The sequence below is a fragment of the Lissotriton helveticus genome, chromosome 2_1, assembly GCF_964261635.1.
Source record: "Lissotriton helveticus chromosome 2_1, aLisHel1.1, whole genome shotgun sequence".
NCBI classification, from domain to species: Eukaryota; Metazoa; Chordata; class Amphibia; order Caudata; family Salamandridae; genus Lissotriton; species Lissotriton helveticus.
Window position 1 is genome coordinate 96,538,627 of NC_136059.1, and position 518,415 is coordinate 97,057,041.

The 518,415-nt window shown below is 45.7% G+C and overlaps 2 protein-coding genes across 3 annotated transcripts; one reads left to right on the forward strand and one right to left on the reverse strand.

The window, feature by feature from the left end:
- Positions 1 to 5,404: 5,404 nt before the first annotated feature.
- LOC144817753 (sialoadhesin-like) lies at positions 5,405 to 363,839 on the reverse strand. 2 transcript variants are annotated; one of them, XM_078674539.1, is made up of 22 exons: positions 363,721 to 363,839; positions 290,685 to 290,742; positions 286,348 to 286,707; positions 230,683 to 230,979; positions 206,994 to 207,263; positions 154,421 to 154,675; positions 146,526 to 146,807; positions 132,423 to 132,677; positions 125,513 to 125,812; positions 116,520 to 116,774; positions 107,788 to 108,087; positions 103,206 to 103,460; positions 89,673 to 89,972; positions 82,568 to 82,822; positions 57,912 to 58,211; positions 45,457 to 45,711; positions 41,969 to 42,268; positions 33,771 to 34,025; positions 31,809 to 32,108; positions 31,268 to 31,373; positions 8,146 to 8,218; positions 5,405 to 5,700 (listed from the first exon to the last, which is right to left on the reverse strand). In XM_078674539.1, exons 2-22 carry the CDS (start codon positions 290,728 to 290,730, stop codon positions 5,683 to 5,685), a joined length of 5,037 nt encoding a protein of 1,678 aa, XP_078530665.1. In that variant the 5' UTR covers positions 290,731 to 290,742; positions 363,721 to 363,839; the 3' UTR covers positions 5,405 to 5,682. The 2 variants fall into 2 exon arrangements, with proteins under 2 accessions (XP_078530665.1, XP_078530666.1); XM_078674540.1 differs by lacking the exon at positions 290,685 to 290,742 and having other exon boundaries at positions 363,721 to 363,821.
- LOC144817755 (zinc finger MYM-type protein 1-like) lies at positions 218,943 to 244,687 on the forward strand. Its single transcript, XM_078674541.1, has 5 exons — positions 218,943 to 219,060; positions 219,152 to 219,204; positions 230,375 to 230,483; positions 242,064 to 242,199; positions 242,465 to 244,687. The coding sequence occupies exon 5, from the start codon at positions 242,495 to 242,497 to the stop codon at positions 244,601 to 244,603; it is 2,109 nt and encodes a 702-aa protein (XP_078530667.1). The 5' UTR covers positions 218,943 to 219,060; positions 219,152 to 219,204; positions 230,375 to 230,483; positions 242,064 to 242,199; positions 242,465 to 242,494; the 3' UTR covers positions 244,604 to 244,687.
- Positions 363,840 to 518,415: the final 154,576 nt, after the last annotated feature.

The window sequence follows — 518,415 nt, forward strand, 5'->3', positions numbered from 1 at the left end:
ATTTTTTAGGTGTCGTACTCGCACTTCTTTGACAGATGAAACTAAGTATAATAGAAGCAAGTCGACATATACGGTAAAATACAGTCCCAGTTTGCCTGCGGAAATTAACTGCTTAAGCTCGCAACATATCAGGGGTGAGTTCATGCGCACATGAGAGATAGACTTTATTAGATTGAGTTTGAATATTATTAATACTTGTATTTGTTGTGGTTGATTACAGATGGAGTAAAAGAATTATAATAGCTAGTACTCATTTTGAAACTAATCAAGAAAACGATATTGGTACGTTGTAGCTCATTTTGAACAACATTTTAGGTTAACAATATAAGTCATGATTTACTATTCATGACAGAGAGAATAATAATAAGAGAATGGCACTCTTCTTTGGTGACTATCTACACTATGGGGTCGATTAGGATCGCGGTTTTTCCGCATCCTCGGGGCCGGCGGAAGGCACCGCCGGCCCAGAGGATGCGGAAAACCGCAGCGGACTGACCAAAGACCCACCGCCACATTAGGATGGCTGGTGGGTCCTGGTTTCCGTCCGCAGCTTTTCCGCTGCGGCTGGCTTACAACCGCGGCGGAAAAGCTCTAATATGGTGATGGTGTCTGTCAGACACCGTCCACCATATTAGGATGGCCTGTAAAGTATGCCTTTCCGCGGCGGGTTTTCCGCCGTGGAAAAACATACGGAACTTCACTGCGGGGGCCCGTTGCGGGCCCCCTTGGTGAAGGGGGGGTGGGGGGTGCACATGGGGGGTACCTATGGTACCCCCCTGCATTTGCATGCAGAAAGCGGCAGGCACCGCGCGGTGCCTGCCTCTTACTGCATGCAAATGCAATGCGTGCATTTTTAACATTGCGGCGGGTGCAGCTTGAAGCTCCACCCGCCGCAATGTTAAAAATAGAGGATGTGACCGCAACCCTTGCGGTCACATCCTAATTGCACAGGAGGGAACTCCGCATGCCATGCGGAGGTTCCCTCCTGCTCTGGGGTCGCGGACGGACGCAAGTCCGTCCGCGATCCTAATGACCCCCTATGTCTTTATAGGCGTATACAGCACTTTTGAGTGTCTTGAGTTTGAATTTGAGTTTGGTATCTTATTTGACTATTTCTTTTGACACATTATGGTAAAAGGGTGTATCCCATTACTATTTACTTAAGTTTACTTATCAGTGTAGAGAACTTAATCTCCATATGATGGAGTTATATTAATATTCATAATTTTTTGTTATTTGGGTTGCAGCCCTGAGGAAGTCAAAGGTCATAATTGACCAGACACGTGTTGGCTGCGTCAGAACATTATGAAGAATTGTGATTTTGAACTCTTCAATGAAGAAAATAAATTGAGAGATTCTACCATTTAAAGACTGAAATTTATGAACTTTGTGTGCTCGGAAGATAATTGTGCAATATATTGGATGATCATTGGGAGACCTCTAACTGCTTACTAATTTCCTTCATAAATTTGAGGCCCGACAGGTCAAGATTGAGGATGAACCTCCCAGCCAGAAAATAACGGCCTGGCGACATGATCTTATATTCAAATTATTCAATATGTCCCGTATAAGCCATCTTCAGGATACCATGAGGGCTGGGCATACACAAAACAAATGAACTAGAGATTCAGTTTGATATCCACAGAGTCTGCATTTTGGACAATTGTCGTGGGGTTTCCAGGAAGGTCTTAAATCCTTGGATTCATGAAGGCCCATACGAAGATTGATAAGGTTTTTTTTTAAATGCTGGCTATAATGAATTGCCACGTAAGCCTGAGGTTGTTGGAGTGAATAGGAAGAAATGACTGTACAGGCATGACGTCGGTGGGACAATGTTTGTTTGTCTTCCAGTAAAGACTTCCTTTTGGCATTAGAAGTTACAATTTTGCAGAAACTAAGTTGATCCATTTTTTTATTCCATGCTATTGGCAAATCGAGGTCCGTAAGGCATTTCTCCAAATGGGTGGCCCAGGGCTGAGTTGGTTCTGTATTAATTGCTTGCCAACAAAGGTTATTTAAAGGGTCTGGGTCGGCGGCACAAAGTTTATGGCAAAATTTAACAAATGTTGACTTGGACCTAAAGATTTGATTTTGGAGTCCGAATTCTAATCACTAGTATATGCAGTAAAATTTGCACTTGTATAGGGTAGTTATGCGCTATACAAGTGCAATTTTTCATTTCATTTCATTTTCAGGAGACCTTTGTACTCTCTACCATTCCTATGTGACTCTTAGAGTATATCCATTTGTATCTCTTCCTTGAGTGACTTTACCATTTGTACATTTGCAATTTTTCTTTCTGTTTGTATCTCTTCCTTGTGTGACTTTACATCTTGTACATGTGCAATTTTTTCTGTTTGTATCTTTTATGTAATGCATGTAATCCTAAATCCTTATGTTTTGCAACGGGTTCTTATGTAAAGCGTTCTGACACCTTCGGGTAATGTTCGCGCTATATAAAATCGCATTAAATAAAAAATAAAAAATAAAAAATCCCATGGCCAACCACTGGTACTGCAACACCATCTATTAGAAAATAATGGACCTAGGGACCGAATATAAAAAACAAATGAAATAATGTTAAAATAAATAAAACTATTCAAACTAAACAATCTAAATAAATGTAATTGAATGTTATAAAAAAAATTATCTGAAAATAAAACATATTTTTTATTTTAACATATTTTAATAACCTCTTTAAAATATTTATAAAAATTAAAATATGGTTAAATTATTTGTTATTAATTCTATACAATAATTTTCATGGTTTTTAATACATAATCAAAATTTTGTTTTTACGGTCTAAACCTTAGAAAAATATTTACATTTTCATTTAATATAATGTAAACAGGAAAGTGTAAATTTAAATTAATTTGTTAATATTGTAACATTTGTTTATATTGTTGCACAGTTAAAATTAATATATCCAATTATTTAACAATAATATTTTACATTAAAATGGTTTAGTTTTATTTTCAAAGCTTAATAAACATTAACAATTTTCCTTATCCTTTACCATACAGAGCTGTCCGCCCGGGTACCATAAAATGTTTATATTTACTTACTGTATATTAAACACTACAAAAGAATTATGAATAGATTAACATTTAATTTTTTTTAAAGTTACATTTATTTCTAAATGTATAAGTTTATGAAAATGTGTTGTCATTTAATAGTTTTTATTTTTTAGAATGCATGCAATCTTCCTAACATTGAATTTGATTTATATCTGTTTTTATAAAGCCAAAATAATGTTTTTAAATTTAACATTATTTTCTACAGGGTTCTATTTTAAGTCCCTGCTTCAATTATGTTTTATTGGATTGTGTTGAATATTAGTGGTGGCCATATGTGGTGCTGGAATTACAACTGGTCCTTTTTGGCTGTAGTAACTTTACATGCATATGTTTCATCCATCCTCATTCCAAGAGGTTAAGACTTGCAAGCCTACACTTTTGAATATCTTTACACTCGTAAATGGTGAACAGTCAAAAGTAGTAAAGTTACTCAAGTGTATGGGCAAACTAACACATATAGATTTACAAGAATGCAAGTTAATCTTTGTGAATCGGCTCCGTAATAGTGAAAACCCCAAAGTAGTAAAGTTACTCAAAAGTGTAAAAATACACTCACATGTGTATTTTTACTGACATGTAAGTTTAACGTTATGAATAGGTCCCATAGTTTCTTTGGAATTTTCCTTAAATATGTTAAATTGTTTGAAAAAATCAAAACATTTCAGCAATTAAAACTCACTTACTCACAGATGTAGTAAGAACAGTAGTTGCATTGTACTGATGGTGACAAATACTGAAATCTCTATATTGGAAAACCTATCCTCACTATAGGTGCAATTTTTCATGCACTTTTTCAAGTGTGAGAAGTATAAAAAAACAAAACTGAAGAAAACATCAGCAGAAATTGTGTTTGGATGAGAGAAACTCCCTCAAATAAAAATACATATTTAGCCATGTAACTATCTGCAAATATAGGTTTTTGAGAAAATGTACATAAAACAATTGATTTGGCTGCAAAATTCGCCTACAAATCAAGTTTGTCATGTTAGTGCACTTCTCCAAATCTTATCACAACTCATTGTGTTCAGCAGGTGTGACGTTGCATTTATTTTTCTGACTGAACAATTTGGTTCAATATGATTAAAAAAATGCAAAAATGAAGAAATACCTTTATATAGAAGCGACGAAGTAAACCTGTTTAGAAAAAAATGCATTTTATTTCGCATTAAATAAAATTTGTCAAATAACTGTAATTGTCACGAAAAGATTCACCCTTAATTAAAGATGATACCAAACCCAAACCATTACCTCAACTACGAGCCTCACACTAATCCAAACATAACCCTAAAGTTTAGCATACCACTAACCACAGTTTTACCTCAAACATAATACTGATCTTTAATACAATCTGTACATAAGCCCTTCCCTCAAAACACAATACTGACCGTTCCCTCAATCCCAACACTAACCTTTACCTCAAGCATAATACTGACCGTTACCACTGTCTCAACATTAGCTCTAACTTCAAACATAACATTGACTTTTACCACTATATTGTCACAAGTCACTACCTGAAATATAATACTTACATTAACTACAATCCCAGTACTAAACCTTACCTAACACCAGAACTAACCTTAAACCTAACTCTGTCCCTCACTTTATCATCCAATCAAACTCTAATACAAAATTTTAACTTAACACCAAAACAAACCTAAACCTTTCAATAACACCAACTTTGGTGCCTGAATATGAGTACTGTGGAGCAGCCGCGGCCGGTGGTGGGAGTACCTGCCGGGCGGTGACGTGGGGTGGGGGAGGGGCAGGGTGGAGGGTAGTAATGTATGGATTACGGAGTTTAACAGGTAAGTAAACATTTAAATAAATAAAACGAATTTCGTTGCGCGCACTGAATCGCATTTGGTGATGCAGTGCACATAACGAATTTGTTTTATTTATTTATATGTTTACTTACCTGTTAAACTCAGTAATCCATACATTGCAACCCCCTACCCTGCCCCTCCCCCTCCCCACGTCACCGCCTGGCAGGCACACCCACCACCGGCCGCGGCTGCTGTGGAGGAGTTTGTAGTATTCATCAGACCAGGTAGATACTATAGGGTGAAGTATTAACTAGGTCCGGTGAATTCCTTCTGTTCTGAGTTTGACCAAGAAACATCAGGAATCACATTTAAGTTGGTGCTTTTCTACTTGTATGGATATTTACCAGGCCTATGGCCCGGGTATTGTGGCAGGGTTGTCCTTCCAAATGTACCTGGAGAAAACTGCAGGCGATTATGACCAGAACCACACACATCAGAATCTACTAGGACATTCATAATAGGTCCTACCCCCACAATTTTGAAGTAATTAATACAGAAGAAATATTCTGACTGCTTGCTGGATTTCCTTTATTCAATCTAAACCTTATTTAACTTTTTATCACTTTATTTTCCTCACCATTAGTTATTTCTAGGTGTATTTTCATTTTCAAATAATACCAGTGACAATGTGACAAATGCTTCCTTGCAATCGGAAGACTGCTCTTATTACTCATGAAAAGAGTGGGGAGATGGTAGCATTTTCTTCCTTCTGTTGACAGCATTATTGCCTCTTCTGTTTCATTGGAAAATTCTGAAGTATTGCTGTATCTTTGAAGATTGATTCAATGCTCTTCCCCAGCCTGCAAAATACAAAAATTAATCCTTATATAAAGTTCCAAGCTCAAGGGCGTATTCATATAGGTAAATTCACCTGGGAGTAAATCTACACATTTAAATTTACTCTTACACTTTGTATTACATTTACCACTTTTGGCTATACATCATTTACAAGTGAAAATTTACTACAAAGTGTAGATTTACATATCTCTACACCTTCAAATAGGCGGAAGAGCCAAATTTATGAGTGTGAAGTTACTACTAGTGTTTTTCAACACGTCGATGGAGGTCTTTGTGTCTGGTGCAGAGACCTTCCTATAGTAGTAAAATATTTCTGTGTTAAATATCAATGTAAGGTCGTTTTCATTCATTTTAGATAAATAACAAAATAAAAAAAGCTTCACCACTATTAACTTTATTTTTAATTATTTAATTAATTTAAATATATTAACTTCACTGAATAATATTTTTATAGGTTTAATAAATCGCACTCAAAGTAAAATGTTTATATTTTTGATAAGTAATTAAAGCTTACCAACATTTATGCATAGATTTAATATAATTTTTTTTAATATAGTCACATTTATTTGTAAATTTACAAAGGCTAATAAAATTTTCTATAACAAAATAATATTCTTTTTTTATAGATGTAATATGTAAAAAATTTTAATTAAATGTATATATACGTTATTTTATATGGGATGGTTGCGCAAAACCAGTGTTTGGCCACGTTGGTGCTGTGTAGTCCAGGTGTGAGCCGGAGTACTATTATGGCTGTTTTGGACATTTTTTGCTGTAGTGGTTTTAGAAGAGCAAATATGAACTCTTGTGTGGCTGAGTGAATATTTCCCCTTAAACCTCTCCTTAGCCTTTCCTAAGCCCTTTCTACATGTTTCCAAACACTCTCTATTTTTACAGAAAGTATTCTACATTTTCCAGCCTCTCCTCTGATCACATCTACTGCTGAATCATTGACTGATACCTGTGGCGATCTCGCAATCGGAATGGAGCTCTCCACAGAGAAAAGATAGGAAAGGCAGAGACAGAAGAGTCTTCACGTAGGTGTGTGAAGGCAATTTTGAAGCAAGTGATATAGTACTACTAAACATACTACAAAATCCAGTCTATCAACAGGCCCTGTGTCAGTTAAAGACAAGAGGCAATTCATGAAGGTACATTTGTTCATAAACATAAGTTTATAGCCAAATGTACCTTTTTTTGCACCTGCTAGGAATTCACAAAGGGTCTCCTAACTGGTTTAAGTACTTTTAGGATTGCAGGTTTCTCCACCACAAGTGCAGAGAAATCCACACTTGTAGGTCCAACTCAAGGTTGAAAGGTGGCGTTCCAAAGTGTGGGTTGCCTTAGAAGTTGGGGAACGTCAACAAACGTACATTTGTAGGCGTTCCCAAAGTTCTATTGACCCCTTACATCCTGGAAAATGGTCAGAGGTATACTCCAGAGCTGGAGTGACTACTGTTCTAGGGTAGAAAGGAGAACGAGTCTCCCCACATTTTATGAAAAGGGACTTTCTCCAGTGGGAAAAATGTTTTCTCAACTGGTGGGCTCATTTCCCTGTGTGGACTCGGCTTCAGACCCTCAGGGGTGAATAGCTGTGATTTATATAAATCCCTGATTGATTAATTGATTGACTCCTCTACTAAGGAGAACTCCACAAGAGTGAATACCATCCTTTTAAAGAACTCACGTGCCCTTCCCAGAATGGTGCAGCTTTCCAGCATAGTTCTTGGGTTGTTTGTGAATAGCCAAACACAGGAATGTATGCTCAGAGGAAGGTGCACAGCGCTGCTCTTACTTTTCTGTTTTCTGTTTGTGAATCTGCCCCAGAATATTCTCAACAAGGTATGACAGCCGAGCTTGGATGTGAACCATAGGAAACAGACCGGATCCTTGTCTCGATTTTGGATCAGCTGTATACCAGTATTCGTTTGTTACAGTCTTGAAGAGTCAGTTGTGTGACTGTGCTGTGCTTATCTGGGTACGCAGATGTAGGGCTGAGCAAACTTTTAATTCCGTTGGTTGAAATTCACAGATTTCCCACTAAATTATTCTTACATGAGATTTTCTCTAGGCCTCGGCGGTGAACTTCGCTCCGTTCGTGGAGTTTGCAGAGTTTTTTGCACTCTGCAGAGCTCGAAGAGTGCAGAAAACTCCGATACGCAATATGCAGCTGGCACTCGGGTAGAATTTCTACCCGAGCTGCAGAAATACTAGCACAAACTGCAGTTCGCACTGCACTCCGCCACTCGCGGAACTTCGCAGAGTTTTTTTGTAAAGTAAAGAATTTGCCTAGTGTAGGGTCTACAAAATGCAACCTTGTAAAACATGCTATACACAACAATTTTATCAGTAGGAGGGGCCCACTTCCGCTTACGTCAGTGCTAAAACTATCTCAAGCAATATGCACATAAGTCGGTCATCTGTTTTATTCGGCACTGCGACTATACCTGGGGATCCTCCCTTTTCGATGTCATTTCAATTGTATTGTCCTCAGTCTCCAACTTCGAAAACTCTAATTTCCTGAAAGAAATGAATAACAATAAATTATGTTATAAGAGATTGTCATTCAGTTTTTCAGAGCAAATTCGTTCACATAATTTCGTCGTCCATTTAGTGCATTATCTATTTACTTTATTTTCAGTGTGAAATATATTAATAATTTGTGTCCTTCCACAGCTTACTTCTAGAATGCGGAACAAAAGAAAGCAGCAGACTTGAGAACAGAGTTGTGAACTCATATACATTTTTTTTAAAACCCTTAAAAATTCACCCTTGTTTAGCTCACATTCTGTCTCTGTAATAGCTTCATCAACACAGCCTAATATTAAAACACTGCTGTGTCTCCGTAACACTATGAGCTGATCTTTAAACTGCAGAGGATACTTTTCAACTATTTTAGGAAATGCACATACACATTTGTGGATACCAGGTGCCATGAATAGCTGGTATGAATGACAATATTTGCTATTTTGCACTTTGGTTTTACGCCTGATTTTAATACTTTCGAATTTTGGCACCATTGTTTTTAAAAATCTTAAAGTTTACTTACTGCCTCACTCGATTTCACCAACACCCGCTGTCCTGTCTGCCGGCTCCCCGGTCCACCACGGGGTTTCCCGCTTGATGTGGAGGGAGTGTAGGCGGGACAGTGACATAGTTCCGGGTTAGAGGTCGGGGGCGGGAACAACACTGCTGGAGCACTACTTAGTCGGCTTATGTGTACGTCGCGCCGTGGACGCGAGAAAGGCAAGCCCGTATGCGCCCGTCAGCGCCCGGCCGGGTCCAAGGGCAATCCCCCCTGCCCAAATCTTAAAATCACATACCTACTCGCGCAGAGATCTTCTCAGCCGAAGGCCTAAATGTCACTCATATTGTAAGATACTGCACTTCGAGGACCCACCATTCCTCTGCCCCGAGTGTAACTTCTCCTTCTCCCACTTACAGTTAGGAATAACAGGGGAGAACGGAGGGTTTCAGAATGCTAAGACTAGGACAAATGTAGATGAAGGCAGGCATTTTAACTTCATTAGTACCAACTGTAGATCGCTTCCCAAACATTAAGAGGATATTTTTAACTTACTAAATGATCTTAAGCCAGATGCGTTATTTTTGACAGAAACATGGCTAAATGCCAGTTCGGGCCCGGACATCGCTATAGCCTTACCCCCAAATTACACTGTAGTCAGGAAAGATCGAATGAATCAAAGTGGGGGAGGTATAGGAATTATTTTAAAAAAAGATTTTAAATGTAAATGGGAAGACCTTAAATTGGACAACTGTGAAGCTGGACTTTTTAAACTAACCCTCACACCTCAAATCACGTTTACTGGGATCTTGATCTATCGACCACCAGGTGCGGTAGGAGAATGGGTGGCGGCTCTCCCAGAGTTTATCACCCCACTCCTGCTGGAAGCATTCATGTTTTCTATTCTTGGCGATCTTAACCTCCATTTAGAGTAACCACAATTGCCCTATGGTTCTCAACCTTCTATACGACTTAGAAGCCCTCAATGTCCAATTATGTAATATAGGCCCCACACATATAGCAGGTCACTTATTAGACCCGATTTTTGCTAATTTTAACAACCTAAGATGTGAGCCCCCACTGCCCATACCCTGGTCTGACCATTATCTAATCAATTTTGAAATCAGGATACCAACTACTAAAGATCTGAGCATAACTGAGTTCTGGTTCAGAAATTGGAAAAAGATGAGCATAGATGATCTTAATTCCCAGTTAACACAGTCAAGACCCAATATTAATCTAAATGAGCTCAGAGTCATAGACCATAATGAAATCAACAACTGGCTATCTGAAGCCGTACAGACTGCCATTCCGCTCACGTTGAGTAAGCGGAAGTCCTGTAACCCCCCGGTCCCGTGGTTTTCTGAAAAATTGAAGGAAGAAAAAAGTAACTGCAAGAAGCTAGAGAGGCAGCGGAGGAGAAACTATGACTTAGCAAGCAAGTAAGTATATAAACAAGCTCTAAATGTCTATCATTGTCATGTAAAATAGCAAAGGGGGACTTTACAAAGAATACCATTTTAGAGGCACAAAGTAGTCCCAGTACTCTTTTTAAGGTGTTAAAGCTGCTCATCAACTGGAACCCCCTACACTGTCCACCACACAATTTAATCTCATTGCTAATTATTTTAATGAGAAAATATCCAACATTTATTCGAACTTCAATGAAGGATGCGACTCGAAGGCAATCCCGATGTTGGCCCCAACTCCCAATGGGTCTGACGAGTGGGATGATACTCCTGGGAAATTGCTTCTGCCTGGCAGCCATTAGACCCCAATACTTTTGTGGAAGTACTAAACAGTATCAAATCAGGTTCACCACATGACCCTATGCCAGCCCATATTTTAAAACAGCTTGATCGTAGCATCCTGGATGTAATTAGAATACTGTTAAATGCATCACTAAATGAAGCAGTGGTTCCTGAAGACTGGAAGCGCGCCATGGTAGTGCCTCTACTTAAAAAAGTGAACAGAGATCCAGAGATCTTCTCCAATTTTCGACCAATATTGCTCTTGACAATAATCTCTAAAATCCTGGAAAACCATGTGAATAGACAGTTAGTGGAATTTGTCAATATTAATAAGCTACTACACCCCTCCCAGTCGGGTTTTAGAGCTCCACCGAGTCCACCCTATTAGGAGTAACGGAAACTATCTGTCAGGAACTGGACAATGGTGGCACGGTGGCACTTATACTTTTAGATTTGAGTGCCGCTTTCGACACCATTTCCCATAAAACTTTGATTCAGACTCTAGAAGGAATAGGGGTGAGAGGGAAAGCGCTGGAGTGGTTAGAACATTTCCTTTCACACAGGTCATTCCAGGTTTTCTCCAAAAATAATATCTCCAATATTCTGACCTCCCCAGAGGTCAATCTTGAGTCCGATACTTTGTAACATTTATATAACCCTTTTGGCGAAAATAGCAGAAGAAATGGGCCTTACAATTTACTCCTATACGGATGATACACAACTAGTGTTCTCCCTGTCAACAACCGACAAAACTAACACCTCCTCTCTCCTCTCTGGGCTACAGAGAATGGCGAATTGGATGCACACCAAGAAACTAGAAATAAATGGGGAAAAAACTGAGCTGCTCATCTTTGGAGAACAAAAGGAACTCTGGGGACCAGCCCACTGGCCCACGGAAATGGGCCCAACCCCTGTAGCGGGACAATCTGCTCGCAACCTAGGGGTGATAATCGATAACAAACTGTCCATGCGTGTGCAAACAGCCAAAACAGCATCAACTTGCTTTGCCATTCTTAAGTGGCTGAGAAAAATCCTGTGGCAACTCCCTGAAGGGGTGCAAAAAAACGTGATACAGGCCTTGATTGGCTCGAGATTAGACTATGGGAACATCCTATATCTAGGAGCAAATAAAGAGATCACGCGTCGACTACAGGTCATCCAAAATGCGGCGGCAAGGATACTTCTCCATCTCCTTGGGCGAACGAGTGTTTCTGAACATCTAAGAAACCTCCACTGGCTCAAGATAGGCAATAGAGCTAAATTTAAAGCACTGTGTTACATGTTCAGGATAAACACAGGGGAAGCGCCTGCTTACTTATGTAAGCTGATACACAAATACACACCCTCTCGAAACCTTCGATCACTGCATCAGGCAAAAATTGTTGTACCTACGTTTAAATGGGTACGATTGGGCGGACGCTCTTTCGCCTACCTGGCGCCGGTTCTGTGGAATTCGCTCCCGCTGAAACTGCGTCTTGAACCAAGTTACATCAAATACCGGAACGGCATTAAGGCATGGCTATTCAACCAATAAATTCCATTCCACCTGGTAAAACTCGGATCCAAGGCGCCGGGAAACCCTCAGGGTAGCTGTTGCGCCATATAAATGTAATAAATAAATAAATACACACACACACATGCACGCACACCCCCACACCCCCACATGTGCACACACACACACGCATACACCCACCCACCCACACACACACACGCACACACAAACACACACACACACACACACAGAGCCACACACACACACATACCCACACCCATACGAGCACTCACACTTATTACCTCAGTACATTCTAAGTGACAGGAGAAAACCCTGCTTAGTGTCTCACAAATACCATACTAGAATTAAAAGACATCAGAAAGCATCTGGGGCCTTACACACAAAGCTTAGGTAATGTGTTTCCTTCTCAGCAGCGGCTGGTGCAGGTAGGCAGGCGGTGGGATGACAACAGAATAGGGCAAATTAAATAAATAACTCCTATTCAATTGCCTGTCAACATCCCCCCCCCCCGCAGCCTCCGCCCTGCCCCACTGTGCTTACATCCATCGGCCGCTGCTGTTCTCTCTCACTGCATTGGATTTAATATCTTGGGGTCTGGATGATGTTATATACATTTGTTTATACCTACTGCTTGAAAACACTATTTAGCATTAACCATGCGCACAGATCGGTAGCGTAATTTGCCGTTTAGTACCTTTGTGGAGATCATTAAGGGGTATTAGAACACATTGTTAGACCGGACAGCCTTACGGTGATCTTCCCTCAAAGGTGTTGCCTTCACTCTTCATGCTGAAATACATTTTTGTTAACTTTAGGACTCTGCGCACTTTGCCACTGCTAACCAGTGCTAACGTGTTTTGTGCTCACTCCTTAAACGACCTGAAAAAGTAAACCTCTTGCCAAGCCTAAACCTCCCTTTAACTCATATAAGTCACCCCCAAGGATTGCCCTAAATAGCCCATAGGGCAGTGTGAAATGTATTAAAAAAATTGGATATGTGCTTATAAGTTTCACCTGTCTTGATAGTGAAACACTCCTAACTTCGTTTTTCAATTGTTTATAGGTATTATCTTGTCTTTTTGAATTTTTGTATATACTGATTTTTAGAGAAAAAATTACTGTCTCACTATTTATAAAATGTTACTATAAGAACAAATAAAATAATATATATATATATTTTTTTAAACAACAGTAAAGTATATATCCTTTGTGAGACCAATTGTTTCATTTCATATTACTGAGGGATATAGCCCAAACAGGGACAGTTTTGGCCTAAGCAAATCAGTGGTTGGTCGAGTGGGAGGTTCATATTATTGCAGTGTTTGTTTCCCCTTTTATCCCAGACCACAAAATCTTTATCAAGGGGCACCTTTGTTCTAGTAGTGTTTTCACTTTATTACTTTGTCTGCTACATGAATACTTAACACCAGTGCTTAATTTGTAACATCGTAAGTGCCAGGGCACTTGTCAGGAGGCCACTGCTGCACAAGCCATTGTTCCTCCCAGCTCTGCCAATGACAGTACCAACACAACCACTAACCAATAAACTCCTACAAGTGTGACAATTCAGACTATTCCAGGAACACAAAGCTATAAGAGGATCTTGGGCGGCAGGTATTAGCCATTTTTAATGTATATGGAATTAGTAGATGTTAGACTTTGGCGTGTTTCCCCAGAGTTTTTACTTTCCGACCTCCCGGTTTTTATGCTGTTTTTGCTGGTGTAACGTTTCTGCGCACTTTTTGCACTGCTTATCAGCGGTAAAGTGCAGGCTTTCTCTGTGTCAATTGTGTTATGGATTGGTATTTCCAAGATTGGATATTTTGATTTATTTGTTAGTCCCTAGTAAAGTGAACTGAGTGTGCCAGGGCCTGTGAATCAAATGCTACCCGTGGGCCTGCATCCCTGATAGCGAGGAGTTCTCTAAAGGGCCCCAAACTAACACCCAGGTAAAGGTTCCCATCCCCCGTGAGATAAGAAACAAGGGGTCTCGTCAGGAAAGCCTGCTAAGACCGGCCCGGCGAATGTTTTGCCTCTGACCAGGTGGGGCACATGAAGGAGGACCACAGGTACTCCAAGGGGATACAGCCACCCACTGGTGGGCAGTCCAAAGTGTTGGCTAGTCTACCACTTGGGGAGGAGGAGGAGTACCCTCAGGAGAGTCAGGACCCTGCAGAAATGACTCGTCTCACTAGGGTACAGTGAGATGGTTCCAGGGGTCCAGGTGCCCCCTAACCACAAGAAATACAGCACCTGGGTGACCATCAATGGGAAAAGAGTAAAGGCTCTCAGGGATACTGGAGCCAGTCTGACCTCAGTTCCATGTCACCTGGTCTCTGAGAGGCAGGTAGTCCCCCGGGTATTCCACCAAGTAATTGCAGTCAACAATTCAGAGCGCCAGTGTCTGGTGGCGCAGGTTCCCTTCGAGTGGGGGGGGGGGGGTCTCAGGTCCTTTGAGCGTAGTTGAAAGCCCTTCCATGACTGTCGATTGTCTGATCGGTAACGACCTGGAGCAGTCCTTGTGGAAGGATGTTGAGCTCAGGTCCCACTTGGAGATGCTTGGGTTGCCAGAGTGGGCATGCATGTCCACTTGGTCCATGGCTGCCAGAGAGGGTGATCAGAGGGACCCGGAGCCTGAAACAATGGTCCAGGTCCCTGCCAAGAGAAAGGGCCGCGGGCGCGTGAAACCGGCCCCCAAAGTTCCCATTGCCCAGGAGGAGGCGGACCTTGAGGGGATGCCCTGGCGCCTACAGGGGAACAGGTAGCAAACTGGGGGACATCTCTGAGCTGACCCATTGCCTTCAAGAAGGGGGTCCCACCAGGGAGGAATCCTGCCAGGAGCAGAAAGAGTGCCCTTCTCCGGAGGGTCTGCGGCGGCAGGCCGCAGCCCAGGTGACTGGTAATCAGTCTGGGTCACATTGGATCTACTGGGAGAATGATCTCCTGTACAGCGAGCCTAAGGTCACGGAACCTCGGTCAGCCCGTGGGATGGTGGTACCCCAGCGCTCCTGGACCTTCCTACTGGGTCTGGCTCACAACATGCCTTTGGCAGGACATTTGGGGGAGGACAAGACCTTTGACAGGCTTGTCACCCACTTCTTCTGGCCTCAAATGCAAAGGCAGTCTGATGTGCATTGTCGGTCTTGCCAAACTTGCTAGGCAAGTGGCAAGAGTGGGCGGAAGGTCAAAGCTCCTCTCCAACCATTCCCCGTTGTTGGGACACCATTTGAAAGGGTAGGGATGGACATTGTGGGGCCACTGGATCCCAAGACAGCTCTGGGCAACAGGTACATCCTGGTCTTGGTGGACCATGCCAAGTGGTACCCGGAGGCCATCCCTCTCAGGACAACGACGGCACAAATGGTGGGCCGGGAGTTAATGGGGATCTTTTCCCGCATCGGGTTCCCCAGAGAGGTGGTTTCTGACAAGGGGACTAACTTCATCTCAAAGTATATGACATCCCTGTGGAAGGAGTGTGGTGTTACTTACAAGTTCACCAACCCTTACCACCCCAAGGAAATGGTCTGCTGGAAAGGTTCAACCAGACCTTGAAGGGCATGATCAAGGGTCTCATTGAACCCATGAGGCTTAAGTGGAACGTCCTCTTACCATGCCTTCTCTTTGCATACCGGGAGGTACCCCAGAAGTCTCTTGGGTTCAGTCCCTTTGAACTTCTGCATGGTCACCCCGTGTGAGGACCTCTAAGCTTGGTAAAGTAAGGCTGGGAGGCCGCTCCCAGGAAACCCCCCCAGGATGTGTTTAGCTACATGCTGGCCTTCCAAAACTAAACTGCCCGCTTCCGGAAACTCGCTCAGGCGAACCTCGAGGCCAGCCAGGAAGAAATGAAGAGGTGGTATGACCAGAATGCCACTCTGGTCGAGTTTCAACCTGGACAAAATGTGTGGGATGTGGCCCCAGTTGAACCTTGTGCCTTGCAGGACAAGTGGACTGGGCCTTTTGAGGTGGTGGAGCGCAAAAGAGAAGTCACTTGCCTGTCTGCCCAAGAGGGGGATGGGTCGGTGGATGGTGTGATGTTCTCTCCGACCCTGACCGCTGAGCAACAGAACTAGTGTCGCCAGTTGCTGGGGCAGTGTGCCCCACTGTTCTCCTTGACCCCACGTGTTACTCAATGGTGTACCCATGATGTGGACACCGGTGACAGCCCCACTATAAAACACTAGATTTACAGGTTGGCTGACCGGGTCAAAGCCAACATCAAAGAGGAGGTCTCAAAGATGTTGGCGTTAGGGGTGGTTGAGCCGTCTAGCAGTGCATGGGCCAGCCCCGTGGTCTTGGTCCCGAAGGCTACAGCACCCAGTGCCACATCAGAACTGCGGTTCTGTGTGGACTACCGGGGGCTCAATGCCGTCAATCGGACGGATGCAAACCCCATCCCCTGAGCTGAAGAGCTTATCGATTGGTTGGGAGCTGCCAAATTCCTTCGTACATTTGATTTAACGTCTGGGTACTGGCAGATTGCTCTAACCGAGGGGGCCAAGGAAAGATCCGCATTCTCAACCCCGGAAGGACATTACCAGTACAGTGTGATGCCCTTCGGGTTGAAGAATGCCCCTGCCACCTTTCAGAGGTTGGTCAACCAGGTGTTGGCCGGGCTGGAGGAATCCAGCGCCGCATACCTGGCCGACATTGCGGTGTTCAGTTCCAGTTGGGACGAACACCTGCAGCACCTCGGGGAAGTGTTGAAGGTGCTGCAGAAAGCAGGCCTCACGATTAAGGTCAGTAAGTGCCAGATCGGGCAGGGTTCGGTGGTGTACTTGGGACACCAGGTAGGAGGTGGCCAGGTGGCACCCCTGAAGCCCAAGATTGACTCCATCCTGGCCTGGGAGCCCCCCAAGACCCAGACAGAGGTGAGGGCCTTCTTAGGACTCACCGGGTACTACAGAAAGTTTGTTAAGGGATATGGCACCATTGTTGCCCCCTTAACTGAGCTGACTTCCAAGAAGCAGTCTAAAAAGGTGATCTGGACTGAGTCCTGCCAGAAGGCATTTGATGCCCTGAAGGCCGCAATGTGCACGGCCCCCGTGCTCAAGGCCCCGACTTCTCAAAGGAATTTGTTGTGCAGACCGATGCATCATAGCAGCGAGTGGGAGCAGTGCCCTCACAACTGAACGAAGAGGGCCTAGACCAACCTGTAGTCTTCCTTAGCCGGAGACTACTCCCCAGGAAACAGAGGTGGAGTGCCATAGAAAAGGAAGCTTTCACTGTGGTCTGGGCACTCAAGAAGCTGAGACCCTACCTGTTTGGGACTCACTTTCGGGTTCAGAACGACCACAGGCCCCTAAGGTGGTTAATGCAGATGAGGGGTAAGAATCGAAAACTGCTGAGGTGGTCCATCTCCCTACAGGGAATGTACTTTATGGTGAACACCGCCCTGGCACAGAGCATGCCAGTGCAGCTGACCTATCCAGGTTCTTCCGCCTTAGTGAAGAGAACTCTCAGGCGAGCGGGTAGTTCTCCCTACTTTCAGCTGGAGGAGACATGTGTTAGACTTGACATCTTTTGGCGTGTTTTCCCTGAGTTTTTACTTTCTGACCTCCTGGTTTTGATGCTGTTTTTGCTGGTGTAACGTTTCGGCACACTTTTCGCACTGCTGATCAGTGGTAAAGTGCAGGTGCTCTCTGTGTCAATTGTGTTATGGATTGGCGACTCCACGATTGGATATTTTGATTTACTTGTTAGTCCCTAGTAAAGTGCACTGAGTGTGCCAGGGCCTGTGAATCAAATGCTACCCGTGGGCCTGCAGCACTAATTGTGCCACCCACGTGAGTAGCCCTGAAAAGGTACCACAGACCTGCCATTGCAGAGTCGGCACCAGTTTGTAACTGCCATGTCAACTTGGCCAGTGCACCCACTTGCCAGTCCCTAACCTTCCCTTTTCCTACATGTCAGGCACCCCTAAGGTAGGCCCAAGGTACCCCTGTGGGCAGGGAGCAGTGTATATGAAAGGTGGGACATGCCTGGGTGTGTGTGGCATGTCCCGATAGTGAATTACAGCCAATTTCGTTTTTCACTATTGCAAGGTTACTGGTTCCCTTTAGGAGAGAATGGGAGGTTTGTTTATAACATCTTATAAACGGAACTGGTCCAGGGAATTGGGTAGAAAAATGAAGTATAGTATTCCTGAACTCAAAATCTAAAGATGCATCTTTCAGGGAAGGTGATTTTTACATTCTGTGTTTGAAAATACCACTTTTAGAAAGTAGGTATTTTCTTGCTCAGTCATCCCGTGTGCCTCTGCTGGAATGTGGATTGCCTGTCTGGGTTTTGGATGACAAAAGACTGGGGAGCCAGAGGGGCTCCAGATAGTCTAGGTAGGTCAGGAAAGGGCTGAATAAACCTGGGCTGTGATGGGGGAAGTGGGGGGCGAGATTTCCTTGCACCTCAAAGGGCCTGGTCTGCCTCTGACAATGCCATCTCCACCTCTTGCCAGGAAATCACACCAGTGAAGGCCAAACTGGTTCTGGTGGGGCACAGACACCCTCTTCCTGCCAGAAAAGCAACTCGATGACGTCTACGATGCCGCTGCCGACTTCGTGTGCTGAAGTCACTGCAGAGGGCACCGTACGCAACACCGCACCGCAACCTTGGTCTCACCGACGACGCCAGTCGACGCTGCCACCGAGCCGCTGCTTGCACCGTGACCTGTGGGCACCGCACTTCGCACCGCCCCACTTCACGCCGAAACCTTGGCGCTGCAGAGAGCATCGCGCAATGCCGCAACGCGACCTTGGTCTCACTGATGATGCCTGTTGATGCCGCCACCGAGCCACTGCTCGCACAGCAACCTGTGGGCACCGCACCCCGCACCGCCTTGCTTCAAGAGGGCCACTTGGCCTCCCCGATGCTGCCGCTCCATGGCGAAATCGACGTCTCTGCTTCCACCGTGGTTCGAAGGCACCGCTGGTAAGTCTCACGAAGCACCGCCCTTGGCCCACCAACACCGGCACCATCGACTCCCGCTCGTCAGCTGATGACAGCGCTTCAGCAACGACGACGACGCTGCTTGTACCGTGACCTGCTAGCTCCGTGATGAACACAGCCTTCATCTTGCACCGTGACCCTGGTCTCACCAATGGCGCCATCTGATGCTGCCACCGAGCCGCTGCTCACACCACAACCTAGGGGCCCCGCACTGCTGCACTTTGCACTGCAGCACCGGACGCCTGCCGACGACGCCAGCGCTCCGGATTCCATCAGAGAGGAGCTCGACCTGCAACGCGAGTGACTTCAAGGGCCTCCTTGCCCTGCACTTCTCACAGGTACTGTTTGCGAGTCTTCCCAACACCGTAGCTGGCCTGCAAACCCGCGACCAGCCAGATTTGTTGTTCATGACGCTGTGGTATCCCCGGATGGAGCTAACGACATCGAGGAACTTTGTTTGTAACTTATTTTGATAACTACAGACTTTTGTTTTACACATAGTATTGTTGATTTTTGTCGTTTTGGTCTTGTTTTAATTACATAAAAATATTGGATATTTTTCTAAACTGGTGTGGTGTCCTTTTGTAGTGCATACACTGTATTACTGTGGGTTATGTGCAAATGCTTTACACACTGCCTCCAAGATAAGCCTGACTGCTCGTGCCAAGCTACCAAGGGGTTGAGCAGGGGTTATTTTAGGAGTATAACTCCCTTATCCTGACTAGAGTGGTGATTTTTGCCTGGCTTCGGCTCTTGCCCACGCCTACCAAAAATCCCATTTCTAACAGTAGACAACTGTTGTTGTGCTCATCTCTAAATTAGACTAACAGCGCTACCATGAGGCAGACTGTCATAAGTGCCTTTGCTGACAATTACGTGCCAGTGTTGACAATTAAGTGCTGGTCCTGAGCACTGGAAACGTCCAGCTCAAATTAAGCGCTGTTTAACACAGTGCCTTTAGGTTAAGCCTAAGAGCTTTTGTGCCATGCAACCAAAGGGTTAAGCACAGGTTAATATAGTGACTTCTGTGGTACTCCCTGATAAGGACTGTGGTTGCTGCTTGAGATGGGTTAAATACCCCCTCATCCAAAAACCAAATTTCAAACATCTTTGAATGTCACTCACTGAGTAATGCCCTCTTCATCACTGATATGGTTCTAGGCTGTCCTTCAAGAGAGGCCATTGGCTCCCTCGAATAATCACCACAACCTCTCTGCGATCACTAAGATGCATCTCATGGAACGTTAAAGGTTTTAACAATCCCATTAAGAGACAGAAAATCTTCTCATACTACTTGAACTGGTATCAAATTTCATCTTTAGGCAAGAAGCCAATGTAAAGGTAGAAAAACTAAAGGTGAAAAACAAATGGGTGAGATACAATGTCCTATCACAAGCAGAAAATAAAAAAGCAGAGCTGCAATTCTATGTCATAAAATAGGTTGGAGTCACAATCATCATTGGTGGTATCTCCTACAACTTAAATAATATTTATGCTCCCAGTTATATCTACCTCTGAAAAGAGACCAAGTCATCAGAGATAGCCCCATAAACAAAACGTGGTCCTCGCAGAAGTCTTCTACAACTACATTGATGCCATCATGGACAGAAAATCTACTACAATATACTTCCCTATCAAAATCTAAAAAGTATAGAAGAAACTAATAAGGGTGCACATGTAGCAGATATTTGGTGCATTGCCAACTCTACCAAACAAAATTGTACACTTTATTCCAACTCCCGCATCTCACACATGAGAATGGACTATCTCTTTACTTCCAAACATCTTCTCAACCTCATAACGGAAGCAAATATTGGTTCAATCCTTCTCTTGGACCATGCTCTAATCTCATTCACATTTGCAAACACAACAATTACAAATCAGATGGCTGCTGAAAGCAAATGTACTGAATGACTCTGACACTGCCCACCACCTCAAACCGTTCAACCCAATCTCCAACAACAACAGCTCCAAAACGATCTCTAAGGAAGTTACAGGTGTGAGGAAATGGGGTGTATTATATAGTGTGATAGTGTGACCTCACCATATAATACACTCTCCAATCCCTTTAGGACTAGTAGGTTTCGTCTGTCAACTCTTCGGCTCAACTCTGGGTATCTGTGGCTCTGAGCAGCAAGGCTTACCAAAGGAACACGTACGTGTAAAGCATTTAAACAGTGCCAAAACAAATGAAGAATTCAATAAGACACTTAACAAATCTGACACCAATTTATAAAAATAGACTACATTTTTATGTATTTTTATACACCACAAAGAAAAAGAGCCCCCAGAGGGTTCTGTAGATGTAGAGTATATAAGGTATAGTAAATCAAAAGATTTCACTCAACCACAAACAGGCATTTGGCAAATTCAATGAATTTGACACAGCAACGTTTTGAGCAAAATCTTTAGCTCGTTGTTTTGTGGTCCGTTAGAGTTACTTGGGGTGACCAACTAAGCCAGGCAGGAGGACCAGCAAGTTCCTCAGAAGCAGTTACCTATGCAGGATAAGTAGTCTTTAGTCAGTTCCTAGCACCTTTATCCATTGCAGTGCTTTCCTATGGAAGCGTTCGTGATGCAAGGGATGCAGGATGCTGAAAATGGTCAAGGATGCTGTGGATGCAATGCGGTCAACTGGGGTCTTCCTGCAGCTAATTCAAATTAAAATCTAATAAAACTTTATTTCGGTTTAGTTTGCAAACCACAAAAGTACAAATACAGCAATCCAAGTTCATTATTTAAGAAAGCAAATAAGAATCCTTAATAAGGTACAATAATGCCTTGCTAGCAGCAATTTATAGCAGCAAGGGTTATACTAAAGTGAATAGGTGCATATGCAAAAGGATTTAATTAAAAATCATTACAAATCCAAGCCTTTTCTGTACTTTACAATTGATTTCAAAAATTCTAATACAAAAAGAATACTATCGCTATGTAATAGTTGTAAATACATCCTGCAGCTATTCCTGGGTCCACAAAGGGAGTGAGGTGGTCCTGGTCACAGGGTTGATGCCCCTAGAAGTTCTCTCGGGTCTTGCAGAAGTTTAGAGGCCACTCAGGGCACAGTCCCTTCTCCTTTGCTAGCTACCAGGTTTGTCATGTGCAGTCCACGCCGGTTCTGCCTCTGTTTGCCGGTTCCACGGTGCAGAAGGGTAGTCCTTCTTCAGTTTTTCATAAAGTCCTGTCGAGATCTAAATTATGGGTTCCAGGGGTGACCTTTTATGCCCAGAAAATGCCCTCAGGGTAGGATGTAGTTGGTTGGTAGCCAATGGGCTGTCAGGTCACCTCCCTCATGATGACCACTTTCGGAGAAGTGTGGAATCTGGCTATCTTAGGATGCAGCTTTCTGCCAACTTTCAACATGGGAGAACACCTCTCTCTGCATCGAGAGCTCCCTAGCCCAACCCTGAGGTGTGGCTACCAAGGGGCAACAGGTCCCCGAAAAACAGCTTGTCTAACTCAACAATAGAGCAGTCTCTTTCCCAAGTGTTTCCCATTTGTTTTTCAAAGGTGGCTTCTCATTTGAAGCTCACCTTTTGAGCCAACAACCATGTCACTTCCTGCAGGAGGGAGGTAATACTTCTCTCCTGTGCAGGCAGTGTCTTGGGAGTCGTTAGCACGTCTCCCCAGGAGGGCAGAAAGCTGTCTACAGGACAGACCCCATGTACAGCAGTCACTGGAAACTTTGGGCAACTAAAATAGCAACTACTAAAGTTGCACTTTGCTGACTAGTGAACAAAATTTGATTTAACCATTAAATCGGATTTAATGCACTGATTCTTTCGATACCTTACAGTACCAACTTTAGTAATCCTATTCAGAAGTTAGCAGGCTAAGATGTCAACTTGTAACTCTGTACTTGCCAATGGGGCTATTAGACTATCCAAGGTAAAAACAACAATTAAGGATTTTTACTGCTAGAACATGTAAAATTACATGTTCCACTTTTTAACAAACCCCAACCTTCCTTAGAGCTCGTTGGACCTAACTTAGGGTTGACTTACGTATATTAAAAATGGAGGTTTGGGATTTGCCATTACTTTACATGGCCAAGTCGAGTTACCAGTTTTAAACTGCCTTTCTTCCAGTCTGCAGTGTGAGACTGTGAGACATTTTGTACCTCATCATACTGGTGGTGGCACAATTAGTGCTGCAGTCCAAGAGAGACACCTCAACTTACAGGCCCTAGGTACCACTGGTACCTTATACTAAGAGCCAATCCAACATAGACCATTTTAAGGGTCAGAGCACATACACTGAGTCCTGTTTATCACGGTGCAAGGCAGTACAGAGCCATTGCACCAGTACCTAGTGGTCCAAATGGGGGCAAAAAGTCAGGGTAAACCTGCAAATAGCCTGATTCCTTACATCACACAATCACCCCTCCCCCACAAATCAACTCTACAAGATGAGATCATAGCACTAGTCGCCAGAAAGAAGCATTAATGAAATATAAATCAATACGAGAGAAGATCAAAAAATTAGAAAGTACGTTTATTAGAGACAAAACCGGATATCCACCTACAATGACTCCCTGAAACTGACAATTAAGCTTAACAAGCAATGCGTCTATACCGTGGGTCACTTCGTCATCAGCATTAAATCCAAATACCATACTGCAGGGAACCGCAGCAATTCTAAAGACTCTCAAGCATCCCAAAAATTCTAAGAAACACTCTACACTAGTGAGAAACAACCCTCGAAGGAAGACTTAAAAAAATTATTTTCCACAATCCAGAAAAGCACTGAGCCAAACAGACTTTTCATCTGTGGAGGCAGATATTGCCGAAGACGAAAAACTAACGAGTATATGAAACCCCAAGAAAAAGAAAGAGCCTGGCACTGACAGCCTTCTAGCAGAATTCTGTCACTCACACCCATTGATACTAACTTTAAGACACCTATCACTATTCAAGCACTACAAAGATTCTGGTATTCCCTTTGGCACTTTTGCAGAGGCCACAATCCTCCTGATCCCCAAGAAGGACAAGGACCTGCCAGAAAAAAGTTATTGCCCCATCTTGTTTATTGATGCAGACAGCAAAATCCTGGCTAACATTTTAGCCATAATGATCTCATCAATGGTCAACCCTGAGCAATCAAAAAATGTGGTGGGCAGGTTTTCGGCATTCAGTCTCAATGCTAGATTGCTTCAAATAGAATAGAATGTCCCTACCTCTTTAAAACCCTTGAGTGGCATGCCATCTACATGTATTAATAAACTGCATTAAATGTCTCTATGACCTCGAATGGCCGAACGAAGATCCTGTCATTGCTCCGCCGGATCGGCTTCCCTCATATTGTCGTCGGAACTGTGCCTGCATTGCCTGAGGTGGTTGCCGTCCTTTCCGGTTCATCCGGGTCGCAATCGATATGACTTGTGTGGATTGCCGATCGGACTCCCTGTTATTCACCTCCTGTTCCACATGATCTGGTTCCTTGTGCGTTGGACGACTACAGCTTGGGATAAACAAGGACAGGGTTGAGATGAACTTGCCTTGGTGGACTGTTATCTTGCGGTATGGTCGGATGATCCGTTTGTAACTGTATGACTATGTTCGATTCTCCTTCATGTTCCTGGAGCTTATCCTTGTGCTTATTATCTTCCCGTGGGTTCTGAGTATTTTCGGACGGGAGGGTGGGAGCTGATGGGGTTTTGATTATATGGCTCCTCTCCCGTTGCTACTTCCCTGTTTTCCCTTCTTTTTTGTCTTTGTGGTTCTTGCTTACTTTTATCTCTTCTATATTTCGGGTTCTGATTAGGGCGACAGGCACGCTGCCGGGGGGTAGGCCATAGCCTTCTGCAGGGGTGCAGGGTGGGATGTGCGGGGTGGGGGGGGGGTCTGTTGTATTGTGTTTTCCCCTCATTCCCTTTTTTTGGTTCTATGGCTCTTATGTATCCCCTTTTTTCGAGGCGCGGTGTCGGCATGTGGCCCCATGGGGTGTTTTTGTTAGCATGGGCCTTCTGGTATTCCTGCCGTCACGGTTTACTACGCATTCATTCCTCCTGTTACCACTGGTTCCATGTGCTGATCTATTCTTGAGTGCTTCGTTAGCCGTGGGGCGCGTGCAGTGATGCTGCGTTCTTACTTCTCCCCCCTTTTTTTCCTATGTCTTTTCCCCCCCTTTTTTTTTCCCCTTTCCCCATTTTTCTTTCCTCCCCCGGGTTGTTGTGGCAGAGGGCTCTTTGTTTTGCAAGCCTATTTTTAGTTCTGTGTATTATTGTGTGTTTTCGTAGTGGTGGGAGGGCGCTGGGCAGCGGTTACAATTGCTTATTACTGTGGGACTCACGTTCTGACTTTGCCAAAATGTACCTGTTCTTTTTGAATTTTCCTGTGTTCGATACTGCTGCTTGTTCGCGGCCCACCACGGCCCTCTGGACTTTACGGATTGCCCTTATTCTGAGACACCCTTTCTTCTATTATAAAATCAACCTTCTCTCATCCTGTACGTGATGGTTGCTCGGTGGCTTCTTGCCTTTGCTTCTCATATGGATTGCTGTGATGTCCTGTGGGAGCTTCTGTATTGCCTGCTATGTTTCTTTTATTGTGGTGGCCGGCCCGATGGGTTGTAGGCCCGTATCTGTGAGCGCTTTCTGTACAATAAAGGTTTTAAAAAAAAAAAAAATGTCTCTATGACAACCCCCAAGCATTTGTTTCACCAATGTAAAGCTCTTTAGTTGATTCCACCTTACCAGTGGTAGCAGATAAGAGTGCCACCTTTCGCCACTCATCTTTATCTCAGCACTTGAACTGCTACTAAAAGAATTAGGAATAGTCCACCTATAGAAAACAATAAAATCATGTCCAGAGAATATACCCTCCCAGTTTGGTGTGTACTGGTAAAATACTTCTGCTTATTAATAACTTCATGCCAGATAGTGGCTGTTTAAGAAATTAGAGGATGAGGACACTGGCAATATGCAGCAGGGGAAGACCAAATTAAGTTGCAGCATTGATTAAGTTATGCAGCAAGAAAATGCAAATTATGTGGTGTAATGCAGCACATTTTGTGGCAGTGCTACTTAGCTTTGTGTCCTTTTTACAAGTAGCTGTCTAAGCAAAGACTTAATCTTAGTATTATCTAATAGAAATAGGAAAATACAAAAATCAGCAACTTAAGGTGACCAGTTATCCTTTACAAAGTACCTGCTACTGCGTGCTAACACATGTGGCAGTGTTTTTAGTAACTTTTTTACCATTTGAGAAAGAAACAATTTGTGGATGAAATTTTGAAGTCATGCAGAAGATTATAGATTATGTTGTAAGTGTGTCAAATTCATAATTATGTGGACAACTCTGCAGCCACAAAATCACATAATTCTAGTGGCATAACATCTAACTTATTTGAAAGTACTGAAAAACACAGTCTCAAGCCATTTTTGAGGCATCAAAATGAAAACACAGAAATCACTGATTTTCAGAGTTTGTGAATCACTGGAATCCAAAACAAATAATTACTGAAAACAGAAAAGTCGAGATATTATGCACTCGTAATACAACGGACGGGAAATCCTTCAAATGTGATGAAATATCCACTCCATCAAACTCTAAATCAAGGTCGGTCGGGCAAAAATGTGATAGATATCTTTGCTAGTTGCATAACTATGTAGAACAATATTTGGAACAACATCCCTGTATCCATAAGGCTCACCTCAACACTGCTCTAATTTAGGAAAGAGTTGAAGATGCACAACTTTAAAGAACACTGCACTACAATGCATTAGCAGTTCTCAAACAAGTTACCTCTCTCGTCACTCGTTGACTTCATGATGGACTTTGACCATATCCAGCTTTTCAATGCATGTTGGCTAGGTTTCTGATGGAATGTGGTTTAGTAGTAGGTGTAAGTAGGTACCTACCACTAGTAATAAGGCCACAATCACTATATAAGGTCCAGTCAAGGTCTCAATAAAATATTCCCTTCCTCAACCCTTGGTAGCTGGCTGTGAACAGGCAGGCCTAACTTAGAGTGAGGTGTGTAAAGCATTTAAAAACAGCAATACATTAAATAAGTAAGACACAACACACAATAAAAATCCAACACCAATATTATCAGAATAGGACTTTTTAATGATTAGAATGACATAGAAATGACAAAAATCCAATGTAGGGAACCAGAGATATCATTTTTTAAAGATTACAGGTAAAAGCAGCAGTGAGAAGCAAATAGCGCTCAAAGGGTTACAAAAGGACGCAAAGTCAAGAGTTCAGGCCACCCACGATGTAACACTTTTACATTTACTCCCATAAGTGTTTCTTGATGCAGGAAAGTCATCCACAGCACCGGCCAAGAGTTCAGAAGCTCTGGTTTCCCTCTTGGGGTCTGGGGCTATAACTCCCACAATGCACCTGGTCAATCCAAGAAAAATCCAGGTGATGCGTGTCAGCTGGAGCTGTCCTCATTTTTGATGTTACAGGTAGCCCTTTAAGCACTTTTCTACCTGTTGCTGATCAGGGAGTATACTCCTTATCCTTTAAGACAGGCAAAGTCCTTGTGTTGTGTAGCCTTGTGAGTGCAGCAGGTGCAGTCCTCTCTTGTGCAGCCCAAGGGTCCAGCAGGGCAGTCCTTCTTCTCCAGACATTTCTTTTGGGTCTTTGAGGGTCAAACACCACCAATCCAAGGTTCCAGAATCTCTGAGTTGCTCCTTATGAAGTTGGGACAACAAGGACCCATGATTTACTAGGCCAAATCCTTAAAAGTGCACTAAACACTGTGCAGCTGGGTTCTTCTTGGTGTAGCTGATGCAGGTATATTTCTTTTAATCTGTTGCTTTTAGAGAGTCTAAACCTTCAACTTTTCAGAGCAAGGCAATGTTATTTTTGGGCCGAAGTGCAGCCCTTATGAGGGCAGCCCAAGTGTCCAGCAGGGCAGTCCTTCTTCTTGGAGTTTCAAGGCAGGGATCTGTGTTGCTAGACTGCTCTCCCATACTTATCCAGTGTTCTTGGGTGACAAGCAGGGAGACACCCCTGACCAATTGGGTGGCATATTCTTATCCAAGAAAGCACTGTCTTTTAAAATCCAAAATGGAGAAACTCTCCCTTTAGATTAAGATCTGGCTAAGCCAACACACTGGTGTGCCTACGTTTCCCTAACACTCCCTTCCAGCCCCTCTCCACATGCTTCACAGGATCTTCAAGTGGATCCCCACCGAAACTAGAAGGACGGTCACCCAGGCCCTCGTCAGCAGCAGACTGGACTACAGCAACGCACTCTACGCAGGAGCCCCGGCCAAACTTCTGAAACAACTCCAACGCATCCAGAACGCCTCAGCACGCCTGATCCTCGACATCTCCCGCCGCAGTCACATCACACCCCAGCTGAAAGACCTGCACTGGCTCCCCATCAACAAGAGGATAACCTTCAAGCTCCTCACCCACACACACAAGGCACTCCACGACACCGGACCAGCGTACCTCAACAGATGACTCAGCCTCTACACCCCCGTCCGCCAGCTCCGCTCCAACGACCACGCCCTCGCCACCGTCCCCCGCATCCGAAGAATGACCGCCTGCGGCAGATCATTCTCCCACCTCGCCGCCAAGACGTGGAACACCCTCCCCATCTACCTACGGCAGAACGAAGACCTTCTAACCTTCAGGAGACTCCTCAAGACCTGGCTCTTCGAACAGTAGCAGCACCACCCCCCCCACCCCAGCGCCTTGAGACCCTCACGGGTATGTAGTGCGCTTTACAAATGCTATGATTGATTGATTGAATTACATGAGATTACATGGAATCACACAAGAAGCGTAAAACGGCATTTAGCACCAAGACCCAAGGATGCATTTTGCACTAAAAAAACAGTGCTAAATGCAACAGAACACAAACCGTATCAGACAGCAACTACTAGTACTCACTGAGTTTGTTGTTCAATCCTCCTGTAGTAGGATTTCTGTACCAAATTGCTCATAATTATGCAGGCATAATCGCATAATTTTCGAGAATTCCGTGTCAAAATAGTAAATCAAAATTACCAAAATGACTCCAGCGTAATTAAAATGTTCCCAGGCCTATTGTATTTATTAAGGACCAAGCCAGTTATATGTCAAGTTAGGGCAGCCCTTTAAAACACAGTCTAGAGCATGGGTATTAGCAAATATTTTCCCGGGGGCCAAAGAGTTTGGTCTATGGTGTGACCAAGGGCCACATTGATGCCAGCACGCTGGGAGTCTGCAGACTGGAGGGCTGTAAAGTTGGTTAGGGGAAACAAAGCATGTACATCTAAAGGCTGAAGTGCAAATTGTGAAACAGAAAACTTGAGATCTATCCCAGCTTCTTCACTTGACCAAATTGTGTGATCCTAGGCAATTGCTTTATTTCACTTTGCTTCCTTTTGCTTCATTATCACATATAAGAGCATATCGAAATACATGACTTCAGGGAAGAGGATGGATGAACAACCCAGCCCCCTTTCCAGGACCGGAACCTTCACGATCGCTGCCTTCTACATGGAAGGCTGAATGCTGTCCAGCAAGGCCGCCCGCCTCAGTGGTTGACGTGGCAGAGGAGTCTCCCTGAACACCGGAGCAGGGCGAGATGAAAACTCGATCTGGTAACCAGAGGTCACCGGACAAACCGTCCAGGCACTGGGAAGACCCCGGCAGTGAAAAGAAGTGAAGGTGACCACAAACTGGAAAAGGCGGAGAGTCACTGCTTTGGAGAAGGAGTGGGGGCAGAACCACTGGATTGGGACCAGGACTTGCCACTTCCAGGGGTCCCCGGCCATGACCCATGCCACAAAAAGGCTTCTGAGCACCCCTGGCTGGAGGAATGGCAAAGGTACCGCGATACCCAAACCCAACCCTGAGAAGGAAGCCAAATGGCGGCCACAAGCTTCCGATTCTCCTCCCACTGTTTGACCAAGTTCTCCAGCTGGGGACCTTGGAAACCTCAAAGGGCAATTCGAGCAGGACAGACTTCAATGAGGCCTCCGCCTTCCAAGTCTGCATTTAAATATTATGATGAGCAGCAATGGAAGCCCCTCAAGTTGCACAGCTGCACACAAGTTATTGAAGGAAATGTCTGACAGGTACCACACCTGGAGTTCCATGAGAGCCAACAAAGAGAAAGCATCCTCCCCCTCATGCAACTGAAGAGCTAGAGCTTGAAAACCCTTCAACAGGGACTGAACCAAATAATTGGAATAGGCCGTGGCCCGAACAGAAAGATTGTAAGCAGCGTAGGTCTGCTTCACAGCACCCTCCAACTTTATATTGATTGGGTCACAAGGAAGGGCTTCATCTGACAGAACCATGCCCTGGGAGGAAAGGCCATCCATCAAATTATCCACCTTGACAAACTGAGCGAACTCCACTGAAAACCCATTCAATGGGTACTGTTTACCCAAAAAGTGAGGAAAGACATATTTATCAACATCCCGCCATTCATGGGCCAGCACTTTGCTGGCAGCACCGTGTAAAGGCAAAGAGTCAGGATCAGGCTGGTGATATTGAGTAAAAGAATTATCCTCCATTCTATCTAGCACAGGTGGAGGAAACCCCAAATTATTACTGACATGGACAAATGAGAGCGCTCAGCTCCGTGAACAAAGAGACCCCCTTCTAAAATCCTCATCATCGGGATCAACAGAATCAGGCAGGGGAGCAGGGCAAGGAACTTTTGCAGGAGGACCGTCCGCCTCCCATGCCATGAAAGTAGCCTCTACAGCCTCATTGATCAAGAGGCGTAGCGCGTCCGCTGTGGGAATCGTGGTGCTGGCAGCAGCCTGTTCCATAGTAGCACAGCACACGAACACGGACGCGCCCTGCATCGGACTAGATTCTAAGGAAAGAAATCCCGTGGCCCCTGATCTCTCGTGGAAGGCGCCACCAAGCAAGGAGCGCCCTTAAACATAAAGGAAGCCCAATCGAGCTGGCGACCACAATAGAGGAGCCAGAATCCGGGGTCGAAGTAGGCACAAAGGCGCTCAGCGTCACCCCCCTAAAACACAAAACCAAGGCCTGCTGGAGCAGGGCGAATAGGTGTAAACAAACACAGCGTGACTGCTAAAGCAAGCCACAAACACAGAGAACACATAAGTAAGGAAAAACACTTACCTGACCTCGCAAGGAATACCAAACTGCAGCATAAGAATAAAAGTACAGGTTGCCATGGTGACGCACCTCCCTCTTTATGCATGCAGGGTAGGTAGTGCCATATTGGGGGAAGTGTTTGACCTCTGCTAGGTGAAAGGTTTCTGCAGAGCAGATGAGCTGCTCTTTGGAATGGGATGGGACGATGGACGAGGAGGTAATGAGGGACTAGATATCTTAGACCATTACCGTGTAATCTACTTCTCCTTGTTGTATTATCTACAGGCATGAGATCAGACTCACCTCTTCCAAATCTTTCCTGCTAACACAGTGATCAGCAACAGGAGACAGGTAGCAGTGACAATTGCGACCACGGCTAAGCTCTTGTAGAAGTGAACCTCCTCAGCAGCTAGAATGATAAAGGATAGATAAGGAAAAGACACACCAATGAGCTGCAACAATGTGTGGGAGATGTAAATGGCGTGGGGGCATGTGATGTGATTCTGAATGAACCCACCCTCCTTAGTGAAGACTGCACAACAGAGGTGGGCAAAACTTTTGCACAGTTTAAAAATGTTGATTGGACTATGAACTCTGCTCAACTTTATTTGCTGAAAACATCTGTGGAATAATTTTCTTGCAACATTGATTTTCTTCTATTGATTAGGATGTCTTAATCATATTTGTTTACCGTGTTTGTTTTTGAAAGATTTGCAGGTCCCTAAAGTTCATGAAAATTCCAAGGTTTTAAAAAAACTTTTCAGGAAAAAAAAGTGACAACTTATCAAGCCCCTAGCTTACAAGCTCCTCTTCATATCATTTTCACCAAGTTTATCTTGCTTACCTTGCACATTGAAGTATAGAGACATTGTTGTGGAGCCCAGTGTGTTGTTTGCTGTGCAGACATAGTTAGCAGAATCTTCAGTTTTGGCGTCTATTATTTCCAGCCGCAGTGAATTGTGTGAAGACGATGTCCTTAACCTTGGGTCCCAGGTGCTGTGGGAGCCGGTGGAAGCCACAGGTGCATCATGTCTGTACACGGTTAGGATGGAGGCAGGAGCACTGTCAACCGAGCACTGTATGATACCCAGTCGCTGGCCCTGGCTCTCCAGGAACGAAGACGCTTTGAGATCTCTTGGAGCATCTAGACATGGAAAAGACAAATACTGCTTAGTGTTATTGCAGACAGGTTCCTATTCATGATTTATCAATTTAACCAGGTTTGTTGTAACTTGTACCTAATAAGCAATCAGTAACAACCAACAACATGGTGTAAAATACTTGATTCAACGCTATAGAGAAACAATTTATGTACACGTGAGGGTTCATTGACTCTTTCTACACCCATCTTAGACAAGTTCTTGGGACAGTCCTTATCAGAAGAAGATGGTCCACTTGGAGCATCAAAGTTTTCCGAACTCTCTTCTCCTTCCCTGGCGACTTGTAGTACGGCTCTCGACAAATTCTTATTTTGAATTTAGTTTTCTTTCTGGAGATGTTGTTGATGGATTATGTCATTGAAACACAACTTTGGGCAATGCCAAATTTAAGGACTATCTGTGTGCAATACATTTAGATAAAATATATCTAAAAGGGAATCCGACTGCCTTTGACCGGATCACAGATTTGGTGGGCGTGAGTAAGGAATATTGGAGTGGGTGATGACCTTCACTTGAATGAACTCCTGCAATACCAAAATCCCATGACTTCTTTGGCTCTGTAACCAAAGAGGCAGACACAGGAGGAAGTGAATCCACTTGATTTGTTCTTTTCTCATGCATTTCCAAGCAGAGGAAAGTCCTTAGCTTTTATATATGTGAATAGGTCCCAATGGCAGGCAAGTTTTCCAGGTTGCCAATCAACACCTCAGCACAAGACAGCAAAGGAGAGGGGTGTATATCAAGTACAATGCAGGGAAAAGTAGTTGGGAATGGAAGCAGATGTGTCCTCCTCACTCTCCACCAGCTAACAATAGTTTTCAGGGAAGGACCCGGGAACAAGTGGTATGCAAATTTCCAAATCCGAAACACCATATTCCACTCCAGGTTTTACTTCAACAAACTATCTTAATCTCAAACATTAGTCGAATTTAATCTTTTTATCATTCAGTCTATACCTCTAGTACAACTTCTCCTCACCTGAGACTAGCACCCTCATCTGCTTTATGTAAGTACTCAAGATAAAATATCAAATAGGTTGTCTTTAATGTTTATCTTCAGGTTTGAGACTCCTCATGCAACACCTGCCGAAGCTCGGATATCCGCGATAACCAAGAGGGACTGTGGCGTCCAGAGGTGTCACCTTTCATGAGCTCATTTACAAAGTCATCACAACCAGCACCCCTGCTTATCTTGCAGACAAGCTCACCATGTCTGGAGGTTCTTGGCACATTATCAGCCAGGTCAGCATCAAACTGCAAACTAAGAAGTGTGAGAAAGAAAAAACAAGGCAGCAAGCCTTTTCTATCCATGCAACCAGAATCTAAAACAACATCCGTGTATCCACCAGGGTCGGCCTAACACTACTCCAAATTAGGAAAGAGTTGAAGATGCACCTCTTTAAAGATCACCACATCACAATGCATTAACCCTCCACAACCCAGATTACTCTCCTATTTTTCATTGACTTGCTTGCCTTTGACCATGTCCAGCACTCTGCTGCCTTTTCAGTAGGTTGGCGCTATAGATATGCCATTTAAATACATACCTGCAGCTCTGTAGGTGCAGGTATGTATTTCCAGAGAGGCAATAACAATATGTGCTTTTAGTAAAAGCAATATATACAAATAGACAAATAGAAGACGTACAAAGCACATCTATCCCAATCAGCGTTGATGTCCGGCTGCCCTCGGCGTCCTCCACCTGGCAGTGATAGGAACCAGTGTCGGTGCTGGTCACTTTATGCAGGACCAGAGAAGGTTCAGTGCCGACCTGCAGCCATCGGTTGTTTTTGTACCAGGTGTAGTTCGCTGTCCCGTGAACTCCAAAGGTTGTCACACATGTCAGGTTCAACAGGTCACCTTCCGGCAATTCTGGTGATGGCTCAACTATCACTCGTGCAGCTGGTTTGAAAAAAAATACAGATTAGGAGAATCTTTATATTTGCCCCTTTGCCATCTATTATTTAACAAAAGCAAGTATATGAAATCATATGTAAGCTGTGTCGAAACATACAAGTAGGAGGAAAAACTGTCAACCACACAATGCAGTTATTACCAGAAGTGAACGCACGGGCAGTGGAGACATGGACAGCTAACCAGCTTGTAAGCGTATCATTCCCACTGTTTCGGACCCTCGTGAGTGTGGCAGTATATAAAATCAAAAGTGAGACATTTCAATATCCTACAATTATACCTAGAATTGGAGGAGCCCCTTTAATACCATTGTGTGAGAGGTGTGGCGCAGTGGCCAGAGCGACTGACTCCGAGCGCGGGGTTCATGGTTCGATCGCCGCTGGTAGCTCAGCTCCACATCATGTGACTCTGGGCAATAGCTCACTTAATCTCCCCGACGGGCTCCAGTGCCTTCAAACCTTAAGCTGTGATATGTTTGCGCTTTACAAATAGGAATTATATATTATATTGTGTACCATGCAGACTCCAGAGCTCCATCTTGGCGGAACCGGTACCTGTCACTTATTTGCAATGGGAGCCTATGGTACAATTGATAAAACCCAGAAACTGATTTAGGAGATTTTGGCAATACACCTGTGGGGGATACACAAATGTCCATCTTTGTGGAAATGGAAAAACTGTGCATAGCCCCATGAAAGCGCAGAAAAACCTCTCCCTGAGTTGTAGAATTTCCGTAGTTATATATTTACACTGCGAGAAGAATAAGGGGTGTTTGTAATGGGTATGTTACCAACATTAAGGAAGAGGAAATAGAAAGGAGAGGATGTGACGGGAGTATCAAAGGAGAGGGCAGAAGAAGAGAAAGTATCAACAACCAAAACCCCGTCAAATAAGAATAGGAGCCCGCCGTGATGCTGCAATACAGTAAAAAAGAAGGCGCAGATTTACTTAGAACTCATGCAACGCAGTGTTGCAACGCAAGTTGCTGCGTTGTATTAATGGAAGAGAGCTGGAAAGAGCCATATCTACTAAGGGATGGCACTCTTCAGCTCTCTCCCTGCGCTGGCTGACTTGAGGCTGCCTAGCACCAGCGCAGGCATCCTTGAACCACGGTGCCTGCCTTATGGGCAGGATTGGTTTTGCGCGGGAAGGGATATCTTCCTGCATAAAAACAATCCTTAGTGGCATGTTCCACTTTCTATGTTTGCTGCAGAATGTAGCACATGTGGAGAGAAGAAATCACTTGGGAAAGCCTAGCATTTTGAAGCATTCCCAGCTTTTATCTTTAGTAAATGTGGGAACGCACCAAAATCCATGGGTGAATGCATGGGAATACCCACGCCCCGCCCATTGAACGCCTCCCCAACTCAGGGTAACGCAAAGGAGCGCTATGCACTGCGTTGTGTTACTTTGGATTTACTAAACCACGCAAAGCCATGCAAAAATGATTTGACGCCACGGCTGCCACACAAAAGTGTTGCAACCCTGATGCAAAATCATAGTAAATCTGCCCCTAAAACTCGCATTCACTCATATGCCATCCTTGAGTTATTGCTAGAGCCACAGATCCTAGGTCAGAGGCACGGCAAGTGGCCAGGTAGCTCCCGAAACAGCCATATCTTCAAATGAAGACATGCTTTTCAGATGGCACAGCTTTGAAGCAGCGAGCAGCGCTTGTCCCTTTCTGTCCCGAGCTGTGCTGTCTGTAAATAATGCACTCATTTGGAGAAATACTAAGTTAACCCCTTCGTTGCATGCGCCGGTCAACAGCCATCACGAGCACTACCTCCGTAGTGCTGCGCACGTCCGTTGGCCGACGCGACCATGCCCGCGCACGGAAACGTCCGCACTGCGGCAGATTCTACGCCACACTAAAGGGGTTAATGAATGAACTTTAGAAAGTGGAAACCCCTAAACACATGTGCTTGGCACAGAGCCGCTGCAACTGATCATGATATGACCCTAGACCTTCAATAAAACCTTCAGCACCACAGCCGGCATCTCGCAGGGAAGCCGGTTAAAGTGCCTGAATGAAGTGCTATGATGGTGATGGGCAGCACAAGATCTACATTCAGAGCCTGCTTGTGCAGGATAGGCAGCGTGTTGCAGTGTAATGCTATGGACCATTTATACATGGTTATCTGGGCTCAGGATGCATTATTAATATTTTTAATTATAGTTTTGATACCACAATCTTTGCTAGCTCTAAGATCTGTAAATAAATTATGTTATTTTACACTATTTACTGACTTTGGAAGGATGAGAGGGTACATTTACCTGGTCAGGATTCACACTTGTAACCCGCTGGTCACTAGTATACAGATGCCAATACTAAATGTTTGCTAGCCACCTTGACCCATACAACATCACAATCGTCACCACTAGCATGTCCTCAATTGAGAGGGTATCCATGATACAATGGTACCTATCTTTCATTTGAATGATGATATTCCTTCTGTAAAACATGACAGCTTATTGCCCGTGACTACAGAACAGGTGACCCCTGGACATTATGGGGACATGTTACTGTTTAGTAAACTTCAGCACTAAACTAAATCTATAGAGGGCTGATATGTGCATGTCTCCACAAACTGAGTTTGGTGGCTCACACATGTTGAATGAACACCAAGCCTGAGGCTTGGGGTTTCACTCATGTCATTGTGCCACCTGGCAAGTGTGCTACAGCTGTGCTCTGATCTCTGTTTCCTGTCAGTAAAGGTATGTGATGGAATATTGTTTGCATCAGTGACCAGTGCAATGTTTGCACTGTATGTTCAGGCACATCATGTCCCTCTGATGACACCATGCCGCTCACACTCACATTTCTAGGAGCCTTTTCTCACAGCGGATACTATGCATGGAAACTCTGCGGATGGACATTCTACTGGTTAGGATGAAACATCTATAGTGCCCTCCTCTGCAGCTGAACCAGCTCCATGTAATGCCATCCAAGGCTACATTATGTTTAGACCTCAACAGACCCTACACTATGTCAGAGGTAAGAATAGGCAGGGCCCCAAAGTTCATTGTTGAAGAGGAGCTGATAGTTCAGGAGGGGGCCATCTGCAAACTCAAGTAGCTCTATAGGGGATCAGGGCAGTGACTGAGAAGAGGCAGGAAACAGAGACTCCGGAACAACATTGCTCAGAGGTCCTGGACCTTGGCAGTGCTGGACCACTAAGCAAGAGTGTTTACTCAGGTAACCAGTCATGGTGGGCTTACAGGAATATTACCTCCATCCATATAGTGCAGCACCAAAGATGGTCTCTTCATGGCTAACCCTCAAGGATCTGTATGCCCAGCTGCTTACACAAGATCAGGAGGCGGCCTCCCACGCGTGACAAGCACAGACTTAGCAGAGCGTTAGACTACATGCATCTACTACAGATGAAGATACACTACAAGGGCTCATTAAACTCCTGAGCAGATCCATACATCCATTTTCCCGTGTGATACACCTCAGAGATACGCTACCTCATTTCCCAGCAAAAGGTTCATCTCCCATTACTAGAAGGATGTGTTCACCTACAGGTTGTCACATGGGTAGGAGAGACATTGGCTTTGATGGGCATGTTCATTGGGGGCGAGTGGTAGATTGCAGCAAATCTGACCTTCACATGCTGGTATAAGCACCTTAGGAAATGTGCAGACGGTAATTATTTAAGACAATGGCGGTCAAGCAAGAACAATGTCAAGCAGCCGCTATAACAGTAGTTCACTCTGCACATGGTACTGTTAATGCAATTTGTATATCAAGCCACAAGCCGATATGATACAGTGACAAGAGCCCACATGCATGTATAGGTTATGTATGCTGCAGGGGGTGGGGGCTGTGCCAAAGGATGGCCAATGGCATAACAGGCATGACAACCCAGGGGTCTATTCACAAACTTCCTTTTGCAGTACATAAAGTATTTTGCAGAAGTATCAATCATGTACTACAAAATGTGATTCACAAACCTATGGGAGGGGGGATTTGCCTCATCTTTCTTTTCTGTGTGGAAATCTCCACCACTGTGGTAGAGTTCTCCACAAACATAGGTTTGAGTCTATTTCAGTGGAAAATGTGGGAAAGTCGAGAGGGAGTGGCTTAAAAATGGGGAACGCTTGCTTCTAAATGGAAGGGGTTTGGGGAATGAAAGGAGGTATATAGAGAGGGAAATTCTAATGCAAATACAACCACAAAAAAGTAAGACCATTGTTAATCACAAACTACAATTGTGAAGTTACTACAGCCCCAAAGGTGTTAAACAAGGTCCAGTCTTGGAGTAAGTAAAGCACCACAGACTTAATATTTAAATAATTAAAATATTTTATTATTTTAAAAGTTAAAAATAAAAAATAAAATGTAAAAAAAAGATTATTTTAAACCTTTCTTTAAAAATTAAAAGTAATTAAATCCATTAAACACATTATTTTTAACTAAATGTACCACATATTTGATACAAATAAAAATGTTAATGAGGATGGGATTTTTAAAATCATTCTTTAAAAACTATTATGTCTAAATTAATCAATTAAATTAATATATTTGATTTAGGAAATTAATGAATGCACATTTTAGTTGAGGACTTAATCTGCTGTAACATCTTATTTTATCAATTAGGGAAAAATGTAGTTTTTGACATTTAAATTTAACAAAAATATATTTAATAACTTTTTTAAAGAACAATAAATGTTAATAAGTTTCCATTTGTCGTCTCACAGGGAGATCTTTGCCACGGTGGTAGAGATTTCTACCAACAAGTGCAAAGTTATTAGTAGTACTTTCACACTTGTGAATCCTGTAAGTCTACACCTAGATGCAAATCTACACTCGAAAAGCTAAAAGTGTAGTGTTGCACCTAGGTGTAGTGGTAAATATACACATGAATAAATATACACATGCATATTCATATTTGTGAACAGGCCTCACTGTGTCTATATGTACCTATGTGCTGGAACCTTGCATCACTTACCTATTCATTTATGTTGGTGTTGCATAAAGTGCAAACACGTGGGTGTTTGACCACATTGGTGCCCCTTGCACAGAGTATTTCTATTCAGTCATGCCCATATGAATGAATTCTGACCCTCCTACCACAATGGAATTACCAGTGAGATCAATAAACTACTCGTGTCAAAGTCGACTCGTATACCACAGAATCATGAACATGAATGTGTAAGGCTATTTGTCAAGTGGTATGTGTTAAGTTATCAATGCATATCAATTTACAACAATCTAACTAGCTTCAAATGCAAACATTTGACACACAGACCTGACACACATTTTTCTCTGTAATGTATTTGATATTTACTGGGTGATAAACATATAGGACCTGTTTTGGGCTATGTTGCCAGTGTCTCCATTGGCACAACATCTCTCCAGCACCAACCAATGCTTTTCCTCGCTTCATTCTAGAATTTCCTTCAGATATTTTCAGCCTCAGAGACAGGGTCACCACTGTCCCTGGTGACTCTGGAGCAGAAGTGATCAAGGTTACTGCTGTCACAGGAGAACAACTAAACAAGGCCATTCATCAGACACAGTCCCAGCTTTCTGATGACCTCCTACAAGGTAACATGCCTCATTTCCGCATGAGATTAAGCAATGCCTCAGGCTGAGTCCCCCATCATTAGGGTTAGGTTAAGATCAAGTTGTACTTAATTTATAGCAATTAAATATAGTTTATTAATTGTATAAGGGTTAACAGCAAGGTTAGGTTAAGATTACTGTTTTAATTGTATGGAATTTAATTAAAGACTACAGTCATCGTAAGGGTAAAGCTAAGGCCAATATTTTATTCAATATCATTTAACTGAATTTAATTCAAAGTAAGTTTATTATTAACCGTAGGGTTAATTTAATGATGCTTATTTAATTTAATTTATGTTTAAGAAATATAAAATAAGCAGTATGGTTAGGGTTAGGTTTAATGCTAGTGTCAAAGTAGATGAAGGGTCAATGATGGGATGGAATTAGTTATAAATTATATTGACAAGTTCCCTTGGCTATGAAGTTAGAGTCGTGGCAGTGGCTCTAGCACAGTTGTATTTAGAGGTAGTAAAATATTGGTGGTATATCAGAATATAGTTAGCAAATACAATTACAGAAATACTGTTTCCAAAATATTTCTCACAAAAGAAATCATCTCATTGGGTATGGATTTTCTATAATGAACTCCAATCTGACCATTTTTTGTTAAACAATATATAGTTCACAATATTTTGGTTACTGTATTCGGATATCAAAACATCAAACTGTCTTACATGCACCTGCTAGGTGAATATCAGGAACCAGCATTACATCCATGCCGAGAGGTGTTTAAAGTACTAACTGAAGACCAGAGCAGGTGTGTCCAAGAGGGGAATAAGAACTCAATGCTCTGTTGGGCAGCATATTCCAAGATACTGCACGTAGCACATGACTGAGTGTTTGTGGCGACCCAGACTACTGTCGGAATCTTCACACTTGTAGTCACCTGTAGGGGTGTTCATCTAGCTGCCTGGAGCACCAGGCATAAAAGTGGTGGTGGGAGTATGCAATTTGGGAATTCAAGAACAATGTCAAATTGTGGCTTCTTCTTCCTTTACTCAACGAAAACTATGTTTTTCTCTAAATGTGCATGGACGAACGTTACAGCCAATACTTTCCAAGATAATTGTCAGTCCACAGGATATTAAAAATTTCCAATCAAAGACGAAGAAGATACTTTTCCTTTGATGTTAGTTAGAGCCAATTTTGAAAGAAAGGTGTGCCACAAAACATGTGTTCTAATATTTTTTGTTTAGTATATATTTCATACACATTTTTGGGTCTAGCAGTTGGACCTTTGTCTAGTGTCTGAACAGAGACTCTTTTATGGGTCTTTTCTTCTTCATGATTTCAGGAGAATTTGGCATCTTGCTGATTTTCATCAATATTCATCTTCATTTTCATTCAAGACCTACAAGACCCACAAGGAGGTTTTTCCTTCAAGGGTGTGTATTACCTACTGGGACACTGGTATGGAGGCATTTGATACCTATTAGGTGTATTCTGTGTAGGGTGGCAACATGGCTACTGGGATGAATCGCCCTTTCCTCGGGCAATCAAGAAGAGGACTTCACAGACCTTCTCAGTGTCCAGACCTTACCTACCAGGTTCAACCATGTCTCTCTGACCCTAATTTTCCTCAAATGGCTCCTCATCAAAGACAGCAGCAAATTTAAGTTGGCATGAATAGTGTTTAAAATACTCAGTTTGGGATCCACAAATTACTTGGTACACCAATAGACCATTTCTCAAGGAAGTCGCTTAGTGATTATTTTCTTGGAAACATCTTGTTTCAAGACAAATAGTATACTCAGACATTCTTTTTCAGCGAGAGAACCCAATAAATTAAACTTCATCCTCCTCACAAGGAGAACCAATCTCTTCTGTGGAACTTTCAACAGGAGTTGAAAAATCTCTTAATGTAACCTCACTAAGGCCGTAAATGGACTTGAATTGTTTGCTTGGTTTATCTGCTGTTGTCCTTATCTAGCTATCTGCCCAATGACAATGATATCTGCAGTCTCTGATTTGGTACTTAGACATATTACCCTCTTTGGTGTCTGATGCTATTCTACAATACAATGTGCATTTACTCATAGCTACTAGGTCAATTCAAAGTTGTTTCGATGTGCCAAGGATAATCTTGGATGCGAAGTACTGGTACCCTAATAGGTCAAGTGCATGCTAAATAATATCACCGATAAGTATGTATATAAATAAATATGCAAAAATGTTTGCCTTGAACAGTGAAATGCCCTAAACCAAGGCAGCATCAAATCGATCGATGTATCTGAATTTTCAAAGCTTATGGTCTATCATAAAGATTACCTTGTTTAGAAAATAACTAAATTCACACTATGAAACAGCATGCAACATTACAGTATATACAATCTATACTAAAAACAAATGTACATACTCTCCACAGTGAAGTATGTAGATGTTGTTGAACTCCCATAAGTATTGTTCACTGCACATGTATATTCTCCTTGGTCACCCAGCACAATATCCTTGATTTCCAGTTGAAGGGAGTTGTGGGTGACAGAGACACTGATTCGCTGGTTAGTTGAGCTACGGAGACCACTGGAGGCTACCACCTCACCTGCCCTGTAGATGGCAACATTTGATGGAGGATCGCTTTCTACGGAGCACCGGATAATGCCCAGGTGTCCTCTCTGTGTCTCCAGGAAGGAGACCATCAAAGGTTGTCTTGGGGAAACTGTATAACAGAAAGATGAAATATCTTAGAAGTTGGAAGTTAGGTAATCAGTACATGTAAAGTGTGTATCACATAAACTTTTTGTTAGTGGTGTTTACATTTGACAGTATTAGGAAGCAAAATTAGTACTTGATATCAGCACCAAATTGTATCATATCACATATTCTTTACTGTTGTAGATGGTATTTTAATAGATAACATTTCACTCAATCATGGGTTTCAAACTGGCACTTTGCAAAAAAAGTATCCCCTTCGAGAAGCAATAGAGGTACGTACCATACATTCATACATCCATAACAAAGAGGTATATGTATTCCTTTCTTTTTAGGAAACAACTAGAGTGCATCTTAGATTTATCAAAAGAATATTATTTCAAAACAAAAACAATTTGGACAACCAGCAAACAAAAAATAAATTTCAATAAGAGGGGTTTAACGAATAACAAAACAAGAAGCTTGGAAGGTTACAACAACAAGGTGGGGGTTTACCTAAAATGCAGAAGACTTACACCTTGACAATCAATCCACAATTAAATGTGCGGCAACGCTTAATGTAAGTTCAGAATTTTAGGTTGGTCTGGAGTTGGGATTAACAGAAAATCTTGTAAAGTTCAGACTAACTTCACACAAATCAAAGCAAAGTAATAGCTGCAAATTAATGTTTAAATTGTAAACAACACTACAAAGAAGCTTCCACTCAATGTAAAAAAATACATTCAGCATGGACTCTTAAAAGATTTATGAGCATCCACTCAACAACATTGATATTGCTATCCTGAGCAGAATTATTGTACAGTAGAGCTAAAAATAACATTGACTTAAACTAAGATATAGGTAACTATGTACGAATGGGGTTAGTGCTGGAATATGAAATAGCCATTAACACCTAGGTCTTTATTCTGAGTTGTGGGGTCAATCCAGTTCCAGTGAAAGTTCTCGAGAATACAATTTTATGTATACCCAACTGTTTGCAATACAATGTATTTTGATAGCTACTTAGGGCACTGCCAGAGCCATACATTATTACACATTAACATGCATTTTAAATGCAGTGTTTACTTGTTATTCCTTTTGCACATTGCACCTTTACTTTAACTGTCTGGTTATACGTTTCCTCGTTCTGCAGCTGGCATACCCAAGCGAGGACTGCATACCTTGTGAACTCACCCTTTTACAGTAGCATGTTGTATCTTTCAAGGTCTTCTCACATTCCCATGAGAAAAATCCGGCCCCTGCTTGTTGTTGTCTTTCTGTAATTTCTATTTAAGCGCATGCTCTTTCCCTGCTTATTGCACTGAGAAGCATTGCTTAAACGTAGTGTGAAATGTACAGAATTTAGCAGTATGGCTCTAACTAATCACACGGCATAGCGATGGTCCATCAAACTGCATATTGCGCTTTGAATTTTTTTTAATACTTCCTGGCTATTTTTGCATTAAACATGTGTTAGACTTCTATGATCTTTCCTGAGCATCTGATTTCCTTCATGCACTTTTGCATTTGAATCCAGATTCCGAGTCGTGTCAGTGTTTCGCACTGACTGGGTGCTAACTGAAAGAATTTGCGATAGAAAAATTAGGCAAATTGAGGGTAAATATGAAGAACTAAGGTTTGGTTAAACCAACTCTGCTTGTTCTCCCTTATTCCGATATAAAAGGGGCTGAACATCTTTCCCAGGGCAAAAACAACATACGCTGTTGCTATTTATGTACCCTGAGGAGCTAGTAGTTTTAAAATAAAGTTTACATATCAAACATTCAATCTACCTCTAATAAGTTTTTTCAAAAGTAGTCAAGACTTTTTGGAAAAATATCAGAGCGCAATAAAATATAACAACACAATCAGCAAGACGTCGGAATTGATGGCCCCTGCCAATCTGTGTTTAAACATAAGACACTTACATCGAATAGTATGGAGTATAATTATTATATAAAATGAACTGCAATAAACCGAAGTTGGATAAATATTTAGATCACATTGTCTTCCATAATGTTGATGTTACTTTTTTGTAAAATTGATGCAAATTTAGTTTTGTCAACCCTTTACAGACAAATACTGTTAGTCTGTTAATGCATTTTGAAGATGCTTTTTAGTGCAAGAACTTTTTCTAAAGTTCTGTATATGTAGAGGATAAAGATGGTACCTATTTTATGACTGGAGATGGTCTACTGCAGTAAAAAGTATTGATAGGATATTCGTGTTGGAAAACTAGAGCTGTATATTATAGAGAGAAAAGGCTTTCGCAATAGTAAATCTATCTGTTGTATTCCAAGCAAATGAATGAAAACTTTCAATAAAGTAAGTCTGATTTTTTATTTGAGGTATAGTAAAATTAATTTATAAAATTGCAAAATGTATATACATATTGCTTTCATTACACAGAGTGGAATAGCCAATGAGATTCATCGGAATGCAGTCAGTAACTACCACTACAGGTCCTCAATGCAGTTCTTACAACAGAGAAACAAGCAGGGCTTAATTTGAGTCAGTAGTTTCCGGTGCTCAGCACTGGGACATAATTGTCAACACCAGAACTTATGACAGTCTGCCACATGGCGGTGCTATTTGTCTAATTTAGAGAGAACAACAACAACAGTTGTTTATTAATTCAATATACATTAAAAATGACTAGCACCTGCCGCTAATGTCATCCTTATAGCTTTGGGGGCCTGCAGTAGAGAGAACTCTCACACTTGTAGTAGTGTGATGGTTAGTAATTATGTTGTTACTGTCATTGGCAGTGCTGACAGCGGCAATGGGTGCTGCAAGTGGAAGTGGCTTCCTGACGAGGACCCTTGACGCTTATTATTTTACAAATTAATCACTGGAAACAAGATGTTGTGTGGAACAGATCTAGCTCGTGCCAGTTAAATTAATGACTTTAAAAGCAGTTCCTGAAGCTAGGTCTTGTTCCTAACCCTTAATTAGTGTCTGATCCTGCAACTCAGACTGATAGATCAGAAAAGAGTTGATAACAAGCACCACTGATTGGCTCTGTGGACAGTAAAGTTACAGTAACATGTACATGAATCTCATGTAGTAGGCAAAGATCCTGCTTGTAATGCCTTAGTAAAGATGTAATGTTATGAGTTAATTCCTTTACTTTCACATTCCATAGCTTTCCTACAGATAATGATATGGTGTCATGTATTTTGAACAAAAGAATGAGGTGAGATTTCGGATACATACACAATACTTGCAATGTGACCGGAGGTGAGACCTTGCTTCCCCCGTTGCTTTGTGCTTCACATGAATATGAGCCGGCGTCTTCACTTGTTACATCCTGAAGTACTAATGATGATGCGCTTTCCTCCAGAAGCCATTTTGAGTTCCGATACCAAATGTAACGGGTCGCTAGATGCGCGGTTGTAGTGACATCACAGGTTAGGGTAACGGTCTCGCCCTCCTGTAAGCGTGCACCTGGGTTTAGTAAAACTCTTGCCCCTGAGGAGGAAGTGAAGAAATTGTCACAGACTGACTATACAAAAACATAAGTTCTTAGTTACCTAGGAAAAAGCTGAACACTTTAGGAAGGATGAATAAATGTTTTGTTAGGCTAGACAGTCTCTATACTCTTGGCACCTACCGTAATTCACAGGAAGTATACCTGGTCTCCCCTTGTATAGCTCCACACACTGAAACCCTTTCAATATCTGGCTGAATAGACTTAGGGCCGACTTACATCTCGGCAGATGGGTTGCTAAGTCACAACGGTGACAGATATCCCGTACCCTGAAATATAAATCCCTTACGATATAATGGGATTTATATTTCAGCGGACAGGATATACGTCACCGTTGTGATAGAGTAACACATTCACCGAGATCTAGTTCAGGTCCTAGGTACTTATGAAGTCAGTTCCAGAGTAGAGGAAGTCCAAGTAGGTGCACCCTAGAGCACCACGAGTCAGGAGGTTCCAGATTGCCTTAGCAAGCAGTAAATGTGATATCATTGGATCAGTCCATGCCACGCATAAGTTTACATGTCTGTCATTACACCTCTTTACTCTCAGCCAGTCCCCTCCCAAAGAGGCGGGCATGCTGGAGGACGGATCTGGGTGAGGGAGGGATCTGGGGATGAGATAAAAAGATAACATAAAAAAAATAAACATAATTGATCGCCGCCTCCACCGTCTGCTTCATCCCTACTTCTGGGAAAGGCTCCCGGACTGCACTGCGGCCAATCATGACGCTGCAGGAAAGCAGCGTCAGGATTGGCCTGAGCGCTACAACTTTGCACTCCCAGGCAGACTGGGAGCCTGTGCCTGCATTCTCCAGTCCCAGCAATGCAGCTGGGGCTGGAGAAAGCTTCGCTGCACGGCCAAACACCTCATGCGCAGTGAAGGGACAAAGGAGTGGTTGTCATTCCCTGGAACCTCCCCCAAGACTCGTTAGAGTCTTGCGGGAGGGTCCAGGGGAAATAGAATGATAATAAAATGAGTTAGAAACCAATTCTATTATCGTTTTATTTGTGGCTGGTGGCAGGGGGGCAGCGCTCCTTCGCCCTAATGGAGGGGCCAAGTTTGCTCTCAGCTCTGTGCCGTATCAAAAAGAAAGTCCATCTGATCCACTGAATGGTTATCAATCAATCAATCAGTATTTGTAAAGCACACCACTGCCACCCCTACTCACTGCACAGACGCCTTTGCCGATGGGCCACCATGTTTTTCTGCCTCTTCTGTAGCTCGATTTAGTGCTGAGATTTGATAGAACTAAATTAGGTCCACTCACCTAGGACAAGGATTTATATTACATGTGGACTGCAATCGACATCATGCCCAGTGAACAAAGACTTTTTGTACAAAGTTAAGGTGACAAGTCAAACGAGAAGTAAAAAAGCAACAGTAATAGTATCTGCCGTGGTGAGCATGATGGGGCCGGAAACAAGAGTTTAATTAATTAATTGATTTATTTAAGCAATGTGTATATACATTAACTTTGTTGAAGGCGTGAAAGAGGTTAACTATCAAGAAAACAATTTGCTAAAGAAGGTGTGGCAACCACTGTTGCAGTGAAAATAAAAAAAACATGAAAAACACCGACCGACTAACACATTAGCACTAAAAAGGAATAATCATGAAACATAGCAGAAAAGGGATAGAGAGTGGAAATAGGAAAACGTGCTGTGGTGAAGGGGAGAGGGGGTGACAGAGCGTCATTGGCAAGAAAGAGTGGTGCGGGGTGGAAGTGTGGAAGGCAACAGATGGAATGTTTTGTAAAAGTGGGGGCTCATTGAAGAGGCATAGGGATAAGGGCCAAATAACAGTGCAGAGTGGATACCAGCACATATTACAGAAGAGGCGCAGCCAAAGGGCTTGCAGAATGCACTGAGTCACTTTCATTGTAAATCTGCCCCTTCCTTTTTTTGTTTGAAGATACATTTTGAGTCTCTTCCCCTGAAGCCGTCCTTGTGACTGCCCATCCCTCCCTTCTCCACTAGGGTTGTGTTTCCCTTCGCTCTGTTTCTCCCAATGTTTCTCCCATTGTTGAGACTGAATCGAGTGGAGTGAATTGTGTTGAGTCTTGATGCAAGATTTTTTCTTTCGCTACTTCCTAAATAGAAATTAATGGTTATGTGTTGTGATGAACCCCCTGGGCCCACCATTGTTTCCAGTCACCTGTTCTTTGCTAGCTGCCACACTCCTGCACTATTGGGTTGCAAGCCCGCGTCGCTGAGCTCTCCTTCCACTGGGAGCGGGGGAGGTTGAGCGTGCAGCAGGACCGTTGGTATGGATCCTGCTCGGATGTGTTTCTGTGCGGCAGACTTTCAGATTTGGGCGTAGTCCTACGACCCCTATAAAGCGAGCGGATACTGTGCATACTGTGGGACTGAACTAGCCTGTTTAGTCATTTTCTGCTCGCCAGTATAACATACATTATAGCAATGTTTTCTTAAACCAACTTTTTATCCGCACAGCATCCCCAATGTAAAAGGTATTCAACAGAGGATACACAAATCCAGATGTGCATGGACGATCAATTGCTCAATTTAGCTTACAAAAATACAAATTACAGATAGAAAAAACATCCACAAATAATGTTATCTTGTGTGGAGGTGCCCCTGATCCAGGACTATTTTATCATTTTAAACAGCTCAATTGGTGCAAGAGATATTAATACTCATATGCCTTCTCTATCGAGAGCCATAGATATATAATTTCCCCTACTATGACACGGAATGTGGACCAATCAGCAGCTGTTAACAGAGCAAAAGAGCCTTTAATTTATGTCTCTTTTAAGCAGATGCTGAATAAAATGTGAGGCAATTGGATTCACTATAAACATTGAAATTTAGGTCTATCCAACAGCCATTTGAATTCTAAATATAAATTAGAAACATCTACTAAAAAAGAAAACAAGCATTTAGCTACTAGACTTAAATGTGGAAGCCCGTTTTTGGAAAATCTTCAAGTATGTTGTGAAATTAGTCATCGAGGGGGTCAGGAGGTGGGGGGGGGGGGGGTGTACGTATAAGGTCAAGATTTAATAAAGATCTCACCAAACAAATTTCCCAGGTAATCCAACAACAGTAAAAATAGGGGAGAATCAATTATGGAGGCAGAATTTGCTGGTTAATGAGGACAGAGTGTTAGACAAATGAGAACTTTCAGTAGCAAATACGAATTGTATAATAACAGCGGTAATAGCCATTGGCTATATCTAGATACAATTAGATCAGGGAAAAGATTGAATACATTTAAATAATTAAACTGCTCTAGACTGCTCCAAGTATTTTATTTCTGTCCTTCCTTAAATGGAATCTCATCAGAAGACCTGTTACATGTGGAATCATAAGGAATAAAGAGGAAAAAGAAGTACAAGCTCTGGTGTGATTCAAATTTAGTAAGAGGGTTAATTATACAAGCATAGCTTGAACTGCAGGCACATGGTATAACAATATTGCCTGTGCATGAGATAGAAATAACAACTCCCAGGTTTAAACCAGTTTTAAACAATCAGTCTGACTTAAATTTAAACTAGGTTTATTAACCTAGAGACAAAATAGTAGGCAGTCACAGAAATGAACAATCGTAAATTTACATGGAGTAAATATCAGAAAGAAATTTAAAGATTAAGTGATAAGGATTAAGAAAAAAGGTATTTGTACTGCCCTGTCTTGTGTTCTTGGAATGTTAATGGATTAAATAGGTAGTTGAAATCAGACTGGTAAAACCATGTATGAGAGCAGCATTCCCTAATCTGTCTAAAAGAGACACAATTGTGCAAAGTGGTTCCTACATGTGAAGGATTCATCCCAGTTCTGTTATATGTGAGACCTACCATCTCTGGCTGTCATCCAGGAGACCTTTTAACTCTTATCAATATTAAGATAGGTAGACATGTAAAAATTATAAATACAAAAAATGAATGTATACTGGCTGCCAAAGTAGGATTTTATAGAAATGTATCTCTCATCCAGGTTAATCTTGTGATAAATAATTTTACAAATGTATTAGATATCTATTAAAACCCCAAACACCTGCAAAAGTTTACTAAAGACTTGGCCTGTTTGACTTTTCAAAGGTCTTTATTTCGGGCAAAGCGGCCATAAAAACACAGATAAAAATACAATACAAGCAATTCAATAAATAAATATCAGTCATTTGTTAAAACCCATCCAATTAATCTAGTTAAAACAGCCTTGTTAAACATGTACAACCCATATGTCCGCGGGTCTACCCTTGTTGAACAGAGCATAAAAAAACTCAAGTTTGTGCTCATTTACTTGAAATGCATGAGCCACTCCTGGACAACACCGGTGCTTACATTTTGAGATGAGTTAAATGCAAGTTGAATGCAAATGCAGTCTATAGACAACCGAAGATAATGTAAAGTGCAAATGCAATTTATACACCATATTAGAGCCTGTGTGACAAAATAGCAACCTCTGGTGTGTGGACTTAGAAGATTATTCAGAAACCACTCCCTTCTGCCCTCTATAGTTTCTTACCCCTTAGGGCCCGACAGGGAAGCTCGCCCTACACCGATTACATGACCCCTCTTGTGTTCCTGAGGCGCATAGCTGCTCGTAAATAATTCACCGTACAATGCAGTGTTAAAATATCCACTGATAATTTCAAATAAAGTAAGGCCACCTTGGCCTGTTTAAAAGTAGCCTTTTTCAAAATTATTTTTAAAAAGTATTTTCTTGGGGACGTTTAATATGAACATAACAGCACAAAGTGGAGGGTGTCTTGTGGAGATCTGTTATCGCAGCCGCAAGGGCCCTTTTGCTCTACTGTTTTGGTGAAACCAGCCGGCACCGCTAGGCTGTGATGTAGGAGGTCCAATCGAAAGCGTGTCATGAGGAACCTATCCTGAGGGCTATAAATGAGATACAGGTACAGGTAGGGTTCAATACCTGGGTCAGATTTCGTTAAGATGTGTGTTCTCACTGTCGGTTTAATTATCTCAACATCTTCCCTCTTGGAGCCCAATAAATTAAAAAACTCCATTTTGACAATTATCTTATCCTTCGCCAGTAGTTTCGTTGGGTAAGAGAAAAAGTCCAGGTGATCTATGCCCTTGAGAGAATCTCTAATATATTTAAGCCATGGGATATTCATCCCCTTATCTCTTGCCAGGCAATCGCAGATGATCTCTCTTGTCAGTGTGGCCTCCGGGTTTCTCCATATCTTAATCCAGCAGCTGATTGGTTTTAACTTTATCCTATCCTCGAGGTGAACAATACCCAGCTCCTCATGTACAATAAAACCTGGGGTGCTTTGTGGCACCTTCAAAAGTCTTCTTAAAAATGTATTCTCTACAGTATGAAGCATCTTTGCATCAATAAACCCCCATATCTCGCAGCCAAGGAGGGCTTTGGCAGAACATATTGAAGTATAGAGGGTCAGGATCTGGTCGGGAGCCCATCGCCCTAGCCTTTGTGCATGATTCATAATCACCCCCATACTTCTGGTTAATATACGGCATTTATCTTCAAACAGTGGTTTGAAATTCAGCCTAGAGTCAACCAAGATCCCTAGGTATGAGAAGCACTGGACTTTTTCAATGCGATGTGCCCCAATCGTGTATATATAATACCTTGGGGGCACCATTCCTACTTCCATTACATAGGATTTGTCTAGATTTGCTGACAAATCTAGGCTCTCCATAAAATTGATAAAGTCATCTATGTGTGTTTGAAGGCCGCTCGGGGTTCAGGCCAGGAGTACAGCGTCATCTGCATAAAGCAGAACCTGAACCCCCCTTTGGCCTATCTTGGGCGAGTCTGCTCCCAACCCAGCCAGTGCTTTCAACAAACCATTGATGTCGAGGGTAAATAAGAAGGGTGCCAATATGCAACCCTGTCTCACTCCCCTGGTGCATGGGAACTTCTCTGTCAAACTGCCCTCCTAATTATACCTGACCTGGGCATGCGTATTTCTGTGGAGCGATCTCAGAATATTTACAAGACCCTGCTCCACTCCCAGATTCTCCATCAGTTCCCATAATTTGACCCTGTTAACCCGGTCAAATGCAGCTGTGAGGTCCATAAATGCCAAATACACGGTGCCTTGGGTTGCTATCGTGTATTTGGCAGTCAGGAGATACAAGTTAAGGAATTGATCCGTAGTAGAGCGGCCAGCCCTGAATCCATACTGCATGTCTGTTATAATCTTGTGTTCTTCTGCCCAATCTTGTAGTCGGTTAAATATAACCCTGCCTAACACTTTTACTGACACATCTATCAAAGAGATGGGCCTGTAACAGGACGGACTCGCCCTGTTACCTTTTTTAAAGATTGGGACAATTATGGCAGTTGACCAGGATTCAGGCATGCCTGTGCGCACTGCGGCATTTAGAACCCTCGTCAGAATGAGGGCCCACAACTCTGCATGTGCTAGAAACAAGTCCGGAGGAACACCATCTGGTCCCGGCGCCTTGTTTCTAGACAATCCTTTTATTCTTGCCTTTATTTCATTTAAAGAGAAAATTATGGGTTCCCCCCTCCCTGGCCCTTCCTTGGACACAAAATGGTCTTCAAGAGTACTGAGGTTATATAAGCTGTTAAAATGGGCATGCCAGGTCTCCTCCAAAATGTGATTTATAATCTTAGGTTTATTTCTATCTTGGAAGCAGGGGTCATTCCAAAATGCTGTCATGTTTTTAGTGACTGCTGCTTCCCTAAGATTCTCCCACGCCTGCTGTTGCAACAGGGTTTTACGGCGCTTAACCGCCTCCTTGTAAAGACCTCGACATTCCTTAACCCTCACTTTATTCCTGGGTCGGGTTTTTAAGGCCATTTTTAGATCTCTTAACGTTTTGGAGCAGGCCTGATCAAACCAGCCATGTTTCAAACTGTAGCAGACATATCGGTCCATAGGCCTCTCACCTTTGGCACAGAGATTGGGGCTGAACGCTATTCAGCAAAAATATAATGTAAAGCAATTCCTTTGTGCAGCCATGTTCCCTTGATTCTTTTTTTCCAGGCTTGGCCCTAAGGAGTCTATCAATATGCAGGGTGGTACCTTCATAGGCCTTGACTAGCTCAGCCCCTGTCACTTCCAGATTTAGGCATCTTTCTATATGGTGACCTTTCTCTACCATTAGTGCTTCATAGAAGCCATCAAGATCGATTTTGCACCATCTAAGCCTTCTACCCTGGTCGGATGCCCTTAATGCCCCTGTCATACCTCTTTTGTCATGGGTGGAGATGTTATTAGGATCCCTCAGGGCAATGACTAGTGGGTTATGGTCACTGAATGCACTAGATTGAATTTCAAAACCCAGTAACTCCTGTTTCATTGTGCGGGATACGAAGATAAAATCTATAACTGAATCCGACCCTCTTCCTTTGAATGTTGGAATTATCTGCCCTTCCTCATCTCCATTAGTTAGATCCATAGTATGTTGGAGGTCATACCTATCCAACACCTCATTTAACTTCCTTCCCTCAGGGGTGTGTTCCAGGTGAGGACCTTCCTCCGGTGAACAGGGGTACCGGGCACCCCACGGGTTTTTCATGCTCGGGCAGAGGTGACAATTGAAATCACCTGCTAGCACCCAGTCACACTTGCATCCTTCTCGATCTATTTCTCCCTCAAGCCTACTTCCCAATTCTTGAAGGTTGAGACACGATGACCCTGAGTTTATAGCATTATAAAAATTTACAAATAGTGTATTTGGCCCCTCAAGCATAATTGTAATCCTTGGAGTACGTTCGAGTTCCAACTCAGGTCCTCCCAAGTTCCTTTTCATTTTAAGTCTACATAAATCATCAGCCCCCCCTTAGCTCTACCCGACCGCCCCTTTATTGCCACAACAAAAAACATCTTGAAACCCTCAAGGGCTAACTGGTTGCTATTCCATTCTCATGTCTCTTGAAGGCATATGACCTAGAACTTTTTGATGTAAGCAACCCATTCAGTGTTTTTTAGTTTTGCAGAGAGCCCCGCTATATTCCATGAAAGGACCTTTATAATGCCCTGACTCATGGAGCTTGTACTCGATAGTATTTGGTCACCAAGGGTTGTCAGATGGATTCCTACTTTGTGGCTTACAACCTTGTTCCGACTACTGGCAGTAACACTGTCCCTGGGGCTGGACATTTGTGGGCTTTCTGTGCTCAGTCAATCTACTGTATTTAGTGGACTGAATCTGTTAGTCAGTGGGAGGTTAAAGTCGTTGCCCTGAAGGCCTGCGTGGTGGTTAGGTCTGAGACGGTGTGTATGTCTAAGGTTTTCTGCGCTAGGGTAAAAATATGCTAGGGGAAGAGTGTGTATTAGTCCTTGGGATTCGGGTCCATTTTTGTCCCAGTTTGTTATGTGATTGACTACCCCCCTATCTCTAAAATTGACTACTACACAGTCCCCGTCAATGTCTTTATTTTTGAAACCTATCCAGCTTACTCTGCGTGCGAATAGAATTTCACCTTCCCCTTGCCCCGATAAGGGTCTATTTCTACCTAACCAGTGTGTGATCTTATTTTGTAGTGTAGCTCCTATTTTCCCAATAGGCTCTGCGCATTGGAATAGTACCTACACTACATGGCGCCCAACGTTGGGCGCCATGTAGTGTAGCTCCTATTTTCCCAATAGGCTCTGCGCATTGGAATAGTACCTACAGCAGTAAAGGCCTAGGCCAGACGTTAACTAGGTCTACTACTGTCGATACTAGACTTAATTTTTGGTTTTGCCAGCTAAGCTCAGAGTTCGCTAGAAACTTTCTCGAATGTTAAAGGAAGGATTAACTTCCCTGATTAGACAAGAAGGGATTTAGTTTCTGACAACCATAGAACATGACAACTTTGCTCTCCCCTAATCAAGAGTCAATCTCAAGAGTCGTGTGAGCACAAGGCAATTATTTTACTCAGTCAGTACGTGCATTCTTAGTCTCATCAGAATGTAGAGAAAAGGAAGAGACGGGCGTGTTCAATAAAAGATGTTATTTATTGATCAGTCTCTTTTCTCGTACAAGAGAAATGGATCGATATTATTGCGATACTTATAGTTAAGTAAAGTGCATACATTAGAAGCAATAGTATAAAATAATACTGTAAAAACATTGATATGGTTTCTGAGCCATATGATGTTTAAAATGATTAAAATATATTTACATACACATATACATTTGACTAAACGTACTCAACTGGTGTTTCTAAATACGCCTACCCCGTGTACCTGACCTAAGTCTAATACGTGGGCGGGAATAGAAAGTTACAGTTTTAAGTTAAGTTTGTTTTTGCCAAGTGAATAACTAAAGAATTCTCTAGGAGGGGTTATTCAGTTCTGTACCTGGAATTTAGGATGAATGAGGAATGGTATCTCTTTCTCTGCTCTCGATATTCCAGGCTGCCTGCGAGGGCTGCCCAGAAGCGCCGGTGCTGGGTCTCTCGGCTTGAGATAGCAGCGCGTCTCTCAGCGCATCAGGAAGGCGGGGCTGCTGCCTGCGGGGTCTGCTTCGGCTCTCTGCTTCGGCAAGTATGGCTGCTCTGTCTTGTCACCACGCGTGTGTTTTGCATAGGGCAAGGTCGGCAATATTTATACCTTAAAGGTGCCGGGATTGACGTAAGGATGGACATAGGTACGTCAATAAAGATGTCATACGACTTGCTCGTTAGCACATTCTTTACTAAAGTTCTCTGTGAAATCAAAACAATGGCCGCACGGATTATCCAGGTTGTCATAGGTTTGATTTGTTATGAGAACGTCGTATGCCTTATCAGGGGCTGGAGGAATATCGCTTGTCTAATTAGATCTCAAGCGTTATGACCTAATCAGATAACACGTTCCTGTGCCGTAGTGTGACTGCGTCAGATAACGGTATCTGCATCATGGGGGATTTCTTGCCTCATGGGCTGACTGTTAGTTAACTAGCTAGTAAGTTTAACCAGAATAGGGTCAGGAATAGGGGGATCGATTCAGAACCTATAGAAATACACGACAATTTTTGAGCTCTGGGTAGGTTAGACTTGGCCTGTTTGACTTCCAAATGTCCTCATAGTGCTGGCCTCATTATGGGTGATTTTAACCTGTGTCTTAATCCAAAAGGATGCCACCAAAAAGGAATTAAATTATTAATCAAAAAGTATAATATTCCCATAGCTACATTTCCAGCTGCGTCAGTTGAAAATGTGCACAAAAACTGTAAAAAAATCTTTCAGCACTGGACATGGTTTGTTTGAATGGTCCCTCTACCTCTGACATACAGGAAGGGTAGGGTTTAGTAAAAAGGTTTAGTAACAATAAAGCCTATAGGCTTGGTAGGTCGAGCTGTTGTCTAATTTCCAAGATTTTCAATGTGGAGACGGTGACCATAGTTCTTTAAAAATAATGTTACAGATCCCGGAACTACAGGTATGAGAAAAAGAAATACCCTTGATGATCGATTTCCCCAGGTGTTTGACCACTCACAGGGATGAAAAACGATTGCAAAATCCATCACGCCGCCAGATTAATTTGCTGTCTGTGAAATCAGATGGTCTATTGAGTGCCTGCACATCTTCCTTGCTCTTTTATGCAGTTATTGATCAAAGAATCAGCACTCTCATAAGCTGTGATTCTATTTGGCATTATTATAATAGGAAAAACAGTTTAACAGAGGCGCCTTGTCCTTCCCATTCAGTTAATGTTTTCTCTAGTACCTGCCTTTTCAGCCTACTTGACCCATTCTCCTGCTTATGGGTTATCTCTAATGTCCATGACTTATGTATACATATATGATCTATGGGCCATATTCAAAACGTATGTTTTGCATGTGCAAATTGATTTGCCCTAGTAAAACTGTGAAATTTGCGCCTGTGTTCAATCAATTAAAGGAAAATATAATAAGATGCACAAAGATTAGTTACACTGCATATTCCTACGTCACAATCTGCGTTTGTGAGTGTCTGTGTGAAAATTTCACATGCTCTGGTAAGTGGGTAGAAAAACGTGGACAGAAAAAGTATTGGACCTGCAAAATTAAACCATTTATACTTGTAAATTGAGAGTACAAAATGAGTAGCAAAAAGAAAGGCTCTGTAAATGAGTGTTAGCTTCCAAAAGAGGCAAATCCAATCTAGATATTCACTGATAGACAAAACAACAGCAAATGTGTACCTTGTTCATAAGTTGACCCTCATCCACATTGGTCAAGATAGGTATTATAGGCTTTGGTGGAGTATGCGGAGTTCTACTACACGGAACTCCGCCACGTGCTGAAAAAACTCTGCCACACTCCCCGGAGTTCCGCAACTGACGGAGTGAGGGAAGTCATGCTGATTTTTAGCACTGGGAGTATGTCCCATACTGTAAAAGCAGTGCAAACTGAACAACGCGCAGCACAAGAGTGCGCTGCTTCTTTCTGCCACTTGAGTAGATGTTTTACTCAAGTGGCAGCTTCCTCAACGCGAGCCGCAGGTTTCTTAACTTGAGCAGTAATGACCTGCTGCAACCGCCCACGGTGAGAAATTTTGCAGGGAGGTGGTCTAGCGTACAATTTTCCATGCTCGTGCTTGGCAACCTAATGTTGGTGAGCCACGCAAGAGGAAAAACTTCCCTCCAGCTGCTTTCTGGAGTTTTTCAGAAATCCGCGCTCTACACGGAGTGGGGAAAAACTCTTCAAACTCCACGAGCAGAGCGGAATTTTACACCCAGGCCTAGTATTGAACTGAGGCAATAAGTCAAACAGGCACAGAAATATGTGATGGTACAGACATTGAAGGTACATCTTAGTTTATATCTCCTCTAAAAAGCTCAAGCAATGTATCTATCAAGTGGTTTAATAAAGAGCGATGTCAGGGCTATGGGTCACAGAGCTAACTATGTTTGAGACTTTTTCCAATTTGTTGTCATCAGTGAAATGCACGCAACTACTCATGAGCACTTAGTGACATTAGCGTTGAATTCAAGGTCGGCTTAGGCACTGATGCTGAGTACTAACCTTTGATAACTCTCAATCTGCTGCACTTATCCAAACTTCTGTGACCACGAAAGAACAACTGCAGTTCTATCTTACAGGCTACACTTCAACATTCCCACCGAACCATTGTCTCACAACACCACTTCCCGCTCTGCACTTCACTCATGTTGTTGGTAGAGAGTGTACTAACTTCATTCGCTTGTTTCAGCCACTGATTGTATATGTTGTATCACAACCACTGATGCCATGCACTGAATTGCATATTAGTAGAGATAAGTCAGTAAAACAAGCAACACTCACCCTCTACAGCGAAGTAGGTGGAGGCCATGGTGGTACCAAACGCATTGGTGGCTGAGCAAGCGTAGGTTCCTTCATCTTCAATCATTACATTCCGGATCTCTAACCTCAACGAGTTCTGAGAGTAGGAAACAGCCAATCGCTGCGAAGAGTCTTCCTGGTGCGACGTGTTTGCCCACAGCGTGTCTTCCTTGAGCAGGCTCAGTACTGATGGTGGGTTGCTGCTGACCGCACACTGAACAATGGCCACCTTTCCATGGGCGGTCTCCAGGAAGGATCTTATCCATGCATTCCTTGGGGGATCTGAATACATGATAAACATTTATTTTGATTAATTTCCTGATAAAGAAGAGTGTAAAGTATCAGGCAATGGAATACCCCGCTTTGTTTCAATGTAAATACTGCTTACTCCCTCGAGGCAGAAACTAATTGGTATTATATCAGCTGAAGAAGATTCACACTGTAAAATTATTGTAATGCTTTTTATAAAAGGTACCAAAGTTATATAGCTAAGATACAAAACGACCCACGTACGCTCCTATACACAACCATATGCTGAAATAAAGAAAAATACAAAAAGTAAAAACACAAAAAAGCAGTATATTTTACTTATTTTTGGTAGCCAAGGTGTCATGATACAACTGCAAAACCACAAAACAGCGCTTATCCCGCTGATCTACAGTGAACGTTTGGGTAATGTCAACAGGAAAGCACAAAAAAATACAAAACAAAACTTGAAGAATCCATCATTTAAATAACTAAAACAACAGGGCAAAGGAAGGGTGCAGGTAGGTATAAAGAGATATTGGGGGGAGAGAGGTGTCTCTCCATAAATTTCTAAAACTGGCAAATCCCATAGGTCTCTGTTTTAAAAGGCTGAGTTAATGGCTTGGACACGGCCTGCTGGCTCTGGCATGCAAATACATGCATCACAACTCATGCACACGCGTGGCGGCAATGTTGGAATGTGTTTTCTATTAAAGCAGGCCCAAGCTTTCTAATAAAGAGGCCCATTCCAAGATGTCTGCTAATGCGCACATATGTGCTTTGTTATATGTGTGTGCATTTGTTTTGCTGAATGGCAGACATTTTTTTTCATTACTTTTATAGCATGGTGTTCAGCCATGTTAGGATGGTATGTTCAAATTCTTTTTTTAATGATTGTGAAGCGCAAAAAATGAAGCAAGTGGTCTGGTAGTACTTTCCAGCTATTGGAATAACAGGTAAAATAAAGAATAATGAATAAAAAACAAACTTACACAGCCAGTGGGTCGGGAGCATCAGGGAGCAGGGTGGAAAGAAAAAAGATTATACAGGGGTTGGGGAAAAATAGAAGAAAAAGTGGGAGATGCCAATCAACACAGGCACTCCCATGGAATATAAAATAGCTAATTAAAAAAGAGTCCCCTCAAGCGTCCCACAGAAGGATACAACTCATCCAGTCAGAACAATGTGAGAATGAAATGCTCCCAGGCAGGAAAAACACAAGTACAGGGAGGAAAGCCATAGAATCAAGTGCAAACAACAGAGATAGACAACAAACCCAACCAATCATGAGCAGCGGGCTGACCCAAAGTTCTCTCTAATTGTATGCTGTGTATTGGAAACAATAGGACTGCCTGAATAGGACCTAAACAGGGACAAACAAAACTCTCCGTACTCAAATCCAGATTTGATATTTGTAGACTCAACGTAAGCTGCAGGACGATTGAGATCTTTTCTGATCTGGAATCCTGCTTCCTGCCGCCCGACTGGTTCCCGCCGTTTCCTGCTCCTTCCCGCCGCTGCGTTCCAGCGGCCCCGCCCCCCTGATTCCCATTGGCCACCCCACTCCCTCCTCCCAGCTGCTCCTCCCTCCCTATCCCCCCCTTATGGAGGCCAAGCAGCAGCCACGCAGCGGGCGCGCCTTAGGCAAGACTGTCTGTGCCCGTCCACGCCTGGACCGCGTCCAGCGCCAGAACCCGTGGACCCCGCGAACGCCACAACACCAGACTCCGCTACGACACCAGCACCCTCCACGCACTCAACGCCGGCCGAAACCACACCTGCTTCCAAGCCGCCCCGAAACTGACTCATGGACCTTTCTCCTGCCACACCTGCAGCTTCACCTGCGACAGGACCACCAAACCTCCAAGGACTGGACGCAACCACCTCCGCTGCATACTCCTCAACACCCGCTCCACATGCAAACATGCCGTCGAGCTCTGGGATCTGCTCGACACCTCTGCCCCAGACGTGGCCTTCCTGGTAGAGACCTAGTGGAACGACTCCTCGGCACCCGACATCGCCATACCCATCCCGGACGGCTACAAGGTCACCCGACAGGGATCGTGTCAACGGAATCAGAGGAGGAATAGCCACCGTCGACAAGTCCACCCTCAAGGTCACCACCCACGCAGACGACACCCTCAACACCGCCGAACACCTGCACTTCCGGATCCACATCGACCCCAAAACCATCCTCAGGGGAACACTCATCTACAGACCACCCGGACCCCGAGCTCAATTCAGCGACTCCATCGCCGAACTCGCCAGCACCCACGCACTCGCCTCAACGGACTACATCCTCCTCGGGGACCTGAATTTCCACCTCGAGAATAACAACGCCAACCCCGCCACCCTGATCGACAACCTCGCCAACCTCGGCCTCAGACAACTCGTCACCGCACCCACCTACGCCGCTGGCCACACGCTGGACCCCATTTCTACACAGGCACCCACGTCGCCTTAGACCACACCACTGAACTCCACTGGACCAACCACCACTGCATCCATTTCACCTTCAACAGTCCAACCACGCACCACCGCACCCAACAGCTACCTCGCCGCTACTGGAGCAAAGTCACTGAAGACCAGCTGATCACCACCCTCGCCCAAAACCCACCCACCGAAACCACCAACCCAGACACCGCAGCCCGCAACCTCAGACAGTGGATTGACGACTGCGCCAACACCCTCGCCCCACTCAAGAAACCCTCCAAAAATCACGCCAGCAAGAGAGCCACCTGGTTCAGCAATGAGCTGCAGACCTCCAAACGCGCATGTCGGAAACTAGAGAAGATATGGCTGCACGAACGCACTCCGGACAACCACGCAGCCCACAAGGACGCCACCCTCAGACATCACCACCTCATCAGATTAGCCAAGAGATCCTTCTTCAAAGACCGCCTGATTAACAACGCACACGACAGCAAAGAGCTCTTCAGCATCATAAAGGAACTCTCCAACCCCAGCGCCAACGTCAACGACATACCGCTCTCACAAGAACTGTGCGACTCACTAGCCATCTTCTTCCACCGCAAGGTCGCTGACATCCATGACAGCTTCAACACCATGACCGCCTGACTACGCCAGACCCCACCTCCCCTTTGAACACCACCAGTGCCAACCGCCTGACCTCCTGGTCCAACGTCAACGACGACGAGAGATGCAAGGTCATGAACTCCATCCACTCAGGATCTCCGTCAGACCCTTGCCACACCATGTATTCAACAAAGCAGACGATGCCATCACACCCCAACTACGGAAGGTCCTCAACATCTCCTTCGAAACAGCGACATTCCCAGAAAGCTGGAAACATGCCAAAATCAATGCCCTCCTCAAGAAGCCCAAGGCGGACCCCAAGGCCCTTAAGAACTTCCGGCCTATCTCCCTGCTCCGGTTCCCGGCGAAGGTCATCGAGAAAATCGTCAACATACAACTGGCCCGCCACCTGGAAGACAACAACATCTTAGACCGTCCCAGTCCGGATTCAGACGCAATCACAGCACCAAGACGGCCCTCATCGCTGCCACAGACGACATCAGGCGCCAACTAGACAACGGCGAAACATCAGCCCTCATCCTCCTGGACCTGTCAGCCGCCTTCGACACGGTTTGCCATCGCGCTCTAAAGACACGCCTCCTAGAAGGCAGAATCCAAGAGAAGGCCCTTGACTGGACCACATCCTTTCTCTCCGGCAGAACCCAGAGCGTCCGCCTCCCGCCCTTCCGATCCGAGGCCACCGACATCATCTGCGGCGTCCCCCAGGGCTCATCCCTCAGCCCGACGCTGTTCAACGTCTACATGGCCCCCCTCGCACAAGTGGCCCGCCAACACGATCTCAACATCATCTCCTTCATCAACGACACACAGCTCATCCTCACCCTCACCAAGGACCCGCACACCGCCAAAGCCAACCTCCACGAGGGATTGAAGGCCGGCGCCGACTGGATGAGGAACAGCAGTCTGAAGCTGAACTCAGACAAAACGGAGATACTCATCCTCGGACCCACCCCCTCAGCCTGGGACGACTCCTGGTGGCCGACCACACTGGGAACAGCACCGACACCCACCGACCATGCACGCAACCTAGGATTCATCCTCGACTCCTCCCTCTCCATGTCTAAACAGGTCAACGCAGTCTCCTCCTCCTGCTACAACGCCCTCCGCATGCTCCGCAGGATCTACAAGCGGATCCCGACCGAAACAAGAAGAACGGTGACACAGGCCCTCGTCAGCAGAAGACTGGACTACGGCAACGCACTCTATGCAGGAATCCCAGCCAAACACCTACGACGACTACAACGCATCCAAAAATCCAAAACGCCTCCGCCCGACTGATCGTCCATGTCCCCCGCCGCAGTCACATCACCCCCCACCTGAGAGACATACACTGGCTCCCCCGTCGACAAGAGGATCACCTTCAAGCTCCTCACCCACGCACACAAAGCACTCCACAACGCCGGACCAGCCTACCTTAACAGCAGACTCAGCTTCTACACCCCCACCCGCCAGCTCCGCTCCACCAGCCTCGCCCTTGCCGCAGTCCCCCGCATCCAACGAACGACCTCCGGCGGCAGATCCTTCTCCTACCTCGCTGCCAAGACCTGGAACACCCTCCCTACCCACCTATGGCAGACCCAGGACCTGCTCTCCTTTGGAAGCCTCCTCAAGACCTGAGCAGTAGCGGCACCCCCTCCCCCCTCAGCGCCTTGAGACCCTCACGGGTAAGTAGCACGCTTTACAAGTACTCTGATTGATTGATTGATTGATTGATTGAATCGTCGTCTGTGTTAATTGGAAGAACTTTAATAAGTGACAGTGTTTATTGTAATTCACACTGGAGGTGACTGAATGAGCAACAGAGACAATGAATAAAAACGTTTTCAAAGCTTTAAGAGTGATCTGTGATAATGTTAGTGGATTTCACAGTATTTTTTGGCTGACTTAACCCCACTGGGGTATCTGTGAACTGGCCACAGTGACGATTTCATCCAAAGTGAATATAGCGGTTTCCACTTATTCCATGTGTATGGATGTGAACTAATGAGTTTTTCGGATATTGTAAATCTCAAGACACCTTCGCTTTTCCCATCTCCCCTTTGCTCAGACGCCACGTATCCGCGCAGTCTCACCGGAGGGCGCTCATTCTCCCACCTCGCCGCCAAAACCTGGATCAACCTCCTGCTCCAACCCGGCACTTCACCATCGCTGAACCACTTCAAGAAGGGACGAAAGACCTGGCTCTTCGACTGAGAACTGCAGCACAGCGCCTGGATACCCCTGGGGTGATGAGCCGTGCTATACAAATACTAGTTGATTGATTGATTGATTGATTGATTGAAGTCAGCTGCATGGCTATAATGATTGATAGGCTCAATCAATTCAGCGCCAATGCCCAAGGACTAGAGCATGTCCAGGCCTTTCTGACAATTGTGGGTGTCTAACATTTGTGGCAGGTAGCATTGGTGTTGGCATTTGGCAGCGCTGGCAGGGACAGCGGAGGTTGCAAGTTTCTCGTATGAGAGATATCTTGGGTCCTGGCACTTGCTTACAAATTAAGCGCTGGGAATGCGTTAGTAAAGTAAAGTAATACCATGAATTTCAAGCTGCATCTTGTTGTACCGTTTAAAGGCTCTGCTCCCCCTTCACAGGAAGCGACATGCTGTCTCTTACAGAATGCAGGGGCCTCATTTATGAGGCCTTGCGTGAGTTTTGCGCTTCCGATGCGTCACTTTTTGTGACGCATCGGCGGCGTAAAACATGCCTCCTGATGCGCACTATTTACAAAGTGACGCATCTAAGCAGATGCGTCACTTTGTAAACCCCTGCGCTACATTATACCTGCGTCAGGTATAATGTATGCAGAGTGGGCGTTCACCCGCAAAAAGCCTCGTAATAGTGACGCAGTGAAATCTATGAGATTTCACTGCGTCACTCTTAGGATGCTGCTGCGTCAAAATCTTGCGCCTGCCTCACAGCAGGCGTAAGACTGACGCAGGCCCTTTCACATGGGGCTTTCCCCATGTGAAAGGATGCATTGCTGGAGTTGCGTCACTTTTGTGACACACTCCAGCAATGCGTCACTTTTGCGCCTACAGATACGTCAGAAATACTGACGCATCTGTAACTCCTTGCGACATGATGCGTCATATTGTAAATATGACGCATCAATCATGTCGCAGGGAGAGCGCAGTGAAAAGTGACGCATCGCTGTTTTCACGCAGCGATGCGTCACTTTTCATAAATGAGGCCCCAGATTCCTGCGTGAGACCCAGGAAACTGCTGCCATGCAAAGAGTGTGTAAACAGCATGCGCATTTTCTATCTCAATCCTGCTCTGACTGCCACCATCTGCCTGGGGGTTCTTTCAGAACTACACTTACGCAAGTTAGGTTATTGCCTGCATTCCTGAAGCGCCAATGCCTGTCTGCACCAGAATATTGCAAAAACGGGGAAAGAGAATTCCCACCATGTGGAAATCTATACAAAGGTGTTATTCTGCGGTTCACAAACTTCCGGCTATGCATGAAGTGACCATGAATCGGTTAGATGAGCCCTGGATTCCTTTCCTGATCAAGCTCTCAAATAAGGGCACTGCTTCCCTTGCTGAGCAGGTGCAGTGATATTTGATTGTGTGCCATATCATATGGGGTGATGTGAGTGAGGCATCATGGGCCTCTGAGAATGAAACTGTCCCCTGCCAGGCCGCCCACGTCAAGGCGCTCTACAGCGCCTAGTGTAATGCTGCAGATACTGATGAACCAATTATGGCCACCATAAGACACATCCACTGTGGCCATTTATCATGCTGGCAATGCCAACCAGACAAATGCCAATACATCCGAGCATGGTCTGCATGCAGTTTTTCCAAAGATCACATATATCCATTTCAGTTTTTACATTTATTTTCTGAGCGAGCGGGACTCCCATGTCCTCCATTCATGCTCCTCCCCCCTTCATATTTACCTCAACACCCTCCACCCCAGTCCTGCTGCCTGCGAGTGGTTTTCTCATCCACACCTGGAAAGAATTATGTCAACCTGGTTTCATCCCCTTGTTATCCACAAATGTACATAATTGCATTATATTGTATTTCATTTTATTGTACTGTGTTGTATTGCGTTGTGATTGCATTTATATAGTGCTTACTATCCCTGGTGAGGTGCTGAAGTGCTTCACATCAGGCAGCAAGCTCCGTAATCCAAGGTATTAGTGGTTTATTGTTTACTGCTGATTATTGGAATTAGGGCCTGATTACAAGTATGGCGATCTCCATAGGACCGCCATACACGTGACAGCGTTCCGAGCACCACCACACTGCTGCAGAGCCAGCAGTATTATGAGTGTGGAGGTCGGACCACCACAGGACCGCTGCGTCTGCCAGGGATCCAAGATCCCACGGCGATCGTGCAGCGGTCCTGAGGCAGGAATATGCTGGCGGTGCCGCAGTGCCGCAGTGAGCCCACCATATAAATGGTGGCAGAGAGACAACCAAGGGGGCCCTAACAGGGTCCCCTGCCACCTCTGGGACTGGGGGTGCATGTGGGGAGGGGCACATGCTGTGCCCCATGGAATTGCTCCCCTTTCCTGCCCGGAGTGGCATGCATGACATGCTGCATGCCACGCCGTGCAGGAATGTGCAGTCGGCACTCTCACGGCAGCGGTCTGCATGTTAGGCTCTCCTATGAGACTAACAGACCTAAACGTGAAACCCCCGCAGCATGACTTGGATTACAATCCTAATCCACCACACCACGACTTTGGCGGTCCTCTAGCAGACAGAGCAGTGGCGGCGCCGCTGGAGAGCCACCAAAGTCATCAGACCCTTAGCCTTGAGCTCTCAAGGCTATTATTCCATGCATTTACTCCCGTTTCTTTGCGGTACATACAATTAAAAATAGGCGTTATGCATCATCATTAGAGGGTTGGGTGTATGCGAGTTCATGCAGATGTTTGATGAAATTATTAAATGAGATGAAGGAGATTATATTTGGTTAGGTTGCAGGTTATGACTTTCAGCGAAGGAGAGCGTGCGATCTTTCTAATGAGGTATGCAGACAAGCATGTGATTTAGTGTAGGGGTTGCGCCGAGAGACAAGGAAAGCAGAGGATGGAAAGTAAGAAGAGGGTCATTCAGAAGTAAAAACAAGAGGTGACAAACAGAACTTTCAAATCAAAGACAAGTTTTTTGAGATAGCGTACAATCGGAGGATGCAAAGTTGTAGAAAGGAACCACATTATTTGTATTTGAGATAGCACTACAATAGTTCATTTTGGTATGCCACACATCGAGTGACCACCACTAGACTTCTGCTAGGCCACCCCTTCATCAAGGACAGCTGAACAGCTCAGGGGTTGGAAGTCTAAAGTAATGGCTGGATGCACACATCGGGAGGGGGGCGAGCGCTTTGCCAGGGCCGCTTTTCAGCCGATTTTGTTACAGGGCCGATTTTGCAGCTAAACGGCTCTGCAACAAAAACGGCCCCCAGGGCCCAAAACCGGCCCCCACCCTTGCAGCCGACCGGGGGATTGCCCGGTGCCCACAACGGCCAGTCCGGGCCTTGTAGTGTAGCCTATTATCCCAATAGGCTCTGCGCATTGGAATAATACCTTCAATAGTATAGACCTAGGACGGAGGTTAACTAGGTCTTCTACTGACGATATTAGACTTAAAGTTTTGGGTTTGCCAGCTAGCTCAGAGTTCACTAGAAACTTTCTCGAATAGGCAAGGAGGAGTTTAACCTCCCTGGATAGACAAGAAGGGATTTAGTTTCTGACAACCATAGAACATGACAACTTTGCTCTCCCCTAATCAAGAGTGTATCTCTAGAGTCGTGTGAAAACAAAAGACAACTTATTTTACTCAGTCAGTTCAGTGCATTCTTAGTTTCACCAGATTGTAGAGAAAAGGAAGAGACGGGCGTGTTCAATAAAAGATGTTATTTATTGATCAGTCTCTTTTCTCGTACAAGAGAAATGAATCGATATTATTGCAATACTTATGGTTAAGTAAAGTGCATACAATAAAAGCAGAAGTATAAAATAATACTGTGAAAGCATTGATATGGTTTCTAAGCCATATGATATTTAAAATGGATAAAATAGATACATACATATATACATTTGATTAATCGTACTCAACTGGTGCTTCTAACTACGCCTACCCCAGTGTACCTGACCTAAGCCTAATACGTGGGCGGGAGTAGATAAGTAGCAGTTTAAGTTAAGTTTGTTTTGCCAAGTGACTGACTCAAGAATTCTCTGCAAGGGGTTATTCAGTTCTGTACCTGAGATCTAGAATGGTTGAGGGCTGGTATCTCTCGTCTTTGGTCTCGATATTCCAGGCTGCCTGCAAGGGCTGCTTGGAAGCGCCGGAGCTGGATTTCTCGGCAGGAGAAAGCAGCGTCTCGTTCTCAGCGCGTCAGGAAGGCGGGGCAGCGCCAGCGGGGTCCGCTCTGTGCTGGCCTCTTCGGCAAGTCTCGCTGCTCCGATCTCGTCACCACCGCGTGTGTTTGCTTAAGGCAATGTCGGTAATATTTATACCTGTAAGGTGCCGAGATTGACGTAAGGATGGACATAGATACGTCAATAAGGATGTCATACGAACTGGTCGTTAGCACATTCTTTACTGAAGTTCTCGGTGAAATCAAAACAATGGCCGCAGGGATTTTCCCAGGTTGTCATAGGTTTGATTTGTTTTGAGAACTCCGTATGCTTTATCAGGGGCTGAAGGAATAGTGCTTGCCTAATTAGATGGCAAGCGTTATGACCTAATCAGATAACGCGTTCCTGTGCCGTGGTGTGGCTTAATCAGATAACGGTTTTTGCATTATGGGATGGCTGCTAGTTAATTGTTAACCAGAACAGGGTCAGGAATAGGGGGATCGATACAGAACCTATAGGAATACATCACACCCACTCCACGCTAACTATGTCCATGTTTACAAATCTAGGCATAGTAAATATACAGTGACGTATGTGTATACCGTACCACCCCAAAATACATCCATATGCATTTCGAAATTATGTAATACACGAGAAAAATATAATCATATGCACTATATGCACATAAGCAGTAGAGGAATGCTAAATTAATCACGCATATTCATATATCATTATTAATAAGATATGAAAATAACACATGAAATGGCTCCTAATACAGAAGAAAAAAAAAATGCGAGACCATTTCATCACAAAATAAAATATCCATGAACATGCCAGAAGACAGCTAATGTCTCTAAAGTTCCTAAAAATAGAAATTTAGTTCTCTAAGAATAGTTTTTACTTTAAGCAGAAGATAAGTGTCCCGAAAAAACCCTGAAAATATTTTGGGGGTTATGAAAAAATCTGCTGTTCGTAGACTGGAGAAAAAATTGTTCATGTTACTTTATCATTAAAGTTGAAGGCCAAATTCAGGGTGATGGGAATGCCGTGTGCTAGCTTGCCCAAAAGTCATTATTTCTGCTCTGGTGAGAACATCATAACATTTAGACTGTAGAAAAAGCTGTCAACAGCTTCCTGTGAAAGTTCCACTAACTCGGAAAAAGTGGTCACCATGCATTCGTGAGCATGATTGCCTCCATTGATGTTTTGATCAGCATAGCTGACAGAAGGTTGTACCTGATCGATGCTGCTTTCATCTTGAACCTCACTACCCCTCAATCGTAGTGGTGAAGTTTCCACGAATGCCGCCATCAGGATTGGTAGCCGCTGGGGACAGCACAATGCATGAGCCGTGACCGGACCCAACAAAGTTTCTGCATCCATTGGCGCATCCGATTGTAGCGTCAGACAGGTGTCCAACACGCATTCTTCTCCGCATAGCAAGCACCTTAATACAGGTAAAACACATCGTTGCCACATTGGTCGAAATGAAAGAAACCAAGTCATGTTCAGGTCTCTAAGCCGGGATAGTCCAAGGATTTTAGATATCCGGTCCCGGTATCCAATGGCTAGGATTGTTTCTTCCCTTGTCACAGGTGTTTTGTCTGTGACACGGTCTGCCATAGCGAAATAACAGGATCAAAAATAGGATTCCTGCCACTAGTCCCAAAAGGAGAGGAAGTCCACCAAAGATGGAATGGACAAAGTCCGGAAAAATACCCAGAATGGCTTTAAATGGTGTTAAAGCCCCCGAAAACACTGTCTTAAATACATTTGAGACTCCAATGGTATCAGAAATATTTAAGATTTCGTTCAGGATTTCTGCGAAATGTATGGGGGAATTAGTTGATAACAATGAATGAATCTCTGCCGTTGTCCTTGCAACTTGGAGATCATACGTTTCTTTTGATGACGTGAGCCTGGTCGGCGTCTGAAGAAGCACTGTTTTCATTCTGCTTAAAGTATCAATTTGAATAGAAGCAATTTTCAAATTCGGCCATAACCTTGCCTCCCTGTCTGGCATTGCGCTGGGGAACAATACTCGTTCACAGCACATGACCTTCGCAGTCGTAGTTATGAGATAAGGTATTCCGGGCACCAAACTACAACATCTGCGGTCTACAATTACAATGTAACTCCTGTTCGATAGTCTCCTAAAGAATGGTTCTATTTGTGTTGCAGGTGTGCCTAGCTGGTGGCATGAAAGGTTATTTGAGGACCCTTCACTGGCTCCGTGTAAACTAATAGCATTACACAGAAGTGTACCGCTTAGTGACATCGCACAATTATTGCCACTAAGAAACACTTTCTGGCCTTTATTACTGACACATGCATGGTAATAGGGCAAGTTCCATGTTGACTTAATGTACCCTTTTCCCAATTGTTCGTACATGCCAGCCTGTATATATTTTTGGCAGTATTGAAACCTGAACGTAGATATTGGAATATTAATTATCCCATGTATTATCCATTCACTGACAGGTCGTCCTGACATTGTCAATGGTAATATCTCGAGTTTCTCAATGCTCAGGATTGTATAATCAGCACCCTTCTGTGCCATACTGATTTGTTTATCAGTAAGGTTAAAGATATTGAATAGTGACGTTGTGTTGATTAAACGCCAAGGCACATAGCCTGAACGCAGATTTTGTAACGTCCAGCCAAGCTGTACAATAGAACGCAATTGGGACTGACCGTGTTGTAACAACAGTAAGTCTTGCGATATTATGTCGATTGCTGAAGACACAATGCTGTCCAAAGAGTATATTCTGGAGGACAGAGTCATTAACCCATTGTCCACTACAGAAAGTGATTTTTCCAAATTAATATGGTCAATTTCCCGTATTCTCTCTGATGTTTCAATTTGAGTTATTTTCCAGGCTTCGTTATAAGCTGCATATACAGAGGCTGCTATGAAGCGTTTCTGACGCTGTTTGCGTGGTCCCATAATGAAATCACGCAAGTCAGCACCATCAGTAAGTAAAGTTAGGTGTTGCTTAATTTCTGTCAGTGTGGATGTTTGTAGCCATTGAAGGCAGAGCTTGCCCACACTGTACGTGGTAATTATCCCTGGGTGTTGTCTTTGGGAATATCTAGGGTCTGGCCTGGTCAATGTGAACCCCTGTATTTTGTTCAGGAATCTGTCTTGACAGTTATTAGTGTCTGTGGGCGAGATCAACCACTGTTTCCAATCAGGATGTGTTCTGTTTTGGCTTAATATATGGTTTACGTCTATCTCCTCATCTATAGAGCTATTACTGTTCATTGTTGGCTTTGGAATAGACGGTTTGTTTAAGTCTTTGATTTTGGCTAAGCCAAGACAGGTAGTTTGTTGAATAGTGTCATTCAAAAATATAATTTGTTCTGGGATCATGCAGGCTCTAAACAATGATTCTATACCTTGTACTTGCCATTCTTTTGTACCCCAAACGCTTTTTACTTCAACATTTTTGTCCCAGTAATCAAAACCAAATGTACGCATTTGCTCAAAAAATGAGTCTGAATATATCAATTTAGTGTTTGTAAGCATGGTCTTCGTACCTGTCTTATTTGACAATTTGAAATAAAATGTTTCTGCATTACTTGTGTTGAACCCTGAAAAATATGAATATTTGTCATAAAAAGTTCCTGAGCTACCTTTTGGAGGGGTTGCACAGTGTTCCCATTGGTTATAATTTAAAACATTTCTAGGTTGTGCAGATTTATGCAGATAATGGTTACCAAAGTGATTATAGCAGAACATCTTATCATAATTAGACAAACCCTGCAAATAATCATGTTTTGTAAATTTAGCAGACATTACTAGGTCAGACATCATATCATAAATACTTTCAAAGTCCCAATCATCAGCCAATGAGCTTGGTTTTACAAAGTCACTCAATGAGATCTTAATTTGATGTGGATACTTCAGGATTTCAACCGGGCCATAGATTTCATAATCAGTATTGTCCCATGCTACCCCGCCGGGTATAGGATTGGCTGTGAAGTTGACTGAAGAAAGTTCTCTTTTCTCGATGTGTGAAGACGTGTGTGGTTTGAGGACCAAGTTGATTTTCTGGCTTGCTGTGTCCATTTTAGCATATTTTCCCTCAATGAAATGTCCCAAACATAGTACCATGATGAGCCAAAGTATGAGGATAAGTGCACCTAAGGCCACCCAGAATTCAATCCATGGAGAAATCAAATAGGTTTCTTTCAGTTCTTTAAAAAGTTCCTTAGCTTTATCTTTAAAGGTTTTTGTTGATGTGTGTTCCTTTGATTCACTCAGATCTTCAGATGAATCATTGAAGTTGATGAAGTAGCCGGATGCCGTTCTGTCTATTGTTCCAATTGCTTCAGGATTACTGTTTTCTTTATTAGTGTGTTTTGTTGCAGCAGCATAGTCATTTGTTACTTCATTGTAGATTGGTGTGTCTTTGCTAAATGTTTTTATTTGGGTTTTTAGAGGTTTAAGTTCCATAGCATTGTTGCATAGTCCTTGTTGTTGTTCTGTAGGCATTTCAAATGTGAGTAGCCTCTTAGATTGAACCTCTGTGTTGGTAGCAAACCTTGGTGTTCTACTACTTCTCGGGAGTCCACTTGGCCTACTGTTTGTTATCGGCCACATGATTGTGGTTTTACCAGGTCGATTGATACAACTCTGTTCTCCTTTTTACCAGCAAGGGGCGGTAGTACTACTGATCTTGTCCCGTTGATAGACAAGACAGGAACTGCTTTTCTGTAAGAAGGCCCAAATTCCTTCTTTACCGCGATCTTTTCTCTGACTAGATCCCCGACTTTTGGAATCCAGACAGGTCTTGCTGGGACAGGTGGTTTTTCTTCAGTGGTTGTTGGCTGTTGTTTCAACTTTATGTTGCTCAGGTCTTTCCTTGTTTCGTTTAAGTCCTGCAAAATAGCCAAACGATCTTTGATATCAAAGCTTTTTTCTTTAACCACTGAAGTCTGACTGTCAAGATCTAAGACCATCATTCTAGTCCCAAACAATAATTCGTACGGACTGAATCCCTTCAGAGAATTTCTTGGCAGGTTGTTTAGACTACGTTGGACACTTATTAGATGTTTGACCCACCCAGCTCCCGAACCTAATACCTTCGCTGTTATAGATTGCTCTATGCCTTTGGTTTTTTCTTTACACCATCCCGTTCCCTCAGGTAGGAAGTGAGAAGAGTCCCGCTATGCTATGCTCATTTGACCATGTTTTGCCACACGCTCTATGGCAAGAGTAAAAAACATTAGCCAAACGTAGCATGCTTCTAGCGTATATGCTATTATAGACTCGCAAATCTTTTTATAACAGTCCAGACGTCAGCCGAGTGCTGGGGATCTACATTACAAGTGGAAACTAGTCTCTATATGTTAATTGGACGCATTAATTTTTATTGTTGATCCATTCTGGAATGAAACGCCATGGTAATATACCGTTTCTCTCGCCACTACGTTCTCTGTTGCAGTCAGGGCATTTCTTTACAAAAATGTGATGCTGCAGGCTCATGCCTGGCCACCAGTACTTTGATTCTAATTCTTCCAGAGAATCTTTTAGTTTGAGGTGTCTGAGACCCTCACCCATATGTGTGTCTGCTATTAACAAGCCTCTCCTGTCCGTGTTTGGAATTACTCTGTCCCCCACTCCAGGGATTCGAGCAAAAGGAATGGAGTTTGCATCGATCATGTATGTATATTTGAGTGGATAGTTGATCGGTAGCGCTGAGCAGTCGTCTTTTGATGACGTTTTCACCGCCAGCACTGTTTCACCGTCAATGTATTTTACTGCACGCTTTTTTCTAACTACGGAAGCCGATTCAGTTGCTACCGCTGTGGCTGTCTCAGCCAATGAATTCCCTGCAACGTGAACGCCATCACGCTGATGACTCAGTGAGTGTATCACGTGAGTTTTTGGTAGTTCTTTCTGCAAAAGAACTATTTGTTTCCAAAGCACTTTTTGCTTTATTGTTGCACCTGTGTCATCTTTGTAACCGTTTTGAATCCATTTCTGCAAATCGTTGTTATATGATTTGACGCAGTAATATGAATCGGACACTATAAGTGTCGGGAATTCGCGATCTGCATCATCTAGCGCCATTTTCAATGCTATTATTTCAGTTTGTTCTTCTGAATTAGTTTCTACTGAGTGTGTTTTTATTAGCAGAGGTCTCAGTTTCCCTCCGTGCCACACTTCTTTTGTGATTTCACATGTGGGGTTATATGCTTGTTCTCCCCACCCTGGTGGTTGAGCATGGCCGTCTGTATAGATTACACAGGCGTACTGTCGTAAGGGGCGAATGTCGATTGGCAGAGGGTATGTCATTTCATATTCTAGATATTTTAATTCTTTTAATTCTGGATCAAAGTAGTATTTCACTCTGTCCGTTGTAATTGAATTCACCCATTGTATCCAATCTGGATTCAACGCTGTTGTTGGTAAATTACATGGGGTTGTTAATGCCTCAAATGCTGATTCCGCTGTTCTGACTGTGATACGTCTACCCTCAGCGTTGTCTTTTTCTCTGACTATAGCCGTTTGAACTGCATGAACATTGTTTTCTTTAATACTGAAACTCTTTTCAGCTTCTGTGTACAAGTGTGATTTATATGCAATTGGTACCTTTTCTCCCTCATTACAGGTCAGGTACGTGAATCCACATCTTCCTGGGATGACTCGAATCACAAGATTGCGTGTGTTATCACGTGTTTCTAATTTTGTTTTAATTAACATGTCTGTTTGTAAAGATCTCAAAATTTCTGTGTGTTTTTGAGTCCAATTGATTCTTTTAAAATCTGGTTTTATTAGATCATAAAGGGGTTTTACCCTTTCTGCGTAATTTGCAATGTATGTTCTTCCGAAATTTAGGAAGCCTAGAATTGATTGTAGGTTTTTTAGTGTTCTAGGTGCTTGGAGTACAGCACATTTCTCTAGGAAATTGTCAGCCAGGCTTTTGCCTTCACTTGATAATTCATATCCTAAAAACAGGACTGTTAGATGGGCAATTCTTGATTTTTTAAAGTTGAATTTGTAACCCTCTGATGCGAACCCAAGTATTATGGTGTTCACTCTCTTCAAGTGAGTATCCAAGTCATCATCTGTTAGGTAAATGTCGTCGACATAGGATAATGCTTCATCGTCATATATTTGTAGTAATTCTGTTACTCTCGCTGAGAATAATCCTGGGCTGTTCTTGTGCCCCTGGGGTAAACGGCAGAAACTTTTTTGCGAGCAATTTACCGAGAACGCAGTCAAATATCTGCTCTCTGGTGCTATATTTTGACAAAAGAATCCATTAGAGATGTCTAATGTTGTTTTGTACTTTTTGCGCACTATGTTATTCATTAGTGCAGCACTATGCGAGTTTTGCACTGCAAAAGTTTTGCAACATGAGTTAAGGTGTCTGTAATCCAAAACTAGACGATATGAGTTGTCTGGTTTGGAGACAGGAAACAAAGGGTTGTTCATTTGTGAAGTGCAAGTTTCAATCACCCCCTGGTATTCAAGTTGATCTAGGATCTCTTTTACCTGTTTTTTAGCTTCTTGCTTAATTGGGTACTGCCTTTGTGCAGTAGGTTGTGATTTTAACTGGATTTTATGAGGAGGAGAGTCCTTATCCCATCCTACATGATTTTTATATAAAGCAGGAGCTAGAGCTACTGCCCACTTTCTTGCAAGTGTGTATTTTTTATGAATTGGAATATGATTTGAGAAGGCAGGCATAATTATTTCTTCGCCATGAGGGCACTCCCTGACAAACTCGGGTGGCCAGTCTCGTTCAGCTAGAAGGATGTCATAGCCCTGGGAGAGATTATCCCAAAAAAGACCCCTTATTTTTCTAGTCTTATCCCCCTCTATACGTAATGTTATTTCATATATTTTGTGAGGTTTGCTAACTCTGGTGTCGGCAGTTTCCACCTGAATGTATTCATTCGTGTCCACTGTCTCCAGATGATTCATAAGGACTTTGCGAGCTATGCTCACTTCTGCTGCGCTGTCTAGCATTGTCTGAGCCCATTCTCCGTTTTTCAGTTGTGTCCTCAGTATTCTCGGCATTATTGATTACTTTAATGCTGGCTACCTTCTTTTTTGGAAATTGTAATTTTTTATTTGGATGAGCAGGTTCCTTGTCTTTGGACTTGACGTGCTCTTCCCTGTGTTCTGATCGTCCTCTTCTTTCCGATTTCTGCGAGGAAGTCTGAAAAGATTGAGAGGGACGTGTATCATTATCTTGATATCTATCAGGTTTCTTTATATTATCCCTATTTCTAAGGTTGTATTTTTTCACAGAGGGCTCCCTTTGGGGAGACTTGCGTCCTTGGTCAGGAGATCTTTCTCTCCGCCGAGGAGACCTTCCTCTGGTCTGGAATCTTTTTTCTTTAGGATAGGATTGTTTATTTCCTTCCCAGCTCTTTTTTTGTGTTGTTAAATTATTTTTAATAAATATTTTTTCTGGACTTTCAATTAGTTGGGGTTTCACCGGTATTCCACCCAGACTATCTCTTCCTAGTTCTTCATAGGATTTTTCTATGATTCTGGCAATTTCAGTTGGTTGGTCTGCTATATCTGTTTCTTTTAACCTTTGGCGGATCGCCACGTTTGCTGCTTCTCCCTTTATGTTGGCTAATAATATAGCCGAGACCTGCTTGAAGTCTTTCAGTAATTTCATACCAAGAATTAAAGCGGGTTCTGGACCATATTCATCTTGAATTTGTTTTAGCACATCTGGTATTACTGCAGAGGTCTTCAATCTGTGGGGCGCGACCCCCAGGGGGGTCGTGGAGTCCTGGGAAGGGGGTCGCAGATTCTGTTGGAGCGTGCAGCAGTTCCTGGCGTCAGGCTGATTGAGGCCGGGTGATCACGTTGGAGGCCTAATTCACGCCTCATTAACAAGTAAAGGTCTTCTGAAGACCTGTGAAGTACTCAGGTGTGCCTTTCTGTGTGTCCCGAAGCTGTTTCAGCCGGGCTGACTTACACGTGCTGGGGAGTGGGGGGGGGGGGGGGTCTGGGGGAGGAGGCTGTAGCCCTTTGAGTTCAATCAATGGACTTAGCTGTGGGGTTTATTTTTATTTTTAACGTTTTATATAGCGCTAGCTTAACCCGTAGGTATCAGAGCGCTTTACAAACACACATAGCAAACAGCAGAAGGACATTACAGTCATTGGTTCAAGTCCCACGAGCCCTCATACCTGACGCCTGTGCAGGAGAAATGTGCCTGAAACTGTTCTTCACAGTGAGGTGTTTATACAGCCTGTCTGCCCCCCCCCCAAGCAGGGAAGCACAGAGATGCCCTCCCATGAGAGAGGAAGAAGGAAGAAGACACAGAGAGATACTGACCCCACCCCCATGAGAGAGGCACAGAAAAGGTGGGTGGATGAAGGATGAATGTATGTGTGGATGGAAGGATGAAGGGTGGGTGGATGGATGGATGGATGGAAGGAAGGATGAAGGATGGATGGGTGGATGTAAGGATGAATAGATGGATGTGTGAAAAGGTGGGTGGATGAATGATGAGTGGATGGATGTAAAGATGAAAGGGTAGATGGATGGATGAAGGATGAATGGATGGATGTGTGAAAAGGTGGGTGGATGAATGATGAGTGGATGGATGTAAAGATGAAAGGGTGGATGGATGGATGAAGGATGGATGGATGTGTGAAAAGGTGGGTGGATGGATGGATGAAAGGGTGGGTGGATGAATGATGAGTGGATGGATGTAAAGATGAAAGGGTGGATGGATGGATGAAGGATGGATGGATGTGTGAAAAGGTGGGTGGATGGATGGATGAAAGGGTGGATGGATGAAGGATGTATGTATGGATGGATGTGTGAAAAGGTGGGGGATGAATGATGGGTGGATGGATGGATGGATGAAAGGGTAGGTGGATGGATGGTGGATGGATGGATGAAGGATGGATGGATGAAAGATGGATGGATGAAAGGGTGGATGGATGAAGGATGTATGTATGGATGGAAGGACAAAAAGGTAGATGGATGAAGGATGGATGTATGGGTGGATAAAAGGTTGCATGGATGAATGATGGATGCATGGATGGATGTGTGAAAAGGTGGGGGGATGAATGATGGGTGGATGGATGGATGAAAGGGTGGGTGGATGAAGGATGGATGTATGGATGAAAGGGTGGATGGATGTATGGATGGAATAATGAAAGGGTGGATGGATGAAGGATGGATAGGTGAAATGGTGGATGTATGGATGGAAGGATGAAAGGGTGGATGGATGAAGGATGGATGTATGGATGGATGGGTAAAAGGTTGCATGGATGAATGATGGATGGATGTGTGAAAAGGTGGGTGGGTGAATAGATGGGTGGATAGGTAAAGGATGGACGTATGGATGGAAGGATGAAAGGGTGGATGGATGAATGATGGATGGATGGATGTGATGAGGTCTAACAGGCGCATTTATGGTTGTCGATAGTTGTTGATGATGAGGAGTACCAGTTTCTAGAATCTTTTGTCGTAAGGGGGTCCTTACGCCTAAAAAGGTTTTACAAGGGGGTCTCGGCATCAAAAAGTTTGAAGACCTCTGTATTACTGACATGGATGGTACACCATGTGTTTTTGTGTAGATGGAAGCAAAGACTGTACCCCAAGTGTCACAGTCCTCCACGTGTGGTGCGATTCCCATTGGAAGACAGATAGTCAGGATCCTGTGTTTCTCAAGAGGAGTGGTGTCTGGAAACACCACCTCTATTTGAGTGATTTTTTGTGCTAGCCAGAAAGGTATTTGTTCCCGTTTTGCGGGTACTTTACCTAGACAGGACTGTATGTTCTGTGGTGTAATTTTATTTGTGTTCCCCTGATGAGCGGTCAGCTGTGGAATTTTGATTGCTGGTTGGATTGTTGAAGTCCGCATTACATATTGGACTAATTGTCTATGTACTTTTATTAATTGTTTTAGTTGTACTAAAAGAGCTGCTGCAGACATTCCTTCGATGTCTGGATGTGGTGTGTATCCGGCTAGGACCGGCCACGTTGCTCCTGGTCTACCTAGTGGACCGAGCCTGGTGATGTGATTATTATGTTTTAGGGCGCCATTAAACAAGAGCAGGTGCTCTTGGAATTTGAGTGGTACTTCCACCTCCTCGAAAGGAGTGTACTCATTAGGAGGTTCCTCTGTTTTGTAATAGTGGAAGTCCTTCGTTACAGCGTTTGCTGCTGGAAAGTTTATCCATGAATAGAATACCTCTGTCTGCCGATATTCGTGTGCCTCAATTACGAATATGACTGTGCCACCTCTCGGTGTCAGTCCATTTTCTATAAGTTTTAGAGTTACAGATCTCCTTTTGTTGACCGGGATGAGTATTATATCCGGGTCTGCTTCTTGCATAGTATTATCAGCTGCTACGAGTTCAGCTGCCATTCTAGCTGCCTCTCTTTCTCCTTCACTGTCTGACATTGTACTGTCCAGAAGGTTATTCCGTTTGTTTGCAGATCAGGTTTCTTATGGAAACAAAGATTAGATGCACAATATTTTGGAACAGTGTATCCTTCAACGTTGACTAAACCAAGAACCATACATAGGAGTCTCCTCCTGCGAGGTTTGGCGGATATGACCTTTCACCCACTCCAGACGTCTTTGGAGTATTATGGGAAAAAAAGGGGTGCTGTGTGAAAAAGCACGACTGAGTTACTCTAATGTCTTGCGTTAGTTTTATCGCCTTTCCAAACGTTGGGCGCCATGTAGTGTAGTTCCTATTATCCCAATAGGCTCTGCGCATTGGAATAATACCTTCAATAGTATAGACCTAGGACGGAGGTTAACTAGGTCTTCTACTGACGATATTAGACTTAAAGTTTTGGGTTTGCCAGCTAGCTCAGAGTTCACTAGAAACATTCTCGAATAGGCAAGGAGGAGTTTAACCTCCCTGGATAGACAAGAAGGGATTTAGTTTCTGACAACCATAGAACATGACAACTTTGCTCTCCCCTAATCAAGAGTGTATCTCTAGAGTCGTGTGAAAACAAAAGACAACTTATTTTACTCAGTCAGTTCAGTGCATTCTTAGTTTCACCAGATTGTAGAGAAAAGGAAGAGACGGGCGTGTTCAATAAAAGATGTTATTTATTGATCAGTCTCTTTTCTCGTACAAGAGAAATGAATCGATATTATTGCAATACTTATGGTTAAGTAAAGTGCATACAATAAAAGCAGAAGTATAAAATAATACTGTGAAAGCATTGATATGGTTTCTAAGCCATATGATATTTAAAATGGATAAAATAGATACATACATATATACATTTGATTAATCGTACTCAACTGGTGCTTCTAACTACGCCTACCCCAGTGTACCTGACCTAAGCCTAATACGTGGGCGGGAGTAGATAAGTAGCAGTTTAAGTTAAGTTTGTTTTGCCAAGTGACTGACTCAAGAATTCTCTGCAAGGGGTTATTCAGTTCTGTACCTGAGATCTAGAATGGTTGAGGGCTGGTATCTCTCGTCTTTGGTCTCGATATTCCAGGCTGCCTGCAAGGGCTGCTTGGAAGCGCCGGAGCTGGATTTCTCGGCAGGAGAAAGCAGCGTCTCGTTCTCAGCGCGTCAGGAAGGCGGGGCAGCGCCAGCGGGGTCCGCTCTGTGCTGGCCTCTTCAGCAAGTCTCGCTGCTCCGATCTCGTCACCACCGCGTGTGTTTGCTTAAGGCAATGTCGGTAATATTTATACCTGTAAGGTGCCGAGATTGACGTAAGGATGGGCATAGATACGTCAATAAGGATGTCATACGAACTGGTCGTTAGCACATTCTTTACTGAAGTTCTCGGTGAAATCAAAACAATGGCCGCAGGGATTTTCCCAGGTTGTCATAGGTTTGATTTGTTTTGAGAACTCCGTATGCCTTCAGGGGATGAAGGAATAGTGCTTGCCTAATTAGATGGCAAGCGTTATGACCTAATCAGATAACGCGTTCCTGTGCCGTGGTGTGGCTTAATCAGATAACGGTTTTTGCATCATGGGATGGCTGCTAGTTAATTGTTAACCAGAACAGGGTCAGGAATAGGGGGATCGATACAGAACCTATAGGAATACATCACAGCCTGACTGCCTTCGAAGGCAGCAGTAACTTCATAAACATTGCAACATGAGAGAGTATACAGGATAAGTAATGCAAACACTGAAAGAAGATTCTGCAAATGCTGGAGCAGATGTCTTCTAATAGTCATGCTTAAAGTGTGTCTCACACTATTAATCAGAAAAACAAGGTGTAATCCGCTTTGGATGCCTTAGTTTAGAGAGGCATAAAATGGACGATGCTTCAGAGACAGTGGAAGTGCATTGCCTGCATTCAGTGGCTGGAGGGTGAAGACCCAGACCCTGAAGTGAGGAGGATGGAGACAGCCCCTACCTTTAAAATTCTATAAAGACTTTGTTAGCAAATGGCTGCTGGAAATTCATCTTGAGCACTGCCATTTGTTTGACAATAGGGGTAAATGCTGACAATTAGAGATAATCTCATGATAGAGAACTATGTACTATTTTTTGTAGGAGTAACTCAGAGGAGAGAACTGGGGCTCTGGTTCATTATTAATTAGTTTGATGGTCAAACAACAACCTACATTCTAACCACCCTAGAAAATGTATGCACCGTTACCCTAACATAAGCTGGGAAGTTCAGCTTCTTTGATGGCGCTATTGGAAAAACTCAGAGGATGCAATCACCTCAAAAGAAAATAAAAGAGGGAATAATCTCAAAAGAACTTTCTAAGAATGCATTTTAAAAATCTACAACATCAAACAAGAAATCTGATAAGAAATAACAAATAAACCAGACGCAAAAAAGTTAATTTGACTGATGTAAATCCTAAGTAAAATTAGAGCAGTCCTAACCGTCTGTAGCCACAATCCACAGATCAAAGATTCAACAAGAGAAATTCTCTTGAAATCCTCAAGACTTCAGTTTGGTGCTGTGGATGGAACTAAGGAATGAACTTATCAATCATAGATGATACATTTTCACAAACAAGATCACACTCAAATTGGGGTGAAGAAGGACACGGGAGAAGGGTGCACCCACTATGATGGTCCATAGACAACACCCCAGCGTGCACAAAGACAAAAGGTTGTCCACTCAACCCAAATTGAAGCGAAGATGCCAACATGGTGCTTGGGAGTTAAGACACAGAGAAGTAAATGTTCTCAAACGCAGCACAGATTGTACCAGCCCTTGCAATTGACAAGTAAATGCTCCCATGTACACGACCACAAGAGGTTTTATCTGTCATGTCCGTGAATAGAGAAGACCCTTTTGAGGGTTAGACTACTATGCAAACTAAGGTTTCAACAGGCAAAAATATATTTGTCCTAAAATTAGGGAAGATTCACACTAACAGAAAGGGGTAAGCCATAGACAAGGGCATTGTCCTTCACACAACATTGAGTTGTAATTGCTCTATCACAGGAAAGCAAAGGGGGAAACATCCTTTAGAACAAAACTTTTACAACGCAGTGCTTTTACAACGCAGGTTTTACAACGAAAACCATTACACCGCATTGCGCTGGGGGGCGCTCTAGGATAGGGAATAGATTTAATTTACTATCCAACACCTTCCCTAGTGTCCACGGGGACTGGAGTTGGAATAGTAAATTAAACTATTCACTATCCAGCACCCAAAAGCGCTATGCGTTGTAAAGATTTGCGTTGTAAAAACTGCGTTGTAACAGCATGCGTGGTAAAAGCATGCGTTGTAACGTCATACATCCAAGCAAAGGTGTTACCTGCAGGCTTCCACCATCAAGGACACATTCCACAGACAGCAGGGTCAAACCCACTAAACCCAAATAAGGAAAGCCTTTGCTCTAAGAGCATATCAGCCACTGAACCCACAGACCAAGTGTTTCTATTCAGATACTACATTCTGCCCCATGACTTTTCAAACTGTTGCTGAACCTGTCTCTACCAAGGAAAACACAGGTATACACTCCCTTTCCTTGCTTTGATTCAAGCATGATAATGATCCCAGTTGGCTCTACATGTCCTGGACCTTGAACAGAAAAGCTTTGAGAAACTTACAGAGTATGTTTAGAGAAACCGAAGAGGAAGATTTGCTTCCCTTGAGTGTCTGCACCTTGCAGTAATAGGAGCCTGAGTCCTCACTGACCACGCTTTTGAGCATCAGCGTCTTGTCTGTGCCTTGCTTGTACCAATTTCCGTTCTTGTACCAGGTGTAGGCCGGCACTCCTGGGGCGTTGCTTGTAACAGAACAAGTCAGGGTTACTGTGTTTCCCTCCAGCGCTTCAGTGGATGGATCCACAACAATTCTGGCACCTAAAATAGAAGGAAGAGTTTACAATAAGGGTTTCAAAGTATTTTATATCGTGTTGCTGTAGCAGAAGCATGTGAAAGTAGCAATGAGTGCAGCCGTATATGTGCCAGATACATGAGGTCTAAATTCTCAGCAATTAAACAGCGAAGACAACTACAGTTTCTGACTTTACACAAAATTAGCAATTATATATAGATGGGGATCATCACCATGGGTGTTTTCCATCACTAGGAATGCGAAACTGTAAAACCTGCCTTTGTTGTTGTGTATCTATGGAGAACTGTATGTTGTGTATGCCGCCCCTTGAGCCCTCAGGTCCTCTATGAGTTGTCCCCACAGATTATCCCTACAGCGATATTTGTGAGGTACCTATCAGGTCCTGACCTCCTCCCTCATCTACCTTAGAGGTTTCCCATTAAATATATTTGTAAAATATACAACCTCTTAAGAGCTTCACTCTCTGTCGTCTTGGTCCTCCCTCACTAAACTCTCAGGGCCGTATGCATGAACACATTTTCCCATAGACACAGAATGGGCAAAACCCTTTGATGCATCCGGCCCTCGGCTCCTAATCTCTTGTTCTCTAAAAGAGAAGGAGTTTAATTGAGTTCTGCACAGCTAGTGAGACTGACAGAGATACCAACCGTGGCAAGCATCTTCTGCTTTTTGCAAGTCTCCTGCATTGAATCCTCTTGAAACCTGCAGAGGTGGATTCAAGGTACTTCCGCCGATAACCTTGGACATGTCAGAAGGCGGTAGGTGAAAATGTTAGAGATTGTGACGGACGGGATTTCCTTAATTTTCAGTGAAAGGGAGAGGAAAAGCCAATGAGCACTGCTTCAAGGCCACAGCAATGTCCACCAGACCTCTGTAGAATTATTGTTCCCAAAGAGAGCATGAAGTGAGGACTAATTGTGGCCAGTGGACTGTTTTTGCAAGCTTTTGGGCAGTCACCATTAGAAAACCCAGAAAGGAAGCTCAAACATTGTATCTCTGTTGAGAGGAGACCTTATAGACAGCATGTGGCCTGTGTGGACAGATAGACCATTTACAAGTTGTAGAAGTTGCCCAGGATTGCCATGCCACAGATGTAGCTAGATTACCTGATTGCATGCCGGCCAGACAACATCATCGTCATTATCCTGCATGCCCTGAGTTTAGCCTGAGAAACATCAAGATACTGAGTTGAGAGAAGAGGAAGAGTCATCTTCTTCTCTGCTAAAACCAGGCAAGGAAGTGCATTTGTGTATACTTGCTTGCGAATGAATGGTGCTCAACTGATGTTCATAAGCAGGAGTGTAAGTGAACTGTCAACCCTCAGCAACTGCGGTAAAAGACATGGACTGGTGCATGCTGGCTGAAAATATGATGAAATATTAGGGCAGAGGTTACCCAAAGAAATGGTAGAAAATATGGACTCATTGAAGTCATTAACCCCTTCAGCGCTGATGACAAAGCCAGCTCGTCATGGGCGTTACCTGCGCTACGCGGATGACGAGCTGGCTTTGTCACAAACCGCGCATTTTTCAAATTCCAGCGCACAGCGGGAAAACGCGGTAGCGCGGTAGAGGTTAAACACCTATGCATGACAATACGCTGACATTCGTTGGTCTCAGGAAGGCTTGGGGACACACAAGTGACTGGCAAAGGGTGATGTGTGGGGGAAATGTTCCAATACCTGGGGCAGTGTAGCATTCGGGTGCACATCGAAGCTCCCCATAATGCAAAGGAAAGCACTCACAAAGATGATCATGCTGCCCAGAGTACTTTATTTGTTTGTGAACCTTCCTATTTGGATTCCCCAGACCTGGTTCAGATCATTGGCTGATGAGGGCTGAAAGCCAGAAACCGGTCCTAGGATTCTTGTTTCCAGTCCAGGGAGGACCTGGCTTGGCAGTTTGCGCTGGACTGTTCCCAGGGGGCACAGGGTCAAGACTGATTTGCATATGTCTGGGTTCAAGCTGGAATGGCATGGTGAGCAAAACAACGATGGATTTAGGCCCAGATCTCTGTACTGGGGTGAATGTATGGCATTTGTCTGCATTCTGTCCATCAACTGTTGTTTTTGCTCAGCTCCTTGGACACACAGACTGAGTGACCTAATATGGGACAGAGGGAGGTAACCGGTCCCCTTACATACTTTGCCGCAGACTACTAAAGATGGAAGGCTGGGAGTCCCAGGCTTTGAACTATACCATGCTACGACACAGATACAATGTGTGACCAGATGGGAGGCAGGGCTACAATTGGAGGAAATAAGTAGCCTAGAAATAGTACGGCAAGAGGGAGCTTTGATAGCGCTCCTTCTATGGCTGCAGCTACACTAGGGCCACTGCCCAAATTGCCGTCCATAACCCTGCGCTTCAGTGGTACCATTAATTGGGAGCCACGAGGTGGTTCGTCACGGTGAGCAGAATGGCAACATGGACTGCAACAGACCTGCTTATGATGTGTGATTGTTTTGAAGGAGGAAAATTGAAGAGCCTAGAGAAGCTAATAATTATCCTATATGCCCTGAGTTTAGTCGGAGAGCCATCATGATACTGAGTTTAGAGAGAGCTAAAACCAGGCAAGGAAGATAATTTGTGGATACTGCCTTTTAGAAGGAAGCTAAAAACATGGCTATTCCCTAAGATCTAAGGGCTTGGTGAGGTCCTGAAGGTGGTAGGCCAGCTCATTCACTTTTTAGCGCCAGGATGCCTGACAGGTGACAGTGCGCTCTATAAATGCAATAAATAAATAAAATAATAATAAATACTTGCTTGCGAATGAATGGTGCTCAACAGTTGTACATAAGCAGAGGCCCAGGATTCACCAGGGGAATCATACAATTGATTTGTGAGATCAGCTTGCCCCTGCAGCAATGCTTAGTGTTGCTTCACCAAAAACCTCAGGCACTAAACTCTATCTGTGAATATGTAACAGACTGACATACTTGCATTACTCTCAGCATCATACTCAATAAACACCTCTTGTGACAGTGCATCCACCCATCTTTACAGTCTTAGTCCTGTGGGCCAAAGGATGTTTCCACAGTCATCTGTTTGCAATCACACAACATGATCAGAAAACATTTGGACAATTTATAAGTATCCCCTGCCTTCAGATCCAGTCCTGACTCTGGTGCGTATGATTCCGGAACAAAAATGGGTTCTACATGTAAGTGACTTGTGTGAGTCTCCTAAAGTGAACTTGTTTCCGTATGTCCCGGTTGGTGATCTGGGGCTGTTGAACCTCTTTTGCAAGGAAAGAACAAGAGACACTACTGCACTTTTAAAAACTTAGTAGAGCTGTGGTACCTGATTCATCCCAGCAATAGTTGTTAAACTGAATATTAATTGCTGGACAGAAATACTCACTCCCTTATTCCAGTGGATAGCACAAACTGCGAAAATACCTGAGTCCTGGCACAGGGCTATGATTTAACTCGGTTTTAAAAGAGGATGATGGAATGGAACCAAGTTATTATAGATTAATAAGCTTAACAGATGCCATTTACAAACTTACCTTAAAGATTGGGTGTTTGAAATTAATCTTTTTCCATTGGTACAGGGTCGTTTTTGTGAGGGACATTCCATGACTGGTCATTGCTTTGCACTATGGTGTTTTATACAGAAGTCAATAGAGCTAAACCATTGTGTGTTTGCTTCGTTGACTTTCGTGCAGCTTTTGACTCAGTGGAAAGAGGTTATTTGTAGAGCAAACTAGAAGAGGCACGGTTGAGCTGCACTCACGACGAAACGTTCCAAAACGGCTGTGGTCGTGACAAGCCCAGCTCGTCATGAGTGCAACTCCACTGTGTCTCATGACGAGCTGAGCTCGTTACAAGCACGGCGGCGCTGCGCGCGGCCCCCCTTCCCCCGCACAGCAGGTGAAAACGCCCCGCAGCCAAGGGGTTAAAGGATTACATAATTAAATTGGACTCCGGTAGAGTTAGATCATTCAGGTAGGCTGTCCAAAACAATTAAAATATAAAAACAGTCTGTAGAAAGGGTGCTTATTGTTTGTCTCCTATTCCAATATCTACCTGGGAGACCATCTGGCCACCTGGAGCGAGACCAGGTCAATCGCGATGAAAATGGGAGGAGCCCACATTCCAAATCTACTTTATGTGGGCAATCTATTTCTTATTAATAACTCAGCTGTATGTCTACAATAGATGATTGTCAAATAAATGTTATGACTCTAAATATAGAAATGACTAAAATAATGATTTTTGGTGGGAGAATAATACATTAATCTTGGTTTATAGACAAAGTTAAAATTGAGAAAGTACATTATAGTTTTTATGTTTGTTAGTTAATAGACCTCTAAATTGGAATAACCACCGAAATTCAATAAAGTCCAGGGCCTTATTAAAAGGAGTAGCTTTGGAGGTTGCTTGTTAGTACCTTTAATGAAAAGTACTGAAATGAAAAGTCTACCAAAGGTACTTTATGGGTCAGAGGTAATATTTTCTGATGCATGTGAAGCATGGGCGAGTAAGTATTGAAATCTTATCTTGGAAAGATATTCACAATTTTTCAAATGGAGCATGGCTAAACAACATGAATGGAATCTCACTTCCTGGGCAGAATTGGCAGGACTTCAATTGTTGCGTTATTATCTTCTAGTGCGCATTCAACAACGCTATTTCACTTATCTTTTTTGCTTACCCAGCCCTCAGTTTTAAGAAATGTTAAAATGGTGAGTAGGATGTAATCATTTGTACTCTGTTTCAAAGTTCTGTGCAATGATAAAAAACAGAATGGGATTATGCCCATGCACATTAAATACTAAATGCCCTATGTGCCACATGGTAAATGATTTTCCAATTGCTTTAAATCAGCAGAAAAAGTTCTTTAAACCATTATTTTTAAAGTACACAATCTGTATAACACAGGTTCCTATCACCTTCTTAGCCAATATGAATTGTTTGAATATTTTTATCAAGGTTATTCGGTTCTTAATAGCTATTAAAAGAATCTTATAATGTTTATATAATGAAGTGTGGTGTATCTTCTAAGAATGTTAGTTTTATTACATTATTTATCATGACTGTTGCTTTTATTTTATCTTGAATGATTGTGCTATGTATTATTGTGTGTAGTTTTACGAACAACTGTCTCAATAAACGTACTTCTAAACATAAACTATTTTATTTAAAGTTCCAACAATATTATTTTTAAAATGAATAGTTAATTTCTAAAACAAGTAAGGTCTTTAATTTAACTAAACCTGTCATAGACAATAAAATTCAATCGTTTAAATCTATATAAAGGATATCCAGTACTTAATTTGTGGCAGTGGTTGCCTGAGGGGGCCACCGGCACTTATTTTTTCCCATCACACATTAACAAAGAGCATTAGAGGGAACAATATAGAAAGCCGAAAGACCGAGGAAGAGAAAAATGAAAAAAAACGGTATGAAGAACGAAAGCAGGAAACAGCAAGAAAAAGATAATGGAGCAGCGAGTGTCTGGTAGTGGATTAAATATGTTTAGCATAACTTCATAGCTGGCATGCCTCAAACAGGAACAGTGTAATGTATACATAATATAACTTAACATGTGTATTTGTAACACACACGTTCACCCCTAGCAGGGTATCTTGGCTCAGAATAACAGATGTTTGTTGTTACCCAACTCAAAGGTACTCATTTTATCAACCTCAGATGGATGAAAGGCTGAGTGGACCTGCCGTGATTTGACCATGAGGTCGAACACAGGCCCCTGCGGTGGATGCATTAGTCCACTGAGGCACCAGACCCAGATACAGCACCCTGAATACTCTAGGGCTTATTTATGAGCGCATCATTGTTTGTGACGTTCCAGCGGCGCAGATTATATAATCATATCTATGAGGCCACACAAAGCCCTATGAGTGGCTTTGGATGGTCTCGTAGATATAGAGTAAGGCGAGGCAGCGCAAAGTACTGGGTTGCCTTACTCTGTGTTCGGGAGGCGTTCTATGGGCGTTGCAGTGGGTTTTCTGACGCAACATCCATGGAGTTTGATGCGGCCCCAGATTTACAAGATCATGCACACCTGGGGAAGCGCCAGATCCTTACACCTCCTGAGGTGAGGCGTAACAAGGAGAAATTTCTTTATTTCTCCTCGTTATTTCATCTTTCTATGTGTGCTGCATTCTTCATCACGCATAGAAAGAGGAAAATCCCTCTTAGGATTGTTTCTGTGCCGGAAGGTGCCCCTTCCTGTGCAAAAACAATCCTGCCTACAACACAGCAACCTTGCACCATGGAGCAAGGGTGCCTGAGTTGGTGCAAAAAGAACAATTGATGGACAGAATGCAGAACCATGTCATACATTCACCCCAGTACAGAGATCTGGGCCTAAATCCATCGTTTTTTTGCTCACCATGCCTTTCCAGATTGGACCCAGCCATATGCAAATCAGTCTTGACCCTGCGCCCAATGGGAACAGTCCAGCGCGTAGTGCCAGGCCAGGTCCTCCCTGGACTGGAAACAAGCATCCTAGGACCGGTTTCGGGCTTTCAGCCCTCCTCAGCCAGGATAGCTTGACTCCAGTGGCATGGAGAGCACGGGACTCAAGTCTGGGCATACCCGTCCCACTCGGGGTGACAAATGCAAAAAGAACAATTGATGGACAGAATGCAGAACAATGTCATACATTCACCCCAGTACAGAGAGGCAGCCAAAACAGCACCAGCACAGGGGGAAAGGGCAGGAATGCCCATATTGCATAATTACGGTGCATTTCTGCCCTTTCACTAGTTATCATTAATAAATGTTGCTAATTTAGGCATAAATCAAAATATTTTACCAAAACTGCAACTCCAAGTAGACATAATAGAAAGTCTTAACCTCTATAATTGGATCAAATTAACACTTACTTTCTGCGGAAAAAATGATTTGCGATTCTGCACTGCCATGTGTATTATTCGCTAAGCACATGTATGCGCCTTCATCCTCTAACATGACATTTCGAATTTCCAGTTTCAAGGAGTTATGAGAAGAGGAGATGGAAAGCCTCTGGTTGGGAGCAGCAGGGGGGCTGGATGAAGCCACCAAAACATCATCTCTGTATAGTGCTATTTCAGAGGGAGGGCTGCTGTCCACAGAGCAGTGGATGCTGGCCAGATGCCCATCCTGCATCTCTAAGAAAGAGCTCATGGTCAGATTTCTTGGTCCATCTGAGAAAACAAGCACAGAAGGATTACATGACATACACCAATGTCCTTAATACAATGTAAGTTATGGGACAAAAATGTTTTGCTATGTGCAATTCATTCCCAAAGCTATCATTCTAGTTCGGTTTGCTAAAATGTGCTAAAAATGTGGTACTGCAGGCTGTACTCTCAGTGTGATTTATTTAAGGACCTCTCTTTAAAGCCATTTTCTAAGCAATATCAGTGAGAATCGACATTTTCTCAATGTGGTACTGCCGCCACCATTGTGTATGTTATGTCTGTGGAGACACGTTAGCTATCAGTTCCACTACTTCTTTTCATATTCAGGTAAAGTCAATAAAATGGCGTGCCCTTCACGTATGTCATTGATATAGTGTACCAGTGGAGAGGTATATTATTTGTGTTTTGATTTTTTGATCAGAACCAAAGCAGCCCTGCAACAGTAAATTTCCCAACACATTTTAGGGGCGGTTGGTAACTGTTCTTGTCTGCCCACCAAACATTTGAATGGGTACATGACCATTTTTGGGGCATTCCAAATGCACCATTAACACTTTTGAATGACATAGAAGCTAAAACTTCTGAATGGAATTACACCAAAGCCACCAAGAAGAAAGAACTATTCAGTTTTTGTAAATTAGATCAGCATTTTTGAAATATTTCGGTATGTAAAATGTTGTAAAGTGGGCTTTGAATTGTAAATCTTTTGTATATGTGAACACACGCTCACCCCAGGAATGACTGGGTTGATCCTGGCAGGCAATAAAAATACAAGTGTCCTAAGAAAATAAATGCACATTTAGCCAACATACAATATGCCATTTGAGAGGCAATGCAAAAATAGGGTGAAACTACTTTAATGTATCTTTCTAATGCATAGCATTGGCCTAAACCCTAGACTTTACCTCTGAGCTGCTGAGGCTGTTCCACCCTAAGTGCTAAGTCCTTTTTTTGATGTTTGGAGCACTTTGTGCATAACCACCATAATGTTTATTTTCTTTCACAAAATATATCCAGGCCAAATTTGTTTCTTTTTGTGTCACCTAATTGGGGATTCTAAAGGTACTCATAGTTTGTGGATTCTCCTGGAGGGAACCAAGAAAATAGCCAAAATCTAGCACAACATTGTTTTTTTTGGGAAAATGGGAAAAACTGCTGTGTAAGAACACATATTTTTTTTAAAACTGGCATCAACAAAAGAGTTTCTGTGTTAAGATCACATCTTCTCAGAAGCAAACAGAGTTTTTTTTAAAAAAAACAACACGTTTGTAGGTCTCGCACCTGGCAATACTGCGCAAAGCAAAGCCTATAGTCGTCGGCTATGCTTTCAAGGGCTTGCAAGGGGGACAGGAGATGGGCACGCGCAGGATCGGATCAGACTGGATATGTTGACTTGCGCGCCGTGCGCATCTCCTGTCCCCCTTGCAAGCCCTTGAAAGCACTTTCACTTTCTATGCCCAAGACGTGTCAGCGCACAGGCGTGGCCCGCTCACCGGGCTGCTGGGCAATGCGACGCCGAAAAACACCCCGCCTCTCCACTTCAACCGGGACTTCTCTGGATTTCCACCGCTACCGCGGGGCTCTCCCTCCCTCATGGGAGCCCTACATCCACGGGCAACACCGGCCTCTTCCGGCCGCGTCACAGGCCCCGCCCATGTCACGGGCAAGGATGCCTGACTTCCTGGTTTCGCCCCCGCCCGCAACGGTGATTTTGTGCTTGTTTTTTCTCATTACCCGATGCGTGTATAGTTGCGCCTTTATACGCAGTTTATTATGGGAGCTAACATACTTTTACTTGAGAATCTCTTTATTCTCTCTGTCCTAGTTATGACTGAGCTCTGTCTCACGGGTTCTTCTCGCATTATGAAAAGCTCTTTTCTCACCCCCCCCTTAGTGGAGGCGCTTACACTCTAGTCATTACGGGAGGTGAAGTCACGTGCTGTGCTCCTTCAGTTCCTGGTACTTTGCTTCTTGAGCACTGAGACCGGTGTCCGGAACCGTCCGAATGCGTGGAGATGCTGCCGCTTCAGAGCCTGCTCCGGGCCGGGCGCCGGTGATCCTGTGGTGTGAGGGTGAGAGCGCCTTGTGTGCGAGAGAGCCCGCCGCGGCGCTATAATGTGGTGGAATTGGAGAAAAAACCTTGTGTATGCGACGCTTACACTTTTTTGTTACAAGTGAACTGGTAGTTGAACAGGGAAGTGCCCGTGCAAGATGAGCGTGGTACTTTAAGAGGGCTGCGGTGCCACCCGTGGAGGTGGACGAGCCAACATATTAACAGGGAAAGTCGAGCCCAGCGTCTGGCTCGGCTGTAGGAGCCCGAGCACAAGCCGAGCCTGGCATTTGTTTTGCTGGGTGAATCGTGCAACAAACAACACGTAAAATATGATATTACAAAAAACGCATTTCTGGAACGTGCGTTAGCTTTGATATTAATAAGTCACTTTTCAGGTTTATTGAGGAAATGAAGAAAAGGGGAGGGGGGTGTAGATTGGTGAAACTATTTTCATAAGATCACACAGTTTGGAGATAGCCAGGTTTTCGAGTTTCACTTAGTACAAATCATGCACTACATGGGTGTCTTATTTGTCTCCTTTTTACCAGGATGTTTAACCGTTATTTTCAACTTTATGCACAAGGTTAGAGCGAGGGTGGCAGAACGAAGCCACAAGAAAGCTCGGCTTGTTTTGGGCTCGAGGTTCCAAGAGCAAAACTACAAGTCCCAGAATACAGATCGCTGTTGAGTGCTGACTGAAATATCCACAACTGGCTGACAGTGTAAACAAGCATTTGCAATGCAATAGGTCTCGCATTTGCAAGAGTTTGAGCTATTGGCATTGTAAATGACAATGCCTTTTATTTATGCGTTTGAAAACCTTCAAGCTGTGCGTAAACAAGCACTTTGTACTTATAGCCCTTGCTTATGAGAAGCAAAGCAGTCAGTCTCTTTTACTGACAGCCTTGCTTCTCGTAAGCAAGGACTATACGTACAAAGTGCGTGTTTATGCACCACTTGCAGGTTTTCAAAACAAATGAATAAAAGGCATTGCCATTTACAATGCCAATAGCTCCGACTCTCGCAAATGCGAGACCTATTGCATTGCAAATGTTTGTTACCATAGTATGCGCATTTTTTCAAGTGGTAGTCCATCTAACCGAGAAAGCAAGTTAGTCATTTTGTGGATCTCTGCAGATTTCAGAACTTTCCCCCACAGAAATGATTTTAGCCAAAGTTTGAATTATGCAGGTCATTCTGGGTAAGAAAGCGTAGCAGTCTCCATGCAGGTAACAGCACCCTGGATTCCTCTGTGACTCAGGATCTGTAGTGATCCCTGGTTGCCGGCTGGCCCAGAGTCTGTATTCACTATGGCACATGAGAGATGGGATTCTAACCCATCTCTGCCGGCTCACATGTCAAATCAATGCCCATAAGAGTTCGTGTTTGCTCTCTCTTGCCGTGGGGATGGGGGTGCTCTAGGCCCGAGAGAGGCAGAAAGACTGTTTGCGCTTTAGGGGTGGGGGATAAGCCCAATCCATATTTCGGCAACCCACACCCAAAATTGTTTCTAAAAAAAATGTCTGTGTCTAGTTTGCTTTCTGTCCCCTTAGGAGGCAGATTGGGGTAAACTTCCCACAGCCCCAGAAGAAAGATTGCTGGGCCTGTTCTGGGGTTGGGGCACAGTCCAGTGTCTTGGTGTGACACCACCATCACTTCTTTTTAAAACATGATTGTACTGTGGGCAAAGATAGGAAACATTTTGTCACAATAGCATGCGTCCAGGTGCTGTTGGCATGTTACAAAGCTATGTGATGAATATACAGGGTGGGTGAGTGGCAGACCCGTTCACTTGGAAGACTGCAGTCTACTGTGCTTTGCAGGACTGCCTCCAGCATGCAGCTAGTACAGTGCTGACAGAGGGTTCCATGGGTGACTGGAGTTTTTCACAGAGGTGAACAATTTGAAAAGTCAGCACAGGGCTATGAATTAGAACAGAATAAGTGTCAGGGCAAAATGAAGTCAGGGACTGCTTAGGACAATGGATCATCATTGAAAAGCTGGGGTATGTGCTGCTGAGGAGACTTAAGTGGGCCTAGGGAAATGGGGTCTAGTCTCAGAACCACCAGCAAGTGACCATAGAGAAATACATTTACAGAGTAGAGGCAGGCCACCTCTCCTCGACCCCTCACAGGGTGAGGCTCCCAGGCCCGGCAGCAGATGAATGCTGACTGTCAGAGTCTTCTTGAGCAAATAACTTTTTGCACAATGCAGCACAGAGTTCAAGCATTGGCTAAGCCAATGGGTCTCATCTATGAGACCGGTTTACTTTGCCAGTGGCAGCCATGCTGTACAGCACTTCAGCTGCTGTGCAGCACGGCGAAAACAAGTGTAATGATGCAGCTGCTGTAGGCATGCACATGCTTTCAACATGCATTCACATACTTACAAAATGACACAGGTGTTTTTTTCCTTTTTATTTACCGGTCCAAGATGGATCGGCAATTTTTTTTAAAAAGTAGCTTTTTTTTTTACAATGCAGCATAAAAGTCATTAAAAAAACAGAGAAGCGGGTTGCGGTAGTGAGTGGGGGCGAAGAAACATGGCGGGTGGCGGAAGAAGCAATACAGTAGGTGGGGAAAGAAGCAACAGAAGGGAGAGATCACAGAGACAAAGGGCTAGAGAGAACAACATGGGTGCTGGCAGAAGGAGAGACGCACATGGTTGAAAGAGAACAACAGGGAAGGAAGCACATGCGAGAGACAGCTGGAAAACACATACAATCTCATGAAGTATTTACACAAAAAAAAGTAGTTCTCTAAAACTGAGCAGTAGAAACATAGAAGCCAGCCAGCCACAGAGATGGTAAAGAGGGTATGCTCCATGGGCGGGGTAAACACAAGGAAAGCCATTAAATAGAAAGCAAGCAAATAATTGACAAGAAATGAAGCCAATGGAAGTCTACCCCAGGGTGGGCTATGCAACTTTTTATGTTCCTGCCAGGTGGGGAGGAAAAGGTAGGCCCTCTGGTGGACTTGCAATCTGGGTGGGTACCCATTTGGGTTGTTCAGCGGAAATTATACCAACGCACTCGGAAGACGTACAATGCGTTCTTCTTAAATGGCCACATGCTTACAACTTAGCGATTGTTAATGTTTATTCTCGTCCAGTGAGTGTGTCTATGGAATCACCCACTCTAGAAGAATTATCTCTATTTCTAGGGCTACTACCCGCTGATTGTAAGATTTTGTTGGGAGGGGATGTCAACTGCCATTTTGAACCATTACATGGATTAAAGGAGGGTGCCCACTGGGGGATTCCTCCCTGTCGATCGCCAAGCCCGAAATCATGGTCTCCCTTGGCGTTACAGATTATGTCCCTTACCCTGAATTACGCACTGAGGGCTTGTAACGGGCGCACTCCATCTGACAGTCCCTCAGTGTGCACCTTTAACAGGAAGGGCCACGAATCACGCCTAGACTACATTTTTGTAGATACCAGCATGTGGTCTAAGGTTTTGGACCTCAAGGTGACGGTGAGAGCAGATAGCGACCATAATGCTCTCTGCTTGGACATGGTTCATCCAGGGCCCAAAGAAAGCACACCACTAAACGATGTAGAACAAGACATAGGGGCCCTAGTATTATCCAACAATAGACATAGGGTGAAATGGGGGAAACTAGTTAACTCTACAGAGTGCATCACGAAAATCTATGATCTGGCGCTCCTAAAATTAGTCGAAATGGATGACTTGATTAATAATCCTAAAGGTATTGATTTCAATGAGAAACTAGGTCAAATCCATGTAGACCTAGTTGAGAGACTAGGAGAGGTTTTTTACCCTGTGACCATGAGAAGGAAGAAGAGGACACCAACCTCAGCTTGGTATAACTCCACGTGTAAAAAGATCAAAACTGAACTGATCTCTATGGTCAAGTCTGGCACTGATAAAAATAAAGTACATGAGCTGAGAATAAAATATTGGGAGGCCATCGCCCACGCAAAATCTGAATGGGACTTGGATAGATGGCATAACCTAACAATGGCGTTGGAAACCAGGGACTCAAGAACATTTTGGTCATTAGTCCACACAGGTTCAGGGGAACCGAAAGCTGCAGTAGAGCCAAACATTGCTGCTTCGGTATGGGAATCCCATTTTAGTAAACTGTATCAAGAGAGTTTTACCATCCCTACAGAGGTAGTTTCTGACACCCTCTCTGAGCGCAACGAGAAACTAGAGTTCACCTTGGGTGAGGTATTAAATGCAATAGGGAGACTTGCACGGGGGAAGGCTCCCGACCTTGATAAACTCTCTGGAGACTTATTCAAACACCAACCAGAGATTTGGGGTCCCTACTTGCTCATTATTTTCAACTCAGTTTTGAGAGGAATGGAGATCCCCTGTACTTGGCTGGGCGCAGAGCTAGTACAGATTTTCAAAAATGGCTCTCCTCTACTCCCCGCCAACTACAGGCCGATCAGCCTTATAGATGTACCCCAAAAACTTTTCGCCCGTCTTCTGCTGGACCAGCTCTTGGATTGGATGGAGGACAATGCGATCCTTAGTCCTCTCCAGGCAGGCTTTAGGAAGAACACATCCACCATGGATCAGATTTTTCGCCTCGTTTTTCTTTTCTGGAAAACGGCAAGGATCGAGGGGGGAAGTCTGTACATGGTGTTTGTGGATCTGAGGTCCGCATTCGACCTAGTGCCACGCGAGAAACTATGGGTGGTTCTTAGGGATTTGGGTGTTCCCCCACAGCTCCTGCAAGTAATAATCAGGCTGCATAATGGAAATTTTGCCCAGGTTCGGTGTGGGAGGGATGGGGCATTGTCATCTAGGTTCCCAGTTGGCAGGGGGGTAAGACAGGGTTGTGTCTTAGCACCAACCCTGTTTTGCCTCTACGTCAACGGCGTAATATCCCACCTTGATAATGTCACCAATAACGATGCCCCTAGGTTGGCAGGCAGGAGGGTCCCGGCAATTATGTTTGCCGATGATACTCTCCTGCTTTCCAAATCCACGATGGGGATCCAACGTATACTGGATGGGTTTGGGGACTTCTGCAGAGCTCATGGCCTCGAGATCAATGCAGAGAAAACCAAGTTCATGGTATTCAATCCCTCGGTAACAACTAGGCCAAATCCAACCTAGGGATCTGATAGGCTGGAAAGGGTTAGAACGTTCCAGTACTTGGGGGTAACTCTACATGAAACCTTATCTTGGGGTCCACAGATTGCAAGATCTCGCCTAAAGCTATCACAAATGGTGGGGGCCATTTTGAAGGTTTCGAACTCCTCAACCTTCAAGCCAGTTAGTCCAGCCCTGAAGATGTACAAAACTCAAGCCAGAGCAGCCTCATCATATGGTGGTGAACTGTGGGGTCATAGCGCTGGGACTGAACTTGTCAAGGTGGAGACCAGCTTCCTTAGACGGTTGCTGTCTCTACCACAAGGCACGCCTCTTCTACCATTGAGATTGGATTTGGGCCTACCTTCAATAGGGGACGAGTTAGCCCTAAAGCCATTGAGATTCTGGCACAGGCTATGGTCCACTACCGAACTGTCCCATGACAGGGAAGATTTGAAGCACGTTTTGAGCTATAATTGTTCTGACAGAATCCCATGGTTGGCCTATGTAAAACGAGAATTTTCCCGATTAGGTTTGGCTGATCTGTGGGATGATCCCGAAAGAGGCTGTCTTGGGGTGTCCTGCAAAATGCTCACTAAGATATACAAGGACAAAAGCCTATCTACGCTCTTGTCCGCCCCGAAAATTGGCACCCGCATTGAACAATTTTTGGTTTCCAAAAGTTCATTTAAGTTTGAAAAATGTATGGACATTTTTTTCCCCATTACTGCAAGGAAACTTTTTATCCAATGGAGGTTTGGTACATTGCCCCTTAAAGACTTTACAAGTAAATGGTCTACATCGGACGATAAAATCTGTCCTGGGTGCAGCACGAATGTGGAGGATGAACTACACGTGCTGTTTTTTTGCCCTGCTTACAGCAGACCAAGAAAGTACTGGCTTGTACCTTTGTGTACGAATCTAGGCTTCAGACACTGTTTACAATCGTATAGAATTCTAAAGACAAGTACTTTGCACTGTATTGTTTTTGCACTATCCAAGTATCTAATGGCTATGTGGCTGAAGAGGAAAAAAATACTGGAAGGGTAATCCATAACCATGAAATGAACTGCAGTGAATGGTACCTTGAATTCCCCGGATCCTCACATATTATGAATTAAGTAGTTTTTGCTCCTTGCATTGTTTTTATATTGTATGTTAACATGTGATTTTAATGTTTTTACTGCATCTTTTATGGTCTTAATGGCCGAAATAAAGAACTTTTGGATTGGATTGGAAAGCAAAGGGCGGGCTTTCTGCCCCGGTTAGCTCTTGGGAAGCCCAACACAGAAACAGCTACTGACCTAATGGGAGCTCTCAGAATGGTGTGACAAGGTGGCCCAGTGCAGCAATGAGAGAATGATAAATGATTTGTATAGTTGGTATATGCCATCGATGAGTTCTGGTTTGTGAGCGACCACTGCGCCTCTGGCCTGGTCGCCCCCCTGCTCCTTGCCGCGCCTGCCTCTGAGCCCCTGCTCACCTGCATACCGAGTCCCTCCTCTCCGACGCCGTCAGCAGCGCCCCAGCCGCGGCTGGGCCGCCCGCTCTGCCGGTCCCGTTCCCGCGCCTCCTGATTGCGGCCCCGCCCCCTCGCAGGACGATTGGGCACCCCTTCCCGCCTCCCAGCTGACCCGCCCTCCCTGCTCCCCTTTTAAGGGGACCCCGCCTGCATCTGGGGAGCGACCACTGCGCCTCTGGCCTGGTCGCCCCCCTGCTCCTTGCCGCGCCTGCCTCTGAGCCCCTGCTCACCTGCATACCGAGTCCCTCCTCTCCGACGCCGTCAGCAGCGCCCCAGCCGCCGCTGGGCCGCCCGCTCTGCCGGTCCCGTTCCCGCGCCTCCTGAATGCGGCCCCGCCCCCTCGCCAGACGATTGGGCACCCCTTCCCGCCTCCCAGCTGACCCGCCCTCCCTGCTCCCCCTTTAAGGGGACCCCGCCTGCATCTGGGGAGCGACCACTGCGCCTCTGGCCTGGTCGCCCCCCTGCTCCTTGCCGCGCCTGCCTCTGAGCCCCTGCTCACCTGCATACCGAGTCCCTCCTCTCCGACGCCGTCAGCAGCGCCCCAGCCGCCGCTGGGCCGCCCGCTCTGCCGGTCCCGTTCCCGCGCCTCCTGATTGCGGCCCGCCCCCTCGCCAGACGATTGGGCACCCCTTCCCGCCTCCCAGCTGACCCGCCCTCCCTGCTCCCCTCTTAAGGGGACCCTGCCTGCATCTGGGGAGCGACCACTGCGCCTCTGGCCTGGTCGCCCCCCTGCTCCTTGCCGCGCCTGCCTCTGAGCCCCTGCTCACCTGCATACCGAGTCCCTCCTCTCCGACGCCGTCAGCAGCGCCCCAGCCGCCGCTGGGCCGCCCGCTCTGCCGGTCCCGTTCCCGCGCCTCCTGATTGCGGCCCCGCCCCCTCGCCAGACGATTGGGCACCCCTTCCCGCCTCCCAGCTGACCCGCCCTCCCTGCTCCCCTCTTATGACGCCCCAAGAGCGACCGCGCAGCGGACGCGCGCAGCGGGAGCACCGAATGAGCGCCGAAGGCGCGCCAAAGGTAAGCCCGTCTACGCCCGTCCGCGCCTGGACCGCGCCCAGTGCCAGGACCCCTGGCCCCCACCGCCGGAAGCCGACCCGACGGACCTACGACGCCACCGAACTCAACGCACTCAACACCGGCCGAACCCCGGGTTGCTACCGAGCCACACCGAGACGCACCCACGGACCCTTCAGCTGCCACTCCTGCAAGTTCACCTGCAACCGGACCCACGCCACACCAGCTCCCACCAAGCCGAACTCCAGCAGCACCCACCTGAAGTGCATCCTGCTCAACACCCGCTCCGTCCACAGACACGCCGTCGAGCTCTGGAACCTGCTCGACACCACAGACCCAGACGTCGCCTTCCTCACGGAAACCTGGATGAACGCCTCTTCCGCGCCCGACATCGCCATCGCCATCCCAGAGGGTTACAAGATCACCCGGAGAGACCGCGCCAACCAGACAGGAGGAGGCATCGCCATCATCCACAGGAACACCATCCGCATCACGACCAACACCGATGTCACCCTCGCACCCGCCGAACACCTGCACTTCCAGATCCACGTCAACCCCAAGACCACCCTCAGAGGCACCCTCATCTACAGACCCCCGGGACCACGCACACAATTCAGCGAGGACATCGCCGACTTCGTCAGCCCGCACGCCCTCCCCTCCGCTGACTACATCCTCCTCAGGGACCTCAACTTCCACCTGGAGAGCAACAACGACTGCAACACCACCACCCTGCTGGACAACCTCTCCAACCTCGGAATCAAGCAACTGGTGACCACCCCCACACACTACGCCGGACACACACTCGACCCGATCTTCTCTTCCAGCAAGGACATCGCCTTCAGCCACGACACGGGACTCCACTGGACGGACCACAGCTGCGTCCACTTCAGCTTCAGAAGGACCACGCTCCACCACCACCAGCAACAGGCTCCCCGCAGAAGCTGGAACAAGATCACTGCAGACCAGCTCGCGATTTCCCTGAGCAAGAACCCCCCCACCAGCACAACTAACCCCAGCCAAGCAGCCACCAACCTCACGAAATGGATCAGCGACTGTGCAGACGACCTCGCCCCGCTGAAGACCCAGCCGAGCAGACCCGGCAGCAAGAAAGCCCCATGGTTTAACGACGAACTCAAGAGCTCCAAGAAGAACTGCAGAGCACTCGAGAAAACCTGGCGCAGAGACCCAACACCGGACAACATGACTGCCCTCAAGCTCGCCACCCGAAAACACCACCAGCTGATCCACGCCACCAAGAAAACCGCATTCAAGGAACGACTGGACAACAACGCACACAACAGCAAGGAACTCTTCAACATCGTGAAAGAGCTCTCCAACCCCAACGCCGGAAACAACGACATCACCCCTTCGCAAGACCTCTGCAACTCCCTCGCCTCCTACTTCCACAACAAGATCGCGGACATACACAACAGATTCAGCACTCAACCGACGCACGCCACGACCGAACCACCGCCCCCCACCACCACCCTCCGCGCCTGGACCCCGATCAGCACCGAAGACACCATCCGCACGATGAACTCCATCCACTCCGGATCTCCGACAGACCCCTGCCCCCACCACGTCTTCAACAAGGCCGACGCTGTCATCGCACCCCACCTGCGGGACATCATCAACACCTCCTTCGACATCGCCACCTTCCCGGAGAGCTGGAAGCACGCCGAACTCAGCGCTCTACTCAAGAAACCATCAGCAGACCCAACCGACCTCAAGAACTACCACCCCATCTCGCTGCTCCCGTTTCCGGCCAAAGTCATCGAGAAGACCGTCAACAAGCAACTGGCCGCCTTCCTCGAGACGAACGGCTCCCTCGACCACTCGCAGTCTGGCTTCCGGGCCAACCACAGCACCGAGACCGCCCTGATCGCAGCTACCGATGACATCCGAGCCCTGCTCGACAACGGAGAAACAGCGGCCCTCATCCTCCTGGACCTCTCCACGGCCTTCGACACTGTCTGCCACCGTACCCTAGTACAGCGCCTCAGAAACGTCGGAATCCAGGAGAAGGCACTGGAATGGATCACCTCCTTCCTCGCCGGAAGGACACAGAGGGTCCGCCTCCCCCCGTTCAGATCGGAGGCCACCAAAGTCATCTGCGGCGTTCCTCAAGGCTCCTCGCTCAGTCCAACCCTCTTCAACGTCTACATGAGCCCCCTCGCAGCCATCGCATGCCAGCACAACCTCAACATCATCTCCTACGCCGACGACACCCAGCTGATCCTCTCCCTCACTAACGACCCCGCCACTGCCAGAGCCAACCTGCACGAAGGGATGACAGACGTAGCCAACTGGATGTCGAACAGCCGCCTGAAACTGAACTCGGACAAGACGGAAGTCCTCATCCTGGGATCCTCACCCTCCGCCTGGGACGACTCCTGGTGGCCCCCCGCCCTGGGCAGTGCACCCAAACCAACTGACCACGCACGCAACCTGGGCTTCATCCTGGACTCCTCCCTCTCCATGACCAGACAAGTCAACGCCGTCTCCTCGTCGTGCTTCAACATCCTGCGCATGCTACGCAAGATCTTCCGATGGATCCCCAGCGAGACCAGGAAGACGGTCACCCAGGCCCTCGTCACCAGCCGTCTGGACTACGGCAACTCCCTCTACGCCGGAACCACCGCCAAACTCCAGAAAAGACTCCAGCGGATCCAGAACACCTCAGCACGACTCATCCTGGACATCCCCCACCGCAGCCACATCTCCGGACACCTGGGAGACCTGCACTGGCTCCCGGTCAACAAGAGAATCACCTTCCGGCTCCTCACCCACGCACACAAAGCCCTACACAACCAAGGACCAGGATACCTCAACAGCCGCCTCAACTTCTACGCTCCCAAACGCCAGCCTCGATCGACCAGCCACGCCCTCGCCGCCGTCCCCCGCATCCGAAGAGCCACCACAGGAGGAAGGTCCTTCTCCTACCTGGCCGCCAAGACTTGGAACTCCCTCCCGACCCACCTCCGCCTGACCCAGGGCCACCTCGCCTTCAGGAAGCAGCTCAAGACCTGGCTGTTCGAGCAGTAGCGGACCCCCTCCCCCCAGCGCCTTGCGACCCTCCGGGTGAGTAGTGCGCTATATAAATGCTTTGATTGATTGATTGATTGATTGATTGAATGTCACCAGAAATCTAAGATTACAATATAGGAATATATTGCAAGCTGCATAAAACCGATAAATGAATAAAAATCAATGTGTGTGTGTGTGTGTGTGTGTGTGTGTGTGTGTATGCATATATATATATATATGTGTGTGTGTGTGTGTGTGTGTGTGTGTGTGTGTGTGTGCATGTTTTTATTGTACATAATGCCGTAAAATTATCTTTTTATGAGTGTTAGCCTCAACTCAAAGATGTTTAGACCTTCGTGATTGGTAAATTAAAAATAAAGGCACTTAATGCATTTCTTACCAGTACAGAGTCTCCCCGCTTACGTCGCTTACCCGGACCGCCTCAAAGGAGGTGGGCGCACACATGCATGCACACACATGCACACACACATACCAACATATATATAAAAATACCATTACAAATTTTAAATAAAGAGCGGAAATAAACTCACAAAGCACTTGTATATTGACAGACGGTGATGTGCTGCTCCCGTCCTTATCGCGAGCCCTGCAGTGATAGAAGCCTGTATCACGACTATGGATTTGCTGAAACACGAGGGAGCTTCCGGAGTCGTCTTTGTACCATTTGCTGTTTTTATACCAGATATAGCTCAGCTCATCCTGCACACTACTGGTGACCTCACAGGTGAGGGTGACTGTATCACCTTCGCGAATGTCCGCTGGTGGCACAACCAGAACTCTTGCAGCTGCACACAAAATAAAGATGGAGATTAGAAAGAAGGCTTCTCATGATAATGCAGACAGAAATGTGATTTGGTTTCTATTGGTGTATCAAAATTATTAATATTAAAACATATTGTCTGTATTTATTGTCACTGACAATGTTGACATGTAATTTGGGAGCAAAAATCTTTTGTTTTTGCAATATTTTCCTTCCAACCTTTTCCATCCTACTCTTAATTTGGATTCTAGACATGTCTACTGCATTACAACATTGACCCTCATTATCTGCACGGTAATGAACTCATGTGTGATGTTACAGTGAGATGAAGTATTGATACCAGAAGTCGTCCTAGTAAACCAAGGGCATGTATGTGTGAAAAATGGAACTTTGAAAAATGCACTTTAGTGCATTTTTCAAAGTTTTTGCAAATTACCATGAAGTTCAACTTCAAATCGCTACTTCAAAGTGGTTCTTGCATTGCATTTACGGAATCGCAAAATGCTATTCCTTAAATGCAATGGCAATTTGAGAACTCGCAATTAATTGCGAATTCTCAAATTGTGAGGGCCTAGACCCTGGATGCATCGCAAAAGCTAATGTTGCGATCGCAAACGACCGATTTTTGTGAATCGCACTGTTTTGGATCGCAAAAGGCTTTGATGCAAGTGCCTGCTAATCACCAGTCTGATATCTACATACGACAGAAAGAGTTGCCAGTAATGGTTTACCGGCTAGATCCCTTTGGTCATGTTTACCATCCAAATTTTAAAGTGGGACCACTAACAGTGGTTAAAAAGGTTCCCTGATTCTAATAACCAGATTACACATTGAGTAGAAGACATGAGGGGCCGATTCACTAACATAGCATGTCATGGTTACTCAACTTTTTTAACACAGCCACAAAGCAAAATGCTGGTGGAGATTTACATAGCCAGGCCACGCCAGGGCCAACTTGCTTCACCTTGCGTTGCTTTGTAAAATAAAATAACACTTTATTGTGTAGGTGTTCTATGGGTGAAGCATGGGCCTTCCCACGTATCTACCCACATACTTTGATGCAAACCCAGATTTACTAAAGGCAGTACACCTGGGTTTGTGCTATAACGGAGCTCCTACCTGAGAAAATGCATAACAAGGAGAAATATCTTCATTTCTGCTCCCTCCCTTTATTGATACACAGCACAGCACGTTGCTTTGCTGTATTGCATTGCGTGAAAGGTTAGTAAATCGGGGGCTCAACTGTTGCGTACACACACACCCTCCCCAATGCCACTGTGCGGGGAACTACCAGTGTCTCACTCTCTTGGTTTCCCCAAAAGTAAGTTGACTTTTGAAAGGTCATGCAGCATTGCCATAATGCTGATTACCTGGATGCAGAGATTATACATAAATATATACTTCTTCATTCTGGAGTCAGCACCCCTCAATTCATAGCCTTTTGATCAATATAACATTATACATTAATGTATTGGTTTAGATATGGTGACCAAAATATTGTTAGCATTAATGAAGGTTTTGAATTCCCCCTCTGCTGTGTGGATACCTCCGATGACGGCAGATAGGGATCACCAGAGGCTCCAAAGCTAGGACAAACAGGAAGGGGGAAAATGGTATCCCTACCACATTCCTCTGTTAATCTTGAATTCCATGGAAGAGTGGAGGATGTGTACCTGTGTAACCACTAGATCATATTTAAAAAGTTGTCGCCACTCCAAAGTGGTGTAATATAAAGAACCCATAAGGTGATTCCACGCTATCAAACACTATTTTTGCATCTAGAGAAAGGGCCACTTAATCATTCTTGTCGTTTTGCACCACCCAATTCGAGCCAGCTTTCAGAGGTGTGATGTTGAAGGGTGTAGGGTATAAAACCTACTTGGTACTGTGGGATCAATGCTGGCAGGTAACCCTTCAGACGACTGGCCAATACTTTTACCAAGATTCTCATGTCTGTTTTTAACAGGGAAATAAGTCTATAATTAGTGCAGCCTAAGGGGTATTTTACGGGTTTCAATATCAGAACTATCTTGGCCTTGTTAGCATCTCTGAGGGGTAGTGGGCTACCTTGAATTTCATTAAAGAGTTTTCAGAGGAGATGGACTATCAGGTGCTGATTGATTCTATAATACTCTGGGCCCGATTCTGATGCGGTTAGGAAAGCCTCCTAATGGCATTTGCACCGTCCAAATCGGATCCAGGACGTGTCTTTCTGACTGAAACAGAAACTTTTCTGACCGACCAAGTACAATGCGAGTTAGGCGTTAGGAATATCCCAATCCGAACCCGACGGCATTTGGAATGACCGAGACATACAGAGCAGAATCGTACATCCCTATGGGCCGCATTTCCAAACGACCGAGTACGATGCTGGATTCGGACAGCCTATCTAAATCAGCAGTCAGAATCAGACTTTGGGCCCCGTAGCGGGCCCTCTGCACCTTGAACCTTCCCTATCAAGCCCGAGGAGGTACCAATGGGTCCACCCTTACCAGCCATGCACAGTGTGGCAGGGACCAGGGGGTGCCCGCCACAGGGTGCCCGATTTTTTCCAGCCACCCCTTTCTTCAATGGGAGCCTATGCATTCGGTTGAAACATAGGTTCCCATTGAAGTCATTGGGAGTCCAACAAAATTGTATCTGGAAGCATCCGGATGCATCATACTCGGTCAGTCGGACTCTCCTAATCCGAGTAGATCGGAAACTATTCCCAAACCAATTTGGTCGAGAAGAATTCCTAACTGTATCGGAATCGGGATGATTGGTTAACCAATTGGGTAACCATCTAAGCCTGGTGTTTTATTATACAGAAGGTCTTTAATGACCTGAAATATTTCTTCCTCAGGTATATATCTTGCTCTAAGTCTAAGGTGTTTCATTGGTCATCCTTCCAATGTGGTATGGGGAGGTGAGAAAGAAAAGCTTCTTCAGCCGGCAAATAGGCAGTCTCTCCTGTTGTGTAGAAGGCAGAGTAGTAGTGTCTGAAAGTGGTTACTATATTAAAAGGGTGAACTTGCAGGTGTCCCTGATCAACTTGTATCATAGGGTTTAATCACTGGGCTTACGGTTGTCTGAGTCAGGATGCTAGTAGTCTCCCAGTTTTTTCACCCCCTCGTACTGTCATTGCTTGAGGCGGAACAAGGCCTTCTCGGCCTGTGAAGTGAACAATTAGTAAAAAAAATGTTTACTTGTTTAATTTTGTGCAGAGAGATCACTGTGTGAAAGAGAGGCTGAATAAAACGTATTTGTCAGTGTTTTCACCAAAATATTCGGGTCAGGGTTTCCTTTTCCTTTTGTTTACAGACGGATGATTCTCTCATAAGTTCCTCATTATATGGAGGCCGTACCTGCTTCCCACATTACTTATGTTGCCCTAACTGTGCGTTTATTATCCGACAGGTATGTTCGAAAACATGGAGACCACTTTACGTTTATCGGAGGGCTGCCGATAGTAAGACATATTCAGCCACCACTGATCTAATGGGGGGTTGTGTAATGTGTAGGTTCATCCAGATATCCCCAAAAATTCTGACCTGCTTCTCACAACTACGACTCTGTTTCAAAGAAGGCAGAACTGTTTGGCCCTTGTCTTTTTGACTTGGCTATGTGAACGCCATTTACCAGGGCATACAAGAACCACCCTTCAGATACTGCAGTGGATTCACAATATGGCGGTGGTGGTGGTGAGACTGCTCTGGAAAACTGACCATGTCATGGAGGCGAAACGAACCTTACTCTGACTCCAAGTTAAACAGCAGATTCAGTTCAATGTTGCAAATGCCCCTTTAGACTTTCCTTCCTTCACACAAGCCTTGCCAAACATCCCAGATATTCGGAGAGCTAAATGTGGGGAAAGAGTATTTTGAATGCTGGAATCTCAGCTCTAGAACAAGCTACCGCTAACATCATTAAACTACCTGTCAAATATTCTTTAGGAAAGACCTTAACAAATTTCTATTTTTTCTTAACCATCATCTGACAAGTCATTGAGCTTGCCCAGTTGTTTAGTTTGCTGTCTTCTCCTTCAGAAGAAGAGGTGTGGCGCCACGGCCAGGGCGACTGACTCCGGAATGTGGGGATCGCGGTTCGATCCCCGGCGCCGGCGGCAGATTAGCCCAGCACCATGTGACTCTGGGCAATAGCTCGCTTAATCTTCCCGACGGCCCCCAGCGCCTGGAGACCCTTACGGGTGATTGTGCACTTTACAAATGTGGATTTATTATTATTATTATTATTATTATTATTATTAAGATATGCTGGTACCTTGAACCATCATATCTTAGGTGATAGTGTACTTTACAAATATATAAATAAATAATAACAATGATCATTGTCAATTAACTGGTACTTACTCTGTACCCGGAAGTAGAGAGATTGTGAAGAGGTCCCATGTGCGTTACTGGCATCACAGCGGTACATCCCTTCGTCTTCCATCAAGACACTCCTGATGTCTATTTTTAAGGCGTTGCGGGAAGAGGTCACTCTGAGCCGCTGTCCAGCTGCAGCTTGGGAGTCACTGGAAGCCAGTTGTTCATCCCTTCTGTACATGGTGATTCTGGATAGCGGGTTACTGTCCGTGGTGCATAGAATGAAAGCCAGCCTCCCTTCACCAGTCTCCAGGAAAGATTTAACCAGAGTATTCCTGGGGGAATCTGTAAGTGGAACCAAAACACTTGAGTTATACTGGTAAGTCTATATAAATAATAGAACTCAAACTTCAGAAAGTGTTTGGAGCCTTGAAAGGGGTAAGAAATCACAAATATACAATATACTAAACAATTACAAAAAACTTTACAATGAAACAACATTTTTCAGAAACTAAACAAAAGACAAAATGTCTAGTTTTGGAGCTGTGAGGTTACTTCTCATTTAAAAAAAAGGTGAAAACTTTGTTCATTGTTTCCATGATGTCTTTCTTTAGTGTTCAAAATCAAAAGAAAGAAAACTAACATAAAACAATTATCGAAAAAGGACAGCGGCAAACAGCCTAGTCACTCACAAAGCTACCACTTTGATCTAAAAGAATCTCTCTTCTTATATGGCAGTTCAATCTGAAAGTTTAGAACAAATCTACCTAATGTTTTCTTAATTACATTCTGCCTTGCATAAATATTTTCCTACTTTGATTATATATTTCTTTCTTCCACTTTCCTAGTGAAGATTTTCCAGTTCTCAATGGCCTCTTCTAATATTGTTTTTTTAGTCGCTGATGAGAAGCAGATGTGGTCTAGGGGCTACAGCTGCCAACTAGTTGGGGACTTACGTTGAAAACCCAGTCCCAGAGCTTGACTCAAAATCATGTGAACCTGGGCAAATCACTATGGGCCTGATAACGAATTAGGCGCAGTTGGTTACGGCTGTCCGCCGGGACAGCAGCACCAAAGCCGCTCAAGGGCCGCCGACCTGATTACGAGTTTGTCTCATACAGGCGTTCCAGAAAAACAGGAACCGCATCAGGAACGGCAAAACTGTTCCAGCACAGCATGGACGGTGATGTACATGCTGTGTTGCAACTGGGGGTGCAAGTAGATCCCTGAATGCATCCCTATGACTGGGGAATGGGGGCCCTGTAGAGTCCCCTTTGTTCCTCACCCACAAGCATTTCATGGCAGGGAGCCCACCATGAAACGGCTGGCGGTGAAGGAACTCTTAATATGCTCAACGGGACTGCACCAGTCTGGCTCAGCATGTTACATGGGGCCTCCGCAGTACCACCGCCTGGGAATGGCGGTCCCTGGCGCAGCCAGCGGGCCACCGCCAGAACGAGTCAGAGAGTTGTAATCCAGAGGATGGAACACTGCCACGCAAATCTGGTGGTCCATGGACTGACAGACTCATAATCAGGCTCTTAATCTCTCTGTGCCTAGAAATGTAATGTGTGAATTGAAATTGTATAACCAAGCCTACTTGCTTTAATTGATGTTGTAGGTCGTTTCCTATTCTCCAAGGAAAACACAGACGTCCATTGTTTTCTAGCTAGGTTTGTGCAGTATAAATACCAATATATACATTTAGATTTTGGATATTTCAACTGAGTTCTAGAGCAGTGATTCCTATGTGCCATATATCATCCATATGTGCACAATGTCCTGGATCCGAGGTTGTAGATTTCGTATTGAGTAAAGAGTTCTGAAAAGTATTACTGTTAATATGCATTTGACAACCAAGTGCACATTATTTTATCTCATGATATATTCAACGGCTAAATTACAAGCCCTTGACGCCGCTGATGCATCACTTTGGAAATGGGAAAAAGTGACGTATCTGGGGAGCAAGGGGCTTGTAAGTAAGCCCCTCAGTTTTTAGGATACCATTTTAAACGCATTGCAAATGTATAACTGGGTGGCTAAAAATAAATTTTTTGAAACATCTAATCATATCTTAAGAAAAATAGGACAATATCAATTCAGAAAATATATTCCTAAAGTTACTACAGCCCTAAAGGTGTTAAAATAGGCTCAAATGTACTCCAGCTCAGCTTTGGTGTATGTTGAGCACCATACATGGTCAGTGACTGATACTGCAACATACTCCCACAGCAAACAATAGAGTCTAGGATTTGTAATTACACCCCATAAGAACTAATGCTAATTAAACTTTACTTTAAAAAAAATAATTTTAAAATAATGAAATATATAACTTTTAACTAAGTTTACTAAATGTAATTGAATAAAAAAATGCTAGTGAGGGTGAGCAATTTTATTTTTGATTATTGTTTAAATATTAATATGTCTAAATTATATTCCTATATTTATTATTTAATACACATTTCATTTGATGAGTTATTATGCTGTACAATTTAATTTTAATTTTTCCAGGCTGTAACAAATGTATTAAATGAATTTGCCTAAGTATTATGCATTAAAATATCAGTACATTTTATTTTTTAAAGAATAATAAACTTTAATAATTTCCCCAAACCTTTCAAATAGGGAGATCTCCACATCAGTCACAGGGATCTCCACCAAAAGGTGAAAAATTACCACAAAGAACATGACTCTCTTAAATTCTGTTACAAGAGGCTTCACCCCCTCATTTCAGGAGGTGGGGACAGATAGGTCTACTACCAGGTCTAAAGTTCCCCTTTGAAATGGTGAATAGCAAAAATGTGGAGAGTTACACTTAAATGTAGGAGTAAATATACACATTAATTAACATATGTGTATGTTTAAGTTTGTGAATTGAGCCCATTAATTCTAGATGCAGAGGATGCTTTAGAGTTTGCGAAGCAGGCATTGCACCATAAATCGCAGTTCTTTAGAGATGGGGAATAACCCAAAACCACTGACCCAGTTTGATCTCACTCATAGGATTGTGCCCACCAGTTCCAAAATAGACATGTGACCTTAACCACTCATTCATCACATGATAAATATGTACCATATGATTAAATGTAACTGTGTCCTATCTCACTGTGAGAACCTCTTCTGCGCACATGGCTGTAACCTTGTGTTCAGTGCAGGCATGTGGCAATCCCTCCTCACATTCACAACAAACTTTACCACACACTCTCTCACTCATACCTCAAAGAATACATTATCAGTCACATTGCAAGGACCCAGTGTATTGAGGGCTGCGACGCGTTTGCACCGATTGCTATGTTAGTATGGGCTTATTAGACGTTTAAACGCCATTTTAGCTTTTGCAAACAACACTGCATATAGCTGTTGTTGTAAGTTAGGCTGCGTTAATATCTTCACATGAGAATGGCTTGTTTTCGGCATCCCTAGACTTACATCGTGACATTAGTCTGCACAGTGAGTGCTAAAGCCTCCAAGGTTATCATAACAATGTAGCTGTTGTTCAGACTGATCGGCTCACGTTTTAGACATAACATACATGCAGCTGCAAGCCAACTGAGATTCTGGTGCCTTTAATATTGCACTGTAGGCATGATTTGTGGCACTTGGAAGAATTCCGTTTCCAGAGAGACAGAGAGATTTTGCAGATCCTGATGTGATTCATTCTTGCTGTTCTTAGAGGTATGGGGTCCCCCACACAAGCCTAAGATACCTTCTATATTTTATATAACAAAGTGCCCGATTCACAGAACTAACTTAAGACAAAATCCTAAACTTACTACTTTTAGTATTCACAGAAGGCATTTAGTAGTAGTAAAGTTAGGATTTTGTCTTAAGTTTGACTTAATACAAACTTAAGACAAAATTAAGACACACTTAAGACAGACTTAAGACAGACTTAAGTTAGTATTTTGTCTTAAGTTAGTCTTAAGTCTGTCTTAAGTCTGTCTTAAGTCTGTCTTAATTCTGTCTTAAGTTTGTCTTAAGTCTGTCTTAAGTCTGTCTTAAGTCATTCTTAAGTTTGTCTTAAGACAAACTTAAGACAAAATCCTAACTTTACTACTACTATATGCCTTCTGTGAATACCAAAAGTAGTACGTTTAGGATTTTGTCTTAAGTTAGTTCTGTGAATCGGCCCCATAGTTCCTAGCTAGGGAGGGTGATACACTAGGCGCTATAAGACCTGTTTTCAAAATCATTGTAATATGATTTCTCCTTTTGTGTTTTATGGAATTGTAAGAATGCTGATCATATTATTTTTAATCATATGTCTGCTTATATTAGCAAAGATACTGCATCTTAGAGCACATTGTTAAAATAAATATTTTAACCTTTCCCGTGTCTCTTTTTTAATCCTATTGTGGACTGGTATGAGAATAACAAACGAAAGAGTGTTCTTGCTTTCCACCATTCCTGAGTATAACCTAAGTCACATGTTCTGGGTTGGCTAATTATTGGTTCCTTTGCTATAAGACGAAGAGCTAATGTGACACTGATGCTAGCTGGTTAGTGTTTCTAGGTACTGAGGTGAGTTTTTTGGTCCACCACAATTCACTGAGGTCCTGGGTCTCTGTGCACAGTTCTGTGTAGGAGCAGAATCCCTGCAACACCAGAATGTATTACTAGTCCAAATGGCTGCAGCAATTTATTTTGACCTTCTTCCCCTTTCACGACTGAGAAAAAGATGGGAGTCATGGAAGACCCGAAAAATTGCCCTACCGCTCCCCACAAGAACTTATCCCCTCCAGACTGAGGGCCTCATTTACTATATTTTGACACAGCTCTGTGCAGCAAGCCTCCCTGCTGCACTGACGAGCGGCAAAATAAAAGGGCAGGTATGCGCTGTATCTACAAGATAGAGTGTATTCATGTCCTCTTCCCCAGCGCTGGCGCATATACAGCAACCCGTGCGCCCTTATTTACAAGGTCATGAAAAGTCACGCAGGGTGACTGTACTTGGGCTTGCAAATATGGGCAAACCCATTGCGCTGCTGGTGCGTCCAAAATAAGTGGTGCACCGGAGGTGCAATGCGCTTGTAAATGAGGCCCCAAATAAATAAAATATATGGTATTCAGGCAGCGCCTCCCTCTCTGCTGAACATTCTGCCATCCTCACCCCCGCTCCACACTTCCCTCTTACTCATCCTCTCTCCCTGAAAAGGCTGCTCCTGCTGCATATATGCCAACCCTCCCGATTCAGGCAGGAGACTACCGATTTCAAGGCAGTCCCCCGCCTCCCGATTCCTGCATTCTTAAACCCGATTCCTCGGCAGGCTGAAGCCGGGGCTGGTCTAGTGAGACTCGTAGCATTCACTGCCGGTAACCTACTCCTGCATGCCAGTGCACAACATTTTTGTCACAGACTATCTGCCTGCACTTTCTTTGTGCTTATGACAGGTAGGAGAAAAAAAGACATGTATCAGCATTTCTGATTTCCTATCCTGTAGCAATACACATTCATGACAGTAGACCCGATTCAGGCCTCGATAGAAGTCAACGGGAGAAGAACAATCTCCTCATTATTTTTCTAAAATCTCCCACTTTCCTCTTCTAAAATGTTGGTATGTATGATGCTGGTTGGTGGACAGCATGAGCAGTGCAGCTATCATGCTTGCAGGCACTGACAGCCTCTACCATGAGCCCTCACTGACCCGCGGTGGGTAGAGGACAACGCCGCATCCTTTGAGCCTCAGGAGGACAAAGGTAGGTGACAAACCAGTGCATGTCCTCTCACTGATTCCATCGAGTCTCTCCAGATCTGGGCGACGTTGTGAAAGACAATGCAAGCGACAACTTTTAAGTGCTTAGAATTAGGCCCACATGCATCAAAGGAAAAACCGGTCACAAACGGGCAGATTCTCAGAATCTGCCTCTTTGCGACCGGTATTTTTGCATTTGGGCTGCATCATCCCAAATGCAAAAATCGCAATTTAAGAAATCGCATAATTGCGATTACTTTAATTGCGATTGCATTTAAGGAATCGCAAATTGAGATTCCTTAAATGCAATGCATTAAAGTAAAAAAATTAACGATTTCGCTAATAGGAGGCTCAAATTACCATGAAGAAAAACTTCATGGTAATTTGCAAAAACATTTGAAAATGCACTAAAGTGCATTTTTCAAAGTTCCATTTTACACACTCAAGATGTACTCATATGCAGATTTCAAGGGTGCAACAGGGTGTCTTTTTGACACCCTGGCCCCCTTGAAATTGCATTCTTAATTTGCGATTCTCTAATTGAGAATCGCAAATTGAGAATGTCTTCCCATTCTTTCCTATCTGCCTCCAGGCAGATAGGAATGAATGGGGAGGTATTCCTTAATTGCGACTCGCAATTTACGAGTCGCAATTAAGGAATGTTTAGAAATCGCTATTTTTTAAGTGATTTCTACATGCATAGGCTTTTGCGATTCCTTAATTGCGATTCCTTAATATTCTCAATTAAGGAATTGCAGAAGCCTACCTCGATGCATGTGCCCCATAGTACTTTATTCCCTGATTCTCGCCGAGTGTCAGGGGAGGTCATTAACACAAATCGTATTTTTTTCTTGCTTTATCCAAGCAGTCTTTTTTTTCTATTTCTCTGTACTGGAGTAAATATTCGAAACAGATATTGTCCAACAGCCCTGCTGCTAACTGGATAGCACTGTGGAATGATCTTATAGTAGATTGGACATTTGCATGCTTTAAATGGTTACTTCAGGTGAAATATCTCAAAGCTGTGGCAGTGTACGGTCATATGGCATTATATGAAAATACTGTGCTGAAACTGAGTAGAAAATGACCTGCTTGCTACAATATACATGGATTTCTTCAGCAAACTATTTTAAATATGGCAAAAGCAAAATAGTACGTCAGTTAAATCTGTCAATGGCCCTTTTTTCAATCAAAGAGTAGACCTGGAAGCTTGCAAACAAAGCCCCAGATTTACTAGGGCCCTGCGTCAGTGCAAAGTGCCGCAACTCATGCAAAGTGCCACTGGGATTGACTTTCCAGTACAAAGGTCATTTCGCAATGGAAAGGTGCCCCTTTCTCAGCACAAAAACCATTTTGAGGTGCTTTGCATTGCAAAGCGCCAATGGGACATTACTAGGGTGTTAGTTGGGTGATCAGCACAAACATTTATACATCTTGACGCCAAGCCTGATCTACTAAGAGAGGCCAATCAGGCTTCGCATCCAAAAACATAGCGCTTCTTTGAACCATGTGCTGACAAGGAGAAATGTTTTCATGTATTCAAAAAAACATCAATTGCTGTGTCTGCTGATGTGCACAGCACACACCGGGGGCTCATTTACTATTATTTCACGCAACACTTGCAAGGGAACTTGCTGTATGGCATTGAGTGAGAGAGAGAGCAGAAGGGCTCCATATTTACAAAGATGTGGAGCATGCCTACTGTCTCCTTGCGCTGGTGCACTTGGGCTACCTGGTGACAACGCGGGCTCTTTTACACCAGAGTGCAAGGGTGTCTGCGTTATGGGTAAAATAGCTTTTCTGCAGGAAGGGGCACCTTCCTGCAGAAAACATATCTAAAGAGGCATATTCATCTTTCCATGTGTGCTGCAGAATGCAGTGCAAATGAAAAACCACTTGACAAAGATAAGTGCATGTTTTCTGGACTGCAGAGCTAATAGCTGGCCAGTCCTTTGAGCTGATGTGACCAACACCCGATGGGTGACCCACTGACCTTCTGATCTAAGTATGTGATATCATTGGATGCCTCGTGCTAGAGGCTTCTGAGAAAATATATCCAACACATAGTTAAATCACAAATAAAATAAGGTTTCTTAGCAGGAGAAAAGACATGAAGCAGGATTAAAAACAAAAAACAAGGCAGTAGGCCTTCTCCATCTATTCACCCAAGATCTGGATCAACATCCCATATACATCAGGACTGGCCAAATGCTGCTCCAATTTAGGATAGAGTTGGAGAGTCAACTCTTTAAAGAGCACTACTTCACAATGTCTTGGTAGTCGATAACCTGGCTTCCTCTCCTATCTCTCATTGAAGTTATGCTTTTCTTTGACCTTGTGCAGCACTCTTCAGCCTTTTTGCTAAGTTTGCTCTATGTACACATAAGCAAAGGTGTTACGTCAAATTTCATTATATCTCAAACAACCTTACTTGGCCATGGTAGAATTTAAACGGTGATTGTCATCTAGATGCCAGGCTACTGACTGACTTCCTCAACAGTCCTCGTGTGCATGCTGGAGATGATACCCAACTGTGAGCTGCTGGGTGCAGCAGAGGAGGTCAGGAGGAGGTCTCTTTGATGTGAGCATGTGATACCTATCAACCCTCTCCATGTAATGGATGCAAGATGCATCTTCGAAGGAGCGTACACAGAGGGACACTCATAAATACATGCATATGTGCGTGTGTGCACCCATATTCACACACACACATGCACACACACACGCACACACCACACACACACACTGGCCTGGAGTTCATTGCTCAGAATAAAATAAAAAAAAGCTGAAAAGTCTTTAACTTTGGCACCGTGTCACATATTTTAATAAGTGGCAGGAAGCCTGATATTTCCTTATTTTTTTCTAAATTTATTTTCCCATCAAATTGCAGAAGAAGTGAAACTGCAGTTTTAGGATCTTATACTGCCAGATTCTTTTTATAGCTTTGATGACACTGTTGACCACAACTATCATGAAGCCAAAATGCTCACAAATTTACCACAGTCATGAATAAACCCAAACCCAACATCCTAATATTCCAAGAACATGTTTTCTTTTTTATAAAAGACACTTCAACAAACTTACAGAATACATTCAAGGCAATAGCTAGTGAGCTTTTGCTTCCTTCCTTGCTCCACACCGTGCAGAAGTAAGACCCTGTGTCCTGGCTCGATACCTGCTGAAACACGAGGGCTGGTTCAGAGCTGTTGGAGTGCCATTCGTTGTTCTTGTACCAAGTGTAGTTGTCACCGTCCTTGGAGTCATGGCTCAACATGCAGGTGAGGGTGACCACCTCCCCTTCCAAGATCTCTGCAGATGGGCTGATGGCTATTCTCACAGCTGGTTAATGCAAAAAAGAATCAATGGAGGAAAACCAGAATGTCTCATTTAGCTGTTGACATCTCAACATTCCCTTCAAAGCATTCCTATAGGACTTATTTGTAAAACTACCAAAATGTAAGGAACTGTAGAATTTGAATAAAAGATTACCTCATTGAAAATTAATCCCCATTTCACTGCTAAAATAAAGAAGAAAGAAAGAAACTAGAAATGCAAGCACTGCATCTACCACAATGCTATGAGGCTTTAATGAAGATGTATACTTGTGATACACTCCGTGCTGCTTTAACTGAGTACTACATTAATCTGAAATATTATCTTTTTTTTTTTTTATAAAATTTTTATTTTGCATGTTTAAGTAAAACAAATAACACAAAAAGGTCATCGAGGTGTTACACATTCTGCCTCTTAATGACATCAAGTCAGGAGCAGTGTCCCCACGTATGGCACAACAAGTCCGAGTCACGTGAATACAGCCATAGCACCAACAGTTCGGTGAAGCCAGCAGCAACATCGGTCGAGGCGGATGCCAAGGAGAAGGGCCTCAATCCGATGCTCTTTACATCACAGCCAAACGGCGAAGGACCCAGCAGTGAGCAGTAAGCACCCAGAGTAACCAGAACAAGAAAATTAACAGTCCCCCCCCTCCCCCCCACGGTGGCGGCCCCATCACACTTACATACACATTCTTCCTCCAGACTAAACCTGAAAGAGATGCAGCGACCTTAAGGATGCAGGACACACAGCGGAGGGCAGACCTTTGGATAGGAAGGCAACTAATGGACCCCATTGGAACTGAAAGTTCTTGAAGTTACCTAGGAAGATGTCCGCCATCCTTTCCATGCTTAGAAGCTTCCAGAGTCGTGCGTGCCACAGAGATATTGCCGGTGCCTCCCTCCGTTTCCAAGCAGCGGCCAGCGTAAGCTTGGCAGCGCCCAGACAAAGCCATAAAATCTTCTTGTCGGCCCGGGATTGGTGTTCAAGACCGGGTTCCCGCAGTCCCAACAGAACAGAGGCAATAGCATCCTCTATGGGATAATGAAGGATGTCCTTGATATGTGAGAGAATCTCCTCCCAGTACGGTCTAATCACTGGACAGTCCCACCAGATGTGGCGGAAGTCCCCGAGAAGCCCACAACCCCTCCAGCATAAGTCTGAAGTGGCCGGATAGATGCGATGGAGCCGAGTTGGGCACATATACCACTGCATAAGCGTCTTGAGGTGAGCTTCCCTCAGGTGCAGCGAATGATTAAACGCCGTCATGTCCTGCCACAAGGCTGACCATTCCGTATCGGAGATGTCTCTTCCTAACATGACCTCCCACTGGCCCATGTATCGGTGCCTAGGCGTCACCGCCGATTTAAGCAAGAGCCGGTATAAGAAGGAGATGACTCCCTTCATGACAGATGACCGCAATATGAAGGCCTCGAAGGGTGATGGAGGTCTCGTCACCGCCTCCAGTATCCCGGGCGTAGTGGCCCAGTGATACAGTTGTAAGTGATGATATCGTTCAGCTTGGTTGATCCCATAATCCCTCATGCAGTTAGCAAAGGTGAGGGGTACCTGCCCATGAAACAGATGGGTCAACGCCCTGCAGCCTCCCTCCCTCCAGGCATCAAAGACCCCTTCCCGATGCGCCGGCGGGAAAGCTGGATTGAAGTGTATAGGCGTGAACGGCGAGGGGAAAGTAGTCCACCGCTCATCCGCAGCCAAGGAGTCCCAAACCTTCAGTGTGGTACCCGTAGGAGTACTGATATAGGCGTTCAGCGGACGGTCCTTCTTGGGCTTCCATGCCAAGTCCCAGACCGATCTGCCAGCCACGCTCCGGTCCATATGCAGCCAATGTTTTTCCGACGTTTGCTGCGACCACTCCACCAGTACTCTCAATTGCGCCGCTTTATAGTAAAGCTGCAGATCAGGAAGTCCCACTCCTCCCTCGGATCTCGGCTGCCACAACACCGTAAATGAGAGACGCGCCCGTCCCCCCTGCCACACAAATCGTAGTATCTGAGTTCTAAGACGCCGAAAAAATTCGTTATGGAGAGGGATGGGTAAGGCTTGAAATAAGTATAAATATTTGGGGAGGAGAACCATCTTAACAGCATGTATTCTGCCCAACCAAGATATAAATTTAGGTTTCCACTTATCCAACTCAGCTCGAGTCTTTGCTAACAAGGGCGGGAAATTGGCCGAAAAGAGCCCGCCAACCGTCGGGGTCAGGTGAACCCCCAGGTAGACCAGTGATCCAACCGCCCAGGCCAAAGGTGTCAAAGGCCTCACTCGCTCCACTTCCTCCTGAGATAGAGTAAGATTCAAGATATGAGACTTGCCATAATTAACCTTGAATCCCGCCACCGCCTCATAGGCCAGCAAGGCCTCCCTAAGGCATGGCAATGAGCGTTCCGGTTCCGTTACTGATAATAAGATATCATCCGCGAAGAGCGTGATTTTGTGTTGCTCTCCCGTGAACGGTATACCCCGAATCCCCTCGTGCTCTCGCACCGCCGTCGCTAAGGGTTCAACACTTAAAGCGAACAGGAGCGGGGAAAGGGGGCACCCCTGCCTGGTGCCCCTGGAGTGTGGAAAGAACTCCGACATATGCCCGTTCACTGCTACCCTAGACCTGGGGCAGCTGAAATTGGCCTGCACCATAGTGATGAATTTTTCCGAGAACCCGAAGGCGGACAGTGTGTTAAATAGGAAGCCCCAATCCACTCTGTCAAAAGCCTTTTCGGCGTCCAACCCCACCAGCACCGCCGGGATGCGGAACCTGTCGGCCTTTTCAAGTAAGTGAACCACCCTGCGAGTATTGTCGTGAGTCTGGCGCCCCTTGATGAAACCGGATTGATCCGGATGTATGATCGCCGGCATCAGATCCTGCAATCTATGCGCCAGGATCGCTGAGAACAGTTTAGCGTCTACATTAAGTAGTGCTATGGGGCGAAATGACGCACAGTGGGCGAGATCCTTCCCGGGCTTCGGCAGAACCGTAATCACCGCCTCTGCAAGGGAGCCGGCCAAGGAGCCGGACACGGCCATGTCATTAAAAAGGGAAGTTAAGAAATCACACAGTTCGGAGGCGTAGGATTTATAAAAGACCGCGGTATAGCCATCCGGCCCAGGAGCCTTGTGTAACTTCAAACCCTTAATAGCCTCGAGCACTTCCTCCCTGGTAATTGGCGCATCCAGCAACCCATTCCACTCGGTAGAGACCCGTGGAAGGGGCAAACGCCTCAGGTACTCCCTCTGGGCCTCCGCGGCGAGCCCGTCACCCGCATAGAGGTCCGCATAGAAGCGTCCAAAAATAGCCGCCTTCGCTTCATCCCTGTGTTGTAATACACCCGCCTCATCCCGAATCCCTCCGATATATTCGCGTTCCCTCTTATCTCGCAGTTGACGAGCTAAATGCCGTCCCACCTTATTCCCACTGGAGTAAGACTGTCGCCCCAGCCTCAGCATCGTAAGTTCGGCCCTGTTATTATAATGAGCCCTCAATTTCCCTCGCACCGCAGTCAAGGGTCGGAGGGTTACCCTCGAGGGATTGAGCTTATGAGCCTGTTCGAGGCGGGCCACTTCTGTTTCCAGAGCCTCCCGGTCTTTACGCCTCTCCTTATTAAGATGTGCATTAAGGCCCAAGCATGTGCCCCTAATGGAAGCCTTAAAGGCATCCCAAGTGTTGGCGACCGATGTATCAGCTGCAGGATTAAGCTCAAAGAACTCCCTAATGGCCGCCCGCAAGGATTTTTCGGAGGCATCATCCCTGATCACGAAGCCGGGAAGTACCATTTCCTCTGCCCACCGCCAGTCGATGACCAACGGAGGCTAAGCACCAGCAAGCTGTGGTCCGAGACCGAAAGCGGAAGAATGGTGGAATCCAGGACATCTCCCCTAAGGGCCTGACTGATAAAAATGTGATCCAGGCGGGAGTAGGAGTGGTGTACGTGAGAGAAGTAAGTGTAATCCCTGGCGGTGGGGTGATAAAAGCGCCAACCATCAACCAGTCCCAACTCCCCCACCTTCTGCTGCGTAGACGCTGAAAAAACCCCTGCCTCAGCCCTATGGATCCCAGAGCTGTCCACCGACTTGTCCCACACCAAGTTGAAGTCCCCCAGGAGGAACAAGTGACCTTCAGCAAAGTCGCCCACTTTCTGTAATAAATCTTGTAAAAACTTATTCTGACCAGCATTAGGAAGGTACACCACCACAAAGGAACACAGCTGCCCTTGAACAAGCCCTTTCACCATCAGCCAGCGGCCATCCTTATCAGTTAGCACCTCTATGGGTTGGAAGTGCAGTGCAGCGCGAAAAAGGAGGGCCACCCCTCTATGTTTCGTTGACGCAGAAGACCTATATATAAGGGGATACGCCTTATGCTTGAGACGCAGCTCGTCCTTGCGCGCCAAATGCGTCTCTTGCAGCCCCACAACATCCAGCTGATGATCCATCACATATTTCCACACCTTCTGCCGCTTCTGAGGTGAGTTAAGACCCTTAACGTTCCAAGACCCTACACTAACAGGCATAATAGGAAAGAACCCCCGAGCCCTCTACATCCATCTCACCTGGACCCCCACCCGCACACAGACCTCCCTCAGTCAGAGGCCCAGCCGAGGGACCACCCTGGGGACCCCACTGGGAGGCACCCGTCAAACCCGAGCCCACCCGCATCTGGGGACTAAACATGACATAGTGAAGGCAACTGAACTGAAGCGGCAACCGCAACGGCCAAATCGACATCCCCCCCCGGGAATCATCACCCAGCCCCCCCTCCAGCTCCAAGTGACCTACGCCTAAGTAGCCCATAGCATGTACAGAGTCCATGACCAGACCAAAAACAGTGGCTGAGCCTGAGAGGGGGCACCAGCAACAGAAACCAAGGAATAACGCCTCTAGAGGAGACAACACCTCACATACCCAGCAGACAAACACCACCACCGTCCCACCCAACCCCTTCCCCACCCCACACAGATAGATATAACAGTGAAAAATGATACCCAAAACAGTAACAAGAAGAACGATACTCATCGTGACTTGAACGAAGCGTCCCAGAACAGTGCAGCGCACCATGAAGTCACTGGGAGGGGGGTGAGAGACCTCAAGACGATCTCCCATGGCCTCAGTTCGGGGTGTCTTCTCACAAAGTACTTGTATACCCACGAACCAAAGAATGCGGGCCCCTCCGGCCGCTCAGGCCGGCAGCCCACAAGTCAGGCCGCTCCAGAGCTCTGCTGTGAAGATGACAACGTTGCTGAGGTGACGGAGGCCACCGCGTCCCCCCTTTCCTTCAGGCTAGTTGCTCGATCCGGCCGTCCACGATCCGGTCCCGACCCCACTCTGTGCCAAGAGGAGGAGCGGTGACGCCGCCTTGGGGAAGGGCTGCTCACCCTCGAAGCTGGAGAATCATCCCCGATGCCCAGAAGATCCTTAGCCATCTGTAGCGAGCGTATCTGTGCCAGTCTATTCTGCCACCGGAAGATTATGCGGAACGGATGGCCCCAGGAGTAGGTGATATTGTGATTGCGTAGGAAAGCCGTGACCGGTCTGAACTCCTGCCGTTTCTGTAGAGTCGTCGCTGCGAGATCCTGATAGAGTTGCGGGCGATGGCCATGGAACTGCAAAGAAGGAGCGTCACGGGCCTTCTTAAGAAGTCTTTCCTTGAGCTGAAAGTCGTGGACACAGACTAGAATGTCCGGAGGAGGGCCTCCTCCCCTACGCGGCAGACCAACCCTGTGGACCCTATCCATTCGGATCTCCTGTACCTCCTCGTCATCCAGGATCTGGCGGAAGAGGTCATGGACGTAGCCGCGGAGGTCCCCTGCTTCCCCATCGCTCGGAACCGCTCGTATGCGAATGTTGTTTCTCCTGGAGCGGTTCTCCAAGTCCTCCGCATGCGCCTGCAGGTCCAGATTCTGCTCCGTGAGCCTCAGCACATCCTGCTGCAGCTGGTGGACGTCATTTGCCATGTTAAGGTCGTGGTCCTCGAGCGTGGCCACTCTTTCCCCCACAGAGTCCACATCCCGCCTCACCTCCTGAAGGTCAGAGGTCAACTGCGCTCGGAGGTCCGAAATATCCTCTTTGATGGACTTGAAGAGGTCGGTCATGAATGCCTTAGTGGCCGGCGCCTCGTCATCAGAGCATCTAGGCGAGGAGCTTGGGCCAGGGGAAGCCGGCTGCTGAGAGCCCTTCGATTGTCCATCTTTACCGGCCTTCCCTTTGCGTAACGAGGTAGCCATCCTGACCTTCCTGGAATGAACCGCACCACTCCGCCACTAAGCAGATCTACCCAGGAGCTCCAGAGGGTACTCCCAGCGGTGGCCCAGGGAGCTCGGCACACGTTCAGGTCGCAGCCCAGGCAGCCAGCAGTTGACTTGTCTGTTCCCCTCTTTCAGCCACTACAGCTCCGCAGAACACTTCGGCTGAGGTCCAGCACAGATACAGGGAGGTGGGCAGGTTAGCAAGAGCACCGTGGATCCAGGCGCAATTCTCGGTGTACACTCGACTCAGCACCCAAACCGGCCGCAATCACTTCCCGGGTGCCCCTCGCCTAGGGGGACGGGCGGAGAACCAGCAATGTCGAGGCTCCCCCAGGTAGGAGCCGGTCAGGGCCGTCACCGCAGTGCCTGAGGGCACTTCCCGCCTGATCCTCAGACCGCCGACGCAGCAATCGCCGCCTCTCCCGTCCACTCCAGCTTCTCCTCGAATAGCCCTGAGGTCGGGATCAGCCCGTCCTAGCCAGATCAGGCGCCACCACTCGGCACTGCCGCCACGTGGCCCGCCCCACTCCGCTGGCTATAGCGCACCGCTCACCCCGTCTCCAACCGGGCACACTCACTCCCCCGTGGCCAGGGCACCCACCTCTCGTGCGCCGGCCGGGGACCGCTACTGCAGGCGGGTCCGGAGAGCAACGCCGAGCCAGGTCTCCACCAGGCCGTAGACCGCGGTCTCAAGTAGAAGGGCGGCCGCCCTCGGCTCCAGATGCCCGCCGGCAATAGGCTCCTCCCCCGGGGAAGGCTGAGGGACCCAGCGAGAATTCGTTGCCCCCGCGCCACTGCTCAGCCCCGGTGGCTCCCTGCTCGGCAATCCGACAAGATTATCAGCGTCCGCTGCTCCGGGGAACACGAGTCTCCCTCGTGTACTTGCACACCGAAGCGCCTCGGTCCCGAACACCGCGTCCAATGCCGGAGGCGCGGGAACAACTCCTGTGCTTCCGGGAGTCCCACCGCTGACAGGTAGCACTCTGCAGCACTTGCCGGACGATCAGGCGCCAGAAAGAGCTCCGGAGCCGTGCTTTACAAAGCTATACAAGGCCCGGGGCCGGAGAGGACCGAAAACACGTCCTACTCCGCCGCCATCTTGGCCACGCCCCGTCTGAAATATTATCTTTAACACCAACAGTACATGGTATCTGCTCCTCAACAGTCGACTGATATATTCTTTGGGAACATTGAAAAAAATCCTAATCCTTTCAACTGCTTACAATTTACTGTCTATCGCATGATTATGTTTTAGTGAGTTAAAAGACGCTGCTAACCTTTGTGGTGATCCTTAGAACAGGAGTTCAGGTCTGAGTCAGCAAACCGCTTGTTAGTAACGTCAATTATTTACAGTTCTTTAAAACAACATAAATGATGATTAAACTGTTATTTAAAAACATGAATTAAGTTATGTTTAGCCACTATATGGATATTAAAAGTTCAGCACATATGTGAAACATGTAGAGTAGTTTATTGGTCTTTCTGCTGGTAGATGTCAAATTTATGAATTACGGAGGCTTACACATACTGCCCAACATATAGTGAGACATCATTTACTTTTAAAAAGGGTTCTCATTTTTAATGTAATAATTGGGCCACATTAATCTTTCCCACCTTCATTGTCAAAGATATACAGATTGCGACTGATTTTAAAGTCTTTATGTTATGGGTAATTCGAGATATTCTGCCCAAATTCTGTTTTGTTCCGATCTTCCATTAAATCATTGAATTTTATTTTATCAAATGGATGCAAATCAAAGATCTCAATATCTTTAGGTTTATAACCAGTTAAATAACCAGGCAATAACATATCTTAAACCATTGCATTTTATTCACAATTTCCAACATTTTGTTTTGTTTGTTTGGTTATTGTTTGTTCTTACTAACAGTAACAGGATGTTATTTGTTTCACAAACAAACTGTTTTGGGGGTTTTGTCTGGTATCTATACAACTTTTCAGAATGTTTCCTAATTAGTTCATGAATTACTTCTTTAAATAACTTAGTTTTAGTTTAGTATTATAATCCTTACGCTTAATTCTTTAATATCAGCATTTGAAATGTTAAACGATCAAAAGAAATAATCAAATGTATCTTGTACTTAACCACAAAGGTGTGGAATATCTCCCTGTGGACTTTTCCTATGGGAATAACTAAGGGAAGTAGGAAATATGCTGCATTCAATACTATATTATGTATAGCTTTCTGATCAAATTTCTTGGGATTTTGTAATTCTCAAAGTATTAGAAAATGTAGGCAATACATTTACTGTTCATAGAAATAGTCTCTCATTTATAGAATTAGACATGTTTCTGCAAATAGAGGTGATATTTGTCAAGAGAAACAGAATCTTGGAAACTTTGATCGCACATATAATTCCAACCATTACAACCTTCTTGTGACTAGCACATGAAAGTGGCGCTTGGTTTCAAATAACCAGCACCACCATTTGTATTAGTTGCAAATAACACTAATTGTGACTTACTTTCTGCAGTGAAATCTATAGATGAGTTTGCAATACCATAAGTATTGTTGGCAGAGCATATGTATTGTCCTTCATCCTCCAATTCAACACCTTGGATTTCCAGTTTCAAAGAATTATGAGATGAAGAAATGCTGATCCTCTTATTATGAAGAATGTGAAGGCTGGTGGAACCCACCAGAACACCTCTTCTGTATAGAGATATTTCAGAAATGGGATCACTGTCTACGGAACACTCAATGACGCCAAGCTGTCCACCTTGCATCTGGAGGAAGGAAGATATCAAAGGCTTCCTTGGTGCATCTGTTGATGAAAATAGTATGTTTCAATACGTTCTAACACCACTTGTATGAAGTCTAATACTGAAAACTGCAAAATTGATTGAACCGTCAAAATAACCTCTTAAACATTATTATATATAATATATAATATAATATATTTTTCATATTATCACATTTGCAAAAACATATATAAGGATCCCTGTAAGAGTTCTAAGAATGCATAAGTCAGACATCACATTATTTGCAACTCTGAAAATACCTGTATGAGGTGTTGTTTTACTTTCTTTCCCCTAGACTTATACTTCTTTAATGGAATCTTTGGATGCTTTCGACTTTTTATGTAATTTTTATTCTTTGCCTTTCTATTTCTGTGATGTGCCACTTTCAGATGGACATCATTCCTAGATTTTAATTTAATGTTTACCCATTTTCACTTAGCCACAGATAAGAAAACTTTGCTTAGACATACACTTTTCTTAGGGGCATCAGACGTAAACTTAGCAAAATATAATAATTACCACTTTACACTAGAAACACACACCAACTCTTTACTTAGAAGGAAACCTATTACTCATGTATAATGACTAAACTATTTATATCTTCCGGTTGATAACCAGCTCTCAGAGTTGTTATAAATAAGAGATTAGAAGGGAGGTTTCTTTACATTTTCCACTATGCATTGCAGTACTATGATGTTCTTAATGTTAACAGATCAGAGATGGCTCAGTGTGTGTATTTCTTTGTATGAAAGAATGTATATTTATGGTATAGCACAAATGCATCTAAAAGGCAGAGGACCACCATAAATGGTCAAAGACAAGCATAACGTCAACAAGTGATAGGATAAGTAGCTGATTTGTGGAACGTTAATGTATTGTGATGTAGTGTTCCTTAAAGAGGTGTATCTTCAACTCAAAAATCCAAGGGTGAATAGAAGTTGCCATTTAGTGAAAGTTGGGGTTCAGTGCCATGATGGTTCATGTCATTGAGCTACATTATTAACTGTTTATTGTTTATTGTTCTTGGCAAAAACTAAGAATTCTCTCTTGTTTGGGTTAAGCCCAGTACTTAATTTGTAAAAAACAAATATATAAGGGGCTGCTTTTCACCCGTGAGGATAACCAGGTGCTGGGGTTTTACTGCTGGGTGGGGTTAGCTGACCAGCCATGTCTTCAGCTCCTTCTTAAAGTCCTGTACGGAGGGGGATGTCCAGAGGTGGTGTGGGAGGCTATCCTAGGATTTGACGGCCAAGTAGGAGAAGGAGCATCCACCGCTATTGCTTCGGTGGATGTGGGGACGAGGGAGAGGGAGGCAGAGTGCATGTGCCTGGAGGGCTGGTGGAAATTCAGACAGTGTTTGATGTAGCCTTATAGCTTTGGGTGGCAAGTATTAGTAATTTTAATGTACATTGCTTCAATAACCAACTGTTGCGCTCATCACAAAATTAGACAACCAGCTCCCCCAAGGTCAGTCTGTCATAAGTTCCTGTGTTGATGATTAAGTGCCGGTGCTGAGCACCGAAAACCGCAGACTCAGATTAAGCACTGGTTGAGCCTCAGGTAGCGCTTGACATCCATGTCCGGATGATGTGCTGGCACTGTTTGAAGCCCTGGATGTCTGGGGCAGAGGAGGCTTTCAGTGGGAGCTGTGTATCAACGGAATATTGTTGAATCTTTACGCTGTTGTCTATGAGTAGAACACCAAACGGCTTCAGGTAGAGGCTGAACATCATAGAGAACATTATGGAACTCAGGTAGACCACAAATAATGGTGATCCTTGCAATGTGTGCCCATGTGAACAAAATGGTGTTGGTTGGAAAAGTAGGAAAAGAACCAGTTAAGGATTTGCCAGTGAATCCCATTCGATATTTCAAGATGTGCACGAAGGTAGTATGGTTGACTATGTGGAAGACATCTGAGAGGACCAGCAATATCAGAAGGCAGCGGTCATCTACATTGGTGGGCTGGAGGACAATGTCTACAATGCGTAAGAATGTAAGGAAGCAGTGTCCCTGCTGCACCATGATCTGAAGCCAGACTGGTAGCCAGGCAGGAGATTGTTAGCTTTAATGTGATTTTGGAGTCGAACAAAAATGGCTTTTTTCAATGATCCTGCTGATAAATGGTGGTTGATTGATCAGCCAGTAGTTGGCTAGGTTATCAGGGTCTAGTGTGGGTTTCTTTAGGAGTGGGAGGATCTGGCCCTGACAGGCGTCTGGAAAGATGTCTAGAGGAAGGAGGCATTGATAATGACGAGTAGGGGTTAAAGAGCATCCTTAGAGAGAGCTTTGATGTGTGATGAGGGTGAGGCCTTGAGGGAGTAGTTTAGTATGTTGGCCAGATCTGCATAACACAGGGCTTCTTGAAGGATGACCATTTTCTATGTGCTATTGGATCTTCCGAAGAAGAGGTTGATTGCATTGTATTGTTCTGTGGAAGGGGGGGATAGGTGTGGCGCCGCGGCCAGGGTGACTGACTCCGGAATCTGGGGATCACGGTTCGATCCCCGGGGCCGGCGGCAGATTAGCCCAGCACCATGTGACTCTGGGCAATAGCTTGCTTAATCTTCCCGATGGCCCTCAGCGCCTAGAGACCCTAACGGGTGATGGTTCGCACTTTACATATGTGGATTTTTATCATAATGAGGAATAGGTTGGTCTGGCAGGGAGTTAATGCAGGGCTTGATTGCCTTGAAGGGTTTTCTGCTTCTGTTGGTGGGTAGCGTCATTGATAATGTTGGTATAGTACAATGCTTTGGCTGATGTGATAAGCTGTCAGTTTTTTGTGTGGAGGTATTTCAGTATTATGAGGTCACCTGGAGTTCTGTTTTTCTCCCATTTGTTTCCTGTCTGTGGATAGTTCATTTATCACAAATTCTTTAGAGTACCATGGTCCTGGAGAGTTTCGTTTGCACTTCCTTGTTTTAATTGAGGTGTCACTGTTCACATAGTTGTCCAAAAAGATGTTGAAGTTGTTTAAAACCCAGTTGTGTCAGATGTGCAGTTAATAGGGTGAGAGATGAGTGCAAGCAATAGGTTGAAAGGAGGAGAGAAGAGAAATCTGAAGGATTGGTCTTCCTATTTGTGTTGACCATGGCTTATTGGTGGGACGCTAAGCAAGGAAAGAAGGACTGCATAGTGATCGGAAAAGTCTAACAGTATGGGTGGTTTGCATTGGTTTATTGATGACATTAAGATGATAGTGTAGGAAATGTGGTGCCGGCACTAATTTACCTGGGAGCTATCCGCCCACTCACTTGGGATATATCAAACATTCACACATCATTTAGGGTTACCCCTCTCTAAGTGTATGATTCCAAATAGGAGAGGTCCATGTCTATGTCCACCATTTGCTGGGTATACCAGATCAACGTGATGCTATGAAGAGTTGAATGAAATAGGGAGAAAGCAGCAAGTGATGTCACTTCCTGTGCAGATGGATGATGAGAAATGATGGGGCCTTTCCTGGCTTCTTCTTTTAGAGATGATTTTGGTGGGAAATTGTGGCTTTAACTTCGTATACAGATGGATGATGGGAAAGGAAATCACCTTGCCAGGCTTATACTTTTGGGAATGGTTTGGTGTGAAACCAGTGACATCACTTCCCGTGCAGACAGATGATGGGAAATTAAGTTTTTCCCCCTTCTGGTGTACATGGGGGTGAACATTAACTCCTCCTGCTACGCTACTTCTTTTAAAGATGATTCTAGTGGGAAACCAGGTATGTCGCTTCCTGTGCAGATGAATTGCTTTCTTTATTTACATAATAAGGAGTTATATAAAAAATATATTTGTAGCATATTTAGGTGAGCTTCAAAGAATGGAAACAGAGCTTGCTGTTTAGAATCGGAGATTAGAGTACAATTGGCCAGGGTAAGTGAACTGTTTCTAGAGTCTATGTCAAGCTTCATTTTTCTTCCTTTTGAAGAACTGGTGATTAATTAGATGTGCGGCCACTGAGTGTAGGTTTTCTTTTTGGGGAAGATGTAGATATACCAGGCCTTTGTCCACTACGCCTTATTAATTATTCAGCAGACCTTGATTTTACTCTTTGCACCCACTGGGAGCTTTAAGCGGGGGGTTGATGCGGGACATTCTGGCTTTCTAGTCTTGAAGTCTTTGGAGCCCAGCAATGACTTTTTCGAGTTGCATGTGTATACTCCTTGTTACTCACTACAGAGATCTGCTGTGAATTGCTGGTACTGAGTTCTAATCCTGGCAAGGCAAATCCAGACTTCCATCCTTTTGAGATCAGTCAATTGAGTAGTTAGACCTATAGTAAAGGTACCATTTATAACCTAGAGCTCCTACACTGAGCAAAGCTGTTGTAGGGAACACCTTTAATGCCAAGTCTGTATTATTTCTAAAACTCTTAGACTACTTTTCCATTGTTATGGCATCTTTATGCTGAATTATGCTCAACAGATAGATAATGGACATATTGCCAGAGAATGTGCTTGCTGTATTGGTTTCCTACTGGAAAAAAAGTGTTGTTTCCACACTGGCCATTCAATTACAATGCACATTTTACACTGGGTGACCATGTAAATGTTGGGGTACATAATGTTCAAATGTATGTTATCTGGACTACAATGCTCAATTGTGTGCCTAAAGAGCAGGAGAGAATTTCACCATATCGATTTCTGCACATTTAAGCAATGGCCACCTTTTAAGACCACCCTATGTGACGTTGAATTTTAAATTATAATTTAGTGGCCAGATGTCATGGGATTGGAACAAGTAATTTCTTCAGAAGGATGGAGGCTTTCCAATGTAAAGCCTCACATACATTGAACACGAGAAGCACACCCACTCTACTCATGTTCTGGCTTAAGACAACCTGAACTCAGACTTGTGAAGGCATCATCTAGACAAAGGCGTAAAGGCAAATGAACTCCAACAGTGATGAATGGGGCATACTAATGACAATACACTTATAGAGATATCTGTAATATAAGATAATATAACATAAGTTCCTTTGCAGAGAAGGTGGCTCAAATGAAAGCATTTTCGCCCAGCCTATCAGGATCAAGTTTTCATCCTAGACCTGTTGCTTGACTTTGCAAATCTCACTGCTGCCCAGTACAAGATCTGAGGCTTATCCTTATTGATTTTTATTTCAAGGGATTCATTGAGTTCTACTATTTGTCATTGGCATAGTGCTTTAGCTGTAGCTAGAGCTTCCTTGTTTTACGGGCATCTTGCGCCTCAACTTGTAACATCAGAGTGGTCATTAATATACAAGCTACAAGGTGTAAGATCTTTTAGGGAGCATCCTCTAAACAAAATCCCCTAATAAATACCAGTGTTAAACCATATGCTAAAGTGTTGCCTTCGTTCTCCTAGAAGGGGATATTTTAACCTTCAGTTTTCAGAATGTAGTAAATCTGCACCCATAGATTTACATCTGTTTGTGGGTGCAGATGTTATACTGTTTGGTATTCACCAATATTCTCAATGGTATGCCTGGAAATAGTCTTCCATACTACTAGAAATGTCAGATGACTCTTTCTGTGGTTCTTGTGACTCCAATGCCTGCTGTGAGGAGTTCCTCATATTGTTGTTGTTATGTTGTTATTATTTTTACAAAAAATATTGAATACCCAAAGGGCATCTTGGCACTAGCTGAATGCCTGCCAAAAGAAGAAAGATTCTCCACATATAGCAGAAGAATCAGCACCATGGGAGGGGAGCCCACTGTGCAAATGAACGGTTTATTTTCTCCCTAGAGAAAACATTTTTCTCTGTACAGAAAGCTCTTCTCCTACTCCCTCAGCAAATCTAGGGGTGACACTTTCCATTTGAAACAGGAGTAAATCTTCAACCATTTCCAGAGTGGGAGAGGGTCAGAAAGGAGCTCGGGAATGCCCATTCATGTCCATGGTTGTGTATGTTGCCAAACTCATAAGGGAAACCACGCCAGGGAACACCCGTTTCCAACTCTTTAGTGGGATTTACAGGTGCGGATTTCTCTGAAGAGTCACAAACAAAATATTCTATATCCTATTTGCCAATGGACAAACCAACATTTTCTAGAGAAAATTGAACTGGTTCCCTCTTTCAAATTTTACCAGTCACCCAGATCTTGCTGAATGATCTAACTTACAAATTCTACATATTTATGGGGTGTATCAAAAAACACTTGGCACTGGTACCCAAAAAACACGAGTGGTCATTTTGTTTAAAAATCATTACAATTTGAAGGAAAATTATGAAATAAATATACTATCTTAAGGCAAGTTCACCCCATATTGATGCAATTCCAAAATGTTATTCCAGTTCCAAGTACTTTCATAGCATAATATTTGGTTTTCTCGAAGCATCATCAATCAATTATCTTCAAATTATTTCCAAGAGAGATTTTTCAGCCTAAAAACTCCTTGATGTTTCCATTATCAGTTATATTCATCAGTCATGATGACTGAAACAATTTCTGATAATTGTATTAAAATCTAAATGCCTCTCAATTATATTGGTTATTGTAATGTATTTGAGTTCCTTCTTTACACAGTCTATACAAGCATAAAAGTAACCTTTACTAAGGCATTTGGTATAAAGAATTACACCCATTCCACTTTTATGAAGCAAAGCAAGAACTACAATCAGAAGAAACCAAACTGCAAAACCACTTACACAGCACGGTCAACGTTCTTGGTGGTGATGTGGCACTTTCATCTTTGTTCTCTGATTTGCAGTTATAGGACCCGGCGTCTCCACTTGCTATGGCTTCGAAGATGAAAGATCTCTCTGAGCTTTCTTTCAGCCATTTTGTGTTCTTGAACCAGATGTATCGGGATCCCACATGCTCATTCGTGGTGGCCATGCAGGTCATGGTTACCATATCTCCTTCACGCACTTCAGCGGATGGTGAAATAAGTACCTTTGTAGCTGTGGAAGAAGGATTTCATTTAAAGGGATTGGGATGCAATATGATAAGCAGAATATACCTCTTTAATAATACGCTATTTTCCAGTATTCTATAGGTATTAATTGTCTTATAGGTCCTCCGATCTATGATCATCATTCTGGCAAATGCAATGAACATTGAACCATTCTGTATGATCAAGATCTAATTACAGGATCCTTGTGTACAGAATCAGGATCCTCAGACAATTCCATACATAAATGGAATGTAGTACCTCGCAAAATATGTCAGTATGCCAAATGTTTTGCATTACTAGGTTTAGGAGTAACGGCAAAATCCAGTTTTTAAATATGTGGGTGTTCAATACCATCTAAGGTTTTTTCTGCTTTAGATGCACACATACATTTACTCCAAGATATGGATAGAGTACATGAGGAAAGGACATGAAAAACCTCAACAAACTACCCTGTGTTTCATGGGGAAACGTCCATTACAACAAAGCCGGAATCCCGCTGTGCCTTCACAATGCCGACAATAGAACAAACACGTTTTTAGTACGCATTTGTTCAGCACGCACGTTGTTATAACGACTTGCTTTGGGGGAGCATTGGTGGAATGGTGTTGGATTTAAAGCCCAACACCTTCCCTACTGTTGCACAGACTGGAGTTGGAAAAGTAAATTAACCTATTCCAAAATCTAGCACTTCCCTAAGGCAAGTCGTTGTAAATGTGAATGTAAATGTATTGTATTTATATAGCGCACTTCTACCCGGAGGCCTCGTAGCGCTGTATTCAGACCGCTGTGGAACCCATCCTGGCTTTCCTGTGAAATGTCCACTACTGGGCACCCCCAAGGTGAAGCCAGGCATACAAGCGCTGCTGAGGTCTTTGTGGAGATTAAGCAAGCTATTGCCCAGAGTCACAGAGTGGGACCCATGATTAGACTAGGCACCGAGGCGAGAATTATCAGGTCCGGGGAAAATTGAGTCCAAGAGCCGCAGAGGCAAGAATTGAACCCTGGTCCCGGGCCAGACCTCTGCATCAGGGTCTGCCGCTCTAACCATTGAGCCACGCTTCTCCCCTGTAATGACTTGGGTGTTGAAGTATTGCGTACTAAAGATGCGTTTGTCCTAATGGCGGTGCTGAAGGCACAGTGTGATTCCAGCTTGCAGAATATTGTCATACATTTGTTTCATGGTGGTCAAAGAGAAGGTATTTTGCCACTTGGAAATATATAAAATTGAACAGGCTAGTGAACAGGCTTTTGCTAAACTTACTCAAGTGGACCTACTGCCCTGTGCACTATGCATAGGTGTAAGTCTGTTGGAGGAGTAATACTCAAACACAAAACAGATACCTGCATGAGGTGAAGGATGAGGGGCTTCTGAACCCAAAACTACGTATCACCACAGAGGAATTCCTGGTTGTATGACGTAACAATGCATTCTGTGCAACGCATGCCTTTTTCCACGCATGCGTTACAACGCGAATGCCATTACCATGCATAACCTTTACCACGAATATGCCTTTACCACACATCGTTACAAAGAATTTCAATGTAAAACCATGCATGGAAAGGGCATTTTCATGCTAAAGTTATCTCAGACTCCTGCCCCAAACCCCATAACTGGTCCCTTGTGCCCTCCCACCTCCAACCCTCAGATTGTTTTTTTTGTTTTTAAATATCTCTCACCTTTTCCCCTGCAGAACCACCCCCTCGACATCCAGCCCCCAATCCTTCTAAGAAACACCCCTCCCCTGCATTAAACCCTAAAAATGGAGTAGCTAGAAAGGAAAAAAACAACCAGGGAAGAAATGAAAGTTGACAGTAAGGAAGGAAACATGAAAGGAAAGATGGGAAAAAGGTGAAAGGAAGGATGAAAGGGTGAAAGAATGACCGATGGAAATGTGAAAGGATTGATGGAAGAATGAAAGGAAGAATGAAAGGTTGGATGGAAGAGAAGAGTGAAAGAATTAACCAGTGAAGGTGTGACTAGTTGGAAGGATGGAAGAATAGGCAGATCAAGAAGAATGAATGGATGGATCGTTAAAAGACAGATGTTACATGAACACATTGATAGGTGAAAAGATAGATGAATGGATAGATGGGGCAATGGGTGGCAAGATGGAAAGGTGAAAGGATGGACAGAAGGATGGGTGAATAGATGAAAGGGTAAAATAATGGATAGATGGAAGGAGAGTTAAAAGAACTCTTCTAAAGAGGGTTGCATTTGCTCGCTCCACACGCTCAGCCTGATTAGACCTATGTTTCAAGTGGGGGGATATTTAAATTTTCTGTCTACTCCCTTGGTGGAACCATGGCAAGCAATCCACTACATAGGACCCCAGAGCCAGCCCGATCAGAAACAACAGTCACCTGAGTTGTGTGCCACCAGCTTTAACTGAGAGGGTGGAATATATTGCAGCAGTTTTCACCAACCATTGTTGGTGCTCAGTTATCTCCATTTTGGGACTTTGTCACTTGGTGATATTGGTGGGTAGGAATGACATCTCTGCCCTCCATGTTGCATCATGGGAGGAGGCTTAGTCAGTTCTCGCCAGGTTCCAAGCTAGAGACAGTGTGGCTTTGGTGCACATCCATTGCCCGCCACTTCCAGCCTCTTTGGCACTCACCATTGTAATATCTAGAAGCTACCATGACATTAGTCTAGTGATCACAAATTCAGCACCACTTTCCAGCAGCACCCGGTCCTCCCTGTAACATTGTAATCCGCTTCAAGCTTCTTCCTCATGAGTATCCATGCTACAATTCCATTGGCTACAGTGCACAACACAACCACCTACCGAGTGATCATTGCTCCGGAAGAAAGATGTAATTCCAAGATGGACGTTTTGAACATATCCTTTACCGGCTCTATTCGTCCAATCCTAACCACCTACATTGTCATGCTAAGGGGACTCATAGTGGCCACAGTCTTGAGCACTTTTCTATCACCGTAAACATTAATGGATGCTAACACTAACCCTTTCGCACATAACTATAATCCTAATTTCCTATTAGATTAATAAAATGTATATATTTCTGTTTCACTCCTTCACATGTTAGCAGTCCCTTTACATTAATAGGCCTTTTCATTCATTCTCACCACTATGGTTTGAATACCCATACCTTGTGCACCACGCTCCTTATGAGAAGTTGATTTTCATTATGTATCGTTTCTTGCATCCTGTTCGACCTGGCACCCTTGGTGTGGTTTTCCCCTAACTTTTTGACTTCAGACTTCCTGTTTTTGCTTAATTTGTTTTTGCCTGCTTAGGACTCTGTGCACTTTACCTCTGCTAACTAGTGCTAACATGCTTGTGCTCTCTCCTTAAAAAACATGTTGGATTGGCTTATACCCAATTGGCATATTTCATTTTTCTGTAAGTCCCTAGTAAAGTGTCATTACCTGTTCTCGGGAAACATCCTTTACAACGCAACTTTTACCACGCAGTGCCTTTACGACGCAACTTTTACAACGCAAACCATTACAACGCATTGCGCTGGGGGGCGCTCTAAGATAGGGAATAGATTTAATTTACTATCCAACACCTTCCCTAGTGTCCACGGAGTTGGAATAGTAAATTAAACTATACACTATCCAGCACCCCAAAGCGCTATGCGTTGTAAAGGCATGCGTTGTAAAAACCGCGTTGTAAAGGCATGCGTGGTAAAAGCATGCGTTTTAATGTCATACATCCCCTGTGCTCAGGGCCTGTAAAGTAAATGCTACTAGTGGGCCTTCAGCACTGATTGTGGCGCCCACTTAAGTAGCCCTTTAAACATGTCTCATGTCTGCCATTGAGACTGCGTGGGTGCTCTTTTAGATTGCCATTTCGACCTGGCAAGAATAGCTGGTTACCTTATGGAGAACAAGACCCAAAGTGCACAACAATATAGCTTATAGGCTACTGTACACATCTTTTAACAATGATTTGACATTAAACGTAGCCAAATAGACATCGATCAGTGCTACAATTGTTTTATTAAGAATTCAACAAGGTATTTTTCATGATTAAAAAAAACATGTTACTCCACTTTTATTTGTAAAATCAAGATTTGGTTGTGATGAACTCTTTGTGTTTATATAATCATGTCGAAAACCCAATGCATTTCGGGGAAAAAAACCTTCATCAGGGGTTACTGTGTTTTTACTCACATTAACTCAATTGGCATATTTAATTTGCCAGGCACAAACCTGAGCAAAACCGACCATCGCCGCTGCAGTGTGGATTGGACTCACTGCAAAAACCTGCATTGCTTCGCAGCCCTACAGACCTGACGCATCGCCTGACATCGCAACGCATCCGTGGAGCAGGCCCCTGTATCTCTCATCGACGGCAGTCTCAACGACAATGCCGGACTCCACATTGCAGCGTCGCAACTCATCAGAACCGACCCATCGCTCAGAGTGTGCGCCGTATTCCTCAATGTCTGACTTCACATCACAAGCAGCATCGAAGGGATTCTTGATGACGATGCAGGACCTCAAATCTCAGCCTCGCCGCATCCTGGAACCGATGCATCGCTTTGACTGAGCGACGTGGATTCTCTCAAACTCCGCAAGCCATGATTTAGAGTACTTTGCTCACAGGCCTAACTGGGTCCCTGTAGCCGGCCCGTGCTTCATTTCTGGCTGACTTGTCACTGTCCAGCGCAACCAGATATCCACAGTTGGCGCTTTCTGTTTTTTGGCGCTTTTTTCCCTAAAATCTTTAACATTTAATATCTCCAGTTCTACTAATTGGATGTTTGTCATTTTGATCTTGTTTTATTTATTATTATACGTTCTATTTTTCTGACTTGATGTGAGCTTCTTGTTGTGTGGTGTTTTCACTTATTAATGTTTAAAGTGATGCACAAATACTTTACTCATTGCCTTTAAGTTAAGCCTGACTGACCCTTTCGGAATGCGGTCAGCGGAGCAGAGCGGCGGGGCAGCAGAGAGCAAGTAGCGGGGGGGGGGCGCCTAGAGGAATTTGGGGGATTTGCCAGAGATATGCCAGAGCCTGAGACCGGAGCTCCCGCGGCAAGCGCCGCCGCCAGTAGTCGGCAGCTGCGAGTGTGTGCCCTTGGCAGATTGCGGAGGCCGTCTGCTTAGATCGAGTGCAGCCTGCGATCCTGCCTTGTGTGCCCCGCTTGCCTTTCACCTGCTTTTCCCCTGCTCTCGCTCACCCTCTCCCGCCACCATCATCAGCCATCCATCACCAGCTGCGGCTGTAGTTCATCTCAGCCCCACCCCAGGCACCACAGCTACCGTCACTGCTGCCACTGCTGTTAAGACCAAGGAGTTCAAGGAGCTGTTCGAGGGGGGCGAGCGAAGCCACCTTCTCAACCCTGCACTGCCCTGCCTTGCACTGCGGCGCTACAAACCCTGGGTGAGCTTTCCTGAGCTGTCTGGCCGGAAGGGGGTTCTGTGAGGGGGTCTGCAGCTCCCGGGCTATTCCCCATCTCCTACCAATAATGTCTTCCAGCGATGAGATCAGGGAGAACCAGGAAAGGCCCACCTAACTCCTCAAAAAAAAGCCTCAAGATGAGGGCTTCTGACGCTGCAGCAATGGCCCTATCCCCAACTGCAAAACTAGCAAAATCAGCGAAACCCCAACCGGGCACAGTCTCTGACTCGGCCCCTGAGCTTCAACCCCAGCAGTCTTCATCTCAAGTTCAGTTCCCTCATGGCACCCTGGCCCAACCAACAACTTGGGGTGCAGGTACGCTCCAGGATAGCTCAATCCTCAAAGATCCAACATCGAGACCTTCAACAATTGCAGCTTCCTCATTGAAAAAAGTGTCATTGAGGGACTATTTTAGAAACTCTGCACCCACTTCAAAGTCCAGATCAAACTCACTCGATATCCCTTCGACCCGACCTCTGCTTCAACTACCTCAGCCTCAGTCCCAGCGCCACCCCAAACATTAGTTCAGCCCATGATCCATGTGCCCGCTGGCGAGACAGGCCTCAGCTCACCGTTACAAGGCTTCCCAACAAGAGCCAACACCCAATTTAAAGAAGCTTCTGAGGCCCCTTGGCTGCCTCAGGCTCTAGACCAGTTCTCCCACGACTTGCAAGACGCTAACTCTCCCGTTGTGCTGGCCTCCCTCGCAACTTTCATTGGAAGCGAGGTGACCCCGCCAACCCCTCAGCCTGCCCCGATTCCTAGCCAGTTTTCTCCGTTAGCAACTAAGTCCCTAACTCTTAAGGACCATCCAATAGCGACCACCAAAGTCCTCACCCCACAAGTTGGACCCAGGCAAACGCTCATCCAAGCAACCTCACAACGTCATCCCCAATCTCTTAATACTCAACTGTCAACCGTTGCCAACAAAAGATCAACTTAGGTGGGCCACAACATCATGCCCAATACCCTGCTCTACCTGTCTTTTTTCACTAATTAATTCAAAAGGTCTACTGTTAGCCCTCCATCACCTGATTTAAACGAGCTCTGGTCACAACTTCTTCAAACCCTCCAATCTACGGTGTCAGCACTGACCTACCACTCAGACAAAATGGACTAGCAGGTGGACCTCTTAAACACCCTTGCTGTGTATACCGCCGGGATTGATAGAAAATTGGAGGTGCTTAATTCACTGATAACAAAAGCCCAATCTCAAGTGCAACTAGTTCAATCAGTATGCTGTCGCTCTCCCATCATTGGCTCTATCCTCATTGCTCCAATTCCTTTCGTCAGTACTAACAGGAATCCAGAAGATTCCAGCATCCAGGCACTCCGACCCTTTGCCCCTGGCTCCCTCGCTGGGAGAGGCCTCGGAGCTTGACCATAAGACCAATAAATTACCATCCCTTTTTCCACCATCAACTAAGGCGACAGCTGACTCCAACGCAACTACTGACTTAACCACTGATGCCCCACCTCCTCAGCATTTTACCCATCGGTTATCGAAACGGGAAACAAAAAGACTCCAGAAATTCCGTAATAGGCATGCAGACGAGCCCAAAAAAACAATCTGCAGTTATTTCACAACTAATAAACCTGTGACAGCACAGGGCCAACGCATTGCGCTCTGCGTCACTACCAGCTTTTTGCAAGCAGCTCAGTCTCTAACACCCCAAAAAGCACCCTGAAAAGTGAAAAGTTCATTAGAAAAATAGTCGCTTCAAGCTTCAAGGCACTCTCCGCATCTAGTTACCCAGGGAAACATTGGAAACAGTCAACTGCAAGCCTATCAGGAGCCGACAATTGTCAACAAGTTAGCCACGACTACGCCTCTACAAAAGCCTTCCTACACCACTAGAGTTACTTCCTTACCTCAAGTGAGAATCAACAGTCTAAGCTTACATCGTGCAGTTAACCTCAGCAAAGGCTTGGATACACAGCACTCTACAATCTCACCCAGCCAACTACCTCTGGCGCTCATGCGCAAAACAGTTCTCCTTTCAGCATCAACTAATCAAGTTAGCGAGCAAGCACCCCTCTTGCCCGTCCCATCCATCCCTCAACGAACATCAGATGTAAAGTTTAAGTCAACTGAGTCCTTAACTGCTGAAGTCCACAAACTAGCCACTGACAGCAATGCAACCAAATTGCTGTTAACGCCTGAGTACGTCTCCCAAGGCCCGCATGACATCTTAAACTGCGGGAACATAATCAGGCTCTTCAAATCGAATCCGGATTCATGTACTCTGGAATCAAAAGACATAATTGTCATAAAAATCAAACCTAGTAATGGCATCCAAGCAGGAAAATAGACTCTAATTACATTAGCATCCACTGCCATAAGGGAGCTGGTTCAATCAAAAGCCGACCAATAACATTATTCTTCTCAAGGAAACGTGGTTAACAACCAGCATCCCAATCGAAAGGTACCTAGAATTCACGTCGCCCGCCACAAGACAGCGCAAGTACGGCAGTATCAGTGGCGGGCTTTCGATCTATGTATTCACTAAACTGTCTGCACGCATCAAACAGCTAAAATTTGAAGTTGACTGGGTTGATGGCATTGTGGTTGAAAGTCCTATTTCAGATAGCCAGTAACTTCTGCTCAATGTTTACATCCCTCCGTGCACCACTGAGAAAAAATTCATATTGGATTGTCTGACTGAAATTCTATGTAACATCTTAAGCGAATACGGCAGTACACCCTGTTTACTGTCTGGAGATTTGAACACAAACCTTTTCCACAACCCAGTTGAGGACCTTGGTATCATTTTTCCAGCGGTCCCCCACATCTTGCCACACAAACATTACCTTTAGTACTCAGACCTTCTAAATTGGGCGAATACGCTGTCCTCCAATTCAGCAGAATAGGCTACATTGTATTGAACAGTTGCTCACCCACGGACACTCCTCCTGCCTGGACCAGAACCGACGGCCAAACCCACTCATTCCGGGACTTTACATTAGGAAACAGTGAAATGCTCCCCTTAATCCAGTGCCATTACATCGCAGCACAAGGGGAGAGCGACCACCGACCCCAAAGAATAACTTTATCATCCAACATTCCCCACCATCAGGCAATCGCACACTCGCTATCAGGCTGCCAATCCGAGAACTTAAGGAGAATGAAATGGACGTCCAGTGCCGTCTCCTCCGTTATGGAGAAATATAGTGCTTTTCTAAGCTAACTGAGTGAAAAAGATGTACCCATCACCGATGGCTGGGAAGCTCTGGTATACAGATTAATTAACGAATTTCCGTCCAAAACTTGTACCTGGCAAGATACACCACAACTTTTCACCTGCAACAAAAAAGCTAAAATTCCAAAGAAACTCGGCCTTACGCCGGGCTAGGAAAGGCTAAGGAAATGCAATCTTATTCAACAATTATCAGCAAGCTCAAAAGTTTTCAAGTCATCTATACACAGGGACAAACAAACAGCGTCCGACCAGTTCTGGCTGGAGTTAGTTCATGCTAGCAAGAAGTCCAACACAAAGTTATTCTTGTCCCTCCTGAATAGAGGCACATTAGGAGGCAGAGGACATGGCAGTGCAAATATAAGTGTGGAAGAATGGACCCAGTTTTAATCTAAGCACTTTAGCGAACATCTAAGCAGGATTGACCATCCTGGCCCCCATCCATCATCTAAATCCGAGTCAGCACCCACTGAAGCCTGTTGCATAGTTAACACCGGGCCCATCATCTTAGTCAAAGACGTTTTGGATAAATCAATAATTGAGAGAAAGGAGGTGCCAAATGACCCAACAATGGAGATGCTGACAACACCAGTAGTGTTCAGAAATACCATCGCTTGGATAATCAGGAAAGGTAGGTCGGATGGAGCGCCTGGTCCCAACGGACTTCCCCAGGCCTTCTTCAAGTCAGAAGTAACCTCGTGGTCAGGCCACCTGGCACCCCTGTTTTTATATTGCAGGCTCAACTACAACATCCCGGATTCCTGGAAAGGTGCCATTATCCTTCCCATCTATAAAAGTGGTAAAAGAAATGACCTGAAAAACTACAGAATGATAGCACTCCTCAACATCGGATCTATATACTACGCCAGCATTCTAAAGGAGGAGCTGTCAGCCTAGGCAGAAACAACACAGCGCCTCCCCTTCAACCAGACTGGCTTTGTGGCCAATTCAGGCACTACTAGCAATCTACTGGCACTAACCGTTTTGATGGAGAAAGCAGCAGTCCAACATATCCAACTTTACTGCTGCTTCGTCGACGTCAAGGCGGCTTTTGACCAGGTGCCGCGGGGCCAACTATGGCAAAAATTAGAGAGCTGGGGTATAGCCCCCGCTCTCTTAAAAGCCATAATCCAACTCCACTCACGAACCAGGATTAGAATAAAGTTGGGAGAAGGCTCTCATGTCTCAAAAAAGATTCAAACAGCAAGCGGTGTTAAACAAGGCTGCGTGTTGGCTCCTCTCCTTTTTAACCTGTTCATCTCGGACCTATCTCCCATACTTGACAAGGTTACTTCCCATCCACCACAACTAGATGGAACCCGTATCAGCAACCTTTTATACGCAGATGACCTCGTGTTACTTAGCCACACAAAGGTAGGCCTGCAGAGGCTACTCAATGAACTTCTCCCCTATACAATAAACAACTCCTTTGAACAGAATCTGTCAAAAACAAAAATAATTCATTTTGGCAAACGGAAGCAGCAGAAAGTTTGTTGGTTTTTCAACAGTAAAAGCAACAACATAGTGACCCACTATAAATACTTGGGAATTTCCTGGACACCAGAGTCTCCTTCACAAAGCAAAAAGATGCTGTTAAGGCTAAAGCACTGTCGCTTGAGTTTGCCTCAGCAAAACTTTCAAAACAGCTACTCGGTCCAAGTCTAACTCCACTGTTCAAGGTGATGAAGGCTAAGATCCCCAACTCCCTATCATATGGGCATGAGATTATGATGGGCGCAATAAGCATCTTGTTAAATAAATTAACCACTAGAATCTTTAAACGAGCATGGCGTCTGCCAAGTTCCTCATCCCCAGCACAAGTTAGGCTAGAACTCGGCCTATTAGATCATTATGGTGTCGTGGAAGGCGCATTTATCAAGCTCTGCAACAGACTGCGCAACTTCAGGGAAGGTAGTCTGGAGGCCAAACTTTGGAACGAAATATCGACCAGCAAATCTGGTCGAAAACATCTGCGCCCTCTGGCTCACTCCCTACAGTTACTTGAAGTCACAGAATATTGGCGAACAAACCCATCTCAACAGGCATTAAAGATTGTAATCAAGTGAAGTGTCAGGCTTTGGTCTTATCATTCCTACAGGGCAAAACTATGTAGAAGGAAACATGCCTCGGCCATTATTTCTGACTTTAAACCGGGGGTTGAGTCATCTTATTTATCAAGCATGTTTGCACTTTTTTGAAACCTAAAGTTTATGGCCCAGATGTTGAGCGAATGGCCTTTTTTAAAGCATCTGCCAGAATGGCGGCACCCCTATGTCAGTACGGAATGCAGGGAATGTGGCTACCACTCTGAAAGCATGGAGCATATAGCCTGCACATGCCCCGCTTTGCTCAATGACAGAAGGATTTTATTGTGGGCTGAGTGGAATAAACTTAGACCTCGCACATGTCGTCAGGCCATAATAACTGCAATAAACTCAGAAAATACAAAGTTGAACATCCGGTTCACCAAATTTAGCAGAGCAGCTAAATTGCTGTGGAAAGACAGGTCAGCAAATCCTCCGCTGGCTGGTTGCGCCACTTTGTTTCTTTAAAATCACTTAACGAACACTGGATCATCCAGCGTGGTCCACTTGTACATTATTTTCAGCTGACAATTAATTGACCATACCTTTTTATGTTTAGTTGCCCTCTTTAAGATTTATAAAGTGACGCGTTGACTGTTCTGTCACCCAAGGCCTTGAACTCTACTTGCAATAAGCTCAATACTTGGACACTCTTAACCATAACCCATTTTAAAGTAAGACTATTGTACTGTTCTTTGTCTACATGAACTCCATGGTTTTTTAACATTTTGTTATGGTTTTTAGTAATCAAACAATACATTTTGAATTGAATTGAATTGATTGCGGCCACTTAGTCCCTCCAGTTATACAAATTATGGGTTTTATCAAAAGGTTTAATTCTGGAGTCACCTCTGTCACTCAAGGTCCAGGTGGCGCTTTCTTTCTAGAAAGGAGAAGAACACCCTGATAGTTACACAAAAAGGATCCATTAAATGGAACTAAGCTGCGAACAAATAAAGATATGGTTTTGCACAGGGCATAACAGCGCTGTGCAAATGCTGATGACTAAGTGTCCCTATACTTTGTTTTCAAGAGGTCTCAGTAAGTCTTATCTCTGTGAGTCCCAGTGTTTTAGCCAACAGTAGTTTGGATGCTGCACATCTGCTGAGATGCAGGCCTTTTAAAAAAAAGAATGACATTTTACCATTTGCCATAGTATTTCCCATAATAACAAGGGGCTTTTAGGCCATTTGTTGCAGTTTTGCACCTCTCCTGTTCATTTGTGATAATGCTGTCAAGTAGCTCCCTCCGACTGCCTTAATGTAGATCTGGCCTATTAAACCCTGATAGTTGCTGCGTATCCCAATCCCAGCTCTAGTCAAGAAGGCCATTTTCATTGCCTTCACCAGGGTCCTTGGTATCCATACTGCTTTTGAAACAAAAATATATGGTGGTGGGAATTCCATTTGATTGATTTGTATCTTCAGAGCAAAGGCATTGCCCAGAGAATGATGAGGTTGCTAGGTCTGCCAACATTCTGCTTGTTCGCTGGATTGGGCTGCACGGTACTAGATAGGTCCTGAAAGGTGGGTGTGCATGCACTGACCTTGTGCGGGTTTCATTCAAGTTTCCCATCAGAGGGTGTTACATGAGTTCTGTGGTTTTGAGCCAAATTTACAACTCACAAATCTTAGATTTACTGTTAAAGTTGTTTCGCTATTGCGAAAATGAGTTGCCAGATAACACCTCGAGGTTAAAATGGTCGTCAAAGATGCTAAATTTCAACTCCAAAAAATGTTAGTGATATTGTCAGGTGGGACTATAAAGAAGTTTGAACACCTCTGGTTCTATAATATGGCATCGGTAAACAGGTAAATGATTCCCTCATTTGCTTAGAGCCATTCCCACATATAAATAGACGAATGGTCTTTTGAGGTTGCCAGTGTGATGTGTGTTACTGGCAAACCACGTAGTACCAAAATCCCCCGAGGCCCAGAAAGCAGGCACCCACACCTGTTTAGCCCCTGGAGCACTTTCCACAATGTGGTCGCTGACCCTTAATATCATACATATAAAGCACAGTGCACAGGGAACCAAAAAGCAGATCTCAGGTAGCAGTGTCCTACCCCCGGCTACTTGTAATTGATATCTAGGAGAATCAGACTCGTTTAGCACTCCTGCAATAAAAAATATACTGTTTAGAAGATTATAAAAATTGATTTATTATGTGGCAATAATTAGACAAGTATAGAATCTACTTATATGAGAAACAATAGGCAAAAACCTTGCAAATGAACAGTTTTCCAACAAGTCTCATAATTTTACAGGACAAAATGTGTTTGTGATATCTTCCTAATCCACATAATATGAGATATCCTCCTAATACTCATAATATGCAATATCCTCCTAATACTCATAATATGCGATATCCTTCCAATCCTCATAATATGTGATATACTTCTAATCCTCATAATATGCTATATCCTCATAATCCTCATAATATGGGAAATCTCATTATCCTATTAATATGCTATATCCTCCAAATCCTCATAATATGTGATAGCCTCTTATTCATGAATCTCCATGAGGGTGTATCTCCCCTTGAAGATTAGGAAAACTGATGACATAAATTGTCAAGGAAGCTACTACTAGACAATGCAACGATGTAGAGTCAGTGTAGGGAAGAAGGTTTGAGGATTAAGCATTGGCTATTATTTTGTGACTTCAGATTCTATTGACTTCTGGCTCCAGTTCTAAGCTCTGACTCCTCCTTCTAGCTCCGCCTTCATTAGTTACAGACTCTGCTGCTGAGTTACTATTACAAGATATCCAGATATGTTGTTTGCTAATGAGTAATTGTTTTAATTTTCTGTTTGTTCAACTCCAAAAAGGAATCACCCTCATACTAAATAGAAATTCTTCATGATCGATTGCAATCCATCAATACAGAAAACCTTTTTGGGTGCCTGGTTCTATTTTTAGTCCCATCTTTCTTAGGGAGATATTTAGGGGCAACTGTTTCATCGAGGGGGCATAAAGGCTTTTAAGAAGCACAATGGCCTTGCAAACTCTAGGATCTTTTTGAGACTTATTTTGCCTCAGTGGTAGATTAAAACCCTCAAAACAGCATGGAAGGTGCTCACTGAAGAACTAGTAAATTATCTCTTCTGGCTTACTTTGTTATTTTTTTATTTTTTACAAACCAGACACCACAGTGTAATTGAAAAAAGTAATAAACAAAATGTGTCCTTACTTTCCACGCTGAAGTGTCTAGAGGTTGTGGAGTTGCCGTAGACATTTGTAGCTCTGCAAACGTATGTTCCTTCATCATCCTGGATCACGCCCCTGATCTCCAACTTCAAAGAGTTGCGTGAGGATGAGACAGTGATGCGCTGGTTGGGTGCTCCATGGGAGCTGGTGGTAGCGATGAGTTCACCATTCCTCTCCAGCGCTAGTTCTGCAGTGGGTTCGCTATCGACGGTGCAGTGAATAATTGTCTCTAAGAAGGAGGTCATAACTGGCGTCCTTGGAGGATCTGCAGGGTCAAACAAAATAGAAGGATATGAGATATATTGTCTTGTTGTCCTCTTTGCTGTTCTGCATCCTGTCATTCAGTGACCATATTTATTATTAACTAATAATTGGGAACAAAGTAGTAACTCCATCAAATACAACCATATACTCATTGTAATTTGTTATTGCCTTTTACCTGGTCTATTTACGTATTTTTGAATTATTGGGTACTAAAACATGTTGCCTTAAGGTTACCTCAGGGTAATTTGTTGAAATACAAATCAAGTTAACGATTTGTGGCATGAATCACACTTTCGAAATGTGCCAAAAATGTGCATTTGAACATTTAGCTACGACACTCCGTCTCCTACTCCCTCATACCTCTCAGGATCCCATCTCCAGAAACCTGTTACATTGTGGATGTTCCCTTCACATTCACAGCCTTGAAACACACTTACTTTTAGTGTTGATAGGTGTATATGTGGAAGTGTTCCTGCATTATAAACTACAGGCAAGGAAAACAGGAATACTCCCAAACATACGTGTGCAGCTAGGACCGCCCCGAACATTGATAGGAATGGAAGCCTTAGGGACCTCATAGCTATAATGGAAAATGCTATGTATTTGCTACAGCTGAACTGTCCAAGTGCTGCTTATAGAAAGCATTTTGACACATTGTCAAGTGCATATCTGGTGGCTGGGAAGCAGCATTAATTAATTAAAGGAAATTCAGCAGCTATAGTTAAAGTTACCTCTAGTAACTTAACCAACTAAATCCATTCAGTAGTTGTGGAGTTATTAAAAGAAAAACACATTTGTATATCTAGGGTCGGGGATCCTCAGCAGTGGGTCTGCCAAGTCACGTGACACCTGCAAAAACAACAAATGATGGACAGAATGCAGAACAATGTCATACATTCACCCCAGTACAGAGATCTGGGCCTAAATCCATCGTTTTTTTGCACTCCACACCACCCCAGGTCAGACATAGCCATATGCAAATCAGCCTTGACCCTGTGCCTCATGGGAACAGTACAGCCCGAACTGCCAAGCCATGTCTTTCCTGGACCGGAATCAAGCATCCAAGGACCGGTTTCTGGCTATCAGCCTTCATCAGCCTGGATAGATTGACTCCAGTGGTGTGGAGAGCATGGGACTCACGTCTGAGCATACCCATCCCACTCGGGGTGACAAATGCTAAAACAACAATTGATGGACAGAATGCAGAACAATGTCATACATTCACCCCAGTACAGAGATCTGGGCCTAAATCCATCGTTTTTTTGCACTCCACACCACCCCAGGTCAGACATAGCCATATGCAAATCAGCCTTGACCCTGTGCCTCATGGGAACAGTCCAGCCCGAACTGCCAAGCCATGTCTTTCCTGGACCGGAATCAAGCATCCAAGGACCGGTTTCTGGCTATCAGCCTTCATCAGCCTGGATAGATTGACTCCAGTGGTGTGGAGAGCATGGGACTCATGTCTGAGCATACCCATCCCACTCGGGGTGACAAATGCAAAAACAACAATTGATGGACAGAATGCAGAACAATGTCATACATTCACCCCAGTACAGAGATCTGGGCCTAAATCCATCGTTTTTTTGCACTCCACACCACCCCAGGTCAGACATAGCCATATGCAAATCAGCCTTGACCCTGTGCCTCATGGGAACAGTCCAGCCCGAACTGCCAAGCGATGTCTTTCCTGGACCGGAATCAAGCATCCAAAGACCGGTTTCTGGCTATCAGCCTTCATCAGCCTGGATAGATTGACTACAGTGGTGTGGAGAGCATGGGACTCACATCTGAGCATACCCATCCCACTCCGGGTGACAAATGCAAAAACAACAATTGATGGACAGAATGCAGAACAATGTCATACATTCACCCCAGTACAGAGATCTGGGCCTAAATCCATCGTATTTTTGCACTCCACACCACCCCAGGTCAGACATAGCCATATGCAAATCAGCCTTGACCCTGTGCCTCATGGGAACAGTCCAGCCCGAACTGCCAAGCCATGTCTTTCTTGGACCGGAATCAAGCATCCAAGGACCGGTTTCTGGCTATCAGCCTTCATCAGCAAGGATAGATTGACTCCTGTGGTGTGGAGAGCATGGGACTCACGTCTGAGCATACCCATCCCACTCGGGGTGACAAATGCAAAAACAACAATTGATGGACAGAATGCAGAACAATGTCATACATTCACCCCAGTACAGAGATCTGGGCCTAAATCCATCGTTTTTGGGCTAAAGAACGGTGATGGATTAAACCCAGATCTTTTGACTGGGTGTGAGTGTTTGATTGATTTGGATGCTCCGTCTATCACCACCCCCTTTTGTACCGCTTTTGGCCGCCATGGGTGTGGCAGGGTATGCTCAGACGTGAGTCCCTTGCTCACTTTGCCACTGGATTCAAGCAAGCCGGGCTGAAGACGGCTGGAATGCCAGAAACCGGTCCTCGGAAGCTTGTTTCCGGTCCAGGGAAGGCATGGCTTGGCAGTTCGGGCTGGACTGTTCCCATGAGGCACGGGGTCAGACTGATTTGCATATAGCCATGTCTGAACTGGGGTGGCAGAGTGGGCTAAAGAACGGTGATGGATTAAACCCAGATCTTTTGACTGGGTGTGAGTGTTTGATTGATTCGGATGCTCCGTCTATCACCACCCCCTTTTGTACCGCTTTTGGCCGCCATGGGTGTGGCAGGGTATGCTCAGACGTGAATCCCTTGCTCACTTTGCCACTGGATTCAAGCAAGCCGGGCTGAAGACGGCTGGAATGCCAGAAACTGGTCCTCGGAAGCTTGTTTCCGGTCCAGGGAAGGCATGGCTTGGCAGTTCGGGCTAGACTGTTCCCATGAGGCACGGGGTCAGACTGATTTGCATATAGCCATGTCTGAACTGGGGTGGCAGAGTGGGCTAAAGAACAGTGATGGATTAAACCCAGATCTTTTGACTGGGTGTGAGTGTTTGATTGATTCGGATTCTCCGTCTATCACCACCCCCTTTTGTACCGCTTTTGGCCGCCGTGGGTGTGGCAGGGTATGCTCAGACGTGAGTCCCTTGCTCACTTTGCCACTGGATTCAAGCAAGCCGGGCTGAAGACCGCTGGAATGCCAGAAACCGGTCCTCGGAAGCTTGTTTCCGGTCCAGGGAAGGCATGGCTTGGCATTTCGGGCTGGACTGTTCCCATGAGGCACAGGGTCAGACTGATTTGCATATAGCCATGTCTGAACTGGGGTGGCAGAGTGGGCTAAAGAACGGTGATGGATTAAACCCAGATCTTTTGACTGGGTGTGAGTGTTTGATTGATTCGGATGCTCCGTCTATCACCACGCCCTTTTGTACCGCTTTTGGCCGCCATGGGTGTGACAGGGTATGCTCAGACGTGAATCCCTTGCTCACTTTGCCACTGGATTCAAGCAAGCCGGGCTGAAGACGGCTGGAATGCCAGAAACCGGTCCTCGGAAGCTTGTTTCCGGTCCAGGGAAGGCATGGCTTGGCAGTTCGGTCTGGACTGTTCCCATGAGGCACGGGGTCAGACTGATTTGCATATAGCCATGGCTGAACTGGGGTGGCAGAGTGGGCTAAAGAACGGTGATGGATTAAACCCAGATCTTTTGACTGGGTGTGAGTGTTTGATTGATTCGGATGCTCCGTCTATAACCACCCCCTTTTGTACCGCTTTTGGCCGCCATGGGTGTGGCAGGGTATGCTCAGACGTGAGTCCCTTGCTCACTTTGCCACTGGATTCAAGCAAGCCGGGCTGAAGACGGCTGGAATGCCAGAAACCGGTCCTCGGAAGCTTGTTTCCGGTCCAGGGAAGGCATGGCTTGGCAGTTCGGGCTGGACTGCTCCCATGAGGACCAGGGTCAGACTGATTTGCATATAGCCATGTCTGAACTGGGGTGGCAGAGTGGGCTAAAGAACGGTGATGGATTAAACCCAGATATTTTGACTGGGTGTGAGTGTTTGATTGATTCGGATGCTCCGTCTATCACCACCCCCTTTTGTACCGCTTTTGACCGCCATGGGTGTGGCAGGGTATGCTCAGACGTGAGTCCCTTGCTCACTTTTCCACTGGATTCAAGCAAGCCGGGCTGAAGACGGCTGGAATGCCAGAAACCGGTCCTCGGAAGCTTGTTTCCGGTCCAGGGAAGGCATGGCTTGGCAGTTGGGGCTGGACTGTTCCCATGAGGCATGGGGTCAGACTGATTTGCATATAGCCATATCTGAACTGGGGTGGCAGAGTGGGCTAAAGAACGGTGATGGATTAAACCCAGATCTTTTGACTGGGTGTGAGTGTTTGATTGATTCGGATGCTCCGTCTATCACCACCCCCTTTTGTACCAAGTCACGTGACACCAGCAATGTTGTGATAGGCTGACCACAACCTGACCAAGAGGTTGCGGCCGCCATTTTAAGTAATGGGTAATGGTCCCGGGGTCTTAAAATGTTTCTGCAAAATGATTAAAGGAGTAAGTGTTTAGGTACCCTAACCCCATGGGTGTGTTAGAGGAGTATGGGAGGGACCTATGTTGTGTACAAAATTGAGTTATATTATTTTTCCCCACTTTGTTAATCCGCAGATCGTCCGCGATTCTCAGCCAAGCCCCGTGCAAATCCACAACAGATTGACAAATCTTGGAGCACTTAAAAAACAGTCACACACGGTACACCCACTCACAAACCTATGTAGGCATTCACATACCCACTCACAGAGCCATGCAGGCACTCTCAAACTCAGTCACAGATCCACATAGGCACTCGCCCCAATGAAAGACCTAAGCAGGCATTGACACACCCAATCAGAGACCCAGCCACACACCCACTCACAGACCCACTAAGTCACTCACACACTCACTCACAGACACTCAAACACCCACTCAAAGACCCACACACTGACAACCCACTCAAACACCCACACAGACACTCTCACACACCCACTCACAGACCCACACAAACACACACAGACTCAAATACCCACCCAGACACTCTCACACACCCACTCACAGACCCACACAAACACTCAATGAGCCACTCACATACCCACTTACAGAGCCACTCAGACACTTACACACCCACTCACAGACCCACACAAATGCACACCCCCTCACACACCCACACAGACACTCAGACACCCACTGACAGATCCACATAGGCACACACACACACCCACTCACACATGTTTGCAGGCATTCACACACCCACTCACATACCCACACAGACACTCACACACTCATTCACAGACCCATTCACACACCCACACACTCACATATCCACTCATAGATCCATTCACACACTTACACACCCACTCACACAAAATCACTCACAAACCCAGTCACTGACCTATACAGCCATTCACACACCCACTCTCAAAGGTTACAGGTTACTGTTAGGAAATAAACAATTACAAAAAACTTCAAAATTCATTTAAAAACAAAGGTTGCAGGGATGTTATAGTTAGGGAATAGAATTTTAAAAACGTTAGAAATTCATTGAAAAAAGTAAAGGTTACAGGGACATTATAGTTCAGCTCAGTCACAGCCACTCAGTCACCCATTCAGCCACTGAAACACCCACTCACTCACTAATACAGCCACTCACTCAACCATACAGCCACTCACACACCCACTCCCACACACATACAGCTATTCAGACAACCACTCACATACGGGTACACACAGTCACACAGCCACTTACATAATATATGTTAGAAGTAGTATAACTCATTAATACACAAAGTATACTAATTTAACTTTTGTAGCAGCTTATGGTACTCAAACTTTTTTTTTTAAACACTCACTATCACTGCATGATGTTATCAGTTATGTCATCGGTGATGTCACTCACCACGGGCCCGATTCACAGAACTAACTTAAGACAAAACCCTAAACTTACTACCAATTTGGTATTCACAGAAGGCACTTACTCATTTCGGTATTCACAGAAGTTAGGAGTCCTAACTTTAGTACTCCTAAATGACTTCTGTGAATACCAAAAGTCTTAAAGTTAGGATTTTTATTAGTTTAGGAGTCCTAAAGTTAGGAGTCCTAACTTTACTACTCCTAAACTGCGAAAACCCTAACTTTAAGACTTTCAGTATTCACAGAAGGCATTTAGGAGTCCTAATGTCGGTCCTGGAGGGTTGGATCCATGCCAAATTTTTAGCATATCCACATTTAGATAAATGTAGGTATCTTAAAAATCTGTATTGAGCTGACCCTCCAGGGCGAACATTGGAGAACCCTGATCTAAACCTTTAGCCTATCTCTATGCTGTGGCATGCTGAGGACATCATATATGCCATATTGACCATATTGAAAATCAAAAAGTTCACTTTTGAAAGATGAAAATGATCCTAAGGGTCATATTTGAAGGTGGTATGATGTACCATATTAGAGGCACATCCAAAGAATGACTTACTTCAGAAAATTGCCCTCCCATCAATCGTAAGCCAGCCTAATGGGTGTAAAATAGAGATTTAACATTATCAATAATGGATTGAGAACAACAAACTAAGTTGATCGAGTCAATGCGGTCTCATTCCTGTGGTCAGCTTAGTGTTATATGCCTTGAATTTGAGGTGATGAAACGTAATCCAGGATTGCATGATTTCAAGTGTTGAAGCAGCTAAAATGATGTCTTCAGGGAGGTGACCTTCAGGTAGAGCTTAGAGTGATCCATGTATTGGTGGTAATGAATCTCAGAATCAGCCTTTATCTTAAGTGATGCTCTCCACAACCAAGATATCTATAGGCTGGAGCACCCACAGCAGATGCACAAAGAGGGGTGAGCATTCTGCACCTCACAATGAAGAGCCTCACATGAAAGTGATCAGTAAGAGAGACAGCACACTCTGAAAACAGGAACTGTAGTCCCACTCTTCTCCCCTACCATCTACCAAATGGCATTTTTCAGGATTTCTAATCAGCAGCCCTCGGAATCAAATGTATCTAATCGATTTCTAATGTGAAACCCATCTCCTCTTTCCCCACTTCAGTGCCCAGGTTTCCTCCTTCCAGTCTCAGGAATGTCAGTAATAGACTTTCACTGTGTGGGAAAGAACTCTCACCTCCATCTTCTGCACATGAACAGCCCAGGAGTTTCCAAAATGAAAGCTGTAGGCCTGTGCCACTTTGGTTCACTCAGACACTCACATATGTGTGGAACACGTAGAACACACACGACATACATATACCCTTTCTATCATTAGCTTAGCACAAGGGTCCAGGCTTGTCTGTAGCAGTGTGAGTTTATACAAGTGGTCCAGTTGGCTTCAACTTCCATGGCATGGGTAAAAGGTCTGACCACACTAAGAATTACACAAACACAGTATGCTGCCACCACCGTACCACACGCAGGAACACGTGACAAGAACAGTAGTCCTCTGCCACTATGAAGAGTACACTTTGTGTGCCCCTCCAGCTACAGGACGAGACCTAGGTCTTTGTGCACAGGTGAGATTAGCATAAGGCTGGGCCACAATCCAAAAACCAGGATACCAGATACTCATAGTTGGGCACTCGGGGCAGGGGTCATACCTGTACACCATGCAGGGACTGTTTCTGTCCCAATAAGCATGTGTTAATGACTTTCAGTCGAAAAAGGTATGTTTATAAACTTACAAACCACTGTGATGGCGATGGGAGGTGAAATATCACTGCCTTTTTCGTTCTGCACTTTGCAGGCGTAGCAGCCAGTATCACTGCTGATTGCCTTGTGGAACACCAGCACTCTTGCAGATCCTTCCTTCAGCCAGATGTTATTCTTGTACCAAACATAAGTGATCTTTTCTGGATTTCCACTAGGAACTTCACAGGTCACAGTGGCCGTTTCCTCTTCACGAATCTCTGAAGATGGTGACACCAAGACTCTTGCCGCTGTGAAAGAGGAGGACCATGTTGTATCAAAATATGCATAATTTAGCTTTCTTTGCCACATAATTCAGTCAACTTTATCACATTATTCCACTAGTTCTGTGTATAATCCAACTATTTTCCTGTTTTATGTATAGACTTTATAAAGTGCAGTATTGACAGCAAGGGATAGCATGTAGCTGAGAGGAAAAACAAAATGAAAACCATACTATCAGTTATTAATATCCATAATAATAAGCATTAAATTAATTGCAACTCTATTTTGAAATGAATAGTAATAATGAAACACACAACTTGTTAGGCAAGAGTATATTGTGAATAGGACACAGCAGCATTTATATAACCTTGAGAGTGGAGAGCTCCACACACATAGGGATACAGTTTAGTAAACAATAGTGAGAAATATGAGATAAAGTAGGAGTGCTGGTGAAATTGTGACTCTCTACTACTAACTGGGAGGGATATAGGGAAATTTAAAAAGAGGGTTAGGAAGGGACTTGCTAATCCAAACACACACTCCTGTTACCTCCAGTAAGACCCACACAGCTGGATTACTGAGAGGTTGTGAAAGGCCACGTCCCATTTCTCCACCACTCTGCAAATGCGCCTCCCAGTGCACTGCTGCTCAGGGGAAGAAGTCCACTTCACTTTAGTCCTGAGTCCCTCAGAAAGCAAGAGGACTTCATCCCGCAACCAGCAGTGTGCCGAGTGGCTCGTTTGCAGAGTGGTGGAGAAAGGGGGCATGGCCTCTGACCACCTCTCAGCAATTCTGCTGCATGCCCCCCTTCCCTGGTCCATTTTGGGGCCCGGACACCCCATCCCCTGGGCCCTGCCCCCTTTTACATGTTTTATTGAAAAGAAATGGAGGGGGGCTGCCAACCCAAGGGCCCACCTTTTATTTTTTTATATATATTTGAAAGGGAGGGGGCTGAGAGGTTCTTTTTTCTTATATTTTTTTAATAAAATGGGAGGGGGCAGCTGCCCCCCCCTCCCGCGTCATTTTCGGCCCTGGGGACTCCATCCCCCCGGGCTTGCCCCTTTTTTATACATTTTTTAAGACAAAGGGGAGGGGGGCCACATGGCCTCCCTCCAGTGCCGATATCGGCCCGGGGACCCCAACCCCGGAGCCAGGCCTTTATTTATTTTTTTAAATGGGAAGGGGGGGTCATGTGGCCCCCCTTCCCCCAGGGCCTGGCCTCTTCATTGTGTATTGTGGGGGGAGACTCAAGGCCTCTGCAATCCCTCCTGGCCACCTGCCTCCTGCAGGAGCCAGCATTGCTTTGAGACCCAGGGAGCTGCTAACATGCAGCTCCCTCAATCTCAAAGCAATAACAGTTTACCTGCTCGCTTCACAGCGGGCAGGGAAACAGACATGCTGTGCTTTCAGCAAGCGGGAGAATTTTTGTTCTTGCTTGCTGAAAGAAGAGAGTTAGCTATGGCTTGGCAGGAGAGGTGCCATAGGAAACGGCAATATTCCAGAGGTGGGCACCCCAGGATATTGCTGGAGCCGACCCTGGGGGTAGGCGATCCCCAGGGCCATGTAGGTTTCCATGAAGGGGGCTGTGCGGCCCCCCTTCTTTGTTAAGTAAGCCCCGAGGAGGTGGTGGTCCCCAGGGCTAGGAGTCCGCAACGGACCCTCTTCATTATTGTATTTGTGTCTCAGGGAGGTGGCAGCCCTGTGTACCCCTCCTACATTTCCACAATGCCCCTGGGACCTAGCCCACCCGAGGGTTATTCCAAAGCAAGCACAGGAGTCAACACTTAAAAAAAAATATTGCAGCGTATTTGCAGATCCATCCAAGAGTCCATGCCCCTGAGGGTTCCCCCCCAACATTTCGGGGGGGGTCAGGGTATTCATACTCTGCCCCATGAAGTTGAAGTGTTGACAGACAATCACATTTTTGTAGGATTCGCGAGTCCACTGCAAGGACTTGGGTCCCCAGATATCTATATTTTTTTAAAGATAGATATCTCAAGAACTACTGAACAGATTTACACCAAATCATAAAAAGCATGCTTTCGGGACCAACATCTAGCTTTCTGCAAAATTTGGTGTAATTCCGTTCAGCAGTTTGGGCTGCAGTCTGTAAAAAAAATCGCCATAGACTTAACATGGGGAAAACGCGTTTTAGGACCCCCCTTTTGTCTCAGCCCTGCGAGAAGGATCACCCTGAAACTTTCATCACAGCAGCTGAACCAAAAAGGGGAAGCTCTGTGAAAATGTTGTGGAGATTCGTATCATTTATATAAATAAATATATATATATAAATATATATATATATATATATATATATATATATATATATATTGCAGATACAAGAAATCACGCGGCACACTTCTTGGCAGTGAAGATTTTTCGTTTATTTCACAGGTCTAGCGCAAAACTCCTACGCGTTTCGAACAAACGTTCTTGATCACGGCAGTGTTCTACATTAGTCATTTCTTAATTTCCACATTTTATACTCTCTCCCTTCAACCCTAGTAATCAAATGCTACACCATCCAGTGAATACTCACAAAACCATTAGGCTTAACAATAGCATCTATGGTATATCTTTGCGGTTTTCCGTGAATCAACACGTAATAAATTTCCTACTAAAGGATTATACGTGTTACAGAGTATCGCTTTAGATAAGCATCCCCACAATAACTCCCAGCTGAAACATGCTCATAAACAGAAATAAAATATTTAAAATAATAAAAATCAATAAAGTTATGTTGACACAACTACATGGCCCATAATGCATTACCCTGAAAGTTAAAGGGAGAGAGTATAAAATGTGGAAATTAAGAAAGGACTAATGTAGAACACTGCCGTGATCAAGAACGTTTGTTCGAAACGCGTAGGAGTTTTGCGCTAGACCTGTGAAATAAACGAAAAATTTTCCCTGCCAAGAAGTGTGCCGCGTGATTTCTTGTATCTGCAATCAAACAGAGACACGCTCCCGGGCTCGAACGCGGGCACCGACATATTGAGTTCCCTCTGCGACGGGAACAGTTGAGAGGAAATAAACGAGTACAGAGGAGAACCCGGCTTCCATTTTCCGTTTCCAAAAAGAAACTTTGGATTCAAGCACAAAGCAAAGAACATTGAAATTGCAAAAGGACTTTGCATGAATAAACCAGCGGTCCTGAATAGAAGACAACATCTCACGGACACCCTGGTAGAGCGTCGACGTGCTCAGTCGGAGGACGCGAACACATTCTGGAGTCTCCGGGGTAAGTGACTGTGTGCAAACAAAAGTAAATGTTAAGCCGTGTGAGGTAAAATGCATGAACAACGGCTATTACAGCCCGGCATGAGTGAAAGTTAAACAATTATTTTCGCATAAACCTTTCCTGGCAGTAAATCAGGTCGCGCAAATGGGTGACTCAAAATCCCGTATCCATAACATTAAAGCAACAGTGTTCGAATAATTATTTCCACTGTCTGAACAATAAAGAACGATAGTGCAACAATCACACAGGGAGCTTGACTGTGACTAAGCTGTACATGCTAAATTGAACAACACCGAAATGGAGGAAAGAGCAACGCGGAGATTAGCGAAAGCAGAAACAATGTTTCAGAGAAGCGATAAAAACAACAAGTGTTGAAGGAGGAGAAAAGACGACACAACAGAGTATCACCACAATAAAACAACTCTTTTTGAAATTAGGGAAATTAATGAGGAAGGAAATATCGCGAGGGTGGGAGATAATCACATTGGAAAAGTATGTGGAATGCAATATGGTGCCCAGAAGTCTCCGCATATTCACTCTCCCCAACCATCCTGATACCAAGCCCGAAATGCTGGAGGAGTGGGGCAACAATAACATGGACTGCTCAAAATGAATAATGAAAATAATCATAAAATATGCGAGGAAGGAAGTGGAAGAGCTACTTCAAAAAATAACAGAAACTGAAATGGAAATAACAGCGCTAAAGGAAGACAATGCTACTGTAAAGAAACTAAGAATGGAGATGGGTAAAAATTTGGACAAACATGATGATGAGGTCCAAAAAAGAAAGGAACACATATTCCATAGAGATGAGGACGACTACAAATTTGGGACAATATTAACCTTTGCACGAAAATTTGAGTCAGTAAAAAAACAATGGGATGCAAATACAAATAAAGGAGCAAGTCAACCGACTAGTGGATCAGAGTCAGACCTTAGTGAAGGTGAACAAAGAGCTGCCGGCATACGTAAGTTTTCTTTTTTAGAGGAAATGAAGCTGCTCTATCACGACCAGCAGACACCACGCTTAAATCCAGGTGGACATGGATATCAAAGATCAAGAGCAAGAGAAAGGCGCTCACTATACTCAGGAAAACAAAGCGCAAAACAAGACGAAGCAACCGACAAAGGAGGACGGTACAACCTGAGATCAAGACCAGTGAGGAGCTAATCACAAAGAAACAAGCAACACCAAATCTGGTAATAAATTTATCAAGATACAACCTATCCAAAGATGAAATCAAACTACTTAACAAAGGCCTATCCTTCTGCCCTGAAATTCATCATGAAGAAGTTGATACAAAAATAGACCTCTACAAATATATAAGGAAACTTAAACTAAAAAAGTTTTTTGCGAGGAAAACATTGAATCCACAATCGATCCAAGGACAAGAAGTCACTTCAGAAAATCATACAAATCATATAAACTCAATTGAAGAAAGAGTTGACCCATCCATTTCACAACCCACCCAAAGACAAACTATCACAACAGGGAGTGATATATACAATATCGAAGATGTTCCTCATTTACGCATTGCTTATGAACTTGTGAATGAAGTGACAGGTTCCCAAATAACAGAAACCCAAATTCTTGAGGAAATTGAAGTTACAACAGACAAAAGGATTGCAACCACCTTCAAAGCAAAATCAAAATGTTATCCTACTCTCCACCCGGGAAATAAAATTGATCTTTTTTATGACCTGGTAATGAGTGATATAGAAAAAATGAAAAACAATACTCACTTAGATGTCAAGGAAAATTTATCAAAAAAAGAACGAGCAGCTATCCACTCACTAAAAAATAACACCATGTTTGAAAGTAAACCTGCGGACAAGGGCGGGAACATCATAATAATGGACAAACAACAATACATTGATGAAGCCCTACGCCAATTAAATGTGAATAAGAACTATGAACTGTTAACAAATAATCCCATTCCGGAATTCACATCGGAGTTGGAAACAAAATTGAACTATTGGCAACAAAAAGGTTTAATCACAGAAAATGAAAAGAAATACCTCATGGTGGAAAGTCCTATCACACCGACAATGTACTTTTTACCCAAAGTGCACAAAACATTGAATAGACCGCCTGGAAGGCCAATAATTTCAAGTTGTGGAGGATTGTATGAGAACATTGCGAACTATGTTGATTATTTCATTGCTCCCATAGTTCCAACATTGACATCTTACATAAAAGACACAGGAGATTTCCTAAAGATTCTAATGAACACAGATTGGCAACCATCATATCTTTTGGTGACTATAGATGTGGTGTCTCTTTACACCTCCATAAGCCATGACATAGGAATTAAAGCCATCGAATACTTCTTAAAACAGAGACCAATCACAGAACTAGAACATTCAAAAATGTTACTTGACATGATCAGGATGTGTTTGTACAACAATGTGTTTCTCTTCAATCAAAGAATGTATCAACAAAGATGTGGAACAGCCATGGGAGTTTTCTTCTCTCCAAGCTATGCAAATCTCATGATGGGGTGGTGGGAGAGGAGTGTAGCTTGGAGAGAAGAAAACGACCAACACATGGCCAAAGTAGCGTTATGGTTGCGCTTTATAGATGATTTGTTCCTACTATGGAAGGGAACGATTACATAATTTGAGACCTTTTTTAACATCCTGAACAATAATGATCTTTATACAAAACAACAAGATAGAAACAACCACACACAAAAAAAAGACTGCAACGAACAGCATCCTTCATGGACTAAGCTTTCACCCCCAGAAACTGATAAAAAGCATACCATATGGAGAATTCCTCCGTATGAAGAGGAATTGTTCAACCAGTGAGGATATGGAAAATTAGTTTAAAGACACTAAAGATCGTTTCCTGGAACGAGGATACAAACATATGGACATCATAGAGGGGGAAGCAAAAGCAAGACTGAAAATAAGATTGGAAACACTGGATAAGGGAAACAGAGATGGAATAACAACAGCATCACAAAATAAAGAACAGCCCAGGCAGACCAAACAAGGAGAAGAGGACCTTCCTACAGTAAGGAAAGTTACAAATTCAAAAAGTTCTATCGAAATACTGCCATGTCCTAATGAAAGATCCTGATATAGGAACTGACATTGTTACGGGCCCATTAATCTCATATCGGAGAGCGCCAAATCTTTCGGACCATCTGGTGCGAAGCCATTTCTCAATAAACAAACCTGCAGACTGGCTCCAAAAGAGGAGCAATGGATTTACAAAATGTATGACATGCAAGGCCTGCAAAATAGGACAGAATACTACCATCTTAAGAGACCCGTCAGGAAAAGACTTCACAATTAAGACCAAGATAACCTGTGAATCATCATTTGTAGTCTATATGTTGAGATGTTGCTGTGGAAAGGAATACATACGCAGCACAAAATGCCCTTTGAAAAAGAGGATACTTGAACATATCCGGGCAATTCAGAACAATGACAACACATATGCCATGGCAAAACATATCAAAACTCACATTGGAAAGACTTGGCAAGATATAAAATATCTGGGTCTGGCTACAGTCCCAAAACAAGAACGAGGGGGAGATAGACTACAAAAATTAAGAAGACTGGAGTCCAAACTTATAATAAAATTCAAGACAATGCATCCATTGGGTCTGAATGCAGATGAGGAGATGCATGTTCATCTGTAAAAACTGAGAAATGAAATTGACAGGACAATATTTATAAAGCATGTACTGTTTGATCGTAGAAAAGACTACTGTATAGATTGATGCACAAATGTAAATAATAATAGGGCCTATAATAGAGAACAGCATAAGAGTGGGTAATAAGTGGGGTAAAGGGCACTCAGCCCTAGTAATCAAATGCTACATCATCCAGTGAATACTAACAAAACCATTAGGCTTAACAATAGCATCTATGGTATATCTTCGCGGTTTTGCGTGAATCAACACGTAATAAATTTCCTACTAAAGGATTATACGTGTTACAGAGTATTGCTTTAGATAAGCATCCCCACAATAACTCCCAGCTGAAACATACTCATAAACATAAATAAAATATTTAAAATAATAAAAAACAATAAAGTTATGTTGACACAACTACATGGCCCATAATGCATCACCCTGAAAGTTAAAGGGAGAGAGTATAAAATGTGGAAATTAAGAAAGGACTAATGTAGAACACTGCCGTGATCAAGAACGTTTGTTCGAAACGCGTAGGAGTAGAGACACGCTCCCGGTCTCGAACGCAGGCACCGACATATTGAGTTCCCTCTGCGACGGGAACAGTTGAGAGGAAATATATATGTGTATATATATATATATATATATATATATATATATATATATATATATATATATATATATATATATATATATAGAGAGAGAGAGAGAGAGAGAGGTGGAAGGAGAGAAAAAGGGGAGGGTCCCAAAACGCTTTTCCCCCATGCATGTCTATGGGGATTTTGCAGTTTTTAGACACGGCTACAGCCTGAACCGCTGAACAAAATTACAACATATTTGGCAGAAGGCTAGAACTTGATCCGAAAGAGCCCTTGGGTGATTTGGTGTAATCTGTTCAGTAGTTTGGGAGTTATTAAAGAAAAATGTTTATAGAAATCTAGGGACGCGGATACTTCACGGATCTACCCACAGGGATTCATGGGTACCCTCAAGATCGGTGGACCCAGGAGAAAAGTAAGACCATGATTGGCTGGCTGAAAGGAACTTTGCAGTCACCATTTTGTTAGTGGCTTGGCCAGGGGAGGGAAATTATAGTGTCAAAACACAAAAGGGGTCAGGATACAGGCATCTTCTCCCCACAGGACACATGCAGGGGGAGCAGAGGGACCCATCATGGGCAATAAACTGCCCACAAATCTTTTATGGTCCGAATCGAGGATCCATGGGTACCTGTGAGGGACCTACAGATCCGAAGCCCAAAAGAAAAAAAAACTCAGACACCATACCCCCGACACCGTGAGCAGCGTCAGGTTAGGTGCTTGCGGCATGCATGGAGGTTGGCCGCAGGCCGTGCGTGTGCGTAGGTGGTTGTATTAAAGTACGCTAATTATATATTACTTAGCAATAAATAACAAAGAAATTAACTGAAAAAACAAAGGTTAAAGATACGTTATAGTTAGGCTCATGTTTTACCCTCACAAAACTGTAGAAATTCAGAAGTTATAGTTATGTTAATAAACTATGAGTGCCATTAAGTAACTTTAGGCCACAAGTTATAGATTCTTAACAAAAACTATAAGAATAACTATAACTGCTAAATTTCTATGTTTTTTTGTGGGTAAAGCGTGAACCTAACTATAATGTCCCTGTAACCTTTGGGTTTCTTCCTGTTAATATATATATTTATATATATATTTTAAATGTCCTATATTGCCACTTTCTTTTGCTTTTACATAGACTCAACTAGCTTGCCACAATAGAAAATCAGATCAAATTCGGGGAATTTTCTTTGCACTAAAAGCCTACCACTTGGCCATATTTGTGGACCACATTGTACTCACTTTCGGAAGAGTGGGTGGATCCATATTTTAAATTATCCATCACTTACATTTATTGGAAAAAGATGCTCGGTTTAAAATCTGTATCTTAAATATTATGTTGAGTCATGAAGAAGGGACTAGACTGAGACAATTTATTCCTCTCCAGTGGGTGACACAGAATATAGTTGGAGGTTAAAATAACAGTGAACATTTGAGACCTATATAAGGTTAACTTACCACCTTAACTAGCAGAGATAGGTGGTGATCTGAATAAAGTTTCATGTCTTTTCCTTATGCAGATGGGAAGTATAATTATTGTAAAAATAAATGTTTTTCCTTTGAATTTATATTTACTGCAAGCTCTAGCAATAAGGGTTAACACAAGCTTTTTAATGAGCTCTACCATGCAGATTCACAATTTGTTTGGAAGGGCTCTAGGGTAGGAGTGCCAATGAGGGTCATTCAGAAACAGAAGGAAGAGGAGGGAAAGGCTTTACCAGATTTTGAACTATGGAGTGCTCAGTTTTAATTGAGACTGATAACGGAAAGGTGCAATAGGAAAACAGATAAGCTTTGGACACACATGGTGCATACGGTGGTGGGCTGTCCATTGTGTATTGCATGGCAATAAAAGAGACTTAGGGCCTTATTATGAGTTTGGCGGTGCAGGTGATCCAGCGGGCTATAGAAAATATATCATAAACTACGCTACCCAACTTCATAACCTATAAACAAAATTCTAAACTAAATATGGACCCATTTATAAACCTGATATATTTTGGGCCTACTGAATCAGGTGGTCAGAATAAATCTATATACACATTATCTACATACTATATACATATTTATATATTTGCAGAAAGAAAATTGTCATTAGAATAAAACCCAACCATTTAAACGACCACCATAGGTGACGTGATCTAGCTAATGGTAACCTATACTTCTAAATAATCAAGACCAGCTTGTTTGTCAAAAGTAAGATTTTATTTTCTAAATTATGGTATATAAGTTGAAAGTTTTATAATTGAAATTTATTCGCAATAAAGCAAGCATGATGGTAAGAAATATGAGAAAAATACAATTTAAGCAATTGAAACAATTTTAAAGAAATTATATAAAGTTTAGCATTTCTAAAACTTATTTCCCTAACTGAGCTAAATAGACAGAAATTAAAGTAAAGTTCTTTGAGGATTCTTACGTGCTCCACGCAAAGTCCAGCAGCACATCACCCTCATCGGAAAGTCAGAAAGCAGCAGCCAGCCCAACCCTAAGGGCATGACTTTTTATACCTTTCTACGCTAACTAAACTAGCAAAGGAAAGTTTTCAGAAATCTTCGACGTCCCATTGGCTGAGAGTGACAAGTGACATGTCACCCGATTCTTAAAAAGTTCCACAAAATCATGTCTTACAAAGACCATTGTCTCTTCCACGTGAAGCCAGAAGCTTCCTGCGATTGCAACTTTGTATTAAGTCATCCTCGCAGCTTCCATAGTCTTTCAGTACAACTTCCGCGGATGCCAAGTTAAGGACTGACAAAAAGTTCACTTTCGACCTTGGCCATGTCCGACAGAATGAAGTCAGCTCATCAGTTTTTGCTTTGTGAATGCAGCTTCAATAAACGTTTTAATTCAGAATGGGCGTCTCGTGACTTTCTGCAGAATTATAGATCAGCTCTTTTTCTGCGGCTCATATAACTAGGCCCAAAAGCAGACAACTTATGTTTTCTAGTATAAAACAAACACAAGAAAAGTATTAATGTAAGAAATAAAGTATATTCTGTATCCACCCCATGGTTTACTAATTAATTAACCCACCCAATTAATCAAAATGTTACCTAGCCATTGCAAACAAATAAAGCAGCGTTTATATTTACCAGTCTCCGTTTTTCAATGAGACCCATAAGCACCTAGAATAGTAGAAATGACATCACACAGACAAGGAAAAGCAAAACAAGCACAAGCTTCTTTTAAGTTTGCAGCAGTTAGTAATGACAAAAACGAAAACAATAAATTATTTTATTATTTTGCACGAACAAAAAGATGCAACAAATATGCACGTTTATGAGCACACATGTTAGTCCCCCCACGTGTAAAGTTTAATCTAAGTTGTATTAGCACGACATACCACAAATCATTAATAATTTTATTCATGTTATGGAAATGTGACTTTGCGAGTTTAAACAAAATTTTGTTTTCTATCTCGCTCCATCAACTCCCTCATCTGGTGATTAACAAATCACCACACCAGCACTCAAAATTTTGGTAAATTAAATTTTTAAGAAATCGATTCAAATTCATTTGTATTAGTAAACCTAAAAGTCTGTTTCAGCATAATCTTTACAATTAACATGACGCTCTCTATGTAACTCCTGTAACTCGATCTCTCTTTCCTCTTCTTTTCTGAGTTTATAGATTTTTTTCTTTTCTCTCAAATGTTTCTTTCTTTTATGTAACAAACAACCTACTTTAGTCAAAATAAAAATGAATACTATTATAATCAAAGGTGCCAGAATCTTGCCAAGAATTGAACTTCCGATATTATGAAACCAGTTTTTAATTGCTTGAAACCTTTTTGAAAGTTTCCCTGTAAAATCTTCTTCTTCTAAAGGAATTATCTCTGAATGCATTTGTGTAATATTCTTAATATACATTTCAATATTCTTACTTTCATCCGGTATATATGTACAGCAATGTTGAACATGTAAAATGCCACAGACTCCTCCCTCTTTTGCTAGGAGAATGTCTAAAGCAAGGCGATCTTGAATTACCATGGATCTAATTGCAATAACTTCAACATTTACTAATTGAAACCCATCAGCAGTGTCAGTTGATAATCTATCAACTATAGTGGACAATTTTCTGATTCTCCCTGCATTTAGGGTTATACCAACAAAAGGTATTACAGCTTGAAAAATATCTCCCAGAACTTCAGTAAAAGTTTCTCTTTTAGCTCTATTTACATAATTATGAATTTTAAACAATCCTTCTGAATCTCTGTCAACATGAAACACTTTAGGAAAAACAATTCCCACATAACAAGTTCCATACCAATGGTCTGGAAGGTTGTAGTAGGCTTTGTCACCACAAACAAAATAAATTCCAGGAAAGATAGGATCTTTTCCACCTTTAAATCCCCAACCTCCCATAATCTGATAAGTATCTTCACAGTTGCTTGCACCTACAAAATAATTATCAAAAAGTGTATTATCTCTTCTAATGCAAAGCTTTCCACTAACAGGTTTGTCTATGTGAATTGCAATATTTTCAAGCATTTTGCCATTTAATTTCTCATCCTCTTTTTGCCAGAAGGATGACTTAGTCTGCTTGACTAATTCATTTCTCTTATAAATTGCTCTTCTCTCCTCAACCATATTCAAAAATTTCTTTCCTTCAGCACTTAATTTACATGTTAGATTATTCTTATAAGCATACTCATAAGTGAGTTCGTTAGTAACAAGGAAATATTCTCTCAATTGTTTAGCTTTCTTATGCTTATTTAAAGCATTATCAATCTTAACATTAGCAAAAATCTCATCATAATTTGAATAGTAATATTCTAAACGACCAGTTTGATAAAATAAACTAGTTAATACACTACATGTAACAGCATAAGTGAGAGGAAGCATATTATATGTTACTCCCTCAGAAACAGAAGCAGGTAACTTAACACAGACATAACAGTCCTTTGCATCCATTACCTTTACATATTCACTCAATAGCTTTGTGAATGTATTACTTGAAAAATCACCTATTGATTTATCTTGATGAATGTTAGGCTGATGATCAATTACTTTTGCAGATGCACTATGTTTAGTTTGGCTAACCAGAGCTTTGCTTGTTATGTTAACTTTGTGTAATTCTCTATTCATTTCTAAAGGTATAATCACAGCTAGTATCAACCAGAGCAGAACCAAAATGAGCAGACACACCAGAGTCATCTTACAGCATCTTTTAAAAACAGAACATTTTGAAGTGCTCTCCTTAACGTAAGGCATTTTTAGGTTAGTTTTAGCCTCAAAAATAAAAATAAAAATAAATTTTAAAATTTATATACACCCCCCTTTTAAAATATATTTTTCTTTTATAACTCTAAACAAGATTTCTTCGACCTTATGTCATACATAAGTTTTCTTCTACTAAACAGTTTTTCTTCGACCTTGTGTCAACTAACAGGATTTCTTCAGCCTTTTGCCAAATTAATAATTTTGTACTTCAATCATTGTCACTAATTTCTTGGATTTCGTTTTCTTCTTCACTACTATCATATATGTCTATAACAGGTGGAATTACTAAGTAAGTCCACTCAGGAGACTTGTATTTCTGGTTTGGTCTAATTATTCTCTTCCCTTTTCTCGATATCACTTCAATTTTTCTTCCAACTCCAACTTCTTTTCCTGGACTCTTTTGACTACTTATTTCTTCAACTTGCTCTATTGGCTTTTTGATCAATCTGACTCTCAATCTTCCACCAGGCCAGTAGTCTGCTTTTCTCACGTACTTCTTCTTTGGTTCAGAATTATTTGATTCTGACTTCCAAGTCCTTTTCTTTCCGTTTTCACTTCCACCTTCCACGTCACTTTCTTCAGTTTCGTAGTCTGAAATTTCAATTGACTCAGGAACTTCTCTATTCGGCAATTTCACTCCTTTAGGAACTTCACTTTGTCTTCCATCACTGGTACTCGGTAATTCGTTCTCCTCTTCTTCTTCAATTACCTCTAGCTTCCCAGATTTCGGATTTCTGTTCCTTACTTCAGAGCTTGTTCTCTGCCTTTCGGTACTCTCCTGGTCTGAAACTTCTTTTGGTTCAGCTTCTTTGTCTTCAATAGAGACAACCGAATCTTCAGTTATCTTTCCTTTTAACAGATTCTCTTCACCTTCAGAATCTATTTCAATTATTTCTAAGTCTTTTCTTGTCAGATTTCCATTCACTGGCACAGTTTCCAGATGTCGACTTTCTTGTCGATCTTCAGAATCTGGAATTACTTCACCTTCTGTTCTGTCTTCTGCTTCAGAATCAGAGTCATCTGTGGTATCACTTTCAACATCAGAATTCTCAGGAGTTGGTACTGGAATAGTATGACTTGGATGAATCCAGCGCTTCAATCCTCTGCACTTTACAGCATTAGTAGTGATCAATATTACCTGCCTAGGTTTCTGCCATCTAGGAGATAGACAATTCCTCCTCCGATGTACTTTCGTTCTGACCCAATCGCCAGGTCTCAGATCATGAGTCAAAACTTTTTCATTTGATTGAGCTTCAGTTCCCACCTGATTAGACACAGAAGTTACCATATCAGATAACCTTTTACAGTAATCCAAAATTGCACTGTCATTTATGCTCAACAGTTTACCTACAGGTACAAAAGCTTGCCTCATAACTCTTCCCATTAAAATTTCATGAGGACTCAGACCTGTCTTTTTATCTGGTGTACTTCTTAATGACATCAAAACAAGTGGAAGAGCATCAGTCCACTTCACTCCTGTCTCTAGACACATTTTTCCAATTCTGTTTTTGATAGTTCCGTTTATTTGTTCAACTACACCTGATGCCTCTGGTCTGTATGCACAGTGTATTTTCTGCTCAATGCTCAAAGCTTCACAAATTAACTTCAACAGTTTGTTATCAAAATGGCTTCCTCCATCACTCTCAATAGTGACTGGAAAACCGTACCTTGGGATGATTTCTCTGAGCATTAGTTTTGCTACTGTAATTGAATCACAATGTCGTGTAGGGAAAGCCTCTACCCATCTTGAGAATAAGCATACAATTACAAGTACATATTTCAAACAGTTGTGTAAGGGCATTTCAATGAAATCTATTTGTAACCTGGTAAAGGGACCACCCTCTCGACCAATTATTCCTGTCCCCACCACTGATTTTCTGTTAGGATTCATTTGTTGGCATGACAAACACCTTTGACAAAAAGATTCTGCAATGGTTCTAAATTTGGTATTGAACCATGTTTCTCTAAAAAGTCTGACCATAGAATCTCTTCCTAAATGTGCAGGACCATGATATAATCTGGCCATGTCAGCAATCAAGCAATTTGGTAAGACTATTCTGCCATCTTTGTAAACCCACACTCCATCTTCTTCACGTGGTCTACAATCTGATCTTAACCATAGGTCTTTTTCTTCATCATCTGCTTCGTTTTGTAAATCTCTAATCTCATGCCATGTTTCTACAACAGTTGTTAGCATTAATGAATTTGAATCAGTTTCTTTACTCCTCTCCCGATTGTATGAATAATTTTTCCTTGCGCAGTACTTTGCTGTTTCGTCTGCGAAGGCGTTTCCCTTGGAAATATAATCAGTTCCTCTAGTGTGCGCTGCACACTTGACTATGGCAATTTCTTTTGGCAATTGTATTGCTTCAATTAATCTTCTAATGAAAACTGCATTTTTAATTGGTGATCCTGTTGATGTCATGTATCCTCTCTGTGACCAGAGTTGTCCATAATCATGCACAACTCCGTACCCATACTGACTATCAGTAATGATGGTAACTCTTATATCCTTTGATATTTCACATGCACGAATTAAAGCAATTAATTCAGCCACTTGTGCTGAACGAACTCCTTCAAGACATGATGCTTCTTCAACATCTACAACTGTACAAACTGAGTATGAAGCTTTCAAGACACCTCCTTCGGATCTTAAGCATGAGCCATCTACAAAGTAGACAAAATCCGATTCAGACAAAGGTCTATCTTTGATGTCTTTTCTTGGTTTTGTGCAGAATTCCATGACATCTAAACATTCATGTTCTGTCTCAATGTCATCAACAATTTCAGAATCAGGCAGCAATGTAGAAGGATTCAGATTCAAACATCTTGAAATCGAAACATTATCTGCTCCCAGTATTATTTTCTCATACTTTGTCAATCTGCTACTTGTTAAATGTTGAGTCTTACCTCTTGTCAGTAATATTTCAACTGAATGAGGCACAAAAACTTTTACAGGAAATCCCATAATGATTCCTTCACTTTGTTCAAGGCTGATGCTTGTAGCTGCAACTGCTTTCAAACAACCTGGTAATGCTTTTGCAATTGGATCAAGAACTGCGGAGAAGTATGCAATAGGTTTCTTTAAATTTCCATGTCTCTGTATTAATACAGATAATGCACATCCTTCTCTCTCACTGCAATACAGTTCAAAATCTTTCTCATAATTTGGCATACCCAAAGCAGGAGCTTGGCATAAGCTCTTTTTCAGGTTCTCAAAAGATTCCATCTCAGCATCATTGAGAATAATTGGATCTTTTATATCTGATTTGGTCAGTCTTTGTAGTGGTTTTGCAATTACTGAAAATCCACTTATCCATTGTCGACAGTAACCTACCATTCCCAAGAACATTCTGACCTGTCTTTGTGTTCTTGGTGGTAACATTGCTTGAATCATTTTTATTCTCTCTATTGTTACTTGTCTTTTTCCTTTTGCAATTCTGTGACCAAGATATTTTACTTCTTGTTTGCAAAACTGTAGTTTTGCTGGGGACACTTTATGTCCTTCTTCAGCAAGGCGATTTAACAGAATTATTGTGTCTGTTACACAATTTTCTCTTGTCTTTGCAGCTATTAACAAATCATCAATATACTGCACCATCGTAGACCTACCTGGTAAGTCTAAATCTTCTAATGATCTTTTTAACAATTCATTAAAGATTGAAGGACTTTCTGTATAGCCCTGAGGGATTCTTGTCCATCCAAGGGTCTTACCTTGGAATCTGAAAGCAAAGATTTCATAACTGTCTGGGTGTAAGGGAACAGTAAAGAATGCATTGCAAAGGTCAATGACTGTGTACCATTCAGCATCATGTGGAATCTGAAATAGAATTACTGCTGGATTTGGAACCACAGGACAACATGGAATGACAATTTGATTAACCTTTCTCAAATCTTGTACGATCCTAAATGTTCCGTTAGACTTTTTAACTCCCATAATTGGTGAATTACAAGAGCTACTCTTCATTTCCTTTAATACACCTTGCTTGATTAACTTTTCAATTATAGGTGTAATACCTTCAATTGTCTCTGTTTTCATTTTATACTGTGGAGTGTTTGGAAATTCTATTCCCTGTTTCAATGCAATTTTTACAGGATCTACATTTTTCATCAGACCCATCTCATTCCCAGTAAAATCCCATATTTCAGATTTCACTGTTTCTTTTAGCTCTTCAGGTAAATCCTTTTCTTCAAATGCAGGAAACAATTTTGTTTCTTCTGCTTCCATCATCATCATTGTCATTCTATACAAACCATCTTCCTCCATTGTTTGTAACTCAACTCCTTCAGGAGAACAATATATTCTGCAATTCATTTTACATAGGATGTCTCTACCTAATAGATTTACTGGACTACTATTACAAACCACAAATCTGTGTTTGTCTCTGTAATTTCCAATTTCAACTGGTACTGGATCAGTTAAGTCTGTTTTAATTTGCTGATTACTTACTCCCACAACTTGGATGGTATCCCCAGAGAGAGGTAGGTTTTCAATTTCCACTGATCTAACAGTAGAACGGGTAGCACCAGTGTCCACTAGAAAAGTGATGTCTACATCATTAACTTTCCCGTTTACATAAGGACCAGACTGGTCAACCTCAAGAGTGGCTCCAACAACACACTCTTCCTCCTCTCTCGGGCACCGTCAGCAATAATCATCAGAATCACTGTCTTGACTTTCTGTTAATAAAAATTGTTGTAAAGCATTTTGCATTTGAACCTTTTGCTGCTTTTGCTGTTTTTGTGGTTTTATTACCTGTTCACATCCCTGAAATCCCACGTTTGGATTATATTTTTGAACTCCCCCACAATTCGGAAAAGGTGGTTGTGGCAATTGGTCTTGACGATTATTCACCTGTTGTTGTTGCTGTTGTTGTAACTGTCGCTGAATATTAAATTCATTTAACCCCTGTTGCATCTGTAGCTGTTGCTGCAGGTTAACACCATTCTGCATCTGTGGATTCAATAAGGGATTCTTTGAGTTTCTAGGAGGATGAGGACACTCGTCCCTCCAATGTCCAATTTCGCCACAATTAAAACAAGGTAATCTTTGTTTCAGCTCTTCTATCTTTGGGCTAAATTTCTTTGGGAAATTATTACCTTTAAACTTTCCTTGTATTTGGTTTGTATTTCCAGTTTGAACAAAATTAGTGTTCTTATTTCCCATGCTGGCAATCTGTTGCTCAGCCACCTTTACCTGAGCCCACATGGCTTTCTCCTTCAGCTTCTTCTGTTTTACTTCTAATTCATCGCTACAATATTTTGCTTTTCTTAGAATATCATCTACAGATAGTGCTTGCCATCCGACAATACTAGTTCTGATCATTTCTCCAATTTCAGGTTTTAGTCCATAAACAAATCTATAGATAAAATGACTCATGTCTTTTTCATCTAATTTTTCATAACCACTGTATTGTTTAAAGATTAACAATAGTCTTTCATAAAAAGAATGAACTGATTCTTTTGTTTCTTGTTCTGTTCTTTCTATTTTAACCCAATCAACTTCTTTGGGTGGAATTTTGTTTTTCATCCAAACAATTACTTTCTCATAGAAATCCATTACAAGTGGATTTGGGGCACCTGTTTCTTTAATTCGCTCAGGTTCTGTTTTTGGCCAACTAATAGATATTTTACATTCTGTCCAAAGATCAGATGGAACTACAATGTCAAAAAATCCATCTAAATCAATCCACAGAACTTTTGACACTTTGATAAATCTATCGACTTGCCTGTACCACTCAACAGGTTTCTCCCTCAATTTTGGAAAGTCATTTGTGAATAATAGAATGTCTTGTCTTGACCATGGGACATGAACATATCCTCCACCTGCAACTTCCCTCATTGGAAATTGTTTTGACAATTTTTCCAATCTTTCATCTTCCTTCCTTTTGGTCCATTTCACTCTCCATTTGTTCAGTTCTCCTAGCTTTTTGATATAGACAATCAAATCTTTAATGTGAACTATTCTTCCCATTGAGTTCAAACTCTCAATGTCACTTTCTGAAAAATCTAATCTGTAATGCTTTGCAAAATTCTTTTGTTTACTTACATCGATTTCAAGTTCTGCAGCTAGATCCTCTAATTGATCATATTTATTTTTCGTTTTCCACTGAATACTTTTGCAAATGAATAGTAGTTCATCATCCCGATAGTAATTTAAACTATCTGGGCCAATTGTTCCAATTATTAATTCTTCTATATTCGCTTTTAATTTGGCCACATCAAGTTTTGGTGTGGTTATCCTGACTTCAGGACTTCCTACATCTGACATAGCACCCATTGGTGTTTTTGGAGATAAATCCTCATTAAAGGTTAAATCAGGCATTCTCGATCTAGAAGTGTTTAATTCAGTTAAGTCTGAATAAAATTTTTCAGTAACCTTTTGAGTTTCTGTATTTAAAGGAATAGTTAGTCCATTTTTGTTTGTATCTCTTTGATCAAATACAGGCTGAACAGGACCTATTGTTACTGGAACTGTGACAGCTTCCATGCCTTTTGTCATTCTTTTAATTAATTCTTCTTTAGACCTTAAATATTCATTATAATCAACATCCTCAACATTTCTTGTCTCTCTTGTATAATCTTTTGGAGGTTCCCTTGCTCTTGGAGTCATTGTAAAATGTCTACCTTCATTTCGAGCATTCTCGAATTCTGATCTTCTAGGAGTTTCAGTGATTTCACAATTATTTGGATAAAGTTTAGGAGCTTCACTAATTGGAGGTGCACTCGGTGAAGTTTCAGTAGAAACTACCGGAGTAGACCATGATCTAGGAGGTCTCAAAGGCTGATTAGGCTGTTTCTTTCTAGCAGTTGTATATATTTCTTCCATAACTGCATCCTCAGATTCACTTTCCATACATTTCCCTGTAGGAGAACCCATTACCATTTCATGAATTAAATACAATCCTTCACTCATGTTTCCCTGTCTCCACATTCGCAATCTATCTTCATGAGTTTCTCTTTTCCATGATGGATTTTTAGAAGGTCTTTTAATTCCACTAGCTTCTCTTTGTAACTGATACATCTCGTCTTCCCACTCAACTAAAGCTTCAAATTGAGTTGGTCTCGGTTTTGGAACAAGAGCATTCATTTTCTCTCGTAAATTTCTTAAAACTCTTACATTAAATGAACCATCATCAGGCCAAGCTAAAACACCGTCGTTTTTAGTATAATGTTTCCAACTGTCGAACCATAAGACAGTATGATATCCGTATTCACCTTCCATGTACGCTGCAGGTGTTTTATACTTATGAAGTAGTTTACCACCTCGCGTTTCGATTTTATTGTCAGGTGAAAATAAATTTTTGAATTTCTGAAATAATGTTGTCTTTTTCTCAACATGTTTAAAATGATAACTCATTTTTAAGAGTTAAATTTAATTCACAAAATCGTTCGTAAAATATTTCCGGGATGTTCCGCAAAACAACCAATCCGTGCGCGAAACACACCAACAAGCCAATGGCAGTTGAGCTACGTCACTTTTCTGCTCAACCAATAAATTTAGAAATTTTCCGAACGACCAATCAGCTCACAGGCCGTCAGAGACTCAGGAGCCAATCAGAATACAGCTTGTGACGTAGGTCACCCAATCCCAGCGCGGCTCTGTGACGTACACAGCAGCTGCGGTTTCTCGCTTCTCACTCCTGGCGCTTACCCCTCCTTCACAAAATCTTTTCACAGCGCCATTTTAAGGACACTTTTCAGTGTAAATTAATTCTTAACAATGACTATAAAGACAACATCTGTTCGTTTCACTAATTAGGATAGTTTACATACATTCAAGTATCCACACTTCGGAATAGACGGCGCTATTCACACTAAGGATAATATTCAATTGTCAGTAGAGTAACCTTACCCCACCCTTCTAACACGTATAATTATGAACTCGCTTTGCTCTGAACCCACCGCGAAGTGAAAGTTCTAAGAGTTCCACTTGAACTTAAAATACAATTCAAACTCGCACTTTTACACGGAAAATTCCCTAAATTCAAACACACATGAAATCCGTACAGGACTCTCACCTGTTTATAGAATTCATGCACCGTTAGCAAAATAACGACGTTATCCGTACAGGACTCTCACCTGTTTATAGATATGAAACATGTACCCGTACAGGACTCTAACTTGTTTATAGATAATCATGCACCGACGTTAATTTTACCCTTCACTCAAGCTCGGATATAACTAATACTCTCATCACAGTGAGTTTTATGGAAGGCGCTTTGTCCCTATTCTCATGCTGCTTTGATTTCTTAGAAAATCCTCACTATACAAGATTCAGACCTAGCCCTAAAACTGTGCTGCTCGGCGACAACACTATGGTACACGGCGATACCTCTTGTGATACTCGGCGATATCACTACAAACTGAACAGATGGCTTGCGTGACTAATTTCTCGCCACACAATCTATACCGGTATAGTTTACAGATAGGCACGAAAAACGAACTTAACATGTGTTAAAACATCGATCCTATTTTCATACCATGACGTAACCCTTAGCAACCAACATATTACCTTGGTTACCTCTTAGCAACCATCAATTTCTGCTACCAGAGAATTGATCCAGCGGGCTATAGAAAATATATCATAAACTACGCTACCCAACTTCATAACCTATAAACAAAATTCTAAACTAAATATGGACCCATTTATAAACCTGATATATTTTGGGCCTACTGAATCAGGTGGTCAGAATAAATCTATATACACATTATCTACATACTATATACATATTTATATATTTGCAGAAAGAAAATTGTCATTAGAATAAAACCCAACCATTTAAACGACCACCATAGGTGACGTGATCTAGCTAATGGTAACCTATACTTCTAAATAATCAAGACCAGCTTGTTTGTCAAAAGTAAGATTTTATTTTCTAAATTATGGTATATAAGTTGAAAGTTTTATAATTGAAATTTATTCGCAATAAAGCAAGCATGATGGTAAGAAATATGAGAAAAATACAATTTAAGCAATTGAAACAATTTTAAAGAAATTATATAAAGTTTAGCATTTCTAAAACTTATTTCCCTAACTGAGCTAAATAGACAGAAATTAAAGTAAAGTTCTTTGAGGATTCTTACGTGCTCCACGCAAAGTCCAGCAGCACATCACCCTCATCGGAAAGTCAGAAAGCAGCAGCCAGCCCAACCCTAAGGGCATGACTTTTTATACCTTTCTACGCTAACTAAACTAGCAAAGGAAAGTTTTCAGAAATCTTCGACGTCCCATTGGCTGAGAGTGACAAGTGACATGTCACCCGATTCTTAAAAAGTTCCACAAAATCATGTCTTACAAAGACCATTGTCTCTTCCACGTGAAGCCAGAAGCTTCCTGCGATTGCAACTTTGTATTAAGTCATCCTCGCAGCTTCCATAGTCTTTCAGTACAACTTCCGCGGATGCCAAGTTAAGGACTGACAAAAAGTTCACTTTCGACCTTGGCCATGTCCGACAGAATGAAGTCAGCTCATCAGTTTTTGCTTTGTGAATGCAGCTTCAATAAACGTTTTAATTCAGAATGGGCGTCTCGTGACTTTCTGCAGAATTATAGATCAGCTCTTTTTCTGCGGCTCATATAACTAGGCCCAAAAGCAGACAACTTATGTTTTCTAGTATAAAACAAACACAAGAAAAGTATTAATGTAAGAAATAAAGTATATTCTGTATCCACCCCATGGTTTACTAATTAATTAACCCACCCAATTAATCAAAATGTTACCTAGCCATTGCAAACAAATAAAGCAGCGTTTATATTTACCAGTCTCCGTTTTTCAATGAGACCCATAAGCACCTAGAATAGTAGAAATGACATCACACAGACAAGGAAAAGCAAAACAAGCACAAGCTTCTTTTAAGTTTGCAGCAGTTAGTAATGACAAAAACGAAAACAATAAATTATTTTATTATTTTGCACGAACAAAAAGATGCAACAAATATGCACGTTTATGAGCACACATGTTAGTCCCCCCACGTGTAAAGTTTAATCTAAGTTGTATTAGCACGACATACCACAAATCATTAATAATTTTATTCATGTTATGGAAATGTGACTTTGCGAGTTTAAACAAAATTTTGTTTTCTATCTCGCTCCATCACAGGAACACCCCGATGCCGCACTGCCAAACCCGTATATGAACTGCCTGCCAGATCAGGAGTTTTCTTCTGGTCTGGCGGGCGGTGCTTTGGCATTTCCAGGACAGTGCCTATGACATAGGCACCGCAGTGGGAACCTCAAAGGCAGTACCTGCATGGCATGGACTGCTGCAGTCCATGCATTGCAGGTATTGGTGTGCATGCACACAGGAGGGCACATGTTGTGCCCCCCAGTGTGCATCCACATGAGTGAGGCACCAGGGGGCCCAGTAGAGCACCCTTTTGTTTCCATTCCGCCACAATTTCCATGGCGGGCACACCACCATGAAAACCATGGTGTAGGGGAAATTCATAACATGCTTGTTGAGACCGTGGCAGTCCCGCCAAGCTTATTGCAGAGTCAGATCCGCCACGCAACTGCCAGGGAATGGTGGATCCCTGTCAGCTGCAGCAGACCCAGGGCAGCCCAACCGCCCTGGTCTTAATAGGGCAGTTGGGAGACTGTCACTGTGAGTCTGGCGGTCTGTAGACCGCCACACTCATAATAAGGACCTTATATCTTACATTTAATTTCAGACATAAATTAGAGCAAATTCTAGGTATGCAGTTTCCAACTCGAAGATGGGAATCGGTTTGATGATGAGACATTTCAAAAGCACTGTAGGATACAACTAGGAAGAGTCACTAGAGCTTTCTCTATGATTGATGCTAACCTCCTTCCAAACTACATCATAGAAATTGCACGACTGGTCCCAGTTGTTGAAGAGGAAATGCTTTAGGAGACATGGTGCATATGTTGTCTTAATTTGGAAAGAAGTGCAGAGCGACCTCTGATCCTGCCTGCAGGTAGGTCGTCCCCCCCCAGTCCCCCCCCAGTCCCTCCCAGCCGCTACACGGTCCTCCTGCCACGCCGTTACGCTGTTGCCTTGCTGCTGACCCCGTGCCCTTGTGCCCCTTCCCTTGTTGCTCCCCGTGCCCCATCTCCCACTTTTGCAGGACCTGCTGGCCTTCAGGAAACTTCTCAAGACCTGGCTCTTCGATCAGTAGCAGCCCTCTCCCCCCACCAGCGCCTTGAGACCCTAACGGGTATGTAGCGCGCTTTAGAAATGCAGTAATTGATTGATTGATTGAGTGTCATTTAAAATATTATAGGATACCCAATATCAAAGAGCCCTAAGTCAGTTGTATTGCTCTGCTTGGCCCAAGTGAGCCCACAAAGGAGAACACAATTTAAATTTGGTAATGTCTAGAGGAAGTAAAATTCACCATTGCCTTGATATGGAAGAGGAGAATGCCCATGCTGTGATACAGTGGCACTGGAGAATGTGAGACATTTTAGTAAGTTTAACGAGCAATGAAAAGATGGGAAGATTTGGGGACTCATGGAGTCTATATATCCAGATGATTATTGGGCCACACATACCCACCAAGTGAGGGCATTTGGGTTGTTTTCATGAATACTTGGTGAGTCTAAGAAGGGGGTAAGGGCTAGGCATTTGGGCGATGAATGCAGGTGGTTTTTACTAGGGGCGGGCGAGAACTCCGCTCTGCCAGCGGATTGTGCAGAGTTTTGCATACTCCACACTCCGCTGGGAACGCGAAGTGTAGGCAAAACTCAGACTCTGCAGTGGAGCGGAGTTATCTTGCCCCCCCCCCCTTGAAGAAAAAGGCTTCCCGCCTCCACCCCCCCCTAATAAAAAATAATAAAACCCAAATTTGAAAAGAAAAAAGGCACTTACCAGTACTGTGGCGTCTCCAGGCTGCGCTTCTCCTCCTCGCCGTGGTATCTCTCCCGCAAACCCCTACGTCCGACATACATCTTGTTAGAACTGCGCATGCCACAGTACAGGTAAGTGCCTTTTTTTAAAAAAAAATTCGGTTTTATTATTTTTTATTAGTGGGGGTGGAGGGGGGAGCGGAAGAACTCTGCGTAGTGGCACTAGGCCAGTTCCACCCAGGGTAAGTTTTTGCCATCATGAATCTTTTCTATTTCGAGTACTTCTAGACCAGTATTTCCAGAACTGTGGGTCACGACCCCCAAGTGGGTCATGAGTTGATTTTTGGTGAGTCGCAAAAGTCCTAACAATAACTAAAGATGCCTTTAATTCTGTATTTATTTTGTCATATTTGCTGTGTTTCAAAGACAGAGGTCAAATCTCAAATGTCAGGCTATGTCTTCCGTCAACGGCTGCCTATTTTTTTAACATGTGGATTTGGTTGGTTGTAAATTATTACTGATTAAATTACTTTAAAAAACTGCCTTTGTCATGTCCCTCAAATCTAGTTTTGTCATACTAAAAATTAGTTTGCGGTTCAAAAAGGTTTGGGAAGCAGTGTTCCAGACACAAGTGAAAAGTGTATAGTGGGAGACAGACCTTAAGGTTTTTTTAGGGGGGGTGGGTGCTGTTTGGGATACGTATAGGAGGACAAAGGATTTTTGAGAAAATCTAACTGCTTTTTTGTGCACTGGTTCTGATATCCAATCCTTCATTGGGATACACAATGTTGTTTCAGAAAATGTAACAAACAACATGTAAAGCTGAGCTGCTTTGTGCTCTACTCATTCATAGCAGCTTCAAATTTCACCCTATTTACTGATCATACACAACTCTACTCGAAAGTCTACTCTTCTTCACACGTGTAACGAATCAAACACTTCAAGCACATAATCCAGCATCTATCCGAAGCTCAACCCAACCAAGACAGAATTCCTGTTATATTCTAAAAACAACAAGCAAGAAACTGAACAAACCTGGCTCAATGCCATGAACCTTGAGGGTTTTGAACCCCAACTTTCACAGAATGCCAAGTTACTTGGATTCACCTCAGACACCAGCCTCAAGCTCAAGGAACACATCACCAAGAAACACAAAAACCAATGACCACATTGCTTAAAACCTGGCACTAGCTCTCTCATCTAAGAAAAGTAAAACTGTTTGTTCTAGAAAAAGACTTAAGAACTGCTGATACCGTCATATCTGGATGGAGGTAGTTCTTGAATCAATGGGCTCTGAAACGCCACACTGCCACCCTATATCATACACACCGCAGCACGTCTCATTCAGACAGAGCCTGAAGAAATATGATCACATCATTCTCATCATGGTGGAACCCTATTGGGTCCCCTTGCGCACCATCTTCAAAACCAGCTGCATCATTTACAAAGCTTTCATGACCAGGACCTCTGCTTATCCAGCAGACAAGTGTACCACCAGATTCGACAGAATTCCGCAACAGGGTGGAGTGGGCATTTGGTGCTATTTTCTTAGTGCAAAATGCACCCTTACATACAACAATGGATGTGAGGATGCATTTTGCCTAATACAATAGTGCGTCCAAATACCACTTGGTTCCCTTGCATACTCTGCAGTCACTGAAGAGAATGTAAGGAGTGCTGAGTGGTATATAGTGGTTTCTAAACTATAGTCTGCAGTCTAATGGGTGCCTGGCTGTGGGTTTGCTGAGAATTTTCAATTCTGCCGGGGGATTCAGAAGAATTTTGGCTGTTACTCTGGTTTCTCTTATAAGCCAGAATTCTGATGAATTCAAATTCCACCACTTTGCCGGCGTAATTCGAAATCATGCAGTGGTTTCTAAAGTTTAGAAACTATGTTATGTTATGTTGTCGTGTATTTCTATAGGTTCTGAATCGATCCCCCTATTCCTGACCCTATTCTGGTTAAACTAACTATCAAGTTAACTAACAGTCAGCCCATGAGGCAAGAAATCCCCCATGATGCAGATACCGTTATCTGACGCAGTCACACTACGGCACAGGAACGTGTTATCTGATTAGGTCATAACGCTTGAGATCTAATTAGACAAGCGACATTCCTCCAGCCCCTGATAAGGCATACGACGTTCTCATAACAAATCAAACCTATGACAACCTGGATAATCCGTGCGGCCATTGTTTTGATTTCACACAGAACTTTTGCAAAAGAATGTGCTAACGAGCAAGTCGTATGACATCTTTATTGACGTACCTATGTCCATCCTTACGTCAATCTCGGCACCTTTAAGGTATAAATATTGCCGACCTTGCCCTATGCAAACACACGCGTGGTGACAAGACGGAGCAGCCATACTTGCCGAAGCCGAGAGCAGAAGCAGACCCCGCTGGCAGCAGCCCCGCCTTCCTGACGCGCTGAGAGACGCGCTGCTATCTCAAGCCGAGAGACCCAGAACCGGCGCTTCTGGGCAGCCCTCGCAGGCAGCCTGGAATATCGAGAGCAGAGAAAGAGATACCATTCCTCATTCATCCTAACTTCCAGGTACAGAACTGAATAACCCCTCACAGAGAATTCTTTAGTTATTCACTTGGCAAAAACAAACTTAACTTAAACTGTAACTTTCTATTCCCGCCCACGCATTAGACTTAGGTCAGGTACACGGGGTAGGCGTATTTAGAAACACCAGTTGAGTACGTTTAGTCAAATGTATATGTGTATGTAAATATATTTTAATCATTTTAAACATCATATGGCTCAGAAACCATATCAATGTTTTTACAGTATTATTTTATACTATTGCTTTTAATGTATGCACTTTACTTAACTATAAGTATTGCAATAATATCGATCCATTTCTCTTGTACGAGAAAAGAGACTGATCAATAAATAACACCTTTTTATTGAACACGCCCGTCTCTTCCTTTTCTCTACATTCTGATGAGACTAAGAATGCACGTACTGACTGAGTAAAATAATTGCCTTGTGCTCACACGACTCTTGAGATTGACTCTTGATTAGGGGAGAGCAAAGTTGTCATGTTCTATGGTTGTCAGAAACTAAATCCCTTCTTGTCTAATCAGGGAAGTTAATCCTTCCTTGAACATTCGAGAAAGTTTCTAGCGAACTCTGAGCTTAGCTGGCAAACCCAAAAATTAAGTCTAGTATCGACAGTAGTAGACCTAGTTAACGTCTGGTCTAGGCCTTTACTGCTGTAGGTACTATTCCAATGCGCAGAGCCTATTGGGAAGATAGGAACTACACTACATGGCGCCCAACGCGTTTGGAAAGGGCGATAAAACTAACGTAAGACATTTAGAGTAACTCAGTCGTGCTTTCTCACTCAGACCCCTTTTCCCAAATACTCCAAAGACGTCTGGAGTGGGTGAAAGGTAATATCCTCCAAAACCTCGCAGGAGGGGACTCCTATGTATGGTTCTTGGTATAGTCAACGTTGAAGGATAAAACAGTTCCGAAATATTGTGCATCTAATCTTTGTTCCATAAGAAACCTGATCTGCAAACAAACATAATACCATCCTGACAGTAAAATGTCAGAAAGTGATGAAGAAAGAGAGGCAGTTAGATTAGCAACTGAACTCGCAGCAGCTGATGCTACCATGCAGGCTGCAGACGGGGATATAATACTCATCCCGGTCATTAAAAGGAGATCTATAACCTTAAAACTTATAGAAAATGGACTGACACCTAGAGGTGGCACAGTCATATTCGTAATTGAGGCACACGAATATCGGCAGACAGAGGTATACTATTCATGGATACATTTTCCAGCAGCAAATGCTGTAACAAAGTACTTCCACTATTACAAAGTAGAGGAACCTCCTGAAACGTACACTCCTTTCGAGGAGGTGGAAGTACCACTCAAATTCCAAGAGCATTTGCTCTTATTTGATGGCGCCCTAAAACATAACAATCACATTACAAGGCTCGGTCCTTTAGGAAGACCAGGAGCAACGTGGCCGGTCTTAGCCGGATACACACCACATCCAGACATCGACGAGATGCCTGCCCCACAGCTGTTAATACAGCTAAAACAATTACTAAAAATTCACAGACAATTAGTTCAGTATGTAATGCGGACTTCAACAATTCAGCCAGCGATTAAACTTCCACAGCTGACCCCTCACCAGGGGAACACAAATAAAATTACACCACAGAACATCCAATCCTGCCTAGGTAAAGTTCCAGCTAAACGGGAACAAATACCATTCTGGTTGGCACAGAAAATTACCCAAATAGAGGCGGTGTTTCCTGACACCACCCCATTAGAAAAACACAGGATTCTGACTATATGTCTCCCAATGGGAATCGCACCACACATTGAGGACTGTGACACTTGGGGTACAGTCTTTGCTTCCATCTACACAAAAACGCACGGTGTTCCATCCATTTCGGTAATACCAGATGTGCTAAAACAAATTCAAGATGAATACGGTCCAGAACCTGCTTTAACTCTTGGTATGAAATTACTAAAAGACTTCAAACAGGTCTCGGCTATATTACTAGCCAACATAAAAGGTGAAGCAGCAAACGTGGCGATCCGCCAGAGGTTAAAAGAGACAGATATAGCAGACCAACCAGCTGAAATTGCCAGAATCATAGAAAAATCCTATGAAGAACTAGGCAGAGATAGTCTAGGTGGAATACCAGTAAAACCGCAACTGACTACAAGTCCAGAAAAAATATTTTTTAATAATAATAATTCACCAAAAAAGAACTGGGATGGAAACAAACAATCCAATCCTAAAGAAAAGAAATTCCAGTCCAGAGGAAGGTCTCCTAGGCGAAGAGAGAAATCTCCAAACCAAAGACAGAGGTCACCGCAGAGTGACCCCTCTGGGAATAGATATAACCTTAGAAATAGGGATAATATTAAAAAACCTGATAGATATCAAGACATTGATACACGTCCCTCTCAATCTTTTCAGACTTCCTCGCAGAAATCGGAAAGAAGAGGACGATCAGAAGAGCACGCCAAGTCCAAAGACAAGGAACCTGCTCAACTAAAAAAGAAATTACAATTTCCAAAAAAGAAGGTAGCCAGTATCAAGGTAGTTAAAAATGCCGAGAATACTGAGGACACAACTGAAAAACGGAGAGTGGGCTCAGACAATGCTAGACAGCGCAGCAGAGGTGAGCATAGCTCGCAAAGTCCTTATGAATCATCTGGAGACAGTGGACACGAATGAATACCTTCAAGTGGAAACTGCAGACACCAGAGTTAGCAAGCCCCACAAGATATACGAGATAACATTACGTATAGAGGGAGATAAGACTAGGAAAATAAGGGGACTATTTTGGGATAACCTCTCCAAGGGCTATGACATCCTTCTAGCTGAAAAAGACTGGCCACCAGAGTTTGTCAGGGAGTGCCCTCATGGCGAAGAAGTAATTATGCCTGCCTTCTCGAATCAAATACCGATTCATAAAAAATACACACTTGCTAGAAAGTGGGCAGTGGCCTTAGCACCTGCTTTATATAAAAATCATGTAGGATGGGATGAGGATTCTCCTCCTCACAAAATCCAGTTAAAATCACAACCAACTGCACAAAGGCAGTACCCAATTAAGCAAGAAGCTAAAAAACAAGTAAATGAAATACTAGATCAGCTAGAATACCAGGGGGTGATTGAAACTTGCACCTCACAAATGAACAATCCTTTGTTTCCGGTCTCCAAACCAGACAATTCGTACCGTCTAGTTTTGGATTACCGACACCTTAACACATGTTGCAAAACCTTTGCAGTGCAAAACTCACACAGTGCTGCACTAATGAATAACATAGTGCGCAAAAAATACAAAACAACCTTGGACATCTCCAATGGATTCTTTTGTCAAAACATAGCACCAGAGAGCAGATCTTTAACTGCATTCTCAGTAAATGGCACTCAAAAACAATTCTGTCGGTTAGCCCAGGGGTACAAGAACAGCCCAGGGGTATTCTCAGCGAGAGTAACATAATTACTACAACTATATGATGATGAAGCATTATCTTATGTCGATGACATTTACTTAACAGATGATGACTTGGAGACTCACTTGAAAAGAGTGAACACCATAATACTTGGGTTCGCTGCAGAGGGTTACAAATTCAACTTCAAAAAATCCAGAATTGCCCATCTGACAGTCCTATTCTTAGGATATGAGTTATCAAGTGAAGGTAAAAGCCTGGCAGACAATTTCCTAGAGAAATGTGCCGTAATCCAAGCTCCTAAAACACTAAAAAACCTACAGTCAATTCTAGGCTTCCTAAATTTCGGAAGAACATACATTGCAAATTACGCAGAAAGGGTCAAACCCCTTTATGATCTAATTAAACCAGACTTTAAAAGATCCAGTTGGACTCAAACACACACAGAAATTTTGAGATCCTTACAAACAGACATGCTAATTAAAACAAAATTAGAAACACGTGATAACACACGCAATCTTGTGATCCGAGTCATCCCAGGGAGATGCGGATTCACATACCTGACCTCTAATGAGGGAGAAAAGGTACCAATTGCATTCAAATCACACTTGTACACTAAGGCTGAAATGAAATTTAGCCCAACGGAAAAAATTCTTACAGCGACACAGACAGCTATAGCAAAAGAACGAGCCCTGGCACAAGGTAAACGAATAATAATCGTGACACCGATACCAGCCCTAGAGGCGGTAACAAAGGCAAGCATTCCAAATGCTAAAGCACTCCATCCGAGATGGATACAATGGGCTAACTCTCTTGCTGCAACAGACGTGGTGTACGAATTTGATCCTTACTTAAAAACACAAGAATTTCTCCAATATGAATTTGAATGTCCTCCGCCGACCGAAATTCTGCCTCTAGACCAATACGGCTGTATAATATATACAGACGGATCAGCACAACCCGCAGTAGGGGGTAAACAAGCTTACAGTGCTGCGTGCGCGATTGTTAAAGGTCGTTGGCACGAAGGGAAATTTAAACCAACCCTCACTAAAACACAATCTCTAGGAGATTGCACAGCTCAGCGAGCTGAACTACTAGCATTCAAGATGGCGCTTGAAAATACTGATCGAGAATTCCCCACACTTATAGTGTGCGATTCGTATTATTGCGTTCAGTCTTATAATGAATACTTGCAGATCTGGCTTCAGAACGGTTTCAAGGATGCAAAGGGTGGCACAATCAAGCATAAAATGCTCTGGGAACAAGTAGCTCTTTTACAAAAAGAACTACCAAAGACTCACGTGATATATACACTGAGTCATCAACGTGATGGCGTTCACGTTGCAGGGAATTCATTGGCTGATGAGGCCGCGAAAGCAGCTGTGCAAACGGCTTCCGTAGCTGCCGTCACCCGGTCAAAAACAAAAATAGACAGCGAAATATTACAAGCTGTCAGCGCTTCAGAAAAGGATTCGATAGAACCACTCCCTAAAGGCTTTCCAGTAAAATACTCATACATAACTGATGCAAACAATGTTCCTTTTGCTCGAATCCCTGGAGTGGGGGATAGGGCAATTCCAAACATGGAACATAGGTTAGGACTAATAATAGCGGCTCACGAAGGGCTTGCTTCTATTCATGCTGGCGTCTCAGCCACAGTATCATTATTAAAACAGAGATACTGGTGGCCACAGATGAGAAGACAAACAAGGAACTATGTTCTAGCATGTGAAATATGTCAAAAAATGAAAGTATCAACGGTGAGACGTCCAGCGCAGACGCCCCTTCTAATCTCGGATAAACCATTAGCCTGTGTTTATCTAGACCACTGCGGTCCCTTACAAAGGGATGGTAACTATAAATATATCTTGGTCGCAGTGGACTCATGCACGAGATTCATATGGATGTGGTCCCAGCGAACGGCTGACGCCAGAACTGTTATAAAAGATTTGCGGGTCTTCATCGGCACATACGCAATTGGCATTCTGCATTCGGACAATGGTCCTGCTTTTAGCTCTCGGGCTTATAAGGAGGCCATGGTCAGCATGGGCGTGCAATTGCGGTACTCTTGTCCATTTCACCCTGAGGGGAACGGAATTGTTGAAAGAAAAAACCGTGACATAAAGCAATCTATAACGGCAAAGGTATTAGGTTCGGGAGCTGGGTGGGTCAAACATCTAATAAGTGTCCAACGTAGTCTAAATAACTTGCCAAGAAATTCTCTGAAGGGATTCAGTCCGTACGAATTATTATTCGGAACTAGGATGTTGATCTCTGACCTTGATAGTCAGACTTCAGTGGTAATAGAAAAAACCTTTGATGTCAAAGACCGTTTGGCTATTTTGCAGGACTTAAACAAAACAAGAAAAGACCTGAGCAACATACAGTTGAAACAACAGCCAACGACCACTGAAGAATCACCACCTGTCCCAGCAAGACCTGTCTGGATTCCAAAAGTCGGGGATCTAGTCAGGGAGAAGATCGCGGTAAAGAAGGAATTTGGGCCTTCTTACAGAAAAGCAGTTCCTGTCTTGTCTGTCAACGGGACAAGATCAGTTGTACTACCGCCACTTGCTGGTAAAAAGGAGAACCGAGTTGTATCCATCGACCTGGTAAAACCACAACATGTGGCCAATAACAAACAGTAGGCCAAGTGGACTCCCAATAAGTAGCAGAACACCAAGGTTTGCTACCACCACAGAGGTCCGAACAAAAAGGCTCATCACATTCGAAACGCCTACAGAAGAACAAGAAGGACTATGCAACAATGCAATAGAACTCAGACCTCTGAAAACCCAAATAAAGACATTTAGCAGAGACACACCAATCTATACTGAAGTACCAAGTGAAAATGCAAAAAACAGAAATCCTGAACCAATTGGAACAATTGACAGAACTGCATCCGGTTACTTCATCAACTTCGATGATTCCTCTGACGGCTTCAGTGAATCAAAGACACAGCCATCATCAAAATCCTTTAAAGACAAAGCTAAGGAACTTTTGAAACAACTGAAAGAAACATATCTGGTTTCTCCATGGATTGAATTTTGGGTGGGTTTTGGTGCATTTATCCTCATACTTTGGCTCATCATGGTATTTACTTTGGGACGCTTCATTGAGAGAAAATATGCTAAAATGGACACAGCAAGTCAGAACATCAACTTGGTCCTCAAACCACACACATCTTCACACGTCGAGAAAAGAGAACTTTCTCCAGAACTTTCTTCAGCCAACTTCACAGCCAATCCGATACCTGGTGGGGTAGCCTGGGACAACACTGACTATGAAATTTATGGTCCGGTCGAGATCCTGAAATATCCACACCAAATCAAGATCTCTTTGAGTGACTTTGCAAAACCAAACTCATTTGCTGATGATTGGGACTTCGAGAGTATTAACAACATGATGTCTGACTTAGTAATGTCTGCTAAATTTACAAAACATGATTATTTGCAAGGTTCTACAAATTATGATAGTATGTATTGCTATAACCATTATGGTAACCGTTTTTTACATAAATCTACACAACCTAGAAATGTTTTAAATTATAATCAATGGGAACATTGTGCTACGCCTCCAAAAGGAAGCTCTAGAACCGTTTACGACAAATATTCATATTTTTCAGGTTTTAACACAAGTAATGCTGAAACATTTTATTTTAAATTGTCAAACAAGACAGGGATGAAAACCATGATAACCAACACAAAATTGATATATTCAGATTCATTCTTTGAAAAAATGAATACTTTTGGATTTGATTATTGGGACAAAAATGTTGATTTGAAAAGTGTTTGGGGTACAAAAGAATGGCAAGTACAGGGTTTAGAAACTTTGTTTAGAGCCTGCATGATCCCAGAACAAATGATATTTTTAAATGACACTGTTCAACAAACCACCTGTCTTGGCTTAGCCAAAATCAAAGATTTAAATAACCCGTCTATTCCAAAGCCAACAATGTTTAGCAATAGCTCTGATACAGATGAAGAGATAGACGTAAACCATATACTTAACCAAAACAGAACACATTCTGATTGGAAACAATGGTTGATCTGGCCCACAGATACAAATAACTGTCAAGATAGATTCCTGAATAAAACACAGGGTTTCAAAATGACCAGCCCAGACCCTAGATATCCCCAAAGACATCACCCAGGGATAATAACAACCTACAGTGTGGGCAAATTATGCCTTCAATGGCTACAGACTTCCACACTGCCTGAAATTAAGCAACACCTAACTTTACTTACTGATGGTGCTGACTTGCGTGATTTCATACTGGGACCACGCAAACAGCGTCAAAAGCGTTTCATAGCAGCCTCTGTATATGCAGCATACAATGAGGCCTGGAAGGTTACTCAAATTGAGACAGCAGAAAGAATACGGGAAATTGACCGTATCAATTTGGAAAAATCACTTTCTGTAGTGGACAATGGGTTAATGACTCTGTCCTCCAGAATTTTTTCATTGGACAGCATTGTGTCTTCAGCAATCGATATATTATCGCAAGACTTACTGTTATTACAACATGGTCAGTCACAATTGCGTTCCATTGTACAGCTTGGCTGGACGTTACAAAATCTGCGTTCAGGCTATGTGCCTTGGCGTTTAATCAACACAACGTCACTATTCCAAATCTTTAACCTTACTGATAGACAAATCGGTATGGCGCAAAAGGGTGCTGATTATACAATCTTGAGCATTGAAAAACTAGAAAGATTACCAATGACAATGTCAGAACGACCTGTCAGTGAATGGATAATCCACGGAATCATAAATATTCCAATCTCAACCTTCAGGTTTCAATACTGCCAAAAATATATACAGGCTGGCATGTACGAGAAATTGGGAAAGGGGTACCTTAAAACAACTTGGCACCTGCCCTATTCACATGCATGTGTCAGTAATAAAGGACAGAAAGTGTTTCTTAGTGGCAACAATTGTGCTATGTCACTAAGCGGCACGCTTCTGTGTAACGGAATTAGTTTGCATGGAGCCTGTGAAGGGAATTCATACAACCTTTCATGTCACCAGCAAGGCGCACCTGCAACTGAAATAGAACCATTCTTTCAAAGACTCTATAATGGGAGTTACATTCTTATTGTAGACCGCAGATGTTGCAGTCTTATGCCCGGGACTCCTTATCTAGTAACTACAACAGCGAAGGTCAAGTGCTGTGGACGTTCTTTGTTCCCCAGCTCCTTTCCAGACAGGGAGGCAAGGGCATGGCCCAGTTTGAAAATTACTTCTATTCGAATAGACACTTTAAGCAGAATGAAAACAGTGCTTCTTCAGACGCCTACAAGGCTCACGTCATCAAAAGAAACGTATGATCTACAAGTCGCAAGGACGACTGCAGAGATACATACATTATTATCAACTAATTCCCCCGTACATTTCGCGGAAATCCTGAGCGAAATCTTAAATATTTCTGATACCACTGGGGTCTCAAAGGTATTTAAGACAGTATTTTCGATGGCATTAACACCATTCAAAGCCATACTGGGTATTTTTCCAGATTTCGTCCATTCGATTTTTGGCGGACTTCCCCTGATCCTGGGACTAATTGCAGGAATCCTATTCCTAGTCCTTATTTTTCGTTATGGCAACCCATGTCACAGATCAAACTCTCGCGACAATGGAAGATACGATCCTAGCCATTGGATACCGGGACCGGATATCAAAAATCCTGGGACTCTCCCGGCTTAGAGACCTGAACATGACTTGGTTTCTATCATTTCGACCAATGTGGCAAAGGTGTGTTTTACCTGTACTAAGGTGTCTGCTATGCGGAGAAGAATGCGTGTTAGACACCTGTCTGACGCTACAATCGGATGCGCCAGTGGATGCAGATACACTGTTGGTTCCTACCAAGGTTCACGCTTTGTGCTGCCCTCAAAGGCTGCCAATCCTGATGACGGCATTCCTGGAATCTTCACCACTACGATTGAAGAGTAGTGAAGTTCAAGATGAAAGCAACATCGAACAGGTACGACCTTCTGTCAGCAATGCAAATCAGAATGTCAATGGAGACAATCATGCGCATGAATGCATGGTTACCCCTATTTCCGACTTAGTGGAACTTTCCCATGAAGCTGTTGACAGTTTTTTCGAAAGCCTGAATGATATGATGTTCTCTCCAGAACAGAAATAGAGACTTTTGAGTAAACTCGCACACGGCGTTCCCTGAATTCGGCCTTCAACTTTAAAAATAAAGTCACATGAACAATTACAATCCAGTTCACGGACAGCAATTTTTTCAGCATGCCCCTTAAAATATTTTTCTACATATTTTTTCCGGGACACTGATCTTCTGCTTAAAGTAAGAAACTATTCCTAGAGAACTAAGATTTCTATTTTTAGATACTTTATATAGACTTTAGCTGCCCGCTGGTAGGTTCACAAATATTTTATTATGTGATGAGATGGTCTCGAACTTCCTTTCTGTATAGCCGTATTAAGAGCCATTTCATGTGTATTTCTCATATACCAAAAAGCAATAATGCATAAAAATGCATGTTTACTTTTGCATTTAATTCATAGCTTAAGTGCATACAATATATATGACTGCAATTTTTCAGTATATTTGAAAATTTCGAAATGCATTTATGTATTTTGGGGTGGTAAGGTATACACTATACTCTATAGTATGTTGTACTATGTTATACTATGCATAGATTAGTAGATATGACCATAGTTAGCGTGGAGTGGGTGTCGTGTATTTCTATAGGTTCTGAATCGATCCCCCTATTCCTGACCCTATTCTGGTTAAACTAACTATCAAGTTAACTAACAGTCAGCCCATGAGGCAAGAAATCCCCCATGATGCAGATACCGTTATCTGACGCAGTCACACTACGGCACAGGAACGTGTTATCTGATTAGGTCATAACGCTTGAGATCTAATTAGACAAGCGACATTCCTCCAGCCCCTGATAAGGCATACGACGTTCTCATAACAAATCAAACCTATGACAACCTGGATAATCCGTGCGGCCATTGTTTTGATTTCACAGAGAACTTTTGCAAAAGAATGTGCTAACGAGCAAGTCGTATGACATCTTTATTGACGTACCTATGTCCATCCTTACGTCAATCTCGGCACCTTTAAGGTATAAATATTGCCGACCTTGCCCTATGCAAACACACGCGTGGTGACAAGACGGAGCAGCCATACTTGCCGAAGCCGAGAGCAGAAGCAGACCCCGCTGGCAGCAGCCCCGCCTTCCTGACGCGCTGAGAGACGCGCTGCTATCTCAAGCCGAGAGACCCAGCACCGGCGCTTCTGGGCAGCCCTCGCAGGCAGCCTGGAATATCGAGAGCAGAGAAAGAGATACCATTCCTCATTCATCCTAACTTCCAGGTACAGAACTGAATAACCCCTCACAGAGAATTCTTTAGTTATTCACTTGGCAAAAACAAACTTAACTTAAACTGTAACTTTCTATTCCCGCCCACGCATTAGACTTAGGTCAGGTACACGGGGTAGGCGTATTTAGAAACACCAGTTGAGTACGTTTAGTCAAATGTATATGTGTATGTAAATATATTTTAATCATTTTAAACATCATATGGCTCAGAAACCATATCAATGTTTTTACAGTATTATTTTATACTATTGCTTTTAATGTATGCACTTTACTTAACTATAAGTATTGCAATAATATCGATCCATTTCTCTTGTACGAGAAAAGAGACTGATCAATAAATAACACCTTTTTATTGAACACGCCCGTCTCTTCCTTTTCTCTACATTCTGATGAGACTAAGAATGCACGTACTGACTGAGTAAAATAATTGCCTTGTGCTCACACGACTCTTGAGATTGACTCTTGATTAGGGGAGAGCAAAGTTGTCATGTTCTATGGTTGTCAGAAACTAAATCCCTTCTTGTCTAATCAGGGAAGTTAATCCTTCCTTGAACATTCGAGAAAGTTTCTAGCGAACTCTGAGCTTAGCTGGCAAACCCAAAAATTAAGTCTAGTATCGACAGTAGTAGACCTAGTTAACGTCTGGTCTAGGCCTTTACTGCTGTAGGTACTATTCCAATGCGCAGAGCCTATTGGGAAGATAGGAACTACACTACAATGTTATGTTAAATTTAATTTCTATAGCGCACGGCTACTCAAAAAGAGTGTCCCGGCGCTTTATTTAGGCAGCTCAGTGAAAAAGAACATAACACCATAAAAACAGACATAAACAGGAGAAAAAAACAAACTAAAGGTTAAAAAGCCAGGTCTTAAGGCCCTTCCTGAGCAAGAGAAGATTAGATGTACGGCGCAAAGCCAGCGGCAAAGTGTTCCAAAGCTGAGGGGCCCTCAAACTAAAGGAGCGCCCCCCAATACGGGCCTTCATCACTCGGGGAACCACGGCCAGAAACAAAGATTCCGACCACAGAGATCGGACCGGGCGATAAAAGGCAAGCCTGCGCTGCAAGTACTTTGCTCCAAAGCCGAAAAGAGCTTTGTGGGCCAGGGTCAACGCTTTGAACATAATCCGCTTCCGGATGGGCAGCCAATGCAGCGACTGCACCAAACCGGAAGCTCTAGCTCGCCTATGGAGGCCAAAGATGGCGCGAGCCGCAGAGTTCTGCACGACCTGCAGCCGCTGAACAAGATAGTCCGGAAGACCTAGATAGAGGACGTTGGCATAGTCCAATCTAGAACCAATTAAGGCTTGCACAGTGATCTTTCTATGCTCTTCTGTGAGCAGAGGCAAAAACTTCCGGAGCATCTTAAGAATGCCAAAACAGGTGCCCGTCAGACCAAGGATATGGGATCTAAAAGTCAGGGTGTTGTCAATCTTGACTCCCAGATTTTTTGCCACCTGGGATGCCTGAGCAGGGGGGCACATATCCACTGGCCACCAAGCCAACCAATCAGGGTCTAAGGAACAGCCAAAGAACAGCACCTCCGATTTGTTGGAATTACCTTTGAGACCGTTCTGCTGAAACCAGTTGAAGACCATCCCTAGACAACCCCGAATACTCTCTCCATCAAAGACCTGATCTTTCCTACACGTGAAAAGCAGCTGGGTATCATCAGCGTAGGAAACGATCTGGGCTCCAAAGGACTCCACCAGTGCCGCCAAAGGGGTCATAAAGATGTTAAAAAGAGTCGGGCTCAACACAGAGCCCTGCGGAACTCCGACTCCCAGTGGCGGCATCTCAGCGGAGCTCGGGGAAGCCCAGACCGTTTGTCGGCGACCCTCAAGAAAAGATGTAAACCAGTTGAACACCGTCCCCCTCAGACCGATGTCATAAAGTCTGATGAGGAGCGCTTCATGGGGGACGGTGTCAAAGGCCGCCGACAAGTCAAGCATGACAAGCATGGCCTTGCCTCCTGAATCCAGTGTCTCCCTGATGACCTCTGACACCTCCAAGAGTGCCGTCTCCGTTCTTAAATTAGGGCGGAAACCGGATTGCGTGGGGTGCAGCAGGTCATTGGATTCTAGGAAGCTCGAAAGTACGCCATGCACATGCTTCTCCGTGATTTTAGCCAGCGACGGGAGGAGTGAGAAGGGCCTGTAATTGGCCAGAACCTCTGGGTCTAGACCAGGCTTTTTGAGGAGGGGGATCACCATTGCCTGTTTCCAGGACAGCGGGACCCTCCCCTCCCTCAAAGAAAGGTTCAAAAGAGGGTTGACCAATGGGTTGACCACGGCCGCCCTCTTGGCCAAAAATTTGGCCGGACAGGGGTCTAATGGCGACCCTGATTTAAGAGTGGCCAGAAGTGCCAGAGATGCATCAGTGGAGATGGAAGGAAACTCCGCCAAAACAGAGTCCCGAGTGGTCAAAGGAGCTAATTCAACCACCGTGCTGGAAGGCACTTCAGCAGACCTCTCTGTAAAGGAGTCCTGGATCAATTTAATCTTGTCCGTAAAAAACTTGGCAAGATCACAGACCCACGACTCAGATGGCGCAATTTGAGGCAAATTGGATCTAGGGGCCGTAAACTCCCTCACCACGGTGAAAATCTCCTTGCATGAATTGGAAGCTGCCTCTATCCTCCTGGCGAGATAGTTCTTTTTCTCACGGAGGATGTCACGATGATAGGCTTTGACCGACGTCCTATAAGCAAGTCTGGCCTCCAGATCATACTGGAGGCGCCACGCCCTCTCAGCCACCTTGCACTGGCGGCGAGTAGCACACAATGCCTCAGTAAACCACGGTGCAGAAACCCGCTTTACCGTGGCCCAGGGAGCCATCGCAGGGGCTAGGTCATTCAGCCTATCCGTCAGCCATGCCTGCATGGACTCTACGTCCTGCTCTAAGTCACCTGAGAGGGGGCAAGGATGGTCCAAAGAAGCCTGAGCTAACAGCTCAGGAGTCACCCGGTGAAATGCCCTCGAGGCAGATCCATGCTGTCTAGGGGCACTACTGGGTAATTTCTCCCTACCTAGTACAGAGAACCTGGCCAACCTATGGTCGGACCAGAGCACCGGGAGAAGCTCAATATCCACTAAAGGGACCGAGGAAAAAACCTGATCCAAGGTATGTCCCTTATCGTGTGTGGGGCCAGCAAGAAAAGGGACGAGGCCTAGGGGGGCCGTAATATCGAGCAATTTGTTCACATCCGGATCCTCACCCACATCCATGTGAAAGTTAAAATCTCCCGCCAGCAGACAGTGCTGAGCGCTCAGAGCTAGTCCAGAAATAGCTGCCTGAAGGTCATCAAAAAAAGAACCCACAGGTCCAGGGGGTCTATATACCAGCAACCCTTTCAAAGCTTGTTGAGGGGCCAGCATAATAGTGAAGGCGAGGGATTCAGAACCTGCGATTGTTTCCAGAGGTAGAATGGAACACAAAGCCAACTTATTCACCACCAAAGCCACCCCTCCTCCCCTTCCCTTGGCTCTATCTTGTCGAAAGATGTTGTAGTCCGGTGGAATAGCCGCCATGATGTCAGGATTGGACAACTCCCCCAGCCAAGTTTCGGTCAGCATCAGACATAATGGTTTTTCCCTAACGAGGAGATCAAAGATCTCCAGGGCATGTCTGCATACTGATCTCGTGTTAAGCAAGAAGCAAAGATGTTTCACACGATCCTCTCCTCTCCGTAGTGAGGCGGCGGGGGCATAGCCCGGCGACCAGCCACACCCAGGACAGTGCCTTTTTCCCCTATAACGACCCGGGAAAACGGATCGGCAACCACAGGAGGGTTTTTGCAGAGAGCGAAGTTCCCACGAAGAATAGCAGACCATCTTCCCCACAGGAGAGAGCCCTATGAAGCCAGGCCCTCCCGCCGCTCCGCCGCCTCCGAGACGCTGACGGGCGCAGACGGGCAGGACTCTGGCAAGACTAAGGCACAGCGAAGGCAACCCCGCTGCGCGATCCCGCTGCGCTGTGAGGACAGGTTTAAGTAGGGCCTCCAGGTGAGGTAGAGACCGCCCCACGAGGACGCTCAAGATGGCGGCGCCAAAGCATCACCGACCTCCCCAAGATGGCGCCCAAAGTGGTAAAGTGTCAGAACCCCTACATCCCCGGACCCGGCCCCGCTAAAACAGCGGTGTGCAACTATTACATGCAGGTAAGGGGGCACTCCCTAGTAAAAGCAGGGAATAAGGAAAATAAACAAACAAACAAAATACAAAAACGGGTAATTTTAAAAGCAACGCGCTGACCAGGCAGCGCTAAGATCTGAGCTGAGCCGCCCCCTCGGGCTAACGATTCCAAAACAGCGCGTCCGGCCAGAGGACCGCCTTAAGTAGGGCCTCCAGGTGAGGTAGAGACCGCCCCACGAGGACGCTCAAGATGGCGGCGCCAAAGCGTCACCGACCTCCCCAAGATGGCGCCCAAAGTGGTAAAGTGTCAGAACCCCTACAGCCCCGGACCCGGACCCGCTAAAACAGCGGTGTGCAACTATTACATGCAGGTAAGGGGGCACTCCCTAGTAAAAGCAGGGAATAAGGAAAATAAACAAACAAACAAAATACAAAAACGGGTAATTTTAAAAGCATCGCGCTGACCAGGCAGCGCTAAGATCTGAGCTGAGCCGCCCCCTCGGGCTAACGATTCCAAAACAGCGCGTCCGGCCAGAGGACCGCCTTACTGCATAGCACTTGCCGTCCTTGCTAACTCTGCAGTAATTAAAACTTGTTATCACTGCAGAGTGTTATGCAGTAGTTTCTAAACATGAGAAACCACTGCATAATTTTAATACCACCGGCAGAGCGGCAGAATTTTAATTTATCAGTAATTTTGTGTTACAAGAGTAATAGGAAATTACCAAAATGTCTCCAATTCTGCCGGCGAAAAGGAAAATTGTACACAGGCTTAGATCTCGGCACACCCGCATCCAGGCCATTATTAGACTGCAGACTAAAGGGTGTAAAAAAATAAAAAAACAAGGCAGGAGACCTTTCACATTTATGCACACAAGATCTAGAACAACAGTCCTGTATCCATTAGGACTGCCCAAACTCTGCTCCAATTTATGAAAGAAATGAAGACGCTCCTCGTTAAAGAACACTACATCATCATTCATTTACATGCCCACAACTCAGCTTCCTCTGCTTCTACTTGCCAGCTTTCATCTTGCCTTTGACTATGTACAGTGCTCAAACGACAAAATATGAACAGGGGTCCAAGGGGAATCTGTATTTATAGACCTGCTTGTATCTTGTCCCCCAACTGAACAATCTACTAACATACAGAAGATATCAAGGGTCTCCTATAAATACCACTTTCAACTGTACCTATTTGTGGTATCCGGAATTACATATACCAAGTGGTTATCTGGGAGCTTGCATAGGAGAGAAATGAAAAATAAAAATAAAAAGAGGATGAAAAAGAAATGAAAACACCCATCAGCCCACACATTGGCAGAACTTCATCATCTGGGTTAGAATGGAAAGATGGTGTTTGCTAGACACTTCCTCTGGAGATTCCTTGAGGATTGCTAGTATCAGATCGTTAGATCATACCATCAACCACAAGATGGAAAGTTTTTTAGGCTGAAGGCGCTCCTTTGCTTGGTGTACATATTGCTGAATGCGGACCACCGTGGAAAACAACAGTGAATGTCGCCGAAGGATGCTGATTGGTCAAGCTCAAACCGGAAAGTAAACTAAACCGGATGGTGGGTGCGCCGAGAGTCAGAAACAGACAAAGACGCTGTTTACAGTGTTACCGGCGACATTCACTGTTGTTTTCCACGGTGGTCCGCATTCAGCAATATGTACACCAAGCAAAGGAGCGCTTTTGGAGGCTTCCGGTTGAAGCCTTCACTTAGAACACGCTTTGCAGCACGGACTTAAACTGGCTCCCATTGGTTGCTTATCGAGTGGGCTGCACCAATCATACAGCCGTTTCTCTCTACATGACGACATTTTCGTCGAAGTAAAATAGCGTGAACACAGAGCCAATCAGTGATTTGCTATCCAGAGAGATAGTTCACTCTATGGTCCGCTTTTGAGATTTTTATTTTCCAGTCCAGAACAGCCTCGCTACCTTCCCCTCGGCTCAGATGCCAGACCGAGGCAACGACGGAGAGGTAAGCGTGGGCTGTGTCTGGCTGGAGTAAGGGTTCTTGAGAGGTTCCACTGATGGGCCACTGTGCGCAGTTTTGTTGTGGCACTGGTATGGAGAGTTTTTGGTATGGATGGCTAACTCTCTTAACTTTACTCATAGAAGAACTGCACCACCCAGTTATTTTTCATGCAGATTAGAAGGTTCTTTCTCAAGGTGGGACACAGCTCACTTATTGAACAAGTACTCACAGATACAGATTTTCTGTTCTAAGTGTTCTGTGTTGCTATCTCTTTATGAAACAAGAATTACAATATGTTAGCATGTAGGAATCTGTCATTCCAAATAGAGTCTGTCAGTCACTGTGGTCTAGGACCTGCATCTCTGCCATGGTCTCTACTTCCAATTTCGAATTTTTTATGTCATTTAACCACTATACATCAAATAATGACATCATTATGACCAAGTCACATAAAACGATTTATGTTTCTATTGTTTTAGTGCGGGGCCTCTTAGTCCTGAGCGAGCGCCAGGCGAGGTGAGGCCGTTCCTCCCTACACTGTTGGGTGAGTGGAAAATACGATTGAGACATTTAGCATAACATTCCAGATGCTTTTTTTCATGTTTGACATCTGTCTTGCTCTGTGTATGTTCTCTTTTGTTTCTTGTTCCATAGGAGAGGTTTGAAAATCAAGATATGATACTTCTTCACAATTGGTAGGTTTTCATAATCTTCACTGTTTATCACGACAAGTGGTAAGTGTTGCAGTAGTGTACATCATAGGTCCTGATGAAAGCCCGTAGGGGCTGAAACATGTTGACCAGTCAATATCCATGGTGAATAGTAATTTTCTACATACTATTTTCACTCTGTTTTTAAACATGCCGTTTTGATGGTCGCATCCAATAAAGTTTTCTTAGACATCAAAACAGGTATTTTTAGACCACCACTATATTTGTTTACACTTTTCACAATCTTTTCGAGCACTGCAACTTGCGCCTTCAGCCTAAAAAACTTTCCATCTTGTGGTTGATGGTTTGATCTAACGATCTGATACTAGCAATCCTCAAGGAATCTCCTGAGGAAGTGTCTAGCAAACACCATCTTTCCATTCTAACCCAGATGATGAAGTTCCGCCAATGTGTGGGCTGATGGGTGTTTTCATTTCTTTTTCATTCTCTTTTTATTTTTATTTTTCATTTCTCTCCTATGCAAACTCCCAGATAACCACTTGGTATATGTAATTCCGGATACCACAAATAGGTACCGTTGAAAGTGGTATTTATAAGAGACCCTTGATATCTTCTGTGTGTTAGTAGATTGTTCAGTTGGGGGACAAGATACAAGCAGGTCTATAAATACAGATTCCCCTTGGACCCCTGTTCATATTTTGTTGTTTGATATTCTGAGTGCAGCCACGGCTGCGGGTCCGTTTACTAAAAGGCGAGCCAATTTGGCAGGGCCTATTCAGTAGTCGAAATTGGTTTATGTGACAACATGGCAGAGTTTGCGGGCCTCGGTTTCGATGACGAGACTCTTTCTATCATCCTCAATGAAAATCCCAGCATGCTGGATTTAGTACCCACCACAATCCCAACACCCCTAGGTGATTGGGACACTGTATTGAATCTCAAGAAAAGTCACTCACGCACGATTATACACGGACAAATCATGGCCGAATACCTACATGGAAAATGCGCCCCTACAGGCATGATTGTCACGAATGCGCCCAGACTATTCCTAACAGACAAAGTTGTTGTCAAAGATTGGTCACTGATAGCCTGGCGCTGCACACGTGACTGGCTTATCCTCATTATCACGACTGCCTAGAGGGTGGCAGATGCGATACTAGTAGAAATACAGACTTTAGAAGGCCAAATCAAAACCACACTGACAACCAAACGGTTTGAGAAACAACAAGAAGATTCCAACAAAGCCAATAAAGAATATAAAGATCCGATATTTTTTGCAAAAATTGATCAATTCAAAAAGGATTTAGCAAAATTCTCCCATGAGAGGGTTTACCCCTACATCAGTGATAACTACATCTCTGCTGATTCCAATAAACAAGGGAATACATACGGATCTAATTGTGCCACCTCCTCTGATCCTGAATCCTCAGACTCAGACAGCAGCAACACATCCCAGTGGAGAGGTAAAGGTCGTAATAACCGTCCAAACCGCAGACGCAATGGACGAGGGAACATGTACCAACAAAGACCATGGTGGCCTCCCGCCCCATGGGGGTATCCACAATTTCCACCACCCATGCCCCACTACCCAATGCAGCCTCAATACTATGACAGTCAGGCTTTTTTAGGACAGGGCCGTGGCTGGAATCGAGGGAGACGGAGGAGTCAGAATCAAGTACAGTGGGCAGACGATCAAGAGCCACCGATCACCCGCAGCAAGCGAGGGCAGTAAACACCGTACCAAAGTGCAACGAGGACTTGGTGGTCAATCTAAGTGCTCGGAATCTGTCTCCCATAGAGCATCAGGTACTTAATAAAGGCCTTGGCTTCGTCCCTACAAACAGTGGAGACGCCTTTCAACTTCGCAGTGAAATTGAAAGATTCTTTCGAACAGTAAGACTGCATTTCTTCTTTAAAGAAAGTAACAAGGATTCCATACAAGTGACTCCAGACACCAACACAGGACTGAAAACGAAGTCAACTTTCATGCCCCTTCTCCAACAGGTGCCATCAAGAGTTGGCACATTTGAAACTGCTGTGCTACATGAGATGAAATCCTTAAATCTCTCGAGGCACAGCATTTATCAAAATCTATCAAAGACTGAGAGACAAGCACTTGATACTCTGTCCAACGACACGGATATCACGATCAAACCAGCCGATAAGGGTGGTGCGATAGTCATACAAGACACCACCTTCTATCGGACTGAGTGTTTGAGGCAGTTAGGCAATATTCATTCTTACACACTCCTCGATGAAGATCCAACTACAAGACTTCTCAATGAAATTAAACATCTGGTAGAGGAAGCGAGTGCGGAGGGCTGGATAACATCACAAGAGGCAAAATTCCTAGTCACATCTCATCCAGTCACCCTGTACTTTTACACACTGCCTAAAATTCATAAAACAGCAAGGCCTCCTCCAGGGCGTCCGATTATTTCGGGCATTGGGTCTCTCCTGGAACCCTTGTCGTCTTTTGTAGATGTTTTCTTGAGTCCCCTGGTCAAGACAATGCCAACCTACCTCCAGGACACCAAAGATGTCTTGCGTTTATTACCTGAGGTTGAGTTCAACACCGATTCTGACATCCTTGTCAGTTTCGATGTTGAATCGCTATACACTTGTATACCGCAAGTAGAAACTCTACAGACTGTACAAGAACTTTTAGAAACCACCTCCCATGAGAGTATAACACCAATCCATTTCATCATGGAATTGGCCAGAATCGCCATGACAGAGAACTTTTTCAGGTTCGAGGACTCTCTGTACCTACAGACATCAGGGACGTCTATGGGCAGCAAATTTGCGCCAAGCTTGGCCAATTTATATGTCCACCATTTTGAGACTCATCATGTCCTCAACCACAACAATCCGTATTACCATCAAACGGTGTTGTGGAAGAGGCACATTGATGACATCTAGGTGGTATGGCGTGGAGACAGCCAGTCATTACTGACTTTTCAAACCTGGCTTAACTCACAGAATCCTTTTTTGAGATTTACCATAGAACACAGTAGAACGGAACTCCCGTTCTTGGATCTGCTGATTATCCCAAAAGAAGGACATCTCTCAAGCAGCCTGTATCGTAAACCTATGTCTCGTAACTCACTACTTAGGTTCGATAGTCATCATCCCCGTTCCCTGAGAGAAAATTTACCCTTTGGGCAGTTTCTCAGGGTTCTGAGGAATTGTTCAGAGACACCGGATTTCCAGTCCCAAGCCGAAGACCTCTCTAACAAACTTAAACAACACCTCTACCCGAGCTCACTGATTAAAACATCTTGTAAAAGGGCTTCAAACAACAACCGGGAGGCACTGCTAGCACCACCTGTTGAGAAACCCCCTCTCAATAAATTAACGTGTGTGACCACGTTCAGTACTGCATCGTCAAATGATCCAAAAGATCATCAGACAGAAATGGCGCATTTTGAACAGTGCAGGCGACAACATTCCCTTGCCACTTTTTTCATTCAAAAGAAGTGCCAATTTGAGAGACGAATTGGTCCACACGAGACCTAGACACATCATCGGAGAAACCACACCCACACTGTGGCACCTTCCCCCGGTCCAAGGACATCACCCATGTGGCAATTGCTCAGTGTGTCCACAGACCAAGAAAACACTATCGGTTGACATTGGCACAGCACGCCCGTGGCTGCTAAAACGACATACTAATTGCAACAGCGAAAAAGTCATTTATCAGATTACTTGCCCATGCACTCTTCGCTATATAGGCATGACAACGAGGAAGATCAAGTTGAGAATACAGGAGCACAAAAGTACCATCAGGCGCAACAAACAAGCAACCCGGTTGACGTCTCACTTTCTCAACACGAAACACTCTGCAGATGAGCTGGAATGGCTAGTCTTGGAACAGCCATTCATACCCCCACATGTGAATGATATCTCCCATTTTTTGCTCAAAAAAGAACAAAAATGGATTTTTAAACTTAAATGTGATACAGAGGGGTTGAACGACGACATACCGTGGTTACAGTTATAAGACCTTGTCCCACTTTATCCTAATAAGCCATGCAATTGAGTCATTAGATGTCTCATATGATCTTTCTAGAGAAAGAGTCAAGATCTCTTTCCATCTCAGGTTATACATAGTGAGCCTGTCCCATGCAGTTTTCGTCGCAAATCACGACTTTGTTTCATATATACACTAACTTGTGTTGACAAGCCTCTACCAAGTTGTATGTGCATCACGAGATCTAAATAATTGGTCTAACGACATCATGATTGATCCTAGTCATCTCTGTGCAAGAGTGGTGGCGGACGTCTGGTAAACATCAAGCGGGATGTTAGCCTTACCCTCTATGAAACTTTGATGTCAGGGCACCCCCCCTTTTTTTGCGCCAGCTGGACATAAGTACGTGGGCGACTCGCTAGACTCTCTGTAGGGCCCCGTTTCTTTGTCCATTCCTAAGGACACAGTGAGATATATTTAAACATCTATATGCACGATGAGTGGACTAACATAACATACAGTGCCGCGCTGTTATGCTCATTTTCCGATGCAGCCTGTATGCGGCACAGACCTGCCTGGTCCTGAGTATGACCAATCAGAATCTATATATAAGAAAGGACAAATTTAAGCACTGAGGGGTACATGCAGAACGAGGCAGGCAAGAGAACAAAGAGCGTCTTACACACTCACGACGCTCATGCATCTTGAACTTCACGTTGCACAAATAAAGAAGGTAACACTGTAAACAGCGTCTTTGTCTGTTTCTGACTCTCGGCGCACCCACCATCCGGTTTAGTTTACTTTCCGGTTTGAGCTTGACCAATCAGCATCCTTCGGCGACATTCACTGTTGTTTTCCACGGTGGTCCGCATTCAGCAATATGTACACCAAGCAAAGGAGCGCTTTTGGAGGCTTCCGGTTGAAGCCTTCACTTAGAACACGCTTTGCAGCACGGACTTAAACTGGCACCCATTGGCTGCTTATCGAGTGGGCTGCACCAATCATACAGCCGTTTCTCTCTACATGACGACATTTTCGTCGAAGTAAAATAGCGTGAACACAGAGCCAATCAGTGATTTGCTATCCAGAGAGATAGTTCCCTCTCTGGTCCGCTTTTGAGTTTTTTATTCTCCAGTCCAGAACAGCCTCGCTACCTTCCCCTCGGCTCAGATGCCAGACCGAGGCAACGACGAAGAGGTAAGCGTGGGCTGTGTCTGGCTGGAGTAAGGGTTCATGAGAGGTTCCACTGATGGGCCACTGTGCGCAGTTTTGTTGTGGCACTGGTATGGAGAGTTTTTGGTATGGATGGCTAACTCTCTTAACTTTACTCATAGAAGAACTGCACCACCCAGTTATTTTTCATGCAGATTAAAAGGTTCTTTCTCAAGGTGGGACACAGCTCACTTATTGAACAAGTACTCACAGATACAGATTTTCTGTTCTAAGTGTTCTGTGTTGCTATCTCTTTATGAAACAAGAATTACAATATGTTAGCATGTAGGAATCTGTCATTCCAAATAGAGTCTGTCAGTCACTGTGGTCTAGGACCTGCATCTCTGCCATGGTCTCTACTTCCAATTTCGAATTTTTGATGTCATTTAACCACTATACATCAAATAATGACATCATTATGACCAAGTCACATAAAACGATTTATGTTTCTATTGTTTTAGTGCGTGGCCTCTTTGTCCTGAGCGAGCGCCAGGCGAGGTGAGGCCGTTCCTCCCTACACTGTTGGGTGAGTGGAAAATACGATTGAGACATTTAGCATAACATTCCAGATGCTTTTTTTCATGTTTGACATCTGTCTTGCTCTGTGTATGTTCTCTTTTGTTTCTTGTTCCATAGGAGATGTTTGAGATATGATACTACTTCACAATTGGTAGGTTTTCATAATCTTCACTGTTTATCACGACAAGTGGTAAGTGTTGCAGTAGTGTACATCATAGGTCCTGATGAAAGCCCGTAGGGGCTGAAACATGTTGACCAGTCAATATCCATGGTGAATAGTAATTTTCTACATACTATTTTCACTCTGTTTTTAAACATGCCGTTTTGATGGTCGCATCCAATAAAGTTTTCTTAGACATCAAAACAGGTATTTTTAGACCACCACTATATTTGTTTACACTTTTCACAATCTTTTCGAGCACTGCAACTTGCGCCTTCAGCCTAAAAAACTTTCCATCTTGTGGTTGATGGTTTGATCTAACAATCTGATACTAGCAATCCTCAAGGAATCTCCTGAGGAAGTGTCTAGCAAACACCATCTTTCCATTCTAACCCAGATGATGAAGTTCCGCCAATGTGTGGGCTGATGGGTGTTTTCATTTCTTTTTCATCCTCTTTTTATTTTTATTTTTCATTTCTCTCCTATGCAGGCTCCCAGATAACCACTTGGTATATGTAATTCCGGATACCACAAATAGGTACCGTTGAAAGTGGTATTTATAAGAGACCCTTGATATCTTCTGTGTGTTAGTATGTACAGTGCTCCACTGGTTTTTGGCTACTTTTATGCTATAGAAATTCCAAATACATACATATAAACTACTTAAGATAATATAGCATAACCTTACTTTTGGCAATGGTATCAGCACCATGGTCCAAAATGTGGCAGCTGAATATCCAATCATGACAGACCCTGCAGGAGGTTTGATGCCAAGAATTGATGCTGAGTACTCTCTGTACCGTTAGCAAGAATTTTATGGATGCTATCTGATTTTATGAATGCTGGTAGTTGATGATCGGAGAAATCCTATTATTATTTTCCTGACTCTGCTATAATTGGTTACACTTTGATCGTTGAACCCTATGAAGGTTGGTTTCGGCAGAGGCCATCCATTCAATTATTTGTATATATATTGCAGTTCATGCCCTGATGAAGTCTTTGGCTATTACCAATAGACGAAACACGTGTTGGCTCAATCTGTTGCTATCTGTTGTGTTGATGAAGAACTGAAGCGCAATCCGATGTATACAAGACTCAGAATAAAGAACAAAGACGAACACCTAAGAAAACTATTGCGTGGATTAATTATTGCTGAAAATTACATGACCGTGGCTCAGAAAATTGACTTTGTTTCCACTATATTTATTCAAATATGGTGCAATTTGTCTCTCGCATGCGCACTGGTGCACGTGTAGCATCTTTTTCCCAAGGCATGAGCTCTTGTGCCATGGTGCATGCGTTGTGGTCAGGATTGTGTTTCTGCAGAAAGGGATACCTTCCTATACAATAAACAATCCTTAGAGGCTTAGTTGTAGTTGCATGTGTGCTTCAGAATGCAAAGAGGAAGTAATGAGGAGAAATAAAGCTAATTCTTTTCCATTCAGAAGCCTGTCGCATGCAAACCATTTTGGTGCAAACCCAGGTTTTCTGACCGCAGTAAATCTGCGTTTGCATCAAAAAGAAATGGGTGGATCCACAGGAACTCCCAGGCTCCACCCATGTAACGCATCCCCAACACAAGGTAATGCAAGCGATGCACTGCCGTGCATTACTTTTGGAGGGAAATGCAATGCAAAGCCATGCAATACACTTCAAGATGTGAATGGTTTTTGAAATCCTAACACTTTGCGCCAAAATAGTAGCACAACCACAAGAAAGAATGTTAGTAAATCCAGGCCATAGGATTTTTCCAATCTCATTAACAATTAGTTGTCACTTTTAATTTCTGATGAGCGAGTGGTGCCAAAGACAGTTAGGAATTAATAAAATTAAAAATACAAACTAACTTACAGAAGACAGTCAGCGTTCTGGCTTGTGCCACTCCAGTTCCAATAGGATTCTTGACTTCACAGTGGTATTGCCCATAGTCGGAACGAGCCACACTCTGGAAGGTCACAACCTGGTCGGTGCTGAAGGCCTCCCCAACCTCATCCTTGTACCACTTATAGCTTGTGATGCCTGGGTAGCTGCTGTTTGTGGTGCACGCCATCGAGGCGCTATCCCCTTCTTTAATGTTTACTGTGTTTGGATTGATAACAACTTCTGTGCCCTTTGGTGCATCTGAGGATGAGAAAACCATGACAAAATAGTATTAACAATCTTGAGCCCACTAGCACCAAGAAGCCTTACTTTCGGTATCACCAGCACTCTACAAATATTAAGTAAATAAATACATAAATAATGTTGGCTAAAATACCCCAAAATTACATTCTGGTGAAACTCCTTACACCATCAACATCAATTTACCAAAATGGCAGAGATAGCAGAATTAAGATGATGCACCCGCGCACCCCTGATGACATCACAGGGTTGACTCCTTCTTTCATCGTTAGCCCCTCACAAGCCTCCTATTTACCACTACTGAGCTAGGGAAGGGAAAAGTGAGGAACTACAAATAGTAAACCTGGCTCGATGAAGTTGGCAGTTTCAGATTCTGATATATAAACTTATAATGTCAATGTGTGTCTGCTAGATACAAGACCGAGACCCCATGAGGTCCCAACCGCCTTCATTTTAAAATATACACGTATATCTTTATGTGAAATCTTCTTTCTGTTTGAAGATACATTCAAACAACAGTTAAAAGGCATAGCAATGGGCGCTGTGTACGCCCCTGAGTTAGCCAATATATATGTATCCTCCTTTGAAAACGAGATTGTTCTTAATACTTCTAATCCTTTCTCAAGTAACATCATTCGTTGGCTAAGATACATAGAAGACTTTTTTCTCATCTGGCGCGGTACCAAGAATCAACTAGAGGCCTTCCATAGTTGGTTTAATACCAAGAATCAACATCTAAAATTCACTATGGAGTTTGATCCTTATAGGATGAATTTTCTGGATATCACAATTAAAGTAAATGATGACAACTGCCTTTATACAACGTTATACACCAAACCAACTGCCAGAAACACACTCTTAAACTATAACAGCCATCATCCTCAAGCACTGAAGGATGGTCTTCCCTTCGGGCAATTTCTGCGTGTACGCAGAAATTGCACGTTGAAAGAAGACTATTTCAGTGAAGCAAATCATTCAAAGAAAAATTGAAAGGCACTCGGTTATCCAGGAAAATTATGGAACTGATCAATGAAACGTGCCTGGTATAATAATCGTGAAACATTGCTGACAGTAAAAGAACGTCCAAATGACTCACAGTTGGTATGTGTCTCTACTTTTGGGACTCCCTCAATCTCCATCAAAAAAGTTATTAATAAGCATTGGACACTTCTGAAAAGTTTGCCAGAACTAATGAATAAACCATTGTTCTCTTTCAAAAGGGGAACTAATCTTCAAGATTGTTTGGACCATACAGATGGAAAAATTGAGGCCATTATTGTAGAAAACATGAGTCAGTTAACAACACTTGCTGGTCACTATGAATGCACCACATGTCTAGCATGTACCAAAACCTGTATAATCAATAATGTTTCCATTTCACTAAAAACGTTCTCAAACTACAACACACCTAATGTAGTTTACTGCATTCAGTGTCCGTGTGGACTCTACTATATAGGCAAAACGACACAAGTAGTACAAAAAAACGGATTCTGCAACACCAATCTCGCATTAGATGTCATGTAGAAAAGGCTCGCTCGGTAGAGCAATATCTATGAGTTGGACACTCAGAAAGAGAAATGCTGTGGTGGGTGCTAGAGGTTGTTAAACCGACCAAAAGACAACCCAATGTTGATCAAATATTGACTCTTAAGGAGAGTATGCTTATCTGTAGAACTGACAACATAAATAAAGGCTTAAATTCAGCAACTGAATGGCACACTCTGGCCTGTATGGTGTAAAAACATTATTGTTTGTATAAACAACAATCTTGTAAACAAGATATGACTGCAAGAAAACACTTTTTAGACAAATCTAAGTTGTTTACAGACCAAGAAAGAAATAATGAGACCGTTTCTAAATATTTAAACATTTCGTGATTATCAATTTCTTTATTTGGACTTAGGATGTATATGACCATAAGGTCTTTTGTGTTGTATAATGACTTCTGGTTCATTGAGTACATGTAAAACTAAGTCCAGCCACACTGTATTGACCAACTGTCGGCCAATTATAAAAACCAACAAGTGAACACTTTCTTAAAATACCAGCCCTGCCAAGTCTCACGCATCAGGCGTTAGACTAAAGCATTTCAGTGTGATTATCCGCATCACTGCACTTAAATGCAAAGTCACGCATAAGTGGCATAGCCTGCCAAGGCTGTCATGAAGATATGGCGCTCCTAAATAATTTAGCAATGCTGTGTGATTTACACTAAAAACTAAAGTGCCAGCTACGCTCTGGCAGGCGTAATGTTCCAGGCAGACTTGAGGGCTGGCTTTACTGAGCTGCAGTGCTACAAAGTAACTACAGGCCAGTGGTTCCCAAACTTTTTTGACCCGTGGCTCCCTTGACCTAATTGGCAGTTGGCCGTGGCTCCCCACCATTTTTTTACCAGTGGGTGGCATTTCTTTAAAGACACAAGTGTCATGGATGGTTGGAAAATATTTTAGAAAGGCGGCTTACTGTGCCAGGAGGAATAAATGCGGCTTTGGAAGGCTGACTTGTACGTATTCTCCTCCGCAGTACCATTTTGTAGGTTCAGAAATGTTTAAATCAGTACGCAGGAATAAAGGATAAAACAGTGCTGGATTCCTGGGTGGTCCATTCTGTGAGTCTGTTGCACAGCAGCAGGGCCGGCTTTAGCACTGGTGGCGCCCAGTGCGACAATGTTTTTTGGCACCCCCCTCCCAATGACCACCTCTGCCAAATTCCCTCCCTAGTACCCTTTAACAGTCTCCATAACCACTCTCTCTCAGATGCATTTAATACATTTTATAGCGTCACTCATAAAAGTGAAGGCAGAGCCAGCTTCAGGGCGGTGCGACCAGTGCCACTGCACCGTGTGCTGACTTCGCACAGGGGCGTAAAAGCACCTGCTGTCCCGTTCCTGGCCTCTAGCAGTGATCAGGCAGCAATTAAAATGTCAATAAAGCTCTGGTGATTAATTTTCTTTCAGGCGAGATCAGAGTTTTGTCTAATAGAGGTTTTGACCAGGCGCGGTTCGTCCATTGGGGTGTGGGGGCGTAGCCCCCCCTGCCCGACGCCGCCCGCAGCTCCCTCATGACAATCATGTCAATGAATCAACATGACGTCAGACCGCCGGGCGGGCGTCATGTTGATTCATTGACATGATTGTACAGGCGGCAACAAAAGTACGCATGCGTGGGGACCAGCGGCGGTGCGTCCTTTGGGGCGTTTGGACGTTGCCCCCCCAATGCGCACTGTCCCATCCGGGACCGCCAGTATGCCTAGTAAAATAAAACATTATGCATTATTCAGCAACTAGTTTCTGGCCGGCCGGTCACCGGGCCGGACCAGAAACCATCGGGAAAAGGGGGGGTGGGGCTGTGCAGGGGCGCTGGTGAGCGTGTCCGCTTCGGACAGGTCATTTTTCTGCCCGGTGGGAACATGCGCACTAGCCCCCCCTTTGCATACCAGGTGTTGCCTCATGCCACAGCCCCCAGCCTCCTAATGGGACGGGGAGTTTGGCTGCTCTAACCAATCCATTCCATGACCTGCTTGATGACGTGACGTCACTCACCTCCTTGGTCACTCTCACCCTGCACCCAGCCACTTCCACACACAGTGCTGCTGCCCGCTTCAAACGTGGTGTGCGTGGCGTGCTCCTCCTGATGGTGACTCTTCCTGCTGCCTCCTGAGCTGGACTACTACCGTAACAACATCGACACGACAAGGAGAACTACTGAGGTGAGTCACAATGGTGATGGTGGTGATTACCGCCCTTTTGAATTTTATTTCAAACTCCCACCCGTTACGTATTACCCATGATCCCACAGCTGTACCCCCCTGAGAGTGCCATGGCGGGTTTGGCCATCCGGCATCGGTTCGGTCTGTGTAAGTATTTTTTTGTAAATACAGCGCCTTCTATGGCAGCCGGTTTGATGTTTTCACTAGTGCCACTGCCGCGACTCTTGAAGTCATGCCAGTGCGCAGGGAATTGAGGGGGGGGGAGGGGAGTGAGTGAGTGAGTGAGGGAGAGAGAGTCTGTTAATCTGCTGCATGCATCCGCGTGCAACCTGGCGGCCGTTGTTAGTCCTCACCCGAGTGTGATGTGTAATTCCGCCATTGTAGAGAGCTGCATGTAGGAATGAGAGCTCAGTAGGTCCATGCACCTTCTGCTCAGATTTGAGTCAGCCTTTATTTCGTTAGGAAGGTGTCCTGGTTAGTTTGCAAGCGAGTCGTGGTAGGGTGTACCAGATTTCACGGATTTGCCTCGACATTCCCGGTGTTCAGAGGACTGTCCCGGTGTTCTCTGTAATTGTTAAAATACATGGTTTTGGGAACAAAGGCCAGGTCGTCCTGCAAATGAGAGTTGAATGGTATACTCTCTTTAAGTAATGTATCTGTTTCAGGGGCGCAGGAGGACACCAGCTGCGTGCACGCGGCAGCAGAGGGGAGACAGAGGGGGGCTCAGGGTGAAGGACGTGCCATAGGTAATGCTATGTACGCCGCCGAGAATACACAGCTTTTCAAGGCAACGCAAAAATCGGGACAGAAGTAAGTCTATCTTTATGTCTGGACATTCATAGATGCTGCTTATCAAAATCTGTTCCCCCTAGTCGTGGGCATAACGTTTTAAGATGGCCCTCACATCAGTAATATCGGGAGGCACGTACATGGTTATTGATGACATCTACCAAAGGGTTTATAATTAACTACTTAGTCCCACAGTGTTGATTTTAGTACACCTTCCTGTGCGTAAGTGTGTTTGTGTAGCCCAGGGCATTACACATGCATCACAGCCTCTTTCATATATGCGCACATTTGGTTAAATGTGTTATTGACCACAATGCTAATTGAACGGTACGCCTGCTGGGGGCATTTCTTCGTAGTTGCCCTGGTTGGTCCTTTTTATGGTGATTATTAGATTGTATTTCTGCTAAATTTTGTGGTAACTTGCATTAATCCTATTCACAACTGCAGCGGGCTGGTCACATTGCAGCTTGTTTCTTTCTGCTTGTTACCTCAGTGAGGCAGTCGGGCAGCATTGGCGGTGGCGGGAGCAGCCTATTTTGGTGTGGGCAATATCAGGGCGAGTCTTGCATCTTGGGGGGCGCGTCACCTGGGTTGGTAAGCACATGCAATGGCTGGGTGAAAGCCAAGCAGCGTTGGGCTGGGTTAGTACCTCACTAGGGAACCATGTTCGAGTCGCAGCAGGAACGCACAACATCCTGTGATTCTGCTAGTTTGCGATCTGTTTACTTGTTTTTAAATAAAAAACCTCTGTGAGGTAGTCAGAAATGCATTGTATCTCAAAGTCTGTTATAAAGCCACATATTGAATAAGCAGGTAGCTACCTATGTTGTATGACATCTCTTTATTACTGTCATATCTGCACTTTCACAATTTCTTTATTAACCTTCCTTCCTTCTCAAAATTGCTTGCAAATGCACCATTTGTCCACTCGATTTTCACATTTTTCTCGGTGGGGGGGGGGGGGGTGGGGTTGGGTGGGGGTGTTCGGGCACGCGCGCCGCGCTCGCGAGCTACAGTGCGGAAATCATTTTCCGCCCCACCAGGTTCAAATGTCACCAGCCGCCACTGGTGGGGACGGAGGGTGAATTTTTACCCGTGCCCACGCATGCGCACTTGTGTTTTTGCGGCGTTGCGCATGCCCATCAGGAGCCCTAATGGGCGTGCTGCGGGCGAGAGGGTACCTGTGCCCCTGGCGCCAGGATTGGCCAGGGGCGCTGTGAGCCTGGGACGTGTGGGGAGCAGAGCCCAGAGGTGGCGTGGACCGGGACCGGCAGTAAGGTAAGAGTGTGTGTTTTTCGGTGTTCCAGTAAACTAGCTTGCACAAATGACTTGAGATAGTTCAGTGTGTTAAAGCATCTGCTGCAGAAATGTGTGCGTCTATTGCAGGTCACCCGTTTATTCCACGGCAGAATTTCTATTTTGATAGTTGCAACAACAGCCTTCAACAGATTTCATTTTATAAACATTTTCCAGAAAATGAGTTAACAACTTTGTCACCACAAATATAATGTACTCTTTGAACTAATGTTATAAAATGTCAAAATGTTAACAAACGGTAGAGGCAGAATAGCATGATATATGCATTTATTATTGCATGCATGTTGGTGTATGTTTGTATGTGAATTTGTATAGTACATACCTAGGGCTTACAGGATGGCAAATACATGGGCGGTAGAAGGTTTCCAGCATAAAAAGGTAGGGGTGATGTAATATGTAAACTGGCACATCCTTCAACATCGATCCTAAAGGCTTGTTAGAGTCCATAATTTATTTTTATATGGTCATAAAAATACATAAATGATGGATGGATGCAGGGTGGGTGCATTAATGATTGTTCGGTGGATGGGTGGGTGGATGGGTGCATGGATGGATGCATGCATGATGGGTGGATGGATGCATGAATGATGGATGCAGGATGGATGGGTGGGTGGATGAGTGGATGCATGAATGAATGATGTATGGATGCAGGATGGGTGGATGGATGGGTGGATGGATGGGTGGATGCATGAATGATGTATGGATGTATGGATGGATGGATGCATGGATCATGATGGGTGGATGCATGATGGATGGATGGGTGGATGGATGGATGGATGCATGAATGATGTATGGATGGATGCATGCATGATGGGTGGATGCATGATGGATGGATGGGTGGATGGATGGATTGGTGGGTGCATGAATGAATGATGTATGGATGCAGGATGGGTGGGTGGATGGATGGGTGGATGTATGAATGATGTATGGATGGATGCATGCATGATGGGTGGATGCATGATGGATGGATGGGTGGATGCATGCATGAATGATGTATGGATGCAGGATGGGTGGGTGGATGGATGGGTGGATGTATGAATGATGTATGGATGGATGCATGCATGATGGGTGGATGCATGATGGATGGATGAGTGGATGGATGGATTGGTGGGTGCATGAATGAATGTTGTATGGATGCAGGATGGGTGGGTGGATGGATGGGTGGATGTATGAATGATGGATGGATGGATGCATGCATGATGGGTGGATGCATGATGGATGGATGGGTGGATGCATGAATGAATGCTGTATGGATGCAGGGTGGGTGGGTGGATAGATGGGTGGATGCATGAATGATGTATGGATGGATGCAAGGTGGTTCGGGCTCGCTCGCTGCTCTCGATCGCTGCGGTGCAATATGCAAATTAGTTTATGCCTCACCACTTTCAAATGTCACCAGCCGCCCCTGGTTTTGACTCGAGGAAGTTGTTATTCTTGGTTAGGTAGTGCAGAGGGTTGATAGGCCTGTTGCACAGAACGCGTACTGTGCAGATCACAAAGTGAATGTAACGTAAACAGGTCTGTGGGTTACTGCATTTGTCAGAGACTTCCTTTTGTTAGTTGCAGTTTACAGTGAGCTAATATCTGTCATCAAAGAACTGCTGGCAGACTTCAAGGTATACATTAGAACATATGGGTTTTAACCCCAGACTTTCATTATTCTAATGTTGTGAAAAGGAATCACTTCTGTAAAAATCTGTTCTTGTCATTAAAGAGAGCCCCAATCCATTGTGTTACATTTTAAATTCAGAGTTTGTGCTTCTCCAGACTAAGTACTCTTCAACTATACTGCCTACCAATATGGACGACATGTGAATTCACCCCTTGTTATCCTTTGTCTTATGTAACATGTCCTATACACTGATTTTCACACCTAAGATTGATGGTCTCACCAGAGTCCAGCAGTTAAACGTACTCTGCTGCACTCCCACAACAGCACTGAGAGCTTCCCGATTGCTATAAGTCTAGCCGTATTTCACTGTTGCTAACAGACCGACAATTTCTTTCTTAACTAGAACATGCCACCCTCATGACGCCTTGACGCAGGAGTACCTCCCCACGTGCATCCCCTTAATGTGGATAAGAATATCTATGTAATGGCGTGTGTCCATATGGGCATAAACTGGAAAGGAGCAGTTCAAAGGTAATGCTGGGCCGGGTGAAGTATTTGAATCTCATGGAGGGCGGTTCTTTCTTCTGCCACACATTTCAAAGGCGGAGGCCCCCTTCAATTGAAGTGTGTGAAGGATATACTCCCGATAGCACTGCACATTTAAATAAGACAGACAGTTTTTTTGCTTTACTATATATACATAGTCTCAAGTTACTGTTCCAATAAGTGCAAGGCTTTACATTTGTTATATAGGAGCAGCAGGAGTTCTAGAGTTCCTTTGCAATCCGGCTGCCTTCCACACCAGGGGACAAGGGAGGGTGGAAAGATAGAGCGCCCCAGGGACATGCAATCCTAGCTAAACTTATTCTACTGATTAATTAATAGGAGGAGCTGAGGAGCAGGAGGCGGAAGTTACGTGTGCACGGCTGCTCACAAACACAAGCATGCACTTGGGTACTGCTGCGCGTGTTGTCACGAGAGTAAGAATTCTTAATCCCTGCATGCATGAAACACTACACATGCCGTTACTGGGTCCCTCTCCCTGCAAAAGGTGGGATTAAGGAACATTGCTTGCTCGATTAAATTTAAGAGAACAAAACAGAGCACGAATGGGTCATGGCCTTCCTGCGTTAAAAACAAAAGCTTTACCTGTGAGCTTATAAACCGAGCTTGCACGTGCTTAACTATTTATTGAACACTCACTGTAAATTGCCAGTCCTGAAAAGAAGATGTTGTTCATTGTCACTGGTTTTCACAAGAGATTTGCTAAGAGGCAGTGTATTCTTCTTTGGAACGTTGTGAGATGTTCATGATAACTTTTTGAACACCACAAATTTTGCGAAGTTTAAACAAGTGTAAATGGCCTTCCCCACTCTAACGTTCTCCGTTTTTACAGTAAACCTAATGCTGGTGATACGGGTGTAAAACGAAGGTTTGGCAGAAGCTTGGCATGGCCATACCGATCTTCTGCCCAACCTTCATTTTACACCCGTATCACCAGCATTATGTTTACTGTAAAAACGGCGCACGTTAGAAATCAGACATAAAATATAAGCCAAGCCAAGGCCTTCTCTCAGGCTTCTTGGCTGCCGTGCAACACTGTCACAGAACGGACCCCACAGGAATCCCTCCCATGCCAGTCCCAACACCAACGGCCCTTCTAGCTAAACTTACCTTACGTGGGAAGAGGGTCCTAACTCCATGGGCCACAGCGGCCGCTGGAGCCCAGAGCTTTCACTGAGCTGCTCTACTAGCCGGGTCTGAATGCCCAGGTGGCGGGGCGGAGGTTTGCCCCGAGAGTCAGTCATCGCAGACACTAGACAGCCCATTACAGCCCTGCCAAGTCTCACGCATCAGGCGTTAGACTAAAGCATTTCAGTGTGATGATCCGCATCACTGCACTTAAATGCAATGTCACGCATAAATGGCATACCCTGCCAAGGGATGTATGATGTTACAACGCGATAAAAATGATCGTGGTACATCACAACGCATCTTTTACAACGCAAGTCGTTACCACGACTTGCGCTGTAGGGTGCTGGACTTAGGAATAGTAAGATTTACTATTCCAACTCCACCTTACGTACAGTAGGGAAGGTGTTGGAATAGTAAATCTACTATTCCTTAGTCTAGAGCGCCCTCCAGCGCAAGTCGTGGTAACGACTTGCATTGTAAAAGAAGGTTCGTAATGACACTGCGGTGTTTTGACCGCGTTGTAAAGGTTGTTTACCCCTGCCAAGGCTGTCATGAAGATGTGGCGCTCCTAAATAATTCAGCAATGCTGTGTGATTTACACTAAAAACTAAAGTGACAGCTGCGCTCTGGCAGGCCTAATGTTCCCAGCAGGCTTGAGGGCTGGCTTTACTGAGCTGCAGTGCTACAAAGTAACGATAGGCTATTTCCGACGCGATGGCACCGCATTCCCTCCATGTGGCTGACATCAGGATAGACAGTTCCCAATGCCTAAGGCTACGTCAGTACTCGTGACACAGACTTAAAATTAGCGCGAGCACTATGTTGGCTCAGGCTGCAGTTCCTCATTATAATGTTCTGGAGGCTGCAGTAAAATGTTCACATTAATGATTTTCCACGCTGCAGCGACTAGACCAAACACCATGGACCACAGTGGCCGCTGGAGCCCAGAGCTTTCACTGCGTTGCTCTACTACCCGGGTCTGAATGCCCAGGGGGCGGGGCGGCGGTTTGCCCCGAGAGTCAGTCAACGCGGCCACTAGACGGCCCGTTAAACTGAAATGCCTCGGCTCGCCAGGTGAGTCAGACTGTTAATAAAAATGTGCTTAGTGGCATTCATACTTTTAATACTATATGACTCGCACTCCACTGTAGATTTCGCGAGACAACATAAACAGCACCCTAGCACACTCTTGGCTGCTGCCCGGCTAATTATGTGCCATCCTGAGGCCCCTCAATGAATGCCCTGAGCGCGGCTGTCCTAGACCTTCGTGTGCCAGGTACTGACTTCGGCATCTCATCTGTGCTGATTACACTGCATATTTGTGGGGCAGGTGATGGCGCCACATCTGCCCTGTTAATCGGGACACCATTGATTGCGGCACTGGGATATAGCCCCTCCTCCATGCAGGCTGAGAGCACCGTGTTGGTCTTCCTCATACCACAGTGTACAAGACCTCCCAATACTTGTACCCAATGGCGCCACGAGACCCAGTTGGCTGCTAGGGCAGGAACAGTGGCTTTGAGCTAAGCAGGGTAATTGGGCCCCTCTACCTGGGCAGGCTGAGCATTGATACTACTGCACTCATATAGCAAGGGCCCGCTGTCAAAGTGGTGGTAACAGTTGACTGTTGTGAGAAAATGTCACTCCTAGTCTTTGAAATGTCACTCATAATTATATTGAAATTATTAAAATGTCACATCTAGCAATCTGAAACCTTGGCAGCTATGAAATACTAGTATCAAGACTTGCTCTTAAAGCAAAAATGTTTTGCTTATAAATACGTATACTACTGCTGGGACGTTAATTATTTAATTAAATGGCTACAACATCGCCGAAATTGACATATTGATTGATCTGTATTTATTGTACTGATGTGACCTTATATTACAACATGGTGATGGTCGCTGTATTCTTTCTTCATTCTTTGATACCCAACTAACATCCTTAGCATTGCGATATTCGTGTCAAATATTTTGACATCAATTTATACATCAAAAGATAATTGCTTTTTCTTGACAATTATCACGCTCAGTAAACAAAGATAACGTTTTCTATGTGTTAGGGAAATGCGCAATAAATAGATTCCAGTCACTACACGGGGCCCGCCAAAATACCGGCCATTTTAATTATGCCTCTCGCGTGAGTCCTTCTTCGATCTTTAAAAAATGGACACCGAAACTGTGCTGCTTATAAAAACGTACTTCACTGTTGGTATACCAATTTTTAAATGAAACGGTTATAATATCGCCGAAAAAGAAATATTGTCAGAATGTTACTAGCAATAATGATGTATACTTTATATTAAAAGATAGAGATGGTAATTATTCCCTCTTCTCGCTCTTTGACACTTTGAAGCGATATTTGTGTCAATCATTTTAAATTCTAAATTTAAGTTAAAAGAGAACCACTACCTTCTTCATAATGATCAGGATTAATACAGAACATAACGTGGTCCCGCTCTTCTCCTATATGTATGAGAGATGTAAGAGAGTCTTTAATCACTACAAGATGGCCGCCAAAAAGCTAGGCATTCCCATCATGCCTCTTCCATGAGCCCTATTTCGATCTCCAAACATTGGACTATTTAGACGGACCACATGAAAACGATCGACGACATGGATGCCGATCCTTCGTGAGAAGAGTTTTGTCAGGAACGAAAAATTCGACTACAAACAGGTACAATTGCAGTTAAGATGTGCCGGCACTGTAGCACGCTTACATAATAGTCTTAAACAACTAACGCGACTTTTTGAAATGTATCTTCTAGATCTACTAATCTCTAATCCTACTCGCAAAGGCGTCGCTGCTTCAGCAAGTCAAGTAAGTCTATCTTTTTTTGAAAGTTTAACAAAAGCCGGTAAACTAATGTATTTCTGGTTTCATTGACTTCAGTTACTTGCTAACGGCTTTCTTTTGAGAGCCCGATTTTCCATCTTCGTTTAATACATGGGATGACACCATGCCTATAATGTTCAATACTTTAGGAACCTACAAAATAATAAAATGTGTCCTGTTTTGGCAAATATCAGTATATATCATTCGATTATAATACTGAGATTGATTAATCTGCCTCTTTGGTCACTCGGTAAACACGTTTCCCTCTGACCAGACTCTTTGCATAATTAAGGGTATTACTGAAAGCGCAAGTCATTCGTATATTGCTCGCTGATGCAGTAATTTTCTGAGCAGTACTATACATAGACAACCCTTAAGAATGTATTGATGGAAATCTTTTATGTTAGGATCATTAGCAATGGTTGATAAGCTAAATCAAAACGTTTATTGTTAGCAATCTGTCTGTTGTCTCTAAATGTTATCGTTGACATAAACCTAATATGTACTTCATGGTCGTAGACAATTTACAGCTGTGGTAGTCACTAACTTACAAAAAAACTGACGAACAGGCCTTCACTCTTTGTAAATTAAAAATCAGCTTTGTAAAATAACCTACACTGATATATCAAATTAACACCTTTTTATAATTTTTGTTGTTAATAAAATGTTCAACGAGCTCTGCATTTAACTGTGAGCCCTCAGCACATTGATAACTACTTGTTTCACCAGCCCCGTATGAGCTATAAAATTTAACATTGTTCCTTGATTATAGGTGCCATTGAACTACACCTGTGGTACAAAAGGGGGTGGTGATGGGCGGAGCATCTGAACCATTTAAACACTCACACCCAGTCAACTGATCTGGGTTTAATCCATCACCGTTCTTTAGCACACTCTTCCACCCCAGTTCAGACATGGCCATATGCAAATCAGTCTGACCCTGTGCCTTGTAGTAACTCCAATTCCAATATGAACAGAAACAGAGGACGTAGTTGTTAAGTATAAGTAGAAGTTTTATTCTACAGGTAAGATAATACATGCAGCTCCACAACATTCCTATTACACACATCACATTCTAATTAAAGGAACATGCCATTACTACATGCCTCATGGGAACAGTCCAGCCCGAACTGCCAAGCCATGCCTTCCCTGGACCGGAAACAAGCTTCAGAGGACCGGTTTCTGGCATTTCAGCCGTCTTCAGCCCGGCTTGCTTGAATCCAGTGGCAAAGTGAGCAAGGGACTCACGTCTGAGCATACCCTGCCAACTTATGGCTTCCTTGACGTGAGTCACTTGCTCACTTTGCCACTGGATTCAAGCAAGCCGGGCTGAAGACGGCTGAAATGCCAGAAACCGGTCCTCGGAAGCCTGTTTCCGTCCGGTCCAGGGAAGGCATGGCTTGGCAGTTCGGGCTGGATTGTTCCCAGGAGGCACAGGATCGGACTGATTTGCAAATGGCCATGTCTGAACTTGGGTAGCAGAGTGGGCTAAAGAACGGTGATGGATTAAACCCAGATCTGTTTGACTGGTTCAGGTGCTCCGTCCATCACCACCCCCTTTTGTACCACATTGAACTACACCTGGCATGAAATAAATATTGGATATATTTTGCTGACTTATTCTGTGCAAAATTCATTTACATTTTGGAAAATTTGAGAACCATTTTTCTTTGGCATTATTCTCAGAGTAAGTGTCATTCTGTGTCCCATCACGCGCTTCATCTATCGGGATTAATATATAATCAGTCTCACTATCTCTGCTTCATGGGTTCAAACTGGAATGGCATGGTGAGCAAAAAGACAATGGATTTAGGTTCAGATCTCTGTATTGGGGTGAATGTATGACATTTTTCTGCATTTTGTCAATCCACTGTTTATACCACAATGTTGCAACCCTCTCCCCACATAATCATTAAATATTTCAGACAATCTCGGATTTCCCCATAGAATAGTATATGCGTGTTATTCAGGCAGTGTATAGGCCTTGCATATGTCTTGCCAAATATAGGCAATGTGTCTTAACTACCTTAAATCAAACCCTCTTGTGATAGTTTGGGTCGGCCATCTTATACAATAAAACCCCAGTGTTTGAGCCACAAGCCAGCTGGTATGAAAACCAAATCCTACCCGAACCAGCCCCCTTTAGCAAACTTTGAATCCGACTTACAAAAGCAGCCCAGAAATATACTTTAAAGTCGGGGAGTTAAAACCACCTTGTTCGTATGTTAGCTTAATATACCTAAGAGCTCTCCTTACCCTCCGATAACCCAATATAGAACTGCCTACAGTACCCTCTCGCCGCTTAAAAAAAGACACAGGGACACTTAATGGAATAGTATGAAACAGGTACAGAAACTTCGGAAGGAAGTTCATTTTTACTGCATTACACCTCCCCATAATTCTGAGGGGTAGCCTATGCCAAGTACGCATATTTGCAACCACCTTTTTAAGCAGTGGCTTATAGTTTAGAGCGATAACCTCACTATCATGACAGCTGAGACACACTCCAAGATATGTACCCGTTCTACGTAATTCCTATAGAAATTGGGGCTGTTTCGGGTTGAACATTTAAGTTTGTCTGCGTCTTATTTAAATTTAATTTATAGCCAAAGAAGGAACCGAAGTAGTGAGCCTCCTGTGTAATCTCTGCTATAGCTTCCACTGGTCTCGTAGCGAAAACTGCAATATAGGCAGCGTATGCAGTTACTTTTAAAAACCATACCCTTGATGGACACTGGAGAATATAAGAAATTATTCTGCAAGTTATATATTTAAAACTTGTTATCCACTCGGAACAATATCTGTATACGAGGGTTCTCTCTAGGGAGAAGTTGCTTATGATGCATGTCTTGAATATGAGGTGTTCCATATAGCTGGAGGCCCCGGGGTGTCCGTGCAGGTGATGGTGTCTTTGAGTATAATGGTGACTCTGCCTCTGGGCTTGTGCCGACTGTCTTGCCTAATCTTGTTGCCAGTGAGACTGGCTGTAGCAATGTCAGATGGGGAGGTTGGGTTTAGTCGGGTTGTTGTGAGGAAGAGCAGGTCCTGAGTGTGGTCATGCAGTAGGTTCCACATCTGTGTGGCATGTATAGTCAGCGAATGGGTGTTGAGCAGCATGATGCCAATGTGGCATGTTGCGTGGGTGGTCTGTGTGAGCAGGTGTCTAGTTTGTCTGAGTGAATGGGGTGCTGGGTGATGTTGGTGCAAAAGTTGTGGTTTTGGAAGTGCATAATAACTTTAAAGAGGCAAGAGTGCCCACTGCACATGTTCACTGTAAGTCCGCAGTGAAGCCATGGCCTATTTATCCCTGGGAGGCGGGAGAAGCCAGGGGGTAGTGGGGGGGTGTGTTGTGTCTTAACCCTTTTCTCTTTCCCTTACCCTTATCAGCGCAAGCTTGTCCCCAGCGCGTAATTGGTTAAACCAGCTGGAATGTTGACGGCTGAGGGTTCCTTGGTTTGACAGTTTGAGTGGAGATTATGCTGCGATGTTTGCGCTTGCTGCGGTGTGTTGTCTTTGACAATAAATACTTTCAGAACTTCTACTTGTATTCTGAGTATTATACTTAACAATTTGGCGACGAGGACCAAGGCAACACACCATGAACCCACATGAAGGAACTCCGGTAAGAGAGGAAAGAAGAAAAAAAAATGAAACGGAGTATATATATGTAAGAAAATCTTTAAAGCAGCGTGTGAAATGTTAAAAGAAAAGCAGCAAGATAAAAGATGAAATGATGATATGAACGAATGAAAGAAAAAAACCATTTAAAAGTGAATTGCATCTCTTACAATGAAAAAAGAATTAAATGAGGGCGCACCTTAAAGAAGAAATCGGGCTCAGATGAAAACGCATGAATGCGGTTGTGAGGAAGCTGAAAGCGCAGTGAAGTTGAACTGACTGACTGTGTAATAATGAGCTGTGAGGAAATCCAATCTGTGCAGGAAAACAGACACAGCTGAAACACGTGTGGATGAAATTGACTAGGTGCGGGAAACTAAGAGTAATCCAGCAGCTTCGCCGGCTCCGTCGGAGAACGAGCTGTGAGGGAATCTACACAGCGCAGAGGCGGGAATGTGCGCACGCAAAATGACGCAATTGACGCCGTCTTAAAGGTGTAATGTTAGTAGGAATGCAAATGGAAAACAAACTAACGCGCACTACATGAAAAGAACGCTGTCTACCAGGAAGTGGCCTCAGCCAATTCAAAGTCCTATTAAAGAAACAGGAATAATAGAGAAGGCACACTACTCAAAGTGGGATTTCACTTTGAAACAAACATAAACATGAGTTAAGAGTTTTATTTGAGAAAAATAAAGCAAATATTGAAGGTATTTAAAGAAAAATAAGTTGGAATAAATAAATAAAACATCATGGCAAACAGCAGCAACTACAATTTACAACCACCAGAACCTTTTTTGAAAGGAACAGGTACACCTCCAGTAAAATGGGAAACATGGAGAGAATATTTTTGCAATTATATATCAACATTTGAAAAGGAGGAGGAACCAATGAAACAGGAAGAAAAGAAAAAAATACTGTTACATTGTTTAGATGCAGGAGGTTTGGATGTGTACAAAAATATAAATAAGAAAGTACGTGGAGGAGCTGACAGAAATGTGTATGATGAGGCCCTTGAAGGTTTGGATGGTTACTACAAACCTATGATTTGCGTAGCTGTACACAGATATAAATTCTACAGAAGGAAACAAGGAAAAGATGAAAGTGTCGATGACTATGTTGCCGCACTAAAAAACTTGGCATTAACTTGCAAATTTGAGAACATGCATGACGATTTAATTAGAGATCAAATTGTAATGTGTGCAGCAAACCCTAACATACAGGATGCGCTATGGGCTAAAGGTGAGAAACCTCTACAACAAGTCATTGAAATTGTAAAAAAAAGCAGAATTGACTGGAAGATGCGCTAAGGAGGTCATCGGTGAAACTAAAAACAAAACGGATGACGCAAGTGTTGTGGCAAAAATTTGTGGAAAAAGAAACAAGGTAGCGGACTATAAGTACAAAGAAAGGGAAGAACAAAAGGTCGGAGAGAAAATGGAAAATACAGAACAAATAAAATGTTACCGCTGTGATAGCAACAAACATCTAGCAAGTTACTGGAAATGTCCGGCAAGGAATAACAAATGTACAAAATGTGGCCTAATAGGGCATTTTCAGAAAGCCTGCAAAAGGAAACAATGGGAGAAGATTAAATATGTAGAGGATGAACAAGAATCGTCTGACTCTGATTACAACCTATGTGTATTAAACGTGACGGAAGTAAGTGCAGGAGAGGAAAAAGGAAAGGTTAGCAAGCAAAAGCCCACGTGCATAGTGGAAATAGGGGGTGTGAACATAGAAATAGTGGCGGACTCCGGGTCACCCTGCACCATAATCAACAAGGATGTGTGGAGAGAGAAATTCAAGAGGAAACTTGGAGGGCACATGGAAAAACCAGATATAACCCTGAAAACGTTCACAGGAAAAACAATTGAACTAATGGCTTTTAGGAACTACATTTTGGATTCAAGGAAAGAGTAACAAGAAGTAAGTTATATATAGCTGCAATGGGCCCATCAGTGCTTGGATGGGCAGACCAGGGTAAACTTGGAATCACCCTTGACCCCAACAGAACTGAACCTGTACTTGTATTGCAACAGGACGAGGTCAAAACTCAGGTAAATCACAAACTACCTCTCCAACCGTTAAATGGCTCAAATGTGCCGTGGAAGGGTGTCGAAATCGATATTATAGGACCCATACCATATAATGAGGAACAAGTGAACATTTTGGTCCTAGTGGATCATTTCTCGAAGTGGCCAGTAATAAAGATTAGAAGGAGGATGAATTCAATCGATGTGGTCAATTTCATGGACAGTATATTCACGAGTGAGGGTATACCAATAACTATAGCCAGTAATAGCGCAAGGCAATTCAAATCAGACATCTTTAAAAAATTCATGGAGCGAAACAGAATTACCTACACCTATTTATCGGACAGATGGCAAGAGTGCCGGGGAACAGGTAAAAAGGGTAATAAAAAAAACCATTCAACAAAAAAGGACCATGTTGGAAGAAGGAAGTCAACAAAATGATATGGAAATACAGAATAACACCGGAAGAGAATGCCCAGGCAAGCCCATTCGAAATAATGAGGGGAAGAACTCCTATTTCCAGGAACAATATCGGGCGGTCCAGGATGGCTATGAGAACAGAATGGTCGGCTGAATCAGTCAGTGGAAGAATTCAAATAGCACAAAGTCGGTATAAGGAGGATTGCGACAGTAATCATAAGTTAAAAGAATCAAAAATAAAGGAAGGAGACAAAGTGAGAGGGGAAAAATAATGGACAACAAGGGAAGAGACAAAATAGGTTCACAGATCCCCCTAATAGTAGAAAAAGTATTTAATAACTCTGTACTCCTTAGCGATGGGAAGATTTGGCATGCCTCATCAATTTTTGTTTGCAAACAAAAGGACGTCATTCCTAAGAAAACAAATCTGGATAAACGTGTGGAGAAGGAGGAAAATGTCAGGAAACTGAGCATCTATGGATGGTTGTGTAAAGGAAGTGAGTATTCTGGAGGTGAAGGAGATATCATATCCAGGTCTACAAGTAGCAAGGTTAGCGGAGAAGGAACTGGACTTGAACTCAAAGAAAACATTGGAGAACACAGAGACTTAAACTCTTCTGTCTTTGTGACGACACCTGACACTTATATCTGCACCACTACTTGTGAAATACAAGATGGCAATGGTGCATATTCTACAGCTCAGGACAACCTGGGTGAACATGACCTGGAAAACATCGAATCTATTGGAGAGCGTGAGGACTTCGGCACGGATGCCTCGGTAAGATCCCAGGACACGAGTGAGAGCTATGCCTCTGGAAATGAACAAGTGAGAAATGAGTTTGAAGGTGCGGGAAGCGTCTACATGCATGAAGAGACTGGAGAACCTTCACAAAGCAAAGATGGAACTTCTATAGCACTGGCCAGTGCAACTATGAACAATTCTGAAGCTGTTAAAGCCAGCACTAGCAGTGTTGGCAGAGTTCTGAGTAAACCCAACAAACAGGATGACTATTTTTGCGAGTAGCACCGTGCTGTGAACTACTCTGGTTTTGCAGCACGTTTCTAAATTCCTTCCTCTTTAGGGAAGGAGATGTGTTGTGTCGTAACCCTTTTCTCTTTCCCTTACCCTTATCAGCACGAGCTTGTCCCCAGCGCGTAATTGGTTAAACCAGCTGGAATGTTGACAGCTGAGGGTTCCTTGGTTTGACAGTTGACAGTTTATTGAGTGGAGATTATGCTGCGATGTTTGCGCTTGCTGCGGTGTGTTGTCTCTGACAATAAATACTTTCAGAACTTCTACTTGTATTCTGAGTATTATACTTAACAGGGTGTGCAGACAGATCATGGGAAAGTTAAGTCCTCTTGCTTGGCTTCTTCTTATGGTTTTGGCAGGAAACCATTGAAGTCACTTCCTGTGCGCAGACACACAAATGCACAGGCACCCTCTTCTCCCCCCCCCCCCCCCCCACTACCCCCCCCCTCACTCACCAACCCCCTGCCCCCCCCCCCCCCCTTTCAACTCGCCGGGCTCTTCGGGTCTGTCTCGGCAGCAGGCAGACTCGGAGCTCTGCGTGTCTTTGTCGGTGATCCTCAGCCTCCGTGCACGCTCACGGCGACTGCGTCACCGCACAGTGGCCCCAGTGCCACCCTGCTGGACAGGCGGCCTTCCCTCTACAGGGAGGGGCCCTGCTGCATAGGCTGTGCATGGGGTGTGCTGGAGTGTGTGACAGGCGTGCACGCCCGCTCCTCTGTAAAGAACATCAACACGAGCTGAGTGAGCACGTGATTGAGTACCGAGTCCCCATACGTTACACTTTAATATGTCCAGTATGTTTAAAACTGCGTGCCCACCAATAATTTGGTCATTGGTAAGTTTATCTGTACATGGCTAGTTATTTATGAACGTAAATGCTCAAGTAGGGCTTGGTTACAGAAATTAAGTGTATTTCTACATTTTCTTTATACCATATATACGAGTTAACAGTTTCGTTAATGACAGTGAGCGCTACCAAATATCTTTTTGATGCAGTTTTCTTGGCAGGCGCTTTATTGATTCAGAAGAGTGATTTTACCCATCAGACGCAGTACGCTCTTTTTAATCAGGCCACCGATCCGAATTCGAATTCTGCTCTTTGATTTCCTCATTTCATGTATTAACCCACGGAGCTGTCTTACCAGCGTTTATTGACCTGTGTGTATGTAGCTTAGGTTTTTTTTTTTTTTTTTTCATTTTGGAAAGAAGTCTTGGGCACAATGACTATTTTTTTTTTTTTTTTTTTTTTATGCCCCTCGACTTTTTTTTTTTTTATTTGTTTCATATTGTTACTTTTCAGGCACCATTGTATTTTGTTTCTTTTGTGAAGCTCCAGCTGCTCTCTTAATGCCGCATTGCTTATTATGCTCTTTGACTGGTTTAAATTAGAAGCAATCTCTTAAAGATGTTTGCGAGGGAGGAGGTTTTCGGTTCAGGAGTTACAGGACTGCTGCTGTGAGAACCTCAGACGTTTAAAACCGAAATAAAAGGCCACTGCTGTGCCTGTTGCCCAACCGCCAGCTGTTCCACTTGTCCGAGAACAATGTGCTCCCGCTGCGGCAGCAGGTTTGGTCTACACGTGTGACAGAATCTCCCGCGCGGTCATGTTGTGAGAATCTGGATGAAAGCTGCTAGGCCTGGAAGCGAGCATTCAGGAGGGCCGGGGGCATTCCAACCAAGTCTGCAACTGATCACCCAGGAGGACATTTGCTCTCTTCTCCCACCAGGTCAGGCACAGGTGAATAATACTGCCATTTTGCCTGCTCCTCTGCATTTGATTCCCCATTTTATTAACTACGCTTTAAATCGTGTGTTTCCTCCTTTCTAAATACTTTGCTATAGAATCTCACACCCGACCCCAGGTCTGCCCAGTAGAACGGCGCTCACTTCATCCCTTTGTGAGTGCGCAGGGTTGTGAGTGCGCAGGGTTGTGAGTGCGCAGGGTTGTGAGTGCGCAGGGTTGTGAGTGCGCAGGGTTGTGAGTGCGCAGGGTTGTGAGTGCGCAGGGTTGTGAGTGCGCAGGGTTGTGAGTGCGCAGGGTTGTGAGTGCGCAGGGTTGTGAGTGCGCAGGGTTGTGAGTGCGCAGGGTTGTGAGTGCGCAGGGTTGTGAGTGCGCAGGGTTGTGAGTGCGCAGGGTTGTGAGTGCGCAGGGTTGTGAGTGCGCAGGGTTGTGAGTGCGCAGGGTTGTGAGTGCGCAGGGTTGTGAGTGCGCAGGGTTGTGAGTGCGCAGGGTTGTGAGTGCGCAGGGTTGTGAGTGCGCAGGGTTGTGAGTGCGCAGGGTTGGAGCAGGGGCAGAGCAGTGAGGGCGCAGGGGCAGAGCAGTGAGGGCGCAGGTGCAGAGTGTGTGCGCAGAGCAGTGAGTGCAGGTGCAGAGTGTGTGCGCAGAGCAGTGAGTGCAGGTGCAGAGTGTGTGCGCAGAGCAGTGAGTGCAGAGTGAGTGTGTGCAGGCGCAGAGTGTGTGCGCAGAGCAGTGAGTGCAGAGTGAGTGTGTGCAGGCACAGAGTGTGTGCGCAGAGCAGTGAGTGCAGAGTGAGTGTGTGCAGGCACAGAGTGTGTGCGCAGAGCAGTGAGTGCAGAGTGAGTGTGTGCAGGCACAGAGTGTGTGCGCAGAGCAGTGAGTGCAGAGTGAGTGTGTGCAGGCACAGAGTGTGTGCGCAGAGCAGTGAGTGCAGAGTGAGTGTGTGCAGGCACAGAGTGAGTGTGCAGAGTCAGTGTGTGCAGGCGCAGAGTGAGTGTGCAGAGTCAGTGTGTGCAGGCGCAGAGTGAGTGTGCTGTTGAGTGCAGAGTGGTGTGTATTGGCAATGTAAATGACAATGCCATTTATTTATGATTTAAAGAAATGTCATGAGCAATGCCAATAGCTCTACCTTTAATGATGCCGAGACCATTGCATTGTAAATGCTTGTTTTCAGCTTATTTCAGCATTGACTTTTCCTCGGAGTGTTGTTTCTACATGAGCTATTTGTCCACTGAGCCGGGTCTGGTGGCTCAGTGAACTAATGCGTCTATTACAGGGGTCTGTGTTTGATCTCATGGTCACAGGTTCAAATCCCGGCGGGTCCACTCAGCCTTTCATCCATTTGTGGTCGATAAAATGAGTACCAATGAGTTGGGTAACAATGAACATCTGTTATTCAGCGGCAAGTGACCTCTAGGTGAACATGCGCTTTACAAATACACATTTTATGTTATGTGAATTTTGACAGCCTAAGTGTTTATTGCTGCAAACCCTTCTTTGTAATGGGTTGTTTTAGGTGTTATATACCAGGTTGGATTAAATGCGGTCTATTTATAAAGGCATTTTTGGGTACATAAATAAGTACTCCTGTCCAATTTTTTTCGTCCTTTTACACACTGCAAATTTGGCTGCAAAATCTCTAATATGGGAAGTTTCAAAAATATATTAAAAAAACATTTTGTGGGTCATTAACAATTGGTTGCATGAGCCCCAGATCTTTTTTCAAAATGCTGCTTAAACTCCACCCTACTACAGGAACCTCTCGGCCTCAACTGATTTATGAGCTCACCGTTGAGTACCTGCTTCCTGTCAGTGCTGTTCTCTATGCTCAGTCCAGTTTTATCTAGTCAACCCCAGCAGGCAAAGATCTGTTGGACTTGCAGATGAGAAATCGGAGAGCAAAAAATATATTTTTTAGATGGCACTTGCTAAAAGCCTAGTAGTCCCGCAGGACTATCCTGAGGTCTAGCATTATGCAGACACTATTAGGAAAAAGGCATACCAATTGCATACAATGGTAAAACCTGCCAACATAGACCAAACAGATGTAATGGAGGAATAAGAAACACACCTGGTCAATGTTAGAAAAAAGTAAAAAAAAGTCCAGTGCAATTCATATGAAGGAACTAGTAGATAGTGGTAATTTCAGTTACTCGAAGTTCATCTTTTAACTGTGAGGATTCTCCTGATGAGCGTCTGCGGTATATAGACTCCTACTATATTTCACCCAGTCTCTGACCTTTTCTAAATACCTATAAAACGATGGTGCTCAATTGTTCAGGATTTGTAACTTTCTTTGTCTATTCATAGATCCCTTGGAGTAGAACCTAGACGGAAGAAAACCTAAATGTACGTGACTTAAGAGCTGCTTCCACTGGCTTCCCTCTTGGTACCTCTGTGGCTCCACTCCCTGCTACTGGTAAGAGTTAAAAAGAACTATTGGAACCTTTTTGACTTTCTGTAGTTTCCAATCCTTTCTCTAGCAAATCTGCAGCAAATAGGGCTCCATAGAGTATCTAGAGGTCTAAACCTTATGATGTCACCAAGATGATCTAAGGATGTGTTCTCTCTCCCATTGCCCACTGCCTTTTGGTGTGTTGATGCCCATGAGTACTCACGTTTAACATTGAGCGTCGCATCCATCACTGCCCGACTGTTTCCAACAGATACTTCGCATCGGAGTGTTTTCTGGTTATCCCGCCATGACACAGTGGTGTGCAAACTTTGTCGAGTCAAAACAGCTGATGTATACAGCTGTATTTCCGTAGAAATGAAAGCCCCCTCTGGAACACCATGCGTCCACTGCAGCGATGTACTGTTGTCGGGACAGAAATATGGAGTGATACAGTTTAGAGTTATGGAACTGCCGTCTGTGATGTTTGCTGGGACAATTATCTCTGGGCTTACTGGGTCATCTAGGAAGACAAAAAAGGAAAAAAATCAAGTTACATTGACAATGATATTCATTCCGTTCTTCTGGAAGGTGTATTAGCTGTTCCTTGCAACTCCTTATGCAAATAAGATTATCAGAAAGGAACAATCAAAATGTATGGAATAAAACTCAATGTGCATGATCTTGGACTTCCTGCATGACTCAGTCATGTTCTGTAGGACACAGTCCAAGATTGTATCCAGTAAGTGCCAATAAGAGCCAATATAATCTAACTCATGTCCTAGAAAGTGTCTTTGAATGTCTTACAAGTACAACAGTAATGCTGCTAACCTTTTGTTCGGTTCCTCTATTTCAAAAGCAAATTTGGTTGACATTTTAGTTAAGTAGGTAACTTTCTATCAAACTTGGCCAGATATGGCCTCTTATTGTTCACTACTATCTTTTTTCATGTGTGTTGCTTATTATACATTTTGATAAGTCCATAAAAAGCATAACATTCTCAAAAGGTTTATGTAATCTCTAAATGCAATAAAATCAAAATTCCCCACCGAAATGCAACATCTGCAAATTTTTGCTAACCCCAAGGCTGCACTTCCGCTTCATCAATTTAAGAAAAAAAAACTATCCCAATTATATTCAATTTGTGTAATGTTTGCACAATCCCCATAATACATTTTATAGTTCTCAGAATCGTTTAGCTTATTTCTTACAAAGGTGAAATAAGTTGGTACTTTTTATTTAAAAGTGCAGCTACTTTTAAGAGATTTTCTAAGGATGTTCTTGCTTGTTAAAAGGTTGTAAATTATTTGATATTATTGAATATAGTCTGAGGTGTTGCTGAGTTTTAAAAACTTTGCAATTGTGTTCTCAAAATAACATGGAGCGTTTTAAAAACATGTTGGCTGGCATAAGTTAAGCTACAATTGATGCTTAAACCTCATTAAATATGTAACAAAGCTTATGAATCAGAAAAGGTGAGCTTGAGCAAAGAGGATTCAAAACCATATTCCAAATTACATAACCGGTCGGTCCATGAGGGATATACATTAACTTGCTCTACTCTCCAGTAGACACAGAGCCATCTCCTTCAACAGTTGTTTTAAATATTCATCAACCAGGCCATGGAGGCTTAAGTCATTGCCATCATTGAGAAAAGGGCTGGGTCTCTCTCATAATATCAGGCTAGTTTCTACTGATTTTCTTCCTCTGTGCTAAATTGTTTCCTGTTGCAGTTGTTACTTGTGGAGGATGTGAGGCCTGCACAAGTAATAGGTGCACAAATTCTCCTTACTGGGAACAAAGCACCCTTATTTCCAGAAGAAGGCGTTTTGTCTACACTCCCAAAAGACCCTTGCGCTCACTAACTGCTAACCTTCTGAAGGTCCCTCGCACAAATAACTCCTGGGGTGACAGAAGATTAGTCGTTGCTACTGCTAAACTATGGAACACTCTTCCCATGCACATCAAAACATGTCAATCTTCAGGAAACTCATAAAGACGTGTCTTTTTAATCCATAAGCTTCCGCCACTGGTTCGTCCTCTAAATAGTCCATAGCGCCGAGACACTCAAGGGTATTTGTGTGCTCTACAAATTGCCTAAATAAATAAGCACTCCATGTAGCACTTGATTGTCTCGGGATACCAAAACAGACCAGTCCAAGGTCTACTCAGGGAAGGTGTTGGGGGCTAGTAATCGCCAATTACTGGCATGCAATATTAATACTCAATAAATCATTGTCCAGTCAGTGCGTCTTCTTTGGAAAAAGTACATTTATTGTGGACACGCATTGCTATAGACGATGGATTAATTTACAAATATATACATCAGACCGATTGAATTAAGCAGGCTTATTAGCCTTATCAAAGGGCATTCCAACAGTAATATAAGGCTTTATCAAAGGTCACCACACCAATATTTAATAACTTTTTAGGTCTCGGTAATATCCGGTCGAAGACCGGAAGTCAGAGAATTAAGGTTTCTTAGAGTGGCTGCTTTAGCCCCGCCTCTCTTTTTGTCTCTCCTCCATTGGCTGGCTTCCTAAATAGAGGCCAGCCATTGGAGGAGAGAGCCGTCCCTCCAAAGAAGCTCCGTCTTTTTCGGATTCGGGGGCGTGATTTTTTGCATTCTTTAGCCCTGTGACGTCGTCTGTCACTCAGGGCGCAAAACACACGCCCCGAATGCGAAAATTACCATGCTTTCTCCGAGGCATTTCTGCTTTGCCTCGGAGAAAGAAGGTGGTGGTTTCTAGAGCTGCTCTGCTCGTCCCCCCTTCCCTCCGATTTCCTTTGTCCAGCTTTGCCCTCCCCCCGCAGCTCCTTCCGTCCTGCTCTTCCCCCCCCCCCCCCCCCTCCCTCCGCCCGCAGTCCTTCTTCGTCCCGGTCCCGCTCCCCTCAGCCCGCAGCTCCTTCCGTCCTGCTCTTCCCCCCCCTCCCTCCGCCCGCAGTCCTTCTTCGTCCCGGTCCCCCTCCCCTCCGCCCGCAGCTCCTTCCGTCCTGCTCTTCCCCCCCCCCCCCCCCCTCCCTCCGCCCGCAGTCCTTCTTCGTCCCGGTCCCCTCCCCTCCCCCCTCCGCCCGCAGCTCTCCTGCTACGCTCTAGCACTGTGGGGCAGTTCATTGTGTTACAGTATACGGATGCTGTTGTACTACAAGTTGTGGATATTATTGTGCTAGCGGTTTCATTGTGCTAAAAGATATGGATGCTGTGGTACTACAGGAGATTGGTATTATTATACTAATGGCTTCATTATACTACAGTATACGGATGCTGTGGCCCTACAGGGTATGAACACCACTGTACTAATGGCTTCATTATACTACAGGATGCAGATGCTGTGGTACTACAGGAGATGGGTATGACGGTTCTAGTGTTTTTTTGCGGTCAGGACACGGACTCTGCGGCCCCCCGGGAGAAGGAGATGTCCTCGTGGTCCCCCTGAATAAGTGGTGTCCTGTACCGCCCATGGGCGCTGCAGGGGGCCAGGCTTGCACATGTTGTGAAGTTGAGAAGTGATAAAAGTGCCGCGGGAGGGGCGTGTTTGGAGCCCCCCCAGGGGGTAGAAAAGGCTGAGGCGGGGCCGCCGCTGTGTTCGTCCTCAGTGCAGGTCAACGGGAGAGGTAGCGGCCCTCGGCCTTCGCTGCGCCTCGTCTGTCCCTCATCTTCCTCTCTCGGCGGGGGGGGGGGGGGCTCTTTCCTTCTCTGGCTCCTCTTCTCTCTCCCTCTCTCTCTGGAGGTCTCTTTCCCTCTCTGAAGCCCCCCTCTCTTTCTTTACTCCCTTCCTTACCCTTCGCATCTCTCTTAGTCAGTGTCTCTGTCCTTCTCTCTCTGTCCTTCTCTCTCTCTGTCCTTCCCTGCAGCTAGTCTGTTCCTCTGAACTTCTCTTTCCTTTCACTGCTGTCAAATTTCTTCTCCCGCTCTCTACTCGTCAGGTGCTTGTCACTCTGCGACCTTTCACCCACCCCTCTCTCTCTTTATTCCTTCTCCTTCTTCTAATCTTCCTCATTCTCTATCTATCTCCTTCCTCTCTTTCTTCCTGTGTGTTTCCTCCTCCTCTTTCGTTCTTATCTTCCTCTTTCTCTCGTTTTTCTCCGTTTCTTGGTCTCTGTGTATCGCTAATCCCCTCTCTCTGTTGGGCACCTGGTGTTCCTTCTTCTCTCGCTCTCTCTCTCTTTCCTCCTTTGTGTTTCCTCCTCTTTCGTTCCTATAATCTTTCTCTTTCTCGTTTTCCTCCATTCTTTGGTCTGCTCGAAGAAATGTTTGTTAAAAGGGGACTATAACGGGGCATGCTTTGGGGGCAAAATTGTTTTATGGCTGACAGATTGGGCGTATTTGAAACAACAGTTGTTTTGCTGTGGGAGACGTGAGCTTAGATGCAGACGCGGACTCGAAATGTGCTACTATACTACACCTATACATTTGTTAAGTATGGGCTTTCTTGCAGATTTTAGTTTGGGGTGTGTTTCGTGAGCAGATATGAGTGTTGGATGTGATACTTAATTGCAGGGATGAGCCTGCGGTCTGTTCCTAGAGGCACAGTTGCGACTTTAGGGTGTATTGTGTTGTAGATGTGAGCTTGGGTTTTGTTGCTTGAGATGCGATGTGAGTTTCTGGTGTATTGATTTAGGTGCAGATGTGATCTTCGGGTGTAGTGCTTGAGGTGCAGATGTGCTGCATTATTCAGTGGTGAGATTGGAATGTGCCGCTGTAGATGCATTCCGCGTGCTTTGGTTGTACTGCGTCCTCGGGCAGGTGTCATCTTGGGGTGTTTTTCTTCGATATATTACTATGGCATGTGCCGCTTCAGTGTACTCGTGAGATTGGACAATGCTTTTATGGGGAGATTGTAGGTTGTCCCGCGCTTAATTGGGGAAGATGTGAAATGGGGACATGCTGCTTTAAGTGCAGATGTGTGCTTGAATGTGCTACTGTAAATCAGCCCTGCTCTGTATGTACAGCTTTAGACGCAAATGCGAGCTATGGTTGTGCTGTGATAAGCAGTTTCCTAGGGCAGATGCGAGATTGATATGTTTTGATTTGGGCCGATGTGACCGTTCGGCATTCTTTGGGGCAGGGTTGAGTTTGAATGTTTCTTCAGGTGTTGTATGCGAATAGAATGTGCTGCTCTAGGTCCACATGTTGGCAAAGCATTGCGGCTTTAGTGAGGATGTAAACATGGGATGCGTCATTTAGGCAAAGATGTGCATTTGTGCTTTGCAATTTTATATACAGACTTGAGTTTGGGACGTTTTGCTTTGGATTTGGTGCTTCAGCACGTATCGGGAGTTTTGAGTCCTCTTTGTGGCAGTTGTCAGTTTCTTCTCTTCTATTTTAGGAGTAGATACACGAGTGTGGATTTGAATTTGTGGAAGGTATGAACTTGGGGGGCCTTAATGTAATTCTTTATCTTAAACTTATTTTTGAACTGAACTTGGGGAAAGACTGTGAGCTGAGATTCGTATCACTCGGGGTTTCTTTTGGAATGTGTGCTTCCATCGAGGCACGCGGGTTATTAAAGAGTTAGACAATTTCCGTCGCTTTGTCCGAGTCTCCTAATTTACATTTTTGAAAATTTCTTCTTTCAAAAACACGTTGTTCTCTCTTGATGACCCTTGACCTGCACATTATTACCGATAGCTCTTGCGGTCCGTGTTCTGTACTGTACCCTTGAAATGGGGCACACTTATCGGCAGAGCTGCCAGTTTTTGAATGGGCAGTATTAACATGTACTACGGTAGGCAGCATCAGTATAACTCAGAAGAAGTTCTAGATTTGTGGGGCAATATCAACACTCCTTATCCAAATTGACTTGTTTATTTGGGGGCAATATCCTGAGTACACTGCCTAGTTGTATATTGCAGCGTTATTTATTTATTTATTTTTTTTGCAGAGTTTTATATAGCGCGAACTAGAACCGAATCAGAGCGCTTTACATAGCACCAGTTACGTTACATGAGGACAATTTCTTTTTTTTTTTTTTTTTTTTTTTTTAAGGCACGGGGAGATTAAGTGATTTGCCCAGAATCACAGGGGGTTATTGGCGTCGTTACCGAGACTCGAACAGAGTTCCCCAGGTCCGAGGTCGAGCGCCTTAGCCGTTAGGCCAACCCCTCTCCTTATGGAGCGCCAACTTCGCTCGAGGGCATTGGGGTGCTGTATAAGAGAACCACACCATGTTTACACATTCTCATGGGCAGGGAGGTTACGTTTTCGTAGCAAGTAGGGCAGGATGCGAACGTGAAAATGTCTCCTCCCATATCGAGATGGCCTGTGCGGTAGGTCCTAGTGACATGTGGGTGTGGCTAAAGGGCCAGAGCAGCAGCATTTGGAGCTTTGGAAACCAGGTTCAAGTCTCGTTGTCTCAACATCTTGTGATTCTGGGCAAATCACTTATCTCCTCCTGCATCCCAAAATAGAATGTGTCCATGTTTAACGAACCCGGTGCTCATGGAAAGCTGTCCAATACCTTCGGGTCGAGTTCGCGTTCTATAAAAAATGCGCCAAAGCTTGGGTACTATTATGTCCCATTGGGCAGGCTGCATGCGCGTATCTGCCATAAATCCGGGTGAGCCCCCTCCCCTTCGCGGGGACGCAGATACTATTGCCCAGTAAGTGCCCCGCTATCAGGGTAAGTGGCTGCCCCCTGGGGCGGGTGGGGGCTCTTTCAGTCCCTTTTGTCCCCGCACAGCCAGAGGGTGCGGCGCGAAGAGCTGATAATGGGGCAGGGGAAGCGGCTTCAGCGGCCAGAAGAGGCCCATCGGCTGACAACGACTCTGACCGCGGGGGGCCTGGGGTCCATGGGGGCAGGGCAGGCCGTGGGGGCAACCGGTGAGGGCTTCGAATACATCTAGTGTGCGCAGAAGATGGCCGCATGCGGGAAGCTGTGTATATGCCAATAGAAATAACAATGCCATTTATTTAGGGATACAAAAAAAAAATAATGAGCAATACCAATAGCTCTACCAATAATATTGCCGAGACCATTGCATTGTAAATGCTTGTTGACTTTGTCAAGGGATCATTACAACAATAATATAAGCAAAACCTATTAGCTTTGTGAAGTCACCAAATTAAAAGAGCAGTAACCACTTGTTAAAAAACCCCATGTTATTGAAATCCATAACCATATTTAAATGAAATCATTATTATTATTATTTATTATTATTATTAAGGTATTGTGATTTTTATCAAGTCCTATCAATAATATAGTATCAAAGCATATAACATGGGTCCAAGTCTTAGTGATACACTTGTAAGCCCAGAAAATACAGCCATAAAATCATCCTCTAGAGGACACTGCACTCAGTTGGGAGAACAAAACTCCGACTTGGAAAGGCTTTAAAATGTATTGTTAAAAAGCCTGGAGGTCATAGATTATATGACCCCGGAAACATAGGGTCTCTTTGCTAAAGTTAACCAAAGGTGTGCGGCTGCTTTGCAGCTCTCAAGCACTTCCGTAAGCATGCTGGTGGTGCCCCTGCTTTTCTCAGGAAATCACAAAAGGCAGGAAAATATGCAGATCAGCCTCTCTCTAGACCTAATGGGACAATCTCTGCCTGCAAGCTGTGGCTATTATATTGGGCGTGGTGCGTCCATTGCGGCGTAGCCTCACTAAGTCACATGGACCCACTGTCCAGCACTCTACATAAATAATTGGCAATGCTTCTCACGTCTCGCTGAATATTATACGCTCAGCGGCTGCTAGTAGTACCGGGACATGCCCGACTCAATCCTGAGTGTGCCAGGGGGTGGGGCTTGGCTGTGGCAGCTTGACAGTCCAGACTCAGCAGCAGTAGTGCGCATGTGCATTTTTGAGCTATGACCAGCCTGAACATCCGCGCACAGTACCTTCCCCTTACGAGGGACCCAAGGGTGCTGCTTCATACAGCAGCCAGGACTGCACCACCCTGGTCGGATGTGGGCGGGGAGTAACTGTGCCCCCCCCTATGCCAATCCTGGCACTGCATGCAGTGCCAGGATTGGTTGGTCCACCCGGCAGACAATCCATTATTGGGTGCCCCGTGTGGGCCAATCACTGTGTGACTTCATTGGGCCAATCACTGTGTGACTTCATTGGAAGCCATGCAGTAGTAATTGGCCATTTCGGGACGCTGGCTGTCTGTGATGTCCAGGCACGCGCAGCAGGCCGACTCCCTCACGTCACCGCACACATTAGACCTCGTGTAGTACTGCTGTCAGTGTCTGCCGCACATAACTGTCTGTCTGCTCTGCAGTGCTAACTGGACAGTAGTCTCCTGGTGGCTCACCTGCCTGCTGCTCGTGTCGTCATCTTGTGGTGTGTCTGATTCGCACACACGTGACGTAGATACTAGATCCTGAAGTAAAAGTTGGAAATTCGCAATTATGACAAACATTGCTAGTCGGAACGACGCGCTCCAATAACTTGGAGCATGCGCCACGCATAACACTGCATAAATTAAAATATAAAAATTGTAAAGGAGTAATTTACTCCTTTTACAATGTTTATATTTTAAAGCGCGCCGTTAAATGAGCACAGTCTAACCCCTGCTTAGAAGGCCTTCTACTCCCCTAGAGGTGAGGAGGCATCCCAGAGTTCCCAGAGAAGTATCAGTGTCACAATTACAGTTGCATTGAGTTCGGAGTTGACACTCCCATACTTGAAGTATGCAACAGCAAGTGTGACACTCTCTGAACACCGCAACAAGGCCTGACAGACCGCATCTTCAACCAGTGCGGACTGTAAGGCTTAATGGATGCTGCCTGCTGGGTGGGGCTCGCCGCCGAGTAAAACCAATACCTTTTCAGTGCATCGCGCAGCAATACTTTGACTTTTAACTTGGCTACTCTGGTTCCAGGGATATTTCCAGAGGCGTATAACCAGTAAAAAATAAATTTAAAAATGCAGATCAATCTTCAATTTCTATTTGAACAGCTTTTGTTTTTTAATCTTCAGCAACAAGTGGTTTTAGAAGTATGCATACGCCTAGTGAAACATGTAATTGATACAGAGGTCAGCTATTAAATCGCAAGAAAAGGAAACTGAAAATAAAAGATAGTAGGTTATTGGTAGTGTTGTAGTACATAAGTTAGAGGTAACGGCAGCTATGGTGCTTTCTACCATTGTAGCCTAACCCTGAAAATGACACTGGCGCATGAGGCAGTTTCAATGACTTCTAATTAACATAAATAGACAAGTGCGATTGTTCTGATATTTTTGGAGTTTTGGGGCTTTTCCATCCTGAGCGTAACACTGAAAGGCCTAGTTATAGTTTACGACTTTGCATGTAATTCGACACTTGGTGCTCTACGTAACCCCTATGTAATTTCATTCAGTCCGACCTTTGCACTGTAAATATACATGTATTATGGCTTTTCACAGAGGCAGAAGAGTCGGATATATTCCAGTACGGAGCTTGAACTCAACAGATCACTGTCTCAATAAATCAGTGTTCGGGTGTGTAGTCTGCATTTTGTAGTTATAGGTCGATTCGCTCATCTGTGTTGAGGGTAATTAATTTCTGGCTCTTCAACAGCTACTTTGGCAGGTCAGTACCAAGTTCCATCACTTGCTTGATAAAGAAGCAGCAGGAGTCTTAGTCTAGGGGCGGCCAGGCCAGATTTCTAGCACTATTATACGCTTTTTGTAAACCGCACTGTTGTCATTAAAACCAGGCTTCCAAGAAGGGTCAGCCGGCCTCTCAGACATCCACCATTCATCAATAAATCACGTGTATTTCCCCCCCCACCCCTCTCCGCACCTATACGCTCACACCGTCTGAACCTGATTTCTCGTCTCATTTATGCTCAACCCCTCGTGGCCTTTTCCAAAGCAAGACAGACACGTCAAATAAGGGTTATGCTCTGGAGGCCTCGGAGCATGAGGCCCTCCATTACCTAGGCAGAGCCGCCGTACCGACCACGTCCACTGATATAGCCGTGGCACTGGGACACAGAGGCTTAAAGGCCCCGCTGCTCCCGGATAATTTATGTATATTCCATCCACTGTTAAACAAGGACGTAGGGGTCCATTTCCTTATTTAAACTACGGCACGTGACACACCGGCTAGGCCGCGGCCAAGGGTGCCATGGGCCAAAATGCGAGCCCCGTATTCACGTGCTGAGTGGAAATAAAAACACACCCATAGCTGTGGGACTGACCGGCCCACAGAGCCCCAGGCCCGACTACACCTGCTGCACCATTGGCACAGGTCAGGGGACGCGAGGGAGAGAGATGGGAGCGCACGAGGCAGCGAGGGAGTATGGTCGGGAGAGTATGGCGGGAGAGAGCAGGCAGGGAGGTGAAGGGATGAAGGTTCGGGAGGGTGAATCAGTCAGCGATAGTACTTCTTGTAGTGATTGAATTGGGCAACATGATAGGGAGGGACTACTAGGGAGTGACTGTACATTTTCTCTAAGATTTATTTTACATTTTCTTTTAATTAGGGCCTGGCCTGCACATTACAGACTGTAGGAGATGTTAGGACTACATCCTGCTTATATACAGTTTAACTATACCAAGATTCCTCAATCCCCATATGATCCAATTTTTGAATCCATGTATGAAGAAACAACTGTTGGCAGCAACAGTAGACGGTGCTGATTGCGCCATTAAGCCACATTCTGTAATTGACACTTTTTCAGGGTACAAATCTTATTAGGGGAGCACAAAAGGAAAGTGAACGCATCGAACATGAATGCACATTTTGTTTTAAAAACGAATACAAAATGCTTACACTGTAATTTCTGTTAATAAAGAGGTGCAATTTGACTTTTTTCACATTCCGCTTAATTTCCACAACGGAAAATTTTGCAACTTTGATTACGACCTGGTACAAAGTCGGGGCGTTCTATCTGGCTACTCCCTTGTGTTCTATTTTAGGCAACACCAGGGTAATGAGCAGATGAGCAGCATAAAAACTTAAAACCCAGATGACATAAGCCAATTAACTGAAGAGCTTGGCATAATCATATAGCGTTTCAAATACATGCAGCTCTGTTCCATGCCTTCACTGCCCTGTCACCAGTACTCGCAAAATATGTTGTGCAAGTTACAACCTGCTGTGTAAGCACAGGTAAGTTCCGAAGCACTTCCTCAACTTAAGTTATTGGCCAGAAACAACCTGGGGTAACTCAAGGCATTAAGTAATGTCCACTCAGCTTGTCATATTTGCACACTCAAGCGTTCCATTAACATATGATGGCCCTTTATTCTGCCCTTTTTCTCAAAGCGCTTTAGCAAGAGGCCTCTTAACGAGAGACAATAAAAATGTTATGATAACGCTGATGGTTAATGTTCTTCTTAGAGAGATCAGAGTTTTGTCTAGTGGAAGTTTTGACTCGTGGAAAGGTAGCGCAGAAGGTTAATGTGTCTGCTGCAAATAACATGTACCTGATGCAGATCACAAAATGCACATGATATAAATAGGTCAGTGAGTCACTGCTTTTGTCAGAGATCCCTTTGTTACTTGCAGTTTGTAAGTTAATAGCTCACTGTTGTGTGTTAGGATATTAAGTGCCATCTAAGAGCTGTATGCAAACTGCACGAAAAAAATTGGAGCGTTCTGTTTTTTTTCCCCACAGTCTTTGTTTGATTACCCTAGTGTTTCAATAATAAATTATCTTATTTTCAGCACCTGGTAAAGCCTGACAACCTGAAACATTACCAAATTTTGGGGCAATTTTTCGGCAAAGAACAAGAGGCCCCAACCTCCTCCTCCTCTGCTGCTGTTTACCCTGGCTACGTCCCAGCAAACACCAGTGTTAAAGGTAAGGAAACTGATGCTATATTTTTTACATCGGAGTTAGGGCTATGTATGTGGTCACTCTCAAGGCCCTCAAGCAGTGTTGGTTTCATTGCCTCCAGCAACCACACGGAGAGGCAGCATGCAGTAAGGCTGTATTTTTAGCAGTCTTTTTGTGCAAAGGGGACCTGTTGGAGATTGATTGCGATACTGCACAAGATATATGTATTTGTACTGAAATTTGATATTATTGCACATCACCTTATACATTGTTCTTTGATTATTGACAGGTTTATATTGGTACGGCCAGCGTCGGCATCATGAATACAGTACAAGAGCTGATTACAAGGTCATTCCAGGCACGGCCACTTGAAGAAAAACTACATTTAAAGCAATTGGGACCTCATCAGCCTGACCTAAACCTACAGACAACTTCCCAGGACAGAGGAAAAATGTCCAAATGTACATTCTCAAAAGCCTGGTACACAAAAGCTGATTGGCTTACAGGGTGCCCTTTAAGAAATTCTCTGTTCTGCTTCCCCTGCTTGTTGTTTGGTGGTGAGTTTTCGTGGACAAATCAAGGTATAACCGACTTAAAGCATTTGTCGGAAGAAATAGAGAAGCATGCATACACAAGAAAGCATATGGAAAACCTGACGAGACTGGGAATGTTGGGGGAAGACGCACCAATTGAGCACCAGATAAACGATGCATACCACCAAACAATACAGAAACACAATGAAGCAGTTGATAGGAACAGACGGATTCTATACAAAATAATTGATTGCATTCGTTTCTGTGGTGCTTTCGAACTGGCATTGCAAGGCTATGATGAATCAGAAAGTTCCTCAGAACCTGGGATCTTCAGAGGCCTAGTGGATTTAATAGCGAGCATAGACAAGGAATTGGAAACCCATTTAGCAAGTGCTACAGTCTTTAATGGCACCTCTAAAACGATACAAAATCAACTACTTGACTGTATGTTTGAAATTATGAGAAGCCATATTGTGCAAGAGTTGCAAAACACGGACTTTGTGGCTATTCAGGTTGGTGAGACCACTGATGTGGCCACTAAAACACAGTCCGTATTAGTATTTCGGTACCTTGACAATGACGGGGAAGTTGTGGAGAGGTTCTATGGTTTCACACATTTAAGAGACTCTAGTGCAGAAACCATTACTGCATCTATACTGTGTGAACTGAACTTAATTTTTCCAGAGCTGCCTCAAAAACAAAAACTTATCGCACAAAGCTATGATGGTGCGTCCGTAATGAGTGGAGGCCTTGGAGTACAGAAAAGAATTCAAGATGTGTACCCTAATGCTCATTATGTGCACTGTTACACCCACCAACTTAATCTTATTATGCAACAGGCAGTATCAAAGATCAGAGAAACACGAATTTTCTTTCAGGATGTAAGAAGCATGGCCGCATTCTTCACACGTTCACCCCAAAGAACGGAAGCATTTGATGAGATTGTGAACAAAAGCGTTCCAAGGGGATCCTCAACTCGTTGGAACTTTAACATCCGTACAGTTAACCTAATCTATGAACATAGGGAGGACCTTGAGGAATGTTTTGCCGACATAGAAGCCAATGATGAGTTTGATTACCAAAGTAAGACTGAAGCCCGTGTCTTTGCTAGAACACTACAAGATAGAGAGTTTCAGTTCTTACTGTTTTTATTTCATGATATAATGGTTGCTGTCGACCTGTTATACAATCAGTTACAAGCACGAGAGATGGATACTGTCAAAGTGAAAGAATGTACCACTATGTTTGTACAAAGCATAAGCAAAGTGAGAGATGGGGCTGACAATTTAGACTGCAAACTGCCAGAGCATTCTACTTTTTCAAACGGCGGGAAAAACAACACCATTATGGTCCGAATTGCAAAGGAGATATGTGACATTGTAATTGTGCATGCACAAGAACGTTTTTCTTTCACTAAACATTTGGCGAGTGCCACATTATTGCAAAGTGAAGAGTTTGCAAAATATGATAAATCCTTCCCGGAGCGTGCTCTGAATGAGGCTGTGGAAGCTTATCCTATGCTCATAAAAGAGCAGCTGAGAACGGAGTTGACTGTACTGTACGCAATGCCTGTGTACCGGAAGGCCACAAGTGCTTTGACTTTGCTGGCTTTAATACATAAACTTCATATGGAAAAGTCACTTACAGAGACAGTGACTTTACTAAAAATTGTCATTACCACTTCTATGACATCCGAGTCTGAACAATGTTTTTCAGCCTTAAAGAGGATTAAGACATTCCTGAGTAACACCATGCTCGAGGAAAGACTCAATACTTTGGCAATGCTATCTGTAGAGAGCAAGCTAGTTCAAAAAATCCCGGACTTTAACATTAAAGTTATTGACAAGTTTGCTGCTCTTAAAGAGAGACATACTGATTTCATGTACAAAAAGTAAAAAATGTTGAATGCTCCTACTTTGTGACCAGTTTAGTTGTTTGTTAAATAAAAAACATCTGTGAGCGAGGTACTCAGAAATGCATTGTATCTCGAAGTCTGTTATGAAGCTCTGTGGTTGTACTGAATAAGCAGCTACCTATGTTATGACCTCTCTTTATTAATGTAATAACTGCACTTTCACAATTGCTTTATTAACCTTGCTGCTTACTCAAATTTGCTTGAAAATACACAATTTTTCTTAATTTTTTTTCAACATTTTCTCGGGGAAATCCCCAAGCCCCGAATCCTCCCTTATGGTGGTTTGGCCTCCCTCGCAAAGGTGCAGTATGCAAGTCAATTTACGCCCACTTTCAAATGTTACCAGCCGCCCCTGTATTTTATTAGTGGCTTTGGCCACATTCTTTCTATGCATGCGGCCTTGCGCTGCTCAGCCTTTTTTCTTCTTTCTTTTTCTTTCAGAGGTGCATGGTCCCACCCCAAGGCATATCCCATGTTGGGGGCAGTGTGGGTAGCTGAAAGCAAAGCAAATTGTCTCAAGCTCCCGCCGGCAGTATTTGGCTGGGCCTCCCCTGCTCCTGTGTTTGGGGTCCAGGAGTCTGGTTTTTGTTTTTGGGGCTCGGACATGGAAGTTGTGCTGACTAGGGGATGAGTCCCAAGGACTCGTGATTCCCCCCCTCGGAAAAATTCATTAATTTTACCTTGCACTGACCCCTTGACACTGGTCCACATCGGGTAAATTTAGGAAGCACCGATGGAGTCATATGCTCCTTTTTTTCACTCCAGGGGTCAAAAGTCACAATCTTTAACAGAGCATAACTCTTAGCACTTTTCTGACCTCGACTGTGCAGTTTATCACTGCTGACCAGTGTGTAAGTGCTTGTGCTCTCTTATAAACATGGTAATATTGGTTAATGCCCCACTGGCATATTTAATTTACTTAAGTCCTTACTAAAGTGATAATACAGGTACCCAGGCCCTATAAATTAAATACTACTAGTGGGCCTGGAGCAGTGACTGTCCCACCCACTTCAGTGGCCCTCTAACGATACCTTAGGCCTGCCATTATGGAGCCTGTGTGTGCATTTTGGCCTGCCAATATAGCCCATATGAGAGGCCCAAACGTTCCTTTTTAGGTCGAGGCTACCGTCTCACAGCAAAGCAGTGGGGGGCGGAGCCAAAAATTTAATGACTTCAACAGTGTGGGGCTTTATCACATCTTTCTCTTCCATTGGCTAGCTTCGTAAATGGAGGCTAGCCATTGGAAGAGATGTGTCAACTACTATTTTCCCCGCCTTGATGCGATCTGTGGGTGTTTCGGTCTCTTTTTTTTAAGTCCCGCCCCCACACCCTCTCGCCGAGGTCCCATATTCTTTTCCCTGGCTTGATGCGATCCGTGGGCGTTGCGTCTGTGTCTGTGCCTGTCTCTCGCCTTCAGCTCTTTCTGGAGCTGCTCGGCTCCGCTCGCCCCCCCTTCCCGCAGCCCTCCTCCGTCCTGCTCTCGCCCCCTCTGCCAGCAGCCCTCCTCCGTCTTGCTCTCGCCCCCTCTGCCCACAGCCCTCCTCCGTCCTGCTCTCGCGCTCCCCCTTCCCTTTGCCCGCATCCCTCCTCCGTCCCGCTCTCGCATTTTTTTTTTTGCGTCACTTTTTTTTTTGTTGCAAAAAGCTTGCCTCTGACCCACTGGTGCGTGCGGGGCGCTGGCCATGAGTGGGTGGAGGACAGGTATTTCAGCCTTCTGAGAGTTAACAAACCAAGTCATTAGTATGCGGATGGCAGAGGGGGTGTGTGCCGGGGAAAGGTTGGTGCACTCGCCTCATGGGCTCAGTCTAATCAGAGCAGCTTTCATTCGCACCCTCCTGGCGCCCCCCAGCAGATGGGGCTCAGTGCAGCTGCTGGCTCGTTTGGTTTAAGGATGTGGCTGCTGCGTCGCGGCTGGTTGGATTGGAAACCGGCGCGTGCCTATTCAGGTCCACTCCTTCAGCAGCCGCTTTGGTAAATTCCTTGCCACTTGATATGGTAATACTCTGCCGTGAAGGCTTTATACCTTCTCCCTGCTTGTGGCTGCCGCTGTTCACTAGTTGCAGATAACCTGCTTGCCTTGTCTGCGTCATTAGAGCAGGGGGAAGAGATGCAGATAGGAGGTGTTTGGGCCACCTGGGAGGAAAGTACGTTTGTGTGGGTCTGTTGCATAGGAAATTTGAGTCATCTGGTCACCTTTAAATTACTGTTGGAATGTGATTCCACGTCGCCAGGGGTATATCATGGGGACAGGTTTGGACTTTAACTTGCTGATGCATTCTGGGAGTTACCGTCTCGGTTCACTTTCACCGAATCCGTTGCAGTAAAATATTCGATTGCACTTGGCTATAACCAAGTCGACCACTGCAAACGTTATCCCTTAATAATATGTGGTAATGGATTTACACCATACAAATTGGGAGCATAGGTTGTCCATGTAAGTGAACCAAGCGTAAATTTACTCTTTCCATTCTGGTACTTGCACAGTGCTTGCACTACGACTGCAGTAGTACAGGTACCCCGCACCCCACCACCCCATCAAAATGTGTCACTTTAATGCACTGCATTCTAACCGGAATTTCACACCTACAACAAACAGAACGCAAAAACGGACTACCAGAACGCAAAAAACGGAACAGGCTTAAATAAGCAACACATAGATGCCATAGGACAACCGAAGTACTACGTATACAGATAATGAACAGTTATGTTATGTGATATTTGTAAAGCGCGCTGACACCGTGGGTTTCCTGGCGCTGTAGGACAGAGACTGAAAACATGCGGAATTAGCAGGGTGGGGGGGGGGGAGAGGAAGGTTTTGAGAAGCTTCCTGAAATGGAGGAGGGAGCTACTCGATTTGATGGTCAGGGGAAGAGGGTTCCAGAGTTTCGGGGCCAGGAGGGAAAACCGACGGCCATCGAATTTGTTAGTTCTGGTATTGGGTACAGCGAGTGGGCTGAGCGGAGATTACGAGTTGGGCGGTATGGGTTGACGAGTGAAGACAGGAAAGCGGGGCTAGTGCAGTGGAGGGATTTGAACGTGAGGCAGCCTAGCTTGAAGGCCGCCCTTTGTTCTATAGGCAGCCAGTGCAACTTGTGCAGCAGAGGTTTAGCCGACTGCTATTTGGGGGTTTTGTAGATAAGACGGGCTGCTTGGTTCTGCACGACCTGGAGGCGGAGTAGTGATTTAGGGAGTCCGTGATAGAGGGAATTAGAGAAGTCCAGGCGGGATAGTACCAAAGAGATGATTACCTGGGTCAGTGCGGCTGGTGGTAGTAAGTGACTGACTTTGCGGATCTTTCGCTGTTGGAACGTGCAAGAAGAAATCACGGTACCAACTTGAGATCTGAGGGAGAGTTCGGCATTGATGGTCACACCGAGACTCTTTACTGATTTCGCCGGGATTGGGGGGGGAGGCCTAGTTTGATGGGCCAGAACTGAGCGCCCCAGTGAGAGGGGCTGGATCCAGGGAAAGGAGCTCGGTTTTTTCAGGGTTTAATTTCAGTTGATTGCAGTTCATCCACTCCTGGATGTGTAACATGACGGAGTGGAAATTGTCCACGGCGTTCGGGGAGTTAAGTGGGAAGATGATCTGCAGATCGTCAGCGTAGTTATACACTGTGATGTCCCAGTTTTGGAGCGAGTGGATCAGGAGCCGAAGGTAGAGGTTGAATAGTAGGGGTGACAGGGAGGAGCCCTGAGGGACTCCACAGGTCGTGGGGGTTTTGGGCGCATTGTAGGGGCCCAGGCGGACGGCTTGAGTTCTGCCAGACAGAAAGGACTGGATCCATCTGAGGGCAGGGCCCTGGATACCAGCCTGTTCGACACGGTGAAGAAGGATGTTGTGGTCAACCGGGTCGAACGTGGCTGATAGATCCAGGAGTACGAGGGCCTGGGGGATCTCAGTCAGCGTTCCTCCTCAGTGTGCCGAGGACTGCTAGAATGACGGCCTCGGTGGAGTGGGCTGGCCTGAAGCCGGCCTGGTTGGGCTCCAGGTAGAATGAGGTCTCGACGAAATAGGAGAGGCACCGGGTGACGTGGGCCTCCAGTAGTTTGGAGAGGTATGGCAGGAGCAATATGGGGCGGTAGTCGGAGAGTTGCGCCAGGTTTCTTCAGGAGAGGCACTAAGATGGCCTCCTTGAAGGTGCTGGGGACGGTACCCGTGCTGAGGGAACCATTCAGCAGAGGTAAAATGCAGTCGGGTAGATTGTGACAGACGTTCCGTAGGACCGAGGGGGGGCAGCAGTCATTCGGGGAGCCTGATTTTACCCGGGTCGAGAGCTCCGCTAGGGAGGTGGGGGTAAGGGTAGGGAAATTGGAAAAGGACGATGAGTTATGAAGAGAGTCAGGGGCGGGGGTCTGAGGGAGAGGAGGGATGGACTCCTTGATTTTAATGATTTTCTCAATGAAGAAAAGATTGAGAGCATCGCAGGTTCCTTGGGTGGGGGGTCTGACCTGGGAGAGTTCGGTCGTCTGAGGTGAGTTCATTCATGATTTTAAAAACTTCCTTTGATTTGTTGTCCGCGGACGAGAGTCTATTTGAGAAGTGAGCCGATTTGGCTGACGAGATTGCGTTTTTGTAATCTCTGCGGGCTGAGGTGTATTGCAGTCTGTCTGGTTTGGAGTAATTACGTCTACACCTCCGTTCCAGCTGGCGCACCTTCAGTTTGTTTCTTGAGGTCGTCAGAGAACCATCTGTGGGAGTTGTGGTGTCTGGTTGGGGGAATTTGGTAAGGGGGGCAAATTGGTCGCTGGCCGATTTTAGCCAGGTGCCAATGTCGCTTTCCAACATGTCAATATTGGTTAGCGGGTTGATGGCTGGCCGGGTGTCTGATAAGGTCGCGAGGAATCCTTGGGTGTCATGAGAGCTCCATTTGCGTGAGAGGCCGCCAGCCATCTGAGGGGCAGAGGTTCTGCCACTGACATTGAGGGTGGTTTCAACTAGGTGGTGGTCTGACCAGACGCAGGGGGACTCAAGAAGATGCACCATAACTATGTTTGGACTGCTTTAATTTGATTAATCAAGTCAAGCTGGATAATCTATGAACATTTTAAAATAAAATGAATTTACAGTTGAAAAGGTTGTAGCGCAATTTTCTGAGGCAGTGCGAATGGGTTTGCAACATAGTTATGCTGCATCTTCTTGAGTTGATCATAACCCGTGCAACGAGGCGAGGCACGGTCCCAAACTGCACGCAAGATGAGGAATAAAATGATAAACGTGGAAAACAATGTTAAACCGGTGTGCATCAGCGACCTTCATATGCAGACGCAGGGGGAGACAGATGGAGGGGAGTGTTTAGTTTTGGGTCCAGATCTGGTCCAGGATGTGGCAATTGATGTGAGGAGGCGAGGAGATTTGTTGGATCATGTTGAGGTTGGCGAGTGCCTCAAAGAGTTCTGTAAAATGCAAATACAATGCTTACCTATGACGTAATGGTGGTTTGGTTTTGTCATCCCCGTACCCCCCACCCCCCCCATCCGGTGCATTGCATACATTCTAATGTAACATTGTCTAACTATTTATAGATAAATAAAAGTTCATGAAAGATCTGGGCCTATTAGCTACAGTGTAAACCGCGTCCTTTATTTGTACCCACCTACCTTAAAAAAAACAAGCATTTGCAATGCAATAGAGCTCGCATTTACACGAGTTCAAGCTATTGGCATTGTAAATGACAATGCCTTTTATTTGTTTTAAAAACGAAAACAAAAAGGCATTGTCATTTACAATGCCAATAGCTCAAACTTGCATAAATGCGAGACCTATTGCATTGCAAATGCTTGTTAAAACATGTAGGTCACCCTTAGGGTAGGCCCTGGACAGCCTAAGGGACTGGGTGTAATGTATTTAAAAATCAGGATATGTACTTTAAGTTTTATATGCCTAGGTAGTAAAAAAAACTTTTGTTTTCACTACTGCAAGACCTATCTCTCCCATAGGATAACATTGGAATTAGCTTATTACAATTTACAAGCATAATTTCCTAATGGTAAGAGATGATTCTTTCAAGTTTGGTGTTCTGTGGAAAAGTAAATTTTGCCATGTTCTGTGTCCCTACGTGTTCCCCATCCTAAGTTATATGTGCATGATTAATATGCCTATGTATTCCCCTCTGATCAGTTAAAGACGCAATTACAGTTGTGTCCATCTCTAGTATGCCAGTTTCCAGTTCTCGTGAATACAACGAATATCAGGCCTATGTAAAGTTATGTTGCCACGTTTTACAGTGTGCACGTTAATGCATTGAAAAGTCCCCGTTTCTAGGCCTCAAAAGGGCCCGGACTCAGATTCAGCTCCTGTCTCCTGAACCCTCTCCGAGGAGCGATACAGCCCCCACCTGTATCCCTGACCCTTCGCTTACTTCATGCCTCGCAGTGCCCGGCTCGGCCTGGCTCTGCCTCCCAGTCTGCCAAGAGTATGTTATGATTCTAGTTATCAGTCCAGCTCTCCTTCTCTGCATTCCTAAGCTACTGAATCGCATCAATAGTTTCCGTCATGGTCTAGCCTTACTGTCTCCATGTAAGAGAAATACTGTATTAATGTTCATAGAATATTCCCCGCACACACACTATATGTAGAATAATGCATGCACCAGTCTTAGTGTCTGTTAGCCTTTCCCCTCCTGACTTTTGGATTCTATCAATATGTTCTCTAAACACCAGATACTAGATATGCCTAGGTACATGTCGCTCTGACATTCCAGACTTATGTCTCCTCTTCTAGCGCAGAAGTCATAGCCCCCAGTTCTCCCTAGTAACACGTCATTGCCCGTTTGCGCGCACCACTAGGTCAGAGGTCCCGGCTCCTTTGGTAGCCCCCTCCATGTTTCCGCCCCATTCATGTCACTTCTGTTACGTTTACATCACATGTCTATGTATACGCCTTGTTCACGCCTTCTTGTTACCTCATGTAGCCCTTATCTTTCGCGACTGCTACAAACCCCGCCTACTGCTACGCCTACTGTACTGAATCCTATGTAATTGTTTTAACTATATATACTTGTGCACTGTTATTAAAAGCTACCCTTATCCGCTATTGTCCCAGATCCTTCCCCCGGCAGCTGCCATCCCTGTTCCCGTACAGGCTGTCCTGTCCTTTATGCCTATTAAAGCCTGTCAACTTCAGCTACCTCGAATCTTGACTCTTATTTATTGAGCTAAACCGTTTATTGATTATAGTCAAAAATAGATCAGGTAATTAATTATTTATTTACCACATAATGGCGCCCGAATAGGGACTTGCCCTTTCCCCACGCGCCGGTGAAGCCACGTAAGCCCCCTGACCTCTGCAGCCGTGACGGAACTCTACTGCGCACCGGCAGATATTTCTGCTTCAAGTATCCCTCAGGTCCACGGAGGAGACGGAGGTTGCGGTCCAGCATCCAGACGAGGCGGTGGAGGAACGCGGCAAGTCCCGACCAGAGCCCAAGCCGAGAGTCCAAGGTCCGAGGTATCCGGAGGCCCACCTGTAACTGAAGTCCGAAGTCCGTCCGTCGTCGTAACAGTCCAGTCCAGTCCGAGGCCTTCCGTTCTTGCTGCCCGGTGAGTACCGTTGCTGGGGTAGTATCTAGACAGGGTCAATTAATTTGTCTCTGGTCCGTGGGTTTGGGTACGCAAATCCAACACGAAGTGTCCACCTAGGTGGATGCGGGTCCTGACGTGTCTCTTTATGGGACCAGTATGTTCTGTACTGTGTTAGCAGTGCACCTAGTAATTCTAGTAAGTTCTGTTCTCGAGAAATTCATGTGTTCTGTTTTCAGTATTCCAGGTAATATTCTGTCCGAAATTTTATTTTTTGTCATTCAATGTGTTTTCAATGTCGTGGTATGAGTGAGCTGTTTTTTTCAGTCATTATTGTGTTTTTCGTGTATTGTATTGTGCTCAGATTCAAGTCTAGTATGCCTCTGTTCTCAAAATTACGTCAGTTAAAAACTAGAAAAGGTCTGCTCGAGGAAGCAGTTCCTGTCCCGCCTAGGGACAGTCCAGGTCATTTTATGTATCATAAGCATGGCATAAGTGCCATATTATATCTAGACTTATGGGTGGAGTACACCAAGGAATTAGAAGAGAAATATAGATGGCCCGTATCGGGTACATGGGATGCCGAGTGCATCATGCGAGTAGAAGAAGCATTATGGAAAAAGAAAGCCAGACAGTCCCAGAAAGATGCCATCGAGTTATGGCGCAAAGAATCTCACAAAAGAACCGAAAAAGAAATCAGAAAGTCAGAATTAAGTAGAGAATCCTCAGAAAGAGCCCAAGAAAGGGAATTGATCGAAATAGGTGAACGAGTTAAAGCCGAACAGTCAGACAGACAGAGAAATGCCCTTGTTAAGGGTATGTATCCTCTTCTTGCCGAGGGCTTGCCAAAAGCAACCCCAGAAGCATCCAGTAATTTTCCGCCACCATTAGTTCCGATTAAGCTACGTCATAAACCGACCGCAGCCGATATTTTTCTCTCGTCCTATTTGGACGACACAGTTCCAGAATATGCAAATTCTGTTCCGCCTGCTCCTGTAAATAATGTAATTCCTGTTCCTCCAGCCACCGGGGCACCCGTTACAGCTCCTGTTACGGCACCCCCGGTCCAGCCCACAGTACAAGTTCCCGCTACATCGGTCACTCTGCCAGCACGAAGAGTATCAGTCGATGATTCCAGTTTAGGAGCCGCGGGGGGAGGTCCTCCGGGAACCCCGCCGCAACACAAACGTGTAACTTTACTTGAATTACATGAACGTGCGTTACAGCGCACGCCCAAACATCAGTCAGTTGCAGATATCAGGCGAGCTCTCACCGAATGCCGTTATGATCCAGTCCCAGGCGATGATAATATGGTCATATATTCATTGCGTGTAAGACGGGTGACCGAGTATTTGGACACCCTACCGAATATGAAAGAAGACCTAGACAGAATATATCGTTTCATCCGTACAGGGGATGATCCAGAAAGTATTGGTGAAATCATGTCTCTAAGGAAAGCTGAGACCCAGCTCATGATATTAAAGTTTCTAATAAATTGTTTAATAAGGGAACAAGATAATCCGGATAAAGATCCGACCGAAATGAAAGTCCTGACTAAGTGGAGTGACCATATAAGTGAAGGTAAACACAGGACACTTGCTAGTATAGAGAGCATGTACAAGAAAATTCGTAAAGAAATAATAAGGTTACACGAGAAACGCAAAGCAGCACAAGTGTCCGAGAAAGAAGACAACTCTTCTACTGAAGAGGTAGACGACGAGAATCCCACCAGAATAGCGTATGTAGGTAGAACTAGACTTCCCGACCGACATTCACGTCCAGGACACAAAGTTTTCTTCCCTCCAGTACCAGAACAAGAGAATCTTGAACAAGTATTTCAAGCTACCGATCACATTCTGAAATCACGAATCGGTTATAGTGAACTTAGTACTATGCATGAACAAGAACTAGTCCGATCAGCAGTCCGATGGACTACTGATTCTACCACTTTTCCAGACGAAATAGTGGCACAAATGTTTCTGAAACTGCCCCCAGCCGAGCAGCGACTGGTGGGTATGTATATGATCCAGCACCTCATAACATTGTATGAGGGTCAGCATACTGACCCCGGTCCGTTACATGATGTTCTGAACGAGTTACTCCAGTATAGATGGAAAGGTCTAGGTACCGATTTAATTAGTGTCATTCTAGAACAGCGCCACAAATACCGAACGTTTCTGAATCCACATTTTGTTCACGTCTCACCTCCAGAAAGTAAACCATTCCACATAGACAGACAGAATCCGTTACGAGAAGTACACCCAGTTAGGACACCGGGTGGTGAACTAGAACGAGTATTTGTTTACACCCCTATTACCAAGATGGAACTCTTAGAGATGAAGAAATTAATTCCCTGTCACGACAAAGATCCAGCAGGGTTCCATAGAGAATTAAAAGATATGCTCCGTATGGGAGAATACACGTATCCTGATATCATTAAAATGTTAAAGGTCCTGTTGCCCGCAGGGGTATATGAAAAACTCAAAGAAAAAGAATGGGAGGTGGGAGAGAAAAAGATTGATTGGACAGCTCTAGAAGCTGAAGATAAAATACGAGTACCAGGTACCGGTCTTGGAGATAAATGTAAAGAATTGCCCGAGTTATTGATTCAGGTCTTGCCAAGGTTACTAGCCACGAAAAAGGAAGACTGGGATGCAATCTCAGCCTGCAAACAGAAACAAGATGAAGATACTAGTGATTTTTATTCTAGATTCGAGAAATGTTTCATTATCAACAGTGGTCTCAAGACAAGTAGCGAGTCATAGCCTCATCTTTTTGTTACTAAACTAGTCGAGAATTCAAGTCCACAAGTTAAAAATCGAGTTTTGAAAGTTGAAAGTACTTGGCAAGCTAATACTCCGTCCCAGATGTTACAGATGCTCCAGTATCACCAGAATAGAATCCGAGAAGAACAAGAACACGAAAGGAAACGTATGAAAGACACGAAAATGAAAGTATTAGTTGCACAATCTGTTTCACAAGACAGTCAGAAAAGAGGTCCGAATCAAGCCAGTCATCCTGCAGCTCCCGTTAAAGGGACTTGTAATTATTGTAAACAGCCAGGTCATTTTATAAACGAGTGTGCAGTTCTGAAACACAATATAGCCACAGGTAAAACTAAAGAGAGACCACGTCCGCCTAGACAAGAACAAGTTTCACAGACTTCTCAGTCACCACAGAATGCACAACAGACAGTTCCAGCACTGCAGCCTATAGCTGCAACACAGCATGTTACACAGCAAATGTACCAGTATGCTCAGACAGAGTATCCAGAGTATCAACAGTATTCATGAAACAGCCTAGAGAGGGAGGTAGGCTTGCCTCTCATCGAGATACCTGTAGATCAAGAGGGTCCCTATGTACACAGTCAAGTATTAGGGAAAGACAGAAAGTTTTTGATTGATACAGGGGCAAGTAGGACTACTATCAGTCATGACGAGGTTCCAGGGGCTCCACTCTCAGGCTCTAGAAATGTTTCCCTTGGGTTTTCAGGAAAGCCAATTGTTAACGAGATTTCAAAACCAGTTATTCTAGAAGTTGGTCCATTGTCCCGAACTACTGATTTGTTACTCACGAAGTCATGTCCAGAAAATGTGTTAGGTATTAAGACACTGAAAGAATTAGGTGCAGTAATATGTTGCTCCTCAGAGGGAGTTCGTTTGTTTTTACGTGACTTTAAAGGTCACTATGTATTACGTGATTTTGATCCAAGATTGTTAAATGTACCGCAGCATTTATGGGCGCAAGGTCCAACTGATGTAGGTTTTATGCAAATCACACCCCATCGTGTGACTCTCAAGCAAGGTGTGGTATTACCACGAATCAGACAGTACAGACTACCGCCTGAGGCTGTAGCAGCCTTATCCAAAATTATTGACGAGCTCATAGCTCAAGGAGTGGTTGTAGAAACTGACTCCAATGTATGTAATTCTCCTATCATTCCAGTCATGAAACGTACTGATCCAAATGCACCTCCAGTATATCGATTAGTGATTGACCTTCGAGAGCTTAACAAATGTATTATACCCCAGTACCCAGTTGTTCCAGATATTTCATCCCTATTGACAGCCATTGATTCCGAAGCTACATTTTTCACTGTCATAGACCTCAAGAATGCATTTTTCAGTGTCCCCATTCATCCAGACAGCCAGTTCCTTTTCGGTTTTTGTTTAAATGGAAGGAGCTATAAATTCACACGAGCTCCTCAAGGTTTCACAGAAAGTCCTAGTATTTATAGTCAAGCACTTAAGAGACAACTAGACAATATTCACATGCCAACTGACACTGCCCTGCTCCAGTATGTCGATGATCTGTTAATCACAGCCCGTTCTGAACGTGACTGCGAGTGAGCGTCACTTACAGTCCTATATTTTCTAGCCGAGATGGGGCACAAGGTGTCCCCTTCAAAGCTTCAATTCTGTGTCCAGCAAGTGGTCTACTTAGGACACTTACTGTCCAAGAGGGGTAGGCAGTTGACACCAGACCGTATCCAGTTAATAGCGAGTCTTCCACAGCCCAAGACCCAGAAGGAGGTACGAGCCTTTATTGGCCTCACTTCTTACTGCAGACAATGGATTCCTCAGTATGCATTTCTAGCCAAGCCACTGATACAGTTAACGACACAGGAGGCAGCCGTATCGACTGTCCTCCCTTGGACATCCGAACATACACTTGCTTTTAATGAGTTAAAGAAAGCCTTATGTCAAGCACCTGTTCTAGCAACACCGAACTACAGTAAGCCTTTTACACTTTTCGTCACAGAACGTGATGGTACCGCATTATCTGTTCTCACACAAGATCAAGCAGGACAATACAAGTCCTGTGCTTATTTTTCAAGCACATTAGATCCAGTAGCCCAGGCTCTGCCTGTGTGCCTCAAGTCCGTTGCAGCCACAGCTCTAGCTATCAGACAAAGTGATTCCATAGTGTTAGGACATTCTCTGACAGTACAAGTTCCACACTCCGTGGAAGTTCTTTTAAACCGAACACAGACTCAGCACTTGACAATTGCACGTTTAACAGGTTATGAACTGACACTGTTCCAGCCACACATAGAAATCAAGACGCTGCAACGTTTTAAATCCTGCTACACTGTTACCGTCTGTTACTTCAAATCCTGCCACACATGACTGTGTGGAAGTAGTTAACACCATGACAAAGACAAGACCTGACAGATATTGCATTACCTAACCCCGACCTGACACTTTATGTGGACGGTTCATGTATGAGAACCAGTACAGGAGAACTAGTAGCCGCGTATGCAGTGACTACTGACACTGGTTATAGAAACACACCGCATTGACACCCTGTCTGCTCAAGCAGCGGAGCTAGTCGCTCTGACCCAAGCCTGCATACGTGCCAAGAACCTGAAAGTAAACATTTATACAGATTCACGTTATGCATTCGGAGTCGTACACGACTTCGGAGTACTCTGGCAGGAGAGAGGTTTTATGACTTCTCATGGAACCAAGATTCAGCATGGTCTCCTTATTCAAGCTCTGTTAGATGCAATACATTTACCGACGGCTATCGCTATCATGAAGTGCAAGGCACATACGAAAGTCACTGACATTATTTCCCAAGGTAACGATCTAGCAGATCGAACAGCCAAGCTCACAGCTCAGACCCCAGACATTCCAGTTAACACGACACAGACATTCACTTCAGATCAGACCACTTGTATGACAGTTAAGGACCCTACACAAGATGTCATAGACATACAGTTACATGCCACTCCTGAAGAAATCAAGAAATGGTCCGAACAAGGAGGGGTCCAGACAGATCAGGGATGGGTAACGAAGGGAAAAGCCACATGGTTTCTCCCCGACTCTATGGTTCAAGTCATTATTAATACCGCACATAGTCCAGCACATTTAGGAGAAAAAGCCATGTTAGACAGTATCCAGAACCTTTGGTTTAACAAGCACTTACGAGCTGCAGCCAAGCAGAAAGTCCGTACCTGTATGATATGTTGTCAATTCAATCCAGGTAAAAGTGTCCCGGTGGAACAAGGTGGATTCCAGCCTCCTGACCACCCTTTTGAAGTCCTCCAGATGGATTATATTCAGATGGAGCGATGTCGAGGTTTCAAGTATGTCCTTGTAGTTGTATGCGCTTTGTCCAGATGGACAGAGGCATATCCAGTCCCAGATTACACAGCCGCGACCACTGCCAAACAGTTGGTTCGTGAATTCTTTCCCCGCTATGGACTCCCTAGGGTCGTGTATTCAGATAACGGCCAGCCATTCTCATCCGAGCTCATGAAGCATGTTTCCCTTCTGTTAGGGTACCAGTGGAAGTTCCATTGTGTGCGCCATCCTGAAGCAGCCGGTCTCGTAGAGAGACATAATCAGACGTTGAAAATCCGTATTGCCAAAATATGTAAAGAAAAAGGTGTAGACTGGCTAGTTGCCCTGCCAGTTGCTTTATTTTTCATGCGCATGGTTGCACATTCCAGATCAGGTCTGTCCCCGTACGAGGTCGTATTCGGCCGCCCCCAAACATGTGGGGTACACCTAGACCCCGCAGTATTACAGATGTTTCAAGTAATATGCTGACAGATTACCTAGCTTCCTTGATGTCTGCCCTACACTCTTGTCGTTCACAGGTTGCCGCCGCATTTCCAGACAACACTGAAGTGAAACCGCATGAGGTCATCCCCGGGGATCTCGTTTTGATAAGGAACTTTGATCGTTCAAGTCCGCTGGAGCCCCGCTGGAAACAACCTCAACTTGTCCTCTTGACCACCCGTACGGCCGTGAAGTTGGAAGGCCGTAAGGGGTGGGTTCACCTGTCTCACGTCAAGAAGTTTCATGGACTCCGAGAAAAGACTTTTGCCAAGAACATTTTTAAGGACTGCCAAAATTCTAAAGACTGCCCTATTCTCAAGGACTGTCCCGCTATTGACTTTGAAATCAAGCCTTCCCTGTTAGAGAAAACTCCGCAGCAGGAGTATAAGTTAAAACTCAGGTCTAGTAAAATAAGTCAGCCAGTTTAATTGTCTAAGTCCCCCTCGGGTGAAACGGTTAGACAGGTTTCTGACATGTATAAGATAGACCCCCATAGAGAGAGAGTTAGTGAAAACTCTAAAAGTTGCATTATTATTTTATGTTTTCTGCTATATCTAAGCCTTATGGTAACCTGCACAAGTTATGCTTTTTATTTATGTTTTCCAGTTTCACATGTACACATGTTTTCTAATTCTACAGTAGAGCACACATTTAGTGATCTGCCTCCTCACGAGCTATCCTATCGTCTTGCTATGCGCAACAATACATTCATCCGTATGTGACACTATTCACACCAGACCAGCAACGCTACTAATTGTTGGGTGTGTGGTCGACTCCCCCCTTTCCAGACACCGAAGGGAGTTCTGCCACTCTTTCCTTATCCGTTTTCTCATAATGGTTTGTGTGGAGCATGGTCCACGTTAACGTCATCCTCGAATGATATGTCCCTTCTGAATCGAACATGTTTTCCAGACAAGCAAGGTCTCTCCCATAGAACAGGGTCAGATCTAGAAAATGAAGTGTATGATTTAGGTAATTATTCTTCGAATTTTATGGTCCTGAATGTTCAATCCGATACTACTCCAGATTTGCCTGCTATTTCAGTACTACCAGTTAAAGGCGAATTATGTGTCAGAAAGAATGGTTCCGTACATGTAGGACATAGTGATTGTACTACTACTGTCGAGTATAGTGACAGTGGGAAATCTATTTTTAAAGCCTCACGTCATTCTTATTTTGTTTGTGGTCAGACCGCATATGTCCGTCTGCCCCCCGATTGGGATGGAACATGTTACATTGCCTTCCTACTGCCACCAGTTTTTCTAGCCCCATCTGATTATCACAGAAACACACATCTAGTACACATTAGACATAGAAGGGAGATCGAGTCCCCAATTGTCGATCAAACTGAAACTGCTCTAGAACAATATCAAGACTTCAATAAAGGTTTCTTCTTCTTTATAGGCCTTGTCCAGAATAGTAAGCTAATCCGTAGGTTAACCAGAACCCTTGAAGCAGTAGTGAATGAGACTACTTCTGCTCTAGGTAACTTAACTGAAGAGCAATCTGCTATGAGATTTGTAGTTTTGCAAAATCGTCTCGTCCTTGACGTCATACTGGCCGATAGGGGCGGGGCATGTAGAGTCATCGGATCTAGTTGCTGCATTTTCATTCCTAATAACGCGCCGTCTCTTTATTCAGCTATAACCAGACTTCATAAAATTGCCCATCAGTTACACCAAGATCCAGGCACCTGGACATGGTCCGGTTGGCTCTGGAGTATTATATCTGCCTGGGGATGGAAAGTATTGTCATTCCTAGGTATAGCAGTAATGATCATATTCAGTTGCTGCCTCTGTATACAATGTGGCCCTGCGATTTGCGGCATTTGTGCTACATCATGTATTCCTAGTCCTAAGTCCCGTTCCAAGCCAATTCGAGACGAGCAAATGATGCTGTCTGAAATGATAGATGGTATCATGAATATTGATGTTTCCTGATGGAAACGTAGTGACAAGGAGGGAATGTGGAAAAGTAAATTTTGCCATGTTCTGTGTCCCTACGTGTTCCCCATCCTAAGTTATATGTGCATGATTAATATGCCTATGTATTCCCCTCTGATCAGTTAAAGACGCAATTACAGTTGTGTCCATCTCTAGTATGCCAGTTTCCAGTTCTCGTGAATACAACGAATATCAGGCCTATGTAAAGTTATGTTGCCACGTTTTACAGTGTGCACGTTAATGCATTGAAAAGTCCCCGTTTCTAGGCCTCAAAAGGCCCGGACTCAGATTCAGCTCCTGTCTCCTGAACCCTCTCCGAGGAGCGATACAGCCCCCACCTGTATCCCTGACCCTTCGCTTACTTCATGCCTCGCAGTGCCCGGCTCGGCCTGGCTCTGCCTCCCAGTCTGCCAAGAGTATGTTATGATTCTAGTTATCAGTCCAGCTCTCCTTCTCTGCATTCCTAAGCTACTGAATCGCATCAATAGTTTCCGTCATGGTCTAGTTTTACTGTCTCCATGTAAGAGAAATACTGTATTAATGTTCATAGAATATTCCCCGCACACACAATATATGTAGAATAATGCATGCACCAGTATTAGTGTCTGTTAGCCTTTCCCCTCCTGACTTTTGGATTCTATCAATATGTTCTCTAAACACCAGATACTAGATATGCCTAGGTACATGTCGCTCTGACATTCCAAACTTATGTCTCCTCTTCTAGCACAGAAGTCATAGCCCCCAGTTCTCCCTAGTAACACGTCATTGCCCGATTGCGCGCACCACTAGGTCAGAGGTCCCGGCTCCTTAGGTAGCCCCCTCCATGTTTCCGCCCCATTCATGACACTTCTGTTACGTTTACATCACATGTCTATGTATACGCCTTGTTCAAGCCTTCTTGTTACCTCATTCAGCCCTTATCTTTCGCGACTGCTACGAACCCCGCCTACTGCTACGCCTACTGTACTGAATGCTATGTAATTGTTTTAACTATATATACTTGTGCACTGTTATTAAAAGCTACTCTTATCCGCTATTATCCCAGATCCTGCCCCCGGCAGCTGCCATCCCTGTTCCCGTACAGGCTGTCCTGTTCCTGTCCTTTATGCCTATTAAAGCCTGTCAACTTCAGCTACCTCGAATCTTGACTCTTATTTATTGAGCTAAACCGTTTATTGATTATAGTCAAAAATAGATCAGGTAATTAATTATTTATTTACCACAGTTCCTGGAATCACAACTTAAATTCCTACCTTGTAGTGGAGTTGGATTTTAAATTGCAATGCTGAAAATGCCACTTTTACAAAGTTGGCGTTTTCTCACCATAGCCATTTGCTGCCTGCTCTGATCACATGTCTGGGGTGGTTTTTGTGTATTCCTCCTAGCCCGCCACACAGTCACAGCTTGGGTGTGATTTGATGGGCCATCCTGTCAGGATGGGAGAGATGAGCTAGTCCCAGCCTAACTTACACCTGATTAGGCTGTGTCCTGTCCACACACCACAAAGTACTGCATACCCTCCTTTAGTGAGTCTGTAGTCCCAGGGCAGCAAGGGACCTCTGCTCTTCAAAGGCCTTTCTTTGAATTCTCCTCCACTTCAAAGGCACCCATGGGTACAAGAACTGGACCTCAGACACCACCACTTCAGAACATTTCTGGACCTATTGATACTTTGCCAGGACTGCTGTGCTGCTGAAGGACTGCCGCTTTGCTGGACTGCACTCTGGTGGACTACTGCTTTGCAGTACTGACCTGCTGCCTATGACCTCTGCCTGGGTGAGCAGGATAGAACCTGCATCACTTGAACCCAGAGTGACTCCAACGTCTAGTTGGCTGGTCTCCTGATCTGAAGTGTCAGGGACATAAAAGATTTCCAGCCACCCTGCTTCTGTACTCTGCCATCTGTGTGCCACCCCAGAACTGGCTCTTTGGAAATGGGACAAAGATGCTTACCAGAGGAACCAATGCATCCTCTCTGAAGAGCGACGCATCCTCTAGCAGAACAGACACCTCCTCGGCCGAGCGGCGCAACCTCGAGCAGAACTGAAATCTCTGCTGTTGCATGGACTGGACCTATTGCAAAAGACTCGCATTGCTGCCACATCCTGCATCTTGGGTTCCAAGCATCTCCCTCTGATACGCCGCAAGCTCCTTCCTTCTTTTGTAGACAAAAACACCAAAACTCTACATTGTAGCTTCACCACTGATCGGAACCAATGCATTGCCTCGACCGTGCAACGCATCCTCTACACCAGCCTTCGAATCACAAGCCCAATCGATAGGATCCTTTGTTTCGAAGCAACAGGACCTTGCACTGCAGCCTCGTCATATTTCAGATCTTCAGCTGTGTGAAGTATGTTCAAAGCAGATCCACGCAATGCTCTGCAGCCAGGATTTCAAGTACTTTGTTTAGCAGGCCTAACTGGGTCCCTGTAGCCAGCCCTTGCACCATCACGGTCGGCCTGAACTAGTGTCTTTGTCCTGGTCTGGTGCAACTAGATGGCTCCAAAAGCGCTTTTGACTCTTGGTGCTATTTTTACTTAAGTTTGAAATTCAATATCTCCAGTTCCAGGTTTTGGTCTTTTCCTAACCTAGTGTGGAATCTTTTTTACACCAAGTTTACACACTGCCTCTAAGTTAAGCCTGACTTCTCTTTGTCAAACTAATGGATTAATCTATGGTTTGCCCAGACCTTACCCTGACGAGAGTTGTGGTTGCTGCTTGAGCAGGGCTCATATGTCAGTCAACCAGTAACACACTTTCTAACATGCCTGTGAATTTCATAGCCTAATTAAATGCTACCAAAGTTTCAGAAAGAGTAACCACGCTTTGGGGTTTGTTGGAAACCGGCTATTTCTGGTAGGCTAAGGCTTATGCCAAAGCCAGGCAGAAACCACCATTCTAGTCAGGGCAAGGAAGTCACACGCCAAGATAACCCCTGCTCGCCCCCTAGGTAGCATGGCGTGGGCAGTCTAGGCTAAACTCGGAGGCGATGTGTAAAGCATTTGCGTCAGCGCACGACAGCAACAACATACTAGGCACACCACAAAAGAGACTCCACACAAGGTTATATTAAAATAACTTTTGTATTGTCAAAACATATCAGATAGAATCACACATGTACATTGTGCCAACTGGCACGGCAATATTCACAAGGGATTATTTACAAGACAGGGCCACATGGGCCACTGTCTGAATCAACACTTTGCAGATATAGAAATACTTGTCAGAAATTAGAATAAAAGTATATAAACTTCACTGTAACACAAAGTAACAGTTATAGATCACATCCAGTAACTACTGGGAACAGGTAAGTACCTCCTACGCAACCCTAAACCCCTTAGGAGACTGTCACGCAGGGGACCAGGACCTCACTAGGACCACCTGTACTAAAAGAACAACCACCTAAGTATCACACAGCATTTAGGGGTCTAAGAAAGAACACATTACCCATGATGTATGAAGCACATTCAGAGGAGTAGTAAAGGAAAACCACCTAAGTATCACACAGCATTTAGGGGTCTAAGAAAGAATACATTACCCATGATGTATGAAGCACATTCAGAGGAGTAGTAAAGGAAAACCACCTAAGTATCACACAGCATTTAGGGGTCTAAGAAAGAATACATTACTCATGATGCAATCACCTACATTCAGAGGAGTAATAAAGAGAAACACAGGATGCTTAAAGCATGCAGAGGTGTTAAGAATAAAGCACATGATGCAATAAAATACATTCAGCAGTGCAGCGCAAGAAGACACATGATGACTAAACATTCAGCGGTGTAAGATCAAGGTGCGTAATCATACTAAATGCATTACATTTCCTAGCACCACATCACAATGCGCAAAACTCACATTAGGCAAATACTATCACATGAGCCACTACCTGTGGCAGTCCCTAGGCCAACTGGCCTTGTTGGGGCTCAGACGCCCTTAGTCTCAGTGTCAGGGTGCGTTGCCATGCAGCGCCAGTCTCAAAGTACAAAAAGCCTAAACGTGGCAGGTGCCCACAAAGTGCTGGGCACCTGGAGAACAACAAACTTGCGCCAGGGCCCTCCCTGGCCCTTAGGCGCCAACTGCGCCACGGCTGGAGCCACACAGGCTCTGGGCATATCACACATGCCCCAGACGTTGGAGCCACAAAGGCTCTAAAGCACCATGCCAACCGTTGGAGCCACACAGGCTCTTAAAACAATGATGCCCCCAGGAGCCTCACTGGACTCTAGCCCTCACACTCGGGGGCAGGAGGGGACGAGCACCGACAATATGCCCCGAAGCCCCCCCCTCTCGAATATGGCCCTCTCTGGAGCCAAACGGGCTCTACACACCGTTGGGGCGGCCCGCTGCCATCCGGGGCCGCCCTGAAGCAGTGCCTCTAACCCGGCACCAACACGAAGCAATGCGGGCCCTCAAGAGCCCCTCGCGGGCTCTTTGCTCACGGTGGGGCGACCCACTGCCATTCGGGGCCGCCCTTCCATGGTGTCTTTACCGGCACCACGAGAACCCATCTGCTCCCTCACGGAGCAGCAGCATCACGGAGCCCCCGTCTCACCCGGTCCACACGGAGCCCCTCAGCCCTTCAACTCACCGGGCCTCAGGGGCGGCTCCTCCGGGCGGCGGCTCTCTTCGTCTGGCCAGCGCGGGGCTCCTCTTCCACCACGGAGCCCCGCCGGGCTGCTCAGCCGCTCGCGGCCGCTCTCCTCTCGCTGCAGGGCTCCCTCGGCACACGGGAGCCCTGTTAACCGGCCGCCACCTTTCTCGCCTTCCCCTTTCTTCCACGGCCTCAGGGGCGGCCCAGCCAATCGCGTCGCAGCTCCTGCGACGAGCCCCTCATGACGCGAGGCCGCCAACCAATGGCAGCGCGGCCTCGCCGATGACGCGACTATCCACCGGCCAATCAGAGCGCGTCCCTCCTCGGGTCTCGTCCAATCCGGTCGCGGCCCCTTCGTGGTTTGTTTTCACCGCGGCAGATCGAGGTGGGCACTCGTAATTGATTAAGTAAATACGGCCAGGAATCCTCAGCGCCTCCAGCGCTATAAGCGAGCACCAAAAGCGCTCCTAAGCACTAGAAAGTCCAGCGACAGCGCTCTCATGAGCTTGGGGGAAATGAAGCGCTCCAAAGCGCTAGACAGCAGGCAGAACGCTCCCAGGCGCTCAAGGCGAAGCACAGCGCCTCTAGGCGCTAGAAACCAACTCCAGCGCTCTCCACAGGAAAAGGGCAGCTTCTCCATGCTGCCATGGTCCCAGAACTTCCCCAGGGGCAAAGCCAAGTCCCCCCTTCAGCCCAGGCAGGCAGAAGGGTCCCCCAGGAGTCCAGGAATCCAGGCATCCAGGGGCTGGGCAGCGCCCACCCCTGGTAGATCCAAGTCAGCCGCAAGAGCAAGGACAAGAACCCTTTGGAAGGAGACACCGTCCCTTCTTATACACAGAAATGCCTTTGAAGTACTTTGAAGCTTTCGTGCAAGGGGCCCTGAGTACTGGAATGTTTCTGGTTTACGTCTCCCTGACAGCTTCAGGGCCAGAGGTGACAGTGGGCCGCCAGGATGGAGAGCCAGCAGGGTGGGCGGCAGGCACAGCCCGGCACCACCAGACGCTCTTTCCTCCCATCCCTGACAGCAGAGGGGCCTTTCATCTACGGCTGACTCAGACCCCCTCCTCCGGGGCCCTGCAGACCCTGCAGACCCTGTCCTACTCAAACCAGACAGTCCATCTACCAACAGGCCCAGGCATGCCTGGGCCAGGCCCATCAGCCAATCACGTGCTAGCAGACTCACTACACCATTAGGCCAACTTCTAAAAGTGGCGCTTCTGGACTAGATACAGCCATGCCGCATACACCATTCTGCAGCATTCATTCTCACGAGTTCATACATATCAAACTCGCCCCTGCACTCCCCATGCATCAGGAATCTACCATGGGCATACATATTCCCCCATTCATTCCTATGGGAGGGCAGGGCGCTCACCATCCCTACACAGAGAGCACACGCACTTTACACTGTACTACAGTGAAAAAGGGCGCAGAGGCCTAAAAATCACCAACCCAGGTTCCAAAAATAGGCTAGGAAAAAGCAAAAAGTCACGGGGTAAACCTGCCCAAAGGACCGGGTCCAACACATCCCCCTTCCAGCCAAAACGCAGGGTAGACCAATCACTACACTGATGGTCTTCAATGCTTTGGGCGACAAAACCACGGAGACGGGCCTGCAGGGCAGGGCCACCTTACAGTTTTTCGCCACTCTGAACCCACAGGGATTTCCCTCAACAAAAGCTCTCTGACACAACTAGGATACCCCACTGGTACACACTAGTCATCCACAGCCAGGACCAGGCCCTAGGCCATCCAAAGATCACAGGTCCTAACCAATCCACAGAGTGGGGGCAGAAGCCCCTGGCACACAATAGCCAATCTCCACTCTCTCTCTCTCTCAGGGTAGCTACACTACCACTGATCCTACAACCTAGAGACCACACCCTCAGGCCGACTAGAGGTCACGGGCAAGCATGCCCCATCCTACCTCTACTCCACCAATGTTAGAACTGGGGGTCTCTAGTTGGCAGAGGTAAGTACCTTAGACCAAGTAGGGACCCTTGCTTCCAGTCAGGGTGATGGAATAACCCTCACAGGGAAGCACTCACCAGAACACAACTCTCCTACCAGATCAGACCTGGAAACGATTCCACTTCTGAGGTACAAAGCACACAGCACAGTCCCTCCTCAAGCAGGTGGGGGGACACAGCACACAGCAAAGCAAGTGGAAACAACAAACTGCAGGTGGGCCCAAGAACACACAGCAAGGGCAGCCCCCTCGGTCTCTTCAGCTGATCCACTTTGGTAGAGTACCTCTTGACCTAGAAGTTTCCTAATCTCCCAACCTAGGATTTAAACCCTCAAGTTGCACTGGGGTCAGAAGTACACCATCCTTCGGCACCCCCTTCCAGTTCCACTATCACAGGCACAGTATGTCTCAGGCTAGACAGAGCACACGCCAGCGGCGTAGCAGCGACACACTCTCCTCCCACCGGGGTCAGAAGTAAGGACACCGTCCCTCTGCACCCCCCTCCAGAGTCCTGCACCCTCCCACCTGGGAGCGGTACCCCTGGAAGCCAACAACCGGCCAGGACACTGACTACAGATGCCCTTCCCTCCAGGTCAGGCTGAACCTGAACCTGGCCTCCCCCCTCCTCGGGGAACGACCTCCAGAGGCCCCAAAAAAAATGGTCAAGCACTCTGGACGGTCAAATGCTCAGCGAGCCAGGACTTCTGCACCTTCCACTTAGAAGCGGTACTGTCCAACACTAGGACCGCCGGAGTTCTGGTTACAGAAACTCCCCGTCCTCTAGACACAGGAAGATCCTCTTCAAATGACCTGTAAGTACAGCCTAGGCCCCTGACCTGGCGCTCCCTTAGGGAACCCTCCAGGCCCCGAGACAGGGTTTCGGGCCAACGTGGGACACACCGTCCCACACTCACTCCGCCTCCACTGAGACAGGACGTGAGCCCCTACACCCCTACCATCCTAATGGGACATAGCTGGGCTACACATGAACCTCTTCACCTACACAGGATCATCAGATACACAAGCCACTACTTTTAGAATCACTTTCTAATGTCTCTGCACGACATCCAGCACACCGCCAGACATCCACCTCACGTGCAAGCTCCTTAAAAAAACTCACACCAACTCCTCCAGTTCAACACAGCACTCATCCACACAATCCCCCTCCAGACTGGTGAGACAGTTCCTCACTGCCTCCGACTTTCAACCTGTCACCCTCTTACTGAGCACCAGGCACCATACTCTGGGAACTGGGAATGGGACTTCACGCACTGGACACATTTAAGCTGCCACCACTGGATCCTACCCTACTGGGGAATCCAGACACACACACTACACTCAGGGAATAACCACCCTCCTGAGCAAGCAATTTCTCCTCCACCCTCCCTCTCTTCCATCTACCCACACAGGGACAGGAATAGGGATTGGACACTGGACCCAGCAAGGGATTCCTAACCTATGGGAACCTCCCCTATCTACTGGCGTCCCGCCCTGTCATTTTCTCTCATCTGCCACTAAACATAAAGCGCAGGAACACCATCTGAGAATGACACTCTTGAGGAAAAACAAAATCAAAAACAATAATCCCAAATATGTGACTATCTGAAAAACGCAGAGTTTTTGTAATGTAGCCAGTTGTCGCTATGGCACTGGGCAAACGCAAGTCCAAATCCGCACCGCTGACCCACCAATGTTGGAAACCGGCTATTTCTGGTAGGCTAAGGCTTATGCCAAAGCCAGGCAGAAACCACCATTCCAGTCAGGGCAAGGAAGTCACACGCCAAGATAACCCCTGCTCGCCCTCTAGGTAGCATGGCGCGGGCAGTCTAGGCTAAACTCGGAGGCGATGTGTAAAGCATTTGCGTCAGCGCACGACAGCAACAACATACTAGGCACACCACAAAAGAGACTCCACACAAGGTTATATTAAAATAACTTTTGTATTGTCAAAACATATCAGATAGAATCACACATGTACATTGTGCCAACTGGCACGGCAATATTCACAAGGGATTATTTACAAGACCGGGCCACATGGGCCACTGTCTGAATCAACACTTTGCAGATATAGAAATACTTGTCAGAAATTAGAATAAAAGTATATAAACTTCACTGTAACACAAAGTAACAGTTATAGATCACATCCAGTAACTACTGGGAACAGGTAAGTACCTCCTACGCAACCCTAAACCCCTTAGGAGACTGTCACGCAGGGGACCAGGACCTCACTAGGACCACCTGTACTAAAAGAACAACCACCTAAGTATCACACAGCATTTAGGGGTCTAAGAAAGAACACATTACCCATGATGTATGAAGCACATTCAGAGGAGTAGTAAAGGAAAACCACCTAAGTATCACACAGCATTTAGGGGTCTAAGAAAGAATACATTACTCATGATGCAATCACCTACATTCAGAGGAGTAATAAAGAGAAACACAGGATGCTTAAAGCATGCAGAGGTGTTAAGAATAAAGCACATGATGCAATAAAATACATTCAGGGGTGCAGCGCAAGAAGACACATGATGACTAAACATTCAGCGGTGTAAGATCAAGGTGCGTAATCATACTAAATGCATTACATTTCCTAGCACCACATCACAATGCGCAAAACTCACATTAGGCAAATACTATCACATGAGCCACTACCTGTGGCAGTCCCTAGGCCAACTGGCCTTGTTGGGGCTCAGACGCCCCGAGTCTCAGTGTCAGGGTGCGTTGCCATGCAGCGCCAGTCTCAAAGTACAAAAAGCCTAAACGTGGCAGGTGCCCACAAAGTGCTGGGCACCTGGAGAACAACAAACTTGCGCCAGGGCCCTCCCTGGCCCTTAGGCGCCAACTGCGCCACGGCTGGAGCCACACAGGCTCTGGGCATATCACACATGCCCCAGACGTTGGAGCCACAAAGGCTCTAAAGCACCATGCCAACCGTTGGAGCCACACAGGCTCTTAAAACAATGATGCCCCCAGGAGCCTCACTGGACTCTAGCCCTCACACTCGGGGGCAGGAGGGGACGAGCACCGACAATATGCCCCGAAGCCCCCCCCTCTCGAATATGGCCCTCTCTGGAGCCAAACGGGCTCTACACACCGTTGGGGCGGCCCGCTGCCATCCGGGGCCGCCCTGAAGCAGTGCCTCTAACCCGGCACCAACACGAAGCAATGCGGGCCCTCAAGAGCCCCTCGCGGGCTCTTTGCTCACGGTGGGGCGACCCACTGCCATTCGGGGCCGCCCTTCCTTGGTGCCTCTACCGGCACCACGAGAACCCATCTGCTCCCTCACGGAGCAGCAGCATCACGGAGCCCCCGTCTCACCCGGTCCACACGGAGCCCCCCAGCCCTTCAACTCAGGGGCGGCTCCTCCGGGCGGCGGCTCTCTTCGTCTGGCCAGCGCGGGGCTCCTCTTCCACCACGGAGCCCCGCCGGGCCGCTCAGCCGCTCGCGGCCGCTCTCCTCTCGCTGCAGGGCTCCCTCGGCACACGGGAGCCCTGTTAACCGGCCGCCACCTTTCTCGCCTTCCCCTTTCTTCCACGGCCTCAGGGGCGGCCCAGCCAATCGCGTCGCGGCTCCTGCGACGAGCCCCTCATGACGCGAGGCCGCCAACCAATGGCAGCGCGGCCTCGCCGATGACGCGACTATCCACCGGCCAATCAGAGCGCGTCCCTCCTCGGGTCTCGTCCAATCCGGTCGCGGCCCCTTCGTGGTTTGTTTTCACCGCGGCAGATCGAGGTGGGCACTCGTAATTGATTAAGTAAATACGGCCAGGAATCCTCAGCGCCTCCAGCGCTATAAGCGAGCACCAAAAGCGCTCCTAAGCACTAGAAAGTCCAGCGACAGCGCTCTCATGCGCTTGGGGGAAATGAAGCGCTCCAAAGCGCTAGACAGCAGGCAGAGCGCTCCCAGGCGCTCAAGGCGAAGCACAGCGCCTCTAGGCGCTAGAAACCAACTCCAGCGCTCTCCACAGGAAAAGGGCAGCTTCTCCATGCTGCCATGGTCCCAGAACTTCCCCAGGGGCAAAGCCAAGTCCCCCCTTCAGCCCAGGCAGGCAGAAGGGTCCCCCAGGAGTCCAGGAATCCAGGCATCCAGGGGCTGGGCAGCGCCCACCCCTGGTAGATCCAAGTCAGCCGCAAGAGCAAGGACAAGAACCCTTTGGAAGGAGACACCGTCCCTTCTTATACACAGAAATGCCTTTGAAGTACTTTGAAGCTTTCGTGCAAGGGGCCCTGAGTACTGGAATGTTTCTGGTTTACGTCTCCCTGACAGCTTCAGGGCCAGAGGTGACAGTGGGCCGCCAGGATGGAGAGCCAGCAGGGTGGGCGGCAGGCACAGCCCGGCACCACCAGACGCTCTTTCCTCCCATCCCTGACAGCAGAGGGGCCTTTCATCTACGGCTGACTCAGACCCCCTCCTCCGGGGCCCTGCAGACCCTGTCCTACTCAAACCAGACAGTCCATCTACCAACAGGCCCAGGCATGCCTGGGCCAGGCCCATCAGCCAATCACGTGCTAGCAGACTCACTACACAATTAGGCCAACTTCTAAAAGTGGCGCTTCTGGACTAGATACAGCCATGCCGCATACACAATTCTGCAGCATTCATTCTCACGAGTTCATACATATCAAACTCGCCCCTGCACTCCCCATGCATCAGGAATCTACCATGGGCATACATATTCCCCATTCATTCCTATGGGAGGGCAGGGCGCTCACCATCCCTACACAGAGAGCACACGCACTTTACACTGTACTACAGTGAAAAAGGGCGCAGAGGCCTAAAAATCACCAACCCAGGTTCCAAAAATAGGCTAGGAAAAAGCAAAAAGTCACGGGGTAAACCTGCCCAAAGGACCGGGTCCAACAGGGTTGATCATGACGTTGGTGTTGGTGGGAATGCAACCGACATCCAGCAGAGCGGTCAGACCACTACATTATGATGCGGTTTGTCCGATTGCATCGATTAGAGGGACCGACTGGTGCTTCCGTCAGTCAGATTGTATTCCCTGCAATAGGGGTGGTTCCTGCTCAGGTACCACCGTATGGATTACGATGTCCCTTTTTTTTTTTTTTTTTTTTTTTATTGTAGTAAGAAGTGGTTTGCACCGTTCGCAGGAGTAGTAAAAAAGTTTGCGCCTACAACCATGTTAGGCCGGCTACATAGCAGTGCATTTCATATAATACATTGAGGTTTGTACACAGCCCATCAGCCGACATCACTAGGACCGGCGGCGTAGCATGAATAATCATTTATATTAGAAAACAGAACTGTATACGTTCAGAGCATGTCCACAGTCTTACATTTCATAATTTTGTACTTGTGTCATAAACCTGGAATAACAACAACTTAAAAATCCATAACTTCAACCACTGTGTCACAACATTTTTCCTCTTTTCTGTTCGATATTTATCACTCATCTGTATTTATCCTATCATTTATCATATTCAGTCACTCTGCGTGGGAGTCTCCGTAGCATGTGTTAGTAAGTAGTCATGCAAATACATCCAATAGTCCCTGGGGCGTGAGCTAATCGGCAGCTCTTCTTCATAAGTGGCTAGTGTATCACAGCAGTAAGTCAAATCTTCCAGCCATCTTGTCATCTTCGGCCCTACCTTACTATTCCAATGCAGTGAGACCCTCCTCTTCGCCATCAAGAGCGCCACCACACAAAACCTACGCCGAGTTGCTCGCAAGTGCGGGACAATGCCTAACAAGCAGATCTTTGCGTCGCATTCTAGTGGTACCCCCAACATGTTACTTATGGCCCGCGTCACCTGTTTCCAGTAATCAGCCACAGAACCACAGTTCCATGCTAAATCCATGAAATCCGCATTTTCCTGTTTACATCGCACACATTTTGAGTCATCCCGCAACCCGTATCTGTGGAGTCTTTGAGGCGTGTAGTACACTTGATGTATGTACTTGTAATGGATGATCCTCAAGTTCCCATTTGCTGGTAACATGCTTGTGAGGAGGCACGCGGTTTCCCAGTCCTTGTCTGATAACTCCCCACCCAGTGCTTCACCCCATTTATCTCTCATCTTGTCTGTTCCCCCCCCAATGTCAGTTTGTATGCTTGCGTAGAGTCGTGACACTAGGTGGGTAGCATTCGGTGTGGTGAGTAGTAGTTGTAAGGGAGACAGAGCCCGGGGCTCCTCCGGAAACTCAGGATAGTGCTTCTTGATCGCTCTCTGCAACCTATAGTAGTTGAAAGTAAATAATAGTGTAGGGTTGCTAATGTAGTCTAATTTTTCTAGCGTTTGGTAGATACCCTCTTTATATAGATCTCCAATTTTGTTTATGCCCAAGTTTCTTAGAAGGTCCATCCCAATCCTTTCTTGTGTGACTGATAGCGCTGGATGATGTGCTAGGGGGAGAGCTGGCGCGTACAGTGGGAGCCGCCTCGCTACTTTTCCCATCTGTCTCCATGCTTCTGTGGTGGTATTCACCAGGTTTATGGCCTGTGCATGTAATCTTTCTCGCTTGTGGGTTAATATGCTGGTTAGGGGGATCGGGTCTGCATCTCCAGCTTCCACTGCCACGTGGGTCAGGAAGGGAACCTCGTGATACCAGTAATGCGCAAATTGCGCTTGCGCGCATAAGTAATACAGATAAAGATCTGGTACCTTGAAACCCCCCTTAGCGTATGGCAGCGTCATCGTTTGCAAATCCAATCTCGCTTGTTTCCCCGCCCAGATTAAATTCAGCACCAGTGTCTTGATATTTCGAAATACCTCTGCAGGAGGCCTAATTGGGATATTATTAAACAAGTATAAGAATTTAGGGCGTATTATCATTTTCACGATTGCAACTCTGTCCGCTAGCGATAGCGGCAGTCTATTCCACCGTTTAATCTTGTCGTTTAGAGTCGATCGTTCTCCCATAATTTGTCCTGATTACAAGTTCTGGGTCTCTGTGAAACCACACTCGTAAGTATTTGATCGGTTCATCCTGCCATTCGAGCGGGTAGTCCATGACCATTGGGTGCGTGCCGTCTGTTAATGTCAGTATGAGGGACTTAGTCCAGTTGATCTGGAGCCCAGAGTGTTGGCCGAATTTAATATATTCGCGCAGCAGTGGATTGAGGTGTTGCTCCGGATTTTTTACATACAGCACCATATCGTCTGCGTAAAGTGAGATATGAATCGGGCGTGTCGGTAGCTGAATTGCCGAATAGTGATGATGCTGTCGGATTTTGCAGGCTAGGGGTTCCAGTACCAGTGCGAAAAGCATCGGCGAAAGTGGACACCCCTGCCTAGTACCACGACATATTGCTATTGGTTCCGAGATGTGTTTGTTCACTCTAATGCGTGCTGTCAAATCGGTGTATAGCATCGCGATCCATCCCTTGAAGATAGGAGGAAATCCCATCCTCACCAGTACAGCCTGCAAGAAAGGCCACTCTATCGTGTCGAATGCCTTGGCTGCATCTAATAACACAGCCACAGCCTTCACTTCTGGTGCCAAATAGTGTGCCAGCGCAAATAAGGTGCGCGTATTATGTGTCGTCGACCTTTCCGGTATGAAGCCAGATTGATCCGGCCTTATCAATAGTGGCATAAGCGGTTTTAGTCTATCTGCTAGGAGACTTGCTATGATTTTGGTATCTACATTTATGAGGGATAGCGGGCGATATGAGTCGCAGCATTCCTCGTCTTTGCCCGGTTTTAGTAATGCGATCAGCAAAGCTTCCCTCATGGATGCCGTAAGCATCTGCGCCTCGTGTGCTGCCCCATATAGTCTTACTAAGTGTGGGGCCAATATGTCTGCGAACGTTTTGTAAAACTCTGTCGTGAACCCGTCGGGTCCCGGTGCTTTGCCATTCGGCAGACGTCTGATAGTGTCCACCACGTCTTCTATCGTGACAGGGCGAGCCAGGTATTCTCTATGGCCATCAGATAACCACGCCAGTTCTACATCCGCCATGTAAGACAGTAATTCCTCTTGTGGGAACGAGGGGCGAGCTTCATATAGTTTACCATACGTGTCCCTAAATTCACCAATTATCCCTTGTATGTCATTTGTCCTGTGTCCTGCACGTGTTTTGATTGCTGTAATGTATTGTGGCGCTCGCCCTGTACATATCTTCTCAGCCAGGGCCCTGCCTGGTCGACCCGCCTCACCATGTCTCCTAGCCGTTGTACGTTTTTGGATATATTTAAGTTCGTCTGCAGCAAATTGCCGGTGTTCCGCGAGGTGAACCTGTATTTCCCCCCGTATTGCTATGTCCTTTGTTTGCGTATATCTGTGCTCCAGCTTTTGTATGGCGCTTTCACGTGTTTTTAATTGTTGTCTAATGTCCCTTAGGATGCCCGTCGTCGTAGTGATGCACACCCCTCTTAATGTCGCTTTGAAAGCTTCCCATAATAGGCTTGAGTTTTCCGTTGTGGGGCCGTTCAGGTCAAAATATTCTATTATTGCTTTATGTATGATGTCTGCATATACTGGGTCGCGCAAGGCTACTGCATTGAATCTCCACGTGAATGGTGGTGGCGCATATCTCGGCATTTCCACTTCTAATATTACTGGGCTGTGATCTGAGAGTGTTCGTGGGAGGTGTTGCACGCGTGTCACCCAAGACGTCATTCCCTGTGTGATCAGCCAGTAGTCTAACCTAGACCAGCTTTTGTGTACTGCATTTATGTGCGTTGCCACCAGCTCCCCAGGGTGTCTAACCCTCCATACGTCTACCATCCGCAAGTCTTCTAGAGCCTCCCATAGTGTCTCCCTCGCCTTTACGTGTGGTTCCAGTGTGTTTGGGGACCTATCCAGCCCCTCCTTCAGCGCTATATTGAAATCTCCACCCCACAGTATATTTTCAACCTGGATATCTGCTAATGTGTCCCATACCCTCGTCCACGTTCGGGCCATAAGTGTTTACCAGTGCCAACGTGTGCTGTCTTACTGTGCCCACCACGATTACACTCCTTCCTTCAGCATCTTTATGTGTGTCCGAGATCTGAAAATGCACTCCCTTTTTTATCAAAATGCTAACCCCTCGTGAGTATGAAGAGTAATTGGAGTTGGTGACTGATTCTGCCCATCTAGTCCCTATTGTGGAGGAGTCTGTAGCAGCTATGTGTGTTTCTTTTAAGAAAGCCACATCAACATGTAACCTATCAAAATATGCAAACATCTGCCTAATCTTTTTTGGATTGCCCAAACCTCTGACATTCCACGTTATGCATTTCAGTGTGGCGGAATGCGTCATCTTAACAAACGTGAGGTGCAATGAATTGTGGCAGAGCCCTCCACCTCTTGTTTCAGGTCCCCCTCTTTATCTGTCCCGCATTCGAGTGTACACATTTTAACGATGAGTTCATTCTGTAAAACAGCGCTTCTTTTTCCCATAGAGGTTGCAATGCTTCTCAGACACAGTGAGTTATAACGAACATTTCCCATTCCCCCCTCCACCCTCCTCCCACTTTAGCACCCCAACTTTGCCAAAGCCATCCCCATCTGTCAACAAAACTAATATTAGAACTTGAGTTGGGGCGCACTTGCCTGGGGGTGTCGCCAGGTACACACGTCTCCATCCACATGGTGGATGTGGACGGGTGCGTACACTAATTCTTTTAATCGCTGTTATCTCATCCCCGCTCTTTCACCTTCTGAGTTTAGCCAGGTCCCACCAACCCACATCTGCAATTATATAGCGTCCCATTTCGCAGCAGCAGCCCTGCGGTCAGGCGCACCTTAGGAGTACATTCTCTTGTATTCTCGCCCCTTTTGGAACGCACTTTGTCTCACCTGCTCCAGCGCGCAAGTTAGGCCCAGTGTTTGCCGGTTCTCATGCTTTGCAGTGATACAATTCCGCAGTCACGATATCGCTTGTACATTACCCAGCGTCTGTTGCTCTGTGGCGCAACTCCCGCGCTCATTTGCTACTCATCAACATTGTCCGTGAGGGCGGCCATTTTTGTTCTGATGCGGCAGCCGTTCCAAACTGTTATATTTGTTCATGAGACCGCCAGCACCCCAACGTTAGCTGCCATCCGCACTGTCCATGTCCATTCTGAAGGGTGCTGATGTCCTCACCGAACCTTCTACATGTTTGCGGCAGTTCTCTCTCCAGTGTCTTAGTCATTGTCACTTGTGCGACCTTCTCGATCTTGTGCCTTGCGGTGCTTGCTTAATTTTTTGACATAATCCTGTGCTGCCTGTACCGTCGGTAGAATCACGGGCTTGCCAGCATTCGTAATTTTCAGCTTCGCCGGATAGAGCATTGCATATTCCATGCCTAGGTCTCGCCGCGTCTTTGTAACAGGCGCAAATTCCTTACGTGTCATCTGTACCGCCATCGTGTGATCAGGGTAGAATTCTAGAGTGTTACCTTGGTATGAAATAGCACCCTTTTCTCTGGCCAGCCTGAGGACGGCATCCCTGTCCCTATAGTTGAGTAGGCGGGCTATTACCATGCGAGGGGTGGCACCTGGTTTCGGAGTAGGCGCCAAGGAGCGGTGCGCACGCTCAACGAGGAACACCGTGGATAGATTTTCTGCTCCAAATATGTCCGTCAGCAACTTTTCGACGTAGCTTTCCATTTTGCCCGTGTTGGTGGATTCTGGCAGTCCAGATATGCGGACGTTGTTACGTCTCGATATCGCTTCCTGGTCCTCCACCCTTACTTTCAGCACTTATAACGTTTTTTCCATGCCACCACATGTTTTCGACGTGCTTCTAGATTAATCTTCCACTTTGGAGATCCTTTGTTCCGCCTCCACAATCCGCTCATCATGTTTTTCTATCTTCGCTGCCATATGGTCCACACGTTGCACTACATTATCCAGTTTGTTATTCATCTCTTGCAGACTCTGTTGGATCGCTCTCAGTACTATCTCCATGCTTGATCCTTCCGTCACGTCTTGTTCCCCTTCTGCATCCGATGCAGTGGCGTTGTTTTTCGTCTGCTTACGTGTCGCAAATGGTAGGGTAGTTTGTTGCTTATCCGGTTTCCCCATGTTACCTGCGTTCTGTGTGGGGCTGTGATGCGTCCTCCCTGGGCTTACCGTCGACGTGTCTTGTGCTGCCAGCTGGTGTCGTCGTTGGGGTGTTTGTCGTCCTCAGTGATGTCGAGTTATGCATCTGCCACCACGTTCATCAGCTTGCTCCCCAGCGTTGCGCAGCACTCTGGCTTCTTGTAAGGATTGGCCGTGTCAGAGCTCCTTCGCGTCTTCTTTCCGCTATCCGCTTATGATGTGATGCATGCTCATAGCACCTCTCTGAGTGTGGCGCTGCGATCTAGTATGTGGTGTCCCTTGCACCGTTCCGCTGATCCCCAGCCACCATCTGCGGCACAATCTTCGACCCCTCTTGTGGCGACATCAGTGGGTGATGTGCATGAAAGCAGCGCACCTTTGCGCGCACTTTTGTGGCCTCCGTCGTGTTCAGTGTAGGAGCCCTCGGGGGCTGCGAGTGATTTCTGGCGCCAAGCTGCAATCCATGTCAGACGCCACAGTGTGCACAGCGCCCGTCACTCACCACAGCCAGCCAGCGCCGTATGTTCTCTAGCCAGGGTTCTGCGTCCGTCTGTGCCGTCTCTTATCCGTGGGCCACTGCAGCTCCGACCGTTATCAATGCACCGATGCCCGCCACGCTTCCTCGCAGACTCGTGAAAGCACCCGATGGCCCCCTACTGCTTGCGTTCCACTGCCGCCGCCATCTTGTGCATCGTGGAACGCAGCCCCTCCGCGCTGTTATCAGTCCTCTCCCGCAGTGTCAGGAGCATGTCGCTGTGGCAGTATGAGGTAGCAGGTAGTTTTCAATGCACTTTAGGCAATATGTACCTTTCTACAGCTTGCGGTCGGGTCCCGATGTTCACGAGAGTCCAGCGTCGGGAGCGGACATCTTAGGTCTCGCCGCGCTTTCGTGTCGGTTTCTCCTTTTCTGTTATTTCCGATGCTCCTGTGGAGGTCGTTTCATCGGTATTTTACAGGCATTTCGTTCCGATTGCATCTTTTTCGGTGTCCGGGCAGCAGCGGGAGAGGGTCAATTTTTCTGTGCTACGCACCCGTCCGGCGGAGCTGACGGATCTAGCCAGCCATCCCGCAGTGCGCCCTCTAGTGCCCCCCACGATGTCCCTTTTTAAGATGACATTTCCATGGTGGTCTGACTGCCATAGAAAGGCTGTAGGAAAGGTCATCTCCCCCCTAGGCATGTTTGTGACCTACACTTCAGTCGGATCTTCATTTGTCTGGTGGGATCGCTGACTACTTGTCGGCGTGTCCTGATCCAGCAACAATGGCAGTAGGACACTTGTCCAACTGCCATTGTAATCAGCCCCTTTATATCGATTACCAAAAACTACTTACTAAGCTGTAAATTACCCCTTGAGCCTTCCCACACTAACCTAAAAAAAACGCTTTACGAAAGGATAACAATTTGTTGTTTTAGTTGTTAACCAAACAGCTAGAGTAGATTTTATCTTGACTTTACTGAAGATGCACACCCATCTCCTTTGTTTTTGAGGGGAAAAAGAGGGGCTTTCCTGGTGTTCACCCAGTATAACACATTATATACATTTTTGTGGCAGTCCTCTGACTAAAAAAAGCCACATTCTCACTGCTGCTAAGAAACTTACCACAGCAAAACAATGCAAAATAAAAAATTTCACACCTACGTTCACAGCAGTTCCATATTAACAAACTGCTTTCCTTTCACACCGTCCGTGCTTTTCTATGTTAACCGGGGCATGCGATACATTTTGGTTGACGGTACAAAACAGGTAAATACTTTGCATGCCTTTGCCAAGCAGATTTTAGCATGCATGTTTTTACCACAAATATGCATTACAATACCACACATTGTTTTTAGATTTAAAAACAATGTATTTGTGAGTCGCGCCTGCCTACCCCCTCCCCCCTTACCTTAAATGCATGGGATTGGCATGCATTGTAAATTCATATTCGCTGTAAAAATATGCGTGCTAAAAATGAAGCGGTAAAAACCTTGTTGTAAAGGCTATTCCCCTACATTTTAGTATGTTTGGAATATTTTATTTACATACATCTAGTCATTGCTTCTGCTTTTCTGGATTGGAAGTATACATGTGGGTCTCTTCACTACGGTTTCTTTACCCATCTTAGGCCTCAAGTACTGTGCAATTACACGTTAATTCCCACAGAATAACCAAGTAAACCTGTATCTGTTAGGGTCATGTCCAGCCCCATAGTCTCTTTTCCATGCAGATTGATTCTGCCATTTTTGCAGCGTGAATCTTTCTGGATTCACTATGCTGTGCATTATTCCGCGGTCTTGTGGTTGGGTCCGGAATCCTAGTCTTTTCTTTGTTTTTTGTTTTTTTGTAGCCCAGGTGGGTGTCGGCGTCGCACCTCCTTGGGTGTATTTCTGGTGACGTCGGCATGCTTCCTGCGGAAGCTCCCACTCTTTGGTGCCATCTTCAGATTCTTTTTTCCGCGGTTGGGTCTGGATCGTTCCGGTTTGGGCTCCAGACATTTTTGGAGAAAGAAGAAGAATACAGAAATTGGAAGGAAAACATCTCAGGAGCCTTCATCAACCAAGGGCCATCGAAGGAGAAATCTTCGAGAACTTCGATGCCCGTCGACGAACGCACGACCAGGGGGGCCTCTGAGCGCTCAGATGGACAACACACCGTTCAAGTTCTGCCGCCACAAGTACGTGCAAAAGGACCAGCACCCGGTTTGCAACCTTTTCCTACCGGTAGATCACGAAAGCAAGGACTGCAACGCCTGCTCCGCCTTCACCCCGAAGACCCTTCGGGTGAGAGAGACAGAGGGTGACGCACGCCACCCTGCAGGGAAAATCCCCGACTCCATCCCTTTACGATCTGGGGATGTCTTCCGAGGGAGAGGACAACGCTGCCGCCGAAGACGACAGCTACACGGTCGTAGAGACCGATTACACCAAGACTTCTGATAAGGTAGGAGACTCTATGGCCCCTAAGAGCACGAGAGACCCTGAATCTCGAAAGAACGAGGGCAAGGCCTTGAAAGCGCCGGCACCAAAATCTTCGGCGCCCACGGCTACATCCAGGCCCAGCGGATCCTCTGAGAAGGAGTCCCCGGCCCCGAGAGCTGTTGAACAGCAAAAGCCGTCGAAAATCGTACCCGAAAAGGATCGATCGGCGTCGAGGGAGAAGGACCCTAAAGCACCAATGCCGAAACACGGTTCGACGTCCAACTTCGGCGCCGAGTCAACCGTCGAAAAGGGCGGCTGAACCATCCGACGCGGAACACGCAGCCGAGATGGAGAAAAAGAAAAGGCGCCTCGAGGCCGAAATGGAGAACATCTTGCAGCGGAAGAAGGAATTCGACGGCAAGATGAAGGCCTTCACGATTCCCTACAAGACAAAGCCACAGGTGGTGGAGGTAGTCGAGGAGGAAGACTATGACGCCTATGAACAGGTGCCGGACGTCGAGGAGATCGACGACCAGGAAAACGAAGAGTGTACTACTATAGTTACGACTATGAGGAGGAAGAGGACAACAGGACGGATGCCAGGTCGGCTCCCTCTGACTCGCAGGAGGTGGATTATCTGGAGGTCGACACCCTAAGCTCAGAGGAGGCGGTCGACACATATCCCTCGAGGCCCTCGCCGCCGGACGACATCGGAGCCTACAACTCGGTGATAAAATCTGCCGCAGCAGCATTCAGGCTCAAGCTCGACTAAGAGAAGCAGAAAGCAGACTTCCTTCTGGAGACATTGCTCCCCACTCAAACAAAGAGCCAGTACCTGCCCATGCTCGACAGTGTCTTGGCCCAGGGAAGGGAAGCATTCAAGCAGCCCGCAACATGCAAGGCGGTCACTCCCAGAACGGAGAAAAAATACAAACATTCCTCAAAAGACCCACCCTACATTCAGGGCACGGTCTCAGCAGACTCCATCATCACAGCCACAGCAAGAAAGAGGGCTAACGTGCCCACTACTTCTGGGCCGCCTCCAGATAAGGAGAGCAAGAGGATGGACCTGGTGGGCAGAAGGATTGAACGGAATGCCGCAACCCACTGGCGCATGGCGAATTCCAACGCCCTGATCAACAGGCACATGTACCAGATCATGGAGGAACTGGGTCAGTTGGTGAAAGACCTGCCCCAGGATGCCAAGCAAAAGGCCGAAAGACTGGTGGAGGAGGGGAAGAACGCGGCAAATTCTTGCCTCAAGATGGCCCTGGATGGGGCAGACACCTCCAGCAGGCTCATGATGATGGGCATCACTGAGAGGAGACACGCCTGGCTCAGGGTTTCAGGTTTCAAACCCGAGGTGCAACACAACATCCTGAACACACCGTTCAATGGCGAAACACTGTTTGGAACAACAGTTGATGAGAAACTCAGTCAACTGAAAAAGGATAACGAAACTGTGAGATCCATGGGAGCATTGCAGTTCAGAGGTAGCAAAAGGGGTGCCCCGTCACGGAGGCCCGGAGGCAGAGGTGGAAACCAGCCGGGTACATCACACCAGGTTTTCCAACAAACGCACCAGCACCAGACAGACTCACAAGCTCAGCAGGGTCAGCATAAGCAGTCCTGGCAATACCAGCCAAGAGGCCAGTCCTTTCGAGGGAGAGGAAATGGATGTGGACAGAATAAAAGAGGGGGTTAGCAGCCCGCCTCTAAGTGACTTCGCAAAACCCCGTGTGCCCACCCACAGGAAAGATACCAGGGGGCAAAACGTACCGAGGGATCAGGTGTTACACAAACTAGTCACCTATGACCACATAACACCAGTGGGAGGAAGATTACGATTTTACCTTCAAGAATAGAGAGAAATCCCATCAGAGAAGTGGATTCTCAACATCATCCAATTCGGATACTGCGTAGAGTTGGAGGAGATGCCAACAAGCAGAAAACCAAAAAGAAGACCACTAGCAAACAAACAGCTAGAGCGCCTTCAGGAAGAAGCAAAGGAGCTCCTGCAGAAGCAGGCCATAGAACCGGTCCCCTTCAGGGAAAGGAACAAGGGGGTATATTCAACGTACTTCCTGGTACCAAAAGTAGACGAAACAATGAGACCCATTCTGGACCTAAGGTTCCTGAACAAATTCATAAGAACGCAAAAGTTCAAAATGACCTCCCTACCAGAGGTGCTCCCACAGTTGCAAATCGGGGATTTCATGGTCACGATAGACCTCAAAGACGCCTACCTGCACATCCCAATGAACAGAAAGCACAAGCATATGCTCAGATTCACCATCGGAGAAAACCACTACCAGTTCATAACACTAGCCTTCGGACTAAAGTCAGCACCAAGGGTCTTCACAAAGTGCCTCGCGGCAGTCGCAGCGCACCTACGAAGGCAAGGAATACACGTATACCCTTACCTGGACGACTGGCTAGTGAAAGCAAAGTCATACCAAAAATGCAAGCGGGACGCACACACAGTGACGGCGACACTCATAAACCTGGGGTTCTCCATCCATTGGAAGAAATCATCAATGGAGCCGGAACAAGTGAAGATCTTCCTGGGGGCACAGATCAACACCTTACAGGGCATGGTGGTCCCCAGCGAGAAGAGGGCGAGAGCGCTGGTGAAAGAAACTCGCCCCTACCAGAAGGGGCAAGCTCGGACAGTGTGGACTGCGAGCAAGATCATGGGCATGATGGCATCATGCATCCACCTAGTACCAAATGTATGACTCCACATGAGATGGGGATGGGTGGAAGTGTTAGAGATGGAGTGAGTGTCAGGGGGAAGGAAAGTCTGTGACCTGCATGGCAGGGCATTCTGTGCTCCCTGTGATGTAGGAGAGGTTGGACCCAGGGCCACATACAGTCTGAGTCTCGTGTGATTTTTTTTTTTTATCAGGTGGGTTTTCATCAGACTTTTTTCCCCCCTCACCCAGGAAATCTGAGAACTGGAAAACCTGGCCAGTTATGATCAGACAGAGTGATAAGGCTCCTGAGAATAGCGATCTGTCATATTTGTAATCAGGCCCTTAGTATTACTGTATGCATGGCCACAGCTTTCATGAGTGCAGCAGGAGCAGTCGCACCGGGATTCAGACATGTGAGGAGTCCATTGCCCCCCTAATTATGACTGCCTCCGGCTGCCTAGTCCTGGACAAAAAAAAAAATGCACCAGGCTAGTTGATTTCATACCTTTGTACTTGCATTATGGAGTCCAGTTTCAAAAATTTAACTTCATGGCTGAGGATGTGGATTTAGGAGCAGAAACTACTTTTTGGTGCACCCAAATACCACTTAGTTACACAAATGTTTGTTAGCCAGACCCTGAATGGAAGAATAAGTAATTGTACGCATCACTTCAAGGAAACACAGAAACAAGCCAAACTTTGGTGCCATTATGTGGATTATTCATTTATAAATTTTTTTATATTTATTATGATGTATGGAAATTTAGGCTATTTCTGTCATGCCATAGCCCATACTATTGAAGGGAATAGCCCTGCAGGAAAGCTGGAGCATTGTGGCATAAGCTTTCCCAGTGCACTGTGATTCAGTTAAGGTGGCCACTTTGTCAGGTAGCAACATGGTCATCTAAGCCGATAATATTTTGGATGCATTCTTGGTCATTTTAACTAATGACATTTGAAAATCAACTATTCTTTAATAAGCAGTTTTTGACAACCTTAGAGTGGCACTTTTTACCATGACATGCAAAAGGAAGGGTGATGCCCTAAGAGAAGAAGCAAGTCACGACTACCAGCAAGAACAATAGTAACCAGAAGAGAATGAGAATGGACTAAGTCGCGCCATATGAGCGAATCAAAGAGGCTCTGGATAATGCCTCATGAGAGTGAACGATGAGGTGAATGTTGTTGGTAGACAATAAATGTCAGTGCCTAAGAAAATAAATAATCACCTCATACTGCTGGCAAGCCATCTCAGGATCCGGCACCATGGGATTTTGTGAGGTGACAATTAAAGCCTACTTGTCACATGCAATCACCCATCTAATTTGACAAGGTGTGCCCTACCCACCATCTTACAACTTGATTGTACATTCCTGGAACAGCCTTGTGCAGATGATTCCCTTCAGAGACTGAACAGTCACCTGACCACATTGTTCTATACAAACAAGAGTGAAAGGTGGCTGACAATCTACACTTTTGACAGCATTTGACAATTATCTCACAGACCTGTTCAATTTCAGGTGGTACTTCTGACTCCATGCAAAAGTAAGAGATATTGTAAACTAAACTAGTGCAACATTCTCCTTCTTTCAGCTTAAAACAATAACAGTTCTGTCAGATCCAGTTCTGATGAACCCATTATATTAATTTTGCTGGTGATCATTATCGCTGTCAATTGCATGACGTCATGTATTTAGGTGACAAACTGCAATCCACCTAATAGTCTGGAAGACTTTCCTTTACCAATCTGGACTTCTTGTTTTTAAATAGGTGAGTCAAGTAGACCATTAGGCGTAATACCTGAGACAATCGCAAGCTGCTTTTAATGTCTTATCAGTGACCCCTTTCCAACAGAATAATGTAAGAAGGATGTAAGCCAAGTCATGTGAGAAGAGGCATCTTTTAAGGTAGTGTCACAGGTCCCATCAAAATGTCAGATGTCTTCTTTACCAGGCAAGACTTCTCTTGCACAATACACCCAGTCTGATAACCTGAAGGATTTCCACACATCCCTATTGGACAACCTGTAAGAAGATGCCAGCTGTATACTACATGAACGCCCAATTGGTAAATAATGAAATGTAAGTTTCTCTTCACATCTACAACTACTGTGTAGGGCAAGACATCAGATAGCTCTACAAACGTAAGTACTTTTATCATTCAATTCATGATGTATACTTTCAATCATGTTTGATCAGAGGGACATAATTGAAATTTGATTTCAGATGTGTGTATATATATATATATATATATATATATATATATATACCTCTCAAAATCCATTTCAGTTCCTGCTTCTGATCTAAAGAAAATTCTTGGTGAATATTATACAATATAAGAGAATTTTATGGAAGTTGACAGTCTACCAAACTGGTTTATTACAAAAAGCCACATGAGATATTTATGGTTATGAGAGACCATAACCATGTGCAGCAACAATTGGCCATGCAATCAGCACTCATTCATAATATGATAGTTATTAATGGAGTAACATCATCCAAATAGCCATCAATGGACCATCAGCAAAATAGTCAGCGAAGAGACATATTAATGCTCACCAGTAACGGTCACTGCGACACCCTTTTTATCCAACCAACGGTTAATGTTGTCTATCTCAAATCTGAAAGCATAGTTTCCTGCATCTTCCTTTGCCACATTGGTGATGAGCAATGTGCAGTTCTTCTTGGTGAGGTCACCAAGAAGCTCAGTGCGTCCTTGAAACCTCCCACCAATTTCGGTGGAGGTGGAATGGTACACAACAACCTTTTGACCATTATTGTCTTGGTACCAGATGGGAGTAATTCCATTTGGCGTCATAACCTCACTGGGGAAGGTGAATTCACATGGGATGAACAAGCAGGACCCCTTCACAGTTTTCAGCTGAACTGGGCACAGCACGTTCCAAGAAGTCCCACATCCTGTAACAAAGAGGAAAGGAACAGTTAGCAAATCATGTAGGATGGATCTTTCGTAAATTTAGAATACTGTGAACAACCAATTCCAGGAAATGTCTATTGTACTACTCAATGTTGCTATTATCCACCTGTTCTGCTACGGGCCAGATTTTGAGTTTGGCAGTTGGGCTACTCAGTCACAAAAGAAACAGAGTACCCTGCCAGCCAAACCCTTGGTTTTCCACCTCATTTAGAGTTGGGCTGACCAGAATTATTCCGTCCACAAAGTTCTTGTTGGCTTCATTAAGGCAATACTTCATTCTATGGCGCAATACTTCATTCTATGGCCCAATGGAGTAAGGCCTGTCGGGGAAGGGCTTTACACTGTCTACTCTATATTGTGTGGATGGTGGAATGCCTTTATTTTACCGCTCCATCACTGCCACGTGAAATCTGGTGGCGAGGGACCGGAAAAGAAACAAAATGGCGTTAGTGTTTTGTTTGTCTTTGAAAACTAAAAGCTTTTGAAAAGATTGCCGGGCGGCTGTAGTAGCTGGCAATCCCACCAGCCAAATCTTTCCTGCAGTGACAGGAAATACTTTGATGACAGTTCCTGCCCATGTATAGAGATGTCCATGGGGATGAGGACCTTCCAATACCAGAGTTAATGTCCTCTTCCTTCTTGATGCAGTAAACTCCATCCACCACACTCTAAAGCGGCCCTGTGTCAAAGCAATGTGGTATGGTTTCACCTCATCATGACTTTCATATTGTAACAAACAAACGTACAATAGAGAAAGACAGACATGTTGTCTTAGAGTTACATGTGAGCAGAAGAGCACCGTGGATTGATAGCCACTTTACAGAGGTGCATCCCTTCATGCAGTTACAACATGAAATACATCTTCTTTCTGACTGGAGCTATCCCAGAAATTACTATTATAAAATGGTAATCTCAGTCTTGGGTGTCTGTGGGCTTCCTAAGCCCTGCCTTAGGTCTGTCTATTAAAATCAGATCAAGATATCTCCAAATTAAGTAGAAGCATGGTCAAACTGCTCACCTATCGTTTGTTTTTCCATGGAGTGAGGCGTCTTTGAGAAACCCACATTAAAGGACATTATTTAAGGTGTCTTTACTTTGACAAGATATAGTGAAAAAGCAGATGTCTTTGGCTGTTCCCGATGTGAGCTTCTCTCTTCCTTTTCGCACAAATCTGCTGTGTACAGCGTTAGTTCCTGGCAACTCCTGTAATTGTATTCTCATGTCTTGGTGAGCCTACCACAGCAACTATTAAGCCAAAGAGCCTCTTTGTTGCCAAGCTGAGTAGTAATTATGAGGGACTGCACACTTCTTGGCAGAGCTCTGTGCTTGGGACAAAGTGAATGAAAAGCAGGCTGCAAATGGTTTTAGAAATCATTTTTGTGACGTGTACTACAAATCTAAGTCTTGTTATGAAAAACAACAAATTGCTATTACACTTACAGGTTGAATAACTAAACATAGCTTACTGGACCCACCATGTCTTCACTTGGTCTCGTTTCCTTTAGGAATAAAACAAATATCAAAATATTTGCATTAGCTCAGGTCATCACTACATTAAGTCAGTGGGGGGGTGGCTCAGTGGACTAATGCATCAGCTGCAGGAATGTGTATCTGACACCAAGGTCCGATGTTAAAATCTCAGCCTTTCTTCATTCCAACGTTGATAAAATTAGCACTTTTGAGTTGAGTAACAGTAAATACCAGTCCTTTGTCAATCGCATTAAGAGATCCCTTTATGTGAATGTGTGCTCTACTGATACCCCTGTGATGTATTTTCATTTTTGCATCCTTTAAATGCTGTGATCTAATAGTGCTGGGGTAAAGTCTGTTAGATACATAAAGGTGTATTAATTTGCCAGACCATGCCCTGCTTAATCACCCATCCAGATGCAAACTGATATATGACTGATATGCCTCAACTCGGACAGTCTTTCACAAGTGATCCTGAAGTGGAGGACGCTCCTTCTCCCACATCTCAGCAGGACCTGGAACAGCCTCCCCACGCACCTCCGCACCATCACCTCACTTCCAGAATTCCGAATAGACCGTAAGACCTGGCGGTTCAAATGAGATTCCTGGACCTGCAAGCGCTTTGTGATTAGCCGCGCAATATATAAACCCTGACTGATTGAAATCCTGATTGATTGAATGTCCAATTCTACTCAACTTTCAATGACAAATGACTGACACTGAACCAGACCTACAAGCCTTTCTGAAGCATTTCTCTCATGTGACACAATTACCCAGTCATACTGGCCAATTGCAATTGTTCTTGGCATGAGACTGTCTATTCCTCAGTTCTGCTAGCCTGTCAGTGGCAAAGCTGAGGTGTGATGAGAGATGATTACTGGTGCCTTAATGAAACCAAGTTGCACTATGTAATAAGTAACACCTTCAGCCACTTTTGTGACGCAAACACAGTGCAAAATCCTAGTAAATCTCCCCCTACGATCATCCTGGCTGCGGGTTTAGTTCTTGGCATGAAGCCATGAGGCATATTTGAGACTGATGTTCCCAGCTCTGCCAACTCTTCGGTGGCACGCCATGGCGAGTCAGTCAGGCCTGCAATAATGCACAAAATGTGTTGTTAGTAAAACAAGTGAGTGAACTCTACCCAAAGTAAACACAAATGTAAACACAAAAATGAACACATTTGGCAACTTTGAGCATGGCATTTTCGTGCTTAGAAGAATGAAGCAAATTGATTCTTTCTCAGCACAAGAAAAATAAACAAACACTGAAGAGATCAGGACTAGATCACTGGAAACTGACTCTGAAAGGTTACAGACCTGCAGAATTTCTACAAGTTCAAAGGGACACTGAGGCAAGTTATTCTACTTCCCACTTGGGTGAAGTAAAGAGCTGAAAGCACTCGATGTCAGTTTATCTTTCCTGCCACTATGTCCATGCAATGAGATATTTTGAGGCCTGGGAGATTTCCTCTAATTAGCCAAATGTTGCAAGAATGAACAATTTATTCTATTCAAAGTCTAGGATACAAAGTAGGCTTTTAAACACCTGACAGGCTCTACAAACGCACATCTGCCACAGCCTAAGTGGAAGTTTAGTGTCCTTGTTACTATTGCAACATGTGAATTATCATAACGTACTTGTTACTACTGAAACATGTACATTTGCATAACATCCTTGTTACTACTATAATATGCAAGTTAGCATATCTCCTGTGTTTCACTCCTAACCATTTTGTAACTAGACCTCGTGGGCTTCAAGGTATACTTTAAAGTTGACGTATTTACTGTCCGAGGTTGGCCTAAACCTATTATGATGGCTTGGGCTTGACAAGTGCACACTGAAGCTTTCTCTGCAGTATCCGAAGACTATCTGTCACCCCTTTGTCATGTTTTGAATTTCATTTGTGGGGGATGTAAGGCCAAGCTGTGAAGTCATTGGGTGTTTGACTTTTATGTCATGTGAATATTGTTTGCACCATTGTACCATGGACTTGCCTATAAGTCAAATGTGCTAATTGGTGTTTATCAATTCATTTCCATGTTTAAGGAATAAACACGTTAGATAGAAATTAGTTAGTAGACTGTCACCGATAATAGAGTCAAAATAATAGCAATCTAGGTCCATAAACACACAAAATAAGTCAGCGTTACATCATTTATGCAGTACCCTAAGCTTCGAGTGTTTCATTTCAACCGATACTGGATGTCCCCGGACAAAGTTATGTGTGTCTGATGAGCTCTAATGAGAGTGAAACACGTGTCGGGAGCTACTCTTACTTATTCCAGCTTTGCTTGGAGTTGGACGTTATTAATATGAATCTGCCTATAGAAGATTAATGCATTGCTTTGAGGCTTTTAGTCACCTTCTTACATATAAGGTACTTTGGATTTGCCCTTTTGGTAAGAAGAGTCATATGGAAAGAAATAATATAAAGTGATAAATGTTAAACACAAGTAAGTAACACATTATAAGTATGCCACCATACCTTGGAATATCATAGTCGCCAGCCAAAATAGTTGTATTATAAACATTTTTCTTCTTTTCTGTGATCCAAAAGAAATACAAAGATTTGGTAAGACAGCAATAGGTACTATCAGAAATATATTCATTTGTTTTCCAGTGTCATTCACCACTATTGTTTACGATGCTGCAACAATTTTGAGCTGTCAACAAAAGATGGCGGCTAGCGCTTCTCATCATTTATGATATGCAGTGGGTGAATTCACACTGACTGGGCCTGCAGGCATAATTGTGGGTGAACCACAACCATCAGACATTGAGGGCCTGAGACCAAAGCAAACCATGTTCTTAAATGATTGTAAAGAACAGTTGGCTAAAGGATAATGTCTGCATTTATGCTTGAATGATATGTGCTCAGATAAAACATACATTTCACATACAATCCTCATTGTAACTCTCAGGATCCTGCATAATTCCGCTGCAATCCTAGAACTCTGAGAATGATTCTATGGAACTAACAAGCTAGGAGGAGCTAGATAGGATTAACCCAATGTAGTGTTCACAGGAGTCCCAGAAGGCTCCAGATAGTGCAAAACAAGGCAACTAGATTAGGCATACTCCAGAAGAAGTGTGCATGGAGAACAGCAGCTGCTAGCTGCCTGTGGCAGACATCTTGGAACCAAGGTTGAACTATGCACAGAGCATTCTTTAACAAGCAGTCAGGTTGTCTACAAGGTACACTTTTATTATACTGAGAGTTATAGGTTGGGAGTCACTTCAGCACAGCCACTACAATCAGCACAGCCACTACGATACATCGCAGGTAAGATTTTAAATAATTACTTCGGGAGTCAACACATCACAGGTAAGAACAAGTAAGTATTAAAATTATAGTTATATGGCAAAATATTGTGCAGGACAATATCGACTGACATGAATATCGTGACACACATATAGTTTACCAACATATGTTTTTATAAATTGTTTTAAAACAAACTTTGATTTTCAATTATGTATTATCATCAAGATACAGACATTTCACACTGTTGGAATTAAGGACATAAATCGATCACTAAAGCCATCAGACAGGGTAACAACTGCTTTGAATGTTTTATGGTTTTATACCTATTATCTATATGATGAAAATATGTAAAAAAAAATATCGTGAAAGAGAATATCGCCCAAAATAAGGTAAGATTTATTTTTTTAATCAATATCATCTTTAAAGTATTTATTTAAAATAGTGCTAAATCTACTGTAAAATAAATACTTTTATTCAGTTATTTAAATCTTTATATCTATACTAATATAATAAAGAGAGAGCTCAAACCTTTGAGGCGGGTAATCTCAGGAACCACAGCACCAATCACAACACCCAATACAGTGTTGGAAAGGGCAGTTGCAGCAGAAGGACATAGGCTATGCAGACGCTCCCCATATACATTTAAAAGGTAAAAGAACCGTGCCAGCAAAGTAGTCCCTTGTGGGCGTGTCTGCGTTGTGCTGTGGGTGTGTGCTGGGGGGAAAACGCTGGGGGCGTGTGGTACGTTCCGCCCTTCATGCCATGTCTCATATCGTGTGCTGTGGGCGTGTGCTGGGGGGCATGGGCGTGTGCGGGGCGCGGGATTACGGGAAAAAAAAGCGAGCGTTGTGCCCAATATTTCATTGTTTTTTCTTCCCAGGTTCTGTACATTCCAGCTCCGGGTGTCCACCCTGCTCCCTTTAAATACCCCTGCACCCCATAATCATAACCCACCCTTACTCCTTTAAATACCCCAACACCCTTAAACACTAACCCATCTTAACCCTATAAATATACCATGTACCCCAAAACCCAAACCTATCCCTAAACCCTAAGAATACTCCTGTACCCCAACACCCAAACCTAGCCCTGAACCGTAAAAATACCCCTGTACCCCAAAACCCAAACCTACCCCTGAACCCTAAAATACCCCTGTACACCCAAACCTAGCCCTGAACCCTTAAAATACCCCTGTACCCCAAAACCCAAACCTACCCCTGAACTCTAAAATACCCCTGTACCCCAAAACCCAAACCTACCTCTGAACCCTAAAAATACCCCTGTACCCCAAAACCCAAACCTAGCCCTGAACCATAAAAATAACCCTGTACCCCAAAACCCAAACCTAGCCCTGAACCCTAAAATACCCCTGTACCCCAAAACCCAAACCTAGCCCTGAACCCTAAATATACCCCAAAACCCAAACCTAGCCCTAAACCCATAAAATACCCCTGTACCTCAAAACCCAAACCTACTCCTGAACCCTAAAAATACCCCTATACCCCAAAACCCTAACCTAGCCCCAAACCCTAAAACTACCCCTGTACCCCATAACCAAAAACTATATCTGAACCCTTAAAATACCCAAATACCCCAAAACATATACCTCAGTACCCCAAAACATATACCCCTATACCCATACTTACCTTATACAAACATTTAAAAAATCATGCTTTTACCATTCATGCATTTACAACGAATTTCGTTGTAAATGTATGCGTGGTAAAGCATATAAAATGTAATGCCATGCGTTATAATGGCATTGCGGAGTCATGGTACTTTCGTAATGAAAGTATGCGGAGTTATGGTATGCGGAAAGAAAGTTGCGGAATAATGGGTGTTGACCCTCCCCCGGTAAGTACATTGGTGGTACGGCGGCCCACATCTCCAGCAACATACTCATATTTTTTTCACCACCGCTTTGAAAAATGCACAAGTCTCTCTCATTGATGGCCAGCACTGACATACACTTTTAGACACACCTCCCGCCACAAGTGCTAGAATTGTGAACTTTAGAGCTGGGGAGCTACGTTCGAATCTCTGCATCAGCTCAACATCCTGTGATTCCAGGCAAATCGCTTTGTCTCCCCATGCCTACCACAAATGAATGTGTTCTTCTGTAATGTAAATGGGGCTCATGCCATGTTGTCGAGTTCGCGCTTTATAATATTGCAAGGAAAAATAAAGTAGGGAAACTCGAGTTCACATACTACTGAACGCGCACTCTTAAGTGCATCAGCAGTGCACTGTGAATCGGAGCGTTTCACAGGCCTGTCACAGATAAGAAATGCTATCAAAACGAAATCCTACAAAACAATATACTACTGGCCGGCAGCAATTTATACCCGGACAACTTTGGGACGGGCTGCTAGTATATATATATATATTTATAACAATAACTAAACAATTAAAAGATATATTTATAATTTGAATAAAGTAAAGCTAAAATAAGCAATCATACATGTAACCAACAAAAATACCTAACCTAATTTAAATGTTAAAATGAAAGTGCAAAAATTTCATTTCATTTAAAAAAAACTTTATTTCGATCAACATGACCTCAAAAGTACATTCACAGTGCAAACAGATACATTTAAAATTGCAACTTAAGTCAATTACAAAAATAGAAAGGACAATTATAAACGCAATTGACACATGTATAATGGTGAATGAGCTCTATACAACATTTGAAAAAGCCTACACATCAGACTAATTTTACAGTAGTCAGAATATAGGGAGCAAATCTCACAAAGGGTATCACATGGCAGGCTATAATGCGCCATACTCGGAAAGTGCAAATAAATAATTTACCTTAAAACATTTACCTAACAAAATGTCTAAAAAGGATGACCTATATTCTACCATTCTGCATTGATAAGACCTCGAACTAGAGCCTTCCTATACTACAGGTTGCTTCTACAGAGAATATTTGAATTGGTTAGAGTGGTAAACTAGTAGATTACAAATGCTCTATAGTATAACTGGGTGGCCAACAAGCAAGCTTATTTTGTTCTGATAAAAACAAGGCCTGATTTTAAAACTGGCAGGGATAGCCACGGTAGATATTTTTCCGAGTATTAGTGAGTGAAGTTATTACATATCCAGCAAAAAAAACCTTTAGCACCTTTCATGATGCCTTTATGTATGTCCTGCGGGTACACCACATGGAAAATAGGAAACCTGCAACTGAGTAGACTATCAGGATACTAGTATCATACTTCAGTATCCTGAAGGCCTCAGAGCAGCATGTAGTTCCAAGGTTCCTACAAATCTGCACCAGCCATCGTTTTCTTGCCTTATGATAGCCAGGGCAGCTAAACAACACGTGAAGTACCGACTCTTCAGGGCAATCACATGCCGGGCATTTTTAAAAAATGCATATCCCCCCCACTTGTGTGTGAAACATCGATGAGGAAGGGCCCAATGCCTGAATTGGAGGAAAAGCTTTTTAGCAGCTGCCTGTTTAACTTCGTCTAGAGCCGGCTCGAAGCTACACCTGTCTTTGATTTCTAAAAAGGCTGTAGTTAGTCTGCCAGTTCGAGAGCAACTATAAAGCTGTGTCAAGTTATACTCCTCATAGAGGGCCTTCAGTAATTTCCTGGGTAGAGAGGGACATGCGGTCTCTGAGTGGTCCCAAAGCTCACCCAGCCCCATACTAACTAGCCAATGTTTGAGATAAGCAAGCCACGGCAGTTTGACTGCCCCTCGGAGATTAATTATTTCTGATAGTTCCTCCCTGTATGATAAAAGCTCGGCGGTAACCCACAAGCGACGCCAGTACAATAACTGTTTCAGATTTGATACATCCGCAAACGCCATAAGACCCAAATCTAAATGAGCGAAATTAGCGGAGTGCTCCGTGGAAGCTTTAACAACTGTCTAAGAAAATTATTCTCTACTTGAGTAAGGTTCTCTTGGCTTACATGCTCCCAAAGTTCAGCACCATATAACGCCCCTCCCCTGACTTGAACCTTGTAGATTTCGATAGCCGGACTCAATGGTTTCTGACTAGACTTGCAGAAGACCTTCATGATACCACCTGATGATTGCGCTAGTTTTAATGATGATTTTTTAATCTGGGCCCCTCAATCAATAGTTTCTGCGATTGTTACTCCGAGCTAATCGAAAGAGAACTCTTTCGAGGGGCTTCCTATTTAATGAAGGGTTAGCTCTTGTACTTTTAGAGCTATTAAATGCCATAAATTTAGTTTTCTGTAGATTAATTTCAAGACCTCTTTGACCACAGAATACTTCAAATTTGTTGAGTACCCTCTGGATCCCCATGGGTAATTTGGATACTAATAAAGTATCGTCGGCAAACATCATTGCTGGGATGAGTCGGGAGGCTAGATTAGGGGCATTAAGGTCTTTTTCTGCTAGTAAAAAAATTTATCAAGCCATTGATATAAAGGCTGAAAAGGGTGGGGGCAACCACGCAACCCAGAGAACACCGCGCTTAATCGGGATCGGTGCAGTAAGCTTTCCATCCTTGCCAAACCTGATTTGCGCAAATTTTTCCTCATGCAGCAGCTTGATGTGATGGATTAAGTATATGGGAACCCCCATCTCGTTGAGGACTGTCCACAATTTTTCGCTTGGAACCAAATCAAAGGCTGACCGGAGGTCAACAAATATTAATTGGAGGCTGCCACCCTCCAAGCACACGGTCTTCCAATGTAACATTTGGAGCCTAAGTATTTGGTCCACAGTGGACAGTTTTTCCCTAAACCCTGCCTGTAGAGGAGTTAATATTTTCTGTTCTTCCATCCAAGATTGTAGCCTAAGCAGCACTACACGCGCAAAAACCTTTTGTGAGATGTCTATCAGGCTGATTGGCCTATAATTGTTTGGCAGGAGTGGCAAGCTTTTTTTATAGATAGGAATTATTTCTGCTCCAGCCAGCTAGGGGGGATCTTCATACCCTGCAGTATTGCATTAAATAGTTCCCAGAAATATGGAGCCCAGACAGATGGTTCTTTGCGAAAAAGATCCCCCGGAATTTTATCTAGACCGGGTGCTTTGCTGGGGGCTATTTTTGCTAACGCTCCCTTGATTTCATTTAAGCTTATGCTTATATTGTATTTAACGACAGGGGCTTCTTTGCATTCACCGGGGCTCGGGGAGTAATTAATCCCCATCCCCATCGATATTTTTTCCTTAGAATAAAGGGATTCAAAATGTTCCCGCCAAACCTCTTCTCTCAGATTTGGGTCTACCAGTGATCTGGGGCCAGAGCTGTCCAAGTTGATGACTCTCGAGAATGTCCTCATATCCCTAGCCCCCAAAGCGCCTCTCAAGGCATCCCATTTGTCCATTTCGCACCCTTTCTTAGCTTCTAAAATCGCCGTTTTATGTCATCCTGGCAGATTTGATTGACGGACGATCATTAGCCTTGATAGACAATGCCAATGATCTTTTGGACTTACGGCAATGGTCATTATACCATGGGTGGGGGACTTCCTATTCGGCTGCTAGTTTTCTTTTTTGGATAGAAGAAATCCAATGTGGCTTCTTTTAACCCATCATGGTTCTTCTTCACCAACTCAAGGTCTATACTGTCCTCATTTTGAATTATTTGAAGGGATGCTATCTGAAGGACCGGGATCAGGGCTTCATATAGAGAGCTCATCTGGGCTTGAGATTGACTAAAATCAGACCATCGCACTCTTCTCCTACAATTGGAGAGGGTCAACCTTGGATCAATAGGGTTTTCCAAATATAAAGTACTACCTAGATCGAATGCTTTTAATTCCAGTGCTAGCGCATGGTGATCACTGTCTAGCCGCGGAACAACCGTGAAATCAATTAGCCTATCCCAGAATTTAGAGTCGATTAAAATGTAGTCTAGTAAAGAGCCTCGTTCATTTCGGTAGAAGGTGTAGCTGCTAGAAGTTTCAGAAAAGGTTTTGCCTTTGCAAGCTCTAAGGGAGTGTTTCAATACGAGGCAGTTCGTTTGGATCACCAGAGGGGACCATTTTTTAACTGGTGGACATCTGGTCTCCGGGATTGACCAGAAATGATCCTACTCATGTAAGCTATCCTTGAGCAATCCCTCCAGAGTCTCGAACTGACAATTGAAATCCCCTCCCAAAATCACCATATGTTTATCAGCAATGGTACCTAAGAAAGTAGTTAATTCTTCCAACGTATGTGACTCTTTGCCAAAAACTGTGGGTCTTGAATATACATTTATAAGGACTACAGAAATCTTTAGTGGGAATTGCAGTAAGACGCATAAAAAATCTTTAGATCCTGTGTCTATCTGCTCAGCCGTGCATCCTAAGTGGACGCCCACCCATATGCTAAGGCCTCCAGACTGTCTCCCTTTACCCCCAGATCTTGCGGGAGTGCTAAAGGTGGCAAAGCCCAGCTTGAAAACCTCCCCTCTAGCCCATTTTTCCTGGAACATGCAGACCTCAAATTGGTTGATGAAAGTGCCCCAAGTGGGGTCCTCTATCTTGTTACTCAGACCCGCAATGTTCCACGATAGAACCCTTGTTTTTGAGCAATTAGGGGGCTTCAATTTTTGGGGCTTTAGGGGGGGGTGGTTGCAATAAGGCCTCTCTTTCCACTATCATCCTCAAGATTTGAACCTACGGACAATCGAGTTTTAGTGTTATCAATCAGAACCGAATCGCCACCGTCGTGGATGTAACCAGGGGAGACGCACATGCTCCCTCTGCTCAGACCCTCCCTGGGAGTGATACAAGGACCTACAATGCCAGCCTCGATCTGGGTTACAAATTGTGATGGACATATTTGTGCTTTAATATTGGATGGGTTTTCCTCCAGTCAATCTAAGCAGCTATATCTATTTGCAGTAGGGATATTAAAAATAGATTGCCTTTGCCAATGATGGTCTAGGTGTGGCAGCTCACAATATGTGGGATCATTCCTCCAGCCCTGCTCCACGTGCAAAGTTTCACGATGGGACATGTTGGGGGGTAGAAGTAACCTATTGGAAGTACTTAAATACCAATATTTTTCTTCCGTCTTCTCTAGATAACATTTTTTGAGTCATCCACAGGTTTCTAAAATGGATTACTATGCAATCCCCGTGTATGACCTTGTGGCGTCTGTCTAACCATCTCACCCTGCGTGTAGTTAAAATTTCTTCCACGTTCTCCTATCTAAAATGTCTATGATTTACTAGCCAGTGGACACATTTATTCTTCAGTTCTTGGTGGGATTCAGATTGGTCCCTCCTAAGTTCAGGGATACCTGCAAGATTGAGAACATATGGTGTTGATGCGGGCGCAGACTGGTGGGGAGTAGAAATGATTGGTATCTTCTTTAGTTTTAGGAACACAACCCCCAACCTGCCTAGAATTTTTTACTGGTTGCCCTGTTGATATATAAGGTGGGGTAAACAAGTGGGTTGATTGGAAATAACCGGGGGGGGGGGGGGGAGAGACCTGACAATACTGTCTCTATTGGCCTCCGCTACATGTGCCACCCCCCTTGTATTTGATGGCAATGTTTGATCACAGGGTTTAGGATGAGCATTACCTGGTACTTTAATTGTAGTAGTCTGAGCTCTTGTCCTATTATCTAAACTAGCAGAAGCATGAATTGTTCCCCCGTTAGTTATCCAGTCATTAAAAAGTACAGTCAGCCCATCAACCTTCTCTTGTTGAAACTTGAGTTCGTCCTTAACTATAGTACAAAAATAGTTTTATTTGATCCTTTAAATTAATTATACCCTTAACATACACACATATATACTTAATACTAACAATATTTTAACAATTAAAAAAATGGTGTAAGTAATAACCTTAACAAGACCTAAATTAAAAAAATATATACTTATACAATAATTAAAATAATATAATAAACATGCAAATATTTTCAAATAAAAATACATTTTTGTAAATACAATATAAACATTGAAAAATAAATAAAAATTTAAAACAAATACATTTAACCAAAAATACAAAAAGAATAGTTAATATTAGGAAAAGTGTTGGCCTTTGGAGGGCATAGATTTGCTTTCCTACTCAAATTTAAGCAACAATAGGGAAAGCTCTGAACTTCGGAGGGGTTAGATTTACTAGTCCCACTCCAATCATAACAGCAGTATGAAAAGCATTAGACTTCAGACAGATTAGATTTACTACTCCCACTGCACGTCAACTCCATGCTGCCCTTTCAATAAAAAAGAAACCAAGGTTAAAGTGATGTAATAAGTTTGGTGAAAATGTCAGTTTTAACATTTTACATTCTCCACTTATAGTTAACTGAACTCAACTCCTTGCCAGGCAATATTTCACATATTACATCACACATGGCACATTCTATGATATCATTGATAACATCATTGCGACATCTGAAATTAAGTCATTGATGACAACATTGTGTTTTATAGCCCTAGTTGGTGCTAAGCACTTATGCTCGTGGATGGGCAGGCTGATATAGTCTCTACCGTGCAGGTGTTAAAATTTGCTGCACGCATGAGTTACCCAGTGATTTTTAAATGAAGAAATAACTGGAGATGTGTAGGGTTGCCGCCTGGCCAATATTTGACACCTCCTGCTAACAGATATTCTGTTACGTCTGTTGTCACTTTATCTTGTTTTTAACATTGGGAGAATTGCAAGAACCCATTAAAATTCGCTTTTCTCTACTTATTTCTATATTGTCACTACTGTTCACTATAACTATTTTTCGCACTGCAATTAAGTTACCCTTATTCACTTTCAATACTTCCGGTATCACCCCTTAAAAATACACATGTTCATCCTGTATTATCTGTCCGTCATATGAACATCTGGTGACGGACACTCTCCTGGGTTACGGAGAACCCAAATGATGACTCGGACGGTACCGAGTAGAAAACTGATGGGTACTTTTTTCCTAATTCAAGGAATGTAGTGTTTTCGTCTATTCATTTACACTACCACTTTTCCTTAGTCACCTCTTGTTGGGCCACATAGTTATAGACACGTAGGAACCACTGTTCTTCTCTGTTAACCCCCAGACACTTTTTGTTGTTACAATATTTTACCGGCCCTACAGGTAATTATAGGCCAGTGATAATGAAGTACATATTGTCCAGAGAGTTTGCATCTTGATTTACAAGCGATTTGCCAGGGATCACACAATGTTAAAAGTGTCAAGGCTGGATTCCAAGTTCAGGTTCAAAGTCAGCAGCATTTGAGTAGACCACATTGTCTAGTTATTCAAGGCTTAACTGTTTGTATAAGTAGCAAAAGCCAAATATTTTTTTAAAGTTTTGCTGGCCCCGGGTTATCAGTTATCGCTTCACTGGGTTGCCACACTTGCTCTGGACCATAAATATCTGAAGAGTAGCTCCGAGTGTGACTAGAAATTGGAGGTGTCTGAATAAGATGAGGGTGAAGGGAAAAGGAAGAGCATGTTTCACTATGAAAGAGTTGGGGTAAGTTCAGTGTGCCTTGTGACGTAGAGGGTTTAGACTTTAGGTCTAAACTTAGCTTTCAGGTGCGGTTAAGACTGATTTTTGGCCTGTTGGTCCTGGGGAACTGGCTTGCCCCAGATAGTGCTGCAGCATGGAAATTTTTTGACTGTAGTACACAGACGGAGTAGGTAATCCTGACACTCGAACTACTAATGGGGCTTCACCTGAAGGCCACCTGTAGTGAATGGGGAATAATCGCTATTACTAGAATGAGCAGGGAGTGAGACTCAGTTAACCAACTGAAGAAACATTAGACCCCTGACGTCGGGAGACTGTGGAAGTTCTTTTTAGAATGTTGAATGTCCTAATTCCCTTTGTGTTAAAAGCTGTAAAATAAATACTCATTTTTTTTTTATAAAAGTAGGTATTTGAATGGACAACTGTTGATTGCCGCTGCACATATTTTGAGTTATTAACCCATGTTCACTCCCTGTATTCACTCTCCCCCAAGAGAAGCCTTGGACTGCTCGACCTATGCTATTACTGAGAGTCAAGTGCTGAATGGGTACTTGGCCCAGTGGCTCATGTTTCATAGTAGGCCAGGCCCCCGGACATCAGGAGTAAAATGACTCAAGACCCACAGTCGGGTCCAATAATCGCTGCTTGCCCTGTGGTCCTCTGAAATGGGTTCTGACAAATATGCACTCCAAAATTCATCCACAAAGTCAATGCTGCTGCATTGACCATAATGAAACTGTTTTCAAGCCTGGTGTAGTGCATAGGAAAGGAAAGCTTCTGTTAGTAGATAATCTTACCCCACACTTCTGCAAATGCCTTCATGTTCGTGGCATTCTTTGAAAAGGTCCAAGTCTCTGCACTGGCCCAGCGCTGAAGTTACTATACTACTCTGATCCGCCACTTGTTGGGCGCCCACAGAAACCCTGTGTTTGAATGTGTGTTGACCCTGAAATCCTGGCTGTGCAAGTCTGAGTCCAGCTTGTGCAGGACCAGATGTTACAAAATGTGAGGGAAATACTCAGCAGTATATGGTTTGGAAACAAGAGAAGAGGGACTTTTTGGGTCGACTTGGCAGGGCCCATCACCCCACCATTTTGTGGTTAAATCTGTTGCGAAACGGCTTCCATTCAGTCAATGGAGCGCCTCAATGAAGAGAAGACTTGTGCAATTGTGGCCTGTGCTCCGCTTTCATCACAATCGGTTTCTCTGCTGTACATTTCTCAGAGGGAACTCTAGGCCCAAGTTTCAATTCTCCAAAAGCAGCATTATGATCACCAAGCAAGCAAAGTGAAATTTTGTTATTGTGTTTCTTATGTGCAAGAGGTAAAATCATTGATACATATATGGTAAAAACTCCAAAACAGAAGATTTTGAATACTGTCTGACAGATGATTATACCAAGGACATCAACAGTAACCAGGAATCTATCCATCCATGCCTAATATTTGAATAAAGAGCAATTGATGATGTACCAAGGGTCTAGATTCAAACCTAGCACATGGCAGGAGTCACGCCTGATATGTATAGAGGGGCAGATGACCTCATTTTTCACACAGTGCAGGGCAGAAAGCAAATTTGCTGCATTGCGTGAAAGGGGAGACAGCAGAAATTAGCCATATCTACTAGGATGTGGTGCATTTCTGCTGCCTCCTAGCGCTGGTGCACTGTGTGCTGCTTAGCACCAAGGCTGGCACCCTTGCACCATGGTGCAAAATAGCCTATATTCAGGCAGGACTGTTTTTCTGCAGGAAGGGAAACCTTCCTACTTATACACAATTCTTAACTTTGTTTTTCTCTTCCTATGTGTGCTGCAAAATACATTACACATGGTAAGAGAGACAGACACAGACATAAGAAAGCCAGAATGGGAGGAAGATCCTTTCGTACATTGGCGGCACAGAAATGGAACACTCTCCCCCTGAGCTTAAGACTGGAAACATCGGAGCTCACCTTCCGTAGAAAGCTCAAAACTTTCCTCTTCCCTAAAGATTAACCCGTCCTGTCTGACTGACGGAGTAGATGGCTCTTCTGACAGCGCGGGGACACACTGTAAGTGTAACCATGCGCTCTACAAATTCAGAAATAATAATAATAATAAGAGGAAATAACGAGGAGAAATAGATATTTCTTCTCGTTACACCGAACTGTGAAAGGTGTTGCACTTTGACGCATTCCCAGGTTTACAAGTCTTAGTAATTCTGGGAATACACCAACATTGGTGGGTGAAGGCATGGGAACACCCACTCTCCACCTATGGAATGTCTTCCCAATGCAAGGTAACGCAAAGCTGTCCCATGCGCTTCCTTGCATTACTTTGTATTTACTAAACCAAATAAAGGCACACAAAGGGGCTTCGCATTACTTACATAACAAAAAATATTTTGTGTCTGAGCTGTGCCACAAAAGTGACACACATCTGGTGGGCGGAGCTTGCCGGCAGCGTCGATGGCCGCCTAATTCCTCAGCTCCGCTGGCACTCACACAAAATCCTTCATTATCCTGGTTCAGAGCGGCAGTTTTGACCCCCCGCCCCCACCATTGCACGTCGGAAGAGACCGTGACTCTGGCGGTCCCGCAGCGGAGTGAACCCGACACTGGGAGAGGTGCGCGCCGCGCTGCGAGGAGTCGCACGAAGATAGGCCGCAAGCCGCGGTCTCCAGAAGCCAGTGGATCCGTGCGACGTGACCGTACGTGCAGCTGTGGAGTGTGCGTCTGCCCCGGGGGGCGGGGATCCGCCCCCACGCTGTCCGGCCCGGAGCGCCCCTAACTAGGACGAGCACTGAGAGGTTTGTGGCGCAGCCCTAACTGGACAGGTCTCACATCCGTGGGCGCTCTAAAAAGCCCCGGGTGGCGGTGGAAAGGCAACGTTGGGAGGGAGCGCCATCTTGAAGTCGGGCCGGGCGGTGGAGGAGGCGTCCTTCTGCCGGGGCTGGGGACGCCTCGCCCGGACCGGGGACACGCCTGAAGGCCATTGGGCATTGCAAAGTACCCCGATATACATATAGGAGCGCCAGTGGGCCGTCTGCAGCGTGGGCTCTGCCTGATTAGCCCGCAAACCCCATTGATGACCCTCCCAGCCGGGGCTCGGTGAACGCTGCATATAGAGGGTTTGTGGTGATCTCCCCCAGGGACAGACGCGCTCTGAGTGTGCATCAACGAGTGGAGGGAACGACTATTGGCACAAGTGAGCAGCAGCGCAGAGTGAGTGGGAGAGAGGCTGTAGTGCGGCAGTCTGTGTTCGCGGTGCCTGGCCCGGTGTGAAGGAGAGACACCGCCTCGCACGACCGGACAAACAGGAACGAACGGGTGCTGGCCCTCGCAAGTTGTTAGAACTGCCTAGCCAATTGGTTGGATTCGAACTCTGTGCTGTGCCCGGAAGAAGCCCTCTCCCAGCGGTAACATCTGGACGCTCTGTGGGTGGCCCAGGCAAGGCCTACACCTACACTCTGGTTTTCTGGGAACGTCTGGCCCAGCAAGATGGGGAAGGGGGACAAGACACAAAGCAGACTCCCCTTTGCACAGAGGTGGGTGCAAGTACAGAGCCCTCCAACACAACACAGGGAGAACGAGCATCCGGAAGAGGAGCAAGCTGTGGACTCCGAAATCAAATCCATGCTTCGCTCTATGGAGCAGAGCCTACAATCCAGCATCTCTGCGCTGGGCACCAAAATGGACGCCATGACGTATACGATGGACCGTATGGCCGTACGAATGGACAAACATGCAGAGAAACACGACATGGCGGAAAGGCGGATAACAGAAGTCGAGGAGGCGCAGACAGAACTGGACACGGCCCACAAACGTGTGGAGAACCTAATGAGGTCTCTTCAAGATAAGACAGAATATCTGGAGGCACGTTCACAACGCTGTAACCTACGCATAACGGGCCTACCGGAATCCACGCAGACCGGCAAGATGGAACTATTCATTGAGAGGCTGCTAGGTGAGGGGGTGTTCTCGACAATGTTCGTGGTGGAGCGTGCGCACCGTTCCCTGGCCCCGCAGCCGCGTCCGGGGATGCCCCCCCGTCCGATTATAGCGAAACTACTCAACTACAGAGACACGGCACTCAGGCTGGCTAGAAACAAAGCGGACCTACAATTTGAGGGATCGGCGATATCAATCTTCCCGGATTTCACGGCTAGAGTGCAGGAAGCACGTAAACACTTCGCTTCACACAAGAAACGCCTCAGGGAACTTGGACTGGACTACGCGATGCTGTATCCTGCCAAACTGAGAGTCAACAAGCAGGGCCATTCGCACATTTTCACGGACCCTAACGAATTGCAGAAGGCGTTGAAGAGCTAGTCAAGAGAGAAGAGGAACAAGGACGCGGATCGTCAAGCTGACGGTGATAATAGCCACTTGGATGAGCAGGAGTGACTGGGACCTGAGCCATCCGTGCAGATTGGACTAGCGGCAGACACTTGCTGGTAGAAGTGAATCCCAGTTGTGCTACCGTGGCGGAGATAACTGATCGAATCACTCCGCGTACTGGCAGACATCTCGCAGACATCTTGCAGATAAGTAAAGATGGGTCTCAACTTGTACAGGACACATATGTTGTAGTCTGCACATGCGAGTCAGAGGCGGACATATATACATAATGCCTCATCTGGATATATAAGTATGTAAGTATGAGGCATGCTGTTGTGCGGGGGGGGGATAGTGTTCCCCTAAATGACACTCGGTGGAACTATTCAGAGCTCTGACCACAACTCAGGGAGTGCACGGCGGAGGGAGGAGGGGGCCTGACACAATACTCTGAGAATATTCAGGCTCATGAACAGACAGGTGACCTTGTGCCCCGTGCGCAAAGCTTTGTTGACATTCGAATCACCATGTTAAGTGGTATGATGCGGGGTTGTAATGGGAGGGTTGGGGACCGGCAAGGCCAAGTTGGGGATGGTCTGCTGTGGGAGGGGGGAGGGGGGCAGAGGACTGTCTTTGGTACAATGCTGTACGTAACGCCTGCTCTCACTGCATATGCTAACCTTGCGCTTCCTGTTGTCATACATAGATTTGTCTCATTGATACGATGTCTACAACAAACAAGGTAACCATGACGGGGGAGATGGGTACACTCAAAGCAATGACCTGGAATGTGAGGGGTCTGAATGACCACCGTAAACTTAGGAAGGTAGTTAACTACTTACAGCGCCATGGTGTGGATCTGGCACTCATCCAAGAAACACACCTACCACTTTCCAGTAACATGCTACACAGTAGAGGGCTTAAGGGAAACATCACGGCGGCTGGATTCACAACACATTCTAGAGGGGTTCTGACATGAGTAAACCCTAAGGCCAAATTGACACTGTCATTGTTGAGAGCAGACCCGGATGGCAGATATCTATTATCTAGATGCACGGGGAAGGGATACGACCTCATGGTGGTAAACGTCTATGGTCCTAACTATGACTCCCCGGACTTTTTGACACTCTGTCTCAACACTGACGTGCATACACTAATGCCCAGATGCTCTGGGGGGAAGATCTTAACTTAGTACTAAACCCGGAACTGAATAGGTCTTCTGGCCCGCCGCGCAGGATTTCGGCGGCAGCACTGAAGATACAATCGGAGCTCATCACACTAGATCTGGTAGACGTGTGGAGAAGCAGACATGCAGGGAAGGGAGGATTCACCCACTATTCCGCCTATCACGACATTCACACTAGAATTGATTACTGGCTTGTAGCTTCCTCAGTGGATAGATGTGTCCGCTCCTGCACGGGGCTGGCGCGAACTCTCTCGGACCATTCGCCAACCACCCTTCACGTGGCGATTCCCACCGTACTCACTACTAGATGAACAGTTTAGGGGGGAGATGGCTGAAGAAATAGAGAGGTACTTTGCCACTAACATTGGGTCGGTTGATAGTTTCCACACAGTCTGGGAGGCATTCAAGGTTTACATTCGGGGCACAGCGATGTCGAAGCACTCGAGTGTCCTCAAGTCCATACGCCAGAGATTACAACACTTAGAAAAGCAGCTAACAGAGCTGGAAAGGTGACAGCTGTGCGAAGCTGGTGCCAACATGGCGGCAGACATCAAGTCCCTCATAGCGGAATACAACGAAGAAGCCGACAGGGAGGTGCGACATATGGGGAAATATGCCACAGCCCGCTCATACGGGGAGGGGGACGACCTAGTTCCCTACTGGCCCGAATCTTGAAAAACTCCAGACGACCACAGGTGATATCTGAGCTGGAAACGGCAGACGGAACACTCCTTACGGAGGAGGCCGAGATAGTTGATGAGTTTAAGACCTACTACTCGGGTCTATACACTTCCAAATCCGGGAATATGGAAGACGATATAGATGACTATCTGAGCCATATACAGCTACCCTTTCTGAAGGATTTCGATCGGGAATTCCTGATGCAACCAATACACAAGGATGAAATTGTGGAGGCGCTAGCGAGCATGCGATCAGGCAGTGCTCCAGGGGCTGACGGGCTCATTGTAGGTTTCTATAAAGCATTCAAGGATATTCTACTTCCACACCTGTCTGCGCTATTTGATGAAGTGTGTGTCGAAGGAAATATGCCGCGATCAATAAGGGAAGCACTGATTGTAACCATCCTCAAACCAGGCAAACCCTCGACCTCATGTAGCTCATACAGACCATTGTCCTTATTAAATGTAGATGCCAAGATCTACGCCAAAGTTTTGGCGACAAGACTGGCACTACTAGCTCCGGAGCTGGTGGCGCCGGAGCAGGCAGGCTTTGTACCCGGCAGGAACCTCACCTATAATATCAGGACGGTGCTGGGCACTATGCAGCATGTCCGACGGGACACAAAAGCAATAGCCATTTTCCTTGACATGGAAAAGGCCTTCGACTCAGTGGAATGGCCCTTCATGGTACGGGTCTTGCGGAGAATGGGTCTAGGAGAGCCATTCTTGCAAATGATGGGGGCACTGTACCACCACCCCACGGCTCGACTCCGCATAGGAGATCGTGTTTCTGACTCCTTTTTGATTAGCAGAGGCACCAGGCAGGGCTGCCCGCTATCACCGCTACTATACGCGCTGGTGGCGGAACCACTGGCCTGCGCCCTCAGGGAGTATCACAGTCACGAGGGGATTCACTTCCCAACGTACAAAATAACCATATCAACATACGCGGATGATGCATTACTATACGTTCGTAACCCGGACGTGAATCTCCCATCGGTACTGAGGGAAGTGGTGAGCTTCGGGTCCCTCTCAGGTCTCAAGATAAATTGGGCAAAGTCGGTTGCGTTTCCGCTCACTCCGAGCACGACGCAATTCGACATGGAATTCCCGTTACAATGGACGACCGAACCAGTCAGATATCTTGGTGTTATGCTACATACTGACTCGGAGACTCTCGTACGAGAAAATTACGGTGCCTTGTACAACAAATTGGAAGACGAGGTGGAGGTATGGTGTAAATTGCCGCTATCCCTGATGGGTAGAGTGGCCATCATGAAAATGGTGATACTCCCTAGATTGCTATTCCTATTCAACAATCTGCCGATAGTGCTCTCGAAGGCTTTCTTTAAAACCCTGACACAACTACTGATCAAACTTGCCTGGGGTGGCAAACAGCCCAGGGTGAAATGGACAACGCTGATGCTCCCTTACGACCTAGGGGGACTTGGTGCCCCAGACATGGAACGATACTACAGAGTTGCTCAGGCCGCACACCTACACACGTGGATCCATGGGCAAGAGGCAATACCTCATGTCAGAATGGAACGACTGTTTGCAGACCCCGTACCGCTTCCCGCCGTTGTCTTTCGACCGGCAGACCGCAGAGTTGGTATATTAGACTCGATCACGACCACCAATCATGCTTGGCATGCACTACTGCTGGCTCGAGGTGCAGCATTGATGTATTCACCCCTAATGCCTATTGAATGGGCGTTGTGGCTGTCCCCCATAGCGGAGAGGGGAGTGACACGGGCACTCCACACGATGGGCATACACACAGCTGGCACCTTGTTTATTGAGGGCGTAGTGAAAACTTGTGAACAAGCCGTGTCAGCACTGGAAAGGGCCTCGCTCCTACTACGGTTCCAATATCACAGAGTTCGCAGTGCGTTGTTGGAAGTCTTGGGCCCTGACTTAGCGGAACCACAGGAGACCCGGGAGCTTACATATGTCATTAAAACGTCTTCCCACAGGAGACTGGTGGCAAAGCTATATAGAATGGACAGAGTACAGGGGGAGCAGTCGCTCTCGAAGGCAAGAACGGACTGGCAGAGTGACCTACAGGTCACAATAGATGATGGTATGTGGGCGTATTGCTGTTCGAGCACCAGGAAAATATCACTAAACGGCAGACACAGGCTGATTCCTTTTAAATATCTACAACGAGTGTATTATACGCCGGAGAGGCTCCATAGGTACGGCCTCAGACAATCGGCTGTTTTGTGATAGGTGCCGTGCACCATTTGCGGATTTTATGCATCTTGCTTGGTGGTGCCCCGGAGTCCGCAAGTTTTGGGACGGCGTGTTTGCCGAAATTAGTTCAGTGTTGGCTACTGACTTGGCACCTGACCCGGCTTTAGGGCTCCTGGGCCACTCTAGGGGCCTTCCGAAGGCCCTGCGAAGACTGACAGACATGGGCATGCTGATGGCCAAACGAGCACTCGCAATGTGCTGGATGAGAGGACCATTTCCCACCATGAAAAGATGGATGCACGACATGTTATATTGCTGCACTCAAACGGAGTGCTACAGCGAACTTTTCCCCCCTGTAAGCCGACCGAAAAAATTTTGGGGTCTATTTCAGGAATATTTGAGACTGCAGGATGTAGAAAGGGAGGCTGATGTGGAGGAGGGGGATGCACAGGTGCAACTACAGAATTAGGTCATTTCTACAGAGTAGTGGACATTCCTGAGGACACAGGGACGCACGGGTGGGTGTAGCATGGAGCAGGGGTACCAAAGTAGAAGGCGGGATGGGAAGGGGGGGGAGTTGGACTGTTTGGGGTTTAGTTCACAGGAACGTTATAATGGGACACGCAGTGTAGGCCCTTTTTGGTGTAATGACTTGCAACCCAGTGTGGCGATACCGTGCAGTGCTATGAACATCCAGTCTTTACATTTGAGATGGGGGAGTAATGTATGACAATTTATTGATTATATATATTTTATTGATTATATGCCGCAGGTCCCCCGGGATGTCGGCTGAAAGGCTGTGTCAACTTGCTTTCTGAGACTAGACAACAGAGGTGTTCGCTGCCAGCCCCTGGGTTGTGGCAACAAGCTGTGTGCAATTTCATTTGAGCGAATAAAGTACTGTTTAAAACTTTAAAAAAAAAAAAGTGACACACATCTGATGCAAAATCTTAATGAAGCTGCCCCATAATGTGCAGTCAATAATTGTCCCAAGGGCCTAGACTTTACCCGACATATGGCTGGAACATCCTATCATATCTTATATGGGGGTCAGGATACTTCTGTTTTGGACTTTCACGATGTATGTCTCTATGATTTCACCTTTTGCACATGCCTGATATTTGTATAATATGCAATCGATGATTATATGCTGATGTTTTAAGAAAAATTGTTGCATTTTCAATATATATATATATATATATATATACTCACTCATATATATATATATATATATATATATTCACGCTCACGGGGAGTGACCAAAGCGGGAGGAACTCGTACACCACAACAGCTTTCCCCAACAGCCTTTAATGGATACAGAACGCTGCTTTCACCGGTAAGTGGACTGCTTCAACCGGACGCGTTTCGGGCATCTCCCTTCCTCGGCGGCATACAGTCCCTGAAACACCATAAAGCTCCGCCTCCATATGAAGCCCTATCGCAAGCCAGGGATTGGCTGATCTGGATGATCAAATTGCGTTGCTTTATGGGAGGCGTAGTCAGTTATTGCATGGTGTTCAATTGCACTGATTCAAAGCTCCAATGAGCCCCAGCGTAGGCAGCGTGATAACTTCCTTGTTGCAGTGCCCCGCTGCCTACGCTGGGGCTCATTGGAGCTTTGAATCAGTGCAATTGAACACCATGCAATAACCATAAAGCAACGCAATTTGATCATCCAGATCAGCCAATCCCTGGCTTGCGATAGGGCTTCATATGGAGGCGGAGCTTTATGGTGTTTCAGGGACTGTATGCCGCCGAGGAAGGGAGATGCCCGAAACGCGTCCGGTTGAAGCAGTCCACTTACCGGTGAAAGCAGCGTTCTGTATCCATTAAAGGCTGTTGGGGAAAGCTGTTGTGGTGTACGAGTTCCTCCCGCTTTGGTCACTCCCCGTGAGCGTGAATAAATTAGCGGCCGTCCTGCCGCTGGGAAGGCACCACTCAAGAGAAGGAGGCCACGAAGCTACATCCAGTGGCTTCACTTGTGGGACACTGCAACAAGGAAGTTATCACGCTGCCTACGCTGGGGCTCATTGGAGCTTTGAATCAGTGCAATTGAACACCATGCAATAACTGACTACGCCTCCCATAAAGCAACGCAATTTGATCATCCAGATCAGCCAATCCCTGGCTTGCGATAGGGCTTCATATGGAGGCAGAGCTTTATGGTGTTTCAGGGACTGTATGCCGCCGAGGAAGGGAGATGCCCGAAACGCGTCCGGTTGAAGCAGTCCACTTACCGGTGAAAGCAGCGTTCTGTATCCATTAAAGGCTGTTGGGGAAAGCTGTTGTGGTGTACGAGTTCCTCCCGCTTTGGTCACTCCCCGTGAGCGTGAATAAATTAGCGGCCGTCCTGCCGCTGGGAAGGCACCACTCAAGAGAAGGAGGCCACGAAGCTACATCCAGTGGCTTCACTTGTGGGACACTGCAACAAGGAAGTTATCACGCTGCCTACGCTGGGGCTCATTGGAGCTTTGAATCAGTGCAATTGAACACCATGCAATAACTGACTACGCCTCCCATAAAGCAACGCAATTTGATCATCCAGATCAGCCAATCCCTGGCTTGCGATAGGGCTTCATATGGAGGCGGAGCTTTATGGTGTTTCAGGGACTGTATGCCGCCGAGGAAGGGAGATGCCCGAAACGCGTCCGGTTGAAGCAGTCCACTTACCGGTGAAAGCAGCGTTCTGTATCCATTAAAGGCTGTTGGGGAAAGCTGTTGTGGTGTACGAGTTCCTCCCGCTTTGGTCACTCCCCGTGAGCGTGAATATATATATATATATATTTAAAGCTTATATTGGAGAGACTTATTACTAATATTATTAACTTGATGCCAGAAGCATTGCAGCTATGGTTGTTACATGTATTAGCCATGTAGAACAATTCCTCATTGACATTCTTTTTAGGTCTCGGCTAGGCAGCGCATGCGCTGTCTCTTCAAAACATGTTGTTAACAATCTGTGAGATTCAGCCCACCAGTAGGCTTACCATTTGTTCCCTGCAACATCGCTGTTATATCCCTCATTCCCGTTAGTCCTTGGCATTCTTCTTGTGTTTGGCCCTCCCCCAGAGCATGGATGGAGTACGTGTGTCCATCCACTGCTCCTGTTTTACCTGCTACTTTTTTGTCTTTGAGCACTCCACATGAGTGCATCTGTTTTCACTTGCTCCTTCTCCTCCCACCCACCGCCATCCCTGCTGCTTCTTTCTCTCCAGAGCTCACACTGTAATGTGTCCCTCTCTTTATTCCCCTCCTCACCCACAGCCCATGCTTGTATTTCTTTATTCCCCCATGTGCCATTTTTGGACAGGAAACCGAAGACCAAGTTAATTTCTTGTTTTAATGGCTGCAGATGCACCTAACAATTGATGGATGGAATGCTGAACAACAGCAAACATTCTCCCCCATTCTCCAGATCTGGGCCTAAATCAATCTTTTTTTTGCTCACCATGCCTTTCCAGTTTAAACCCACCTTCATGCAAATCAGTCTTAACCCTGCTCCCCATGGGAACAGTCCAGCCTGACCTGCCAGGCCAGGTCCTCCCTGAACCGGAAACCAGCATCCTGAGACCAGTTTTGGGGTATCACCCCTCATCAACCAGGCTAGCTGGACTCTAGTAGCATGGTGAGCATGTGACCCACAACTGGGTATACCCCTCCCACTCGGTGTAACTAATACATAAAGGGTTGATACCCCGAAACTGGCCCTAGGATACTTTTTTCTGGTCCAGGGAGGACCTAACTTTACAGTTTGGGCTGGGCTGTTCCCAAAGGAACAGGGTCAAGACTTATTTGCATATGGCTGGGTCCAAACTGGGGTGGCATGGTGAGCAAAAAAATGATGGATTAAACCCAGATATTTGTGACTGGGGGAGAAAGTATGGATTCTTCAGCATTCCGCCCATCATTAGTTCTTTTTGCTTTGTTACCCTAAGTGGGAAGGGTATGCCCAGATGTGGGTCTCATGTTCACTATGCCACTGGATTCAAACTAGCTTGGCTGATGAGGGGGGGGATACACTGAAACCGGTACCAGGATGCTTGTTCCGGTCCAGGGAGGACCTCACTTGGCAGTTTGGGCTGGGCTGTTCACATGAGGAGCAGGATCAAGACTGATTTGAATATGGCTGGGTCTAAACTGGAATGTCATGGTGTACAAAAAAAAGATAGATTAAACCTAGATCTTTGTAACTGGGGGTGAATGTTTGCTTTGTACAGAATTCCGTCCATTTTTTCTTTTTGCCGTAATTTGAAGGGCATTACTATGCCGTGTCGTTCCTATAAATCTATATAGGATCTGCGATTTTAGACAACATAACCTCTGGGATTGGTGTCCATACTGATTCCCGACACCCGCACTGGGTATGTTCGCCTGTATACCACCTAGCTCGCAGTACCACTGTAAACTCCTCTTACCACGGAGAGAATAGTTCAGCGTCTCGCGTCAGTGTGTCAGCATGGAAGTCTTTCTCTCTGCCTGCTCCAGCAAAGATGTGGTATTTACATACCGAAATGGTACCCTCAGGGGTGCTACCTTGCTGTGTCATGTCGGCCGAAGATGACGAAAGGGATGACCCATATACAAAGTCATTATGAATAATATGGTAATCCTGCTGTGATTCTGAGAATCCTCATGCATAATAGATGAGGCTAGTTTTCTGGGAAAACCACACAACATTTATGCAGCACCTTAACTAGGTAACAGGTCAATACCAAAAACCGTTATGTAGTACAATGGCAGGGAAAATGTAGGTGTGAGGTAAGGTGACTACCCAGGCCTATATTGGGGTACGTTACCAAACATAACAACTACAAACAAGCTGCTGCTGCCATGGTCTAGCAGGAGGAATACAATAGCTTTATTTCTGTCCCTCATGCTGATGCACATTTAAAAAAAACATGCTTCCGAAGGAGAGTAAAATAAACCACTGGCTCGCTGAGTAAATAGAGGACTCAATGAGCTGCCATTTAATCACCATGCCGCCTTCCTCCAGCAGAGCCCCTTGAAACTACAGAGCAGTGATCAATCCACCTGCCTGAATCAGGAGTGATTGCAAGACAAGCACTCTTTCCAGGGCGGCAGAAACATCTGCTGGATGCCATTCACACTGTTTTAGCCAATTTCAGGGGGGGCGAGAGGACAGATAAGAGAAACAACATAGTCTCACCTCCCATGAAGGCTACCCCCTCAGCACTGCAGTAGATATGCTGCACATAGCAATTGTAGCCCCACAGAGATCACTGAACAAGCGGGCTCGTGGAGGCAATAACCATTTAACAAAACACCACACAATTAAGTGTCACAATTCCACAACACCCAAATCCACACCACATAATTCTGCCACATTCAACACATTTAAACATTTCATAATTGCATGGCACACAATTCAACCACACACAAATCCACTCCAAATCATTCCACTCCATGCTACATAATTACAATGCAATAAATTCAACTCCACATATTTCCACTCTGCTCCATGCCACATAATTCCACTTCACATAATACAACTCATGCAACATAATTTCACTCCACTCCAAAGCACATAATTCCACTCCACACAATACAATTAAACTCGAGTTAATTCCACTACATGTATTTACACTCCAACCTACACTTCATACCACATATTTACGCTCCACTTATGTCTATTCGACTCAAAAACACATACTCACACTCCACAATATTCAACTCCACAACATGCCACATGATTTCACTCCACACCATGTCACGTAATTCCACTCCACACCTGCCACATAATTCAATGCAACTGCACAGAATTCCACACCACACAATTCAACTCCACACATTTCCACACAACATAAGTATAGTCCAAATATTAGGTCTCAGCACCACATAATTCAGCTCCCCATAATTACACACTACTCCATACCACATAAATGCACTCCACATAAATACACTCTATGCCACATAGCAACACTCCACATAAATACACTCCACACCATACCACATAATTAAACTCTATATTTTCACTCAATGCCACCGATTTCCACGCCACACATTTCACCTCCTCACAATTCCAATCCACACCATATAATTCCACACACAACCACATAATTCCACTCCACAACACATAATTCTATTTATTTATTTACTTAAAGAGTTTTATATAGTGCAAACTTGACCCTTGGGTATCAGAGCACTTCACATTTACACGAGGCAGGTTGGAGATACATCTTGTATAGCAGAACGTTTTACAGTGATGAGGTAGCTTAGGTATGTAGCTATACAATAATAGAATAAATATAAAACATTGACCGCATTCAGGATACAGCTTGATGTCAAATCTAGCATATATATATGCACATATATGCTAGATTTGACATCAAGCTGTATCCTGAATGCGGTCAATGTTTTATATTTATTCTATTATTTTTTGATGACCAAACTTTATTAAGTGCACTTGCACAAATGACAATCAATTGCATTATTGTGCACCGGTCTGTTGTGCTTTACTTTACTTTCTCGTACACGGGAATCGATTGCACCAGACACAGCACGCGTAATTAGCCTCTGTTTAGAAATTTTCAATTTTTGTCATCAAGCTTTGACTACACTCTGACATGGATTTCACAATGTTGATATTTATCAAATGCATCCTCTGTGTCCCGATGTACATGATAATTGCATTTCAGTTATTTATGTTGATTACTCGCAATTTGACTGCTTTAAGATGGCTGCCATGTTTTTCACTTTGAGACCTGTGTCCTTTGTTTATGTCGTTTACACTTTTGAAATGCATTTATGTTTCTTCTGCTATGCACAACACTTACGTGATCAAGGCTTCGTGGAAGCCAAAACATGTAGTAGGTGTTAATAAACACCCTTGGACTCTGCTGATTTGTGTGGCGATTTTGGGAATCTGAGTGCGTGATTTATGACTTTTGAACGGTTGGATTAATTGGAGTACCGGCGTTCTCTGCCGGCGTTCACGCCACCTCCCGCGGGGCCACCAAGCAACCCTTCAGAGCAGCTTCGTGCGTTTGGGTATATATATATATATATATATATATATATATTAACAGGAACTCCGTTATACCGCCTCCAATCCCCCAGGACCGGCGAAGCAGGAGACAGACCACAGCTTGTTATCCAGGTAGAATTATTTTGTCAGTATTTTTTCGTGAACCAACCAACCATGACGCGTTTCGGGCTATGCAGCCCTTGTTCACATGCAGGGTGTAGCTGAATTTTTAAGTTTATAAAGTGCTTAAGTGCCACGCCTGCCGCCCACTTCCCTGAGTTGTCATGTGACCAAGTTGATAGGGAAAACAGACTTATAGGTAACCATTAGGAACAATGCGACAAACATATATATATATGACGGGCATATATCCGTCTGCTACTCCGCTATCGTGAGGTCGCCTGGTTGGCGAGGGGAGACCACTCGTCCGCCTTGATCCACACATGGGGCGCCAAGACTAAACAGGACTACCAGTCCCATCAGGCACTGGGACATTTGGACTGCCCATCAGGGGCGTGCCATGATCATTATCAGGGCTGGTACCTGCATTCCCATCATCAGTTCGCCAAATCCTCTGAAGAGAAGGCGGGAGCCTTCGAAACGCGTCAGGAATTCCACGGCGAAATGGGATTGAATCACTTTCTCTTGAGCTCCTCAGCTATTCAAGCACGCTGTGGCAAGAAAGGCGAGTTCAAGTTTCTCCCCGCGAGTGTGGCTGTGTCTTTACACGCGAGCGCACATATGTGGATGGAACCATCACCATCCTTTTACCGCACCCGCCAGAAGAGTGCAGCAGCGCCATGATGGAAACGAGCGAGCAGTGACCCTGCATACACGCTGAGCACCGCCAAGCAGCCTCAGGGTAGGAGCCGACCAGGGCAAGCATCCAGCTTGCTAGTTTGACGGGCATATATCCGTCTGCTACTCCGCTATCGTGAGGTCGCCTGGTTGGCGAGGGGAGACCACTCGTCCGCCTTGATCCACACATGGGGCGCCAAGACTAAACAGGACTACCAGTCCCATCAGGCACTGGGACATTTGGACTGCCCATCAGGGGCGTGCCATGATCATTATCAGGGCTGGTACCTGCATTCCCATCATCAGTTCGCCAAATCCTCTGAAGAGAAGGCGGGAGCCTTCGAAACGCGTCAGGAATTCCACGGCGAAATGGGATTGAATCACTTTCTCTTGAGCTCCTCAGCTATTCAAGCACGCTGTGGCAAGAAAGGTGAGTTCAAGTTTCTCCCCGCGAGTGTGGCTGTGTCTTTACACGCGAGCGCACATATGTGGATGGAACCATCACCATCCTTTTACCGCACCCGCCAGAAGAGTGCAGCAGCGCCATGATGGAAACGAGCGAGCAGTGACCCTGCATACACGCTGAGCACCGCCAAGCAGCCTCAGGGTAGGAGCCGACCAGGGCAAGCATCCAGCTTGCTAGTTTGACGGGCATATATCCGTCTGCTACTCCGCTATCGTGAGGTCGCCTGGTTGGCGAGGGGAGACCACTCGTCCGCCTTGATCCACACATGGGGCGCCAAGACTAAACAGGACTACCAGTCCCATCAGGCACTGGGACATTTGGACTGCCCATCAGGGGCGTGCCATGATCATTATCAGGGCTGGTACCTGCATTCCCATCATCAGTTCGCCAAATCCTCTGAAGAGAAGGCGGGAGCCTTCGAAACGCGTCAGGAATTCCACGGCGAAATGGGATTGAATCACTTTCTCTTGAGCTCCTCAGCTATTCAAGCACGCTGTGGCAAGAAAGGCGAGTTCAAGTTTCTCCCCGCGAGTGTGGCTGTGTCTTTACACGCGAGCGCACATATGTGGATGGAACCATCACCATCCTTTTACCGCACCCGCCAGAAGAGTGCAGCAGCGCCATGATGGAAACGAGCGAGCAGTGACCCTGCATACACGCTGAGCACCGCCAAGCAGCCTCAGGGTAGGAGCCGACCAGGGCAAGCATCCAGCTTGCTAGTTTGACGGGCATATATCCGTCTGCTACTCCGCTATCGTGAGGTCGCCTGGTTGGCGAGGGGAGACCACTCGTCCGCCTTGATCCACACATGGGGCGCCAAGACTAAACAGGACTACCAGTCCCATCAGGCACTGGGACATTTGGACTGCCCATCAGGGGCGTGCCATGATCATTATCAGGGCTGGTACCTGCATTCCCATCATCAGTTCGCCAAATCCTCTGAAGAGAAGGCGGGAGCCTTCGAAACGCGTCAGGAATTCCACGGCGAAATGGGATTGAATCACTTTCTCTTGAGCTCCTCAGCTATTCAAGCACGCTGTGGCAAGAAAGGCGAGTTCAAGTTTCTCCCCGCGAGTGTGGCTGTGTCTTTACACGCGAGCGCACATATATGTATATATATAATTCCTATAGATGTCTATCTTCGATGATACCAATAAAGTAATTGGAGCTTCTTACTGTACAAGGTGTATTGGGACTTCCAATACACATAGTTCAGAGCAGACTAGTTATCGTAAATGGTTATCCCCAGTGTAACTGGTGAGTTTTATCTTTACCTACATTGTTGAACTATTTTCGAAACATGTATTTCACGGTGTTAGTGAGGACTGTCTTGCCTAAGGAAGGAATTTACGCATTAGGAAGATTTTCGCTTCCCTCTTGAATGTTGCCGTGTTTGGAATTTTCCTAATGTCTGGAGGGAGTGAGTTCCAGATTCTGGGGGCTGCTCATATGTTTTCTTCTTCCTGAAGATGGGTAGTCTCAGCAACAGTTCCTTGGCACTCCTGGCGGGTCTGCTTCCCCCTAAAAGCTAAATTTTCTGGGCCAAATACCTTTGGAGTATTGTAGTGGAACGCTTTTTAAGTTGAATTCTGGCTTCGTAAGGTAACCAGTTTAATGCTTTCAGGTGTGGGGAGATATGGTCGAATTTCCTTGATCCAGTGATGAGTCTTGCGGCCGCGTTGAGGCATACTTTTAGTGGAGCAGTGGACATTTTTGATAGACCAGCTAAGGTTGTGCATCCATATTCAATCCTTGAGATAACTAAGGATTAGACTGCCAATTTGAGGTCCGCCGTAGAAATGAAAGGCTTCACTTTTCTAATGTAGTTCAGGTGAAATCTGGCACCTTTTGCCATTGATTTGATGTGAGCTTTCATGTCTAGGTTTTTATCCAGCGTGATTCCTAGTGATTTCGCCGAATCCACTAGAGTAGGGGAGCAGTTTAGTGCTGTGATCAGCTTGGTCTATTCCTTCACTTCTGTGTGGTTCTTTGGTGGTGAGATTAAAAGGAATTCAGTTTTTGTGCATTTAGCTTCAGATGGTTCCTAGTTAACCAATGTAATGATACTTTTAAGGCCTCGTTCATTAACTTGATGTCTTCCAAAGATGCGATCTTGATGTAAATCTGCATGTCATCCGCGTACATGTGGTAGAATATGTTAGCATCTCTGAGAATTTCTGTGAGGGGTTCGACATACAGGTTGAAAAGTGATGGAGATAGTGTAGATCCTTGGGGGACTCCAATTGAATGTAGACATGTTGGGGATAGCATCTGGTTGACCTGGAATCTTGCGTTCTATCCTGAAGGAAGGATTCCAAACATTTCAGCACATTTCCCAACAATCCCATCCTGTCATGAAGCCTGGCTGGTAATTTTTCATGATTTACCGTGTCAAATGCTGATGACCGATCAAGAAGGATTAGTAGACATGATCTATTTTGATCTATGACCCGTAGCGCATCATCCACAATATGTAGGATCGCTGTTTCCGTGCTATGGCCTGTCCTGAGTCCCGACTGGCAGTCATCCAGCAGCTTGAAATTGGCGGTGTGATGGATCAGTTGATTATTCACACATTTCTCAATTAATTTGGCAAGAACTGGGATATTAGTTACTGGGCGGAAGTTATTAGGTTCTGCCAGGTCTGCTGTAGGATTTTTGATGATGGGGACGACTTGACCTGTTTTTAGTTATTCTGGAAGGATTCCTTGAGAAAGAGAGGCATTTATTATTTTTGTCCATATTTGGATGACAATATGGTTGATTTCTTTTTTTTAATTAAATATTTAGAGGGGAGTGGGTCATTATAGTGGTTATTAGGTTTGATATCAGAGCGTTCTGGCGATGGTATTCTGGTCATAAAGCTTGAAGGTATCCCATTGTGCCTTGTTTTTTGTCCCTTCGTTTTTGACTGTCGTGGTGGTATTGTTCAAAGTGGGTGGTTGGTTGGGAAGGTTGTCGGCTGCCCTCCTGAGCTCTTTTTCAAGCATGTTGGCCTTGTCGGTGAAGAATGTTGAGAATTCTTCACAAGTTTTAGTAGTTTCTTGTGCAGATTTGGCCAACTTACTGGATTGTTGCTTTAAGATCTCGAATAGTTTTCGTGGTCTGTTTCTGGCGTTATGAAATTCCGATCTAATAAATTCCTTTTTAGAATTGAGGATCTTTTTGTTGTACTCGTTTCTGATTTTTCTGAGGGATTTCAGCTCAGGGGATGCTGGGTGCTATCTCCATTTTCTTTCAGCAAGTCTTAGTTTCCTCCTATAGTCATTCAGTGATTCGCTAAACCATGGATTTTTATCCTTCTCTGTGACTCTTCAGTTTTAGTGGCATGGTGGAATTGACTAAATTCGTTACTGATGTATTGTAGTGATCCGCTAGATCATTCACATTCTGCAAGTTGGTAGGAGGATTTAGTTCCTTTTCACATCTTTCTATTAGTCGATCAATATTAGTGTATTTGGTGTCCCGAGTCCACTTCTTGAGTTTGATAGGCTGCGTGGCCTTGTCTTCTTCAAGGTGTGTATCGGGAAGGTTATGGCATGGTGATCCGACCATTCGCATGGAACAATTGAGTGGATTGAAGTATCCTTGTTTCTCGATATTATCCAGTCTAATGTTGCTCCTTTTGAGTGTGTTGGCTGTGAGCAGGCTTGGATAAGTTTTAGCTCATTTAGAAAGTCTTTAATAGCGTTGACCTGTTAGTCATTAATGTCATTCCAGTGTAAATTAAAGTCGCCTAGGAATATGTTATTCGAGTGAGAGTTAGAGTTAGCCGTGATGATCTCCACTAACTGGTCTATGAATGTAGCATTATTTCCTGGTGCGTTGTAAAGCGCATGTAGGATGCACCTTTGATTGTCTGCCGATCTTATATTGAGACCTAGGTATTCGCAGGATTCGAGTGGGTCGGATTGTATTTGACTGACCTCTAAATCCGATCGATGAATGCAGGCTATACCAACTCCTGTCTTCTTTAGTCTATCTAGTCTCACAGTTATACTGAGGGGGCACTAGAAGATCCATGAGTGGAGAGGAGGATTCTGAAAGCCATGTTTCTGTCAGGATTGTCAGGTCAATTTCCTGGCTAATGATGAGGGCGGCAATGTCTGATGCATGTTTTACTGCGGACGGACAGTTGAGCAGTAGCCATAACAGTGGTTTCCTAGAGCTACTAGTGCTAAGCTCTTGCGAGTTGGTTGTTAGCTGGACTTGTTGGAGGTTGTTAAGGTTGGGTTTCCTTTCCTTATGTCTTGATGTTCTATTAGCATCGATCGAGACTGTCCTAGTATTCTCCCCTCTGCTGCGGTCTGTAAGCTCATACGCCCGGAGCAAGGATAAGGTTTCATCTTCAGATAAGTAATTAAGATTCCTGTCTGGTCGATTATGCCGATTTGATAATGGCATGGCCGTCTCACTGCTTTTTCCTTGAGGATTGTGCACTAATTTTTGATGTGCTCGACTCTGGAATAGTGCTTACAGTGATTTCAAGTATCTTTTCCATTGCTTGCTGTGCGCTTAGAATGTCATGTGACATACTGCCTATCTGTGTTTGTAGCTCTTCGATTACTCTTTGAGTCTGGGGTGACTTATTAGGAGTACGTATCCATTTATTTCGGGTTTCACGGTTTGCGTCCCAATGTTTTCGATCTGTTATTCTTCCCGAGTTCCTTTCCTTTTTGTCCCTAGTTCGGTTGTCTGCGCCTCCTTCTATGTACGATGTGAGATGCGCTATCTGTGTCTTGTGATCTTAATACCACATTCGTGGGAAATAGCTTTCGTACGGTCATGGATGGTCTTTGTGCTGTGTTTGAGGTGAGTATGGGAGGGGTGATATCTAAATAGGTATCGGCCATATTTGCTGGTTAGTGTAAAATACTTTAGTGGTGACCTCTCTTAGTCGTCACTATCTGTCTCCGGCTGTTTACAGGGCTAGCTTTCTTGTGGAGTCCTCTCCTTTATTGCTGAGTGTCCCATTTGCTGTGACCCCTTGCCCCCCTGTCTTCCTATGGTTTCTGGTATTGCCCTAGCTCTCCTCTAGTTCCTAAAGTTGTGGTCCTTTATGAGTTCTCTTTTATTAGAATATATTTGTTTAAGACTTCAGACTTTGAATAGGGCGTATTGCCTAATTCATGTTCAGAACAATTTCCCATGCAATTCCTAATTTCCCTTCATTGGTGTTATAAGAAAGACACCATTCCAAGATGGCTGACTTCTTAGTGCCAAGCTCATCTGAGAGCTCGATGTCCTATCTATTTCTTTATCAAGTCCTCTTTCCTTTGCCTTTTCCTTGCTGCTTCCATTTTGTAGATTGAAGCCTTGGCCAGGAGCTATCCTTAACTCGAGGAGACTGGGGCAACAAGGCAGCAGAGCACCATGGTGACGTGTGCAGTTAGATTGTGAAAGGAGACTTTGATTACAGTCTGCCTTGTTTCCACCACCTCATTTAAGTTCTTATGGTCGGGCGGCTGCCATTTTTAGGTCAGGCAGGCCGTGCCCTGATTCCCCAGCTTTAATGTGTGATTTGGCCAGGCCCTGACTACCCCGCTTCCAATGCGCGTATCGGTGTCAGCCTCGCTCCTTCCTTCCCTGCACCCTTGAATAAGGCCGATTAGTGTAATCCCTTACCAGTAGCTGGTGGCTGAAGTTTCCCGCAAGGAGATGTAGCGTGATTCAGGCCGGGAATGCAGCGGTCCTCCAATGGGCTATTCGCGTCACACCGCAGTTCCGTCTTTCATCCTCGGGGGCACCGGCCCCGGCCCTCTGGGCTCCGTGCCTCCTCTGAGATTAAAAGGGGGGCATGGGCATATCAGACAAAGGGCAACGGGCACTGCATAGCCTGCGGGCGATGCCTCGGGTGCATCAGCTCTGGGCTGCTGGGCTCTGCGCCTCACTGAGGGTTAAAAGGGGCCTGGGGACACTTGTGGGACACCCCCGCGCCGCACGGCCACCAGCTGCTGCGTGTGCCCCTCGCCTGCCCTCTGCGCCGCTGCTGCCTCGTTCTGCCGTTTGCCGGCAGGCGCCGCTGCGGCTGTTTTTGCCTTCTCTTGCCTAACATTTGTGCCTGTATTTTATCAACTTTGTTTTTCTCCTTGTTTTCCTTGTCTTGTTGGAAAATTGTGCCTGTACTGTTTATTTAATATTTTCCCCGTGTTGTGGTTCCTTCCTCGCCGCCCTCCGCCCTCCATTCCCGCCACCGCCGCTTTTCCCCGCCCCTTTTTCTAATCTGTACCCTCCCCGCTCCCGCCTCCCAGCTGCTCCGCCCACCCGCGCACTTCGCCTTAAATGGCGACCGTGCGAACGCGCAGCGGTCACGCGCAGCGGGCGCGCCGATTGTGCGCCGAAGGCGCGCCAAAGGTAAGCCCGTCTGCGCCCGTCCGCGACCGGATCGCGACCAGCGCAAGGACCCCTGGTCCCCACCGACGGAAGCCGACCCGACGAACCTACAGCGCCGCCGACCTCATCGCACTCAACACCGGCCGCATCCCAGGATGTCACCGAGCCGCCCCGAAGCACACCCACGGACCCTTCAGCTGCCACGCCTGCAAGTTCACCTGCATCCGGACCTTCCCAGCACCCGCCAAGCCGAACTCCAGCAGCACCCACCTCAAGTGTATCCTGCTCAACACCCGCTCCGTCCACAGACACGCCGTAGAACTCTGGAACCTGCTCGACACCACCGCCCCCGACGTTGCCTTCATCACCGAGACCTGGATGAACGCCTCCTCAGCCCCAGACATCGCCATCGCCATCCCAGAGGGCTACAAGATCGTCCGAAGGGACCGCGACAACCAGACCGGAGGAGGCATCGCCATCATCCACAGAGACACCATCCGCATCACTACCAACTACTCTAATTTGGGAGTCTCCTGAGGCGGAAAGCCGGGAGTGAATTATGCTCTTTTAAAAATCTTTCTGTGTGATACTTTGACTTTTAACTTCACTTACCTCTGCACCTAAACAGCGCTCCTAGCGCTGCAACGAACGCTACCTGCCGCCATCACTGAGGGCGAGGCGCCACGGCGGACACGCCCACCTCAGCTGGCCACGCCCCCTCCCTGACACTATAAAGTGCGCGCGATTGGAAGCGCGTTACTCTAATTTGGGAGTCTCCTGAGGCGGAAAGCCGGGAGTGAATTATGCTCTTTTAAAAATCTTTCTGTGTGATACTTTGACTTTTAACTTCACTTACCTCTGCACCTAAACAGCGCTCCTAGCGCTGCAACGAACGCTACCTGCCGCCATCACTGAGGGCGAGGCGCCACGGCGGACACGCCCACCTCAGCTGGCCACGCCCCCTCCCTGACACTATAAAGTGCGCGCGATTGGAAGCGCGTTACTCTAATTTGGGAGTCTCCTGAGGCGGAAAGCCGGGAGTGAATTATGCTCTTTTAAAAATCTTTCTGTGTGATACTTTGACTTTTAACTTCACTTACCTCTGCACCTAAACAGCGCTCCTAGCGCTGCAACGAACGCTACCTGCCGCCATCACTGAGGGCGAGGCGCCACGGCGGACACGCCCACCTCAGCTGGCCACGCCCCCTCCCTGACACTATAAAGTGCGCGCGATTGGAAGCGCGTTACTCTAATTTGGGAGTCTCCTGAGGCGGAAAGCCGGGAGTGAATTATGCTCTTTTAAAAATCTTTCTGTGTGATACTTTGACTTTTAACTTCACTTACCTCTGCACCTAAACAGCGCTCCTAGCGCTGCAACGAACGCTACCTGCCGCCATCACTGAGGGCGAGGCGCCACGGCGGACACGCCCACCTCAGCTGGCCACGCCCCCTCCCTGACACTATAAATTGCGCGCGATTGGAAGCGCGTTACTCTAATTTGGGAGTCTCCTGAGGCGGAAAGCCGGGAGTGAATTATGCTCTTTTAAAAATCTTTCTGTGTGATACTTTGACTTTTAACTTCACTTACCTCTGCACCTAAACAGCGCTCCTAGCGCTGCAACGAACGCTACCTGCCGCCATCACTGAGGGCGAGGCGCCACGGCGGACACGCCCACCTCAGCTGGCCACGCCCCCTCCCTGACACTATAAAGTGCGCGCGATTGGAAGCGCGTTACTCTAATTTGGGAGTCTCCTGAGGCGGAAAGCCGGGAGTGAATTATGCTCTTTTAAAAATCTTTCTGTGTGATACTTTGACTTTTAACTTCACTTACCTCTGCACCTAAACAGCGCTCCTAGCGCTGCAACGAACGCTACCTGCCGCCATCACTGAGGGCGAGGCGCCACGGCGGACACGCCCACCTCAGCTGGCCACGCCCCCTCCCTGACACTATAAAGTGCGCGCGATTGGAAGCGCGTTACTCTAATTTGGGAGTCTCCTGAGGCGGAAAGCCGGGAGTGAATTATGCTCTTTTAAAAATCTTTCTGTGTGATACTTTGACTTTTAACTTCACTTACCTCTGCACCTAAACAGCGCTCCTAGCGCTGCAACGAACGCTACCTGCCGCCATCACTGAGGGCGAGGCGCCACGGCGGACACGCCCACCTCAGCTGGCCACGCCCCCATGCTCCTTCTCACACGGACATAAAAGATGTGCCTTGCCAGGAAGCGCAGCGGACGGGCGCAGCGGGCGCGCCGTCAGCGCGCCGGAGGCGCGCCAAAGGCAAGCCCGTCTGGGCCCGTCCGGGCCTGGACCGGGCCCAGGGCCAGTCCCCCTGCCTCTTCCTCTAAGTCCACCCGCATTTGCTGGACTACTACCCAACTACACCTACTTAATACGCGCCCATGCCCGACCTGCCCTCGCTGCATCCCCAATCACCTGGAAACTGCTCATTATCTTTGCCCACTATGCAACTTTACACTCCCGCCCTGCCAACCTCGTCTCTCCCCGTGCCCACCTTCACAGCCATCACCCTCTAATCAGTATACCTTACGAGCAGGTCTGATCAATTGCCGATCCCTTCCCTGTCACGCCAATGACATCTGGATGTCCATCTCGTCTGATGAATGGGATATTCTTTTCCTAACTGAGTCCTGGATCACAGACTCTTCCTCGCCGGATATTTATCTGGCTACCCCCCCAGGTTATGACATCAAATGCCTGAATCGGGCCGGAGGTAAGTCTGGTGGTGGTCTAGCTGTCATACTCAAATCCTCTTTCCAGCTGACTCTCACTAAACTTACTGAAATAGGTACAATCGAAGCTATGTACTTCTCAATCTCCGACTCCGCGTCAGCAATCTTTGCTGGCACTCTAGTTTACTGTCCCCCCCCCGTCACCGCCCCCTCCCTCACTGCCCTGGTCCACTTATTGGCCGATCTATCTATTAAACATCAAAATTTCATTGTCCTGGGCGATTTTAACCTCCACATTGACAACCCGCTCTGCGGCAAGGCTACCAACCTGGTGGACACCATGGATAGCCTCAATCTTAAACAACTGGTTGTAGGTCCCACTCATGTGGCTGGTCACACCCTGGACCTCATATTCGCCAACTTTCCGCTCATCACTGTCCTTCAGCCTCTCCCTTTGACCTGGACCGATCACTACCTCGTCCCATTTTCTTTCACTATAGGACGTAAATCTGCCCCAATGGCCCATAGGAAGGAACTGGGAAGAAAGTGGCATAAGGTCACTTGCGCTACCCTGGATCCACTATTCCACTATCAGTCGGAGCACCTCTCCCCGGACATTGATGAAAATGTCTCCAGGTTGAACTCTACTCTCATCAAAGCAATTGATTCTATTGCCCCCCAGATAACCATTTCCTCCACCAGGTCGCGACCCTCGGCTCCCTGGTTCTCCACCCCCCTTCGGGAGGAGAAAAGCAGATGTAAGGCTCTAGAACGCAAGTGGAGACTTAATTACGACCCTGAAGCCAAACACCTTTACAGAACGGCCCTAAAACAATTTCTTAAACTTAAAAAATGCGCGATGAAAGACCACTTTGCCGCTCAAATTAATAAAGCCAAAAATTCATCTAAAACGCTCTTTAACATCGTCAAAGACTTTATTAACCCTCCGGCTAGGGCCCCCCAGAATACCGCCTGTCAGGTTCTTTGCGAGGGACTCTCAGACTTCTTTCTGGATAAAATTAACAAACTCTGTGTTTCCTTTCCCACAGAGTCTGTCACTCCATCTTCCCCTATCAGTCCCCCTGAGTCTCCATCCTTCCTTGCATTCAATAAACTCAACCAGGACGAGGCTATCAGACTACTCATTGGCTGTAAATCTGGTGCCCCCTCCGATCCGATCCCCGCTAAAATCATGGGAGAATTGGCGCCCTCACTGGCTTGCCCTTTCCTCTCCGTCTGGAATGCCTCCCTTCACCATGGCTTCTTCCCAACCACCTGGAAGGAGGCATTGGTGATTCCCATTTTGAAAAAGGCAGACGCAGACCCCGCTGTCTTCTCCAACTACCGCCCCATTTCCCTTCTTCCCAAACCCGCCAAGGTCCTGGAGAAAGCCGTACAGCTCCAACTTACGGACTATCTAGAAGACCACTCTCTGCTTCATGGATCCCAATCCGGTTTCAGAGCAGGATTCAGTACCGAGACAGCCCTGCTGGAGGTGTCTGAGACCATCCGGGAGTGCGTGGACAGGGGCGAGGAGGCCATGTTGGTTCTCCTCGACCTGTCCGCGGCATTTGACACGGTTTCGCACCCTATCCTCCTGGATCGTCTCAAGCAGATAGGCATCGGTGGCACTGCCCTCGGCTGGATCGAGTCCTTCCTCTCATCCAGAAGTCAAAGGGTACTGCTACGCCCTTTTAAGTCAGAGAAAAAACCTCTGTCTTGTGGGGTGCCGCAGGGCTCCGCCCTAAGCCCCCTGTTCTTCAACGTCTATCTGGCCCCCTTGGCGGACGTGGTGGAATCTTACGGAGTCAGGGTGGTCTCTTACGCTGACGACACACAGCTGGTGTTTTCCTTTCGGGACCACTCTGACTCCGCATTTCTCAACTTCCGCCAATGCCTTCTTAACATCAGTGGCTGGATGACTACGAACCACCTTAGATTGAACGCAGACAAAACAGAGGTTCTGTTCTTTAATCAGAAAACCTCTATCCCCTCTTTTTGGTGGTGGCCTACGGCTCTTGATCCTGCCCCATCCCCGGTTCACTCGGCTCGGAACCTTGGCTTCCAATTTGATGACTCTTTGTCTTGTAAAATTCAGATCAACAAAGTTACGTCCGCATGCTTCATGAAACTTCGCATGATAAAGAAGATCCTTCCGTACCTCCCCATGGATTCCCGCCGCACAGTTACCCAGGCCCTTATTACGTCCCACCTGGACTATGCCAATAGCCTTTATGCAGGGGCCCCCCAGTACCTGATTGGTCGGCTGCAGATCGTCCAGAATGCTGCAGCCAGACTGATCGGTAATATCCCGTACCGTCAATCTGTCTCTGCATACCGGAGGAAACTCCACTGGCTCCCTGTGGCTAGCCGCATCCAGTTTAAGGTCCTCACTCTTACCTATCGAGCCGTCAACAACCTCGGTCCTATTTACCTGCAAAATCGGGTCTCGATATCCCGCTCCACCAGATCCCTGAGATCCAATGACCTCCGCCTCCTAATCTCGCCCCGTTTCAGACTGTCCAGAACCGGTGGCAGAGGTTTTGGTGTCATTGCTGCCAGACTCTGGAATTCCCTTCCGCTTGAACTGAGGTTTTGTCCCTCTGAAACCATCTTCCGAGCCAAACTTAAAACCTGGCTTTTCTCCGGACTCTAGTTTCCCCTTCATCTCTTTCTTTTTCTCTTCCCTTTTTCACTTGGGTACCCCTGGATTTTAGCGCCGGGACACCCCCTCGGGGGTAGCTGCGCGCTCTACAAAGTCCATAAAATAAAAAATAAATAAACACCGACGACACCCTAACCACCGCTGAACACCTGCACTTCCAGATCCACACCAACCCGAAGACCACCCTCAGAGGCACCCTGATCTACCGACCCCCGGGACCACGCACACGATTCAGCGAGGACATCGCCGACTTCATCAGCCCGCACGCTCTCCCCTCCGCCGACTACATCCTCCTGGGGGACCTCAACTTCCACCTGGAGAACAACAACGACCGCAACACCATCACCCTGCTCGACAACCTCGACAACCTCGGACTCAAGCAACTGGTGACCACCCCCACCCACCTCGCCGGACACACACTCGACGCCGTCTTCTCATCCAGCAAAGACGTCACCGTCAGCCACGCAACAGGACTCCACTGGACGGACCACAGCTGCGTCCACTTCACCTTCAGAAGAACGACGATCCACCACCTCCAGCAACAGGTTGCTCGAAGAAGCTGGAACAAGATCACAGCCGACCAGCTCGCCGCCTCCCTGAGCCAGCACCCTCCCGCCAACTCAGCGAACCCCAGCCAGGCCGCCGACAACCTCACGAAATGGATCAACGACTGCGCAGACGAACTCGCCCCTCTGAGAACCCCACCCAGCAGATCCGGCAGCAGAAAAACACCATGGTTCACCGACGAACTCAAGAGCTCCAAGAAGAACTGTCGAGCCCTCGAGAAAGCCTGGAGAAGGGAACCAACGACGGACAACATGACCACCCTCAAGCTCGCCACCCGGAAACACCACCAACTGATCCGCGCCACCAAGAAAAATGCATACAAGGACCGGCTGGACAACAACGCACACAACTGCAAGGAACTCTTCAACATCGTGAAAGAGCTCTCCAACCCCAACGCCGGAAACAACGACATCACCCCATCGCAAGACCTCTGCAACTCCCTCGCGTCCTACTTCCACAACAAGATCACGGACATACACAACAGCTTCAACAACCAACCAACGCAAGCCACAACCGCAACGACACCCACCACCACCCTCCGCACCTGGACCCCGATCAGCACCGAAGACACCATCCGCACCATGAACTCCATCCATTCCGGATCTCCGACTGACCCCTGTCCTCACCACGTCTTCAACAAAGCCGACGCGGTCCTCGCACCCCACCTGCGGGACATCATCAACACCTCCTTCGACTCCGCCACCTTCCCTGAGAGCTGGAAACACGCCGAACTCAGCGCTCTCCTCAAGAAACCTACAGCAGACCCCACCGACCTCAAGAACTATCGTCCCATCTCGCTCCTCCCGTTCCCGGCGAAAGTCATCGAGAAGACCGTCAACAAACAGCTGGCCGCCTTCCTCGAGACGAATGGATCCCTCGACCCCTCACAGTCCGGCTTCCGAGCGAACCACAGCACCGAGACCGCCCTCATCGCCGCCACCGACGACCTTCGAACTCTGATGGACAACGGAGAAACAGCGGCCCTCATCCTCCTAGACCTCTCCGCGGCTTTCGACACTGTCTGCCACCGCACCCTAGTACAGCGCCTCAGCAACATCGGAATCCAGGAGAAGGCACTGGAATGGATCACCTCCTTCCTCGACGGAAGAACACAAAGAGTCCGCCTACCACCGTACAAGTCAGAGGCCACCAAAGTCATCTGCGGCGTCCCTCAAGGATCCTCACTGAGCCCCACCCTCTTCAACGTCTACATGAGCCCCCTCGCGACCATCGCACGCCAACACAACCTCAACATAATCTCCTACGCCGACGACACCCAGCTGATCCTCTCCCTGACCAACGACCCCGCCACCGCCAGAGCCAACCTGCACGAAGGGATGAGAGACGTAGCCGAATGGATGACGACCAGCCGCCTGAAACTGAACTCAGACAAGACGGAGGTCCTCATCCTGGGCTCCACGCCCTCCGCCTGGGACGACTCCTGGTGGCCCCCCGCCCTGGGCACCGCACCCAAACCGACGGACCACGCACGCAACCTGGGCTTCATCCTGGACTCCTCCCTCTCCATGACCAGACAAGTCAACGCCGTCTCCTCGTCATGCTTCAACATCCTGCGCATGCTACGTAAGATCTTCCGGTGGATCCCCACCGAGACGAGGAAGACGGTCACCCAAGCCCTCGTCACCAGCCGACTGGACTACGGCAACGCCCTCTACGCCGGAACCACTGCCAAACTCCAGAAGAGACTCCAGCGGATCCAGAACGCCTCGGCGAGACTCATCCTCGACATCCCCCGACGCAGCCACATCTCCGGACACCTGAGAGATCTGCACTGGCTCCCGGTCAACAAGAGAATCACCTTCCGGCTCCTCACCCACGCGCACAAAGCCCTACACGACCAAGGCCCGAGCTACCTCAACAACCGGATCACCTTCTACACCCCCAAGCGCCTCCTCAGATCTACCAACCACGCCCTCGCCGCCGTCCCCCGCATCCGAAGAGCGACAACAGGAGGACGATCCTTCTCCTACCTGGCCGCCAAGACCTGGAACTCACTTCCGACCAATCTGCGCCTGACCCAAGACCACCTCTCCTTCAGGAAGAAGCTCAAGACCTGGCTGTTCGAGCAGTAGCGGCACCCCCCCCCCCTCCCAGCGCCTTGAGACCCTACGGGTGAGTAGTGCGCTCTACAAATGACCTGATTGATTGATTGATTGATTGGGTAGCGCAGTCAAGGGGCAGCGGACCAGAGCTTGTGCACCCAGGCGATGCCTCGGGTACACAAGCTCTGGTCCGCTGAGCTCCTCTTCCCACTGGGGGTTAAACGGGGGCCTAGGCTGCCTGCGTGCGATGCGGCCAGAAGATCTGTTGATCCCCCCCTCTGGCCCGTGTCCTCAGGTGCCCTCCGATGTCTCCCACGGGACAAGCCAAGGAATGAAATGAAATGAAATGAAATGAAAAGAATTTTTATTGAGCGCTACAGCTGCCCTGAGGCGTCCAGGCGCTAGGACTAGAACAGTGTCTTCCAGGGAGACGATCCAGGGAAAGTCAGAGTTTAGTTAAACAGAAAGGTCTTGAGCTGTTTACGAAAACTCACCAGATTGGAATTGCTTCTCAGATGACAAGGAAGAGTATTCCATAGATTGGAAGCATTATAGGCAAAAGAGCGGCCTCCTGATCTAGCTCTATGAATCCTAGGGACTTTAGCCAAAAAGGCATTTGACGAGCGGAGTGATTTATTAGTTTGGTAGGGTAGAATCAGGGCGTGATTAATCTCTGGACCGGTTTTCTAAAAGGCTTGGTGGGCGATACACAGTGTTTTAAACTTAATTCTATCCCTAATGGGGAGCCAGTGTAGAGTTCTTAGGCCGGGCTTTATCGAGACTCTACGTGGGACTCCCAGCAATGTGCGGGGTGCACAGTTTTGTGTCCGCTGTAGTTTTTGCAGACTGTACTCCGGGGCCCCGAGGTACAGGGAGTTGCTGAAGTCAAGGCGAGATTGAATTAGACCTTGTATCACTATCTGCTTGGCCTCAAAGGGAAGAAGAGGAAGTATTTTTTTGATCGTCCTAAGGAGGCTAAAGCAGACTGCCGATACCTTGGTTGCCTGAGTGTTGAAGGTCAACGATTTGTCCAACCACACTCCCAGACTTTTTATGTTATCTCTGGGAGTGGGGGGAGCGCCCATGCTCAGAGGCCATAACAGCTCCAAGGTGGTGGGGGCTGCAGGGCCTAGGAGCATGAGCTCCGTTTTGTCATCATTGAGCTTCAGACAAGACTTCGTCATCCAGCTCTTAACCTCCTCCAAGCAAGTCGTTAGGTTGGTCTGTGGCTGACAATCGTTCCCTCGCACAAGGGAGACCACTCGCTGGGTATCATACGCATAGGTGATGATGTTAATACCATGCGGACGGACAATCCCAGCCAGTGGCCTCATATATGCATTAAAAAGCGCAGGGCTCAGCGAAGAGCCCTGCGGCACCCCACAGCCCAACGGCCTGCTTGAAGAGACGGCTGAGCTTTCAAACACCTGGAAGGTGCGGTCACTCAGGAAGGACTTAAACCAGCCCAAGGCTTCTCCTGATATTCCCAGATCGGATAGACGGTTTATGAGGATTTTGTGGTTTACCGTATCAAAGGCGGCGCTCAGATCGAGGAGGATCACTGCCACTGATCCTCCCCGATCCAAGATCCGCCTTGCCTCCTCTGTCACTGCCAGCAAGGCAGTCTCCGTCCCATGTTTGGGGCGGAAGCCCGTCTGGGAAATGTCAAGCAGATGGTTACGCTCGAGAAACTCAGTCAGAAGAATGTTAATATGTTTCTCGAGGATCTTGGTGATCCAGGGAAGCAATGAGATCGGGCGGTAGTTGTTCAGATTGCCCGGATCCAAAGTGGGTTTCTTCAGTAGTGCCCGAACCATGGCATGCTTCCAGGCCGATGGCACCATCCCTGTCCTTATGGAAGAATTCAGAAGCTCCAGAAGTGTGGGAAGAATGGCTGTGTCAGCTAAGATCAATGCACTAGGGGGAGCAGAGTCCAGTGGAGAACCAGACTTTATTTGATGCATCAGGAGCCTGAGTGTTTCAAGATTCATCAAAGTAAAATGGGCTAAGCTGTTCTGAGAAGGGTCTCCTATTTTCGTGTCCGGGTCTGAGTTTTGAGTAGAAAATTCTGTTACCGGATCCGGGAAGGAAAGATAAATTGTGTTTACCTTATGAAAAAAGAAATTGGCCAGTTCATTACAACGGGAAAGTGGATTGTGGTTGCCTGCCGGGGGAGATGGAAGCGTAGTCAAGGTTTTTAGTATCTTGTATATCTCCTTGGGCTTGGACTTAGCCATCATTATTTTTCCATTGTAAAAAGCCGATTGAGTGGCTTTGATTTCAGATTTGTACGTCCTAATGGCTTCCCTATAAGTGGCTTTGTCCGCCTCATCGAAGGTCATGCGCCACCTCCTCTCCAGTCTCTTACAGATACGTTTCTTCTCCCTAAGCTCCTCAGAATACCAAGGCGCAGTTTTTTTCTGCCTTTTTGGGCCTGATATGCGAAGGGGAAGGACGGTGTCCAAAGAGCTTGTAATCCATTTGTCAAATAAATTATTACTGGCAGAAGGGTCACAGACAAGTACGGGTCTAGTGGTGTTAAGAGTGTTAGACCAGTTGTCTATGTGAAGCTTGGGCCAGTTACGTATTCTACATGGAATAGGGATAGAGGAGGGTGCTTTGTGTGTGGTCCAACTAAAGGGAACCAGAAAATGATCTGTCCAGGGGAGATGATTGATTGTGCCCACTTTGAGATATTCACAGTTGCTAAATATCGGGTCTAAGAGGTGTCCCTTGATATGTGTTGGAGATTAAACAAATTGCTCCAATTGCATTGCAGCTAAGCTTGCTGTGATTTCTATGGCGGTGGTATCTAAGGTGTTGTCAAAGTGGACATTAAAGTCTCCAAGCAATGTAAAATTAGAGGGGGAAATGACCAGTTCTGCCACTACAGCGGGGAGGGCTGTTTGAAAGGTTTTGCATGATCCTGGAGGACGGTAAATAAGAATACCGGTGAAACTATCGTTGGGAGAGAATTCGATAGTAAACGATAAACTTTCACAGTCAGCAATGGGCTCCGGGGAGTAACGACATGTATAAATGTCCTTATATATAATAGCGACACCGCCGCCTTTTCCCTTAGGACGATCTAAACGAGCTATCTGGTAGCCTGGTATAAGGGCTTGGACCACGTCCGGCTCGGTGTCTTGAGTCAGCCAAGTTTCGGTCATGAAGATTGCGTCAGGGGCGAGTTCGTCCAACAGCAAGGCTATTTCTAGGCTGTGTTTTGGGAGGGACCTGCAGTTAAGAAGGAACATGCGGTAATCTCTAAAGTCGGGTTTAGTCGAAGGGTTGATAATCTCAGTTTTACAGTAAGGGCAACGGCGGGGGGTTTCCAAGGGGTGAAAGTGGTGACAGCAACTTACTAATGTGGATGGACGTAGTTGGAGTAACAGGTCCCTGTTGTACGACATCCTGTTTTTTAAAAAAGGACCAGGGGTGGTGGCACCTGGACCCGGTCGGGCGCGGATGGGCGCAGACGGGCTTGCCTTTGGCGCGCCGCCGGCGCGCCCGCTGCGCCCGCCCACTGCGCCGGCGGGGAAGGGACTCCATTATATAGGACAAAAGAGGGGTGGAGCTGCAGGGAACAGCTAGTACGCGCACCTCTTTCACGCCTAAGATGGCGTCTACCCCTGTGCGCGCCTGCGTGAGAGTGGGGTTCTAGCCCCGGCGAGGGAACAAAGAAGTAAGTGAAAATAAGTGGGATTGTAGTAATCACAATCTTACACACAGTGACAGTTTTTAAAAAATAGCGTTTAAAAAAGTTCTGAGCCTAACCCCCGGCTTTCCGCCTCAGGGGACAACAGTTCTAGCAATAAGCGCCTGCACCTTAATGCGCCTTAAATAGTTCAGAAGGGCGGGCTGCAGGGAACAGCTAGTGCGCTCACCTCTTTCACGCCTAAGATGGCGTCTACCCCTGTGCGCGCCTGCGTGAGAGCGGGGTTCTAGCCCCGGCGAGGGAACAAAGAAGTAAGTGAAAATAAGTGGGGTTGTAGTAATCACAATCACAATCTTACACACAGTGACAGTTTTTAAAAAGTAGTGTTTAAAAAAGTTCTGAGCCTAACCCCCGGCTTTCCGCCTCAGGGGACAACAGTTCTAGCAATAAGCGCCTGCACCTTAATGCGCCTTAAATAGTTCAGAAGGGCGGGCTGCAGGGAACAGCTAGTGCGCTCACCTCTTTCACGCCTAAGATGGCGTCTACCCCTGTTCGCGCCTGCGTGAGAGCGGGGTTCTAGCCCCGGCGAGGGAACAAAGAAGTAAGTGAAAATAAGTGGGATTGTAGTAATCACAATCACAATCTTACACACAGTGACAGTTTTTAAAAAGTAGCGTTTAAAAAAGTTCTGAGCCTAACCCCCGGCTTTCCGCCTCGGTTACCTCTTGGCAGTGTGGTCGAACCGCCGTCTCTAGTTGGCCAACCTTGGCCCCGGTTGCAAGCTCCTCAGCACCACAAGTTGATGTGATTTTACTGTCCCACAGCGATTGTTTGTGCCCGCTTTTGCAAACACCGGGGCGGTGAGTCTGGAGCAGAGAAGGCGCACTTGATGATCTTCCAGAGGTAGGCTGCTTTTTCTTTAGTGTTCCTCCCTTGTGATCCTGGTTGTTCTTAAGGTAGTAGTCGTGTGGCGGGTGGATGGATGACTGGGTTTAACAGGGATTTAAACTACTTTGGTTATCCCGAACCCCGGAGCTCTAGCAAAGAGCTCCTACTAGGCAGTCATAGAATTCCACGTCATGATAACAAACTCAACACCATTCCACGTAATTCCACTCCACTACATGCCACTCCAAGACACATACTACCACTCCACATAATTACACTCAATGACACACAATTCCACTCCACATAATTTCACTGCACTCAATACTACACAATTAATATCCATAAATTACACTGCAGACCATGCCGCATAATACCACTTAACATAACTCCATTGAACACCACACAATTCCACAACAAATGATTCCACTGAAACCCACATAATTCCACTTTACACAACATAATCCACTCCACAAAACATGGCTAAAAGATAATAACATTGACAATGATAATAGCTCTCAGGATCTCAAAACCTGTTGGCTTTGCCAATGCTTATTTACAATACTGATGACCACTGTGCCTGATGCACTGTGGTGATCACTGCTGGTGATTTTGCATATGGTGGCTTCTAATGTAATCTTATGTTATGGAGTCACTATTACAATTCTAATAATATTAGTAGGTCAGGGTCATTTTCAGTGAACTTATGTAGCTCTGCCTTTCTTCACAGAGGCAATGCCGATGTGGCAGGTTACAAGAACAAACCAAGTCACATCCAATATGTCCTTTACCTAACTTACTGAATTAAAGACTCTGGGGCATATTATCAAGGGGGTTTATCTCCGCTTTTTTGGCTTTAAAAGCCAAGAAAGCGGAGATAAAATTATCTCCCTATTACCTAGCTGTCGCTAACACCAGTTAACGACAGCTAGTAGGAGATAGCGACCATCTTGGGCCCCACTTTGCATGTCAGATAAATGTATCACTAATGACATGCAAAGTGGGCGTGCCAAGATGTTAGCGACTGGAAACAGTGGCTAACATCGCTATCTCCTATTACCAACTTTTGGAGATATTCGCGCTAAGCGCGAACATCGTCAAAAGCTAACACCTGCCCTGAGCAATTCTTAGCCATGTTATCCAATGGGAGGTGGATAACATGGCTAAGAGCATTAGCTCGGTAATGCATGAATATCGCTAACTTTTCAGCGATATTCATGCATTGCGGCCGTTTTTTATCGCATTTGCGATAAACCTTGGTAATACCAAGGTTTATCTGCGATAAAAATCGCCACAGGTCGGCGATACATTTTTGTCTCTAACCAAGCAATAGCGATAATTATCGCTATTGCTTGGTAATATGCCCCTCTGATCCATGATGCGCCTTCCCAGTCCTAAATCTTAATTAGGCCTCCTGGTTTTATGGTATTTTTTTTTTAAACTTTTCCATCTGTATTTATCCATATTTATTGTGTACTAATTTTATCTGTATTTATCCATATTTATTTGGGGTTTTGTGAAAAAATAAGAAGCTGAAACTAGCATAGTTCCACATTTACTAAGCCGATAAATGTGCACACACATGCTTGAATGCCCGAGAGGTTTCAATGAAATGAAAACTAACAGATGGTAAATCAACACATTTAATGAAAACATACGCATTTCGGTATCCAACTTATGCACAACTACTGCTTTTTAAGCCTCTTTTCTAAAAGTTTTTTAACCCCCTGGTCTGTCAATCTGCATAGGTATTTGCTCTGCACCCACGACTGACAGCATTTAGACTCACTCAAACAACTGAATTTCCATTTTTGTCCACATTTAAAAATAAATACAGACAGGAAAATAAATGGGTTTCTGTCTGGATTGATCTGTAAAAATCAGCAAAAACGGAAAACAGGGAGCTTTAATCTTAATACAGTCCATCAAATCAATCAAAGATCATTTGTATAGCGCCTATACCCAAAGGCATCCAAGCACTAGTGGCTTTGAAAGCAGACACAAGTGAGGCTAGCTAGAAAGCGCAGGAAAGACGTCGTACATCTTTTTCTACACTGATGTATGCCCTCAATTTGTCTTTGGGATAATTAAAGTTTATTCCAGTTGTCCATACCTAAAGAGACTACAGCGAAGATCTTGCTATAAGAAGCCTGTCATAGGGTTTTCTCACTTCACATCTGGGTCCATGCCAGCCTATGTAAGAGGTTAATTGCTAAGGCCCTTCCAGGTGAACACGTGTGCATGTATAAAAGCTCCCGAAATTGTATCTTAGGGGCATATTTACAAGGGCTTTATCTCTGCTTTTTTGGCTTAAAACTATCACCCTATTTACAAGAGGGTGCGAACATGCATAATCGCATGTTAGCACCCTTTTTCCCAACGCTTCCCTTTGCATCTCTAATGAGATGCAAAGTGGGTGTCACTGGGTGTACCCCGGATGGACAACCTTGCAAATATCGCTGATCACATTGTGATATTTACAAGGCTGCCCCAGCATTTTAGCACACAATAGTTTTTGGAGAAACCTGCTGTTTTCTCCCAAAACTAACGTCTGCTGAAATGCAGACTTACCTATCCCTAACATTGGGGTGGATTATGCTGAATGGGCCCTGTGGGTCGTATCAGCAAGGTTAGAGCTGTTTTGCAGGGAACATCTCTGGAAAACCACCAGGGATTTTCCTGGCAAAACGGCGATAACCTCGCTATCTCTGGAATTTTTATCTCCCTGGAGAAACGATTTGTTAATAACGCACTTCCAGGGCGATAAATTCCAGAGTTAGCTCGCGATAATAAAATTATCGCAAAGCACGGATTGATAATTATTGCTGGCCGTTGATGATATGCCTCTTAGTATTTTACCTGGAGACAATGCAAACACGGAAGGATGAGGGAGGTATCAAATCTGTCAGTCTCCGTTACCTTCACAGCAGAATAATCCAACGTTTTTAATTAAGCTAACTGCAGAGATATTCACTCCCTCAACATACGCATATATAGAACATATATATAACATATATAGCCAGAACATATTCTATTAGAATAGTAGAAGCTGCATGTTTGGAGCACATGGCAACGATGGCAAAGATGTACTCATGAGTTGTTTTTATCAGTGCTCAAAGGGGCCATCTGATGAAGGGTGTCACAGTATACCTCAAACCCCAAGCAGACATCATCAAACTGGCAGCCTTCTAGAATGTTTATTGGTGGTGATTGTTAAAAACTCAGAACCTGATAAAGAGAACTGTTATGTTCTCTTCAGTGGATAACCCCTTTGAAGCCAGGTAGTTGGATTTTGTCCATAATTGGATCAGGCCCACCTTCCCATTTAGCTCTTCTGAGTCTCCTGCAAATTTACCTGGAAGGGTAGGTGTAAAATCCTCACTAATAACTTGCTGTGCATAGAGGAAGGAGCCCACTGCTGGCATCTCAGCAAACGTTCCTCATTGTGTTTTGGTAAATGCTGTTCATAATTTCAGTAATTCACAAGTAAGGAAGTCTTCACCATCAGTTCTGCCTTTAACTTTGCAGTTTTCTGCTTGTAGTCCTGTAGGTATACCATGGAAACAAGAGTAGTTGCCAGACTGCATTTGATGGGCTGTTCATGCTTGGCCTAGGGTCTTGTGAGACCAGGTGCAATATGGGGCACAGGTCACTCAACTCGTATAGACCCCCCAACCAAAGAGCTAGAAGGAGGTAAATAGCTAAAGAAACAGACATTTGGTGGATCTAAGCCTAAAAGCAGTGTAAGAGTGATCGTAGAATAATTTTGTCAGTCAAAATGAAACAAAACAAATGAGTCAGAATCTCCTGAATTCATACTGAAAAGATACAGCAAATAAGATATTGGCGAAATATGAAAAGCTGAAAAGTAAAATTTGAGCGCTCGCATTGAAGTTTAGAAACGGGCAAAAAAAAAAAGACGAGGGTCGAATTGCGGTCAAAGAAAGAAAAGGCTAAAGCAGCTTTGAATAATAAAATCAGGGAAGCATTTAATGTAACCCCCAATATCAGAAATACGTTGATAAAAGATTATAAGAAGGGGTTTAGGAGGGAAAGAAGAAAGATCGAAAAGGAATGTATTTGGTCTGGTCATTTTGGCCCTATGGAGTGGGAGAGCGAAAAACCTTTGGTAATTAGTCGGTAAAACCTTAGAAGGAATTAAGAAATTAGCGACATGCGCTGTAGATAATGGGTTAACTATAGCTCCAATCTTTATTGTACCAAGGAAAATAAAAATAATGAAATACAGGATTATCCCCTTATCATCAGCGGTGATTTTACTACTCTAATACCATCCACATAGGAGGTTGCAGCTATAACACAGAAGTGCTAGGTGGCTTGTCCTCAAATAAATTAGAATTGTACGCCGACCTACCGCACAATTACTAAAGCCTTTGATGGCCGAAGTAGTTTGCTGCAAGCAATTTTCAGACTCCCAATTTTTAAGAGAGGGTCACAAACTTTACCAAATAATTAAAGGATGAAAAAATTCTTAGATATTCCTAGTAAAATTTATGTGAAGCATCTGTTATAAGCCCTTGAAGAACTGGTGGAAACTGAAACGATCTTGCCTAAAGTGCAGTTAGGATTCAGGAGAGGTAATTCAACAGTAGAGGGGTGTTTTGCTTTTAAGTTGATGGTGTACGATTATGCCTTTAAAATAAATCAATTAATATATGCAGCCTACACAGATCTATATACTTCTTTTGATACAATTTATAGAGATAAACCTTAAGAACAATGTATGAATTTGAAGATACATTCAGGGTTACATCTCATTAGGAAAATAAAAATAAAAAACATGGTAAAAAGCTCTTCCCTACAATGTGACATAAACGATAGCAGGAAAAGACTCAGCAGTACCTAAAAAATAGAAAAGTAAAACATATCAGACGATGGATGTAGGGAATCCAGTTACTGGTTGAGGGGGTGAAACCCTACTCAAGCACCAACCACATTTCTTGTCAGTGTGCAGACACAAGCAAACCCCAATGTAACTTGTGCTTGGCACCAAACCAAAGCAGTCAGGCTTAACTTAGAGGCAATGTGTAAAGTATTTATGCAGCACTCAAACACAAAACAAGTAAAATCCCACACCAATTTAGAAAAATTGAGTAATATTTAATAAATGATTTGACACCAAAGTGACAACAATCCAACTAGTAGTAACCGGAGAAATGCAGTTGTAAAGGTTTAGCTAGAAATAGTGGCTAAAAGCACAAAGACCTAAACGTGGTTATCTGGTCGCACTAGACCGAGACAGTCATGCGTACAGGCCAACAGTGATTGAGCACGGGCCAGATACAGGGACCAAGTTAGGTGGAGCGGTGCGAGATTCTAAGTTAAGGATGCATTTTGCAACGGTGGTTCCAATGAGCTGCAGGCTGGGATGCGGAGTCCTGCGTCAGAGACGCATAGTGCAGCAGTGGTTCTGATGAAGCTGTCACTGAGGCTTGCATTGTTATCGAGGATGCCTTCAACTAATGTTTGAGATACGAAGTCCTGTATCAGAAATGCATTGCCCAATGGCAGTTCTGAGGGACTGTGGGCTGCAATGCGTGCTCCTGCATTGAGGATGCAACGCTCAGTTGCAGTCCCGATGCACAGCTGCGAGGAGATGCATGGTGCTGTATCAATTCTGCCCAACAGGCCACATCTGGGCTGGCAGAGCACCTTCAGGACACTTCCAAATGTCCATATCTGGGGTGGCACCACTTTGGGGGGTAAAAAACTCACAGCAGACAGAATCCTGGATGCTGGGTTCATGGTGGTTGGACCCTTTCCTGTCCCTAAGTTTATGATAAGGAAGCCGACCAACTAGCTCTTGGAGTCACTCACCTGGGTTCAAGATACAGGTCCAGTCCTTTTCACTCAAGCAGCAGAGGTATTTGGAATTTTCTGCCTCCCTGCCTCGGCCACGGCTTGTCTGAGGTCACAAAAGACTAGTTTGAAACCCTTTCTGAGTGTGCTGATGCAGAGCTTTTGTGATGTGTTAGTGTAATAGGTGACAGCTCCTCCACCTCATCAAGTCAGGGAGCTTGTCCTGCCAAAACCTATTCCTCCTTTGTCTGTCAACTTTCTAAAAGTCCAATTTTCAGAATTGGGACTTAAAATCTAACTTTACTATTAAAGATGGTATTAAATTATTACAATTCTTTAAACACCAAACTAAGTTTTCACTTATTAATTGTAATAAGTTAAACTAATGTTATCCTCTGGTAGAGGTAAGCATTGCAGTAGTGAAAAAAAAATAATTAAGAGTTTTTCACTACCAGGACATGTAAACGTTCAAAGTACATGTACCACTTTTTAAATCCAGTTTCCTTGCCCTATGAGCTGTTTAGGGTGTTTCCTTGGGATGGTCTATATGTATGAAAAAAGGAAGGCTTCGGCATGGTACAAGCTTTATTTGACCAGGATAAAATGGAAGTTTAAAACAAAGCAATATTTGACATAGCTGAATATGCACTCATCATTACATGCAGTTTGACATTGACCATCTGCTTAGGGACATGGAACAAAGGCCATATTATAGGTCTTGATTAAGATAGTTTATCTTTTCTATTAACTCTGTTAAAGTGTGTGAATTTGTAATGTTTGTTTATCTTTATTGACAAAATAAACTGAAACACTAGCTAAAAGAACACCAGTGACCTGCATGTGCAGTATAGGTGGGCAGCAGACTAAGAAGCTGCAGAGCATTAGGGAGCTCATTGGAATCCTCAGCTCAGAAACTACAAATAGGCTAAAAGTTGGAGGACATCCAGGATCTACAGTGGCTGCCACAAAACACAGGAAAAGGGGACCCTGGAGCTGCAGAAAGGCTAGATGGAGAAGCAACAGGACAGGCAAGAATGCAGGTGCGATGGGGAGAGGAGAGCTAGAATTCTCAGCAAACAAGAAGAGAGCTCTTGAGCATCAAGCTTCAGGGATTTAGGAACAGCAGAAAAAGCAAGGACCTATGGGGGGGAGGGGGAGATCCTTGAGGATGTCCTTGAGCTGCAGCAAAGACAGAAACTAAAGGGAGGCCCAGAGGCTGCATGAAGATCTGGAGCTGCTAGAACCACAGCAGCTGCATGAATGTCTGGAGCTGCTAGAACCAGACTCTGCAAGAAGGTCTGGAGCAGCCAGGACCACAGGACCTACAAGCTGAAGTTACTAGGGCCACAGGAGCTTCATGAAGGTCTGAATGTGCTAGGACCAGAGGAGTTGCAGGAAAGTCTGGAAGTGCCAGGACCACAGGAGCTGCATGAAAGTTTGCAGGTTCTAAGACCACAAGGGCTGTATAAAGGTCTGAAGGTCCCTAGTAACAACAAGAGAGGAAGGGAGACCAAGAACGCTCCTATTCCCCTCGAATTAGGATACAGAACAACAACGTAGGAGCGTCCCTTTTAAGAATGACTACAGAGTGGAGCAAAAGCGGTGCCTTAACACATTGTTTTAGTTGCTTGAAAGAAACCTCAGTAGGTTTTTATGAAAGCCCTCACTCACCGACCTGATCGGAGACATGCTTCATCATCGGGCCCCGCCAGGAGTGGCCGAATGCCATTGGAGTTCTGGACTTTTTGGTTCCGTCCAGAGGTGTCCGGGACAACACCCGAAGACCCCGGAGTTCAACCTGTCTCGGTGCACAAACAAACAGAAACACGGGCTTCTCGATGGTGGCGTCAAAGACCAAAGGTTTATTACTGCAGGGACACAGAAGTCACAGAAACTGCACACGGGCAGTGTCTAGGAGCCTGTTCAATTTGTACAAAGAGGGTTGTTCCTTATATACTAAATATTCTGCTCGGGGCAAATTCTTTACATGTTACCACAGTTCTAGACATTCGTGTCTTAAACAATAAATATTTGGCGTTGCACAGGAATCGTCAACAGTATCTGATGTCAAAACATTACGAATGAGGGGTTCCCACTATTCCATCATAATCCCATGTCAATTTCTCATTCGAGACCCGGACCGCCTCATCGTAAATTTCGTTACCTCCCCCTAATAAAGGCCCAGAAGGAAAGGAGCAGAGCCAGGTATAGAAGATAGAAAGACAGGATAAGAGATGTTTGTGGGTCGTAAATGGGCACGGTTACCAGCTTCGGCCGCCTAATCATGATCAGGCCAACGAACACAAGAACCAGTATAGCAGGACTGGCCTCAGGCTGGGGAGGCAGTTCTTGCCGAGTCATGCTGCCACAGCGTTGCTGGCCTAAGGTGCACGTGTCACTAGCAAGGTGAATCGCCGGGTAAAGCCTACGTGTCCTTAGATGAAAAAGAGGTCATTGCGTGTCCATTGACTATGTGAGGGCAAGGAATACAAAATGGCTTCCGTGTTCTAAGATGGATGCCATGGGTAGAACAGAAATGTGTTTGTAACTGGAGTGCTCTTGCTCGTAGCATAGCGAAAACACCAGGATATACTAAATGGATCATTTGCGGTTCACTGATACCAAAATTATGTATTTACGACAATGTTACAAACACAAGTAAAATCGTCACGGAACCTCAGACCCTCCTTTTGCCCTTACATAGGCAATTACTCAGTCTATATCAGAGTCAGAGTCTAATTCTATGCTCATTAGGTCAGCAACATGTTGTTGCATCATCATCCTGTCTCGTGCCTTTTCTTCTAATGCAAGTGGTTTTCTGAAACAGGTTGCAGCACAAAGACTACACAAAGCGGGACCACATTGGAAAATAAGGCAGCACAAGAACAGAAATACTAGGATGACACCAATGACCATCAGAACCTTCCATCCCCACGCTGATACCAGAGTCCAAAACCACTCCATGAAGGACCAGTTTCCCTTATCTACGTGTATAGAGTCGGAAATCTTGTGTAGCTTAGAGATCGCTTCATAGACTGTTGGAGCATTATTTGGAATAAAGACACAGCAGCTCGATTGGATCATTCTGCATACCCCACCTCGATCTGCAAGTATTACGTCTAGAACCATACGGTTCTGTAACGTCATGAGACGATCCGCCTGAAGCTCAGCTGTTAAGTTACTAAGGGCACCAGCAGTTTCTGTAATAGTAGATTCAACTACCCGTGTTAGTTGACGTAGATTTCTACTATTGGCCATAGGCCCCCAAAACGGAAGGAAACCTTTGAAGAAGTCTCCAGCTTCCTGACCAGCGGTATCTTCCTTGCTGAAGACACCTCTTGCTACTCTGGTCTTGTGATAATCTGAAGAAGCAGTGTATGTCGGAGGTAACAATCGAGCAATATAACATGAACCTGAGAAGTCAGCAGGCAGCCATGTATACGCTCTGTCCTGACAGATGAAGTAAGTACCCCTAGCAGTAAGGAAGGCAGGGGAGGAGTTAGACGGAAATACGTAGGTCTCAACGCACTCACTCCTCCCTAGCTGAGCTCTCAGATTTCTCCCATTTCCTTGCAAACAGACCTGACCTCGGTGAGGCACGACCCAAACTGAAGTGGAGCTTTTACGCTTGCTTTCTCCCAAACTAAGGCGATACTCTGTAGAGTTCCAACTCAAATACACCCGTAATTCATCTCTAGGGTAAGATGGAGTATTATTGACGTCTTTAATCATGTCAATAATTCCCTGGACTAAAGCTTTGTTGGCTGAGTTGTATTTAGTGGACCGTGCTGGACGCGGAGGACAGGTCTCAAGGGCATATGAAAAAATGGTCTGAAAGGCCTGAAATGATCCATTGTAGCTAAAAGGCAAGACTAGATAGGGAATGCCTTTATCCATAGTGTGAGGTATCAAGCCACACACCCAGCAGTCTGTAGTATTAACTACCAGTTGGTGTTGATGCAAGAGCTGTACAAATGTATTGTTAATAAATTCTGAGCGTCGAGCTTGTTCGTGTTCAGGAAATGAGTGAAAAGAATGCATAGAAGAAACCGTAGAAGTAGTAGGATCAAGGGGAGGTACTGTAGTTACCGGCATGAAAATCAAATGCACACCAAAGATGATTCCACCCACCAACGTTATCAAAACGATTAAAAACGTAACTGCACATTGCATTAGAAAGCATTTGCTGTGAAGTATTCGGTACAGTCTATTTCTGCGAACATAAATTACATTCTTTCTTTGCAGCTCAGGAAGCTCCATCTTCTACGACCGTTCGCGACCACTGATGATGTGTACGTAGATGAAAATGCCTCTATCAGCCCTGGGAGTTCCCAGAACTAACAGAAAGATCGACCTTGTGTCTGACCCCCGCAGATTCAACTAGGCACACAGCCACGACCCTACGGCTACCCAGACGGCAAGGCAATTTTAAAACAAAAAATAATAGCAAACTTCCTGGCTGGAGGCAATGTATAGAAAATTCAAATCTGAAAATAGGCAGTTTCCTGCTTTATTTGTCCATATTGCGAGGTCGCAAGTTGTATCTCAGTTTTGCAGGAGCCGTCTGATCTGGAAACAATGTATTTTCAGCTGACGTTGCAATGTTCACGTTCGCAGATGGAAAATGTTCAGGGTTCAAAAGAGCAGTTTCAGGAGGAGAGTCAGAGTTTGGTGAATCCGTGATCAGTTCTGCATCGCTGAAAGGTAGGAACCTGGGGACTTGTTCCGTTTCAGAGGCACCGATTCCTTTCTTTACCCAGTTGTCGTAAGGAAGTGGCAGAGGCACACGTTTGACATGTGTCGTATGGATCCAGTTCTTCCTTCCGGCCACACGAATAGCAGTTCTCGTTGCTAGTAGGACTTGAAAAGGGCCAATGAATCTGGGCTGAAGATTTTTCGTTCTTGCAAAATTTCTAATGACCACCTGGTCACCCGGTTTCAGCTGATGGCCTGGACTCTCCGGTGGCTTTGGCAATGCATCGAAAACCTGTTGGTGAATAAGACTCAATTTAGCAGTCAAGTCGAAAAGGTAATCAATTAACATTGGGTATTCCAGCTGCTTGAATTCTTTTGGTCTAGGTACCCCCCAAACATTTGCAGGACGACCAAAAACTATTTCATAAGGACTAAGCCCTACTCTAGAATGTACAGTTGCTCTTGTTGATAGCAAAGCCAAAGGCAATGCGTCTGGCCAGGACAAACCCGTGGACGCTTGTATCTTAGCAAGTTTCAGTTTAAGGGTGCCATTGTAACCCTCGACTAAACCCGCGGACTGGGGATGATTCGCACTATGAAACTTCTGTCTAATCCCTAGGCCGGCACACACACTCTGCATAACTTTCCCTACGAACTCACTTCCGTTGTCTGACCATACAATCCGTGGCATTCCGTATCTGGGGAAGTACTCTTTAAGAAGAATTTTGGCAGTGGATAAGGCAGTATTGTCCTTTAGCGGGTATGCTTCGATCCATCTGGAGAAAGCACAAACTACCACTAGGACGTATTTTAGATTATTACAACGATCCATGTGAATGAAGTCTAGCTGGATCACTTCGAAGGGGCAGGAAGGAGGAGCGAAGTGACCTGCAGGTGTGGGGATTCCCTTGCCAGGATTATGCATCAAGCATACCATACAATTTCTCACCACTCTCTCTGCACACTTACTAATCCCATCATTCTTCCAGACCGGAGCCAACATCTTACAAATCCCTTTTGAACTGATGTGCGCTGTTCCATGTGCCATCGTTACTACTGCAAGCACATACGCATCAGGCAACATCCAACGCTGTTGTTCCGACAAGTCAATCCAACACCCACTCGAGTCCAATTTACCCGTGCTCTCTTTCCATGCAAGCTTTTCCTCCTCAGTCGCCTCTTTCTGAATTTCTTTCACGCTTTCCACTGTGTCTTCACACATTCCAGACTCAGAAATCCATCTTGCAGACGTTGCAACATACATTCTACTCATCATATTTCTAGCTGTCTGTTTTGCAGTCTCATCGGCAAAAGCATTCCCACGACCAACATCATCCGTGATTGCTTTATGAGCACTGCATTTCACAATCGCAACTTCAGTCGGCAAGGTTAGAGATTCCAACAAGTCATTAACTAGCTGACCATGTTGAATCTTAGTCCCATGGGACGTAATGAAACCTCTCTCTTTCCACAAACGGCCAAAACTATGGGCCACGCCGAACGCGTACTGACTATCTGTGAACACATTCACTCTCTTTCCCTTAGCTAAAACGCACGCTCTTGTCAGCGCGATCAATTCTGCAGCCTGGGCAGAATTCTGACTCACTCTTGCAGTCTCCACAATCGTACTCAAAGTCGTTACTGCATAAGCAGCAGTCACATCACCATTCTCTAATTTGAAGCAAGACCCATCAACATACAACGTTCCATCTGGATCTGATAACGGAGTGTTTTTTAGATCAATTCGTCCTTTTGTTTCTTCCTCAGTTTTGAAATAACAGTCGTGTGGTTCGGAATCACTCGACTCTTGGCTAGTCGGCAACAATGTTGCTGGATTCAATACATTGCATCTTTTGATCTGAATGTGACTAGCTAACAGTGTTAGTTCATAACCTGATAATCTAGCACTGGTAAGGTGTTGCGTCTTGGTTCGGTTCATGAGTGTATCTACAGCATGAGGAACCATAACTACTAGCATGTTGTTCATTACTAAACCAGCAGATTGTCGAATGGAGGCTGCAGCTGCGGCTGTAGCTCTCAAGCAACTAGGCAATGCTCTAGCTACTGGATCTAATGTTGATGAAAAATACGCACAAGGGCGTTGTTTATCACCAAATTTTTGCGTCAAAACACTCAATGCACAACCTTCTCTCTCGTGGACATAGAGCGTGAATGGCTTACTGTAGTCGGGTGTACCCAATACAGGTGCTGAACACAGTGCATTTCGTAATTCAGAAAAACTCTGCTGACATTCAGCAGACCATGGTACCGGACTCGGAACACCTTTCCCAGTCAAGGCTACCAATGGTTTTGCTAAAAGAGAAAAATTTGGGATCCATTGCCTACAATATGAGGTAATACCTAAAAAGGCACGTACTTCTCTCTGCGTGCTAGGAACATTCATCTGTGTAATTGCCTTTATTCTCTCTGGGGTCAACTTCCTTCCCTCCTTTGACAAGAGATGACCTAGGTAGGTCACTTCTTGGCAGCAGTATTGCATTTTTGAAGGTGACACCTTGTGATTCAAATCTGACAAGTGATGCAATAAAGAAATCGTAGCTGTTTTGCAAGTTTCCTTGTCATCAGCAGCCACTAGAAGATCATCAACATATTGTATTAAAGCAGAACCAGGAGGAAGTACGAAGGAATCTAACTGGCTTTTTAATGCTTGACTGTAAATGGATGGGCTTTCACAATAGCCTTGTGGAGCGCGTTTAAACCTGAAGCTTCGTCCTCCTAGAGAGAAACCGAAGATATCTCTGCTTTCCTCGGCTATCGGAATGCTGAAAAAGGCATTTTTCAAGTCGACAACCGAAAACCATGCTGCTGTAGCAGGAATCAATGTTAATAATGCAGTAATGTCTGGAACCACAGGAAACTGTGGAATCACAATTTTATTAACCTCTCTAAGATCAATTACAAACCTATATACTGGAGGTTTTGTTGGGTCAGTTCGTTTCAAAATAGGCAGTACAGGACTATTACAGACATTACCTCTAGTTTCTTCTATAACGTCTTTCTTAATCAGATCTTGCACTATCAGTAGGAGCGCACGCTCACCTTCACTAGAGATTCTGTATTGTGGAATTCGTGGAAGTTTGACATTTGCTTTCAAAGTTACTACATAGGGTGGAATTTCCAATAGACCTACATCATTAGGACCAGTCGCCCAAAGAGTATCAGGGAGTGAACGCAGCTCTGGTGGGAGCGCATCCATCGACAAGTACATTGGAGAGATTATACTTTTACCCAACGTAAGCTGTACTCCTTCTGGAGAACAGTATAATGTCGCATAAAGGCGTTTTAACAAGTCTAAACCAAGCAGATTTTCGTTACAACCTGTCGTCAAAATCAGAGGAGCTTTCAAGTGGCAGGGTCCAACAGAAATCGACAAAGGACCAGAAACGGGGTTGTGAACAGGGGCGCCAGAAAACCCTACTGAAACGTTTGTTGAGCCAGACAAAGGTGCGCCAGGGAGTTTCGCATGTATGATAGAACTTTTTGCTGCACCAGTATCCAACAGAAACGGTTCGACTATACCTGATGTTGCTACTGCGACATAAGGCCCACTCTGATCTACTGGAACTGATACTACTCCCTCTCTTTGTCCATGGCTGTCCTAGTACTCACTTTGCTGAACTTCCTCACTAGCTTCATAATAGTCTTCAACATGATACTGTGGAGACCTATTATGTTGGGCAGATTGTCCATTTCGCTGGTCGAAATAATTAGAAGGGCGATCACTCGTCTGCGGAGGCATAGCACCTCTTCCTCGACCTCTAGAGTTTTGCATAGAACTACCACGACCTCTCTGAGCAGCCGCAGCATTATTTTGCGTTCGAACTGGACACTCATTTTTGTAATGACCTTCCACTTTGCAATAAGCACATTGATTCCATTGGTATTGTGGCCTTTGAAAATTATAATCCGTTCTTTGATATGACCCTTGCTGCAGACTAGTCTGATTCGTGCGAGGCGGATAAGCTTGCTGTAAAAGTACTTTAGTCTTTAAATCTTTCGTCTTTTTATCTGATTTTTCCTTCTCTTCTTTATCTCTATTTTCATAGTACTGGGCAGTCGCAAGTATTTGCGCAGTCGTAGAGACAGCCCACGCACTTTCAGAATTCTTTAATTTACCACTAAGTTCTGGCAACAGATTGTGCACAAATTTATCAACAAATAATCTCTGGCCTCCTTCTGTGCTCATATCCTGACCACTATGATCCACGAAAGTCTCTTCGAATCTTGTGAAAAAGTCGGAGACGCTTTCGTCTTTCTTTTGTTTGCACGCGGACAATTTGTCCCAGTTAACGCGTAATGCTGGCATCAAGGTTTTCATTAAATCGATTATTCTACCAGGCAAATTAGCAATTAGGGGTTCTGGTTTGGAACCACCTATTTGTTGACCATCCGCTGCAATTATAGCTGCCCAGTCACCACCTAGGGCAACTGGATGATTCTCTTTACGAATTTTAGCCCAAATTGGTTGCGGTACTACATTACCAAATAGCAGATCTATGTCAGCAAGATTCAATACACAAGCGTCAACTGTTTGAGCCAACTCTTTGTAGTACCCTGCAGGATTTTTACGCGGATCTGGCAAGGCCTGTTTCACTGCTAATACTTCAGCTCGCTTCCATGGAATATGTATCCATACTCTCTGGAATTGGGCCGGAGCGGCTGCAATACCAAGCGGTGCATTAGCTTGCACAGCTTCACGCCAAATTGGTGGAACCTCTCTCATTGGGTATTGACGATTTTGTTTCGTACTACGTTTCTCTAACTCTCTCGGTGAACGAAGGGATGAGTCGGTCCTATAACTTAGAACCAGTTCCATCGCTTCTTTTATATTGTGTCCAACTATCATACCTGCAGCAAACTCTTTCTGAACATTAATTAATTCTCCTAGATTTGATTCAGGGTCATTCTCTTCCAATTCCTCACGTAGAAGGGAACACATTTCATCGAACACATATCGTTGTGTCGGTTCATTCCATTGCATAAATGTATCTAATACATCTTGTACATTATATCTTCCAACTTTTGAAACCCATCTAAGAGCTGTGGAATCTAGTATTCCTCTTTCTTCAGTACTGGGAAGCTGACTACGTCTCTGCACAGAGTCAGAGGTAGGAGTCTTAATCAGAGTTTTATAGAAGGGAGATAGAATATTAGAAACAGAATCAGTGATTCTCCGACGAACAGAAAGTGGAGTCATAATATTAGCAGAAGCAGTAAATAGAGTAGCAGTTGGAACAGATAGATCAGAAACAGTAGGAGTAACAGGCAAAATAGCTTGTGAACTAGCAGGTGTGAGCGGCACAGGCATAGGTAAAGAAGCCGGCAACCCTGGAAGAGGGGTTGTCGAAGGAACATTAATATTGACTACAGGAGGTACAGGAACTTGATTCAGGGGAGCGGGAACAGGGACACCAGGTTGTCCAGCAACCGGTAATTGAACATTCGGCATAGGTGGAGCCGTAGCACCCTGTGCATACGGTGGGGGTGATCGTAACAAGTAAGACAACAGGGGATCCTTTTCAGGGTCCTCTACTATCTTAGCCGTACTCGATGGCAAAGCAGGATAGCACTTGTCTATCGCTAAATTACGCTCTCTATTGGCCACCTCCATCGCTTTCTCAGACTCGTTGAGTTGCAGCTGTTTAGCAGACTGTTCTAAAGTCAACTCTTGCTCTTTTTGTTCTTTCTTCAGCTTTTTAATTTCTCTCTGTTTAGATTCTTTTCGCCAATAACGGAAAGAATCAAACATTGCCGGCCGGGCTTTCTTCTTAAACAACCTTCTTTCTAGATTATCGAGAACTTCAGGTTCAAAACTACCATGCAGTGGCCAACTAAGGACACCATCTTTCTCTGTGAAGCGGATCCATACCTCGTTATAAGAGATAGGGCCCACACCAAATTTGCAATATAGATCATAAAGGGGAGTTCCAATCGGAGGAACCAAACACGGGTCCTTCAACTGGGAATCACTGTTGCAACTGAAACAAGACAACATACAATTTTTCCGACTTACCATTTTATAATCCGGAACACAAAACAAACGAGACACAAACAGAAAAAAAATGCGCACTCGAACCAAGAACTTAGGCCTACCAGAACTGATAAATGTATCGATACCTGAACTGAACAGAATGATTATCGTAACCAGAATAACCAGTGATAATCTTACAGAACTGAACTGAACTGAGAACCAAAAGGTTTATCCAAACAGGAGCAACCCTCACAAAATACTTAACTGAGGCACTGAAGACGTCACCAAGGAGAAACCCGTCACGTCTCGCCGTACTGAGGACTGCACCTCGGGTCCAAGACAGGGCGACGGTCAAGGCAACGGACCACTGCAGCCGTCTGAACGGGAACCCTCGTGGAAGAGAACGTCGGGGCCACTTTTGCGATATGCCGGGATCGATGAAGTGGGGCGCCTCCCTCTGAAATCTTCACACGAAGCTCCTCGAACTCTTCAGGCTTTTGGACCGGTACCGAATGACGTCGCCCCACGTTGGGCGCCAATTGGAGTTCTGGACTTTTTGGTTCCGTCCAGAGGTGTCAGGGACAACACCCGAAGACCCCGGAGTTCAACCTGTCTCGGTGCACAAACAAACAGAAACACGGGCTTCTCGATGGTGGCGTCAAAGACCAAAGGTTTATTACTGCAGGGACACAGAAGTCACAGAAACTGCACACGGGCAGTGTCTAGGAGCCTGTTCAATTTGTACAAAGAGGGTTGTTCCTTATATACTAAATATTCTGCTCGGGGCAAATTCTTTACATGTTACCACAGTTCTAGACATTCGTGTCTTAAACAATAAATATTTGGCGTTGCACAGGAATCGTCAACAGTATCTGATGTCAAAACATTACGAATGAGGGGTTCCCACTATTCCATCATAATCCCATGTCAATTTCTCATTCGAGACCCGGACCGCCTCATCGTAAATTTCGTTACCTCCCCCTAATAAAGGCCCAGAAGGAAAGGAGCAGAGCCAGGTATAGAAGATAGAAAGACAGGATAAGAGATGTTTGTGGGTCGTAAATGGGCACGGTTACCAGCTTCGGCCGCCTAATCATGATCAGGCCAACGAACACAAGAACCAGTATAGCAGGACTGGCCTCAGGCTGGGGAGGCAGTTCTTGCCGAGTCATGCTGCCACAGCGTTGCTGGCCTAAGGTGCACGTGTCACTAGCAAGGTGAATCGCCGGGTAAAGCCTACGTGTCCTTAGATGAAAAAGAGGTCATTGCGTGTCCATTGACTATGTGAGGGCAAGGAATACAAAATGGCTTCCGTGTTCTAAGATGGATGTCATGGGTAGAACAGAAATGTGTTTGTAACTGGAGTGCTCTTGCTCGTAGCATAGCGAAAACACCAGGATATACTAAATGGATCATTTGCGGTTCACTGATACCAAAATTATGTATTTACGACAATGTTACAAACACAAGTAAAATCGTCACGGAACCTCACCACCCTGGTGTGCTACAACGCCAGGTTACTGTAGAGCTGGTTTTGTGAATGTGAAGTGAAAGATAAAATGGCCAATTGAGTCAAAAAAGTAGTTTTATTAGTTTCGCTAATTGGACAGGGATCGAGGGGCTGCAGAGGTGAGCACGAGTTGTGGACTGCAGATGTGAGCTGGGATCGAGGATCTGCAGATGTGAACAGGAATCGAGGCTCGGCTGCAGAGGTGAGCAGGAGTCGAAGGGCTATAGAGGTGAGCAGGGATCATGTGACTGCAGGGGTGGGTAGGGGTTGAGGGGTTGCAAAGGTGAGCAGAGAACATCGGGCTGCAGAGGTGAGCAGGAGTTGAGTGGCTGCAGAGGTGAGCATGGATCGTGAGGCTGCAGAGGTGAGCAGGGATCAAGGGGCTGCAGACGTGAGCAGGGATTGTGTGGCTGCAGAGGTGAGCAGGGATTGTGTGGCTGCAGAGGTGAGCAGAGATCAAGGAGCTGCAGAGGTGAGCAGGGTTTGAAGGGCTGCAGAGGTGAGCAGGGATCGTGTGGCTGGAGAGGTGAGCAGAGCGAGGAGCTGCAGAGGTGAGCTGGGATCGAGGGTTTGCAGAGGTGAGCAGGGATCATCGGCAGAGGTAAGGAGGGGTTTCAGAGGTGAGCTGGGATTGAGGAGCTGCAGAGGTGAGTAGGAATCGAGAGGTTGCAGGGGTCGATTGGCCGCAGAGGTGTGTAGAGATCGTATGGCCTCAGGGATCATGGGACTGCGGAGATAAGCAGGGATTGTGGGGCTGTAGAGGTGAGCAGTGACCGAGGATCAGCAGGGGCCGAGGGGCCGCAGAGGTGAGCAGGGGTCATAGGGCTGTAGAGGTCCGCAGGGGTCAAGGGCTGCGGAGGTGAGCAAGGGTTGAAGCGCTGCATATCGAGGAGCTGCAGAGGTGAGCAGGGATCAAGAGGCTGCAGAGGTGAGCTGGATTTGAAGGGCTGTAATGGTGAGCAGGGTTTGAGGGGGCAGAGGTGAATAGGGATCGTGTGGCTGCAGAAGTGAGCTGGGATAGAGGGGCTGCAGAGGTGAGCAGGGATTGAGGGGCTGCAGCGGTGAGCAGGGATCGAGGAGCAGCAGGGGTTGAGCAGGAGTTGAAGGTTAGAAGAGGTGAACAGGGATGGTGGGGCTGCAGAGGTGAGCAGAGATTGAGGAGCAGCAGAGGTGAGCAGGGATCCAGGCTCAGCTGCAGACGTGATCGAGGGGCTGCACAGGTGAGCACAAGTTGTGGACTGCATATGTGAGCTGGGATCGAGGAGCGGCTGCGGAGGTGAGCAGGAGTCAACGGGCTTTTGAGGTGAGCAAGGATCGTGTGGCTGCAGAGATCGAGGAGCTGCAGAGGTGAGCAGGGATCGAGGGTTTGCAGAGGTGAGCAGGGTTTAAAGGGCTGCAGAGGTGAGCAGGGATCATGGGCAGATGTAAGCAGGGGTCGAGGGGTTTCAGATGTGAGCTGGGATTGTGAAGCTGCAGAGGTGAGTAGGAATCAAGAGGCTGCAGAGGTGAGCAGGGGTCGAGTGGCCGAAGAGGTGTGTAGAGATAGTATGGCTGCAGAGGTGAGCAGGGATCATGGGACTGCGGAGATAAGAAGGGATTGTGGGGCTGTGGAGGTGAGCAGGGATCAAGGGGCTGCAGAGGTGAGCAGGGATCAAGGGGCTGCAGAGGTGAGCAGGGATCAAGGGGCTGCAGAGGTGAGCAGGGGTCGAGGGGCTGCAGAGGTGAGCAGGGGTCGAGGAGCTGCAGAGGTGAGCAGGGACAGAGGATCTGCAGAGGTGAGCAGGGATCAAGGGGCTGCAGAGGTGAGCAGGGGTCGAGGGGCTGCAGAGGTGAGCTGGGGTCGAAGGGCTGCAGAGATGAGCAGGGTTCGAGGAGCTGCAGAGGTGAGCAGTGGTTGAGGTGGTGTAAAGGTGAGCAGAGATCATGGAGCTGCAGAGGTGAGCAGGGGTCCAGTGGCCCCAGAGGTGTGTAAGATCGTATTGCTGCAAAGGTGAGCAGGGATCGTGGGACTACGGAGATAAGCAGGGATTGTGGGGCTTTGGAGGTGAGCAGGGGCCGAGGATCTGCAGAGGTGAACAGGGGTTGAGGGGCTGCAGAGGTGAGCAGGGGTCAAGGGGCTGCAGAGGTGAGCCGGAGTCGAGGGGCAGCAGGCATGAGCAGGTATTGTGGGCTGCAGAGGTGAGTAGGGGTCGAGGGGTTGCCGAAGTGAGCAGGGGTTGATGGGCTGCAGAGGTGAGCAGGGACAGAGGGGCTGCAGAGGTGAGATGGGATCAAAGGGCTGCAGAGGCGAGCTGGGGTCGAGGGGCTGCAGAGGTGAGCAGGGGCCGAGGATCTGCAGAGGTGAGCAGGGGTTGAGGGGCTGCAGAGGTGAGCAGGGGTCGAGGGGCTGCAGAGGTGAGCAGGGGTCGAGGGGCTGCAGAGGTGAGCAGGGGTCGAGGGGCTGCAGAGGTGAGCAGGGATCAAAGGGCTGCAGAGGCGAGCTGGGGTCGAGGGGCTGCAGAGGTGAGCAGGGGCCGAGGATCTGCAGAGGTGAGCAGGGGTTGAGGGGCTGCAGAGGTGAGCAGGGGTCGAGGGGCTGCAGAGGTGAGCAGGGGTCGAGGGGCTGCAGAGGTGAGCAGGGGTCGAGGGGCTGCAGAGGTGAGCAGGGGTCGAGGGGCTGCAGAGGTGAGCAGGGGTCAAGGAATGGCAGAGGTGAGCAGGGATCAAGGAGTGGCAGAGGTCGAGGGGCTGGAGAGGTGAGCTGTCGTTGAAGGGCTGTAATGGTGAGCAGGGTTTGAGGGGGCAGAGGTGAGTAGGGATTGTGTGGCTCGCAGAGGTGAGCAGGGGTCGAGAGGTTGCCGAGGTGAGCAGGGGTCAAGGGTTGCAGAGGTGACCAGAAATCAATGGGCTGAAGAGGTGAGCAGGGATCGAGGGGCTGCAGAGGTGAGCAGGAGTTGAAGGTTAGAAGAGGTGAACAGGGATGGTGAGGCTGCAGAGGTGAGCAGAGATTGAGGAGCACAGAGGTGAGCAGGGATCGAGGTTCAGCTGCAGACGTGATCAAGGATTGAGGGTCTGTAGAGGTGAGCACGAGTTGTGGACTGCAGATGTGAGCAGGGATTGTGAAGCTGCAGAGGTGAGCAGGGATCAAGGGGCTGCAGAGGTGAGCAGGGATCAAGGGGCTGCAGAGGTGAGCAGGGGTCGAGTGGCCGAAGAGGTGTGTAGAGATAGTATGGCTGCAGAGGTGAGCAGGGATCATGGGACTGCGGAGATAAGAAGGGATTGTGGGGCTGTGGAGGTGAGCAGGGATCAAGGGGCTGCAGAGGTGAGCAGGGATCGAGGGGCTGCAGAGGTGAGCAGGGATCAAGGGGCTGCAGAGGTGAGCAGGGATCGAGGGGCTGCAGAGGTGAGCAGGGATCAAGGGGCTGCAGAGGTGAGCAGGGATCGAGGGGCTGCAGAGGTGAGCAGGGATCAAGGGGCTGCAGAGGTGAGCAGGGATCGAGGGGCTGCAGAGGTGAGCAGGGATCAAGGGGCTGCAGAGGTGAGCAGGGGCCGAGGGCTGCAGAGGTGAGCAGGGATCAAGGGGCTGCAGAGGTGAGCCGGAGTCGAGGGGCAGCAGAGGTGAGCAGGGATCAAGGGGCTGCAGAGGTGAGCAGGGGTCGAGGGCTGCAGAGGTGAGCCGGAGTCGAGGGGCAGCAGGCATGAGCAGGTATTGAGGGGTGGCAGAGGTGAGCAGGGGTTGAAGGGCTGCAGAGGTAAGCAGGTATTGTGGGCTGCAGAAGTGAGCATAGATCGAGGGGCTGCCGAGGTGAGCAGGGGTCGAGGGCTGCAGAGGTGAGCATGGATCGAGGGGCTGCCAAGGTGAGCAGGGGTCGAGGGCTGCAGAGGTGAGCATGGATCGAGGGGCTGCCAAGGTGATCAGGGATTGAGGAGATGCAGAGGTGAGCAGAGATCGAGGGGCTGCCGAGGTGAGCAGGGACCGAGGGGCTGCAGAGGTGAGCAGAGATCGAGGGGCTGCAGAGGTAAGCAAAGATCGAGGGGCTGCAGAGGTGAGCATAGATCGAGGGGCTGCAGAGGTGAGCATAGATTGAGGGTCTGCAGAGGTGAGCATAGATCGAGGGGCTGCAGAGGTGAGCATGGATCGAGGGGCTGCCGAGGTGGGCAGGGATCGAGGGGCTGCCGAGGTGAGCAGGGATCGAGGGGCTGCCGAGCTGAGCAGGGATTGAGAAGATGCAGAGGTGGGCAGGGATTGAGGGGCTGCAGAGGTGAGCAGGGAACAAGGGGCTTCAGAGGTTAGCATAGATCGTGTGGCTGCAGAGGTGAGCATAGATCGTGTGGCTGCAGAGGTGAGCATAGATCGTGTGGCTGCAGAGGTGAGCATAGATCTTGGGGCGGCAGAGGTGAGCATAGATCGTGTGGCTGCAGAGGTGAGCATAGATCGTGTGGCTGCAGAGGTGAGCATAGATTGTGTGACTGCAGAGGTGAGCATAGATCGTGGGGCAGCAGAGGTGAGCATAGATCTTGGGGCTACAGAGGTGAGCAGCGGTCAAGGGGCTGCAAAGTTGAGCAGGGTTCAAGGCTCAGCTGCTGAGGTGAGTGTAGATCTTGGGGCTGCAGAGGTGAGCAGGGGTTGAGGGTCTACAGAGGTGAGCAGGCATTGAGGAGCTACAGAGGTAAGCAGTGATCGTGGGGCTGCAGAGATGAGCATAGATCATGGGGCTGCACAGGTGAGCAGGGTTCGAGGCGCGGCTGCAGAGGTGAACATAGATCGAGGGGCTGCAGAGGTGAGCATAGATCGAGGGGCTGCACAGGTGAGCATAGATCGAGGGGCTGCACAGGTGAGCTTAGATTGAGGGGCTGCCGAGGTGAGCAGGGATCGAGGGGCTGCAGAGGTGAGCATGGATCGAGGGGCTGCCAAGGTGATCAGGGATTGAGGAGATGCAGAGGTGAGCAGGGATCGAGGGGCTGCCGAGGTGAGCAGGGATCGAGGGGCTGCCGAGGTGAGCAGGGATCGAGGGGCTGCCGAGGTGAGCATGGATCGAGGGGCTGCCGAGGTGAGCATGGAACTAGGGGTTGCCGAGGTGAGCAGGGGTTGAGGGCTGCAGAGGTGAGCAGGGATTGAGGGGCTGCCGAGGTGAGCAGGGATTGAGGAGATGCAGAGGTGGGCAGGGATTGAGGAGATGCAGAGGTGAGCAGAGATCGAGGGGCTCAGTGGCGTCACTAGGGGGGTGCGGACCGCACCGGGTTTCACCCTCACATGGGGTGACACCATCTGGTTACGCTGTGTAACACAGCCCTGCTCGAAGGTGAGGGCGAGTGTGTCTTCTGTGTTTATTTCAAAGTATGCTGTCAGTGTCGCACGCACGAATCATCCGTTCATACTCATGAACACATCTCTCTTATTAAAAATGCAACACATTTTTGACATCTTAGAAATGCATAAATGAGGATATAAAATGGCGGAATGACGCACCATTTGTTATCTGCGTGCAAGGGAATGTGCGCAGAATGAGTAGGAAATAATTGTTTGGAAAAATTTAATATAGCGCAACAGAGCATGCATTTTATTCGGCAAAAAAATGCACTCTCTGCTAAATTAATGCTTCATAAGTGCCACAACCCACTGAAGCCTGACTCAAGCGGAGCGCAGAACCAACGCGGTTCATTTTTTTTTTTTTTCTCTTTTTTTTTTTTAAATACATTCCATCCCCCCCCCCCTCCACCAACGCGGTTCATGTCGGTGTGTTGGCTAAGGATGTAGGACGCATTCTGTAAGTCTGCTTTATTATCTTATATACAAGAAAAAGTCCCCAAAATAACTGCCATGTTGACGAAATTTTTTTAATATATAGGAAAGTTGAGGGTGCAAATATATTTTGCGCGTCAGGCAAAGTGATGTTCGTTTTTAACATTCACTCCACTGCCAATGAGTCAAGACTGAAAACCTGTAAGGGCAATCTTGTCCGTTCTGCCTGTGAGAACGTAGGCAACAGTTTCATATTGTTTTACTGCCATTGCACGCATGCAAAGCACATTTAATGAGTTTATTTCAGCCACTTTGTTAAGAGCCGAGAACTGTGAGGGGGAAACCATGGGGGGGAGGGGGGGAGAAGGGGACGAGGAAAGGGTTGAAAGAGCTGCAGGCGGGGGAGGTGGGGTGCAGGCAGAGGGGGAGGGATGGTGCAGGCAGAGGGTGAGATTGTGCAGGCAGAGGGAGAGATGGTGCAGGCAGAGGGTGAGATGGTGCAGGCGGAGGGTGAAATGGTGCAGGCGGAGGGGAGGTGGTGCAGGCAGGGGGATAGATGGTGCAGGCAGAGGGAGAGATGGTGCAGGCAGAGGGGGAGATGGTGCAGGCAGAGGGGGAGATGGTGCAGGCAGAGGGAGAGATGGTGCAGGCAGAGGGGAGATGGTGCAGGCAGAGGGAGAGATGGTGCAGGCAGAGGGGGAGATGGTGCAGGCAGAGAGGGAGATGGTGCAAGCAGAGGGAGAGATGGTGCAGGCAGAGGGGGAGATGGTGCAGGCAGAGGGGGAGGGATGGTGCAGGCAGAGGGTGAGATGGTGCAGGCAGAGGGAGAGATGGTGCAGGCAGAGGGTGAGATGGTGCAGGCAGAGGGTGAGATGGTGCAGGCGGAGGGTGAAATGGTGCAGGCGGAGGGGAGATGGTGCAGGCAGAGGGGGAGACGGTGCAGGCAGAGGGGGAGATGGTGCAGGCGGAGGGGAGATGGTGCAGGCAGAGGGGGAGACGGTGCAGGCAGAGGGGGAGATGGTGCAGGCAGAGAGGGAGATGGTGCAGGCAGAGGGGGTAGATGGTGCAGGCAGAGAGAGGGATGGTGCAGCCAGAGGGTGAGATGGTGCAGGCAGAGGGAGAGATGGTGTAGGCAGAGGGGGAGATGGTGCAGGCAGAGGGGAGATGGTGCAGGCAGAAGGGAGATGGCACAGGGGAGAGATGGCGGAGGGGAGATGATGCGGACAGAGGGGGAGATGGTGCAGGCAGGGGGGAGATGGTGCAGGCAGAGGGGGAGATGGCACAGGCGGAGGGAGAGATGGCGCAGGTAGAGATGGCGCAGGTAGAGGGAGAGACGGCGCAGGCAGAGGGAGAGATGGTGCAGGCAGAGGTAGAGATGGTGCAGGCAGAGGTAGAGATGGTGCAGACAGGTAGAGATGGTGCAGGCAGAGGTAGAGATGGTGCAGGCAGAGGTAGAGATGGTGCAGGCAGAGGTAGAGATGGTGGAGGGGAGATGGTGCAGGCAGAGGGAGAGATGGTGCAGGCGGAGGGGAGATGGTGCAGGCAGAGGGAGAGATGGTGCAGGCTGAGGGGAGATGGTGCGGACAAAGGGAGAGATGGTGCAGGCAGAGGGGAGATGGTGCAGGCAGAGGGGAGATGGTGCAGGCAGAGGGGAGATGGTGCAGGCAGAGGGTGAGATGGTGCAGGCAGAGGGTGAGATGGTGCAGGCAGGGGGTGAGATGGTGCAGGCGGAGGGGAGATGGTGCAGGCAGATGGGACATAGTGCAGGCAGAGGGGACATAGTGCAGGCAGAGGGTGAGATGGTCCATCCGGTAAGTTGTGAGGGGGTGACGCCATGAGTTTCCCGCACCGGGTGACACCAACCCTAGTGACGCCACTGGAGGGGCTGCAGAGGTGAGCAGGCATCGAGGGGCTGCTGAGGTGACCAAGGATCGACTGGCTGCAGAGGTGAGCAGGGAACAAGGGGCTGCAGAGGTGAGCATAGATTGTGGGGCTGTGGAGGTGATCAGGGACCGAGGAGCTGCAGAGGTGAGCAGGGTTTGAAGGCCTGCAGAGTTGAGCAGGCACCTAGGAGCTGCAGAGGTGAGCAGGGGCTACAATGGTGAGCAGGGTGCGAGGGTTGCAGAGATGGGCAGATGTTGAGGGCGGCAGACGTGGGCAGAGGTCGTGGGTTGCAGAGGTTGTGGGGCTAAAGAGGTGACCAGGGGTCGAGGGCTGCAGAGGTGACCTGGGGTCGAGGGCTGCAGGGGTGAGCAGGGGTCGAGGAGCTATAGAGGTGACAGAGGTCGAGGGCTGCAGAGGAGAGCAGGGTTCGAGGGCTGCAGAGGAGAGCAGGGGTCGAGGGCTGCAGAGGTGAGCAGGAGTCGAGGGCTGCAGAGGTGAGCAGGGGTCGAGGGCTGCAGAGGTGAGCAGGGGTCGAGGGTTGCAGAGGTGAGCAGGAGTCGAGGGCTGCAGAGGTGAGCAGGGGTCGAGGGCTGCAGAGGTGAGCAGGGGTCGAGGGTTGCAGAGGAGAGCAGGGTTCGAGGGCTGCAGATGTGAGCAGGGGTCGAGGGGCTGCAGAGGTGAGCAGGGGTCGAGGGCTGCAGAGGTGAGCAGGGTTCGAGGGCTGCAGAGGAGAGCAGGGGTCGAGGGTTGCAGAGGAGAGCAGGGTTCGAGGGCTGCAGAGGAGAGCAGGGGTCGAGGGCTGCAGAGGTGAGCAGGGTTCGAGCGGTGCAGAGAGTGCTGGCCTGTGGATTGTAGGAAGCTCCATAATACTTCCAGAGTCACCCCACACTTCAAAGCGTAGATTATAGCGCATTATGCGCCTACATATCTCTGTTTTTCGTTTGTTTAAAGTTATGGTGCACTGGTGTGCAGCTTCACTTTCATGACAATATTTAGTGTTTTTTTCTTACTACCTTTTGGCAGGTTCTGTTTTAAATAGAGTTCACCATAGTGCCTGTACGGAGCCCTAAAGGGGTCTTCTAGGAGCTTTTTTCACCCTCCCAGATGCCTGACCAGTTAAGCCTTTCGTAGCCCACTCATGCCCCCCCCCTCCCACCCCCCATCCCCCCAAACCCAAACTCCTTGAACCTGCTCTGCCCCTAACACCATGCTGGTCCAGTTTCTGATCCATACTTTAGTATCAACTAATGAATACATAACTGTCCTGATTGCGTACAGTAAGAGGGATCTTCACCCACACACCCAACACATTAATATACATTTCGATTGTTTATTAGATTTGTTATATATCAGATGATTCATACTCTACACACACTTCCAACTTCAAAAGTTACCTCTCACATTTTGTTTGCTTTTGATACTTGCACAAGTGCCACCTTTGCCTACGTAACGTTTGTTCTTGTGCCTGAGTGTCTAGCATATATTGCAGTATTATACCTTTAATTGTACTTTGTTTCTCTTGTAACCTGCACACTTGTCACTTTTTCCTCCTGAATTGCACCGTTTGCTACCTCATGCATTTTGTTTGCTCACAATTGTCACTTTTACCTCATGTAACTTAATGTCTGCTTTTGTAATTTTGGTTCATTTGTAATTTTCTGTTCCTATTGTGAAGCGCTCTGACGCCTTCGGGTAAAGTCCGCGCTACATAAAAACGCATAAATAAATAAAATAAACAAATAAAAAGTTACCTTTTCCTCGGATCAGCAGCGGGGGCGCTCTGCTCCGGCCAGGACCGTCTGCGGAGTCCTCTGGGCCACAATCATAAATATACAATGTTCGACCCTAAAAATAATTGCATCCTCTTTTCTCGTGCCTATTTCCCGCTTTTAAATTGATGATGTCGGCTTTTATAGTTATTATTAGCATTGTATTTACTTTGAGTGGCAGCGATGTCATATTCGCGGGAAAGCACCCCTTTTTATTACACGAATTAGCTTTTTTTAATCGTGTGGTCTCTCAAGAATTGAAACAAAAAATTATACTGAATCGAAACTTAGAGACGAGTTCATTCGTGATTGATTGCACGGTGACCCTAAATCCAGGGCCACCCAATTTTGCAGCTGCTGCATTTTCCTCACAGCTATGGATTTGCCTCATTTGCCACGAAATCCACCAATATCTACATAATCTTGATTTTAAACAAAGAAAATGTTTCTTGATCAAACAGATCCAAAGTTACAAAAAAAATGAGACGCATCTTGCTGTGCCGTGGAAGGACATTTACAAAGGTCCACTGCTACCCTTCCAGTTGCTTATTGCTATTTATGGGTGTCAAACTCGAAATAATATGGGGAAACCTTTGCCCAACGTTAACGTGTAAAAATGCCAAAAGAATGACGTAATACTATCACTAAATGTGGCTCAATCCGATGCATAATTTGTGGTTTCTTGATGCATAATTTAGTGAACCCTGCCACATAATTTGGCCCTCCCCTGCCACATAATTCAAGTGGCCCTGCCCAAGGGGTATCTCTCTGTTCTTTTTTTCCTAAAATGACACCTCTGGTGATGCGAATGGATGCCTTTGGATTTTAAAGTGTAGACGTGCAACAACAAGCGTGTGGTAGACAGGGGGGCTCTGTAGTGGCCTGAAAGGCATATTTACAAGCTCTGTAAGTGACCATTCTGTGGCGATAGGGGCTTCTCCTTATTTACAAGACAGCGTTAAGCCACTATGGTGCATAGATGCGTGCGCTGGCGCTGGCTAATGCAGGGCTGCACCGCATAAATACAGTGAAGCCCTGCGTTTCTGAAGCGGCAGAGCGTGGCTTTAAGCTAACAAGGCTAACGCTGCGCTCCGACACTTCATTGTAAATATGCCCCTGAGTTCTGTTTCAAAACTGTCAACCTCTTGACTCAAACATGCGGGTGAAGTCAGGCACTCATGAGGGTGATCCCATTAAAGTTAACAGAGAGTGAAGGGCGGTGATATAGGTTTGAAAACTAAGACTATGAACACATTTTGCTAACAGGTATGCGGTTTAGATACCTTTAAACTCACTGGGAGCACAAGTTTAACAAGGGAGAATAAATGTTAAATATAATGCTGCTAATTAACAATAAAAATAAAATTGATAGCCCTCCGTGCAGTTCCTACTCACTTCGAAGTCTGCATAAGACATTCCAAGTCCTGGATGCCAGGGAGCAGTACCTCCGACCACGCATGCACTCAGCTTAGCTCAATGTAAATTTTGTTCAGTATGCATCTTCTTTATCGCAGTACAATATAACCAGAAACATTGTTTCTGAGCGTTAATGCAAACATTTTGTTTTTTAATGTCGCTTAGCATGCATAGGAGTCCACCTCAGGTGTTCTGCACATTAAAAATAAACTTGTATTAAGCGTTGTTTCTGCACAGAGATTGTGATGTGTTTCTTAAAGCATCAAAATACACAGATATAGGAGAGGCAGACAGTAAATAATAAAGCAACTCTGTTTGTCCCAGAATAAAATTAATGTTACAAATGTATGTTCCAAAACAATTATTCAATCCCATGGATATAGGAATACTTGTTTATAGTCAAACTGGAATTCTTTATCTCTTTCTTGCAATCTGGATGACGAACACACCTGTAATACGAATGACAAACTCAGCCAACAAGTTTTGTCCGAGAGGCAATGGGTCTTCTTCAGGGCCTCTAAAAGCACATAAAACATGGCAAACAGGTATTAAATTCTCATTCACTACAATTGTGAAAGATACATATAACACACAAATATTACAAATACACATGACGTAAAACAAGATGCAACAAAGTGCCTTTTCGGACAATAACAATTTGGTAAGATAAAAAAATAAATCTTTTGATTATTTATGTAGATCTTCAGTATTTGTTTATACTGGTCACAATTATTTGGACTGAAAAGTCTATGACTTATGTTCCTTAAATTTGGTACAGGTCCAAACTTTTAATAAGGAATTGGTGTCCATTTCCAAATTTAAAACTTTGGAATTGAGCTGAGGCAAATTGTCAAATATTGACTTATTGTTCAATGTCTTAGGCCTTATTCTGTACAATGACTATTGAGTATATTTGTGTATTTCCAATTTTAAATGTTGGATGTACTCAGAATTATTGTGATTGATAAACGTACATCAAATTAATACTGCAGAGGAAGGGTGCCTATGTGAATTATGAGTCAACTTTATATTAGGTGATGAACTTATCACTTGTACATGGGGGCGTGGCTTGGAGACCGAGTTGCTGCGTGAGCCCTGAGCTCCGCTTCCATCCCCGCATAATCCTGAATTAAATCAGCTCTCTGGAATGCCCGAAATCACTGGGGGATAACGAAGGAGTGCGGACCTGCCCCGGCTTCTGCCCGACGACGGACGGGCCGCGGGCTGCGAGTTTTGGACATTATTTTGACCTGAGAGTGCTGGCAGTGACGGAGCCTAAAATGGCGGCGATGCGGCTGGAGGAAGGTTGAGTCTGCCACTGAGGCCGCAAAGAACTGCCCGTTGGAAGGGAGGAGCGCAGCAGGGACCGGCGCGCTAGTGCACGGAGGGACTGGCTGGAGGACTGCCAGTCTTGGAGCACAGGGACATCGCGACCTGAAACACCCGGCGTCGCGAGTGCAGGTCGCGAGGGTGAACCGCAGACAGTGACAGGCGAGCGGGGAGAGTGCGGAGCCTGCAGCCCTGACCCCCGAAGACGGCGCCATTGAAGCAGCGAGACGTGTAGAGAGGAGTAGCTGCTGGGTGACTTACGGTGGAGACTTCAGACCTGCCGGTCCAAGTGAGGCGAGGCCTAACCCGTGTGGTGGAGCTCAAGGGGATCACAGAAAGTGGCAAGCGGGCGGAGACGGCGCGAGGCCTGCGTCCCTGGTCCCTGGAGGCGGCGCCATTGAAGCTGTGCGACGAACGGCGGAGAGCAGCTGCTGGGCACTACACGGCGGACCGGAGGCGACCTCAATCCTGCCGCGGTGAGTGGGGGGCGGCCTGAACTGTGGCCCCAGGCCGCGGAGGCGGTCGCATGGCCATGGGGACGGCTGTGGCCTGCAAGCTGTGGTGGGGGCGGGGGGAAAGAGACGGCAGATTGAGGGGACCCCAGCTGCAGGGACCACTGGAGCCCTTGAGCTGGACTGATATTTTAGAGTGGGGAGCACCCCCTATATTGGGGGGGACACGCGCCTAGCCTCTGCAGCCACACATTCCCTTGGGGAAGAGCGCGAAGGGCAAGAACAAAGAGCAGCCAACGAGTGGCGAGTGCCCGGTTTGAGTACTGGTGCCGCTCATGACTGGTGGCTGAGAGGGTGCTTTCTGGCCGTGTTTCTTGTCTGACCGACGGAGTCCTTGGTGAACGGCTGAACTTCTTTCTGCGTCCCGCCGACCTTGGGGCTGGACTCTGTGGTGTAGCCTGCAACGGGACTGCGAGGACCAGACTGCTGTGCGGCCCGTGATCCGCTGCACCTGACCCTCTTCCCGCCTCCATCCACTGCTCATTAAAAACCTCTCGCGGCCCCCGCTCCGCGGGAGCTGCTCGTGACTGGTGACTGAGAGGGTGCTTTCTGGCTGTGTTTCTTGTCTGACCGGCGGAGTCCTTGGTGAACGGCTGAACTTCTTTCTGCGTCCCGCCGACCTTGGGGCTGGACTCTGTGGTGTTGCCTGCAACGGGACTGCGAGGACCAGACTGCCGTGCGGCCCGTGACCTGCTGCAGCTGGCCCTCTTCCCGCCTCCATCTATTCTACTCCTACTTAAGCACGCCCATTGTCGCGCACGCGGGATGTGCGAGGGCGCGCGCCGAGCGAAGCCCGGGCCAAGGGCGGGCCCGTTATAGCCCGTTCGTGACCGGGCGAGACTGGACTGGGCCCCCCCTCTAACCTGTGGTTTCTTATTGAACCTATGCTCGGGGAGTAAGTATCTTTGCTCGGTCTTTTTGGTTTCATAAAGGTTATAGAAATGTCCACACGAGAGAGAAAGAACAAGAAGGCAGAGGGTTCATTGTTATTGGGTACTTTAGACAACTTTATCGTTAGAACAAACTCCGTTATAGATCAGGGAATTATACTGATGGAAAGGAGAGTGTCGCAGGACCTGGCCCAGGCCAAAAGGTCCTCTATGGGTCACATAGTTAATGCTAGAACACCAGAACCCCTCAATAGAACTAACAACACCGATCTTGAGGTGTTATTGCATAGTCCCCCCAGCTCGCATGGTTCTTTTTGCTCCCTGCCAGCACTAAAACTCCAACTGTCGGCTGACATAAACATAGATAATGAAGCAGTAAAGGAGGTAATTGAGGTAGTAGGGGACAGCCCCTCAAAGGCTGGAAACACCAGACAACTCCGGGGAAGAAAGGAAGGGGCGATCCCGAAAAAGAAACAGCCAGCGCCCGTTGTGGCAGGTGGTAAAAAATCAAAACCCTCTAAGGGCCCGGAAAATAATCTTAAAATGACCGCCACCCCCTTAGAGACTGATCCTAACACGCAATACCCCCTAGCTGAAGGTGCTTACCCTGCTCAGAGACAGGTAGAAACTTCTGGGATTAGCGCAGAAATTAATATATCCAACACCCGGGGTACTTTAGGACCAGTAGGACTCGATGTGTGCTCCTTTCTAAATATCTTAGGGTCCGTGCTTAAATCTCTATTGGCACCTCTGGAGACAAGACTTTTGGGGGTTAAAAAACAGCTTGTTAAGCTAGAGTTAGAGGTTAAGGGCATCAAGGCATGCGGGAAATCCAAAAATAACATAACGAGTACACATAAAGTTGCAGATCCCTCAGATCCACAACCCACTCAATTACAAACTCAAAGGGCGGTGCAAGCCACTCCTAGTCTTGCGAACTCCCGTGTTATGAGTGGTCCACCTGTGTCAGAACCCATACTTAATCCGATGGGTAAAGACCCAATGCCATCTGTGATACCAGTGAAAGATCCCGAAGGGGAATATACTGCTGTAAAGACTAGGCGGGCTCGCCCTGTAAATCTTCCCCCTCAATCGAGCCCGTATGTGGTAGTCTTAACGGGTGTAGCAGAACTAAAAAAATTCAAGCCTTGAGTCCTATGCGTGTTTAAAAAATAAAGTTGCGCATTGGCTCAATTTAAACAGACCTTTACCCCCCCACATGACATGCGAGATTATGATGATGCACAGGCTACCCTGGGTGGGATATACTTCTAAAACGGTTACAGGGGACTGCATTTTGGTTAACTTTAGAGACCCCCGTACGGTGGAGTACATTTGTTCCTGGAATCAGCATTATCATAACCTCAACCAAGGACAGTTGATAGAAGTTAGACCTTAATCCTTCTTTTTTCCTCCCCCCATTTATCCGGATGCCCCAGCAGTATGGTCATCTTTGGGACAGAGTAGTGGAAGGGTGGGAGGCTACAGTCGGGGCTACCAAACTTCTGAGAACTTTCTACCCTTACATAATAGGTTTACCCCGCTAGATATGGTTGACTGACTGAACGAATCTCCAACCATAACCCAGCGAGTAGAGGGGGCGCGGGATATGGAAAAAAACCCTCCTCCCCAGAAGCAAATTAATTACAACAACTCTGATGACCACCTGGCTAGATTAAAATCAAAATGTATTAACATAGAGGTCTTACCGGATGTATCTCCACCTGAACCCCAAATACCTCAACCTACACTTCTCCTAGAGAAAGAAGGGGCTTACAAGGTACCTCTGTGTCCCCCGGCCCCAGAAGCTGACGAGAGGAGGCAGCTCTTAACATTTCTCTCATGGAATATTGCCGGACTTTCAAACAAGTTAAATGACCCCACATTCATGAGTCTTGTTACGGATTTTTCTGTAATCTGTCTTCAGGAGACTTGGGAGAGGGAGGCTGTGCATATAAACGGATATCGCTATTTTCATATCCCCGCCGAGCAATCAGCAAGGGGGAGAAACAAGGGGGGCTTATGTTGTTATATTTCTAACACATCTAAAGGTAGGGTTAAAAAATATTGCTGTGGACTCAAAGTTTTTTCAGATGCTGGAGCTCAATTTGGATGGGTTTGAGACTCTTAATGTTATACATTTTTATAATAATATACCTAAGTGCGAAATGTCCAGTGTCTTTGAGGGCCTCCTACAAGCTATGTTGAATTCAAACAGGGGTTGCCCAACTGGTAATTGTATAATATGGCAGGGGGATTTCAAGTGTTTGTTGTGCCCAAATATAAATACCGACATATGTGGTTTGGTGAATGTTAAAGGTGAACCTCGTACCCATTTTATTCACACACCTTTAGGGAACTTAGTAAATAACTTGATGTCTGAATTGGATCTAGGTTATGGGAATGGGTCAGTTTTAAACACACATATAATGGTAGAGGATGTAATTCCCTAATTGATTATCAGCCTGATTCATGTACAATCCGTTTTGCGTGGCCCTAATAGCGAATCATAGCGATTCGCTATTGAGGACACGCAAAACGGCATTCATGTAGGAATTGCTACTTAAATAGCGATTCCTACATGTTCTTTATTTGCGAGTAGCAATTTGCTACTCGCAAATACTCCCCATTCATTCCTATGGGCCAAGAGGCCCATAGGAATGAATGGGGATTTGCGAGTAGCAATTTGCTACTCGCAACTAAGATAGCGATTTTAAGGGTGCCAGGGGTGTCCAAAGGACGCCCTGTAGCACCCCTAAAATGCACTTTTGGACAGGTGTTGCGCACACACATGTCCTAAGGACATGTGTGTGTGCTACATGCAACTTTGAAAAATGCTTTTAAAAGCATTTTTCTGAGTTTTTGCTATTTACCGACAGGTCTGACCTGTCGGTAAATAGCGGCCCCAAAAGTCCAAAATCGCTATTTTGTTTTGTGTCATGAATAGCATTTGAGGAATCTCTATTAGAGATTCCTTAAATGCCATTCCACGCAAATATGCGAATTCTTACATAGCGATTTTTGCATTTGGTATCATGAATACCAAATGCAAAAATCGCACTCGCAAAGGGCCAGATTCTCAGAATCTGGCCCTTTGCGAGTGCAATTTACCTACATGAATCAGGCTGTATGTCCTGGCTTCGAATAGCTTTGCATACAACTTGACTGATTTTAAAACAGGAGCAATAGCAATCAGTGACCTTTACCCAATTTGCTTTTCCCTTCTGCCTATGAAATTTAAAAATAATCGCCATGGTGTGGTAAATAATTTGTATGCCCACAAAGTAAATTTAGCAAAAAGAAACGGCTATACAATTAAATGGAACAAAATTAAACCTGCCCACTTCCTCCAAAAATTAATAGAAAGCAGGCAGGAAGATTTCACGACCTGTCTCACCGAATCCAGTGAGCCGGATGCCATTATATTGGCTTTTACAAAAATCTGTGAGGAGATTAATAACTCTCTGGTAGGGCAAGAACGGAAAAGACAAAAAGATAAAACTGAGGGATGGTTTGATTCAAAATGCAGTAAAGCTCACTCCGCCCTAAAAAAAGCCATTAATAGAGTACCTAAATGTACTATAGAAATCAGAAATGCCAGAAGCACATATTATGCAGCGGTAAAAAAAAGAAAAAAGGACATAAAGCAGGAGGCCTGGGAAACCTTACAAGAAGCCTCCCAGAAAAAAGATAATATACGTTTCTGGAAGGCGGTTAATGCCCCTTATTTCACCATCGGCAAAACAGACTGTATTGAAAAAGCAATAGACGAAGCCACCTGGGTCAAACATTTCACTGGTCTTTATGAGAAGGATCCCTTGCTGGAGGGCCCGGATGTCGCTATAGTTGGCGATATAACAAATAATCCATCAAGAACATTTCCTCTGAACATTAACTTCGAATTATCGGAGATAGAGGGGGCAATAGCCCCTGGACCTGATGGTGTCCCAGTGGACATTTATAAATCAGAAGCCAGATTATGGGGCCCTCTCCTGACTCAGGTACTAAACAGCTCTAATAAGATAGGTTTTATAACAACCTGGCAGGAAGCGATAGTGATCCCCATTTTTAAAAAAGGGGATCGCCAGGACCCCAAATGTTACAGGCCGATTTCTTTATTGGACTCTTTGATGAAAGTGGCCGGGAGGGTCATCTTAAACAGGCTTCAGCAGTGGGCAGCAGATTCGGGGGTGCTCTCTAAATACCAATACGGGTTCAAAGAAGGTCTGGGTACAGTAGAGCAAGGTTTAAACCTAGCTATCATTATTGGTAAATATATGGTCGCAAAAGAGGACAAGTTATTCATGACTTTCGTGGACCTAAGCTCCGCCTTCGACTGCGTTAGTCACGAAATGTTGTGGGGTACTTTACTTGATCTAGGAATCGATCCCTGCCTTATAAAGTTTATCAAGGAATTGTACCAGGGGACAGGTGCTAAGGTCCGCTTTGGTATTAAAGGAGAGTGTACAGCCAATTTTCCAATTAAAAAAGGAGTTCGCCAGGGATGCATACTAGCACTGTTTTTATTTAACTTATATATTAATAGTGTTGCATCCCACTTGATTGATAATCGGCAGGATTATCCCCAGATCCAAGGTAGCTCAGCGCCAATCCTGCTGTACGCGGATGACGCGGTCATCATGGCGCGCACGCAAATGGGACTCCAAAGATCACTCAACTCCTTTGCTGAATATATGAGTACTCGGGGCTTAAAAATTAACACTACAAAGACCTTTAGTAAGACTTGCTCCAAAAAAAGCAAGATACATTGTAATATCTATTTGGCCGATGCTAAGATAGAAGAAACTAAAACTTTCACTTACCTGGGCATAAACTTTGCAAATAATGGTTCCTGGGTTGCAGCAGCAAATGCTAGGACATTGGCTTTCTCGTGTGCAATAGGCGCTATACGCAATTTCGCTATTAAGCTAGGGGGAAGACCAGTAAAAATCCTGATTGAAATCTATAAGGCAAAGTGCGTGTCCACTGTAATTTATGGAGCAGGCTTATGGGGCATTACTGACATCGCAAAGATTCAGGCATGTGAAAATGCCTTTCTTCGTTATCTCTTGGCTGTTCCTAAATCAACCTCCACATATGTTTCACACAGAGAGTTGGGCCTAGTCTACGTGTCAGACCTCATTACGACGAGCCCAATCCTGCTGTGGCATAGGGTGTGGGTTTCCCAAGAGACAGGGTTAAATAGGGACATCATCCAGGACTGCATGAACCTTCAGGGGAGTATGAGAATAGAGTGGTTCAGGTATGTGAGACATTTCCTAATAGCCATTGGTCATCAGGAATATTTTGACAATCTTTCTAGTATGATAGACATTTCTAGGAAGAAACTGAAGGAAATCTGTCTTACCCACCTGGAAGAGTCTAGGTGGCAGCTGGAGAGTAAGTAAGTGTCTGTCATGCAAAACCATCTGATGATAGATGGCCAAGGGCTTCAGAGATACTTAATAATTACCCAGAGTAGTTATTCCCGTATGCTGCTAACTCGTTTTAGGGGGGGCAGCTTTTTTAGATTAACCACTTTTCCCGAGGTTAACTCCTGGTCAAGATCTTTGACCCCCTGTCCCTGCGACGATGTATCTCAACAATCCATGTTACACTGCATCCTATTTTGTCGATTTTATACTACAATCAGGCGAAGGTATATACTCAGTTTATTTAAAAAATGGGGGTAGAGACAATGTAGACCTGCCCTACTCAGACTACGAATTTTGGAGGACGATTTTACTCTTTATAGTGTGACAACTTTTTTAAAGAGCCGACTGCGTTTTAGATTGTCAATGAATTGATTTTCTTTTACATTGGATTTTAGTGGCAATTCGGTATGTTTCTCTTTGTATTTATGAAATGGGTTTTATTTAATACAATGAAAGCTATGTAATGTCTGCTCTATATTTTTATGTGCTTTTATGGATTCTCGAAATTGAAACCGAATAAAGCTTCTTTTTGATTTGATTTGATTTGAGTACTGGAGCAGCTCCGAGTGGACAGGATCGGATGAGGCTTCGGGTTGCCAGGAAGGGGGGAGAGCAGATACAACATTTTCTCCGGTGGTAGCGACAAAGGACAGGGGGAGCGAACCATGAATGGGCACGTATGGAGGAGCACGCAGAGCGGGGCGCCGAAGACAGCAGAGAAGTAGAGTATTGACTGCCTGCGGAGAACAGATTCATAGCTCCCTTGCGCTGGAAGAGGCTCGTTAGTAGAACTGTGATATATTGCTGATTGAGATCAGGGAGCGTTGGGCCCGGATCTGGTCGGGGTCTCTGGCCAGTACTGTCAACAGAGACGGACATCCGGTGTATTGGGACATTTGTGAAGGTGAGGGGGGTTCTCCCCGGTGGGCAGGACTTCTGTACTTGTTCGTGAAGGCCTGGGCCATTGATAATCCCCCGGGGAATCGGGGCACCGTGGCAAGCCCACTCACGTCTGATCGCGCTCCGGAGGCCCAGGACATGGGGAAACCAAGGGAAAAGCCGGGAGCGGGAAACCAACCACTGGATAGCGAAACAAGATCTCAGGCTGAACTAGATGAAGCGGGCACATCTCAAGATCCTGGTATGCAGCAGCAGTTTGACAAGATACTCACGGTAATAGCGGATTCACGCCCGGCCCTACAATAGGACATTGCACAGGTGGCAACAGGGCTGGGGCTCCTGAGAGCGGACCACTCTAAGCTGGTGGACAGGGTGAAACAAGTGGAGGTTACAGTGCAGGAGGTGGCGCCGGCCCACACTGTATTGGACAACAAAATAACGAACGCACTGGAACGTATACAGGCATTTCAGAAAAGGGCGGAGGATGCGGAAAGTTGGAATAGGAGAAATAACATCAGAGTAGTGGGCCTGCCTGAAAGTGGAGGGGACGGACATGGTGCGGTACCTAGAACATTGGCTGAGCACAGTAGTGGCGGCGGAGGGGCTGTCACCCTTCTATATACTGGAACGTGCGCACAGAGTACCGGCTAAACCACCGCGCCCGGTGGTGGCTAGGCTCCTACATTATAAGGACAGGGATCTTTGCTCCAGAAAGCACAAACAGATGGGCCATATCAAGTTGACAATAGTAAAGTGACGATATTTCTGGATTATACATTGGAAATCCAGCGCCGACGCGCATCCTTCCTGACAATTAAGAAAGAACTGCGTTCAGAAGGCATTCAGTACGCGCTGTTATTTCCAGCGAAGTTGAAAATAATGTTGGATGGTGGCACGCATTTCCATGACACCCCGGAAGACGCCAGGGCGTGGCTGGAAACTTATAGAGCTGGGACGGACCACAAGGAGCGGCACCTCCAGGAGTCCCGTGTGGGCCTCCCCCAACCCCAATCACAGCGCCTCCGATGCAAGCGACAGGATAGACGGAAGCCATCTCAGGCACAAACTGAGATGGAGAGACAGGAGGTGCTGGACGCGGTGATGGCATTGTCAGGTGAACCGGTGCTGCAGTCACCTGGGAGTACAGACTCAGAGAAGTACAAAGCACAGTCGGATGCAGAGGTTTCGGAAGCGGAGAGTGTTAAAATGCCGCAGGTTACCCCGGCAACGGCCGATGGACTCCTGGATGAATGATGGTCTACTTTACATTAAATGGTGGAAGGAGTTGTGGGTCGGATGAAGGAGACTTGCTTGTAGACCCTGCGTCAGTTAAGGAAGGCTGTTGGGAGGAGGGCCTGTGGAGTTTCTCAAGAATCTTAGTCTGGGTGGGAAAGCACCTCTATAAGAAATAACCAGAGGATGTATAGTAAGGTGCAAAGGGACTGAGGGGTTAGCTGTGATTGTTTGGGAGAAGGAGGCGAAGTTACTATTTGGACGCAAGTGGTCACCTGTTGGCGTTGCGCCCCCCCCCTACCCACAGCCCATAAGGCATGCCTGCAGTGACTACTGATAGGCTTAGGTGTGTGTTACGAGTTGGAATGGTTTGGATGGGGACTAGCAGTTCTGTTCTAGGTCCTGTTCTTGGGGGGGGGAGGGGGAGTGGGGGTTCGGGGTGGGGCGTGATGTTCACCGGTGTGTTCAGCTTTTTGCAAGGAGGGGAGGATCGATTGTGGTATGGCGATGGGGGCAGTACCTGATTTGCGTTGTATCACACGGAATGTATGGGGACTACACACGATGACAAGGCGCCACAAGGTCCATGAATATTTAGTTAGGAGAGGTATACATGTATCCTTGCTTCAAGAAACACACGTTACTAAAGCAGAGGGACTGGCATTGCAGCGTAGATGGAGAGGGCAGGTTTTCAGTACCTAATTTCAGCATTTGCGAGGGGGGCACTGGTCTGGATCAGGGCGGGGGTTCCCTTTCAGGTGACTAGGCAAACTATCAACTCTGACGGGTAGATTTGTGGCGGTTGAAGGGCGTTTATATGGCAGGGATGTAGCGTTCTGTAGTATTTACGCACAGAATGTGTACCAGCCGCGCTTCCTGGATTGGATGTCTGGCGCATTGACGCATTATTTGGCAGGCCCGATAGTGCTGGGGGGAGACTTTAACTCAATAGCAGATCCCTCTTGAGATAGGTCACACCCTCCCTTGCTGGATTCCCCTGTACACAGGCTATCCAAATATAGGTAGGATTGGCAGACCAGATGGAACCTGATGGATGTGTGGAGGTCGCACCATCCGCAAGACCGAGATTACTCCTATTTTTCAGCGCTGCATGAACTTCATGTTCGGCTGGACGCGATATTATGCTCAAAAGACGGTAGTGTCCGCCATAACCCACTTCGAGTACCTTACTAGGATACTATGCACTGGACGAGGGAGAGGTCTGACATCCCAACTTGGAGACTGCTCCCCAAAACATTAGAAGACCCAGTGTTCCAGAGAGAAGTGGGAGTAGGGATAATGCACTATTTTGCTGAAAATGCAGGCACAGCCTCTACCAGAGCAGTGGAGTGGGATGCATTTAAGGTGGTGGTAAGGGGACTCTGTATTAGCAAATATGCTGGAGTGCGGAGGGTCCTGTTGCAGGACGTAGATAGAGCCGAACTTAGATTAAGGTTGGCAGAACAGGCAAGACCTGAGCGGCCGGAAGTGCAAACAGAAGTGGAGGAAGCTAAGTAAGCAGCGGCCACGGAAGTAGAAAGATTGCGCTGTTTTGATTATAGGAGTTATGTTGAGTAGACCCATGCGGAGGGGGATAAAGCGGGTATGCTGTTGGCATGGCTGGCTAACCCAAATCTGAGGGGTTCCCCGATTCTGGCACTGGCGACGGGGGATGAGGGCGCAGTATATACGCAGAGAGAGATTATGACTCGGTTTCAGGAGTACTATGAGACGCTGTATGAGAGTAAGTTGGAGGCAGGAGAGGAGGTAATCGACTCCTTTTTGGGGAGCCTGCCGTTGCCACAGCTGGAGGAGGAACAGGCAAAGCACCTAGGTAGAGATATAACTGTCGAGGAGGTTTGGAGTGCAGTCAAACATATGGCACGTAATAAGACCCCAGGGGTGGACGCATTGCCAATAGAGTTTTACTCGCAGTATATAAACTTGCTGCCACCAAAACTGCTGGAGGTCTATAGTGAAGCCCGAGAGCTGGGCCAACTGCCGATGTCGATGCGAGAGGCACTCATTATTCCACTGCTAAAGCCTGGACGGGAAGGTATGGATACGGCTGCATATCGCCCGTTGACAATGTTGTCCACGGATTATAAGATCCTCAGTCGAATCCTGGCTTAATGCCTGCTGCAGCATATGACCAGCTTAATCCATGAGGACCAGGCCGGTTTTATGCCGTCTAGAAATACCACCACGAATATACGGAGGTTGGTGAGAATTTTAGGGGAGGCCCGCATTGATTCGCCCATGGCAACGATATGGTCAGTAGACATAGAAAAGGCTTTTGATAGCTTAGAATGGCCCTTTCTTTATAAAACAATGAGGTTTTTTGGATTGGGAGATGCCTTTGTGGGATGGACAACAGTGTTATATACTTCAGCAGTGGCGAGAGTGAAGGTGGGGACAATGATCCCGCCCCGGTATGTAGTGGCTCGTGGGACTCGGCAGGGTTGTCCACTGTCCCCACTACTATTTGCTTTGGCTATAGAACCTCTCGCAGCGTGTGCCCGGCTAGGACAATGGTATGAGGGCCTGACGTTCAGAGGGGAGCAACAATATATTTCGCTATATGCGGATGATTTGTTGATGTTTTTGGTGGACGCGGAGAGTGCGCTAGCGGGGGCGACACGGTTGCTTTTAGATTTTGGCTGCATTTCCGGATTAAAAGTGAATTGGACTAAGACATGCTTGTTTCCAGTACAACCAAGGAGGACAGCGCCTGCGATGCCGCGGGCCATGCGGTGGGAGCCATCTTGTTTGGCCTATCTTGGTGTGCATATATATCACGAGGCCGATGCTATCCTGGACGGAACCATAGGGAGGTGTATCCGAGCGCTGAAGGGTAGCATGACATTCTGGAGTAATCTGCCGTTGTCCATGATGGGGAGGATAGCCCTGCTGAAAATGGTGGCACTTCCTAGGTTGTTGTACTTGTGTAGAACGTTACCGGTGTGGGTGCCGTGCTCGCTGTTCAAGCTACTGAAGTCCATGGTAGTGGCGTTCCTCTGGGGATCAGGAAGACGCAGAATGGATGGCACAAAAGACACTGATGAGGCCGAAAGCAGAGGCTGGTGGTCCCTGATCTAGAACTCTACTCCATAGCAGCGCAGCTCCAGGTCCTTACACAAGCGGTTGCAAAGGAGTTTAGGGGTCCAGAGAACCTGAGGGGCAGAGGCATACCAAGGCATATCCTATCCTTTATCATACTACAGCAGCGGTTGGACCTTAGAGATCTCTTATTGGGGAGAAAGTGCTGAGGTTGTGCTGGAATCGCAGTCAGCGGCGAGCAGGTGTCACACACACATATGCCCCTGAAATTCCACTGGGGATCGTTACAGCATTGCCCCATGGTGGAGACTGGTCGTCCTTGCAGGACTGGGAACAGGCGGGGATCCAAGTGCTTGGGGATTTATATGAAGATGGCACATTAATCCCCTATCAGGCGCTGCAGGAGCGATACGATCTCCCTAGGGGAGGATTCTTGGTGCACGCTGCCCTGGTGCGGGCGCTGCAAAAGCATTAGAAGGGAGGATTGGTGGAGCCTACGACAACGATGGCGTGACAGTACGTGGTGATGGTGGCGGGCACATTTAAGGCAGTTACATGCCTATACACGAGAATGCTTAATGAGGGACTGGCTCCACTGGATACATTAAGACTAAAATGCGAAGAGGGCATTGGGAAACCCATACCAGAAACTGTATGGGGACAAATTTTGCGTAGGGTGTGGAAAAGTACCAGAAACTCACGATTTCAGCTGGCGCATTTTTTCATAATACATAGGGCACATTTGACGCCTGGTAAGTTCATGAGATACTTTAACATCGATAATGCTGTATGTCCTAGGTGTGCTGGAGTAGGAGTGGAGCTAGAGCACATGTTGTGGGAGTGCCCGAGGTTGGGGGATTATTGGAGCGAAGTGGGAGATCTCTTGAATCTAGTTACAGAGCGCGGCTTAGAATTTGACATGTCCACGTGTATACTACATTGGTTCCCACATACCCCCAAAACAAAGGTGACAAGCAAATTTGTAGAAATGGGACTGGTGCTGGCCAAAAGAGAAATAACAATGCACTGAAAATCCAGCAAGGGTCCCAGCAGTAGGAGGTGGAGGTCAGAGCTGCTTAAGTGGGCTGGTGCGGAGGACACTATAAGGCTTAGGCAGGCGCGACGTTGGAACAATGAGAAAGCATTAGAAACGGCAAGGGCTTGGGGAGGAATAGTTCAATCCCTGGCTGATCAACAGTCAAAAGAAGCCCGGGAACGAAGCAATCCAGCGCAGGAAGAACACTGAAACACCCAATGGGGGAATCCTGATTATAGGTTAACACACCCCATGCGTAATACATCTGCAGATATATGGAACACACTGGTGATGGGGGGAGGGGGGAAGGAAAGGAGATGGGGGTGGTAGGTGGGGTAGGGGAAGGGGGAGGGGGAGGAGGGGGGTTACGAAGGGGGGTTAGGAAGGGGGTTAGCATAAATGATGGTTGGAACTGTTTATTGTGACTTTGAATAGGAAATATATGGCAACTGTGAGCAGAATGTTTAGACTATATTCGCAGAAAGACCTGGTACATGGCGGAATACTTGGTTTAATATGAGGATTTATTGTTACCATGGAGGGTTTGAATGGGTCTTGAGGGTAATGAGCACAAGTTACCTGAATGTTGTGCTGTAAAACAATAAAGCATGGTTTTTATTTTAAAACGTATCATTTGTACATGGCGCATTCCTTGCTTTCAATTAGGGTTACATTTATGTATGTTAGGGTAAATGGTTTTATTTCCTGTAAATCAGTATACTATATTGGTATCTTGCGTTTAGTCATAGATATTTTTAAAATGTGTGTGTTGTGTATCTTTCTCAATTGTAGTGTATGAGATTTTAATATTTGTTTGTCATATTCTATGTTTTTTTACCAGCCCTAAGAAGTCCCCCTGTCTCAGGGATGAAACGCGTTGGCTGTGTTCGTCATTCATATTGTGGCTGTATTAGTGATTCATATTGCAAGAAAAAATAAAGAATATCACTTTGACTATATACAAGTATTCCTGTATCTGTGGGATTGAATAGTTTTGACCCCTACATTGGTAATATTAATTTTATGTTGGTATTGATTGAGAGTTACTTTATTATATATGGTGTGCCACTCCTATATCTGTGTATATTCATTTTGTGATATATATATATATTGTTAACCCAGAGAGTAGAGCACTTGTGTTATGGAACTACTTTGAGTGCGGCAACACACCCCATAGCCATCCTCAGCTTCTTAGATTTTTCTTAAAGCATCAATATTGTACTCGTCCAAGCCACAGCTAATAAATATATGGGCTGATGTACTATTCATATTTGCAGGCCAAGAGATATAATTTACAGTGCGACCGAAGTACTAATAGGCTGCATCGTTAATTGTAAGTTTGCAGTGGATCTCAAAATGCCTTGCCTTATTAATATTAATTAAGCATTTTGTAGTTTGCAACCCTTGGTTGGATTGGCAGCAAACAAAGGGATGGGGACCTGCAAAGGACAGCAGGTTCTCGTCCCGGCATGTATATTTCTGAACAGGTAACATGTTTCTTTTTAAAGTAGCATGTGTCCAATGAAGGGACCTGTGCTGCTTTTTACATAAAAATGTTTCCCGTTTGGGAAAACATTGTGAAGAGGAGACACCAAGTGTTCCTCTGCACCATCATAGAAGCCACCATCACGAATCTCGAAAGGGAAACTGTCCCATAAGAAGGCTTCTCCTTTGTAAATCAGACACTAACCCCCATCCGAGGTGTTACTATTTGACCAATGGTTTGTGACCACAATTGCTGTCGTAAACCGTTCATACACTCCACTCCAAATTGCAAATAGGAGGGGGGCAGCACTTTCTCATCCCCTCCTTTTTAGGTTTCGCCTCGCCGAAAGCTGCGTAGCAGACTTTCGCAAGGCGAAAACTTTTGAGAATAATATGTGGCTTATTCCCGCCTCTGTCTTCCATTGGCTAGCTCTATACATGTAGGCTAGCCATTGGAAGAGAGAGGCGTCCGTCATTCACCGAGGCGATTGGTGGGCGTTCCGTAGAATTTTTCCCTTTTGCCTACGTCATGCGGCGGTGGGCGTGTTTATTTATTTTTTTTCTCGGCAATGCGGCCGCCATTTTTTCGTGGAGCTGGGGCGGACGGGTCAATCCTACATCCTGAAACATCAAGGGTGGTCTGCTCGTCTGTCTTGCCCAACAGCTGGAGATTTGTTCTGTCCAGAGATGCCCTTATTTTATTATGTTTTATCCTTGTCGTAGTCTGCGAAAAAAGACATATGATTTTGTGAATAGTGTTAGTTTGTGGCACTCCTGTAACCCTGTTGGGTACTGTGACATACGCGGAAGATGAGGGAGGGCGTTTTAGGTTGATTGTGCGAACTGAAGTCCTCTAATTTTACCTTTCATTTGAAAAGATGTGATGGGTTAGCGGCCGTGCTTTTTTGCCCTGCACAGCCCGTAATACAGAGCCAGACTGATTTCCTAGAGGCTGTGTGGACTTTGATGACAGTAGGTGGTGGCGTAGACGTTGTTTTAGACTCTTTAAGCATGTTAAGCTGTTCAGCACAGTTGAATACTCTGTGCAACCGAACACTGAGCGATGTCACTCCTTTCCTTTTATCCCTGTGGCACCTTATTTTTGCTGACAGACACACAGCGACTTAGCTTTTCTATATTGAAGCGGGGGTTTGAGCTCAATTGCGAACGCAAACAGTGCTTGGTGTAAGCATGTGAACTCAAGGCTACTTTTATTCAGTTCGCCTCCCATGTATCCTTTGTTCCTCATGTTAGAGGTGGAAGGATTCAGAGCCCAAAGCCATTTTTCGCAGCAACGAAAGGGCAGTTCCTACCATTTACACTTCACTTGAGGGCAGGCCCTCCTGTTGAAAACGAAAAAAAAATCCCTTGGGACCCCCTACATTTTTTTCATAATCATTCTGCTATATTGACAATGTTTAAATATGTTTAAACATATGTAAACATTGCAGTTAAGCTCTGTTACCCCGATTTAATCATACTTCCATTCAGGATATAAATGACAAAAGTTGTTCTTTATGGCCCATTACAAAGTGGCTTTCTGCCACTCATGTTTTTAACACTCAAAACAAAGCATGATTCTACTGTTGGCTAGAGACTGGCACTCCCCCCTGACATTAGTTAATGCAACCCCCCCCCCTAGTTTGAAGACCTCCTGCTTTAGGGTAAATGACTGTGCAAAAAGCATTGTGCTGAATTGTGTTGATTTGGACATGAAGCATAATTTCAATGCAAGTTTATTATCCGACATGAAGTAAACCTACAACAGATCTTTCTCGGGGTTCACTCCCAGAATTTGGAACTCTCTCCTTCTGATAAGACTGACTCCCTCCACTTCCTCCTTCAAGAAAAAAGTCAAACTCTTGTTAATGAAGACATTTTTGAAGTAGATCACCAGTTCTCTGCTCCTTGAACGATTTGTTCCTTCGACATCATATGAACTTTTACTATTCTTAAAGAGTTGTATTTCATTGCCTTATCTTGTAAAGCGCTCTGATACCCGCAAGGGTTTTGCCCAATATAAAACGTTTTATATAAATAAACAGATAAATAAAGAAGGGTAGATTGTAGAGAGCCTGGTGTCAGCCAGGACACTGGTTCCAGGTACCACATCCCATCTCTCATATCTCAGAACGAGCCTTTTATTTTCTGAACACACCCTCCATGTTCAGCACGGAGGAGAACTTTTCATCTGGTTTTGCATCTTTAAATTTCAGGTCGTGTCTCGTATGCTTTAAACTAACTTCCTTTCAGATTTAGGCTCAGTTTAATATTTTTCTGCCTTATGGACAGACTGGAAACCCCCTTAATAGCCATTCGGTAAGTGGCCGTTGGACTACTTAATATAATAAAGATCACATGGCCTAATTCCAGGCATTTTAACAATTCTGAATGCGTTTGTTTTTCTTCACTTCCTCCATAAGAGTAGGCACTGGAGCCGCATTGCCTATTCTGCTGAGCTGTGTTTTAACTCCGTGGAGTTTGGCGAAGAAAAGTGATTTCTGCCTGTTAATATAAAGGATCTTAATTCAGGATTGACCAGATGAATTTATACAGCTGCCTAAGTCTGTAATTGCAGTGCAGAGTGCAAAGTGAGTGTGCAGAGTAGTGAGTGCAAAGTGAGTGTGCAGAGTAGTGAGTGCAGAGTGAGTGAGCAGAGTAGTGAGTGCTGAGTGTGAGTGCTGAGTAGAGAGTGCAGAGTAGAGAGTGCAGAGTGCAAGGGAGTGCAGAGTGCAAGGGAGTGCAGAGTGCTAGGGAGTGCAGAGTGCTAGAGAGTACAAGGGAGTGCAGAGTGCTAGGGAGTGCAGAGTGTTAGGGAGTACAAGGGAGTGCAGAGTGCTAGGGAGTGCTAGGGAGTGCAGAGTGCTAGGGAGTGCTAGGGAGTGCAGAGTGCTAGGGAGTGCAGAGTGCTAGGGAGTGCAGAGTGCTAGGGGTGCAGAGTGCTAGGGAGTGCAGAGTGCTAGGGAGTGCAGAGTGCTAGGGGGTGCAGAGTGCTAGGGAGTGCTAGGGAGTGCAGAGTGCTAGGGAGTGCAGAGTGATAGGGAGTGCAGAGTGATAGGGAGTGCAGAGTGACTAGGGAGGGCTAGGGAGTGCAGAGTGACTAGGGAGGGTTAGGGAGTGCAGAGTGACTAGGGAGTGCTAGGGAGTGCTAGGGAGTGCAGAGTGACTGCAGAGATTAAGCTAATGGCAATGTAAATGACAATGCCATTTATTTATCTGTTTTCAAAACCAACACATAAATACAAATGTTGTCATTTACAATGCCAATAGGTCTAACATTTCCAAAGGCGAAACCATTGCATTGTAAATGCTTGTTTTACAATTTCATCATGGTTGCAATAGCCCTTTTAGGTCAAGCAACAGTGTACATGAGCTGTCTGCAAGATCTGCTGTGTTCAATAATGCGACTTTTTTCCCCGCCTGCTATTTACCATTGGCTCATTCCACAGTCCTTCTTCTTTGCTGCCTTCTAATTTGTTGGATTTGCTGATACATCATTTCCCTTCAGGCAGAGGCGCACCGGTAAAGTACAGATTCCTTACTGATTGCTGTGTGAGCTGTTATGAGGGAGAACTATTTTTTTTAAAGGTTTTACTTTCTACCGTCACTTGTTTTATTTCAGCGCGCACTTTAATTTTTGAAGCAGCCCTGCACCCCTGCATACACCACTCTTGGACGCTTCTTGTGGTTTTTTATTTTCAGCGCGCCATGCGTGCTTTTACTTTCATTGTGTAAGCCCTGAGACTGCTACAGTCAGGGACAGTAGGTAGGGGGTCTCCCGCACAGGGCCCTCCTTTGACCATCTGGCTCACAACTCTGGGCCACTCATGCCGCCGGCGGAGAGGATGGCCCAGGCAGTCCAGAAGCACTTCCTTGTTGGTCAGCAGCCTCAGGTGCCCGGATAGAACGGGACTCAAGTGAGCCAACCCTCGCACTTTGTGTACTGTCAACTGACGATCACATCAGGACATGGTTTCCCCTCTCACTCTCACGTGCACAACAGGACCGTCCACCCTCACCAGGGGCCTGCTCAGCAGGCACCCTTTAATGTCCTCAGGCCTGCGGCTGCCAATTTTCCCATTGACCAGGTCAATCACTCACCTGGGTGTGCGCAGGCCAGTGATTCCGCTGTCCAGGGATCCGGTCACAGTGTAGAAAGTACTGACGCCTCCAAACCTGCTGCACTCGAAGTCCTTCTTAAACGCATGGCTGCGGCTCTTTGATTTTTGTGAGGCAGTGGGAGGCTCAGAGGCAAGAGTGAGTTTGGCACAAGCGGATTCGGGCAAAAACAAAGGCGGGTAAATACTTTCCCCTTATTCTCCTTTATATTGTAGTCAATCAATCACTCTCTTACTCTATAATCAATCACTCTCATTCTATAATCAATCAACCACTCTCTCACTCTATAATCAATCACTCTCTTACTCTATAATCAATCACTCTCATTCTATAATCAATCACTCTCTCACTCTATAATCAATCAATCACTCTCTTACTCTATAATCAATCACTCTCATTCTATAATCAATCAATCACTCTCTTACTCTATAATCAATCACTCTAATTCTATAATCAATCACTCTCTTACTCTATAATCAATCAATCACTCTCTCACTCTATCTGTTTCTCCCTCTCTTTTTTTCAGACGTTTTACTCTTTTACATCAGCTCACGGTGTTATCAATCACTCTCATTCTGTAATCAATCAACCACTCTCTCACTCTATAATCAATCACTCTCTTACTCTATAATCAATCACTCTCATTCTATAATCAATCACTCTCTCACTCTATAATCAATCAATCACTCTCTTACTCTATAATCAATCACTCTCATTCTATAATCAATCACTCTCATTCTATAATCAATCAATCACTCTCTTACTCTATAATCAATCACTCTCATTCTAGAATCAATCACTCTCTCACTCTATAATCAATCAATCACTCTCTCACTCTATCTGTTTCTCCCTCTCTTTTTTTCAGACGTTTTACTCTTTTACATCAGCTCACGGTGTTATACTTATTTTATTTCATTCAGTCTGACTACGTACATCACCCTCTTGCAAGCGATGCGATTAATAAATCATGACACTCGCACGGAAACCACCGCACAATGAAGTGTGCATCTTCGAGGGTCCTGAGTTGTTCACGTGGGAAGGATGAGACCAGCTGTGCAAACTGTAGGCGTTAAACAAAGGTAACTAATGCTCAAATGTGCTTCTAATCATTGGAAAAAAAGTGTGCTAGTTAATATTGAGAGTGTGCTAAAAAAAGGAACACAATCACAAAATTCTGATCTAAGGGGCATATGTATGAAAAACCTGTTTTGCGAGTTCATAATAGCGATTTTTTACGAATCACTATTAACGACTTGTAAAATGGAATGTATGTAGGAATCGCAATATTAATTGTGATTGCTTAATATTCCTTAATTGTGAACTGCAAATTGCTATTCACAATTGGAGAAGTGTGGCTCACTGGTTAGAGGAGGCAGACCTGGAAGCAGAGGTCAGCCCGGGACCAGGGTTCAATTCCCGGCTCGGCGGGGTCTTGAGTCCTAAAATGTCCATGGACTCGACAATTCTCGCTCCGGTGCCTACTCGATTCAGGGGTTCACACTCTGCGACTCTGGGCAATAGCTTGCTTAATCTCCACAACGGCCCCTCGCGGCGGGATGCCTGGCTTTCACCTTGAGGATACCCTGCCGGGGTTATCTCACAGGGGAATACCAGGACGGGTTCCCCAAGCAAGCGCTTAGAAACCGCTCGGGTATTTGCGCTATAAATTCCTGTACATTTACATTTACATTTACAATTAAGGAATACTTTCCCATCATTCCTATTCTCACTACTACCAGCAAACGCAGCATCAATGATCTACCACTTTGAGGGACTTGAAAAAGACACTTAGCGCTTTCCAAAAAAATTGAAAATAATCTAAATAAAATATGTCAGCTGCTGTCCCAAAACAACAGGCAACAGGTCAGGAAAGTGAAAGAGTGAGGCAGTAAGTTGCAGTTGTGGTTGTACGATGCCGACAGTGGCATTAAGTGTAATAGCCAGCCTCAAGTTTAGGATGATTGGTATCCTAACATCTGTTTTTCACAGTACTGTTTTCCGGTTTGGTTTGCTCTTCTTTGCCAGGGTTCTCTTAACACACACCTAAGTCTTTTTTAAGCAATAAGCGCGGGTGCCGCAATTGCTTCAAAAATAAATAAATAGAAACAAACACTTGCAATGCAATAGCTCTCGCATTACTGAAAGTTTGAGCTTTTGCCGTTGCATTATTATCAGCAAAGCCAATGGCTCAAACATTCACTAATGCGAGACCTATTGCATTGCAAATGCTTGTTGGAGCTAGATAGACCTTTCTGTATAGTAATAGGGATTTTGTGAATTGTAAAAGGGGAGCGAGCTGTTACAAACGCTGTGATTTTGCAAGTGTTGCTACCTCAAAATACCATTATACATCAATCAGGCCCACAGAGGTGAAAGGGTAAACTTCTGCATTGCACGCGAGCGCTCGAGGAGAAATGAAAGTGGAGCAACAAATGGAGAAGTATTTTGGGTCGCACGTGTGCACTTTGTGGTGGGAAATAACGTGCTGTGTTCAGAGGGCTGAGGCCAGCTGCAGAACGGGACACTTCCGGGCACCATTTAAATAGAAAGCGTGCTGACGTAGTGTGTTGTAGCTGACACGGAAAGCACATGTCAAGAAAACGCAGCGTTATTCACTTAATTGCTACCCCTTGTTGCATCTAACCTAAATATATTCCCCAGAAATAAGCAGTGCTTAATGTGTAAAATATTAAGTGCCAGGGTTCTGACCAGGAGGCCACTGCAGCTTGCACCACCCATCGCCCTGGTCATTGCTGACAAAACATCTACTAACCATCTCTCTCACCCGTAAATGCGACAGTTCAGATTATTCCAGGTCCCCAAAGCAAAAGGAATGACTGGGGAGGCAGAAATAAGCAATTGTAATGTATATTGTATTGTTCTGATCATCTCTAAATTAAATGAGCAGCACCACCATGTGGCAGACTATTCTAGGAATGGTGTTGACAATTAGGTGCCAATTCCCGAGCACCGGAAACCACCGGCACAAATTAAGCACTGACTATAACCCACATGTTAGCCCACTGTTAATAGTATATCATTTGGAGTTTGAAATTTTATTGGTCTTGGCTGTTATCGTTTGCTAACATGCTGCACACTCATATTTTTCATAACGATTTGAGAGGTGAAAGGTTATGTGATGTCACTTCCTGTAGGATTATAACAAGAGTCATGTCACTCCTGATACCCCTATGATTTTACTAAATCACCAAACTGGTGCATGCTGGGGTTTTCTGTATGGTCTAAAGCAGGGATATTCCAACTGGAGGTCGGCCCCCCTAGGGAGGGAGGACTCAAGTGATCTCCGAGGGGCCGGGGATAAGTTGCAGTAAGCCGCTCTGTAATGGACCATCGCTGACATCTTTTGTCATTTATATCTTGGCTGGGAGAAGGTGTCAAAAGGGACGGGACTCCAAATATTCTTCAAAACCCTCACCCCCATTTCTAATAATCACACTGTGGATTCCTTTACACATTAGTAAGGCCTGCCTGACCTGAATAGTATGTTTGGCAATCATGTATTTGATTGTATTTTTAAAACGGTACAGTCCTTAACTGCAACGTTTAAATAAGTCAAGACATATTTAAACCTTGCCAATTTAATAGAATAATTCTGTTTTTTTTTGGGAGTGGTGATGGTTTTGGTTTTTGCACTGAGGCGGGAGCAGCATTAAAACGTTCGAAGACCACTGCCGACAGCCATAGAAGATGACGTTACACGCGCTGAAGGATACTAGTACTATGGGATATTTGACTGCAGCATGTAATCTGGAACCAAATGTGTGCAACCAGAGCTATGCCTGAAATACTATTTGGGTTGACTTTGTAAATATTCCGCACATATAGGCTGTGCTGATTGCAAATTGTTACAGTGCTATATAATTGAGGCAAAGGGCTTTCATTGCTAACCTTCTGCACATGACCTTTGTGCTTAATACAATGAACTTAATTCAGAGTAGGGTGACCAGAATTTTAAAGCCAAAAACCAGGACATTTCACAAAAATAGAAGAAGGACTACAACTTTATTTCAAGCGAGCGCACAGCATGACAGCGCTCCTCAGCAGACAATTACAGAACAGGCAGTAAGAACATACAGAAAATGCAATTGTTTAACCCAGTAGCTTGCCTGTTAATTAAACTGCTTTCTTTTTTTTTTTTTTTTACATTTTTTATTGAGAAACAAACATCAGCGTTTTAATACACATTGCAGAAGAAGTTGTACATCAGGCATCGTGGGAACAGCAGACAAAATACAGCATACAAATTATACTTTGTAAGGTCTAGGGGGAAGGGGGATCTTCATTACTGAGGACAAGGGGCGGCTGACACATGTCTTCCCGGTAGGAGTTCCACAATCCCCAAACACGGGTTCATTTCTTGGGACATCCATGGGCAACATATACCGTTTTTTCCCGAAACATTGCCCAGTCCAAGTCTTTTTCCCAATCCTCCACCGTAGGCGGGAGCGGTGCTCCCCATCGCTGGGCAATGCTTCTCTTGGTGAGCAGGAGCGCCAAAGAGAACCACTGTGTTAGGCAAACATTCAAATCTGTTGGCTCCCAGAAATTTAGTAAGCACCTACGGTCTTCCATGCGGAGGCACACGGATAAGACTGAGTTAAGAAGTGTGGCTCAGGGGTGGAGAAGTGTGGCTCAGGGGTTAGAGGCAGCAGACCCGGAAGCTGAGATCAGTCCTGGACCAGGGTTCGATTCCCCGCCTCGGCGGGTCTTGGGCTAAAAATTCAACGGACTCGATAATTCTCGCCCCGGTACCTCCTCGACTCACGGGTTCACACTCTGCGACTTTGGGCAATAGCTTGCTTAATCTCCACAACGGCCCCTCGCGGCGGGAATCCTGACTTTCACCTTGTGGATACCCTGCTATCTCACATGGGTATACCAGGACGGGTTCCCTAAGCAAGCGCCGGGAAACCCACTGCGGGTAGCTGTGCGCTATATAAGCTCAACTACATTTACATTTACATTTAATAATATCGTGAATGTTACGCCAATAGGATTGGATCTGCACACACTCCCAGACAATAAGCAGAAAGGTACCCAATTGGCCACAGCCTCTTTTACAGTCCCTACCGTCAGCCCTCCCCATCCACAACAGTTGTGGCCCGTCACATATTCCCTGTGTAAGAGTTTTAGTTGAACAAGTCGGAGACGGGCTGGTATTGCCACTACCCTGGGTGAGGAGACTGCTTCTTGCCACTCCTCATCGTCCATTTCTATGCCGTCTCTGGACCACTTCTCTCTAATGCCCGGAGAGGGTCTGGCATTTTGTTTACCAGCTTTTTGTATATCAAAGAGATAGTACTGTCGGGAATATGGCCATCGAGTACTCTATCCTCTAGCGGGGAGGAGTCACAGGTTTCAGATGAGTGCGTAATGCGTGTCTAACCTGTGTGTAGCGTGTAGCGGAAGAGTTCTGAGTCGGCTAATTTGAACTGTTGTTGTACGATAGCAAATGACTTAATGTCTGATTTTTCCCACAGATCTCCTATGCGGGAAATGCCTATGAGATCCCACTTGTCGAATCCCTTGCTCCTCCACAAATCTCCCAGATGTTCAGAGTCCCATAATGGTGTAGCAAGTGTGAGCCTGCGCCCCCAACCAAGGCATTCTGTGGCAGTGTGCCAGATGTGAACAGCATGTTTGGTGGGGCCAGTTAGTGTGTAGCGCCGGGGCCTAGAGTAGAGGGCTCTAGTAAAGTTTCTTCCAGAGAGGAGCCATTTTCCATTCTAAAACCCGGGTCCCCAGGTTGAGTGTAGGTGCAGTGATTGATAGAGGACAAGTGGGCCGCCCAGTAGTACAGTTTGATATTAGTAAGGCTGATGCTGCCGTCATACCAGTTCGGGAAAGTTTACTGAGGGTGTAGCGCGGTATGCCATTCCATAGTAGATCCCGCTGGAGGCCTTCCACTTCTCTGAAATAGGACGCAGGTAACGGGTCTAGAGAATTCTGGAGGGCATACAGAAACCTGGGAAGAGACATCATTTTGAAAAGGGCCGCCTTTCCCAATAGGGAAAGGGGGAGCGATTTCCATCTGTCAATATCTTTACAAAGCCTGAGCAAAGGGGGGTGTCGAATGCCATGGCGGCATCTAGGGAGACTATGATTGCTGGCTCCAGAATAGAGGCTGCTCTGCCCAACACTCCATGCACCCTGCGCAGGTTTAGTGCAGTATTGTAATGCGTAATAAAACCGGACTGATCCGGGTGAACCAGGGTCTCGACCACCATTAAAAGCTGGTTAGCCAAGAGTTTAGCCAGAATCTTGGGTTCTGCGTTCAATAAGGAAATTGACCTATATGACCTGCAATCCGTTTTGAGTTTCCCATCCTTATGAATCGTTACAATAGTGGCCGTCCTTTGGTCTAGAGGCAGAAGCCCGCCTCCCTAGAGTCCTCATACATAGCTTTCAGGTATGGGGCTAGTCTATCCGGCTTAAGTTTGTAGAGCTCGATCGGCAACCCATTAGGACCAGAGGCCTTGCCCGAAGTGAGGGACCTGATCGCTGTTGCGATTTCGTCGTTGGATATGTCACTCGAAGAACTCATGGTCATCCACCAACAGCCCGGGCATCGCTATGTCGGCAAGCATTTGGAGGGAATCATCCTTAAAATAGGGAGCAACCGAAGAGTAGACTGTGGCAAAGTGGGTCAGTTGCAGACAGGTCTACAATGCCTTGTGGTTCCGTGATGGTCCCACCTCCTTGCCCATGGAGCTCCGGCACTAGCTGGCTTGCCCAATCCTTCTTATCCAACCAGGCCAATAATTTACCAGCTTTGTCTTCCACCTCATTTAACCGCCCCTGCGCTGCCCTCCCCAGGGCCTTAGCCTGATCAGTTGCCAGCGCCCTGTAGCCCTGTAGTCCTGTTGTTTAAGTATGAGAAGGTGGAGTTTGTCGGATGTGACGTCCGATTCTAAGTCTAGTTCTAACTGGCTAACTTCTGCCTCGATGGCCTCCATTTCCCTTCGACGCTCCCTCCTCTTCCCCGTGATCAGAGAGAGGGCATGACCCCGGATGACTGTCTTGAAGGCCTCCCAGTGTGTCTGCAGGGATGCTACAGAGCCCTCATTATCAATGAAGTAGTTGTCGATGGCATTAAGGAGTTCCCTGCGGATGTGAGGGTCTCAAAGGTACCTGGGGTTAATGGGAGCACCTGTTTGTATTTGAGGGCCACATGAAGCCATACCGGCGAGTTATCAGAAATGCCTCTTGCGAGATGTTTGACTTCTCAGACATGGGCAATTTGAGATGCGGGGATCAAGAAATAATTAATCAGGGATAGGCTCCCGTGCGCCCTGGAATGGAAAGTGTATTGTAGTGAATTTAAGTGTAAAACCCTCCAACAGTCTGCCAGCCCCATAGTTTCCAGGAAATCGGCAAGCCAGCCAGATGAGCAAGCAACCTCACACGGAGGGTGACGGTCTAATGTACCTGAGACCATTGAATTTAGATTCCCCCCTAGCAATAAAGACCCTCAGAGATGACCAACAGTAGCGTTCCTAGGTCTCTAAAGGTAACGGCTTTGAGGCCCGGGGGCACCTAGACCGACAAAAAGGTGATTGGATGTCCCCCATGTGCCCGATACCCTGGCATATCGCCTCCTGTCGTCTTTCCAGGTCTCCTGCACTACCAGGGGGAAGGACTTCTTCATCAGGACGCCCACCCCTCAGGAGCCCGTGGTGAATCCCGCATGGGCCAGCAGCACGTAACCCCCTCTGTGCAGTGCCTTACATGCGTTACCTATAAGATGAGTTTCCTGAAGTAGAATAACGTCAGGGGCCTGACGCTTGATGTATTGTAGGACCGCACTCCGCTTTATCTTGTCCCCCAATCCATTGACATTCCAATTTAACAGGTTAATCCCACCGTCCCAACTTGTTGCCATAATAAAGTATAGAATCCTCCATATCCTCTGCGGAGGACACAGTACATATGTCTACTTCTGCAATTAAAACTACAATAGAAGTCGCTGAAGCAATGAATACCACAAAAACATAACTTAACTCTCCCTTCCAACAACCTCCCCACCCCGCTGCCCTGCACTCTGGGCCTAAAACTGCCCATCAAAAAACTTGCAGAGTGCCTGTTGCCCCAGAAAAGTTCAAGATAGAAAAGAGAAGGAAAAAGGGGGGAAATTATAGCACTCCAATTCCCGACCCCGAAAAGGTCCAATGTATACCCCTATGAAAGTAAGTACCTCAGGTACTATTGAGTCCATGAACTCCAACAATCAGAAATAAAGAAGAAAGACACCCCCCCTCCCAGGCCTACCCCCATTCAGGCCTCATTTCCTCAGTTCAGGTGCCACTTCTGAGCACGTCACAGTCTCAAGCTGGTCGACTGTCCACACTGTCTCTGCCGCCGTGATCGCCTGTACTCCCTATTCCGCGGCGCTCGATCCATTCCGCCGTGGCTTCAGGATGTTCGAAAAATCACGCTCTCCAATCAGCCTCAATCTGAAGACGCGCCGGAAACAACATGGAGTATTTCAGACTGACTTACATGAACGACCTCCTCTCACGCTGTACTCTCTGTGTGACGTCTGGGAATAAAGAAATATCTGCATTTTCATAGCGGAGGGGCGCGCCTGCCCTGGAGTTCTGAAGGATGACATCTCTGTCGCGAAAGTTCAAAACCCTGGCCAGCATGGGCTGCGGGGGAGCGGCCGGTTTGGGGCGGGCTCCCAGGACCCTGTGGGCACGTTCGATAACAAAGAACTTACTGAGTCCTTTGGGCTGCAGATGTTTAAGAATAAGGGCCTCGACAAAAAGATCCGGGGATTGTCCTTATGATTTTTCCGGAACGCCCAGGATGTGGAGGTTGTTGCACCACAGACGGCCCTCGTAGTTGTCCAGCTTAAGGTCAGTAAGCTTGCGAAAGTCCTGAAGGTCACGGATTTCCCCCTGAAGCTGGGCAACATCGCTGACGAGACTAGAGGTGGTAAGTTCCACTTGTTTGACCTTCTCATTCAGTTTCGCCAGGTGTGCCCTAATGAGGTTAACATCGATTGCCACTGTTTCCAGGGAGGACTTGACACTGGTGATGGCTTCCATCACGTCCTTAAGTGAGATCTCCTGCTCCTCCTCACCCAAGCCCCCTGTGTGGTATTGGGTTTCGTCAGGTCTACATACTCTGCAAAAAACTCGTCAACACCATAGAATAGAAGTTGGCACGGAAACTGAAAATGCAAAAGACATGTTTATTAGGACCCCATGGGGTGGTGGTACATTCCTACAGCACCCTTCGGTAATGCAAGAAGTATCACACCGAACATCGGTGTGCGACCTCTTTTATACAAGTTTAACAGCAATAAAAAGGTAGGCGGTATACTTTTGCACAGTTTAGGTACATATAAGGGCATTTTTGGAACACAGCCAACATGTGGGAGGAGTTTAGTACCACTGGTCAGTTTTGGAGAACATTCCTAAGAGGTGACCGCTCATTAATCTAAATGTTCGAGTACGCATGCGTGAGCTTGACCAGTGCTAAAAATAGCCTGTTGCCGGGCAAGTTAAATGGTCATTGGTACAGAGAAAGGACAAAAGGGCATGCTGACCACGAGGCCGCATGTTCATAGGAAATGGAAGCCAAGAAATACAAAATGGCCCCCGCAAGTATGGTCAAGTTAAACACGAAAGTTCGTGTAGCGGAGCTAAATGCTAACCTAGTCACTGCCAATTTACGACAGACGGCCCTGTTAGCATTTAGCTGAAGCTACCTCATAATGAAAGTAATCAGGATATTCGTCATCAGTATTAATCATCATTATATTCCTTATTTCTTTGCTACTCATTTGCTCATTTTTGGCAATAGCTCGTTTGGACGGAATGCAGGCTGTAATACATACAGAACATAGGGTAGGGCCACATTGAATACATAAACAAAGGAAGAAGAGTATTCCAATAATTATACACAAGATAGTCAATAATTTCCAACCCCAGGTACTAAGCAAAGTCCAGAACCAATCAGAGAATGTCAATGTACCATTTTCAGGATGAATTTCAGCAGCAATTTTGTGCAATTTAGAAATGGCATCATACACAGAAGGTGAATTATCTGGGACGTACACACAACAACTACTACCGATAATGCGGCATGCACCCCCACGATCAGCTAATACTACGTCCAGAACCGTTCGGTTCTGAAGCGTTACAATTCTGGTAATTTGGAGTTCCTCAGTCAAGTTCCCTAAGGCAGAGGCAGTTTCATTAGCAACAACTTCCACAACACGTGTTAGCTGTCTTATTTTCCTGCTATTTAAGGCAGCACCAACAAAGGAAAACAGGCCTATATTAAAATCTACATATTGCTGTAAACAGGTGTCAGTTTGATCAATATTCTCAATCTCTATTGTTCTCTTAACCCTATTTAATATAAAATCATGATATAATACTAAATCATTATGATACATAGGCAGGGCAATAAATACAGGGGGTAGCACAAAAGATATATAACAAGTTTCTAACCACCCAATGGGAAGACGATGGTATCCTTTATTTCCACAAATAAAGTAAGTATTTCGCGAGGCTACAAAGGCAATACCGGTTGGTGTGTCAAATGTTAGAGTAATAGTACATTCGCTCTTCCCTACCGGAATAGTACCTTTATTTCGTACACATAAATCAGCTTTGGTATCAATAACAGTAATCACATGCAAACTGGACATATTTGCAATTCTTTGATTAGTGAAAATACGAGGTGTAGATACATTGTCCGGTCGATATTCTTCCCACTCAAATTTAGTTCCTTCTGCCTGTGGCTAGCCATCTCTGTCATTATAACAAACTTTATTAAGTCGAAAGAGTAGTCCACCTTTTGTTGGCCATCTCAAGGTAAAAAGAAGAGTGTACCAAGCATTACAAGAACCATTATGAGAGAATGGAAGAGGAATAAGTGGAGTTCCTCCTTTCTTCTGATGTCCAGGCAACATTCCACATACCCAACAGTTCGAAGTGTTCGTCATATTATGAGTATGATGTAGAATTTGAATGAAGCTGTTATTTAAGTAAGTCTGTCTATGTCTCTCTTCATGATAAGGCAGAGTAAAATGAAAATGTTCAGATGGGATTGGAGTGGTAGGCAGTTAATATTCTCTTGCCGGAATCAATCGTTCTACGATCCAGGCTATTACTGCTATTACCACTATAGTCGTAACAAAAAGCACTGCACCAAGAATTCTTCTGTTTCTCATCGTAGTAGGTGCCATAGTTCAATGAACAAAAGTTTCAAAACAAAGCTAAAAAATAAAAATGAGTGCTGAGCTCCGAGGTAGCCGCTGGTTTCTTCTCCGAGATTCAAGACGGGTGTCGCTACACTGGACAGAACTGATCCCCCCCCCTTGATATTCTCGGCTTCCGTTTTCACAAACCTCAGAACGGTAACTCAACCAGTCTCGCACAAAACAACTGCTATCCTTGGGCGTGGATTATATTTCGCTCCACCAGAAACAGTGTGGTCCGGGAAGGCTCCCTCCGATTCATGAGGCGTAGCAGCTGGGCTCTTCTCTGCATCCAAGATGTCTCGATAATCAGACAGCACCGCAGGATTCACCAGATCCGGAGAGACACGACAACAGTGAGTGGAATGTACCCACCGCTTCTTATTCGTGACTCGCACAGCCGTCCGAGTTGCCAGCAATACTTGTTCAGGGCCACGCCACCTCGGCTCCAAACTGCTGGTTCTCTCGAACGCTCGGACCATTACATGATCCCCAGGACGGAGATCGTGAGCCTCTCCAATGGAATTGTCGGGGAGCGCTTCTCGAACCTGTTGATGAATAGAAAGTAAATCATTTGTTAATCGTGCCAAATAATCGTTCATCATTATACAAGGCACATCATGTACTAAGCGAGGCTTAGGGACTCCCCATATATTCATAGGCCTTCCAAACACCACTTCATAAGGTGTGAGGCCAGATCGGGAATGTGGCACTGATCTAATAGACAATAATGCCAAGGGCAAAGCGTCCGGCCATTTCAAAGACGTGGATGCCACGATCTTTGCTAGCTTCAGCTTCAGAGTTGCATTATACCTCTCTACCAAACCTGCTGACTGCGGGTGGAATACAGCGTGGAATTTCTGTTTAATTCCCAATCCTTTCAGGACATACTCCACTATTTTCCCAACAAAATGAGTACCATTGTCATTCCACAAAAATTTACAGACACCATAGCGCGGGAAGTACTCTTTGAGTAACACCTTAGCTGTTGTCAATGCTGTATTATCCTTCGTGGGGTAGGCCTCGATCCATTTACTAAAGTCACACACCACCACTAAGACATACTTCAGATTATTACAACGCTCAAGCTGGATGTAATCCATTTGCAATACTTCGAATGGTGCAATAGGTGGAACGAACCCTCCTTTAGGAGTATAAGTCCCTTTAGCAGGATTGTACTGTAGCCATATCAGACAGGTCTGCACTACTCTCTTAGCCATGCTGGCAATCTCAGGATGCTCCCAAACTCGTGTAAGCAATTTAGTAATTGCAAGAGCTCCAACATGTGCCAGCCCATGTGTCATTTGAACCATTGCTTGCAAATAAGCGGCAGGCAATTTCCATCTCTCCATATCTTTGCTACGCCAACAACCCTCATCATCCAACACTCCCTCTGTTGCCTAGGTTGCAAGTTCTGCTTCAGATGTTGATTTTTGTATGTCTAGTATTTCCTCTCTGGCATCATGCCATCGCTCAGCCTGCGATTTCACCATATACATAGGAATGACATTTTGTAACATGGCAGTCTCTCTCGCTATGCGATCTGCAAAAGCGTTTCCTTGTCCAATTTTGTCTGTCACCTTCTTATGTGCACTACATTTGATTATCGCCACTTTCTTTGGACATAATAGTGCATTCAGGAGATCACGTACCAATTCTCCATGCATGATGTGTACTCCATGCGAGGTCTGGAACCCTCGTTCCTTCCAGAGTAGGCCGAAATCGTGCACTACTCCAAAAGCGTAACGACTATCAGTGTAGATATTCACACATAATCCAGCACTTAACTCACATGCTTTCATTAAGGCTATCAATTCAGCTGCTTGGGCCGATTTTTGCGGTATTCGTGCTGTTTCTACCACTGTCTTAAGTGTCGTGATCGCATAAGCTGCGGAAGTCGTACCATCTGGCAGCTTTAAACATGATCCATCAACCCACAGTTCCCCATCTACATCTAGAAGTGGCGTATCCTGTAAGTCGATACGACCCTTTGTTTGTTCTTCAGTCAGAAAAACACAATCATGATGTTCTTCCTTCTGGGTCTCAGTAACAGGATATGACAATAAAGTAGCAGGGTTCAAAGTGGCGCACCTCTTCAGTGTAATATGTGGCGCCAACAACGTTAGCTCGTATCCTGTTAAACGAGCGCTAGTTAGGTGCTGTGTTTTCGTTTGGTTCAATAAAGCATCTACCGCATGGGGAACTAACACCAACAATTTATATGACAAAACTATTCCCTCACTCTGTCGTATAGCCACAGCTGTTGCTGCAACTGCTCGAAAACACCCAGGCAATCCTCGAGCCACAGGATCGAGTACTGCTGAGAAGTACACACAAGGTCTCTGTTTATCTCCATGTGTCTGCACTAAGACTGACAATGCGCACCCATCCTTCTCGTGTACATATAATGTAAAGATCTTTGTATAATCTGGCGTACCTAACACTGGTGCAGAACAAAGGGCTTGTCTCAATTGTTCAAAAGCATTCTGACATTCATCTGTCCATTCAAGGGGAATCGGTGTAGTTTTGGACAACAATGCTAACAAAGGTTTTATAATGTGTGAAAATCCTAGTATCCACTGTCTACAAAAGGACGTCAAACCTATGAACGCACGAACATCTTTCTGAGTGCAAGGGACTGGTGTATCTAAAATTGCTTGAATTCGGTCTGATGTCAATGCACGTCCCTCCTTAGACAAAAGATGACCGAGGTAGGTCACCTTTGGTCTACAATATTGCAACTTTTTCCTCGAGACCTTGTGGTTATTCTTGGCAAGAAAAGAAAGCAGGGAAAGAGTACTCTCCTCACATTGTTCCTGCGTGTCTGCTGCAAGTAAAATGTCATCAACATATTGAATAAGAGCCACCCCAGACTGTAAGTCGAAAGAATCAAGCTGTCTTTTTAAAGCCTGGCTATAAATGCTAGGGCTTTCTGTGTAGTCTTGAGGAACTCGACAAAATCTATATGATTTGTTATTTAATGTGAAGCCGAACAAATATCGGCTATCGGGATGAATGGGAATCGAGAATAAAGCATTCTTCAAATCGATAACAGTGAAGGCAGTGGCTGTAGGTGGAATCAAAGTAAGTAAGGTGGTAATGTCAGACACCACCGGATACTGGGGTACTACTATCCTATTAATTTCCCTCAAATCAATAATAAAACGATAAATCTTAGTGTCTGTGTCTTTCTTTAGGATCGGAAGAATTGGGCTGTTACAAACATTATAGGGGACTTCCTCCACCACCCCTGCCATAATCAAGTCATTTACAATATGCGTCAAGGCCACTTCACCTTCTCTGGAAATTTTGTACTGTGGTACGCGAGGCAAAGACACTCCCTCCTTTACAGTAATACGTACGGGAGGGATAATCATTTGTCCCACATCAGTATCGGAAGTAGCCCATAAAGTGCTTGGAAGAGAAGCTAACGCATCGGCCTCCTGCATGAGGCACGATCTCTCAACCTCTGGGTAGTTCTCATTCAAAATAACCCATACCCCTTCAGGGGCACAGCGTGTAGTTGCTTGAAAATGTTTAAGCATATCAAGTCCCACAATATTATCTGGCGTGTTTGGAGATAACAAAAACGGACATGGAGTAGTAAATGTATCAATGTGAAATGTAAGGGGTTGAGACAATGGGCTAAGAGAAGGTGTTCCATCGAACCCTATTGATGTAATTGTTTCGCCAGACAGGGGAGCCCTTGCAACCAAGTGTTTGGACAGAGCGCTACAAGTAGCTCCTGTATCGACCAGAAACTGATCAGTAGAACCCAAAACATGTGCTGATATATATGGACCCCTTTGATCTACTGGTACTTCAACCGATTCCACACCCCATCCTACGCAATCCTATGCATATGCATTATCCTGAAACTCAATAGACTCTCCCTCAGCTATCTGATACTGATTCCGTCGATCAAAAATATTATGATCAGCCTGACCACGACCCCTCGCTTCAAACCTTCCACGATCATTCGCTCCACCCCTCGACCCTGAATAACTATTCCGAGACCTTCCATTTCCTCGACCACGCTGGCTACGCTGTTCTCGAAGCACCGGACAATCCGAAGCCCAATGTCCAAGCTGTTTACAGTATGCACACTGATCCTCGGAAATATCGGTACGAGCAGAAGACGTACCATACGATCCTCGTCTACCTCTGTCAGTCCCTCTCGACTGCGTAGCGTAACCCTGAGCCAACATCACCTTCGTCTTTTAATCCTTCGCTTTCTTATCACTACTTTCCTTAGGCTCCAATTCCTGTCGTTCATAATACTGAGCCATAGTCAATAAAGAAGCAGGGGTTGCCGTGGTCCATGAACTTTCACTAGTTTTTAAACGTTTTGCAATCTCCGGCAGGAGATTAGCCACATACTTATCAACGAACAAATGCCTGCCCGTGTCCTCTGTTAATAATTGTCCACTGTAATCATGGAATGCTTCCTCGAAACGTGAAAAAAAGTCAGAGACCGATTCATCCAGCTTCTGTTTACAAGAAGCCAACATCGTCCAATCAATTTTCTCAGGGGGAACAAGCGTTTTTAATTTATTCAAAATAGCTGCCGGGAGATCTAAAATCAATTGACATGGCTTACATGCGGGTTCCCTATCCAAATCGGCTTGAGCTAAATCCTTCCAATCTGCACCTAATATCGTTCGATCATCAAATTTACGAATCGCTCTCCACATATCAGAAGGCAATATTAACCCAAAGAAAAGATCAATATCGACTAATGTCATAACACACGAAGAAATAGCACCTTCCACTCCTTCATAGAAAGCTGCTGGATTTTTGAGAGGGTCAGGCAGAGCATTCTTAAGTGTCATAACATCTGTTCTATTCCAGGGTGTATAAGCTCAATTATATATAAAATAACCCTTCGCATCCGCAGACAACTTATTATCATCTGTGCCTTGTCCTTTAGGAGGGACATACAAAGGCGCAGCTTCTCGCATAGGCATAACATGAACTGCGGCGCTCTTATCTGTTCCAAAGATAGGGCACTCTTTGGATACTTCCGTCGATCCAGACGCAGGCGAACCCGATGCCTTTTTCGCCGCCCATAGTCGTAACGTCTCATCCCGTAGCTGAACCAAACGCTGGAAAAACTCATCCGCATCTGTAAGAACAAAAGTATCTTTACGTAAATTATCACGACCAACTGATATATCCTTATTCCGCGGCTCGATCAACACTTAGCCTGGTACGATTACCCCTCTGATCATCCTCGCCCGAGTCCTCATCCGGGGCCGTAGGTGGAACATACAGAGGCGGGCAACGATCTAGTAATGAAAAATCATCTGATTCATTAGTAAGGACAGGATAAAGAGGACGTCGAGTAGGAAACTGACCATTAACTTGCAAATTACGTTCTCGAGTCTCCCTCTCTTTCTGTTCCTGCAATTCTTTTTCCTGCAACTGTAAAGCTTTATCACGAGCAGCCTTTCGCTGCTCCTTGTCCGCCAAGGCTTGTTCACACTTCATTCGTTCACGCACCGCTTTCTCCCACATACGCACACAATCAAACATATCCTGTCTAGACCTGCGCTGAAACAAACACTGCTCCACATATTGAACCTTTCGCAAATCAAACAACCCATGTAGTGGCCATTGCAATTCATGATCAGTTTTCGTGTATTTGTGCCACAATGTACTATACATAATGGGGGGAAGGCCAAATTTTATGTACATTTCACGATTAGGTGAGCCGGCTGAGATTCATTTAATCGATAATTGGTACCATTTCCAAGACAGCACATTCCTCGAAGTGTGCTTAGAACAGGCATGTCAAAATATCACGAAAACGCGATATTACAAAAATGGCACTTAATATGTTTTACACACGGTGTGCCGTTCAAACAAATACAAAATCAGAGAAATATCTCTACATGCCTGTCTATGTGAGGTGCACTCCACATATAACTCAAATCATAGGTCCAAATGTTAGCTAACTCAAACAAATCCCAAAAAGCCACAGTAAGTGTCAGGAGACTACCTTACCAATCACAAGCTTACCAAATATTCTCAAACATCCAGATTCCAACTGCCAAGTTCCTTAATCGAATCAGCCAAACGGGCACTGCACGACAACCCAACCGATCAGGATCTCAGTCGAGGACCGGCGTCACCTGGAAGGTCAGGTCGTTAGGAAAGGAAGAAAACACCGTGGGTGCCAAGACTCGGGTCACTCAGTGGCAGCGTACGCGTCCATGGCGAGTTTCCAATCCTTCGTCGCGACCACTCCTTCGGGCATCCGAGTCGCCGATGAGTCCCTTCGTGGTCGCCAATTTGTGGTATTGGGTTTCGTCAGGTCTACATACTCTGCAAAAAACTCGTCAACACCATAGAATAGAAGTTGGCACGGAAACTGAAAATGCAAAAGACAAGTTTATTAGGACCCCATGGGGTGGTGGTACATTCCTACAGCACCCTTCGGTAATGCAAGAAGTGTCACACCGAACATCGGTGTGCGACCTCTTTTATACAAGTTTAACAGCAATAAAAAGGTAGGCGGTATACTTTTGCACAGTTTAGGTACATATAAGGGCATTTTTGGAACACAGCCAACATGTGGGAGGAGTTTAGTACCACTGGTCATTTTTGGAGAACATTCCTAAGAGGTGACCGCTCATTAATCTAAATGTTCGAGTACGCATGCGTGAGCTTGACCAGTGCTAAAAATAGCCTGTTGCCGGGCAAGTTAAATGGTCATTGGTACAGAGAAAGGACAAAAGGGCATGCTGACCACGAGGCCGCATGTTCATAGGAAATGGAAGCCAAGAAATACAAAATGGCCCCCGCAAGTATGGTCAAGTTAAACACCAAAGTTCGTGTAGCTGAGCTAAATGCTAACCTAGTCACTGCCAATTTACGACACCTGGAACCGCGTCTCTGGACAATCGGGGCTGTTGTACCTCTTTAGACACGGTGTACTGGTCCAGTTTGTTTGTTTGTGTCACCTTAGGCCCACGGGCCCCTGCCGCCTTGTTGCGCTCCATTGCTTCACTCACTGTCCACTCACAGCTTGGTCGGGTGCACCCAGGTCACACTGCCACAGGTAGCTCGGTGATGGTTTACTGGATGGAGAAGGTGCCAATGCGCAACCACGGTTGTCCGAGTGGCTCGCTCCAGGCCTGTTTCCCACTGGTAAAGATGTGTCCCCGCTCTGATTCCAAGAACGATGGATGTGCCCAGATTTGTCCCAGTAGATATGGGACCCTATGCTGGCCACGCCCCCGGCATCAAGCTGCGGGTCTCTCCCCACTCTGCGGTCGTGGGCCTCTTCCACCCTCCAGTACCGATGCGGGAGTTCAGCCGCCCAGCCCATACACCTCCTGATACAGCGGGACACCGTGGGGCGCAATGCCAGCTCGTCCGGGGGTCCTCTGTAGGGTGCGTGCAGCTGGCATGGCCGTCAATCTCTGTCAGCAATGCGGGGGAGAGGGCAAAGCACAAGGGGGCCCAGCAATGAAAGGCTCCGCTCACCGTACCTCTTGCCCGGATCCGGGAAACAATGCGGGACTCCTCCCACAGTTAGGGGTACCTGTGCACATTTACCACCTGCGGCCGGGTGGTTCAGCGCCAGACCCCGACGGGGAAAAGTCTCACTCTCTCTCTCTGCGGCGGCGGCGGCGCCCTCCAGACACGGCGCCACCGCACGAGGGCACTTGCTCTTCCGGGTCTTGTCCCCGGCTTACCGGGCACACTGTGGGTCCCGGAGTGGGCTCCGGATTCGATGCCTGGCCACGCCCCCGCCAAACTGCTTTCTTGAAATAACTGCTGACTGTCCCTGCTTTGTAAAACATAAAAAAGCACCTCCCTTCGTTTTCAGTTGACCCTCTTTAAAAACCGGGACATGAGCTACCTTTCCTGAAATCTGCCAGGACACCTGGTGAAAAACAGGGACCGTCCTGGCAAATCCAGGACTCCTGGGCACCCTAATTCAGAGGCTCTGGAGTCATAGCCCGCTCCCACGCAAGTGGCAAGCATCCCTGTGTCCTTTGCAGCAGCCACATGTTTATGTTACTAATTTTCTGTACTGCCAAGTGCACCCCTACTGCTTGCTTTGTAAAAGAAAGAGGGCTGGTGCCCAAAACTCTGTTCAAGAGCCTGCGTGTGGTGCTATTCCATATCAACATGCCAACACCAAGCTTCTGTGCAGGAAAGTATGGGGTTCCCAGTTCCTGCCGCTATGCCTGGGCCAGATCTCAGATCCAGTCAACCTAGGGAAACATGTTGAATTTCTCCTGGTGTCATTTTCTTACACCCGGACATAATTTAGCAGCACGTGCACATTGTCTGTATTTCATTGAGAGCAGCAACCTGCAGGCACCATGAGGGTGTTCTTATTTTAACTTCAAGCCCCGCCCAAAACAAAGGTCTGATTTAAAGGACATGATTCCTGCTTTTATTCAGGTATCACCCAGGCTCGAAGCTATCTGAAGCCTATTGTCTAGTTGCCAAAGCAATGGAAGGAAACAAAGGCATACAGCTTATCACTTCACAAGTATGTTACAGAAACTATGACTGTGGGGCAAGTTTTTGAATTTGTTCAGCTCCCCCTGTAAGAGATGTGCCTCGCTTTAAGAATGCAAGATGTATCTGCGTGCATGAGTATTTACACAAATAATGATTGAAATGTCACATACTGTTTTTGCTATTTAAGTCTTTTGCAGTGCTACTCATCCAAAGTGTAGGGTGCCAGCCAACCACCATGATCCTTCTCTAGATAGTACCACTTGGTGTGGTGTGTGGTCAAGTGGATATACCACATGTACAGCAATTAATAGGCCCACAACTGCCTCTTTCTTTCATTGTTGCTGAGGTGAAGAATTGCATAGGAAAAGATTGGGGTTTCAGTCATCTTGTGCTATTCTCCAGTGATTGTATTGCTTGTAAGGAGAGACATCCTGAAAACACTGGGGAAGATTGACAAGCCCCTTGCGCTGCTTTTTCGTCACTTTTCCCAAGTTAAAATTGACGCAAAGGTGGTGCAAAGGGCTTGTAAATCTGCCCCACTGTATTGACAAAAGGATGCCTCAACCACGCATCCTTTACCACACAGTGCCTTTACCACACAATGACTTTACCACGCATGCTTTTACACTGAAAGGTGAGTATGCTTAAGGTAAATGTGTTTTTATCTCTCTCTCTCTCTCTCTCTCTCTCTCTACATATATATATATATATGTAGCATAGTGTCATAGAGTTGAGTACAGTGTTGTATAGTGGCATAAAGTGTAGTGCAGTCTTGTAGAGTTGAAATGAATAGAGTACAGTAGAGTGTGGTAGAGTGGAGCAGTGTAGAGATGTGTATTGTACAGTGCCATAGAGTGGGGTGAAGTGTTGTTCAACTGAGTAGAGTGGAGTGGAGTGTAGCACAGAGTGGAGTAGTGTGTTGTAGAGTGGCATGAAGTGAAGTACAGTGGAATGGCATTATATACAGTGGAGTAAAGTGTTGTAGAGTGTAGTGGTGTGTGGGATAATGGCGTACACTGGTGTGTTGTAGAATGTTGGAAAGTGTCTTAGAGTGGAGTAGAGTGTCCCAGAGTGGATTAATGTGTTGTATAGTGGAGTGAAGTAGCGTGGCGTGGAGTAGAGTAGAGTGCAGTGCAATATGGTAGATTGGAATGGTATGGACTATTATAGAGTGGAGTGGCATAGAGTAACATAGAGTGGAATGGCATAGAGTGCAGTAGTGGAGTACTGTGGAGTAGTGTCTAGAGTATATTAACTGGGGTGCACCAGCATAGAGGAATTTGCATAGAGTGGAGCAGAGTTTTGTAAAGTGATATAGAGTAAAGTAAAGTGCTGTACACTGGCATTGATAGGAGTACATTGTTGTACAGTGTGCTGCTATATAGTATAGCGTGGTACAGTGGAAGGTTGTAGACTGTTGTTGAGTGTGGTGAGTGAAGTATTTTGTTGAGCTGGGTAAAGTGGAGTTCCGTAGAATGGAGTTTGGTACAGTGGAGTGGCATTGAGTGAAATAGTGTAGAGTAGAGTGGAGTGGGGTAGAGTATAGTTACATACAGTGGAATAATGTACAGCACAGTGTCGCAGAGTGAAGTGGAATATAGTGAAGTGGGGCTGACTGCAGTGAGGTAGAGTAGAGTGGGGTACAGTGGAATAGCATACAGTGGAAGTGGAATAGCATACAGTGGAGTGGAGTGGCGTAGAGGGGAGTGGGGTTAGAGTGGAGGGGTGTACAGTAGAATAGGGTACCGTGGTGCGGTGTACAGGGAAATAGCGTAGAATGGAGTGGCATACAGTAAAATAGCATACAGTAGAGTAGTGTACACTGAAATATCGTATAGTGGAGTAGCATAGAATGGAGTGGCGTACACTGGAGTGGCATAGAGTGGAGTGGTTGAGATTGGAATAGCGTAGAGTTGAGTGGCATAGAGTGGAGTGGCATAGAGTGGAGTAGGATACAGTTGAGTAGCTTACAGTGGAATAACGTACAGTGGTGTGGCATATATTAGAGTGGAGTGGCACAGAGTCGAATAGCATAGAGTTAAGTGGTGTAGAGTGGAGTTGCATAGAGTGGAATAGCGCATATTGGAGTGGGGTATAGCAATGTAGCCTAGAGTACAGTGACATACAGTGGAGTAGCATAGAGTGGAATAACGTACAATAAATGGGTAAACAACTTGATTGCAATCACCCGCAAAAATAAAGTTATCATCAGGATATTTCAAGAGCTGATGAGACCAAACCTGACAATCTTTAGTAGTGGGACCATAAACATTGGATAAAGAAACTGGAAATTTAAAAATGTTTAACTTGGTAAATAACCTTTGACCATTATCATTTGATTCTTAGGATATCAATTGAGTACATAGTGATTTATGACAAAGAGTCATAACTCCAGATCTCTTACCATCTCCCGGTGAAAAGAAAACTTCACCCACCCAGACCCTTTTCAATTTTAAAGACTCGATCTCTGTGAGGTGTGATTCCTGAATTAATGCTATGCTAGCCCCAAGTTTTGATAAAAGGGTGAAACATGGTGTCCTTTAATAGGAGAATTTAAACCTCTGACATTCCAAGAAACAATTTTCAAAGACACAAACACATGTCAAAGAAAAAAGTCAAATCAGAAATATCATTTAAGAAACTAGACATTAACCAAGTAACAGCCATTATATCTGGAATAGCATTACAATATAGTGAAAGGAAAGTGAAGAAGGGAAAATGATAATAACTTAAAGAAGGACAGCAAGAAAAGTGAAATAAAGGATAGTAAATAATGAAATGAGGACTAGGATCTAAGAGGAAACATGATACTAATAGGATAATGAAGAGAGAACATAACATACCTAAAATTTTCCAAAAAGCACGAGGTGAGACCACATGGAACAGAGGACCAGTACGAATTCTAAGGGGAAAGGCGTAGGGAGGATTGCTGCACATAACACAGGGAACGCAGACGGGCATAAATTAGAGGACAATGCCTGCAGCGGAGAAAAAAGTAGATATTAGGGCAATGTTTAGAATAATGTTTCTGAAACACAAAAAACCTTATAACTGAGTATCAACATGTGAACTTGAAAAAATTCTTGTTTAAACAACTAAAACTATCAAAAAGAGTGTATGAGTTTAAACAGATTAAGGTTTAAATGATCCAGATGTAGCCATATTTTCACTCATGTAGGTGTCAATAAAAGTCTTCATCCTAGCAGGATCCTCATATGTAGTCGTCTTATTTTTATAAGTTGCTTTAAAGAAGCAATGATGAAACAAGACAAAACGAGCACTAAGAGAACGTAATGCAAGTCACACGCTGGGGAAGTCTCTGCATCTGCAGTACTTTTGGTGCAGCCCATGGGAAAAATACAAAAAAACTGCCTGACTGTGAGATACGTTTAATTGATTTGGCTACTGAGAGAACATGAAGAAGATCAATATATACCAAGAACTCCTCTTAGTCGTCTAGAAGTGGAAGCAACAGCAGGTTGATGACCTAATCTGTGAACACATTGGATATTAAGCGACGTTTCTTTCAGCATTTTCTGTATTTTAGGAATAAAGGGTTTTAAGAAAGTGAGCAGCTCAGTACCATCAGTGTCTTCAGGTAAACCATAGATATGTAGGTTGTATCTCCTATTTCTGTTTTCAAGATCCTCAACTTGTTTCTAAAGAGAGGGAACTTGAGCTTGAAGAGCATTTACTTTTAGTTGTTCCAAATAACGTGATATGTGGCTCAGATGTGGTAAGTCTTTCTTCCATCCAAGACCATTTGTCTGACAGATGTTGTAGCTTGGCATTGGTCTCTCCCATGTAAGGGTGCAAAGCGCAAATTTCCTCAAATAGAACATCCATGGATATAGTAGGAAGAGATTTAGTTGGGGGAGGTGGATCTTTTTCAAGACGTTCGGTGGATGCTTTCCCAGTCAGTAGAGATGTCGCAACTGAGTTCGATGAGGAGTTACTTTTATGAATGGAAGCCATAGATTCTTCCATCTTAGAAAACTGGGAGAAGACAGAGGAGTTTTTGACAAATTTCTATGAGGAGCACGTCAAAGATGATTTGAAATTTCTCAGTCTTACCATAAAGAGTTGAAACCCAAGACAAATGAAAGTCACTGTTTATGGCAAATGTATAAGAGCTAAGGCAAAATTCCTTTCATAAAGTTGTACAAACTCATAAACATGCGAAGAGGAATTTCAATGATGTCAAAACAACTACAATAACTGTATATGTGATAGACTCTTATTGATATTTGCCTTCTTAGGTCATAGACATTGTAGAGAGTTATAACAAAAAGAAACGAGAATCCATACATTAGTATAAATGAGACATTATAACAAAATATTTAGTCGATTTGTTATAATTTAAAAGGGGTGCTTCAATGTATACCATTAGGAGTGGCAGATTTGGGCAAGAGAGAGGAAAATCCAAACACCAATCTAAAAAGAAAACTCTCTTATCCGCAGTTTGTCAGCACAAAATGGGTGGCTCCTGCTCTGAAACGAGCCACGCTAGCACCGACACATTTGGTGTGCGCTCCTCCTTTAGGTCACAATATGGAGAGAAGGTGCTAGGTAATACATTGAAAAGTTAAACATAAGACTATGAGTTGTCCAAGACAAAAAATAAAACTTCCTCCATAGAAATACATATATCTAATAATGCAATAATGTGATAGTTGTTCTTGGTACACTACTTCCTCAGCTAGTTTCCTCTACTGAATTGGACAAATTCTTGTTTAATTTACATTAGTGCCATATAAGAAGAGTACAAATTCCATCCATTATGGTGTGCTTATTTGAGGGCTTCGTTTGCATTAAGCAGTGTCTATTACTGAATATAATAAATAATGGAAACTGGTGCTCCAGGGAATAACATAACATTATAAGATAGGTGCCAGCAAAGCAGGGAAATACTGGAGCACAAACCTGATGAGATTTCCCTCTGTTTCCTCTCCACCACGTCATCACAAGATGGCGAGCACTGCCGCTGATGTGAGGGGAGCCACATCATCTTCAAAGGAACATGCTGCACGCCACTCTCAAGGCAGCGAACAAGGACAAGAAAATGCCTGCAGGGTATTTTGAAGGTGCGCTTAAAGGACAGCGGCTGTCGTGAAGAAAAATGTTAGAAATGCTTCATCCATTCTGTGCCAACCTGAGGAGAGTTATTCATACACCCCCATCTTCCGTGGGCACCAAGCCACGCCCCCTACATTAGTAAAGTTAAGGCACACAGTAGATATATTGTGCTAATGCACATCAATATTGCTCTTTGATGGCGTATTAAAAAAAAATGTAATTTAGTATTTGTATAGCGCATGTATCACCCCCAGGGGGGTCTCAAGGCGCTTGTACGCATACCACTGTGGAACCCTTCCTGGCTTTTCCCTGTGTAGTGCCCACTCCTGGTCACCCCCAAGGTGAAGCCAGGCATCCTAGTGCTGTTGGGGCCGTTGTGGAGATTAAGCAAGCTATTGCCCAGAGTTGCAGAGTGGGACCCATGATTAGAATAGGCACCAAGGCGAGAATTATCAGGTCTGAGGAAATTGAGCCCAAGACCCGCCGAGGCATGAATTGAACCCTGGTCCCGGGCCAGACCTCTGCATCAGGGTCTGCCGCTCTAACCATTGAGCCACACTTCTCCACTTATAGAAGTGGAGCTTTTATTGTGTGTCTCCATTTGTTCGCTTTTTTGCCTATGATTGTAGTAAGTTCATCTGAAACACATTTGCCAATTACTTTACCAAGCCAGGATGGGTTGAAGATAGTTCAGTGGTTGGAGAGTTGCGACCAGGTAGCCTTTTTTTGTAGGGAATAAATGATGTTAATTTGCAGGTAAAATGTCTTCTTGTAAGGATGGCTTGATTCATTTACACCACATTTTATGAAGATAATGGACCATCTTTATAATAATGAGAAGCGGATTTAGGGCGAACACAGTAAAAAGTGTTTTTAAAGCTTTGCTAGTTTTGATTAATTGGTCTTATGGTCTTTAGGCACCAGAGAGAATTTGGACCCTGGGTTATGACTGGGTTGAGAAGGCGGAAGAGATTCTTCATGTGACAGTTGAAGTTGCTTGGAGTGGATTGAGTGATGTAATTGTATGGATGATGAATTTTGCCTGCACATTTATTGCATGTGTGAGTTTGAGGTTTGGAGTACTGTCACATGTAGTCAGTGACCTCATGATGTGTAGATAGTTGCTAATTCCATTGAAGACGGTCTTGATTCTTGACTTGGGCCTGGTTTCAAGAACCTGAGGTGCTGGGGTGTGGTTAGGGCTGCATCCAGCACACACCGGAAGGATCGAAACAGAGTGCTTTTCGACTCCGCAGGCTCTTCAGCACTTGTGCCCTGGAGAAAGCCTGATGCCAGTAGGTGAAGTAGCACAAGTAATTTACAGTGACCTGGGAGTGCGCGCGATCTACCTGTAGTAGGTTCTGGGGTGGGTGCACTTTTTTTCTGGAGGTCTGATAGTATGTTCTTGCTTTGATTTCCTACTCAGATTATCAAGTGGCAATTTCATATGCAGATGATACACAACTAGTCTTCCCCTATGTTGAAGTATCAGAGGCAGCTTTCAGCAAAATAAGGGGCTGCCTTCAAGATGTAGCCAACTGGATGAATACTAACAAACTTAAGCTGAATGCATCCAAAACGGAGGTATTATTCTTTGGAAAGAATACGCATCCTCCACCAGACCTATGGTGGCCCCCCGAAATGGGTCCAGCACCAGTCCCTGGAACCAATGCGAAGAACTTGGGAGTAAGATGGGACGTAAATCTCTCTTTCTTCTCGCACGTGCAGCAGGTTACCACTGGATGTCTTCACAAACTTAGGAACCATCGTAAATTTCTGTCTCTTCTACCTGCTGAGTGCCGCAAAATGGTAGTCCATGCGACAGTCACATCCAGACTGGACTACTCGAAAGGCCTCTACCTTGGTCTGCCCAAATATCTGGTGCAGCATCTGCAGATTGTGCAGAATGCGGCTGCGAGACTAATAAAACCAATTCCTTTTAGAGATCATGTCTCTCCGCATCTGCGCGAACTGCACTGGCTCCCAGTAGCGAGCAGAATTAAATTCAAAGTTCTCACCCTGGCGTTTAGATCATTAAAAGGTACTTGCCCCACCTATTTAAAACTCAGACTCCCCCGCTACCATCAGGAGAGACATCTACGCTCCAATTCCCTGCTTCAGCTAACCATTCCACGAGCTAGGAAAGCCAGACCTGGGGGCAGATCCTTCTCTGCTGGCACGGCGAAACTCTGGAACGCCCTGCCACTGGCCATTCAATCTACCTCGACAGAAGCAAGTTTTAAGAAGCTTTTAAAGACCTGGCTTTTTAGGCAAAAAACCTAAGCAATTCACCAAGCTTCGTGTTCAGCTGAATAGCACTCTCTTAGCGCCTGGACACCTCCTTGTGAGGTAGCTGTTCGCGCTTTATAAGCAGCAGTATTATTATTAAGTGCCATCCATAATTTGTGCATTTATTTCCTTACACCGGCTTCTCCTGGGTGTCCATTCAGGCCAATTGCAGTAGTTGCAGAGCAGTCTCTGTCAGAGTATTACAACCTCCTTGGGACTTCCGTGGGGATTGGGATATTGCTGATTTTTTCCTTTAATTTTTTCCAAATAATAGCACAAAATATGTGTACCTGCTTTCATTTCATGATAGTATGTCACTTCATTTGCAAGGATTCTCGTTTGTGTTAATTCACGTGACCATAGTTAGCCCCACTGGAATCATGCGGAAGAGGAGACTAAATTATGTGGCAAGAAATGTTAAATTATGTGACGTAATGAGACACATTTTGTGATAGTATTACTTTATATTATGTTGTCTTTGCACATGCTAAAACTGTCTGGACGAGGTTTTCACCTCATTAATGCCAGTTTAACAGCCAAATACAGCAATAGGCAACAGAAAGGTGACCAGTCAAACTTTGCGAAGGATCTCACACTGTGCGGCATCACAGTTACCTGTGTTTTTAGTAATTGTTGATCCATTTGAGCTAGAGACGATTATTTTGTTACAGTCTGCAGATTATGCAGCAGCTGATGGATTATGTGGCAAATACGACACATCCTTAATTATGCATGAAACGTCACAGCCACAAAATTGCATAATTCCAGTGTCCCTGACTATAGTAGGTTGCAGTCAGCGTGGGTGCCAATAGGTGTTTGAAATGTCTCTTCTCTGAACCACCCACTCTCCATACATTATTAAGTGCTCTGGGTCTATGCGACAACATATGATTTTAGCAGTGTCTACTGCAACTTTTAATCATTTTAGCGACATAAAGTCCCTGAGGTTATAGCCCGTTGAGCGTTGCAGAAGCACCCATGGCATTTAGTAGTAAATCCAGGCCTATGTAGTTATTGTTTGTAGTAGTAGAATGTCAGGTTCTTAGTTCATTTATTTATTTATTTTATTTTGGCGGTTTTTTATATTTTATTTGTATAGCGCGAACAAGACCCAAAGCACTTTACAGGGCAAATATATCGACATATACATATAAGTACAGTGAATTATGTGAATACAGTTGAGGTAAAAATAAGAGGCTCGCATATATTTTCAAGAGTGTATAAAAAAAGGTTCAGTTTAATTTGGCCAAGAGAATCAATTACACTTCTTTTTAGGGCTCGGCCTACGTCACCCCTGCGTGAGCAGGGGGGCGGAGCTCCGAGCTCCTTTTGTTAAGGGCTTTTGAATCGTGCAGGAAAAATTCCTCAGAGCGCGAGCTTTTTCAGTCCTTTTTTTTGCCATCTGCATAGTGATTAGTCTTCGTTGTGCTGTCTTTCTAGTAGCCTTCACGCAATAGGCCATGTGTAAATCATTCTGGTCACTTCCGCCATATTCTGTGTGGTTACGCGCGCAGGGGAGTGTTATAAATTTCAATTAGGATCTGTCAGGGTGCCGCCGTAATAGAATCCAGATGGTCGGGGCGCGTTCACCAGTCTGCAGTGAGTGGCGCGCGTTCGTGCTTGTTCTGTGTCTCGCGTTTCCTCTTTTCATGCAGATCTGGTTTTCTTTACTGACTACAGCTGTGTTTATATAGACGGTGGCTTCAGTTGTGCAGCAGGTGCAGTGGCACCAGTGTGGTGTAGCTATCATTAGTGGAGCAGGGGCAGTGGCACCAGTGTGGTGTAGCTATTATTAGTGCAGCAGGTGCAGTGGTACCAGTGTGTGTTAGCTACCATTGTGCAGCAGGTTCAGTGGCACCAGTGTAGTGTAGCTATCATTAGTGCAGCAGGTGCAGTGGTACCAGTGTGTGGTAGCTACCATAGGTGGAGCAGTTGCAGTGGTAGTGTTGCTTAGCTCAGGTGCAGTGGCACCAGTGTGTGGTAGATGGCGTTGTGTAGCAGGTGCAGTGTTATCAGTGTTACTTAGCTATGATTGTGCAGCAGGTGCAGTGGCACCAGTGTGTGGCGTAGTTACGATTCGTGGAGCAGGTGAGGTGTTATCAGTGTTACTTAGCTATTATTGCGCAGCAGGTGTAGTACCCCCAGTGTGGCGTAGCTACCATTGTGCAGTAGGTGCAGTGGCACCAATGTGGCATAGCACCATAGGTGGAGCAGTTGCAGTGGTAGTGTTGCTTAGCTATGATTGTGCAGCAGGTGCAGTGGCACCAGTGTGTGGTAGATGGCGTTGTGTAGCAGGTGTAGTGTTATCAGTGTTACTTAGCTATGATTGTGCAGCAGGTGCAGTGGCACCAGTGTGGCGTAGCTATCATTGGTGCAGCATGTGCAGTGGTACCGGTGAGTGGTAGCTACCATTGCTGGAGCAGGTGCAGTGGTAGTGTTGCTTAGCTATGATTGTGCAGCAGGTGCAGTAGCACCAGTGTGTGGCGTAGTTACCATTCGTGTAGCAGGTGAGGTGTTATCAGTGTTACTTAGCTATGATTGCGCAGCAGGTGTAGTACCACCAGTGTGGCGTAGCTACCATTGTGCAGTAGGTGCAGTGGCACCAGTGTTTCATAGCACCATAGGTGGAGCAGTTGCAGTGGTAGTGTTGCTTAGCTATGATTGTGCAGCAGGTGCAGTGGCACCAGTGTGTGGTAGATGGCGTTGTGTAGCAGGTGTAGTGTTATCAGTGTTACTTAGCTATGATTGTGCAGCAGGTGCAGTGGCACCAGTGTGGCGTAGCTTTCATTGGTGCTGCATGTGCAGTGGTGCCGGTGAGTGGTAGCTACCATTGGTGGAGCAGGTGCAGTGGTAGTGTTGCTTAGCTATGATTGTGCAGCAGGTGCAGTGGCACCAGTGTGTGTTAGCTACCATAGGTAGAGCAGGTGCAGTGGTAGTGTTGCTTAGCTATGATTGTGCAGCAGGTGCAGTGGCACCAGTGTGTGGCGTAGTTACCATTCGTGGAGCAGGTGAGGTGTGATCAGTGTTACTTAGCTATTATTGCGCAGCAGGTGTAGTACCACCAGTGTGGCGTAGCTACCATTGTGCAGTAGGTGCAGTGGCACCAGTGTGGCATAGCACCATAGGTGGAGCAGTTGCAGTGGTAGTGTTGCTTAGCTATGATTGTGCAGCAGGTGCAGTGGCACCAGTGTGTGGTAGATGGCGTTGTGTAGCAGGTGTAGTGTTATCAGTGTTACTTAGCTATGATTGTGCAGCAGGTGCAGTGGCACCAGTGTGGCGTAGCTATCATTGGTGCAGCATGTGCAGTGGTACCGGTGAGTGGTAGCTACCATTGGTGGAGCAGGTGCAGTGGTAGTGTTGCTTAGCTATGATTGTGCAGCAGGTGCAGTGGCACCAGTGTGTGGCGTAGTTACCATTCGTGGAGCAGGTGAGGTGTTATTAGTGTTACTTAGCTATGATTGCGCAGCAGGTGTAGTACCACCAGTGTGGCGTAGCTACCATTGTGCAGTAGGTGCAGTGGCACCAGTGTGGCATAGCACCATAGGTGGAGCAGTTGCAGTGGTAGTGTTGCTTAGCTATGTTTGTGCAGCAGGTGCAGTGGCACCAGTGTGTGGTAGATGGCGATGTGTAGCAGGTGTAGTGTTATCAGTGTTACTTAGCTATGATTGTGCAGCAGGTGCAGTGGCACCAGTGTGGCGTAGCTATCATTGGTGCAGCATGTGCAGTGGTACCGGTGAGTGGTAGCTACCATTGGTGGAGCAGGTGCAGTGGTAGTGTTGCTTAGCTATGATTATGCAGCAGGTGCATTGGCACCAGTGTGTGGCGTAGTTACGATTCGTGGAGCAGGTGAGGTGTTATCAGTGTTACTCAGCTATGATTGCGCAGCAGGTGTAGTACCACCAGTGTGGCGTAGCTACCATTGTGCAGTAGGTGCAGTGGCACCAGTGTGGCATAGCACCATAGGTGGAGCAGTTGCAGTGGTAGTGTTGCTTAGCTATGATTGTGCAGCAGGTGCAGTGGCACCAGTGTGTGGTAGATGGCGTTGTGTAGCAGGTGTAGTGTTATCAGTGTTACTTAGCTATGATGGTGCAGCAGGTGCAGTGGCACCGGTGAGTGGTAGCTACCATTGCTGGAGCAGGTGCAGTGGTAGTGTTGCTTAGCTATGATTGTGCAGCAGGTGCAGTGGCACCAGTGTGGCGTAGCTATCATTGGTGCAGCATGTGCAGTGGTACCGGTGAGTGGTAGCTACCATTGGTGGAGCAGGTGCAGTGGTAGTGTTGCTTAGCTAGGATTGTGCAGCAGGTGCAGTGGCACGAGTGTGTGGTAGATGGCGTTGTGTAGCAGGTGCAGTGTTATCAGTGTTACTTAGCTATGATTGTGCAGCAGGTGCAGTGGCACCAGTGTGGCGTAGCTATCATTGGTGCAGCATGTGCAGTGGTACCGGTGTGGTGTAAGTATATTTGGTGGAGCAGGTGCAGTGTTACCAGTGTGGCGTAGGCGTAGCTACCATTGGTGGAGCAGGTGCTGTGGTACCAGTTCAGTGCAGCAGGTGCAGTGGTACCAGTGTGTGGTAGCTACCATAGGTGGAGCAGTTGCAGTGGTAGTGTTACTTTGCTATTATTGTGCAGCAGGTGCAGTGGCACCAGTGTGGCGTAGCTATCATTGGTGCAGCATGTGCAGTGGTACCGGTGAGTAGTAGCTACCATTTGTGGAGCAGGTGCAGTGGTAGTGTTGCTTAGCTATGATTGTGCAGCAGGTGCAGTGGCACCAGTGTGGCGTAGCTATCATTGGTGCAGCATGTGCAGTGGTACCGGTGAGTGGTAGCTACCATTGGTGGAGCAGGTGCAGTGGTAGTGTTGCTTAGCTAGGATTGTGCAGCAGGTGCAGTGGCACCAGTGTGTGGTAGATGGCGTTGTGTAGCAGGTGCAGTGTTATCAGTGTTACTTAGCTATGATTGTGCAGTAGGTGCAGTGGCACCAGTGTGGCATAGCACCATAGGTGGAGCAGTTGCAGTGGTAGTGTTGCTTAGCTATGATTGTGCAGCAGGTGCAGTGGCACCAGTGTGTGGTAGATGGCGTTGTGTAGCAGGTGTAGTGTTATCAGTGTTACTTAGCTATGATGGTGCAGCAGGTGCAGTGGCACCGGTGAGTGGTAGCTACCATTGCTGGAGCAGGTACAGTGGTAGTGTTGCTTAGCTATGATTGTGCAGCAGGTGCAGTGGCACCAGTGTGGCGTAGCTATCATTGGTGCAGCATGTGCAGTGGTACCGGTGAGTGGTAGCTACCATTGGTGGAGCAGGTGCAGTGGTAGTGTTGCTTAGCTAGGATTGTGCAGCAGGTGCAGTGGCACGAGTGTGTGGTAGATGGCGTTGTGTAGCAGGTGCAGTGTTATCAGTGTTACTTAGCTATGATTGTGCAGCAGGTGCAGTGGCACCAGTGTGGCGTAGCTATCATTGGTGCAGCATGTGCAGTGGTACCGGTGTGGTGTAAGTATATTTGGTGGAGCAGGTGCAGTGTTACCAGTGTGGCGTAGGCGTAGCTACCATTGGTGGAGCAGGTGCTGTGGTACCAGTTCAGTGCAGCAGGTGCAGTGGTACCAGTGTGTGGTAGCTACCATAGGTGGAGCAGTTGCAGTGGTAGTGTTACTTTGCTATTATTGTGCAGCAGGTGCAGTGGCACCAGTGTGGCGTAGCTATCATTGGTGCAGCATGTGCAGTGGTACCGGTGAGTGGTAGCTACCATTTGTGGAGCAGGTGCAGTGGTAGTGTTGCTTAGCTATGATTGTGCAGCAGGTGCAGTGGCACCAGTGTGGCGTAGCTATCATTGGTGCAGCATGTGCAGTGGTACCAGTGAGTGGTAGCTACCATTGGTGGAGCAGGTGCAGTGGTAGTGTTGCTTAGCTAGGATTGTGCAGCAGGTGCAGTGGCACCAGTGTGTGGTAGATGGCGTTGTGTAGCAGGTGCAGTGTTATCAGTGTTACTTAGCTATGATTGTGCAGCAGGTGCAGTGGCACCAGTGTGGCGTAGCTATCATTGGTGCAGCATGTGCGTGGTACCGGTGTGGTGTAAGTATATTTGGTGGAGCAGGTGCAGTGTTACCAGTGTGGCGTAGGCGTAGCTACCATTGGTGGAGCAGGTGCTGTAGTACCAGTTTAGTGCAGCAGGTGCAGTGGTACCACTGTGTGGTAGCTACCACAGGTGGAGCAGTTGCAGTGGTAGTGTTGCTTAGCTATTATTGTGCAGCAGGCGCAGAGGCACCAGTGTGTGGTAGATGGCGTTGTGTAGCAGGTGTAGTGTTATCAGTGTTACTTAGCTATGATTGTGCAGCAGGTGCAGTGGCACCAGTGTGGCGTAGCTATCATTGGTGCAGCATGTGCAGTGGTACCGGTGAGTGGTAGCTACCATTGGTGGAGCAGGTGCAGTGGTAGTGTTGCTTAGCTATGATTGTGCAGCAGGTGCAGTGGCACCAGTGTGGCATAGCTACAATTGTGCTGCAGGTGCTGTGGCACCCGTGTGGTGTAAGTATATTTGGTGGAGCAGTTGCAGTGGTAGTGTTGCTTAGCTAGGATTGTGCAGCAGGTGCAGTGGCACGAGTGTGTGGTAGATGGCGTTGTGTAGCAGGTGCAGTGTTATCAGTGTTACTTAGCTATGATTGTGCAGCAGGTGCAGTGGCACCAGTGTGGCGTACCTATCATTGGTGCAGCATGTGCAGTGGTACCGGTGTGGTGTAAGTATATTTGGTGGAGCAGGTGCAGTGTTACCACTGTGGCGTAGGCGTAGCTAACATTGGTGGAGCAGGTGCTGTGGTACCAGTTCAGTGCAGCAGGTGCAGTGGTACCAGTGTGTGGTAGCTACCATAGGTGGAGCAGTTGCAGTGGTAGTGTTACTTTGCTATTATTGTGCAGCAGGTGCAGTGGCACCAGTGTGGCGTAGCTATCATTGGTGCAGCATGTGCAGTGGTACCTGTGAGTGGTAGCTACCATTGGTGGGGCAGGTGCAGTGGTAGTGTTGCTTAGCTATGATTGTGCAGCAGGTGCAGTGGCACCAGTGTGGCGTAGCTATCATTGGTGCAGCATGTGCAGTGATACCGGTGAGTGGTAGCTACCATTGGTGGAGCAGATGCAGTGGTAGTGTTGCTTAGCTAGGATTGTGCAGCAGGTGCAGTGGCACCAGTGTGTGGTAGATGGCGTTGTGTAGCAGGTGCAGTGTTATCAGTGTTACTTAGCTATGATTGTGCAGCAGGTGCAGTGGCACCAGTGTGGCGTAGCTATCATTGGTGCAGCATGTGCAGTGGTACCGGTGTGGTGTAAGTATATTTGGTGGAGCAGGTGCAGTGTTACCAGTGTGGCGTAGGCGTAGCTACCATTGGTGGAGCAGGTGCTGTAGTACCAGTTTAGTGCAGCAGGTGCAGTGGTACCAGTGTGTGGTAGCTACCATAGGTGGAGCAGTTGCAGTGGTAGTGTTGCTTAGCTATTATTGTGCAGCAGGTGCAGTGGCACCAGTGTGTGGTAGATGGCATTGTGTAGCAGGTGTAGTGTTATCAGTGTTACTTAGCTATGATTGTGCAGCAGGTGCAGTGGCACCAGTGTGGCGTAGCTATCATTGGTGCAGCATGTGCAGTGGTACCGGTGAGTGGTAGCTACCATTGGTGGAGCAGGTGCAGTGGTAGTGTTGCCTAGCTATGATTGTGCAGCAGGTGCAGTTGCACCAGTGTGGCATAGCTACAATTGTGCTGCAGGTGCTGTGGCACCCGTGTGGTGTAAGTATATTTGGTGGAGCAGTTGCAGTGGTAGTGTTGCTTAGCTATGATTGTGCAGCAGGTGCAGTGGCACCAGTGTGTGGTAGATGGCGTTGTGTAGCAGGTGCAGTGTTATCAGTGTTACTTAGCTATGATTGTGCAGCAGGTGCAGTGGCACCAGTGTGGCGTAGCTATCATTGGTGCAGCATGTGCAGTGGTACCGGTGTGGTGTAAGTATATTTAGTGGAGCAGGTGCAGTGGTACCAGTGTGGCGTAGGCGTAGCTACCATTGGTGGAGCAGGTGCAGTGGCACCAGTGCGCCACATTGGTGTAACACACTCACTACCACACACTCACCCCCACAGACTCACCACCACACACTCACCACTACACACACACCACACACACACAACAACACACCACCAGCCGTCAGTGCACGCTTTCACCAGGGCCAAACACCACCTGCCATCAATGCACGCTTTCACGAACCACAAACACCACCAGGCGTACAACACCAGCCGTCAGTGCATTCTTTTACAAGGCGCACTCACCAGCAACCGTCAGTGCACGCTTTCACCAAACACACACACCATCAGCCATCTGTGCATGCTTTTACCAACCACACACCCACCAGCCATCAGTGCACCCTTCCACCAGGCACACACACCTCCAGGCGGCAGTGCAGTCTTTTACCAAGCACACACACCACCAGCCATCAGTGCACAATTTCTACAGGCAGTCACACACACCACTAGCCATCAGTGCATGCATCAATTGTTAACGCATCCACAATTAACTATTGTAGCAATCTCAGTATGGTACTCTTTACTTTTAAACATATTCATGTAAAGCACAGCATGCCACCATTGCTACAATTCCAATCTAACTCACATAATTCCACTACACACCACATGCACACACTCCATAACACATGGCGAAAACACATTGCCATTTACAATGCCATTAGCTCAAACTCAAATAAATCCGAGCCCAAATGCATTTCCAATGCTTGTTTTAAAAAGGCTGCGGCCGGGTTAAGTCTCGTTTCTGGGGGCAAGGCGTTCCAAATCCTGGGAGCCATTCCTGAGAACGTACGGTTGTAGGTTTTCTTCTCGGAGAAATTAGGTGGTTTAAGTAGCAGATTGTTAGAGCTCCTAGTAGATCTGCTACCACCCGATAGTACTAGTTTCTCCGCTAGGTATCTCAGGGTTTTGTGATGCAATGCCTTATGTGTCATACAGGCGATTTTCAAATGGATTCTGGCCTCAAAAGGTAGCCATTTGAGGGCATGCCGGTCAGGGGAAATGCGGCAGTTTCTTTTGGTGCCTGTGATGAGTCTAGCAGCTGTATTGATTGAGGATCTTAGAGGAGCATTGGTTGATCTGGGCAGGCCGCAGAGAGCAACACTCTCATAGTCCCATAGTTGTCTCTATGTGCTACCAATATTAGTGTACAGACACGTAAGTGACTGGCAGAAGCATCCTATATGGTATCCACTGTCTCTGCTTTATCAAAACCACCCACAATTCATTGATGCTCCTCACTCTAACCTATGAACTGAACCTAGGGTTGGCACCTGGCCAAGTTTTTTAATTTCTGGCCTGTAAAAATATTAAGAAGAGCAGCGAAATCTGTTATTTTTATGTTGAAACATAAACCCAAAACAGCAAACAAATAACTAAATCACTTAGAACGTATTTCAGAGCTGTGAAAGGGCGAGATTTTGATCGATACCTCATCACTATTGATCCAAACCTCGATCTGGTCGACTGAACCTTTGTTGCCTGTCTTGGAGGATGAAAGTGCCCCTGTACCAAACCAGTTCACCCAATAAAGGACTCTGCTCCCAAAGATCACAAACAACTTCTAGCTTTCAAAAGTTTATTGTAAAGATATGATAAGCTGCAAATACAGGCATCTCAGAATGAGATTCACGAGATACACAGGTCCAATTACATACATGTGCTCTCGGAAAGCCCTCAGACGAGCAACGGAAATCACTAACACAAGTTCTAAGAATAATAAAGCTATCAGCATTGACGCATATCTCTCCTTCATTTAAGCTGGAGGAAAACGCACAGGTTAGGCTGTCCCTACCCTGCTCTAGATGGTATCCCTACTTATCCAAAACCCAACCTAACAAAGGTGTCAGCAGTGAATGACCCCCAAGGGAAGTCACTCACTCTAAGTCTCTTGGTGAAAACCTATAGTTCTCCAGTCATGACCCCTCTCTCTGCCTACCCATCCGCTCTCTAAAGGGTCCTCAGGTATCTGCTCTAACTCCACCCAGGGGTGCTGTCCCTAATACAAAACAGTCAACAACAATTGAGACGCCCCTTGCGAGACGCCCCTCACGTGGTGTAGCTTCTGGCTTTTTCCATGATGCTTTGTATTGGGCCTCATACGTTAGAGTTGACCTTGCTTCTCAGACTCTTCTCCGGCCCGCTGATACCCCTTAAACATTCCGGAACCCTCCTCCATGTCTGGGCCGCCTACTGAACAGACCTCTATTCATTCATTTATAATTGGATCCCCCCTTTCCTTGCAGACAGACATCTGCTGCCAAGAACCCAACTCTCATAGACTTCCAAAAAGGCCTGCAACATTTCTTGGCCCAGACATGTACGTGTAAATCAATGTTAAAACATTTCAGGCCTATAATATTTCTCATCATGATTATAGCATTCAACTTCTTCATTAATTAAAGCATGTTAATACTCTTATTCTATTATTCAGTAAACATCTCTATAAATCATGGCCCATTTAATGCAATGACCAAAACATTAATACAATCTATGTCGTGAAAAGAAACACCTTCCCTTTTAGCTCTGGCCCTGAGGCCTACCACATTCTGCGTTTAACCACATACCATCTTACATTTTAACAGCTACACGACATGGATTCAGAAATAATCACATCTACTAAAATCATATAGTGTCACACATTTCTGTATTAGTTCCACTTCTATTTAAATCTCTACATTAGCTATACATTCAGAATATAATTATAGATACTATTAGCACTCATGGCATTTCTCCTCATGATTTGTGCTTACTACAGGTAAGTGTGATGCACTCATACATTTAGGTCAGTTTGCGCTCTCTCAGTTCCCCCCTTTGATGACCTCTCGGGGTCATCACTAACATTTAAACTGCAGTTATTGGTAGCATAACTTGTCTCTGCGCTTCCAGAGCCCTCAGACTCCTGTACTGATTATCTTGTATGGCAGCCAATCTCTGCAGCTGTTCTCTTTGGGCCCTTTCTGACCTTCTTGCTCTGTACCATTTGTATACCCTCACCAATCCCCACAATATGATCCCACAGATCAATATTATGATGACAGGTTTTAGTATATACCACACAAAGCTTTTGCCTAAGGTGGAAATCCACCCTCCAACTTCACTCATTCCGTGGCCCACCTTTTCCCAGACATTTTCTCTACTCAAATCTTCGATCTCTTTGTGAATATCCGTTATGTTCCTAATAACTTTTTCAAGGGGTTTTGAATTGTCTGGAATGTAAGTGCAGCATTCCTGGACCTTCAAAGCCTTACAGACTCCGCCCTCTTTTGCTAGTAGGACATCTAACGCAAGACGGTTCTGAAGAACCATAGCCCTTATCGATTGCATCTCTCCTTCTACCAGCATTAAGGACTGAGCAGTGCTGGCAGACAACCTGTCGACAACTGTTGCCAGTCGTCTAATTTTAACATCATTAAGGATTACTCCCAAAAGAGGGAACATAGCTCCAAAGACATCTCCAACCATTTCTGCATCTCCTATATCTCTCCTTCCCCTCGATGATGTCTTGCCCTCAATGATCACTAAGTCTTGTGCATGATATATTTTGGGGAAGACAATTGCTAAGTAACATGATCCATACCAGTTGTCAGGTAGTCTCACATAGGCATTTCTTCCACATACAAAATACACATTTGGAATCACTTGCATTCCTTTCAGGAAATCCTTAGTATAGTACTCTATATTGAAAGCATGTTCACAGTCAACTTCTCCCACGTATACATTTTCATAATACGTTTTGGCTCGGTGAAGACATAGCTTTCCTCTCTGCGTCTTATCTAAAGCTATTGGACCACTACTACCCTTTCTCTTGTGTGCCTTCTCTTCCTCGGTCCAATCTGTTTTCCATTGTCCTGATTTTTTCAAAATCTTTTGTCTCCTGTAACGATCATCCACCTGCCCTATGAACTTCTTCTCGACTTCTGACACCTTGCATGTCAGGTTATTTCTACGGGCATGTGAAGTATCTAAGGTAATCCAAGGAATGAAGAACTTGGCCAATCTGTCTTCACTCTTCCAGTAATCCCATTTGTTCATCTGCTTATAATTTGGGACTTCTGGCAACACTGAATCATAATTGGAGAAATAGTATTCAAAACTATCTCTCTCATAAAATATACTAAGCAATAAGCTACATGTAATGCCATATGTCAGCGGGAGGTGATGATATCGGATGCCTTCATCTACAGACGCCGGCAACTGCATGCAGACGTAACAATCCTTAACCTCCATGGCATCCACGTATTCATATAAGAGTTTAGCATAAGCATTTGACCTAAAGTCTCCTTGGGACTCATCTACGTGTAACCTACGGGCCTCTGCAGCTAATAACGCTTTCTCTTGAGTGTTTTCCCTTTTCTCACCAGCAACAGTAGGTGTAAGCATTTCTACAGAATTCACATCAGTTACCTTTGCCTCTTCCTCATGTCCCTTTACATAAGAAATTGTTACCACTAAAGCTATTAATATTATCACTCCTACTATTAGTGTACCTATTATACATTTAGCTCTGCGGTTCTGGGTGCCGGCCTCCATTTCGTCAGACAATATGGCTCTCTCTTATCTTAGCAAAAAGTTCTTTTCCTCTTTTTCCTTTACAGTCTCTTTTTAATCCTTTTGTCTTTAGAATCCACACAACTGGAAGCTGACAACCTTCTTCGCAAAAGTCCTTTAACAGTTCAATAAAGACAACCCTAGCCCTTCTCCATCAACTCAAGGGAAGTTCCCTAAAATTCTCTGCTTCCTGGGCGCTAGGTAATCTTCTTTTTTCTGTTCACTTTATTTACAAAGTCCTTTAACAGTCTACTATCAAGCCTGTGCCTGCAGCTTCAATAGCATAGTTCAGTATTTCCAAACGAAGATTGTGCTCTTCATGTGCTGTTATCGTTGTACCAAAGTCGGGGAATTGCAATTCTGAAAGGAACATGTGTTTTAACTTGCTGAGGCGGGGAGGTCTGGGGAGCATGAATGTTAGTGACCCTTCTTGTTCGACTCCGGGTACCAACAGTCGTATTTCCACGGTGATAATGGGCTCAGAACTGGACACCACCACCGCTCGGATCCTCCCCGTCTCCGGTTTCACAGACATTTGTCGCCAGATATGTCCACTCAGGTGTGGAGTATCTTCTGTTAGGCACACGCACTCTTCTTGACCTTCTTCGGTCGGGTGCTTCAGCGCCCTGAGCACCTTCTTCTGGGTCTGAGTCTTCTGATATCGGAGGAAGGGTTACCTCTGGAGTTGACCTCAGGCTAGAGCTCCTTCTTTGCGGCCAATTAGCTTCTCCACGTGCCCTTCTACTCCTTCTCCTTCTTGTCTGTTCTCGCTCTCTGTCAGACCTGTCAGTGTCTGACTCGTATTCCCAGCTACTTTCCCCTTCTGTAGCGTCTTCCGTTTCGCTGTTGTACTGACCGTCCTCAGCTTGGTCAGACTCGTTCCCTGCTTCCGCTGGCACCTCTACAGCTTGGCTAGCCCCCTCTATGGCTTCTCGGTCCTCTTCTGGACGTCTATCCGAGAGAGGAGCTGTTTCTTCCCGAGGTGCTGGAACCCTTCGCGTATGTGACGCGTGGATCCAATTGGGCAGGCCTCCCACCTTCACAGCTGTGTTCGTGATCAGGATGATCTGGAAGGGCCCACGCCAACGAATATCCAAGCAGCTTCTTCTCACATGTTTTTTCACCAGGACCCAGTCCCCAGGGTACAGGTCATGGCACGGGCCCTGGCACGCTGGAACCTCGGCAGCCTGCACCTGAAGGGACACAGAACGAATGGCGTCAGACAGCCCCTTACAATAGTCCAGGATCATATCATCTGTGATATTTAACAGTGCAGTAGTTGGGACAGATGGCAGCCTCATTGCTCTCCCCATTAACACCTCATGTGGTGATAACCCCGTTCTTCTGTCTGGGGTACTACGAAGGCTCATGAGAACCAATGGCAGGGCGTCAGGCCAACTCAGGGTCGTTGAGGAACAAACTTTGGCTATTCTGGCCTTGATCGTGCCATTGATCTGCTCCACAATTCCTGAGGCTTCTGGTCGGTAACTGCAATGCAACTTCTGATCAATATTCAGAGCTGCGCAAATCATTTTCACAAGCTCGCTGTTAAAATGGGTTCCCCTATCTGATTCCAAAAAGGCCGGCACCCCGAAGCGCGGAATGAGTTCCCTGAGCAGTAACTTGGCCACTGTGAGGGTGTCGCACCTACGTGTAGGGTACGCCTCAACCCATCTGGAGAACACACAAACAACCACCAGGACATAGCGGAGGCGGTTGCACCTTGGCATTTCAATGAAATCTATCTGCATTCGATTGAATGGACCTCCAGACCTTCCTATGTGGCTCAGCGCAACTGGTGTTCTTTTTCCTACGTTCAGCTGCTGGCAGGTTACACAACGCTGGCACACTGCTTCTGCTGCTATTCTAAACTTAGGATTGTACCAAGTCTGTCTAAACACTCTCAGCATAGCATCTCTCCCTAAGTGTACGGGACCATGTATGAGTCTAGCCATTGGACTCACCATCTCATTGGGCAACACTGCTCTGCCGTCTGCTGAGACCCAAAAATGGGACTCACCCATTACACATCCTGCCTTTTCCCATGTTTCTTTTTCAGAATCAGGAGCATTTTCTTGCATGTTTGACAGTTCATCCCAAGTATCAACAGTTTCCAGTATCATGGCTAATTCAGTCCTTACATTTATTCCACCCACTTCCACCTCTGTGAAAGAGTACCCTTGTTCCGCGCAATACCGCGCAACTTCATCGGCATATCTATTGCCTTTTGAAACGAAGTCCTCATTTCTGGTATGTGCGGTGCACTTTACAACTGCGATACCTGCTGGGCATTGCAACGCCTCTAACAACAGGCGCACAAACTCTCCATTGCGAATGGGAGAGCCTGAAGAGGTCATGAAGCCTCTTTGAGACCATAACTGCCCGTAATCATGAACTACCCCATAACCATATTGGCTGTCGGTGTATATGGTGACTCGAATTTGATTGCTTGCCAAACAAGCACGTGTCAAGGCAATAATTTCAGCTACCTGAGCGGAGTGTACTCCTTCCAGGCACCCAGCTTCCACAACTCCAGTAATTGTACAAACAGCATAAGCTGCTCTCAACTGCCCAACTTCGTCTCTTACACATGAGCCATCGACAAAGAAAATTTCGTCTGGGTCGGTCAGTGGCTCATCTACGATGTCGGGTCTGGGTTTGGTGCATAGTTCAGTCACATCAAGGCAGTCATGGTCTGTACATTCATCATCATCCTCGATATCATTTGGGAGTGGCATCAAGGTAGCAGGGTTCAAAACAGAGCATCTCTTGAGGGTCACATTCTCTGCAGCAAGAATAACTTGCTCATATCGCGTGAGCCTGCTGTTGGTCAGATGCTGTGTTTTGGTCCTGGTCATCAACAGTTCAACAGAATGGGGCACGCACACCTCTAACGGGTGCCCCATGACGATATTTTCACATCTCTCAATGCTGACACCCGTTGCAGCAACGGATTTGAGACATCCGGGCAACGCTGCGGCTACTGGGTCTAAAGTAGCCGAGAAATAAGCAACTGGTCTACGGGCATTCCCATGGATTTGGACTAACACAGACAACGCGCAACCTTCTCTCTCACAACAGTAAAGAAAAAATGGTTTATTGTAATCAGGCATTCCCAATGCCGGAACACGACACAGGTCCTCTCGCAGCTGTAGGAATGCCATCAAACAGTCTTTGTCCCATGGTACCGGATCGCTCACCTCCTTGTGTGTCAGTTTTTGCAAGGGCTTTGCTTTCAGTGAAAAGTTCACGATCCACTGTCGGCAATAACCCACCATCCCTAGGAACATCCTGACCTCTCTCTGTGTCTTAGGCGCATTCATTTTCATGATCGCCTCTATCCTGTCTGGTGACACCTTTCGTTTGCCTTTCTCTATTCTGTGTCCCAAGTACTGCACTTCTGTCAGGCAGTACTGCAACTTTCCCGGGGACACCTTGTGCCCATTGGCAGCTAGGTGATTTAACAAAGCAATGGAGTCCTCCCTGCAAGCTTCTTCTGTTTCTGACGCCACAAGGAGGTCGTCTATGTACTGGACCAGAACTGACTTCTGGGGCAGCACTAGACTTTCAAGATTTTTCTTCAAAAGCTGGTTAAAGATCGATGGGCTCTCTGTATACCCCTGAGGGATACGACACCATGTTAGGACGCGATTTTCCAGCTTAAATGCGAAAAGAAAATGGCTTTCTTCGTCCAGAGGGATCGAAAAGAAAGCCTGACAAAGATCGATCACAGTGAACCACTCAGCTTGGAATGGAATCTGAAACAGTATCACTGATGGATTCGGTACCACTGGACAACACGAAACGACTATGTTATTAATCTTTCGAAGGTCCTGCACTATCCGAAATTTCCCATTTGGTTTCTGCAGACCCATAATCGGGGAGTTGCATGGACTACCCACGATTTCTTTCAGTATTCCCTGTTTAATCATGGACTCGATCACGGGTTTTATGCCTGCAATCGTTTCTGGAGTCAATTTATATTGGGGTGTTCTTGGGAACTCAGCATGCGGTTTCACTACAATTTTCACTGGGTCCACCCCTTTGACCAATCCAATCTCTTCCCCAGTGAAATCCCATACTTCGGGTGCCACTGTCTCTCTCAAGTCCCAGGGGAGCTCATCTACTGTCAAAGTAGGGTACAGCTCCACGCATATTCTTGAGTTTGCAACTTTGAAATCTGCGTCATCATCATTGGTCAATACCTCCACTCCCTGAGGTGTACAGTATATAGTACAATTCAATTTACACAACAAGTCTCTCCCTAGCAGACACACAGGACTTGAATCGCAAACCACAAACTGGTGCTCATCGCTGTACTTCCCTATTTTCACCTGTACCGGTTCTGTCAATTGGCTGGTTATTCTCCTGTTTGCGACCCCCACCACCTGTATGGTCTCTCCAGACATGGGCAGGTCTGGAACTGCAGCTGATCTGATCGTGGATCTAGTGGCTCCTGTGTCCACCAGAAATGTCGTAGGGCACCCTGCTACTTCTGCTTCCACATAGGGTCCCCTCTGGTCCACCTCCAAGGCTGCCCCGAGGGTGCAGTCTTCCCTTTCCACTCTCTGTCCGGTTAATGGGTCCACATAATAGCACTCTTCCCCTTCTACAAACAGGGGCATTTGTCTATAGGTCTTACCCATAGACCCTACTCGAGGAGGTTGCGGGAACTGGGCTCGGGGAGGAGCCCCCCCCCCTTTGAGCACCTTTCCTTGGTATGGCGTCACCCCTCTTGTAGGCACGCTCTGGACCTCTTCCTCCTCTATCTCTTGTTCTCCTATCTCTACATTGTAGGGGCACTCGCGTTTCCAATGCCCCACCTCGTTACACTGGTGGCACCTAGTCGTTTTCTTCAAGGCAGCTATGTCTAATCTGGGTCTAAAGGTGGAACTCTCCTCATTGCCCTTGTTCTGACTGTACTGCTTCTTTCCTCCTGTACCTGTTCCTTGCTGCTGTTGCTGTTGTCCCCCCTTCCCTGCTGCCTGCATCTGTACCACCATCAACTTTTCTTTTAATTTCTTAGCCTTGGAGTCTATCTCATCACAGCAGTACCTGGCATACCTCAGTATTTCGTCTAGGGGTTTACTTTGCCAACAAATCGAGTGTTGCTGAATCATTAAACTAATATCCGGTCTCAGTCCCAGGACGAACTTGGACACGAATTGCCCTATGTCTTTTGGATCCATTACATCCAGGCCGCTATACTGTTTAAACGCCTTCAGCAATCTCTCGTAATATTCGTGGACTGTCTCTTTGGGTTCCTGTCTTGTTCGGTCTATTCTGACCCAATCTATGTCTTGCATTGGCACTTTCTCTTTCAGCCAAGTCATCACTCTCTCGAATTTTGCCATCACAGTCTCGGACGGCCCATTAGTCTTAGCATCTCTCTCTGGCTCCGTTGTGGGCCACTCAGCGCTAACCTTGCATGCGGTCCACAGATCTCCTGGTACTACAATGTCAAACAGCGTGTTCAGATCTATCCATAGGACCTTTGAGATTTTTACAAATCTCTCCACTTGCTTGTACCACTCCACTGGGTTTTCCCGTAATTTGGGGAAGGAGGTGGTAAAAGCAGCTAAATCTCCCCTACTCCAAGGGACATGTACATAGTTCCCATTTGCGACTTCACGCAAAGGGTAAGCTTCTATTCCCTGCTGTCCTCCTGGTGTCATACCAAGCGTGCTTCTCCTGCCGGTCCCTTTCTTGGACCACCTCTCTTCCCACTTATCTAGTGCCCTCCATGTCCTTATTCCAGTGATCAGTTCCCTTATGTGCGTTTTCAGCCCAATCGTTCTCCTCTCATCTAGGTCCCGATCTGTATAATGTAGCCTGTGGTTACCCTGTAATGCTTTGGTTCTTGACAAGTCCACCATATATTTGCCTGCTAGTTCGACTAACTTCTCATGGACTGCTCTCGCTTTTCGAGTAATGTCCTTTGCCATATACAGTATTTCATCCTGTTCATACATTTCCATTCTTTCTAAAGGCAGGGTACCATCTACCATATCATCCAGGTCTGACCTTAAACTGGCGACATCGAGTCTCTTGGCTTTTATCTCAGCTCGCAATACGTCTTTCGAAGGGGGCTCACTGGTCTCCCTACCATCCCAACTTCGAGCTCTACGTTGGGGCTCGGGAGAGTTAAAGGGTGCCCTCCCTTGCTCCCATCTCTCCAGGTCCCATGCTCGGCCATCCGATCTTGGAAGGTGATGGAACACGGGCCTGTTACCCCTACTCTTGCTCTGCCCACTCTCTTCTTCTTCTCTCCTCTCACCGCACACCTCTCTGTTATTTTCCCTCTGGTCGCTACTCTCTCTTTGCCTAGTATCGCTCAGTATCCGGTACGATCCTTCCTGGTTCCCCATATTCCCTGGGCTGCGCTCATTTCCGTCATCACAGGGACTATGGTGCGACCTCTCACAACTCCCATTCAGTTCTCTGGTGCCGGGCACACAGTGTGGACACTTAAAGCTGTTTCTGTACTCTTGCGCTCTCCTCTCCCCTTCACTGAGTATTGGGCGCGCCACCCCTCCACTCCCGGGGCCCCCGTTTTCCAGGTCTGTTCTATCTCCTCTCCGGGCCCAATGGGTGACTCCCCTACTATCTCTCTCTCTACAGTCCCACTCCGGGCTGCTCTCCCCAGCCCCGCAGTGAGTCCGAGCTCGGCTGTCCTGACTTTCCCTTTCAGCTTCCGCAGCTATGATGCTCTTTTGAGCCTTCACTGCCTCATCCCACTGCTTCATGTACTCATTTAGCTCTTGAAAGGATTTTCGTCCAGATCCCCTCAGATCCATTGGCCATCTAGGGCCCCCAGGATCTCCTCCTGGGTCCCCTGCTGTGTGCATCGGGGTGCTCCACTCTCTCGGTATCGGCATCTGACTTGGGGAATTGATCGTATCGTTCCTTCTTGCCTTCTCTGCTCTTTCTCTGTCCTTCCGTACCCGTTCTTCCCCTCTTGCTCTCTCTTGGTCATATATCGATATTATAGGACCTATGGTAACAGGTACCTGTAGTGCATCTGGTAATGCGTAGGATGTGGCGCTTTCCGTTTCCGGCGCTCTTTGTACCACAAACCTCCCGACTACCTGTTGCACCTGACTAGGCTGGGACAGCTCTTTCTTTGCCTCAGGATCCCACTCTGAACTGGGAAGCGGTCTATGCTCTCCTGTATTGCCCCCCTTTTCTCCTTCCGTATGCTCGACCTCTCCCCCTGCTCTATTATACGGGGGTGGCCTGTCTGTCAGTAATCTGTTTATCAGGCTGTCCTCTGTTTCGCTCTCATCATCTTCTTCTAGGGGGCTTTTATTTACGGGTACCTCTAACACTGGGTACAGTTTATTTACTTCCAGGTTATGCACTCTCCATCTTTTAGCATCCGCATCCCACCTGGCATCCTGCACTGCCCTTACCGATCGTTTCACCCTTTCTTGTCGTCTGTTCATATTCTTTTCATGCGCTGCCCTAACCCATGCTTCAAGAGCTTCAAACTGGGTCGGTCTAGGCAAGGGTCTCATTGAGGTCATGACTGATTTTAATCGATGTAACACCTCTAATCTGAACGTCCCGTACTTCGGGAACGTCAGTTCCTCATTTCCTTCAGTAATCTTACTCCACTCTGATATCCAAAGGATCGTATGCAGCCCAACATTCACTGCCATATAACGAGCTGGCGTACCCTCCGGCGGGGCTTCTTCCCCTTCATACGATCCCCGCTTCTCTTTTTTAAACACCGCTCTCAGCCATTTAAAACACTTCATAATTATGCGCACAATATCCAGCTTCGCTACTCTGTTTACTTCCTGATGACAATCCACCAATCCTGTCGCGGCTTTGCTAGCTTGGCCTATCGCAGCGCGGTCTTTCTCCGGTCGGCCAATCACGTCGCGACCCTGTCTGACGTCACTTTTCTCCGCTTCGCAGCAGCACCCCTCCTTTCTCAACTCGTCTCCCGGTTATGCATGCGTCCCATTCATACACCGAAAAATGACTACTTCCGACCAAGCGGTCACTTCTCTCGACTGTACGTCCACAGTCTATATGTAATTGTCAACACAACTGACGAAATGTCTATCGTCTCTCTGATAGGTTGCTTACACACACAGTAACTTCCGACCAGCGTCCGTTACTCACGCACTCACTCTTACGGTCCCCCTATCTCGGTCTTTCGGGTGATCAATGGTACCTCATGACCCCCTTCACACTAGTTGACAATTACTCTGGGTGTCCGATACACCCGAACCACTTAAGCTCTCCTTGAACTTAAGATTTCCACCGGTTGCGCGCGCTCACAACCTGTTCCGCAGTCACTCTACAGACATTCAACTCCGCCAGACATTAAAACATAGATACAATACAAAACACCGCAATCTAACACGCATAACCCTTTATACTCACTCTCGACCGATACTGCTGCTTTTTCTGTCTCACGTCATCCGGATCTTCTTCGGCGGGCGGTTCTTCCGATCATCGATCTCTAGGGGCCTTGGGGTAAGCTAACCTGGCCTAGGTCACCGTCCTCAAGAAGGCAACCATCCTCTATAGCTACCAACTGAAAGGGCGAGATTTTGATCGATACCTCATCACTATTGATCCAAACCTCGATCTGGTCGACTGAACCTTTGTTGCCTGTCTTGGAGGATGAAAGTGCCCCTGTACCAAACCAGTTCACCCAATAAAGGACTCTGCTCCCAAAGATCACAAACAACTTCTAGCTTTCAAAAGTTTATTGTAAAGATATGATAAGCTGCAAATACAGGCATCTCAGAATGAGATTCACGAGATACACAGGTCCAATTACATACATGTGCTCTCGGAAAGCCCTCAGACGAGCAACGGAAATCACTAACACAAGTTCTAAGAATAATAAAGCTATCAGCATTGACGCATATCTCTCCTTCATTTAAGCTGGAGGAAAACGCACAGGTTAGGCTGTCCCTACCCTGCTCTAGATGGTATCCCTACTTATCCAAAACCCAACCTAACAAAGGTGTCAGCAGTGAATGACCCCCAAGGGAAGTCACTCACTCTAAGTCTCTTGGTGAAAACCTATAGTTCTCCAGTCATGACCCCTCTCTCTGCCTACCCATCCGCTCTCTAAAGGGTCCTCAGGTATCTGCTCTAACTCCACCCAGGGGTGCTGTCCCTAATACAAAACAGTCAACAACAATTGAGACGCCCCTTGCGAGACGCCCCTCACGTGGTGTAGCTTCTGGCTTTTTCCATGATGCTTTGTATTGGGCCTCATACGTTAGAGTTGACCTTGCTTCTCAGACTCTTCTCCGGCCCGCTGATACCCCTTAAACATTCCGGAACCCTCCTCCATGTCTGGGCCGCCTACTGAACAGACCTCTATTCATTCATTTATAATTGGATCCCCCCTTTCCTTGCAGACAGACATCTGCTGCCAAGAACCCAACTCTCATAGACTTCCAAAAAGGCCTGCAACATTTCTTGGCCCAGACATGTACGTGTAAATCAATGTTAAAACATTTCAGGCCTATAATATTTCTCATCATGATTATAGCATTCAACTTCTTCATTAATTAAAGCATGTTAATACTCTTATTCTATTATTCAGTAAACATCTCTATAAATCATGGCCCATTTAATGCAATGACCAAAACATTAATACAATCTATGTCGTGAAAAGAAACACCTTCCCTTTTAGCTCTGGCCCTGAGGCCTACCACATTCTGCGTTTAACCACATACCATCTTACATTTTAACAGCTACACGACATGGATTCAGAAATAATCACATCTACTAAAATCATATAGTGTCACACATTTCTGTATTAGTTCCACTTCTATTTAAATCTCTACATTAGCTATACATTCAGAATATAATTATAGATACTATTAGCACTCATGGCATTTCTCCTCATGATTTGTGCTTACTACAGGTAAGTGTGATGCACTCATACATTTAGGTCAGTTTGCGCTCTCTCAGCTGCCTGGCTCGTTTCAATTGTTGTTAGAACAAACAGAGGAATAACTGACATGTTAGGAAATAATCCAATTAATTCAATATAACTTCTTCTTCACCTTCCAGATCTTGGCTGTTCCAGAAGAGCAAAATGCAAATATATAGCTGGTATTTTTTTCTTAGAAATCTTATTTGAATCTATGTATCAAATCTATATATATTTTCTTCTTGCCACTTTTTCTGTACTTTCATAAACTCGTGAGTTTTCTCCAGTCGATGGCAATTCCAGTATTGGCATTTCTACAACGTCCTATAAATAATGTTTAGGGATGTGACGCGTGCTCACAAGTGTGGTTTTCTTGCACTTACATTTGTTTAGATATATGTTTAATTTTATTTATTTTTCATTGCACATTGTTCAATCAGGTGTATGCATAGCTCATTGGGATGGTTTGTATTCTGGTGTTTGTGGACTTGTATTGGGGTCACTAGCTTTGATTCCATCATATTGATCTGTTCTGATAGATTGTCTTTGTTTCAGAGTATTGCATTTCAAGTTTCTCCTCAGCATGTCAATATACCACGTCTAATCTGTGCAGTGTGTGACGTCAGTTGGCGTTATCCTGACTCTGTGTTCGTTTCCACCAGGCGGACAATGAATTGGAAAAACGTCGCTAATTATTTAACTACATTATTGGCAAAAGAACCGTCTTCACGCAATGACCACTAGATGGCGCCTGAACACTGAAAATGAATCTGGACTCTCTTATCGGCGATTAGTGTTCAGGATGAATTTATATTACCAAGCAATAGCGATAATTATCGCTATTGTTTGGTTAGAGATAAAAGTTTACCGCTAAGCTGCGGCGATTTTTATCGCAGATAAACCTTGGTATTACCAAGGTTTATCGCAAATGCGATAAAAAACGGCCGCAACGCATGAATATCGCTGAAAAGTCAGCGATATTCATGCATTACCGAGCTAATGCTCTTAGCCATGTTCTCCACCTCCCATTGGATAACATGGCTAAGAACTGCTCAGGGCAGGTGTTAGCTTTTGGAGATATTCGCGCTTAGCGCGAATATCTCCAAAAGTTGGTAATAGGAGATAGCGATGTTAGCGACTGTTTCCAGTCGCTAACATCTTGGCACGCCCACTTTGCATATCATTAGTGATAAATATCACTGACATGCAAAGTGGGGCCCAAGATGGTCGCTATCTCCTACTAGCTGTCGCTAACTGGTGTTAGCGACAGCTAGGTAATAGGGAGATAATTTTATCTCCGCTTTCTTGGCTTTTAAAGCCAAAAAAGCGGAGATAAACCCCCTTGATAATATGCCCCATAATTTTTAATACATAAATAAATAGGCACTTTCTCACGAGCCGGCCGCTGGCGCTGCAGAATACCGGAATTGCGAAATTTCCAGGCTGCCTGGTCGACTCTTGATTCCACCTCACACCGCTTTTTTTTCCACCACTCTGCACTTCGTGTTACTTTTTTCTCCTTTTCTCCTCTTGTCACCGATTTACTGTCTCTTTCTTCCTCTTTCACCCTCTTCTGTATGTTTTTGCAGTTTAAATCTATTTAGAACGTTATTTTTTTCTCATTTTATTAATATTTGTTATACTCATATTTTTGTTCAGTGAAAAAACGAAACTGTAAATAGTATAATTCTGTAGTTGTTAAACTAGTAACTCACACTTCATTGTCTACAAGGTTTTAGAGAGCTAAATAGTCACAGAAAAAAACTATGATCTAACCTGAAAACTTTAGTAGTGAACTACTAGCCCACATACATGTGATTATCTATTTAAGATTCAGTAGGATATGTTATTTTTAACTTCCCGTTTTGTCAGCGTGCAGAGCCTGATTGGCAGGACTAACAACACAAAGATGTCAGGTCAAATGAAGGTCAAATTTCTGTATTTTTCAGTTTTTCAGATTATATAATGAGACTGTTTTCTATCTGTATTTATATGTAGAAATTAGGGGTGGGCGGAGCTTGTGGAGTTTCACTCCATGGCGTTCTACAGAGTTACATAAAACTCAGTAAGATTCTGCTGAGTTCCACCAACGGTCAGAAATTTTGCAAGTTGCGCTGATATCTAGCTCTAGTAGCATGAGCAGCTCTGAAAAATCAGCACAAAAGGCACCATGCGGTGCACAAGAGCACGCAGCCATTCGAGTTGATTTGACTGCCGATCCAGTTGAAAATCTACTTGAGCCGCAGCAAATCTAGCCGAGATGCAGCCCTCTGACCGCGACTGCTCGTGACCGCCCGCATTAGAAAATCTTGCACGGGGATGCCAAATCTTGTTTGCACTCGCCAACTAGCATTTCTAAAGTTTAACGGTAAAATAATTCTGCCATGAGGTGGTAGCAAAATTTGGTCGGAACTCCGCATTACAAGAGTAATGCGAAATCCCCAGATTCCGCCAATTTCGCAGGCGGAATCAAACATTTCGCCCATCCTTAGTAAATCAATGTAAAAACTCAACATTTACATGGAGCAGAGCTTTCCAAACTCTGTGTCGCGACACAGTACTGTGTCGCCTGCCACGTGTGGGTGTTGTGGTGATGTAGGTCGGGGCCTAGTCACGGGGGGCACTGTTATAAATGACTTGACATACACTCTGTGCTCCGGTTGCCGGGAAGACCACGAGCGATCTTCCCCGGGGTTTATTATACCCTCGGGGCGTGCCCGCCCTGAGGGGTGTGGTGGATGCATGAGTGTGGATACATTGTTGGGTAGAGCCCGCCTGGCTCTCTACATCCCTCCTTTATTTCAGTCTGCTTCATTACCAGTTCTTGGCCTTCAGGGGGAGGTACACACAAAGTCCCGTAACTTATGGCTCGGGCCAGGGTTTGGCCGAAGGTTGTATCTTTGGCTTCGGCCCTTTGGTGATGGAGTGTCCCCAGCCGGGGACACCTCTCCTTCCGCTCTGCAGGTCGGGGAACTGTCGGCCAATGCGCACGGCAACGGCAGCGGACTTTGGCCTCTCCTTTGGTCTTCAACCGACGTTTGAGCGTCTGATCCTCTCGCCGATGATGAAGCTGTCGGAGACAGTCCGGCGTTTCGTGGCCCGACCTCTTCTTCCTCGCCCTGGTCCTCTGTTCTTCCTCTCGCTGGTTTAAAACATGACACATTTCGCGTGACTCTTTGGTCACCTTTCCTGACAGTCACCATGGTTCCTCTGATCCTTTCAATGGTCCACAGGTCCGGTTCATAAGGGGTCCTATACTTCCATCCGGGGTGTCGGTCATGGACCACCACTGTGTCCCCTTCCTGAAGATTTGATGTCCTCGCATGTCTGGTCGCACTAGCCTTCCGGTTGGTTGCTTCCCTTCTGGACGGAATGGCGTCTCCGTCTCGCTCGGGCGGGGTCCACGTGCGTGCGGACGGGATAGTGTCTCTGGGGGCCTTTTTAAACAGTAGATGGGCCGGGGCACATTTGGTTGTGCTGTGAGGCGTCTGTCGGTAGGCTCCTAGGAATCGGTCTAGAGCTGCTTCCGGATCTTCTCCTTGACTTACGGCAATCCTCAGGGCTCTGTTTATGGTCCTCATAAGTCTCTCCACCTCTCCATTGGCCTGCGGCCACAAGGGGGTGATTTTCTGATGCTTGATTTGGAGGGCGTCCAGATAAGCTTGGAACTCTCGGCCTTGAAAGGGAGGACCGTTGTCTGTTTTAATTTCCTCCGGCAATCCCATGGTTGCGAAGATCTTATCTAGATTCCGTTTCACTTGGGGAAACGCGGTGGAGGGGATCACCTCCACCACCGGGAACTTGGAGAAAGAGTCCACTAGTACCAGCGTATGTCGACTATCCGGGAAACTCCCGAAGTCCAGGCTCAGGTTAGTCCAGGGCAGCGTCGGGGAGGGCTCCGTTACAACAGGGGCTGGTGCGGGATCTCCTCCGGTGATGAGACAAGCGTGGCAGGCCCTCACCATCTCTTCTACTTTGATGTCCATCGCCGGGAACCAGACTCGGCACCGCAGCCTGGCCTTCGTTTTGGCCATTCCCTGATGCCCGACGTGAGCGAGGGACAGAATCTTGGGATGGAGGTCTTCCGGTATCACTATCAGATGCCCTCGCAAGACCACTCCTTCATCCCCGACACTCAGTTCGTTCTTGATCTGCCACATTTGCTGACGGGCATGGCTGACCTCCGGCCTGAGCCCATGTATCCCATTCAGGAAGTGCGCCCATTGGTTCTCCCGGAGCGCGTACTTGACTCTGCATAGTGTTTCATCTCTTTCCGTTGCTTCCCCAATCTCTTGCAGTGTCATTGTCTCTGGACACGCGTTTTCCGAAATCACGTGCACAAAGGCGTCCGCTTCGTGACTTTCCTCTAGTCGAGTGGCCGGTTTGGTGCAGTCCGGGTGTCTTGACAGGTAGTCCGCTGGGTTGTTGGCCCCAGGGCGGAAGATGACTTTAAAGTTATAGCCCTGTAGCTGGACAGCCACCTTTCGATCCTTGGAGGGGCCAGTCTCGCTGACCCTGCAAATAGGGGCACGAGGGGCTTGTGGTCCGTTATCACTCGGAACTCCTGGCCGCACAGGTACAAGTGAAAGTGTTGACACGCCCATTTGATGGCCAGGGCTTCTCTTTCGATCTGTGCGTAACGGGTCTCGGTGTCCGAGAGAGCCTTGCTGGCGTACGCCACCGGCTTCCATACATCAGCTCCGTATTCTTGAAGGAGCACCGCTCCCAGGCCCACCGGGCTTGCGTCGACCACCAGTTCAGTCTTCCTCTTTGGCTGGAAATACGCCATCACTGCGGTGTCCAGGAGGCTGTTCTTTATTGCTTGGAACGCGGTGTTCGCCGCCACTGTCCAGTCCCACTTATGGTCATGGCGGGTGAGCAGTCTCAGTGGCTCGGCCAGGTCTGCAAGGTTGGGGATGAACCTCCCGCAATACGTTGCCATCCCGAGGAAACTCCTGACTTCTGTGGGGTTTTGCGGGGTGCTGGCGGCCCGGATGGCCTCTGCCTTCTTGAGGTCAACCTTCAGGCCTTCTCGGGTGAATGTATAGCCGAAGAAGTCCACCGATTCCTGGTAGAATTCACATTTGGACTTGTGGAGTGTCAGGCCTTGTTCTGCCAGCCTTTTGAGTGTTGCTCTCAAATGCACGTGATGCTCTTCAAGCGATCCAGAGTATACCAGGATGTCATCACTCAAGTTTATGACCCCACTCAGTCCGGATAACACCTCTCTAATTGCATTCTGAAATACTTCAGCTGCCGAAGACACTCCGAAGCTTAGTCGTTTATACCTCCTTAGCCCTACGTGTGTGGAGAAGGTCGTAATGTAGCGGCTGTCTGGCTCAAGCTCCAGTTGGTGGTAATCTGCGTTTAAATCTAGTTTGGAGAACCATTTGGCGCCGTTGAGGTCCGCTATGATGTCATCCATGGTAGGGGTGATATGCCTTTCCCTCCTCACCGCTACGTTTGGCAGACGCATATCCACGCACAGCCGTATAGCTCCAGGTTGTTTGGGCTTGGGCGCCACGACGAGTGGAGAGACCCACGGTGTGGGCCCGGTCACCTTCTCGATCACTCCGAGCTCTTCGAGCTTCTTCAGCTCCTCCTTCACCTGCGGCCGCAGGTTGAACGGGACACGCCTGTGTCTTAGGGCTGTCGGTCGCACGGACTTGTCTATGTGCAGCTTGAATTTCTTGTTCTTTAGCTTCCCTAGTCCTCGGAACAGTTCTGGAAACTCCTCCATCAAGAACTCCGCATGTGACTGGTGCACCTGGTTAGCAAAGAACACTAACCCGAGGTCCTCTGCCGTGTGGCAGCTTAGTAGCGTGCCTTTCTTCCCTTCCGTGACGTGGAATTTTGCTACGGTGGAGTATTCCCCTTGCCTGATCGTTGTCGTGATCACTCCGCGTAGCGGCATAGGCTCCGTTCCTCCATACGTGTATATTCTCGCTTGGGACGGTACCAGTTCAGGCATCGGCATCATCTTGTTGTACTGCTCGGAGTCCATGACATTCACGGATGCCCCCATGTCTATGAGTGCTTGTACTGTCGTGCCATCCACCTTGACTGAACACATCGGTGGGGGTCTTCTCCGCGTGGACGCTGCGGATGCTCTGCGCACGTATGAGACGACGTAGACTTCGTCGTCTTCATCATCCTCGTACCGCTGAGGTCGTTCTTGAGCATGGCTGTCTGGTGGTGGATCGGCATCCTCTTCTAGCGACAGTTGGTGTACTCTCCTCTGTATGTTTTTCGGCCTGGTCATTACCGGTCTGTACTTTCCGCCTCAACACACTTTCGCGAAGTGGTTCAGCCTGCCGCATTTGGAGCACGTGCGCCCTTTCACTGCACACGCTGCGGTGGCGGAGTGGGCCTCTCCGCAGTACCCGCACGAATTTCCTGTCGCAGTCGTCTGATGCGGCCGACTCGCTGCAGGTTTCCGGTGGATTGCTTCCACTCTCTCCGTCTTGATCTGCAGTGGTTTGGACTGTGCAGGGGTAGCTACCGGGTTGTATAGCGCCGCCTCCATCTCCTCTGCCCTTACATCTGACAGCTCATGCGACCTTGCAAGTATCAGAATCTCATCGAGCGAAATCCCTGGTTGGCGCAGAATTAGTTTCCTAAGCAGCTTCGAACGGCACCCCACAATGATTTGGTCCCGAATTTCCTCACGCGGGTCTGTGAACGGGCAAGTGTTCGCCAGCCGGCGTAGCCGTGCGTAGAACATGTCTACCGACTCTGAGCCCGTTTGCCACGCTCGTTTAAATTAACATTTTTCGAAATCATTGTTTAGCTGGGGGTCAAAGTGCTTGTTTAGCGCGGCCACCGCGGCCTCGTAGTCATTGTCACCCCCTGTGTTGGGGAGCGTCTCAAAGAGCTCGTCTATCTCCGCGCCGCCATATAGGATCAGGAGGGACCTCTTGACCTCGCCATCCGTCTCCCTGGTGCCCTTGAAATAATGGTTCAGCCTGCGAACCCACGCCTTCCATCTCACCGCCGCAGTGGCCGGGTCCGATGCTTCACTGAATGGCGGTAGCGGCGCCGCGCCTGAATGGGCATGGTGGCCTGTCTGCGGGCTGGGGGCCGCGGCTTGGGCCTGTGCTGGGATATTTCCTGCTTGAACTGGTGGCGGAGGCTGTGCAGCCTGTGCTGGTGCACCGTCTTGCATGGCTGGGGCTCCATCCACCAGGGACATGGTAAATCTTGACAGCGGGGCTCTGCAGAGTGCCTCTGGACAGACGTCTAGCGCGGGCCCTTGTCGCCCCCTCTTTGCCCACTCGCGTTGTGACGCAGTGTCTGCTCGAGCCGACTTGCAACTCCCCTCCGGCGTTCAGGCGAAGCCATGTGGAGACAGTGGTGCGTGCACTACCACAAGCAGCCACCGGGGGCCGCCTCGCGCCTGTTCGCGCTCTTCGCGCCATTCGCGCTGGGCCTGGAGCAGCCGCCGTAGGGATAGGCTCAGGAGCGTCGCCTGACGCACTGCCAGGTGCGTGGTGCAGATGAGGCGGGTCGGAGGCGTGTCACGGAGCTTTGCCGGCCTCCACAGCATGAATCACGGTCCGGCGTATGCCTCGATACTAGGCAGCCGTCGCCCGGACAACCGGCCAGGTAGGCCGAGAGGCGCTCGCAGGGGGGCAATGGTCGCTCACTCACCCAGGGCGCTCCGCGGTCCCGGCCCTGCCGGCTGAAAGGGCTTGCGACGGGAAGGCGCGTGGGCAGGCCGCGGACCGGAGCAGAGCGGGAGCGGGCGCCGAGCGCTCTGTGTCGCGCCGTCACTCCTCGTCCTTTCCTGCACGAGCAGGACAGTCCGGCCTCGTCGCCAATGTGGTGATGTAGGTCGGGGCCTAGTCACGGGGGGCACTGTTATAAATGACTTGACATACACTCTGTGCTCCGGTTGCCGGGAAGACCACGAGCGATCTTCCCCGGGGTTTATTATACCCTCGGGGCGTGCCCGCCCTGAGGGGTGTGGTGGATGCATGAGTGTGGATACATTGTTGGGTAGAGCCCGCCTGGCTCTCTACAGGTGTGTCGGGTGACAACGGGTAGACGCTGTCTACTCATTATGCAGGACAGTACTGCGAATGTCAGTGACGCAGTACTTGTTCCTGCAAAAGGCGGAAAGGGGGAGCATCACACTGCCGTTCTCCCGCGGGCCCGGCGGTGAGTAATAAACTGCGCCATGAATGTCGGGGAATGGGGGATGGAGCCGCTAGAAGAATTAGAAAAGGCTTTCAGTGACGCTCATTACCCTGATGTGTTTGCCAGGGAAATGCTGGCCATGAAAACGGAACTTCCGGAAGACAGGATACACGTGAGGTCAGAGAATATTGTTAGACACTCTTGTTACATGCACACAGATGCACAAATGCGTTCTTACAGCGCATAATTAATTTGCCAGGACAAACAAAATTGGAGCATAAAAACACAGGTCTTGCAAGACTCAAAGCAAAACACACTACTATCCACAAAACTGCTCAAGGGAATCAGTTCTAACAATGGACATCCAATCCTTGTGGCATTTTAGCCAATTCGAAATAAGAGCGCGCAGAGCCCGAAGACCAAACAAGCATTGGAAATGCAATAGGTCTCGCAATAGAAAAGTTGTAGCTATTGGTTTTGTAATTGACAAATTTCTTTTAATGTGTGGGTCTTGAAACTTGCAAAAGTAATAGCTTTGTCATTTATAATGGCAATACTTTATACTTTTTCAAATGTGACACCTATAGCATTTGTAATGTCAACGATACATACAATCCAGACCCTACTGCCTTTGACAGCGCTCGTGCTTTGCAGAGAGGTACAATGGCAGGCAGGGTGGGTGTCTGTAAAGGTGGAGCAGCCAAGGAACTGAGTTAAGGAGCCGCTGTGCTAAGAGAGAAGAGCTGTGTGACAACAGTCAAAGCAGCAGGGGACGAGCTGCATTTTTGCCACCCACGAAAAACAAGCTTTCGGCATTGTGGGGGGCTAATTGGGGAGAGTGGGGAAAGGGCCTGAGGTTTCAGTGTGGGGGGTGGGGGGGGGGGCTGAGACCAGCTGACTCAGCCTGTCCCTTGGTGTGCATTCAGAAGAATGTAGCCCAGAACTCAGCTGGTAACAGGCTTACATTAGCGCTCAAAAATAATAAATCTTGCCACCATGAAGCTTCAAATGAGTCCAACAATGGAAGCAATACTGCATCTCCCAGGTAGACTTTAGATTTACTGATTAACCAATTGCACATATGTACATGTCTTTCAAGTAGCAGGCACTGACGAGAAGGCGTGTTGTCCTTTAGCCAGCGAACTGCTTCTTGCCTACAGAAGCGTCCCGTGACCAGAGGAGTAACAAGAGAATGAATGGCAGAGGTAGGCAGGCGTTAGGGTATGGCCAGGGTTAGTCAGTGCTGGGGCTAAAGCAAATCAGAAGGGGGTCAGAAAAGCGTTCAAGCAGTGGTTAGGTTGAGCACTGGGCTAAAAAAAAAAACGATGCTTGTTGTGGAGATTGCCGCTGTGGGGAAGTCACTTTGGGTGTATTTGAAAGTCCCCTGAATTTTCTGTGATGTTTTCCGATTACAGATTCTCTCTTGCAGACTTGTCTTAAGTTCAGCGCATGACAGATTCTTGATCACCAGAAGGCACCTGAAACTCTGCATTCTTAATTAACAGGAACACATTTACAAAATAAGGGCTCGACGCATGACGTTTTGCTCGCACTACATGAAGCACGTGTTTCTGGTTACCGAATGTAGAGGTCATCTCTTCCTCGACCTCGCAAGGATGAAAGTCTGCGCTGGAGCAGGAGGCCCTGGTGGCAAATAGACTCCTGCAGTTGATGCTTCAGGCCAGGGCACGTCCTGCATTACAGGGCCCTGGCAGTGTTCAAACTGGATGGTTTCATGGCTCTTTTCGCCATCCCTGGACGGGGAGGCTGCTGTGAAAGACGCTGAGGCAGTAACCTGAACATTCCTGGAGGACGTCCAAGGAAGGAAGGGAGCGGGAAGAGATAAAGGAGGGGTGGAGTGAGCCTGGAGAGGGCGGAAGGGGAGAGAGCCAAGGCAGGGGGCGGAGAGGCGGAAGGGGAGGCAGACATAAGGGCGGGACGCGAGAGAGCCAAGGCTGCGGATGTAAAGGGTGAATAAGTGAGCGCTACGAATGAAGGAAGGAAGGAGTGGAGAGGACTGAGAGTTGGAGACAGCAGCGAGAGGCCAGTGCAGACGGGGCCATTAAACAGGAGGGATAATGATAGTGAAGGGAGGCCGTGAAAGGATGCGAGACGGTGAGGGGGCAGTGCAGGGAGGAAAGAGCCGTTAATGGGTCAGAGGGGGACCCGTGAGGGAGGTAGTCACCCACAAGAGGAGGGAGAGAGAAGAGAAACGAAGATAAGTGAGAGGGAGAGCAGCAAAGAGGTAGTGGAGAAACGGGGAGTGAACTGGTTGTAAAAAGAATAGAGTGAGGAGACGGGCGTTGAAGTTGGGCGGTTGTGAAGAGAAGTGTCTGGAAAGAATGTTAGTGGAATGGAGAAATGGATTTAACAAGACGGAGGGAAGAGAGGGGAGGGGGGAGGGGGGAGGAGAAATGCGACACGGCGGGAAGGGGCAGGCAGGATGACTCAGGGGAGGGGGCGGAGCAGGGCAGAGCGGCATGTGGGTGTGAAGAACCGGGCCTTTGAAGTGAAGCTAAGCTTCACTTCAAAGGTGTCGGAGGAATGCGGGCGGCTGTGCACGCGCTTTTAAGCTCAATGCACATGCGCATTGAGCTTAAAAGTCACGGGCACTGCAAGGAATCGCCACGATTCCTTGCAAGTTAGATAAAGTGTAGATGAGCCCCTATAGTCTCGCTTGCTCGATGCGCATGCGCATCGACAGGCGAGACCTAAAAATCCTGGGGTCACTCACAACCTCGTTCGGGAAAAGAATTCAAGCAGGCTGCCTGGAAACTGTACTCCTAGGAGACTTGTCAAATCTCTCTTCACATGAGCAAATATACATTATCACTTGTCTGAATCCTGGCAGGTTCGCAAAGTCTTCCGTCCTCTCCTCTGAGTACGTAATAAACATCTTAAGTGTCAACAGACTCTGCAGAGGTCTTCAAACTGTGGGGCGCGCCCCCCTGGTGGTCCTTGGCTACATTCTTGTCTGAGGATTGCTCAAGAGATTAGATTTCATTCCATAGTTGAGACTGTAAGGGAGTATGTGCCAAAAGACTATATTTCCCCTGTTCTGCCATATGGCTTCCCACTAGCAAACTTCACCTCTGGGAAAGAGAAGGAAGAGGCATTTATAGTTGTTCCATAGAAGAAGTTGCTCTTGGACATCACAATCCATGACAAAACCACAAAGGGTGGCTTCACACTTTGAGAAGCCACTGCTGTCAAGGAAGGAACTCTTGTGCAGCTACTGCAGGGATGTCCTTAAAAGTAAACTTTCAGAGTACTGTGGTCAAGAGGTGTGGCGGTGTGGCGCCGCGGCCAGGGCGACTGACGCTGGAATCTGGGGACCACGGTTCGATCCCCGGCTCCGGCGGCAGGTTAGCCCACCACCATGTGACTCTGGGCAATAGCTCGCTTAATCTTCCCGACGGCCCCCAGCGCCTAGAGACCCTTACGGGTGATTGTGCGCTTTACAAATGTGGACTTTACTTTACATTCATGCTGTATATATAAAAATCCAGAGTTCAGAGCTGTGAATCTTACAAATATTTGAAGTGGAGGCAACAGCTAAGTTTTGCAAAAGATTTAAATGTGACCAAGATCCTGTTTATTGGGCACCACAGTAATGAGTTGAGGATTATTTAATTCTTTGCCCAGTTCATTCACAAATGTTCTGGTACAGTCACATCATATAGGTTCCCGAGGGTAGTTTTAAACGTATTAACAGAAAGCCATTGAGAGTATCTGCAGACCTTTCTGATTTTTTGGGGGAGTTGCCAGAAAAAAAAGGATTCTTCACAGTTGTCATTAGGACTGAAACTCACTTTTAGTTGCTGCGTTCTTGTAACAAACACACAAACTTTCAGACATGCAGTCACACACACATACTTACCGACACGTGCCGGCATTCACAACTGAACACAAAGTCACACGACTGGAGATGCGCACACATAGCACACAATGACACAGACACACAAAAGCACAAATTTCACTTGCACTTACAAAACATTCATATTTGCAAACAAACACAAGTCAGAAGGCACACTCATTTGCATGCACACAATCAGACCCATACTCCGATATACAAACACACGAGCACACAATGACAGACACTAGCAGCTGAGAGAGCACAGTTAGCCATATTAGAGACATCCAGTGTTATTATGAACGCGCCATCTGCTCTCCTCCAGTGCTTAATTTGTAAAAAAAGGAAAAAATACGGCCAGTGCCCTCGTCAAGAGGCTACCGCAACCTGCACCGCCCATTGCCCCTGCCAGAGCTGCCAATGATACAACCTTCACAACTACAAACCATCACACTCCTATAAATGTGACAATACAAACTATTCAAGGCTCCACAGCTATAAGAATTGCTCGTGTGGGAGGTGTTAGTAATTTTTTCGTGAGATACGTTGCGCCCCCATACATTTAGTTATTTACAATTTCTATGACCTGTATTTGTCCTTATCTCTTATATGCAGTTAATGTAACCTCCGGTTTGCTAGTAAAATTGAATTACCGTGTCCCACAATGATGCATTTCTTAAAAGCCTGTCACCAACGTGAAAAGTTTGGAAAACACTGACATAGAGAGACGTGTTGATGCAAAGGCAGAGAGCATTTTATATATTTTGGCGGGGTTTGTCTTTCCTCTAGTGAGACCAATGAAAGCGTTTATTTGGCATTAGGTCATTCACACAGGTGTTGCAGAGTGTACACTACTCTCATACATAGATTTCCCCATGTCTGATTTCTCCCCTAGAACTCCCTTTCTTGCTCATTTTTTCTATTTGTAGTTTTTGGCTGAGTTCCAGCTCACTCAAGTGGAAATATTTATGCTGCTATTGTTTTCAAAATGTTTTTCATTTCTTGTTTAATAACATCCAGAATCTGTGACGATCTGTAAGGCATGGTCTGTACTGTTAAGTACTGAAAGTTATGTTCCTGTTGCTCTTATTTTTTCTGTGCATTCTAAATCTTTTTTTTCAACCATAATCCAGCCTTATGGGCTTTGTTTTAGTGAAGTCTTAAGAATTTGGGGGGCCCGGGTCAAAATGTATTTTTGGTAGGGCCTGTTTGCAACACATTTGAGTGGATTACATTTGTTTGCTAATTCAAGCCCTAGCTATGCCAAACAATATTAAAGTTAACATGGCACATTCAGAGCTGAGTACCGAAAGCTAAAACTCTCTGTTGCCTGCCATCAAAATAGTACTGTTCTCCTTTTTGATAATGTTTAAATTTAATAAAACCATACCAAAAACATGAATGAGTATTTATTAAGCCATTTCTTTTCTCAACTGGGTCTACTATTTTTAGGTCTGGCCCTGTTGTAGTTTTCTAGAAATGGAACTCTTTTAAATTATTGGGATTTTTACAGACTTTGAAACTTGCCATCTTTGGTATGAATTTTACAAATACATAATGCCTTTAAGCTGTCATAGGGTGCAAGAGAGCACTTTACAGGGGAAGACTTTCATTCTCAGTTAAACAGGGGGCTGCTTGAGATGTGTGGCCCTGGGCAATTGTTCACTTTGCCCATTGTGAGGACTGTAGTGTATTATATGGGAGGGTGGCTCAACACCAGTCCTTTTGGTCCTGCATCAGAAATGCCAGCAAGCACAGTGATGTTCTGATGATTATCTTCTTCATGCCTTCACAACGGGAACTGCAAAGAAAGACCAGGGGACTTCTCACAAGTTTAGGTCCCAGTAATGAGTTGGCTGCTCAGGGGGAAATATCTTGCGAACACGCATTTTAAAAGCGCGAACAAGCAAAAAATTCTGCGAAGCCGCGAAACGCAGAATTTTTGGCAATTCCACATTCTCCGTTGAATGCGAAATTACCAAAATTTCGCAAATTCCGCGAGTGGAACGGAATTTACTGCCCAGGCCTATTTTCCACATGCTACGAATATGCTGGGCAGGATACTGTAGGAGAGTACGCGGGCCAGCTCTGGAGCGCCTTACAGTGCATCCATGGCGGCGGCCATCTTGCCATGCCCCAACCCTCCTGAGTTCCACGCTTTTGCTACTGTTGCACAGATTGAAGTGGGAATAATAGATTTTACTGCTGCACAATCCAACACTTTCACTGACTTGAGTGGGAATACTAATTTGAACCCCTCCTGGGTCCAAACCTTTCCCCACTGTTGCGCAGACTGAAGTGGGAATAGTATATGAATTATTCCTAGAATTTTATAGTTTTGTTTATATTGTTTACATTTATATTATTATGATGTTTCTGTGTTTTAAATGTATGTTTTTTAAAAATATTAATGTTTGTAATAAGTAATATATTTTTTGTAAAATGTTATTTTTTATATTTAACTTTTTATGTGTAATTAAATTGGTACGTTTTAAAAAACAAATCCAGTTCATTTGATATAGTTTTTAATTTAATTTCTTGTGTATATACATATATATGTATATATATATACATATATATTTATTTGTTGTTATTAGACGTTACAGAAAATGAGTAAATGATTATATAAATTAAAAGTATTATTTTAATAACAGTTTTACATTATACGTGTTTAAATAAACATACTCAGATACATATATATGTGTGTGTATTTCATTTATATTTTTTATTTAAATATATTTAATTAACATTATATTACTGTTACATGTTAATATATTTAATGTTTGCTATTTTAACTATGTATATGTTAAAAATCAATATTTTTGTATTCAAAATTAGTGTACAACAAAATTGTTTGTCGATATTTTGTGATTTACATTAAAAGTATAGGAAAATTATATTTTGATGCTCGATATTTTTGACACAATATTTAAACACCACGATATTTGTGGTGTCAAACTGTTGTCAGTGAACCTGTTGGCCTATCCAAATCATTACTGCTCCAAATCAAGTTGTCCAAAAACAATGAGTCTACTCACTGTTTGCTCCTCTGTACTCATTGCACACAATCTTCATATCTATCTCAATTATTCTGATTGCCTATTCTTCTTTTAAGTCAACTATGTTTATTTTGTATAAAAGTGCATTCATTTATTGACACCACCCTATTTTTGTTGGATTGTCTGTTTCTTTTCCATTTTGGTTCCTTTGCTCCAATTTACCTTTCTTTCTCTGTAAACACTGTCAAAAAGTAATGAACTGTTTCCACGAAGTGCTCATGTCACCTTCCAACAGGAGAAAGGGGTCTGTTTCTGATCCACCCCCACTAGCACCTCCCAAGGGCAGCGGCGTGCGATAGTAGAAGCCAGGGGATCCCACACGGTGCATGGGGAGGTGGGGGCACGAGGAACCCCCCCCTTGAGGGCATCTGGACATAAGAGGCTGCGGCCAGGAACAGGTCATACCACCATTTCAACGGCGGGTGCTCTGGTGGAGCCTGCAGATAACAAGCTCAACACAATCCTAGCAGCTATTGCTGACACCAGACACGACCTGGGATGTCGTGTGGACGCAGTGGCAGTCAAGTTGAGCCAACTACCTGACGATCAAAGGAAGCTCTCAGCATGAGTCACACAAACCGAAACTGCCCAATAAACACTGCAGTTGGCCACAGCGGACCTTGAGGGAAAGGTCAGGGACCTTATGGCCTGTGGAGTGGTCTGGCTCACTGGTTAGAGGCGGCAGACCCGAGAGCAGAAGTCGGCCCGGGACCAGGGTTCAATTCCCGACGCGGCAGGGTCGTGGACCTTGGTCAGCGGACTCGATAATTCTCGCTTCGGTGCTTACTCTAATCAGTGGTTCCACTCGGCAACTCTGGGCATTAGCTTGCCTAATCTCCACAACGGCCCCATCAATTCCGGGGATGCCTGGCTCCACCTTGGGGACTCCCAGCAGGGACCATCCCACAGTGAAAGCCAGGAAGGGTTCCCCAGAGTTATACAGCGCCAGGAGACCTATGGACGGGTAGCAGTGCGCTTTACAAGCTCAAATACATTTACATTTACAATCCACATGTTGGGGAACAGATCAGAAGATATAGAGGGGAGGTCATGCCGCAATAATGTATGCATTGTTGGCTTTCCAGAGGTTGCAGAGGGGACAGACCCTGTTGCCTTCTCTGAGACCTGGCTGTCCATGAGCATGCTGCCTCTGGTCTTGTCTCCCTTCTTCTTGCTGGAGTGGGCCCACCAGATGCTAGCCAGACAGCGTCCGCCGGGTGCACCAGATGCACATGGAAGACTGGATATCCCCTGACGTGCAAGTGGGAGTTGTGTGACTGTGATGTTGTGTGCACCCAGCCCAGGCTCATGAGGAACAGAGGCAGGCAGTGTCGGTGGCGACCAATATGTGGGCAGGGAGGGCCTCCCATAACCACGGTTGATGCAGATGAGGCGCCGTCAGAGGCAGGGTCGAGAACCTTGGACTGCAGCACTGCCTCGGCTGGTCTCCGCATCATTACCCTGCAAACAGCAGACGACATTGTCTAATATGGAAGTGAGTGGGGTACCACTGCTTGTGGAAAGGGGTGCTACTGGTTGGTGCGTGCCTGGGAGTGCATCGCCTGGGGGTGCCCTTACCGCACGATGTCATGTCATACTCACACTGAATTACTGGGGGCACACATAGGTGGGGCTCGGACGAGCCCGGATGACTTAATACACATAGTCTAAGTAGTGACAAAGAAGGTCATATCACCACTTCACTCTGAGACACATCACCTAATGTGTACTATTCCCTACTGGTGGGCCACCCCCTCACTTTCTCGGGGTCTTGCCATGCATTATGGTAGGATACTTGGAGGTTCCCACGGTGGGACAGTGCATTTGGACAGTTAGATGTTACTCTGGTGCCCTGGGATCAGGAGTTGGGAGTTTCATTCATTGTTTTTACAGAGCCACACCATATACGCAGTCTGCCCCTATACCAGCGCGCCTCACGGCCACGGCCCTCATTCGCTTGTTTGCCCCCCACAACCTGTACTCGGACTGTAACATGGCTCACGGATCATTCTCAACATGGAATTTCCAAGGGATAGGTATAGCATGAAAGCACCATGCGGTCATCAGTATGCCAGGAGGAAGGGTGCCCAGATAGTGTTCCTCCAAGAGACACACATCACCAGCGGAGAGGATATTCACCTGCTGATGTGCTGGAGAGGCCAGTATTACAGCACAATATATTCAGGCAATTCCAGGGGAACGCTTATATGGTTTAGGCCCTTAGTGGCCTTCACTAGCACAATGGTTGGAAAATACCCTGAGGGATGATATGTCTTTGTAGAGGGACAACTGGATGGTAAGAATGTCTTATTGGGAGCCCCTGAATACAGCTCTATAGCAGTTTCTAGCATGCCTCTACACTCTGCTGACAAGATGTTCCCACCTGTCCTCGTTCAAAGGAGGGAACTTCAACTGTGTTTTGGATCCACTGATAAACTGCTCTCACTCTCCGCTACCCAACTCCCCCGTAGTTGGTGCAGCATCCTACCTATCTCAATGGCTTTCACATTGGTCCTGGACCAACAGCTGATGCAAACTGCAGCTAAAAAGCAGAAAATATTACTATAACTCTCTACCACATAAGTGTGCATGTATGCGTAGACTGGATTCTATGCAGTTGCACTATTCAGCTGCATGTCAAAGGGGTAGAATATCTAGGAATAAGCCTGTCGGACCACAACCCATTAGTTGTCCATGATGAATCAGGAGCACCATTTCTTCTTCTACCTACAAGGCACTTAGAGGATGTGGCACTAGACGACTCTTCATTTAACGACCAGCGATGCCATGTTGCCTTACATTACAGACAACTGGGTGTCTGCCACCACCCGGCTAGTGGAGTGGGAGGCTTTGAAGACAGTAATACGGGGTCACTGCCTGCACACTGTGGTGGGCACGACAAATGCCAATCACAGAGAACTCACACAAGTAAAGACTGTGGTGGGAACACTTGAGGATCACCTTGAGTGAGCAGAGGGAGTGGCATGCGCACCTGAGAGAATCACTACAATGTATTGACAATAAGCCATATCAGGTAACCCTGGGTGTAGGCTACTACGTGCTACGTGAATTGCACGTAGCACTGTGCAAAAACGCATAGAGTAGCGTAGGGGGCATTTTTTGTGTGCTGGCGGTCCTCAACATCAAGTTGGCGACCGCGAATGAACAAAATCAACATCCCGGCGAGACTTTTTCCTCGTTCGCAATCAGCAACATCAAGTTGCCGATCGGGAGCATGGAAAATATACCTCCCGGCGAGATTCTCAATGCAGGAAGGTCAGGTTTCTCATTGCGAGTGGTCGCGTATGCTCGCGACCGCTCGTAATGAGAAACTACCAGTCCGCGTTGAGAAAGCTGCCGCTCGAGTACAAATCTATTCGAGCGGCAGAAACGGACCGCTTGCACTGTGCAAGATGCCATTTGCAAGGAGTGCACAGTGCGGACAAGCATCCACCACTGTGCAATCAGTGGGAACAGCATTTTTCCTACCACACTACGCCATTCGCTTAGCTACGCGTAGCTCGCATAGTGCGAAGTGCACTTCGTGTAGCGCTACAACGCAAACTATGCCCAGGGTTAATATCAGGCTAGAATGCATGCAGAGGGAGACAAGGCTGGCTATTTGTTAGCGCGGCTACTGAGGAGAACAATGGCCACTACCCCGGTGACTGTGATCCGCATCTCTGACAATTAGCCACTAGCCAGGATGAAGTACATGAGACTTTTTACACCTATTAAAGTGTGCTCTATGACCCGCCCGAAAGAACGTCAGGAGCAGATCTGTGAATTCTTGGGCTTAGGCACGTTGCCCACTGTGGAGTCAGAGTAGGGAGAGACTTTAAATGCCCCCTTAACGGAGCAGGAACTCCAAGGTGTAATCTGAACCTTCCCTACGAGTAAGACCCCGGGATTAGATGGATTGCCTATTGACTTTTATAAACCTTACTAGGAACCACTGACAGCCAAGCTGTTGGAGCTGTACAGAGCTGCCCATACCATTGGACGATACCCCAGACCTTTGGTGAGGCGTTGTTGGTCTCACTTCCAAAGACAGGGATTGTCTCTCTCTATATAGCTTCCTATAAACCGCTGTCTATGTTGGGCATAAATAAGAAATTAAGCAAGACCATAGGCACACGGCTCTTTGAACATCTACCAGACCTAGTCCACTCAGATCAAACGGGGTTCATATCGAACAGATCCACGACACTTAATATCCGTAGACTGCAAAGGATACTGGAGGATGCTCCGAGTCGTTTTTCAGCCAGTGTGGCTTTAGACCTAAAAAAGCATTTCACACCTTAGACTGGGGTACATGTTCACAACGCTGGATGCGCTGGGCCTTAGAGGCATACAGCGCCTTATAAGACTCCTTTACACAGACCCCACAGCAAGGGTGAAAATCAAGCAACGAATATCGGCCCCCTTCTCGGTCGTCAGGGGCACGCATCAGGGTTGGCCCTTCTTCCCACTACTTTTCGCCCTGGCAATTGAGTCTCTAGTGGAGAGGCTCCTGCAGGCAGGCTATGACTTGGACATACCGATGGGAGATACGACTCGCATAGTCGCCTTATACGCTGATGATGAACTCATTTACATTAGGGACATCAGGTCGGGCATTGCTGAAATAGGGAGCATCCTAGATGCCTTCAAATCTGCCTTGGGACCGGGGATACATTTGATGAAGACCTGCTTGTTTCTGACCCTTCCAGATTGTCCCCCACAGCACGGTTTGGTGGGCACTCATGCCCTTCGCTGGAAGCCCCTCACTTTTCGCTGTCTGGGCATTAATGTTTACCTTGCATCCCGAGACCTCATAGATGGAAATGTCATGAAGACAATTGCTTCATTGCATCCTCACATCGCCTTCTGATGCTCCCTCCCACTTTTGGTGTAGGGCACAGTTTGGTTCTTTCAAAGATGATGATGCTTCCGCACCTATTGTATTATTTTGTTAACTTACCAGTGAACATCCCCGCAGTACATTCCGAACATTGCACACCATTCTGATCCAGGGACATAAGGATGACAGTAATTCTGTAGTTCATGGGAAACCAATGCGTGAAGCTGCGCTTTTATATGTTCCTCCTAAGGGTGCGGGAACCAGTGATAATAAAGATTCAACTGATGCGAAGGGGTATTTTGTTTATAATTGTGTTTATACTCCTTGGAGTAGAGAGGATGTCATGGCTCTTAAAGCTGCTTTGCCTGACCGGCGAAAAAATGTGGCTGCTTTTTACGAAGAAGTTGAAGGAGCTATTAGTTCTTGCACTATGACTGCCTGATATTGACATGTTTTTTGGGCTTATTTTACCCCTTGATATGTGGAGATTAATTCGGAAAGTAGATACAGCTTTTGGAGATACTTGGGTAGAAATTGAGAGAAAAGATGCAGTGAGAGAACCTGCACAGAAACTGCAACAAGAGATATTAGACTTTCCAAAGGCTATAATAACTAAGTTCAAAATTCTTATACCTCCTAAAAAGATAGATTGGACTATGTTAGCGTCTTGCAAGCAGAAAGTGGACGAATCAGTTTCTGATTTCTTTACACGTTTTGAGGAGACATTCCATTACTTTAGTGGGCAGTCATTGACAGATGACACGGGCAAGCATCTGTTCGTTGACAAATTTGTCGCAAACCTGTTGCTAGAAATAGCTAGTCGCCTAAAGGTCAGCGAGAGTTCATGGACTACGTCTTCCCCAGTCTCTCTTTTGACTATGGGTCAGTATTATGAACATCAGGAATTGGAGGCGAAAGGCAAGGAGGATAAAAAGGTTAAAGATTTAAAGACAAAAGTAATGTTAGCTCAGGTTTATGGTACATCTTATAGAGAAGGTGGTAGAGGCCGACGTATGATGTATCGTCCTGGTGCACCCGCTTTCCCTCGAGCAACTTTGTCTTCCGATCAGTGTGCTTTTTGTAAGGAGATTGGACATTGGCGTTTTGAGGACCCCTTTTGCAAGGACAGCAGTATCAGCATGGTTGAGGACATATGCGAAGCCGCACAGGGACCTTGGGAAATAGGGGAGATATGGATAATCATACTAGGTTTGAGGCAGTTGAGCAAACTCAAAATTCCTCTAATACTTTTGACAGGCGAAATCAATTTCAAATGTCTGATTATTCAACCGATGATTTGAAGGACTCTATGCATAGAATGGCGAGGATGGGGTAAGGAACCAGTTGAAGTCCCAGTAGATCAGAAGGATCCCTATGTTAATGCAAACGTTTTGGGTTCTACTGATCGGTTTTTGGTTGACACAGGAGCTACTTGTAGCGCCCTGTCTAAACAATTGGTTCCTAGGGCTCCCCTGCCTGGCTTAACAATACATTGATAGGATTCGTTGGGACACCTTCCATTAGCCCACTGTCACAGCCGCTTGCATTTCATGTTGATAAATTCACTGCAGCCTGTCCTTTTTTGCTTTTCCCTAAAACGCGGACAATATTGTGGGTCTCGATATGCTCAAACATTTTCATGCTACAATACGTTGTTCCCCGGAAGGTGTACGTTTTCTTTTAAATGATAACTATCCCATGGTTGAGAGGTCTTATCTCCTTAGAGAAGATATTGCTTTGGCATCACTACCGTGGGCCTCATTTATGAGCCCTTGCGTCACTTTTACGCCGCTGGTGCGTCACTTTTAGTGACGCACCAGTGGAGTAAAAAATGTGCCTTGTTGCACCACATTTACAAAGTGACGCATCTAAGCAGATGCGTCACTTTGTAAACCCCTGCGCTACATCATACCTGCGTCAGGTATAATGTATGCAGAGGGGGCGTTCCACCGCAAAAGCCTCGTAATAGTGACGCAGTGAAATCTATGAGATTTCACTGCGTCACTTTTAGGACGCTGTTGCGTCAAAATCTTGCCCCTGCCTCACAGCAGGCGTAAGACTGACGCAAGCCCTTTCACATGGGGCTTTCCCCATGTGAAAGGACGCATTGCTGGAGTTGCGTCACTTTTGTAACACATTCCAGCAATGCGTGACTTTTGCGCTTACAGATACGTCAGAAATACTGACGTATCTGTAACTCCTTGCGCCATGATGTGTCATACTGTAAATATGACGAATCATTGGTGTCGCAAGGAGGGCGCAATGAAAAGTGACGCATCGCTGTTTTCACGCAGCGATGCGTCACTTTTCATAAATGAGGCCCCTAGTGTTAGGGGTGTTACAGGTCGTCTAACATAATTCAGAATGTTTAAGGGCTGTCTAGGCATTGTGAAACTGATCAAAATTTATTTAATATTTTATTTCAAACAATGGGTTTATTTTTAAATGTTTATCTTGTAATTTTAGTTGAAGAGAAACTTGAGAGTTTAATTTGGTTTTAACAATGTTTATTTATTATTTAGGTATTAAAAGGACTTTCTGAGTTAGGTGTTTTAGACTGTAAGCCCCTTGAGGGTAGGGCTCACGCAACCTCGCGTGGCTGGAATTTAATTGTTCTAGAGCTCGTGCTGGCTCTCGTGACAGGAGGGCATCTATAAATAGATGTCTTTTTCCAACGGTCGGCGCTTCGTCTCGAGTTGTCAACCCTGACAAGCGCTTCTGACAGCGCGCAGCTGTTGAGGGTTTTCCGAGTCTTCCTGTCCGTGAGTTGGTCTGTCCTGATTCCCTGAGCTCCCAGTCACCTATTTCCCCGCCCCGCTCACTACCGCTCAAACCCTTTTGACGATTTCCCAGCGCGGAGGCTTCATTGGAAGCGAAGCTCCGTTTCTTCACCGGCAAAGCAGCTGGGAGTGCGCATTATCCTTCCTTGTGCCTGCAGGCGGTTCGTGACTCAAGTTAACGCTTTCCAGCGCGGAGGCTTCTTGGTTAACGAAGCTCCGTTTGTTCCCCGGCAAGTCAGCTGGGATTGCGTGTTTCCTTTCCCTTGTGCCTGCAGGCGGTTCGAGACTCCAGTCCTCCCAACGATCCTTGAAGGGACAGTAAGATTTTACTATTCTTCACAATTTTAGATATTAATGTCTTGAATCAAATAGGACAACAACTGTGCAAACAATCTTTTAAAAAGGGCAGAAGTTAAAAGTTAGAGGTTTTAAAAGCGCACAGTCTTGACAAGACAACAAACAACAAACCTTGGCAAGACAAGACATTTGCGAATTGAAGTTGAGAGCTTTGGAGTTAGTAAGAAGCCAAGAGACATTGAGACTTGACTTTTATGAAGAAGTAAACCTTGGCAAAGTCAAGGAAACAATTGTTCAATAGGTTATCAGAAGCTTCAGTGTAAATAGAGAGAGCTTATGGTTTGAACAAATAACAAATTGTTTAAAACTGATTGCTGGTTTTTACGTTGGGCAACCTGTAAAATAGCAGTGGGGTGTTGTTCTTTCCTTCTTGTCATCCCACTGCAGATCCCCATTTGTAGAAGAGTTTGAAGAAGACTTCAGGTACAAGTGTTTGCATGAAGAATTCTGTTCACTAACCAGTTAAATAACTAACGCATTATTTAAGAGAGGTCATGTTCTGACATTAATCTTATTTTCAAAGGGTCTTGAGAAGGAAGCTGAGTAATACTGAGCTAAAAAGTGTGTGAACAAAGGCCGCAAGAGTTTATGGTCAGTAATTGAGCTTTTAATCATCACTGTGTAAAGGAGTTAATTTGGAGTGTTATTAATTGTAAACCTTTTAACTTCAGAACTGCGTGGAACCAATAGCACGTACCAAGTAAACAGTTGACGGCCTGGAGCACAATCAAGAGAAAACAATTACTGAAGACAACATTTCTTTATTTGTTGTTTGTTTGTTTTCTCGGTCCACTTCCCCTTTCCCTTCGGGGAAAGTTAAATCAGTCAGTGTTGGTTTCCTGACTGCGTTGACTTAACCTTGAGGGAGTTGGGAGTTTGCAGCTTTTGGAGGAAACGTCAGGAGTGCTCTCAGGACTATACAACAGTAGACGAAGCCAAACAATTTTAAAACGTTTCCTTCAGAGCCTGCAAACTCACCCTCATGGATGTTTCACAGTTGTCGCAATTAGTGCAGAAGATGACTGTGGAAATGGAGAATTTGCGATTGGAGAATCAATCGCTCCGTCAGGAATTGGAAAAAACTAAAGCGGAATTTTACGTTTGGAGGGATCCTTCTAAGGAGAAAAACCAGTCTTAGCGCCGGCAAGATTTGTAGCTGACGTTCGTCAGCCGCATTCCTTGGGAGATCAGTTAGAAGGGCAACCTGTTCAGGTCACTGTAGTTACTCCTACACCGGTTCCATTGGCAAATCCAGAAAGATTTTCTGGAGATAACAGTAGGTTTGCAACCTTCTTTAGTCAATGTCAATTGCATTTCATGTGTAAGCCCCAAATTTTTTCTTCGGATACTTCCAAGGTAGCATTTATAATTTCTTATCTTGGGGGGGTAGCTGCAAATTGGGCAATGCCATTGGTAGATAATAATGATCCGCTACTTCATAATTTGCAAAATTTTAAGATAGCCATGTCCAATTTGTTTGCAAAACATACCTTAGTTCAGGCATCCGATAATGAGTTGTTGAGTCTTCGTCAAGGGGCAAAAGATCTCATCTCCTATATAACTACTTTCAATAGGCTTCTGACTGAAACTCATTGGCCAGAAGAAAAAAGAATTTCTTTATTTTATACAGGTTTAAGAGACGAATTGAAGGATTCTCTGGCACACATAGTTAATTTACCTGAGGATTTTAAAGAGTTTCAGGATCTGGTGGTTAAGCTCGATCACAGGTTGGGTGAACGTAAAAACGAAAAGACAAGAAGTGACTTTAGAAGTTCTTTTAGAGTGGAGAAAAAAGAATCAGAAGCTAAGAGTACTCTAGTTGAACCTGTTTTATCGGGTGGGTTTAAGGGGCCGTTAACTCCTGAAGAAAAAGAACGTAGGCGAAAGGGTAATTTGTGTCTGTATTGTGGCAAGTCTGGACATTTTGCTAAAGATTGTACTGTTAAACCTACTAAGAAAAAAGTCTTAGCAATTGAAACTTCTGTGGTAAATCCGTCGGAAAACTAGAATTCTCGAGGAAAGCCGAGATCGTTTCCTTGAGAAAATCTTCGTCTAAGATCTCTCAGTTTGTCACAAATATAACTACACATATTCCAAAACATTTTACTATTCGGATGGTTTTTATTTTAACTACTCTTCAGAGACATAGTATTCCGGTTCTTTTGGATTCTGGGGCCACTGGAAATTTTTTTGATATTGGGTTTGCTGAGAAATTGAATTTAAAATTCGTTGCCAAAAAAGAACCAGAGCCTGTGAGGGCTGTTGATGGTTCGGTTTTATCTTCTGGAATGATTAGATTTAATACTGAACCATTGACTTTAGTGGCAGACAATGGTCATACGGAAAAGGTAGTCTTTGACCTAATTGATGCACCGACCTTTGGAGTTATTTTGGGCATTCCTTGGTTGGAATTACATAATCCCAGGATAGACTGGATTAAAAGAACTGTTACCCTAGAGTCTTCATTTTGCAAGTTACATTGCTATCAGGAAACTAGAGATCCGGTGATGCCGCTTTTTTGTGCTACCCTAAATGCGGAAATTAGTAGTCTCCCTGTTGAGTATAAGAATTTTGCTAAGGTTTTTGATCCAGTTGAAGCAACTAAACTCCCACCTCATAGAGTCTATGATTGTAGAATTGATCTGGTTCCAGGAGCTGTTCTACCTTGTAGCAGAATATATGCTTTAACAGAACCTGAAAATGATTATTTGAGAAAATATTTAGATGAGCTCTTAGAATTAGGTTTTATTCGGCACTCCACTTCTCCCGTCTCGTCTCCGCTCTTCTTTGTAGCTAAGAAGTCAGGAGATTTGAGAGCTTGTATCGATTACAGAGCTGTTAACAAGGCTACAATTAAAAACAGATACCCGTTACCATTAATTCCTGTACTTCTTAACCAAATCAAGGGTTCCAGCATTTACACCAAACTCGATCTTAGAGGTGCATATCATCTGATTAGAGTTAAGGAGGGTGATGAGTGGAAGACCGCTTTTCGTACGAAATTTGGTCTTTTCGAATATACTGTCATGCCGTTTGGTCTCTGCAACGCCCCTGCAGCCTTTCAGTATTTTATTAATGAGGTTTTACATGATTTATTGGATGTCTGTTGTATAGTTTATATTGATGATATCTTAATTTATTCTAAAAATTCTGAGGAACATGTGCAACACGTTCAAGCTGTTTTACAGAGATTGAGAGATCATTCCCTATTTGCTAAATTCGAAAAATGTGTATTTAATGCTTCCAAGGTGGAATTTCTGGGCTATTGTTTATCTCCAGAAGGTATCCATATGGATCCTAAAAAAGTAGAAGCAATTACAACCTGGCCAATTCCAGTTTCTATTAAGGATACACAGAGAATTTTGGGTTTTGCTAATTTTTATAGACGATTTATTTCCAAATTTTCGGAAATCGTTACTCCTATTACTCAGTTATTGAAAAAAGGGAGGAAATTTTCTTGGACCGAAGAAGCGGATCAAGCTTTTTGCTTGTTGAAAAAGGCTTTTACTTCAGCTCCAATTTTGGTTCATCCTGATCCTGATAGACCTTTTTTCGTTGAGGCAGATGCATCTCAGACTGCTATTGGTGGAGTGTTGCTTCAAAAGGATTCAAATTCTGGTCATTTACATCCAGTTGCTTTCGTTTCTAGGAAGCTTTTATTAGCTGAGCAGAATTATACTGTCGCCGAACGGGAACTTTTAGCTATTAAAGATGTGTTTCAGGAATGGCGACATCATCTTTTAGGTGCTAAACATACCATCACAGTATTTTCTGATCATAAAAATTTACAGTTTTACTCCACTGTTAAGGCTTTCACTCCTAGACAGATGAGGTGGTTACAGTTTTTTAGTGAATTTGATTTCTTGATAACCTATCGGCCAGGAAATAAGCAGTTGCTGTCTGATACTCTGTCACGATTAGTTTGTGAGAAAGATTCAAATTTAGTAAATGAACCACCAAGTATTTTGCCTAAGGAAAAAATAGCTGCTGAAATTCATTCCGAAGATGTAGCGCTTACCATGGGTGTTAGGTTCAGGAAGGGACGAATAGCGCTGATCAGACGATGTGGTTACCGCATATCGCCACTGGAGGGAGCCTGGCGATTGCCGGACTACATTCCCCAGAGACCCAGCAGACACGGAAACGGAAGCGTTGGATTGACAAAAGCCTTCCGAGGTAACGGCTCGGGGCTTGTCAATCAGGACCTTGCGTGTGGTCTGGACGGAGCCTTGCCTGCATAGTAGGAGCGGAGACCCAGGTACTTTGTTATTCTTGAGCAGAACGGATTCTGCTTCCCAGCATTTCTCGATACTGTTTTCTGTGTTCTAGTTACGTCAGCGAGTCCCCGCATCTATAAGACGGGCGGCCTCGCTATAGTGAGTGGCGTTTGTGAGACCCGCGCAGGAGCGTGTGTCGTCTCCGTCACTGGTGCTCTTCCTGGGAAATTACTTTTGTGCATTTTGGCGTGCCGGTACCGGTGCGTGCTACAAGAAGAAAACCCTTGCTGATTTTGTTTATACTTTATTTTCTCATTCCTTGCTGATTTTGTCGACATCTGAAACCTTTGCCGCCAGTTGTCAGGCTGCTCCTGAGAAGGCTTGGTTCCACTCGACGAGTTACTGTTTCATGTATTATTTTCCTGAGGGTGTTTCAGGCGCTCCAGTCCTCCTCAACAGTTAGTACCTATCATATAGAGATGTTATGTTACATTGATTCCTGTGCAGTGCTGGGTTTCTAATTGTTGGTTCTTGTTCTTTCCTTACCTGCAGCAAACACCGGGGGTTCTTAGTGACTGGCGAGAGAGTGGGTGGACGGCATCCAGACAATTCTCGGAAGCCCTTCAGGACAACCTTTATTGTTTTATCCCCTTCCCTTTTTTCCCCGGGAGGCATTCATGCATAGTTGTGTTACCCCTACACTGTGTATTGTGCGTTCTGGAGAGGAGGGGGACTATTCATCCATCCATCGTTCCTGCTGACATCTTTCAGAGGTTAGTGGTAAACACCATTGACGTCGTGACAGAAGACTTTTTAGAGTCTATTAAAGTAGAATTAAAGAAATTTAATATTCAAGAGTGGTTATCTCAAAAAGGAAATTCAATCAGAGAGGGATTGTTTTTTCATGATAATAAATTATTTGTTCCCACTAAAAAATTACAAGATGAAGTTATGCATTGGAATCATGACTTGGCAATTGCAGCTCATCCTGGCATTAATAAAACGTTAGATCTATGTCAGCGTCATTTTTGGTGGGAAAAAATGATTCTTGCAATTCAGCTATTTGTAAAATCTTGTCCAGTTTGTTCGAGACAAAAAGCTTTACATGCAGTTCCAATGGGTTTACTTCATCCGATAACTATTCCTCCTCAACCTTGGCATACAATCAGTTTAGATTTTATTACTGATCTTCCTAAATCTAATGGTTTTACTAATGTTTTGGTGGTAGTTGATTTGTTATCAAAAATGGGACATTTTATTCCTTTACATAAAATTCCCTCAGCTGTTGAATTTAGTACTGTGTTTTTATCAAATATTGTTAAACTTCATGGTCTTCCATCTAAGATTATTTCTGACAGAGGCCCTCAGTTTATATCAAAATTCTGGTCGCAATTATGCAAACAACTGGGAATTGAGTTGGCCTTGTCTTCTTCTTTTCACCCTCAAACTGATGGTCAAACTGAGAGAGTTAATCAGCATGTTGAACAGGGTTTACGGTGCTTATTGGCTAATTCCTCTGGTCATTGGGATGAAATGTTGCCCTGGGCTGAATTTTCTTATAATAATACCACCCATTCTGCTTTGGGTTGTTCTCCTTTTTATTTTCTCACTGGTCAGCATCCCAGATCTCTTCCTATTCTTTTACCAGAGGATCAGCAATTCATGCCTGCTGTGTCTGATAGATTGACAGCATTGTTGAGTATTCAGGAAAAAGCTAGAAAACAATGGATTAAAAGCAAATTAACTATGAAAAGAACTGCTGATTCTCGTCGCAGATCTTCACCTATTTACAAAGAAGGTCAGTGGGTTTGGCTGTCTACGAGGAATATTCAGTTGGAGGGTCCCAGAAAGTTGAAACCTAGATTTATTGGGCCTTTTCAAATTGAAAAAATTCTGAATCCTGTATCTCTAAGGTTAATTTTGCCTGATGAATATGCTATTCACCCTGTATTTCATGTATCTCTTTTGAAACCTTTTGAACCGTCTACTCGACCTGATAATCCACCTCCGCCTGTGGTTATAGGGGATCATGTTGAGTATGAGGTTAAAGCTATTTTATATTCAAAGAGAATTCGAGGTACCTTGTTTTACTTGGTTGATTGGAAGGGTTATGATCCTTCGGAACGATCTTGGGAACCTGAAAGGAATGTTCATGCTCCTAGAATTGTCAGGTCTTTTCATGCTTTACATCCTGATAAACCTCGTCCTGTGAGACGACCTTTGGGGGGAGGAACTGTTAGGGGTGTTACAGGTCGTCTAACATAATTCAGAATGTTTAAGGGCTGTCTAGGCATTGTGAAACTGATCAAAATTTATTTAATATTTTATTTCAAACAATGGGTTTATTTTTAAATGTTTATCTTGTAATTTTAGTTGAAGAGAAACTTGAGAGTTTAATTTGGTTTTAACAATGTTTATTTATTATTTAGGTATTAAAAGGACTTTCTGAGTTAGGTGTTTTAGACTGTAAGCCCCTTGAGGGTAGGGCTCGGGCAACCTCGCGTGGCTGGAATTTAATTGTTCTAGAGCTCGTGCTGGCTCTCGTGACAGGAGGGCATCTATAAATAGATGTCTTTTTCCAACGGTCGGCGCTTCGTCTCGAGTTGTCAACCCTGACAAGCGCTTCTGACAGCGCGCAGCTGTTGAGGGTTTTCCGAGTCTTCCTGTCCCTGAGTTGGTGTGTCCTGATTCCCTGAGCTCCCAGTCACCTATTTCCCCGCCCCGCTCACTACCGCTCAAACCCTTTTGACGATTTCCCAGCGCGGAGGCTTCATTGGAAGCGAAGCTCCGTTTCTTCACCGGCAAAGCAGCTGGGAGTGCGCATTATCCTTCCTTGTGCCTGCAGGCGGTTCGTGACTCAAGTTAACGCTTTCCAGCGCCGAGGCTTCTTGGTAAACGAAGGTCCGTTTGTTCCCCGGCAAGTCAGCTGGGATTGCGTGTTTCCTTTCCCTTGTGCCTGCAGGCGGTTCGAGACTCCAGTCCTCCCAACGATACTTGAAGGGACAGTAAGATTTTAGTATTCTTCACAATTTTAGATATTAATGTCTTGAATCAAATAGGACAACAACTGTGCAAACAATCTTTTAAAAAGGGCAGAAGTTAAAGGTTAGAGGTTTTAAAAGCGCACAGTCTTGACAAGACAACAAACAACAAACCTTGGCAAGACAAGACATTTGCGAATTGAAGTTGAGAGCTTTGGAGTTAGTAAGAAGCCAAGAGACATTGAGACTTGACTTTTATGAAGAAGTAAACCTTGGCAAAGTCAAGGAAACAATTGTTCAATAGGTTATCAGAAGCTTCAGTGTAAATAGAGAGAGCTTATGGTTTGAACAAATAACAAATTGTTTAAAACTGATTGCTGGTTTTTACGTTGGGCAACCTGTAAAATAGCAGTGGGGTGTTGTTCTTTCCTTCTTGTCATCCCACTGCAGATCCCCATTTGTAGAAGAGTTTGAAGAAGACTTCAGGTACAAGTGTTTGCATGAAGAATTCTGTTAAGTTCACTAACCAGTTAAATAACTAACGCATTATTTAAGAGAGGTCATGTTCTGACATTAATCTTATTTTCAAAGGGTCTTGAGAATGAAGCTGAGTAATACTGAGCTAAAAAGTGTGTGAACAAAGGCCGCAAGAGTTTATGGTCAGTAATTGAGCTTTTAATCATCACTGTGTAAAGGAGTTAATTTGGAGTGTTATTAATTGTAAACCTTTTAACTTCAGAACTGCGTGGAACCAATAGCACGTACCAAGTAAACAGTTGACGGCCTGGAGCACAATCAAGAGAAAACAATTACTGAAGACAACATTTCTTTATTTGTTGTTTGTTTGTTTTCTCGGTCCACTTCAGTTCAATTTCTTTTATTCGATTTGACGAGTTGCAAATCATAAAAAGTACATTTAATACAAAAAGAGAAAGCAATAAGGTCACAGAATGAATAAATCACTATACAATAAAGCTTTTAAATCAGTGGAAAGGTTTTTACAGATTAAAAAAGAAATTCATTTAACTGAAAAGATTACGACGTATTGATACTACTGCTTTGAGAAAGGTTGCTATACGTTTGGCTTCATAAGGGGATTTCGGGGATTGTAGAGTGCTGGATATGAATGTCTGAGTCCACTTGATCGGAGTATGGGAATAATCCATGTTTTCCTTGCTAGTTTGTAATATTTGCAAAAGAGGACGACATGAATCGTTGATTGTAAAGCGACTCCATCACAGGGACATCTCTGCAGATTACGGGACCAGTTCTTCATTTCTGGGAATGCAACCAAACGATAAAAAAGGTCAAAACGTAGTCTAGTAAGTAGAAACTTTTCATGATTCGTTAAAAAATATGTCAAATAGGACTGGATAACTTTTCCTGACTGCACTAAACAGATTTTTCCGTTTTGCGCTTTAGTAATCTCTGCCTGATTTCGGAGTTCTCTCAAATGGCCCATACATTTTTGCTTTAGTTGTTTCCTTGAAATGTCTTCGACTGAGGGCGGTTCGTGAAAATATTGCTCGCAGTCCAGGTCTTTGAAGAAATTATGTATGTAGTTAAGCCACGGGATTTTCCGCCAATTTGTTAGGCCGAGGCAGTCCATAATGAGGGAGCGAGTTAGATGACTTTCGGTATTGCACCATATTCGTTGCCACAATAAGATGGGCTGGCATCGAATGGTGTCGATGATATACTCCATACCGAGCTCCCGGTGCGCAGCTAATGTCGGAGAACTTTGGGGAAGGGCTAAAATGTATTTAATGAAGGCGTTTTCGGTAACCTGAAGCTGGTCAATACGTCCATATCCCCAGATTCCAGCTCCGTAGGTAGCCACACTGTGACATTTTGCGTAATATATAGCTAACAGTTCAGGAGGGGCTGGTTTGCCTAGTTTCCTTGAAAAAGAAATTAGTGCAGAGGTTGCACGACGGAAATGTAGGTTTCTGGCTTCCACTGCCTTATGCCAGTTCATTTCGTCGTCCACCAGAATGCCCAGATATGGATACACCGGAGTTCTTTCGAGACTGTTATTGTCAATCAGTATGGGCTTGGAAGCTTTTGTTCTGGGGCCAGTATTCATTGTGAACGTTTTTTTGATGTTAACTTTAAGGCCAAGTGAGTCCATAAATGATACGTATTTATTGAGCTGCCGTTGAAGTTGGTTTAGGGTCCGTGCTAAGATTACAGAGTCATCGGCATACAGGAGGGTAGGGATTGGGCGGTGATTTATCTGAGGCAGGTCCTGGCTCCCTTCCAGCATCGCCTGTTCGAGCCCGTTTGTGTAGAGGTTGAACAGGAAGGGAGCCAGTACACAACCCTGCCTGACTCCTTTCGTTATTCGGAAGGATCGTGACAATTCACCACTGGTGCCGAATCGTACTCGGCCTTCTGCGTTACTGTAAAGTTCCCTTAGAAAGGTTAATATCGGGGGTTCCACTACCAGGGCGGCTAGTATTTGCCAGAGCTTTGCATGCTGGACACAGTCAAAAGCCGCGCTTAGATCTACGTAGACAAGGAAGATGTTGCCTCCTTTTGCGCGTGCATATTTTCCTACCAGGAGGACAAGGTTGAGTGCCTGTTCCACGGTCCCGAGCCCCTTCTGGAAACCATATTGCAGGTCAGTTATGATGTTATTCTCCCGGGCCCAAGATTGTAATCGGTCCAGGAGTAATCGACCTGCAATCTTGCCCGTGGAGTCCAGAAGGGAGATCGGTCTATAGCAAGCAGGGTCGTTGCGGTCACCTTTTTTGAAAATGGGTAGTAGTGTTGAGGTTGACCATGAATGAAAGAGACCAGAGGATACTACTGCCGACATGACCCGTGTGATTATTTTTGACCAGTAGTCAACATCATGCAAGAACAGATCCATTGGGACCCCATCAGGGCCAGGGGCCTTGCCAGCTTTTGAGGCCTTGATTGCCTTTATGATTTCGTTGAGAGTGAACCGTAGATCAATCGGGTAAATATTGTTCTTCACCGGTTCAGGATCTTGTAACTGGTTATTTGGTGCAGCATCTATTGGTGTTCCAAAGATTTTTGTGAAATGGGAGACCCAATCCTCCTCAGTTATTGCCACGTCAAGATGGTCAGGGTCACTGCTATTAGCCAAGAAGGGTGACCTTACTGTCTGCCAAAATGCAGTGCTATCTTTCCTGTAGGCACTGTCGTGTAGGCGCTGCCAAAGTTCTTGCTTGATCTGCTTTTTACGATTTTTCCGGGTCTAGTTATAGGTTTTCCTCAACTGCGAGATATTTTGAGGGTCTCTCGGTCGCTTGCATAGAGCTTCTTTGAGGGATGTAAGTGCCTTCCGGCAGGCAGTGTCAAACCATCTCGTAATGGGAAGTCTGGGCTTGTTTTTTGAGTTGACAAATAGCTCGTCCTTTATTACTTCCTGAATGTTTTGGAAGGAGGTGACAATTGTTTCTGGTGATGTCTCCAGGGTCATGCATTTAGCTAACCAGTGGTGAGTTTTTCCGAGAATCCTCTGGGACATCTCTTCCGGATCAATCTTTGCCCATTTTATTGAGTACCCGTTCCGTTTATTCATGGACATCGATTGTTGATCAAGGGAGCTAAGTTTTGCGGGGCATACTCCTGATTGTTCCAAGTGAATTACCACACTGAGTGAATAGTGGTCGCTTATTGGGTTTGGCCCAACTTCGTAGTTAGTTAGTTGACCTTTATAAGAGTTTGAGCCTATGATGTAGTCAATAGTTGTAGAACAACCTCGCCCATGGAAGGCGGGTAGATACTCCTGCTGCGGATTGACTAGTTCATTGACGAAGTCTAGGTCTAATGTGAAAAGGATTTCATTTAACTTGCTACCACATGGCATATGCACAAAGTGGGGTATGGGATTCCCAAGTTCGTTATGAAGCCCACAATTGCCGCTTTTGTGCTTCGGGCACAGTGTGAGGTTGAAGTCACCACCCCAGATGAAATAGATTCGGGATTTGTTATTGTCTCTTTGAAATGAAGTTAAGAATACAGCTATTTCGTCTAGATACGAGCAGCATTCCAGTGTACCTGAGTTATTGTAGTAATTTATCAGTATATGATGGTTTCCATTAGGTACCGCTGTCTGCGTGATTAGTATGATTTGGAAGATGGGTGACTCCTTTAATAGTTTCATTCTAAGTGGGAGGGTGTTGGCTATAAAGGTCGTAAGGCCCCCCTTTGGTCAGCCCATGTTTCCAGGTACTGCTTGGGTGAAAATAGTTTTATAACCCACTAAATGTAGTGGGGTTGTGCACCAAGTTTCTTGCAGACACAGAATTTGGTGTCGGTTTGCTGTGTCAAGCCACATAGAGGATGTTATTTTTGTGGTTAGGCCTGCGACGTTCCAGTATACGATGGAAAAACTCAGGTTTGGAGGTTCCGTCGAAGTATGGGATGTGTTTGTCGGGTTATTAGGAGCCTCTGCTACTAATAGTTGTTGTGGTTTAACCCGAGGGGGTTCAGCTGGAACTTTTGGGGCTACGACTAGCTGGTTGCACATTGCTGCAATCGTGTCAACTTCTGAAGAGGAAGTGATGGGGGTAGCTTTATTTGAGATGTTGGAAAACACATTAGATGAGTCATGGATCGTGTGAGTAACCTCTGAGAGTGCTAAATGCTGCATGGGGTTAACTGAATGTGGTGTAGTAGCGAATTCTGGAGGTCCTAACTCGTTCCTGAGTGGTCAGTCGACCATCTCTAAACAATCGAAACGGTTTTGTGTAGAGAGGCCCTGCCATCCTTCGTAGGTTTGATAGGGTCTTTCTTGCCAGTGGTGCCTCGGCCGTTCTCTTGGCCTTTCTCTCGAGCCATTCCTACCTGTGTGGTCATATGTATATTCCTGCTGGCTCCATGGCTCTTGATTCCATGGCTCCTGGTTCCATGGTTCTTTGGGGAACTGGTGCCATGACCAGGGTGAGGTGTTACGATGATGTTTTACTGGGGGATAGAAGAAGGAGAGATGGCACACATCAATCCCCCCTTTTTTTTCGAGCAAAGGCCACGCACAGATATAGTCCACTGTGGACGGGTCTCTGCATGTCACTATAACGCAGTCTCCGCGGATTGATTTTGTTGTTTTGCCTATCCAGGCTACCCTGCGGGCTGTGGTGATCCCTCCAGATAGATGGGATTCAAGAGGTCTGTTAATGCTTAACCACTGCAATGGTTACCTTGTTTTTAAGTGACCATGCAGTTTCAGGTGTATCATCGGTTAATTCTGGTACACCCGTAAGGACTATCGTGTAGGGAGTGGCTTCTGGGGGCAAGTGGGCAGGCCGTCTAACCGTTAGTGGTTTTTTAGTGATGTTTTTTGGAGACAGCTGAGGGGCCACTGATTTAAGTGGGAGGAATGCGGGCTTTTTTTCCGGGAAGGGCTCTACTGATGTCAGTATTTATCGCTGAACCTGGAGTGTCCACAGTAACTGAAACCGGGTTTTCCATGTGCTGGTTAGGTACAGCCGGGGTTTTGTCCCGCTGTACTTGGGACGTTATAGGTGATGGTTTGTACTGTGTGGTGTTTTGTTTGTGACTTGTGTGAACTGGGATAGTTGGATTAGGATGTTGAGCTACTTTCTGTGATTGTACTTGGGGTTGTTTTCTGGGTGGTTGCGATGGATTCCGCTGACCCTTTATTTCTATACGAGTGTTAGTATCGAGAAGGGTAGCAGAGATTATGGTTAGCTGGGCTTCTAAGTTCCTGACACTAAGTTGAATGGGCTTCAGATGTTGAAATAGAAGGTCTTTTATTGTGGTGAGAACTTGGGAAGTAACTGTGCATGTTCGGCATTGGTTATCAGAGGATTTATTCGATAGTGCCATGTGAGGTAGATTGGTCGCAGGAGGAAGTATTGTACTTTGCAGCATTGTGGGATTTGGATGAGTAATCACATGATTTAAGCACGGAGCCATGGTTACTGCTTTTTCGGTGGCTTTTAGATTTCGCTTTGGAATTGCTCCTTCCCTTTCGCCTTGTTGGAGAAGATTAGGGTGTGTCTGGGCGTCCTCCTGAGTTTGACAAATCGCCAAGTCAGGAGTGGCTTCCAGATCGTCAGACATTAGTGAGAGGTCAGACTCAGTCTGGGTTACAGAGAGGTTAACTATCGATGGTACTGTGTTTGTGTCAGGTGCTGACAGGGTCACGGGGAGGGAACAGTTTTGTGGGTTAAGATGGATGGGAGAAGTGGCGTTTGCTATGGCGCCTAGAGAGGAACGCTTTGCATTCGCGTTCATGAGATCTAATGAGACTCTCTTTTCCATCAGGGCGATACTCTGATTTATTGCCTCGTGGGTCCGTGAAATAAAAAGGTCGATAGGACCCGTTATTTGAGCTACCTCCTGTGCATTTTTGGGTTTAGTCTTTGTGGTGCTCCTGGTTTTAGGTCGCATGGTGTTTGTCTGGCTGCGAGTTCTATAGTGAAGGGGGGGTGGCCCGGTCCGGTCGCTATCGGGCACTAACAGGCAACAACGGGCCCGCCCTTGGCCCGGGCTTCGCCCGGACTTCGCCCCGCGCGCGTCCCGCGATGCGCGTTCCTGTTAGGGCTTTTGTAAAGTGAGAGGTGTTTGAGGGCGGGGCACTGGAAGGGGGCGCGGCACTCACGGGAAGAGGACCAGCTGGAGATGGTGAATGCTGGTCCTCGCAGTCCCGGGGCCGGCGCCTCGTCCTCCTCTGCGGCCTCGCGCTAGTCTCTGGCTCTCAGCAGCAGTTGGGTGATTTACAGCTACTCCGGTAGCAGAAGCGGGAGGAAGAGAGCTTCGCGGGGTCCGTTGACAAGATTGCTCCACGAGTGGCACCCGCGAAGCGGGTGCCGCGAGAAGTTGTAGCGCTTCACTGGGGGTGGGGCACTGGAAGGGGGCGCGGCACTCACGGGAAGAGGACCAGCTGGAGATGGTGAATGCTGGTCCTCGCAGTCCCGGGGCCGGCGCCTCGTCCTCCTCTGCGGCCTCGCGCTAGTCTCTGGCTCTCAGCAGCAGTTGGGTGATTTACAGCTACTCCGGTAGCAGAAGCGGGAGGAAGAGAGCTTCGCAGGGTCCGTTGACAAGATTGCTCCACGAGTGGCACCCGCGAAGCGGGTGCCGCGAGAAGTTGTAGCACTTCACTGGGGGTGGGGCACTGGAAGGGGGCGCGGCACTCACGGGAAGAGAACCAGCTGGAGATGGTGAATGCTGGTCCTCGCAGTCCCGGGGCCGGCGCCTCGTCCTCCTCTGCGGCCTCGCGCTAGTCTCTGGCTCTCAGCAGCAGTTGGGTGATTTACAGCTACTCCGGTAGCAGAAGCGGGAGGAAGAGAGCTTCGCAGGGTCCGTTGACAAGATTGCTCCATGAGTGGCACCCGCGAAGCGGGTGCCGCGAGAAGTTGTAGCGCTTCACTGGGGGCGGGGCACTGGAAGGGGGCGCGGCACTCACGGGAAGAGGACCAGCTGGAGATGGTGAATGCTGGTCCTCGCAGTCCCGGGGCCGGCGCCTCGTCCTCCTCTGCGGCCTCGCGCTAGTCTCTGGCTCTCAGCAGCAGTTGGGTGATTTACAGCTACTCCGGTAGCAGAAGCGGGAGGAAGAGAGCTTCGCAGGGTCCGTTGACAAGATTGCTCCACTTCCCCTTTCCCTTCGGGGAAAGTTAAATCAGTCAGTGTTGGTTTCCTGACTGCGTTGACTTAACCTTGAGGGAGTTGGGAGTTTGCAGCTTTTGGAGAAAACGTCAGGAGTGCTCTCAGGACTATACAACACCTAGTACTTTGTGGGCTACATCAGATACTGATGTGGGACAAATGGTATCGCACCAGTTCATATTCAAGTGTAGGTGGGTGCTTCATTGCCTCGACTGCCTCAATATAAAATATCTTGAGAAGGTGAAGTGGCACTAATATGTATTGTTCAAGATCGGATTAGAGTAGGAGTTGTGGAAGAAGTCCCTTACAATATTTGTAATAGTCCTATCCTTCCCATCTTGAAAAAAGACACTGATTCTAAAATATACAGTGTTTTCATTGACTTACGAGAGGTTAATAATATCGTAGTGCCCCAATACCTGGTAGTCTCTGATATCACAACACTTCTTACTATGGTTCCTCCGACTACAACTACATTTAGTGTGATTGACTTGAAGAATGCTTTCTTCTCGATACCTATTCACCCTGATAGCCGTTATTTGTTCGGCTTCACTTTGAATAATCGATCATTCAGATTCTGTAGAGCTCCACAGGGGTATACTGAGAGTCCTATCATTTATAGCCAGGCATTGAAAAGACAGCTTGATTCTTTCCCTGTGTCAAAAGGAGTGGCTCTCATACAATATGTTGATGACATCTTGTTGGAAGCTGATACCCCTGAATAGTGTGAAAAAGGAACACTGTTATTGCTTTCATTTCTTGCATCCCATCATTACATGGTTTCTCGAAAGAAATTGCAATATTGTAGACAGCAGGTTACCTATTAAGTCACCTCCTGTCTAAGAAGGGATGTGCACTCACACCAGACCGCATTCAAGCTATTTTAGACACGCCTGTGCCCCATATCCAGAAGGATGTTTGTGCACTGATTTGCCTTACTTCTTTCTGTAGGCAGTGGATTCCTAGCTTTTCTCACATTGTTAAACCCTTGTTGGCCCTTTTGACCAAAGACACTCCGATGCCTCTCCCATGGACTAATGAATGCCAGAATGCTTTTCAACAGTTGCATCTAGCTCTATGTTCTGCATCAGTATTAGGAACTCCAGACTACACTAAGGCCGTGTACACGAGAGGGATGGTTGCACTCTCTCAGTTTTAACACAGACACACTGTGATAAGCGGCGTCCTTGTGCATATTTCTCGGCTGTCCTTGATCCAGTCGATCATGCGTTGCCCGGGTGTTTTCGTTCTGTGGTAGCGGCAGCTGGGTCCATACGTCATATTGAGGGGATAGTCTTGTCACATAGATTGCTTGCATTAGTATCCCATGCAGTTGACGCCCTGTTGAACCAAACAAAAACGCAGCACTTAACTAGTGCTCATTTGACAGGATATGAATTGACATTTTAGGCTCCTCATAGCACCTTGAAAAGATGTTCGACCCTTAATCCGGCTATTCTATTGCCATTCCCAGCTACTCAGTCGCAAGAGTCCCATGACTGTATATCCCTTGCTGTGGAACATACAAAGGGTCTTGTTGACCTACAAGATACGCCCCTTTCTAGTGTTGATGGGGAATTGTGGTTTGATGGGTGTTGCCTGAAATTGTCCGATGGCACAACATCCGCTGCGTACGCAATTACAACACAATGCAGCATGTCTCGAAGAGACAGTGCAGGCGCTGCCCAGGCGAGACCTAAAAACAAGTAATGTGTATTTGTGACACGCAGACTGCCCCGAGAGTCTAGATAAAAATTGCCATTCATAATGCTAGTAACTTCAACCCCAACAAATGCAAGACCAATTGCATTTCCAATGCAATATGTCTCGAATTTGTTAAAGTAAGAGCTGTTGGTATTGAAAATGACAATGTTTTTTACTTTTGCTTTTTTATACCATTGGCAATAGTGAAAAGCAAATATAATAAATCCAGTGCAAATGCAAACAAAACTAAACATTCTGCCCCATTTTTTTTAAGTGGCTTCTGTCTTAAAGGATTTACAAATAGAACACAAGCTATGTCCTCTGTAGGGTTGGCAGTGGTTACTTTACTCACTAGCACATCTCACATTTATATGAGAACTTCTATTAATGTTCTTTCATCAGCTCCACACAGAGTAGAACCTAATCCAGAATTAATATAATAATTCTTTTGTCACATTTCAAAGCTACTAATTTTATATATGGACATAGCTAGGTGAATGTACTTGTGGTACTATTTTGCATGCAGTGCATTATAGGTAGGGTGGATTTATCATATCGTCTGCAGGGTGCAGTACCATAAGTGACCAAAAGAGGTCCCCTCCAACCCCTTTTTTGCTAGGTAAAATAAAATAGGCATTTATAATTCCAATAACTCCAATTTTGCAGGGAGCAGTACTATATGTGGCTAAAAGAGGTCCCATGGGACCTCTTTTGGCCACATATGGTACTGCATCCAGTAACATGGCTAGGTAAAACAAGCATTGGAAATGCAATAGGGCTCGCATTAGGAAAGTTTGAGCTATTGGTCTTACAAATGAATTTTTTTTAATAATGTGTTATTTTTTAAAATAGCTAAATTAATAGCTTTGTCATTTACAATGCCAATAGTTATAACTTTCGCAAATGTGACACCTATAGCATTTGTAATGCAACATGTTTTGTATTTACGTGACTTAGATGTATTGATATTACAAATAACAATGGCTTTTAATTTTTTTTAATAATTAATACTTAAATAATTTATTTAATTTGTAATGGCAATAGCTTAAACTTTTGTAAATAACTTTTGTGAAGATTTTGTTCAGTGTTTTTTATTGTGACGAAAATCCAAGAACAGAAGTGAAATATTAACATCTTTTTGTGATTTGTAATGAAGCATGAAAGCTTGAAAACAGCTTGAAACATTGAAAGAACATATTTGAACCAGTGATGCTGTGGTTGCGCTGAGTGATGCTGTGGTTGCGCGGAGTGATGCTGTGGTTGCGCTGAGTGATGCTGTGGTTGCGCTGAGTGATGCTGTGGTTGCGCTGAGTGATGCTGTGGTTGCGCTGAGTGATGCTGTGGTGGTGCTGAGTGGTGCTGTGGTAGTGTTGAGTGGTGCTGTGGTGGTGCTGAGTGATGCTGTGGTGATGCTGTGGTGGTGTTGAGTGATGCTGGGGTGGTGCTGAGTGATGCTGGGGTGGTGCTGAGTGGCGCTGTGGTGGTGCTGAGTGATGCTGTGGTGGTGCTGAGTGATGCTGTGGCAGTGCTGAGTGATGCTGTGGTTGCGCTGAGTGATGCTGTGGTTGCGCTGAGTGATGCTGTGGTTCGCTGAGTGATGCTGTGATTGCGCTGAGTGATGTTGTGGTTGCGCTGAGTGATGCTGTGGTGGTGCTGAGTGATGCTGGGGTGGCACTGAGTGATGCTGGGGTGGCACTGAGTGATGATGGGGTGGCGCTGAGTGATAATGTGGTGGTGCTGAGTGATAATGTGGTGTTGCTGAGTGATGCTGGGGTAGGTAGCGCTAAGTGATGATGTGGTGATGATGAGTTTAGTTTTAGTTTTAGGTTCTTTTATAGAGCTGGAATTCGATCTCCGAAGAGATATCTCCGCGCTTTGTTCTATCCGATAACAAAGCTAGACAGTAGAATCTGAATGATAGTTGGTCGGCACATATGAGCTATAGAGTGGTAAATAAATATGTCTTTAGGCATTTCCTAAATGCAGGCAGATTGGAATTAAGTCTGAGTGTGAGCGGCAGGGAATTCCAGAGGGTAGGGCCTTTATAGGATAAGGTTCTACCTCCTTGTCTCTCTTTTCTAATTCTGGGGATCGAAAGTAAAGCTTGATGTTTTGATCGTAAGGAACGACCTGGTTGGTAAGGCTTAAAAACTTCTGTGAGATATCTGGGACCAGTGCCGAACAAGCATTTGTGGATGGTGCAACAAATCTTGAATTTCACTCTCAGGCGAATGGGGAGCCAATGAAGTTTATTTAGTAGGGGACGGGAGGGAGACCTAGCTGGGACATTTAGGATCAATCTAGCGGCCGTATTCTGGGCCACTTGTAGCCTCCCTAATTGTTCCTCGTTGGCTGATATAAGTAGCCCATTGCAGTAATCTAACCTGCTGATTACCAGGGTTTGTACCAGTGTTCTTCTATGATGGTCTGCTAGGTAGGGGAAGACTCTTCTAAGTAGGCCAATCACCCTCATACAGGTTCCTGTAACCTGTATGACATGATCTTTGAGTACTAGGGATTGGTCTAGTTTGACGCCCACATTTTTTACGTTTTCTTTAGGGCATGGAACCGTACCTAGTTCAGAAGGCCACCACTCAGGGGACCAAAGAAGTGGAGCATTACTGAATAGCATGACCTCCGTCTTGCCCACATTACACTGTAGGCAATTGGAGGTCATCCATCCGCAATGGCTCTCATTCCAGCAGCAAATGAGCTTTTCACCTCAGATGTCATATTCTGGAAGGGAAATAGAAGCTGAGTATCATCAGCGTAGGATATTGGTGTGAACCCATGTTCTCTCACAATATTCGCCAGGGGGGCCACATATATATTGAACAATGTGGGGCTCAGGCATGAGCCCTGTGGAACCCCCTTTGTGAGCTCCCTGTAGATGGAACTATGGGAGCCCAGGCGAACACATTGTGAGCGGCCTGAGATAAAACTGTGTAGCCATGATAGGGCCACTCCACCCACTCCCACCCTTTTTAGGCGACTGATGAGGATGTCATGAGACACCGTGTCGAAGGCAGCGGACAAATCCAATAGCGCCAGAATCATTGAGCCTCCCCCATCTTGTGCCATCCTGATGGTATTGGTCACAGAGAGGAGAGCTGATTCTTTGCTATGGTTTGGTCTGAACCCAGATTGTGAGGGGTCCAGACCGTCCGCTGCTTCGATGAATTTCGACAGGTGGAGGTTGACATGTCTCTCAGTCATCTTACTCAGGTGGGGCAGGAGGGATATTGGGCGGAGGTTGTTAAGATTTGACCATGGTAAGGTGGTGTTCTTCCGAACCGGGTTCACAACTGCCTTTTTCCAATCATTAGGAATCTTTCCCTCCTTGAGGGAGAGATTGATTAATGATGTAAAGCTCGGGCTAGTAGGCTTCCTAAGGAGACCATCATCTTAGCAGGTATCATGTCTGTTGGGGAGCCAGATTTTATTAAATTAAGTAGGGTGATGACTACTGTTAAACTGATCTCTGGGATTGAGGTCAAGGTAATCCTGTTGTTGTCCGTTTTGTCTAACTTAGGACTGGGGGGCACATTGTTTCTCCATTATTTATTACCTTGGTGATTTTGTCATAGATAGAATTAATCTTATTCTCAAAGAATATGGAGACATCATCACACAAGGTTTGGCTGAAGTCGTCCGAACTTTCGCAGGCTGTGGGCTTGACGAATGTTTGCAGGATTTTATAGAGTTCTCTTGTGGAGTTTCCAGCCTCCGTTATTTGTTTCTCCAATTTATGTTTTCTTGCTTTTTTTATATTTTTAAAGTAATTGGATTGTGCCTCTAGATAAAGCATTTTGCTAATAGAGGTATGTCTTTTTCTCCACTTTTTCTCCAGACTTCTACATTTTTGCTTCTCAGCTCTTAACACTTCCGTATACCATGCTTCTTGCTTGGTTTTAGGTCCCTGCTTCTGTAATTCTAGTGGAGCCAGTAAGTCAATAGCTTCCAGAAGGGCTTTCTGAAATTTAGCAAGACCCTGTTCGATATTATCTTCTATCAAGAGCATGGGTTCTATCCATACTTCTTCTAGTTTTTCTAGGGTTATTTTGTGCCACTTCCGTTTCCATATTGCAGGGAGACGTTTTTTTTGTTGTGGTGGATAGGAGCCAAGTAAGTTAAAATTTAACATATAATGATCTGACCAACTAATAATAGTAGGGGGGTGGCATTTTATTTTCGAGCAATTAGTTAAGATTAAGTCGAGTGTATGGCCACCCAAATGAGTCGGGCCCTTATCCTGTACTTGAAGTCCCAAGCTAGAAAGATCACCTAATAGAGACTTACTATCGGGGTGATGTGGAAGATCTGTATGAATATTAAAATCTCCAAGGAGAATAAAATCGTCATGGGCTTTAAAATAAGGGGCTAGTAACTCCATAAGCGTTAAAGAAAAATCAGAGCATGGACCGGGGGGGGCGATATACCAGTGCTCCTTTCCATTGTGATTTCGGGGAGAGGGAAAGTCTGAAAATCATTATTTCCATCTGGGCAGAGCACTGTTGGTCAAATATTGATACTTTTTTTTAAGCTTTCTTTATAGACCACAGCCACACCGCCTCCAACTTTGGACGTTCGGTCTAAGTGCAAAATCTTATATCCAACAGGAACTCCTAGCATGATTGCAGGGGTGGTGTGAGGTTTAAGCCAGGTCTCTGTAAGAAAACAGATGTCTGGTTTATCTGTATTTATGAGATCCCATAAATGTTGATAATGCTTAGGTAGGGAACGAATGTTCAATAAAAAACACTTAAGTCCCGGATAGGTATTATCAGTGGCAGAATTAGCGTTAAGTGTATGAACTCCATTAGGCAGGAAAGGTGTCTGATGAGGATGGCCAATTGCGTCTATAATGACGGTGTCACGTGGTGCTGTGGTGATGCTGAGTGATGCTGAGGTGATGCTGAGTGATGATGTGGTGATGGTGAGTGGTGCTGAGTGATGCTGGGGTGGTGCTGAGTGATGCTGTGTGGCGATGAGTAATGCTGTGGCGTTCAGTGATGCTGTAGTGGCGCATAGTGATGATGTAGTGCCCCTGAGTGATGCTGTGGTGGTGCTGAGGGGAGCGGGACGAGAGGAGAGAGGTAAGAGGGTAGAGAGTCGATAGGAGAAGAGAGGTGAGAGAGAATAAGAGAGGGGAGAGAGGAGAGTAAGGAGAGGGGAGAGTGAGGAGAGGGTTGAGTGAGGAGAGGGTTGAGTGAGGAGAGGGGAGATGGAGAGGAGAGAGGGGAGTGAGGAGAGAGGGGCGTGAGGAGAGAGGGGAGTGGGGAGAGAGGGGAAAGAGAGGGAGGGGAGAGAGGGATTGGAGAGTGAGGAGAGGGGAGAGTGAGGAGAGGAGAGAGGGCAGTGCCAGCGCTCCCAGGCCCAGGGGCACGGGGTTTGCTGCGCACAGACGGAGGAGCCAGGCCTCAGACTCTGTGAAGCAATAGCTGCGAGCGAGGCCTGGCTTAGGAAGCGGAAGTGCCCCGGATGAGGGGAGCCACATCCTGTGTGTTTGCACGCCCTGCCAGACCTGTCTTCAGAGAGTACCCTCAGTGAGTGAGTGTGTCACTCCATCGCTGGGGCTCCTTTACCTGATAGTAAAGTCGTGGCACACAAGCAAGTATGCACACAGGCACACACACACACACTCACACAGGCAGACACGCACATACACTCACACAGGCAGACACGCACACACACAGGCAGACATGCAGACACACACACACACACACACACACACACACAGGCAGGCAGGCAGACACACACAGACACAGACACAGACACACACAGACTCACACTCACACTCATACAAGCAGACACGCACATACACACATCCACACGCACAGGCAGACACACACAGAAAGACACACACAGGCAGACACGCACACAGGCTCATTAAAGAGTGAATTAACAAGCCCACGTTAAATGGAAAGGCAAGGAAGTAGTCACACGCAGGAAAATGAGTTTGTAAGAAGTGCGGGGTGGGGAGGGCAACACGGACAACGGAGGGAGGGTGAGTGGGGGCGACACAGACCATAGAGGAAAGGCAGGTGGAGGGCAACATTGACAATGGAGGCTGCAACTGGTACTATGGAGGATAGTCTGGGAGGGCAGGGGCAGCAGACAGACAACCAAGGGTTGGAGGAAGTGGGTATGAACGACACACAGAACGGAGGGCGGGCGGATGGAGCACCCCGACAACAGAGGGTGGGAGGGAGGATGGATGGAGCACCCCGACAACAGAGGGTGGGAGGGAGGGCGGATGGAGCACCCCGACAACAGAGGGTGCGAGGGAGGTGCTGGGGGTCCATTTCTCAAGCTATCATCTCAGTCTTGGTTCTTTTTATGCAGAGGAATCTTTCCTTTATTCAGTGGAAAGTCTATTCCCAGCACAAGGTGATGTAGGTAGTGTAGTTTTGATTGCTATGGAGCCAGAAGTGAATTTGTCCGTTGCCTGCATACATTTCTATACTTATATCATACTGATTGCAACTACTAAATGTAGTTTCTAGATAAGCTATCTGGAACTGAACCAGATTATATTAAATTTGTACCAGGGCAGTGCAAATTTGTACTATTTACAGTACGCAACTTATGCAATAACAACATTTCCAGTGATTCACTGGTGTGAAATTGAGTATTTTTGCACCAGTCTTCATATTGAATATTTGTTTATTAGTAATTGGTTAGGGAAAATATTATTTTTGCATCGGTCAGTGGGCAGGTGCAAACATTTTTACACTGGCCTGTTGATGTGGTGTTTGTTGGAGCAAAACTTCACTGTGCTTGTGCCGTGTAAAGGTAGTGCTGAGGGCAGGGTCACAGGTAGGGTAGCAGCGGGAATTGCAGTGCCATCTCATAGCCCTCCGCACACTACATAGCACACCCTTGTATCCGGCTCCTGTTACCTGCAATTCCTACGGGCGCTAGCCTCTTTATGTGGATGGATGTGTGGATATATGTAACCTTTCCTTCTTCTGAGGCCGGGTGGTTTTGGGGCAATTCCTACGGGCGCTCAGACATGGGCGGGGGGCGTTAGTCGCTGTCTAAGCCACTGCTAGCTGGGGGAGATGCAGCTGTAGTAAAGGCTGGGCCTCGAGGTGGGTGAGTGCACCCCCTCTGCCCGAACCACAGAGGCCCCAGCAGCACCTCAGATGTGTGACCTTGCACCGCGGGCAGACTGCTCGCACGGAGGCATCGGAGTCTCTAAAAATTTGAGGGACATCAAGTAGACGGGGGTAGGCTTGGGGAGGAAGCTCGGAAATTTCTTCCAGTGCACGGGTCTGGTTACAGGGTGGGGGGTGGGGGGAGAGGCCAGTCGAAGGAAGGAATTTTTTCAGCTAAGGAAAACAGGTTATGCGACGGTGCGCCACATGATTACTAGATAAAATCAAAATAAAAAATAGTGTGCAGGAGAAGCCCGTAACTGCCCAAGAAGTTTGTGTGTGTAGCTCCTGTCCAAGCAGGCACGGTGCTTCGGCATTGCTGTGGTGTGGAGGGGGGCGGGGAGAGGCAAGAAGGGAAGAATAGGGGAGAGTAAGGGTGACGAGACGCACGGGGAGCAGCAGCCTTTAATGTGCCGGCCGGCCGTGGGCAGTGAATAATTAGGGGAGGAGAAATGCCAGAGCCCACGCTGGGGGAAGCTTGTGGGAGGGAGGCTGGTGGCTTTGATGCGTGCACGCGCTTTTTTCATGGGCACAGCATTAAATCGCCCGTTTCGTTAAGCTCTCGTTAAGCCACAATATGTCTCGACATCTGCAATGCGCAGGCGCATTGGCAGAGGTCGAGCCCTAAAAATGGCATTTATAATGCCAATAACTCCAACTTTGCAGGGCGCAGTACTATATGTGGCCAAAAGAGGTCCCATGGACCCTCTTGTGGCCACATATGGTACTGCACCCTGCAACATGGCTAGGTAAAACAAGCATTTGCAATGCAATAGGTCTTGCATTTACGCAAGTTTGAGCTATTAGCATTGTAAATGACAATGCCTTTTATTTATGTTTTGGTTTTTAAAACAAAGATAAAAAGCAATGCCATATACAATGCCAATAGCTTAAACTTGCATAAATGTGAGACCTATTGCATTGCAAATGCTTGTTCTTTTCGCGTCTGAATTTGGAACGGCTCAAAGTTAAAAAGGTTTGTTGAATTGTTGAAACATGTTCTTCCCAGTTGCCACGAATGTGTGTTCATAGATATGGGGCTTTGGTGCATAATGCCAAGTATGTTTTTGTGAAACTGTACGTATGGAATGCTATGCCCACTATACTGATCATAATAAAATCCAATAAAGATGGTTTTAAAAAAATGATTTGTCCATGAAGCAGCCAACCACTTTTCATGATCGCATAAGTAACTTTCATAATTGAGGCACACGTGACCTATGATTTATGATTTCATGTCGCACTGACATTTGATACTTGCATAGTGCTGTGGACATAAAAAAAGTAATAAATAAATAGAATGAATAAGCCATTGAAGGCAGTTTCTCTAAATGTGATCTACCCAATTGAGGTATAGTGCTCAGTGCTATGAAAACATCATTCCTGTTGTTCACCAAGGATCACAAGCAACAACTGGTGCAAACCTGGCTCATAGTCGTGAACCTGGATGGATAGGAGCCAACATTTTCACCCACCAGTAAGTCACTTGGATTCACCCTGGACACCCATCTCACCCTCAAGGTTCACTTTGCCAAGAAAAACAAGGTGCCATGGGACCAGTTGTATCTGCTAAAGAAAGTGAAAGGAATCCTCTCAGAAAACGACTTTAAAAGTTGAATTCATGCCCTTGTGCTCTTGCATCTGGATGGCGGCAGTGTCCTGCTCCAGATTGACTCAGCCTCTCCCCTGACATAAGGCCATCCAGGCACCATGTCTCATCATGGCCTGAAAAAATATGGCCACAATATCATCACCTAGATGGAACCCTACTTGCACCCCTTGCCAGCCTGCACTATCTTTGAAACCTGCAACTTCATCTACAAAGCTATCACTGCCAGCATTACCACCTATCCGGCTGACAAGCTCACCACCTCTGGTGGCTCTCAGAACTTTCAAGGCCAGGACACCATCAGACTGCAGACTAAGACTTGCAAAAACAGAAACAAACAAGGCAATGGCCCTGTTCCATCCATGCACCTACCAGCTGGAACGACATCCTGGTATCCAATCAGCACCGCCACAAACCTATCCAATTTAGAAAAAAACTAAGATATATTGCCTTAAGGATCACTATATCAGGACTCCTTACCAGAAAACATCTAAGTTCAGAATAAAGCTGCCCCTCCGATCACTCATCTACTGTATCATTGCTGTAGACTCTGTGCGGCAACCTGCAGCATGCCGCCTAAGTTTGAGATTTATAAATACTGCTTACGTACGGACATATGTCCATACATACATACATTCAATATCACCACCTGTAATGAAGCCTCCGATATACATACATACATACAAACATACAATATGCCCACCAGTAATAAAGTCTCTTATACACATTTAGACATTTCAGTGTCTCTACGACAAACATTATAATAGCATTTTACTTTTATTTAGAGACTGTGTGTGATTGAAGCCACTGGGTCCTCTGTCATCCTCCTAAGAGTCAGTGTAGCTTATTAAAACACTGTCATTATGTGACTTTAGAGGATGCAAACCAAAGTTCTGCCTTCCAAGCATATCAGTTATTAACTCTCACCCTCCAAAGAGATGTCCTCCTGGTGAACTCCTCCTGCTCCAGGATACTGAAGGGTTAGACATTTGTTCAGCAGTTTCTGTTTCCAAGATCATCAGTCGCGTCTTCTGCTTACCTGATCGCTCATTCAAGGTTATGCCAACTAATATCAAATTGATCTTCAGTCCCTATGGGCCGCCATAGTAGTAAATCCGCGTACCGTATTTTATTCCCAGGTGTGCCCTTCAATATCCCCCCCGTTGATACATCAGAGGTGATTCCTCGACAAATAAAACTTAAACCCTTCTTCTGCCAGAGTGGAGTTCTCTGCTCAGAATGACCTCCGCCTTGGAGGATGACTGTCCCGGCATCCATGATCCTTGGTAAATTGATACATGAGTCCGCTGGGGATCTTCTAAAACATGGACATGTGTCAGATATGAGGGTCGACTCAAGGTCAACAGCAACCCCATGCCCCAGACAGACCTTCCACAAAGTGGCTGCTGCAGTTCAACTCTGGAGGTGGACTTTTTGGGGAAGTTGTATTATCTTTTACTGCGAGTTACTGCAATGCAGCGCAGCTATCGAAGTTGTTGCTCTGCATTGCACTAGGGGTAGAACGCAGAACTAAGTGATGTTTATTAAAAATGGCTTGCTGCTGTCATCCCCTGTGCTGCCACATTAAAAAACCTGCCTAGCCCCATGCACAACTTTTTCACCATGGTGTAGTAGTGTGTGTGCTGTCTAGCATAGGATTTGTACTCCAATGCCTTGGCAAATTCTGCAACGTTGCCCATCTCGTATGCGTGCTGTGCAGTGCAGCACTTCTGCAATGTGTAGAAGATCTGCAGAAATGAAAACATTTCTCCTCGTTAGCACCTGCTTTAAGAAGGCATTCGTTTTTGATGCACAGCCTGGTCTGGCTATCTTTGTAGATCCGGGTTTGCGTCAATTCTATGAGTGCCTGTGTAGATATGCCCAATTTATACCCAAGTAATGCTCCCTTGATGCACATTGTTGCAAAGCAGCACAAAACTCTATTTGAACTGAGAAAAGTGCACCTTTTCAGTGTAAAATACCTTTAGCAATTGGAAGCAAATATCCTTGCATGACTTTGCCTTGGTTTGTGTGACTTTATCCTGGTGCAAAGTCACTGTAAGTCTGGGCCACAGAGTTCTGCCACTAATTCCCTTTGCAATTCTTGTCTGGGATTTTATTGTCCTTGTTATTGTCATGTGTCCCTGCAAAGAAAGGACTTAAAGCATGTGATTCTTATTCACAGCTATGATTTTTCTCATATTTATTTGGACTTCATTAAGATGTCACTCCACAGACCCCTCTCTTACTTATCCTGCGACACCAGATCTCAACTTTTCATTTAGGGCCAATTCCTAGCGCCTATGTCGGAGGATACGTTGAGTTCTAGGTATGCAGATAGGTGCATTCTTTTTCAGAGGGAGACATCACACCATTCTTGTTCCTACTGGAGAAAGTGCATGCTATCTTTGTTTGGAATTACGACTGTCTCACCGGATCTACGCTATCTGCTCCATTATTGAAAGCAGTGGTTTTGGTTGTTGGCTTCTTTTCGCACCTGAGAGTGATTCCAGAACTACCTACCTATGGACCAATTAAGCCTGCCAACAGGCTGCCCACCTTAGGGTGTAGTCTTGTTGTTACCTGTCATAATTACCTTTATGCTAATTTATATGAGGAACATTGGTGCAGGATGGCTGTTCCCTCAACCCTAAGTCAACGGGATCAACCTTAATCCAGCAGAAAGGTCACATATACAAGCCCGAGCGAGTAAGGCTACAGCTTACAGGCGCTCACCGGCTCCCCAAGTTACTGCTCTTCATCCAGCCAGTCAGGAGGGGCTCACTCTTGGCCACTAGTGAGACCAAAGAGCTCCTCTATCCTCTACCTGCTTGCTTCTCAGTGCTTCCTAATTCAGCAGCCAATAAGAATTCTCTCTTAACATGTCATCTACCAGTTACAAGGCAACCTCAACATTCCACTATACCCAACACACACCCTTCTCTCCACAAATTAGATACCCAGCTTTCAACAGCCAATGAGGGTTCCCTCTTAACCTGTCATCTACTCAGCTTGCTTCTCAGTGCTTAGTGTTCCAACAGCCAAGGTGAGTTACTTCCTAACCTGTCCACTTCTGTACAGAGCTGTCACTCTCCTCACTCACTGTCCTAAGCACACAGCACTCATTGTTAGCAGGATCCCTAGAACCCCGTTTTTAATGTACCACCTAGGAGCAAGAATAAATCATTTATAGTTTACTGGGCAGGTAATTTTTAATTTCACTGAACACATACCACTCCACCACAACACACTGAGCACCACACATAGTCCACAATTGAAAGTGCTCCTACGTATTTCGCAAGTCGCAGCACGCCCCAGTCCGTAGAGGGCTGGGATGGCCCCAATGATGAAGCATGTCACCATGGGGAAACCCTGGTGAGTGAGGGGACACAAGAAAGAAAAAGCCTTTTCTTTCTTCAGCTTATCACAGCTATTCCAACCCCATTGAGGTTTGTGAATACGGCCCACTGAAACACCGGGCTCTTGATCTTTGGTCTCAAAGATTTTTTGTCTAAACTATAAATTGAGGAGGGCGAGCCTGGTCTTTAATTCCTCTTCCTCCCTCTTTTTTGATTAACACGGACTTTAGTGCTCTCCGACAAGAGTCGTCACTCTATTCGATTGGGTAGCAGGTGATAAATATTCAAATAAGAACGACAGAGAAGGGTTGTAGGTTCAAAGCTTTATATAAAGAGTTATAGGTAGGGTACAAAATATATTCTATCAGGAAGTTAACAGCAAAGCCTATAAATCATAAGTACAAAGAACTCCGGGGCAAATGTATGAGACTCTTGCGTCACGTTTGCACCAGTCAAAGTGGTACATGTGTAACGCAAACCTTTTTGTCAGATTTATGAAGCCACGTAAAGCCACATGGAGTGGCTTTGAATGGCTTCATAAATCTGGAGGAAGGCAATGCAGTGCAAGGGAGGCGATCCAGGGGCCTTGCCGTGGGTGTTCCCATGCACCACCCATGGTTTTTGACGCATTTCCAGATTTACCAAACATGGTGTCAAAAAGATATGCCTCCCTAGGTGATGCGGAACGAGGAGAAACATGTATATTTCTCCTCGGTTTTTCCTCTTTCCATGTGTTCTCTACACATAGAAAGATGAAAACGCCTCTATGGATTGTGTTTGTGCAGGAAGATGTCCGTTCCTGTATAAAAACAATCCTGCCTACAACACAGGCATCCTAGCAAAGGTGCCTTTATCGGGGGTAGGCTGCCAAAACGGCACCAGCGCAGGGGGAAAGGCCAGGAATGCGCCATATGGCATAAATATGGTGCATTCCTGCCCTTTCCCAGTGCTGCAGCACAGCGAGGTGATTTGCTGTGCAGCTCTGCGCCACTATTTCCATAAATATGCCCCTCAGTACAGTTCTCCATGAAATCGGGCATAGATCCGCCTTTGAGAGTGGGAACGGGGTGGAGTGAGTACCATAGAAACCTGTATCCTTTTATAGTGCTATTGACACAGACGGTCATGCATTGTACACAGGTGCACATTTCCCAGGATATGCACCAATAGCGACTTAGCAACAGGAAACAATTTACCACAGAATACATTTGAGAATTCTCTCATGATAGCTTTACATTGAATGTACAGCCATTCTCAGGGTTAGTTCAGCAATTCATTGGATACTTTGAATGCCCATAGCCTGGGACAGATAAAACATCCTTGGAGCATAGCACAAGGTTCTCTGGCACAGTTTTCTGTTTTTTAGTCCAATCCGTGAATGGTGACTTAAGAAGCGACAACAAGAACATGTGATTTCGGTGGCGTTCGTGCAAGTTTGAGGACAATGTAAGCACAACTCGAGTTAGGATAAGCCCAGATTTCAATGCCTTTGGAGTGAACAGAGATCAGCTCCCAGACTGTGATTCAAGGCACTGGCTTCTTCAAATCAGCTGCATGCCTGGTTTTGTCCTCCTGTCCAAGTCTTGCTGTGTGTCTTCTTCAATGATGCTCCTCTTACAGTATCATACCACTCTGTAAAGAAAGAGTCCTATGTCAAGCTCACTAAGAAGGAACAGCGAAAACTGACCACACTTTCTTCACTTGAGTGAGCAGAGGACAATGTCAACAAGCTAAGATACCACTGTAAGTTGACAGTGAGACACCTAAAAAAAAATCACATAAGTATATATGCTAAAAGTATCACCGCTGTATCCGCAACACGGTCCTGGAGTGCAGAAGGGTGGCTCCTGAGGTAAGGTATCACAAAATGGAAAGTGGCTCTGGAGCAAGTTCTCATTGTTATTGTTAGTGTGTCCTGTGAAGGACCTAACCTTCTGAAGCACAGTAGATAAGTGACACCTTTATTGTTCAGCTGGTGTAGTTGTGGGTATCGGGCCGGCTTGCGCGCTACTCTGGGTATTTAAGGACAGTGCAGAGGCGAAGGAACTGGGGTCTTTGTTGAGGAACATGAGACCCGGTGCATGGCCAAGGCTATTCAATTAACAACACAAAAAGCAAAAAAAGGAAAGGAACTAATGAAAGATCATACAACAACTTCAGGCGAACAAAGGGACAAATGAAACTGGTTTTCACACCAGGTTTTCTTGAATCAAACAAAAAACGTATCTGCAAAGTTCCTCATTGATGGGCTCTGTGGGGAGATGGGTTGGCCTAACGGCTCGGGCGCTCGACCTCGGACCTGGGGATCTGGGTTCGAGTCTCGGTAACGACGCCAAAAAAACCTCCTGTGATTCTGGGCAAATCACTTAATCTCCCCGTGCCTAAAATGAAAGTGTGTCCTCATGTAACGTAACTGGTGCTATGTAAAGCGCTCTGATACCTGATTCGATTCGGGTCTAGTTCGCGCTATATAAAACTCTGCAAAAAAAAAAAAAACCTAGTGTCAAGAACTACAACCTCGGAGCATCTGCAGATAGAGTGCTTTTCATGGTCCTAAATTTACTAATGGGGAGCGAGCCGCCACTAAGGGTGGGCCGGATAAACCTTACAAAGTGAATTTGGATACTACGCACCAGAGACGGGATTTAAAGAGTTGCAAATGTCCACCAGAGTTCCCCGGTGCAAAACATCTCCACATGTGGACTGCACCTCTGGGCAGTTCTTCAGCCACAGGATGTTAATGGTGAAAAATGGTGCTGCAAGGAAATGGCTCCAGGGCAGACCGAATGGGTGTGGGCGGGGATATAGGGCAAGTTTGGAGCCAATGAGCTGGTGAGTGAGAAAGGAGAGCTTGCTGGATACAGGTTTGGGGCAACGATCATAGGGGACACAGTTATAGGATGAGGAACCTTACAGGGGACAACTTGCAAACAGCACCACCCACAGCCCCTCGCGCAGCAGCAGAAAGGTTTCCCAATCTCTGGAGGGCCATTGAGGTGGCCTCTTGTTCTAAAACACTGGCCCAACTTGGCAACTTTGAGCTCGGGTAATCTCAAGCCGCTTACCTTCCAGCCTTACAAATAAATAGAAGCGCGTCTGCATATTCCCTTCAATGGCATGGGAATGTCATCTCTCACATTAAAATAATTATAATATAATTAAGGAACAACAAATGCCTTTCTCTCCTTGTGATCATCATTCTCCTGCAGTTTGCTCAGCTCTACCCTGGGGCCACCATCTGTGAAGGAAATGCTTGTTAATTTTAGCAATTTCTTCTCTTTAATATGCTTTAAAACACAGCCACTCAGAGGCACGGAGGAGTAAGAAAATAAACCCATTCTTACAGGCCTCCAGTTCTGATGTTGAAAATAGTTGGAATGTCTTAAGATAAGAAGCAGGTTCTTTTTACCCGTAATCCAGCCAAGAATTTTAGATTTTTTTTCAGACGAGTTCGCATAATAAATCAGTGATTTTTTATAATTAAACATGCCTGGAATGCCTATCTTTTTCTGCCATCTGGAGAATATTACTCACAGTCAAAAGTGGTATACCACAGTGGAAACATTTTGAGCACCAAAGAAGTTCTTTTCCATTTGCCATTAGTGTTTGTTTATTTTTTTAAATTTCTAAGATCTACATGGACCTCAGAGGTGCAGTGGAAAGACGCCATATTGATTTATACCTAGCAAAAGCAAGTGTGCCTAAAGCTGTCGATAGCGGTACAAAAGGGGGTGGTGATGGCTATATGCAAATCAGTCTGACCCTGTGCCTCATGGGAACAGTCCAGCCCGAACTGCCAAGCCATGCCTTCCCTGGACCGGAAACAAGCTTCCGAGGACCGGTTTCTGGCATTACAGCCGTCTTCAGCCCGGCTTGCTTGAATCCAGTGGCAAAGTGAGCAAGGGACTCACGTCTGAGCATACCCTGCCACACTTATGGCGGCCAAAAGCGGTACAAAAGGGGGTGGTAATGGACGGAGCATCCGAACCAATCAAACACTCACACCCAGTCAAAAGATCTGGGTAGAATCCATCACCGTTCTTTAGCCCACTCTGCCACCCCAGTTCAGACATGGCTATATGCAAATCAGTCTGACCCTGTGCCTCATGGGAACAGTCCAGCCCGAACTGCCAAGCCATGCCTTCCCTGGACCGGAAACAAGCTTCCGAGGACCGGTTTCTAGCATTACAGCAGTCTTCAGCACGGCTTGCTTGAATCCAGTGGCTAAGTGATCAAGGGACTCACGTCTGAGCATACCCTGCCACACTTATGGCGGCCAAAAGCGGTACAAAAGGGGGTGGTGATGGACGGAGCATTCGAACCAATCAAACACTCTCACCCAGTCAAAAGATCTGGGTAGAATCCATCACCGTTCTTTAGCCCACTCTGCCACCCCAGTTCAGACATGGCTATATGCAAATCAGTCTGACCCTGTGCCTCATGGGAACAGTCCAGCCCGAACTGCCAAGCCATGCCTTCCCTGGACCGGAAACAAGCTTCCGAGGACCGGTTTCTGGCATTACAGCCGTCTTCAGCCCGGCTTGCTTGAATCCAGTGGCAAAGTGAGCAAGGGACTCACGTCTGAGCATACCCTGCCACACTTATGGCGGCCAAAAAAGGTACAAAAGCGGGTGGTGATGGACGGAGCATCCAAACCAATCAAACACTCACACCCAGTCAAAAGATCTGGGTAGAATCCATCACCGTTCTTTAGCCCACTCTGCCACCCCAGTTCAGGCATGGCTATATGTAAATCAGTCTGACCCTGTGGCTCATGGGAACAGTCCAGCCCGAACTGCCAAGCCATGCCTTCCCTGGACCGGAAACAAGCTTCCGAGGACCGTTTTCTGGCATTACAGCCGTCTTCAGCCCGGCTTGCTTGAATCCAGTAGCAAAGTGAGCAACACATTCCACATACATGAGAATAGCCAGCAAGTCTAATGCTCTTCATATACATGAACATAGCAAGCAAGTCTGACCCTCTTCATACACCATGTACACGAGTATAGCAAGCGAGCATGATGGTTTCCTTATGCCTTAACAGAATAAGCAAGTGTAATACTGTCCACATACATGAGCATAGCAAGCGAGCCTGACGCTCTCCATATACATGAACACAGCACTCAAGCCTAGTTCTCCATACTCCACATACACGAGCATAGCAAGCCAGTTTGACAGTCTCCTTATATATGAACAGAGCAAGCAAGCCTAACACATTCCACGTACATGAAAAGAGCAAGCGTGCCTAATGCTCTTCATATACATGAAAAAAGCAAGCAAGCCTGACCCTCTCCATACACCATGTACACAAGCTTAGCAAGCGAGCATGATGGTTTCCTTATACCTTAACAGAACAAGCAAGTGTAATACTGTCCACATACATGAGCATAGCAAGCGAGCCTGACGCTCTCCATATACATGAACACAGCACTCAAGCCTAGCTCTCCATACTCCACATACACGAGCATAGCAAGCCAGTGTGGCAGTCTCCATATATATGAACAGAGCAAGCAAGCCTAACACATTCCACATACATGAGAATAGCCAGCACGTCTAATGCTCTTCATATACATGAACATAGCAAGCAAGTCTGACCCTCTTCATACACCATGTACGCGAGTATAGCAAGCGAGCATGATGGTTTCCTTATGCCTTAACAGAACAAGCAAGTGTAATACTGTCCACATACATGAGCATAGCAAGCGAGCCTGACGCCCTCCATATACATGAACACAGCACTCAAGCCTAGTTCTCCATACTCCACATACACGAGCATAGCAAGCCATTGTGACAGTCTCCTTATATATGAACAGAGCAAGCAAGCCTAACATATTCCACATACATGAGAATAGCAAGCGCGCCTAATGCTCTTCATATACATGAACATAGCAAGCAAGCCTGACCCTCTCCATACACCATGTACAAGAGCTTAGCACGCGAGCATGATGGTTTCCTTATACCTTAACAGAACAAGCAAGCCTAGCAAGTTAGTCTGGCGCTTTCCATATACATGAGCACAGCATGCAAGCCTAGCTCTCCATACTACACATACACGAGCTTAGCAAGCTAGCATGATGATTTCCTTATACCTTAACAGAAAAAGCAAGAGTAATACTGTCCACATACATGAGCATAGCAAGCGAGCCTGATGCTCTCCATATACATGAACACAGCACTCAAGAATAGCTCGCCATACTCCAAATACACGAGCATAGCAAACCAGTGTGACAGTCTCCATACATATGAACAGAGCAAGCAAGCCTAACACATTCCACATACATGAGAATAGCAAGCTCGCCTAACGCTCTTCATATACATGAACAAAGCAAGCAAGCCTGACCCTCTCCATACACCATGTACACAAGCTTAGCAGGCGAGCATGATGGTTTCCCTATACCTTAACAGAACAAGCAAGTGTAATACTGTCCACATACACGAGCATAGCAAGCAAGCCTGGCGCTCTCCATATACATGAACACAGCACTCAAGCCTAGCTCTCCACACTCCATATACACGAACATAGCAAGCCAGTGTGACAGTCTCCATATATATGAACAGAGCAAGCAAGCCTAACACATTCCACATACATGAAAATAGCCAGCGCGTCTAATGCTCTTCATATACATGAACAAAGCAAGCAAGCCTGACCCTCTCCATACACAATGTACACAAGCTTAGCAAGCAAGCATGATGGTTTCCTTATATCTTAACAGAACGAGCAAGCTTAAAACTGTCCACGTACATAAGCCTAGAAAGTGAGCCTGGCGCTTTCCATATACATGAACACAGCATGCAAGCCTAGCTCTCCATACTCCACATACACGTGCTTAGCAAGCTAGCATGCTGGTTTCCTTATACCTTAACAGAAAAAGCACGTGTAATACTGTCCACATACATGAGCATAGCAAGCGAGCCTGACGCTCTCCATATACATGAACACAGCACTCATGCCTAGTTCTCCATACTCTATATACACGAGCATAGCAAGCCAGTGTGACAGTCTCTATATATATGAACAGAGCTAGCAAGCCTAACACATTCCACATACATGAGAATAGCCAGCGCGTCTAATGCTCTTCATATACATGAACATAGTAAGCAAGTCTGACCCTCTTCATACACCATGTACACGAGTATAGCAAGCAAGCATGATGGTTTCCTTATGCCTTAACAGAACAAGCAAGTGTAATACTGTCCACATACATGAGTATAGCAAGCGAACCTGACGCCCTCCATATACATGAACACAGCACTCAAGCCTAGCTCTCCATACTCCACATACACGAGCATAGCAAGCCAGTGTGACTGTCTCCATATATATGATCAGAGCAAGCATGCTTAGCACATTCCACATACATGAGAATAGCAAGGGCGCCTAATGCTCTTCATATACATGAACAAAGCAAGCAAGTCTGACCCTCTCCATACACCATGTACACAAGCTTAGCAAGCGAGCATGATGGTTTCCTTATACCTTAACAGAACAAGCAAGTGTAATACTGTCCACATACATGAGCATAGCAAGCGAGCCTGACGCTCTCCATATACATGGACTGGCCAGTCTGGTGGTACCCACCATTATCCTCAAAATATTTTTTTCAATTGGGATACATGTTAGTTAAATGACAGAGGTTTTTTCCAAGGTCAGTTGTAAATTCGTTACCACCATCAAGCGACCTACACGTTAAAACTAACGTTAAAGGAACTCTGGTTGCTGTGAAACATTTCCAGCCGGGACTGGTCTAGTGAGACTCGTAGCATTCACTGCCTGTAACCTGCTCCTTCATGCCAGTGCACAACATTTCTGTCACGGACTATCTGCCTGCACTTTCTCTGTGCTCCTGACAGGTAAAAAGACGTATCAGAGTTATTGATTTCCGATTCTGCAGCAAAACATAGTACCAATATCGGCAACACCCCCCATCCCTCCCACAGCAATACTTCAGAGAAATAATCAGACACAACACATTTTTTTGTGGAGAAAATTGCTGCAGGTTTATTAGCATAACAAATATGCCAACATAACATGGTGGGTTATCTTACGGGCGATCCCAGGGCAGGCAGCCCCTCACCACCTGCCTACCTGATGAGCCAATCTGCCCGGTGGCCCTCGCCAACCGGTGTTTGTCGATTTGGGGGAGGGTCTAGCCCCTCCCACCGGCGGACCGCCACTCCACCCCTTAATCACGCCCCTCCCAGCTCAGGGAGGGTGGAGAGTTGCAGGCAACCCCCGGTTGCTCAGGTCCACAACCGTCCGAAGGACTAACGGGGCACCGTCGCTCCTCCAGGGTCCAACGTGAGGACCTCCCTGTGGATTTTGGCTTTCGCACCCTTACTGTGCTCCTGCAGAGGGTACCCTTACTGTACCTTACAGCCTCTGGATCGCCCTGTAACTCCGCCTGCAACACAAAATAATAAATTAGTGAAACACACACCCCCCTGCCTGTACGCTGGGTATGCGGTGGGGAGGGAAACAGTGTCAGGACAGCAGAGAAAGAGGGAGCTCAGAGGGCGGGAGAGGTATAAGTACCTCTCCCCCCGCCCTCTCCTGCCTGGAAGTGACGTCGGCCTAGGGGACCCTCGAGGATCCCAAACACTGGGAGGCTGACTCGTCGTGTGCCATCCTGTCGCACTAAGTGGGGCCGCCCTCTTAGGACGGCCCCCTGTGTGGGCCCAGGGCAGCCCTGCATAGTGCCATTATCGGCAACACTCCCCATCCCTCCCACAGCAATACTTCAGGGAAATAATCAGACACAACACATTTTTAGTGGAGAAAATTGCTGCAGGTTTATTAGCATAACAAATATGCCAACATAACATGGTGGGTTATCTTACGGGTGATCCTAGGGCAGGCAGCCCCTCGCCACCTGCCTACCTGATGAGCCAATCTGCCCGGTGGCCCTCGCCAACCGGTGTTTGTCGATTTGGGGGAGGGTCTAGCCCCTCCCACCGGCGGACCACCAGTCCACCCCTTACTCACGCCCCTCCCAGCTCAGGGGGGGGCAGAGAGTTGCAGGCAACCCCCGGTTGCTCAGGTCCACAACCGCCCGAAGGACTAATGGGGCGCCGTCGCTCCTCCAGGGTCCAACGTGAGGACCTCCTGTGGATTTTGGCTTTCGCACCCTTACTGTGCTCCTGCAGAGGGTACCCTTACTGTACCTTACAGCTTCTGGATCGCCCTGTAACTCCGCCACAGTACTGGGTGTGGCCACCGTCACCCCAGGCCCCCCCACCACTATAGACCTAGTTACCTACAGCCTGTTCATTCAAAGGCCTCCCTCAGATCAAGCAAGGACATGTCCTTTTCTCCTCTGGACAGCTGTGCTGACCAGCAACCCAAAAGCCCCTATCAGTTCTGCCGCTCTACAGGCCTGTGAACTGTATCAGTAATGTCCCTGATCCTCCTAACTATGACTGCAAACTGTGCTCTGGAGTTGTCCGTATTAGTGCTCCCTCCTCTCCATTTCGGCACTATCAAGGCCAATGGCACCTTCCTGGGAATGGCTCGTACGCGCCCCCTGCTCACAGAAAGGCCTATTTATGTGTAGCCCATAACCATGCATGTATTCCCGACAGTATATCATGGTTCTGCTGAAACTTAGCTTGCTTGACTGCCGAGAGCGCATTGCACCTTGACGGATATGATTTTTCCTACTCCGTTTCCGGCCGCCAAACTGATTACCTTGCCAGCCCCAACCCTGGGCGAACTAAAAGAAGCTATACTGCTACCCATGTGCGCAGCTGCTGTTGCTAATGATGGTCCCAAATAGAACCGGTAAACTAGATGCTGTACTATATCATTTACTCATGGTGCAGCACCAATTGGCCCATCACATCAACTTGACAAACCCAGGAGCAAGCCTGAGCTGGCTACCCCAGGTCCATGCTGCACACGCCTTACCCTAAGGATCTCTGCCAACGGAGCATTCGTCCCAACTGAACTGACCCATCTGTAACTAACTCGCAGTGTGTCAAAAGAAGCGAACCAGGCACCCTTAAGGCTAAAAGGATGCCCTGGGCCGAAGGCAATTGTCCACCATGATCTTGACTTACTGGGTGAACAGCATTATTAAACCACCTAGCTAAATATATCACCGGAGAACTCCTGCTGAAATAATTTTTTTAATTAAATTTGTTTTTGGGGGGCGGGCCCTAGCCGCACTTACGGAAGTCCAGACTTGACAATACCGTTGCCCCTGACCACCTGGACAGGCCCTCTCCCCTGCTGTGTGCAAACCCTATAGTGTGTCACAAGTACTGATCTTCAGATAACTTCTAGAAAAGACCCCTGGGCACCCCCCAATGAGTACCCTACAAGTCTTCTACCCATCTACCCTTGTGGTTACCCCTCCTGACACCTATGAGCTGAGGCCAGTAGTTGCATAAGGTAATTGAGCACAACTGGGGCTGATGTGTAAAAATGTCATGGTAATTGCACAACCGCTACACTTAACACTGCTTCTACTCTCCCCTACAAGAAGTCAGAAACGGGTTGTCACCTTGCCCCCCAAGAGCACTTAACCAGGAACAGCATTCAGGCTCCGAGCCCGGAGCACGCCCTGGCCATTCTTGCTTCCGTTCCCACCTGTTCTTCTCAGAGTGGTGCCTGTGTACTTGATCCGATTGTCCTGTAAATAGAAAAAAGGTTACACTCCATTCCTGGATGTGTTGACCCAGAACCCCACACACTGGCCCCGTGTGTTCTTCCCCTTACCTGCTCTGAGCCCTGGCAGGCCAGCCTGCTAGGCGTGGTTTGACCATTATAGAACGAAACCCGTGCGCTTCTGGAAGAGAGAACAAATCCATGAAAACAGCCCATAACCAGCATTGACAGGTAAGCCTATTGCCAACTCTATCGCCAGGATCAGAGCCCCTTACTTGAGCACCAGTTGCTGTACAAAGAACACATTCCATTATTGCACATGGGATGCATGATATGCCCAGACTCACCAGTTGTTTAAAAGAAAACGCATTTCAATTTTGTCACGGGGGATGCATGATTTGCCCACACTCTGCCACTGCTTACCGAGAGAACACACCAATTATTGCCAAGTAAATAAACAAATTGCCCAGACTCATCAGTTGTTTTACAGGAGAAAACATCCAAATATTGCACAGGAGATACCTGCTATGCTCAGACTCACCAGTTGACTACCAATGTATTACTCCCATGGGGTGTAACCTGCGCATGCCCCCCAGGCGAGGCGCAAGGAGAATGGAAAGTTCGCGCCCCCTCCCCCTGTTGCATAAAAGCAGCTTCCAAAATTGACCACATTAGGTTACCATGACCGCAATGGCAGGATTCGAACCCCTGTCTTGTGAGAGAGCCTTCACCACCATAGGCACAAGACTTACCCTTGAGTTATCGCTCCTTGTTACAGTTGCTAATGGGTTGGAACCTGTGCTCTCCCGCGTGAGGCGCACGAAGAAAAAAACATTCACGCACCCCCCCCCTCTCACCCCCCAATGCACCGGCCATCAGGGAAGAGAGCAATAGCGCGGTCTCCGTCAAAGCGCCCCACAACAGGGACAGTAATGACACCTGGGGAGAACCTGGTTGTCCCAGACCCTTGCACACTGACCCCAGTGTGCTATGACCCTTATACCTGTTGATACTTCAGGTGGCCCCCCATGTGAGTTGGGCGGTTCTCCAAACGGTTCCTGCATTTAGGACATAAAACATCCATTAGAAGCCCTGCCCCCCCTCATATACCAATATGGATTCTCTGCAATGGGACAGGGGCCATCAATGCCCCCACGCTACCAAGGCCAAGACTGTTTACAGTTACGAGAACTAGGTTGTCCACATTACATTTTCGTAAGGAGTTGGGTGAGGCAAATACTAAGTCAATTATTCAAATGCTAAGTCTAATAATGACTGTTGCACTTTGGTTACTTTTCCTCTCAGAACCACCTCCTCCTCCCAGGCCTTCAAAACTGACCTCAAAGTTCTCCTCCTTCAAAGACACTTCCAAATTTAATTCATGCCCTCTCTATTATCTGAAGGAAGACCTTTTATTATAGAAAATTCTATTCTCCTTGACTATGGAAGTGTCTTCCCAGTGTGTTCTTGTGGTTTGAGAGTCTGCCATTTATTGCAGTATTATCCTTCTACCTGTGTTTGGTACTCTTTTGTAACATGCACACGTCACTTTTCTCTTGTAACACACTGTTTGCTACCTCTTACATTGTGTTTGCTTCCGGTACTTGCACAAGTGCCACCATTGCCTTCGTAACGTTTGTTCTTGTGTTCGAGTGTCTGCCATGTATTGCAGATTTTACCTCTACTTGTACTTTATGCGCTTTTGTAACTTGCACACATGTCACTTTTTCCTTCTGTAATGCACCGTTTGCTACCTCTTGTATTGTTTGCTCACGTTTGTCACTTTGCTTCATGTAACTTAGCGTTTGCTTTTGTAATGTGTTCACTTATAGTGCTCTCATGTATCAGTTCTGTTCCTATTGTGAAGCGCTCCGACACCTTCGGGTGAAGTCCGCGCTATATAAAGGCATAAATAAGAGTGAGTACATGATTGTCAACTGCAGCGGGATGCGGAGCGTCACTACAAGACTCGAACCCGGTTCCCCCGCAACAAAGTCAACCACTTTCTCAGTAAGGCCACTTTCTCTCCGCTCTAAGCACATCGAGAACTAATCCAATCAAACCCCTTTTTTAAAGGGCGGCCAGTGACTAATCATCATGCCTCCGAGGTCCCCGGAGCTCCTCTAAAATTAGAATGAAATTGGCCCGGTGACCATACCAACACATACACTGCCCTTAATGAAGTTGTATTGAGTTTTAACGGGGTGAGCCCTGAAAAACTCTTGGACCTGGGTCAGTAGATAAGTACAAAAAAGGATTGGTCCGAGTTTGTCACAACTATTCCATAAATGTTCTGTATTCACTCCATACAGTCAATCACCACAATTAAGCATCAATAGGTTATAACTAAACAAAATGAAAAATGAATTTTAAAGATTCAAAAATCTGATTACATTTATTTTTGCAATCATGTATTCCGGTGCGTTAATCACCACACAATTTGTTCGTAATCATCAAATTACGTAAATGTAATTAAACAAACATTACATCAATAGTGCTCTCAGTGAGGAAGGGAGGGGCTGTGAGGAGGTTTGTGAGGGACTGGGTAATGGTGGCGTGACATTAAAACATCACAATGAAAATTATACGCCTTTACAATCAAGGTAATGTATGTGTTCCCAAATCACATCACACATAGGTTAGGTAAATCCATATAGTTCAGTCCTATGGTGTGTAAGGTTGGCGTAGTCTACGTTTCGACCCCCATGTACGCTGAAGGGTTGCTATTGCCTCATGTTGGGGTCTTCATCAGGACGAAGAGAGAGCATCTGCAGGAACGGTCGAGGTCTGTACCGTCGCTTTCTGGGCCTTCACAGGCTCCTTATGATTTTGGACATAGCTCATTTGGGTGAGCAAAAAAGGGTGTCTTGTCGCGAGCAACTCCAAACACACAGAGGGAGTGCCGCTTACTGACGGATGTACTGCACGCAGACCAGAATGGTGCCAGGTGTGCACCGAACTCATTAGCTGAGAAGGATCCTACAAGACAAAGCGCGACAAGACGCCCTTTTTTGCTCACCCAAATGAGCTATGTCCAAAATCATAAGGAGCCTGTGAAGGCCCAGAAAGCGACGGTACAGACCGGAGACTACGCCAACCTTACACACCATAGGACTGAACTATATGGATTTACCTAACCTATGTGTGATGTGATTTGGGAACACATACATTACCTTGATTGTAAAGGCGTATAATTTTCATTGTGATGTTTTAATGTCACGCCACCTTTACCCAGTCCCTCACAAACCTCCTCACAGCCCCTTCCTTCCTCACTGAGAGCACTATTGATGTAATGTTTGTTTAATTACATTTACGTAATTTGATGATTACGAACAAATTGTGTGGTGATTAACGCACCGGAATACATGATTGCAAAAATAAATGTAATCAGATTTTTGAATCTTTAAAATTCATTTTTCATTTTGTTTAGTTATAACCTATTGATGCTTAATTGTGGTGATTGACTGTATGGAGTGAATACAGAACATTTATGGAATAATTGTGACAAACTCGGACCATTCCTTTTTTGTACTTAGTGAAGTTGGTCACAACTCCTCAAACAAACTTTACTCAAAGGGTATCTGTTGTATAGGTATGCACCCATCTTTCATTTTTATCAAGTGTGAATAGCCTTTCAATTCGCCCAATTCACTCCTGAAAACAGACGCAAACTCACTCAAAATCATATCTATCGAGTCATCCTCTAAAACCATGACTTGGTCAGGAGCCCTCGGATTAATGATTATGTAGAGATCATATTGATGAATCCACCCTAAAATGGGTGGTCCATCAAACGACACATATACCTTCCCCATTATGGACCTTTTCTTGAACACAATGCTAGATTCAAAGTAACCAATAATATCTATGGTTTCTCCCTGAAATCCTTTGGGAGATATGTCACTCTCGAGTAAAGTTTTGTCAGACCAAAGTTCTTTAAATGTTGACTGGGGAATGATAGTATGGCGGGATCCAGTGTCAACCATTAGCGATACCTCGCGTTTGTCAATTGTAAAGATTGCCTTGGGTCTGTTCATCCTTTGGTCATTGACAATAACAACATCTGAGTCTCTAATTACTAATAGTTTGTCTCCTCCATATTCACATGAGGAATCTTCTACGACAGCAACTTTCTGCTTACTCTTAGTTTTGCACATTTTAGAGAAATGTCCTACTTTACCACACTTTAAACACTCTTTGTTTGTAGCATAGCAAAATCTGGCCTCTGAGGAATGCGAATAACTGCCACATCTACTGCAAAACTTGTTTTGAGGAGTGGTTTTCTTAGGAAAAGTTTTCCATTTATTCCTGACGACAGCAACAGAGTCTTCTACACCAGATTGGGAATCGTATTCCCCATCCCTGTCTGAAACTATAGACATAGACATAAACCATCTGCTGAACAATGTCAGACACATTGCACCCACCAGAGACAGCTAGTTGAATTGTTCCCTTCACCAGTCTATTTATCCTCTCACACAAGCCGTTTCCTTGGGGATTGTAGAGTGAGGTACGGTGATGGGACACACCAGAATTGGAAAGAAAATTCTGCATTTTCTGTGAGACCAACTGGGTCCCATTGTCAGTGACAATCACATTTGGGAAACCCTCAGAATGAAACAAGGATTTAAGGAACAAAATGGTGGTCTCGGTAGTGATGTCGTTGACAAAGTCAACGACCACCCATTTAGAAAATGCATCAACACATACAATGGCAAATCGTTGAGGTAGAGGAAGCTCAGACATGGGTCCAATGAAGTCCATGCATATGGTATGCCATGGTACTTCAGGACAAGCTATCTCGCCCATGCTAGAGCCTACAGCTACTTTCAGACGTTTTTCTCCTTCCTTGCATAATTCACACTGTTCAACCCACATTGTAATTTGTGCATCCATTCCGGGCCACCAAAAATTACGTTTGAGCCTCTGTTGAGTTAATGTCTGCCCAAGATGCCCTTCATGTGCAATGTCAAAAAGTTTGTGTCTGAGGTTGCATGGCGGAACGAACTTGTCATTTCGTAAAATTATGTTTTCTCCACATGTAGATAATTCGTCTAATATCTTAATGTAAGGACGAACAGAGATTCGTACACAACTCTCTCTCCTAGAACCATCCTTAAGTAATTTGATCACTTCCTTGAGTATCTCATCACTCTCCATGGCATCTACCCAATCCTGATGTGAGAATGAACCTACTCCAAAAGAGGTGACGTCTTGTACCCATGCAACACTCTCATCTAACAGATCAATTTGGAGATCAGTATCCGTAGCAGCCAAAGGTAATCTTGAAAAACAATCTGCTTGGAGATTTCTCCAACCTTGAATGTGCTCTACTTGAAAATGGAAATCTTGCAATTTTGAAGCCAACCTGGCCAATCTAGGAGAACCTCTAACAGCTCCACCAGGAGCAAGAATCCTGAGTAAAGGTTTGTGATCAGTTTTGATAATAAAACTAATGCCCCAAAGGTATGTCCGAAAATAGTGCGCACCCCACACTACAGCCAAAGCCTCTTTCTCTATTACACTGTAATTTTTCTCAGCTTCTGACAATGTCTTAGAAGCAAAGGCAACAGGCCTCTCTAAGGAACCATGTTTCTGGATTAGTATGGCACCTAATCCAAATGCACTAGCATCAACCATGAGAATCGTTGGAAGCTTTGTGTTAAAGGGAGCTAAAACACCTGCTTTACAAATGTGTTCCTTGATCATTTCGAATGCATAATCCTGGTTTGTACCCTAAACAAATTTGCAACCTTTCTTGAGTAAGCTCCTCAATTCAATAGTTTTTTCTGAGAAATTGCTGACAAATTTAGAATAATATTCTATAAGACCTACAAAGGATCTCAATTGGTCTTTATCATTTGGGCGAGGGGCTGACCTTATTGCTTGTACTAAATCTTTCTTGGGTCTAATTCCATCTACAGAGATCTCATGCCCTAGGTATTCAATCTGTTGGACAAGAAATACACACTTCTCCTTACGTAATGTAAGCCCTGCATCACCTATTCTATGCAGTACTTGTCTAATCAATTTGTTGTGTTCCTCTACAGAACTGCCAAACACAAGGATGTCGTCTTGAAAATATATAACTTTTACAAGATCCTTAAACAACTCATGTACTAAGCGCTGGAAAACACTTGCTGCCGAAATTAAACCGAATGGTAAACGAGTGAACTGAAAAACACCCTCTGTGGTGATGAATGAGGTGATATGTTTGCACTTGTCATGTAATTTAACCTGGTGGTAAGCGCTTTTAATATCAAGTTTTGAAAAATATTTGGCGCCCTGTAGTGTAGACACTAATTCATTGATGTTTGGGAGTGGAAAAATGTCTGCGACTACGCATTTATTTACAGACCTGAGGTCAATGCAGAAGCGTAGCTTGCCATCCGATTTTTTTGAAATCACTACTGGCGAAACCCATGGTGACGCCTCTACAGGTTCGATGACCCCACTCTGTAACATTTCTTCCAATATCGCTCATCCCATCCTCGTCGCCAAATTGTTGTAAAGTAAATTCATAGACCATTTAAGGTAGATAGGTGAGTTTAATGAGAGCGCAGCAGTTAAGGACCCAGCGCCTGCTGAGTGATCGATCAACTGCTCTGACAGAATTCAGAGTCTACAGTCGTAATACCATTCTGGAATTACGGGGAGGGAAGAACATGGAAGCAATACAAATCATAGGTAAATCGAGTATACAGTTTACAACAGTATCCCCTCAACAAGCAGGCTGCTAACCGTACGGCGCCGCAGCTGCTGTGAACCTAAGGTAGCGTCCCCAGGACGGGTAATCCCCCCTTGCCAAAGAGCCTGCCCAAGTAGCAAAAGGGGGGGGAGACGCGGCGCGCTCATCACTTTGCGTGTACTGCGTAGGGAGCCACGGGGAGCCATAGTTACCGATTATCATACGTGTGCCTAAAAACGCTGCCATGCCTTGTCCAGATAGCCTCCTGAACACTAGCTTGTGGCCTAGAAATACATTTAATGACTTGCCTTCCTTGCAACCAAGCACCACTGTAGCCGCTGGCACCGACCCGGCCCAACTCCCGCTGCACAATTCAAAACCCGGGCCTCTGTGACTACCTTATCCCCATACCAGGCAGCAACCACGCGGACAGACCCACCGGCATGCCGCGACGCTCCGATCCCAGCCCTCGGGGGCAGAGGAGGGAATCGCCCACCCTGCGAGTTCCATACCCATACGAGAAACCATAGTGGGGGGCGCGGTGAACACGCTATATGTTACAGAAAATCGTGCACAACGGGGAACTACAAGCGGGCCAAAACCTTAGGTGTATGATAACGTGCCAACCGAGGGACCCAAGTGGGCGGTCATGGTTAGCGCGCTACGTGTGGACCTTGAACAGTTTAAATGATGTAATCTGCGTAATCGCAAAAGATGCATTCACCTTTATTTAATGACAGTGCAAGAAGGGAAAGGATCTCAGCATGTGCACACCAAGACTGCGCCCACCCTATGTGTGACCTACAAACGAATCACGCCGCCGCAAATTCGGAAGGAGGGGTGGGGTGGGGTGCCCAACGGAGGCAGTGACCACGACACCCAAAGAAGATGGGGAGAAGCTGCAACACACGACGAACAACGCCGTGCTACGCTTCCACCCCCCGACACTGCATGCATGTAAGTGGGGTCCTCCACTGCCAAAATCACTACTGCTTTGCCGCCTAATAGGCCGGAGCGGCGGCTTGGCTCACTCTACCGCACCCCCCCCCCCCACGAGCCACGGCATCCCATGAAGTGCTGGAATGCCACCGCTGCTGTTAGCTGTGAGATGCCGGCCCAGTGAATAGAGCAGCTCCCTGTACCCGAACAGGGCCGTCCGACACTAGTGTGGCCGGTAGGGGGTCGAGATGTCCATTAGAGGGACATTGGGCATAAATACAAAATGGCTACGGCCACGACTGGACTGCGCGACCACCGCCGAAAAATTGCTCCTAGAAGGAGGAGCCTCCACCGTACCCGCTGCACCCCCCACGCACCGGATATCATTGCTGGCCACCAACGCTGCCAAGGACAGGATTCAGATGCTCCGTCCATCACCACCCCCTTTTGTACCGCTAAGGACAGGATCACGGCACCCCAGAAAAGCTGCGGAGAGCTATAAACTCACAGCGAGCACGGCGTGCTACGCTCCTCCCGGACACTGCATTTCCGTGGCATCAATGGGGATTCGAGCACCTCTGGGATGCGGCCGTTTAACAATGTCCGTCCAAAACCAGAACGTGGGTCCATGACCCATGCCACGGGTCTCGCGTGCTAGGCTCGTAAGCCGCCAATCAAATAGGGCAGTGACCTGTGGCCGCACTCGACCGTTGTCCCCCATCGGCACATGGACAAAAGAGCGGAGGGCAACGGTGGGCTCCGATATAGACGGCTATGGGCAGGGGCACCCGCCCCAAGGGAGCGTCGGAGAGAACACAAACCACCAAAAGGGGGGCCAGACACTCACACGGACTGCTGACCGTTTGCGCCCCCCCACCCCAGCACCTGCCCCCCCCCGGGCAGAGGGAGTCCATACAAAAGGAACATCGCCTTCCCCCCTACATGAACAGTCTCCCAAAGCAATGGCTGGTTGGTGACGGGGTGGGGGGGGGGGCACAACGACTTGCCACGAGCTCCCATGGCCGGACGTCAGGATGAGGGAGATTACATCCTAAACGGCGAAAGACGCAACCGGGAAAAGGGGGGGAGGGGAGGAGACACACACCCCTCCACACGGTCATGCACGTAAACATGCCCCCAAATTGCCTGTAAGTACCTTGCTGCTTCCAAGGGGACCTAGCACCCGTTCCAAGCTGCAATGACCCGCACCGCCCGCACACCCATGTCCAATCTAACACGGTGCCTACACAACAAAGCCCGATGCACATCTGCTCGCCGCCACAAGCCCCCACAAATGATAACTGCCAAAGGCACCACGTGTTCCGCTGAAACAAAGGACACCACCACAATGCCGACGAGGGCTGCCATCAATTTCGGGTACACGGGACCAGGTGACTGCGATGGCCCCCGCACACGCTTGCACACCCAGAGCATATCAAACGCCTTCTCACACAGGCTCGAGATACTGGCTGCCCGACCAGAAGGAATGCCCTGCCTGGACCTCGCACTCATGGCACGCACTAACCTTCGCAAAACGCTGGTAAACATAGACCTCGGCGACCAAGGAAACCCGACTCCCGATGTGGCTAAGACAAGCCCCACGACGCGCGAAAACCATTGAGACGGCGTGTCCCGTGAGGCAGCTCCCGCGGCGCGTCCGATGCGGCGACAAACAGCGTCAGGGCAGCAGAGAAAGAGGGAGCTCAGAGGGCGGGAGAGGTATAAGTACCTCTGCCCCCGCCCTCTCCTGCCCGGAAGTGACGTCAGCCTAGGGGACCCTCGAGGATCCCAAACACTGGGAGGCTGACTCGTCATGTGCCATCCTGTGGCACTAAGTGGGGCCGCCCTCTTGGGAGGGCCCCCTGCGTGGGCCCGGGACAGCCCAGCACATACATGACAGTAGACCTGATTCAGGTCTCGATCGAAGTCAATGGGAGAAAAACAATCTCCTGATTATTTTCCGAAAATCTCCCACTTTCCTCTTCTAAAATGTTGGCATGTATGATGCTGGTTGGCAGACAGCAGGAGCAGTGCAGCTATCATTTTGCTGGCACTGACAGCCAGGGCCGGACTGGGAACCACAACCGGCCCTGGCAAAGTGCTCACCCCCCCCCTACCCACTCGGGGGTGGGGGGGGGGTTGGAGGTGCCGCCGAGCTCTTTGCTGGGCCAGATTTCAGCCGATTTTGGTACAGGGCAAAATCGGCCCTGTAACAAAAACGCCCCCCAGGGGCCCAAAACCAGCCCTCACCCATGCGGGCACCGGGTGATTGCCCGGTGCCCGCTATGGCCAGTCCGGCCCTGCTGACAGCCTCTACCAACGTGGCCGATGGCTAATGTCTGCCATGGGCCCTCACTGATCCACAGTGGGCAGGGGACAACGCCGCATCCTTTGAGCCTCAGGAGACCAAAGGTAGGTGACAAACCAGTGCATGTCCTCCCACTGATTCCCTCGAGTCTCTCCAGATCTGGACGACGTTGTGAAAGACAGTGCAAGCGACAGCTTTTAAGTGCTGAGAATTAGTGCTTTATTCCCTGTTTCACGCCGCGTTTCAGTGGAAGCCATTAATACAACTCGTATTATTTTCTTGCTTTATCCAAGCAGTCTTTTTGCTATTTCTCTGTACTGGAGTAAATATTCAAAAAAGATATTGTCCAACAGCACAGCAGCTAACTGGACAGCCCTGTGGAATTATCATATAGTAGATAGTTCCTTTAATGGACATATAAATGCTTTAAATGGTTCCTGCAGGTGAAATATCTCGAAGCTGTGGCAGTGTACAGTCATAAGGCATTATATGAAAATACTCTGCTTAAACTGAGTAGAAAATGACATGCTTACTCCAAAATAAATGGATTTATTGAGCAAACAATAAATTTAAATATGGCAAAAGCAAAATAGTTAGGAACAATGGTACATGATAAAGTATCACAACCTTACAAGAGGCACAGCTATCTAATTATCTCAACTCCTATTCTTGTTTTAAAGAATTCTTCTTTGCACATTTGAAGTTTGTTTTCATGAAATTTTCATATTTATTCAGAAATATTTACTGTAGAACTTCATTTTTTGATGACTGTTCTGGTTCAAATCATATTTGTTTTTATCATACTTGATTTCATTCCAATGTAATTTCCATCATTACATATGAATATGCACTAATATTGTTATATATACAAATATCATAAACACTTTTCGGCGATAGTTGTGACGGTTGGCCCGATGCATTTCGGGACCGATGTCCCTTCTTCAGGGGCCTCTGTGGAAAAGATTGGTGAACATGTATCAATAATACATTACTTTTAAATTCATTATGCAATCGTATATACATTACCCACTGTTTCTCTGTTGAGTTTGCCACCATATTTGGGCGTGCTTATTTTTATATACATAATTAAAAATTTGCAAACATTCGTGACAAGAATTTTCAATTCTATTAAGGACACGGAGGCGAGGATTATGCTTTCTCGATTTCTTTACTACCAACAGCAGCCAATAGGAACATAGTAAAGAAAAACAGCAAACTACAACTCCCATGAGCCCTTAGGCAACCATAGAGACTATAAGCTATATAAGGCACCATAGAGGACAACACTTCCTCTTTCTTTGTCCAGGAAATTCTAACAGTCAAAAGTCATTGAAGAAAGTACCGCCGACCATCCGGAAGGAAAAGTCTGAAGGTAAACCGCACAAGAGGCCAACAGGAAACAGGCAACCATCCAAAAGCGAAGAAGATGCATCTGGAGAAATAGCAAATCCAGTCCCCAAGGAGCGGGAACAGTGCAGAAAACCAAGATGAAGGATTACTTCTGGTCCGAACCTGAAAGAAAAACAGAGCCGTAACACATATCCCCAAAACCTTGAAAAGGTAACATCACATAGGGTGGGGAAGAAATCAATGCAAGAAACAATGCAGATCATATTAAAGCAAAGATGCAATATAAACAATGCAGTAAAAGACAAATGGGTGGGATAATCCTCGCCTCCGTGTCCTTAATAGAATTGAAAATTCTTGCCACGAATGTTTGCAAATTTTTAATTCTATGGCAGGACAGGAGGCTCAGATTATGCTTGTTCAAAGCTGGTCCACCACAACAGAGGCAATATTCATTACGGGTTTGAAATAAAACGTCTTCAACACAGTTTCAGAAGACCAATCAGCCGTCTTCACAATGTCTTGCAAACTTACACCAACATGAAAAGCCTTAGAGGCCATGGCACCTCTCGCGGAATGAGCTCCAAAAATGGAGACATCAATTCCTGCCTCAGACATAAGCCAGCGCACCCAACGAGCCAGAGTAGCTGGCGCCACAGGCTTAAAAGGCTTTTGCAAAGCAATCAATAACTGTCCAGATAAATCCTGACGAAAAGGAGCAGTACTCACCTCATAATCTTTTATGCAGCGGACCACACACAATTGTGGATTGTGAGGAAACGCCGAGTAAGTGACAGTGGACAGATTAGTCTTGGTACGTCTGGAAACCGTAAAGGTAACGCCGTCGGGGGAAAAGGAACGACCCGCGTGATCCAAGGCGCGGACATCGGAAACACGCTTACAAGAGATTAAGCATAACAGCATGGTCAATTTCGCAGACAATTGCTTACGAGACAGAGAAGCGTTGGGAGGCCAAGCTTCCAGAAAACGTAACACAACGGAGACATCCCATAGAGCGACATATTTCGGACATGGCGGTTTAGCCAACCGAACTCCACGCAGTAATGTAGAGATGAGAGGATGTTCCCCAATAGGCTTGCCATCGACTAAAGCATGGCCCGCAGAGAGAGCGGAGCGAAAAGAATTGACGGTCCTGTAAGCAGAACCAGAAGAAGCGATGGAAGCAAGAAAATTAACAACTAGAGAGACATCTGCTGAAGCGGGATCCAGATGTCGTTCAGAACACCAATCACACCACCGACGCCAAGCTGACGCATAACGCTTGCGCGTGTTGGGGGCCCAAGCTTCACCGATAAACCTCTCAGCGTCTCCAGATAAGCCCGGGACTTTCCAGCGTTCCCCGAAAGACGCCACGCCACCAGACGGAGCTGGCCCGACAGAATTAGAGGATGCGGATGGAGCAGAGGGTCCAACAACAAGTTCCATTTCGTAGGAAGCAGGAATGGAGTCGAGCAACTCATTTCCAGAAGGTCCGGAAACCACGCTTGAGCTCTCCAAAGAGGAGTGATCAGAATGATCTCCGATAGAAACTGTTTCGTTCTGGCCAAGACTCGCGGAATCATCGCGAACGGCGGAAAAGCATAGCAAAGCTGAGGAGGCCAAGTCTGGAGAAAGGCATCCGTGGCCAGAGCCTCCGGATCCGGACGCCAGCTGTAAAACTTGGGCAGTTGAGCATTGAGGCGAGAGGCGAAGAGATCGAGCCACGGGCGACCCCAAAGGCGAGACAGGGTGCTAAAGACCCGAGGGTGAAGGCGCCAGTCGCTGAAGTCCAGCAGATGGCGAGAGTTCCAGTCGCCACCTGATTCTGGCGACCTGGGAGATCCTCTGCAATAAGCGTGATCTTCCTCTGAAGGCAGAAATGCCAGAAATCCTTCGCAATCTCTGCTAACAATTTCGACCGTGTCCCCCCCAGTTTGTTCACATATCTCACCGCTGAGATGTTGTCCATGCGGAGCAAAATGCAACAGCTGGTGGCCTGAGGGGCCAGGCTGCGGATCGCAAAGGACCCCGCCAGGAGCTCGAGGCAATTGATGTGAAGTGCCAACTCGTCGTGAGACCAACGGCCGCCCGTCGTCAAGTCCCCGCAACGGGCTCCCCAGCCCCATAGACTCGCATCCGACTCCAACACCAAGTCCGGAGTTGAGCCGAACAGGGCTTTCCCGTTCCAGGCTTCCATGTGATGGAGCCACCACAGCATTTCCGACTTCGCATCCTGGGACAGAGGAACAAGGTCGGAATAACGAAGACCCTTCTGCAAGTGTCTGATCTTGAGACGCTGCAGGGCCCGATAATGTAGGGGACCCGGAAAAATCGCCTGAATGGAAGAGGCTAATAGTCCGACAACTCGAGCGATCGACCGCAACGACACGTTCGGTGCAGACAACAGTGACTTCAACTCCCTCTTGATAGCCCTGACCTTCTGGGCAGGCAAAAGAAGTTGGCAAGAGACCGAATCCACCAGGAAACCCAGAAACTCTATCGATTGAGTGGGTTGCAAATGAGATTTCTGAGGATTCACTAGAAATCCGAGAGACTGAAGCAGATCGATCGTCCAAGATAAATGGGAACGCAGTTGCAGCGGGCACTGAGCCATCAAAAGAATGTCGTCCAGATACACTATCAGTCGCACTCCTCGCGCACGCAGCGATTCCATAACCGGTCTCAGGAGCTTCGTGAAGCACCACGGGGCGGACGAGAGACCGAACAGGAGAACCGTGTACTCGAACCATTCCCCCGACCACTGGAACTGCAAAAAGCGGCGATGAGGCGGAAAGATGGGGACGGACAAGTAAGCGTCCTTCAAATCTAGGCGAACCATCCAGTCGCCCTTGCGAAGAAGATCCCTGAGAAGATGGATGCCCTCCATCTTGAAGTGGCGATAGACCACCCCGTTGTTGAACTCCTTGAGATTGAGCACAAGGCGAGACCCTCCCCCTTTCTTCTCCACCAGAAACACATTGCCGACGAACCCCTGTGGATGTAGGGTCGTGCGCACAATGGCCCCTTTGAGAAGAAGAGAATCGATTTCCGCGGAGATCACTTCCCGATCGCGTTGGGAAAAAACAAGGGGTAAAGGGACGGGACCCTGAAGGGGCGGGTGGTAAAATTCGATCTGGTATCCTTGAACTGTCTGCAAGATCCATGCATCATTGGAGATCGAGCGCCAATTCTGTAGAAAAAATTGCACCCTGCCCCCCAGAACAACACTCCCATAAGGAATCAGGCTCACCTGCTGAGGAGAAATCTTGTCGACCTCCCTGGTTTCCACCGTAGCCTCCCTTGTTGCCTTGACCACGACCTTTACGGGAGGGGTAGAAGGTCGTCTTGGATCCGGAGTAGGAGGACTGCTGCTGATGACGCTGTCCGCCTCCACCTTGGTGGGACTGCTGGCCACGCTGTTGGCCAGAACCACGGCCGAACGAACGTCCCCCAGAACGTCCGGCCCTGGCAAAAACCGGGCGGAATGCCCTGCGCAAGGAAGACTGCGCCCTGTCAAGGCCACTAAAGGTGGCAACAAATTGCGTCAATTCCTTAAAAAATGGCTGTCCAAACAGGAGACCTTGGGCCAAGGGACCAGACTCAGATGTGGCCAATTCAGATAACCGGGGGTCCATCTTCAAGAGAATAGACCGCCTCCGTTCGGAGGACAGGGCACAGTTTGCGTTTCCTAGGAAACATATAGCCCGTTGGGCCCAACCAATGAGCTCATCTGGATCAATGCCAGACGCCGACCCCTGTGCGTGATAACCCAAATCCAAGATTTTGGTTAGGGGGCCAAGAATGTCAAGGAGCTTATCCTGACACAGGCGCCAAGACCTATCAATTCCCTTTTTCGGGTCTTTGGTGAACTTCTTGAGATATGTCAAGATAGTGGGATCGACTTCCGGAGTGTCAGCTAAGTTATCTGCCAACTCCGGGCGAGGGCATTCAGAACGCAACCTAGAGCGCACCTCCTGATCAAAGGAACTCCGGATGTGAGCTTGAATGTAATCAGCAACCTCCGGCGCATGGGACCAAATTTTGGAATTCGAATGGATGATATCCGAAGGCTCAAAGGTCAGGACCGGGGGATGGGAAGAGGCGTCAACAAAATGTTCTTTGCGCGGTCTCTTAGCAGGTGGAAGACCAGAGGGACCAGATGATGAAGAGGATGAAGTGTCCTCCACGTCCGGGGAAGGAGCATGGGACCTCTTAGACACAGGAGGGGCAGACAAAGAATGAGCCAATTTCAAAAAATCCGATTTATGAGGGTTCTTAGGTGACTTAGAGGAGTGCTTGGCAGAAGAGGATGGGATCCAGCCCTGTTGCTGAGCGTAATCCGTCAAATGGCGCTTCAGAGGAGCTATTGCGTGGACCAACGCAGTATTTACTGAATGTCTGACCCCCTGGTCAAGGGCGTCGACCAAGTCGTACTCGAAAGACTCCTCGGGCTCCTCATCATAAAAATAGCCTTCAGCATCCTCATAATCAGCCATGGTGTAAGGAGTGACAAATGAAGAAACACCACGAGGAAACTAATTACAAAACAAATACAGATAAGTATCAATAAGCCCACAAAGCAACAAGGCAAATAGGGGTCAAGGCGATGACCAAGCGACCCAGTCAGGGGGGGGTGACAACCCCAAGCAAGCCCAACAGGTAGAGTCAAAAACCCGACCAAAGTAATGCAAAATTGAAAGTGGAGGGACAGGCTTGCAAAAGTCACCCTAGGCAACGCCTATAAATATTATCCAGCCCAGAACCCTATCCTGAGGGAAAAAGGCGTCTTGTGGGGCTCTCCGGCAGGCAGTGGGCTGAGGCGACAAAAGCAACGCTGCCTCTGAGCGTGTCCGGGCTCCGCGACACACACGGAGCATAAACAGAGCCAACGCGCATGCGCGAAGGCGTGCCTGGCTGTCCGGAAAAGAAGCAACGCGCGACAAGTGCGCGCGAGCACCCGAGCCCCGTCCCGCTCCACACAACAGAGGACACACGGGCACAAAGCGCCCGCAGCACCGGAGAGGCGAACACGCGCTCTCAAGACACACAAGCGACAACGGATAAACCGTGAAAGCCAACGCAAAGCAAACGGCGAAACGAACGCCCAATATCAGTTCAAAACGGCACAACAGCGCGTAAGTAAACGCAGCAATTACAATATATAATGACAAAATGCAAACAGATAATATTGGTAGCAAGTAACAGAAAAGCACTTAACTGGCTGCGAAGCAGCAAAGAAAGAGGAAGTGTTGTCCTCTATGGTGCCTTATATAGCTTATAGTCTCTATGGTTGCCTAAGGGCTCATGGGAGTTGTAGTTTGCTGTTTTTCTTTACTATGTTCCTATTGGCTGCTGTTGGTAGTAAAGAAATCGAGAAAGCATAATCTGAGCCTCCTGTCCTGCCATAGAATTTCTAACAATCAGAAATTAATGCATCTTGATCTCTAAAACAACACTGTGGATATCTCCTTAATGCACTGTGCGTGCGCATTGCGTGATACTGTTGTTACACATTTATTCATGTCTATAGATCCCAACTGTGAGCGATAAGCTTTTGCTAGTGAAATCTGCCTTTAATCGGAGATGCTTAATGTTGCTAAATGTAATGAACAGCGCCTGATGCCTAGACGAAAAATAAAAATGCTACTCTTTAGAAACTGTAATGGCAAACGAAACACTCACGTGTTAAGTGTATTCTGGTCCTCTGAATTTCGAAATAACAAAGGTGATCGAAAAAACGCTGAGGATCTAAAAACAAAAGTGATACCGTTGTAATAGCCGGTTAGACGCCAAAACGTCGTGAATTATTATCCCTAACTACGTGAGCATGCAGTGCATTGTCAAAAAGTACCTTATTCGCATGGAGCTCGAACGTAACCTGAAACACAATAGAATATGAATGTGTCAATTACTGCGAGGGGACCCGAGTACTTAAAAGACGTAAACATGGTAAATAATAGCTCCACGGTGCTCACCTTTAGCGCGTATGTATTCTAAATCAAAATCGCCTGCAAACACTCTTCCGGGTTTCTTCGAAAAGTCGCCTGAACTCTCGCGAGTTTTTAATGAGTGGACCCGACCATGAATTACTGTGGTAGAAAGACGCTCATACAAGCTGTCGAATTCAGCGGCCATTATTAACTAGTAGATAAACCACTATGCACTAAGGTGGAATGAAGGTTAAGCTATGCGTAAGACAAATAAACAGTGTGTCTCAATGATAAACACCGTGACCAAGACAGCGGAGGCTGTCGAAACGCGTTGGTTTTTTGCTTTGCTTTGATACCCCATGGATTAAAAAATAAACAAATAAGAACCTTTCCAGTGTGGATTACGACTTTGTTTGTGCAACTCCAAGCATCCTCGGAGAGAGGAAACGTTGTTGGGATTGATAGCGGTTGGGCTCAACCGCAGGAGTAACGCGGCCACAAACAGCAGCGCCTATCGGGAGAGGAAAGGGAGCCATATGGTTGAAGAGAATATAACAATATTAGTGCATATTCATGTGTAATGATGGAAATTACATTGGAATGAAATCAAGTATGATAAAAACAAATATGATTTGAACCAGAACAGTCATCAAAAATGAAGTTCTACAGTAAATATTTCTGAATAAATATGAAAATTTCATGAAAACAAACTTCAAATGTGCAAAGAAGAATTCTTTAAAACAAGAATAGGAGTTGACATAATTAGATAGCTGTGCCTCTTGTAAGGTTGTGATACTTTATCATGTACCATTGTTCATAATTATTACTCACATAGGGACTGGCAGCCCTGTGGTACAGGAGAGCACGCCCAAGGAGAGAACCTTGAATACATTTGGTGCAAAGATTTACAATTAGATTTATCAGGTGTGCCAGTGGCCGCTACTTATCATTTTCAACAAAAAGCAAAATAGTACCTCAGTTAAATCTGTCAATGGCCCTTTTTTCAATCAAAGAGTAGACCTGGAAGCTTGCAAACAAAGCCCCAGATTTACTAGGGTCCTGCGTCAGTGCAAAGGGCCGCAACTCATGCAAAGTGCCACATGGGATTTACTTTCCAGTATAAAGGTCATTTCGCAATGGAAAGTTGCTCCTTTCTTAGCACAAAAAGCATTTTGAGCTGCTTTGCATTGCCAGGCGCCAATGGATCATTACTCGGGTGTTAGTTGGGTGGAACAGCACAAACATCCATACATTTTGACGCCAAGCCCGGCCTGCTAAGGGAGGCTGGTCAGGCTTCGCATCCGAAACATAGCGCTTCTTTGAAACATGTTCTAATAAGGAGAAATATTTTCATGTCTTCAAAAAAACATCAAATACTGTTTCTGCTGATGTGCACAGCGCACACCGGGGGCTCATTTACTATTATTTCATGCAATACGTGCAAGGGAACTTGCTGTACTTCACTGAGTGAAAGAGAGAGAGCAGAAAGGCTCCATATGTACAAAGATGTAGAGCATGTCTGCTGTCTCCTTGAGCTGACACACTTTGGGCAACCTGGTGACAACGCGGGCTCTTTTACACCAGAGTGCAAGGGTGTCTGCGCTATGGGTAACATTGTTTTCCTGCAGGAAGGAGCACCTTCCTGCACAAAACAAATCTACAGAGGCATATTCCTCTTTCTCTCTGTGCTGCAGAATGCAGCACAAATGGAAAGGGGGAGTATTAAGGAGAAATAAACATATTTATCTTTGTTACGCCTCTGTCAGATTTTGGTGTAAAGCCAGGTTTACAAAACGTTGTAAACCAAGGTCTGTAGCAAAATACATAAGTGGAACCCCCATAGCATTCTTGGTGCCTGGAGCCCTCCCCTCACCAAGTGACCGAACACTCCCAATTTGCAGTCTGTCCCTGAAACCACATCTACGTCAAAGAGTGCTCATTCAGCCTCAGAGAAGAGATTTGGAAAGAACATTGAGAGGACGATGTCATTGTCCAAATGAAAGTGTTAAAAAGCACCATCTACTGGAAAACCACTTGACAAAGATAAGTGCATGTTTTCTGGACTGCAGAGCTAATAGCTGGCCAGTCCTTTGAGCTGATGGGACCAACACCCGATGGGTGACCTACTGAACCTCTGATCTAAGTATCTGATATCATTGGATGCCTCGTGCTAAAGGCTTGTGAGCAAACATAGCCAACACATCATTTAAAGCCCAAATAAAATAAGGTTTCTTAGCAGGAGAAACGAAATGAAGCAGGATTAAAACCAAAAAACAAGGAAGTAGGCCTTCTCCATCCATTCACCCAAGGTCTGGATCAACATCCCATATACATCAGGACCGCCCAAACGCTGCTCCAACTTAGGATAGAGTTGAAGAGTTTGTTTAAAGAGCACTACTTCACAATGTATTGGTATTCGATAACTCAGCTTCCTCTCCTATCTCTCATTGGAGTTATGCTTCTCTTTGACCTTGCGCAGCACTGTAAATGTAAATGTCATGGTACTTATAGAGCGCACTGTCACCAGACAGTCACCTTGCGGTGTCGCCTATTCGGCTTCCTGGCGCTGATACTCATACCGCTGTGGAACCCCTACTGGCTTTCCCTGTGAAGTGTCCACTCCTGGGCACCCCCAGGGTGAAGCCAGGCATCCTTAGCGCTGTTGGGGCCGGTGTGAAGGCTAAGCAAGCTATTGCCCAGAGTTGCAGCGTGGGGCCCGTGATTAGAATAAGCACCGAGGCGAGAATTAACAGGTCCGAGAAAATTGAGCCTGAGACCCCGCCGAGGCGGGAATCGAACCTTGGTCCCTGGCCAGAACTCTGCATCAGGGTCTGCCGCTCTAACCATTGAGCGATACAAAAGGGGATGATGGACGGAGCGTTTGAGCAAATCAAACACTCACCCCCAGTCAACTGATCTGGGTTTAATCCATCACCATTCTTTAGCCCACTCAGCCACCCCATTTCAGACATGGCTATATGCAAATCAGTCTGACCCTGTGCCTCATGGGAACAGTCCAGCCCGAACTGCCAAGCCATGTCTTCCATGGACCGGAAACAAGCATCCTGGGACCAGTTTCGGATTCATAATCCTCATCAGCCAGGCTATCTTGAATCCAGTGGCCAAGTGAGCTAGGGACCACGTCTGAGCATACCCTGCCACACTTAGGGCGAACAAAGCGATACAAAAGGGGATGATGGACGGCGCGTTTGAGCAAATCAAACACTCACCCCCAGTCAACTGATCTGGGTTTAATCCATCACCATTCTTTAGCCCACTCAGCCACCCCATTTCAGACATGGCTATATGCAAATCAGTCTGACCCTGTGCCTCATGGGAACAGTCCAGCCCGAACTGCCAAGCCATGTCTTCCATGGACCGGAAACAAGCATCCTGGGACCGGTTTCGGATTCATAATCCTCATCAGCCAGGCTATCTTGAATCCAGTGGCCAAGTGAGCAAGGGACTCACGTCTGAGCATACCCTGCCACACTTAGGGCGAACAAAGCGATACAAAAGGGGATGATGGACGGAGCGTTTGAGCAAATCAAACACTCACCCCCAGTCAACTGATCTGGGTTTAATCCATCACCATTCTTTAGCCCACTCAGCCACCCCATTTCAGACATGGCTATATGCAAATCAGTCTGACCCTGTGACTCATGGGAACAGTCCAGCCCGAACTGCCAAGCCATGTCTTCCATGGACCGGAAACAAGCATCCTGGGACCGGTTTCGGATTCATAATCCTCATCAGCCAGGCTATCTTGAATCCAGTGGCCAAGTGAGCAAGGGACTCATGTCTGAGCATACCCTGCCACACTTAGGGCGAACAAAGCGATACAAAAGGGGATGATGGACGGAGCGTTTGAGCAAATCAAACACTCACCCGCAGTCAACTGATCTGGGTTTAATCCATCACCATTCTTTAGCCCACTCAGCCACCCCATTTCAGACATGGCTATATGCAAATCAGTCTGACCCTGTGCCTCATGGGAACAGTCCAGCCCGAACTGCCAAGCCATGTCTTCCATGGACCGGAAAGAAGCATCCTGGGACCGGTTTCGGATTCATAATCCTCATCAGCCAGGCTATCTTGAATCCAGTGGCCAAGTGAGCAAGGGACTCACGTCTGAGCATACCCTGCCACACTTAAGGCGAACAAAGCGATACAAAAGGGGATGATGGACGGAGC

Excerpts from the sequence above, each read along its gene's own strand:
- LOC144817755 (XM_078674541.1), top strand. The coding sequence starts at position 242,495 with ATGAATACAGTACAAGAGCTGATTACAAGGTCATTCCAGGCACGGCCA.
- LOC144817753 (XM_078674539.1), bottom strand. The coding sequence starts at position 290,730 with ATGTTTATAATACAACTATTTTGGCTGGCGACTATGATATTCCAAG. Across the intron at positions 89,973-103,205 it reads TGTCAATATACAAGTGCTTT|ATGGACCAAGAAATCTGACC; the intron begins GTGAGTTTATTT and ends TTGTTTTCTCAG. Across the intron at positions 42,269-45,456 it reads GGTCACATTGCAAGTATTGT|TTTCCCCAAGACAACCTTTG; the intron begins GTATGTATCCGA and ends TCTGTTATACAG.